This window comes from Odocoileus virginianus, chromosome 9 (genome assembly GCF_023699985.2).
Source record: "Odocoileus virginianus isolate 20LAN1187 ecotype Illinois chromosome 9, Ovbor_1.2, whole genome shotgun sequence".
Classification (NCBI taxonomy): domain Eukaryota; kingdom Metazoa; phylum Chordata; class Mammalia; order Artiodactyla; family Cervidae; genus Odocoileus; species Odocoileus virginianus.
This window is the reverse complement of record NC_069682.1, coordinates 42,867,883-43,390,412: the sequence shown is the minus strand read 5'-3', so window position 1 is coordinate 43,390,412 and position 522,530 is coordinate 42,867,883. Positions and strand designations below refer to the sequence as shown.

The following is a 522,530-nucleotide window of genomic DNA, read 5'->3' as shown; positions in this document are numbered from 1 at the left end:
TGGATTAAAGAAACCACCATTTTATTATGCCCATGAACTGTGTAGGCCAAAGAGTTGGACATGCACAATGAGGACATGACTCTGCCCCATGACATCTGAGGCTGCTATTAGGAAGACTCAGTGTCTGAGGTTGACTTGGTAGCTGGGAGTTGGAATCAGTTCAGTCACTTGCATGGCTCGCACCTGGGCTGGGAGGACTTGAAAATCAGGTGTACTGATTGAAGTGCCTTCACATGACTTCCCCATGTGGCCTGGCTTCCTCCCAGCATAGTAGTCTCAAGTTTGATGAACTTCTTACCTGTCTTAAGAAGTCCCAAGAGGACCCAAGTGTGAGACTTTAAACATGGAAGCTGCATTGCCACTTCTCACATAGTCTCATAAGTCACATAACATCACTTTCACTATATGCTATTGACCAAAGTAGTCATATGCCCATCCAGATTCAAGGGCAGGGATCATGGACCCCATCTCTCAATGGGAAGAGTATCAAAGAATTTGTGGCCATTTTTGAAAACTGCCATTATGGGGTTGTAGTTTCTTAGGGGCTTTCATTGGCCTCGTGAACAGCATCACATTGGTCAGGCCAGAGGAGAAAGCTTTTGCAAATGGCCCTACATCATTCCTCATCTCAGTCTCTACCATCACCACAACTACTATATCCCATTATATATAAGGAAGGCCATTTCTGAACTGAATGACAAGCATGTTCGAGGGTTTGTCCTCTGGGACCTGGCTGTGCTGAGGTTATGGCACCATGAAGACATTCTTTGAAAGTCTCCCTTTGCATCTCCCGTGTCCTGGCTCAAAGTTACCGGTCAACATCACATAGATCCCCCTCAGCAAACATGGAGAAGCTAAAGAAGTCAAACTCTCTGTTTATCTTATTTTCAAAAGAAGAATTATAACCTAGTGTGAATTAGATAGTTATAGTTTCTGACGTTAGACAGTAAAGGGAATACAGGAAGCCACATAGAAAGTGACCAGGTCATGCAGGGCCTAACAGCCAATGACCAGGTCTTAAGATTTTAATTAAATGTGATAAGAAGCTCTTGAAGATTTAAGCAGGGTGGTGACATGACTTTATTTCAAAGACCATTCTGATTGTTGTGTGGGGCCTAAGGGGCAATGGTGGGGCTTGGTGGTAGAGGAGGTATTCTGAAATGGTGAGAAATGGAGGAGGACCAAGTTTTAGAGGCAACAAGTTTTAGAGAAGTTTCTTCCATTTTGGGTATATAGAATTTTAGTGTAACCTCCAGATTGGGAGGGTTGGTGCTGAAGATGTGCATTTAGAAATTGTCAGTAAGAATCTGCCTGCAGTACAGGAGACCTGGGTTTGATCCCTTGGTTGGGAAGATCCCCTGGAAAAGGAAATGGCAACCAGTATTCTTGCCTGGGAAATCCCATGGACAGAGGAGCCTGGTGGACTAGAGTCCATGGGGTTGCAAAGATTTGGACATGACTGAGGTGACTAAACCACCACCAGTATTTAGATGATTTTCAAAGTTGTGAGCTTGGATGATAACATCAAGGGAGAAAGTGTAGCCAGAGGAAAGAAGAGGAATCAGGACTGAATGGTAAGAGACTCAGACAGTTTTAGATCATGGTTCTTAGCTTTCAGTGTGCATCACCTGGGGTCTGGATAAAACACAGATTCCTGGGCCCACTCTCAGTTCAATTCAGTTCAGTCACTCAGTCGTGTCTGACTCTTTGCAACCACGTGGACTGCAGCACACCAGACCTCTCTGTCCATCACCAGCTCCCGGAGTTTACCCATTGAGTCAGTGATGCCATTCAACCATCTCATCCTCCATCATCCCCTTCTCCTCCTGCCCTCAATCTTTCCCAGAACCAGGGTCTTTTTCAATGAGTCAGCTCTTTGCATCAGGTGGCCAAAGTATTGGAGTTTCAGCTTCAACATCAGTCCTTCCAATGAACACCCAGGACTGATCTCCTTTAGGATGGACTGGTTGGGCCCACCCTAGAGATTCTGATTTGGTAATTCTGAGATGAAGTCCAAGAATCTGCATTTCTTATGGGTTCCTAGATGCTGCTGATCTGCTGAGCCACACTTTGAATTAGAAAAAGAGAAGATAGCAAGAGAGACTGAAAAGTGACAGCCAATGAAGTAGGAGGATATTAAGAGCGTGAGAGAGTAGGTGCCTTTCAAGAAGGCAGGGCTCAGCTATAGAGAGACCAAATAGAATGGAGGTGGGAAAGAACTCACTGGATTTGGTGACATGGAGGTTGTTATTGGGGCCTTGATGGGATTAGTTTCAAGACAGTAGTAAGAACACACAGAGTAAATTGATGAAGAAATGGAAGGTGAGGGAGTAGAGACAATTCTGAGAAGTTTTGTCCTGGAAGAAGCAGAGAAATAGGCATTAGCTGGAGGAGAGTATGGGTGTAATGGAGAGTATTTTTAACTTTCTCTAATAAAGAGGGTCATCTTTAGGATGGGCCCATTCATTGGGAGTATTCATGTCCTCAAAGACCTCATTCCTCCCCTTTCTCCCCTCTGACTTTCTCAGTTCAGCAATTTAAGGTATTGCATCAGAAATTACATTTTTTCTAAGGATGAATGATTGTGAATTTAAAGAGAAACCATCATGCTGCAGACGTATTACAGGCGGCTATATCTCTCCACTCTTTAAACACATAAAATGATTCCTTAGTGGCTAGACTCCAGGGTCTGGGGTTCAGATTTTCTGACAACCTCTCTCCCTGAATCCCCCCTGGGCTTCAGTTCTGCTAGGCTAGTTGCTCCTTCTTTAACTGCCTTGGCTGAGGCTCTGCTCAAGCAGTTTCCTCAGTCCTGAATTCCTTCACACCCTTCTCTTCTGTGAAGCTGTCCATATTTCCCCAACAAAACTCCACCATCTCCCTCCTGCTCCAGCAGCAACTGGCTTGTATCATCCAGTGCCATTTTAAGCTGCTCTGTCCATATTTAACTAGGTCATAAATTGCTTGGGAGGAGAGTCTCAGGACCTAGCAAATGAGAGTTTACCAGAAAAATCAGTTAAACAATGTCCTGAGTGTGTTACCTATCCCATGTTCTCATCTTGTTCTTGTGCCTATTTTCTCCTTGGTTCCCACAGAATTTTTCCTTTTCTGTCTAGCCATGTGTGAAGTTCCCGGCTATGCAAAAGAATGTTTAGTGTCACCCAGAACCTTTGCCACACTTGGGTTCTTAGCTTAATTTCTTCCTGGTACCAGATTTTTGAAACAAGCTGTCTGATTTTTGTCATCATTTCTTTGTTTCTCAACCCAGGTTTGGCTTCTGATTTGCTCTGTTCTGAACTCAGGAGACTTTCTGTGTTTTCACTGGCAGTTCCTGCACTACTGGTAATCTTTCTTATCACTGGTTAAAATGATTCTAACACTCAAACCCAATGTGTGTGTGTGTGTGTGTGTGTGTAGGAGTGGTGGTGGTTTCCCTGCCACCAGCAATTTTCCAACATTGCTACATGTCCTACAATTCAATTCAATTCTGACACTATCTACCCAGAGATAGTATCAGATCCTACAGGTTAAGGGTTTAGTCTCATAAGATAGCCCCTCTTCCTGACTCAGATGCCAATTGTAAGTCCAGGCTGTCATCTGTGCTTCTGACTGATCAGATGTAGACTGGAGGTTCCAATGACTCCTTCCTTTCCTGTGATTAACTTGCTAGAGTGGCTCATCAGTTCAGTTCAGTTCAGTCGCTCAGTCGTGTCCGACTCTTTGCGACCCTGTGAACCGCAGCACGCCAGGCCTCATTTTCCATCACCAACTCCCAGAGTTTACCCAAACCCATGTCCATTGAGTCGGTGATGCCATCCAACTATCTCATGTTCTGTCGTCCCCTCTCCTCTTGCCCACAATCTTTTCCAGCATTAGGGTCTTTTCAAATGAGTCAGCTCTCCAGGTGGCCAAAGTATTGGAGTTTCAGCTTCAACATCAGTCCTTCCAACGCGCACCCAGGACTGATCTCCTTTAGGATGGACTGGTTGGATGTCCTTGCAGTCCAAGGGACTCTCAAGAGTCTTCTCCAACGCCACAGTTCAAAAGCATCAATTCTTTGGTGCTCAGCTTTCTTTATAGTCCAACTCTCACATCCATACATGACTACTGGAAAAACCATAGCCTTAACTAGACGAACCTTTGTTGACAAAATGATTCTGCTTTTTAATATGCTGTCTATAGAACTCACAAAAACACATTTTGCTCACTAGATCACTGTTTTATTATAAAAAGTTGTAATTCAGAAACAGATGAGGAGGTGCATGGAGCAAGGGATGAGGGAGGGTGTGGAGTGTCCATGTGACTGAGTCTTTACATCTCCACATGCTCACAACTGGGATGCTCCAAAGCCATCCTTTGGGGGTTTTATAGGATTCATTACACAAAGTTGATTGATTAAATTATTGGTGGTTGGTAATTGATTCACCTTCTAGTATCTCGCCCCTCCCGGAAAGTCATGGGCTGGAACTTAAGTTCCGTCTGTCAGTTCTGCCAGGTTGTTCCCCCTGGCAACTGGCAATTAGCCCCCATCCTTAGGTGCTTTCCAGAAGTCATCGTGGTTGTTGTGGTTTAGTCGCTAAATAGTGTCCAACTCTTTGTGACCCCATGGACTGTAGCCTGCCAGGCTTCTCTGTCTGTGGGATTTCCCAGGCAAGAATACTGGAGTGGGTTTCCATTTCCTTCTCCAGGGGATCTTCCTGACCCAGGGAGCAAACCCAGGACTCCTGCATTACAGGTGGTCTCCTGCATTGCAAGCAGATTGTTTGCCGACTGAGCCTCCAGGGAAGCTGAAAAGTCATTACACTAACATAAATTCAGTAGTTGTGGAAAGGGACTTGTCATTAATAATAAGATACCTTTATGGTTCTGAAGTGATTTTAGGAACTGAAGGAAGAGACCCAGTATTATGACAAAAGATACTCACTTTGCTGTTATTGCTCAGGAAATCCTGCAGATTTGGGGAGCTGTGAATCAAGAGCAGTGGATGACAAAATATATATGAGAAATGTATTGTGATCTTCTGGATGATTGTTGTAAATCACAGTGTCACAGTGGTGAACAGTAAGCTGCCACCCTACTTGGTGGATATACCTACCTTCTTTTTACATAGTTCCACAATTAGTCAGAGTAATTCAAGTTGGTATGACTGGAGGAAGGGATGCTACATGGGAAGAGGTTTGTTCTCTCATGCTCTAGGAAACCCACATTAATACTAATACATGAGTGGGTAAAAGCTTTATCATATGCCTCAATATTTGATGGGACTAATATCAACCATTATCCTCTCTTTGCTTTAGAATCTCTCTAATATTCTTAGTTTTTCTGTCCAGGTTAATTATATAATTTTGTTGAATTCCAAGAAACCTGTAGTTGGGATTTTTATTGGAATGGCATTGTATTTAGAAATAAATATGTGCAAGATTGACATCTTTATGTCCTGTGGACTGAATGTTTGTGTCCCTCCTAAATTTACACATTGAACCCTTATACCCACTATGAAGATGGGACCTTTGGGAATGATAGATCATGAGGGTAGAACCCTCATGGATGGGCTTAGTGTTGATTTCAGAGGCAAGCAGCAGTAAAGCAACCCCTTGCAGCAAGCAGCAGAGAGCAGTAGCAGGGAGCAAGATCTTAATTCCCAGATCAGGAGTCCTAACCATTAGACCACAAAGGCCAGTTGGCTCGAGCCTGGATCCATAGTCCATGCCTCTCTTGTCAAGAAAGAATTCAGGTGAGGAGGCAGAACGTAAAGAGAAAAGTAAAAATTTTATTGGGAAAATACACTTAAAAAGATTCACAGGGCAGCTCAGAGAAGGAGTTGTGCTTTGGGGAAGTTTAAATCCTTTATAAGGGGCGGTTTTCCAGGTCTTTTTCTTCCTTCAGGCTATTCATCTTGTTTTGTCCCCCTGGTTAATTTGTCTCAGGACCCTCCCCTTAGGTGTGCATGCACCCCTCAGCCAAAGTGAACGGACTTGCAAGCACTTGGGAGGAGAAACTCTCGTTACGGTCTCACATTTCCTCTGACTTTTGACTCCCAGGTAGCCTTTCTGTGTGTGTGTAGTGTCTCCCTCGTCCCAGGAAGGAGGGGAGCAGAGAGCCTTCAATCCTTTACTCAAATAGGATTTTGCCCCTCTTTGTTCTTGCCACAACTATTGTCTCAAGGTATTTACAAGAGACAAAACTTGGCTATTTACTCTGTTTCTATTGTTACTTCCATTTTGGAGAGCAAACAGAAGGCTGGTTGTAAGTGCCTTACCTGGAGCCCACCTATCCTTGTCCAGGAAATCTAACGAGAAGGCTAACTAGCCTTCTAGCCTAACTAGCCTGTAACTGTCCAGCCTGAAGCCCACTTTTTTCTGCCCCATAAAATGCAAACAGGAGGCCAGTTATAAATGTCTAAACTGGAGCCCAAATGAGAACACAGCAAGAAGGCAGCTGTCTGCAAACCAGGAAGAGAGTCCTCACCAGGAACTGGATTGACCAATGCCTTGATCTTACTCTTCCCAGCCTCCAGAGAAGCAAAATGAGGAAGTAGGAAACATGAGACAAGGAAGGGAGCAAAGTCAGGAAAAGTGGGCCAATTACCATGGTAGGTGAGTGGGGCTTGATCCCACAGGGACCATCTGTGAAATAACAAGAATACACCTCAGGTCATCCAGCTGCAAGAAGGGGAAACTGAGGCATCAATCCACCAACTCACATCTCCCATTGTCTCATCTTTTGGTACATCCGAATGAAGACACAGTTAATTTACCTATTAAAAAGATAAGCCCTGCATTCCCCTCAAAAATTGCACAAATGGAATTCGAAGCATGATAAATACTACGAAATAAGTTTCTGTTCTTTAAGCCACTCAGCCTGTGGTACTTTGTCATAGCAGCCTGAGCTGACTAAGACATTGTTTGCATGTCTAGGAAAATAACATAAATCAGCTTACTCAGATTGTTTTGTGTACCTCTCAATAGACTTAGACCAGATGCTGTTGACACCTCGTCCTACATTTCCTTGGCCCACTTGAGTTCTTTCACCTGTTGCAGGCTTCCAGAACACTGACACCTTCCCACCTCAAGGCCTGTATCTCTTGTCTCTGCCTCAGGTCTTTCTCTGGCTATGTCTCAACTTCCCTGTCCCTGACAGGAGCACCCACAAAGTGTGGAGAGTCAGGGCTCCTGGGGCAGTTCTCCATAATGGTCTTCATAGAGCCGTGCAACTTCAGCTTCTTCAGCATTACTGGTTGGGGCCTAGACTTGGATTACTGTGATAATGTTTGCCTTGGAAACAAACAGAGGTCATTCTGTCATTTTTGAGATTGCACCCAAGAACTGCATTTTGGACTCTTTTGTTGACTATTAGGGCTACTCCATTTCTTCTAAGGGATTCTTGCCCACAGTAGTAGATATAATGGTCATCTGAGTTAAATTCACCCATTCCAGTCCATTTTAGTTCACTGATCCCTAAAATATTGATGTTCACTCTTGCTATCTTCTTTTTGACCACTTCCAATTTACTTTGATTCATGGACCTAAAATTCCAGGTTCCTAGGCAACATTGTTCTTTACAGCATTGGACTTTACTTCAATCACCAGTCACATCAACACCTGAGTGTTGTTTTTGCTTTGGTTATGTATCTTCATTCTTTCTGGAGTTACTTCTCTACCCTTCTCCAGTCATATTGGACACTTACCAACCTGGGGAGTTCATCTTTCAGTGTCATATCTTTTTGCCTTTTCAAACTGTTCGTGGAAAATACTATACACAGAAAATACTAAACACAGAAAATACTAAAGAAACTTCTAGAAAACTACAAGAGCTAATCAGTGAATTTAGTAAAGTTTCAGAATACAGAATTAATACCCAGATTTCTCTTGTATTCCTATACACTAAAAATGAAACATCTGAAAAAAATTAAGGTAGCAATTCTATTTACCATCATATCAAAAAAAAAAAACCCAAAAAAACAAACCACCTAGGAATAAAATTACCTAATGAGGCAAAAAACTTAAACTCAGAAAACTAAGATACTGATGAAAGAAATCGAAGATGATTCAGGCAGAGAAATATAACATGTTTTTTAATTGGAAGAATCAATGCCATCAAAATGACTGTTCTACCCAAAGCAGTCTACAGATACAATGAAATCTCTATCAAATGACTAATAACATTTTTCTCAAAACTAGAACAAAATTATTTACAATTTGTATTGAAACACAAAAGACCCCAAATAGCCAAATCAATCTTGATAGAAAAAAAGGGAGCTGAAGGAATCATGCTTCCTGGCTTGAAACTATGCTACAAAGCTAGAGTCATGAAAACTATATGATACTGGCAAAAAACCCCAGACATATAGTTCAGTGACACAGGGTAGGAACCCAGGAATATACTCACATACTTATGGCCAATTAATCTATGACAAAGAAGGCAAAAATATACAATGGAGAAAGACAGTATCTTCAATATGTGGTGCTGGGAAAACTGGACAACTATATGTAAAGGAATAAAATTAGAATATTCTCTAATAACATATATAAAAATAAAGTCAAAATGGGCCAAAGACCTAAGTATAAACTTTTATATTATAAAACTCTTAGAGTAAAATATAGAACATAATATAGAACATAAACTGCAGCAATAAATTGCAACCCACTCCAGTATTCTTGTTTTGAGAATCCCATGACTGCTGGGATATAGTCCATAGGGTCATCAGGAGTCAGACATGGCTGCAGTGACCTAGTACACACACATGTATGGTATCATGTCATCTACTAACAGTGATAGTTCTCCTTACTCTTTTTCAATGTGGATTCTTTTTATTTATTTTTCTTCTCGATTGCCATGAGTAGAACTTCCCAAACTATGCTGAATAAAAATGGTTAGAATGGACAGTATTGTCTTGTTCCCGATCTTGGAGGAAATGCCTTTAAATTTTCACCATTGAGAGTGATGCTTGCTGTGAGTTTGTTGTGTATGATCCTTATCATGTTAAGGTAGGTTTCTGCTATGTCCACTTATTGGAACATTTTTTTTTTATGATAAGTGAGGGTTGAATTTTGACAAAAAGCTGTTTTTTCTCATCTATTGAGATAGTCACATTGCATTCATTTTTCAAATTTGTTACTGTGGTGTATCACAATGATTGATTTGTAGATATTGACAAATTCTTGTATTCCTAAGATAAATCTCACTTGACCATGTTGTCTGGTGCTTTTTTTATTTTTTTATTGTTGGATTTGGTTTGCTACTATTTTGTGGAGGTTACTGTGTCTATGTTCATCAATGTTACTGGACTGTAATTACATTTGATTTTGTGGTATCTTTTCTGATTTTGATATCAAGGTGATGGTGGCATTTAGATTCAGTTTTGAAGTATTCCTTCCACTGCAACTTTTTGGAATAGTTTCAGAAAGATATGTGTTAACTCTTCTCTAAATTGGTTGAATTCACCTGTGAATCTGTCTTGTCATGGACTTTTATTTTGGGGGAAGTTTTTAAATTGCTGATTCTATTTTATTACTGGTCACTGATCTCTTCATATTTTCTATTTCTTGCTGGTTTAGTGTTGGGAGATTGTAAATTTCTTAGAATTTGTCCATTTCTTCTTGGCTTTCCATTTTATTGGTATATAGTTAATTGCACTAGTCTCTTATATTACACTGTGTTTCTGTCTTACTTGTTGCACCTTCTCCTTTTTCATTTCTGATTTTATTCACTGGTCCCTCCTCCAATTTTTTTTCTTGTTGAGTCTGGCTTATAGTTTGTCAATTTTGTTTACCCTATGAAAGAACCAGCTTGTAGCCTTTAATTTCTAGGGATTTAAGCAAAAAAGTTTAGTGCTTTAGTGCACAGAAGATATTTTTTTATTTGCCGCATAACATTTACTAGATGATTTAATGTTTATGTGTTCCTTCTCACTGTAGCCCTCTGTTCTACATTTTTATATGTTTAACTTATAGAAACTGACATCAATAATTGATAGTGCATAACCTTCTATAAACTTTGTCAGATTTACCATTTCCTTTATATAAATATTTTTCATATATATTCCTTTAATGTGTATCAGAAATATTTAGCATGTCCCTGTGTGATGCACATATGTTGTGTCCCATCATGCCTACTGTGGTATCAGGCACCTGATAAGTACTTGGATGACTGAACAGTTTGTGTAGTTTGTTGGGTTCACATATTATTGACTTATACACAAGGAAGAAATATAATAGGAAATGCTAAGGTAAAGTTTTGAGCTTTTCCAGTGTTACCATACACAGAAAGTTGAGATCATAAAGAGAAAAGTTGGCAGCATTTCTTTTAACTAAAATTATTCTACAGTAAAATAATTGTATCCCCTTCTGAATTGTGAAAATTATTTTAAAAATCATCAATATCCTTTAAATATAAAGAAACATAGATGAATATTTTAGAAATACAAGGCACTCCTTTTATGTGAAATATATCAATGAGTAAAAAAGACAAATGACACCTAGAATCTAGCTGAGGGGAATAAATAGAATGCATTAGAAAGAAAGTAATTCTAAGTGCTTCCTGCCCCTTAATGGATCACAGACTTGTCGTGGCAATGGGTCTTATATAAATCAATGAAGCTATTAGCCATGCCATGCAGGGCCACCCATAATGGACAGGTCATTTGAAGTGTTTTGGCAAAATGTGACCCACTGACAGAGGAAACGGCAAACCACTCCAATATTCTTGCTGCCAGAACCCCATAAGCATTATGAAAAGGCAAAAACATGTGAGACTGGAAGATGGGCCCCTCAGGTCAGAAAGGTCCGTTATGATACTGGAGAAGAGCAGAGGGCAAGAACTAATAGCTCCAGAAAGAACGAAACAGCTGTGCCAAGGGATAACAGCATTACAAATGCAACCACTAAATTAAAAAGTGTTATTCCATGGACGGAAAACTATGAACCTAGATATCATGTTAAAAAGCAGAGACATCACTTTGCCATCACAGGTCTGTATAGCCAAAGCTATAGTTTGGCTGGGAGAAATATCAATAACCTCATATATACAGGTGACACCACCCTTATGGCAAAATCAAAGAGGAACTAAGGAGCCTCTTGATGAAGGTAAAAGAGGTGAGAGAAAAAACTGAATATTCAAAAAACAAAGGTCATGGCAGTCAGCCCCATCACTTCATGGCAAATATATCAGGAAACAATGGAAATAGTGACAGACTTTAGTTTCTTGGGCTCTGAAATCACTGCACTTTGTAACTGCAGCCATGAAATTAAAAGACACTTGCTCCTTGAAAGAAAATATATGACCAAAATAGACAACATATTAAAAAGCAGAGGCGCAATTTGCTGATAAAGCTACATGTAGTCAAAGTTATGCTTTTTCCAGTAGTCAAGTATGGATGTGAGAGTTGGGCAGAAAAAAAAGCCGAGGGTCAAAGAATGGATGCTTTTGAACTGTGGTGTTGGAGAAGACTCTTGAGAGTCCCTTGGACTGCAAGATCAAACTAGTCAATCCTAAAGGAAATCAACCCTGAATATTCATTAGAAAGTCTGATGCTGAAGATGTAGCTCCAGTACTTTGGCAACCTGATACCAAGAACTGACTTATTGGAAAAGACCCTGATGCTGGGAAAGATTGAAGGCAGGAGGAGAAGGGGATGACAGAGGATGAGATGGCTGGATGGCATCACCGACTAGATGGACTTGAGGTTGTGCAAGCTCCAAGAGTTGGTTATGGACAGGGAAGCCTGGCTTGCTGCCATCCATGGGGTTGCAAAGAGTTGACCACAACTGAGTGACTGAACTGAACTGAATAATTAGTGTTATTCAGCATCTTTACATATCTTTAGTGGCCATCTATATGTCTTCTTTTGAGGAATGTTTATTTAGATCATCAGTCTTGTTTTTGACATTGCTTTTCTTTGGGATTGGAATGAAAACTGACCTTTTCCAGTCCTGTGGCCACTGCTGAGTTTTCGAAATTTGCCAACATATTGAGTCCAGCACTTTCACAGCATCATCTTTTAGGATTTGAAACAGCTCAACTGGGATTCCATCACCTCCACTAGCTTTGTTGGTAGTGATGCTTCCTAAGGCCCACTTGACTTCACATTCCAGGATGTCTGGCTCTAGGTGAGTGATTACACCATCGTGATTATCTGGGTCATGAAGATCTTTTTTGTACAGTTATTCTGTGTATTCTTGCCACCTCTTCTTAATATCTTCTGCTTCTGTTAGGTCCATACCATTTCTGTCCTTTATTGAGCCCATCTTTGCACGAAATGTTCCCTTGGTATCTCTGATTTTCTTGAAGAGATCTCTAGTCTTTCCCATTCTATTGTTTTCCTCTATTTCTTTGCATTGATCACTGAGTAAGGCTTTCTTATCTCTCCTTGCTATTCTTCACTGGGCTGGAAGAAGCACAAGCTGAAATCAAGATTGCTGGGAAAAATATCAGTAACCTCAGATATGCAGATGACACCACCCTTATGGCAGAAAGTGAAGAAGAACTAAAGAGCCTCTTGATGAAAGTGAAAGGGGAAAGTGAAAAGGTTGGCTTAAAGCTCAACATTCATAAAACTAAGATTATGGCATCTGGTCCTATCACTTCATGGCAAATAGATGGGGAAACAGTGGAAATAGTGAGAGACTTTATTTCTGTGGGCTCCAAAATCACTGCAGATGGTGATTGCAGCCATGAAATTAAAAGACGCTTACTCCTTGGAAGGAAAGTTATGACCAACCTAGACAGCATATTAAAAATCAGAGACATCACTTTGTCAACAAATGTCCATCTAGTCAAGGTTATGGTTTTTCCAGTAGTCATGTATGGATGTGAGAGTTGGACTATGAAGAAGGCTGAGGACCGAAGAATTGATGCTTTTGAACTGTGGTGTTGGAGAAGACTCTTGAGAGTCCCTTGGACTGCAAGGAGATCCAACCAGTCCATCCTAAAGGAGATCAGTTCTGGATGTTCATTGGAAGGACTGATGCTGAAGCTGAAACTCCAATATTTTGGCTACCTGATGCAAAGGGCTGACTCATTTGAAAAGACCCTGATGCTGGGAAAGATTGAGGGCAGGAGGAGAAGGGAATGACAGAGGATGAGATGGCTGGATGGCATCACTGACTCAATGGTCATGAGTTTGGGTAAACTCCGGGAATTGATGATGGATAGAGAAGTCTGGCGTGCTGCGGTTCATGGGGTTGCAAAGGGTCAGACACAACTGAGCGACTGAACTGAACTGAACTGAATTGAATAGTCCATTTTTGATTGTGTTGTTTTGTTTTCTATTGAGCTACATGTGCTCTTTGTATATTTCGGAAATTAATCTCTTATCAATCATTTGATTTTCAAATATTTTCTAGCATTCTTTGGTTTGTCTTTTCACTTTGTTTTTGGCTACCTTTGCTTTGCAAATGATTTTATGTTTCATTTAGTCCTGTTTGCCTATTTTTCTTTTTATTTTCGTTTCTCCGGGATACATACATACATTCAGATATTGCTGAAATTTATGTTCTACCTGGGTTTTACTCTAAGATTTTTCAAGTATCTAGCCTTATACTTAGGTATTTGGCCCATTTTGACTTTATTTTTGTACATGTTATTAGAGAATATTCTAATTTTATTCTTTTGCATATAGTTGTCAAGTTTTCCCAGCACAACTTATTGAAAATACTATCTTTTCTTCATTGTATATTCTTGCCTTCTTTGTCATAGGTTAGTTGGCCATAAGAACGTGGGTTTATTTATGGGGTCTCATCCTGTGTCATTGATCTATATGTCTGTTTTTGTGCCAGTATCATATAGTTTTGATGACTCTTCCTTTGTAGCATAATTTGAAGTTAGGAAGCTTGATTCCTTCAGCACCTTTTTTCTCTCTCAAGATTGATGTGGCTCTTTGGGTTCTTTTGTGTTTTGATACAAAGTGTAAAAAATATTTTGTTCTAGTTGTGGGATAAATGTCACTGGTGATTTGACAGGGATTGCATTGAATCTGTAGATTGCTTTGGGTAGTACAGTCATTTTAACAGTATTGATTCTTCCAACTCAAAAACTTGTTATATTTCTCTGTCTATATCATCTTTGATTTCTTTTATCAGTATCTTATCGTTTTCTGAGTATAGGTCTTTTGTCTCATTAAGTAAGTTTATTCCTAGGTGTTTTATTCCTTTTGATATGATGGTAAATAGAATTATTGCCTTAGTTTTTTATGGATCTTTTACTTTTCATGTATCAGAATACAAGAGAATTCTGTGTATTAATTCCATATCCTGAAACTTTACTGAATTCATTGATTAGCTATTTAGTTTTCTGGAATTGTCTTTAGTATTTTGTATGTATAGCATTTGTCTTTCCAGGTGGTGCTAGTGGTAAAGAACCTGCCTGCCAATGCAGGAGATGTAAGAAAGATGAGTTCAGTCCCTAGGTCATGACCATCCCTTACAGAAGGTTTCAGCAGCCCACTCCAGTGTTCTTGCTTGGAGAATCCCATGAACAGGGGAGACTGTTGGGATACAGTCCATAGGATCAAAAAGAATCAAGACATAACTGAAGTGGCCTAGTACACACACCTGTATAGTATTGTGTCATCTACAAACAGTGATTGTTTTACTTACTCTTTTTTAATTTGCATTCTTTTTATTTATTTTTTTCTCTGATTGCCATGACTAGAATTTCCCAAATTATGCTAAAGAAAAATGGTGGGAATGGACATCATTGTCTTTTTCCTGATCTTAGAGGAAATGCCTTTAAATTTTCACCATTGAGAATGATGCTTGCTGTGAGTTTGTTATATATGATCCTTATTGTATTTAGGTAGGTTCCCCTTATGTCCACTTATTGGGTTTTTTTTTTTTAATCATAAGTGGGAATTGAATTTTTAAAAAATATTTTTTATCTCACCTATTGAGATAATCAGGTTGCTTTCATTTTTCAAATTTGTTAATGTAGTATATCACAATGATTGATTTGTAGATATTGAAAAATCCTTGCATGCCTAAAATAAATCCCACTTGACGATGGCGTCTGGTGTTTTTAATGTATTGTTGGATTTGGTTTACAAGTATTTTGTGGTGGTTTTTGTGTCTATGTTCATCAGTGTTATTGGACTGTAATTTTATTTGTTTTCGTGCTGTATTTCTGATTTTAATATCAAAGTGATGGTGGCATTTAGATTGTGTTTGGAAGTGTTCCTTCCACTGCAATTTTTTGGAATAGTTTCAGAAATATAGGTGCTAATTGTTTTTTAAATTGATAGAATTCACCTGTGAAACTGTCTTGTCCTGGACTTTTATTTTTGGGGGAGTGTTAAAATTACTGATTAATTTCATTACAGGTAATTGATCTGTTCATATTTTCTATTTCTGACTGGTTTAGTCTTTGCAGATTTTGTGTTTCTAAGAATTTGTCCATTTCTTCTAGGGTTTTCATTTGACTGGGGTATAGTTAATTACAGTCCACTGTGTTTCTGTCATATCTGTTGTACCTTCTCCTTTTTCAATTCTAATTTTATTCACTGGGCTCTCTTTCATCTTTTTTTTTCTTGATGAGTCTGGCTTAAGGATTATCAATTTTGTTTACCCTTTGAAAGAACCAGCTTGTAGCCTTTAATTTCAAGGGCTTTAAGAAAAATAAGTTTAGTGCTTTAGTGCACAGAAGGTACCTTTTAATTGCGAGATAACATTCGCTAGGTGATTTTAATGTTTTTATCTTTCTTCTCACTGTAGCCCTTTGTTCTCCGTTTTTATATGCTAAACTTATATAAATTGACATCTATATTTGACAATGCATAATCTTCTATAAACTTCATCACATTTACCATTCCCTTTATATCATTATTTTTCCTAACTATTCCTCTAATGTATATCAAAAATATTTAGTGTGTTCCTATGTGCCCCTATGTGCATATGTTGTTTCCCATCATGCCTACTGCAGTATCAGGCACCTGGTAAGTGCTTTGATGACTGAACAGTTCGTGTAGTTGGCTGGATTCACATAATATTGACTTATACACAAGGAAGAAATATAATAGAAAATGCTGAGGTAAAGTTTTGAACTTTTCTGGGGTTACAAAGTAGAGGTGATCATAAGAAAATAATTGATGGACATTTCTTTGAATTAAAAGTAGTCTACAGTAAAATTATTATGTCAGTTTGTTGAAATTATTACAGTCATGAAAATCCTTTATATATATATGAAATATTTTAAATCTTTTAGAAATAAAAGGAACTCTTCTACATCTGTGAAATATATCAATGAATAAAAAGACAAATTACACTTAGAATCTAGATGAGGGGAATAAATAGAATGCATTAAAAGGAGGTAATTCTAAGAGCTTCCTGTCCCTTCATGGATCACAGCACTATCATGGCAGTGGGTCTTATACAACTCAATTAAGCTATTAGCCATGCCATGCAGGGCCACCAAAAATGGACAGGTCATTTGAAGTATTCTGGCAAAACATGGTCCTCTGAAGGAGGAAGTGGGAATTTCCTCCAGTGTTCTTGCTGCCAAAACCCCATAAATGTTATGAAAAGGCAAAAATATATGACACTGGAAGATGATCCCCTCAGGTCAGAAAGTGTCAAATAAGCTACAGACAAAGAGCAGAGGGCAATTATTAATAGTTTCAGAAAGAATGCAACAGCTAGGCCAAAGCATAACAACATTAAAAATGCAGTCATTAAATTTTTAAAAAAAGATGTTCCTTGAGACAAAAGCTATGACAAACCTAGATAGCATATTAAAAAGCAGAGACATCACTTTGCCAACAAAGGTCTGTATAGTCAAAACTACAGTTTTCCTTGGAGAAATATCAATATCCTCCTATTGAAAGCTTGTTGCTGAGCAATGAAAGACGCCAGGGTTCTTGGCCTCCAGAGGAAAAGAGAAGGGGGCAGGAAGAGTGCCCCCCTGCTAGTCTTCAGCTGTAAGTTATATACGTATCAGCAGGCTACTAATTAGAGAAAGGAAATGTATCAAAATGCGGCCACTCACCCACAACATGCATTTTGAGATAACATTGGCACAAGGTGAGTCTTCCTGGGCCAAAAAATGATTGGCATGAAGAAAGGCAGGTTTCCAATCAAATACATAGTCTCATTAACATAGATTAAGAGAACAATTGTATGAGTAAAATAAACTGGTTTGTTGAGTCATTATCGGTTCTGTCTTAGATGAAACCGACTTGAAGAAACAGGGAGTCTAGGGGTTAAATACATAGTTCATTAACATAGCTTAATAAACACATTTCCGTGAGAAAAATGCATTGATTGGTTCAAGATTTGAGAAAAGTTAAGTTCAGGTGGAACCAGGTGTCATCATGGCAACAGAGAATTTTAAAAGAAAGCATCTTTTAATTTTGTATAGAGAAGGGAAAAGAAATCTGACACTTGTAGTTTGTTTCCTCCTGCCACTTGAGAGAGAGATAAAAAATGTCTGACATATGCAGCCTATTTCCTCCATTTGGGGGTCTCTAGCCTTCCTACCTGTTACCCTCTTATCCCTCCCTTTTCTTTTAGGAGAATTATGTTTCCTAGGGAAAGGGGCATTGTTCTCATTCTGTAACTGCTTCCAAGCTGATAAGGGGCATTGTCCCTAAATTGGTGAGGCACCATATTCTCCTAACCCTCATATTGAGGGTCTCTGATCCTTGGGCCCCAAGTAGTAGTTGGAAGAAGCTGCCACAGTGGCAGGAGTTTGAGCAACCATTTGTGACTTAAAATCCTTCATGTGGCTAGAAAGAAATCCAGCCACACACTTACAGATGCAGGGAGCAAACAGCAAAAACAACAATCAGCAAAGTTAAAAGTCTCATAGTGCCCATAGTTAAGGTACAAAGTGTTGCACCAGTCCATTTTAGGATTGTTAAATGTCATCATATTAAGAAGAAGCATCACATATGATTGTCGTTGTAGAAAGATTTGCAGACTTGGAGAAAATCTTTTCCTTCAAATGGAGATTCCCACCACGGAAGCCTTCCACTGATGAAGAGAGTGCTCCACAGAGGCCCAGTAATTAGACCAATTGTGAAATGCAGCATAGGAGTGATCCCAGGACAGGAAGGCCTTGTCTTGAGGGTCAAACAGCAGACACTGGATTTTTGGAGTCAACAGAAGCAAGCTCACATAGATTATCAGTCCGATCTGAAAAGTACAAAGAGCATAGAGAATAGAGACATAAAGTGACATCATTAGTTCTGGTCAGGATGCCAGCTCTTAACTCAAGTGTGGCATAAAATGATCAATATCTGGCACTTTGATAGCTATGGGAAAAGAAAGAATTATCTGGTAAGGGCCTTCCCAGAGGGGCTAGAGGGATTGCCCCCTAGATCCCAATATTTTTATCAGGACCTCAGTTCCTGGCTCAGACAGTGGCTTTCTTGACTTAGAGGCTGGATCATGAGTCACATCACAGAGTTCCTTTAATACCTGTTGAAAAGCTGAGTGCTGAGTTACATAGTTAGTTAATTCCAAGGCTTCAGAGTCTATAACAATGTTTGTGGGTAAGAAGGGTCTTCCATAAATGCACTCAAAGGGGGACAGTCCCTCATTTGCGGGGGCAATTCGAGCCCTCATTAAAGCTACAGGTAGAACTTTACACCAATTGTCATGCCTCTCTTGAGTTAATTTGCACAGATGTCTCTTAATAATTTCATTAGCTTTTTCAACCTTTCCTGAGGATTGGGGTCTCCAGGAATAGTGTAAGTGATATTCTATTCCTAGAGCTTTTGACACCCCCTGAGTTACAGCAGCTTTAAAGGCAAAGCCATTGTCACTCTGAAGGCTCCATGGCAGCCCAAACCTGGGAGTAATTTCATGGATTACAATCCTTATAACCTGCTTAGGCTGTTCACTATGACAAGGAAAAGCCTCAATCTGTCCAGTAAATGTATCCACCCAAACTTGTAATCAAGAGTATCCATTTGCCTTTGGCATATGAGTAAAATCAATTTCCCAGTCCTCTTCAGACTATTTTCTACTTTGTTGTAACCCAGATTTTGCTAACTTTCCAGTCTTTGGGTTATTTTTCTGACAAATCTCACATCTTTTGATAATGTTCTCTAAAGTTTTCATTACATTTTTCCTTCAGAGAAATGAAAGCCATCTGGTAAGTGCTCTCAACACCTAAATGAAAACTCTGGTGTAAACCCTTAAGAATTTTCCACTGAGAATTTTCAGTAATTATTCATCATCCATCCTTGGACTAGAAGCATCCTTTATCAGTAATCTTTGCTCCTATTTTCTCATATCTTTCTAATTCTTCCTCATTGTAATGTTTTTCCTGTTCCACAGGACCTGTGTAGATCAAAGGCGTCTGCAGTGAAGGGGTTTCTTAAAGTGCTGGTTTTCTGGCTTGACAGTCAGCCAGCTGATTACCCTCAGCTACTTATTCCCCTCCCTGCTGTGCCCTTTGCAGTGCACAACAGCTACTTCTGTAAGACAATTTATAGAAGTTAAAAGTCTCTCAATCTTTTGAAATGCTTAATAGGTTCTCCTGTTGCCGTTTTAAACTTTCTTTCTGTATTGCAGCATGAACATGTAAAGTCAAATAAGCATACTTAGAATCAGTGTAGATATTGACTCACTGCCCTTTGATTAACTCTAGAGCTCGGGTCAGAGCCACAGGCTCTGCTACCTGAGCACTCTTTCCCTGGGGGAGAGACTTTGCTTTTAAAACCTGTCCAGCCGCATCATAGTGTAACCTGCTTTAAGTTTCCCATCCCGAACAAAAGAACTGCCATCTGTATATATTTCCATGTCAAGATTGTCTAATGGGGTATCCATCAGGTCTTCCCAAGCCGTATAGTTTAAAGTTAGAAATTGGGAACAATTGTTATCAGGTGTTTCATTTTCCTTGTCAGGAAGGAAAGTGGCAGGATTTAAGTTTTTCAGGTATCCTATGTATAGCTGGTAAGGCCCTCAGGGTTGTGTCAAAACTCCCAAGACCATACCTTTTCTTTCAGTGACAAATAAATTAAATTCTGACCCTGTGGGCAAGCTCAAAGCAGGAGATGGCAGGAGAGCAATCTGAAGAGCTTTAAAAGCCTTTTGAGTATCTGGAGACTGAACCAGTTTGTCAGTTTGGGCTTGTTGAGTTTCAGTTGTAAGTTCATACATAGGCCAGGCAAGTTCCCCATAACCCAGAATCCAAATGAGGCAGTAGCCTATGATTCTCCAAAATCCTCTAAATTGTCTGAAAGTCATAGGTAGGGGATGACGTAGTATAGGCTTAACTCTAGAAAGCATGCTGAAAAATATTTTGCTTGTTCAGTAATTTCATACAATAAGAGTATAAGGATTTGGCACCGTGGGGTGTAAAGGACGTACAGCCTCATTTATTATTTGTAAATCTTGGACTAGTTTCCACTTATAGTTTGACTTCTTTATACCCAAAATTGGAGTGTTGCATGGACTGTTACAGGGAATTAACAGCCCCTACTCCTTTAAAATCTCGATGATGGGTTTTAACCCTTCTTTAACCTCAGGTTTCAGTGGATACAGCTTTTGATGTGGAAATATGAGCGGGTCTTTGAGCTTCACAACTATAGGAATAGCATTTTGTCCTCGACCCACAGATTTTCCATCAGCTCACACTTTAGGATTTACATTTTGTTCAATTAAAGGGAGAGAAAGAAAAGGCTCCATATTCATGAAAACAGAGGCATGGACCTTTCTCAGTATATCCCTCCCCAAAAGGGGTGAGGGATATGGCACAATCTGGCACTCTGTAAAAATAGCACAGAGTCCCAGTTGCAGCTTAGAGGATAACCGAAATATTAATGTTTGGCTCATCTAGACAGTCCCATTACAGAAGCGGACTGGGGGGAAAGTGGACCAGGGGCTTCAGTAAGCACAGAGTAACTTGCCCTGGTTTCCACAAGGAAATTGTCAGATTGACCACCTACAGTTACTAATTCCTGGGGTTCCTCAGCTGTAATTAGGGCGGGAGTTGGTGTGGGGATCCCCAGGCACATTCAGTCTTGGTTGTCTTGAGAGTCCCACCACTGGGACCTATACCTCTGGCGGCAGTCTCTCCTCCAGTGTGGCCCCTTGCAGACAAGACATGGAGCTGGGGCCCCCTTAGATGCCTGAGGCAATCCCACTTGAGACACTCCTCCTTTCCACAGTAATAGCAAGCCCATCCTCTTTCACCTAGGTCTCTCCTGGAACTTTTCTCAGGCTGTTTAAGAACAGTCCTGACAGCCATTACAAGGGCTTCTGCCAGTACCTTGGTCTTTCTCTGCCTTTCTTTCTTCCCTCATATTCCCTGCCATAATAGACTGACTGAGCCAGTTGCAACAGATTATTTAAAGACTGATTTGGTCCATACACGTGTTTTAGTAGCTTATGGCAGATATCTGGAGCTGACTGAATGAGAAATCTATCTTTTAAGGTTACCCTTCCCTCTTCACTTTCAGGATCAATATCAGGGAATCTGCAAAGGGCTTCCCTCAGTCTATCTAGGAATTTACCAAGAGCTTCCTTCTCTTCTTGTTCTATGTTTGCCAATTTGGCATCATTTAAAGGCTTAGCATGTGCTTGCCTGAGTCCTTCAAGAACACATCTGACAAAAATGACTCTTATCCCATCATCCTTTAGCCATGTTTTAGTCCCAATCTAGTACTATAGTTGGGACTGCCTGATCCCCAGTGGGGAGGGCAGCTCTCTCATCTTCCTTCTTCCCTAATGATTCCTTACCAAGCCATTCATCTCCACAGGCAACAGCTTTCCATAAAACTCAAGTTGTTGATTTAGGAGTTAGCGCCTGAATCAAGTTGTTGATTCAGGAGTTAGGCAGGATAACTCCTTCCTGATTCAGGAGTTATCCTGTCCCAGGATATACATCACATCCTTCCAAATAAGGTCATAAAGCAGAATAGGGAGCTGAAAATTTCATACCCTAATATATACCCTTAGGACATAAATCTGACATGCCTCACAGAGAGAAAAAGGGCAACACATATGCTCCACATTTCCTTGTTCTCTACAGAACCAGTTTAATTGTAAAACAATATTATAATTAAGAAACCCTCTAATCAGCCACCATTCGCTATCCAGTGGATACTGTGGCCGTGTAGTATCACATAGGAAGATCAGGCCTGTCTTCACTAGGCTCTGGGGATCAAATCTATCTCAGTTTTTCAAAGGAGTGAGGCTGGAATGGTTAGCTCCCATCTATAAGAGAGAAAAACAGCGACCAGCACCTTCTTTCTACTGGAGGAGTCCCTCCCTGCTCTAGATGGGGGTGGAGACAGGTCTTCCACCTAAGCTTCCTTCCCTGGCTGGAGTTAACCTGTCTCTTACCACAGGTATTCCACTACTGTCCCTCCCTGTTCTACCACTGGGGTGGGGTGGAGATGCATCAGGGGTAGACCTGATGACATCCCAGACTAATATCCAATTCCTCACCATTAAAACTTTTGTTTGCCTCTGCTGCCACCCGAGGTGCAGTCAGAGTAACCTTCCAGAATGCCTCCCAGGCTAAGAGCACTAAGGGAAACATTTGTCTGCTGAGTGCCTATGCACAACCCTGAGTACATTCCTGACCACAGTAAGACCAGTAAATCATAAAGGACCAAACATAAAACCAAGATGTTGCTTCTGAGTGTCACCACACCAATATAAGCAATAGCAAAAGAGATGGTGAAGGACTGGCCACCGAGAAAAAAGTGATTTTTGTCCTCAGGTTATTATGGCCAGTCCTTCTAGTTCATTCCCACAGATTCCACAGGTAGAATATCTAAGGAGTTGGGACAGAAGCGACTGGAGACCCTCCTCTTGTCCACTAAAAGCTAGTGTTACCAAAGGAAGAAGCCTGCTGTATTTCCTATCTGAGTAATCTTTAACCTGATAGATGCTCTTGGAATTAGAGAACTCCATCTAGCTTCCAAACTATCGACTCCTAGTGAGGCTAGGCACTTCCTGAATACAAAAAAAAAAAAAGAAAGTTTGGGACCTAAGTGACAGTACACAGTAACAGTATAGATAACAAGTCCCTTGAAAGTCTATGATCCCACTGAATATGTTAGTAGTTCTAATTCCCAGGAAGTTATGAAATGGTCAAAGAGACCAGAAAGTTTGGCCAAGAAAGGAGAGTTCCATCCACACGTTTCATCCATCTTGGTCTGTTCCCCTGGAGGAGACATTGGGTGCCTCTTGGCATTAGCAGGTCAGTATAATCCCCCAACAGGGTTCCTGCCATAAGTGGTGTGAGGTCACCTCAGAACCAAAGATTTGGACCCAGATCTTGCTTCACACATGTGTGCCTCTTTCAATCAATCACACACACAAGGACACCACAGAGTTAATAAAGTACAGCAGAAAATGTGTTTGCCAGGAGAACAAAGAACTAGAGCTCCAAGCGTCCTTAACTTGTCCTGAAGGATCCCAGATGAGCTCCCAAGATGAAAGGTTGTTGCTGAGCCATGAAAGATGATGGGATTCCTGGCCTTTGGAAGAGAAGAATTTAATCTGGGGCCGGTGATGAGACTTGATCACTCCAAGCTTTTGTGTAATAAAGTTTTATTAAAGTATAAAAGAGAGAGATTAAGCTTCTAACATAGACACTAGAAGGGGCAGAAAGAGTGCCCCCCTGCCAGACTTTAATGGTCACTTATACACCTATCAGAAGGGTACTAATTAAAGAAAGGAAACGTCTCAAAACTCAGAGAGTTGCACCAGGGCTCCTCACCCACAACATGCATTTTGAGGTAACATTGGAACAAGGTGAGTCATCCCAGGCCATAAAACGATTGACATGAATCTTGAAGAAGGCAGGTGTCCAAGCAGATACATAGTCTCATTAACATAGATTAGGAGAACAATTGTATGAGAAAAACTTACTGGTTTATTGAGCCATTATCAGTTCTGAGTCTTAGGCAGAACCTAAGTGCAGAAACACAGAGTCTAGGCTAAATACATAGTTCATTAACATAACTTAAGAGAAACATTTCTAAATGGAAGGGGGCTTCCATGCAGGAATGGCTCTGCACTGTCCCTTTGTCTCAGGTTCCTCTGAGGAGATACGCTTTCATCCAGGTAATGAACAAAGTGACATCAGATGGCCTCTGCGGGGCAGCTGCCCAGAAACCAGGGACAGATCAAAGCAGAAGAGGACCAACATCTGCTGCAGCCAAAGCACGGAAGCGTTTCCGCCGAGTCAGAGATCTCCACTGTGTTCTTGTGCACTGGCTTTTGGAATTCAAGTAAAGGCCCTTTCATTTCGAGTGAAATTCCTCTTGGTAGTTTGGACCTCGGCTGGTCTTTGGAGAGAGATCAATCCCTAAGTGTTTGAGAGCTTGTTTGGAGGTTCTAGCAGGGGAGCGCAGCTACTCATATACCCTTGACCGAAGACCGGTCCTCCTCTATCGGGGATGGTCGTCCTCTTCGACCGAGCGCGCAGCTTCGGGAGGGACGCACATGGAGCGGTGAGGGAGGAAGGGGACACCCACCTAGCCAGCCAGATCAGCCGAATCAACCCTGGCGATCAATGGGGTGACAGATGTCACAACCAGATCGCCCTCACATCCAATCCCTAAGTGTTTGGAATGGGAGCACTAACTCTAAGACCCTAGACAACCAGAGAACTAACCCTAGGGAGTATCAAATAGTGTGAACTCACACAAAGGAAACCACGTGAATATAAGACCTGGCATTACCCAACCACCAGTAGCACCCTGTGCAGGACTCCTCATCTAACCAACAAACAAAACAAAAATACATACCCAATCATCAGCAGATAGGATTACCACCTCCACTCAGCCTTGCCCATCAGAGGAAAAACAAACACTCAGCATAAATCTCACCCTATACAAAGCTTACACAAACAACTGGACCAACATTAGCTTTCTAAGGACAGGGACATTTGTTTATGTTTACTTGGGATTCTGAGTCTAGCGGCAGAAGCAGTACTTCGTGTCACTGCAGGGTGGTTGCAGTCTTAAGCCTGAAAGACACATGGGTTCATTTGCCTCTTCCTTACGACCACAGTTCTGCTTAAGCATCTGCGTTTTCTGAAGGCAAGGTGCTTGCTTATTAATGCTAACAAGTCACCAGACAGTGTAATTCTGCCCACTCAGGGTAAAAAAAGGATATGGCAGAAACACTCACAGAACACACTTCCCTGAACTCTTCTAAGGGAATGAATGATACAGTGTGTCTGTCCTAGGAGTGTCTTTGCATAGCTCTGAAGCTGTGGGGAAACAATTCTCTGAACCTAGAACTTGGGGGCTGAAATGAAAGCAGCATTTGCACCTAGCGAACCTGAAATACTTGCAATCTCCAGCCTGATAGAAAAGCACATGGGGGCATTTTTTGCTTCATTAGGACCACAAGGCTCCTCAAGTACTTGTGTTTTCTGAAGAAACATGCTGCTTAACACTTCTTGATGGGAAGTCCTCTGACACTACAGTTTTAGCTGATCAGTGCAAAAACAGATAACGAAATTCAGCATTCAAGGATAGCACATTGTGTCCGAGGATGCATTTACACAGCTTTGAAACTGTAGGGAGACATCTTTTTGTGCACCTGGAATTGGGGTCTGATGTCCCAAAGAAATAATTTCCCCATGGGAAACCTGTGTAGTTGCAGCATCCCACCTGCCAGAAAAGGACAACAGGCTCATTCTACACTTCCATTCCAGAACAGCTTTGGCTAAGTAGTTGAATTTTTCAATGACTCCTGCTGGCTTCTTTGGTGGCTCAGAGGAAGAAAGCATCTGCCTGCAACACTGGAGACCGAGGTTTGATCCCTGAGTCAGGAAGATCCCCTGGAGTAGGAAATGGAAAGCCACTTCAGTACTCTTGCCAGGAAAATTCCATGGATGGAGGAGCCAGTAAGCTACAGTCCTTGGGATTGCAAAGAGTTGCACATGACTGAGCAACTTTAATTCTCATGAAGCAGTCAGCTTGCCACTTCTGGCTGCGAGGTCACCTGACAGGACTTTTCACCTCATCATAGTAAAGACAGACCTAACCATCCACATTCATAGAGCACTCTCCACTGCTGCCTTTGCTCCACAAATGGTATAGAGTTTGTACACTAGGAGTGTCTTTACACAGCTCTAAATGTGCAGGGAAATGTGTTATCTTGAAGCCACAAATCCAGGTAATATGGCAAAATCAGTATATTCCTCCTGTGAAAGCTGGATAGTTGCAGTCTCCAACCAGATAGGAAGAAATGCACTGGCTCATTTGTCTGGGCATTACGACCACAGCATTGGTTCATTACTTGATTCTTCCGAAAGGAACATACAGCTTGCCATGTCTTACTGGGAAGCCATCACCCAGTCCAGTTTCACTGAATTAGGCTGCTGACAACAGGTATGGCAGTCAACACTCCCAGAACATTCCCTACTGAACTCTTTACTCATGAAATGGTGCAGTCTGTCCCTGAGTTCTCTTACACAGCTTTCTAACGACAGGGACATTTATTTGTGTTCACATGGGATTTGGAGCATAATGGCAAAAGTAGCACTTCTGTCACTGCAGGGTGGTTGCAGTCTTAAGCCTGAAAGAAACGCACATGGGTTCATTTGCCCCTTCCTTACGACTGCAACTTTGCTAAAGTGTCTGCATTTTCTGAAAACACAGGCACTTGCTTATTAATGCTACAAACCACCTGACTGTGTAATTCCACCCACTCAGGGTAACAACAGGTATGGCAGAAGCACTCACAGAACACTCTTCCCTGGTCTCTTTCCCAAGAGACTGATACAGTGTGTTCTAGGGGTGTCTTTGCCCAGCTCTGAAGCTGTGGGAAACGTTTCTCTGAACCTAGATCTCGGGGTCTGAAATGAAATCAGCATTTGCACCTAACGAACCTGGAATACTTGCAATCTCCAGCCTGATGGAAAAGCACACAGGAGCAATTTTCCCTGCTGTAGGACCGCAAGTCTCATCAAGTACTTACGTTTTCTGAGAGAAACACGCTGCTTGCCACTTCTTGATGGGAAGTCCTCTGACAGAACAGTTTTAGCTGATCAGTGAAAAAACAGATAAAAAAGTCAACATTCACGGAGAGCACATTGTGTCCTAGGATGCATCTGCACAGCTTTGAAACTGCAGGGAGACGTCTTCTTGTGCACCTGGAATTGGGATCTGATGTCCCAAAGCAGTCATTTCCCCCTGGGAAACCTGTGTAGTTGCAGCATCCCACCTACCAGAAAAAGACAATAGGCTCATTCTACTCCTCCATTCCAGAACAGCTTTGGTTAAGTAGCTGAATTTCAATGGACCTGGTGGGCTTCCTTGGTAGCTCAGAGGGTAAAGCGTCTGTCTGCATTGTGGGAGACTTGGGTTCGATCCCTGGGTCATGAAGATCCCCTGGATGAAGGAAATGGCAAGCCACTCCAGTCTACTTGCTTGGAAAATTCCATGGATGGAGGAGCCTCGTAAGTTAAAATCCATGGGATTGCAAAGAGTTGCATACAACTGAGAAGCTTCACTTCTCATGAAACAGGTGACTTGCCACTTCTGACTGTGAGGTCATCAGATAGTACTTTTCACCTCATCATGGTAAAAACAGGTTGGCCATCCACCTTAACAGAGCACAGTCAGCTAATGTCTTTGCTCCGCATCGGTACAGAGTTTATAGATTAGGAGTGTCTTTACAAAGCGCTAAATGTGCTGGAAAATGTGTTATCTTGAAGCTGCAAATCTGGATAAAATGGAAAAATCAGTATATTTGTCTTGTGAAAGCTGAATAGTTGCAGCCTCCAACCAGCCAGGAATAAATGCACTGGCTCATTTGTCTTGGCGTTATGGCAACAGGTTTGGGCGATTATTTGAGTCTTCCGAAAGGAACATGCAGCTTGCCACTTCTTTCTGGGAAGTCATAACCCAGTCCAATTTTACTGAATTAGGCTGCTGACAGCAGGTATGGCAGTTAACAGTCCCAGAACACTCCCCACTGAACTCTGAGAACACATCTCACTGAACTCTTTTTCCATGGAGTGGTGCAATATGTCCCTGGAGTCTCTTACACCACTTTCTCACAATAGGGACATTTTTTTAATGCTCACATGGGGTTCAGAGTAATGAAAGAAGCAGCACTTCTTCATGTGACTGCAGGATGTTTGCAGCCTTAAGCCTGAAAGAAATGCACATGGGTTCATTTGCCTCTTCCTTAGGATCACAGCTTTGCTAAAATGCAGACTGTGTCTGCCTTTTCTGAAAGCACAGGTGCTTGCCTGTTGTTACTACAAAGTCAACTGACAGTGTAATTCTGCCCACTCAAGGAAACAACTGGTATGGCAGAAGCACTCACAGAACACTCTTCCCTGGTCTCTTGTTTAAGTGAATGATACTGTGTGTTCTAAGAGTGTCTTTGCAGAGCTCTGAAGCTGTGGGGAAACGTTTCTCTGAACCTAGAACTCAGGGCCTGAAATGAAAACAGCATTTATGCCTAAAGAACCTGGAATTCTTGCAGTCTCCAGCCTGATGGAAAAGCACACAGGGGCATTTTGTCTTATTTAGATTGCAAGTCTCATCAAGTGCTTGTGTTTTCTGAGAGAAACATGTTCCTTATGGGGGAAGTTCTCTGAGAGTACAGTTTAAGCTGATCAGTGAAAAAACAGATACAAAAGTCAACATTCACAGAGAGTGCATTGTGCCCTAGGAATGCCTTTACACAGCTTTGAAACGGCAAGGAGACGTCTTCTTGTGCACCTGGAATTGGGTCTGAAATCCCAAAGCAGTCCTTTCCCCTTGGGAAACTTGTGTAGTTGCAGCATTCCACTTGACAGAAAAACACAACAGGCTCATTCTACTCTTCCATTACACAACAGCTTTGGTTAAATATGCGAATTATCAATGAATCCAGTGGGCTTCCCTGGTGGTTCAGAGGGTAAAGCATCTGCCTGCAGTTTGGGAGACATGGGTTTGATCCCCGGATCGGGAAGATCCCCTGCAGAAGGAAATGGCTAAGCCATCCCAGTACTCTTGCCTGGAAAATTCTATGGATGGAGGAGCCTGGTAAGCTACAGTCCATGGGATTGCAAAAAGCCTACACCACTGAGCAACTTCACTTTTCATGAAGCAGGTGGCTTGCCACTTCAGGCTGCGAGGTCACCTGGTAGTTCTTTTCACCTCGTCATGGTAAAAAGAGGTTTGACAACCCACATTCACAGAATACTCTCCACTGCTATCTTTGCTCCACAAATGGTACAGAGTTTGTACACTAAGAGTGTCTTTACACAGCACTAAATGTGCAGGGAAACATGTTATCTTGAAGCTGCAAATCCGGATAATATGGAAAACTCAGTATCTTCCTCTTGTAAAAGCTGAATAGTTGCAGCCTCCAGCCAACAAGGAAGAAACACACTGGCTCATATGTCTGGGTATTATGACAATAGCTTTGTACCATTATTTGAGTCTTCTGAAAGGAACATGCAGCGTGCCACTTCTTACTGGGAAGTCATCACCCAGTCCAGTTTCACCAAATTAGGCTGCTGACAACAGGTATGGCAGTCAACACTCCCAGGACACTCCCCACTGAACTCTTTACTCATGGCATTGTGCAGTCTGTCCTTGGGCTCTCTTACACAGCTTTTCTAATGACTGGGACATTTGTTTGGTTCACCTCAGATTTTTAGCCTAATGGCAGAAGCAGTACTTCTTCGTGTGACTGCAGGATAGTTGCAATCTTAACCCTGAAAGAAATGTACACGGGTTCATTTGCCTCTTCTTTACAACCGCAGATCTTCTTGGCTATGTGCGTTTTGAGAAAGTACAGGTGCTTGCTTATTACTGTTACAAAGTCACCTAACAGTGTAATTCCACCCACTCAGGGTAACAACAGGTATGGCAGAAGCACTCACAGAACACTCTTCCATAAACTCTTTTCTAAGTGAATGATGCAGTGTGTTCTAGGAGTGTCTTTGCACAGATCTGAAGCTGTGGGAAAACCTTTCTCTGAACCAAGAACTTGGGACCTGAAATGAAAGCAGCATTTGCGCTAATGAACATGGAGTACTTGCATCTCCAGCCTAACAGAAAAGCTCACAGGGGCATATTTCCCTTCTTTAGGACCAGAAGTTGGCTTGCCAGTTCATGATGGAAAGTTTCTAACAGTACAGTTTTAGCTTATCAGTGCAAAAAGAGATACAAAAGTCGACATTCATGGAGAGTACGTTGTGTCCCAGGAATGCATTTATACAGCTTTGAAACTGCAGGGCGATGTCTTCTTGTGCACCTGGAATTAGGGTCTGACGTCACAAAGCAATCATTTCCCCTTGGGAAACCTGTGTGGTTGCAGCATCTCACCTGCCAGTAAAACACAACAGGCTGATTCTACTCTTCCATTCCAGAACAGCTTCGGTTAAGTGGTTGAATTTTCAGTGAATTCAGCTCGCTTCCCTGGTAGCTCAGAGGATAAAGCATCTGCCTGCAACGTGGGAGACCCAGGTTTGATCCCTGGGTCAGGAAGATCCCCTGGAGAAAAAAATGGCAAACTACGGTACTCTTACGTTGACAATTCCTTGGATTGAAGAGCCTGGTAAGGTACAGTCCATGGGACTGCAAAAAGCCAACACAACTGAGCAACTTCAATTCTCATGAAGCAGGCGGCTTGCCACTTCTTGATTCAAGGTCACCTGACAGTACTTCACCTCATCAGGGTGAAAACAGGCCTGGCCATCCACATTCACAGAGCACTCTCCACTACTGTCTTTGTTCCTCAAACGGTACAGAGTTTGTACACTAGGAGTATTTTTACACAGCTCTACTTGTGCAGGGAAATTTGTTATCTTGAAGGTGCAAATCCAAGTAATATAGCAAAATCAGTATATTTTTCCTGTGAAAGCTGCATAGTTGCAGCCTCCAACCAGACAGGAAGAAATGCACTGGCTCATTCAAGTGGGCATTATGAAGATTATGACAACAGCTTTGGGCCATTATTTGTGTCTTCTGAAAGGAACATGCAGCTTGCCACTTCTTAAGGGGAAGTCATCATCCAGTCCAGTTTCACCAAATTAGGTGCTGACAACAGGTATGACAGTCAACAGTCCCAGAACACACCCAATGAACTCTTTATGCATGGAATGGTGCAGTTTGTCCTTGGAGTCTCTTACATAGCTTTCTCACCACAGGGACATTTTTTTTATGCTCACGTGGGATGATTCGGAGCCTAATGGCAGAAGTAGCACTTCGTGTGACTGCAGGGTGCTTGCAGTTTTAACCCTGAGAGAAACACACATGGGTTCATTTGCCATTTCCTTATGACCACAGCTTAGCTTAAGTATCTGTGTTTTCTGAAAGAATAGGCACTTGCTGATTAATGCTGCATAGTCACTTGACAGTGTAATTCTGCCCATCAGGGTGAGAGCAGGTATGCCAGAAGCCCTCACATAACACTCACATAACACTCTTCCCTGAACTCTTTTCTAAGGCAATGATACAGTGTTCTAGGAGTGTCTTTGCACAGCTCTGAATCTGTGGGGAAATGTTTCTCTGAACCTAAAACTCGGGGCCTAAAATAAAAGCAGCTTTGTGCCAAATGAACCTGGAATACATGCATCTCCAGCCTGCTGGAAAAGCTCTCAGGGATTCTTTTCCATGCTTTAAGACCCTAAGTCTGCTTGCCACTTGATGGGAATTCCTCTGACAAAACAGTTTTAGCTGATCAGTGCAAAAATGGATACAAAAGCCAACATTCTCAGAGAGCACACTGTGTCTTAGAAATGCATTTACACAGCTTTGAAACTGCAGGGAGATGTCTTCTTGTGCACTTGGAATTGGGGTCTGAAGTCCCAAAGTAGTCATTTCCCCTTGGGAAACCTGTGTGGTTGCAGCATCCCACCTGCCAGAAAAAGACAACAGGCTCATTCTACTCTTCCATTCCAGAACAGCTTTGCTTAAGTAGTTGAATTTTCACTGAATCTGGCTCACTTCTTTGGTGGTTCAGAGGGTAAAGCGTCTGCCTGCCACATGGGGGACTTGGGTTCTATCCTGGGTCATGAAGATCCCCTGGAGAAGGAAATGGCAAGCCATTCCAGTACTCTTGCTTGGAGAATTCTGTGGATGGAGGAGCCTGGTAAGGTACAGTCCGTGGGATTGCAAAAAGCCCACACGACAGAGCAACTTCACTTCTCATGAAGCAAGCGGCTTGACCACTTCTGGCTGCAAGGTCACCTAACAGTACTTTTCACCTCATCAGGGTAAAAACAGGCCTGGCCATCCACATTCACAGAACACTCTCCACCACCGTCTTTGCTCCACAAATGAAACAGAGTTTGTATAGTAGGGTGTCTTACACAGCTCTAAATGCTGGGAAATGTATTATCTCGAAGCTGCACATCCGGGTAATATGCCAAAATTAGTATATACCTCCTGTGAAAGCTGGATTGTTGTAGCCTCTAACCAGCAAGGAAGAAATGCACTGCCTCATTTGCCTGGCATGATGACAACAGCTTTGTACCATTATGTGAGTCTTCTGAAAGAAACATGCAGCTTTCCACTTCCTACTGGGAAGTCATCATCCAGTCCAGTTTCACTGAATTAGGCTACTGATAACAGGTATGGCAGTCAACAGTCCCAGAACACTCCCCAGTGAACTCTATGCATGGAATGGTGCAATCTATCCTTGGACTCAGTTGCATAGCTTTCTAATGACAGGGACGTTTGTTTGGTTCACCAGGGATTTTTAGCCTAATGGCAGAAGCAGCACTTTGTGTCACTGCAGGGTGGTTGCAATCTTAACCCTGAAAAAAATGTTCATGGGTTCATTGCCTCTTCTTTACAACCACAGCTTTGCTTAAGTATGTGCATTTTCTGAAAGCACAGGTGCTTGCCTATTAATGTTACAGACACCTGACAGTGTATTTCGGCCCACTCAGGGTAACAACAGGTATATCAGATGAATCACAGAACACTATTCCCTATACTCTTTTCCAAGTGAATGATACAGTGTGTTCTAGGAGTGTCTTTGCACAGCTCTGAAGCTGTGGTGAACCATTTCTCTGAACGTAGAACTCAAGGCCTGAAATGAAAGCAGCATTTGTGCCTAAAGAACCTGGAATACTTGCAATATCCATCCTGCCAGAAAAGCTCATGGGGGCATTTTTCTATACTTTAGGACCAAAGTCTGCTTGTCGCTTCTTGATGGGAAGTCCTCTGACAGTACAGATTTAGCTGATCAGTGCAAAAACAGATGCAAAAGTCAACATTCTTGGACAGCACATTGTGTCCTAGGAATGCATTTACACAGCTTTGAAAGTGCAGAGAGACATCATCTTGTCCACCTGGAAATGGAGACTAACTTCCTAAAGCAGTCGTTTTCCCTGGTAAACTTTTGTAGTTGCAGCATCCCATCTACCAGAAATACACAGCAGGCTCATTCTGCTCTTCCATTCTAGAGCAGCTTTGAGTAAGTGGTTGAATTTTCAATGAATCCGGCGGGTTCCTCTCGTGGCTCAGAGGGTAAAGCCTCTGCCTGCAATGAGGGAGACCAGGGATCGATCCCGTGTCGGGAAGATTCCCTGGAGAAAGAAGTGGCAAGTCACTCCAGTACTCTTGCTTAGAGAATTCCATGGACAGAGGAGCCTGGTCAGCTACAGTCCATGGGATTGCAAAAAGCCAACACGACTGAGCACCTTAACTTCTCATGAAGCAGGTGGCTTGCCACTTCTTGATTCGAGGTCACCTGACAGAACTTTTCACCTCATCAGGGTAAAAACAGGCCTGGCCATCCACATTCACAGAGCATTCTCTACTGCTCTTTGCTCTGCAAATGGTACAGAATTTATACACTAGGAGTGTCTTTACGTAACACTAAAAGTGCAAGGAAATGTGTTGTCTTGAAGCTGCAAATCTAGGTAATATGGCAAAATCAGTATATTTTTACTGTGAAAGCTGGATAGTTGCAGCCTGCAATCAGCCATGAAGAAACGCACTGGCTCATTTGCCTGGACACTATGATAACAATTTTGGGAAATTCTTTGAGTTTTCCAAAAGGAACCTGCAGCTTGCCACTTCTTACTGGGAAGTCGTCACCCAGTCCAGTTTCACCAAACTAGGCTGCTGACAACAGGCATCCCAGAACACTCCCCACTGAACTCTTTACTCGTGGAATGGTGCAATGTGTCCCTGGGCTCTCTTACACTGCCTCCTAAGGACAGGGATATTTGTTTATGTTCACCTGTGATTTTTTCGCCTAATGACAGAGGCAGCATTTCTTCGTGCGACTGCAGGGTGTTTGCACTTTTAACCCTCAAAGAAACACACATGGCTTCACTTGCCTTTTCCTTATGACCGCAGCTTAGCTTATATATCTGCATTGTCGGAAAGAACAGGCACTTGCTGATTAATGCTACATAGTCACTTGACAGTGTAATTCTGCCCATCAGGGTAACAGCAGGTATGCCAGAAGCACTCACATAACACTCTTCTCTGAACTCTTTTCTTTTTTTTTTTCCAGATGTTCAAGCTGGTTTTATTATTTTTTTTTCATTTATTTTTATTATTTGGAGGCTAATTACTTCACAACATTTCAGTGGGTTTTGTCATACATTGACATGAATCAGCCATGGAGTTACATGTATTCCCCATCCCGATCCTCCCTCCCACCTCCCTCTCCACCCGATTCCTCTGGGTCTTCCCAGTGCACCAGGCCCGAGCACTTGTCTCATGCATCCCACCTGGGCTGGTGAGCTCTTTCACTATAAATAATATACATGCTGTTCTTTTGAAACATCCCACCCTCGCCTTCTCCCACAGAGTCCAAAAGTCTGTTCTGTACATCTGTGTCTTTCTGTTTTGCATATAGGGTTATCATTACCATCTTTCTAAATTCCATATATATGTGTTAGTATGCTGTAATGTTCATCTTTCTGGCTTATTTCACTCTGTATAATGGGCTCCAGTTTCATCCATCTCATTAGAACTGATTCAAATGAATTCTTTTTAATGGCTGAGTAATATTCCATGGTGTATATGTACCACAGCTTCCTTATCCATTCGTCTGCTGATGGGCATCTAGGTTGCTTCCATGACCTGGCTATTATAAACAGTGCTGTGATGAACATTGGGGTGCACATGTCACTTTCAGATCTGGTTTCCTCAGTGTGTATGCCCAGAAGTGGTATTGCTGGGTCATATGGCAGTTCTATTTCCAGTTTTTTAAGAAATCACACTGTTCTCCATAGCGGCTGTACTAGTTTGCATTCCCACCAACAGTGTAAGAGGGTTCCCTTTTCTCCATACCCTCTCCAGCATTTATTGCTTGTAGACTTTTGGATAGCAGCCAACCTGACTGGCGTGTAATGGTACCTCATTGTGGTTTTGATGAGTGATGTTGAGCATCTTTTCATGTGTTTGTTAGCCATCTGTATGTCTTCCTTGGAGAAATGTCTGTTGAGTTCTTTGACCCATTTTTTGATTGGGTCATTTATTTTTCTGGAATTGAGCTTCAGGAGTTGCTTGTATATTTTTGAGATTAATCCTTTGTCTTTTGCTTCATTTGCTATTATTTTCTCCCAATTTGAGGGCTGTCTTTTCACCTTACTTATAGTTTCCTTTGCTGTGCAAAAGCTTTTAAGTTTCATTAGGTCCCATTTGTTTATTTTTGCTTTTATTTCCAATATTCTGGGAGGTGGGTCATAGAGGATCCTGCTGTGATTCTTGTCAGAGAGTGTTTTGCCTATGTTCTCCTCTAGGAGTTTTATAGTTTCTGGTCTTACATTTAGATCTTTAATCCATTTTGAGTTTATTTTTGTGTGTGGTGTTAGAAAGTGTTCTGAACTCTTTTCTAAGGCAATGATACAGTGTGTGATAGGAGTCTCTTTGCACAGCTCTGAAGCTGTGGGGAAACATTTCTCTGAACCTTAGAACTCAGGGTCTGAAATGAAAGCAGCATATGTTACTAATGAACTTGGAATACTTGTAATCTCCAGCCTGAAGGAGAGCTTTGGGGGGGCATTTTTCTCTTCTTTAGCACTGCAAATCTGCTTCCCATTTCTTGATGGGAATTCCTCTGACAGTACAGTTTTAGAGGATCAGTTCAAAAAGGGATGCAAAAGTCACCATTCACAAAGAGCACACTGTGTCCTAGGAATGCATTTACACAGCTTTGAATCTGCAGGGAGACGTCTTTCTATGCACCCGGAATTGGCATCTGACATCCCAAAGCAGTAATTTCCCCTTGGGTAACCTGTGGTTTCAGCATCCCAACTGCCAGAAAAACACAACAGGCTCATTCTACACTTCCATTCCAGAACGGCTTTGGTTAAGTAGTTGAATTTTCTATAAACCCAGCGGGCTTCCCTGGTGGCTCAGAGAGTAAAACGACTGTCTGCCAAGTGCGACACCCACGTTCGAAACCTGGGTCAGGAAGATGCCCTGGAGAAGGAAATGGCAAGCCACTCTAGTACTGTTACCTGGAAAATTCTGTGGACGGAGGAGCCTGCTAAAGTACAGTCCATGGGATTGCAAAGAGTCAAACACGACTGAGAAACTTCACTTCTCATGAAGCAGGCGGCTTGCCACTTATGGCTGCAAGGTCACCTGAGAGTACTTTTCACCTCATCAGGGTTAAAGCAGGCCTGGCCATCCACATTCACAGAGCACTCTCCACTGCTATCTTTGCTCCACAAACAGCACAGAATTTGTATACTAGGAGTGTCTTTACACAGCACTAAATGTGCAGGGAAATGTGTTATCTTGAAGCTGCGAATCCTGGTAATAGGGCAAAGTCAGTATATTCCTCCTGTGAAAGATGTATAGTTGCACCCTGCAAGCAGCCAAGAAGAAACACACTGGCTTATTTGTCTGGGCATTATGACAACAGCGTTCGGTCATTCTTTGAATCTTCCAAAAGGAACGTGCAGCTTGCCACTTCTTACTGGGAGGTCATCACCCAGTCCAGTTTCACCGAATTAGGCTGCTAACAACAGGTATGGCAGTCAACAGTCCCAGAACACTCCCCACTGAACTCTTCACCCATGGAATGATGCAATCTGGCCTTGGGGTCTCTTACACAGGCTTTCTTACAACAGGGATTTTTTTTTTTTATTCTCACATAGAATTTGGAGACTAATGGCAGAAGCAGCACTTCTTCGTGTGACTGCAGTGTGGTTTCAGTCCTAAGCCTGAAAGAGATGCACTTGGGTTCATTTGCCTCTTTCTTATGATGGCAGTTTTGCGTAAGTATCTGTGTTTTCAGAAAGAACACACCCTTGCTTATTAATGCTATGTAGTCACTTGACAGTGTAATTCAGCCCACTCAGGGTAACAACAGGTATGGCAGAAGTACTTACAGAACACTCTTCCCTGAACTCTTTTCTAAGGGAATGATACAGTGTATTCTAGGAGTGTTTTGCACAGCTCTGAATCTGTGGGGAAATGTGGCCTGAAATGAAAGCAGCATTTGTTACTAATGAACTTGGAATACTTACAATCTCTAGCCTGATGGAAAAGCTCATGGGGTCATTTTTCTCTTCTTTAGGACCACACTCTCTTCTTTTGCCACTTTTTGGTGGGAAGTCCCTTGGCAGTACAGTTTTAGCTAATCAGTGGAAAAACAGATGCAAATGTCAACATTCACAGAGAGCACGTTGTATCCTAGGAATGCGTTTACACAGCTTTGAATCTTTAGGGAGACGTCTTGTTGTGCACCTGGAAATGGGGTCTGACGACCCAAAACAGTCATTTCCCCTTGGGAAACTGTGTAGTTGCAGCAACCCATCTGCCAGAAAAACACAACAGGCTCATTCTGCTCTTCCATTCCAGAACAGCTTTGGTTAAGTAGTTGAATTTTCAATGAATCCAGCAGGCTTCCCTGGTGGCTCAGAGGGTAACGCATCTGCCTGCAACATGGGTGACCTGTGTTTGATCCTTGGGTCAGGAAGATCCCTTGAGAATTAAATGGCAAGCCACTCCAGTAGTCTTGCCTGGAAAATTCCACAGATGGAGGAGCCTGGTAAGCTACAGTCCATGGGATTGCAAAGAGTCGCAATGACTGAACAACTTTACTTCTCATGAAGCAGGCAGCTCGCCGCTTCTGGCTGCAAGGTCACCTGACAGTAATTTTCACCTCTTCAGGGTAAAAACAGGCTTGGCCATCCACATTCACAGAGTACTCTCCACTGCTATCTTTGTTCCCCAAGTGGTACAGAGTTTGTACACTAGGAGTATCTTTACACAGCTGTACTTGTGCAGGGACATGTGTTATCTTGAACCTGCAAATCCGGGTAATATGGCAAAATCAGAATATTCCTCTGCTGAAAGCTGGATAGTTGCAACCTCCAACAAGCCAGGAAGAAATGCACTAGCTCATTTGTCTGGGCATTATGACAACAGCTTTGGGCCGTTATTTGAGTCTTCCAAAAGGAACATGTAGCTTGTCACTTCTTAGTGGGAAGTCATCACCCAGTCCAGTTTCACCGAATTAGGCTACTGACTACAGGTATGGCAGTCAACACTCTGAGAAGACTCCTCACAGAACTCTACTCATGAATCGGTGCAGTCTGTCCTTGGGTCTCTTACACAGCTTTCTAACAACAGGGACATTTGTTTGGTTCTCGTGGGATTTTTAGCCTAATGGCAGAAGCTGCATTTCGTTTGACCACAGGGTGATTGCAGTCTTAAGCCTGAAAGAAATGCACACGGATTCATTTTCCACTTCCTTATGAAGGCAGCTTTGCTAAAGTGTTTGCTTTTTTTCTGAAAGCACAGACTCTAGCTTATTAATGCTACAAAGTCACCTGACAGTGTAATTCTTCCCACTCAGGGTAACAACTGGTATGCCAGAAGCACTCACAGAACACTCTTCCCTGGTCTCTTGTCTAAGGCAATGATACAGTGTGTTCTAGGAGTGTTTTGCACAGCTCTGAAGCTGTGGGAAAATGTTTCTGTGGACTTAGAACTCAGGGTCTGAAATGAAAGCAACTTTCGCACCTAAGGAACCAGGAATAACTGCAATCTCCAGACTGATGGAAAACTCATGGGGGCATTTTTCCCTTCTTTAGGACCGCAAGTCTCATCAAGGACTCGTGTTTTCTGAGAAAAACATTCTGCTTACCATTTCTTGATGGGAAGTCCACTGACAGTACAGTTTTAGCGGATCAGTGTAAAAACAGATGCAAAAGTCAACATTCACGGATAGCCCATTGTGTCCTAGGAATGAATTTACACAGCTTTGAAACTATAGGTAGATGTTGTTTTGTGCACATGGAATTGGAGACTGAAGTCCCAAAGCATTCGTTTCCCCTTGTGAAGCCTGTGTAGTTACAGCATACCACCTGCCGGAGAAATACAATAGGCTCATTCTACTCTTCCATTCCAGAACAGCTTTTGTTAAGTCAGTGTATTTTCAATGAATCCAGCTGGATTCTGGTGACCCAGAGGGTAAAGCATCTGCCTGCAACATCGAAGACCCGGGTGTGATCCCTGGGTCAGGAATATCTCCTGGAAAAGGAAATGGCAAGCCATACCAGTACATCTTGCCTGGAAAATTCCATCGAAAAAGGAGCCTGGTAAGCTACATTGCATGGGAGTGCAAAGAGTCGCATACAACTGGGCAACTTCACTTCTCACGAATCAGGCAACTTGCCACTCTGGCTGTGAGGTCACCTGATATTACTTCTCACCTCATCAGGCTGAAAACAGACCTGACCATCCACATTCACAGAGCACTCTCCACCACCATCTTTGCTCCACAAATGAAACAGAGTTTGTATAGTAGGGTGTCTTACCCAGCTCTAAATGTGCAGGGAAATATGTTACCTGAAGCTGCTAATAAGGTAATATGACAAAGTCAGTATATTCTTCCCTTAAAGCTGGATAGTTGCAGCCACCAACCAGCTAGGAAGAAATGCAGTGACTCATTTGTCTGGGCAGTATGACAACAGCTTTGGGCCATTATGAGTCTTCTGAAAGGAAATTGCAGCTTGCCCTTTCTTACTGGGAAGTCATCACCCAGTCCAGTTTCACCGAATTATGCTGCTGATAACAGGTATGGCAGTCAACACTTCCAGAACACTCCCTGTTGAACTCTCAGAACACTGCCCGCTGCAATCTGGCCTGGGCTCGCTTATACAGCTTTCTAATGACAAGGGGATGTTTTTCTGTTCACACAGGATTTGGAGCCCAATGGCAGAAGCAGCACTTCTTTGTGTAACTGCAGGGTGGTTGCAGTCTAAATCCTGAAAGAAATGCACACAGGTTCATTTGCCTGTTCCTTACGACCATAGCTTTAGTATCTGCCTTTTCTGAAAGCACAGGCACTTGCTTATTAATGCTACAAAGTCACCTGACTGTGTAATTCCACCCACTCAGGGTAACAATTATGGCAGAACCACTCACAGGACATTCTTCACTGAAGTCTTTTCTAAGAAATTGTACAGTGTGTTCTTGGAATCTTGGCACAGCTCTGAACCTGTGTGGAAACGTTTCTCTGAACATAGAACTCAGGGCCTGAAGAGAAAGCAGTATTTTCACCTAACGAACCTGGAATACTTGCAATCTCCAGCCTGATGGAAAAGCACACGGGGGGTCATTTTTCCCTTCTTTAGGACTGCAAGTCTCATCAAGTACTTCTGTTACCTGAGAGAAACACTCTACTTGCCACTTCTTGATGGGAAGTCCTCTGACAGTACTGTTTTCGCTGAATAGGGTAAGAACACATACAGAAGTCAACATTCACGGAGAGCATTTACACAGCTTTAAAACTGCAGGGAGACAACTTTTTGTGAACCTGGAATTGGAATCGGACGTTCCGAAGCAGTCGTTTCCCCTTGTGAAACCTGTGTAGTTGCAGCATCCCACCTCGCAGAAAAACACAACAGGCTCATTCTACTCTTCCATCCCAGAACAACTTGGAGTAAATAGTTGAGTTTTCAATGAATCTGGCGGGCTTCCCTGGTAGCTCAGAGGGTAAAGTGTCTGCCCGCAATGTGGGAGACCCAGGTTCGATACCCGAGTTGCGAAGATCCCCTGGAGAAAGAATTGGCAACCAATTTTAGTACTCTTGCCTGGAAAATTTCATGGACAGAAGACCTCCATAGGCTACAGTTCATGGGATCGCAAAGAGTTGCACGTGAATGAGCAACTTCACTTCTCATGAGATAGGCAGCTTGCCACTTGTTGCTGTGGGGTCACCTGACAGTACGTTTCACTTACTCAGGGTAAAAACAGGCCTGGCCATCCACATTCATAGAGCACTCTCCACTACTACCTATAGTCCTCAAAGTGTACAGTGTTTGTACACTAGGAGTGTCTTTACCCAGCTATAAATGTGCAGGGAAACAAGTTATGTTGAGGCTGGAATCAAAGTAATATGGAAAAATCTGTATAATCCTCCTGGGAAAGGTGGATAGTTGCAGCCTCCAACCAGCCATGAAGAAACACACTGGGTCAATTTGTCTGTACATTATGATAACAACTTTGGTTCATTATCTGAGTTTTCTGAAAGGAGCATGCTACTTGCCACTTCTTATTGGGAAGTCATCACCCAGTCCATTTTTCACCCAGTTAGGCTGCTGGCAACAACAGCCAGCTGGTTGTTGTAGGCTGGTAGCCAATACTCCTAGAACACTCCCCACTGAATATAGGATCCCACGTGCCGGGTCTGGGGGCTGGGTTCGCCTAGCAGACTGTGAATGTGTGACTCCAGGTACATTGTCTGGAGAGAGGTGTCACCCTGAAGACTGTGGACCTGTGACCACAGCTACAGGTTCAGGAGGCGGTCACCCTGGAAACTCTGGACATGTGACCTCAGGTGGAGGGTCTGGGAGGGAGTCACCCTGGATACTGGCGACATTCAATCCCAGGTGGAGGGTCTGAGAGGTGGGGACACTCTGGAGACTGTGTAAGTGAGACCCGAGGAACAGCGTCTGGGAGGTGGGGTCATCCTGGATAATGTGGACATTTACCCCAGGAACAGCGTGGGACGTGAGTTTACACTAGAGCCCATGGGCATTTGACCTCAGGTGCAGGGTCTGGGAGGTGGGGTCACTGTGAAGTCTGTGGATGTGTGACACCAGGCACAGGGTATTGGGAGGGGTGTCACCTGGAGACTATGGACGTGTGACCCCAGGTGCAGAGACTCTGGTGGGGTGTCACACTGGATACTGTGGATGTGTGACCCCATGTAAAGGATCTGGAGGGTGGGGTCACCCTGTAGACTATGGACGTGTGACCCAAGAGAGAGGGTCTGAGAAGAGGGTCACCCTCATAACTGTGGATGTGTGACACAAGGTACAAGGTCTGGAGTGTGACATCACTGGAGACTGTGGATGTGTGACCCCAGGTACAGGGTCTGGGAAAGGGGATCACCCTGGAGACTGTGGATATGTGACCCCATGTACAGCATCTTGAGGGTAGGGTCACCCTTGAGACTGTTGACCTGTGACTCCAGGCACAGAATTTGGAGAGGGAGATTCCCCTGGAAACTGTGGAAGTGTGACCCCAGGTGCATGGTTTGGGAAGAGGGATCACCCTGAAGACTGTGGATGTGTGACCCAAGTACAGGTTCTGGAGGGTGGAGTCACCCTGGAAACTGGATGTGTGAGCCCAGATGTGTGGTATGGAAAGTGGGGTCACCCTGGAGATTGTGGAGGTGTGACCCCACATACAGGGTCTGGAGGGTGGGGTTACCCTGGAGACTGTGGGCGTGTGAACCTAGGTACAGGGTCTGGAATGGGTGTTAGGCTGGACTGTGGACGTGTGACTCCAGGTGTTTGGTCTGAGAGGGGGCATCACCCTGGCAACCAATGACATGTGACATCAGGGTCAGGGTCTTGGAGGGGTGTCACCCAGGAGACTGTGAACATGTGACCCCAGGTGCAGGGTCTGGGATGGGGTCACCCTGGAGGATGTGGACATGTGACACAAGATGCGGGGACTGGCAGGATGTTACCCTGGAGACCGTGGACATTCAACCCCAGTTGCAGGGTCTGGGAGATGTGATCACCCTGGAGACTGTGGACATGTGACCCCAGGTACAGGATGTTGGGGGTGGGGTCACATTGAAGGCTGAGGTCATGTGACCCCAGGTACAGAGTCTGGAGTGGGGGTCACTCTGGAGCCTGTGGACATGTAACCCTGGTACAGGGTCTGGGTGGAGTCATTACCCTGTAGACCGAGGACATGTGATCCCAGGTTCAGGGTCTGGGGGAGGGGTGTCACCCTCAGACTGTGGATATGTGACCCAGGTACAGAGACTGGAAGGTGGGGTCACCCTGGAGACTGTGGACATTTGAACCCAGACATAGTGTCTGGGAGGGGACACCAAGGGGACTGTAGATAGGTGTCCATAGGTACAGGGTCTGGGAGGGTGTTATCCTGGAGACTGTGAACCTGTGAACCCATGTATGTGGTCTGGGAGGGGTCGTTACCCTGTAGACTGTGGACATGTGACCCTGGTGCATGGTTTGGGAGTGATCACCCTAGAGACTGGACATGTGACTCTAAGTGCATGGTTGGGAGGAGGTCACCCTGGAGACTATGGACATGTGAGCCAAGGTGTAGGGTCTGGGAAGGGTTCACCCTGAACAACGTGGACAAATGACCTCAGGTACAGGGTCTGGGAGTGTTAACCCAGGGAACTGTAAATATGTGACCCTAGGTACAGGATCTGGGAAGGTGTCACCATGGAAACTGTGGATGTGTGATCACAGTTGTCCAGTCTGATATGGTAGAGTCACCCTAGAGACTGTGGACCTGTGAACCCAGGTATAGTGTCTGGGGGTTGTCACCCTGGAAATTGTGAATGTGTTCCCCACAGTCATGATCTGGGAGAGGGATTCACCCTGGAGACTGGATGTGCCACCCCAGGAAAAGATCTGATGAGGTGAGGTCATCCTGGAGACTGTGGACATATGTCCCAGGTGCAGGGTCTGGGAGGTGGGGTCACACTGGAGACTATGGACATGTGAACCCAAGTGACCCAAGGAGGGTCACCCTGGAAATTGAGGAACTGTGAACCCAGGTATAGTGTCTCAAGGATCTGGGAACAGGGTCACCCTGGAGACTGTAGTTTTGTGACCCCAGGTACAAGGTAAGGGGGTGGTATGGGGGTGATCACCCTGGAGACTGTGGACGTGTGACTCCAAGTACAGAGTCGGGAGGAGGTCACCCTGGAGACTGTGGATACATGAACCCAAGTGTAGGGTCTGGGAAGGGTTCACCCTGGACAATGTGGACAAGTGACCCCAGGTACAGGGTCTGGAAGTTTTAACCCAGGGGACTGTAAATATGACTCTAGGTACAGGATCTGGGAGGGTGTCACCCTGGAAACTGTGGATGTGTGACCACAGGTGTGCAGTCTGATATGATGAAGTCACCCTGGAGACTGGACCTGTGAACCCAGGTACAGATTATGAACATGTACCCCAGAGACAGGGTCTGGGAGGGGGGGTCACCTTGGAGACTGTGGACATGTGACCCCAGGTATGAGGTCTGGTGAGGTGGAGTCACCCTGAAGACTGGATGTGTGAATACAGGTGCAGTGTCTGGGAGAGGTGTCACCCTGGAATCTGTGGACGTGTGACCCCTGGGGCCAGAGAGGGGTCACATTGGAGACTGTGGACTTGTGACCCTAGGTGCAGAGTCTGGGAAGGGGGCCATCTGGAGACTGTTTCAATGTGACCTCAGTTACAAGGTCTGGGGAGAGGTGTCACCCTGGAGACGGTGGACACATGATGCCAGGTGCAGGGTCTGGGGAGGGGTCACCCAGAAGAATGTCGATGTGAGACCCCAGGACAGGGTCTGGGAGGGTATCACCTTGGAGACTGTGGATGTTTGAGCCGAGGTGCATGGACTGGTGTGGTGGGGTCACCCTGGAGTCTGGACGAGTGAATGCAGGTACAGGGTCAGGGGTAGTATAACCCTGGAGACTGTGGACATGTACCATAGTTTCAGGGTCTTGGAAGGGGGGTCACCCTGGAGACTGTGGACAAGTGACCTCAGGTACAATGTCTGGGAGTGTTAACCCAGGGAACTATAAATACGTGACCCTAGGTACAGGATTTGGGAGGGTGTCATCCTTGAAACTGTGGATGTGTGACCACAGGTGTGCTGTCTGACATGGTGGAGTCACCCTGGAGACTGTGGACATGTGACCCCGGGTACAAGTTCTGGTGAGATGGAGTCACCCTGAAGACTATGGATGTGTGACCCTACACTCAGGGTATGAGAGGAGAATCACCCTGGAATCTGTGGACGTGTGACCCTAGGTGCAGGAGGAGGGTCACAATGGAGAATGTGGACTTGTGATCCCTGGTGCAGGTTCTGGGAGGGGATCACTCTGGAGACTGTAGACATGTGGCCACAGGTTCATGATCCAGGAGGGTTCATCACCCTGGAGACCATGGACATGTGATCCCAGGTTTAGGGTTTGGGAGGTAATTCACACTGGAGACTGTGGACATGAGACCGCAGGTGCAGGTTTGGAAGGAGGTCAACCTGGAGACTGTGGGCATGTGACCCCAGGTGCAGGATTTGGGAAGGGATCACCCTGGAGACAGTGGATGTTCCACCCAAAGTGTAGGGTCTTGGAGGTGGGGTCACCTTGGAGTGTGGACATGTGCCCAAGCTGCAGGGTTTGGGAGGGGTTTTAGACTGGAGACTGTGGCCATGTGACCTCACATACAGGGTCTGGGGAGGGGTGTCACCCTGGAGACTGTGGACACATAGGGCCATGTGCAGGGTTTGGGAGGAGGTCACCCTGGAAACTATAGACCTTTGACCCCAGGTACAGAGTATGTGGAGGGATGTCATCCTAGATACTGTGGACGTGTAACCCCATGTAAAGGTTCTGGAGGGTGGGGTCACCCTGGAGATTGTGGACGTGAGACCCCAGGGACAGGGTTAGGGAAGGGAGTTTACCCTTGAGATTGTGGATGTGTGACCCCAGGTACAGGGTCTGGAGAGTGGTGTCACACTGGAGTCTGTGGATGTGTGACCCTAGGTACAGGGTCTGAGAAGGGGGGCCACCCTGTGGATATGTGACCCCATGTACAGCATCTGGAGGGTGGGGTCACACAGACTGTCAACCTGTGACCCCAGAGTCAACATCACTGGGGAAATGTTGGATGAGTAAACTCAGGTGCAGGATATGAGAGGGGTGCTACCCTGGAGACTGTGGAAGTTTGACCCCAGATGCATGGTCTGGGAGTGGGCATCACACTGGAGACCATGGACGTGTGACCCCAGAGTCAGTGTCTGGGAACAGGGTCACCCTGGAGCTGTAGTTATGTGACCCCAGGTACAGGGTATGGGGATGATCACCCTGGAGACTGTGTGGACAAGTGACCTCAGGTACAATGTCTGGGAGTGTTAACCCAGGGAACTGTAAATACGTGACCCTAGGTATAGGATTTGGGAGGGTGTCATCCTGGAAACTGTGGATGTGTGACCACAGGTGTGCTGTCTGACGTGGTGGAGTCACTCTGGAGACTGTGAACCTGTGAACCCAGATACAGTGACTGGGGGCTCTCACCCTGAAGATTGTGAATGTGTACCCTGAGGCAAGGTCTCGGAGGAGGAGTCACCCTGGAGACTTTGGACAGGCCACCCCAGGAAAAGGTCTGGTGAGGTGAGGTCACCCTAGATACTCTGGATATGTGACCCTAGGTACGAGGTATGGTGAGGTGGGTTCACCCTGGAATCTGTGGACGTGTGACTCACGGTGCAGGAGAGGAGTCACTTTGGAGACTGGACTTGTGACCCTAGGTGCAGGGTCTGGGAGGGGGGCCACCCTGGAGACTGTTTCAATGTGACCCCAGGTACAATGTCTGGGAGGGGTGTCACCCTGGAGATTGTGGACATGTGATGCCAGATGTAGAGTCTGGGGAGGGGGTGTCACCCTGAAATCTGTGGAGATGTGACATCAAGTGCAGTGTCGTGAGGAGGTCACCCTGGAGACTGTGGATGTGTGACCCCAGGTGCAGGGTTTTGGAGGGGCTCACCCTGGAGACCATGGATGTTCATCCCCAGGTGCAGGCTCTGGAAGTGGAGTCACCTTGGATATTGTGAAAGTGTGATCCCAGGTACAGGGTCTAGGAGGTGGGGTCATCCTGGAGATTGTGGACGTTTGACCCAGATACGGTGTCTGGGAGGAGGGTCCTGCCTAGAGACTGAGGACATGTGACTCCAGGTGCAGGCTTTGGGAGGTGGGGTCACCCTGGATACTATGGACATATGATCCCAGGTACAGGGTCAGTGAGATGGGTTCACCCTGGAGACTGTGGACGTTTGACCCCAGATAGTGTCTGGGAGGAGGGTTCTCCCTGGAGACTGAGGACATGTGACACCAGGTGCAGGCTCTGGAGGTGGAGTCACCCTGGATACTGTGAAAGTGTGACCCCAGGTACAGGTTCAGGGAGGTGGGGTCAGCCGGAATACTATGGACATATGATCCAAGATATAGGGTCTGGGAGGAATTTATACTACAGACAGATGCCATGTGATCCCAGGTACAGGGTCTGGAGAGGGGTGTCACCATGGAGACTGTGGACATGTGACCACTGGTACAAGGTAGTGGGAGGCAGGGTCACCCTGGAGACTGTTGAAATGTGAACCCAGATGCACGGTATGGGACATGGGGTCACACAGAGACTGTGGATGTGTGACACCAAATACAGGGTCTTGCATGATGGGTCACCCTGGAGGTTGTGGATGTGTGACCCCGGGTACACAGTCTGGGAGGGAGATTACCCTGGAGACTGTGGATATGTGACCCCAGTTACAGTATTTGTGCATGGTCACCCTGGAGACTTTGGACATGTGACCCCAGGTATAGGGTCAGGAGGAGGTCACCCTGGAGACTGTGGACATGTGACACCAGGTACAAGGTGTGTTGAGGTGGGCTCACCCTGGAGACTATGGACCTGTGAGCCTGCATGCAGGATTTGGAATGTGTGTCACTCTGGAATCTGTCTATGTGTGATCCCAGGTGCAGAAGGGGGGGTCACATTGGAGGATGTGGAAATGTCAGCCCAGGTGCAGGATCTGGGAGGGGGGTCACCCTGGAGACTGTGGACATGGGACCCAAGGTGCAGGGTCTGGTAGGCAGGTAACCCAGAGACTCTGAACATATAACCCCAGGTACAGGGTCTGGGAGGGGTTCACCCTGGAGACTATGGCCATGTGACCCCAGGTGCAGGTTCTGGGAGGGGTATCTCCCTGTAGACCATGGACATGTGACCCTAGGGAGAGGGTCTGGAGGCTAGGGTCACTCTGGAGACTGTGGATGTGTGACCCCAGGTACAGGCTTTGGGGAGGGGGATTCACCTGGAAACTGTAGACGTGTGAAACCAGTCACACAGTCTGGGAAGTGGGGTCACCTTGGAACCCCTAGTACAGGGTCTGGTAGAGGTCACCCAAGAGACTGTGGACGTGTGACCCCAGGTGCATGGGATGGAGTGGTGTAGTCACCCTGGAAAGGTGGGTCTGTTAACCCAGGTACAGTGTCTGGGGGGCTGTCACCCTGGAGACTGTGAACATGTACCCCAGGTACAGGGCCTGGAAGTGGGTGTCACCCTGGAGACTGGATGTGTGAACACTGGTCGAAGGTCTGGTGAGGTGCTGTCACCCTAGAGACTGTGGACATGTGACCCCAGGTACAAGGTCTGGTGAGGTGCAGAGACATTGGAGACTGTGGAGTTTCGACACCAGGTACATGATGTTGAGGGTTTGGTCACGCTGCTATATGAGGATGTTGATGCCAGATATAGGGTATGGGGAGGGGTTCACCCTGGAGTCCGGATGTGTGACCCCAGGTGCACGGTATGGGAAGAAGTGTCATCCTTGAGACTGTGGATATGTGAAACCTTGTACAGGGTCTGGAGGATGGGGTCACACTGGAAACTCTGGATGTGAGAATCCAGGTACAGGATCTGGGAGAGGTGTTACCCTGGAGACTGGATGTGTGACCCCAGTGCATGGCCCAAGAGGGTGGGTCACCCTGGAGACCATGGATGTGCGACCCCAAGTTCAGGGTCTGGAAGGGATATCACCATGGAGACTGTGGATATATGACCCCAGGTACAGGGTCTGGGGGTGGTCACCCTGGAGACAATAGAATGGGAAGAACTAGAGATCTCTTCAAGAAAATTAGAGATACCAAGGGAACATTTCATGAAAGATGGGCACAATAAAGGACAGAAATGTTATGGACCTAACAGGAGCAGAAGATATTAAGAAGAGGTGGCAAGAATACACAAAAGAACTATGCAAAAAAGAACTTCATGACCCAGATAACCATGATGGTGTGATCACTCACCTAGAACCAGACATCCTAGAATGTGAAGTCAAGTGGGCCTTAGGAAGCACCGTTACGAACAAAGCTAATGGAGGTGATGGAATTGCAGTTGGGCTATTTCAAATCCTGAAAGATGCTGCTGTGAAAGTGCTGCACTCAATATGACAGCAAATTTAGAAAACTCAGCAGTGGCCACAGGACTGGAAAAAGTCAGTTTTCATTCCAAGCCCAAAGAAAGGCAATGCCAAAGAATGCTCAAACCACTGCATGATTGCACTCATCTCACACGCTAGTAAAGTAATGCTCAAAATTCTCCAAGCCGGGCTTCAACAGTACGTGAACTGTGAACTTCCAGATGTTCAAGCTGGATTTAGAAAAGGCACAGGAATCAGAGATCAAATTGCCAACACCCACTGGATCATTGAAAAAGCAAAAGCATTCCAGAAAATCATCTATTTTTGCTTTATTGATTATGCGAAAGCCTTTGACTGTGTGGATCACAACAAACTGTGGAGAATTCTTAAAGAGATGGGAATACCAGTTCACCTGTCCTGCCTCCTGAGAAATCTGTATGTAGGTCAAGAAGCAACAGTTAGAACTGGACATGGAACAACAGACTGGTACCAAATCAGGAAAGGAGTACCTTGAGGCTGTATATTGTCACCCTGCTTATTTAACTTATATGCAGAGTGCATCATGAAAAATGCTTGACTGGATAAAGCACAAGCTGGAATCAAGTTTTCCGGGAGAAATATCAATAACCTCAGATATGCAGATGACACCATCCTTATGGCAGAAAGCGAAGAACTGAAGAGCCTCTTGATGAAAGTGAAAGAGGAGAGTGAAAAAGTTGACTTAAAACTCAACTTTCAGGAAACTAAGGTCATGGCATCTGTTCCCATCACTTAAAGGCAAATAGATGGTGAAACAGTGGGAACAGTGACAGACTTTATTTTTTGGGCTCCAAAATCATTGCAGATGGTGACTGCAGCAATGAAATTAAAGACACATACTCCTTGGAAGAAAAGTTATGACCAACCTAGACAGCATATTAAAAAGCAGAGACATTACTTTGCCAATAAAGGTCCAGCTAGTCAAAGTTATGGTTTTTCCAGTAGTCATGTATGGTTGTAAGGGTTGGACTATAAAGAAAGCCGAGCACTGAAGGATTGATGCTTTTGAACTGTGGTGTTGGAGAAGACTCTTGAGAGTCATTTGGACTGCAAGATCAAACCAGTCCATCCTAAAGGAAATCAGTCCTGAATATTCATTGGAAGGACTAATGCTGAAGCTGAAACTCCAATACTTTGGCCACCTGATGCAAAGAACTGCCACATTGGAAAAGACCCTGATGCTGGGAACGATTGAAGGTGAGAGGATAAGGGGATGACAGAGGATGAGATGGTTGGATGACATCACCGACTCAATGGACATGAGTTTGAGTAAGTGCCAGGAGTTGGTGAAGGACAGGGAAGCCTGGCATGCTGCAGTTCATGGGGTTGCAAAGAGTTGGCATGACTAACCAACTGAACTGAACTGAACTGTTGGTGTAAGGAAGTATTCTAATTTCATTCTTTTACATGTAGCTGTCCAGTTTTCCCAGCACCATTTATTGAAGAGGCTGTCAGTCCTATTGTATATTCTTGCTTCCTTTGTCAGTAATAAGGTACCCATAGTGACATGGGTTTATTTCTGGGCTTTCTGTCTTGTTCCATTTGTCTATATTTCTGTTTTTGTGCCAGTACCATACTGTCTTGATGACTGTAGCTTTGTAGTATAATCTAAAGTCAGGAAGGTTGATTCCTCCAACTCCATTCTTCTTTCTCAGGACTGCTTCGGCTATTCAGGGCCTTTTGTGTTTCCATATGAATTGTGAAATTTTTTGTTCTAGTTCTGTGAAAAATGCTGTTGGTAGTTTGGTGGGGATCACATTGAATCTGTAAATTGCATTTAGTAATATAGTCATTTTCACATTATAGATTCTTCCTACCCAGGAACATGGAATATCTCTCCATCTGTTTATGTCATCTTTGATTTCTTTCATTAGTGTCTTATCATTTTCTGTGTACAGTTCTTTTGTCTCCTTAGGTAAGTTTATTCCTAGATATTTAGATCTATTTTTTGCATTGGTGAATGTGATTGATTCCTTAATTTCTCTTTCTAATTTTTCATTGTTAGCATATAAAATGCAAGTGATTTCTGTGTATTGATTTTGTATCCTGCAATTTTGCTAAATTCACTGATTAGCTCTAGTAATTTTCTGATACTATCTTTAGGGTTTTCTATGTACATTATCATGTCATCTGCAAACAGTGAGAGCTTTACCTCTTCTTTTCTGATCTGGATTTTGTTTATTTCTTTTTCTTCTCTGATTGCTCTATCTAGGACTTTCAGAACTACGTTGAATAATAGTGGTGAAAGTGGACACCCTTGTCTTGTTCTTGATCTTAGGGGAATGCTTTCATTTTTTTCACCATTGAGAATAATGTTTGCTGTAGGCTTATCATATATGGCCTTTACTATGTTGAGGTAGGTTCCTTCTATGCCCATTTTTTGAAGAGTTTTCATCATAAATGGGTGCTGAATTTTCTCAAAGACTTTTTCTGCATCTATTGAGATGATATATGGATTTTATCTTTCAGTTTGTTAATATAGTGTATCACATTTATTGATTTGCATTTATTGAAGAATCCTTGCATCCCTGGAATAAACCCAACTTGATCATGGTGTATGAGCTTTTTGATGTGTTGCTGAATTCTGTTTGCTAACATTTTGCTGAGGATTTTTGCATCTATGTTCATCAGTGATATTAACCTGTAGTTTTCTTTATTTGTGTTGTCTTTGTCTAGTTTTGGTATCAGGGTGCTGGTGGCCTTATAGAATGAGTTTGGAAGTGTTCCTTCCTCTGCAACTTTTTAAAGAGTTTAGAAGGACAGGCATTAGCTCTTCTTTAAATGTTTGATAGAATTCTCCTGTGAAGCCATCTGGCCCTGGGCTTTTGTTTTTTGGGAGATTTTTGATCACAGTTTCAATTTCAGTGCTTGTAACTGGGTTGTTCATAACTTCTATTTCTTCCTAGTTCAGTCTTGGAAGATTGACCTTTTCTAAGAATCTGTCCATTTCTTCCAGGTTATCCATTTAATTGCCATATAGTTGTTCATAATAGTCCTTTGTATTTCTTCATTGTCTGCTGTACCCTCTCCTTTTTCATTTCTAATTTTGTTGATTTGTTTCTTCTCTCTTTTTTTCTTGTTCAGTCTGGCTAAAGGCTTGTCAATTTTGTTTATCTTCTCAAAGGATCAGTTTTTACTTTTATTAGTCTTTACTATTATTTCTTTCATTTCTTTTTCATTTATTTCTGCTCAGATCTTTATGATTTCTTTCCTTCTACTAATTTTGGGGTTTTTCTGTTCTTCTTTTTCCAGTTGTTTAGGTGTAAAGTTAGGTTGTCTATTCAATGTTTTTCTTGTTTCTAGAGGTAGGATTGTATTGCTATAAACTTCCCTCTTAGAACTACTCTTGCTGCATCCCATAGGTTTTGAGTTGTCATGTTTTCATTGTCATTTGTTTCTAGAAATTTTTTGAATTCCCTTTTGATTTCTTCAGTAACCTGTTGGGTATTTATAAATGTGTTGTTTAATCTCCATGTGTTTGTTTTCCTACAGTTTTTTTTTCTTGTAATTGTCTCATAGCATTGTGGTCAGAGAAGATGCTTGATATGACTTCAATTTTCTCAAATTTACTGAGGTTTGATTTGTGACCCAAGATGTGGTCTATGCTGGAGAATGTTCCATGTGCACTTGAGAAGAAGGTGTATTCTCTGCATTTGGATGGAATGTCCTGAATGTAATGTAATGATACATCTAATGTATCATTTAAGACTTGTGTATTCTTAGTAATTTTCTGTTTTGATGATCTGTCCATTGGTGTGAGTGGAGTGTTAAAGTCTCCTCTATTATTATGTTATATTTTTTCCCATTCTGAAGGCTGTCTTTTCACCTGGCTTATAGTTTTCTTCGTGCAAAAGCTTTTAAGTTTAATTAGGTCCCATTTTTAATTTTTGCTTTTATTTTCATTACTCTGGGAGATGAGTCATAGAGGATCTTACTGTGATTTATGTCAGAGAGTGTTCTGCCTATGTTTTCATCTAGGAACTTTATAGTTTCTGGCCTAAATTTAGATCTTTAATCCATTTTGAGTTTACTTCTGTGTATAGTGTTAGAAAGTATTCTAGTTTCATTCTTTTACATGTGGTTGAACAGTTTTCCCAGCACCACTTGTTAAAGAGATTGTCTTTTCTCCATTATATAGTTTAGCCTCCTATAAGATAAGGTGTCCTTAGGTGCATGTATTCATCTCTGGGCTTTCTATTTTGTTCCACTGATCTATATTTCTGTCTTTGTGCCAGTACCATACTGTCTTAATGACTGTAGCTTTGTAGGATAGTCTAAAGTCAGGAAGGTTGATTCTACCAGTTCCATTGCTCTTTCTCAAGATTGCTTTGGCTATTTAGGTTTTTTGTGTTTCCATAAAAATCGTGAAATTATTTGTCCTAGTTCTATGAAAAACATCATTGGTAGCTTTATGGGGGTTGCATTGAATCTATAGATTGCTTTGGGTAGTATACTCAATTTCACTATATTGATTCTTCCAATCCATGAACATGGTATATTTATCCATCAATTTGTGTCATCTTTGATTTCTTTCATCAGTGTTTTATAGTTTTCTATATAGGTCTTTTGTTTCTTTAGGTAAATTTATTCCTAAGTATTTTATTCTTTTTGTTGCAATGGTTAACGGGATTGTTTCCTTAATTTATCTTTCTGTTTTCTCATTGTTAGTATATAGGAATGCAAGGGGTTTCTGTGTATTAATTTTATATCCTGCAACTTTACTATATTCATTGATTAGCTCTAGTAATTTTCTGGTGGTGTCTTTAGCGTTTTCTATGTAGAGGACCGTGTCATCTGCAATCAGTGAGCGTTTTACTTCTTCTTTTCCAATATGGATTCCTTTTATTTCTTTTTCTTCTCTGATTTCTGTGGCTAAGATTTTCAAAACTGTGTTGAATAGTAGTGGTGAGAGTGGGCACCCTAGTCTTTTTCCTGACTTTAGAGGAAATGCTTTCTATTTTTCACTATTGAGGATAATGTTTGCTGTGGATTTATTAGAGATGGCTTTTATTATGTTGAGGTGTGTTCCTTCTATGTTTGCTTTCTGGAGAGTTTCTATTATAAATGTGTGTTGAATTTGTCAGAGGCTTTCTCTGCATCTATTGAGATAATCATATGGTTTTTATGTTTCAGTTTGTTAATGTGGTATATCACATTGATTGTTTTGCAAATATTGAAGAATCCTTGCATCCCTGAGATAAAGCCCACTTGGTCATGATGTATGATCTTTTAAATATGTTGTTGGATTCTGTTTGTTAGAATTTTGTTGAGGATTTTTGCATCTATGTTCATCAGTGATATTGGCCTGTAGTTTTATTTTGTGTGTGTGTGTGTGGCATCTTTTTCTGGTTTTGGTATTAGAGTGATGGTGGTATCACAGAATGAGTTTGGGAGTTTACCTTCCTGTGCAATTTTCTGAAAGAGTTTGAAATGGACAAATGTTAGCTCTTCTCTAAATTTTTGGTAGAATTCACCTGTGAAGCCATCTGGTCCTGAGCTTTTGTTTGTTGGGAAATTTTTGATTACCGTTTGAATTTCTGAGCTTGTGATGGGTCTGTTAAGATTTTCTATTTCTTCCTGGTTCAGTTTTGGGAGGTTATACTTTTCTAAGAATTCATCCATTTCTTCCATAGTGTCCACTTTATTGGTATAGTTGCTGATGGTAGTCTCTTATGATCCTTTGTATTTCTGTGTTGTCTGCTGTGATTTCTCCATTTTCATTTCTAATTTTGTTGATTTGATTCTTCTCCCTTTTTCCTTGATGAGTCTGGGTAATGGTTTGTCTATTTTATTTATCTTCTCAAAAAACCAGCTTTTAGTTTTGTTGATTTTTGCTACAGTCTCCTTGGTTTATTTTTCAGTTATTTCTGCTCTGATTTCTATTTCTTCTAGTAACTTTGGGGCTCTTCATTTCTTCTTTTTCTAGTTGCTGCAGGTGTAAAGTTAGGTTATTTATTTGATGTTTCTCTTGTTTCTTGAGGTAAACTTGTATTGCTATGAACCTTCCTCTTAGCACTGCTTTTACTGAATCCCATAGGTTTTGGGTTGTTGTGTTTTCATTTTCATTTGTTTCTATGCATATTTTGATTTCCTTTTTGATTTCTTCTGTGATTTGTTGGTTATTCAGAAGCATGTTGCTTAACTCCATATGTGTGTATTTTTAGTAGTTTTTTTTTTCTTTCCTGTAGTTGATATCTAATCTTACTGCATTTTGATCAGAAAAGATGCTTGGAATGATTTCAATTTTTTTGAATTTACCAAGACTAGATTTATGGCCCAGAATGTGATTTATCTGGGAGAATGTTCCGTGTTCATTTGAGAAAAATGTGAAATTCATTGTTTTGGGGTAACATGTCCAATAGATATCAATGAGGTCTAACTGGTCCATTATATCATTTAAAGCTTGTGTTTCCTTGCTAATTTTCTGTTTGGTTGATCTATCCATAGGTGTGAGTGGGGTATTAAAGTCTCCCACTATTATTGTGTTACTGTTAATTTCCCCTTTTGTACTTGTTAACATTTGCCTTATGTATTGAGGTGCTCCTATGTTGGGTGCAAATATATTTATAGTTGTTATATCTTCTTCTTGGATTGATCCTTTGATCATTGTGTAGTGTCCTTTCTTGTCTCTCTTCACTGTCTTTATTTCAAAGTCCATTTTATCTGATTTAAGTGTTGCTACTCCTGCTTTCTTTCAGTCTCCATTTGCATGAAATATGTTTTTCCAGCCCTTCACTTTCAGTCTGTATGTGTGGTGGATCTCATGTAGACAGCATATATAGGGGTCTTGTTTTTGTATCCTTTTGGCCTTTGGTTGGAACATTCAACCCATTTACATTTAAGGTAATCATTGATAAGTATGATCCCATTGCCATTTACTTTGTTGTTTGGGGTTCGATTTTATAAACCTTTTCTGTGTTTCCTGTCTAGAGAAGGTCCTTTAGCATTTGTCAAAGAACTGGTTTTGTGGTGCTAAATTCTCTCAGATTTTCTTGTCTGTAAAGCTTTTGGTTTCACCTTGATATCTGAACGAGATCCTTTCTGGGTGTAGTAATCTTGGTTGTAGGTATTTCTCTTTCCTCACTATAGGTATGACCTGTCATTCCCTTCTGCCTTGAAGAGTTTCTATTGAAAGATCAGCTGTTATCCTTATGGGGATCTCCTTGTGTGTTATTTGCTGCTTTTCCCTTGCTGCTTTTAATATTTGCTCTTTATGTTTGATATTCATTAGTTTGATTAATATATGTCTTGGGGTGTTTTGCTTTGGATTTATCCTGTTTGGGTATCTCTGGGTTTCTTGAACTTGGATGGATAGTTCCTTCCCCATTTTAGGAACGTTTTCAACTATTATTCCCTCAAGTATTTTCTCATGCCCTTTCTTTTTGTCTTCTTCTTCTGGGACACCTATTATTTGAATGTTGGGGTGTTTAACATTGACCCAGAGGTCTCTGAGGTTGTCCTTATTTCTTTTAATTCTTTTTTCCTCTCTGCTTCATTTATTTCCACCATTCTATCTTCCACCTCACTTAAACTCTCTTCTGCCTCAGTTATTCTACTGTTAGTTCCCTCCAGAGTGCTTTTGATTTCAGTTATTGCATTATTCATCATTAATTGACTTTTCTTTATTTCTTCTAGCTCCTTGTTAAACATTTCTTGCATCTTCTCAATCCTTGTCTCTAGTCTGTTTAACTGTAGCTCCATTTTGTTTTCAAGATTTTGGATCATCTTTGCTATCATTATTCTGAATTCTTTTTCAGGTAGATTCCCTATCTCCTCCTTTTTTGCTTGGTTTGGTGGGTATTTATCATGTTCCTTTACCTGTTGAATATTTCTCTGCCTTTTCATTATGTTTAGATTGCTGTGTTTGGGTTGCCCTCTCTGTAGGCTGGAAGTTAGTGTTTCCTGTTTATTGTGGAGTCTGCTCCCTGTGGGTGGGGTTGCACTAGTGGCTTGTCAAGGTTTCCTGGTTGGGGGATCTTGTGTCTGTGTTCTGGTGGGTGGAGCTGGATCTCTTCTCTCTGGAGTGCAGTGAAGTGTCCAGTAGAGAGTTTTGGGGTGTCCATGGGCTTAGCATGGCTTTGGGCAGCCTGTCTTTTATTGCTCAGGGTTGTATTCCTGCTTTGGTGGAGAACTAGTGTGGTATGTCTTTCACTGGAACTTGTTGGCTCTTGGGTGGAGCTTGGTTTCAGTGTAGGTATGGAGACTTTGGGGTGAGCTCTTGTCTATTAATCTTCCCTGGAATCAGGAGTTCTCTGATGTTCTTAAGTTTTGGAGTTAAGCCTCCTGACTTTGGCTTTCAGTCCTTCTGTTACAGTAGCCTCAAGACTTCTCCATCCATACAGCACAGATGCTAAAAGATCTAGGTTAATAGTGAAACAGTCCTCCACAGTGAGGGACACTGAGAGATCCACAGAGTTACACAGAGAACAGAAGTGGGAGAAGGAAGATAGAGGTAACCAGGAGGAGATGAGGGGAAGTCAAAAGGAGAGAGAGCAATCTTGCCAGTAATCAGTTCCCTAAGTGTTTTCCACAGCCTGGAATACCGAGAGGGATTCACAGAGTTAAGTAGATAAGAGGAGGGGGAGGAAGGAGATAGAGGTGACCTGGGGGAGAAAACAAAGAAGGCAATGGCACCCTACTCCAGCACTCTTGCCTGGAAAATCCCATGGACGGAAGAGCCTGGTGGGCTGCGGTCCATGGGGTTGCTAAGAGTCGGACACAACTAAGCGACTTCACTTTTCACTTTTCACTTTCATGCATTGGAAAAGGAAATGGTAACCCACTCCAGCGTTCTTGCCTGGAGAATCCCAGGGATGGGGGAGCCTGAGGGGCTGCCGTCTATGGGGTCGCACAAAGTCGGACACGACTGAAGTGACTTAGCAGCAGCAGCAGGGGGAGAAAAGGGAGAGCCAAAACGGGGGAGAGCAATGAAGCCAGTAACCACATCCCTCCTTTTGAAGAGAATGGGCTGTCTTTCTGGGTGCCTGGTGTCCTCCACCAGCATTCAGAAGTTGTTTTGTGGAAGTTGCTCAACATTCAAATGATCTTTTGATGAATTTGTGGGGGAGAAAGTGGTCTCCCATCCTATTCCTCCACCATCTGGGGCCCCTCAATACATTTTAGCCAGCATTATAATTGCTATTATTGTTGTTGATCTAAAATGTTAAAAGATATTATTTGAGGCTAACTAGTTTGAAAAGTCCTGTTCCTATTTGACATGATATCTTCGAAAGATAACATGAAAATAACAGTGAAGATTTTCTTATCAAAACAGCAGGCTCTCTCTTAAGTCTAAAAATCTAAGAGGAATTTATCAATTAGTTTCTGATCCCTCCACTTCTAAGAGGATGAAGCCACAAGAACTCCCCTAAAATATTGGTCCCTTCCCCTCCACCCCTAAATTGGGTTAGGTTGGGTGTGTCTGAAACTCATGACTCATACTCCAGGCTGCAGTTTCCTCCTTCATTGATATGGGATTTCAGTATACAGAGCTACCCAAGCCCTTGATCCAGGTCCAGCTCACTTTTCTTACATACATTTCTTGTGTTGCTTCTTTTTTCTGAGTTTATGAATACTCAATCTTCCTTGCATCTACTCCTAAGATTGATTAACTGCTTTCACTGAATTGACTTCCACTTCTTAGCTACTCCTAATCACTACCCTCATTTCCAGCCCCTGGCTTGCACCTGGTTTTGAAGTGTCAAAGTCCTTCTTCACTCATGTATCAGTCACCATCCCAGCACATTCCCTTATGCTCATCATCATGATGCAGGAAACTGTCAACTTGTCACTAAAATCCCTTAGCACCTCCACTCCCTTCCTTGTTCCCATCTCTTCTTCCACTCTCTTCACCAGGAGGGTCCAAGGAAAATCTTTTGTTCTTTGTGATAGATGATGAGATCCATGTATAAGCAAATCAAAGACTTATGAGCTGCCAAATAGCCATGTGTTTCCCTCCCTCTCACCCTTGTTTTAACCAACCAATTTGTAAGTTCATGAGGTCAACAATACAGCATTAAGTAGAAAGGAAAAACTAATAATAATCCATGGTGTTAGAGAGTGGTGGTTACCTTTGTGGGAATGGGATCTGGATAGTAATTGAGAGGATGCCCAAAAAGGGACTTCTGGAATGCAACATCTTTCTTTTTTTTCCCATCTGGTGCATGTGTGTACTCACTTTGTACAAATGGAGATATACTCATATGCATCTTTCTGCATATATATCAAACTTCAATGAAAAGTTTACATTTAAAACTTAAAAAAAATCTTTTCAAGTAAAACACCCTAGAATAAAAAGTTTTAATTTTAACATTTGGTCAGCTGATGCTAACCTCAACCTGTTCATAGAAAAGTAGTAACAAGTATGAAAATTTAGAAGAGAATAAGCATCACTGCATATCAGTTGAGTAATACATGAAAGGCAAAGTTATTAAGTTGGCAGAAGAGTAACTATTATTATTGCAAAGCTCAAATTCTTAATCTTTAAAAACAGTCATGCCATTATCTTACATGCAAATACATTTGGAATAGTTAGTGTTTGCTTTTCCAATTAAAATGTGATTTATCAGATTTCTGACCTTGCTTTGAGCATGTGTGAAAATAAAAATCCCTTTAATACTCACACCTTAGGGTTAGTAAAGACTTTAAAAGACACATTCTCACACACATATTAGAAAAATGCCAATACTGAAGTCATCCAGACCTTGACTTTGTCTATCACCCTATATTTTATAATGGTTCCAAGTGCCTTATTTCATTTGAGTCCTGTGGATATATAAGCATGTTATCCAATAAAAGATCATTCACCCTGGAAAAGTCTCCCTTTCATAAAGGTCACTCTAAAAATCAAGCTGGGACTGGGGACTTCTTCCAAGTGGGGCAGTCTGTGCAAATCCAATTTCCCACAAGGTAACCGAGTGTTAACAGTTGACATCTAAAGTCAAAGTGACGGGGACTGAGGCAGTCTGCTATACTCCAGTTGCAAAGGCCATTCTAGTAAACTCCACTTTTAAAAGAAAGCAACAGGACTCTCCCAGAGCAAAATTCAATGGAAAGTCCAAGTGTGCCAACCAGAATCACCTTACTCTGCCAAGAGAAAAATGCGAATTTTACCAACAAGGTCCGGTATGCAGGTTCACACTCAGGATGTGTCCCTGCAGTATCCAAGAAATTTCCAGACAGACCTAGGATCACAGGATCTCTCCTACAGGAAAAAAAAAAAAAAGTGATGTTTGGATGTTTGTCTTCTTCCCTGTGAGTGTGGGGGTCTTTCCTATGGTAACACAGTCAGGGGAAATTGTTACTGAAAAATGACCTCCAAGCAAGCATTTTCAAGCAGTGTGTTATTCTCAGCAAACAGAATGCTGGGAAAGCTATGTTCTTTCAATGATGGAAGCAGATCAAAAGAGAGTGTGTTTTCAGGCATCTATCTATCAGAAACTGTCTAGATTCTAAGATGTGAGAATTCCAGGAGTGCACAGAGGACCTAATTTCCAGAGTCAAGGCACTATGTTTCCCTGAACTTTCCGAGCCTTGTAAGCACATTCCTAGGTAATACTGGGACTGTCCATGAGGAAACAGGCTGCGGGAGTGTGTCTGAGAGTACTAAGTGCCATACTGTGGTTACCTAGATGAGTTGATCTTCTACTGGAAAAGGGCAAGTGGTTAGGAGTTGCAACCTGCCTGCTTGCCTCAGAAATCTTGAAGGGTTGACCAAAGCTATCACTGTCACAATTAAGAAAACAGCAATTGGATGGACTTTCAAGCAGTTGTTAAGCCACATCATTTTAGGACCAGCAGAAAAGAAAAGGCAAATTTTGCCAACAAAGTCCAGTATCCAGTTTCACACTCAAGATGTGTCCCCACAGTATCCAAGAATTTTCCAGACAGATCTAGGATCACTGAATCTCTCCTACAGAGAAAATATGATGGAACAGACTTTGGGATGTTTACTTTTCCTGGAGAGTGTGGGAGTCTTCCCTAAGGTAACAAAGTCAGGGGAAATTGTTACTGAAAAATGACTTTCAAGCAAGCATTTTCAAGCAATGTGTTACTCTCAGGACACAGAATGCTGGGAAAGCTATGTTCCTTCAATGAATGAAAAGCATCAAAAGAGAATGTGATTTCAGGCTTCTGTCTATCAGGAACTGTCAAGATTCTCAGATGTTAGAACTCCAGGTTTGCACAGAGGACCTAATTTCCAGAGTAAAGGCAGTATGTTTCCCTGCACTTTCGAAGCCTTGTAAACACATTCTTAGGTCATACTGGGACTGCCCATGAGGAAACAGGATATGGAAGAGGGTCTGAAACTGCTGAGTGCCATTCAATTGTTGCCTAGATGAGCTGACATTCCCCTGGAATTGGGCCAATGACTAGGTGTTGCAAGCCGCCTGCTTGCTTCAGAAATCCGAAAGGGTTGACCAAAGCTATCACTGTCAGAAGTAAGAAAAGAGCAATTGGATAAATTTACAAGCAGTTGCTAGGCCACAGCATTTTATTTTATTTATTTATTTTTTTTTTGAAGGTTAGGCTTTTGTTACACTGGCATTTATATCAAATGTAACCCCATGACCCGAGTCTATTGACTGTAGGTCTTACACCAAGAGAGCAAGGAGAGGTTATGATTGACAAGAGAGAGGAAAGTCTCTTTGTCATCCCAGAAAAGAGCAGAGTGGTTAAAATCTCCTTGGTGGAGCGGTGACACCCACCAAGGAAGTCCATCCATCACAGACAGAGGCATAGTCCTACATACCCAGAAGTTGTAGGTGTTGTGGAAGTCTGCGTAGGAATGTGCCCATGAGGTGAAAATGTTGTCTTGAGTTGAGACAGGAAGTTAAGTTCAAAATCACGTTGATGAGGCCAAGCGGCAGGAGTTGATTGTGCAGCTTCATCCTGAAGGGGCTCGTCCGGGATCTTTTCCTCCTTCTTAAGGATGGTCTTAGTCTCTCGAGGATCAATGGGGTCCCTCTGTGCAGTCCACTCAGCGTTTTCTGAGTCTGCGTGATATGCTCTCTTCACCCTCGTATGATGGATCAAGGGACAATACCTGCAACTTTAACTGCAGTAGGGGTAGTTAGAATAACATAAGGGCCCTTTCACCAAAGGGCTAGCAAATCATGTTTCCAATCTTTGACCCATATTTGGTCACCAAGTGTAAACTCATGAATCTATTCCCCAAGGGGGAACAGCACCGTTTCTTGTACAAACTTAGTTACCTGATTTATTACCTTACCCAGTTCCATCTGCTGTGAAATCCTATCCCCCCTTACCTGAGGCAAATTTGTTGACACCTGTTTTATTATGAGAGGAGGCCTCCCATACAGTTTTGTATGGAGAATAGCTTTGGGACTGTGGGGTCATCCTGAGTCTGAGCAGAGCCGTCGGAAGCAAGTCCATCCAGGAGGAGTCAGTCTCTCTGATCCACTTGGAGAGTCTCTTTAAGTGTCGGGCTGGTTCATTTCACCATCTCAGAACTCTGGGCCTATACGCAGTGTGCAGTTTCCATTTGATGTTTAAAGTTTTGCTTACTTGTTGTATTAAATCAGCTACAAAAGCCGGGCTATTGCCTGATCCAATGCTGGTAGGAAATCCAAATCTGGGAACTATTTCCCTAAGCAGGCACTGGGCTACTTCTGATGTTCTTTCAGTCCAGGTAGGAAAGGCTTTTACCCATCTGGGGAACATACATACCATGACCAGAAGATAATGGTAGTGTCGGTGAGGTTTCATTTCAGTGAAGTCCACTCCCAGGTGTTCAAGGGGCAGCGTGACTTTCAGCTGAATACCCGGAGGTTTTTGTCTGAAAACCTGAGAGGCAGCATTAACCTGTGAGCAAGCAGCATGGCCTAGGTGGGTCGCTTGGTGTGTTTGGCTTATCAGAGTGTGTGCCAGCTCCTCCAGTACTAATAATTTGCCACTTGACAATTCCCACCACTTCTTTTCAGTCTTGATGGCCCCTTCCGCTTTGGCTAACCTTACAGCCGTTGTCCTTGTTTTATCAGGCTAGTGCCATCAGTATATAGGACCCAATTAGGGTCTGGAACCTTGAGCCCTTCTTTAAAACAAAACCCAGATACCTTACCTCTTCTTTGTAGATCTGTGCCTTCTTCTTCGACACCGGGTAACCTGCTTCCATCAACAGTTGGAACAGTGCATTTGTCCCATTCCAGCATTTTTCCTTGGTCTCAGGCAGCCAGCAGCAGGTCATCCCCATATTGTAGGAGCCAACATCCATACTCTTCCGGATGGAATGAGTCCAAGTCAGAAGCCAAAGCTTCCCCAAAGATGGCTGGGGAGTTTTTAAACCCTTGTGGGGGAGTCCAGATGAGCTTTTGTTTGGTGCTCCCGACTGGATCTTCTCATTCAAAGGCAAAGGTGGGCTGTGACGCTGGGGCAAGGCATATGCAGAAGGCATCCTTGAGATCTAGGCAAGTATAAACTTTAGTTCTCTGTGGGAGGAGACTAAGTAAGGTGTAGGGGTTTGGAACAGTGAGGTGTAAAGTCACAGTAGCCTGGTTGACTAGCCTGAGATCTTGTACAGGCCTATAGTCCTGTCCTTTTTTTTTTTTGGACTGGCAGGATTGGCTTATTCCAAGCCGACTGGCACTCTACTAGAATGCCTGCTTGTTTCAATCTATTGATGTGGGGCAGTAAGCCAGCTCAGGCCTCTATCTGTAGCGGGTACTGGCACTTTTTAACCGGGATGGTGCCCGGTTTGGGTTCTATTATCACTGGGGCATGATGTTTAGCCAGCCTGGGGGGAGGGGGGTGTGTCTTCCACCCAGACCTCAGGGAATAATTGAGTTAGCTCTCTCTCATGCTCTTCCAGCCCACCTGGTTCTTCCTTCGGAGGCTCATGCAACCTCCACTCATCTTGGGGTGGTATTGAGAGAGAGGGCAAATAAGTCATAGAGTCTATCTAGAAGGTGGGCCTCTCTTCAGGGGAGAAACTCACTTGTGCTCCTAGTTTGGAGAGCAAGTCTCTTCCCAACAGGGGTACTGGGCACTCAGGAATGTAGAGGAATTCATGAATCACTTGGTGCCCCCCATCTGACATTTTCTGGGCTGGCAAAATGATTTAATCATCTCTTCTCCCGATACCCCAGTTACAGCGGTAGTCTTTTTGGACAGTGGTGCCACAGGTTTTGTTACTACCGACAGTTCTGCTCCTGTATCCACCATGAAGTCAATGTTTTGGTCCCCCACTTTTAAGGTTACCATGGGCTCTCGGGGACCTGATATGTCTGAGCCCCAGCAGCCCTAGTTAATTTCCAAGTCAGCAAGCCCCACAACCGTGGGAGCTTCCTCTTCCTTCCTTGCCTTTGGGCATTCATTCTTCCAGTGGCCAAAAGCTTGCACTGGGCACACTGGTTTGGCGGTAACTGGCCCGGGGCCTCCATTGGGACCGGTTGAAGGACTGTCCTGTCCCTGGGGCAGATGAGGTTTTCCGGAGGGCCCGAGATAGACTTTCCCAGAGCAGCAGCTTGCACTGTAAGTCTCTTGTCTGTTCTCTTTCGTTCCCTCCGGCTCTCTGGCAGAGCACAGTCTCTGCTTAATTCCAACGTCTCCCTCCCCTTCTTGTCAGTACTCACCAGGAGAGGTGCGTATAGCTTGGGCGGTTCGGTTGGAGCCGGATCCTGGAAGTGTCGGCCAGAGGCTTCTGTCACCGGGATCGGAGCCTGCCCAAACGGCGGCTCTACCAACTCCGGGAGAGCTGGCGGGGGAGCAGCGGCTGCTGCAGGAACTTCACCTGGCCCTGGGTCGGGCATTAAGGCGGCCTCCGGTCCTGGTGAAGCACTGGGAGGCAGGCGCGTCATTATCCAGCATGGGGGAGGGTCAGGTCATCCCCATCCAAATCCTGTAGAATTTCCTTTTTTTTTTTTTTTAAAGAATTTCCTTTTTTTTTTTTTTTTTTGTCATCTGTCAATTTTTGTGCCATTAATATTTTCCCCTTTCCCTTCTGGATACAGAACCTTGTCCAAGTAGGAGGGTCTCAAGCTAACCCTAGCCGTGAGTCAATAGATGGATATTGATCCAGGTGTCCTGCCTTTCCTGTGACTACTGTATAGACTGCTTCCACTATTTTTGAGTTCATGGTGTTCTCTGGTGGCCATCCTATTCCCATAGGGGGCCATTTGACCTCACAGAGTTTGTGGAGGTGGTTAGGCTTCATCTTCACCCCATAGTCTCCTGCTAATCCCTTCTTTAAATTTTTAATCATGCACTCCAATACAGTTGCCTTAGATTCACTTCCCCCCATCTTGCTTACCTTTTCGGACCTTCTACTTTTCCTTTTCGTTCTGTCTACAAAGTTCTCAGTACCCTATGTACCTCTGATATTTCCACTCAGTGACACTTAAATTGCCATTCTGCCTCCTTCCTAATTGGGGTGAGAAGAGCCTTACCTGCCAGATCCCAGATGGAGAAGGGGGATGGGCGTGTCTTCACCCACCAGTCAGCACAGCTAAACCAGAACATCACATGGTCCAAGACTGTTTCTCCCTTAAAGTCCATTCTGCCTTGGTGGGCTTGATCAAGTGCAGATGAAAACACAGATGGGTTAAATATCCCATGTCCCAGGCCATCTCCGGAAAAGCCAATTCATACTCACTTCTGTATCCCCCTCCTTCTACTCTTACAATTCCGAGGGGGTCAAGAATTTCACAGCAGATGGGACACCTCCTGGGGGAGGGCAGAACACGAGCATACACGGACCAAGGTTCTTCTCCTAAAAATCCCCTGGCGATCTCTTGGTAATAACTTTCCCCGAGACGGCGTGGACACATCTCCTAAATGACCTTCACAAATTTCCTTCCTAAGCCCTAACACGCTGGTCAACCTGTGTACCAAGTAATCGCCGCCTGCCTATTCCAGGCTCCTGTGGGCCCCCGCTCCTTCTAGTCCCTCCCAGGGGGGTGATCAGGCCCCCTCTTCCACCCTGCTGGGTGGGTTCCTCCTCACCTAAGCGCTCAGTTCCCCTGCTGCCATCCACTACCTGCTAACATGAAAGGTCCGGGCGTTGAGAAGCAGAATCCTCTCAGAGGGGCGAGGCGCCTTCCCCCCTCTAGGAGATTCACGCTACAAAGCCTCGGGGTGGCTTCAAATGAGACCAGTCTCCTCAAAGTGAGAAGTTTCCCGGCCCATGCACCAAATGTTATAGCCACGCTTTCCGGGAAACAAACTCACTCAGAAGGACAATGCCGATAGTGGAGTGCAGTTTATTACACCGGTGGGCCCAAGGCAGAGTCTCCTCTTAGCCAAGGACCTAGGCCACAGCATTTTATATCCAACTGAGGGAAAAATAAAATTTTGCCAACAAGGTCCAGTATCCAGATTTACACTAGATTCCACTGGAAATGCGCTAGGAGTTGCAACCTGCCTGCTTGCTTCAGAAATCCCAAAGGATTGACCAAAGCTATCATTGTCAGAAGTAAGAAAACAACAATTGGATGGATTTTCAGCAGTTGGTAGGCCCCAGTGTTTTAGGGCCAGCTGAGAGAAAGATGCGAAGTTGCCAGCATGGTCCAGTATCCAGGTTCACACTCAGGATGTGTTCCTGCAGTATCCAAGAAATTTCCAGACAATCCTAGGATCACTGGATCTCTCCTACAGAGAAAACATGATGGAACAGATGTTGGAATGTTTGTTTGCTTTTCCCTGTGAATGAACGATAACACAGTCGGGAAATTGTTACTGAAAAATGACCTCCAAGCAAACATTTTCAAGAAGTGTGTTACTCTTAGCGCACAGAATGCTGAGAAAGCTATGCTCCTTTGATGAAGGAAAAGCATCAACAGAGAGTGTGCTTTCAGGCATCTATCTATCAGGAACTGTCTAGATTCTAAGATGTGAGAACTCCAGGCTTGCACATGGGATGTAATTTCCAGAGTTAAGTCACTATGTTTCTCTGCACTTTCTGAGCCTTGTAAACACATTCCTAGGTAATACTGGGACTGTCCATGAGGAAACAGGCTGCGGGAGTGTGTCTGAGAGTGCTGAGTGCCATACTGTTGTTACCTAGATGCGTTGACATTCCACTGGAAGTGGGCCAGCGGCTAGGAGTTGCAACCCGCCTGCTTGCCTCAGAAATCCCAAAGGGTTGACCAAAGTTATCACTGTCACAATTAAGAAAACAGCAATTGGATGGACTTTCAAGTAGTTGCTAGGCCACATCATTTTGGGGCCAGCTGAGAGAAAAATGTGAATTTTGCCATCAAGGTCTGGTATCCAGGTTCACACTCAGTATGTGGCCCTGTAGTATCCAAGAATTTTCCAGACAGACAGAGGATCATTAGATCTCTCCTACAGAGAAAACATGGTGGAACAGATTGGAGTGTTTGTTTGCTTTTCCCTGAGAGTGTGGGGGCCTTCCCTAAGGTAACAAAGTCAGGGGAAATTGTTACTGAAAAATGACCTTCAAGCAAGAATTTTCAAGCAATGTGTTACTCTCAGGACACAGAATGCTGGGAAAACTATGTTCCTTCAGTGAATGAAAGGCATCAAAAGAGAATGTGGTTTCAGGCTTCTATCAGGAACTGTCAAGATTCTCAGATGTTAGAACTCCAGGTTTGCACAGAAGACCTAATTTCCAGGTCAGTACCGTATGTTTCCCTGCCTTTTTATAGACTTTTAAACACATTCCTAGCTCATACTGGGACTGTGCATGAGGAAACAGGCAGGGGAGTGTGTCTGAGAATGCTGAGTACTATATTTTGTTGCCTAGATCCATTGAACTTCCACTGGAAATGGGACAGTAGCTAAGCATGGCAAGCCACCTGCTTGCTTCAGAAATCCCAAAGGGTTGACCAAAGCTATCACTATCACAAGTAAGAAAACAGTAATTAGATAGATTTTCAAGTAGCTGCTAGTCTGCACTGTTTTGGGGCCAATGAGGAGAAAATCGTGAATTTTGCCACCAAGGTCCTGTATGCAGGTTCACACTCGAGATGTGTCCCTGCAGTATTCAAGAATTTGACAGACAGACCTAGGCTCTCTGGATCTCTCCTGTAGAGAAAACGTGTTGAAACAGTGGTTTGGAAGTTGGTCTGCCATTCCCTGTGAGTATGGGGGCCTTCCCTATGGTTACACCATCAGGTGAATTTGCTACTGAAAAATGACCTCCATGCAAGCATTTTCAAACGGTGTTACTTTCAGCACAGTGAATGCTGGGGAAGCTAAGTTCCTTTGAGGAAGGAAAGGCATCAACAGAGAGTGTGTTTTCAGGTCTCTATCAAGCATGAATTTTTTAACTTCTAGGATGTGAGACCTGCAGGTTTGCCCACAGGACCTAACTTCTAGAGTCAGGTCAGTGTGTTTCCCTGCACTTTCTGAGACTTGTAAACACATTTCTAAGTCATACCATGACTACCCATGAGGAAGCTGTTTGCAGCAGTGTGTCTGGGAGTGCTGGGTGCCATACTGTGGTTTCCCAGACGAGGTAACATTCCGCTGGAAATGGGCCAGCGGCTATGAGTTGAAACCCACCTGCTTGCTTCAGAAATCCCAAAGTGTGGACCAAAGGTATCACTGTCAGATGTAAGAAACAGAAATTGGAAGGATTTTCAAGTAGTTGCTCCGCCACACCATTTAAGGCCCAACCAACAGAAAAATGCAAATTTTGCCACAAAGTCCAGTATATAGGTTCAACTCAGGATGTGTCCCCGCAGTATCCTAGACTTTTATAGACAGACCTCGGCTGTCTGGACCTCACCTACGAGAAAACATGACGGAACAGACGTTTGGATGTTGGGTTGCCTTTCCCTGTGATTATGGGGATCATTTCTACTGTCTCAGGCTCAGGGAAAATTGTGAGTGGAAAACGACCACCAAGCAAGCACCTTGAATCAGTGAGTGTCACTCAGCACAGTGTGCTGGGAGAGGTATCTTCCTTCTAGGAAGGAAAAGCATGAATAGACAGTGTGTTTTTAGAATCTATCTTGCAAGAACTGTTTAGCTTCTAAGACATGAGACCTCCAAGCTTGGCCAGAGGACAAAACTACCCGAGTCAGGGCAGTGTGTCTCGCTGCACCTTCCAAGTCTTGTAAACACATTCCTAGGCCACATCATGACTACCCATGAGGAAGCAGGCTGCGATTGTGTGTCTGAAAGTGCTGGGTCCTGTACTGTGGCACCTAGTCAAGGTTACATTCCAGTGCAAATGGAATGGGCCTGCGGTGAGGAGTTGTGATCCATCCGCTTCCTTAAAATATCCCAAAGGCTGGAACAAAGTTAGCACTGTCAGAAGTGAAAAAAGATCAATTGGATGGATTTTCAAGCAACTGCTGAGACAGCCCCCTTCAGGGCCCACTGACAGAAAAATGGGAATCTTGAAACCAAGACCGGTATCCAGGTTGACACTCATGGTGTGTCCCCACAGGATCCAAAAGTTTTCCAGACAGACCTAGGCTCACTGGACCTCTCCTACAGAGAAACCATGATGGACAGGCATTTGGATGATGGTTTGCCTTTCTCTGTGAGTGTGAGTTCCATTCCTTTGGTCTCAGGCTCAGGGGAAATTGCTCTGAAAAATGACCTCCAAGCTAGCACTTTCCAGCAGTGTGTCACTCAGCACACAGTATGCTGGGAAAGCTATCTTCCTTCAAGGAAGGAAAGGCATCATCAGAGTGTGTGTTTTCAGGCCTCTATCTAGTAGGGACTGTTTAGCTGATAAAGGTGTGAGACCTCCAGGCTTGCCAAGAGGAGCTAACTTCCAGAGTCAGAGCAGAATGTCTGCCTGCATTTTCCCAGCCTTGTGACCGCATTCATAGGTTACACCGTGACTGCCCATGGGGAAGCCGGCTGCAGGAGTGTGTCTGAGAGTGCTGGGGCAATACTGTGGTCATCTTGTGGAGGTGATATTCTACCACAAATGGCCCGCTGCAAGGAGTTGCCAGCTACCAGCTTCCTCCCAAATGGTGGACCAAACCTTGTGCTGTCAGAAGTGAGAAAACAGTGATTGGATGGATTTTCAAGAAGTTGCTAGGCCGCCCTGCTTTAGGGCCCACTGAGAGAAAAATGGGAATTTTGCCAACAAGGTCTGGTATCCAAGTTCACACTCAGGGTGTGTCCCCGCTGGATCCAATAATTTTCCAGACTGACCTAGGCTCAGTGGATCTCTCCTACAGGTAAAACGTGATATAACAGACGTTTGGATGTTGGTTTCTTTTTCCCTGTGAGTGGGGGGACCTTCCCTATGGAATCAGTCTCAAGGAAAATTGTAACTGAAAAATAACCTCCAAGAAAATTATTTCAAGCAGTGTGTGACTCTCAGCACCCAGAATGCTGGGAAAGCTATCTTCCTTCGTGGAAGGAAAGGCATCAACAGAGAGTGTGTTTTCAGGCCTCTATCTATGAAGAACTGTCTTGATTCTAACAAGAGAGCCCTCCAGCCTTCCCAGAGAACCGAACTTCCAGAGTCAGGGCAGTGTCTCTCCCTGCACTTTCTGAGTCTTGGAAACACATTCCTAGGCCATTCCTTGACTGTGCATGTGCAAGCAGATTGCAGGAGTGTGTCTGAGAGTGCTGGGTGTCATACTGTGCTCACCTAGTTGAGGTGACATCCCCTGCAAATGGGCCTGCGATAAAGAGTTGTGATTTGCCTGCTTCCTGAAGAAATCTGAAAGGACAGACCGAAATGAGCACTGTCAGAAATAAGGAAACAGCAATTGGATGGATTTTCAATATGTTTCTAGGCCACCTCACTTTAGGGCCCACTAAGAGAAAAGTGGGAATTTTGCCATGAATTTCCAGTATCCAGGTTCACATTCAGGGTGTGTCCCTGCAGGATACTACAATTTTCCAGACAGACCTAGGCTCACTTGATCGCACCTAAAGACAAAATGTGATGGAGTACACGTTTGGATGTTGGTTTGCCTTTCCCCATGAGTGTGGGAATCTTCACTACTCTCTCAGGCTCAGCAGAAATTGGGAGTGAAAAAGGATCTGCAAACAAGTGGATTCATGCAGTGAGTGTCACTCAGCACACAGTATGCTGGGAGACATATCTTCCTTCAAGAAAGGAAAGGCATCAACTAAAAGTGTGTTTTCAGCTCTCTATCTAGCAGGAACTATTTAGCTTCTAAGACATGAGACTCCAGGCTTGCCCATGGGACCTCACTTCCAGAGTCAGGTCAGTGTATTTCCCTGCACTTTCTGAGCCTGTAAACACATTCCTAGGCCATTTTGCGAATGCCTATGTGGAAGCAATCTGCGGGAACATGTCTGAACGTGCTGGGTGCCATACTGTGTTCACCTAATTAAGGTGACTTTTGACAACAAATAGGCCTGTGGCAAGAGGAGTTGTGAGCCACTCCCTTTCTTCAGAAATGTCAAAGGGTGGAGCAAAGATAACATTGTCAGAAGTGAGAAAACAGAAATTGGATGGATTTTCAAGCTGTTGCAAGGCCAAACCACTTTAGGGCCCAGTGAGAGAAAAATGGAAATTTTGCTACCAAGGTCTATTATGCAGGTTCAAACTCATGGTGTGTATCCGCAGGATCCCAGAATTTTCCAGACAGACCTAGGCTCACTGGATCTCTCCTACAGGGAAATTGTGATGGAACAGACGTTTGGATGTTGGTTTGCTTCTTTCTTTGAGAGTAGGGCACTTCCCTATGGTGTCAGCCTCAGGGGAATTTGCGACTGAAAAATGACCTCCAAGAAAGCACTTTCAAGCAGTGTGAGACTCTCAACACACAGAATTCTGGGAAAGCTATCTTCTTTTGTGGAAGGAAAGTCATCAACAAAGAGTGTGTTTTCAGGCATCTGTCTAGCAGGACCTGTTTCACTTCTAAAACGTGAGGCCTCCAAGCTTGCCCAGAGGAGCTAACTACTAGAGTGCGGGCAGTGTATCTCCCTGCACTTTCTGACCCTTGTAAACACATTCCTAGTCCACACTGTGACTGCCCATGAGGAAGCAGGCTGCAGTATTGTGTCTGAGAGTGCTGAGTGCCATACTGTGGTCACCTAATCGAGGTGACATTTCCCTACAAATGGGCCTACGGCAAGGAGTTGCGATCTGCCTGCTTGCCTCAGAAATCCAAAATGGTGGGGAAAGCTACCGATATCTGAAGTGAGAAAATAGCAAGGCTGCACAGTTTAGGGGCTTCGGAGGGAAAAGTGCTAGTTTTGCCATCAATGTCCGATATCCAAGTTGACACTCATGGTGTGCTCTGCAGTTTCCTAGAAATTTCCAAACAGACGTAGGCTCACTGGATCTCTACTGCAGAGAAAAGGTGATGGAGCAGACGATTTTATGTTGGTTTGCCTTTTCTGTAATTTTGGGGATCTTACCTACCATCTCATACTCAGGGGAAACTGCTAGTGAAAAATGACCTCCAAGCAAGGACTTTCCAGCAGTGTGTCTCACTAAGTTTACAGTATGCGGGGGAAAATATCTTCCCTTGAGGAAAGAAAGGCATCAACTGAGAGTGTGTTTTCTGGTCTCTAGATTGCAGGAACTGTTTAGCTTCTAAGACGTGAGACCTCCAGGCTTGCCCAGGGGACAGAACTTTCATAGTCAAGGCAGTGTGTCTCCCTGCACTTTCCAAGCCTTGCAAAGCCATTCCTAGGTTATACCAGTACTGCACATGAGGAAGCAGGCTGTGAGAGTGTGTCTGAGAGTGCTGGGTGCCATACTTTGGTCTCCGAGTCAAGGTCACATTCCACTGTAAATGGGTCCGCAGCGAGGAGTTGTAAGCAGCCCACTTGCTTCAGAAATGCCAAACGGTGGAGCACACCTGGTGCTGTCAAAAGTGAGAAAACAGCAACTGGATGGATTTTCAAGCAGTTGCTTGGCCACCCCAATTTAGGGCCCACAGAAAGCAAAATGCAAAGTTTGCATTTGCCATCAAAGCCCAATATACAGGTTAACACGCATGGTGTGTCAGCACAGTTTCCAAATTTCCAGACAGACTTAGGCTCACTGGATCTCTCCTCCAGAGAAAACATGATGGAACAGATGTTTGGATGTCGGTTTGCCTTACCCCGTGAGTGTGAGGACCCTCCGTATGCTCTCAGGCTCAGGGGAAATTGCAAGTGAAAAATGACCTCCAAGCAAGTGCTTTCCAGCAGTATATGTTACTCAGCACACAGTATTCTGGGAATGCTATCTTCCTTCGAGGAAGGAAAGGCATCAACAGTGTGTTTTCAGGCCTCTATCTTGCAGGAACTGTTTAGCTTCTAAGACAAGAGATCTCCAGTCTTGTCCAGAGGAGTTAACCTCCAGAGTCAGGGCAGTGTGTCTCCCTGCATTTTCAGAGACTTGTAAACTTATTCCTAGGTCACACCACGACTGCCTATGAGGAAGCAGGCTACAGGAATGTGTCTAAGAGTACACGGTGCCTCAGTATCATCATGTAATTGAAGTGCTATTCCATGGCAAATGGGCCTGCCGCAAGGAGTTGAGAGCCACCCGCTTGCTTCAGAAATAGCAAAGGTTGGAGCAAATTAAGTGCTGTCAGAAGTGAGAAAACAGCAATTGGATGCACTTTCAAGCAGTTGCTAGGCCACACTGCTTTTAGGCCCACTGAGAGAAAAATGCGAAATTTGCCATCAAGGTCCGATATCCAGGTTGACATTCATGGTGTGTCCCCACAGTTACCAAGAAATTTTGAGACAGACCTAGGCTCACTAGATCTCTCACACAGAGAAAATGTGACTGAATTGTTGTTAGGATATTGGTTAGCCTTTGCCTGTGAATGTGGGGACCTTCTCTACTGTCATAGGCTCAGGGGAAACGAGGTGGGGGCGGGGGGTGAATACTGACCTCCAAGCACGCACTTTCCAGCAGTGTGTTGCGCTCAGAAAAACACAAATTTTGCCATCAAGGTTCAATATCCAGGTTGACACTCATGGTGTATCCCCACATTTTCCAGGAAATTTCCACACAGACCAAGGCTCATTAGATTTCTCCTACAGAGATGGAAACAGACATTTGGATGTTGGTTTGCCTTCCCCTGTGAGTTTTGGGACCTTCCATATGGTCTCAGGCTCAGGGGAAATTTCAAGACAAAAATGACCTCCAAGCAAGCACTTTCCAGAATGTGTGTCACTCAGCACACAGTATGCTGGGAAAGCTGTCTTCCTTCAAGGCAGTTAAGGCATCAACAGAGAGTGTGTTTTCAGGCCTCTATCTAATAGGAACTGTTTAGCTTCTAAGATGTGAGACCTCCAGGCTTGCCCAGAGGATCTAACTTCCAGAGTCAGGGAAGAGGATCTCTCAGCACATTCCGAGCCTTGCAAACATGTTCCTAGGCCACACCATGACTGCATATGAGGAGGCAAGCTGCAGGAGTGTGTCTGAGAGTACTGGGTGCCATACTGTGGTACATAGTTGAGGTGACATTCTACTGCAAATGAGCCTGTGGCGAGGAGTTGCGAGCCACCCAATTGCTTCAGAAATGCCAAAGGGTGGAGCAAATCTAGGGCTGTCACGACTGAGAACAGAGCAATTGGATGCATTTTCAAGCAGTTGTAAGGCCACCCTGCTTTAGGGCACACAAAGAGAAAAATGTTAATTTTGCCACCAAGTTCCAGTATCCTGGTTCACACTCATGGTATGTCCCCACATTTCCAAGAAATTTCCAGACAGACATAGGGTCACTGGATCTCTCCTCCAGAAAAAAACGTAATGGAACAGATGTTGGAATGTTGGTTTACCTTTCCCTGTGAGTGTGGGGACATTCACTACGGTCTCATCCTCAGGGAGAGATGCAAGTGAAAAAAGACCTCCAAGCAAGCGCTTTCCAGCAGTGTGTGTCACTCAGCTCACAGTATACTGGAAAAGATAACTTCCTTCGAGGAAGGAAAGGCATCAAAAGAGAGTGTGTTTTTAGGCCTCTATCTAGCAGGAACTGTTTAGCTTCCAATACAGGAGAACTTCAGACTTTTCCAGAGGACCTAACTTTCAAGTCAAGGCAGTGTGTCTCCCTGCACATTCTGAGCCTTGTAAACACATTTTTAGGCCACACTGCAACTGCTCATGAGGAAGCAGGCTGCGGGAGTGTGTTTGAGAGTGTTGGTTGCCATACTGTGTTCACCTAGTGGAGGCGACATTCCACTGCAAATGGGGCTGAGGCGAGGGGTTTCAAGGCTCTTGTTTCCTTCAGAAATGCCAATGGGTGGAGGAGAACTAGCCCAGTCAGAAGTGAGAAAATACAAATTGGATGGATTTTCAAGCAGTTGCTAGGCCTCCCCACTTTATGGTCCACCGAGTGAAAAATGAGAATTTTTCCATCGAGGTTGGATATCCAGGTTGACACTCATGGTGTGTCCCGCATTTCTACAAAATTTCCAGACAGAGCTAGGCTCACTGGATCTCTCCTACAGAAAAAACTTGACAGAAGAGATGATGAGATGTTGCTTTACCATTCCCTGTGAGTGTTGGGACCTTTCCTATGGTCTCAGTCTCAGGGGAAATTGAGACTTAAAAATGACCTCCAAGCAAGCACTTCTAAGCAGTTTGAGACTCTCAGAACACAGAATGCTAGGAAAGCTATCTTCCTTCATGGAGGAAAGACATCATCATAGAGTGTGTTTTAAGGCCTCTACCTAGCAGGAAGAGCCTAGTCTCTAAGACATGAAAACGCCAGGCTTTCCCAGACATTCTAAATTCCAGACAGGGCAGTGTGTCTCCTTGCACTTTCTGAGCCTTGCAAGCACATTCTTAGGCCATTCCACAACTGCCCATGAGGAAGCAGGCTGCGGGAGTGTGTCTCAGAGTGCTAGGTACCATATTGTGGTCACCTAATTGAGGTGACATTCCACTGCAATGGGTCTCTGGTGAGGAGTTGCAAGTCACCTGCTTGCTTCAGAAATTCCAAAGGGTGGATCTAACCTAACACTGTCAGAAGTGAGAAAACAGCTGTTGGGTGGATTTTGAAGCAGGCCATCCCCTTTAGGGCCCCAAGAGAAAAATGCTAATTTTGTCATCCAGGTATGATATCCATGTTGACACCCATGATGTGTCCATGCAGTTTTCAATAAATTTCCAGACAGACCTAGGCTCACTGCTTCTCTCCTCCAGAGAAAACATGATGTAACAGATGTTTGGATGTTGGTTTGCTTTTTCCTGTGAGTGTGGGGACCTTCCTTACGGCTCAGGCTCAGGAGAATTTGAAAGTGATAAATGACCTCCAGCAAGCACTTTCCACCAGTCTGTGTCATTCAACACACAGTATGCTGGGAAAGCTATCTTCCTTCAAGGAAGGAGAGGCATCAACATAGAGTGTGTTTTCAGGCCTCTATCTAGCATGAACTGTTTCACTTCTAAGACATGGGACCTCCAGGCTTGCCCAGAGGACCTAACTTCCAGAGTCAGCTCAGGGTGTCTCCCTGCTGGTCCCAAACCTTACAAAAACATTCCTAGGCCACACCACAACTGCCCATGAGGAAGCAGGCTGTGGGATAGTGTCTGAAAGTGCTGGGTGCCATACTGAGGTCTCCTAGCCAAGGTGTCATTCCACCACAAATGGACCCATGGCAAGGAAATGAAAGCCACCTGCTTGTTTCAGAAATGCCATAGGATGGCACAAAACTAGCCATATAGGAAGTGAGAATTCAGCAATTGGACTAATTTTCAAGCAGTTGCTAGGCCGCCCCACTTAGGGCCCATCAGGATAAAAATGCACACTTTGTCATCAAGGTCTGATATCCAGGTTGACACTCATGGTGTGTCCCCACAATTTCCAAGAAATTTCCAGACAGACCTAAGCTCACTTGATGTCTCCTACAGAGAAAATGTGATGGAACAGCTGTTTGGATGTTGCTTTACCTTTCCCTGAGAGTGTGTGTACCTTCTCTATGGTCTCAGCCTCACAGGAAATTGCAACTGAAAAAAGACCTCCAAGAAAGGGATTCAAAGCAATGGAAGACTGAGCACGCAGAGAGCTGGGAACACTTTCTTCCTTTGTGGAAGGAAAGGCATCAACAGAAAGAGTGTTTTCAAGCCTCTATCTAGAAGGAATTCTCTAGTTTCTAAGATGTGAAAGCTCAGGTCTGCCCTGAGGCACTAACTTCCAGAGTCAGGGCAATGTTTATCTGAACTTTCCGAACCTCGTAACCATATTCACAGGCCATTCTGTGACTGCCCATGAGGAAGCAGGCTGCGCGCATGTGTCTGAAAGTGCTGGGTGCCATACTGTGGTCACGTACTCGAGGTGACATTCCACTGCAAATGGCCCTGCGGCAAGGAGTTGTGAGCTGCCTGCTTCCTTAAGAAATCACAAAAGGTGGATCAAAGCTAGTGTTGCCGTAAGTTACAAAACAACTACTGGATGGATTTTCAGTCAGTTACTAGGCCACCCCTGCTTTAGAGCGCACTGAGAGAAAAAAGGGAATTTTGCTACCAAGGTCCAGTGTCCAGGTTCACACTCAGGGTGTGAACTCACAGCATCCAAGAATTTTCCAGGCAGATCACTGAATTTCTCCTACAGAAAAAAAGTGATGGAATAGACGTTTGGGGGTTGGTTTACCTTTGCTTGTGAGTGTGGAGACCTTCCCTGTGGTCTCAGCCTCAGGGGGACTTTAGAATAACAAATGACCTGCAAGAAAGACCTTTCCAGCAGTGTGTGTCACTCAGCACACAGTATGCTGGGAAGGCTATCTTCCTTTGAGGAAGGAAAGACATCAACAGAGAGTGTGTTTTCAGGTCTCTACCTTACAGGGACTGTTTAGCTTCTAAGACGTGAGACCCCCAAGCTGGCTCAGCGGTCCTAACTTCCAGTGTCAGGGTAGTGTGTCTCCCTAGAGTTTCCGAGCCTTGCTAACTCATTCCTAGGCCATTTCACGACTGCCCATGAGGAAACAAGCTGCAGGAGGGTGTCTGAAAGTGCTGGGTGCCCTACTGTGGTCACCTAGTTGAGGTGACATTCCACTGCAAATTGGCCTGCAGTGAGGAGTTGCAAGCAGCCAGCTTGCTTCAGAAATCAAAAAGGGTGGAGCAAACCTAGCACTGTCAGAAGTAAGATAACAGCAGCAGGATGGATTTCCAAGAGGTTGCTAGGCCGCCCCACTTTAGGGGTCACCGAGCCAAAAATGCGAATTATGCCACCAAGGTCTGCTATCCAGGTTCACACTCAGGATGTGTCCCCACAGGATCCAACAGTTTTCCAGATGGACCTAGGCTCACTAGGTCTCTCCTACAGAGAATACATGATGGAACAGACTTTTGAATGTTGGTTTGCCTTTCTGTGTGACTTTCAGGCCCTTCCCTACTGTCACACCCTCAGAGCATATTACGATTGAAAAATGAACTCCAAGCACTTTCAAGCACTGTGTGATTCTCAGCACTCAGAATGCTGAGAAAGCTATCTTCCTTCATGGAAGGAAAGGCATCTAGAGAGCGTGTGTTTTCAGTCCTCTCTCTAGGAGGAACAGTTGAGCTTCTAAGACATAAGACTTCCAGATTTGCCCAGAGGACCTAACTTCCAGACTCAGGGCAATTTGTCTCTCTGCACTTTTTGAGCCTTGTAAACACATTCCTAGGCTACACCATGACTGCCCATGAGGAAGCAGGCTTTGGGAGTGTATCTGAAACTGGTGGGTGCCATACTGTGGTCACCTAGCTGAGGTTGCATTCCACTGCAAATGGGCCGATGGTAAGGAGTTGCGATACACCCATTTCCTTAAGAAATCCCAAAGGGTGGACCAAAGCTACTGCTGTCAGAAGTGAGAAAACAGCATTTAGGTGGATTTTAAAGCAATTGCTAAGACGGCCCCCTTCAGGGCCTACTGAGAGAAAAACAGGAATCTTGAAATCCAGGTCCAGTATCCAGGTTGACACTCATGGTGTGTCCCGATAGAATCCAAGAATTTTCCAGACAGACCTATGCTCACTGGACCTCTGCTACAGAGAAACCATGATGGAACAGGTATTCCAACAGATATTGGTTTGCCTTTCCCTGTGAGTGTGGATTCCTTCTCTATGGTCTCAGGCTCATGGGAAACTGTGAGTAAAAATGAACTTGAAGCAAGCACTTTCCAGCAGTGTGTGTCACTCAGCACACAGTATGCTGGGAACGATATCTTCCTTCAAGGAAGGAAAGGCATCAATAGAGAGTGCATTTTCAGGCCTCTATCTATCAGGAACTGTTTAGCTTCGAAGGCGTAAGACCTCCAGGCCTGCCATAACTTCCAGAGTCAGGGCAGAGTGTCTGCCTGCACTTGCCGAGCCTCGTAACCCCATTCCTAGGCCACACGGTGACTGCCCATGAAGAAGATGGGTGTAGGAGTGTGTCTGAAAGTGCTGGGTGCCATTCTGTGGTCACCAGGTCAAGGTGACATTCCATTGCAAAGGGGCCCAGAGCAAGGGCTTGGGATCTGCCCACATCCTTAAGAAATCCCAAAGGGTACACCAAAGCTAGCACTGTCATTATTAAGAAGAGAGCAATTGGATGGATTTTCAGGCAGTTGCTAAGGCCACACCACTTTAAGGCCCACTGAGAGGAATATGGGAATTTGCCACAAAGTCCAGTATTCAAGTTCACACTCAGTTTGTGTACCTGCAGGATCCAAGAATTTTCCAGACTGACCTAGGCTCAGTGGATCGCTCCTCCAGGAAAACGTGATGGAACAGACATTTGGATGTTGGTTTGCCTTTCCCTGTGAGTGGGGGTACCTTCCCTACGGTCTCAGTCTCAAGGGAAATTAGGACTGAAAATAACCTCCAAGAAAATGCTTTCAAGCAGTGTGAGACTCTCGACACACAGAATGCTGAGAAAGCTATCTTTCTTCAAGGAAGGAAGGGTATCAACAGAGAGTGTGTTTTCAGGCCTCTATCTAGCAGGAACAGTCTAGTTTCTCTGACTTGAGACCTCCAGGCTTGACCAGAGATCCTAACTTACAGAGTCGGCACTGTGTCTTCTTGTACTTTCTGAGCCTTGCAAACACATTCCTAGACCCTCTGTGACTACCCATGAGGAAGCAATTTGCATTAGTGTTTCTGAGTGTGCTGGGGGCCATACTGTGGTCACATAGTTGACGTGACATTCCACTACAAATGGGCCCATACCAAGGAGATGTGAGCTGCTTGCTTGCTTCAGAAATGCCAAAGGGTTGAGTAAAGCTAGCACTGTCAGAAGTGAGAAGACAGCAATTGGATGGATTTTCAAGCAGTTGCTAGGCCACCCCGCTATAGGCCTCATGGAGAGAAAAATGCAAATTTTGTCATTAAGGTCCTATATCCAGGTTGACAGCCATGGTGTGTCCCCACAGTTTCCCAGAAATTTTTAGACAGGCCTGGGCTCTCTGAATTTGTCCTCCAGGGAATACATAATGGAACAGACATTTGGATCTTGGTTTGCCATTCCCTGTGAGTATGGGGACCTTTGCTATGGTCTCAGGCTCAGGAGAATTTGTGAGTGAAAGAAGACCTGCAAGCAAGTGTTTTCAAGCAGTGAGTATCACTCAGCCCACAGTATAATGGGAAAGCTATCTTCCTTCAAGGAAGGTAAGGCGTCAACAAAGAGTGTGTTTTTAGAACTCTATCCTGCCGTAACTATTGAACTTCTAACACATGAGACCTCCAGGCTTGCCCAGAGGACCTAACTTCCAGAGTTAGGGCAGTGTGTCTCCATGGAAGTTTCCAACCCTTGCAAAACATTCCTAGACCATTCCGTGACTGCCCTTGAGGAATCAGGCTGTGGAAGTGTGTCTGACAGTGCTGGGTGCCATACTGTGGCCACCTGTTGAGGTGACATTCCACTGCTAATGGGCCCACAGTGAGGACTTGCCAGCCGGCGGCTGCATCAGAAATCAAAAAGGGTGGAGCAAGCCTAGCAATTTCAGAAGTAAGAAAACCTCAATAGGATGGATTTTGAAGCAGTTGCTAGGCCACCCCGCTTTAAGGCCTGCTGAGAGAAAAATGAGAATTTTGCAACCAAGGTCTGGTATCCAGGTTCACACTCAGGGTTTTCCCCCACATTTTCTAAGAAACTTCCAGACAGACTTAGTCTCACTGGATTTCTCCTAAGAGAAAACATGATGGAGTAAACGTTTGGATGTTGGTTTGCATTTCCCTATGTTGTGGGGACCTTTCCTACAGTCAGAGCCTCAGGGGAAATTTCCATTGAAAAATGACCTGCAAGCAAGCATGTTCAAGCAGAGTGTGACTCTCAGGATATAGAATGCTGGGAAAAATAGGTTTCCTCGAGGAAGGAATATCATCTAAAGAGAGAGTTTTCAGAGCTCTATCAGAAACTGTCTAGTTTTTAGACGTGAGACCTCCAGACTTGTCTAGAGGATCTAACTTCCAGAGTCAGCGCAGGGTGTCTTCCTGCACATTCTGAACCTTGGAAACACATTGCTAAGCCATTCCACAACTACACATGAGGAAGCATGCTGCGGGAGTATGAGTGTTTTGGGTGCCATACTGTAGTCACCTAGTTGAGGTGACATTCCACTGCAAATGAGCTGGCGGTGAGTAGTTGGGAGCTGCCTACTTGCTTGAGATATCCCAAATGGTGGAGCAAAGCTAGTACTGTCAGCAGTGAGAAAACAGCAATTGGAGGGATTTTCAAGTAGTTCATACGCTGCACCACTCTAGGTCCCACCAAGAGAAAAATGCGAAATTTTCCTTCAAGGTTCGATATCCAGGTTAACACTTATGGTGTGTCCCCATGGTTTCTAAGAATTTTCCAGCAGACCTAGGCACACTGAATCTCCACTACAGAGAAAACATGATGGAACTGACATTTGGATGTTGGCTTACCTTTCATTGTGAATGTGGGGAACTTCACTATGTTCTTAGACTCAGGGGAAATTGTAAGTGAAAAATGACCTCCAAGCAAGCATTTTCCAGCTTTGTGTGTCACTCAGCAACCAGTAAGTTGAGAAAGCTATCTTCCTTTGAGGAAAGAAAGGCATCAACAGAGAGTGTGTTTTCATGCCTCCAAGGTGATGGAATTCCAGTTGAGCTATTTCAAATCCTGAAAGATGATGCTGTGAAAGTGCTGCACTCAATATGCCAGCAAATTTGGAAAACTCAGCAGTGGCCACAGGACTGGAAAAAGTCAGTTTTCATTCCAATCCCTAAGAAAGGCAATTCCAAAGAATGCTCAAACTACCGCACAATTGCACTCATCTCACACACTAGTAAAGTAATGCTCAAAATTCTCCAAGCCAGGCTTCAACAATATGTGAACCGTGAACTTCCAGATATTCAAGCTGGTTTTAGAAAAGGCAGAGGAACCAGAGATCAAATTGCCAACATCCGCTGGATCATCGAAAAAGCAAGAGAGTTACAGAAAAACATCTATTTTTGGTTTATTGACTTTGTCAAAGCCTTTGACTGTGTGGATCACAATGAACTGTGGAAAATTCTGAAAGAGATGGGAATACCAGACCACCTGACCTGCCTCTTGAGAAACCTGTCTGCAGGTCAGGAAGCAACAGTTAGAACTGGACATGGAACAACAGACAGGTTCCAAGTAGGAAAAGGAGTACGTCAAGGCTGTATATTGTCATACTGCTTATTTAACTTATGTGCAGAGTATATCGCAAGAAATGCTGGACTGGAAGAAGCACAAGCTGGAATCAAGATTGCTGGGAGAAATATCAATAACATCAGATATATAGATGACACCACCCTTATGGCAGAAAGTGAAGAGGAACTAAAAAGCCTCTTGATGAAAGTGAAAGAGGAAAGTGAAAAAGTTAGCTTAAAGTTCAACACTCAGAAAACTAAGATCATGGCATTTGGTCCCATCACTTCATGGGAAATAAATGGGGAAACAGTGAAACAGTGTCAGACTTTATTTTGGGGGCTCCACAATCACTGCAGATGGTGACTGCTGCCATGAAATTAAAAGATGCTTACTCCTTGGAAGGAAAGTTATGACCAACCTAGAGAGCATATTAAAAAGCAGAGACATTACTTTGCCAACAAAGGTCCATCTAGTCAAGGCTATGGTTTTTCCAGTAGTCTTGTATGGATGTGAGAGTTGGACTGTGAAGAAGGCTGAGGACCGAAGAATTGATGCTTTTGAACTGTGGTGTTGGAGAAGATTCTTGAGAGTCCCTTGGACTGTAAGGAGATCCAACCAGTCCATCCTAAAGGAGATCAGTTCTAGGTGTTCGTTGGAAGGACTGATGTTGAAGCTGAAACTCCAATACTTTGGCCACCTCATGGGAAGAATTGACTCATTGGAAAAGACCCTGATGCTGGGCGGGATTGAGGGCAGGAGGAGAAGGGGATGACAGAGGATGAGATGGCTGGATGGCATCACCAACCCCATGGACGTGAGTTTGAGTAATCTCCGGGAGTTGGTGATGGACAGGGAGGCCTGGCGTGCTGCGATTCACGGGGTCACAAAGAGTCGGACATGACTGAGTGACTGAACTGAACTGGACTGAACTGATCTAGCAGGAACTGTTTTGCTTCTAAGACATGAGACCTCCAGGCTTGCACAGAGGACCTAAATTCCAGAGTCAGCGCCATGTGTCTTCCTGCACTTTCCAAGACTTGTAAACAAATTCCTAGGCCATGCCGTGACTGTGCATTTGGAAGCCAGCTGCAGGAGTATGTCTGAGAGTGCTGGGTGCCATACTGTGGTCACCTAATCGAAGTTACATTACACTTCAAATGGGTCCACGGTGAGGAGTTGCAAGCCGCCTGCTTGTTTCATAAATGCCAAAGGATGGAGCAAAGCTGGGGTGTCCAGAATTGAGAAAACAGCAATTGGATGGAAGATCAAGCAGTTGCTAGGCCACCCCTTTAGGGCCAACCAAGAGAAAAATGCGAGTTTTGCCATCAAGGTCAGATATACAGGTTGACACACATGGTGTGTCCGCACACTTTCCAAGAAAAATCTAGACAGACCTAGGCTCACTGGATCTCTCCAACAGAGAAAAGTTGATGGAACAGATGTTTCGATGTTGTTTTGCCCTTCCCTGTGAGTGTGGAGACCTTCCTTATGGTCTCAGGCTTAGGGGAAATTGCGAGTCAAAAATTACCTCCAAACAAGCCCTTTCCAGCAGTGTGTGTCACTCAGCACACAATATGCTGGGAAAGCTATCTTCCTTCGAGGAAGGAAGGGTATCAACAGAGAGTGTGTTTTCAGGCCTCTATCTAGCAGGAATTGTTTAGCTTCTAATACATGAGATCTCCGGGTTTGCCCAGAGGACCTAACTTCCTGAGTCACGGCAGGATGTCTCCCTGCACTTGTCAAGGTGACATTCCACTGCATATGGGCCCACGGCAAGGAGTTGGGAGCCCTCCACTTGCTTCAGAAATCCCAAAGGGTGGAGCAAAGCTAACACTGTCAGAAGTAAAAAAAAAAAACAAAAACAAAAAACAAAAACACAGCAATTGGATTGAGTTTCAAACGGTTTCTAGGCCACACCACTTTAGGAGAAAAATACTAATTTTGCCACCATGGTCAGGTATCCAGTATCACACTCAGGGTATGTCCATGAAGGATCCAAGAATTTACTTAATGGACCTACACACACCAGATCTCTCCTACAGAGAATACTTGTGGGACAGATGTTTGGATGTTGGTTTGCCTTTCTGTGTGAGTTTGGGGCACTTCTGTACTGTCACTCAGAAGGATATTACTAGTGAAAAATGACCTCCAAGCACTTTCAAGCAGTGTGTGACTCTCAGCTCTCAGAATGCTGGGAAAGCTTTCTTCCTTCAGGGAAGGAAAGGCATCTAGAGAGAGTATGTTTTCAGGCCTCTATCTAGCAAGGAATGGTTGAGCTTCTAAGACGTGAGAACTCAGGGTTTGCTCAGAGGACCTAAATTCCAAAGTCAGGGCAGTGTGTCTCCCTGCACTTTCTGAACTTTGTAAACACAAGCCTAGTTCTTACCAGGACTGACCAATGAGGAAGTAGGCTGCAGGAGTAGGTTTGGGAGTGCTGGGGGCCGAACTCCAGAGGAGGAGACATTGCACTTGAAATGTGCCAGCAGCTAGGCATTGCAAGCTGCCTGCTTGCTCCGGAAATCACAAAGGATGGACCAAAGCTATCACTGTCAGAAGTAAGAAAGCAGCAATTGGATGGATTTTCAAACAGTTGCTAGGATGCACCTTTTCAGTATCAACCGAGAGAAAAATGCAAATTTTACCACCAAGGTCTGGTATCCACGTTCACACTCAGGTTGTTTCCCCATAGTATCCAAGCATGTTCCAAACAGACCTAGGCTCTCAGGACCTGTCATACAGAGAAAACCTGATCAAACAACCTTTGAGTGTTGGTTTGCATCTCCATGGGAGTGTGGAGGCCTCCCCTATGGCCACACTGTCAGGGTCAGTTGATACCAAAAAATGACCTCCAAGGAAGCATTTTTGAGCAGTGTGTGACTCTCAGCACACAGAATGCTGGTAAAGGTATGTTCCTTTGAGAAAGGAAAGTCACTAAAAGAGAGGGTGTTTTCAATCCTCTATCTGTCATGAACAGGCTAGAGTCAGGTCAGTGTGTTTCCCTACACTTTCTGCGCCTTGTAAACACATCCCCAGGTCATACAGGGAGTACCCATGAGGAAAGGGCTGCTGAAGTGTGTCTGGGAGTGCTGGGTTACATACTGTGGTTACTCAGACGATGTGACATTCCACTGGAAATAGGCTAGTGGCTAGGAGTTTTAAGACAAATGCTTGCTTCAGAAATCCCAAAGAGTAGACCAAAGCTATCACTGTCAGAAGTAAGAAAACAGCAATGAAATGGATTTTCAATCAGTTGCTAGGCCACACCTGTTTAGGCCAACTGAGATAAAATTTCAAATTGTGCCACCAACGTCCAGTGTCCAGGTTCACATTCAGTTTGTCTCCCCACCAGTATGCAAGAATTTTACAGACATGTAGGCTTCCCGGATCTCTCCAATGGAGAAGACCTGACGGAACAGACGCTTGGATGTTGGCTTGCTTTTCACGGTGAGTGTGTGGCCCGACCCTAAGGTCACAGCCTCAGGGGAAATTGGGACTGAAAAATGACCTCAAAGCAAGGCTTTCAAGCAGTGTGTGAATCTCAGCACACAGAATTCTGGAAAAGCATTCTTCCTTCGAGGAAGGAAAGGCATCAGCAGAGAGTGTGTTTTCAGGCCTCTATCGAGCAGGAACTGTTTAGCTTCTAGGATGTGAGACCTCCAGGCTTTCCTAGAGGACCTAATTTCCAGAGTCAGGGCAGTGTGTCTCCCTGCAGTTTCCCAGCCATGTAACCACATTAATAGGCCAAACTGCAACTTCCCATGAGGAAGCAGACTGCAGGAGTGTCTGAGAGTTCTGAGTGTCATACTATGGTCACCTAATCGAGGTGACATTCCACTCCAAATGGGCCTGCCACAAGGTGTTGTGAGCTGCCAGCTTGCTTAAGAAATCCCAAAGGGCAGAGCAAAGCTAGCACTCTCAACAGTAAGAAAGCAGCAACTGGATGGATTTTCAAGCAGTTGCTAGGCCACACCCCTTTAAAGCCCACCAAGAGAAAAATGGGAATTTTGCCACCAAGGTCCAATATTCAGGTTCACACTGCAGGATCCAAGAATTGTCCACACAGCCTAGGTTCACTGGATCTCCCCTATAGAAAAACGTGATGGAATGGACATTTATGTTGGTTTGCCTTTCCCTGTCAGTGTGGGGACCTTCCCTATGGTCTCTGGCTCAGGAAAAATTGCAGGTGGAAAAAGACCTGCAAGCAGGCATTTTCAAGCAGTTAGTGTCACTCAGCACACGGTATGCTGGGAGAGCTATCTTCCTTTGAGTAAGGAAAGGCATCAACAGAGAGTGTGTTTTTAGAACTCCATCTTGCATAAACTGCTTCTAAGGTGTGAGACCTCCAGGCTTGTCAAGAAGACCTAAATTCCAGAGGCAGGGCAGATTGTCTGCCTGCACTTTCTGAGCCTTGTGAACACATTCCTAGGCCACACCATGACTGCCCATGAGGAAGCCGGCTGCAGGAATGTGTCTGAAAGTGATGGGTGCCATACCGTGGTCACCTAGTGAAGGTGACATTCCACTGACATTCCACATGGCCCATGGTGACAAGCAGCAAGCCGCCCGCTTCCTTAAGAAACCCCAAAGGGTGGACCAAACCTAGCACTGTCAGAAGTGAGAAAAGAGCAATTGGATGGATTTTTCAAGCAGTTGCTAGGCCGCCCCGCTATAAGGCCCACCAAGAGAAAAATGGGAATTTTTCCACCAAGTTCCCATTCCAAGTTCACACTCAGTTTGTGTCCCCGCAGTATCCAAGAATTTTCCAGACAGACCTAGGCTCACTGGATCTCTCTACAGAGAAAACGTGATGGAACAGATGTTTTCATTTTGGTTTGTCTTTCCCTGTTAGTGTGGGGACCTTCCCTGCGGTCTCAGGCTCAGGGGAAATTGTGAGTGAAAAGAAAAGTGCAAGCAAGCGCTTTCAAGCAGTGAGTGTCACTCAGCACAGGGTATCCTGGGAAAGCTATCTTCTTTCAAGGAAGGAAAGGCAACAACAGAGAGTGTGTTTTTAGAACTCTATTTTGCAGGAACTGTTTAGCTCCTAAGATGTGAAAACTCCATGCTTGCCCAAAGACCTAAGTTCCAGAGATAGGGCAGTATATTTCCCTGCACTTTCCAAGGTTTGTAAACACATTCCTAGGCCACACTGCAACTGCCTTTGAGGAAGCTGCATGTGGGAGTGTGTCTGAAAGTGCTGGCTGCCATACTGTGGTCACCAGGTCCAGGTGACATTCCACTGCAAACTGGCCTGCACTAAGGAGTAGTGATCCCCCACTTCCTTAAGAAATCCCAAAGGGAAGATCAAAGCTAACTCTGTCAGAAAAAAAAAAAAAAACAGCAAAAGAATGGATTTTTAAGCAGTTGCTAGGCTGCCCAGCTTTAGGGGCCACCAAGAGAAAAATGGGAATTTTGCAACTATGGTCCAGTATCCAGGTTCACACTTGGGCTGTGTCCCGGCAGGATCCAAAAATTTTCCAGACAGACCTAGGCTCACTGGACTTCTACAGAGAAACTCTGATGCACGAGACGTTTGGATGTTGGTTTGCCTTTCCCTGTGATTGTGGGGACCTTCTTTACGGTCTCAGTCTCAGGGGAAATTGCAACTGAAAAATGACCTCCAAGCTAGCACTTTCCAGCAGTGTGTGTCACACAGCACACAGAATGCTGAGACATCTATCTTCCTTCAAGGAAGGAAAGGCATCAACAAAGAGTGTGATTTCAGGCCTCTACCTAGCAGGAACTGTTTAGCTTCCAAGACATGAGACCTCCAGGCTTGCCCGTAGAACCTAACTTCCAGAGTCGGGTTAGTATCTCTCCCTTCACTATCCGAGCCTTGTTAGGACAATCTTAGGCCACTTCATGAATGCCCATGAGGAAGTAGCCTGCAGGACTGTGTCTGAGAATACTGGGTGCCATACTGTTTTCACCTAATCAAGGTGACTTTTCACTGCAAACAGGCCCATGGAGAGGAGTTGCGAGCCACTTGCTTGCTTCAGAAATGCCAAAGGGTGGAGCAAACATTGTCAGAAGTCAGAAAACAGCAATTGGACAGATTTTCAAGCAGTTGTGAGGCCACCCTGCTTTAGGGCCCAGTGAGAGAAAAATGGGAATTTTGCCACCAAGGTCCATTATGCAGGTTCACACTCAGAGTGTGTCCCCACAAATCCAAAAAATTTTCAGACAGACCTAGGTTCACTGGATCTCTCTTACAGAGAAATCGTGATGAAACAGACATTTGAATGTTGGTCTGCCTCTCCGTTTGAGTGTGGGGAACTTCCCTATGGTCTGAGCATCAGGATTGTGTCTGGGGTTGCTGGACGCCTTACTGTGGTTTCCCAGACGAAGTGACATTACACTGGAAATGGGCCTGGAGTTGCTCCGGGAGTGGTTAGGAGTTGCACGCCCCCTGCTTGTGTCAGAAATCCCAAAAGGTGGGTCAAAGCTATCTCTGTAAGAAGGAAGAAAACAGCAATTTGACTGATTTTCAAGCAGATGCTACGGCATACAGTTTTTGGCCCAATCTAGAGAAAAAGGCGAATTTTGCCACCACAGTCCTGTATCCAGGTTCCAACACAAGTTGTGTCTCCGCAATATCCAAGGAATTTACAGACAGACCTAGGCTCTCTGGATCTCTCATAGAGAGAAAACATGATGGAAAGGATGTCTGGGTGTTAGTTTCCCTTTCCCTGTGAGTGTGGTGGCCCTCTACATCAACATTTTTAGGGGAAATTGCTTCTGAAAAATGACCTCCAAGCAGGCTTTTACAAGCAGTGTGTGACTGTCCGCACACAGAATGCCGGGAAAGCTGTGTTACTTCGAGGTGGAAAAGGCATCCATAGAGAGTATGTTTTCAGGCCTCTATCTAGCAGGAACTGCCTTGCTTCAAAGATGTGAGAGCTGCAGATTTACCCAGAGGACCTAACTACCAGAGACAGGGCAGTGTGTTTCCTTGCCCTTACAGGGCCTTGTAAACACATTCCTAGGTCATTCTGGGACTACCCATGAGGGAGGAGGCTGCGGGAGTGTGTCTGGGAGTGCCGGGTGCCATACTGTGGTTACCCAGACTAGGAGACTTTTCACTGGATATGGCTCAGTGGCTAGGAGTTGCAAGCCACCTGCTTGCTTCAGAACTCTCAAAGGGTAGACCGAATCTCTCTCTGACAGATGGAAGAAAAGAGCAATTGGATGGATTTTCAAGCAATTGCTAGGCCGCACACTTTTAGGGCCCACCTAGAGGAAAATGTGAATTTTGCCACCAAGGTCCTGGATCCAGGATCACACTCAGGATGTGTCCCCGTAGTATAAAGAATTTTCCAGACAGACCTCGGCTCCTGGGATCTCTCCCACAGAGAAAATGTGATGGAATGGACGTTTGGATGTTGGTTTGCTTTTCCATGGGAGTGTGGAGGCCATCCCTATGGCCACACCATCAGGGTAAATTGTTACCAAAAATGACCTCCAAGGAAGCGTGTTTAAGCAGTGTGTGATTCTCAGCACACAGAACTCTGGGAAAGCTATGTTCCTTCAAGGAAGGAAAGGCTTCAATAGAGAGTGTGTTTCCAGGCATCTATCTTTCAGGAACTCTTTTGTTTCTAAGATGTGAGACCTCTAGGCTTGCCTCAAGGACTTAACTTCCAGGGTCAGGGCAGTGTGTTTCCCTGTACTTTCTGCACCTTGAAAACACATTCCTAGGTCATACTGGGACTGTCCATGAGGAACTAGGCTGTGGGAGTGTGTCTGGGAGAGATGGGTGCCTTACTGTGTTTACCAGATGATGTGGAATTCACTGGAAATGGGCCAGAGGCTAGGAGTTGCGAGCCACCTCCTTGCTTCAGAAATCCAGAAGTGTGGAGTAAAGTTATCACTGTCAGAAGTATGAACACAGCAATTGGATGGATTTTCAAGGAGTTGCTAGGCCCCACCACTTTAGGGCCACCAAGAGAAAATTGCGAATTTTGCCACCAAGTTCCCGTATCCAGCTTCCCATACAGGGTGTGTCCCCGCAGGATCTAAGAACTTTCCAGACAGACCTAGGCTCACTGGATCTCTCGTACAGAGAAAACATGATGGAATAGATGTTTGGATGTTGGTTTGCCTTTCCCTGTGAGTGTGGGGCCCTTCCCTACAGTCAAATCATCAAGGGAAATTGCTACTGAAAAATGACTTCCAGGCAAGCATTTTCAAGCAGTATGTGACTCTCAGCACACAGAATGTTGGGAAAGCTCTGTTCATTCGAGGAAGGAAAGGCATCAATAGAGAGTGTGTTTTCAGGCCTCTATCGAGGAGGAACTGTCTAGTTTCCAAGATGTGAGACGTCCAGGATTGCACAGAGGACCTAAATTCCAGAGTCAGGGCAGTGTGTCTCCCTGCATGTTTGGAGCCTTGCAAACACATTCCTAAGCCATACCATGACTGCTCATGAGGAAAGGAGGCTGCCGGAGTGTGGCTAAGAGTTCTGGGTGCCATTTTGTGGTCACCTTGCTGAAGTGACATCCACTGCAATTGGGCCCTTGGCGAGGAATGTGAGCTGACTGATGGCTTCAGAAATCCCAAAGGGTGAAGCGAAGCTAGCGCTGTCAGAAGTAAGGAAATAGCAATTGGATGGATTTTCGAGCAGTTGCTAGACCTCACTACTTTAGGGCCCACCAAGAAAAATGCAAATTTTAACACCAAAATCCAGTATCCATGTTGACACTCATGGTGTGTGCCCACAGTTTCCAAGAAATATCCAGACAGACCTATATTCACTGGATCTCTCCTACAGAGAAAATGTGATAGATCGGACATTTGGATGTTGGTTTTCCTTTCCCTGTGAGTGTGGGGTCTTCCCTATGGTCAAACCCTCAGCTGAAATTGCTACTGAAAAATGACTTCCAGCCAAGCATTTTCAAGCAGTATGTGACTCTCAGCACACAGAATGCTGGAAAGCTATGTTCATTCGAGGAAGGAAAGGCATCAACAGAGAGTGTGTTTTCAGGCCTCTATCTATGAAGAACTGTCTTGATTCTAAGATGTGAGATCTCCAGGTTTTCCCAGAGGACATGATTTCTACAGTGAGGGCACTGTGCTCCCCTGCACTGTCCGGGCATTTTAAACACATACCTAGGTCATACAGGGACACCTCATGAGGAAGCAGGCTGTGGGAGTGTGTCTGGCAGTGTTGTGTTCCTTACTGTGGTCACCTAGTCAAGCTGACATTCCACTGCAAATGGGCCTGTGGTAAGGAGTTGTGAGCCATCGCTTACTTCAGAAGTCCCAAAAGGTGGAGCAAAACTAGCACTGTCAGTAGTAAGAAAACAGCAATTGGATGGATTTTTCAAGGAGTTGCTAGGCTATACCACATTAGGGTTCCCCTAGAGAAGAATGAGAATTTTGCCACTAAGGTCCAGTATCCAGTTTTACAATCAGGGTGTATCCCCACAGGATCCAATTTTCCGGAGAGACCTATGCTCATTGGATATCTCCTACAGAGAAACGCATGATGGAACAGATGTTTGGATGTTGGTTTGCCTTTCACTCACAGCCTCAGGGGAAATTGAGGCTGACAAACGACTCCAAGCAAGTGCTTTCAAGCAGTGTGTGACTCTCGGCACACAGAATGCTGGGAAAGCTATCTTCCTTTGAGGAAGGAGAGGCATCAAAAGAGAGTGTGTTTTAAGGCCTCTATTGAGCAGGAACTCTCTAGTTTCTTTTTTTAATATAAATTTATTTTAATTGGAGGCTAGTTACTTTACAATATTATAGTGGTTTGGCCATACGTTGACATGGATCCACCACAGTTGTACATGTGTTCCTCATCCTGAACCCGCCTCCCACCTTCCTCCCCATCCCATCCCTCTGGGTCATCCCAGCACACCAGCCCTGAGCACCCTGTCTCATGCATTGAACCTGGACTGGCGATACATTTCACATATGATAATATATATGTTTCAATGCCATTCTCCCAAATCATCCCACCCCTACCCTCTCCCACAGAGTCGAAAAAACTGTTCTATACATCTGTGTCTCTTTTGCTGTCTCACCTGTAGGGTTATTGTTACCACCTTTCTAAATTCCATATATATGCATTAGTATACTGTGTTGGTGTTTTTCTTTCCGGCTTACTTCACTCTGTATAATGGGCTCCAGTTTCATCCTCATTAGAACCTCATTAGAACTGATTCAAATGTATTCTTTTTAATGGCTGAGTAATATTCCATTGTGTATATGTACCACAGCTTTCTTATCCATTTGTCTGCTGATGGACATCTAGGTTGCTTCCATGTCCTGGTTATTACAAACAGTGCTGTGATGAACACTGGGATACACGTGTCTCTTTCAATTCTGGTTTCCTTGATGTGTATGCCCAGCAGTGGGATTGCTGGGTCATATGGCAGTTCTATTTCCAGTTTTTTAAGGAATCTCCACACTGTTCTCCATAGTGGCTGTACTAGTTTCCATTCCCACCAACAGTGTAAGAGAGTTCCCTTTTCTCCACACCCTCTCCAGCATTTATTGCTTCTAGTTTCTAAGGCATGAGACTGCTAGGTGTGCCTAGAGGCCCTAACTTCAGGACTCAGGGCAGTGTGCCTCCCTGCACTTTCTGAGCCTTGCAAAGATGTTCCTAGTACATACTGTGAATGAAGAAGCAGGAAGCGGGAGTGTGTCTGAGAGTGCTGGGTGACATTCTGTGGTCACCTAGTCAAGATGAGGTTCCACTGTAAATTGGCCCCTTGCGAGGAGATAGGAGCCAAATGCTTGCTTCAGAAATCCTAAAGGGTGGAGGACCTAACTTGCAGAGTCAGGGCAGTGTGTTTCCCTGCACTTTTTGAGGCTTGTAAACACTTTCCTGTAGCATACAGGAACTGCTCACGAAGCAGGCTGCAAGAGTGTGTCTGGGAGTGTTGGGTGCCATACAATGCTTGCCCAGAACAGGTGACATTCCACTGCAACTGGGTCAGTTGTTAGGAATTGCGAGTCACTATCTTGCTTCAGAAATTCCAAAGGGAAGTCCAAAGCTAAAACTTTTAGAAGTAAGAAAGCAGCAATTGGATGGATTTTCAAGGAGTTGCTAGGCTGTACCTTTTTAGGTCCAACCAAGAGAAAAATGTGAATTTTCCCAGCACATCTGGTATCCAGGTTCACACTCAGGATGTGTCCCTGCAGTATCCTAGAATATTATAGACAGACCTAGGCTCTCTAGATCTCTCCTACAGAGAAAACGTAATGGAACAGATGTTTGGATGTTGGTTTATGTTTCCCTGTGAATGTGGGTGCCTTCCCTATGTCCATACCAACAGCAGAATTGTTAGTAAAAAATGACCTCCAAGGAAGCGTTTTCAAGCAATGTGGGACTCTCAACACACAGAATGTTTGGAAAGGTATATTCCTTCAAAGAGGGATAGTTTTGAACAGAGAGTGTGTTTTCAGGCCTCTATCTATCAGGAACTGTCAACTTCTAAGATGAGAGAACTAACCTCTGGGTTGGCCCAAAGGACCTAACTTCCAGAAACAAGGCAATGTGTTTCCTGGCAGTTTCCATGTCTTGTAGATAGATTCTCGTTCATACCATGACTGACCATGAGGAAGCAGGCTGCAGGAGTGTGTTTGGGACTCCTGGGTGCCATACTGTGGTTTCCAAGATGAGGTGACATTCCAGTGGACGTGGGCCAGTGGCTAGGTGTCGCAAGCAAGTTGCTAGGTTCAGAAATCCATAAGAGTGGATCAAAGCTCTTGCAGCGAGAACTAAGAAAACAGAAATTATATGGATTTTCAGGCACATCCTGTGGCTACCCAGACAAGGTGACATTCCAAGGATATGGGTCACCTGCTTGGAATTGGGAGCCATCTACTTTTTTCAGAAAAACTTCAGGGTGAACCAAAACTATTGCTGTCAGAAATAAGAAAAGAGCAATTGGATGGACTTTCAAGAAGAAGCTAGGCTGCCCCACTTTAGGGTCCACCGAGAGAAAAGTAGGAATTTTGCCATGATCCAGTATCCAGGTTCACACTCAAGGTGTGTCCCTGCAGGATCCGAAAATTTTCCAGACAGACCTAGGCTCACTTGATCGCACCTAAAGACAAAATGTGATGGAAAACACGTTTGGATATTGGTTTGCCTTTCCCTGTGAGGGGGGAGCCTTCCCTAAGGTCTTAGTCTCAAGGGAAATTGTGACTAAAAAGTGACCTCCAAACAAATGCTTTCAAGCAATGTGAGTCTCTCAGCACACAGAATGTTGGGAAAGCTATCTTCCTTTGTGGAAGGAAAGGAATCAACAGAGAGTGTGCTTTCAGGCCTCTGTCTAGCAAAAACTGTCTAGTTTCTAAGACGTGAGACCTCCAGGTTTGCCCAGAGGACCTAACAGCCAGAGTCAGGGCAGTGAGTCTCCAGCACTTTCTGAGCCTTGTAAACACATTCCTAGGCCACACCATGACTGCCCATAAGGAAGCAGGCTGCAGGAGTGGTCCTGAAAGTGCTGGGTGCTATACTGTCGTCACCAGACCGAAGTGACTTTCCATGACTTTCCACTGCAAAGGGGCCCATGTCAAGAGGTTGGGATCTGCCCACGTCATTAAGAAATTCTGAAGGGTAGACCAAATCTAGTCCTGTCAGAAGTAAGAAAACAGCAATTGGATGGTTTTTCAAGCAGTTGCTAAGCCACACTGCTTTAGGGCCCACCAAGAGAAAACTGGGAATTTTGCCACCAAGATCCAATATCCAGGTTCACACTCAGGGTGTGTCCCCACAGAATCCAAGAATTTTCCAGACAGACCTAGGCTCACAGGATCTCTCCACAGAGAAAACGTGATAGAACAGATGTTGGATATTGGTTTGCCTTTCCCTGTGAGGGTGGATTTCTTCATGTGGTCTTGGGCCACGGGAGATTGTCAGTGAAAAAAGACCTACAAAATAAGCACTTTCTAGCAGTGAGTGTAACTCAGCACACAGTATACTGGGAGAGCTATCTTCCTTTGAAGAAGGAAAGGCATCAATAGTGAGTGTATTTTTAGAACTCTACCACAATCTTGTCTAACTCAATAAAACTAAGCCATGCCATGTGAGGCCACCCAAGACGGTCGGGTCATAGTGGAGAGGTCAGACAGAATATGGTTCACTGGAGAAGGGAATGGCAAAACACTTCAGTATTCTTGCCTTGAGAACCCCATGAACAGAATGAGAAGGCAAAATGATAGGATACTGAAAGAGGAACTCCCCAGGTCGGTAGGTGCACAATATGCGGCTGGAGATCAGTGGAGAAATAACTCTAGAAAGAATGAAGGGATGGAGCCAAAGCAAAAACAATACCCAGTTGTGGATGGGACTGGTGATAGAAGCAAGGTCCCATGCTGTAAACAGCAATATTGCATAGGAACCTGGAATGTTAGGTCCATGAATCAAGGCAAATTGGAAGTGGTCAAACACGAGATGGCAAGAGTGAATGTCGACATTCTAGGAATCAGCAAACTAAAATGGACTGGAATGGGTGAATTTAACTCAGATGACCATTACATCTACTACTGTGGGCAGGAATCCCCTAGAGGAAAGGAGTAGCCATCATAGTCAACAAAAGAGTCCGAAATGCAGTACTTGGATGCAATCTCAAAAACGACAGAATGATCTCTGTTCATTTCCAAGGCAAACCATTCAATATCACGGTAATTCAAGCCTATGCCCCAACCAGTAACGCTGAAAAAGCTGAAGTTGAACAGGTTCTATGAAGACCTGCAAGACCTTTTAGAACTAACACCCAAAAAGATGTCCTTTTCATTATAGGGGACTGGAATGCAAAAGTAGGAAGTCAAGAAACACCTGGAGTAACAGGCAAATTTGGCCTTGGAGTATGGAATGAAGCAGGGCAAAGGCTAATAGAGTTTTGCCAAGAGGTCACACCCTCTTCCAACAACACCAGAGAAGACTCTACATATGGACATCACCAGATGGTCAACACCGAAATCAGATTGATTATATTCTTTGCAGCCAAAGATGGAGAAGCTCTATACAGTCAGCAAAAACAAGACTGGGAGCTGACTGTGGCTCAGATCATGAACTCCTTATTGCTAAATTCAGACTTAAACTGAAAAGTAGGGAAAACCACTAGACCATTCATGTATGACCTAAATCAAATCCCTTGTGACTATACAGTGGAAGTGAGAAATAGATTTAAGGGACTAGATCTGATAGACAGAGAACCTGATGAACTATGGACGGAGGTTCATGACATTGTACAGGAGACAGGGATCAAGACCATCCCCATGGAAAAGAAATGCAAAAAAGGCAAAATGGTTGCCTGAGGAGGCCTTACAAATAGCTGTGAAATAAAGAGAAGCAAAAAGCAAAGGAGAAAAGGAAAGATATTCCCTTTTGGATGCTGAGTTCCAAAGAATAGCCAGGAAAGATAAGAAAGTCTTCCTCAGCAATCAATGCAAAGAAATAGAGGAAAACAACAGAATGGGAAAGACCAGAGATCTCTTCAAGAAAATTAGAGATACCAAGGGAACGTTTCATGAAAAATGGGCTCAATAAAGGACAGAAATGGTATGGACCTAACAGAAGCAGAAGATATTAAGAAGAGGTGGCAAGAATACACAGAAAAACTGTACAAAAAAGATCTTCACGACCCAGATAATCACGATGATGTGATCACTCACCTAGAGCCAGACATCCTGGAACGTGAAGTCAAGTGGGCCTTAGAAAGCACCATTACGAACAAAGCTAGTGGATGTGATGGAATTCCAGTTGAGCTATTTCAAATCCTAAAAGATGATGCTGTGAAAGTGCTGCACTCAATATGCCAGCAAATTTGGAAAACTCAGCAGTGTCCACAGGACTGGAAAAGGTCAGTTTTCATTCCAATCCCTAAGAAAGGCAATCCCAAAGAATGCTCAAACTACCACACAATTGCACTCATCTCACACACTAGTAAGGTAATGCTCAAAGTCTCCAAGCCAGGCTTCAGCAATACATGAACCGAGAACTCCCAGATGTTCAAGCTGGTTTTAGAAAAGGCAGAGGAACCAGAGATCAAATTGCGAATATCTGCTGGATCATCGAAAAAGCAAGAGCGTTACAGAAAAACATCTATTTTTGCTTTATTGACTATGCCAAAGCCTTCGACTGTGTGGATCACAATAAACTATGGAAAATTCTGAAGGAGATGGGAATACCAGACCACCTGACCTGCCTCTTGAGAAACTTGTCTGCAGGTCAGGAAGCAACAGTTAGAACTGGACATGGAACAACAGATTGGTTCCAAATAGGAAAAGGAGTACGTCAAGGCTGTATATTGTCACCCTGCTTATTTAACTTATATGCAAAATACATCATGAAAAATGCTGGTCTGGAAGAAGAACAAGCTGGAATCAAGGTTGCCGGGAGAAATATCAATAACCTCAGATATACAGATGACACCACCCTGATGGCAGAAAGTGAAGAGGAACTAAAAAGCCTCTTGATTAAAGTGAAAGAGGAGAGTGAAAAAGTTGGCTTAAAGCTTAATATTCAGAAAACTAAGATCATGGCATTTGGTCCCATCACCTCATGGGAAATAGATGAGGAGACAGTGGAAACAGTGTCAGACTTTATTTTTTGGGCTCCACAATCACTGCAGATAGTGACTGCTGCCATGAAATTAAAAGATGCTCACTCCTTGGAAGGAAAGTTATGACCAACCTAGAGAGCATATTAAAAAGCAGAGATATTACTTTGCCAACAAAGGTCTGTCTGATCAAGGCTATGGTTTCTCCAGTGGTCTTGTATGGATGTGAGAGTTGGACTGTGAAGAAAGCTGAGCACAGAAAAATTGATGCTTTTGAACTATGGTGTTGGAGAAGACTCTTGAGAGTCCCTTGGATTGCAAGGAGATCCAACCAGTCCATCCTAAAGGAGATAAGTCCTGGGTGTTCATTGGAAGGACTGATGCTGAAGCTGAAACTCCACTACTTTGGCCACCTCATGGGAAGAGTTGACTCATTGGAAAAGACCCTGATGCTGGGAGGGATTGGGGGCAGGAGGAGAGGGGGATGACAGAGGATGAGATGGCTGGATGGCATCACCAACTCGATGGGCATGAGTTTGAGTAAACTCCGGGAGTTTGTGATGGACAGGGAGGTCTGGCGTGCTGCGACTCATGGGGTCACAAAGAGTCAGACACGACTGAGCAACTGAACTGACTGAACTGAACTTATCTTGCAGGTACTGTTTAGCTTCTAAGACATGAGACCTCCAGGCTTCTACAGGGGACCTGACTACCAGAGTCATTGCAGTGTGACTCCCTGCACTTTCCAAACCTTGTAAACACAGTCATAGACCACACTGTGACTTCCCATAAGGAAGCAAGCTGCGAGAGTGTGTCTGAAAACGCTGGGTGTCATACTGTGGTCACCTAGTTGAGGTGACATTCCACTGCAAATGGACCCATGGCGAGAAGTTGCGTGTCACATGCTTCCTTAAGAAATCCCAAAGGGTGGACCAAAGCTAGCACTGTCAGAAGTAAGAAAACAGCAATTGGATGGATTTTCATGCAGTTGCTAGGCCACCAGCTTGAGGGCCCACTGAGACAAAAATGCAAATTTTGCCATCAAGATCCGATATCCAGGTGGACTCTCATGGTGTGACCCCATAGATTCCAAGAAATTTCCAGAAAGACCTACACTCACTGGATCTCTCCGACAGAGAAAACGTGATGGAACAGACTTTGGGATGATACTTTGCCTTTCTCTGTGAGTGTGATGACGTTCTCTACTATCTCAGCCTCAGGGGAATTACGCCTGGAAAATGGACTCCAAACAAGCTCTTTAAAGAAGTGTGAGACTCTTAGCACACACAACGCTGGGAAGCTATCTTCTTTTGTGGAAGGAAAGGCATCAACAGTGTTTTCAGGCCTCTTATCTAGCAGAAACTGTCTAGTTTCTAAGATATGAGAACTCCAGGCTTGCCCAGAGGACCTAACTTCCTGGGTCAGGGCAGTATGTGTTTCCATTCATACTCCAAGACTTGCAACATATTACTAGGCAACAGCGCACTGCCCGTGAGGAAGCAGACTGCGGGAATGTGTCTGAGCATGTTGGGTGCCATACTGTGGTCACCTAGTCGAGCTGACATTCCACTGCAGATGGGTCCATGGTGAAGAGTTGAGAGCCACCTGCTTACTTCAGAAATGCCAAGGGGAGGAGGAAACCTAGCGCTGTCAGTCGTGAGAAAACAGCTATGGATGGATTTTCAAGCAGTGTCCAGGCTGCCCCACTTTAGGGCATACCAAGAGAAAAATGCGAATTTTGCTATCAAGGTTCAATATATAGGTTCACACTCATGGTGTGTCCCTGCAGTTTCCAAGAAATTTCCAGACAGACTTAGGTTCCCTGTATCTTTCCTGAAGAGGAAACGCGACGGAACAGATGTTTGGATGTTGCTTTGACTTTCCTTGTGAGTGGGACCCCTCCCTACAGGCAGGGCCTCAGGGGACATTGCCACTGAAAAATGACCTCCAAGCAAGCACTTTCCAGCAGTGTGTGACTCTCAGCATGCAGGAGACTGGGAAAGTTTAGTCTTTCAAGGAAGGAAAAGCATCCACAGAGAGTGTTTTCAGGCCTCTATCTTGCAGCAACTGTTTCGCTTCTAAGACATCAGACCTCCAGGCCTGCTCTGAGGACCTAAATTCCAGAGTCAGGGCCATGTGTCTCCCTGTACTTTCCGAGCCTTGCAAACACATTCCTAGGTCATAGCAGTACTTCCCATGAGGAAGCAGGCTGCAGGAGTGTGTCTGAGTGTGCTGGGTGTCATACTGTGGTCACCTAGTTGAGATGACATTCCACTGCAAATGGGCCCATGGAGAGGAGTTGGGAGCCACCCACTTTCTTCAGAAATGCCAAAGGGCAAAGCAAAGCTAGCACTGTCAGAAGTGAGAAAACAGCTATGGATGGATTTTTCAAGCAGTGTCTAGGCTGCACTGCTTTATTGCTCACTGAGAGTAAAATGCAAATTTTACCATCAAGGTCGATATCTAGGTTGACACTCATGGTGTGTCCCACAGTTTCCAAGAAATTTCCACAGAGATCTATGCTCATTGGATCTCTCCTACAGAGAAAACCTGATGGAACAGATGTTTGGATGCTGGTTTTCATTTTCCTGTGATTGTAGGGCTCTTCCCTATGGTCACAGCCTCAGGGGAATTTGTGACTGAGAAATGACCTGCAAGCAAGCACTTCCAAGCACTGTGTGACTTCAGCACACAGAATGGTGGGAAATCTATCTTCATTCGAGCAAAGAAAATCATCAACTAAGAGTGTGTTTTCAGGCCTGTATCTATCAGGAACTGTTTAGCTTCTAAGACATGAGATAGCCAAGCCTGCCCAGAGGGTCGAAATACCAGAGTCAGGGCAATGTGTCTCCCTGCACTTTGCGAACTTTACAAACACAGTTCTAGGCCATACCACGACTGCCCATGTGGAAGCAGGCTGTGGGAGTGTGTCTGAGAGCACTGGGTGCCATACTGTGGTCACCTAGTCAAGGTGTCATTTCACTTCAAATAGGCCTGCAGTGGGAATTTGGGAGCCGCCTGCTTGCTTCAGAAATTCCAAAGGGTGGACAAATCTATTCCTGTCAAAGTAAGAAAACAGCAATTGGATGGATTTTCAAGGATTTGCTAAGCCACATTGTTTAAAGGCTCACAGAGAGGAAAGTGCGAGTTTTGCCAGCAAGGTCCGGTATCCTGGTTCACACTCAGGGTGTGTCCCCGCAGAATGCAAGAATTTTCTAGACAGACCTAGGCTCACTATATGTCTCCTACAAGGCAAATGTGATGATCAGACCTTTCAATGTTCGTTGCATTTCCCTGTGATTGCAGGGCCCTTCACTATGGTCAAACCCTCAGAAGATATTACAACTGAAAAATGCCCTCCAAAAAGTGCTTTCAAGCACTGTGTGACACTCAACAGGCAGAATGCTGTGTAAGCTATGTACCATCTAAGAAGGAACAGCATCTAGAAAGAGTGTGTTTTCAGGCCTCTATCTAGCAGGAATGGTTGAGCTTCTAAGATGTGAAACCTCCAGGCTAGCCCAGAGGACCTAAATTCATGAGTCAGGGCAGTGTGTATCCCTGCACTTTCTGAGCCTTGTAAACACATTCTTAGGCTGCATCATGACTGTCCATGAGGAAGGAAACTCCGGGAGTGTGTCTTAAATTGCTGGGTGCCATGTGTGGTCACCTAGTCAAGGTGACATTCCACTGCAAACGGGCCCACAGTGAGGAGTTGTGAGCCAACCACTTCCTTAAGATATCCCAAAGGGTGGACCAAAGCTAGCACTGTCAGAAATGAGATAACAGCAATTGGATGGATTATCAAGCAGTCGCTCGGACACACCACTTTAGGGCCCACTGAGAAAAAAAATGGGAATTTTGCCACCAAAGTCTGGTATCCAGGTTCACACTCTGGGTGTGTACCTGCAGGATCCAAGTATTATCCAGTCATACCTAGGCCTGCTGGATCCCTCCTACAGAAAAAATGTGATGGAAGAGGCGTTTGGATGCTGGTTTGCCTTTCCCTGTGAGTGTGGGGAATTTCCCTACAGTCTCAGCCTCAGGGGAAATTGTGACTGAAAAATGCCCTATAATAAGCGCTTTCAAGCAGTGTGAGACTCTCAGCATACAGAACACTGATAAAGCTATCTTCAAGGAAGGGTATCAACAGAGAGTGTGTTTTCAGGCCTCTATCTAGCAGGAATTGTCTAGTTTCTAAGACATGAGATGTCCAGGCTTGGCCAGAAGACCTAACTTCCAGAGTCAGAGCAGTGTGTCTCCCTACACTTTCTGAGCCCTGCAAACATATTGCTAAGCCATTCTCTGACTGCCTATGAGGAAGCAGGCTGCAGGAGTGTGTCAGAGATCACTGCATGCGATACTGTGGTCACTTAGTCAAGGTGTAATTCCACTGCAAGTGGGTCCACAGCAGGGATTTGGAAGCCGCCTACTTGTTTCAGAAATCCTAAAGTGTGGAGCAAAGCTAGTGCTGTCAGAAGTAAGAAAACAGCAATTGAATGGATTTTCAAGCAATTGCTAGGCCGCACTGTTTGAGGACTCACCAAGATAAAATTACTAGTTTTGCCCCCAAGGTCCGGTATTCAGGTTACACTCAGGGTGTGTTCCCGCAGGATCCAAGAATTTTCCAGATGGACCTAGGCTCACTAGATCTCTTTTACAGAAAGAACGTGATGGAACAGACGTTTGGATGTTGGTTTGCCTTTCCTTGTGAGTGTGGGGACCCTTCCCTATGGTCTCAGCCTCATGGGAAATTGTGAGTGAAAAATGACCTCCAAGCAAGTGCTTCCAAGCAGTGTGAGACGCTCAGCACACATTTGCTGGTAAAACTATCTTCCTTCATGAAAGGAAAGGCATCAACTAAGAGTGTGTTTTCAGGGCTCTATATAGCAGGAGCTATCTAGTTTCTAAAACATGAGAACCCAGGCTTGCCCAGAGGACCTAACTTCATGAGTCAGGGTAGTGTGTCTCCCTGCACTTTCCAAACCTTGCAAACACATTCCTAGGCCACACCATGACTGTTCATGAGGAAGCAGGCTGCAGGAGTGTGTCAGAGAATGCTGGGCGACATACTGTGGTCACCTAGTCGAGGTCACAATCCACTTCAAATGGGCCTGCAGTGAGGAGTTGCGTGCTGCTTGCTTCCTTCACAAATGCAAAAGGCTGGAGCAAATCTAGGGCTGTCATGACTGAAAGTACAGCAGTTGGATGGATTGTCAAGCAGTAGCTTGGACGCACCACTTTAGGACCCACCGAGAAAAAAATGGGAATTTTACCACCAAGGTCTAGTATCCAGGTTCACACTCAGGGTGTGTTCCCACAGGATTCAAGTATTATCCAGTCAGATCTAGGCCCACTGGATCTCTCTCTCCTACAGAGAAAATGTGATGTAACAGATGTTTGGATGTTGGTTTGCCTTTTTCTGTGAGTGTGGGGACCTTCCATATAGTCTCAGGCTCAGGGGAAATTGGGAGAGAAAAATGAATTCCAAGCAAGCCCTTCAAGCAGTGTGTTTCTTTCAGCACACAATATGCTTGGAGAGCTGTTTTCCTTCACTGAAGAAAATGCATCAGCAGAGTGTATTTCAGGCATCTATCTTGTAGGGATTGTTGAGCTTCTAAGATGTGAGAACTCCACAATTGCCCAAAGGACCTAAGTTCCACCGTCAGGCAGTGTGTCTCCCTGCATTTTCTGAGCCTTGTAAACACATTTGTAGGCCACACCATGACTGCCCATGAGGAAATAGACTGTGGGAGTGTGTCTGAAATTGCTGGGTTCTCACTGTGGTCACCTAGTTGAGATGACATTCCACTGCAAATGGCTACACAGTAAGGATTGCAAGCCGTCCACTTGCTTCAGAATTGCCAAAGGGTGGAGCAAACCTAGTGCTCTCAGATGTGAGAAAACAGCAGTTGGATGGATTTTCAAGCAGTTGCTCGGCTGCCCCACATTAGGGCCCACCAAGAGTAAAAAGCAAATTTTGCCATCAAAGTTCGTTATATAGGTTAGCAATCATGGTGTGACCCTGCATTTTCCAAGAAATTTCCAGAGAGACCTAGGGTCACTGAATGTCTCCTACAAAGAAAACGTGATGGAACAGATGTTTTGATGTTGATTTTCCTTTCCCTATAGTATGGGGAACCTTACCGTAGTATGACCTCAGGCTCAGGGGAATTGTGAGCGAAAAATAACCTCCAAGCAAGCGCTTCTCAGCAGTATTTGTCACTTAGCACATAGTAAGCTTGGGAAGCTCTCTTCCTTCGAGGAAGGAAAGGCATCAACAGAGAGTGTGTTTTCAGGCCTTTTTCTTTGCAGGAACTGTTTAGCTTCTAAGACGTGAGACCTCTAGTCTTGCCCAGAGGAGCTAACTTCCAGAATCAAGGCAGTGTGTCTCCCTGCATTTTCTGAGCCTTGTAAACCTATTCCGAGGCCACACTGCAACTACCTATGAGGAAGCAGGCTGTGGGAATGTGTATGAGAGTACAGGGTGCCTCAGTGTGGTCACCTAGTGGAGGTGACATTCCACTGCAAATGGGCCCGCAGCAAGGAGTTGTGAGCTGTCCACTTCAGAAATGGAAAGAATGGAACAAAGCTAGTGCTGTCAGAAGTGAGAAAACAGCAATTGGAAGGATTTTCAAGCAGTTGCTAGGCCACATCACTTTTAGGCGCGCTGAGAGAAAAATGGGATATTTGCCATCCAGGTCCAATATCCAGGTTAACACTCATGGTGTGTCCCTGCAGTTTCCAAGAAATTTCCACACAGACCTAGGCTCACTAGGTTTCTCATACAGAGAAATGTGATAAAATAGATCTTTGGATTTTGTTTTGCTTTTCCCTGTGAGTATGGGGACCTTCTCTATGGTCTCAGGCTCAGGGGAAATGGGGAGAGAAAAATGACCTTCAAACAAGTGCTTTCCAGCAGTGTGTTTCTCTCAGCACACAGTATTCTGGGAAAGTTATCTTTTGAGGAAGTTAAGGCATCAACAGAGAGTGTCTTTTAAAGGCTCTATCTAGCAGGAACTATTTAGCTTCTACAACGTGAGACCTCCAATGTTACCCAGATGACCTATCTTCCAGAGTCAGGGCAGTGTGTCTCCCTGCACTTTCTGAGCCTTGTAAATACATTCTTGGCCACACTGCAACTGCTCAAGCAGAAGTAAGCTGCACGTGTGAGTCTGAGAATGCTGGGTGTCGTACTGTGGTCATGTAGTCAAGGTGACATTCCACTGCAAAAGGCCCCGTGGCAAGGAGTTGCAATCTGCCCACTTGCTTCAGAAATGCCAAAGGGTGGAGCAAACCTAGCCCTGTCAGCAGTGAGAATACAGTAATTGTGTGGATTTTCAAGCAGCTGCCTGGCCACACCACTTTGTGGACCACCAAGAGAAAAATGCAAATTTTGACATAAAACTCTGATATCCAGGTTGACATTCATGGTGTGTCCCCCCAGTTTCCAAGAAATTTCCAGACAGACCTAGTCTCACTGGATCTCTGCTACAGAGCAAACGTGATGGAAAAGACATTTATTTGGATGTTGGTTTATCTTTCCATGTGAGTGTTGGGATCGCCCCTATGGTCTCAAGCTCAGGGAAATTTAGAGACAAAAATGACCTCTAAGCAAGTGTTTTCCAGCAGTGTGTATCACTCAGCACACAGTATGCTGTGAAAGCTGTCTTCCTTCAAGGTAGTTAAGGCATCAACAGAGAGTGTGTTTTCAGGCCTCTATCTAACAGGAACTGTTTAGCATCTAAGACGTGAACCTCCAGGCTTTCCCAGAGGATCTAACTTCCAGAGTCAGGGCTGAGGGTCTCCCTGCATGTTTCAAGCCTTGCAAACACATTCCTAGGCCACACCACACCTGTGCATGAGGAAGCAAACTACAGGAGTGTGTCTGAGAGTACTGGGTGCCATACTGTGGTTACCTAGTTGAGGTGACATTCTACTGCAAATGGGCCTGCGGTGAGGAGTTGCAAGCCGCCCACTTGCTTCAGAAATGCCAAAGGGTGGAGCAAACCTTGAGCTGTCAGAAGTGAGAAAACAGCAATTGGATGGATTTTCAAACAGTTGTAAGGCCATCCCACAGTAGGGCCCACCGAGAGATAAATGCAAATTTTGCCACCAAGGTCCAGTATCCTGGTTCACACTCATGGTGTGTCCCCACAATACCCACGAATTTTCCAGACAGACCTAGGCTCACTTGATCTCTCCTACAGAGAAACGTGATTGAACAGACATTGGAATGTTGGTTTACCTTTCCTGTGAGTGTGGGGACCTTCACTACAGTCTCATCCTCAGGGAAAAGAGTGAGTGAAAAAAGACCTCCAAGCAAGCACTTTACAGCAGTGTGTGTCACTCAGCCCACAGTATGCTGGGAAAGATATCTTCCTTTGAGGAAGGAAAGGCATCAAAAGAGAGTGTGCTTTTAGGCCTCTATGTAGCAGGAACTGTTTAGCTTTTAACACAGGTGATCTTCAGACTTTCCCAGAGGACCTAACTTTCAAGTCAAGGCAGTGCATCTCCCTGCACTTTCTGAGCCTTATAAACACATTCTTAGGCCACACTGCAACTGCCCATGAGGACGCAGGCTGTGGGAGTGTGTTTGAGAGTGCTGGTTGCTATACTGTATTCACCTAATTGAGGTGACATTCCACTGCAAAAGGGCTTGAGGCAAGGAGTTTCGAGGTGCTCATTTGCTTCAGAAAACGAGCCTGTCAGAAGTGAGAAAATACCAGTTGGATGGATTTTCAAGCAGTTGCTATGTCTCACCACTTTTAGGCACACCGAGAATAAAATGCAAAATTTGCCACCAAGGTCTGATATCCAGGTTGACACTCATGGTGTATCCCGCATTTCTACGAAATTTCAGACAGACCTAGGTTCACTGGATCTCTCCTACAGAAAAAACTTGACGGAACAGACGTTTGGATGTTGGTTTGCCATTCCCTGTGAGGGTGGGGACCTTTCCTATGGTCTCAGCCTCAGGGGAAATTGTGAGTGAAAATGACCTCCAAGCAAGCGCTTATAAGCAGTTTGAGACTCTCAGCACACAGAATGCTGGGAAAGCTCTCTTCCCTTCTGGAGGAAAGACATCATCACAGAACGCGTTTTCAGGCCTCTACCTAAGAGGAAGTGCCTAGTCTCTAAGACATGAAAACGCCAGGCTTTGCCTGACAACCTAAATTCCAGAGTCAGGGCAGTATGTCTCCTTGCACTTTCCAAGCCTTGAAAACACATTCCTAGGTTATTCCATGACAGCCCTTGAGGAAATAGGCTGCAGGAGTGTGTCTGAGAGACTGGGTGCCATACTGTGGTCACCTAGCTGAGGTGACATTCCACTGCAATGGGCCCCTGGTAAGGAGTTCAAGCTGCCCGTTGCTTCAGAAATTCCAAAGGGTGGATCTAACCTAGCACTGTCAGAAGTGAGAAAACAGCTATTGGGTGGGTTTTCAAGCAGGCCACCCTGCTTTAGGGCCCATCGAGAGAAAAATGCTAATTTTGTCATCAAGTTCTTATATCCAGGTTGACACCCATGATGTATCTGGGAAGTTTCCAAGAAATTTCCAGACAGACCTAGGCTCTCTCTGCTACAGTGAGAAAATGATGGAACAGACATTTGGATTTGTTTTACCTTTCCCTGTGAATGTGGGGACCTTCCCTACAGACTCAGGATCAGGAAAATTTGTGACTGATAAATAACCTCCAGCAAGCACTTTCCACCAGTGTGTGTCACTCAACACACAGTATTCTGGGAAAGTTATCTTCCTTCAAGGAAGGAAAGGCTACAACAGAGAGTGTGTTTTCAGGCCTCTTTCTTGCAGGAACTGTTTCACTTCTAAGACACGAGACCTCCAGTCTTGCCCAGAGGACCTAACTTCCAGGGTCAGTGCAGGGTGTCTCATACCAGGTTCTGAACCTTGCAAACATATTCCCAGGCCACATGGGTGACTGCCCATGAGGAAGCTGGCTGTGGGAGAGTGTCTGAAAGTGGTTATTGCCATACTGTGGTCACCTAGTTGAGGTGTCATTCCACCGCAAATGGGCCGGTGGCTAGGAGTTGCAAGCCACCTGCTTGTTTCAGAAATGCCATAGGATGGGACAAAGCTAGCCATGTAGGAAGTAAGAATACAGCAATTGGATTAATTTTCAAGCAGCTGCTAGGCTGTCCCACTTAGGGCCCATCGAGAGAAAAATGCACATTTTGCCATCAAGGTCCAGTAATCCTGGTTGACACTCATGGTGTGTCCCCACAATTTCCAAGAAATTTCCAGACAGACCTAGGCTCACTATATCTCTCCTACAGAGAAAACTTGTTGGAACAGCCATTTGGATGTTGCTTTGCCTTTCCTGTACCTTCTATATGGTCTCAGCCTCAAGGGAGATTGCGACTAAAAAAAGACCTCCAAACAAGGGATTCCAAGCAGTGGAAGACTCTGAGCACACAGAATGCTGGGAATGCTTTCTTCCTTCATGGAAGAAAAGGTATCAGCAGAGAGTGTGTTTTTAGGCCTCTATCTAAAAGGAATTCTCTAGTTTCTAAGATGTGAGAGCTCCAGGCTTGCCCTGAAGCCCTACCTTCCAGAGTCAGGGCAGTGTGTATCTCTGCACTTTCCAAACCTTGTAACAATAATCACAGGCCATTCTGTGAATGCCCTTGTGGAAGCTAGTGCTGTCAGAAGTAAGAAAACAGCAACAGGATGGATTCTCAGGCAGTTGCTAGGCCGCCCTTCTTTAGGGTTCACTGAGAGAAAAATGCAAATTTTGCCACCAAGATCTGGTATCCACATTCACACTCAGGGTGTGTCCCCTCATTTTCCAAGAAATTTCCAGACAGACCTAGGCTCACTGGATCTCTCCTAAAGAGAAAACGTGATTGAACAAACTTTTGGGTGTTGGTTTGCCCTTCCCTATGATTGTGGGGTGCTTCACTATGGTCAGAGCCTCAGGGAAAATTGCCACTGAAAAGTGACCAGTAAGCAAGCATGTTCAAGCAGTGTGTGACTCTCAGGATACAGAATGCTGGGAAAGATAGATTTCTTTGAGGAAGGAAAGGCATCTAGAGAGAGTGTTTTCAGAGTTCTATCTAGCATGGACTGTCTAGTTTTTAGACATGAGACCTCCAGGCTTTCCCAGAGGACCTAACTTCCAGAGTGGGTTCAGGGTATCTCCCTGCACTTTCCAACACTTGCAAACACATTCCTAAGCCATTCTACAACTACACATGAGGAAGCATGCTGCAGGAGTGTGAGAGTGCTGGGTGCCATTCTGTAGTCACCTAGTCAAGGTGACATTCCCCTGCAAATGAGCCTGCGGCAAGGAATGGTCACCCGCCTGCTTGCTTCAGAAATCCAAAATGGTGGTGCAAAGCTAGCACTGCAGAAGTAAGAAAACATCAGTTGGATAGATTTTCAAGCAGTTGCTAGGCCGCACCACTTGAGGGCCCACCGAGAGAAAAATCCTAATTTTGCCACCAAGGTCCAGTATCCAGGTTCACGCTCAGGGTGTGTCCCTGCAGGATCCAAGAATTTTCCATATGGACCTAGGCTCACTAGAACTCTCCTAGAGAGAATACGTGATGTAACAGACTTTTGGATGTTGGTTTGCCTTTCTGTGTGAGTTTGGGGCCCTTCCCTGTGGTCACACTCTCAGAGCATATTACAACTGAAAAATGACCTCCAAGCAAGCACTTTTGAGCAATGTGTGTCTCTCAGCACTCAGAATGTTGGGAAAGCTATCTTCCTTCATGGAAGGAAAGGCATCTATAGAGAGTGTGTTTTCAGGCCTCTTAACTAGCAGGAACGGATGAGCTTCTAAGATGTGAGACTTCCAGGCCTGCTCTGAGGACCTAACTTCCAGAGTCAGGGCAATGTGTCTCCCTGCACTTTCCGAGCCTTGTAAACACATTCCTAGGCCACACCACAACTGCCCATGAGGAAGCAGGCTGTGAGAGTATGTCTGAGAGGACTGGGTGCCATACTGTGGTCACCTCTGCGAGGAAACTTTCCACTGCAAATGAGCCCATGGTGAGGAATTATGAGCCACTCTCTTCCTTAAGAAATCCCAAAGGGTGGACCAAAGCTAGTGCTGTCAAAAGTGAGAAAACAGCAATTGGATGGATTTTCAAGTAGTTGCTAAGCTGACCCCCTTTAAGCCCCACCGAGAGATGAATGGGACTCTTGAAACCAAGGTGGGTATCAATGTCAACACTCATGGTGTGTCCCCTCACGATCCAAGAATTTTCCAGACAGACCTATGCTCACTGTACCTCTCCTACAGAGAAACCATGATGGAACAGACATTTGGGTGTTGGTTTGCCTTTCCCTGCGAGTGTTGGGACCTTCCCAACAGTCTCAGCCTCAGGGGAAATTGTAACTGAAACAAGACCTCCTAGCTAGTCTTTCAAGCAGCGTGAGAGACTCAGCACATAGAATGCTGGCAAAGCTACCTTCCTTCATGGAGGGAGAGGCAACACAGAGAGTGTGTTTTCAGGCCTCTATCTATGAAGAACTGTCTTGATTCTAACAAGAGAGCCCTCCAGCCTTCCCAGAGAACCGAACTTCCAGAGTCAGGGCAGTGTATCTCCCTGCACTTTCCAAGCCTTACAAACACATTCCTCAACCATTCTAAAACTGCTCAGGAGGAAGCAATTTGTGTGAGTGTGTCTGAGAGTGCTGGGTGCCATACTGTGGCCACCTACTGGATGTGACACTCCACTGAAAATGGGCCTGCAACAAGCACTTGTGAGTCTCCCACTTGCTTCAGAAATGCCAAAGGGTTGAGTAAAGCTAGCACTGTCAGAAGTGAGAAAACAGCAGTTAGATGGATATTCAAGCAGTTGCTAGGCTGCCCCAGTTTAATACTGACTGAGAGATAAATGCAAATTTTCCCATCAAGGTCCTATATCCAGGTTGACACTCATGGTGTGTCCCCACAGTTTCCCAGATATTTCGGGACAGGCCTACATTCTCTGAATCACTCCTACAGAGAAAACTTGATGGAAAAGATGTTTGGATGTTGGTTTGCCATTCCCTGTGAGTGTGGGGAACTTTGCTACGGTCTCAGGCTCAGAGGAAATAGCGAGTGCAAAAAGACCTGCAAGCAAGTGCTTTCAAGCAGTGAGTGTCACTCAGCACACAGTATGATGGGAAAGCAATCTTCCTTCCAGGAAGGAAAGGCATCAACAAAGAGTGTATTTTTCGAACTCTATCTTGCAACAACTGTTTCACTTCTAAAACGTGAAACCTCCAGGCCTGCTCCGAGGAATTAAATTCAAGAGTCAGGGCTGTGTGTCTCCCTGCACTTTCTGAGCCTTGCAAACACATTCCTATGTCATAGTGGTACTGCCCATGAGGAAGCAGGCTGCGGCAGTGTGTCTGGGATTGCTAGGTCCTTTACTGTGGTTACCCAGACAAGGTGACATTCCACTGGAATTGGGCCAGTGGCTAGGAGTTGCACGCTGCCTGCTTGCATCAGAAATCCCAAAGGGAGGACCAAAGCTATCTCTGTCAGAAGGAAGAAAACAGCAATGGATAGATTTTCAAGCAGTTGCTATGGCACAGAATTTTAGAGCCAACCTAGAGAAGAAGGTGAATTTTGCCACCAAGGTCCTGTATCCAGGTTCCAACACAGGCTGTGTCCGCTCAACACCCAAGAAATTGACAGAAAGACCTAGGCTCTCTGGATCTCTCATAGAGAGAAAACGTGGTGGAAAGGATGTTTGGATATTGGTTTGCCTTTCCCTGTGAGTGTGCTGGCCCTCCCTACGTCAACATTGTTAGGGGAAATTGCTTCTGAAAAATGACCACCAAGCAGGCATTTTCAAGCAGTGTGTGATTGTCAGGACACACAATGCTGGGAAAGCAGTGTTACTTCAAGCAGGAAGAGGCATCAACAGAGAGCATGTTTTCAGGCCTCTATTTAGCAGGAACTGTCTTGCTTCGAAGATGTGAGAGCTGCAGGTTTACCCAAAGGACCTAACTTCCAGAGACAGGGCAGTGTGTTTCCCTGACCACTTGGCACCTTGTAAATACAATCCTGGGTCATGCTGGGACTAGCCATGAGAAAGCAGACTGCGGGAGCGTGTCTGAGAGGGTTGGGTGCCATACTGTGGTCACCTCATTGAGGTGACATTCCACTGCAAATGAGCCCAAGGTGAGGAGTTGGGAGCTGCCTTCTTACTTCTGAAATCCCAAAGGGTGGAGCAAAGCTAGCTATGTCAGAATGAAGAAAACAGCAATTGGATGGATTTTCAAGCAGTTTTTAGGCCACACCACATTTGGGGACTCCCCCCTAGAAAAAATGTGAATTTTGCCCCCAAGGCCCAGTATCCAGGTTGACACACAGGGTGTGTCCCCACAGGATCCAAGAATGTTCCAGACAGACCTAGGCTTACTAGATCTCTCCTGCAGAGGAAATGAGATGGAACAGACATTTGGATGTTACTTTGATGTTCCCTGTGAGTGTGGGACTCCTCCTTCTGAAGAGGGCCTCAGGGGACCTTGCCACTAAAAAATGATCTTCAAGCAAGCGCTTTCCAGCACTGTGTGTCTGTCAGCATGCAGGAGGCTGGGAAAGCTATCTTCCTTTGAGAAGGAAAGGCATCCACAGAGAGTGTGTTTTCAGGCCTCTATCTTGCAGCAACTGTTTCGCTTCTCAGACGTCAGACCTCTAGGCCTGCTCCAAGGACCTAAATTCCAGCATCAGGGCCGTGTGACTCCCTGCACTTTCCAAGCCTTGCAAACAGATTCCTAGGTCATAGCAGTACTGCCCATGTGGAAGCAGGTTGTGGAAGTCTCTCTGAGAGGGCTAGATGCCATACTGTGGTCATCTTGTCAAGGTGACATTCCAGTACAATGGGCCCCAGGCAAGGAGTTTCGAGCTGCCTACTTGCTTCAGAAATCCCAAAGGGTGGAGCAAAGCTAGCACTGTCAGAAGGAAGAAAACAGCAATGGTTGGATTTTCAAGCAGCTGCTAGGCCGCACCACGTTATCGCCCCCCTAGAGAAAAATGCCAATTGTGCCCCTTAGGCCCAGTATCCAGGTTGACACACAGGCAGGATCCAAGAATGTTCCAGGCAGACCTAGGCTCACTAGATCTCTCCTGCAGAGGAAACATGATGGAACAGACGTTTGGATGTTGCTTTGACTTTCCCTCTGAGTGTGGGACACCTCCCTACAGGCAGGGTCTCAGGATATATTGCCACTGAAAACTGACCTCCAAGCAAGCACTTTCAAGCAGTGTGTGACTCTCAGCATGCAGGAGGCTGGGAAAGCTATCTTCCTTCGAGGAAGGAAAGGCATCCACAGAGAGTGTGTTTTCAGGCCTCTATCTTGCAGCAACTGTTCTGCTTCTAAGACGTGAGACCTCCAGGCCTGCTCTGAGGACCTAAATTCCAGAGTCAGGGCCATGTGTCTCCCTGCATTTTCCGAGCCTTGCAAACACATTCCTCAGTCACAGGGGTAGTGTCCATGAATAAGCAGGCTGCGGGAGTGTGTCTGAGAGGGTTGGGTGCCATACTGTGGTCACCTTGTCGAGGTGACATTCCACTGCAAATGGGCCCAAGGCGAGGAGTTGCGAGCCACCCGCTTGCTTCAGAAATCCCAAAAGGTAGAGCAAACCTAGCTCTGTCAGAGGTAAGAAAATAGCAATTGGATGGATTTTCAAGCTGTTGCTAGGCTGTACTGCGTTAGGGCCCCTGGAGAGAAAAATATGAATTTTGCCCCCTAGGCCCAGTATCCTGTGTCCCCACAGGATCCAAGAATGTGTCAGACAGACCTTGGTTCTCTGCATCTCACTACAGAGAAAACATGATGGAATAGATGCTTGGATGTTGGTTTGCCTTTCCCTATGGGTGTGGGGGCCTTCACTACAGGTGCACCATCAGGGGAAATTGCTTCTATAAAATGACCTGAAAGCAAGAGTTTTCAAGCAGCTTGTGATTCTCAGCACACAGAATGCTGGGAAAGCTATGACCCTTCGACGCAGTGAAGACATCAACAGGGAGTGTGCATTCAGGCCACTATCTATCAGGAACTGTCTAGCTTCTACAATGTGAGAATACCAGCATTGCCCAGAAGAACTGAATTCCAGGGACAGGGAAGTGTGTTTCCCTGCACTTTCTGAGCCTTGTAAACACATCCCTCATTATACCGGGACAGCCCATGAGGAAGCAGGCTGTGGGAGTGTGTCTGGGATTGCTAGGTCCCTTACTGTGGTTACCCAGACGAGGTGACATTCCACTGGAATTGGGCCAGTGGCTAGGAGTTGCACGCCGCCTGCTTGCATCAGAAATCCCAAAGGGAAGACCAAAGCTAGCTCTCTCAGAAGGAAGAAAACAGCAATTGGATGGATTTCCAAGCAGTTGCTATGGCCGCAGAGTTTTAGGGCCAACCTAGAGAAGAAAGTGAATTTTGCCACCAAGGTCCTATATCCAAGTTTCAACATAGGTTGTGTCCCCGCAGTACCCAAGAAATTGATAGAAAGACCTAGGCTCTCTGGATCTCTTATAGAGAGAAAACGTGATGGAGAGGATGTTTGGATGTTGATTTGCCTTTCCCTGTGAGTGTGCTGGCCCTCCCTACGTCAACATTGTTAGGGGAAATTGCTTCTGAAAAATGACCACCAAGCAGGCGTTTTCAAACAGTGTGTGACTGTCAACACAGAGAATGCTGGGAAAGCTGTGTTACTTCAAGGAAGAAGAGACATCAATAGAGAGTGTGTTTTCTGGCCTCTATCTAGCAGGAACCATGTTGCTTCAAAGATGTGAGAGCTGCAGGTTTACCCATAGGACCTAACTTCCAGAGACAGGGTAGTGTGTTTCCTTCCCGTTCCGTGCCATGTAAACATTCCTAGGTCATGCTGGGACTAGCCATGAGGGAGCAGGCTGCGGGAGTGTCTGGGAGTGCTGGGTTCCATGCTATGGTTACCCAGATGAGGTGACTTTCCACTAGATATGGCTCAGCGGCTAGGAATTGCAAGCCAGCTGCTTGGTTCGGAAATCACTAAGGGGGAAACAAATCTATTGCTATCAGAAGTAAGAAAACAGCAGTTGGGTGGATTTTCAAGAAGTCACCAAGCTGCACCAGTTTAGGGCCATCAGAGAGAAAAATTCGAATTTTGCCACCAAGCCTTGGTATCCAGGTTCACACTCAGGATGTGTCCCCATAAAATAAAAGAATTGTCCAGACAGACCTAGGCTCTTGGGATCTGTCCTACAGAAAACATGATGGAACAAATGTTTGGATGTTGGTTTGCATTTGCATGGGGGTGTGGAGACCTTCCCTATGGCCACACTGTCAGGGTAAATTGTTACCAAAAAATGACCTTCGTGGAGGTGTTTTCGAGCAGTGTGTGATTCTCAGCACATAGAATGCTGAGAAAGCTATGTTCCTTCGAAAAAGCAAAGACTTCAACAGAGAAAGTGTATTAAGGCCTCTATCTATCAGGAACTCTCTACCTTCTAAAATGTGAGACCTTCAGGTTTGCTTCAAGGACCTCACTTCCAGAGAGTCCGGACAGTGTGTTTCCCTGCACTTTCTGCACCTTGAAAACACATTCCTACGGCATACTGGGACTGTCCATGAGGAATCAGGCTGTAGGAGTGTGCCTGGGAGAGATGGTTGCCTTACTGTGGTTACCCAGATGAGATGGCATTCACTGGAAATGGGCCAGCAGCTACGAGTTGCGAGCTGCCTCCTTGCTTCAGAAATCCCAAAGTGTGGAGTAAAGCTATCACTGTCAGAAGTAAGAACACAGCAACTGGATGGATTTTCAACCAGTTGCCAGGCCGCACCTTTTCAGGGCCAACTGAGGGAATATTTCGAATTTTGCCACCAAGGTCCGGTATCCAGGTTCACATTCAGTATGTGACCACGCCAGAATCCAAGAGTTTTACATACAGACCTGGGCTTCCTGGATCTCTCCAACAGGGCAAATTGCTATTGAAAAATGACCTTCAAGCAAGCGTTTTCAAACAGTGTGTGACTGTCAGCACACAGAATGCTGGGAAAGCTGTGTTACTTTGAGGAGGAAGAGGCATCAACAGAGAGTGTGTTTTCCAACCTCTATCTAGCAGGAACTGTCTTGCTTTGAAGATGTAAGAGTTGCAGTTTTACCCAGTGGACCTAACTTCCAGAAACAGGGTAGTGTGTTTCCCTGCCCTTTCCATGCCTTATAAACACATTTCTAGGTCATGCTGGGACTGATTATTAATCTTCTGGTTCAAGTTATTCATATAAATTAGTTGCTCTGATTCTGTTGGAGATGTGATAGGAATGAAACGATATAGAGACTTGGGGACGTGTCCTCACATGCTTCTCTTTTTTCAACTGACAGAAGGAGGAAACGAAGTGAGAAAGAGGCTTATGCTGTGAGTGCTGCTCCCATGTCTGTGCATTTTTGAAACAGTAAGCCTAACCCCATAGGGATATAGGGTGTTTGTATGGCTGAGCTACTGGTTCTATAAATGTGCCACCTAAGAAACTATTTTGGCAGCATGGCTTGCCAGTCATTCAAAACCCAAACAGGCATAGCTAATCCATTCTCCCAGCAACCACACAGCAGGCTGTAGTGCCTATAGGGCCATTATTCCCTCCAGCCAGGCATAAAAATAAAGGCTGAGTATACAAGGAGGTTTGTTTAATGGTTACAATCAGAGCCCACGTAACCAAGACCCACAGGGATCAAAAGAGGGAATTCTTTAAGCTATGTGGAGGTAGTGCCCCCTGAGAGAGAAAAACTATCATTACTTAGAGAGATTTTATTCCTCAGCTGTTGGCGAATCCATGACTGAGTTCATGTCCAGGGTTAAACAGATCTGCTAAACACTTCTTTAATGGTGATCACTTTTACATGAAGGACTTGAAATTTAACTTTATCCAACTTTGTCAACATGCAAGATAAACATTTATTTTCTTCTAAAACACATTATTTAACAAAGATAGTTTAGGTAGAGAAAATCTTGCTAATTCTCTTTGGTAATCATTGCATCTTGTGTGAAATGACTGCCAAGTGCAAAAGCTGAAGGTGAGATAGGAGATATGTGTGCTCCAGCTTAGGAGCCTCCTGTTTGTACTTTGAAATAGAAATAACAAGAAAAGGGTAAATAGTCAGGTTTTGTCTCCTGAGGACACGTTAAGACAACAGTTATGGCAGAAACAGAGAGGGGCTAGACCCTGTTTTGGGGTGAAAGATCAATAGGTGGTTTATCTCCCATCCTTGGGGCAAGGGAAACATTGTGCATACACAGAAAGGCTCCTTGAGGGTCAAAAAGAAGGGGCCACCACCCCAGGATAGGTGATGCCAAGGCCATCCTGCAGGCCTTTGGACTGGAATTCATCCTGGAAAGAAGCTGCACATGCGTGTTGGGGAGGAATCCAGGGCAGGGCAGGTGTGGAAAAAGAAACCAGACAACTAACCAAAGGTAAACAAAGACCCAGAAGAACTGCTGTATATAAATGATTTAACCACCTCTTTACTGGGCTCCTCCTCCTTAGGGAACTGCCCACAGGCTTGCGCTCCTGTGTATATTTCTGCCCTGCTTCTGTCTGAAATAAGCAAACTGTTTCTCTGCCTGCTCTCCCATTTGTTGTGCTTTGTCTCTAATAATAAATTTTGTACCTGGTTTCACAGTTTTTTTTTTTTTCTCCTTGAGAAATGCATTTTTCAATGGGGGCAAGGGCCAGAGGACTTTTGCTTCTAGCCTATAGCCCCTGGTAGACTAGCGGCTACCATTCCCAGTTTTTATCCAAGCTGCTCAGGCTCAATCCCTGGGCAACAGGTGGGATGCATGAGACAAGTGCTTGGGCCTGGTGCACTGGGAAGAACCAGAGGAATTGGGTGGAGAGGGAGGTGGGAGGGGGGATCGGGATGGGGAATACATGTAACTCCATGGCTGATTCATGTCAATGTATGACAAAACCCACTGTAATGTTGTGAAGTAATTAGCCTCCAACTAATAAAAAATAAATGAAAAAAAAATCCCTGGGCAAAGAACTAAGTGCAAGAGCACTTCATTCTAATTGAACTCCAGCTTATTCTATTAGATAACCATTTTCCTAAAAACACTCTTAAGTATGGTTTACCTCTTATTTTTCAAAATATCCCACTCAGGGAATCTGAAGACCAATACTATACGTGTGAACAACATAAAAGTGTCAATATTCAATTCCTCTGACCTAGAAAATTATTTAAATTTTGGAACAACTTTTTTTATGATTGCAAAATGAATACAGGATCAAGAAAATAAAAATAGAAAAAAGAAAAAGTAAACTATATATAATTTTATTTGTGGAGATGAATGTATTTAGCAATTTACCATCTATCTTTCTTGTTTTTATCTATTAATACTTATTTGTATATGGTTGTGATCATTTTCTCCAATGAATATCATAGGTTTTACTTAATATCTTTATCAACAACTTCTTTAAGAGTTACATTAAACATATCTAAGAATATATCACAATTTATTTAGTCAAGCTGCTATTGTGTGTGTGTGCCCATACTCACGAGAACTTGCTGACATATAACACATTTACATAAAGGATTCCAAAATGTTTTTTAACACAGAACAACTAAACACCTCTAATAGAAACTCTTGGTTAAATATTAAGTAGAAATAAATACATAAGCATGTAAAACAGCAAATTTTTATTTCTGTTAGAGGCTTAGCTAGAATGGAGACATACACTTAGACAGTTTTATAATTAACATTCAGTAGAAAAAAGATCTTCATGACCCAGATAATCACGATGGTGTGATCACTCACATAGAGCCAGACATCCTGGAATGTGAAGTCAAGTGGGCCTTAGCAAACATCACTACCAACAAAGCTAGTGGAGATGATGGAATTCCAGTTGAGCTATTTCATATCCTAAAAGATAATGCTGTGAAAGTGCTGCACTTAATATGTCAGGAAATTTGGAAAACTCAGCAGTGGCCACAGGACTGGAAAGGTCAGTTTTCATTCCAATCTCAAAGGAAGACAATGCCAAAGAATGCTCAAGCTACTGCACATTTGCACTCATCTCACACGCTAGTAAAGTAATTCTCAAAATTCTCCAAGCCAGGCTTAAGCAATACATGAACCATGAACTTCCAGATGTTCAAGCTGGTTTTAGAAAAGGCAGAGGAACCAGAGATCAAATTGCCAACATCTGCTGGATCACTGAAAAAGCAAGAGAATTTCATAAAAATATCTATTTCTGCTTTATTGACTTTGCCAAAGCCTTTGACTGTGTGGATCACAATAAACTGTGAAAAATTCTGAAAGAGATGGGAATACCAGACCACCTGACCTGCCTCTTGAGAAACCTGTCTGCAGGTCAGGAAGCAACAGTTAGAACTGGACATGGAACAACAGATTGGTTCCAAATAGGAAAAGGAGTACATCAGGCTGTATAGTGTCACCCTGCTTATTTAATTTATATGCTGAGTACATCATGAGAAATGCTGGTCTGGAAGAAGCACAAGCTGGAATCAAGATTGCTGGGAGAAATATCAATAACCTCAGATATGCAGATGACACCACCCTGATGGCAGAAAGTGAAGAACTAAAGAGCCTCTTGATGAAAGTGAAAAAGAGAGAGTGAAAAAGTTGGCTTAAAGCTCAACGTTAAGAAAACTAAAAAAAAAAAAAAAAAAACATTAAAATGACAGAAAAAAAAAAAACATTAAAATGACAGAAAAAATTAAAAAAAAAAAAAAAAAAGAAAACTAAGATTATGGTATCCGTCCTATCACTTCATGGCAAATAGATGGGGAAACAATGGAAACAGTAGCTGACTTTACTTTTTTGGGCTCCAAAATCACTGCAAATGGTGACTGCAGCCATGAAATTAAAAGACGCTTACTCCTTGGAAGGAAAGCGATGACCAACCTAGAGAGCATATTAAAAAGCAAAGACATTACTTTACCAACAAAGGTCTGTCTAGTCAAGGCTATGGTTTTTCCAGTAGTCATGTATGAATGTGAGAGTTGGACTATAAAGAAAGCTGAGCACAGAAGAATTGATGCTTTTGAACTGTGGTGTTGGAGAAGATTCTTGAGAGTCCCTTGGACTGCAAGGCAATCCAACCAGTCTATCCTAAAGGAGATCAGTCCTGGGTGTTCATTGGAAGGACTGATGTTAAAGCAGAAACTCCAATACTTTGGCCACCTGATGCGAAGAACTGACTCATTTGAAAAGACCCTGATGCTGGGAAGGATTGAGGGCAGGAGGAGAAGGGGATGACAGAGGATGAGATGACTGGATGGCTTCACCGACTCAATGGACATGAGTTTGGGTGGACTCTGGGAGTTGGTGATGGATAGGGAGTACTGGAGTGCTGCAGTTCATGGGGTCGCAAAGAGTAGGACACGACTGAGTGACTGAACTGAACTGAACTGAACATAGATGGGGCAAAGGTGGAAACAGTGACAGATTTTATTTTCTTGGGCTCCAAAATCACTGTGGACAGTGACTACAGCCATGAAACAAAAAGACGCTTGCTCCTTGGAAGAAAAGCTGTGATAAATCTAGACAGTATATTAAAAAGCAGAGACATCACTTTGCCAACTAAGGTCCATATAGTCAAAGCTATTGTTTTTCCAGTAGTCATGTATGGATGTGAGAGTTGGACCATAAAGAAGTCCGAGCACTGAAGAATTAATGCTTTTGAATTGTGGTGCTGGAGAAAACTCTTGAGAGTCCCTTGGACAGCAAGGAGATCAAACCAGTCAATTCTAAAGGAAATCAACTCTGAATATTCACTGGAAGGACTGATGTTGATAGCTGAAGCTCCAATACTTTGGCTACCTTATGCAAAGAGGTGACCTATTGGGAAAGGCCCCGATGCTGGGAAAGATTGAGGGCAATAAGAGAAAGTGAAAATCACTCAGTCGTGTCTGACTCTTTGCAACCCCATGGACTATACAGTCCGTGGAATTCTCCAGGCCAGAATCCTGGAGTGGGTAGCCTTTCCCTCCTCCAGGGGATCTTCCCAACCCAGGGATCAAACCCAGGTCTCCAGCATTGCTGGCAGATTCTTTACTAGCTGAACCACAGAGGAAGCCCAAAAATACTGGAGTGGGTAGCCTATTCCTTCTCCAGCGGATCTTCCCAACCCAGGAATTGAACCAGGGTCTACCTGCATTGCAGGTGGATTTTTTACCAACTGAGCTATGAGGAAAGGCAAGAAGAGAAGAGGGTGACAAGGATGAGATGGTTGGATAACATCACTGACTCAAAGGATGTGAGTTTGAGCAAACTCCGGGAGATGGTGAAGAACAGGGAAGCCTGGCATGTTGCAGTCCATGGGGTCACAAAGAGTCTAACACAACTTAGTGAATGAACAACGAACAATAACATTAGCAACTATGTAAGAAACTCCATACTTGTCCTTTAATCTTGTTCTAATCTGCAGATTCACTTAGTTTTTCTTTCAGCAACTTTCCTTTTAAAAACTACAATTGCTAATTAAAAACATTGTGCTGAGTTTCACTTTCTCTTTGACTTTCTTTGCCCGCATTCTGAAGTTTTCAAAATGGCAATAAGAAAAGGGAAGTGAGTACAAATAAGAAAGGAGAATTCACTCCTGAATGACGTGTGTGAAAGTTAACACAGGCCTTAACCACTGTGTTTGAATGGTAAGAAAGGCAGATAAAGCCTCGACTGCAAGAGGTAGCCTATTGGACCGGCACAGGTCAGAAACAGAAGCAATGCATTGGTTTTTGCATGCAGCTGTCGAGGAAGCAGAACTTCCTGTGTTTGAAATTCTGTGTCTGCAGTTAAATGAAAAGAACAAAATAGGAAGTACCTAGGGCTCTCTGGAGCTTGTCTCTAACTTTATCTAAATACTACACATAAGCCAAAGAGATCAAACTGGAGACATAGAGACAATGACCAAATGATTTGGGAAATATTTTTAGACTGTAATAATTTTAAGAAAGTATAATTTAGCCCTGAAATTATTTACTTTACATTTTACTGTTCATCTAGATTTTTAACTGCTACACATTTCCCCTGGGAGGTCTAAAACATCTCATACATTCTTCTTCAGCTCTTTAAGGGATTTTTCACTGGGCAATACAGTGATATAGCTGTTTCTCTCTCCAAATACTACGGAGAAGGTAAGAACACAATAGGACAGTTTATATTTCACTACTGCAGCTGCTGGTGCTGCACTCTGTGCGACCCCCATAGACGGCAGTCCACTACTAACAGAAGACAATTTTCTCATGAACTGCTTATTTACAGTTGTAATCTTTAATGTTCCTGTCTCTTAAAGCTCTAAAAAATTTCTCTCAACTCTGCTGGCATTACATATCTGAAACATGCATAAAGATAATGCCACTTTTAAATCTATGTCAATTACCCAAATCTGACAAAAACTTCTTTAAATATTAAAAAATAGAGGATCCTTCAGGACAAGAAACAATTCCAAAGTCAATGATAAAAAATACTCTGACTTTTCTTTTGTTATTAGTTAATTAATTTTAAAATTGAAGTAAATTAAATTCAGTTCAGTACAGTCGCTCTGCAGCCTCATGGGTTGTAGCACTCCAGGCTTCCTTGTCCATCACCAACTCCCGGAGCTTGCTCAAACTCATGTCCATCGAGTCAGTGATGCCATCTAACCATTTCATCCTCTGTTGTGCCCTTCTCCACCTCTCTCCAATCTTTCCCACACTCAGGGTCTTTTCCAATGAGTCAGTTCTTCGCATCAGGTAGCCAAAGTATTGGAGCTTCAGCTTCAGCATCAGTCCTTCCAGTGAATATTCAGGGTTGATTTCCTTTAGGATGGACTGGTTTGATCTCCTTGCAGTCCAAGGGAATCTCAAGACTCTCCTCCAACACCACAGTTCAAAAGCATCAATTCTTTGGCGCTCAGCTTTCTTTATAGTCCAACTCTCACATCCATACATGACTACTGGAAAAACCATAGCTTTGACTAGGTGGACCTTTGTCAGCAAAGTGATGTCTCTGATTTTTAATACGCTGTCTAGGTTGGTCATCGCTTTTCTTCCAAGGAGTAAGCGTCTTTTCGTTTCATGGCTGCAGTCACCATCTGCAGTGATTTTGGAGCCCAAGAAATTAGTCTCTCACTGTTTCCATTGTTCCCCATCTATCTGCCATGAAGTGATGGGACCAGACACCATGATCTTAGTTTTCTGAATGTTGAGTTTTAAGCCAGCTTTTTCACTCTCCTTTTTCACTCTCATCAAGAGGCTTTTTAGTTCCTCTTCATTTTCTACCATAAGGGTGGTGTCATCTGCATATCTGAAGTTATTGACATTTCTCCCAGCAATCTTGATCCTAGCTTGTGCTTCATGCAGCCTGGCATTTCACATGATGTACTCTGCCTATAAGTTAAATAAACAGGGTGACAATATATAGCCTTGATGTACTCCTTTCCTAATTTTGAACAAGTCCATTGTTCCATGTCCAGTTCTAACTGTTGCTTCTTGACCTGCATACAGATTTAAATTAATTTAAATTGATTAATTTTTAAATTTTGCATGCTAGTGAGTTTATGCTCAAAATCCTTCAAGCTAGACTTCAGCAGTATGTGAACCGAGAACTTCCAGATGTAGAAGCTGGATTTAGAAAAGGCAGAAGAACCAGAGAATAAATTGACAACATTCTTTGTATCAAAGAGAAAGCAAGGGAATTCCAGAAAACCATCTACTTTTGCTTCATTGACTACACAAAAACCTTTGACTGTGTAGATCACAACAAACTGTGGAAAATTCTTAAAGAGATCGGAATACCAAATCACCTTACCTGTCTCCTGAGAAACCTGTATACGGGTCGAGAAGCAACAGTTTTAACTTTACATGGAACAACTAACTGACTGCTCCAACATTGGGAAAGGCATCAGACATGGCTGTATATTGTCACCCTGTTTATTTAACTTATATGCAGTGTACATAATGCGAAATGCCAGGTTGGATGAATCACAGGCTGAAACTCAAGATTGCCAGGAGAAATATCAACAACCTCAGATATGCAGATGATACCACTATAATGGCAGAAAATGAAGAGGAACTAAGACACTCTTGAAAAAGGTGAAAGATGAGAGTCAAAAATCTGGTGTAAAACTCAACAATAAAAAAACCAAGATTATGGCATCTGGTCCCTTTACTTCATGGCAAATAGAAAGGGAGAAAGTGGAAGCAGTGACAGATTCTGTTTTCTTGGGCTCCAAAAGTACTGCAGCCATGAAATTAAAAGATGCTTGCTCCTTAGAAGGAAAGCTACAATGGACCTAGGCAGCATATTAAACAGCAGAGACATTACTTTGCCTACAAAGGTCCATATAATCAAAGTTATGGTTCTTCCAGTAGTCGTTTAAGGATATTAGAGTTGGACCATGAAGAAGGCTGGGTGCTGAAGAACTGGTCCCTGGGAAAAACCCTTGAGAGTCTGTTGAACAGCAAGGAGATCAAACCAATCAATTCTGAAGGACATCAACCCTAAATATTCATTGGAATCAGTTCAGTTCAGTTCAGTTCAGTCGCTCAGTCGTATCCGACTCTTTGCGACCCCATGAATCGGAGCACGCCAGGCCTCCCTGTCCATCACAAACTCCCAGAGTTTACTCAAACTCATGCCCATCGAGTTGGTGATGCCATCCAGCCATCTCATCCTCTGTCATCCTCTTCTCCTCCTGCCCCCAATCGCTCCCAGCATCAGGGTCTTTTCCAATGAGTCAGCTCTTCGCATGAGGTGGCCAAAGTACTGGCATCAGCTTCAGCATCAGTCCTTCCAATGAACACCCAGGACTCATCTCCTTTAGGGTGGGCTGGTTGGATCTCCTTGCAGTCCAAGGGACTCTCAAGAGTCTTCTCCAACACCACAGTTCAAAAGCATCAATTTTTCAGTGCTCAGCTTTCTTCACAGTCCAACTGTTACATCCATACATGACCACTGGAAAAACCATAGCCTTGACTAGACGGACCTTTGTTGGCAAAGTAATGTCTCTGCTTTTTAATATGCTATCTAGGTTGGTCATAACTTTCCTTCCAAGAGTAAGCGTCTTTTAATTTCATGGCTGCAGTCACCATCTGCAGTGATTTTGGAGCCCAAAAAATAAAGTCTGACACTGTTTCCATTGTTTCCCCATCTATTTCCCATGAGGGATGGGACCAGATGCCATGATCTTAGTTTTCTGAATATTAAGCTTTAAGCCAACCTTTTCACCCTCCTCTTTCACTTTCATCAAGAGGCTTTTTAGTTCCTCTTCACTTTCTGCCATCAGGATGGTGTCATCTGTATATCTGAGGTTATTGATATTTCTCCTGGCAATCTTGATTCCAGCTTGTGCTTCTTCCAGACCAGTGTTTCTCATGATGTACTCTGCATACAAGTTAAATAAGCCTGATGTACTCCTTTTCCTATTTGGAACCAATCTGTTGTTCCATGTCCAGTTCTAACTGTTGCTTCCTGACCTGCAGACAGGTTTCTCAAGAGGCAGGTCAGGTGGTCTGGTATTCCCATCTCTTTCAGAATTTTCCATAGTTTATTGTGGTCCACACAGTCGAAGGCTTTGGCGTAGTAAATAAAGCAGAAATAGATGTTTTTCTGGAACTCTCTTGCTTTTTTGATGATCCAGCGGATATTCGCAATTTGATCTCTGGTTCCTCTGCCTTTTCTAAAACCAGCTTGAACATCTGGAAGTTCATTGGAATAGCTGATGCTAAAGCTGAAGCTCTCATAGTTTGGCCATCTAATGTGAAGAGCCAACTCATTGTAAAACACCCTGATGCTGGGAAAGATTGAAGGCAAAAGAAGAGGGTGGCAGAGGATGAGATGGTTAGATAGCATCACCAATTCGATGGACATGAATTTCAGCAAACTCTGGGAGATAGTGAAGGACAGGGAAGCCTGGCATGCTGCTGTCTGTGGGGTTGCAGTGAGTTGGACAAGACTTTGCAACTGAACAACAGCAACAAATAATTGATTTACAATATTGCCTTAGTTTCTGGTGTACAAAGTGATTCAGTTATTCATAAATACACCTATATTCTTTTTCATATTATTTCTCATTATATTTTATTACCAACACAAGATATTGAATACCGTTCCCTGTACTATACAGTAGGACTTTTTTGTTTATCTATTTTATACTCAGCAGCTTGTATCTGCCAATCACAAACTCCTAATTTATCCCTTCCCCTAGTCTCCACTTTCCCCTTTGGTAACCACAGATTTTTTTTCTATGTCTGTGAGTCATTCTATTTTATAAATAAGTCTGTAAATAAGTCTGTTTTGTATCATATTTGAGAATTCATATATGTCATGTTATATGATATTTGTCCTTCTCTGTCTGACAAATCATTGTATATGATAATCTCTAAGTCCATCCAAGTCACTGCAAATGGCTTTATTTCACGCTTTTTTATGACTGAGATGTGATCTATACATCACTCTTAAATGCTTCCATGTCTTGGCTATTGTAAATAGTACTGCTACAAACTTTGGGGCACATGTTTCTTTTTGAATTAGAGTTTTTATGATATATGTCCTAGGAGCAGGGTTGCTGGATCATATGATAACTCTAATTTTAATTTTGAAGGAACCTCCACACAGTGGAGTGGCTGAACCAATTTACATCCCTACCAACAGTGTAGGAGGATTCCTTTCTCTCCACACCCTCTCCAGCATTTGTTATTTGCAGACCTTTAAGTGATAGCCATTCAGACTGGTGTGAGGTGATACTTCATTGTAGTTTTGACTTGCATTTCTTTTATAATTAGCAAAGTTGAACATCTTTACATGTGCTTATTGGCCATCTGTTTGTCTTCTTTGGAGAAATGTCTATTTAGGTTTTCTGCCCAGTTTGTTGGGTTTTGTTCTTGTTTTTTTTTTTTTATTGAGTTGTTTAGCTTTTTCATTATTGAGTTGTATGAGCTGTTTGTATATTTTGGAAATAAAACCCTTGTTCATCACATCATTGGAGAATATTTTCTCCCATTCTGTAGGTTGTCTTGTCATTTTCTTTACGGTTTCCTTTGCTGTGCAAAAGCTTTTAAGTTTGATTATGTCCCATTTGTTCATTTTTGCTTTTCTTCCTTTCTTTATTTGGCTGCATTGAGTCTTTGTTGCTATAGACAGGCCTAGTTGCCCCACAGCATGTGGGATCTTAGTTCCCTGACCAGGGATAAAACTTGCATCCCCTGCATTGCAAGGCAGATTCTTAACCCCTGGACCACAAAGGAAGTCTTTGCTTTTATTTCTCCTGCTTTGAGAGACTGACTTGAGAAAACATTGATACAATTTATGTCAGATAATGTCTTGCCTATGTTCTCTACTAGGAGCTTCACGGTGTCATGTCTCATCAAGTCTTTAAGCACTTCATTTTGAGTTTATTTTTGTGTATGATATGAATGAGTGTTCTAAATTCATTGATTAGCTGTGGCATGGCTGTCCAACTTTTCAAGCACCACTTGCTGAAGAGACTGTCCTTTCTCCAATGTATATTCTTGCCTCCTTTGTTGAAGTTTAATTAACCTTAGGTGTGTGGATTTATTTCTGGGTTCTCTATTCTGTTTCACTCATCCATATGTCTGTTTTTGTGCCAGTACCATGCTGTTTTGACTACTATAGCTTTGCAGAAGTGTCCAAAGACAGGGAGGGTTGTACCTCCAGTTTTGCTCTTTTTTCTCAGGATTGTTTGGGCAGTTCTGGGTCTTTTGTGGCTCCATATAGACTTTAGGAAAATTTTTTCTAGTTTGGTGACAAATGTCATGAGTAATTTGATAGGGATCACATTAAATCTGTACAGTGTTTTGGGTAGAAGAGTGATTTTAACAATACCTCTTCTAATACAGAGTATGGGATATCTTTCATTTCTTTGAATTATCTTCAATTTCCTTTATCAATGTTTTATAGTTCTCCGCATATAAGTCTTTCACCTCCTTGGTCAGGTTTATTCCTAAGGGTTTTAAAAAATATGTTCTAGAAAAAGATTGTTTTTGGACTTCCCTGGTGGGGCAGTGGATGAGAATCTGCCTGCCAGTGTAGGGGATGCAGTTTTGATCCCTGGTCTGGGCAGGTTCCACATGCTGTGGAGCAACTAAGTTCATACACCACAATTACTGAAGCCCATGTGCCCTAGAGCCCACACACTGCAACCAGTGAGCCAATGTTCTGCAGCCACTGAAGCCCGCACCCCCAAAACCTGTGCCCCACAGCAAGAGAGGCCACCTCAGTGAGGAGCCCGCACACAGCAACGAAGAGTAGCCCCTGCTTGCTACCGCTAGAGAAAGCCCACATGCAGCAACAAAGACCCACCACAGCCCAAAAATCATTTTACAAAAAAGATTTGTTTTCTAAATTTCCCTTTCTGATATTTCATTGAGTGTACAGAAATTGAACAGATTTCTGTAAGTTAATCTTGTCTCAGATCTGCAGATGACACCACCCTTATGGCAGAAAGTGAAGAAGAACTAAAGGGCCTCTCGATGAAAGTGAAAGAGGAGAGTGAAAACGTTGGCTTAAAGCTCAACATTCAGAAAACTAAGATCATGGCATCTGGTCCCATCACTTCATGGCAAATAGATGGGGAAACAGTGGAAACAGTGGCTGACTTTATTTTTCTGGGCTCCAGAATCATTGCAGATGGTGACTGCAGCCATGAAATTAAAAGACACTTACTCTTGGAAGGAAAGTTATGACCAACCTAGACAGCATATTAAAAAGCAGAGACATCACTTTGTCAACAAATGTCCATCTAGTCAAGGCTATGGTTTTTCCAGTAGTCAAGTATAGATGTGAGAGTTGGACTATAAAGAAAGCTGAGCACAGAAGAATTGATGCTTTTGAACTGTGGTGTTGGAGAAGACTCTTGAGAGTCCCTTGGATTGCAAGGAGATCCAACTAGTCTATCTTAAAGGAGATCAGTCCTGGGTGTTCATTGGAAGGACTGATGTTCAAGCTAAAACTCCAATACCTTGGCCACCTGATGCGAAGAGCTGACTCATTTGAAAAGACCCTGATGCTGGTAAAGGTTGAGGGCAGAAGGAGAAGGGGATGACAGAGGATGAGATGGTTGGATGGCATCACCAACTCAATGGACATGGGTTTGGGTGGACTCTGGGAGTTGGTGATGGACAGGGAGGCCCAGCATACTGCAGTTCATGGGGTTGCAGAGAGTTGGACACGACTGAGTGACTGAACTGAACTGAACTGAATCTTGTTTCCTTCTACCTTGCTGAATTTGTTTAGCAATTCTAGTCATTTTTTTGTGGATTCTTTAGAATTTGCTGTATAGTATCATGTCATTTGAATATAATGACTGTTTTACCTCTTCCCTTCCAATTTGGATACATTTTATTTTTTTTTACTTGTCCAATTGCTGCAGTGTGGACTTCCAATACTGTGTTGAATAGCTCTGGCATTTTCTTAAGTATGAATTTGTGTGGGAAGGGAAATAACTACCCAATAACAATTATCATGAAGTTGAAGGAGGAGAATAAAAAAGAATATCTTAAATACTATATACCACAGTGCTGGGTTTTAAAGAAACTCAGAATATTTCTCAAGGGTTCTCATTTGTTAGGTGGCACATGAGAGAAAAGAATTTATATAAAATGTAGCATTGAAAAGGAATTTCAGTTCACAATTCCTTGTGATCAGGTGGGCTCATCCACCATCTCTGAGAGTACAGACCTTGGTAATGAAGGGTAATAAGGGGTAAATGCTGCTGTCTGTTATTTTAATGTAAACTCAATGCAAGAAATTCTTATTAAAATGATGTTGTAGAATGTGACTAAATTTTGTCCTCCCTAAAAAGTGACAATTATAAAGGTATCTCTGACAAGAGGTTGGAGGATGATTACAAAAATGTACATGTGCATTTCCTGGTATTTTCTATGTTTAAATGAAGAAGAGGGAAAGAGGTGTCTACCCGGAGCTAACAGGTCTGATGGTGTTCGGTCAGACGCCAAGGAATCATTTACCATCTCCCCCTCCAAAAAAACAAATAATAATAACAGAAAGGGGAAAATGAAAGTAAGGAAACCAGGGGTAACGAGAACAAGGGCATGTGAAGAGAAAGAATATCTGATAAGCAAACTTTCATGAGGGTCTTTAGAACAATAGTGACAACAGAACCTCTGGGAGCAGGTGTGAGACTAACACAGGAGGTCCCAGAACTGTACTGCTGATGGAGCCGGAAAAGGCAGTGAGATAGCCTCCCTCCTTTACAAAGCAGAAAACCGATGCCTGGAGACGTTGCTCTGATAACTACCCACACATATTCACATTCATTTTTATTAGCTTCAATTGCCCAATAATTAAATTTTTTGGCTTTTTACATCAAGTTTTAGATGTGAACTATGGATAGATTGCAGCCACTAAATCTCTCTACACACTAACCAAAGAAATCAATGAAAAGTAAGATGCTATAGAACTTAATTTTAGTGTTCTAAAAAGCATATATTATTTCAAGTAAGGGACAGACAGTGTTGTAGTAACAACCAGTCTCTTAGGCTATGATTATTAGCAATTTTTTCCTAATTATGAAAAAAGATTTTTAAAAAAAGAAGGTATCTTGTAACCCAGAGAAATATTCATGATTAACACTTTCTTCCACAGTACTTCTTTTAATATCTCACAGAATTAAAATATATATACATATGTGATTTTATATTCTTTTCCAGTTAACAGTTTTTAATGCTGGATTTTTATCTTATTTTGACTTTTTTTATTGATATTACAAAAACATTATGATGAATCTCATTCACTAATTGATCAGTTTTGAGTGCCAAATATTTTTGAGTTATAAATATTAGGAAAAAGTGTCTAACCCTAAGCAGTTATAAACCTTACTGCCATTTTCCTGCCTCCTCTCTTCCCGAATTTCATTCCAGCCCCCATCCTGGGTAGTGAAGTTCAGGTCTCCTATGCCAGATCTGTAACTAAAAAAAAATTTTTTTTTTAAATGGTATACGGGATTTTCTTTCCTTTCTTCTTCTTCTTCTTTTTTTTTTTGCCACACCTCACAGCTTACAGGATCTCAGGTCCCTGACTAAGGATTGAACCCAGGCCCTCAGCAGTGAAAGTGCCAAATCCTAACCTCTGTACCATCAGGGAATTTCCTTTTCTGAAACTATCATAACATTGTTAATCAGCTATACTCCAATACAAAGTAAAAAGTTTTAAAAGAAATGAAACTGTTTTAAAAAAGAAGAAGAAATGATTTGGAGAATTGCATTATAACAAAGCCTTGGTTGTAATCCTTTCATCTTGCTGCAGATTAATATTTCTTATTTGGGGTGTCAGCTACCTGATATTGCCTTTCCTTCTATATAAATTCTTGCTGTGCCAATCCTAATGCCCTTGAAGGTATATGAATGCCTCAGACAAACTGGGGAGTTTGTGCATGAAAATGCAAAGGAGAAAAGCATATTAATATGCTTCAAAAATATCATCCCAGGTATACATACATCTTCTGTTTTATACACACAGAGACACACACACTCGCTCATGCATACATGGCCAGAGAGAAAATTATTTGGCTCCTCTCAGGGTTTGGGAAATCTGCATTTATAATATTCTTTATCCCACAGTCCTGAGTTAGTAACCAAAGTATAACATGATAATATATAATTTTGATTAAACTGCATTAATGTCTACTTTTCTTGAATGACAAAGCTGCTGGTATTATGTTACTTAAAAGCAAAACACTAATATCTTGATAGTACCTTCTCAGGTTTAATGAGACCACCAATTTTATCTGTGCTATTTTTTCCCTTAACCAAATTCATTAAGTACCTTGGTATGCTATGGAGAACAAATTATCTCATTAGTCTATAAACTCTAAGGTAAATATATCATTACAATAATCTTATGTTATGGAGAAAGATATAGATTTCAGACTGGGGACTTAGGAAGTTCTTTTTTGAAAAAGGGACAGTTGAATAGACACCTAAAAAATGAGTAGGATCATGCCCAGGGAGATGGGGGAAGGATATTCCAGAAGGAGGGAACAAACTTTATTTATTTATATTTTTGAGGGGGAACAAACTTTATACTGTCCTGATATGGGACAAAGGTTAGTGAGGCAGGGGTGAAATGTATAATGAGGTTAAAGTTAAAGGAGATAGGTAGAGGTCAGACAAAGCTGGCCTTTGTGATCCAAAGAACAGGGTTTGATTTCATTCAAGATTCAACAGAAAATCTTTGATGTTTTTTAAGTTGGGAAGGATAATTTGTGCATACATTCTTGCTTGTCTTCAGAAGATATATTTAGGATATATTTCTAAATGTGGATGTCTGAGCTTAAAGATATTAAATATAAATATTCTTAAGGCTCTGGTATTTCGAGAGTATTCATACCAATTCAACTTCCTATCAATAGTGTATGAAAGTATGTCCATCTTGCTAACCCTTGATAATATTATCATTGAAGAACAAAAGCAGTGCTGTGTTACTTTGTCACTTTATTATTAGTGAATTTGAACATTTGTCAATTTATTAATAATTTATTTTTCCTGTTTTGTAAATTATCCATTGTTTTGTTTCTTTTTTGGTGGAGTGTGTGGCATCTTTTTTCCCTGGAGAAGAATATGACAACCCACTCCAGTATGCTTGCCTGGAGAAATCCATAGACAGAGGAGCCTGGTGGGCTACAGTCCATGGGGTTGCAAGGAGTCGGACATGACTGAAGCGAAAGAGCATGCATGCACATGACATTTATGTTACTAATGTTACACAGTTTTTTATATTTAAAGATTGTTATCCTAGTTTTTACTTCTTGCCTACACACACACACACACACACACACACACACACATATATGTATATATATTCGTTGTTGTTCAATCGTGAAGTCAGGGCCAACTCTTTGCAACCCATGCACTGCAGCATGCCAAGCTCCTCTGTCTTTTACCAACTCCTGGAGTTTGCTCAGATTCATGTCCATTGAGTCGATGATGCCATCCAACTATTCCATCCTTTGCTGCCCACTTCTCCTGTTTCCTTCACTACTTCCCAGCATTGGGGCCTTTTCCAATAACTTGGCTGTTTGCATCAGGTGACCAAAGTATTGGAGCTTCAGCTTCAGCATCAGTCCTTCCGATGAATATTTAGGGCTGATTTCCTTTAGGATTGACTGGTTTGATCTCCTTGCAGTCCAAGGGACTCTCAAGAGTCTTCTTCAGTACCACAATTCAAAAGTATCAATTCTTTGGCACTCAGCCTTCTTTGTGGTTCAACTGTCACATCTGTACGTGATTACTGGAAAAACCATAGCTTTGACTATACGGACCTTTGTCAGCAAAGTGATGTGTGTTATCTTGACAAAACTCTGCTAGCCTTTGCCCTGATTCATTTTTACTCCAAGGCCAAACTTGCCTTTTACTCCAGGTATCTCTTGACTTTCTACTTTGTCATTCCAATCTCCTATGATGAAAAGGACATCTTTTTTTGGTATTAGTTCTAGAGGTTCTTGTAGGTCTTTATAGAACCAGTCAACTTCAGCTTCTTCGGCATCAATGGTTGGGGCATAGATTTGGATTACTGTGATGTTGTGTTGTTTGCCTTGGAAACGAACCAAAATCATTCTGTCGCTTTTGAGATGCACCCAAGTACTGCATTTTTGGACTCCTTTTTGACTATGAAGAAATGACTACTCAATGACTACTAAAATGACTACTAAACAAATACTTTGTTACCAAGAAACCATTCATGTAATTTGAAAATGCAGTTACTATTATTTTAAGTTCAGTTCAGTTCAGTCGCTCAGTCGTGTCTGACTCTTTGCAACCCCATGGACTGAAGCACGCCAGGCTTCCCTGTCCATCACCAACTCCCGGAGCTTACTCAGACTCATGTCCATAGAGTCCGTGATGCCATCCAACCATTTCATCCTCTGTCGTCCCCTTCTCCTCCTGCCTTCAATCTTTCCCAGCATCAGGGTCTTTTCCAATGAGTCAGTTCTTCGCATCAGGTGGCCAAAGTATTGGAGTTTCAGCTTTAGCATCAGTCCTTCCAAAGAATATTCAGGACTGATTTCCTGTAGGATGGACTGATTGGGTCTCCCTGCAGTCCAAGGGACTCTCAAGAGTCTTCTCCAACACGACAGTTCAAAAGCATCAAAAGCATCTTGAGCACTCAACTTTCTTTAGAGTCCATCTTACAGCCACACATGATTCCTTGAAAAGCCATAGCTCTGACTAGATGGACCTTTGTTGGCAAAGTAATGTATTTTAAGTTACATAGGGTGATATACATATTCCCGAGTCTCCATAAATGAAAACACCAAGTCTCATTCAAATGGACTTATTTTACTTCAATGGTTTATAGTACTGTGATAACAATAATAATTTCTATCCACTAATTTCTGTATAATCTACTGTTCATCTGCATTCCTGAAGATTTTCCATAGTTATTCTCTATATTACACTTAAGACTATGTCCTCCAAAAGCATGCATTCAGTATTCATGCATTACATACAGTGTTATGTAATTCAACCTTTGAAGCAAAACAGAAACATGAAATGAAATTTTAAAGAAATAAAAGCAAGCCTTTCAGGAGCACATGCATGAACTTATTATTGCTATATACTAGCAAGCCAGAAACACTCTGAGATGGGAATTTAGCAGGCAAACCCAAACTCTACTGTGAAGCCATCCTCTCTAAACTGGCCCTAAAAAATCTGAATTCATCCTCATTATGTGAGTAAAGCAGAGAAAAAGATATTAGAAGAAACTCCTTATAAAGTATAAAAGTGGTAACCCTAATGGGCATATTTTAAAATAGGTCTATATTTGCTTTTGACACATCAGAGTAATAAATTTTTATATAATCAAATTTATCACTCTTTTCTGATAAAAATAATTGGCTTAGAGCTTAGGATAGCACTTATTGGCCTTTTGATCAACTGCAGAGCGTCATATGTTTCCACATTAATCTTACTAACATTCACCTATATTTTCTTCTACCTTTAGAATAATCATTTTCAGTTTCTATAATTGTATTTTTCAAGTCATTTGGATTATTTTAAAGTATGGCGTATAAGGTAAGGATATGATTTGATTTTGTTTTTTAAAGAAACAAAAATTCCACATCAATTTGTTGAGTAAACAATGCCCTCTCTATTTACATGATATTTCTTGAAGCAGAATCTGGAAAAAGTGATATGTTGATCAACTCAGATGTTACTTAAGTGCCAGGTGTCAGCCAGGGTTGGGGAAGAACTAGGAGTGTTATGTGGGTCCTTCTTTGGGTAGTGCTAAGTCCAAAATCACTGCGGATGGTGACTGCAGCCATGAAAGTAAAAGACGCTTGCTCCCTGGAAGAAAAGCTATGACAAACCTAGACAGTGGATTAAAAAGTAGAGACATTACTTGGCCGACAAAGGTCCATCTAGTCAAAGTTATGGTTTTTCCAGTAGTCATGTACAGAGGTGAAAGTTGGACCATAAAGAAGGCTGAAAGCCAAAGAATTGATGCTTTTGAACTGTGGTGTTGGAAAAGACTCTTGAAAGTCCCTTGGACTGCAAGGAGATCAAACCAGTCAATCCTACAGGAAATCTCCTGAATATTCATTTGAAGGACTGATGCTAAAGCTGAAGCTCCAATACTTTGACCACCTGATGCAAAGAACTGACTCATTGGAAAAGACCCTGATGCTGGGAAAGACTGAAGGAGGGAGGAGAAGGGGACGACAGAGGATGAGATGGTTGGATGGCATCACGGACTCAATGGACATGAGTCTGCACAAACTCCGGGAGATGGTGAAGGACAGGGAAGCATGGTGTGCTGCAGTCCATGGGGTCACAAAGAGTTGGACACGACTAAGCGACTGTACAACAACAAAGTCTCTGAGACGTTGGCAATTTGGTGTAAACCATTCCTCACAGCCCATTACTCTCCCTTTCGCTCCTCTCCTTGACACCTGTTCCTTGCCCTCTCTTTGCAGTTTGACAGATAAATTCATGGTATAACCTAAGTTGCACGGAAATAATCCTTTGAGTCTTCTGGGCCTCTCCTTAGCTCCCAATCCCAAACCAGTTGTCTGCAACCATCTCCCCTGCCTATTATTTATTCAGCTTGGAGGAAAATAAGGTAAATAAAACTGTTCTGAAGGGAAAATAGGGCCAAGGGTTAAATTCTAGGCAAAACAACAGAAGAATAAGAGATAATATCCAGGTACAAAAATAAAAGTGATGGCTAAAAATTTAACGGGAGAAAAATGTGCAGTTAGGGTTAGTGATCTCTCTCCTAAAATGTAAGTTTCCTTTTACACATATGTGATGTCTTACTTGAATGGCCTCTGTGAAATATGTGGGAACATGCAGTCCTCTATTTTATAGATGACTTTCAAAGAAAGATGATTTACTTAAAGCTATTCATCCTTAGAATTCCTGGCCACACATTCAAAGGCATGGCTTGATTTTTTCTGACATCTTTAACCCCTCTGCCTGATTTTATTGGCATATATTTATCCGTACAATTAAAATCAGTTAAAATTATTTTGTAATGTCCCTTGAGATAACGAAAAACTCTGGAATGAATCAGAACCAGGGCCTATGAAAGGCCATGTTTCTTAGAACTCCCTTTCTAAATTCTAACTTAGCCCTAGAGACCAGCTATGAAAGATTGATGAACTGAATTAGACTCCAGCATTTCTTGGACAAGAGTCTTTCAGCGATTTTCGGGTATATATGTCCAAAGAGAATCAGTAGGAAGTTTTGGTTGGTAGGTCTTCCCTCCAAACTCTTATGGACAAAGATCATTAGAGAAAATACTGTGAAATCTGTAAAAGTGTGCTTATCACTGAGACTTTCTTAACCCACGTATTGGGATCTCCTCAGGTTGGATCTAGAATTACAAACTAAGAAAGATAACCTCCTTCTCCTTACACAAATTGGTAGTGTTTTTGCCGAAACAATAATGCTTGCTCCCGTCCTTTCTTAAGCCCTGTTTGTGTACACACGGAATGAAGAATTCAGCATGTTCCTGCAATACGTTTCGTTAACAGAATCTAAAGGGTATTAACATCCTTTTGCCGATCTCGCCGATTCAGGCCTCGCTGCTTTTCCAACCCGTGCCCTCCGGGCCGCCCAGGGCCGGCGCCTGCAGCGCCCGCGGCCGCGGCCCGGGCGGGCGATGCTCCGGGCGCCGGATCTTTGTGTGCCCCGTGCCCGGCTCCGCGCGCCCGCACGTACGTAGCTTTCACGTGCGTGTGGACTCGGGGTGCCTGTGTGGGTCCATAGGAATATGCTCGGATTAGGGAGAGGCGCGGAGCACAGGACGGCGGGAAGGTGGGTGTGGGCGTGTGGGCAGCCCGCCGGGAGGGAGCCCGCGCGGAGCCCCAGCCCGCGGCCGGCGGCGGCCACACAATAAAGCCCGAGGGCGGCGGCGGGCGGCGGGAGGCCGAGCCGGCGGGCGGCCGCCCCGCTCAGCCGGCCGTGTGAGCGGCTCCGCGGCCCCGCAGGACGCGAACTTTCCCGGCGGCGGAGGCGCCGCAACTCCGCGGCCGGGTCCAGCCCGCCGCTCGGCGAGGAGACCTCGTAAGTGCGGCGGCGGGACCTCCGCGCCGCCTTGCCGGGTGCTCGCGAGTTTCTGTGGTGGAAGCTTGTAAACATGGCGCCCCTGAGGCGCGGGGTCCAGGCGGGCAGCGGGGGGAGGAGGCCGGGCCGGGGCGGGGAGGAGGGGAGGCCGGGGAGGAGGGGAGGCCGGGGCGGGGAGCCGGGCCCGGAGACCGCAGCCCCCCCGCCCCGCGCCCCGCCGGCCCGGCCCGGAGGAGGCGGCGCGGACGGCGGGCCGGTGCGGAGGGGCAGGGCCTGGTGCGGCGGCGGCGAGCACCGGAGCATAATGGTGGGGACGCTCGGCCTCGGCGGGGGTGCGGGCGCGGGCGGGGCGCGGGCGGGTGTCCGAGGCGGGGGCTTTGTGAGGCCCGGCCCGGCCGCAGCCTTTCGGGCCGCGGGCGTGACCGCCGCTCGCCTCCGGCCGGCGGAGCTTTGTTCGCGCCGGGCCGGGCCTGCTGGGCCGCTCTTGGCCGGCGGGGGAGGCGGGCCCGCCGCCGGGGGAGGCCCCGCAGGAGCAGGGACGCGCGGGGCCTGCGCGGGCCGCGAAGCCGGGGAGTCGCGTGAGCGCCGCCCGCCAGGCCGGCCCTCCTTGCGCGGCCAGGCCCCTGGGCCACGGTCCGGGTCGGGGTCCGCCGGGACACGGCCCTGTGAGTGTCTGGGGTGGGTAGGGTGGGCTGGGGGCGTCCGCTGCGACTGGGCAGCGTGGTCGGTCCGCAAGGGCCCAGGCGAGGCTCGGCCCCCCGGGTCCGGGAACCAGGCGGCAGCGAGGCCTCCGCCTCCTCCGCAGACCTCTGCACCGCCTGCGTGTCCGCCGCCCGTCCTGCCCGGCGTCAGGAGGGGAGCAGCGGGCTGGCCCGGGCCCCAGCTTCCGCGTGGACCGTACCCTCAGGCGTTTCTGGCCCAGCGGTGCCCGGTGTTTGTACGGTGGGGGCGTGAGAACCAGTGTCCATGGTGCTCGGTGTTACAGATCGTGTGGGCTGGCTGCCCGGTGTGTCCGTGGTGTGCGCCTGCTGTTACATACGTGGGAGCCTGCATGATACCTGGTGAGTGTGTGGTGCTCGTGTGACATGTGGTAGGGACGTGCTACCCGGTGGAGTTACGGTGCTGGGTGACACACCAGGTGTGTGCATGATACCTGGTGTGGGCATGTGATACCCGCGGTCACACACTGTGTGTTCATGGTGCTTCGTGTGCTTCTGTGGGGTGTGGGCCCAGTACAGGGTCCTGTTGAACTCAGAGACGGCACCCCGTTGAGGGATGGAAGAGATGCTTGGGTCAGACCTTGAGAGGCCCAGGCAGGGCCCTCTGAGATTTAGGTCCTGGGTCCTCTGGTCTACTCACCCAGGTGTGCTGCATCCTACAGTAAGCAGAGTCCCGTGGAAGCAAGAGACTGGTTAAAAATAATTGTTTGTCTATTCAAAGGCGGAAAGTAAAACCTTTGTTTTCTTTTAGACTGAGAAATGTAGGAGTTGTAGCTTAGTGATTATGGGATGCATAAACTTTTCAGGGTTGGGGGTCATTGATTCTCATGAATGGTTTGAAGCGATCAGGGAAATCGTTTTAGCTATACTTTAAAAGTTTGAGTGCTTTCTGGTAAGCAGAGTCACCTGCGTGACTTTTCTGAATTCTGATTTGTACAAGCAGGAGATAAGTTGTGAATTTTGTTCTAGCGTGTTATTTTCCTTGTCTTTAGCATTGGTTACAGTCATTATTTTGGTGGACTGTCCTTTATAAATGGCCAAGTTAGAAAATTAGAGGTCAGAAAATATGATTATGACAGACTCAATGAAATATTTTTCTTGCTTAACTCAATGCATGATTAACAGGGGATATCTGTTGTTTTTGTGGTACTTCTCCCACTTACATGTTGTTTATATGAAAACAGAATCTCCCTTTTACATTTTGTAATTGGGCAATTTATTTTTTCAGTTACCTGTTGCAAGGTGTTTAAATAAACATACAGGCAAATGTTCCCAGCTTTACAAAGAAAAATCAATTAAAGTGTTAAAATTATCTCCTTATTTCATATACAGTATTCCTAGGATATCATTATGTTGATACTTTGAATGCATGTCATGTTGCATGTTTCCATGAATTGCCTTGTGTGTTTGCACTTTCACCCTTTTGTAATTGTACCCTCTTTTCCTTTAAGCGTTGTTCAGATAGTGTGTAAGAGAGACGTTCATACCCTTTGGCATCCCTAAATTGAGATACTAATTGAATGTAATTAAGAATTTTAGCATTCATAATAAAGTATGGAATGCTGTACTACTGTTGCCTAAAGCCCCGATTTTGTTTACCTACCTCTGTGATAGATCGCTTCAGTTGTGTCTGACTCTTTGGGACGCCATGGACTGTAGCCCTCCAGGCTTCTCTGTCCATGAGGATTCTCCAGGCAAGAACTCTGTAGTGGGTTGCCATGCCCTTCTCTAACCACCCTTCAGTTGAAAAGCAAAGAGGCTGTGTCTGGAAAGGGGAAAATGTTAAGGAGAAGAGTCAGACTTGAAAAAACAATTTCACTGTTTCAAAACCTTAACTTGGACTCAATAGTGAATTTTTTTTACAGGTTGATTAGATTTTTGGTAATTGATTAGAGGTAGTATACCAGCAGAGTTTGAGGCCGGTGGCTTGGGTCTGAATCTCACCTCTGTCATTTACTAGCAAAGTGAGCTTGGACGAATTATTTAAATTTGCCTTGCCTGGCCTCAGTTTCCCCATCTGAAAGAGTTTAATTGCTAGCACTACTTCTTACGTGATGACTTTCAGTTACTTTCTTTCAGTGGCATTGTCAGAAGTTCAAAAAGTTTAAATCTGCTTTGGTACAGTGTGGTCTATTCTCCTTTGTTTGGTCTTGAGTTTTGAAATGTTTTGGTATCCACAGGTTTGTTACATAACTGAGTATCATGATAAAAATAGGTATCATATATTGTATGTTTACTAAGTCTCAGCCATTTCACAAAGTTCTTTATGTATACTATCCCACTTTTAAAAATCATACATATGATCATCTTAAAAGCATGGCAGTCTTCCTTTTAATTGTGTAAGGTCTGACCTTGTAGCACCGCCAAACCCCTCAACACATATGCATACTCTCTCATAAAAAGTGAAAGAAGTAGTAGTAGTCAAGAGAATATAATCCATGTAACATAAAAGTTTGAGATCTCTGTGATTAGAGTTGAAATGATAGAAATGAGCATAATGGAAGGGAGATAAAATTCAAATCTAAATACCCAGCAGTGTGATGTAATAACACACATGTAATGTCTTAAACATATGTACTCCCTTAAGATTTTTTTATGTGCATATGTGTGCCTGCTATTACTGATTTTCCAGTTAGAAAATTCTTGAAAAGCTATTTATAGGCATACCTCAGAGATACTGTGGGTTTTGCTCTAGACCACCACAATAAAGCAGATATAATAAAACAAGTCGTGAGCTTTTTGATTTCCCCATATATATATTTAAAAGTTATATTGAGGCTATACTGTAGTCTATTACGTGTACAGTAACATTATGTCCCCCAAAATGAACATACCTTAATTTAAAAATACTTTATTCTTAAAAAATGCTACCCATTACTTGAGCCTTTAGTGAGTTTTAGTAGTAGCATCAAAGATCACTGATCACAGATCATGCTAACAAATATAGTAATAATGAAAAAGCTTAAAATGTTGTAATAATTACCGAACTATGACAGAGAAACAGAGAGAGAATGAATGCTGTTGGAAAAATGGCACCAACAGACTTGTTCAATGCAGGATTGCCACGAACCTTCAATTTGTTAAAACAGTATTTGTGAGGGGCTACACGGTAAAGTACAATAAGACAAGGTATGCCTGTAGTTTGTATTGTGAAAATACTATACAATATTTGATATTAAAATTACTTAAAAATGCAAGTGTTATGAAAAGTTAAAATATTTATTTGGAAATTAAGATATTTATAGAGAGCATTATGTATTTAGTAGGCAAATTTAGCAAATTGTTAGGCTTAGATACTCAGTTTTACAAATCTAATTTATGTACAGCTAGTAAATATTTAGACATTTAGCTAATCTTTCATTGTATTTTGGGAGCATGCTTTCTATTCAGTCAATACATAAATGGCTAATTATTTGCCTAACTTTATGTGAAATTAAAGAAACAGATGAATAGAAATGACAAAGGAATACTGTCATAATAGGGTTTTTAAGGGATCATATGGACTCATCTGTTCTTTAGAGATGAGAGGAATATGTTGAGCAGATTACCCTGTGTTCTTGTATAATAGTTGGAAAAATGTGTGTTGCTAAAAACTTATACACAGTATTTCCTTTTTTGTAAGCTGAGTAACATTTAAGTCTAGTAAACTCATTTTAAATAGCTGTTTTTATAAAGTTAGTTTTGTGAGATCACAGTAAAATATATTGACATTACTTATAGTAAGTAGAATATGTTTTAATATCTTGCATTCATTCATCCATTCACATTGTTACTTATTGAGACTGCTTTATACTAGACACTTGGTAACAAATTACTGAAGCAAGTGCAGTAAAGTATAGCAAGAAATTAAGTACAGGTGCTCTGGAACCATGTGTGTGAGTTAAGGTATGTGTTGTATTTGAGCTGAAATTACTTTTGAGGTCTTAACACTGATTTCAGATTCATTCTAATTTGTAACTTTATGACTTTTTTTAGCTACTTGATGATTTTTAAAAGCAACTTTTTTATGGTTAGTAATTTTTTTATTCTTTTGTTACTATCTAAGCATTTAAATGAAAGGTAGACCCACTTAAAATCTTTAGTACCTTTTTGTAATTTGACCTCCTTGTATGCTAAGTAAACTTAAACTTTAAAGAAAGATGACATCTTTCCTATCCGTTTATCATGTAAACAAAAGAAAGGTACATACAAATATTTAGAAGTGTATTGAGAGCTTGTTGTGCAGTGCTGTGCTTGGTCGCTCAGTCATGTCCGATTCTTTGCAGCCCCGTAGAATGTAGCCCATCAGGCTCCTCTGTCAATGGAATTCTCCAGGCAAGAATAGTGGAGTGGGTAGCCATTCCCTTCGCCAGAGGATCATCCCAACCCAGGGATTGAACCCAGGTCTCCTGCATTGCAGGTGGATTCTTTACCAGCTGAGTCACCAGGGACTAACTTTATCTCTAAAGTTTTTGTCTTGGCGTTACACAGGGGCAGTCATTGCCTCAAGGAATCTTCTACTGTTCCCGTTGCTGGATAAGTTCACTTTGGCTTGAAATAGCTAATTTCTTATTTTTAACTCTTTACTTTGTATTGGAATATAGCCAATTACACTTGTGATAGTTCAGGTGGACAGTGAAGGGGCTCAGCCATACATATACAGGTGTCCATTCTCTCCCAAGCTCCCCTCCCACCCACACTGGACAGTTTGCTGTTCTATACAGTAGGACCTTGTTGGTTATCCCTTTTAAATACAGCAGTGTGTACATGTCGATCCCAAACTCCCTATCTCTTCCTCCTATCCTTCCCCGCTGGCAGACATAAGTTTCTTCTCTAAGTCTGTGGATCTGTTTTATAAATAAGTTATTTGTATAATTTCTTTTTAGACTCTGCATATAAGAATGTCATATGGTATTTCTCCTCCTCTGTCTGACTCCACTCAGTATGGCAAGCTCTAGGTCCATCTATGTTGATGCAAATGGCGTTGTTTCATTCATTTTAATGGCTGAGTAACTTTCCATTGTATATATGTACCACATTTCCTTTATCCAGTCCTTTGTCTGTGAACTTTTAGGTTGCTTCCATGTCTTGGCTGTCGTAAACAGTGCTGCAGTGAACATTGGGATACATGTATCCTTTTGGACTTATGTTTTTCTCCAGATATATGACCAGGAGCGGAATTCCAGGGTCATATGGTAGCTCTATATTTAATTTTTAAAAAATCTTCATACTGTTCTCCATAGTCGCTATACCAGTTTACATTCCCACCAACAGTGTAGGAGGATTCCCTTCTCTCCACACCCTTTCCAGCATTTATTGTTTGTGAATTTTTATGATGATAGCCATTTTGATGGCTGTGAAGCAATATCTCAGTGTAGTTTTGATTTGCATTTCCCTAATAACTAGCACTGTTGAACATCTTTTCATATGCCTCTTGGCCGTCTGTATGTCTTCTTTGGGGAAATGTCTACTTAGGTTTTCTGCTCATTTTTTTATTGGGTTATTTTTTTTGGTGGTGTTAAGCCTCATATGTGTTTGTGTTAGTTGCTCAGTCATGTCTGACTCTTGGCGACCCCATGGACTGTAGCCTGCAAGGCTCCTCTGTCTGTGGAATTCTCCAGGCAGGCATACTGGAGTGGGTTGCCATTCTCTTCTCCAAGGGATCTTCCCAACCCAGGGATCTAATCCAGATCTCCTGCATTGCAGGCAGATTCTTTACCGTTTGAGCAACCAGGGAAGCCTCATGAGCTGTCTGTAAATTTTGCAGACTAATCTCTTGTCTGTCAGGTCATTTGCAGATATCTCTCTCAGTCTACAGGTTGTCTTTTCTTTTTGTTTATTGTTTCCTTTAAATAGCTCATTTCTTGAAAGTTACTCCAAGTACGGAGGCTTCAGGATTCAGAAGGGGTTTATTGTCTAAAAATAAAATAATATGAAACATGGTGAGAAGAGAACTGATCAACTGATTGGTAGCATGCCTAGGTTCAGATCATGCTGATGCTCATCAGTGGGGATATTACACAAGGTTTTCTTATATTTAATAGCTATAGGAAGGTTTTTTAAAGAGAAATACTCTTAATGAAGGCTAAACTATTTCAGCTTGAAAATTATTATAAACACTGTAGTTTTTTGTTTTTATTTTTTGGTAGATTCTTGATTTATCTGCTCACTGATTGCTTTTCTGTTTCAAAACTGCATCTGAGAAATGCTGTTAGAGAAAGCTCTCAATTTTCAATTTGAGTTTTGACATGAAGCCCTTCTCGAATTATTATGGAATATATCTACTTCAGCTGGCCAGTACTTGTAGGAACAAGTGAGATTGATTTATTTGGGCTTGCTGTTGATATGTGTAAAAGTTCTTTGGGATATTTTATTTACCATTAGCAATGTTATCTTTTTAAAAATTAATTAATTATTTCTTTTTGGCTGCACTGGGCCTCTGTTGCTGCGTGTGAGCTTTTCTTTAGTTGTGGAGAGGAGTACTCCCTAGTTGTGGTGTGTGGGTTCTCTCACAGACATAAAGAACAGACTTAAGGGCACAGTGTAGGGTGAGGAGGAAGGAGAGGGTGGGATGTAGGGAGAGAGTAATGTGGAAATAAACATTACCATATGTAAAATAGATAGCCAGTGGGAGTTTGCTGTATGATCCAGTTCAGTTCAGTTCAGTCGCCCAGTCATGTTGGACTCTCTGCGACCCCATGGATTGCAGCATGCCAGGCTTCCCTGTACTGATTCAGGGAACTCAAGACAGGGCTCTGTAACAACCTAGAAGGGTGGGATTGGGAGGGAGGTTCAAGAGGGAGGGGACATATGTATACCTGTGGATGATTCATGTTGATATTTGGCAGAAACCAACAATACTGTAAAGCAATTATCCTTCAATTAAAAATAAATAAAAAATATTGGACTTAACTGTAATGTCAAAATACCTTATGTTTTTTATTTTGAAATACATACGTGCTTATTCTACACACATAAGTAGGCTCCCAATTGTGATCAGTATTCGTGTTAGAGTTTTAGTTCAGAAACTTCCATTTAAGTAACTTGAAAGTTAAACTTTATTTTATGATTATTGAAATAAAACATTGTAGTCTCATTTCCAAGTGAATTAAAAGCTGAACAGCTACCAATACAAAGTTAGACTTTGTCTTGATTCATTTGCGTATTTTAAACAAATCCTAATGAAAAACATATTGTTGTAAACCTTAGTTGCTATAGTGTTTGCATCTTTTAAATAGATCCTTTGGGATTTAGGGCAACACCTGGGAAGCTCCTGATAGTACACTGGTTCTCAAGCATGACTGAGCACCTGAATTTTTTTTCTTAACAAGGGCATTAAGCCAGAATCTCTGGGGATGGTTCTGGGCTCTATTTTAAAGTTACAGTTGGGTTTTTTTTTGTTTGTTTGTTTGTTGAACTTTTTAAGTTCCACATTTTTATTTTTAAGTAGTCCAAGTATATATGCCTTCTTCTAGAAAGTTCTTTTTTAAATGGCTTATAGGAAATGATGTACCCTGTGACGTTTAGCTACCTGTCTCAGAAATTATTTTTCAGGAACTTAATCTTGAAGTTTCCTGCAGAGGATAACCTAAATGACCTGAAAAATTAATGTGTCCTAGAAGAAAACTAGTAGTCTTTTCAGGTTCCTCAAAAATATTCTGGCATTGTCGCTTTGCTGATGATAAGGGGGGCTGGTAGCAAAGGTGGGGTTGGTTAGTGTTTCCTAATGGTCCTGCATTGTGTCTGGGACATTGATGTCTAGGCTGCCACCCAATTCAGTGTCTCTGAGATTTCCTGTAGTTTGAGCAGCAGCCTAGTGTTCTGGTGTTGTGGAGTAAGCTTGTGATCTTGACAGGCATCAGAAGCACCTGGATGTCTTTCCCTGGGCAGTTGTTATGCCAGCCATGGTGAAGTTAGACCACCCGAGGAGGTTTTCCTGGCACTGCTGCTTAGCAGCCTGGGTATCCCTGGCTTTTGTCTGCATGTCAGGAGGTCCTTGATGTTCCTCCAGATTGGGAGTGTTGTTTCCACTTACAAGGTCAGGGCAGAGCAGGAGCAGCTTCATTGTCTGAACCATGTCCCAGGGAAATCCAAGGGAAGAAGCCTGTGAGCAGTGAGATTCACTGCCACTCCAGTCACCGGTGACTGACACCTGCCTTCTCATGCTTTCACATGTCTACCAGAGGGCTTCCTGAGGACCTGTGGAGTGTCTGATAATTTCCACAGGTGTCTCTCCTTTCCTCTCTCATGTAGACTCTGTCAATCTGCAGAAGTCAGGGCTTTTAGAGGAGGAGGAGTGACCTGAAGAAGCCTCCTTTGGCTTGGTGCTGACTGTTGGTGTTGTCTTCAGCAAGTTCTGAGCTGGTCGTTTGCTCTTCCAGCTGGTTGGCATGGCTTTGTCTGCAGTTCATTTCCCTCTCAGTTTTTTCTAATTATTTAAATGTATTTCAAGTCAAATTTTCTTAAACACAATTTTCTCAGTTTTAGATGACTAGATACAGTGAAGAGTTATGGTATTAGAATCCCATTTTAAATAGAATATTCCTATAAAATTGAACCTTGACGAATAGAGTGGAAAATGTTAGATGAGTATACTATTACAAGTCACTATTTGTTCTTAAGTAAAGATAATATTTCATAGAATGAGCTTAAATATTATAATAATGGGAAGGGAAGCATATCTGACATCTGATTCATAGGAAAAATAATTAAAAATTTTGATTTCTGCCAAATGAAATGCTGAGCTGAAAACTGGACACTGCTGTCTCTGGTCTGTCTCTTCCAATCAGAGAGGCCATAGGCTCCGTTCCTGTTTTCTTTCCCTGCACTGTGCCCTAAAGTCTGCTAAGAGGTGGTACTTGTACATGATCGGAAACCTCCTCCTTCACATACCTTCTTCCAGGGTATATAATCCTGTCATCAGGATATTCTGGAGTCTTAGTCTAATTTTGTGGTCTTTTTTCCTATTCTCCTCAGTAAAACTTTTACTTCAGCCAGTTATGTTTATTCTGTAAGTTTTTCTTTAATGCACAAGTTGTACTATTTTATTAATTATACTTTGTGACTTTTGCTCAGGTATCCTCCTTTCCTTTCCCCATTCCACCCCCCCCTTCCTGAAGTTAGCTTAAAATTTAAAATGTGGCATTTGAGCTTTCTATCAGGTTTCGTTTTCTCCACCGTATTGCTGTCCTGCAGTAATCTGTCTCCTTAGTTTAGCTTCTACAGCATTTAAAGTTTGCCTCAACTAGTTCTTATTCTGTTGCCATTTATAATTACTTTATCTTCCCATAATTAACTTCCCAGTTCCTTGACCTGAGTACACTAGCTTTTAAAATTTCTTTATAATATCTAGTACAGTGCCGTACATAAATTAGATCAGATAAGTGCATGTAGGTAGACGGAGGAACACCCCTTTATCCTTTCAGTGCCTGCATTGTATCAGTTCAGTTCATGCTCAGTCATGTCTGACTCTTTGCAACCCCATGAATCGCCGCACGCCAGGCCTCTGTGTCCATCACCAACTCCCGGAGTCCACTCAAACTCATGTCCATCGAGTCGGTGATGCCATCCAGCCATCTCATCCTCTGTCGTCCCCTTCTCCTCCTGCCCCCAATCCCTCCCAGCATCAGGGTATTTTCCAGTGAGTCAACTCTTCGCATGAGGTAGATAGCTTCGGTCCTGTGTGAGTTGACTCTAACAGCATGCCTGCCAGTACAGGGAAACAAGAGAGCTCCTGCCACTGTGTGTAGGCTCTTAGAAACGAACTTATGTGGTTGCCTGGGCACTCTATCAGATTTTATTTATCTGATCAGTTCATTGTCTGCTTTCAGTGATGATTAACAACACTTTCTTTACTTTCCTCGCACCTTTCTTATCCCCATTTCTCTTGTAGAGAATATCAATCCCTTTTTTCAGAGAAGGAAGGCTTCATGTGGGAAGTAAGTTGCTTTACTCCATATCTGCAGACGTGCCTGCACATACCATTTCCTTTTGCCATTCTCTTCACCTGTGTGTCTGTAGATCCTGCCCTCTGGAAACCTCCTACCTACCTCACTTTCATCCTCTTCTGTACTTGCTCTCTTTGATTTCACTGTCTCTGGTTCAGCTTATTCAGAGCCTATGTTCCTATCTCCTCAAGGATGAGGATGGGTAGCTGTTTGATAACCTGATGGCGCTGGAGTTGGGTCTGTTTGCTTCTTATACACATTAAATAACATCTTTATTCAAAATCTGTAATTATCCCTATACCTGCTGCCTTCTACTCCCAAATTTTTCTGGAGTTCTAGGCAAGCGGCTTGCTTTCGTCACTATTGTTCAGTAGCTAAGTCATGCCTGACTCTTTGCAACCCAATGGACTGCAGTGCACCAGCCCTCCCTGTCCCTCACTATCTTCTGGAATTTGCCCAAGTTCATGTCCATTCAGTTGGTGATGCTATCCAACCATTTCATCCTCTGCCACACCCTTCTCCTTTTGCCTTCAGTCTTTCCCAGCATCAGGATCTTTTGCAGTGAGTAGGCTCTTCACATCAGGTGGCCAGAGTATTAGAGCTTTAGCTTCAGCATCAGTCCTTCCAGTGACTATGTAGGGTTGATTTCCTTAGGATTGACTAGTTTCCTCTCCTTGCAGTCCAAGGGACTCTCAAGAGTCTTCTCCAGCACAATTTGAAATCATCAATTCTTCAGCGCTCAGCCTTCTTTATGGTCCTATTCTCACTTCTATATATGACTACTGGAAAGACCTTAGCTTTGACTGTACTTCCCTATGTAAATTTGACCTTCCTCTGTTTGGCCAGAAACATACAATTCCTGTATTCATTGTGTGTCTTCACTTTTTGCGAAGTGTATGTTCTTCAAAGACGTTTGTTTTTGTTTTTCCACTTTTGGGGGAAGGGGCAGAAAGGTCTTTTACTCAACATCCTAACATCCATGATCTAAGGGTATCCTTCTTAACGCAGATCATTCCTACTCGCTTAAGGTTAAAATCCTGTCAGTTACTGCCATTGAAATTACGTGGAAATCCACGCTGGTTATTCTGGACTTGGGATCCTGTGTGGTTTGATCTTAGCTTCTGCCTCTCTGCCTCTTTTCACACAGCACCTCTCTTTATGACATTCCAGCCACTGTCTTTTCTCTGCTTGAAATATACCAAGTCTTTCTCACTATGACCTTTAACTGGAAACTTTTACCTTTTGACTACATTTACCCATTTTTCTCCCACCTCCCCTGCCTTTGGCAACCACCAGCCTGTTCTCTAAATATATAGGTTTGGTTTTTAAAAAAATATTTGGCTGTACCAGGTCTTAGTTGCGGTGTGCAGAATCTTCAGTCTTTGTTTTGGCACCTGGGATCCTTTAGCTGTGGCATGCAGACTCCCAGCTGTACCACGTGGGCCCTAGTTCCCAGACCACAGCAAGGAATCTTTGCCACTGGACCACCTGGGAAATCCCTATGGTGAATCAGTTGCAGTGAATATTGTAGTACAGCTAACTCTATCTCTGAGATAGAGTTTTCATTTTCTTCAGATAAATACCTGAAAGTGTAATTACTGGATCATATGGGAGTTCTGTTTTTCATTTTTTTCTCCATTATATTTTATTACGTGATATTGGATATAGTTCCCTGTGCTATACAGTAGGACCTTGTCGTTTATCTATTCTGTATATAATAGTTTGCACCTGCTAATTCCAAACTCCCCATCCATGCCTCCCTCATTCTTCTCCAACTTGGAAACCATAATTCTGATCTCTATGTGTCTGTTTTTGTTTGGTCAGTAAGTTCCTTTGTGTTATATTTTAGATTCCACATATAAGTGATATCATATGATACTTGTTTTTGTCTGATTTCATTTAGTATGATCTTTAGGTCCATCCATGTTCCAGCAAATGGCATTATTTCATGCCTTTTTTATGGCTGAGTAATTTCCATTATGTATATTTACCACATCTTCTTTACCCATTCATCTGTTGGTGGACACTTAGGTTGCTTTCATGTCTTGGCTACTGTAAATAGTGCTGCTTTATGAACATAGGGGTGCATGTATCTTTTTGAATTAGAGTTTTCTTCAAATAAATGCCCAAGAGTGCAATTGCTGATGGTAATTGTATTTTTAGTTTTCTGAGGATCCTCCCTACTGTTTTCCATAGTTGCTTCATCAATTTACATTCCCACCAGCAGAGTAGGAGGGTTCCTTTGTCTTTACACACTCCAGCATTTCAGAGACCCAGAACAGCCAACTCAGTATTGAAAGAGAGGAATGAAATCAGGGCCTGATATTACCCAGCTTCAAGATTTATTGTAAAGATATAGTACTTAAAACAGTGCGGTATTGGTGAAATAACAGTCAGTTACATAGATTAGTGGAACAGAATAGAGAGTTAATTTTGGTTAAAGACATAGGTTTGTGTTTAGGTTCATTTTTGTATATGTGGATGCCCAGTTGTACAGCAACACTTGAACAGACAGCTTCATTGCATTCATTGCCTTTGCTGCTTTGTCAGAAATGAGCTGACTCTGACACTTAACAGCTGGTAGGTCTGTTTCTGAGCTCTCTCTTCTGTTCTAAGTCAGTGTAACTTGGATAGGTAGATCTCAGAAATCTTGGTTTTAACTTCACATCTGCTTTCCTGAAATGTAGCATTGCTTAATTCTCTAATCTTGAATTTAATCATTTCTAGGAATTAAGTGACATCACTTTTAGAATTTCTGCTACCAGTCTCTACTATATTCTAATTGTTATATAATAGTTATATTTGCTATTTATTTTAGTATTTGTAAATGTTAACTTTGTTATTATGTATTTTCTGTATTTCTGAGTAAAGTATTCTTTTCCTGTGTGTATTTTGAAAACACCTTATAAGTTGAGTTACATGTCAACTGTACCTGTTTGTATTCCAGTGTTTGAATCAGGGATTGTAATATGCATCCAGGGATTGTAAATGCATCCATGATTTAATATACTTCCCTTTTAATTAATATAATAAATACCACTTCACATAAAATGTGAGAATTTACAGTGATACAACTGCTTACTACCTCTCCCCTCATGTGTATTATTCTTGTCATCTATATTGTGCTTCTACATATGTTATAAATCTAATGATAGCTAGCAATTATCTTTATGTTTGCATTAAACAGTCAGTTATCTTTTTAAGACATTAAGAAATTTTATATTTTCCCACATTTACCATTTTGTTGTGTTACTTAATCTAGAAGTAATGTCTCTCTGGATTCTCACAGCATATATTTTGGACCATTTATGTCATATATGATATTGTAATTAGTAGTGCCATGTATATGTCAAATTTCCTCTGCTAGTTTTATGTTATTTTCTGTTAAGGACTAGAGTTTATACTTTTAAAAATACTTCATTGTGTTTAGCACAATGCCTTACACAAAATAGGCAGCTATTTTTCTTTAAGTGTGTAAGAATGAAATTTTGTTCTTTTATCTGGGTATCTCTCTAACAAGTTGTATTATTATGGTTCACCATTAGATGTCACTTTTACCAATAAATTCCTCATCATAATGTTACTGGATTTGGAAACTTGGCATACCTGTATTAGTGCACTTAAACTGAGAAGTTTCTGTATGTTTTAAAATTATAACTTTTTAGAAAAAGGTACATTTGTAAATCATAATTATAATTTAAAAAATCTTCTAGTTTCATATTTCAGTCTGTGTCAACTAATTATCCTGAAGTTTTCTTTAAAACTTGAATGATGGTGTTATTGTTTTGATTCTGAATTGATTTTGTAATTCTGAAAAGAACTTTCTTATTTCAGGAGCCTAACTGATCCTAGATTCACCAGAAGTGAGTCTCTGGTTAAACTTTGGCAACTGTTTGCTTTATTTGGGTTTTTTGGAGAAAGAGGGAGAACTGACTTAGTCGTGAAAAGAAGTGTAGAGGTGGAGAAAAAAGAAATTTGTGGGGCTCTGTTGACTAGTCATGGAATACAGTGAAGTGCTAAGAAGGAGTGTTCGTTACAGATGAAAGAGCAGGCCAGGGAGATTTCAGCCATCCCCACCGCTTTGCGTGTTTATCTTATGCATTTGGGCCTCAGCATCGTATCTGTGTGCTTTAGGGCTCAGGTGTCTTGTTGCCTAACAGGTCTGTGCCCGTGTGCAGTGGAGAGTTCAGACGTGTGACCTCTTCATACAGTACCATCGCTCATCAGACATTTAGGCTGCAACTCTGTTTTTCCCCCTCGTCTTGCCAGGATGTAGCCGGTGGCCATTTGCCTCAGTCTGTTCAGAATATAGAAATCTGAATAAATTAACAATGTTGATTCCTTATAACTTACTGAATGGCCAGCACCTGAACCTTTCTAATAATGTGGGTCCTTTTGTGTCATCCACTGGTATACCAACTGCCAGCCTTTGACACCTCAGTCAGAAAAAACTGTTCTGTATTTTCTGTTTGTGCTCTTGTTTTTCTTTAAAGGAATGTTGTTTTCATCTATCAGTATGTCTGTATTGAATAAAGATATTCACTCTTTGCGACCCCATGGACTGTAGCCCACCAGGCTCCTCTGTCCATGGAATTTTCCAGGCAAGAATACTGGGCTGGATTGGCATTTCCTTCCTCAGGTTATCTTCCCAACCCATTGATCAAACCTGAGTTTCCTGCATTACAGGCGGAGACTTTACCGTCTGAGCCAGCAGGGAAGCCCCTTTCATGATGAAGTACCTAATAATTTGGACATTTAGTTTCCATTTTGCATTGATCTGTCAAATTACACACAGTGTAATATCAAAAAATGAAATTTTATGTAGTAATATTTTTTGCTTTATAATAAATTTTATATGTGTATTTCTTTGTCATATTGCTATAAGATGACTGCTCCTTCTTGGGCAGACCTTTTTGACTATTGGTCTTTTAGTGTCATTCTTTGTGAAGTAATGAAATGAAAATTTTTATGGAGTAATTGGTGATGTGGATGGTAGAAAATAAAAAGTTGGTGTACTATATAGTGAGGTGCTGAGTGTTAACTCACTTATATTGATGATAATTCATTTTGTAATCTGTGCTTTTCCCTTATGTTTCCATATATTGTTACAGCTAAAGGAGTAAACAGGTCATGGCACGCTTAACAAAAAGACGGCAGGCGGACACAAAAGCTATCCAGCACCTTTGGGCAGCCATTGAGATTATACGGAATCAGAAGCAAATTGCCAACATTGACCGTATTACAAAGTAAGTCATTTTATACAGACAGATCTCTCAAATTTTATGTGAAATTTTGGGAGAAAAGGTCCAAGAATCATTTGCTTATTTGTTGTTAATCAACATATCTTACAAAGTACTAGTCACTTTTTGCCTTGTAGGATTGTAAAGTTGTTAGGGAAATACTGAAACATGCACAAGCACCTTGTGTTTAGAGGTTATATAGAATATCAATGTGTACTATTTCCAATAGTACACTAATACATTTTTAGTTATCAAAATTTTTTTAGCTCTTGAAAGCCAATTTTTATTTAAGTCTTTTATCAAAAGGCATTTGGTTAATTACTTTCTTTCATGTAAGCTATCTAAAAGTCTGCTGGTCATTGTTTACTTTAATGTTTGAATAATATATGCTACCATATAATGTAGTGTAGGTACAGTAAATAACTTCTTATTAGTTTGTAGTACACTAACCAGAATTTTTAACAATTTCATTCTATATTTTTAAGTTACAGACAGTATATCTTCAGCTGAAAGAAGGAAGTTCTTCTTTATTTTATTTTCCATTGCTATTTATCTTGATAGTCCAAGATTCAGAATAGCAAAAAATCTGACTCCTGTATGAATGCTCTGTTTACATGTTATGTACTTATTATAAGGGAATCTTCAAATAGAAAATGATTTTGTTTTGCTTTGTATTTTTAAAGGAATACAACTAAATCTTTTTTAAATGTTTGAATTTTTTAGAATAATTTAGATAGAATTTCTTTATACTTAGTCTCTGACACATCCTTTAAATGCTAACTATAAAAATGGAAAACAGATGATTTACAAAAGGTCATTTAAATAAGTGGTTATTTTTGTCCTTGTTAATAAGCATCAAAGTTAAGTACTATATGTTTATATTTTTGTCACTTAGTCATATTCTAGTGAAGAGGTTTATAAAGGTTACTTAAGAGGGAAAGGCCAGGAGAAAGAAAGATGGTGTTGTATGTTGCTTTAACTCTGTATCCTGTTTTTTGGATATTTTAAAGTTGCCTATGTACAACTCGCTCCTATAGGTGACTCGAAGGGGAAGAAATAGGTAACAGCTATGTGGAAAATAAGGATAAAATAATAATATATAATAATTAAGTTACCTTTAATATTGGTGATATTGGAATAAAATATTTTTTAAAAACCTCTAAGTACAGAAATATAAAAGTATTTTCCTATGGTTGGGATTTAAAAAAAAAACAATATAGTTTGTTTATATCAAAATTTACAGATGAATGGTGGAAATAAGATACTGTTCTTTGGATTTAATTTTTTAAATTAATTTAATCTTGACTGAACTATTTCAACTTACAGGCTGTTACTTCTTATTAATCCATGGCATTTTCTCTAAAGCTCTAGGGACATTCTCTAGGAACCTGTGGGAATCTCCAGGTGAGGTGTTCAGAGTTTGTCTGACAAGGTTGCTGATACGTGTGTCAGAGTAGTCTTTGGATGACCAGGTTGTGTGTACTTGTGTATGCATGTTAAATGGTGAGACTCGCAGAGGCTATTGACAGCATTGCACACCTCATCTCGGTGTGCACAATGGACTGTCCATAAACATTCTCTCTTCTCCTTTCCTTATCAGTACAGCCTTAAGGGTGCCAAGGTTTATTTTTCTTCATGTCCAAAGGTTCGTCCATAGATCTTAAGATAGCTAAGAATAAATTCATTTATCTGTCAGTCAGTGCTGTATCAGTCTTATCTGAAGATGAAAAAAAATGGAAAATCAGAGGATGTGTGTTTGAGAGGTTTCTGGTGTTCCTTCAACCTTGTCTGAGAGTATGCTGTGTCTCTTTTTAGTAAGGGGTGCATTCATAGCATCTAGTACTTTCATAACACTAGTCACATGTAATTATTTCCCTGCCAGACTGTCAGCACCAGAAAGGAGCTGTCTAGATAATTGCCAGTGGTGTGGCTTCTTAGCAGTGTTAATTTCCTTGCTTGTAACCCTTGCCAAGGTAAGGTAGGAAGAGGCATTGGACCATGACAGGAAGTCAGATCTTTTGCTTTAAAGCCTAATAATCTTATTCTGTTTTCTAAGTAGGTAAGTACTTCTCAAACTTTAATGTTAAATCAAGGTACTCAGTTACAACTAAGTCTGAGCTTAGAAGTGTCTTTCCATCTTTATCAAATATCTTAAGCTGCTGAAGGCTTTAGTGGAGTTACTATGAGAAATGTATATGTAGCCATTAAGTTTCATCCTGTATTTGACTGGTGAGGGGCTCCCTAAGATAAAAGTTGCACAGTTTCAGTCACACATTAAAAGTTTTGGGCTTTGGGGTCATGACTGTTTATACTTTGAAGTCTGGCAATCCTAAACACCGTAGTTTATCTCTCACTGTATAATGTTTTAGTTCTGCTTGTTTTTATTTGAAATGTCTTTTTAAAGACATTTTAAATTTATGTTTCTCATTCATCTTTTTTAAAATAATAGCAATTTTATTTATTTTTTGGTTACATCACGTGGCATGTGGAGTGTGGGTTCTTAGTTCCCCAACCAAGGATGGAAACTGCCCCTGCTGCAGTGGAAGCCCAGAGTCTTACTGGGGCTGTCAGGGAAGTCCCTCTCATTCAAAAAAATTTTTTTTCTTTGCAATTTATTTATCTAAGGACTTGGTTCATTTACTCTGTGGTTTCTTATAGTCTGCCTTTGCGATTGCATCCCTGTGGTGTGCCTTATTCTGGTGCTCATTCCTGTGTATCTCATGGAGGCTACTAGAGATCTCTTCAAGAAAATTAGACATACCAAGGGAACATTTCATGCAAAGATGGGCACAATAAAGGACAGAAATGGTAAGAACCTAACAAAAGCAGAAGATACTGAAAAGAGGTGGCAAGAATACACAGAAGAACTATACTAAAAAGATTTTCATGACTCAGATAACCAAGATGTGGTGATCACTCATCTAGAGCCAGACATCCTGAAATGCAAAGTCAAGTGGGCCTTAGGAAGCATCACTACCAACAAAGGTAGTGGAGGTGATGAAATTCCAGTTGAGCTATTTCAAATCCTAAAAGATGATGCTGTGAAAGTGCTGGCAGTTAATATGCCAGCAAATTTGGAAAACTCGGCAGTGGCCACAGGACTGGAAAAGGTCAGTTTTCATTCCAGTCCCAAAGAAAGGCGATGCCAAAGAATATTCAAACTACCGCATAATTGTACTCATCTCACATGCTAACAAAGTAATGCTCAAAATTCTCTGAGACAGTACATGAACTGTGAAATTCCAGATGTAGAGGCTGGATTTATAAAAGCCAGAGGAACCAGAGATCAAATTGCCAGCATCCGTTGGATCATTGAAAAAGCAAGAGAGTTCCAGAAAAACATCTACTTCTGCTTTATTGACCACACCAAAGCATTTGACTGTGTGGATCGCAACAAACTGGAAAATTCTTCAAGAGATGGGAATACCAGACCACCTGACCTGCCTCCTGAGAAATCTGTATGCAGGTCGAGAGACAACAGTTAGAACCTGATATGGAACAATGGACTAGTTCCAAATCGGGAAAGGAGTATGTCAAGGCTGTATATTGTCACCCTGCTTATTTAACTTATATGCAGAGTACATCATGTGAAATGCTGGGCTGGGTGATGCACAGGCTGGGATCAAGAGTGCCGGAAGAAATATCAATAACCTCAGGTAGGGTGGCAGAAGACCACCACCCTTATGGCAGAAAGTGAAGAAGAACTAAAGAGCCTCTTGATGCAAGTGAAAGAGGAGAGTGAAAAAGCTGGCTTAAAACTCAACATTCAGAAAACTAAGATCATGGCATCTGGTCCCATCACTTCATGGCAAATAAATGGGGAAACAATGGAAACAGTGACAGACTTTATTTTGGGGGCTCCAAAATCACTGCAGATGGTGACTGCAGCCATGAAATGAAAAGACACTTGCTCCTTGGAAGAAAAGCTATGACCAACCTAGACAGCATATTAAAAATCAGAGACATCACTTTGCCAACAAAGGTCCATCTAGTCAGAGCTGTGGTTTTCCTGGTAGTCATGTATGGATGTGAGAGTTGGACTATAAAGAAAGCTGAGCAGCAAAGAATTGATGCTTTTGAGCTGTGGTGTTGGAGAAGACCCGAGAGTCCCTTGGACTGCAAGGAGATCCAACCAGTCAATCCTAAAGGAAATCAACCCTGAATATTCACTGGAAGGACTGATCTGAAGCTGAAGCTTCAATCCTTTGGCCACCTGATGCGAAGAACTGATTCATTGGAAAAGACTCTGATGCTGGGAAAGATTGAAAGCAGGAGGAGAAGGAGACGACAGGGGATGAGATGGTTGGATGGCATCACTGACTGGATGGACATGAGTTTGAGCAAGCTCCGGGAGTTGGTGATGGACAGGGAAGCCTGGCACACTGCAGTCCATGGGGTTGCAAAGAGTTGGACACGACCAAGTGACTGAACTGAGCTGAGTAGTGAATGCTACCAGTGTGAGACTTCTTCATAGGTGGTAATGTATTTCATCTGGCAAGGTTAGTACTAAGCCTGTTGTACAGTGGCTAGATCCAGTAATTCATTAAGGATTGCGAAATAGTGATAATCTACCAGATAGTTTATCTTTTCTTTTTCAACTGAAACACTTCCATAAGAACATAAACTTCCTATCACGTAGGGTGTGGTTACCATGTGGTATAGCTCACATCGAAAAGGTAGAACAACTGATTCTTTTAACTAGAGGTTTTCAAAATAGCATCCTCCAGTGGCGACCAAGTAGTTCTTTCTGGTGTATTTCAGTCCGTTTCTGTTATAATCCCTACTGATGCTTAACTTCCCTTCTTTGACCAGTTGGAGCCTCTTCATATTGTCTCGTGAAGTTCCTCTCTGCTTTCTGATGTGACAGGATTTTTTCGGGCTCATCTAGGATACACCTTGCCCCAAGCCTGGAACCACTGATTTCTCCAGGGGACGCTGGTTTCTTGCAGTTAGAAATTGTGTCTCAAGAGCATTTTCTGGCCCTCGGTGTGCTTGTTTCTACCAGGTTGGTCTCTCTATCTAAGCCTTTTAGTGGACCAGTTAGGAAATACATATAGTTGTAAAAGAATAAAACCCCATAATGAATTCATACTGATATTTTCCCCTTGAATTTATGGCGACTGGTTTTTACTGAGCTAGCTAAAATCTTTCCCTTCCTTCTTACACAATAAGAGTCATGATTCTTAAGGACACCATGGGTGGTGCATTTTAGATGTCATATAGTTAACTCAGTCGTTACATCCAGCTATGTCCCAGGCTGTCTGAGAATACCATCACCGGTGCTGGAACTGACAGCACATCTCATGAAAACCAGACAAACTGTTTTACCCTCTCTCAACAACTGTACTGATTCTACACTGTCATAGAATGTAGCAATTACATATCATACTTTGTACTTAGAGTTCGCATTTAGTCTTACTTCTCCAAGTGTTTGTTTCATGCTTACCACTGACACCTGAAGTTCATTCTCTATAGTAGAGTCTTTAAAGAAAAGTTTTCCACTTCCCCACTCTGCAGTTTTATTGAGATGCAATTGGCATTGATCCACGTTGTTACAAAATGATGGAATTGCCTTCTTTTTATGACTGAATAATATTCCATTTTACATGTATACCGTGTTTTATTGATCCATTTGTCTCTTGATGGACCCTTAGGTTGTTCTCATGTCTTGGTTGTTGTAAGTAATGCTGCTGAGAACACGAGGGTACAGAAGTCTTAAGATAGTGATTTCATTTTCTTCTGATAAGTACTCAGGAGTGAGACTGCTGGATCATATGGTAATTTCTGTTTTTAATTTTTTGAGAAAGTTTGTTACTGTTTCCATGGTGGCAGCACCATCTAGTAGATTCATAATCAAGAATTCCTGGGGTCAGAGTTTTGAGTTCTTGCATGTTAATAACAGTTGGTCTGCAGCCTTTTTACTTGAAAGTGAATCTGGCTGGATATAAAATCCTTCGCTTTTATCTTCTTTCTTTGACGTTCTTAAATATGGCTTAAGGCATCATTGTCAGCAAATCGGATGACAACTTGATTTTCTTTCTGCTGTGACTGTCCTTTTGCCTAGATTCATAAAGAATTTTTATCTTTGAAGTCTAGTAATTTGACTGTATTGGTATTGGTCATTCTGGGTTGTTTTGTTGGGTATACAGTGTCCCTTTAAAAATGTGTTTTGAATATTGCAAATTTTAATTTAAAAATTGTACAACTGACCCTGGAACTCCGTGGATTGAACTGTATAGGTTCACTTATCCCATGTGCCATGGGGCTGCATGCTTCAGGGTTGCCTGAATCCAGATGTGGATTCATAGAGGGCTGACTGTAAACAGGGATGCAGATCTTTGACTGCATTGGGCTGTGGTGGGTGGGCTCTGACCCCTATAGGTTCAAGGGTCAATTGTATATATATATCATTCATGGACTTTTATTATCTTGTTTACTTGTTGGTTTTGGGGGCTTTCTCTTATACTCTGTTGGTTTCTTTTCCTGTCTTCTATATTTGTAATTTTCAGTTTGGGCAGTTGTGAATAAAGCTGCTATATAGTTTTGGTTTTTTTCATATTTTCTTTCTTTATGACTTCTACTTACGTCACTTTTTTCCTACATACTGACTCTTGTGTGCCTTCTAGTTTGGACTTCTTCTGAAGTGAATTTTTTCATTTACTTCTCATGTTTACATCATTTCTGAGTTTTCTAATTCTGACATATCTTTCCTGTATCTGATATAATTTTCTTAATGTCTTTTCATGTGTTTAAATAGTAGTTATAGTCTCATCTGTGTTGTGGGCACGTGTCTTGGGCATGCTTCCACTTTAGGGATATTCTGCTCCTTCAGCCGTAGTCCTGTCATGTGAAATCACTTTTCCTGAACTTGTGTCAAGGGAAGGTGGTTGCAAACAGTTTTTGGAGGTATGGCTCTAAAGAATCTTCTGTCATTCTTATGAAGTGCTAAAAATAATGCCTCACATTTACCATGATCTGCTTCTGTGCCTTTTGCCAGAACCACAATTTCTTTTGTGCCCATTGTCCTTACATTGGAGGTCTTTATGACCAGACTTCAGTAGGGTTTGATACTTTTATTGCTAGCCGTTTCTCTGCACTGTGGAGTTCTGTATTAAAAGGGAGCTTTGGCTGATTAGTTGTGAGTGTTCACAGGTTTCTCTGCTCCAGCCCCATAAGAACTTTACCATGAGCTCATGAATTCCCATCAGTTACCTGCAAATGGAGGTGTGCAAACCCTGTCCAATGTGAACTGCTGTTCTCGATTCGGCCCACTTTGCTCTCCAGTGACTGCCTTTTAGCTGTTTTATCCTCCTGTTCTCAGTGTTGTGTCGTGTCCCTCTGCCTCCTCCTGCACCGGTGTCAGTACCAACTGCAGTTGCAGCTTTTGGAGGCTTGTCCTCAGCTACTGGACTTTGGGACTCATGAGAATTCTCGTCACTTGTTTATGTTTTCCAAGGGTTGGGTTGTCAACTTGTTTTTTTGCTAAGGCTTCTTGTGACTTTGTTGAGGAGGTTGGGAGACATTAAAATCATGTTACCTCTGCCGTCTTCCAAGCTCACAGCATCGAGTCATTTTTCTAAAAAGAAAAATAATTGCTAAAGGCACTGGGTATTTTCTGAAGTCCTAAAGCAGAGCTGAAAGCAATAAAATTTCCTTCTAGCAGAGGCAGATTCAAGGAGTATTTTTCATTTTTGTATATAACACCAGAAAGTACAGAATCTACAGCAGTATCATCTTCAAAGTATCATTAAAATATTACATTTGTGTTGAAATTTGAAAAGAAATTTTGTGAGTAGAAGTTTCAGATTCTCAAAGTTAATTGAACAAATAGGGACTAATAACAACTTCTATAATAAAGTAGGATTTTTTTTTGTAGCAAATGTTTCTTCTGTGTAATCTGATGATGTCCAACTTCAGGGTTTATGGCAGTAGCCTTTTGTTAGTTGTCAGTTCACCTCCCTTGGAAAGAGTCCTGAGTCTTTTTAATTCTACCTTTTACTTTCTTTTTTTCTAATTGCTAGTTTTCTGTTCGAAAAAGTAGAAAAGGTACTATAAATTACAGAGCCACTCTTGAGATTTATGGGCTTCCCTGATAGCTCAGTTGGTAAAGAATCTGCCTGCAATACAGGAGACCCTGGTCCGATTCCTGGGTTGGAAAGATTCATGGAGAAGGGCTAGGCTACCCACTCCACTATTGTTGGGCTTCCCTTGTGGCTCAGCTGATAAAGAATCTACCTGCAACACAGGAGACCTGGGTTCAATCCCTGGGCTGGGAAGATCCGCTGTAGAAGGGAAGGGCTACCCACTCCAGTATTCTGGCCTGGAGAATTCCATGCACTGTATAGTCCATGGGGTCGCAAAAAGTTAGGCACAACTGAGCAACTTGCACTTTCACTTTTCACTTTATTGAATATTTCAAGTATTTAAAAAATATCAGAGAAACTTCTTTGAAAATTTCTGTTATTTGAGGATGGAAGTTTTTGTGTTTTTTGTTTGTTTGTTTTAATTTAAAAAAAATTATTTGTTTTGGCTGCAGTGGATCTTCGCTCCTTCAAGGGCTTTTCAGTAGTTGTGGAGAGCAGAGGCTACTTTCTGTTTGTGGTACCTGGCCTTCTCACCACAGTATCTTCTCTTGTTGCAAAACATGGACTCTAGAGCTTACAGGCTTCAGTACCTGTGGTTCCTGGGCTCTGTAGTGCAGGCTCAGCAGTTGTGGCACACAGGCTTAGTTGCTCGATGGCATGTGGGATCTTCCTGGATGAGGAATTGAACCTCTGTCTCTTGCATTGGCAGGTAGATTCTTTACCACTGAACCACCAGGGAGTCCTGGGGATGGAAAGTATTTTTACAGAATGAGTCAAATCTGAAATCAAAATACATGTATAGGGTAAAGTTTGATTGTTGAAAATTAATAGTTAACCTGTGCCTCTGATTTAAAAGCTCATGTTTATAAATATGATTTAATAATGGTATAAACTTCCATACATGTTCTTGCTTGAAAAGTAAATAAGCACAAATAAATTTTGGCTTCTCCATAAAAATACTTTACGTTTTTAGGAGCTGAAAGGTGTTTTGTGATGTTTAATCATAAGATGAAAACAAATGAGTCGTTTTATCTTAAAAAAGAATTACATGAGTCAGTTTAGATGAACATAAGCATAGGCAAGAGTAGCTATAATGCTAAATTATAAGTAGTACATATGAATTTGTCCGTTCTATGAAATTTGGCTAGGTGTCATGAAATTAAAGCTGTGAAATATTTGATTAATAGCACTTACATAAAACAATTGTTTATAAAATATTTTTGTTTGTACTACATCATGATGTTTTTAGCCCTTGTTTAACAGTTTTTAAATCAATGAGCGAAGAGATAAAGAACATGAGATATCAAAACCAGTAACAGAAATGAAATTTAAGCTTTGAATCCCTAATATTCCCAATATGATTCATAATTCATTGCCTTGTTATTTTTTAAAATGTCTCCTATATTTTAATATCCAATAAAAATAAGTTACATGTCATTTTTTCCTCTTTAATCCAAATTATTCATACCTAATTTGGATAATTATAATACAATGTTAGACTTTCATCAGTATTCTAAGTAATAGTTATAAGGCAAAGACATATTTTTGAAAGAAGTATGGGTTTTATTATAGTCTCTGCCTGTATTATTGGCTAACATTGGTGTCATTGGGAGAGATCAAATTATTTTTTGTTGTCTTGGAAAAAGCAGTTGAAATCTTGTTTCCTTTCTGTCTTGAGCAACTTTGATTTTGTGTTTCTAGAGGTGACCACATTTGTGACTAGCATGCTTATCAGACTGATATTGAATTGGTGGACTTAGTCCCATTCAAGTTAATGTTTCAGATTAGGGCATCAATTAATTACATGTATTGCTTACTTTAGGGTCAAACCCCAATTAGAAAATGTGACCTCTGACCTCTTGTGACATATTTGGCATTGAAATTTGAGTTCTCCTGGAGTTCTTCTTGTCACTACAGACAGACATAAATCCAAACTGTAAGTCTTCATGTGTAGGTTGCCTTTGAACTTGCAACTAGGTACCCATTAATTATTTATTTATTTACCATAGTTCAGTTTTATGAAACCCATGATTTCTAGGAACTATTTTTCTTATCCCTGTCAATTTCTATTCCCTCAGTAGATTTATTGTAGGATAGGAAAGTGGCCATTGCCGAAGTGACAATAAAGTTAATTTTAAAAAACTTAACAGTTAATGTTATATTGTATGTGTACTCCCAAGAATTCTTCGTTCTTATAACTACATTCTCATTTCAATCTGGGTTGATTTACTCTTTCTTACATACCGTCCTATGGTAGCAGGCTGATAGGTACAGTTTACCACTGTTACCATTGTTATTTTATTTTATATAACAGCCTTACAGAAGAGTTACTGGTTCTGAAGAGCTATAACCACAGTCCCACAGTGAGTTTTGTCCAGCATGCCACATTCCTGGGGCACTCACCTTGGTTGGGATTGTTGTCCACTTGCTTTCATATGTTTCATGTTTCTCTGCAGTTCTGTGATGGAATCATACAGACAAGGCACAGAAAAGTACCATTAAAGAGTAAAAGAATGTGGGGAGGGAAGTGGGGGGTGCATTTGGGACGGGGGGGATACATGTAGGATACATGTCACGCTTGTAGGTGATTCTTGTCAATGTATGGCAAAACCACCTCAATATTATAAAGTAATTAGCCTTCAGTTAAAAATAATAAAAGAATAGTACCAAATAATGGAAGAGGTATCCTAGACAGAATGCACCTCTGCCCCTTGTGAGTGGAATGTTTAATTAATAGTATGACAGGCCTTTGCTGGGAGAGATTGAAGGCAAAAGGAGAATGGGACAGCAGAGGGTGAGATGGTTAGATAGTATCATCGACTCAATGGACATGAATTATGAGCAAACTCCAGGAAATAGTTAAGGGCAGGGGAGCCTGGCCTGCTGTAGTCCATGGGGTCGAAAGGGAGTTGGACATGACTTAGGAACTGAACAACAATGACAGGCCTTAATTGAAGGGGGAGGAGGTAGTGTTTGGTCACTGAGAGAGAATCAGGAAGACCTTAGGAGGATATGGAATTAATAGAGCCTTGCAAGTTGAGTGGGACTTGGTGAGGCAGAGAGGGGAGTTGAAACAGAGGGACTGTAGAGTCTTAGGAAATGAAAAGTCCAAAAGGCCCAAATCAAGAAGACCTCTAATGCCAGCATTGAGATCTTTATCCTGTGGCTAGAGGGGATGAGAAATGTGTTTGGAGTACCCTAGACTTTGTAGATTGAATGGTCCTGTAAAATGTCTGTTTTCTTTACCTGGCCTGGTTTTTAGCCTGTGTAATTTCCTGCCTGTGCAGTGGCAGCTGGTTCCTAATTGGGTTTCTGGCCTCCTCCTGGTCTTGCTGGTCTGTTTCTTCTTTCCATCACTGGTGTCAGAGATGTTTTTCAAAAACACCATCTTATCAAATGTCCCACAATTGAAAGTCTTCTGTTGCCCATGCTTTCCCAGTCCTTGTGCAGAGTATCAGTACCTGACCTTCCTCATTTGCATCACCTCCTGCTGCTTCCTGCTTAGATTAGCCTGCATTCCTGGGCTCTGGAGGATCTGTTATGTTCTACACTCTGCCGAGTTAGACTTCTGGTTCAAGGTGGTGGAGTAGAAGGACATGCACTCTTCTCCTCCTGCGAGAGCACCAAAATCACAACTAGCTGTTGAACAATCATCATCAGGAGGACACTGGAACCTGAATGCTTCCAAGCCTGGGAACCTGACAAAGGGGTTGGGAATCCACAGAGAATCTGACCTTGAAGCCCAGTGGGATTTGATTACAAGACTTCTACAGGACTGGGGCTAATGGAGACTCCAGACTTGGAGGGCACAAAAAAGACCTCTGTGCACCAAGACTCATGAGGGAAGGAGCAGTGAATTCACAGGAACCTGAACCAAAACTGCTAGTGTTGGAGGGTCTCCTGTGGAGGTGTGGGTCTGCAGGGGCTGACTGCAGGACTGGGGAACTGGCAACAGCTGTCTGGGAAGGTCCTCTTTGGCATAAACACTCCTAACCTGACCATGCAGTCTGTAGCGCTGGGTCACCTCAGACCAAAAAACTACCCAGGAGGGAGTGCAACACCACCCATCAGCAGATAATTGGATTAAAGCTTTACTGAGCAAGGCCCTGCCTACCAGTTCAGTCCAGTCACTCAGTTGTGTCCGACTCTTTGTGACCCCATAGACTGCAGCACACCAGGCTTTCCTGTCAGTCACAAACTCCTGGAGCTTACTCAAACTCATGTCCATCGAGTTGGTGATGCCATCCAACCATCTCATCCTCTGTCGTCCCCTTCTCCTCCCTCCTTCCATCTTTCCCAGCATCATGGTCTTTTCCAATGAGTCAGTTCTTCCCATCAGGTGGCCAGAGTTTTGGAACTTCAGCATCAGTCCTTCCAATGAATATTCAGGGATGATTTCCTTTAGAATTGACTGGTTGGATCTCCTTGCAGTCCAAGGGACTCTCAAGAGTCTTTGCCAACACCATAGTTCAAAAGGATCAATTCTTCAGCACTCAGCTTTCTTTATAGCCCACCAAAGCAAGACCCATTTTTTCCCATCACCCATTTTTTCCCATCAGGAAGCTTACACAAACCTCTTAGCCTCCTCCATCAGTGGACAAACAGAAGAAGCAACAACCACAATCCCACAGCAACTAAAACAAAACCAAATTACAGAAAGTTAATCATCATGAAAGAGCAGACAGTTATGTCCCAGATGAAGGGACAAGGTAAAACCCCAGAAAAACAACTAAATGAAGTGGAGATAGGCAGCCTTCCAGAAAAAGAATTCAGAATAATGATAGTGAAGATGATCCAGGATCTCTGGAAAAGAATGGAGGCAAGATTGAGAAGATGCAAGAAATATTTACCAAAGACCTATAAGAACTAAAGAACAAACAAGCAGATGAATAATACACTGGAATGAATCCATAACAGGATAACTGAGATAGGAGAACGGATAAATGACCTGAGGACAGAATGGTGGAAATCACTGCTGCAGGACAGAATATAGAAAAAAGAATGAAAAGAGATGAAGACAGCCTAAGAGACCTCTGGAACAACATTAAACACAGGAATATTTGCATTATAGGGGTCCCAGAAGGAGAAGAGACAGAAAGGACCTGAGGAAATATTTGAAGAGATAATAGCTGAAAACTTCCCTAACATGGGAAAGGAAGTAATCAACCAAGTCCTGGAAGCACAGAGTCCCAGAAGGAACAACCCAAGGAGGAACACATGGTAATCAAACTGACAAAAATTAAAGACAGATAAAATCGTAAAAGCAGCAAAGGAAAAATGACAAATAACATATAAGAGAACTCCCATCAGGCTATCAGGTGATTTCTCAACAGAAACTCCAGAAGGGAATGGCATGACATATTTAAAGTGATGAAAGGGAAAAACCTACAACCAAGAATACCCAGCAAGGCTCTCCTTCAGATTTGATGGAAAACTCAAAAACTTTCCAGACAAGCAAAAGTTAAAAGAACTCAGCATCAACAAAACAGATTTTCAACAAATGCTAAAGGAACTTCTCTAGGCAGAAAACAAGGAAAAACCCTACCTGTAGAAAATAAACCCAAAACAATTAAGAAAATGGTAATAGAATCATACATATCAATAATTACCTTAAATGTAAATGGGTTAAATGCACCAACCAAAAGACAAAGACTGGCTGAGCGGATGAAAACGTGCACATATGCAGTTCCACTTACCACATCAGTCTGCTTGACCCCCTCAATTATACATAATTACTTTATATTGTTAGGTTAATCATGTTCTCATTATGGCTTGCAATTATAATTGTCTTTTATTTTTGTCTATTGATTGTGAAAATTGATAAATAACTTTTACTGTTGTGATTATGTAACTATTGTTTATTTAATACCATAGTATTGTGATTTGTCAGCAGAAAAATTGCAGAAATCTGTATCACTGAAACTACAATTTAATAGAAAAACCTGTAATCACTTTTTAAAACCCAGATGCATATCAGAATTATCTTGGAATTTTTTGAAAAATACAAAGGCCCAGGTATTGCTTTTATTTTTGCCAGAACTTCACAGATATGTCTTATGAGCAGCCATATTTAAAAACAGCTGGACTATTTGAGGATCTTTTACTTTTATCCAATTTGTTTCACTTTTTCTATTTCATATTCAATGCTTGCATTTCATTTAGTTTATGTTTTCCAATTTCTCCATCTCTTTTTTTTTATATTCTTTCCTAAGCCTTTATCAGTGTAGTAGAAGAGCTTTTGTATACATATATATAAATAATATGTATAATAGGTATATTTTAGAAAACTTATGAATTTTTGCCTAACTAAAAATGTATGACATTTTGATTCCACTTCTATTCATACTGTTTGACAGTATGAATTTTAAATATATTTGTGTAGGATATGATTAATTCAAATTTAGTTATATATAAATCTATTTAAATTATTAATGACATCATTCAAGATGCTCCTATTCTCATTTTTTCTGCACTTGATAAAATATTCTCAGAGTAATGTTAATATATCTCACTATGATTATATATTTTTTCTTTTCCCTTATATTTCTCCTGATTTTTGCTTTTTTTAATCTTTATTTCTTTGTTGTTAAGGTGCCTAATGGTTTATGATGTCTATCTTCTTTGTGAATGGTACCTTTTATCATTAAAAATAATCATCTTTGTTTCATTTTTTTAAAAAGACCTTGTTAAGGATGTAGAAAAAGTTATAAATAGCAGTTTTTCAAAGTTAATCAGGAAAAATTATATTACTTACAATTGTAATGGTATTTACTCTCCTCTAATCTAAATTACAGAATGGTTTTCACGGATCTTTGCCAACTGACTTTAAAATCATTCTGGATAAGTAAAGGACAGAAGAGCTAAGATGAGTTCGGAAAGAAAGGAAGGAGCCTGCCCAAGACTGGCAAGCCCATGCAGGAGAAAGGAGCTATCGTACATTTGGAGGGGTGGTAAATGGTGGCTACTTTTTTTGTATAAATAGTCTTCAGCCAGTAGATACATGAACAAAATAAAAAAGGAGTACTGTTGAAAAAGAAAGTACTCCTCACACCCCCTTTTGGGTGAACCCCTATTCTCAGAAGTAACCTCTTTTGACAGTTCCTGGAATATACCCCTAGAACTCTTATACAGAGATAATTATATAATGTTTTTGAGAAATTGTACCTATACCATGATTTCTTTTCAAAGATCCATTCTCTTAGCAACTTTCAAATATGCAGTATAATATCGTTAACCATAGTCACCACGATATCTACTGTATCTCCTTGAGTTAATTATCTAATAACTGAAAGTTTGTACCTTTTGACCATTGTCACACATCTTGCCCATTCCCTCCCCACCCCTCATGGCTGGCAATCACCAGTCTGTTCTCTGTATCTAATGAGTGTTTTTTTGGTTTGTTTCACGTATCAATGAGATCATATGGTATTCGTCTTTCCCTGTCTGACTTATTTCATGTAGTATAATGGCTTCGAGATCCATCTATGTTGTCACAAAAGGCAAGTTTTTTTTATGGCTGTGTAATACTCCATTATATACATCTGTATCTCACATCTTCTTTATTCATCTGTCCATGAGCACTTAGGTTGTTTCCATACCTTGTCTACTGTAAATATCTTGGCTGTTGTACATACTGCTTCAGGGAACATGGAGGTGCAGATGTGTTTTCATTTTCTTCAGATCAATACCCAGAAGTAGATCATATGGTAGTTCTATTTTAAATTTTTTGAGAAACCTCCATTTTCTTTTCCATAGTGGCTAAACCAGTTTACATTCCCACTAACACTGTAGAAATGTTCCTTTTTCTCTACATCCTTACTAACACTTGTTATCTCTTGTCTTTTTGCTGATGGCCATTCTCACACGTGTGAAGGGACATTTCATTGTGATTTTTGGTTTGCATCTCCCTGATGATTAGTGAGGTTGAGCATCTTTTCATGTACCTGTTGACTGTGTGTATGTCTTCTTTGAAAAGTATCTATTCAGGTCGTCTGCTGGGTTTCTGATTGGGTTGATTATTTCTGTTAGTGTTGACCTTTATATATCAAAAGATATTTGTACCTCTACTGCATCATTTGCCACCCTTAGCTGGCAGGTGGCAAAGCTAACACATCAGTCTGTGGACCGCTCCACCTTGTTTCCTCCTGCCCTTGTTTGTTACGGCAGTGGGGCTGCTGCTCCCACTTCACTTCCTTTTTATCTCTCAGTTAACTGCATTGGCAGAGAAAATAGAAAATAACTCTTTAAAGTTATCTGATGCCTAAACAAAAACCAGTTCTCTTCCACAAGCTGTAGACACAGAGGCTCTGCATTCCCTCTGCCATGATTTACTCCTTGCTTGAAATGAAATTCATCTCCTGAGTTTTGAAGGTTCTTCAGTGATGAGATCTTGGTTTGTGTTTTTTTTTGTTTTTGGTGGTTTTTTTTTGTGGTTGCGCTGAGCAACCCTGGACCATCAGGGAAGTCCTGAGTTCTTGCCTTTTTTTTTGTTTTGACTTCTCTGATAGATACTTAAATGACAGAGTAGCCAGATACAGAATCCTTCTGTTGTACTCTAATTCCTTGTATACCCTGGGGCACTCAGCCCTGTCTTGCAGCACAGGATGTTTTTCTGGAGAGACTGAGGCCAGCATGATTTGTCTCACAGTATGTTTTTGTGTCTAGATATCCTAGTTTACCTGGGATATTGGAGATTGGAGTATTGGAGTATGGAGTATTGGGGATTGGAGAGGAATGGAAAATGGCACAAATTCAGTTGTGGCTGTAACGTTTTATTTCCTTGAAAAATGAAATGATATGAAGTAAATATGCCGTAATGTTAACCTGAGTTTGTACAATTGCTGAGTGCAAGAGAATCTGTAAACATCATTCTCTGTGGTGCAGGGTATGTTTGGAACAAAATTTTTTAATAAATATGCCATGTATATTTATAAATATAGGGAGAGCTTGTATGCTTTAGTGATGCAGTTCAAAATATATTTAATTGAAGATCACATTTTTGCTTTATTGATCATAGCATGCATTCTTGTTTTCTTTATATGTTGACAATCAGCTGTGTACTTTCTGTATTTTCTTTTGTGTCATTTCCTAAGTTTTGAGTAAAAGTATTTTATATTCCAAAATACTGAAGATGATAAAATTCTAGATTGAGAATCTGCAGAGTGGAAGTTAGCGGCAGTTGCCACAGAGGCTAGAACTAAATGGGATGTTTGACTATAAAATCTGTTAAAAGATTTATTTATGCTGATTTGGGAGTATTTTGAACAAATGTCCCTCTAAATATGCAAAATAGATTTAAGGTTTAAAATATTATGATAATTGAAAGAGTTCAGTATTCAGGCCTGACTGACTTTCTTTTCTCTCTGTAGGGCTCTCATAAGTATGCCACAAAAAAGAAAAATATTTTCTTACTTTTATTCATTTTCATTTTTCAGTACTAAGAGACTTTAAATTTGTTTTCCTCTGTATTCAGGTACATGTCTCGAGTCCACGGTATGCATCCAAAGGAGACCACTCGTCAGTTGAGCTTGGCTGTGAAAGATGGTCTCATTGTGGAGACGCTGACAGTGGGCTGCAAAGGCTCCAAAGCTGGTATCGAACAGGAAGGATATTGGTTACCAGGCGACGAAATTGTAAGTTTTTTATTTTATAAATCTGGAACGTTGTTTATGTATAGCCCATAGAGATTTGTTTTCAGAAGTTTGGTAATATTTCACAGTAAGGACCTGCGTTGGTAGGATGGCTCCTTTCCTTCCTGATTGTTTGGGAGAAAACTCACCTGTGCAAGGAGTCTGTTTCTCCTGTCTGGGTTGCCTTGAATCTGAAAAATAAAGGAAAGCCCTTTGAATGTACACACAATTAATGGTATTCCTTAAACGTTTTCTTCAGTAAATATTAGTAAAAAGAAGAAAAAGTTTCACTGAGGATAATGTTGATGCCGTCCAGACAGACTGAAAAGGTTGTATACTTCTCTACTCGGGGTCACATACAGAAGTACCTTTTTTAAATGTTTGAGATTGGTTTCATGTGTAATATGTCTGTCTTTCTTCCTTATTTGCTCTTAACTTTTCTTATACTTTAATGACAAGTCTGTTTTTGGAACAGAAAGATTTAAAATAGGATAAACATTAATTTTTTAGTTCTAAAATGAATAAATTTGATAATCAGATATATTGAGAGTGCTTTATCATGAATTCTCTAAAATCTAGAATTATAAAAATGACACGGTATCTTAAAATTGGTTCATTTCCCCAGAACATTGTCTTTCCCTTCATGGCTCTAGGCAGTTGAGCCAACACAGACACTCGCTTGTCAAGTCTGAGAGCAGTGAACTAACAGCACAGTTTTCTGTGGTAGACTATTAGCTTTAACACTGTTTTTGTCAATTTAATAAGTGCTTTTAAAGTTTCAGGAAAGAAAATTCACGTTTTTCACAAATAGAAAACATGGAATAAAAAATGTTTAATCTCACTGGTATCATTTGATTTGTGCACTAGAAATATTCTTGAAAACTTAAGTGAAAATGTTTATATTAGAATAATTCTTCAGTTGCCATCCTTGGTGGTTTAGTTGCTAACTTGTGTCCAAGTCTTGCGACCCCATGGACTGTAGTCCACCAGGTTCCTCTGACCGTGGGTGGAATTTCCCAGGCAAATACACTGGAGTGGGTTGCCATTTCCTTCTGCAGGGGATCTTCCTGACCCAGGGATTGAACCCAGGTCTCCTGCATTGCAGGCAGTCTCTTTACCAAGTGAATCACCAGGGAAGCCCTTTACATAAAATTAAAGTTTTTGCCAATAAAGAAACTCTGGGTGCCAACGTATTATAATAATAATAATAATCTCAAATGGTATAAATCTACCTATAGCAGACATTTAAAGGAGGGCCACTGATAATTGATAGCTTATCATATACTCAAAATGATCCAGATAATATATAATTTTTAATCCACAACCACTTAGAAACATAAAGATTTACTACAGAAGGCTATATGGATAATTTCTGAGATGTCTGTAGCAACTGGCCAGTAGTTAAAGCAGCTTAATCCGTAAGATTTTGTTTTGTGGATCATATGCACAAGTTTTTCATAAAAGTGATTGATTTCTCCTGTTTAGATTTGTGCTTTTCCATATGCTTTTTTCCCTCTTCAAGTTGAAGTTTTTTGTTTAGTTTAATTCAGCAAGCAGTTAATGAGTTATATATGTTCAACCACATTAGATTCTGTATTCTAGTTTTATGTATACATGTCCCCACTGCATATGTTTTTATAGCATCTTCCTTTTCTTTTTTCTAGATGAAATCTCACATGTAAGTCAAACAGCGTATACAGATTTTATTAATTCTGGTTGATTCTTATTCACAAGCATTTTTATACCAAGTATACATGTATGATTTAAGTATAACTGAGTATAAACATTGTACCTAGTTTATGAAATAGTGAAATAAAAAGAGGTAAGGTTTCTATCCCATCTCAGATATTGTTTCTAGTTGTGTGAGGGAGTTTCTAACCTCTGATACTCATTCTTCAGCTGTAATATGGGCACATTAATATTGCTTTCATTTGGTTATTTGAGGATTAAATGAGATTATCTATAAAAAGCATTTAACTATGCACTCAAAGAAAGTTTTTGACCAGTGAATAAATATGTTTAAAACAAGAAACGCCTTTTGTGTAGCAAAAGCACACAAATTTCTTACTAGTGAGCAAAGATTCTTATCATGATTTTTTTACTTTTAACCTGTAATTGCAAACAGAAGTTTTGTAATGACATCTTCCTTTAGGATGCTGGATCTGTATTTAAGATGTAGTTATAAAATGATGAGGCTGATTATACGTGTATCTCATGGTTGTGGCTGGTGGACCACTTGCTACCCAGGGCTGTTTGTGTGTTGCAGTTTTCATGCCCTGAGAATACTCTGGAGGACACACAACTGACCTGTGTCACCCTTGGCACAGCGCAGGCATCTTGCAGTGGCCAGTTCTGTGTGTGAGTAGGGACTGTGTGGCCTGTGCATGCAGGCTGCTGTGTACGGGGGCTGGTGTGAGTTGCACAGCTTAGGAATTGCCACTTTCTCCTCAGATATACTTGCTTGCATGTTTATTTAGCAGTTCTCTAGCACATGGCAGTGACGTGTCTTGTTCTAACGAAATCAGTCTTAGGGAAGGTCCACTTTCTAATCAGCACAAAGGTTTTCTGTGGTCTTTGACAGCCCTGCATGCTGGCATTTGAGTCTGGGGCTCTTCTTTATAGTTTCTCCACTTTTTATGTGAGATGATACCTCTGAAAGCTTGAGGTTTTAGATTGGAGGGTGTGCATTATTATTTATCTCACTGACTTTCTACTAATTATTAAGAGAAGAAAAAAATCAAGTAGATATATATGGCCTATAAAAAAGTCAAGTAGATTATATATGTAAGGAAAGGGATAGGATTTTTCTACTATTCTTTTTTTTTTTTTTTTTTTTTGAGATCTACTATTCATTTTTAAACCTTTATTCAGAGTTACAAAGACTCTTTACTCAGGGAGTTCTGTCATTTGAGAAATGTAGTGAAGCTCCTCTTCTCTTCATTCTATAGCCTCTAAAAATAGCAGCTATAGCTCAGAGGTAGACAAATTGGTTCCTCTTGATAAGTCCTACAAGTTGTATCCCTTGGGATACTGTGTATTAGCAAAGAGGGTGGACTCCTTGTCCTCATGTCCATGGCTCTGTTGAGAGAGAAGGTAGGCAAAAGTGTTGTTTTTTAGGCCACAAAACCATCACTGAACAGAGTCTGCTGTGTCTTGTTTCTTATTCCGCCTTGCTACCTTTTTTCCAATGTTGATTTTCAAAAACTTGATACAGTTGAAAAATATGCATATCTTAAATACTATTGTTTTATTAAATCCAGCTATCATGTAATAAAAGCCTAACTCTAAAAAGACTATTTCAGGATACAATTATATATAATTTATTTAAGAGGAAGCCTGTGTAAGTCAAAGACGGTAACCTCCATTGTACTGAAATTCTGCTAGGAATGAATTGATTTCTAGACAATTTGAGATGCTGATCTTAACCACCATTTTGTATCTCTTTTGAAGTGAGAATTCGTTTGGAGAAACTGATGAAATTCAGTAGTACATAACCATCTTCATGGTGATATTTTAAAATGTCTATTTGAGATAGAATGAAAAGTGTAATTATTAAAAATGAAGCCTCTCAATTTTAAATGGTTAGTTTAAATATTAGTCAGTAAACAGTGGAAGTATATGTACTAGCCAGTTCTTAAAATGACAGTCTTGCCGAGCCTGGGCAACACTCTTGTAAGTTTTCTGTGGTCATCTTTAATTTTCAGATATCTGTCATTACTATTCACTCAGATGATCTGAATAGCTCTTTTAGAGATCATTTTTAAAGCTTTTGAAATTACACTGGTAAAAGGCCAGTAGATCTGGATACATACTGAAACTTGTGTTTGTTTCATTTCAAGGCTTGTTTCATTTTTTTTTTTTTTTAAGGAAAAACTTCGTTTGCCTAGATTGCTTCATCATCTGCTTGCTCTAAACTAATGTACATGGATGGCTACATTCAGCCCGTACTCCATCATGATATTTCATGTCCTCTATTTTAACAACTTGAGAAATATATTTCTTGGGCGGAAAATTTTACCATTGCTCAGCTAAGATGAGTTTGGTATTTAGTAGTTCCCTTTGTAATAAATGCAACTTAATTTCTTAATTCACTAAAGATAGGAAAGTCTTATAAAAGTATTTAATTTAACACAGACATACCTCATCTTATTGTACTTTGGCTTGTGCTTTTTTTTACAAATTGAAGGTTTGTGGCAACTCTGCGTTGTCCAATGACGGTTAGCGTTTTTAGCAGTAAAGTATTTTTATAACTTTAATATAATTTAATGTCTGTACCTTTTTTAGACGTACTGTTATTGCACCTTAATAGATTATAGTACAGTGGAAACACAACTTTTATATGCAATGAGGAACCAAAAAAATTCATGTGACTTTCTTGCAATAATCTCTTTATTGCAGTGATCTGAAACTGAACCCATAGTATCTCTGAGGGAGGCCTGTATAAGTGTAGCAGGGCAGGTGACCTTGAGTTATGGATCCTGTGCAGATAAAACATATCAAATATGTGTTTTGATATTGGGGCTGTTGATATTATTTATTTGGTGACTCCCAACTTGATTCATGGTCCCTGGCACAAAGCTATGACTATCTATTATTTGACAGACACTTTTTAATCTGACATTAAATATTTTGGTCACCAGTATAGAGGATGGCATATGAGTGTGAAAAGGTGACATATGCTACAAGACTGCTTGTCTCTTTACTTGCCTGCCAGATCTGGACTCTTTCTACTTGTGTGGGTCATGCCAGTCCAAAAACAAAATACCGGCTTAGGAACCACAGCTTAGGTTTTCAGTTAGTGTTCTTCCACCAGTTTTGCTGCCAAGGACTGGAGAGCAGCTGCAGACATGAACTCCCATCTCGGCTGGTCAGGCCTGCTCAACTTCAGCAGTTTTCACGTAACCTAGTTTGTTCTCTGATAAGCAGTACCTCTTGCTAGTTTTTACATAGGTCTTGAGTTAAGGTTGGTACCTTTTAAGAAGCATCATTAATGAAAACACAAATTTTGTGGTTTCTTGAAAAGATGAACATATTGGGGATAAATGGATTTAGTTTTAATTTACAGAGGGACAAGATAGGTATTTTTTCCCCTGTCTTCATCTCTCTTTCATGATTCAAAAGGACCAGTCTAAAAGACACTGAGGTTTATATACCTCTTGAAACTTGGCTGAAAGCTCACATCTTTTGTGTAAGAGGTAGGATTGGATTTATGCCTTATTCTTCAGAAATTACACGATTAAACAGCCATGGCAAGATGTGTTCCCCTGCTTTGTTCCCGAAAAAACATTAAGAGAGGCCTGCAAACAGCCCACTTCATAAATACAGCATAACGAAGTAAGAATTTTTTAAAAAAAGTTTACATCTTTGTGTTTTCTTATTATACTTATAAATTAATCAGTCATGTTTTAAAACTTTTTTGTCCCTTGGATTCTGTTAGTTTTTTAAATGTGAATTATATTTTATTATATTTGTTCTAATTATGTGCAGAACTACATATTTCTCCCAAAGGTCCATTAGCTGCATCAGATACAATTTTTTATTTACTAAATATTAAGTAATAAGTGATGTATTGGTGATTATTAATTAAAAGTCAGTTATACTGTGGTTCTATGTGCAAAACAAACTGTTATGTACTTAGACGTTCTTGCTTTGGTGATGAATTTCTATTTTACTCAATAGAATATTTTGGGTCATATTGTCCTGTTATACTCTTTTCAGCTTGTGTGTGTGTGTATGTGAGAGTTCTTTTGTTTTCCTCTTTTTAAATTTTATTTCACTAAGCAGTGTTTTAATATTCTAATTAAAAAATAACATTTAAAATGACTGGAAATCTTTAACCATAAAAATCTTAACTCTCAGTGATGAACTGAATTTATTATCAGAATTAAACTAAATTCTAGAATTTGCATAGAATTAATTTTAGATTGTTCCTGTGTAAAATACCACACAAAAACACATATTTGATGATGTGAGGTTCTGTCTGCTCACTGTGTAGAAACAGGGGACTGGTGTGAAAGCTAAGTCTCTTGCACGCGGTGAGGGAGGCCGTCTCCAGGCACAGTCCTCTCGCTGAGGCTCCTTGCTGCAGTGTTAACTCTCAGACCAGTAACAGTGCTTCTTGTCCCATCTTGCTTACAGAAACGCTGGGAGAGTTAGCAGTCCTAGTGCACTTAGTGTCCTGAAGAAGAAATTCACATGTGGGTAATTGCAAGTGTCACATCATTTAGTGACTTATCAATTCCCATTTTGTGCATTATAGCAAATAGATCATCTTAACACCAGCTAACAGTTACTAAGCATAGTAACTTGTTTGATCCTTGCAAAAGCCCCATAAGCTGAGGTTTATGCTAGTGTAGCTCCGGAGTCTTAACCAAATGCCATAAGTGGTGACAGAGCCATAAATCAGCAGGCTGCCTCTTGATGGTAGAATGTTTTCTACTCAGTTCTGAAGACCACCTGTATAAACTTCACACTGTGGTGAAGTACCTAGTTGACCACATTTATATTCATCACTCGGCAGGTTTTTTCTTTTGGCTTTTTCATACTGTTCATGGGGTTCTGAAGGCAAGAATACTGAAGTAGTCTGCCATTCCCTTCTCCAGTGGACCATGTTTTGTCAGTCCCTGAGTACCTGGGACATGCCTTTCAGCCACTCCACATAGCTGGATGACACGCCTGGGGCCTTGGTTGTCCCACTGCTAGTTCTTGTTGAGCATGTAAACCTTCACTGGCTGTCGGATGTCAGGGAGATGGTGAAGGACAGGGGAAGCCTGGTGTGCTGCAGTTCATGGGATTGCAAAGAGTCGGACACAACTTAGCAACTGAACAACAATAACAGCAACCCCCAATTTAAAAAAAAAAAACCAGTGTGAATCAGTGTGGGGTCAATAAGACACACATTTGTGATCATGCACAGATTTAAATGACACTGAATTTGTTAGTAAAATGTTTTTCTGTCATCTTCATAGGTTTCATGGAACATGAATTCCTATAGATTTTCTTTGTGTTCATTTTGCAGTGTTTGTGTTAGTGAAAAAAGTTTACTCTTAAACTAGTAATGATTCTTGAGTTTGCATGCTACTGTCGTTTCATTAATGATTACCACAGTGATTACTAGTTGATATCATCTGCCAAATACTATGGTATAGCAACTAATAAACAGTTTGACCATGTACCAAACCCCTTTAGCTCTGTATATTGCCTGATATTGAGCAAAGCTATAGGAGAGAGACCAAGATTATTTTGTTTTTATTTTGAAAGGCCTACAGCATGCAGCCTTTCTTCAGGACAGCAACCCCAGCCAAGGTGAACCGATTTTGCACTATATTATTTTACTTTAATTCTGCTTTTTTAAAAAATTGAATTTCTCTTTCTTTAGGCCAGCTTAGTTAATTCTTGCTAGAATTGTTCATTTAAACCATACTCTTTACATTGCTTCTAGTTTTGGATTTCGTGCTCATAGGTTTGCTTTTTTAAAAACTTTCTTGTATTGAAGTAGCATTTCACATATTATGTTGGTAAGGCTGAATGTTGAATAGTTGCTGACTTCTGATGAAATTCAGTAAAAATGCAATCTTAGTTTTTTGGCATACACTATTGAATATTAGTCAAAAGCACTATATAAATCTGTTTACTGAAAGACAAACCGTATACAACTCTTCCTATAATAAACATATCATTTAAATGTTTCCTGGATTCAGAGTGTAGACACTTTTGACCTTGACTTTGCATGTTCTGTGTATTTAAATAGCTATTGCAGTGATTGAAAGAGTAACACATTCATTCCCAGCTCATGCTCTCTTTTATATCAGAAACAAAGTTAGTTGATGCCATTATATAAACATTTATCCAAATGTTTCTCTACTTCATTTGAATTATAATTTCATTTTTATAATTTTTATGAAAAACTAGGCCTAGAATTAAACACCCCATTGATGAAAGATCCATTTTCATCCTTGTTTCATGGGTGGATGGGAGAAGGCAGGGTTAGGTGAAGGCAGGCGGTGTCAGGAGGAGGCCAGAGGGGTCCACCAGCATGTGTTCTCTGACTTCCTCTTCTTAGTGAACCTAGTGATTGCCATGTTGAGAATCACAGGGAGATGAATTGATGTGTAAAAAAAATCTCAAATGATGAAGAATGGCAGTTTCTTTTGTTAATGAGTATACATAAGCCACCAAAATCCTTTTAAGATGTCTCTGAACAGTTATACGAGGAAAATATTCTGAAATATTTGGTTTTAAATTTGGAAAGAGTAAATTTTAAAAAGCCATCTTATCTCCATTGGAAACTAAATTATCAATGATTTTTGGTGCAAATATTGAAATAGCTAAAACACAGCTCCCTTATGAGCTGCGTGAAAGGGATACACCAAAGGTTGTTACTTTAGTACAGCCAAGCACCACAGTTTACTGTGGCACCGCTATGTCAGACTTTGTGGGGGAGCTTTTTTCTACCATGCACAGATGAGGCTTTTATGTCAAATCAGTACCTTATGGTCTTTTAAATAGTCTGACTGAAATTATTCCTCCCTTACTGAGTGAGCAGAGTCTACACATCTGCAGCAAACAACTAAAAATGGTAGTGCTTTTTTCTTTATTACTTTGGTTGCTACAGATTGCCAATTTCTTACTAAAAAGCACGCAAAAGAGTTTACTTTTCTGCAGAACTTACTAGTGTACTTTAGCCGTGTCTCTGAATGTGGATTGGAAGGTGTGAATTTCAGAACATGAGCTGCTCATGTTCCATTTTGAAGGAGAGAGACGTAGCCTTCTCATATGGTTGAGCAGCACTGCATTTGAACCCTCGGTGCCAGAGTCAGTGCTGACTGAGCAAGTGCTCTATCACAGCCGTTTATTGCTGGAGTTATTGACCTAAGGGGGATACGAATGCTGTTCACTCTCAGAAGCAGAGTGTAGACAGTGATTTATAAAAAGAAAAATGATGGCAGAGCCCAAGTTTAGAATTTCAAAATCCTCATTGGAAATGGCCTTGATAATACTAACTGTGGGTTTAACCCTTATTCATTCAACTACCACATCTGCAAGAAAAGGTTGAGAATTAATCCATCACTCTTAATAGGGGTGTTTCTTGATATATGCTAAGAGTGATATTTATGAAGAATGAATTCCAAATTAAGGGAAGTTACACTGGTCTCCTGTTTGTGTTTAAATGGTACTGGCTGTACAGAAAAAAAAAAAGTGTAACAAAGAAAATGTTGAACACCTATTACGGTCTTTTATTTCCAGGAATAGTCCCAATAAGAAAATAAGCCAGCTTCCTTTTTTTTTTTTTTTTTTTTTGGTGGTAATGTCCTTTGGAGAATGTGATTAAACCTTTAGTTTCACATTTTCAATTTATTTTTCCAAATTCAACAGACCCTGAAAATTTGACAACCTATCAGAACATGGACATTCTGATTAATGATTATTTTCAATAAAGCATCCAATACCATGGATGAGAAGATAAGAATAGTGAGCATCACCATTTATTACTATTCTCTCCGTTTCCAAAGTATGCTAAGTACTTAGTATATTTCTTTAAAGAAAATCAGGACAAAACAGAGGTTTGTTTATTTGAAATACTAAGTTATAGATGTTGCTTTGGGGTATTCCATTTACTGAAGAAATTATCCCATAGATTCTATAAAAACTGAAAGATAATGTTAGAAGTTGGATTGGCTTTGGGCTTAATTCATTTTGGACTGGTTTTGTTATCAGATCACCTTAAGATATTTCTGAATATAAATATGTTTAGGAGAGAATTGAAAATTAAAAGAAGCAAATTTCTAGGTATTTTTTCCCTCTTGTTTTAACACAGTAAATGTTTAAAATTGTTTATAATGCCTAACTTCTGATGGACTTTAGTTTCAATTTTGTTCTTAGTCATTGCGGATATTGACAAAATGTCATACGAAATTATTTTGTATTTTTTGTAGGACTGGGAAACAGAAAATCATGACTGGTATTGTTTTGAATGCCATTTGCCTGGAGAGGTGTTGATATGTGACCTGTGTTTTCGTGTGTATCATTCCAAGTGTTTGTCTGATGAGTACAGGCTTAGAGACAGCAGTAGTCACTGGCAGTGCCCAGTTTGCAGGGTGAGTACCTATGAGCTTTAATGTGCTGGTCAGAGGGTTGGAATTCATTGATAATAGCTGCACAAAGATATCCCAGGTGGTCTTGCCAGGTTAATGGATAAAGTACTGGAGGGTGGGGGTTATCTACTGAAATGATGGTTAATGAAAATAGAATACTCATAAATGAATATCACAGAACACATACTCAGGGTATGGATTTTAGAAAGTTTTAATCATGTAAAAATATACTCTCTTCTTTTTACAATTCCCTCTGAATTATGTGACTCCTTTAATGGACAGACTTTGGGAATCAAGAACCACTGTTCCCATACTAAGGTCTGTTCAATCAGTCCTTTTGGCTGCTCAGAAAACACAGGTAGCAAAAGGCACATTGTTGGAAAAGTTCTGTATCTACTTTCCATTTTATATCCATGTAATGTTGCCTTTATTTTTTTGTCATGTCATGGGTTTATTTCTTTTCTTTGGAGGGTGGAGGGATGGGACAGTTGTGTATCAAGAATTCTCCAAAATGAAATAGTCTGGTAGGTAAAATAGGTACTTCCCATGATTATTTTCATTCATATTATTTCCCCGTTGAAAAGTGTACATGATTGTGCTTGTTGGCTGCCAATGTGGTGTGTGTGTGAGTGATCGCAATGCCTAAATACCACGTGATGTATGACCTTGATGGTGATCAGTCAGGAATTATTTGATTGGAACTTCTATTGTTTTGTACTAACTATTGTTAATATACTTACTTGGAATCATGCAAATTGCCGAGATTACTCATGGGTTCTGTTTGTGAACATGTTTTATAATACTTGTGTAACTTTAATAGTCACTTCTTCTTCAAAAAAGTTATGTCTTTATCTCCTCTTTGATACCAGCCAGAAATCATCTAGTTCATTTGCCAGCATGATGAGCAACATACAGTGTCCCTTCTAGTCTTCTTTTAGTGACTGTGGCTTTGTGTTACCTAAGTATGTTTCTTAGCAGCCCTACTGTACTTGTTCAGTAGGCAGACAGAAGACTATTGGTATAACATTTTAAATACATGTGTTATGATGACATGTAATCAAATGCCTAAATGCTAGATAATTAGTGATAAACCTCTAGGTCTGAACAGATCAGTATCAAGCCTCAGGGTGTGGACCTTCTCTAGAGGCCTGCAAGAATTTGAAGGCTACAATAAATCAGTATGGAGCTGCACTAATGTCCCACAATTTACTCTCATGGATTTGTGTTTTACAAGCAAATAATACCCTGGTTTTCACTAACAGTTTACACTAGAGGATATAAAGAATTATTTACATCTGAAGAACAAAAGTATTAAGGTAGTAAAAATATAAAAGAGGTGAAGTCACTGGTCAAATAATAGGGGCTCAGGGACATAGGAGGTACAGTTCTGGACACTCCTGAGTCTTTACAGCTGTAGCTTTGTAATAACTAATATTTAGCTCCTATCTCATAGTAAAGAATTTAAATAGAAACACTGGGATTTTTGAGGATGGATTAAACTTTATGGTAGGTGTTTTATATTCCTTACATTGAGTTGAAGTTTAAAGAAACTTGAAGAAAATGTGTGATGCTTTTTCTGTCAGAATTCACTATCAAGTTGTCAGATTCCACTTTCTAAATATGTTTGCTCTACTGTTTACTGATAAGATGAAAAACTTTAAGCTTCAGTGGGTTGCTGGCTCACAGAAACATGATAGCTGAAGGGGAATTTAGTCAATCCTATCCTGCCTTTGTGTTCTTTCCTTTGGGTTTCTTTTCGTCTTTATCAGCCTAGATATTCTCACATTGTGGTGTAATTATGCTTACTGAAATGATGCTATGAGTCAGTAAAGCACTGGAATTCAGATTCCTTTCACAGACCGAGGGGCTCTTTCCTTATACTCAAAAAGCCTGTGTTTGGGTTGGGGTTGGTGAGTTTAGCTTGAGCTTTAAAAATTCCAGAGAAATAGTTATTTCTATGTTAGATCTGTTCTATTTTTTAAATTGTTATGTTCAGGAAAAAGAGAAGTACTAACAGTTTCTTTCCTGAAAAAAGGGATAATAATACTTGAGATTCTAATGCAATTTTTTTTCCTCCCTCTCCCTCTAATGCAATTTTAAATGTCTTTTTTGATTGGTAATAGGTTGATATATTTGTTTAAACAATGTGTCAAGACTTCAAGTAAAGCTGTTTTTTAATAATTAACTTGAGAGTGACAGACCAGATTTAAATATTCTTGAACTAAAAGAACTAAGGCTATAGACTGAAACTTAAAAATTATGGTTCCATGTCAGCCTAATGATCTCTATTTTCATTTTTAATTAATGTCTAGAAAGAATATATAGTAATTAGATTTACTAGTGAGGAATTTTTAAGATAAAATACGGACCAAATTTCAGTACAGGTAAAAGTAGTAGATGGAAGCCAATCACTGCTATCTAAATTTGAAGATAAAAATATTTCTAATACTTTATACTGGTCAGAAGACTTTTGTTTTATGTAACCTCTGACACTTATAGCATTGAATAGGTTATTTCTCACCCAGCTATCAGCTGTGTTAGCAGATTCACTTCAGCTTGTTGAACAACTTTATCTCATATATCTGACAAATTCCAAAATATTTTAAGAAGGCAATGATGGGTATTTTTCTCAGTTTAAAATAGTTTTTTCAATTTCATAATAATCTCAAGAATCTCAGAACCCTGAGGATATTTCTTTGAAATATCTGCCTTTCTAAACAACAGTTATACTATTACTTTACAAATACAATAGATTGTTACTGTAATGTAGCTTTGAATATCAGGTTAGCATTTTGCTTTGAAAAAATTCAAGTTATATCCAGTTTCACACTCTTGATATCAAGAATTCCTATTAATTGGAAAAAATTTTAAATTCCTTTCTAAAAAGTTTTAAAAAATTCAAAGTTATAGGAAGATAAAGAAGAAAAACAATCACAGCAATGCTACCACATCACAGGTGAGTGTGCTCACAGACCTGTGTATATATGCACACTCTATTTGTGTAAAAGTGCTCACAGACCTATCTGTGTGTATGCACACTCCATTTGAGTGAGTGCTCACATACCTGTATGTGTGTGCACACTCTTATCTGTGTGGAAGTGCTCACAGACCCATGTGTGTGCACACTCCATCCTTGTGAATGTGCTCACAGACCTCTGTGAGTGCACACTCCATCTGTGTAACTGGGTAGACCCATGGACTAGGTACACTGCTGATGGCAGCTGGCTTGCTTCTACTCAGCAATGACCCAGACGCCTTTTTTCTGCGATGTGAAAGGTTTCCACTGATGCACATGCGTTGTGTCCATGTGCTGTCTGGCGCGCTGTCTCGTGTGCTGTCTGACCAGCAACACTGACTGAAACTCACCTGTCTGGGGCAGAGGGATGGTGGGAACTCCAGCACCTCCATTCCAAAGTCATGGCCCATTCCATCTGGAAGAGCACTCTTCTCATCGTTATTTCTGTGTGAAAGTGAAGTTTATATTTTGTTAGATGTATTTGAATTTTAAATAATATTGAACTTCATTATTTTCAGGAAAAAAAGAGAAATCATTAACTTTTAAATGAAAATTGTTTTAAAAATGTTATTTGCTTAAAGGTTGTATCTTTAAAACAAAATGTAGTCAATTTTACTTTTCTAAAAAAAGAATTAAGTTATACATGTCTATGCAGGTCTGTTTGATTGCCTTTACAAGTTAAATTCAGTGAAACAGAATTTTTTAAGATAGGCACATTTCTTTTTGTGATAAAAATTACCAAGTTGTTTGTCAGAAGATCAAACCCATTTATACCAACACTGAAAATATTTTCCAGCTTTTTGCTACCAATTTGACAGGCTCCAGAGGGATATTTCACTTTAATGTCCCTTCATTCTCATTTGCACAGCTTCAAAGTTGTAGCCATTTGCGCCTCGATGCTGTAGTTGCAGAAGGCAGGCCGGTGTGTGTGTGCCTGTAAGCATACATATATACAGTACATGTCTGCGGGTGAACGTGCCTGTGTGTGTGTGAATGTCTGAGTTGTGTGTGTGCACATATATACACGTGTATGTTTTGTGTGTGTGCACATGCACTGCACACTTGCTGGTGTCCAGCCTTACTGGTAAACATCATACTTTTTGAATGATATCCTCTTGGGTTTTTTAATACATGGCGAGATGACTTCTTACAGGAAACCTAAAACCACTCCCTAGATTGGCACCATGTTGCTTTTTAGATCATAGTTACTGGTAGATCTTTCTGTGGGCATGGAATGTTCTCCCTGTGCTGTCCAGTAGGAGCCACTGACATGTCTATTGGGTGAGTGCTTGAATGTGGTATGGAGACCCAGGCACTGGTTTTCAGTTTGGCAGTTTGACTTATGACTGCTTCCTGTACTAGGCAATGCAGTGTTATAAATGCAAATCTAAATGCCTGTAGTAACTACTGCAAGAGAGACATGAGTGGCCTGGCATTTGTTCTCCCCGTGATGACGCAGTTCTGCCTTGAAAGAGTTCTAGAGGAAGGCTGTAGAGCAGCTTCTGCCTTGCTGCCCTCCGTTCCATAGCAGGTCATGGGCAAGCCCTGCATCATGCTGTGCGAGTTACAGTGTGTGTTCCGTGATGTGCAGCGCACAGACTGATGGCTGTAATAGTTAATAGTGCTGTGTTTGCTCTGAGGCTGGTTGTTTCTAAAAATCAGAATATGAAATGCAGGGGGAAAGAACAGCAAAATAGTTGGCACTTTCCAGGTTAATGATCCTGATACAATAGTATTTTGAAGATAGGCCCCTGTTTCCTACATCCTCTTTTAATATGTTAGTGTTCCTTATATAAATGAATTTCTTTATAACTTTGGGGAGTTGCAGATTCATGCTACTGCTCCTTTCAAATTCAAATAAATGAAAATTTATGTTTGGACTAAAATCTGTCACTAGGGAGCAGAGTGTAGAGCTCTGAACTGTGAGCACGTGGGAAGCACCAGAGAGGGTGGCCATGGTGAGCATCTTGTCTCCCTACTAGAGGGGTGGGCTGCGGTGAGCATCTCTCTTCCTTTTCCATGTTTGGTCCTCTATGCTGCTCCAGTGAAATTCATCCAAAGTTTTTTGTTTTTTTTTTTTTTTTTAAGTTGGTATATCTTTTTATTATTGAGGTATAGTCAATGGACAGTATTGTAGATTTTAGGTGTGCATCATAGTGATGCATAATTTCTAGAGGTTATATTTCATTTAGTTATTATAAACATTGGCTATATTTCCTGTGTTGTACTATATACCCTTGTAGCTTGTTTACTTTATGCATTATAGTTTGTACCTCTTAATCTCTTACCCATATCTTAGGCCTTTTTAATTGTCTCATTATAGCATAAAAATATTGTATTACTGTTTATTCCCTTAATATCTTTGGTTCATTTTTCATCCCTTTTATGACACACTTATTGTGACCTATCTATGAAAAGATCAACCTAAGTCACAAAAGAAAAAGTGTCATTCGGGGCATTGGATAAGGGATATATTATTCCAGTATATCTTTAAAAACTTTTATAAAATATTCATCTGCCTACAAGTGTTTCACATGGTATTTTCCCCTGTTTAAGGTCACAAATTTTAAGATTTGTGTTAATATACAAAGAGTATGGAGAATTAACTTAGCCTGCTAACAAAATACAGAAACACTAGAAAATGTAGAGAAGAAAATGAATGCATATGGGAAAATTTTACTTATTTAAGAATACTTTGGTTCTACATCTAGTCTGAGAAGCTCTCCCAGGTTTGCAGCTCCTGGTTTTCTGATCCCTGACTCCTCGACACCTAAGAAGATGCAAAGAAGGGAGGGACTAGTAGAAATGATCCCTGCAGTCTACCTACTGCTGCAGCTTCTCTTTAAATTTGAGAAAGAATATGTCTGTTTTACAGGAAACTTAATAGATATACAGAAAGAAGTCTACAGGGAGCATTTAAAGTTAACTTAAAGTTGATGTTAAGCCCCAGGTACTGTATTTTTTTTTCACATGAGGTATAGTATACTCATTAGACAGCTACTGAAAATGAAGGAATTTAACTGGTTTACTAAAACTAAACCAAGAGTAAGTTGCTGTTAGGACATCACCATGGGTACATACTGACTGGTCAATGTTAACTTAGCTCTGGATAAGTTATATTTGAGTCATTTGCACTGAGACTCATGATGAAAGCTGTTTCTTGAAACTGGAGATAAAACTTTACTTCTGAGTTAATTTTTCATTCTTTTGGGTATGTAAGCAGTATAGTTTTTTAAAATTAAGGAGAATTCTCATTTAATGAATTCAAAATGAAACAGGACAGAACGTTAAAAGAAAATATTTTGAAACACATATGCTTTATGTATCTACTACAAAACTGTTAACTGTTCTTGCTTTCTGATTAGTCTTCCTTTCTTAATGTGGGAAATTTATTAATATTTTCACCCTGAAAGAAAGTACCTTTGCCTTTAAGATACATATTATCAATTCTGGAGTGGAGATTTCATGTTTAGATAAAATAGGAAAAACATTTTTAAAAAAAAATTTATGTTGTAGACCAACATAGTATTGAAAGTTACAAATGAACATTAATCAGTTTTTTTTTTTACATTTTTTGAAGACAATTGGATTGTATTTCTATACTCAACAAAAGTAGAAAATTAATTTTTTAAAAGGTCTGTGTCTGAACCAATTACTTTATAAGGCAGTTTTGCTATTCAGTCTAGGCTTACTAGAGGAAAAAGTAAAGGAATTTAAAAATTGGATCTAGGATATAAAATTATAAAATCCTCATGTATTGTTGTATAATCTCTTTATGAAACTACCTGGACCAAGCAAGAAAGGAAAAACCCATGTACTTCCTACATTGCCTTGTCAGGCTAAATTAACAAGTTACATAGTCAGAAAGGGTTGGATGTGAGTATAAAATGTTTGGGGTGCATTTTGTCTTGGTGATGTATCATTTTAGTGGCTTTTTTAGAACGTTAGTTGAATTTTGTCTTTTTTTTTTTAGCTATAAGGGACTAAAGAGGTAATTGCTTGGACTGGTTCCTACATCAAGATGGTTACAACTTAATCTAGATAAATAGAAGGCTTGTTTAGTGTTTGCAACATTGATGTACTGAAAATATGTACAAAGTGCACACAATTTCCTTTTATTGTCTCTGCAGGTATTGAAGCAGGAGGGGAAGGAGTAAGGGGTGGGCAGATAGTAGTATTGTTGGCTGCTTGTCAGCTTCATTGAGCAGAGACTGTGTGATAGGCATTCTGTGATTCTGAAACAAAGTTGTGTGAGTTGTTCTCAGAAGAGGCAGGAGAGGCTTACTACAGTGAGGAATCCATCCTCCCTGTGCCTTTGAATCTTGTTCTTTATAGACCAGTGTTGACAGAGGAGGGAAGGAACAAGTAGACACAGCCTGTGTTCTGTAAACTTTTCTTGAACGTCCCTTTCGTCTTCCTAAATCCCTGTAACATAGTGCAGAAGAGCTGAAAGTTACCCCCAAAAGTACACTTAATCCTGAACGATGAAACTCCAGACACAGTAGAAATAACAGCAGCTGTCTCGATAGATCTAGTGTTCTCGAAATGTTTGTGTGGATGTAGTGTATATAGGAATACTACATGTTCACAGTACGGTCAGTTGTATGGCTTGTAGAATTAATTTGAGACTGTACTTTAATAGCTGATAAATCACCCTAAACTGGGTGATATAAAGCTGATTATATCATGTGAGTCTAGCCAAAACCTCCCAACTTCAGAGAGCAAAGAGCTGATTTTGTAAAAATTAATAAATATAGACACAACTGAAGTAGCATTCAGTGCTGTTCTGTAAATCTTTGTGAACAAGTCTGGAAACCTGTGCATTAGTGATTCTATAGGAACAACTTCTCACGAAGCAGAGTACCTGAGAGCAGAGTCATGTTTGATGGCACACTCCGAGAATCCACCTCAAGACCGTCTTTGTGGTTTAAATGATCCTCCACATTCAGCTTTTACCTGTGAACAAGAAAGCAGATTGGTGACAGCCGAGGGGAGGTTCTTAAACCTAATGTAAGTTCCTTTAACTTAAGTTTAAAAAAGAAAAACACAAAAACTATTGCCAGAAACTCAAGTGCAATGATGGTTGCTTGCCTGGCCGTGGGAGACGTAGGAGGAAGCTGTAGGGGATCATGCACTCTGAATGCGCAGGTGTTTAGCCAAGTTCTTCTCCTGATGCTGGTGGTAGGTGTGGGTTCCACTCTTCTGTCCTTATAGTGGAGAGTTAGTTTCTGTGTGTTGGTGCTGGAGGTGAACAAAATTGAACATACGTGTGTTTTTAGAAAACTGTCCCAGAAAATGATTGTGTCTGATGGGCTGCTGCGCACAGTGGTACAGAGAAGAAATGGCAGGGCTTGGGGCCACTCCCACCAGACCAGCTCTACTGTTAGTCTTAAATAGTGGATTTCTTATAAGTTCTTTGATTCTTTTATATTCCAGCATTACAGGTGGTTACAGAGAATACTGTAGAGGCAATTTATGTGCGGTTAAAAGCCATTGTGATTCATTTATTACGGATGGTTCTAAAGGAGAGCTTGGAACATCTTAATTCCTCAAACACTGGAGGTAATTTACATGCAGAGTAGTGTTTCTCCAGTGAGCTCCAGAGACTGTGGTAGCAGAGTCCGTGGACACACTTGTTAGGACATGTCCTGGGTGGAGGCGCAGGAGTCAGCCTGCCCACAGGTACCTCACGTCAGGCAAGCCTCTGGTTGTTAGAGGCCCTCAGCCATATTCAGGTGACAGTGAAACGGTGAGCACAGCACAAGTTAACACAGTGGTTTATAGTGGTCAGGATGTGCTAATACTGCTTGTGTGTTAGTAAGAATTTCACGTTTTGGAAGGATATCTTGTATTGTTGAATTCAATTACATGAAATGTTTTTCTCGTAGGCAGTGAGGTTGGTCAGTAATGATGGCCATTAGTTCATTTCAGCTAGTATTTATTTTGAGTATTTACTATGTGACAGATACTGTATAAGACCTTGAATGAGCGAAACAATGCTGAACTAGACCATCATGGGCCTGCTGTCACAAAATTTACAAGAGGTTGGCAGACCATGACCCACGGGCACATCAAGCCCACTATCTGTTTTGTACTGCTCATACCAGTGGGTTTTATACTTTTAAATGGTGGGGGGGGAATTCAAAGAGAAATAATATTTTGTGACTTACAAAAATGATAAGAAATGAAAATTTCAGTATCCACATGCTTTATTGGAACACAGTCCTGCTCAAGGAAGGCATACATTATTTATAGCTGTTTTCTCACCACAGTGACAGGGCTGAGTGGTCAAGACAGCCACCAACTGAATGTCCACAAAGCCTAAAATAGTCACTGTGAGGCCCTGACAGAAATTTTTCTGCTTCTGGTCCAGCCTGCTGTGGGAAGAACATTCTGGGTCTTGGGAAGCCCTTGTTAGTAACAGACTTGGAAGCTTGGGTTTGGTGAGGTGCGCAGCACCAATTTGTATCTAAGAAGAAGATGCCTGGATTTCTGATTTTACACTTCTCTCTCTCTCTCGGATACTTGGTATTACAGAAGTGGTATTCACAGGCGTTAATTCTCTACTAAAGTAGGTTTCTGCTCCTGAGGTACTGTATTTCTAGGGCACACTGAAAACTCCAGACCTCAATTCAGTCCTAAATGTTCCTTCAAATAATGGTGCTTGGGCATTGTTATCAATAATCAGCTGTGGATGAACCTTGATAGGACCAAAACTTGTTCCTGCCTTCTTCCAGCCAAAAACACTGTAAGTCACTGAGTTTGGCTGAATTATTCCACTTGTGTTTTTGTCTGTGATATATACCTGACGCATCTGATTTGCTGTAATCCAGCAGTTATTGTAACTGGCTTAAGAATTCTTAAGAAGATACTCAAGATTTTCTGTTACTTTTCCCTTCTAGGGAAGCAGCCACTCAGGGAAATGGTATGCACCTACGCCCATCTTAGGTTAGTGGGTGTGTTGCCCTCTTTGTGACAGCTTCAGCCATGGGTTGCTGTCATCTCATGATGGCTGCAGCAGCTTTGGGCATGTAATAAAAAGTTCCACTCTTTATTATCTATAGATATTGACCAAAGTCGGGTGGTAAGAGCAGTTATCAAAACTTCTGGACTTCACGCTGATGGATCCTGAGCTGCCCCTTTATGAAGAGTCCTGAGGTCTGCTGGTGGAGGATAGGTGTGGTTCTTCAAAACCTCAGAAAAAAATTGGATCTGAGATAATCTGCAGGTTTCATGCAGCATTATTTTTTGTTTTTCTCCCCTTTTGTCAAGAGCTGTCTGCTTAGTTGTGTTACAGACAGAACTGTGTTTACCCTAGAAGCTACTCCTTTAATTTCCATTATAGTGGCCTTTTCTCAAGGCATATCAATATTCTAGTTTGGCCAACAGGCACTGACTCTGCTGTGAATGTCATGGAATGCGGCTCACAACACGTTACCTAAGAATTCCTCAGAAGTCTTAGGGTGCAGCCCTGGACAGAACTGTGTGCACTGTTGATATCTTTTGTGAAATACCAAATCTTCAAATTATAACCAGAAAGTGTTACAAAGCAAGCCAAAGAATCTAGCAAATATGAAAACATGAGAAATGTTCTGTCCCTACAGATTGTTGTAAGAGGCTGCGCACATGTTCTGGTCTTCTCTTTTATTTGCTTGCCTTCTCGGAGTAAGCTCCTCAACGACATGTGTGGGAAGTGGGCCCCCAGCTCCTGAATACACCAGGAGCAGCATGAGGTCCTGGCAGCTCTTCACCTACCAACCAGTCAATCCGAGTGTTCACATGCATTTGAGTTCTTGCCCTGCATCTTCAGTGGAATCCCGTATTTGTCACCAGGAAAGATGTATTGGGCAGCAAGTAAAACATTAAACAAGTTAACATAGAGACTTTCAGCAAAATGATCCTCCTTTGATAAGAAACTTCTTTTGTTGACTCCTATACAGCAAGAGTCAGTGAAGCTTCCAATATGTAAAGTGAGAAGAAGCAAGAAATAGTTAAAATGTCAGAAAGATGCCTTTTTGCTGTTGTGAGCAAGTAGACAGACTCTAGATCCGGTGTCACTCGAGAAGCCAGCTTGGTGGCCCTGCCTCCCGACTCTGTGAGGTGTAGCGGCAGAGGTTGGGCGGGCCGCTGCCTGTGCTTGTACGCGGAGTGGCCTCTCGCTTGGTGCTCGCAGTGGCGCTCAATCAGGACCGCCTGTGAGAGGCACCTGTGGTGTGCGGACTGCCGGTGCCCAGGCTCCCTGTAAACCAGTGACAACAGCTCTGGGTAGCGCTTTTTCCCTTGGGGGTAAAATTTACAGCACAGTGATTTGCACAAGTCTTGCATGTTATCACTTGAGAAATAGACAAACACATAGCTCTGGACCCAAGTCCCACCGACTTACCACTGAGTGCCGCCCAGACCAGACGGACATCACTCTCATTAGTTTCCATCAGATCTAAGTCAAGCTTGTCCCAGAACTTTGTATAAATGGATGCAGGCCATTTTTCAAGGCTTTCCCAGGCAGTTCTAATGCACAGCCAGAGGTGATGAGCACTCGAGTGGGATGCCTGAATCTAGGCGGCACTTTATAAAACAGGAACAGACTTTCTGAGGTGGTAATATTTTGCCAGATTTGGAGCTGTGAAGGGTGGGCATGGGTCATGTTTCATTTTTTTTCCTGGAATAGTCACTCTTGCAAGCGTGTGCCACCACTTTGATTGCACACTGGAGAGGAGAGACACTCTAGCACCTTACCCTAAGCGAATTTAAGCATGATATAAAAATTAGATTTTTGTCCAATTTTTGTCCTCTAAATTATCATTTAGTTTTGTAACATGAACTCTCGACATGAATTCTGTACATTTGGAGTCTTCCCTAAAAGAAATATTGCTGCACTTGGTTATCCTAATTAGTAGTTAATCTGAAAATGTTTAAACAGGTGAAACCAAAGTAAAAGCGTTCTGAGAGCATGTAATATCCATCAATTTTGTAGATTCTCTATGGAAAGGAAATAGTAACTGAAAATAGACCTTTATTTAAGCAAGGGAATTACATGAACAATATAATGCACAGTTACATAAACTTAAGCCAAGTGAAAAAGGGTTTTCCCTACTGTTTGAAAACTTTCAGAATTTTGTTTCAGAGGAAGAGCAAGCTGGTAAGGATGTACAGGCATGTGGTTGTGGTTTAGTTGCTAGGTCGTATCTGACTCTTGTGACCCCTGGCCTATAGCTGCCCCCCCCCCCCCCCCCCCCCCCCAATGTGCCTCTGTCCGTGAGATTCTCCAGGCAAGAATAGTGGATTGGGTTGCCATTTCCTCTTCCAGGGGATCTTTCCCACCCAGGGATTGAACCCACACCTCCTGCATTGGCAGGTGGGTTCTTTACGGGGAAGCCCTTATACAGGCATATCTCAGAGATACTGCAGGTTTGGTTCCAGACCACAACAGTGGAGTGAATATCACAATCAAGTGAGCTGCACACATTTGTTGGTTTCCCAATGGATATAAAAGCTGTGTTTACATTGCACTGTAGTCTGTTAATATGCAGTAGCATTATGTCAGAAGAGGTAACTACCTTAATTAAAAAGTACTTTATCTCAAAAAACTGCTAACCATCATCTAAGCCTTCAGTGACAAAGTGAGCAAATGCTGTTGGAAAAAGGGCCCTGACAGACTTGCTCAACACAGGGTTGCCACAACCTTCAGTTTGTAAAATGCACAGTATCTGCAAAGTGCAATATAGCGAGGTATGCCTGTAGAGGCACTCTGGTTCTAGCACTGCGTAAATCTCACCCATAGAGAAACACTGAGGCTCTAAATCAAAAGGGGTTGGGTTCTGACTCACAGTGAAAGCCTTCATCGGTTGATGTTGACAGTGCAGAGAGGAGAGAAATGCATTCCTGTGAATGTGTGGAGCACACAGCCACCCTGGAGACCCAGCAGCCAGGTTGTGGGGGCTGCAGTGAGCACCCCTTCCCTGGCGGTCTCTCCAGTGATGCAGACTACCTGCACTGGTGGGCGTCGGCCTCAGGGGCACTCCTTGCCTGGTTGAGCTCGAGCTATGCAGTGGGAGACCATGAGTGGAGACTCTTCTGACCCTGCTCGGTCTGGCACATGTTAGCATTTAGTAATATTTCAGCACTGCATACAATGCTGGTTCTGTGTTTCCCATGAATATTGTGTTACCTATTAAAAGAACACTGACCCCACTAGTCGTATCAGTATGACAAGACTTCTAATCTGATGTAGGTTGCTGTCACACCTGAACTTACACAGATGTGTGATTTAATGATCATGGTGATGTTTGGGATCAGCAGTGTTAGTGCTCCTGAAATAGTTCAGAGTGGGCAGGACAGAGCATGTAGTTGGAAGCATTGGGTTTGTCTGGTTTGCAAGATCTGTTCCCCAGCCAGGGATGGAACCTGGGCATGGCAGTGAAAGCCCAGAATCCTAACCATGAGGCTACTAGGGAACTCCCTGGAAGCATTTGTTCTTATTCTCCTCTCTCTAAGGGAATATAGGTTTCCCAAGAGGTAAGGAAAAAGGCTTCTTGGACTTCTTAACATTTCTTCCCTGTATCCAACAGACCAGAGAGTTGTTTAATAGAGAAAGCAGTGCATGGAGGGATGGCCGTGTCAGCAAGAGTGTTTCCACAGCAGTGTTAACAGCTGACGGGTTCAGATCTGTTGTTTTGCTTTCACTTACCGGAGAACTAATAGTTCTCATGTGTTTGTGTGCCTGGGGCGAACAGGGGATTTATTTATTTATCTTTTTTACTTGAAGGATAATTGCTTTACAGAAGTTTGTTGTTTTCTGTCAAACCTCAACATGAATCAGCCATAGGTGTACATATGTCCCCTCCCTCCTGATCCCCCCTCCCACCTCCCACCCTATCCCACCCCTCCAGGTTGATACAGAGCCCCTGTTTTTGGGTTTCCTGAAACATACAGCAAATTCCCATTGGCTATCTATTTTACATATGGTAATGTAAGTTTCTGTGTTACTATCTCTGTATATCTCACCCTCTCCTCCCCTCTCCCCATGTGGGAATTTTGTTTAAAGTGAGAATTTACAAGCTACATCAAAGTCCTTTTTCCCAAAGATTATACAACCTGGGGTTCAGGAAATATCATTGCATTTTAAACTCCACATGTACACCATTGGCACTTGGTCTTGGCCTCCTGTCACAACCCGGCTTCCCTGGTGGCTCAGCTGGTAAAGAATCCTCCTGCAACACGGGAGACCTGGATTTGAACCCTGGGTTGGGAAGATCCCCTGGAGAAGGGAGGGCTACCCACTCCAGTATTCTAGCCTGGCGAATTCCATGGACTGTATAGTCCATGGGGTCACAAAGAGTCAGACATGACTGAGAGACTTTCACTTTGATGTCACAACCACCTGAGGAGTTAACAGTAAATGAATGAACAAATGGTGGAGACCTTTGCCTGGAAATTCCAGTTCAGATGCTCAGGGTGGGAGCCCACCAGTGTATCTGGAGTGTGGCCAGGGTGAGAAATGCGTTCTGCAGTCTGTAGACAGTGAAGAGTACAGCTGTTTACTCAGACGGCCTTGGAGTAAAGCTGAGCAGGAAGAGCACCAGCCACGCCCCAGAGCGTCTGGGGAGGGGGCGGCGATGGCACCAGACACGGAGTGTGCGAAACTGCATCTCAGCTCAGAGGACTGTTTCCACTTTTGACTCAGATGCTTTCGTGCTGTGAATGTATAAGCACTTGGTTAAGCCATAGCAAAGGTTTGTCATTTACACAAGAAAACTTTGCTCCTTCCTATGTATTTAGCATTATTGAGATGACTTCCTATGTGTAAAGTTCTTAGGGGAGTAAGTAATAATGTCACTGGGTAGAGACTCATAATACAGCATCCTGAAAAAGTTACAGTGTTTATTCAATAGTGGGCCAGACTGCTCTGTCCTCTGCATGGTGGTCTGCTTATGGTCCAGTGTCTCTCGTGGTTGTCTTAGCCTCAACTAAGAAGTTGGGAACATTGGTCCTTGTTTCCTAGCTGTCTAGAAGTGACATTGAAGGTAAATTCCTTCTTTAATTCGTGTGAAATTAAGTTTTCTGAGAGAGAAATTAAGAAACCTAATTAGCTTTTAGGCAAGACTAATGGAAATTGAAGTTATTACTGAAAAGACCCAGAACATTTCAAAGTAGATATGCAGATGTGTGTGCTGCAGTGTACGTAATTCCTAAGTGACAGACTTTCAATAACCTTTTAAATAGAGAATAACGTTAATAATTGAAATTCACTGTTCAACATTGTTATTTTAAAATATCCCTTAAAGGATTTCAGCCATTGATTTTTTTTAATAAAATAAGTGATTCTACATTACATCATCATTATTATTTTACTGTTATTGTCATTATTTTTTGTCATCTGAAAACTGAAATTTTAAAACATCAGAAAAGAAAAATGCATAATTCTCTGAGGTATTATGTCAAGGATAGTATATTTTCTGATTCTTACATTGTTACATTAAATGCTACTTTTGGTATGCAAATTTTGAAGATGTGTTGGAAATATTACATTGTTTAAGAAAGTCTATATTTGCATACTATAATCTTTTATATATAGAGCAATCTTTAGCAAGAATATAGACTTACAAGTGATCATATTTTTATCTTGGCCTTCTCTGTTTCCAACAGAGCATCAAGAAGAAAAACACCAACAAGCAGGAGATGAGCACGTACCTCAGGTTCATCGTCTCCCGCATGAAGGAGAGGGTGAGTCCCGAGGGCTCTTAGAATTGCCTTAAAGCATGTGTATTCTTTCAGAGCTCTGACTGACAACTAGCAAATACATGTAGTGCAGTATGAAGGGTGGAAACCACTGCTGTCTTGTGTTTTTGTGCTCTGAATAGTTCCATAAAATGCTGTTAGATTTGTTTTGTCTTTGTTTTCAACACAGGAATTTCTTTAGCTGCATTAGGTTAGAAACATTTACATTTTAAACTTCCATTTATCAGAAAGAACATTTTCATTGATACTTAAGTCTTTAAAATGAAACTGAATTTTCCAAAATAACTGTTCTTTCTATTTAAACCTTAAGGAATGCCACATTAAACTATAGTGCATATACATCTTTCATTAAGTTCTAAGTACTTGTTGTTTAGAAATTGATGTTTTACTCCTTTCTCTAGCCGCGTTTAAACTGACGTGTCTGATGACCTTTCAGGCCATTGACCTTAATAAAAAGGGGAAGGACAACAAACACCCCATGTACCGGCGCCTGGTGCACTCGGCGGTGGATGTCCCTGCCATACAGGAGGTAAAGCCTGCGAGCACAGCCCTGGCTGTGCACCCGCCCCCTCCCGCCCCAGCAGCTGTCCTGTGAGGGGCGTGTGCACCCACTGCTGCTCAGCACGGGTCATCTTGTAAGAGTCTTTGTTTGAAGCAACCTGTAGATTCTTGACACTTGTTGATTAAAGAAAATGTATTACAGCCTGATCAGTGTAATGTTCCAGATACAATCACCGTGCAGCTGTGTCTTCCTGGGCTCGGCAGTAGCACTTGGGAGTTTCTCCCCAGGGAAGATGAGAGCGCAGATGTGATCTCAGGTCTTGGGGAACAATGACATGCACTTGAACAAAGCAGATTTTAACTAGAAAACTAATCTCTCTAGTGAAGTTCCTGTAATTTTACCTACTTCGCTGAGGGCTATTAATGGGTTGTTAATATTTAATTACAAATGCAATGAACATTTTGACATGTTTCCAGTTAGATTTGCAGATATACCAATTCTGAACCTATGTGTCATTTTGAAGTTTTAAAATCTTATGGTTGGCCATAATAGGAGTAATTTTAAATCATCTGCTCTTTCCTTAATCTGCTTAATAGCTGGAAAAACTGAAGGTGTAGTATTTCAGTAGAAGAAAGGGGCAAATGAAGGTTGTTCATAAAAATGAGCAATTTAAATTTTACTTCTTACCCCTATGCTGCATAACCTCTTGAGAACAGTGAAGAGCCCGGCCGTCCCTCCTGCCCTCCCCCCATGGCACCCCCACGTTCTGCAGTCTGACCCCCCTTAGTCCAGGGAGCTCAGTAGCTGGGCTGATGGTGTCTTATTAGCACGTGCTGACCATGAGCAGAAGCACCCTGAAGGAAATGAACAGGAAGAAGACCTGGTTTTTATGCTTCCAAAGGTTTATGGTGGAGACCAAAATGCGAGCTGTAATGATGCATGGGGACTTCTGGGTGTGGGTGTCCCCACCTGGGTGCAGGCAGGCAGCCTGGTGGTACCTTGCACCCCTGAGCCAAAGACCGTGAGGCGCTCAGGGTGGAGTTTGGAAGAGCCTTGTGACCCTCGATGCCAGACAGAAGCCATTGACTGTCTTGATGCACAGAGGACCACCACAGACTTTATTTTAAAACGATGTCAGCCACCTAGCTCTAATTCAGAATTGCCTTGTCTTCTTTGTGGTAATCTGTCACAGAGACTAACAGCTCTTTCTTCTTTCAGTTTTATTTTCCTGACTTATAGAAATGGTTTGGGCTTCTCTGGTGGCTCAGATGGTAAAGAATCTGCCTGAATTGCAGGAGACCTGGGTTCGATCCCTGGGTTGGGAAGATCCCCTGGAGAAGGGAGCGGCTACCCACTCCAGTTTTCTGGCCTGGAGAATTCCATGGGCTGTATAGTCTACGGGGTCACAAAGAGTCAGACACAACTGAACGACTTTCACTTTCACTTTTCATATTAGTGCCTGTTCTCGAAACCAGAGCCCCGAGAGAGTTGCTGAGAAAGTCATTCTTATTTTTCAAAGAAGCCCTGTTAATTCTAGTACAGGCCTGTGCATAGCATATTCCCTATATGGTAGGTGTGTAGTTAGGTCTCATGAACCCCACTACCAAAGCTTTCATTATGTATGGCACTTAGCCACAGCTTTTATCATTGTTACAGATGAGATGTTCACACTGCAGTAACATGGCTGAGAATGTGGGACCTTGTGCACTTCACCGTCCTGGAATACCCTGACTGTAGATGGAGTTGTGGGTTTCTTTTATGAACATTCTGTCAGTATGGAGACAGGAGCAGTGGACACAGGAGCAGTCGTAATGCCATTCTGAAAAATCTTGCTGTTTCCCACACTCTATCACTGTTAAATTGATGGCAAGTGTTTTCACTATTAACTGTTGGCCATTTTGTTTTTTTTCCCTCTGCAGAAAGTGAACGAAGGGAAATACCGAAGTTACGAAGAGTTCAAAGCTGACGCTCAGTTGCTTCTCCACAACACAGTCATTTTCTATGGAGGTTCAATATTTTTTTTTGTGTAGTTTTTTTTATTCATATGTTTACATTGCATGTTGAGAAATATCTTTTATAAAACATTACACTAAAACAATACCTAAACGATCTATAAGTAATAATGTTAGGGTTTAAACCTAAAAATATTTAGTAATATAGATAACTACATATAGCTTATAGAATTGACAGGCCAAAAGCAGAACTCTAGTATTTGTTTTTTCCCTTCAATATCCCCTCATTCAAAAGTAGTGAAAGAGGCCAGTCTATACTGAGAGTATTAAGTTGTGTTGAATATAAAATTAAAGCTGCCTGTTTACTTTTCATTTACTGCCTGAATTTTATTTTAAATACATGTTTTTATTTTCCATGGTATATGTCCACTTTTGTTAAACTGAAAGAAAATTTAAATGGTTATATTAATTTTGGTGGTCTTGTGTTTCTTGGTAGTCCTGTGATTACTGGTAATAGATATCTGTCTTTATAATTACAGCAGACAGTGAGCAAGCTGACATAGCACGGATGCTCTATAAAGACACCTGTCATGAGGTACTGTCCACACCTAATACCTGAATGCTTGCTGTTTTCTACATTAACCTATTTTAGAATTCCATTCTGATATGTACATTTTAATTTTGCCATTTCTTTAAATATGATCGTATTTCTATGTTTGACATACATGGTATACAATGCAAACAGAGAGACGGGGGCAGGGGGAGGCTAGAATTCTGGCAGAACTGTTCTCAGAGACTCTAATTCTGGGAATTAGATTTAGTTACTAAGTAATTTCTAGTTAGAACAAAAGGAAATTGTTTTCCTTAACTACCCTAAAGTGAATTAGTTAATATGACTGCATGTAAGTGTGTTGCACTGGGCAGGCACTCAATAAATGTTACCCTCTTTGAATGAAAGATATAAATTTGAGTTCTCACTACACTACACAGGCAAAAAAGCAACCAAACATCAGCATTCATAATTAACAATATATGAAATATATATTTAGGAAAGATTTTTTGGGGTGGCTTTTCTTATTTGAAACATTTATATATAACCATATTATTTTTGCAAAAGTGTCTCAATTTATATAAAAAGTTTTGTTTCTTTATTCCATTTCTGATATGACTGCCATTCATTAAACATGTTTATTGAGTGTGTGCTGTGTGCCGTGTTAGGAATAAAGTGGGCGTCAGGATGCTGGCTTCCTGCTCGTAACAGCTGTGTTCTGAGGAAGGAGACTCAGGAAAAGGAGAGACAAATCAGTTTCTTTACAGAAGTTACAAAAAATGTTGTGAAAGAAAACAGGACTGAAATGGAGAATGAGGCAGAGTAAGGGCTGCTTTTATTGGTAGTGGGTATTTTCTGTGGGCATATCAAGAAGACATTTCTGGGGAAATAGCCTTTCATCTGTGTGTTGAACTAGAAGGTATCGGTGAGGCTGGGGAGCCAAGGGCAGATGCAGTGTGCCCTGAGGAATCTGTCTTCTATTCCGAGTGTACTCTGGGCCCTCTTGGGAGGTTCAGGCAAGAAAGTGGCATTGGAGAATTCAAATTTGAAGCTTAAAGGACAAAATTGAAGGCTATAAACATGAAAGAGAATGCTGATTTACATGCATCTATCTATAGTTTTGTGCATGCATATATTTTATGTAAGCTAAATAGTTACTTTTCTTTTTCAGTTGGATGAACTACAGCTTTGTAAGAATTGCTTCTATTTATCAAATGCTCGTCCTGACAATTGGTTCTGCTATCCTTGTGTATGTGAAATTTTGAAATTTTCTTTTTTTTTTAATCTCTTCAGTGTCTCTGATGTACTGCTCTAAGGAAGTTTATTTCCAATTTGCTTTAAGATTATATTCCTTCTAAATATTTCTCTTCATATCTTGCTCTTTATGGTTTTAATGAGTATAAAAAACTGAAATATAGGAAAAAACAACTTGGGATCAGTATCCATTTCTGACTTTAAAATGAGAACTTTAAGAACAGGAATAAACATTGAATCCCCTTAATAAATAAAAATTTTTCATTCTCTTACAAGAAATCTAAGTCTTTATATATAGCTGTGTGATTTCCCCTAGAATGGCATGTTAGTGCCAAAGGTATCTCCTCTCCCCCTCCACAAGGACATAAGAGCCTGCCTGAAAGCTCCCACTTCTGAGACATTACTGTGCTCTTCAGTCACTTTACGGTCTCATTAAAATTTGCATCTCTGACTTAGTAGGTTGGGAGGAGGACCTGAAAATCTCCCATTTCTTACAGGCTTCCAGGGTTGGACTATATTTCATGAAGCAAAGTTAGGGTGTTCAGTTTGCCTTTGTTACTCACATGGGGCTTGGTTTCTTTCCAGAGTTCCATGGGCTGTCAGGAGATTCTTTTCACTCCACATTGCTTATGGAAATTTTAATTTTTTGGTGTTTTTCTTGGAGGCAAAAATCAATCAATCCTGGGGTGGGAGTATATTCTGTGTGTTTAGGACTTAGAAAAGAAGTATTGCAAATATTATACCTAAGTAGGTCAGTATTAATGATATACTTGTATTTAATACTTTACAAGTAATATGACAAGATAAAACATTTTATTTCCAGATACCTAATCATGAGCTGGTTTGGGCTAAAATGAAAGGTTTTGGATTCTGGCCGGCCAAAGTCATGCAGAAAGAGGACAATCAGGTTGATGTCCGCTTCTTCGGTCACCATCACCAGAGGTAATCACGACCCACAAGCCACCATCACCCCTGGGCCTTTAGGAGCCCTGAGGTGGACCCAGGCCTGCAGTTACCAGTGCTCTGGGTGCTTTGCCATCAGGAACAATGTGAAGTGTATTTTAAATTAAAAAATAAATCAGCATATAACTTGACTGGGCACTTAAATGGGACAGTTTCAATAGCAGAATTTAGAAGGGTGAACTCAGAAGGTGTCAATGGTGGGAATTAAGTAGAGAACTTCTCAGGATGGTCCATTTCACAGAATTGTATTGTCCTTCTAGGAGTTTCAACCATCTTTTCAAGGTTCTGTCAGAGTCACAGACAAAAATAATCAACTCGGGAGTATAGGAGAGTGTGGGTCTTGTGATCTAAGAATGGATATGAGGGAAGAACTTTGACTTAGTGTTTTGAATTTCATTAAGTAACAGTTAGCTTAGAAAAATGAAGAATTGTTATGCAGAGATCACCATGAATAAATACAGTAAATATTCTTTAGCTAGTTCCTCATATCTCTGCACCTAGTCGGGGAAGGAAAAGGTAAACACGTGATTATGGACTGTTCCCTCCATATGCTCAAACCAGAGCCTGCTGCTGCCTTCCGAGCCCAGAACAGGTTGTGGTGCTTTGTCCTGGTGAGCAGGTCTGCAGGGCATGCATGTCTGCAGTGCTGACTCTTCGTGCTGCCTGTGGTTGGAGGGTGGATGGCACAGGCAAGAAAGAAGGGGTACATCCTGTCAGATCGTGGGCCCATCTTATTGTACACATATTCAGAGAATTCTGAATTCAGATTGGTATAGGTAGATATACCTATACCAATTATAGGTAGGTATATATAGGTATATGTACCTATATATATATATATATATATATATATAGGTAGGTAGGTATAGCCAGATCCAATTTTCTCTATTTATATTTTATAAATATATAAAATAAAAAATATATATATAATATATATTTATATATATAGAAAATATATATATATATTTTCTATATATATACACCTATATATATAGGTATATATACCTATACCAATATATAGGTAGGTATAGCCAGATCCAATTTTCTTTTTATTAAACTTACTCTAAATTGTGGGGTGCTTTCTATTTGCCTTTTCTAGTGTAGATCAGACTGCATGTCTCAAACTTGAAATCTGATTATTTATAGTAATGGAGATGATTGAGAGAATAGATATGTTGTATGAATTGCTTTGAGACCTAATAAAGTCTCACATTAAGAATATTCATTCATTTTTATTAAATCCAAGGGATACATAATTTAACAGGATAAAATTCTCTCCTAGGTCACAAGTTCATTCCAGGTAGTCGGCACTGCTCATGATGGAAATCCCCCCTCAAAAACATACTGCGTTTAAAAAGTGTTTTAACAGTTTTTGATTGCCCAGTAAATGTTTGCTGACTGAAAGAGTAAATAAGAATACAGGATTTAATGGCAGGGAACTCTTCCACAAGCAAATTTGTATTTGTACTTTTTCTCAAGTGTAGTTTACTTTGGTTTCTCAATGTCAGATGACACTGTTAATGTAATATTTATAAATAAGTTCAAATTTAACAATTTCAGCTGTCATTAGCATGTAACCATATGGATTATTGTATATTAAAAATGTGCTTTTAAATTCTAAAGCAAATAGCTTAGTTTATACAAGCAAGTTAGAAGTCTGTGTTTATAACTTTAGGCATATATGCCAGGATTCTCTGATGTCTTCAGAACAGTTTTAGGTCTAGTATTTCTGTAACTCCATAGTAAGACTGGAAATAGTAAATCCTGGTTTATTCCTAGTGCTGTATCCCACCTAATATCCTCTCACTGGTGACATCCCTCCCTCTTCATCTCCAGAGTCACCTGGACTGTATATGCAGCATTGTTCCTCCTTGTTTCTCAGTTCAGGGCAGTGGCAATGCATGTAGAAGCGCTAGTGTATTTATTAGGAAACCTAACCATTAGGACCCTCTCTGGGTTCCAGCTGTTAATTAATAACTTACCTTAAGCCCATCTGGGCAACATCTCTGCCAGCCGTCAGACGAGGCAGGAACAGCCCTAGGACTGTACGCTCTGTGGTGCTTTCACTGGCCCATGGTCAGCCCCAGGTGAGTGGACACAGCACTCTAGTGGGAGACTAAGGCCAATAGGTGATTCATACCCAGGAAAATTTTCTTCAGTTTCTATTCTAGCTTTCTTCCCAATAGAACCAAATGTAGTTTTAGATCTACCCACTCCAGTATTCTTGGGCTTCCCTTGTGGCTCAGCTGGTAAAGAATCCACCTGCAGTACAGAAGACCTGGGTTCGATCCCTGGGTTGGGAAGATCCCCTGAGAAGGGAAAGGCTACCCACTCCAGTATTCTGGCCTGGGGAACTTCACGGACTCTATAGTTCATGGAGTTGCGAAGAGTCAGAAACGACTGAGCAACTTTCACTCTCACTTTCTATAGTTCTAACATGCAAGTAGCTAGATTTTGAATAATTTATAGTATTCAAAACAATGAGATATCAAACACTTTAAAAAAGGCTTATGAGTCATTCTCACCCTGAGAACTTTACTTTGATGACTGTGAAAAGCAAGTCAATTCACCTTTTTTCTACTTGGTAAAAGTTTTTATTCAAGCCACAAACTGTGCTTTACAATGCACAGAGTTTCTGCCGTTTTGGAAACTTCTAACTATCCCTTTTCAATGTTGTTCACAGGGCCTGGATTCCTTCTGAAAACATACAGGACATCACAGTCAATGTTCACCGGCTGCATGTTAAGCGCAGTATGGGTTGGAAGAAGGCCTGTGACGAACTGGAGCTGCACCAGCGCTTCCTCCGTGAAGGGAGGTTTTGGAAGTCCAAGAATGAGGACCGAGGGGAGGAGGAGGCAGAGTCCAGCATCTCCTCCACCAGCAATGAGCAGGTAAGGGCACCAGTGAGAACCTGTCAGTTGTGCTCCAAAGGTGCAGGTGTCAGGACGCACTGGCATGGAATGAGCAGGTTGTGACTTCTTCCTTTCACACATTTGTCAAGTGCTCTGAGAAACAAACCAGAACCAGTTCTAGTTCACAGAAGCCACCATCACCCTAATCCAGACTTGACCAGCACATTAGCTCTTTCAAGCCCTCGACCCAGAGGAATCATTCAGTGAGTGCCAACCACATGGTCTTGAAAGAGCTAATGTCAGAGGGACACAGCAGGTGCCCACCTCTCTCCCGTGGGTCCATGGCTAGTCTTCTCAGCAGAGAAGTGTTTTGTGGTGTCAGGAATAACATGCTGTTACTTTTATAATGTCCACAGCTAAAGGTCACTCAAGAACCAAGAGCAAAGAAAGGACGACGTAATCAAAGTGTGGAACCCAAAAAAGAAGTAAGTTGCCTACCTTGCAGTGTCCAGGTGACAAGTCAAACAGGAAATACTTTCACAGTTGTGATCCAGGCAGTGCTCCTGACAGGTAACTGGCAAAAAGGACTGCCATCAGTCCCAGGATAGCAACCAAGTTGGACCCAGACTGCCCACTGCCCTGTCACTAGAGTAACACACGGGAGCATCCAGTTAAGCAGCACTGACCACATCTGGCTAAGTGGGACAGCCCTTTGCTCCATTGTCTGGGAGCGTTGGTGTTTTCTCATGGCACTAATAAACAGTTTTTAGTGTTTATCCAGCATCAATGAGACCAGCATTTGAAAACTGAAAGAAACTATGGCTAAGTTCAGGCTTTTACAATTCTATAATCCAGGTATATTTTAAAACCAGGGCACAGTACTACCACATACTCAGTGAGGGGTGGTCTAGGGTATTTGTTTATGAATCTCATCCAAAGAAGTAACGATAAATTCTAATGATCTTACACAGTAAAACTTTTTTTTCAGTCTCTCTTGAAAGGAAACATCATAATATTATTTAATGGAATTGTAAATGAAGTTCCTATAGAATGACTGTACCTACAAATTGCATGTGTTTTAATTTTTTTAACATTTATTTTGAATTGTGGTTGAATACACAAAAGAATTTTCCATTTTCTTACATGATTGTTTAAACAGCAGTTGTATGGCTGTTTGTATCACTCTGTTTTTCTTCAGATAGAGCTTGTTCTTGAACTAGTAAATTCTGTGGCACTTTCCTTATCCTTTAGGAACCAGAGCCTGAAACGGAAGCTGTAAGTTCCAGCCAGGAAATCCCCACGATGCCTCAGCCAATTGAAAAAGTTTCTGTGTCAACTCAGACAAAGAAGTTAAGTGCCTCTTCCCCAAGAATGCTGCATCGAAGCACCCAGACCACCAGTGATGGAGTGTGTCAAAGCATGTGCCATGACAAGTACACCAAAATTTTCAATGACTTTAAAGACCGAATGAAGTCTGATCACAAGCGAGAAACTGAAAGAGTTGTACGAGAAGCTCTAGAAAAGGTAACACAGCCCTCAGTGCCAGTGCTGCCTTCAGACACGCGGGTGGGTTAGGTGAATGGTCTTCATGTCGTGGTTTTACGTTGCTTAGGCATCAACCAGGTAGCAGCTCTTTAAAACAAGGAATATAATAAGGCATCTTTTTATAATATTTTAAATAACAGGTACTTTTCTCACCTAAATATTTTATAGCCCTTAATGAAATAAAGGGAAGAGAGGTACATCAGTTAAGTAGAAACTATGTATTATGGTTTTGCTTAATGGTCTGTGTAAATTATGAGCTGACGTACTGTGGGTTAACTTTTTTTTCATCTCAGCTGCGTTCTGAAATGGAAGAAGAAAAAAGACAAGCTGTAAATAAAGCTGTAGCCAATATGCAGGGTGAGATGGACAGAAAATGTAAGCAAGTAAAGGAAAAGTGTAAAGAAGAATTTGTAGAGGAAATCAAGAAGCTAGCAACACAGCACAAACAACTAATTTCTCAGACCAAGAAGAAGCAGTGGGTAAATACCACTATTTTCTTAGAATCTGATTTATGAAAAAAAAAAGTATGATGAAAATTCAGAAAGATCTTTATGGCATATGTAAAAATCCTGAAATACAGTCTAATGTGGAACTGTCAACTTTAATTAACTTAAACTGTATTTTAACCCCAGAGCCCACATTTCTCAGTATTTGCTCAAAATTATTTTGTTACATTGAGATTATGATACTTTGGGACATAATATATATAATTTATACAACTTTTCCATCTATGCAGGTATTTTATTTTGATAAGGGGGCTGGCCCTGATAGGTGATATTAACTTATAAAATTGTAAATGTAAGTATCATAATAGCAAACTAAGGATTTTCAGATTTTACTGCACTTAACATACAGTAGCTTCTAGTAAAGAAATTGATTACTTTTACTTTATAAAAGTAACATCTCACTGATCTCTAACTTAAGAACTGACAGTTCACCAAGGATGGTGCCCTGTTGGTCTTCTTAGGCTGTTTGCTCTTCCGCAGTCTTCTCCCGTCTTGTTAATTTCCATTGACCTGTTGTCTTCGGCTCACATCTGCCTTTACTCCCTCCAGTCATTTTTCACTTCAGTTAATGGAATTCTCAGCTGCAAGTTTTTGGTTTCCATCAGTATCTTTTTATTGATATTTCCAGTTTGCTCATACATCATTTTCTCGACTTTCTCCATATCTTCCTTTAGTTCTTTGCACTTCTTTAATAGGTGTTTTAAAGTCTTTGTCTAGTATATCTGCCAGTAGGTTTTTTTACATGAACAGTTTGTTGATTGATTTTTTCCTTTGAGTGGTCATACTTCCTGCTTCTTTGTATGCCTTGTGTTTTTTGTTGTTGTTGTTGAACACTAAACATTTGAGTCTAATATGGTAACTGGAACTCATTTTCTCCCTTTATCATAGTTTGCTGTTGCTGTTTCTTTGATTGTTATAACTGTCTGTTCCCAGGATCAGACTGAGGTGTAAATTAAATTTCTTAGGTCTTTTCTAAGCCTCTCCTTGGGTTTGCACATTGACTTCCTAATTCCCCTGTATGTGCAATTGATTTTGAATGGCTTGCAAAAGGGAAGTCACTTCAGAGGGAGGACTTGTGATGGGTGGGAGAGGGGTGCAACTATTAATACAGTTGCCCGCCCATCTGTGACCAGAAGCAGCAGTCTGCAGAACACCTGCCAGAGGGCTCCATGCATAGCCATCTGGGGCTGCAGGTGGGGAAGAGGTAGCTGTTTCAGTGCTAAGAGCCAAAATGACCAAAGTGACCATAACTTATTGTTCCACCCTTTCCCAGACCTCAGGGTTCCAAAACAGTCCCTTTAGATTGTGCAGCAGAGCTGATGTGTGTGGCGGGGGGGAATCCTTGTGCTGCTGCTCCGTCATCTTTTCAGAACCTTCAGACCTTTTTAGGAAAAGAGAAATTATTTATGCTTGTGTGCTGTTGATGTTAATGACCTAGTACAGATGGAAGAAGTTGATGTTGTGCTGAGTAAGCTTGAGGTTGCTGATAATGACTGCATGCTGAGCCTCTGTCATGCCATTGTTTCCCTACTGTCCTGCTCAGGACAGAAACCGTGTTTTGATGCCCTAGTTTACACTTGAGTTAGAAAGATCTTTGAAAGCACAGTTTTAAAGTCTGTAGTTGTACCCAGTTTCGTTTACTTGCTGGTCATGGTTTCTTGCTACAGTGCTACAACTGTGAGGAGGAGGCCATGTACCACTGCTGCTGGAACACATCGTACTGCTCCATCAAGTGTCAGCAGGAGCACTGGCATGCGGAGCACAAGCGCACCTGTCGCCGGAAAAGATGAAGGCTGGCTCTTCCTGGAGAATCACTGACGACTATTCCTCTCAGACACAGCGGTTTTTGTTTCCAAGAAGCCAAAATTGTTTAGAATTTGCTTCCCATTTTGCACCAGCCTTTAAACACTTTTCGTGAAGAAATTTTGCACAGTAGTTTAAATCTTTTGTTAACGCTCCTCTGGAGTTTTTCAGGGGGTAAAAGTAACATCAGTGGAGGGTATTATTTTAAATAAATTTTAATTGAGAGTTTGTTGCATTTTCAGCAAATTTTAAAACATTTTTAGGTTTTACAGAGATTTTAACCTTTAAACAACAGATCTTTAAAAAACAGGTGAATTACAAGTGAGTTTAACAAAGAAACATTTAAAATAGATCTGAATGTAAGAACTACAGAACTGTTTCAGAAATAAAACATACTACCTTGATGTGAAATTTATTTCTTAACCTTGTTGAGCTGGTTTTGTTCAGCTTACTTTACTGTTTAAAGGCATTATCTATTGGTTATGCCAGTGGGTATATGATTGAATTTAGGGAACAGGGTTGACACAGCAGGTGCTAGTCCTGCATATTTTTTCTTAAATATTTCCCAATTGTGTTTTTCATTATTTCTTTTCAATATATAACTTTTATAACAAATTATTAGCTTTGATCTTGTAGTTTAAAATTGCAGGGAACTGGGGTAATCTTTTACTGAGCTGGATCTTAGAGAAAATGAATATTTAAATTTTAAAGTTTGCACATTTCATCTTTGTCCTAACATGAGTGCTTGTAACAAAATAAACAACAAAAATAAAAAGCCAAAAACTACCTTTATCCATACATGAAATTATAGATGAGGCATACAGATTTCTTTAATGCTTCCCTTCCCTCCCCAAGTGTCATCTGATTGCCTACTATCTGGTGTCACCTCTTCTATCGTAAGTTAATACTGAAAGGAAAGAAAGCACTTAAGTTTCACAGAAGCCGTTATGTTTGTAGTAATGGATCATTGCCTACTAATGAACTCCATCACTGTACACAGAATGAAGAATAATGCATGTTAATTTTCTTGTATTAAAGATGCCGTGATTTGTAAAAAGTCTGTATTTTGCGGAATGTCTGGATTAAGAAGCATTACCAATAGGAATGGATCGATAGTTGAATAATGATTTTTTTTTATACATAGATATATAAAATACAGCCAGGAAACCTTAATTTTAAAAAATAAAACAAACCCTCACAATTTATGTTTTTTCAAAGACTGATCTTAGACCAAGTCAAATTCCCATTTATCATTTAGTTATTTTTAAGGTTAGAGAAATAATTTGTAAATATTTATTTACACCATTGATATTTATTAAAGCAATTACACACAATGTAAGTGAGAGAATCAGGAGAAAAAACCTTTCAAAAAGTTTTCTCCAGGTTTGTCAGGGTCACTCTAAAGACAAAAATGTACCCAAGTCTTCTGTGAAATAATCACCCACCCAGTCCTGATGCTGTTGCAGATGGTGGTGACACAAGTTAATCAACAAGCGACTGCCTGGTGGTGCCCAGTGGCTTGGAGGACCTGTCTGGTAGCCACACGTCAACAGCGTCCCTGAACTATGCAGGCACATGGCATTCTCGGTCCCTCCTCATTGCTGTGAGATTGGTCAACGTCGCCACAGTGCCGTGGTCTGGTCAAGACGACGTAACTGAGAACACTTACCTTCTCTGATTGTTTTCCAAGTTTTAAAACTTCGATCCACCCCTATGAGAGCAAGTTATTGTGGAACTATTTTTGGTGTGAAATCATTCCAGAGTGTGTACTATTTACCGATAGCTGCATGAAAGTAAGACTCGTGTTACTTTGGCTTTTTTGTCTCCGTTGACACGGTTGCACATTTCCAAGTTACTACAGTGTGAAAACTGTGTGTTTAAAAAAAAAAAAAAAAACAAAATTAAAAAAAAGAGATTGTGGCCTGGTTTTGTAAAAGTTTTAGGTAAAATTACAATTGATTGTTTAGGAATCATTATTAAAATTTTCTGCAAATCATAAGGCTATATCAAGGTGTTGAGCTTAGCCACTATGCACATTGTAATTACTCATTGTGGCTGTCCAGTTCTTCGATGCATTCTGGCATTTTGTAAGCTGCTCTGACTAGCAATATATAGACTCATTTAATGTGTTAACATTGGTTAATAAATGTATTTAAAAAAACTGCCTTTAATAAATTGTTGATTTAGTCCATTAACCTAGGCCAAAACAAACACAAGTATATTACATAGTAATCACATACTGTTGGCTATCTACTGGTGACTAACTATATAAAATCAGTGTGTTAAAAACAGTTCTCTTAAACATTATGTAAAGTTGGATTTACTTTTAACAGTTCTCAAAAAATTCAAATTTGACTACAGAGCCCTTTTTCTTGACCTTTAGACTAGGCTGAACATACAGATAGAAAATTGTTCAATAAACATTTGACATTAGTCAATACCATTGATTTCAATATATTGAGACTCAAATCCATCATCTTGTTCTCACTTCACTCCTCCAACCAGTTCCCATGATGGTGATCTCAGTTCAAGCCAGCATCACCCTCCTGCCCAAACCACAATGCAGAAGTGGCCCAACCCTCTCTTTGCCTCCCCCTCTAATTCAGTGGTTCTCAAATTTCTGACATCAGGATCACAAGAGGGCTTGTTCAAACAAACACTGCTGTCCTCTCCCCACTCCCACTTTCATTGCTAACAAGTTCCCAAGTGTTGCTGATGAGGCCATCCTTTCAAAGGCACTGCTTTACTGATGGAAATAAACAGATATGCAGAAGGTCCCAGTATCTTACAGAGTCCTAGGGCCCATCCTTAGACTTCCATCCCCAGAAGAATCCAGGTCCCTCAAGTTAGCAATCCTGGATCCAGCAGGATTAGGCAAGCCAAGAATAGAATTGGTAGTAAGAGCCCTGTCACTGATTTAGATCAGAGGCCCTCAAACGTCCAAGTGCACACAGATAACCTGGGCGTCTACTTAAAAGTGCACAGTCTGACTTGGACCATCTGGGGTGGGTGGAGCTGGGCATTCTGCCCTTCTGACCACTGGATGACACCCGAGGCAAGTTCTTCAAAACTGCAACTCACTGCTGAACAACCATCGACAGGAGAATCTTGGATCCCATTAAAAAAAAAAATACCCCACAGCAAAGGCAAAGGAGAAGCCCCAATGAGACAGAAGGAGGGGTGAAACTGCATTTAGAATCAAACCCATACCCGTCAGAGACGCTAGGAGGGCTCAAAATCTTGTGGGCACCAGGATCCAGAGACCTCACAGCCAGCCAGGCCTGCCTCTGAGTGTTTGGGTGTCTCCTGCAGAGACATGGGTCAGCAGTAGCTTGCCCTGGGGACAGGGGCTCTGCTTGCAGCAGACCAGGGTCATGGAGCATGTAACACAAGCCCTTTTGGAGGAGGTCGCCATTAGCCCACCATAAAGCCACTGAGCAGATGACCCAGAAACTGCAGAAAAATTATACCAAAGAAACTCTTGAACTGTCAAGAAAGTTCTAGGACACACAACAGAGTTCCCAACTTGGGGATCTGACAAAGGGACTGAGAACCCTCAGGGAATCTGACTTTGGAGGACAGTGGGATCTGCTTACAGAACTTCCACGGGACTGGGGAAACAGACTCTTGGAGGGCACAAACAAGACCTTGTGTGCACCAGGACCCAGGAGAAAGGAGCAATGACCCCACAAGAGACTGAGCAAGATTTGCCCATTAATGTCCAGGAGTCTCCAGCGGAGATCTGGGTCAGAGGTGGCCTGCTGCAAGGTCAGGGGCACTGAACACAACAGTGCCTGCACAAGACCTTCTGAAGGAGATCACCATCACCTTCATTACCACTACCATAGTTTGGCAACAGAAAACTACCATAGATTATCAACAGAAAATTGGATTAAAGATTTACTGAGCATGGCCCCATCCATCAGAACAAGGCCCAGTTTACCCCACACTCAGTCTCTCCCATCAGGAAGCTTCTATAAGCTTTTATCCTTATCCATCAGAGGACAGACAGAATGAAAACCACTATCACAGAAAACTAATCAAACTGATCACATGGACCACAGCCTTGTCTAACTCAATGAAACTATGAGCCATGCCATGTAGGGCCACCCAAGATGGACAGGTCATGAAGGAGAGTTTTGACAAAACGTGGTCCACTGGAGAAGGCAATGGCAAACCACTTCAGTATTTTTGCCTTGAGAACCCCATGAACACGATGAAAAGGCAAAAAGGTAGGACACTGAAAGATGAACTCCCCAGATCAGTAGGTGCCCAATATGCTACTGGAGATCAATGAAGAAATAACTCCAGAAAGAATGAAGAGATGGAGCCAAAGCAAAAACAGCATTTAGTTGTGGATGTGACTGGTGATGGAAGTAAAGTCTGATGGTGTAAAGAACAATATTGCATAGGAACCTGGAATGTTAGGTAGGTCCATGAATCAAGGTAAATTAGAAGTGGTCAAATAGGAAATAACGAGTGAATATCGACATTATAGGAATCAGTGAACTCAAATGGACTGGAATGAGTGAATTTAACTCAGATGACCATTATATCTACCTCCGTGGGCACAAATACCTTAGAAGAAATGGAGTAGCCCTCATAGTCAATTTAAGAGTCTGAAATACAGTACTTGGGTGCAATCTCAAAAATGACAGAATGATCTGTTTGTTTCCAAGGCAAACCATTCAATATCACAGTAGTCCAAGTCTATGCCCCAACCAATAACGCTGAAGAAGCTGAAGTTGATCAGTTCTATGAAGACCTACAAGAACTTCTAGACCTAACACCCAAAAAAGATGTCCTTTTCATCATAAGAGACTGGAATGCAAAAGTTGGAAATCAAGAGATACCTGTAATAACAGGCAAGTTTGGCCTTGGAGTACAAAATGAAGCAGGGCAAAGGCTAACAGGGTTTTGCCAAGAGGATGCACCAGTCATAGCAAACACCCTCTTCCAACAACACAAGAAAAGACTACACATGGACATCACCATATGGTCAATACCAAAATCAGATTGATTATATTCTCAGAAGCTGAAGATAGAGAAGCTCTATATAAAGTCAGCAAAAACAAGACTGGGAGCTGACTGTGGCTCAGAACATGAACTCCTTATTTCCAAATTCAGATTTAAATTGAAGAAAGTAGGGAAAACCACTAGACCATTCAGGTATGACCTAAATCAAATCCCATATGATTACACAGTGGAAGTGACAAATAGACTCAAGGGATTAGATCTGATAAAATGCCTGAAGAACTATGAAGAGAACTTTGTGACATTGTACAGGAGGTGGTGATCAAGACCACCCCCAAGAAAAGAAATGTAAAAAGGCAAAATGGTTGTCTGAGGAGGCCTTACAAATAGCTGAGAAAAGAAGATAAGCTAAAGACAAAGGAGAAAAGGAAAGATATACCCATCTGAATGCAGAATTCCAAAGAATAGCAAGGAGAGATAAGAAAGACTTCCTCAATGATCAATGCAAAGAAATAGAGGAAAACAATAGACTGAGAAAGATGAGATCTCTTCAAGACAATTAGAGATACTAAGGGAACATTTCATGCAAAGACGGGCACAATAAAGGACAAAAATGGTATAGACCTAACAGAAGCAGAAGATCTTAACAAGAAGTGCCAAGACTACACAGAGGAACTATATCAAAAAGATCTTAATGACCCAGATAACCATGATGGTGTGCTTATCACCTAGAGTCAATATCCTGGAGTGTGAAGTAAAGCGGGCCTTTAGGAAGCATCACTAGGAACAAAGTTAGTGGAGGTGATGGAATTCCAGCTGAGCTATTTCAAATCCTAGAAGATGATGCTGTGAAAGTGCTGCACTCAATATGTTAGCTTATTTGGGAAACTCAGCAGTGGCCACAGGACTGAAAAAGATCAGTTTTCATTCCAATTCCAAAGAAAGGCAATGCCAAAGAATGCTCAAACTACAGCACAATTGCACTCATCTCACACACTAACAAAGTAATGCTCAAAATTCTCCAAGACGGGCTTCAACAGTACATGAACTGTGAACTTTCAGATGTTCAAGCTGTATTTAGAAAAGGCAGAGGAACCAGAGATCATATTGCCAACATCCACTGGATCACAGAAAAAGCATCACTTCCAGAGAAACATCTACTTCTGCTTTACTGACTACACCAAAGCCTTTGACTGTGTAGATCACAACAAACTGGAAAATTCTTCAAGAGATGGGAATTCCAGACCACCTTACCTGCCTCCTGAGAAATCTGTATGCAGACCAAGAGGCAACAGTTAGAACTGGACATCAAACAACAGACTGGTTCCAAACTGGAAAAGAGTACGTCAAGGCTGTATACTGTCACTCTTTTTATTTAACTTATATGCAGAGTACATCATGCAAAAATGCTGGGCTGGATGAAGCACTGCTGGAATGAAGACTACCAGAAGAAATATCAATAACCTCAGATATGCAGATGACACCATCCTTATGGCAGAAAGAGAAGAAAAACTAAAGAGCCTCTTATGAAAGTGAAAGGAGAGAGTGAAAAAACTGGCTTAAAACCAACATTGTAAAAACTAAGATCATGGCAAACAGGTGGGGAAAAAATGGAAACAGTGACAGACTTTATTATCTTGGGCTCCAGAGTCACTGCAAATGGTGACTGCAACCATGAAACTTCTCCTTGGAAGAAAAGCTACGACCAACCTAGACAGCATATTAAAAAGCAGAGACATTACTTTGCTGACAAAGGTCTGTCTAGTCAAACCTATGATTTTTCCAGTAGTCATGTATGGATGTGAGAGTTGGACTATAAAGAAAGCTGAGCGCCAAAGAATTGATGCTTTTGAACTGTGGTGTTGGAGAAGACTCCTGAGAGTCCATTGGACTGCAATGAGATCACACCAATCAATCCTAAAAAAATCAGTCCTGAATATTCATTGGAAGGACTGATGCTGAAGCTGAAGCTCCAATACTTTGGCTACCTGATGCGAAGAGCTGACTCATTAGAAAAGACTCTGATGCTGGGAAAGACTGAAGGCAGGAGGAGAAGGGGATGACAGAGGATAAGATGACTGGATGGCATCACTGACTCAATGGACATGAGCCTGAGCAAGCTCTGGGAGTTGGTGATGGACGGAGGCCTGTCATGCTGCAGTCCATGGGGTCACAAAGAGTTGGACGTGACTGAGCGACTGAAGTAATTATTATTAGATATTACTTCTAAATATTAAACCATTAAATAGTATCTAGTAACACTAAATATTAAACCATATAAAAAGAACAGGTTAAATTAATCTTAACACATCCTACCTAACCTCTGGAAAATAGTGGAAGACAAAGGAGCCTGATGTGCTACATACAGTCCACAGGGTTGCAAAGAGTTGGACATGACTTAGTGACTAAACAACAAACCTAGTATGTCTAGAATACTTCAAAATTTAACTTATATAACAATGAGATATTTTATACTAAGTCTTCAAAATGTAGCATGTGTTTCATGCTTTCAGCATGAAATATTTGGACCAGCCATGTTACATTCTCCTGTGGCTGATGACTACCCACACTGGACAGAACAAGCTAAAAACAAGAGCTTTGTGTCACCAAGTTAAGTGCTCCTGTCAGCACCCAACCAGTTGTCAGTATTCATTGAGCAAATGTGTATTAGAAGAATTTATCAGTTTTCACCAGAACTTGACCTCTTTTGATGGTAGGTTCTTAATTTTTCAGTCTGAATTTTGAGAGCTTAGAAATCTTCAAGTCAGCAAACCTTTAAACTGACATTTCAATTAGGCAGCCCTGCAAAGGTGTCCTAAGGATGCCTATGGCTCTATAGGGCAGTTGGAAAACCTTTTATCTAACTCCTCAACCTCACACTGGAGAGGAAGTCAAGACCCAGGGCTGCTTCAATTCAGGAACCAGGCTCATGGTATCATACCTGCTCTTCCACAGCCCCATGAAGATGGTCTGTGGTCTAATAAAATCCAGCAATAATGAGAAATAACCCCTGCCCTCCAGGAACAGGAAACAGTGTAAGTGAAGGTACAGATTGCTAAAGCAGCTTTCTAGGAGACACAGTGTAGACATTCATTCAGCACTTATGTTGTATGCCAAATGCATGATAAACAGCACAACATGTTTCCAGTCTCTGTGTAGCTTATATTCTAGTGAGGGCATCGTCCAAGTAAGTGCAGCATTAATTATAACCCAGAGTTCGGTGCAATGAAGAAAAAATACAGGGCTACAGGATACTGAGAAAGCTATGACAAGAGGGGAAACCATTAGGGGAGGTTTAAAAACCTGTATATCAGCTGAGACATGAAAGGTGAGTGGGAGTCGCTGGAGAAGCAAGGCATTCCAGAGGATCAAACATGATTTTGGATGATTCATTTTTTCCTTCATATTTTTACTATAACTGTAACTTTTAAGACCAGGAAAAAAAAAAACACAGAAGAAAAACAAAATTCTTGCCTAGAGAGGTCTACAAGGTGAAAGGAAGCCATCAGAGACGAAGCAGGACTGAGGGGTGCCATGACTGAACATCTAGAGGGAAACCAGCACAGTGACTGCAGAAGACAAGGGGAGACGGCTCAGAACGGCAGGGAAGTGATTCTGTAATTGCTGTAGACCAAGCTTTCCTCTGAACCGGGCTTGTTCAATAAGTAACGTCACAGGCAGGAGGCAAGGTTCGGTTTAAACAAAACAAATTATTATATATCCTTTGTTGGAAAAAAAGAAAAAAAAAAAAGGAATGACAACCCACTCTTTTCTACTTCATTTTAAAGAGGATCATAAAAATTAAGAACGTGAAACTGTAATTCCTATAACCTTTTAATAATTACAGCTGCTGAGTTCTGCTCCCAGAGGTCAAAAAGTGGCTGTGGACCACACTGTTTCCATTTGTCTGCCTCCTGTTTACATCTTGTGACCTGTATTCAGCTTTATTCTGCTGTAGATCTTTAGGGCAGAGTGTAGGAGTTCTTCTTATAAATAAATCACTTCCAAACATTTTATTTTGGATTTTACAGGAGTTTGAGGAGTTTCTGCTTCTGTTCAGAAGCAGAAAAGTCTTAAGCACTGCCCAAGAATCCCACAGAGCCCTCCCTCAGACCCCAGCACCTTCTTGGAGAGTGGCTGTGACACCCCTACACTGGGTGGGGGTGGGGGGGCTCCTCACCTGGTTGTGTAGGGGGCTCCTCATCTGGCCTGTTGGCGAGGAGCTGCATCTGCTCTGCTCCTGGTCCTTATCCTTGGCTGCCCTGAGCTTCGGTCTGAACAGAGAAAATCCATAATTAAGAAGGGCTCAGAAGAAAGGATGAGGGAAGGACAGACCGGTGGAAGAGGAAGTTCACCCGGCAGAAGGTTCCATGTACAAGTTACATCTTAATCCTTATGCTGACTGTGCCCCTGGGGAAGCAGCTGTCAGGGAAACCAGCATTTCAGCTCTTTATCTGTGTGGAAGCTACCTTTCCAAGTCTGTCCATCTATGTATCATTTACCTCTGTTCTAAAACTCTTCCTTCAGCTCTGGGAGTGACAGTTGTCTCCAAGCCCCTACCTGTTCACACCTATCTTTTTTTGTTTTTCCTTTCTCTTTTAACCATCCAGCTCAGGTCCCACAGTGAACTTTTCTTTGAAAATCAGTCCTTCCCCTCTGGTCTGATTAGTAATTATGACCAATTCCTCTAGCCGCAGCAATGGTTGCTATCTTGATGCATGTAGGTACTTCTTGGTCTCCTAGAAAGGTTCCTCCGGTCAGTAACCATAGTCCAAGGCTTTGGGGTGTGAAACACATGGTAGGAAACCAGGAGTGAACCTAAGTCCTAGGTCTCTGACATACCTATGCTTTATTATGCTTCTCTTCCCCAACACCTCCCCACCCCAGAGAATTCTGTTTCAGACTGTACAATGAAAGAGGAGATGTTTTAAAAGTAATCTAGTTTACACACATGCTCAAAATCCTTCAAGCTAGACTTCAGCAGTATGTGAACTGAGAACTTCCAGATGTACAAGCTGGATTTAGAAAAGGCAGAAGAACCAGAGATCAAATTGCCAACATCCACTGGATCATAGAAAAGGCAAAGGAATTTCAAGAAAATATCTATTTCTGTTTCACTGATTACAACTAAAGCCTTTGACTGTGTGAATCACAACAAACTGTGGAAAATTCTTAAAAGAGATGGGAATACCAGACCACCTTACCGGTCTCCTGAGAAACCTGTATGTGGGTCCAGAAGCAACAGTTAGAACCTTACATGGAACAACTGACTGTGTCAAGATTGAGAAAGGCATAAGACATGGCTGTATATTGTCACCCTGCTTATTTAACTTATATGCAAAGTACATCATGAGAAATGCCAGGCTGGATGAAACACAGGCTGGAATCAAGATTTCTGGGAGAAATATCAACAATCTCAGGTATGCAGATCATACCACTTTAATTGCAGAAAGCGAAGAGGAACTAAAGAGCCTCGATGAAGGTGAAAGAGAAGAGTGAAAATGCTGGTTTAAAACTCAACATTCAGAAAACTAAGATCATGGCATTCAGTCCCATCACTTCATGACAAACAGATGGAGAAAAAGTGGAAACAGTGACAGATTTTATTTTCCTGGACTCCAAAATCACTGTGGATAGCCACGAAATTGAAAGACCCTTGGCTCCTTAGAAGAAAAGCTATGACCAACCTAGATAGCGTATTAAAAAGCAGAGACATCACTTTGATGACAAAGGTCCATATAGCCAAAGCTATGGTTTTTCTGGTAGTCATGTATAGATGTGAGAGTTGAACTATAACGAAAGCTGAGTGCCGAAGAATTGATGCTTTTGAACTGTGGTGTTGGAGAAGACTCTTTAGTATACCTTGGACTGCAAGGAGATCCAACCAGTTAATCCTAAAGGAAATCAGTCCTGAATATTCATTGGAAGGACTGATGCTGAAGCTCAAATTCCAATACTTTGGCCACCTGATGTGAAGAACTGACTCACTGGAAAAAGACCCTGATGCTGGGAAAGACTGAAGGCAGGAGGAGAAGGGGATGATAAAGGGTGAGATGGTTGGATGGCATCACCGACTTGATGGACATGAGTCTGAGTAAGCTCCAGGAGTTGGTGATGGACAGGGAGGCCTGGCATGCTGCAGTCCATGGGGTCTCAAAGAGTCAGACATGACTGAGCGACTGAACTGACTGAACTGAAGCAGACCAAACAGAGGGCTTAATTGTTCACATTACAAAGGATATAGGGTCTCTGTAAACAGCTTCTCAAGTGTTTCTCCTTATATCCTGAACATCTGAGTTAGAAACTAATAGCAAATGTGTGAACCTCTGCTGACAGATGATCAATCAGGCACTGAAATAGAAAATTCTGAACTTGGCTGTTCAAAAACAATGTTGACATTTTGAGGACTCCCCTGCTGTTCAGTGCAGGACATCAGACACCCCAGCTCCTACTCCACAAAGGGTGGAGCATCAGCAGAAGCCACCCCACATGCCTGCATGCCCGCGGTCGTCCAGAGGTTGTCCCATCCCCACAGTTCACTCTGAGCAACAAGAGCCCCTTTCTCCATGCAGCCCTGGATGGAGCTGGTCGGTTATGAGTAGCAGCAGCTGCTGGGTGTTTGTCTGGTTAGAGCAAACCTGAGGAACAGCGAGGGTAGGAAAACAAGACTGTCTGGTCTCAGCCCTTCTTCATGGCGACAGAAGAGTTTATGTGACCTCTTGCCCTGGCAGAACCAAGACTGACTATCAGTCTCTGAGTTGGAGTCAGAAGTCAGCTCAGGCCTTGCAGTCCCTGCCGGACACGGACTTGAAGGAGGTGGACTGCTCTGCCATCTCATCCCAGCAAGGACCCGTGGTTGGTGCTCAAATATTTACTGACTGAGAAAGTGAAAGAGACAGAAGCCCAGAAATGAAAACATTTAGAGCCCAAACTATTAGACTCAGAAACTAATTATTGCTTTTGAAAGGAAAACCAGAATCAGCAGTTAATTCTCAAAAGTTTGCCTTCCTACCTGTGTGTCTTATAACAGCAATCAGCAAACTGCAATCCCAAACCTGGCCAAATCCAGCTACCATCTGTGAAGGGACCAGAAGCTAAATATCACATTTATACTTGAAAAGAATCCAAAGAATAATATTCATGATGGGAAAAAGGTTGAAGCCTGTGTTTCTGTACTCATGTCACAAGTCAAGTGCTGTGGGGCCAGGTCCTTTTGCCCAGCGACTGAAGCGCTGCACTTACGTCAGGACGGAGGGTTTCAGACTGAAGCTGACTGGCCCGTCAGACACAAGTGTCACCGTGTCTTCCAGGCTGGCAGTGGCCTGGTTGAAGCCTCACGGGACCATGGCTGGGACACAACACACTCAACGTGCCGTCACCCATCGGTGTAAGTGCCCACTAGCTACCAATGGTTCCTAAAGCATTCCTAAACCCACTGAGACCAGACGATGCCTCGCAATCCATTTATACCTCCAGGAATTTGGGCTGGTGACACGCCGCTGCCCACAATGTGCAGGTGACTCCACCCTCCAAGCCGCGCTGCCCTCTGGAGCTGGAGCAGCTTCACAATCAGAGCATCCATCTTCAAGGATCCACAGTGGTTCTCGGCCTCAGATGCTCCCGCTGCCGCCTGACCTGTGGGGAAGCCCCCTGGACAGCAGTCAGGACAGGTGGCCTCTGTCCTCTCCTGGGGAGGATGGTGGAGGGGGACACATGGCAGCACCATCCTCCACTTCTGGTGCAGGAACTCGCCAGGGGTGACTCAACAAGACGTGTGGGTATATCCGGTCCCTTGGAAAGCATCCGTGGGAAAGCTGTGAGGGGACGGCTCTGGTTGGGTTACCCTCACCTCTGCTCTGACCCAGGCTTCGCCAAAGTGTGGGTCCCAACGCTGTCCTCATCCTCCTGACGGTGAACAGAGAAGGGAGGCATCGAGCTCGCTGACCTCGGCTCTAGGGCTGCTCCCCTGCACCTCCTGAATGCCTCCTGGGGCAAGAGGGGGTTGCACCTGTAGAGAACACTTGCTTCTGTCCCCCCAGGGTCCATACCAACATGGAAACAAAGTGCAGGGGAGCTGAGGCCAGGCTCAGACCCCTGTGCCCACCGTCTTGTCTTCCATTTCCACTGTGCCTTCACGTTTCTGCAGGTCAGCCTGTCCCCAGAGCCCGACAGCCCAGGTGAGCCCTGCACCCTCCCACACAGCACCAAGTGAGGGGCTGGAGGAGAGGCTTTCCCACCTGACTGTGCTCAGAGCCAGACCCCTGCCTGCCCACCCGCTGGCCTCCTGCCTCAGCCCTGGGAGGGTCCCCAACTCTTCCCCCCATGAATGACGAAGTCAGGGAGTGACAGTGACATGCAGGGTGGAGGGGTGAGGGGCAGGAAGGGAGAAGAGGGTCTATCCCAGCCTGAGGAGCTGACACGGGCTGTCCCGAGGCAGCAAGGCCCACCCAGATCTCACACTGACCTTGGTGGTGCCATTACTCTGTTCATGGATTAACCTTAAAATCGAGAAGACAGCAGAGATGAGTGGAAGGACCCACTGGAGGGGAGCCAGAGTGGCCTTGATGGGAAGATGCCACTGAGGGACCAAGCACTGGCTACCAGGGATGGCGGAAGACAGAGACCGGCCCAGCAGTCAGCATCGGGCAGGCTCTGCTGAGCATGCGGAGTGAGTCACAGAGGACCTGGTGTTGAGGGAATGGAACCTCTCTCCTCGGAAGCAGTGACACTACGTCCCTCCACATGGACAGACCACCTGACTCAGGCCACCAAGACATCAACAAGGACGGTAAGACCCAGAATTATGATCAACCTGCCAACCAAACTCCGGCCTGTTTCCCCTGGTCTCGGCACCATGCTGGAGGGCGTGGACCAAGGCAGAAGAAGGAACTCTATGCGTGTATGCGGGAACACACGTGCTGCTTGAAGCGTGGCCACTCCCGGCAGATCTCCTGGCAATGCCCAGTCACCCAAACAGGTGGTCTACACCAGCCACCGACTTCCACACCCCCAAGTTAGCATGGACATTCCTTGTTCCAGGGGAATTCTAACACAAAGGCACTTGGTGAAGTCTGGTGGTTTTATCCTTTCATAACCATTAGGCTGGAGGTCAGTTAACCCACTACCACTTTCCAAGAGACAAAGACAAAAGAAAAACAAAGATAATTGGGTTGGAATCGTCAGCGAGACCTCGGTCCTGGCCAAGGTTCTGGCCAAGGAGCAGCAGAGTTTGTGCACACAGACTCACACTCCTTGTCCCTCAAGGTTACCAATAATCTGTACACTTGGAGAAAATGTGAACAAATATATTTAGATATATTTAAAAGAATTAAAAAAAACATTTCACAAAACATTTGTTGCCATAGGAATTTTTTAGCAATAAATGCCCACATCAAAATTTAAACATTGTTCAAAGTATGATTATCTGTACTGGTAAATAATGCAACAAATTATGTAAACAGAGTGGGATCCATTCCTGGTAGGAGTCACTTCCTTCCTGGGATGGAAGCTGGCCCAGCTCTCCAGGGGACCAATTAAGAAACTGCTATTTTCAGAGCAACAAAAATAAAAGCTTTTATTTGTTCATTTGAATATAAAACAGGCGTTATCACAGATGTACAAAGCTTACTGGTGGTTTAACATACGAGAAGGTTGCTGTCCTTTGCACATAAAAATTTTGTTTGGAACCGTGATTGGCTGAGCACATGAATCTCTCTAACCAGTCACCACACTATGAAGCAACGCTGCTAGCATCTGACTATCAAGGGACCATTTCCCTTGGGGAAAGTGTCAAGCAGGGTTAGATAGATATAACAAACAAGCACCATGAGGAAGCCGCCCTGTTGGTTGGTCTGAGTCTTGGTGGTCGCTGTGTACCCTCCTTTGTGCAAGTTGACCACACGGTTTTATCTGACTTCAAAAGCACAAGGTCACGAGACAAACACTGGCTATGTTCTCATGAACGACTCGTCCCAGCAGTTTCCATTAACAGTACAGAACGATCCTCCTTTATTGCTAAGTGGGTGGTACTGAGAGTCTCATTCCTTTTCTTGCACAACAGAACCTGGATCCCAGCCCTGAGCCCTTGGCCCTCACTGCTGGCACAGGCAGCAGGACCGAGGCCTCACGAGGGCACCAGCAACCTCACAACCCCTCGCTGGGCCTTAAGTCCCGCTTCCTCATCAGTGTCTGACCCGAAACTGCCCCCTCCCACCCTTCCACAGGGCGGGTGTGTGTCCTGTGTGTGTGGTGGGGGTCCGCCCTACCCTTCCACACTGTGGGTATGTGTGTCCTGTGTGTGTGTGGTGGGGTGCCCCCTACCCTTCCACAGTGTGGGTGTATGTATCCTCTGTGGTGGGGTCCCCCACTACCCTTCCACACGGTGTGTGTGTGTGTGTGTGTGTGGTGGGGTACCCCCTGGCCCTTCCACATGGTGGGCGTGTATCTTCTGTGTATGCGTTGGGGTCCCCTCTACCCTTCCACACGGTATGTGTGTATGTGGTGGGGTGGGGTACCCCCTGGCCCTTCCACATGGTGGGCGTGTACCTTCTGTGTGTGGTGGGGTCCCCCCTACACGTCCACACAGTGGGCCTGTATCTTCTGTGTGTGTGTGGTGGGGTCCCTGTGACCCTTCCACACAGTGGGCATGTGTCTTCTCTGTAGGTGGTGGGGTCCCCCTTGGGAAGCAGAAGACTGGGAATGTTTATCTGAAGCATGTGGAGAAATACTCATACACAGCAATAAAATCAAAATATTTTAAAAATCAAATAACTTGTGGAGATGGAAGAAACCCCACATGTAGACAAATTTTTTAAAAATGCCACTTAAAATTGTAACAGCAATTAGCCTTGGATCTCCGAAGTCAAACAAAACTCTCTTGTGGCAAAGGGCTCAGTGCCAGTGCACAGAGCAAGGCAGGTGAGACCACCACAGAGAGAGGGTCTCAGTCTCGCCGGCAACACTCTGAACCAGGCAGACCCCACACAGGAACCCCGGGCACACTGGGGCAATCATGGAGGGGATCTCACTTGGAAGCTGGTACCTCTTCTTGGCTGACGCCGACGAGCTGGTTCAATCCGGGAGTGTGCGAGGGGCTCTCAAAGTTTCAAGGTGCATGAGGCGGCAGCAGCAGCAAGAGACGGAAATCAGAAGCATGTCCTTGCAGCAGGAGCAACGACAGGGCTGGGGGCCTCCCACTCCAGCCAGCACAGCTGGGGCAGCTCCGTGCATGGCCTCCTAGTGAGTCTCCTCCCTTAAAGCCGCTGAGGGAGTCAGCGCAACCCGCTGCCAATGACCACAGAACAACATTCCTTTTCATACCAAGGACCAAAAAAAGGTGACAAACAAAATGATGAAAACACTGTGCAATGAATTCTTATAGCCGAGGGAGCCCGTGCAGTGGGCCAGCTGCTCCCAGGCCACGCGTTGCGGTGGGCACGCGGCACCGAAAGTCCGTCACGACCCCGCGGCAGAGGGAAAAGTGCACACCCGGCTCCAGTCTGCCACCTCCGAGGCGCTGGCCCCACAGCTGGTCTCTGGCTCCAGAATAGAAGCTCTGGGCTGCAGGCCGTCTGGTTGCTCACACCAGCAACGGCGAGAGTCTATCTACAGTGCAGCGGAGGGGACACCATGCAAGTGACAGGTTCTGTGTTTTAAACTTTAAAATTCCCTTTGTTCTTAGTGAACTTATATTTCATATATATATATATCTGTTGTGATGCTATCCACGCAAGATAATACAACACTTTTTATATTAGCAAACATTACAAGACTTTAATATTCTTGAATGTTTTCTCTGTTATACTTCTAAAGAGATCAAAATAAATTAAACGTTTTGTACATAATTACATATGGAGTTAACTTATTTTATCTTTTTAGTTTAGTACAAAGATATCTGCAAGGTAATTGCCGAAATACACCTTATTTATAATTTCCTCTCATTCTATGATAACTTGGAGGGCCGATCATCAGTCTGTTTCTTCAGTACGTTTCTGACAAAGAAAGCGGCTAAAATCTAATTGGAAGGTGCTATTTGGAAGGTTTTCTCGTACCTTGACACACTGTCCTAAAAGGATGGGCTCCAGCAATGGCTTAAATCAGTAGCAGGTCCATGGCATTAAGATTTCATGACACATTAAAACAGAGAAAACAATTCTTTGTCACACTACATGAATTGTTTAAAAGAACCCATCTGGAGGGCAGAATATTTTTTTTAATTGCTATTTTGGCTTAACAAAATACCACTTTTACGAAGAAAGCACTTATTATTCAATAATTAAAAAAAAAAGAAAAGAAAGTTCTTGAAATGGGCTTTTCCAACAAACTAAAGGCAGTTAACGCAAAGTCCTTGTGAGCAAACTTCACATTCACGTCTCATCCCTGTGCGACCAGGACGTGTGGGAAGTCTCCCCACCGCACGGTGAGGCTCTGCTGGGGAAGGTGCCCTGGTGCCCACACTTGCGACACTGAACAGGGGGCCCCAGGTGTCTACATGTTGTAGGCCACGTAGATGAAACACTACGTGGGCATCTACATGTTGTAGGCCATGTAGATGGAGGCCCCAGGTGTCTACATGTTGTAAGCCACGTAGATGAGACACTATGTGGGTGTCTACAAGTTGCAGGTCATGTAGATGAGACACTATGTGGCGTCTACATGTTGTAGGCCACGTAGACAGGGGCCCCGGACATACTACGTGGGCGTCTACACATTGTAGGCCACGTAGATGGGGGCCCCGGGCATCTACATGTTGTAGGCCATGTAGATGGGACACTACTTGGCGTCTACATATTGTAGGCCACGTAGATGGGGGCCCCGCGCATCTACATACATGTTGTAGGCCACGTAGATGCGGGCCCTGGGCGTCTACATGTTGTAGGCCACATAGAAGGGACACTACGTGGCATCTACATGTTGTAGGCCACGTAGATGGGGTCCAGCTGGTCGGCTAGGAAGCCGTCACGCAGGTGCATGCGCTGCTTCTCCCCCCGGGAGTTGATGGGGATGACGCCGATGTCCACCACCACCACCACCCCCACCACCAGGTAGTGCTCCTCCAGGACCACGTTGGTCACCAGGGGGACCAGGTCCAGGGCTTCCTGCTCGGACCCATCGAGCTCAACCACAACCACCAGCAAGTTTGTCCAGGTGAACACGGCACTGGAAGAAAAAGAAGCATCACTGTACAATTGGAACGACTCCATTCTCTCTGGATGCCCCACTGGACTCCTGCTGGGCACTGAGCCGTCTCTGGTCTGCAGGTTCCAGAGCAGCTCTGACACTCCTTGCGTCTGCACCTCTTACCAACCTGTTCGCCGGGTGGCAGCCCACCCCCGCCTTCCCTGGATCCACACAAGGCCCTGAGGGTGGAACCCATCCCAAAAGGCACTTGGGAAGCCTGCAGTGTGGTCAGCGGGACCGCTGCTGAGCTGGGACAGTGGGCGCTCGGGCTAGTTCTGACCTGCCTCTGTCCTCAGGGGGTGAATGCGTGTGCACATGAGGAGAAGAGCCACCATGCTGGGTCAGGTACCTCAGTGCTCGACTGCAGACCTGGGGTGCACGGACAGATTCTGTCTCAGGAACTGGGTGAGGGCAACACAGGGGACCTGATTCAGGTGGATGAGTTCCTGGGGACGCCAGGGCTTCATCCAGAACTGTCAGGAGGACCATCCACAGTATCTTGTCTGCCCAGTTTGTAAAAGCCTAACTAAGTCCAATGTTTTACACTTTAGGCCACCTTGACGTCAGATAGTAGGGCTTTTAAAACATGAATGTTTAAGAACCTTAGCAAACTGGAACCCCGTGGAGGGCGGGATAAAGCTCTGGGGCCTGCAGTGGCTGCTGAAGTCATATACAGAAAAGGTTCTGTCTTAGCTATGAGGCAGGTAGTGTCTAGGGAAAGTCATCACTGTTTCCTAAAAGCATAGGGTATGCCTGTTAACAAAAAATGTGTATTTTGCTTAGTATGGCCAATGATCACATTAAAATGGAAGAGGGACACTGGAGACTCCTGGGGCTGGCTCTGTGACAAGCGTCACCCCGAGGGACCTGCTCGAGAGAACTGCACGTCTGTGAGTCATGTGACTGCTCGTGGCCATGCTGGGGACGGTTTTATCCTGACATCTGGCATGGAGGGTGCAGCATCAGGGTCAGTGTGGATCCCACAGTTCACTGAGAAGGGGTGCAGGGGGCAGCGGAAGGCTGCTGGAGCCCACCTGGGGCCACAGCGGCTGAGGGTGGCTGGGCTGTGCTCAGTGAGGCAGTCACAGATGTGACCCAGCCTCACACCCTCCCTTCTCTGCACCAAATGACTGATGGGGCTGCCTAGGGTATCCACAGCCTAGGGAGGAGGGTGACAGCAGTGCCATGGTGCTGCTTGCACTCTGAGGAGAGAAGCACCTCGCGACCAAGCCTGATGCTTCTTCCCTCTTGGGGCCTCTGAGAGTAGAGAAAGGAGTAAGCCTCACAGTATCTAAGTGACGCTCAGAACAGACAAGAGAAACCCACAGAGGAACCCTGGCCACACACTTTCCAGTGGAAATGGCACCTTTTCAACAAGACAGAAAACATATGAGGGAGGAAACACAAGCCACTTGAAATTATTTTCTTAAAAAATACAAAAACAGAAGGCTGAGATGGCTATTTACACCTCAGTGCAAACTGAGGCGGACCCCTACCGTTTCTGGCTGACACCTTTCTCCACTCGAGTGGAGAGGCAGCTTTAGAGGTGGCGGACTTGTGCTCAGATTGGCTTGTCGCTGCTTGCCCTGAAACAAGGCACCGAGTGGGGACGAAGCTCTGCCGTCCACTTGCCCCTTCTGTCTGCCGAGCCCTCTGCGCGGTGCAGCATGTGGCCGAGAACACCAGCCTGCGTCAGCTGACAAGAGGCAGCTGACACTCGCAGGCCAACCCATCTGCCCCCCTAGAGATTTCAGAAGGAGCCTCCCTGGGGTCTCCTGCCCTGCGCTTGCAGACAGGCCCCCTCAGGCCTCCACCCTTCAGGGAACCAGGGTGGTGAGAGGAACAGCGGCCAGTGGTGCTGAAGCCACTGTCCATGCTCAAGTGCCGTGTGAAGGCCCCAAGGAGTGGTGGGCACTGCTGCTCCCAGGCACACTTACAAGTTACAGCCACCAAATGGCCAGGGCGGGCACCACGTGGCCTCCAAGGCCACCTCCAAGGGTGGTGGGATGGGTGACCTGTCACTGATGACCCTATGTCGCTGGCAAGCATGGCCTCTCCTGGAGCTGAGGCCTCCCCACAGGGCTCGCTGGGTTCAGACTCCCTGTGGACAGTGTTTTCCCCTACATCACGTTTTCCGTAACAAAAAATCAAATAATTGGCTCCTTGGAAACACCCCCCAGCCCTCCGTCCGTCACCTCAGGAAGCGCACCAACTGCGCCAAGGGTACTCATTAGAGGTTCGGGTTCACCCTGGCCCTTGGGCTGCCTGCCTGCTCCTCACCATTCCGTGACGCTCTTGTGGGCTCTGATGACTGAGGTCTCGATGTCTATCGGGTGATACCTCATGCCGCGCAGCTCCATGGCCTCGTCCAGGGCCCCCACCACGTAGAGGGCATCATGGCGCTCTGTGTGGGGAATGAACACTATGTGAGCTTCACTGCAAAACTGCTCGAGTCTCATAACGAATATAGACGAGCGCTACCCCTGAACATGGAAGAGAGGCACAAGAAAGACCCCTGAGCAAGGGTCCGGTTTCCCTTCTCAGGGAAACTGCAGCCCAAGGAGCTCAGTGAAGAGGTGTGGCGGTGAGGGGTGGGGGCTGTGTGGCCATGTGACTGGCCGCATGCCTGCACGGTCCCCTCGCCCAAGGGGCAGCCTCCACATACATCCCTCGGCAGCACTGTCTGAGATGCAGTAGAGTCACATGAGAGGCCCCAGCACAGCCAAAGCAACACCAAGCTCCCTGTGGTTCTATCACACGAGGGTTCAGCTCTCTTATCACTACATGTCTGAGTGGGAAAGAAAGCGGAGTTTCCGAGAATGTTCATAAACAAAGATTCCCTTAGTTCATGTAATTGGTAAAGTTATTCTTGTCAATTGTGTAAACTTTGGGATAATGACAACATGCAGTCCATCTTTCCTTGAAAACAAGGAGATCTCTTTCATCTTCAGGGTACTGAGTGCATCAGGGTGAGTTTATGAGAAGTGACTGACACATGAAATACCAGAAAATAAATCTTCTCCATCTCTACGCTAAGGCAGACAAGATGGAGGCAGTCACTTGCTGACTTCTGACCACAGCTGCTGGGGCCTCCCACCCCTCCCAGCCCACAGACTCCACAGGCAGAACCAGCGCTGAGGTCTGGGTGTTGCTAAGCCTAGTTCCTCAGGGAATCCCAGGGGGCACCCTCTATGACTTCCCCAAACTGAAAATACAATGCCAGCCAGCGACGAGATCAGTGCCGCCCCAGCCTGATCCCTGTGATGGGAAGGTGTTTTCTGAGCTTTTGCCTGCAGTGAGAAGCTGAGCGGGCTTCACAGCCAACAGGACGCTGTGTGGACCAGCTGCCAGCCTTATAATGTGTCTGTGCTGAGACCCCAGAGCCTGCACAGACATGCCTGCCCTCTATGAGGGTGAAGAGGCTGGGCTCCCATGGAAAGGAGCAAGCCACGCCCCTGCTTAACACCAGTCTGAAGTTAGAAGGTCTGAACAAAGAACAAAGCACACAAAATGGAATCCAGCTCTCGGAGGATGCAAAATACGGAATTTTCTTATACAACTTACCTGTTTCAAATTAGCATACAATCATTTCAGCCTTCCTAAATAAATGTTTTGTTTTTTAAATCTTAAAAAAATAAAAGAAAATACAACACCAGAATATTTCGATACTTTTCCCCTGCATTCTTCCTGGTCTGGCCTGGCTGGCACGGCTCCTACTAGGCAGGTGGGTTGGAAGACTTGCTGATCTCCGGTGCTGGCAGATCTCATAAGAAACTTCAGGCCCCCCGCCCTGGAGTAACACCCAAGTCCTGCCTCTGTTTTCAGTGAAATAAGGAGTGGAGAGAGGACTCCAGGATCAGCAACGTGAGGAGCAGACAGGCTCCTACATGTTGGTTCTGTGTCACACCCACACTCAGCACTAGCCCTCTGAGCTACTGTTCCCTGAGGGCGCCTGGCAGGACCAGAGCACTCAAGGCCAGCGCCTCCCGTCCGGAAGAGAACAACGCAGCTTCAGGGGATCCTGGGTGGGGCTGGCAGCGCCAGAGTTGATGACAAGCCGGTGAGCTGCACTTACAGGCACTTGTCAGAGACAACACAGCACCCGGCCCCTGCCCTGGTTTTACATGTGTTCCTAGCTCACGGAGGAGGACAGAGCATGGGACGTGCGTCCTCAGCTGCCGACGTGCACAATTTGAGCAGGCTCTCTCACCCTGGGCTCTCTCTCGCGCGCCCCCGCCCACCCCCTGCCCCATAGTCTCTCTCGCCCCAACCCAGCTCTCCCACCCTTGGCTGTCTCCAGGCTGCCTGCAGCAAGCATGCAAGCACACACACTCTCCTGGGACTGGGATCCCAAACCCACACAGGTTTTTGGTGTCTGAGGACTTCCTGCCTCCTATTGGGAACTCTCACCTCCATTTGCATCAGTGAGTTCAGTTCTCCGTAGGAATCCCAAGTAGCCTGTTCGTGCCCAGACTGTCTGTGTGTCTCCAAAGCTTAATCTTGAGTTGAAGTGATCTGATTGGAGGGATTCATCTCCATAAATAGTGAAGTAACCACTGGCATTGTGGGCACTGTGAACCCAGATCTGTAAGGAAGCAAAATGTACTACATAAGTTAACTTGACATGGTGTCCAGGGCAGAAACTACTTTTACAATTCAACAGATTGTATTCCGTCTGTCCCTGGCCTGCAAAAACAAGACAGCTTGTTTCCAGAGAGACACAGACACCGCAAAGTTTGCTGAAATGAAAACATGACAGCACACTCATGGTTGAGCAAACAACCAAGCCCTCATCTCCGGAGAATCCTATTAAAGTAGATGAACTAAGGGCTTTTGAAATAAATATCAAATGAATGAGGTTTTAAGAGTTTCCTTGTATTTATTCAAATGTACTGATTGCTTCCAAAAAGCAAGCTGGAAAAATGTTAAAAAGCTTTCTGATTTATTTTTCCCCTTCACTTGGTTTGTATACTTTGGGGAATATATTGTAATAAAATAACACAACACAAAAACTCTAGAAGGGAAAGGCATTGTAACAACAAAAAATGGAGAATAAAAATGCCTGAATGTTGTATCTTGGGAAATGGTATTTGAATCAGGGACAAAGGGTCCAGCCAGCAGCCCTCAGCCACACCTGCCAGGGCAAACCAGGCAGCAGCCCAGGGATGAGGGTCTCCAGCAAGTGAGGGGAAGAGAACCTGTCAGACAGGTTTCCAGCACAATGCCAGGGTACAGTGGTCTCCGCCACTTGGCCCAGCACTCAGCTCTAAGAGGATACGTGCTATGAGGACAGCAGGGGCCAGATGCAGCAGGCAACATGTTTAATTTTCATTCTTAGATGTGCATTTAAAGGAAATTCCTAAATAAGGCCTGTATAGCATTTCATCATTTCGATTTTGATCTTCACATGGAGAGAGATGAGTGAGGGGCCAATAAACTGCCCAAGAAGGAGAAGGGTCTGGGGGTGATGGTGGCTGAGATTCAGGCCCCATCACCACTTCCTCCCTCGCCATGTACACGTACGTGTGTGCCATGGTGCCCAAGAGAGCAGCGGGGCTGGTGTGTGAGTCGGGTGCCATCAATGGCAGTGTTTTGTGTGCGGCCAGGACAGGTTAGAAGAAGAGAGGCAGCTGACCACAGGGTGGGTGGCACCTATAGGAGTGTCCTTGTGGGCAGGTCATGGTCACTGTGGCCTGGCCTTGGAGAGGAAAATGGGGTTGGGGAGGCAGATGTGTTGGAAGCAAGTTAATCAGGGAGCGAGGTGGACAGGAAGGGCAGAAGGGTGCGCATGGCCAGCAAGCAGGGCAAGTTTCAGGACAGCAGCCCAGGAGGGGTCTCCTGTGGCCGCATGCAGTCAGCAGTGTGAGGGGCACAGGGTGGGTGGGGAGTCACTGGGTAGGTTGCATCATCAACACAAGGGAGTAAAAGTGACTTTCTGACCCAGACAAACGCCTGTTGTGTCCCCAGTCTGCCTGCCAAGGTTGTTGGTGCTGCTATGATTCTGGGTTTGGCAAGATTCCCTCTGCACATTTGCTATCATGTTCCTGATGAAAGACTTCTCTGCTGTGAAGCAGGCACATGGAACTCAAATGGAGAGCTGAAAAACAAGGAAACTCTGCCCACACACAGGAAGTTTCCTCTTGGCTAAATGTTTTGAAGAGAAATGCGATACTCGTAAGTAAACACCACTTCATAATCCTGAAACTTCACAGACACCCCATTCCTCACCTCGCCCAGGTGTGAGTCTCCCAAGGGTCCCTTTGTTTCTGGATTGGCGATGATGATCCGCACCCCTGGAAGTATCTGTGTGGGGAGGAACAGTCTTGTCAGTGGGCACACAGGCACATGCTTCATGCCAAGTGCCTGTTTTCCCTATTAAAATGGTTTAGAAAGTGAATGGCTTTAAATCAAAATTGCAAACCACAGCATCACATAATGACAGCAAATTGAGGACATTTCATTGTAATGATTTACAATGACAGAGCCTGTGTTAAAATGATCCTAAAAGTGAGACTTTGAACAAAAACATGATAAATGATATAATTTAACAAGCTTGATGCTTGCAAAGTAGAACTAGTGGAGCGGCTTTGTGGTGTCCAGAAGAGAAAGCAGTCCCGCCAGAGCGTCTGCGGCACCATGCGGATTGCGGCCCTGACCCTCCTCTGCCACACTGCCCACTTTTCCTGTTGGCTGACAATAGTACAACATTGACACTGAGCACCTCCTTCTTAATGGACATTTAGCTCAGAAATGCTCTGAATTCTACCGGAACCATGTAAAGAATCAAAAGCTGATTCTGGAAATTTAGAATGGAGCCCCTCTTGGTTCCTCTACTAACTGTGCAGCTGAGATAAGGCAACACACCTGTGGTGAGAGCTATGGGAGCATGTCTGGTGAATGACCCACCAGGTCGAGCTGGGTGGGTGGGCAGTGTTGAATCCCACCTTAAAGAAAACAGTACCAAGAACTCTAACCATCAGCCATGAAGACATAGACTGTAAAAGGTCCCAAACAACATGCCTCTAGAATTATGTTAAGTGGAGAAGAGATCTGACAATAGGGGCCGGGTGGTGGGGGGAAGTCTTCACTCACGTTTAAATAAATTCCTTGCACTTTAGTCCTATAAATGACACAACCACCACGGCAGGAACAACTAGCTGTCATGATAACCAGTCTTTGTCTAGTTCCACAGTAAACAGGCTCTGCCTGCTGGCCAGGCCCATGGACATTTGGACCCAATGTACCGACGACACTGCCAGCCTGCCTTTCTCGGCTGGGGTAACCATGCCCAGAGGTGCTAAGTATGAGTGAAGAGGCTGAGGAGCCATCCGGATGGCCTCTTCCTTTTCCTGCTGCTCCTCCTCTGGGCGGAATGCAAGGAAGGGCTGCAGCTGGAAAAGCTGCTGTAGACCCGGAGACACCCGTGGGAGTGGAGGCCACACAGAACAGAACAAGAGAGAAGGTGCCATGGCCCTGGGGGCTTCCTTTGACTTTCTGTGCTCATGGTCAAAACCAGTTGATATATTCAGTTCAGTTGCTCAGTCATGTCCAACTCTTTGGACTTGATATATTATTTTTCAAGAAAACTTTTTTTTTTGGAAAAAAGTCTTCCATGTACTTCTTAACTTTCCAAAGCCCCCAAACTGAGACTTGTGTTCAAATGTATATGCACATGCCTTCCTTCTGTACTTACTTTTCCTGACTCCATCAGGGGCAAACTATGAGGAGAGCCTCTTTCCACCAAGCGTACTCTACAAAGAAAAACAGAAAGTGTTACTGTGTGCTCTGGACCCTGGCTTCCTCCTCTACATCTAGCACTTGGGTCAACGCCCAGCAGTCGGATGGGCACATTAGCTCTGTTGACAAGCATTACCCAATGCAAAGAGAGTCGAGAAGTCAAAGAAAAAGCAGACAATGGCAGAGAGGAGACAGCGGGGGCCACCACACCGGCCACAAGAGTATGGAGATACAGCCCCACATATCAACCTACAAACGTCGGGAATGACTCTGCATTGATGTAACGGGGTCAACACAGTGTTTGCAGAAAAGGGAGAGTGAGGATTAAGCTGCATTCCTCAAAGAGCCGCCACTCCAGTGACAGAAGACTTCTTGGGCCTGTCCCCTGTAAACACAGGCGGCCGCAGACCCCACAGCACAGCATCCACCGCCTCAGCCAGGCACATTGGAGAGGACTGGCCAGTTCAGACAGCACAATCTCCTTTCTGGAAAGAAGTGCTTTTCAGTCTAAGAACTATCTGCTGGTGAGGTACTCAAGAACTGTGGAGGACCCTGGTGCCAGTCACAACCCAGCCCACTGAGCCCTCCTCAGCTGTATTACTTTATGCCATGCCTGGGTTCAGTTCTCTCCATGTTACTCTGAGTGTGATGCTAACCAATCATCTACAGACAATTTTTACTTCAGGAAAATAGAGTGAAAGAGAACCCCCTCATTTCTAATTTTATCAATTTGATTTCTCTTTTTTCCTTGATAAATCTGGGCTAAAAGTTATCAATTTTATTTGTCAATGAACCATCCTTTTAGTTTTATTCCTCTTTACCACTATTTTGTTTCTATTTCACTTTTTTCTGCTCTGATCTGTATGCCTTCTTTCTGGTATTAACTTTGGGTTCTGTTTGTCCTTTCTCTAGTTGCTTCAGGTATAAGATTATGTTGTTTCTTTAGCTGCTTCAGGGCAGCCGGCCTCCCGTCCTCATCCTGCCCTCGGAGTTCATCTTGTCTCCTGTCCCTGCTGGGCAGGTGGATCTTACCTGAAATGAGAAAACTCTACTGCTAAGCATTTCCCTGTGGCCTCCTCCCTGCTGAGTGGTGGCAGGGACCTGGGCAAGCATGCAGGGTGGACAAAGAGTTTCTTCTCTGGTCAGCATGGAACAGTGCTCTATGTCAGTGATTCCAGGCAAGCAGGAAGGGGCACTAGGACCACTCAGGGGTGGTCCTGTCTTGTCAGAGATGCCACATGGCGGGGGTGGGGGTGGGTCTTTCACCCACTTGAGAATATCCACAAGAGCAAAGAAAAAAACCAGCCCTAGAAGAAGGCAGAGCTGTGTCTCCCAGGAGAGCTGAGAGACATGTCCATGCATGCAGTACATGTGAGAGGGATAGGGGCTCACAGAAACCCAGGAAACTTGGGGGAGATAAGAGGGCATAGGCTGGGGTAAGGGGCAGCTCTGTCCACCACCTGTGCACCACAGACAGGGAGGCTCTCTCCTGACTGCATATCATCACCCAGCACTCCCAGGACATGACACAATCAGGAAACCACACCTCCTGCCCCACGGGTGCTGTCAGGACAGGAGCTGGTCACTTCAGAGCCATGGAAAACAGCCAGTGTGGCGTGTCCTGCTGCTGGTCAGGAGGGGCAGGGGTGTGCCTGTCTCTTGATGGCCACTCCAGTGATCACTGGTGACCTGGAGGACGAGCGCCACTCACACCAAGAGGAGCTGATGGAGCCTAGTGTGGTCTACCAGGCGGCCCTGCGTTAAGTGTGCTGATGGTGTTCTGTATCTGGGGTGCCCACAACAGCAAATTAGGGAAAAACCCCAATGACCACTTTGGGCCAACTCAACATAAAATTATCTTCAAATAATTTTTGTAGGGAGTAAAGCAAATTTCTTTTTAAAGCCTACTAGTTATGTTTGGAAATGTTATGCCCCCGAAAGAGGTCACTTAATCTCTTCAGCGCTAAGGGTCTGCATCTTGAAGATGTCTGGACAGGCCTCTGCCGCAGGGGGCTGGTGTCTCTTGGGGACCAGTGGTTCTCTCTACTAGACAGGCTGTCTCCTGGGAGTCCCTGTGAACAGCGGGGTCTAAAACGAGGGTTCCAGGGGACCAGGAGGCACCACCAAGAGTGGAGAGGAACAAAGTGTTCAGGGGAACAAAGTGCTTCTTAGTCTGAGCACCACTGCCATTCTGGTCATCTGCTGTGCGGCAGAGGCCTGTCCTGGCCACTGCAAGATGCTCAGCTGCCTCGCTGGCCTCCACCCACCACACGCCACCAGGACCACTTCCCATACCATGCTCATCAGACACAGCACCACGGCAACACCCCCGCGGCTGGGCACACCACCCGGGTCTGACTGGCCTGCATGGCATGCCAGGCCCCTCTGCAGCCTTGCCCCCGACACTCTCTCACATGGGAACTCAGCAGGCAAGAACACACTTGGCCAGGTCAGGCGGGGGCTCCTGGTTTCCCACCCACAACTCTCCCTAGCTCTCACGTGTTGTGAGCAAATGCATATGTCGGTAGGCACCACTGAGAACAAGCAGACACGGAGCACAGATCTGGCCCTCATAACACATCCACAAGCACCTCTAGCCACTTATAAAAGGACACTATGTATCAGAGTCACTCTATTATCATGTCAAAGAAACAGCAACGCATGGGCATCTCCACAACCACACAGAGAAACAACCCAATCACTAGGGATGTCTGTAGAAAAACGACAGAATTCTCTCCCCCCTCAGGCACATCAGGAGGGAACCCTTTGGGAGCTGAAGTTCTGCGACAGATTCTTTATCTTGTCCCCACCTTCTGTCCCACCCTTTGAGGTGGACTCACAAGTATCCACCAGCACACTCCCTTTCATTCTTGTTCAAGGCTGCTTATTAGGAAGCTGCACAGAAAGGTAACTTGACTTACAGTTTAGCTTTTCCTGGAAATGCCTTGACAAAAATTATCGATTCATGCAAAGAAATGTGAGCAGTGTTGGTATTTTATGAGGTGCAAAACAGCGGCTGACTAGTGCTCAAGAAAATGTCAAGTCTGGCAGAGTGTGAGAAAAGGCCACTCTGACTGCAGCAGCTCTGGGACAGCTGTTCTCAGAATCAGGAGCTGCTGCCCCAGTGGGATGTGAGGTGATGCACGTGGAGTGCTGCGAGAGCTCACTCCGTGGCCCCTGTGCTCGGGGCAGATGACTGCACTCCTCCTTCCAGAGGAGCGCTGCACTCCGGGTGCTGGGAGAAAAGTCACAATACCTGTCATGTCTCAGAGCTCTCATGTCCACATAGACGGTGGTCGGATCGGGCCCCGATGTTCCCTGCAAGCAAGGACACAATGCGATTAATCCCGTTTGACTGGGAGGAGCTGCGTCTGTGCTTCCTACTGGCTGGGAACGTTTCTTTGGTGTCTGAAACTGAACAAAACCCAAAAGCACTAAAACCACACCTCTCACTTGATAACCTAATTCCAAAAGAATATCTTGCTAAGATAATACTGACTTTCACATAGCTTGACTGTTAATCATTTATGAAAATTAGAAAGGAAAGGGGCATCTCGCCAAATAAAGAGGCTGAAGCTACAGAGGCAGCGTTTGGCAAAAGCAGGTTGTTGAGGAAGTGAAGCATCATTTGCTGAGAGGCTTTCACCACATGCATCCCCAAAAGTGTATTTTCAGAGCTCAAGGTACTGAAGCAGAACATGTGACATGAGCTGACAGACTGAGGAAGAGGAGATAAAAGACAATGATCTTGTTCATTCTGGTTCTACTTGTGCCCTGGTTTTCCTCCAGGGTGGGAGGCCATTTTTGCCCAAGAAACAAGTCACAGAGGTAGCATGTTTATTATTGGTCATCTGGGCAGCACCCTGTGGTCTGAACTGTTTATTTAAACACAGGGTCCTGAAATCTTATCTTGAGATCATAAATCTCTTCAAAATACATATGGAGTTGACTTCTGAACAATGATCTCTGTTCATATAACAGCAACGGCATTGAAGCTACCTTACAAACAAAAATTCTACATACATTTCCTGGGAAAGTAATGCACTACTTTTGGTGGAAAAAGAACCTAAAAAAAAAGTCTGCCAAAAAAGAGACTCTCAGATTTATTTGAAGAACTACACTAAAATTCTTCATGAGAGAATCTTAACCTTGTATCAAAGGCACACTTCAGTGTAAGAAAAAGAAAAAAATAAAGATACCTTCATTACACCACACTGGACCACACGATAACCTCCCCCGCCCCGAGAAAGCACATGCAATCAGCCTGGAGGAGGAGCTGCCCTGCCATGAGGACACAGCACCCTCGCTGACCTGCGGCTACTCTGGGGGCTGTGTCACAGACCAGAGCTGAGTGGAGGAACAGTTTGTGGTCTGAGCAATGCAAAGCACGTAACCACAAGAGGCCAATTAAAAACCAACAAATCAGAAAACAGGTCACTAGAAGCAAAAAATGAGGCAAAACAGAGATGACCCCAAACTGGCAAAGACACCACAGATCGTGTAAATGGAAGCACAGCGTTTGTCACAAATGCAAGACGTCTGAAGAGATGTGAGACATGACATCACGCTGGCTGTCAGCCCTCCTGCCCACGGGTCCACAAGCCCAGCCCATCTCCGCACTCAACTCCTAGTCTGCCCACTGCTGGGAGCTGATGAAACTGTGTGGTTGCAGGCACTGGTGTGGACGGGCGGGAAGTCCCTACCTGCTCGGCCAGCTTCCACAGCCGGTGAGGCTACAGCAGCAGGAGGTGGGAGCAGAGGACACCAGACCAACAGAAACCGAACATCGAGGACACACACAGACACAGAAACAGACAACCCAGCAGTAAAAGTGGGATGAAGAAGAGGGAGGGGTGGGGAGGAGAATGCAAAAAGCAGAGAACAAAGTAAAAAGAAGATCAAAAACAATGTCAAATATGGAAATCATTAAAAATCAATCACTGTACCATTAAGGGCTAAAAAAAAATCTAAAAAGATGTTCACATATCCACAGAGCAACAGAGGAGGTAACAGATGACTGGTAACGGGCAGGTTGGCCTGAGGAACTGCTTTTCATACATACGGTCAGTGGGTGTTGATTTTATGGTACTTTTCTCTAGTTTCTGTTCTTTACTGAGAAAGCGGGGAGTATGAATTTAATTGACCAAATCTGTCGAGTGTTCCTCACTGAAATAGCTTCAAGTTTCTTACTACAATAATGAAGGTGAACCTGGGAGTCTGTGAATCTTCAGGCTGTCTAGCCCTGCTCATCTACAAGATTAGGAGAAGAAAAGAGTTCAGAGTACGCATGAAGCATGGACCAAACCTCAGGCTCTTCCCTCAGTGGTGCGAGAGGGACTCCCTACAGTGGGCACCCTGCCTCCCCCTCAGTTCTGTCCTCTAAGACGCTGTATCCCCTTCCCTCTCATCTGCTAGGTTCTGGTCCCCACCTCCACCATCCAAAAGCATCCAAGTCCACAGGGGAAAGACCCTAAAGCCATTAGGGGCAGCTCCTTGGCTGCTGTGAGGCTTCCCTGGCTGACTGTCTCTCCCAACATCCCAAGAAAGCTGGATCAAGCCCAGGTTTCTGCATGGGCACAGTCCTGTTTGGGTCTGGCCTCGTGCCGCCCCACTCAGATACCTCATAATCTCATGCATCATCAACATTTCTTTCTGCAGTCACCACAACCTGCTAGCTGCACAACTCAGCCTCCCCAAGACCAGGGGACACTTCTGGAAGGGGGCCCATGGACACTAGAAACGTGATTCTGAGAGCACAGCTCAGATGCAGCTCCATTCCTCGTCTGGACAAGGTCCCTGGCTACATACCTCGAGAGATGGAGGCCTGCCCTCTCCCAGAGCACTCAGTCCAGTCGAGGGCCCTGAGGAAGCATAGTGGGCCATCCAGCTGAGAAAACATGCCCTCAAACAGCAACCAATCAACTGAAAACACTCACTGACTTCACACACGCTGGTAATTCTGGGGTTCCATAAGAAAAATGGCATGACCTTCACAATACCTTCAAGCACTTAGGACAGGGCTTGGAATTTGGGAAATACCTTAGCATTTCTGTTTTTCATGTTTTTACATTAAGGAATTGATGGTGATTCTCTCTAGGCAGATGGGTGTTATTTATTGACTAGTCTGTATTTTCTGATTTTTGTTTCTTAAAATAAATATCCTTTTGTAAAAAATTCAGTCTCTAAAAATTCATTAACTTCTCAGATTGTTTTCCTTATTTGTATAATCCTTCTTAAAAATTCAGTTTTGGTATATTTAATATCTTTATTACACATTTCTTATGTGTCAGGCCCTGCAGAAATACAATGGGAACAAGAGATGTGGGGCTTCTGCTCTCAGACCTCAACCTCAAGCAATGCCTTCTCTGTTTGTTTCGGATCAGTTCAGTTCAGTTCAGTCGCTCAGTCATGCCTGACTCTTAGCGACCCTATGGACTGCAGCATGGCAGGCCTCCCTGTCCATCACCAACTCTCGGAGCTTATTCAAACTCATGTCCATTGAGTCAGTGATGACATCCAACCATCTCATCCTCTGTCATCCCCTTCTCCTCCCACCTTCAATCTTTCCCAGCATCAGAGTCTTTTCCAGTGAGTCAGTTCTTCGCATCAGATGACCAAAGTATTGCAGTTATTTCAGCATCAGTCCTTCCAATGAATATTCAGGACTGATTTCCTTTAGGATGGACTGGTTTGATCTCCTTGTTATCCAAGGGACTCTCAAGAGTCTTCTCCAACACCACAGTTCAAAAGCATCAATTCTTTGGCACTCAGCTTTCTTTATGGTCCAACTCTCACATCCATACATGAACTACTGGAAAAACCATAGCTTTGACTAGACGGATCTTTATTGGCAAAGGAATGTCTCTGATTTTAATATGCTGTCTAGGTTGGTCATAGTTTTTCTTTCAAGAAGCAAGTGCCTTTTAATTTCATGGCTGCAGTCACCATCTGCAGTGATTTTGGAGCCCAAGAAAATAAAGTCTCTCACTGTTTCCATTGTTTCCCCATCTATTTGTCATGAAGTGATGGGACCAGATGCCATGAGCTTAGCTTTTTGAATGTTGAGTTTTAAGCCAACTTTTTCACTCTCCTCTTTCACTTTCATCAAGAAGCTCTTTAGTTCTTCACTTTCTGCCACAAGGGTGGTGTCATCTGCATATCTGAGGTTACTGACATTTCTCCTGGCAATCTTGATTCCAGCTTGTGCTTCATCCAGCCCAGTGTTTTGCATGATGTACTCTGCATATAAGTTAAATAAGCAGGGTGACAATATATAACCTTGATGTACTCCTTTCCCAATTTGGAACCAGTCTGTTGTTTGATGTCTGGTTCTAACTGCTGCTTCTTGATCTGCATACAGATTTCTCAGGAGGCAGGTAAGGTGATCCAGAATCCCCATCTCTTGAAGAATTTTCCAGTTTGTTGTGATCCACACAGTCAAACGTGTAGTCAATAAAACAGAAATAGATGTTTTTCTAGAACTCTCGTGCTTTTTCTATGATCTAACGGACACTGGCAATTTGAAATCTGGTTCCTCAGGCTTTTATAAATCCATCTTGAACATCTGGAAGTTCACGGTTCATGTACAGTTGAAGCCTGGCTTGGAGAATTTTGAGCATTACTTTGCTAGCGTGTGATGTGAGTGCAGTTGTGTGGTAGTCAGAACATTCTTTGGCATTGCATTTCTTTGGGATTGGAATGAAAACTGACCTTTTCCAGTCCTGTGGCCATTGCTGAGTTTTCCAAATTTAAATTTGGAGTTTAAATTTCCAAATTGAAATTTCCACTTTAACAGCATAATCTTTTACGATTTTGAAATAACTCAGCTGGAATTCCATCACCTCCACTAGCTTTGTTTGTAGTGATGGTTCCTAAGGCCCACCTGACTTTGTACTCCAGGATGTCTGGTTCTAGGTGAGTGATCACAGCATCATGGTTATCTTGGTCATGAAGATCTTGTTTGGGATCACAATCACATATTTTTTGATTTATGCAAAAATTAATAGAAAATAAACATTTCCACTGACCAACTCTGCCTTGCACCTGTTGCTGCTTTTGCCCACATTTTTGTACATTCACGTCACAGGGCGCTTTGCAGAACTGTCAACTCAGAGACGTCCTTCTTGGCTACCCTAACTGTAAAACTGCCTCCTCTGTCCCCCCTTTATGCTCTTACTTCATTTTTCCTAAGAATATTTTACTCGCTTACTGAAAAATTCATCTCTATGTCTACTGTCCATGTGGTTCCCTGAGGACCAGAACTGTGTCTTGAGTTTCTCTAAGTAAAATGTGACTCTGGCTGACACGAGGCTACTCCCAGGATGAAGCATGCCAGAGACACCACATCCACATGTGTGGTAACAGGGTTCTGCCCATAGCTTGCTGTGTGCTGTGTCCCACATAGCACACATGGTCAAGTTCCCCAAACCATAAGACTCCACAGCCCCGATACACACCTGGTTGCAGGCATGGCAGGGAGAGAGCCCGCGCTGCTTAGGGGGACGCACTTGAATTTACCTGATTTATCTCTACTGCCAGACTCATTAATACTTTCAGCTCTTTTCTAATACTGACCATTCAGAAAAAGAAAAACTGGCTGAAAATTAGGTGAGAGTAAAGCACACAAGTAGAAAAACTTAAAATGTACAAAAACCCTTAAAGACGCTGCCAACATTCCAAAACAGCACTGTGACCTGGGATTGGCAATGTCAACTTTGACCTCCACATCAGGCTGATGGGACTGTTTTCTATAAAAGAATATATTATTCTTTTTTAAATTAAAAGCACAGAACTTTAAGTATTCAACATTCTTACAACACATATTTATTAAATATTTACAAAGCACCAGGTCCAGTTCTAGGTGGTAAGGACACAGACTGATGGAGCTTGTATTTCAGGCCACAAGGTGCCAAATACCTATGTGTCAACTTCATTCTTGGCTTCTTACCCTTATTTTCTGTCACCTCTACCTTTTCCATTATTTTTAGTGTATTTTACTTTTCCTACTTAATTTACTGCTTCCTTATAAAAACTTCTTAAAACATTTTGGATTAAGTAGATGGAAATAAATGGAAAAAAGAGGTAAATAACATAAGTGCTTTATTTCTAGTGTCTACAAAGTTTCAATTTTATATAATAAAGTGTTGTAGAATTCTTTGTTGCCTGTATGAAGTGGACAAGTGCTAAATGATATTTGTTAATATGGGATCTATTCTATGTCCTTCTCCCTTCATCTGCCAGCATTCCGAGAAAGAGAAGAATAACATCGCTGTGGGCAGGGGCCTGTCTCTCACAGATTCCTGTAGACTCGTGATTCATTCCCCACTGCTTGCAGGAGAAAGGAGTATTACAGAATCCTACAGCTGGATTCATCTAATGAGTGCATTTCTCATTTCTTCTCAAGCAGACCAGACAAAGGAGAAGAGGAAAAGAAAATCTAGCATTTAAAGGACGAGCTGGGCAAATCAATCCAATCCTTCAGATTACTTCAATCACAGAACAAGGCTCAATGGACTCCTGAGGACTCTGGTAGTTACACATGTTTAAAAATGGAGCTGATTCAAAGCGAAGGGAGACAGAGGCAAGGAACATCTAATGAAAATCAGAAAAGCTTCCTGTCGCTAATTTTTCTAAAGCGATCTCATCAGACTGATCACGTGGGGACAGTCAGTCCTTTGTCTCCGAAGTCCAAATACTGAGAGCCCTAGCCAGGAGGCAGCAGACCAGGAGCTTCCCATGGTTGCCCAAGGGGAACTAGAAGCAGCACCTCTGGCCACACACAGGGGACATGATAGGCGCCAGGGAGGGGAGCTTAGGATTTGATTTGCGGCAACTGTCCTCCACTCCAGCACCTTCTGTGAAGGAAGTTCCTGTCCCTTTCATATGCTCAAAGGAACAGAGCCTGCAGCTGAGCCTGGGACCAGCTCATTTTGGCTGAGGCGGCCTGAAGGGCACCGGGGGAGGTTCCCACACGACCTTCCTCTCCTTCATAAACTAGATCTCAACTGAAGAGTTCAGAGCAGGAGAGAACAGTGGGCTAATGAAGAGACAGGAAACAAATATTTTTGGCCACATAGGGTACAAGGCTACCTTATGAGGGCAGCCTCACGTACAGCTCTACCTTAGAAATGCAGCAATTAAGTGTTACTTCAATGGTGTCATCACAGGAGCAAATTTGTGAACCTGCTTAATGTACTGGAATTCTCCCTAAAGAAATCACTGTCTGCATACAAGAGACTAAGTACTTCAAGGCACAGGATTTCTTGCCACAGTGAAACATTTGTTTAGTATCTCATCTTTAAAGAGCCTGACTTGAGAGGTTTGGACAAACAGCAACTCTTGCTACAAAACTTAAAATGTCCCAGGACAGAGTAAGCCTGTGAACGCTAGTTATGAATAATGGTTACTGAGAAACGCAGACTTTAACTAAAAGAAAAAGGAAACAAGTGTGCACCAACCACATGCATTTGATTGAAAGATTCCTTCTATGTGGGTTAGCATCAGCAGGGAACTGTGGTGAGCAGTTTGGAGCTGTATGCCTGTCTTTAAAAGTCACTCTGTGACCCAAGCACTTATTGGCATCAAGGAAACTCACCTGCAAGCAAATTGCCAGGTTCACTCGACAGCCAAACGAGGTGCTAACGGCCCGCGGGTGGAGGCCCAGGTCTTTGAACAGTTTCGAGAAAGACTGGGTGAGTGCTATTCGGGGCCGCTCCTCTGCCACCACCACACAGGTCCGCACGCGGGACAAGTCCAGTCCTCGTGCCTACAAATAATGACAGAGGCAGGAAGGTCACACTTGCCAGTGTTAAGGTGTGACCTGCAGGCTCCTCACCCAGACCCACAAAGCCACAGAAACTCCACAGATATTCATTCCCAGAGCTCTGTGTCCACGCGAGTAATCAAAATGCTGTAGAACATATGTATAAACAAAAAACGGCCCATATCCGATTATAAAGGATGCCATTACAAATTTTACATAACTGAAGAAGCATAATGAGGAGCAAAGTTGAAGAAAAACAAGATCTGGATAAAATAATTAAAGGATAGGGTATGAGGAGGAACAGAAACACCTGTATGAAGCATCTGTGAGTCTGGATACACAGAACACACATTGGAGAGAAATGAGAAACCTACTTTTAATACACAAATGGAAAACAAAAACATCTGGGCAGCTTCTTAAACATCATTCTCCTTTCATGTCCTGAGCTTAAACTGTCATGATGAAGCACAGCTCAGTTCTGCCCAAATTCCATGGAAACACCCTGGAGCTGGAAATGAAGTGCCTTGATCATAACACTCCCAGACAGAGCCCAGGAAGAGCACAGACCATGATGGGAGTGGCACTGACATGGGAGCGTGGGAGCAACAGGGTCTCCAGAGCACACGGGAAAGTCACCAGGAGCCAGCCACAGCTGGGAGAGCTGACAGGGCCCCTGTGCTGAGGGTGACCTTCCAGACATGCTGCTACATGGGGCAAGATGAGTGTGCAAAACAGGAGGGCTCCCAACACACATGTGTCCTGGGAAAATGCAGCCTAGGCTCCGGACGGTGCATTTGGGGTCAGAGATTCAAAATCTGGCCCTGAAGTTTATTAAATATAAGCCTTGGAAAAGGTGCTTGATTTCTCTGTAACATAAGTCTTCTCATCTTTAAAATGGAGAAAATAATGGATCCAGTTCAGACAGCCACTATAAGGGTTAAACTAATCAAAGTGTGAAGTGCTTAGATATCATTTATTTCATTTGGTCATCTACATATGCACCCTGTGGGAAAGTTCATGAAACATAATCCTTTTATAGCATAACATAGGTGGACATGAAAAATAATTATATTTTATAAATTTCTTTTGCTACATAACTTCAAGAAATAATATGCCAGCAAATTTGGAAAACTCAGAAGTGGCCACAGGACTGGAAAAGGTCAGTTTTCATTTCAATCCCAAGGAAAGGCAACGCCAAAGAATGTTCAAACTACCACACAACTGCACTCACATCACACGCTAGCAAAGTAATGCTCAAAATTCTCCAAGCCAGGCTTCAACAGTACATGAACCGTGAACTTCCAGATGTTCAAGATGAATTTAGAAAAGGCAGAGGAACCAGAGATCAAATTGCCAATATCTACTGGATCATCAAAAAAGCAAGACAGTTCCAGAAAAGCATCTATTTCTGCCTTATTGACTATGCCAAAGCCTTTGACTGTGTGGATCATGAGAAACTGGAAAATTCTTCAAGAGATGGGAATACCAGACCACCTGACCCGCCTTTTGAGAAATCTATATGCAGGTCAGGAAGCAACGGTTAGAACTGGACATGGAACAAGAGACTGGTTCCAAACAAGAAAAGGAGTACGTCAAACTTGTATACTGTCACCCTGCTTATTTAACTTATATGCAGAGTACATCATGCAAAATGCTGGGCTGGATGAAGCACAAGACAGAATCAAGACTGGCAGGAGAAATATCAATAACCTCAGATTTGCAGGTGACATCACCCTTGTGGCAGAAAGTGAAGAACTAAAGAGCCTCTTGATGAAAGTGAAAGAGGAGAGTGAAAAAGTTGGCTTAAAGCTCAACATTCAGAAAACAAAGATCATTGCATCTGATCCAATCACTTCATGACAAATAGATGGGGAAACAATGGAAACAGTGGCTGACTTAATTTTGGGGGGCTCCAAAATCACTGCAAATGGTGACTGCAGCCATGAAATCAAAAGACACTTACTCCTTGGAAGGAAAGTTATGACCAACCTAGACAGCATATTAAAAATCAGAGACATTCCTTTGCCAACAAAGGTCCATCTAGTCAAGGCTATGGTTTTTCCAGCAATTATGTAGGGATATGAGAGTTGGACCATAAAGAAAGCTGAGCACCAAAGAATTGATGCTTTTGAACTGTGGTGTTGGAGAAGACTCTTGAGAGTCCCTTGGACTGGAAGGAGATCCAACCAGTCCATCCTAAAGGAGATCAGTCCTGAGTGTTCACTGGAAGGACTGATGTTGAAGCTGAAACTCCAAAACTTTGGCCACCTGATGCGAAGAGCTGACTCATTTGAAAAGACCCTGATGTTGGGAAAGATTGAAGACAGGAGAAGGGGATGACAGAGGATGAGATGGTTGGATGGCATCACCGACTCAATGGACATGAGTTTGGATAAACTCCAGAAGTTGGTGATGGACAGGGAGGCCTGGCGTGCTGTGGTCCATGGGGTCACAAAGAGTTGGACATGACTGAGCAACTGAACTGAACTGAAGAAATAATAATTTATTTCTGTAGCTTAATATCAAAGTTACCATGCATTTTGCTTTCTTGTTCAAGCTTAATGCATTGGGTCTGAATAGGGAAACAAAATCCAGGCGAGAGAAATACATTGCTTTACTAATGGCAAGTGTATAGGTAATTTGTATGTATATATACATACACACAAATATAATCTGGGTATACACATACACATTCTCTCTCTCACATATATCTGAGCATAGAAACAGTGAACAGTTGGAATACTAACCATAATAGGTCTTATAATTATTCTCTCCTAGTTACTTGAGTATTATGGTATGTCTACCCAGATGTCCTCGGCTACCACATAATGGTAACTGAATATTAACAAATAAAACCAAACCACTGTTCACTGAACTGTACAACTGAAATCTGGTTAGGACTCAGATATACCAATCAAGATCTTCAAGAAAAACGAAATGAGTGGCTAAATTAACATCTATGACTGTAACCTCATCACTGGAATAAAACTGAATCCACCAACAATTAAAAAGGTGGTTCAGGCCCCTCTGAGCAGCCCTAACACAATTAAAGACATCAATAACGTATGTTCTGATCTCTAACTCTGGCAGTGGGAAAACATTCATGGTATAAAACAAGGTTTTCATGTAGAAGCAACTCTGTAAACCCTCACGTGACAGTGGCTGCCTCACCACACCTCTTCCACGCCCTCAGATACTGTGCTTCCCCAGGATGCTGGCAATGCTCCAGGCACTCTTGGGTTGCTCACCTTGAGGGATTCTGTCTGCGATCCCAGCCCCTTGGTGCACAGTTCCATCACTGAATAGGAGCAAAACGTATCCCGGACTTTGTACTGACTCACGGCAAGCAGCCACAAGGCAGGGTTGGTCTCCAGCTCTGCCGGCGGGATGAGGATGGACTGGTGCCCAGAGTACACGCTGTAGAGAGACACGGGAGGGCTCAGCCAGGATAGAGGAGGGGGATCCACTGGCCTCTGAGAAACACCTGCTTCCATTTGCAAGAGGGGACAGTCACATCAACTCTACTCCCGAGTGGTTTTAAATAAAAAACAAAAGGTGTTTATGAAAACATTCTGAAAAATACAAAAGAATTATGTAACTATGATCTGCAGTTACTGTCATTTTGAGCACTTAGTGAGGTATCTCAAAGCTATGATGCTGGTAGGTTTCTCTCAAAGCTACTACACTAAGAAACTAAATCTCACAGTGGGAAACATAGGACTGAATTTTGGTTAAAAGGTCTGAAAGTTGGGAAGAGCAGTTGACGAACTGGATGCTGTCTGGTTTAGCAACTGAAGTTTCATTGGGACCTGGCCCTCAGTCCTTGCAGTACTGTCGTCCGTGGCCGCCACATCAACAGGCAGAGAAGAGGGTTGCCACAGAGGCCGTGCAGCCTACATGTGTACTAAACAGCCAACTGAGGAAAAGCATGCCCAACTTGAGTTCAGAAAACTGACACTCAGAGTAAATAAAACGAAGACAATTAGAATAGGATTATAATTTCACTCAAAATGATCCAAATAAATACCAAAAAATAACTAAGGAAAATACATGCATTCTCTTGTGTGTAGGCTCAGTCATGCCCTACTCTGTGACCCCACAGACTGCAGCCCACTAGCCTCCTCTGTCTATGGAATTCTCCAGACAAGAATACTGGAGTGGGTAGCCTTTCCCTTTCTCCAGGGGATCTTCCCGACCCAGGGGTTGAACCCAGGTCTCCCACACGGCAGGCGGGTTCTTCACCACCTGAGCCCCAGGGACACCTGGATGGAGTAGCTGACTGACAAAGCTGTGTTAGCTTCCAGGGTACAGCACAGTGATTCAGTTATACACACACACAGATGTATTTTTTCAGATTCTTTTCCCTCATATGGCATTACAAAATATTGAGTATAGTTCCCTGTGCTATACAGTAGGGCCTTCCTTGTTGGTTACCAATTTTATATATAATTGTGTGCATACGTTAATCTCAAACTCTTAATTTATCCCTCTCCCCACCACTTTTCCCTTTGGTAAGTTTGTTTTCCATGTCAGTGGGTCTATTTCTGCTTTGTGAATAAACTCCTTTGTATCTTTTTTCTTTTGCATTCTACATATAAGCAATGTCATATGGTATCTCTCTCTGGTTTATTTCACTTAGCATGATAATCTCTATATTAATCCATGGTGCTGCAAATGGCATTATTTCATTCTTTTTTTAGAGCTGAGTAATATTCCTTTGTGTATATATACCATATCGTCCTTATCCATCTGTCAATGGACATTAAAGTTGAATCTCCGTCTTTGCAAATTTCCATGCTGCTGTAAACAATGCTGCAATGAACACTGGGGTACATATATCTTTTCAAATTAGTTTTCTCCAGATAGATGCCCAGGAGTGGAACTGCAGGATCACATGGTAACTCCATCTTTAGATTTTTTAAGAAACCTCTATTCTCCATAATGGCTGCACAAATTTACAATCTCACCAACACTGTAGGAGGGTTTCTCTTTCTCCACACCCTCTCCAGAGTTTATTATTTGTAGACTTTTTGATGATGGCCATTCTGACTATATGAAGTGATATCTCATTATAGTTTTGATTTGCATTTCTCTAACAATTAGCAATGCTGTTAAGCATCTTTTCACGTGCCTGTTGGCCATCTGTGTGTCTTCTCTGGAGAACTGTCATTTTAGATTTCTGTCCACTTTTTGATTGAGTTTTTTAAAATATTGAGCTGCATGAGTTCTTTGCGTATTTTGAAGGTTAATCTCCTGTTGGTTGCATCATTTGCAAATATTTACTCCCAGTCAATATGTTGTCTTTTTGTTTATGGTTTCCTTTGCTGTGCCAAAGCTTTGAAGTTTAATTAGGTCACATTTGTTTTTATTTCCATTACTCCAGGAGATGGAGTCAAGAAGATATTGCTTGGATTGATGTGTTTCGTCTATGTTTTCCTCTATGAGTATTATAGTATCTGGTCTTAAGTTTAGGTATCTAATCTCTTTTATTTTTGCCTGTGGTGTTAAAGAATGATCTAATTTCATTTTTTTTTTTACATGCAGCTGTACAGTTTTCCTGGTATCACATACTAAAAAGACTATCTATTCTCCAGTATAGATAGTCTTGCCTCCTATGTCCTAGATTAATTAACCACAGGTGCAGGGGTTTCTCTCTGTACTTTCTATCCTGCTTCCATTGACCTGTATTTCTGTTTCTGTGGTAGCACCATACTGTATTGATGACTGCAGCTTTGTAGTATAGTCTGAAGTAAGGGAGCCTAATTCCTCCGGTTCCATTCTTCTTTCTCAGGATTGCTTTGGCTATTCAGTCTTTCATGTTTTCATACAAATTTAAATTTCCATACAAATTAAACTTTTTTGTTCTAGATCTGTGAAAAATGCCCTTGGTAATTTGATAGGCATTGTGTAGATTGTCCTGGGCAATACAGTCATTTTAACAATACTGATTCTTTCAGTCTAAGAACACAGTGTATCTTTCCATTTGTTTGTGTCCTCTTCAATTTCTTTCATCAGCATCTTACAGTTTTCAGAGTACAGGTCTTTTTGCCTCGTTAGGAGGTTTATTCCTAAGTATTTTATTTTTTTTGATGTGATGGTAAATGGGGTAGTTTCCTTAATTTTTCTCTCTTCCCTTTCACTGTTAATGCAACCGATTTCTGTGTATCCTGCCAACTTACTTAATTAACTTTATGAGCTCCAGTAGTTGCAAGCTGAATCCAACAATATTAAATGGATCATATACGACAATCAAGGGAAATTCAGCCCAGAGATGCATGGATTTTTTAGTATTTTCAAATCAGGGTAGTACTCTACACTAACAAATTGAAGAATAAAAACCATATGATCATCTGAATAGATGCAGAAAAAGCTTTTGGTAAAATTCAACATCCATTTATGATTAAAAACTCTCCAGAAAGTTGGAGAAGGAAACGGCAACCCACTCCAGTATTCTTGCCTGGAGAATCCTATGGGCAGATGAGCCTGGGAGGTCATGGTCCACGAGGTTGCAGAGAGTTGGACACAACTGAAGCGACTAAGCACACACTCCAGAAAGTAGGTATGGAGGACTTATATGACAAACCCACAGCTAACATACTCAGTGGTGGAGAGCGGAAAGCATTTGCTCTGAGATCAAATGCTACAAGCTGGTGATTACTTTCAGTTCAGTTCAGTTCAGTTACTCAGTCATGTCCAACTCTTTGTGATCCCATGAACTGAAGCACACCAGGCCTCCCTGTCCATCACCAACTTCCGGAGTATACTCAAACTCATGTCCATTGAGTCCGTGTTGCCATCTAATCACCTCATCCTCTGTCATCACCTTCTCCTCCTGCTTTCAATTGTTCCCCAGTATCAGGGTCCTTTCCAATGAGTCGGTTTTTCGCATCAGGTGGACAAAGTATTGGAGTTTCAGCTTCAACATCAGTCCTTCCAATGAATATTCAGGACTGATTTCCTTTAGGATGGACTGGTTGGATCTCCTTGCAGTACAAGGGACTCTGAAGAGTATTCTCCAACACCACAGTTCAAAAGCATCAATTCTTCAGTGCCCAGCTTTCTTTGGAGTCCCAACTCTCACATCTCTACATGACTACTGGAAAAACCATAGTTTTGACCAAATGGAACTTTGTTGGCAAAGGAATGTCTCTGATTTTTAATATGCTGTCCAGCTGGGTCATAGCTTTTCTTCCAAGGAGCAAGCGTCTTTTCATTTCATGGCTGCAATCACCATCTGCAGTGATTTTGGAGCTCCCCAAAATTAAGTCTCTCACTGTTTCCACTGCTTCCCCATCTCTTTGCCATGAAATGATGGGACCAGATGCTATGATCTTAGTTTTCTGTATGTTGAGCTTTAAGCCAACTTTTTCACTCTCTTCTTTCATCAAGAGGCTCTTTAGTTCTTCTTCACTTTCTGCCATAAGGGTGGCATCATCTGCTTATCTGAGACTGTTGACATTTCTCCCAGCAATCTTGATTCCAGCTTGTGCTTCATCCAGCCCAGCATTTCCCATGATGTACTCTGCATATAAATTAAATAAGCAGGGTGACAATATACAGCCTTGACAAACTCCTTTCCCAATTTGGAACCAGCCTCTTGTTACATGTCCAGTTCTAACTTGCTTCCTGACCTGCATACACATTTCTCAAGAGGCAGGTCAGGTGGTCTGGTATTCCCATCTCTTTCAGAATTTTCCACAGTTTCTCATGATCCACACAGTCAAAGGCTTTGGCATAGTCAATAAGGCAGAAATAGATGCTTTTCTGGAGCTGTCTTGCTTTTTCGATGATCCAGTGGATACTGGCAATTTGATCTCTGGTTCCTCTGCCTTTTCTAAATACAGCTCGAACACCTGGAAGTTCATGGTTCATGTTTTGCTGAAGCCTGGCTTGGAGAATTTTGAGCATCACTTTACTAGCGTGTGAAATGAGTGTGATTGTGCAGTAGTTTGAGCATTCTTGGCATTGCTTTGGCATTGCCTTTCTTTGGGATTGGAATGAAAACTGACCTTTTCCAGTCCTGTGTCCACTGCTGAGTTTTCCAAATTTGCTGGCATGTTTAGTGCAGCACTTTCAGAGCATCTTTTATGATTTGAAATAGCTCAACTGGAATTCCATCACCTCCACTAGCTTTGTTCATAGTGATGCTTCCTAACGCAAAACTTGACTTCACACTCTAGGATGTCTGGCTCTAGGTGAGTGATCATACCATCATGATTATCTGGGTAGTGAAGATCTTTTTTGTACAGTTCTTCTGTGTATTCTTGTCACCTCTTCTTAATATTTTCTGCTTTTGTTAGGTCCGTACCATTTCTGTCCTTTATTGTGCCCATCTTTGCACGAAATGTTCCCTTGGTATCTGTAATTTTCTCGAAGAGATCTCTAGTCTTTCCCATTCTATTGTTTTCCTCTATTTCTTTGCACTGATCACTGAAGAAGGCGTTCTTACCTCTCCTTGCTATTCTTTGGAATTCTGCTTTCAAATGGGTGTATCTTTCCTTTTCTCCTTTGCTTTTCACTTCTCTTCTTTTCACAGCTATCTGTAAGGCCTCCTCAGACAGCCATTTTGCTTTTTTGCATTTCTTTTTCTTGGGGATGGTCTTGATCCCTGTCTCCTGTACAATGTCATCAACCTCTGTCCACAGTTCTTCAGGCACTCTGTGTATCAGGTCTAATCCCTTGAATCTATTTCTCACTTCCACTGTATAATAGTAAGGGATTTGATTTAGGTCATACCTGAATGGTCTAGTGGTTTTCCCTACTTTCTTCAATTTAAGTCTGAATTTGCCAGTAAGGAGTTCATGATCTGAGCCACAGTCAGCCACCAGGGAAGTCTTTACTGACTATTTATAGAGCTTCTCCATCTTTGGCTGCAAAGGATATAATCAATCTGTTTTTGGTACTGACCATCTGGCAATGTCCATGTGTAGAGTCTTCTCTTGTTGTTGGAAGAGGGTGTTTGCTATGACCAGTGCGTTCTCTTGGCAAAACTCTATTGGCCTTTGCCCTACTTAATTCTGTACTGCAAGGCCAAATTTGCCTGTTACTCCAGGTGTTTCTTGACTTCCTACTTTCGCATTCCAGTCCCCTATAATGAAAAGGATATCTTTTTTGGGTGTTAGTTCTAGAAGGTCTTGTAGGTCTTCATAGAACCGTTCAACTTCAGCTTCTTCAGCATTACTGGTTGGGGCACAGACGTGGATTACCATGATATTGAATGGTTTGCCTTGGAAACAAACAGATCATTCTGTCATTTTTGAGGTCTCATCCAAGTACTGCATTTTGGACTCTTTTGTTGACTATGATGGCTACTCCATTTCTTCTAAGGGATTCTTGACCACAGTAGTGGATATAATGGTCATCTGAGTTAAATTCACCCCTTCCAGTCCATTTTAGTTTGCTGATTCCTAAAATGTCAACATTCACTCTTGCCATCTTCTCTTTGACCACTTCCAATTTTCCTTGATTCATGAACCTACCAATCCAGGTTCCTATGCAACATTGCTCTTTACAGCATCGGACTTCGCTTCTATCACCAGTCACATCCACAACTGGGTGTTGTTTTCGCTTTGGCTCCATTTCTTCATTCTTTCTGGAGTTATTTCTCCACTGATCTCCAGTAGCATATTGGGCACCTACCGACCTGGGGAGTTCATCTTTCAGTGTCCTATCTTTTTGCCTTTTCATCCTGTTCATAGGGTTCTCAAGGCAAGAATACTGAAGTGGTTTGCCATTCCCTTCTCCAGTGGACCACATTTTGTCACAACTCTCCACCATGACCTGTCCGTCTTGGGTGGCCCTTCATCACATGGCTCATAGTTTCATTGAGTTAGACAAGGCTGTGGTCCATGTGATCAGACTGGTTAGTTTTCTGTGACTGTGGTTTTCATTCTGTCTTGCCTCTGATGGAGAAGGGTAAGAGGCTTATGGAAGCTTCTTGATGGGAGAGATTGAGTGTGAGGGAAACTGGGCCTTGTTGTGATGTGCAGGCACTGAGTGTAGCAGTACATGAATGGAAGGGACCTTTTGAAGGAGGTCACCATTATCTTCATTACCTCCACCATAGTTTGGCCTCAGGTAAATAACAGGGAGGGAACACAGCTCCACCCATCAACCAAAAATTGGATTAAAGATTTACTGAGCATAACCCCACCCATCAGAACAAAAGGTTCCTCCATCCATGAGATTTTCCAGGCAAGAATACTGGGTTGCCATTTCCTTCTCCAGGGGATCTTCCCAACCCAGGGTCTGAACCCAGGTCTCCCACACTGCAGGCAGACTCTTTACCATCTGAACCACCAGGGAATCCAAGAGCTTTGAGGATATACTGACTGGTCTTAGTAACCAGGATAAAGTATTCTAATACCCCAAACTTTCTTTGAAAGTTTGCAAATATTTCCTCTGAAATCCTGCTAATGTGAATATTATGTGTTGTTCACATAATATGCAAAACTGCACATTCCACTAGAGTCCTATGGAAACATATAAAAATTATTTTTATAGTCATTATATAAAAATCAGTAAGAGCCCATTCCAATAATTGTAACATTCAAAATTCTGTCAATTTTTATCTAAGATCTGTCCTTCAGAAACTGATTGAGGTCTTTAAGGATGACTTTATAACATGATGGTTATTTAAGAGATCAAACAGCACTACAGCAGATATATCTGTATTACAATACTGATATCCTAGTCAAACAGCTACTTACTGCAAGTCAGATGGATCCAACAACACTTCTGCACAAATGGAGTCAAGTCCTGCAGTTTGTGAAAACACACCTTTATCTGAAAGTTCTTGTATCCAACACTGCAGTGCCTTAAAATCAGTTTTTCCATCTGGTTGAGAAACCGGCATGTCCTACTTGTTTTCTCAATTCTAATCAATCAGCTTTTCAAGAATACACACTTGGGGTCTGAAGAGGAGCCTAGATCTACAGCGCACCAAGGCTGCCCCTCACACTCAGAGGTCCGGTGACCGTGCCTGGAGCACTCGTCTTCTTTCCAGGGGCCATGAGAGCTAAGGGAGACCCCCTGCCCCTGAGCACACCAACACGAGCGGCAGCCCCCGAGTGGACGACTCCTTGGTGTTTACTGCCACAGGTGCCAACGCACTGTCTGCCCTTTGCAATGTGGTGCTCCAGAATCAGCCTACAGACCATGTGTGGTGTGACCCTGAATCAGAGCTTTCTTTTTAGCTCAGTTGCCAACTTCAATGAGAATCCTCAAGGCACCATTAAGCAGGAAGAAATAAAAATAATGAAAAATTTACCTCTGCTGTATGGATGTTAAAAGAACTATCCTGGCCAAAATTGGATCAATGCCAGGTAACAGCCCAAGATCTAACAACCCTGCACATTGTGCACCATATAAGTCATAATTACCCACCAGGAACATAGCTTGGAGTATTCCATGAGCACCGAATGTTATTCAACCCACTCGTGAATCAGGATGAACTGGATCACCTGAACTAGAACCCCTGCCTGGCTTCTGTTCCAGCTCCAGTTTACACACTTCTCTGTCACCAAGGACTCCCATTTTCTGGCACACACCAAGCTCAGTTAACAACACTGGAGTCCCGTGTGTCAGGGAACCAAAATGTACATAAACACCCTATAATGATACACTTCTTAATTATGACAATCTATCGTTTCCATATTGTTATCAGCATTTTCCATTTAAATCCTATCATGAGGAGACCCAAAATGAAGAAAACAAAATGCAAATCACCTATTACTAGCTTTCTTAAGAATACACATCAGGATAAAAGATCTGCTTGATCAGACTGCTAAGGGCATCAAAAAGTGGGGTCCACAGTGTGGAGTTCAAGATTAGAGAAACTAAGCACACTTGTGGAAAATAAGCATAGTTTCACCTCTGTCTTCACTTCTGTAAATGGAAGTCAACATTAATAAAAAAGCTATTAAATCCTAATAGAGGACAACAGAAAACCTGATTCACCAGTTTTCTCCTTGCCTTTTTTTTGTCTCAATCCAACAAAAGTTGATTGCGTGCTGCTTCATTTATTAACCAAGACTGATTTCTTGGCACTGGCTATATATACTTTCCAACTTAATAGCAGGTTGCTTAAAGGGAAGAAATTATTTCCTGCAAATTTCTGGAACCTCAACTATTTCAGTTTAGATCTTAACTTCAAAAAGAAGAGAAAAGTTTAAAAACACTTTGGGAACATTTTCTCCCAGTCTCTAGCCTGCTCCCATTCTCTTGACAGTGCCTTTGGCAGAGCAGAGACAATTGCTTTTAATAAAGTCAGTCTGTCAACTATTTCTTTCATGATCAAGCCTTTGGAGGTGTGTCAAAAAGTCATCACCAAACCCAAGACTACCTAGATTTTCTCCCAAGTTATCATCTAGGAGTTTCATAGTTTTATGTTTCACATTTAGGTATATGATGTATTTTGATCTATTTTTGAGAAGGCCACAAAGCCTCTGGGTAGATTCATTTTCTTGCAGGGGGCTTGGGTGGATGTCCAGTTGCTCCAACACCATCTGTTGAAAAGGCCACTGTATGGCTGTACTGCTTCTGCATGTCTGTCAAAGATCAAAGGACTGTACTTACATGAGTCTGTTTCTGGGCTCTCTACAACACCAAGAGTGAGCTCTGATGTAAATTACAGACTCTGGGATGATAATATGTCAAGGGAGGTTCCTAGTTTGTAAAAAACATATGCTCTGGTGGGAGATGCTTATAATGGGGAAGCTGTGCATGTGGGGGTGGGGTGGAACAGAAAATCTCTGCACTCTCCCTTCAATCTTGCTGTGAAGCTAACAGTGCTCTGAAAAAGAAAACCTAAATTAAAAAATTGAAATAAAAAACGGTTGACCAGGAAAAGTGAGAAAAAATATACTCTGGTAACTAATATAAAGGTATACATTTATAATTCAATGATTTTAGATTATTAACTTGATAAAACATACAAAGAATTGATAACTTTCACAATTTGGGCACCCTGAGCAAGGCAGTTGTACAACTCAGGATAACACATGTCACCCTGTGGTGTCACACTGGTTAGCCTCCTGAATGGGCAGGGTAGGTTCTGTGCCATATACCTCAGTTACTTCCAGGAAAGGAGTTTTCTTTAAAAAAAAAAAAAAAAAAAAAAAAGTTTTACTTAGGTATAATTTGCACATCATATATCCAACCATTTGAAGCACAGAATTAAAAGAACTTTGACAAATTCGCAGAGTCATACAATGCTCACCACAACGCAGTCTAGAATACTTCCATCACCCTGATACAAAACTGGCAAAACACAATCCATGTGAAGCTGGCTGTTGGGCCCTGATGTTTGTTACAGCATTTCTATACACTTAAAACACTTGCATATGTTTGAAAACGTTAATAAAAAGTAGTACACTACATTAGAAAATAAAATCTGAAAGACTATATGTCAAAATGCTAATAGTGTATTTACTGGAATCACCCTGATAGCTCAGTTGGTAAAGAATCTGCCTGCAATGCAGGAGAACCTGGTCTGAGTCCTGGGTTGGGAAGATCCGTTAGAGGAGGGTTAGGCCACCCACTCCAATATTCTTGGGCTTCCTTTGTGGCTCAGCTGGTAAAGAATCTCCCTGCAATGCAAGAGAACTGGGTTGGGAAGATCCCCTGGAGAAGGGAAAGGCTACCCACTCCTGGATTCTGGCCTGGAGAATTCCATGGACTGTATAGTCCATGGGGTTGCAAACAGTCGGACACAACTGAACGACTTTTACTTTCTTTCACTTTCACTAGGTTGTATACTTATGGAAAGCTTACTATTTTGTATTTTCTAAAGTTTCTGTGATGAACATATATGTACAATTAGAAAAAAATGCCAATAAACATTCATTCTTTCTATACATACCCCTGATACCCGCCACGAGGGGAGAGGAGCCTGCTCCCAGCCTCCCCCAACTAGAGTCAGGGAGAAGCCGAGGAGGAAAGAGCCTGGATGCCCCTGGTCACAGTTCCAGGCCTGGGACATCTGCAAAGATCTGGAGCTACAAGAAGCAAGCCCAAGGTCTGGGAGTTGCTTGGAAAATGGGCTCCCAACAGACAGCTTCTCAGAGCAGCCCCAGATGTTGTCTCTGTTAGTTTCAGCAAATTTTATGGAGACTAACCTTCCAGACGCTGGAGAGTGGGGCTACCTGGCTACCAGCATGCAGAGCCAGGCTGAGAGGGAGCCACATCCTGCAGGTAGCCCCCTCCCATGAGCAGGTCTGAGCTCACAGGTGATCTGAAAAAGCATGCATGATTATTTACTTATATCACAGAGATACAGAGAAAACTCACCTACAGAGGCACCACAGGACAAACCCAAGTCCACAGTAAGGGTCCAAGCAGATGGCCACTTCTCTCGAGGGGTAGAGCTCACACTGCAGCTTAATAGAACGGCAGAAGGCACTGGTAGCTGCATGAGACATCTGCAAGACAGCAAGGCCGTGTCAGGTACCGGAGCTGGAGCCCAGCCTCAGGACTCCTGCATCACCACAGGCTGCACAGAACGCACTGGACCAGACACCAATGCCAAGGGTGGTCTCAGATAGGACAACTGTAGCCAAGCTCTGGTTCCGTTAGGAGAGGGTAGGCTGTGGGTTCTCATTAGTCTTCCCGTTTTCAATGAGTAAGCCACAAGCAAAACTTCTTGGTCCCTTAGGACTTAGTAACTCCAGCCCAGGAGGCTGGGACATCTTGCATTTGAATGGTGGCTTCCACTGCAACCCCACCACAGCCTGTACAGTACATGGGGACATGTGACCACTCACGTGCCCTCTCCAGGCAGAGACAACACCCGACTCGTGCTTCACCTCCAGACCCAGCCCTGCACCTGTCATGCAGCAGAGTACACTGGAGGCACGACTCCTGTTGGCAAAGACTGGCTGAAGGTCACACCCGTTTGTGCAGTGAGATAAGCTCGTCATTTCATGGGAATTCAAGTCCAATCTCAGCATAGCTACAGTTAAGAGTTTCTCTAAAGGCAGCAGCCAGTCCCACAACAGTCAGTATGCAATGTGAATTCTTTTAAAGTACAGAAAAATTATATCTAATAACATCAATTTTCACAGATGCTTTCTAGCCAAACTAATCTAAGAGGAACAGGAAAGTAAAAGCAGCCCAGAAAACTTTACCAAGTTCATGGTCTTAGACATATCTCAAGTTAGTGTGGAGTGCTCATCACCCAGAGCTGAACTGTAAAAGGGACTAGCTCAGAGCATCTGGGCAGAATTTGACAGGGATCCTACAAGCTAGGACAGAAGGGCCTCACTCCTGGTGTGTCTCATCTCTTTCCCCAAGGTGGCTAATGAAAGCTCTCTGTCGTCTGATTGGATTTCCCTGAATGTTATGATGCTTCTTGAAAAAGAACAACAAAGTCAGAGGACTCACCCTTTCTGATTTAAAAACTTAGTAGAAAGTTACTGTAATCAAAACAGTGTGGTAGTGGCATAAAGACAGACACATAGAAAAACAGAATAGGATAGCCCAGAAATAAAACCTCACATACCAAAAAAAAAAAAAAAAAAAAAAAAAAAAACCACCTCACATACATGGTGAAATGATTTTTAAAATTTTTTTCATTAATTTATTTTTCCCTAGACTTCACATGCGATTGATTGACTGATTGAGTGAGGTATAACTGATCTACATCATTATGTTAGTTTCATGTATACAGCACAACATATATATATGTATGTATTGCAAAATGATCACCACAATAAGTCTAATGAAAAGAGCTACTAAAATTTACTCTCTTACCAACTTCCAAGTACGCAACACAGTACACTATTAACTATAGTTCCCATGCTGTACAATACATCCACAGCCCTTATTTATAACCGGAAGCCTGTACCTTCTGGCTCCCTTCACCTGTTTTTGCCCATCACCAATCTGTTCTCTCTATCTATAAGCTTGGTTTTTTTAAAAAAAATAGTTCACATATAAGTGAGATCACATAGCATTTGTCTTTCTGACTTAGCACGATGTCCTTCAGGTTCACCCGTGTTGTCACAAATGGCAGAATTTCCTTCTTTCTAATGGCTGAATTATACTGCACTGTGTGCTTATAGATGGTATGGGTGAGTGGGCAGGCATGTCTCATTTTTCTTATCCATTCATCTGCCAATGGACGCTGATATTGTTTCCATATCTTGGCTACTGTAAAATAATGCTCTATGAACACTGGTGTACAGACATCTTTCTGAGTTAGTGTTTTTATTTTCTTCAGATCAATACCCAGAAGTGGAATTTTTGGATAATATGGTAGTTTTATTTTTAACTCTTTGAGGAACCTCTATACTGTTTTTCATAGTGGCTACACCAGTTTACATTTCCACCAACAGTGCACAAGGGTTTCTCTTTCTCCACACCCTCATCAACACGCTATCTCCTGTCTTTTTTATGATGGCCATCCTGGCAAGTGTGAAGTGATAGCTCACTTTTCTTGTACCTGTTGTCCATCTGTATGTCTTTTTCAGAAAAATGTCTATTTACATCCCCTGCCCATTTTTAAGCAATCGTTTTTCTGCTCTTAAGTTGTACGAGTTCTTTACATATTTTGGATATTAACCCATTATCAATATGTGGTTTGCAAATACTTCCTCCTGTTCACTAGGTTGCCTTTTCATTGGTTGGTTTCCTTTGCTGTGCAAAAGCTTTTGGTTTGATGTAGTTCCACATGCTTAACTTTTATTTCCTTTGCTATTGATGTCAAACTAAAAAAATCTCCAAGACCAATGTCTAGGAGCTGACCCCTATGTTTTCTCCTAGGAGAGTTATGGTTTCAGATCTTATATTCAAGTCTTTAATTCACTTTGAGTTCATTTTTATGTATGGCGTAGAAAATTGGTCCAGTTTCATTCTTTAGCGCGTGGCTGTCCAATTCTCCAAGCACATTTACTTAAAGCCTGTCCTTTCCCATAGCATATTCTGGGCTACTTTGCCATAAACGAGTTAACATTATGTGTGGGTTTATTTCTGGGCTATTCTGTGTCACTGGTCTTTGTGTCTATTTTTGTACCAGCATCATACTGTTGGCAATACTATAGCCTCGTAATGTCAGTGAGCATGATGCCTCCAGCTCTGATCTTTTTCAAGATGGCTTTGGCTATTTGGGTCTTTTGTGGTTTCATACAAATTTTAGAATAGTTTGTTCTATTTCTGTGAAAAATGCCATTGGAATTTTGATAGGGACTGCAATGAACCTGTAGATTACTTTGGGTAGTATGGACATTATAACAATATTAATTATTCCAATCCAAAAGTATGGAATATCTTTCATTTGTCCTTTTCAACTTATTCCATCAATATTTTACAGTTTTCAGTATATAGATCTTTTACTTCCTTGGTTAAATTTATTCCTCGGTATTCTTTTTGATGCAGTTGTAAATAAGACTGTTTCCTTATTTTCTCTTTCTGCTATTTCATTATTAGTGTATAGAAACACAACAGATTTCTCTGTACTGATTTTGTTATCTTGCAACTTTACTGAATTATTTATTGTAACAGTTCTTGGTGGAGTTTTTAGTGTTTTCTATACAAAGCATCATGTCATCTGCAAATAGTGACAATTTTAATTCTTCCTTTCCCAACTTAGATGTCTTTTATTTCTTTTTTCTTGCCTAATTTCTCTGCTTAGGACTTCCAACACTATACTGAATAAGAGTGGCTTCCTGATCTTAGAGGCAATCTTGCTTTTTCTCTGGAAATCTTTCAACTTTTCACTCTCGAGTATGATGCTAAGTGTGGGTGATCAAACGTATTTTTGATAAGAATGCCAAGACCATTCAATGGGGAAAGGACGGATTTGGAAATGGTTTCTTGGCATCAAAGGCACTGGTTAAAAAAAAAAAGAAACAGGCAAAATTAGACTTCACGGAAACTAAAAAATTTTCTGCATCAAAAGGCACTATCCATAGAATAAAAGGGCAACTCAAAGAATGGGACAGAATATCTGCAGACCATGTAACTGATAACAGTATCAGAGAACTTCTAAAACTCAACACCAATAAGAAAACTATCAATTCAAAATCAGCAAAGGAGGTGAATAAACATTTCTCCAAAGAATACATACCAAAAGGTGCTCAATATCATTAATCCTCAGAAAAATGCAAATCAAAATTACAGTGTGGTCTACCTCACATACATTAGAAAGGCTACTTAAACAAACAAAAAAAGGAAATGCCCAGGGAGTTCCCTTGTGACCTAATCATTAGGACTCCAGACTTTCACTGCCATGGCCCATGTTCAATCACTGGTCAGGGAACCAAGATCCTGCAAGCCATGAGGCTCAGCCACAGAAAAAGAAGATATTCAAAAGAAAAACCAACAGAAAATAAATTCCAAGCATTGGCAAGAATGTAGAGAAACTGAAAACCTTGTGCATCATTAGTGAGAAGGTAAAATGGGACAGCTACTGTAGAAAAGAGTATGGAATTCCCCCCAAAATAAAAATAAAATTACCCTTTGACCCAACAATTCAACTTCTGGATATATATTTAAAAGAGTTAAAGGCCATGTTTCGAAGAGATATTTATATACCCCATGCTCACTGCAGCATGATTCACAATAGCTAAAATGTGAAAGCAACTCAAGTATCCATTGAAAAATGAATGGATAAGCAAAATGTGGTAAACACATACAGTGAAATATTAACTCAACCTTAAAAAGGAATTTTGATATATACTTTAACAGGGATGAACCTTGAAGAAACCATGCTAAGTGAAATAAGTCAGACACAAGAAGACATATACTGTATGATTCCATGTAAACATGGTACTAGAACAGTCAAAATCGCAGAGACAGAAAGCAGGGTGGGAAGTGCTGGGAGGTAGGGGCAAGTCTCAGTTTAGAAGATGAGTTATGAAGGTGAGTGCTGGTGACAGAAGCACAGAACTGTGAATGAATTTAATACCACTGAACCATACACTTGAATTGGTTAAGTGGTAAGTTTATGTTACATGTATTTTACTACAATTACAAAATTGGAAAAAAAATTCAAGCAAGAGAACTGAAAATTATGCAAGCTCAGCAATCAGGCAAATAATAGGTGCAGGGCTTCCTGAGGCTAGAAAACTCAACAGTATCTTGATGAGGACCCTGCCTAACCTAGGAGAGTCCTAACTCAGGTGACACACGTACTAGTTCTTTTTTTTGATGGGAAAAAGCAACAGCAACAAGTAGCGTTCTGGCCTGTTACAATGAGACCCCTGTTAAAAATGCAAGGAACTCCTGTGCACAGAGTTTTATAATAGAATACTGAGATCTGAGAACCAGCAAGAAAGGGAAACACAGGCAGTTCTACTGAACTGAACTGAACTGAGTGAAGCTGTGGTTATACACAAAAAAATTGTTTGAACATTGGGAAATAATCAGTCAGCCTAGATAACTACTAAAATGGTCACGCATTTTATAGCTTGACCAGAACACACATATATGCATATACCTCTCTCTGTGTTTTGATGCCAAGCCCCACCAGAGCCCTATACATATAAGAACGAAAATTAAGCATCGCCGTATGGCCTGCTAACTGCACACTACTCAGATTGTTTCTTACCTTCACTCCAGCTAGCATCCCGGTTGTGGACACACTGAAATCAAGATAGGCTAGCGTGTCTGGGTTGGAAGGTTTGTAGATCTGGGCAGGCCGCTTCTTTGGCAAATCATCTGGAGAGGAAAACAGGCTGTTACCATCTCTGACTTAGTGGAAAAGTAGATGAGCAAACAGACATTTTTGGTAAGTTCGAGAACCAACCTGTGTCTAGTATAGGGGGCCAGGCCCTGACATCCACTGCCGCAGCTGCCTCCCTGGACCGTAACAATTTACAGATCAGTTGTGTTGTCATCAGACAGGCAGAACGGCTCACCTGAGGGTCAGAGAACAAGGCACGGAGAGGAGGAGGGTAAAGGACAGGGGACCATGCCTACTCGCGTGCCAGCTGTGCACCACGTGGAAGCCGTGTAGCTCTAGGGTAGGCTGCGTGCACAGCCACCTCATTCAGGGCCATGTCAGCCAACGGAGGTCCATGTGACCGGGAATCTGACCACAGACCACACGAGCAGAGCTCGTGCAAACTGAGGCCCTGGCAGTTACTAGAGCTGAGTGGTGTCAACCGTGTGGCCGTCATCTCAGAAAGCACTACCCAAACTACCCACTCTCACTACACACTCCCCATTCTCCAGAAATGCTCACTCTCCACACACAACCTCAGCACTTACTGCCACAGTGACAACCCTGAAGGTTCTCTGACACAACTACAAACAAGTATTCATTTGTGATGCCCCTTGGGGTTCCTCCTCTAAGGGGAAAAACTTATCTTAATCCTCTTAAACTTCACCAGGCAAAAACAAAAACAAAAAAGTTAAAACAAACTGTACTTTCAAAAAGGAATAGGCTGCTTTTCAGTCTTGAGGAAAGAAACTTTAAAACTTCTGATTTTCCCACTCCTCCTGGTTTGTTGCTTGGGCTGGTGGGGAATCAACAAGTGTCTGGAGGGTTGCCCTCTCTAGGGAGTGGATTTGACTCCCACGCATTGTGGCAAAACTGCTCTCTAGCCCCTAACTCCACGCACAAGTTGCTATCTTGATTCCAGAGCAAAACGGCAAGCTCCTAGAACAAAGAGGCTGGGCCCCCTCCGCTGCTGGGACTGCAGACGCCCACACCAGCCCTGGGGCCCAGGCTCTGTAGTCTACAAGCCCAGCACTCAGGCCAGACCCCGCAGCCAGCATTACCTCCACGATCATCTTCACGGTGGGCAGCGTGGTGGCGATGTTCTGTGGGTGTGGGGGACGGACAGTGATGGGCACACAGCCTGCATACAAGCAGCCATAGAACGCAGCGATGAGGTCTATCCCTGCAGAGAGAGAGGAGCAGTCTCCAGTGAGACGCAGCAGCAGGGCGACCAACCTGGAGCAGCCAGGCAGGCAGGGGGCCACCCCCGCGCGTCTGTCAGACTTCAGGGACAGCCCCCAGCAGCCCTGTTCTCTCAGACACAGGAAGCCAATGTAGCCCAGAGATTTCACTGCTGTCATCCCTCTAAGGAGTCTTTATACTCAACTTCCTGATTATCCACTCAGTGGTCAAGTATTTAACTACTGATTAAATGAACTGCCTCAGATAGCTAATAAAATAAAGTTCGATACAAAAGTCTTTGTGAAATACCAATTTGTCTGTACCCCATCATCAGTCATACAGCCTGCAGCACACAGTCCACCCTGTGAGCCAGGCCGGGGTTGGGGCCCATTTTGGTGGTTAACACTGTGAGGCCATTGAGCACTGATGGGTGTGATGCAGGGTCCCTCAGGCAGGGGTTGGTCTGCACAACACCGTTTCTTACCTGGTGGGTAGACCAGGGCGACGTGGTCCCCGTCCTGCAGGTGTCCCCTCTCCATCAGCATCACGGCTATCTTCTCAGCCCGCTTGTGCAGCTGGACACAAGTCAGCGAGTTTGCTATTGTGCCCTGAGTATCACAAGAACAAATGGGTATGATGTTTCTTTAATATCCCAGCTTTGAGATGCCGTTTGTATACCATACAACTCACTGATTTAAAATGGACAGTTAAGTGGATGTATCTGCAGAGTTGTATCACCCCCACCACAGCCAGCTTCAGAACATTTTCATTACCCCCTCAAAAGACCACCCACCACTGGCATTCTGCTCTCCTCTCCTCCCCAATAGCTAGGAAGTACAACACCAAAGATGACTCCAGATACATCTGCATTAACAAGAAACATTTAAAAAATAATTACTGGACATGAAAAAATAGCTCAAAGTATAAAACAAAATCAATCTAGTAATTTTTGGACTTATGTGTAATTGTCATGGGCAATAATAAGAAATTAGTCATAAATCTGGAGGATCTGAACTATGAAAAATAGGACTAATTGAAACGGTTTTTTAAAAAGACCACATCGAAAGTCAAGGAGGTCAGAAAACAAACCAACTCCCAGAAAAGCAACCATCCAAAAAAAAAAAAACAAAAGGAAAAATGGGAATTGTCAAATTCATTTAATGTAGACTTTCAAATACGCAGGAACAAATAAACACATTTGGATTGAAAAGTACCTTAAAAAACACTGAGGACAAAAATCAGTAGCAAAACAGGTACTAAGAGATATCAAAATACATGACATTTACTCCTTATTTATAAAAGCAAGAATAAACTACAAATTATAAACATACAACTTATCCAAAAAAGTTTCCCTTGAGAATGTACTTTTTATTTGCACATATTCCCAGGTAAGAAGAGATTATTGTCTACAGCTACTTAAAAACTGCTTTATCATCAATTCCGACTTTAAAGGGATGAACAGGGGAAGGACCTCTCCTTATACAAAGTGCAAACTTGACAGGAGTGTTGGATGAGGAAGACTCTGCAGCTGGACACAGGATGGTGGGCACCAGGGCCTGATGCATTTATTGAGGTGGGGAGCTTCCAAGGGGAGTGACATGAAGACGACTGTCCACAGGGAGGTGGTGTGAGCAGTTGGTTTTGTGGGAGGAGAAACGTGGACAGGAGAGACTGAATCTTTGGGGCCGTTAAAGGATACGGGTGACCTGGTGACTTGAAGTGTGTGAAGAGACACTAGAAATGCCACCCAAGTGGAACATCCCACACGGGGTGTGTGGGATCCAGTGGGATGTGAACCCTAAAAGGATATATACACCAGCCGCTGGCATTTGCCCAAAACACTCGTGAAATCATTGATGGCCTGGGGTGCATAGATCACCAGGCCCTGGGGCACAGAGGCCAGTGGAGGAGGGGGGGCCACCCAGGCAGCTGCCAGGCAGGCTCAGGACCCTTCCTGCTGAGACCAGCCTCCCCACAGTGGGGCTATGCTTACAATTCTCTGAATTGAACTTTCTCATCCCACATATTTTCCTTCATCATCTTCCTTGTGAGGAAGGTTAAAAAATAAACAGAAAAAGACACAGAAAGTGGAAGAGCCAGAGAGCAGAATGTGGCAAAGCCGGGTAAACACAGAAAGACCTACGAGGCTGGTGTCTGGGATCCAGCTGAAATCTGAGACTGGTGCCTTCGCAGCTGGACCAGTCCTCTGAGCAATCACTCCTGTGCAACACATGTGTGCGCATGAACCAAAACATATCCCTTCACCCAACAGTCCTGCGAGCTCTTCTAAGTGAAGATGGGGCACTAGCCCCTAGCATACCAAGGTGAGGCCAACACCACCGCCCCCCACCCCGAGCCCCCAGGCTTGCATGCCAGCTGTCCTGGAGGAACACCAGCACTGCACTCCTGGCCGCGGCCAGGGACCAGTCGAGTTGCTGGTGGGGCGGCAGTACCAACCGGGGACTCCCGCCACCACCCTGCTGCCCACGCTGGTCCATTAGTGAGTCTTATCTTAAGAAGCGAGCATTCTGGGATTGAGCTGTTAAACTCTTTCAGCTGCTCTTCTTTGAGTTATCCAGAGAGCCAGCGCTGATCCTCTATCAGTATCAGCTTTCCTGTCACATGACAAAGCCTGTAAGATGCAAGAAGCACTGATGACTCACGAGTAGCTGAATGTTCTGACTCTCGTTCCGAGAACATCCATCTCCAGATGCTTCAAAATGGTGAGATCTACCTGCATTCTGTCTTTCAGCAATCTCTGCCACTGCTTCAAAATACCCTTTCCCACCCACAGGGTTTACACCAGACCCAGGGCCCCTCATGGCAGTCTGGTGCCAATACACCCAGCACAGCCTCCCCTCCCAAGTCTCTGCCTACAGGCTCAACATTGAGAGAGTGTTACAGGACACAGGCTTTGGCCACCCCCACACCATGCAACACCACTTGTCATGGGGCCCTTCACCTCAGGAGAAACGCTAATTTTCAGCCACACATTTCATTTTCCAAAGTGCTCACTGTGACAAAAAACAAAATGCTGTTTATATTCAGGTCAGTGGTTAGCTGGCATCCTCATCATTCATGGAAAAAGTTGGGTTTTCAGTATAGAAACCCACTGCATAAGAAGGTTCTATGTAAAGTACATCAGAGAAAAAGGACATAACAGAAAATTAGGGCTGACGTTCCCTGAAAGAGGTCTTGGCTGATATCATGACAAAACAGCAATGCAGGGTGATCCACCACCCAGTTGCTATGCTGAAGACAATGATTTCAGTGTAGGTGACTGTAAACATGGCACCACTGCAAAGTTTTACATTAAATTAAATAATGACAAGTAAAAACATACTCAGGAATGAAGAAAAAGCCAAAAATGATTTACATTTTAAAATGCAAAAAAAGTTAAAAGCCTTGGCTGGTGTTTCTCTTAAAAAAGTAACAGATGCTCTTTGTATATAAATTCCAAGAACATAAGTCCTTCCCGATTTGCAGTGAATTCAATCCTCACTCCTGCCTACAAGCCTAGCACAACAGCTCCGACACTATGGACTACGATGCCGTGGAGGAGGGCATACAAATGAGTGCTGTGGGCAGTAAACAGGTGGCACAACCCAGCTGGGACTTGCAACAACTGAGGGGCTGTCCAGAATGGAGGAAGCCTGGAAGCAGCCTGTGGCCCCACACTGGAAGGACAATGTTTGGGGATATTGAATAAAACATATTATTAGAATGAATTTCAGCTGTTTATTCTCACCTTTTCAAAATTTTGTTTTCAGAAAATATTAAAACTGTGTGTGTGGCTTGTGCTGATTTCTATTGGATGGTGCTGAGCTAGAAGGTTTAGTGAGTGGAAATTCCACTGTGACGGCCATGGAAAGGATGCTCCTGACCTGCAGCTCAGATTGAACACCTGTGCTGAGTGCACACAGGGCTGAGGGAGGACAGGGATGAGCGCAGACACCAACTCCGTGCTGACCTATCCAGCTCTGTGGATGCAGCTGTCGCCACATCAGAAGGCCTGGGAAACAGAAGGAAGGAAGGCTTCCTGTCTGAAGGAAGGCTACTACTGTGGGCCATGCTGTCTCCACGCTGACCTGAAGTAAGCTTACACACGGCTTTGACCTCCACAACTCACCTCTTCGAGAATATGACTCATTTCTGGTGAACACATTTCCCCAGCGACCTCGTGTCTGGCCATAGCAAAGGACTGTGAACTCAGGATCTGGGAATGGGGACACAATTGACCCATCCAGCACACTTGCCAGCCCCCAAGCGGCAGGTGGCTGGACCAGCTGTTTCCTCCTGCTGACAGGACTACCGTCTACCAATACAACCAAATCATTTCTGAATCTTTGTGTCTGTGACAGCAATGAACCTTCATCTGACCCAGAGCTCTGGAGGGGTCACCCTCAGGGAGCTCAGGGAAGGGGCTCTGAAGAGGAGTCCCTCCTGAAGCTGAGGCCAGGCTGGATAAGGCTCCAGCTCCAGTGGCCCCCTCTGGAGGTGCTGCTGGGAACCACCAGACACCACAAGAGATGCTGCAGAAAAACGGGAGTCACCAACAGTCTCCAGGAGAAATGCCAGGGCAGAGGACAAAGTCAGAAGCAATGATTACAGAGTAACTGGGACACAACAAGGCACCAGTGCCAGAAAAGAAGTCTTATCTGTGTTTATAGACTGAGGCAGAGCCAAGGGAAAAAGATGAAAGCAGCAGGCAGGCTGGCTTCAGATCAGACACAGGGCTCCCAGTAACCACATCACTGGACTCATGACCCATGTGCACCTGTGGGCCCTGAGCCAAGAGAGTTAATCCTGGGAAGGGGGTCCAAGCGTAGGCACCAAAAGGCAGGGATAGCAAGCATTTCTCACAGAAACTGGGGAGTGGGAATGCTTTCTAAGGCTCTTCCTGGGGTCGGTCTGAACAGACACAGTAAGCAAGAACTGCTGAGGTCAGGTCAGCATGCAGGGTCAAGATGAGCTGAGTCAGAGGAGGACCAGAAGTACTTCTACAAACTAAATCACTGAAAAACTGGTCTGCAGCTGGATGTCCAACTTAGAGATTTAGGGAGGGACTTACACTGTTGGCATTTCCTTTCACTTGTCCTTAACTGATTGCTCTAAGTGACAAGAAGCACCTTTGTGCACAAAGATTATGATATTTTGCATCTCTGAAGAGCTATAATGTCTTAAAGTTGCAAGCATCCACACTAATCAAGAAGACCTAGTTAAATCTAGTTTTCAGGCTTTATTTCCAGAGCAAACAATAACAGGTATATTTTAAGACTTCTGCATTTACTGCTCATTGTTAGTACTATTTGCTTGTGCAGTTAAGGCCTTACTTTTAAGTACTATAATGGAGCACAATCTGATGATTTACTTTTCTAATGAGAAATGTAAATATGAATCTTAATTAAAAAGATTATTTTCACTCCTAAGAATGAAAGCCTATAACTAAAATATGACTTCTTACCAAAAAAAAAAAAGTAGTTAAATAACAAAAAGAAACATAAATACCTCACAGATCCACAACTGTTCTCTATTGTAGACATTCTCCACTCATTTAGGAGAAGATACTGCAAAAATATTGCTAAAATACATACATACACAAATAATGTGTATATATACAACTGATGGCTCAGCAGGTAAACAATCTGCCTGCAATGCAGAAGACAAAGGAGACGTGGGTTCGATCCCTGGGTTGGGAAGATCCCCTGGAGGAGGAAATGGCAACTCACTCCAGTATTCTTGCCTGAACAATCCCATGGAGAGAGGAACCTGGTGGGCTGTAGTTCAAAGGGTTGCAGAGAGTCAGACACAACTGAGCGACTAAGCACATGTACACACACACTCAAACCCTTATATTAAAAAGTGACCTTTCTTAGGTGAAAGATCTCAATCAAAATAGCAACAAACAAACAGAAGGATTTAGGTAAGCCTCAGGAGAAAGGTTTGAGTGGAGAGTATGAAACAACAGCATAAAATCATGGAGCACACAGGCAACACCAGGGTACATGGGTGGGGCCTCACCCTACAGTTGAGCAGCGTGTACAGCACGTGGTCAGGGGTGGTCTGTGCCCTCCACTGCAGGACTTCCGAGAGGAACAGGAACTGGAACAGAGCACAGCTGTTAGGTCCAGACCATCCTGGGCATTTGGGCTGGCTCAACTTCTAACAGTAGGGTCTGCTGGGGTGCTCTGAGGGTGCCTTAAGACAGGAGAGAATAATCTCTGGCAAATATAATTGACAGGATAAGCAGGCGCTTACAATGCTTTCCTGGCAGTGACTGGAATTCACTGTGTCTGATTCAGATCCAGAAGTTGGAGGGCTGGGGCCGTGCCATCATGAGGGAAGTCCTCTGAAATCTGCCCAAGGATGGGAAGATGCCACTGCCCTTATAGACAGAGTAGTCGACACAGATCTACCCTGTTTCAAAAATGGGCTCTTTTAAATTTTCTGTGTTTACAGTGGTCACCTCTGAAGGCATTCAACAGCCCTGAGATCACACAGATCACATGCACCCACTAACATGTCTACAGTAACAAGGACGGTCCTGTTTCATGTCACCGACACAGCAATCATCACAGGTTCATCTTAATCCATTTTATGATAGAAATGCAGTGTGAGGTGTAGAACATGGTCATCAAGCACTTTTTATGAACATGTTACTACATGTTACCAAACTGGCAACATCTTAAATGGCTGATTTTGTCATATTTCCTTGGAGCCCACACAGAGTGGGTCCACCTTTTGGTGAATCACCAGAGTTCTTCAGCTGAATGCTATAATGGGGACTTGCAGCTGCGTGGGACAAACTGTGTGTCTGATGCTTATGTGGAGAAGGGCCCAAATATTCCTCCTACAACTCCCAACGCTGCTTTAAGAATGTCTGGCTTTTAAACCTGGGTTTTGAATTGACACTTCCTTGAATTGCAATGATCCAAGGACTGAAACCTCACCATAAGGTGGACAGGAAGCAGTGTGAGTGTCCAGTCAGAGCTGGTGGAGAACCAGAACAAGTGTGCAGGGAACACCAGGACAGGATAGGGACTGCAGACGCTGGCTTCAGGCCTGCTGGTCATGGGCTGCGTCACCCATCCATTTCTGTGCCATGTGAGGGGTCTTAAACACTGCACCCCAGCAAATACGATTTCCTTATGAGATTACAGAAGGGTCTTGCAGGGAGGCAGGAAGAAATGCCATCAATGCTAACACTGGGCTGGCAGAGAGGGCAAGTAGGAGTCAGTGACACCTGTGACACAGCATCTGGGCAGGAGTGGAGAGGAGCCAGACAAACTCTCACCTTCCGGGCCTGGTCATTGTCTTCTATCTGGCCCAAGTCTCTGCCGCTGGCCTGTGCGATCCTCTTCCCAGACACCAGGTTCCCCACCATCACAGAGGCAGGGCCGATCTCTGCAAAGCAGCAGCAGCACACACATGAGCTAGGATGCGAGTCAAGTTCCTGAAAACATAACTTCCCACTTTGGGAAGGAGCTGACTCTGATTTCCTTTCAAAGATGTGACTTTGAAAAGCCTGATTAGAACAGGGTTTCAAGTTAAGTCACTACCATGAAAACAAAGACAAACAGGAGCAAACCTCAAGTGAGGGGGCACAGAAATAAAGCTTTCAGCATCTCCCCTAAGCGTCCTCCCAGGCCACTGCCTTTGTTCTCTGGTGAAGGGCATTCAGTATTTGCTGGAAAAAACTAGCTTTTTGACAACAGAGTCATATAACCTTCATTATTTAACAAGAACAGACGAGACACCAGATACCATTAGAAAATCCTTCCTTAAAACTGCCAGTTACATGAAGCTGTCCTTTCTGAGTTGCCTCAGAGTGGTGTGGATGCCCTGGCACTACTCAGTGCCCTGAGAGGCAGGTGCCCAGCCAGTTCTCACAGCCCACTCGCTGGGTCACACTTCCCTGTCCAGAGTTCCCAGTCATCCGGCGACACCTGAGTACTGCAGCCCTGCGGTGGTCGTGGCATTTACCAGCGATCCTTCATCCTAAGCATCTGTCTTGAACTCTGGTCACCAACTGCGTCCCAATACCTGGGCCCACTGGGGGCCAGGACACCAGGTCGAGGTGTCCAGGAATGAACAGGGTTAGAGTAGGGAGAGGGAGGCTCAGTGAGTGAAGCCTCCCTGGGGAGCCCAGAAACTCTTGTCCATTCAGTACAAACATGCCAGGCTTTTTTTCCATCCTTTTCTCATGCTCATGAAGGGCTGTGCCCTGTGTCTGTCTTGGCTGGCCACCCGAAGCCAGTGCCCACAGGATGTGAAGAAGTGGGTGCTTCACTGGGAAATAATTCTACCCTCCACACCACAAACAGTCAAACAACAAAACAGAGGTAAGAGGAAAAAGAGAGAGAACATTAATAAGGAATCTGACAACATTAGAAAACTTCAGAGAAAGATTACTGGTAAATGCCAACCTACTGTGTCCGGAAAGCAGTGAGAGCTGAGGCCTTGTGAGCTCTTTCAGGGAGGATATAAGCTCTACCATGGGAGTCCCAGCCCGGCCCCACAGGCTACTCTGCTGGCAGAGCGTGGTGGTCAGCCAGTGGGTGACCCCATTCCTCCTGCAGCACCAGTGCCCTCACCTGAATCTGGAGAGACTGCTCACTCTCACTGCATCAAGCTTGCTTTGGGAGGTGGCCTGGTTCCTACGTCTACCACCATTGTGCTGTACCCAGGGCCCATCAACCATCTCTAGCCAACTTGTCGTGATCTCTGCCCCTGCTGCCATGCTTCATCAGTGGAGCAAAGAGCATCAGGCCTGGGTCTGTCTCTCCAATACTCTGGCCCTACAGCCTTGGGTTAGTTCCTGAACCCCTCTGTGGCATGATCTCATTTCCTTGTAAAATGGAGACAAGAACGCCCACTCCTTAAGGCTCCAAGAGGATGAGACAGGTTAATACCAATAATGTGTATAGGCATGGGCGGCTTGTACCAGGCCTGCTACTCATCGTTCTAACACCCCTTGGGCTCACCTGGCCGCACCCCTGGTCTGTTTGCATGCCAAGCCTGGAGGCTGGGGGCTTTCCATCACTATACTAACACCAAATTCTTGCAATAAATTCCTCTTCACTGGTAACTGGGTGCCACCTTAAAAAGCATAATCGTTGCTAGGAGGACCAAGTCAGATGATTTATAATTACATGTTCCCTGATAGCTCAGTTGGTAAAGAAGCCACCTGCAGTGCAGTAGACCCCGGTTTGATTTCTGGGTCGGGAAGATCTGCTGGAGAAGGGAAACCCTACCCACTCCAGTATTCTCGGGCTCCCCTGGTGGCTCAGCTGGTAAAGAATCTGCCTGCAGTGCGGAGACCTGGGTTTGATCCCTGAGTTGGGAAGATCCCCTGGAGAAGGGAAAGGCTATCCACTCCAGTATTCTGTCCTGGAGAATTCCATGGACTGTATAGCCCATGGGGTCACAAAGAGTCAGACACAACTGGGCGACTTTCACTTTCACTAAACTGCAAATCAGCAGACAAATGTTCAGCATCATGACGACACCACAAATGAAGCTGCAGAACTCCTCACAGGCTCCAAGGGCTGTAAGCTATCGAAGAGGTTTATTCTAACGTCTGTAGGAAGGAGTGGTGACCCTGAGAGGTGCTTTGCCAGAGTCCTTAAGGAGGTCTGACACCTGCCAAGGAGGCTGGGCTCAGGTACTGCCAGCACCTCTCCTTCCCAGTGGCCCTTGCCCTGGGCCTGGACTCCACTACCTTCTTCCCACATGTGACGGCAAGACAGTGTTTAGGAGGAGGCTGACCTGTCAGAGTGTATGACCAGAGGCTGGAGAAGAGGAAGGCTGAGAACAGGGTTGGTGTGGCCCTCACCCAGACCCAGGACCACCCCAGGCCCTCACAGCCCTTCAGACGTACCTGGTTGCTTCTGCCGAGGCTTAGGCAGGTTTGTAACGCATGTGTGGGGACACATGAGGACATTGCAAGGGTGAAGTGAGCCCTCCAGGAAGAGCTGCTTCGTTTCTGACAAATGGATGCCCCCAAGTGGGGTTTTGGGGAGGGTGTTTGCTGGAACCAAGGCCAGACAATAAACCCCAACTTGATGTATACTGTCAATTGCCTGGAAAGCCACAAGAGAAAGAACCATGTGAAGCAGGTATAGTGAACAGACAAAGAGCAAATACTCAGACTGTGCACAGCACAACACGCAGAAGCACATGCAGCACCCGCGAAGCTCCCATCATGGAGACACTGAGGTCAGGAAGGCAGGTCGCCAACCCAAGCAGAACACACAGGTCACGGAGCATACGTGGAACACCACATACGTGAGAACGGACACTGGGAGGAAAAAAGTACGCTCTCAAAGTCATAACAAGAACTGCTGCTGTGACCTTCACGAGCGAATGGGAGCAGCTCTGCACACCTCTGACCCCTAGGCCAGGTCTATTTAGCTCCCCGCCCCCAGGAGGCAAGCCCAGGTTCTGCAGCTGATGAGTCTCTGGTCAGAAGGAGGGATAAGCAGAGTGCTCAACGGCACAGGGAAAATGATGTGAGCAGGGAGGGGGCTCGGGGCAGGCGCGAGCTACCTGCAGCACCCTGCTCATCCACTGGAAGCTGTCCTCTTCCGTGGAGTCTGGCCTCTGCTCAGCCACAATCACAATCCTTTCGTCGTGCAGGACAGTCACTGAAAACACGGCTATTCTGTGGATGCAGACAGGACACGGTGGTGAGCACGTGCTGGAGATGCTCACAGAAGGACTGGCCCTGCCATGAAGGGCTTCACAGCTACTATGACCGGAGAGCTCAGAGGTTTGCACCAACTAACCCCCCTGGGAAAAAAAACTGCAGCTTCCAACTTCCAGGCGCTCACCCACAAAAGCACAGGGGGAGAAGTCTGACAAAACCAGGGGGCAGGTGGAGGACGACTGCCACACTTCTTGTGGAAGCAGCCTGCTGCAGCTTGGGCAATGGGTCTCAAGCCAGGACAGACAGGAGTTGCGCAGGTATCAAACCTGCTGAAATTTACTGGGACCTGCAGTTTGCATCTTGAGTTTGTACCTGCGAAGCAATATTCTCCAAGTGAGCAGAACTTTGCCATTGGGGAGTTAATGGTTTTCTGCTAGCCTAGATTCTCTCAGGGGAAGCACAGACTAGCCCTCTGGGGGGTCCTCTGCACAAAGGTGGCTGGGCTACACCCAACCAGAAGCTCTGCGTCTTCCTGCTCCTGCCAGCTCAGCTACACAGGGTGAAACCCAGAGCAGCTGACTTCCTCCAAATCAGCAAAACCTCAGGAGCCATGGTCAGTGATCCAGCATTGGCTGTGTGCTAAGCAGGGGTTAGGAACACCACCCAGCAGGAACCCACAGGAGGCAGTTTATGGCTCATTTGTTACCTTTGGGTGAATGAACTGCAACAAGATAAATGCTTGGTTCTTTTCTTTGTGTAGTTTATTAATTAAAAATATGCTTTTCAAATGGATATGATTCTTTAACTTGGAGAACCTAGTGAAAATACATTTATCGGGCTCAGAAAATTTTCATAAAATTGGACATTAAGAACTGCACAGAATCGCAGAAGTCACAGAGTTCAGGGGCTTCAGTGTACAGAGGACAGAGAGTCCCATTAGTTTAAGCAATTTTCTGCAGCTTTATATAAAAAGTGTAGCCTGTGGAGAGCCATACAAACCACAGAGCACACCCACCTTCCTCTGTAGACAAACTTCATGGGCTCCACAGCCAGTGCTGTGGCCACGATGTCGTCGGCGTTGTGTCTGCGCCCGCTGACCACCATAAGCCCGTCCATCTTGCCCACCACGAACACAAGCCCTCCGGGGCCAACGAAGCCGAGCAAGCCCGTCCTCACGAAGGGGTACTCACTGACTGGGGCCCCTGAGCTCGTCACCGGGAACACCTGGGGACAAGGAACTCTTGAGTGCCTGCTGGGGTCCGACCTCCGCCCTCCTCCGTGAAACCCACTGCTCCTGCTTCCCTCTGCTGGGTCTCTTCACCTGGCCCTAGTGGGAGAAGCCCAGATCTGCACAGCTGCCATGAGCACCCGCCTGCAGACACATCCCCTTTCCCTGTTCCCACTCTCACAGCTCGTCCCCAGCCCACATGCAGGGCCCTCTGAAGAGGCCTGCCACAGTCTAACGAACTCTAATTCATTCTTCTGCTTATAAAACCACAGCATAAAAATGGTTAAGTGGAGAAGCAAGGCACACTTTAAATAACATCTGTCAGTAGTAAAATGATTCTTGTTCATTACACTGCTGTCTTCCTTACTGGAAACACACTCAAAAATACAGAGGGAGCAGCCCCACCACGAGTCCAAACTCGACCCCTACTTTCCTCCCACCTAACACATAAGCCACACAGAATAGAAGACAGGTTTCATTTAGGCTGTGTCTGGCTCAGTTTCAAGGGCACTTAGAAACCTGAATTCAGACTCAACAGATCTGCCTGTACAAGCCACATCACGCATGTTCACATCCAAAGTTATATTTATAGCCTTTAAAAAATTTATCCCCAATCAACTCTATTTGCTAACATACAACTTAGTCAAAGTGTGCTCCTCCTAAGGTCAGCACACTTGGTGAAATGGTAAGAATTCTGAGAATGTTGGGTTTACCAGGCAGTGTGCACATGTGTGTGCTAACTGCATGCCACACCATGTGCACACAGCACGGACACATGCTTATGTGGTGGAGGCAGCTGTGCAGTGTGAATGCTTGGCCGAGGCGGACAGTTCCTAAGGAGGCCGCTGCGCCCTCCCCTCAGCAGGGCTGCGCGCTCCCCAGCCCCTACCCATCAGCTGCTGCTCTTTCTAGATGGGTGAGAATGGCAATGAGAAAAAGGCTGCCTCTAGAGAAACTGTACTTGCTCTTTCTCAACTCTGGTTATGAGGTGAAAACAAGGCTGCTAAGCCAAATTTATCAAAAGCTATATAAAATGGCGGGAGAAAGTACAACCATTTTAATTACCATGAACATGTTTTACTGAGAAATCACCATCTCCTTTCACATCTATTCCACGCACCTGGCAAAAGCTGTCTGATGGGGCTCACCTGCCACCTACCTCGAAGGTATTCTTGGTCATACCCGAGAGGCCGTAGTAGGACATGCCCGTGGCCACTGCACACACGCAGAGCTCCCCGACTTCATCTGTCCTGCATAGCTGGGGAACCCCATCTGGCTTTACCGAACACATGATGGCTGAATGCAAAACAGGAAGCACAGGTGACTTTAGAGAGGGAGTGGGGGGAGCTGGAGAGGAGAAATAAATGGATACAAAAAAGAACACAAACAGAAGTAGCATCTGCAGCAAAATCACAAGTGAAAGAGAACAGGCCCTCAGAGTCCCTGAAGCAAGTTGTGATTTTCTTGTTGCATTAAAACATTTCATAGCTGTGCACTGCTTTAAGTTTAGGGTGTAAATGGGATTTACACACCATGCAGACATGAGGATGACACTGAGAACAGACCACATGGCGTGTGTCATCAGCCAGTGCACACAGCCTCCAGGACACAGTCTGAGCCCTGAAACCAATGAGTACAGGACACTGCTCCAGTCTCTTGAGCCTGTCTGAACAGAAAGCCTCCCTGTCCCATGGGAAGCTCCGTCTTTACCTCAGGATCCCCACTGAGGCGGGCCCTGCAGGAAAGGCTGAAGGGTGCTAGTTCTCCAGCCTGTGGCTCTGCACCCACCCCCACCCTCACCTCCAGGCATCACGAGGCCGACGTCCTGCACGGTGAGCACAGACAGCTTTTCCTCCGAGTCCACGCGGATGACCCCGTAGGTCAGCCCATGCATGGACAGGACACCGCGGCCTGGGGGCTGGTTGCTGTCGTCGGTGGGCCTATGAGGACAGGTTGCGTCTGATTAGAAGTATGTCAGCTGTCTGAACACAGACACGCGTGTCCACATGCCACCTGCACACCAAGGCTGCCCCTTCAGGCCCTAAGGGCAGACACAGCTGTCACACGCCCTGTGTTCTCTGCTCAGGACACACTGAGGTCTGCTCCTAAAAACTGCTAGACTCCTGAGATGCATAGAGATCCCACAGGGCTCCCTTGTGTCCCTGCCTTCCCCTTACATGCGTGCACTAGACACCAACCAACTCCTCCAACTTACTCCTTCTCCCTGCAAGGTCGGATCTTCTAGGTTTGAAAATGGCTAAGAAGGGAAACTCAAGTCTCCAGGAAGGAGAATGACAGCAGTGAACAGAAGTGCCAGACTGTGAGTGTGGCCTCCAGGTCAGACGTATACTGAGTGTGCGCACTCTCAGTTTTAAGAACTGGCAATTATTTGGATGAAAGACCAGCTATCAAGTGCTTGATGGTTAGGGAAGGTACAGCTTCCCACATCCAGGGTCTGCTGTCACCGCCCCAGCTCACCTCCACTTGTGTCCTCACTTCCACTCAGCATCTGGTGGTGCTCGCTCTCCATGCCCACCCACTTTCCTGGGGCCCAGGCCTCCTCCTCACCTCCGGCAGGGTGCCTTATGGCCCTCTCCTTCACTGTCCCCCAGGGTGGCTGGTCACCCGACTAACAGCACCTCCATGCCCTCCTCCACAACAGGTACCTTCTAACCATCCACCCAGGCCTCCTCCATGAGGGCAGGGGCTTTCCTCTGGTCACTGCTGAACCCCCACCCCTGGAGTAGCGTCCAGTAAAAAATGTCTGCTGACTAGATCAGTGAATAAACAAAACATTTACAGGATCATGGATTTTATCCCTGAAAACAAAAGATTCTTCAATGTGAGCAAAGGGAGAGAATATAATTTCAGTAAACATCACGTTTATTTCTCTAATTTTCCAAATATTTTTTCTATAAGACTGCTGGAAAAAGCCAAACGATCTTTTTGGCCAACCAAATACAAATGCCTAAGGTGTTTTAGGACCTAAAATACAAACTATAGACAGCAGTCTGCCATATGGCTTTGAAGTATTTCATGAAGGTTTACAATGAAACTAAAATACATAAATGGGGAAACAAAAGCTAAAATTTGCAATAACGGGTATTTGAATCAAGTTATTGGTATATTTTAAAAAGAAGCATATATATCAGTTATATTTCAATTAAAAAAAATTAGAGTCTGAAAATCAAATTATTCCATCTGTAACAACCAAGAAGAGTAGCACTAAGGAATACAAAACCAAAGTTGCCCAAATAGTAAGACCCACATGAAACCACCTGGAAATGAGCTCCAAACAGTAGAACTGATATTGATCTCCTGGCTGTATCTTTTCCAAAGGCTCCAATAAAACTGTAAAATGAAAGAAGAGCCTTACAGAAACCCTAGGGGGCCAGGACTCCCTCACCCTCATCCTCAATCAAGACCTCATGTTGAGAGTCAGAATCATCAGCCTGAGCACCTGCTGTGGACAGAACTATGCTCCCTCCAGAAGACATGCTCCTGTGCTAACCCCCTGTACCCAGAACGTGACTTTATTGGGAAACAGGGTTTCTGCAGAAATAAGTAGTTTGTAAAGGGTTATAGGTCTACAAGCCAGGGTTGCTGGCACCACCAGAAGTTGGAGAGATGCCCAGAACAGATTGCGTTCAGAACTCCAGACAAATCCAACCCTGCTGACAACTTAACCTCAGACACTAAGACCCCAGAGCTGTCTACTGTTACAAAAGCCCAAGCAAATGAACATTCTTAATAAAATTTATAGGTACGCCTGTTTTTATTTTAAAAATCCACATGAAAGCAAAATGCTGAACCAGCCAAGACATATCCCAAGTATGGGAAGATTTAAGAACTGATACGTTGTGACCAAGAGGCCAGGATGAGAAGTTCTTTCATGACCCAGCAGTGTATAGAGTCTGTCTTAGATATGAGATCCACTTTCCAACATCCAGTATTTAAATATCTTAAAATCATGAACTGCATTTATTACAGGAAATTTTCAATTATGTTTGTAAAATGCTAGTTATGGGAAGACTGAGTTCACTAACCTAAATGTAAACCAACAGCACTAACTACTCTCCCATTTTACAAAATAGAAAACCAATGCTCAGAAATGTTAACTTAGTTGCCTGTGTGAGTGGAAAGGCTTGTGGGGATTCAGCCCCACAGAGGAGCCCCTGTCCAACCATCCTGTCTCCTTTCCCAATACTTTCCCTTCCTCTGGCCTAGAAGACTAGGCAATTTTTAGTTCACTGTAAGTTTTTTCATGAAGTTTTAAAACAGTGGTATGAGTAACGTGAGCACACCCTTCGGATGGACACAGCAAGCTCTGCATGAGAACACACGGCAGAAGGCTAAGACTCTGCTCACCTCCAGCCCCACCCCCTCCTCTGGCAGCCACTACCCACGGTAAGAGTGAAGTTTCAGTCTTTTTGGTCTTATTGCCTATAAAATATGTGCACACACAAATGTGTTTACACCAAAGAGAAGCAGAACCCCATGTGCACATTCTTCTGCAACCTGCTGTTCTCACCAAACACCTCACAGAATTTACCACATGGGTGTGTGCCTGTTAACACATACAGGATATGTCCTGGACACACCAATGAACTGACCTGCTTTAATTATTACATGGTGTTCAATCATACCAACACATTTTTCTTTCATTTAATTCGTACGCATTTGGAAATATTTCTGTAAGATACATACCTACAAAGGGAATGGAGGGATCAAAGAGCATATTCATTTAAAATTTTAATAAAGCCTAAATACCTTCTCAAAATAGAGAAGCAAATGGCAACCCACTCCAATATTCTTGCCTGGAGAATTCCATGGACAGAGGAGCCTGGTGGACTACAGTCCTTGGGGTTGCAAAGAGTCGGACATGACTAAGCATGCATACACACACCTTCTCAAAAGGCTGTGTCATTTTGCAATCCCACCAAGAGTGAATGAATATTACTATGTTTTCACTCACAGTCCACTGCACTGTGGGCTCAGAATACTGTTCTTAAGCATTTTACATATGTTAACTAATGTCTTCTTCACACAAGCCGATGAGACAGGCATGACCGTTCCTCACTCATAGACAGGACATGCACCACCAGGGCGACGGTGGTGGGGTTGGCCAGGCAGCATGCCCAGACTGGCTTCAGAACCCACGTCTTCCACCTCGGTGCTAAGCTGCCCTCAGCTTTACCCGTTTCCACACACCTGTGCTGACACTGATCACCAACCTTATAACTGTTTCCAATATGGTGAGTAAAATGCATTTCTCATTCTTGTTTCAATTTGTATTTCCAGGATTATTAACCAAGTCAGGTGATCTTTTTCTCCATTAACACCCTCCTAGGAAATAAAAAGTCCAAGGAGATAAACTAGGTGAGGGGAGAAAAACCAATCCCAATAAGCAAGATTCTTAGGAATTTCAAAACATCTACTTTAATAATCAAAACAAGTAAACTAAATAACGGCCGAGAGTGCCACAGACCCATTTGTCAGCTTCCAGGTTCAATTCCAAGATGAACAGTGTACTTATGCATCTCACACAGAACATAAATTACAGGAGGAACCATCCTGGCAATCTCAGGACCACACAGAGCTGTCTTCACAGTCTAAGAAAGCACACAGCAGGAATGGTGAACACTGCCATGGTGGAAAAAGGGAAAAGCCTATCTGAAGCCAAAGAAGAGGCCCCGCAAGGAAGGAGCTGATAGAGAAGGCCTTCAGTGGGCAGTCTGTACCCACTGTTTTTTGTGGTGCCATTTTTATAGCCTCTAACACACTCAACATGATCAGCCTTGAGCTGATCACACTTCTACAAGGCCTAAAGAAAGAGCTCCCGCACATGCAATGAACACATCAACACTGTGCAAACAGCCAGCCAGGCTCAAACATTCAGCGATGCCAAGTAAGTGGGGTCAAGTCAGCAACAAAGATTCTGAGGACTTCCGCTGCTGGGACTCAACAAGGTAACTACATCTTCTTAGTGCCACTGACATCCTCCAAGACCTCGGCTAGCTGGGACAACAAAGGCACAAGGTTGAAACATAGTACTCCCCAAATTAGGAGTTATTTTAATGTAGTTTTGTCCCTTTTCTCTGATGAGAGCAATACATGCCACATTAAAAAACCATTTTAAGAGCTGAGTAACATACAAAGGAACGTTTCTCCCTATATCACATCCTCACCTATTCAGTAAGTATGTAGATAGATTTTTTTTTTCTGCTAAATCTATTACTTACAGAGGCTTAATTTTCTCTCAGCCAGAAAAGGGATCACACCATACATGTTGTTTACAAGATGTGTTCTTCATTTGTCCTGGTTACTTTTCCCTGTCAGAGAGCAATCATCCAAAACCAGCAGGGAGACAGCCTGCAAGTCTGGGGTTAGGGAGGCTACTTCCCAGCATCTCCCCCTGTGAACCTCAGTCTCCATCAAAGCAAACTTCTGTGCTCAATTCAGTATAACACCAAACACAGTAAAATCAACTCAAACACACATGATCAGGACAATGAGATAACATGGCTACTCTGCTCTTCACTGCTACCTCATTAAGTCATTTTAACTTAGATGATTATCATCTCCAAACTATTTTGTTAGAGAAGTTTTAAAATTTTATCTAAACTTTTAGATAAAATGACGAACAATGTATTTTTATTTCTTATGTTTTAAAAATAAGATTATGGATCTCCAAACTCTGACTTTTTTGGGCAGTCAAAAATATTCTTGAAAACCCCACTTCAACCCCATAGGCTGTGTTAACTGTTTTTCAGTCTGGATCACTAGTTGGTTTGCCTCTGTCAGAAATCGTCAAATTTCAGTATAACCTAGGGGTTACATGGTAAGGACAGTTCCCTGTTTGCTATCTTGGCCTTTTGTTTCTGCCCAGCTTTCTAACTACTAAATTAGATACTTTTTCAAGGTGGAAATATTTATGGTGGCACAGGGGTATCTTTGCCATTCTTTGGAATTACTGACTTAACTACTGTGTTTTATATATATATATATATATATATATATATATATATATATATATATATATATATATATATACACACATACACACACACACACACACACACACTTTGTTTTTAATTGCCAAAGTGTCAAGGTACTGAAAGAATACCTTGTAGTTAAAAGGGCCACAAAAAGTTTTTTTAGTTCAATCAACATTATCACAATGTAGCTGTTAAACAATGGGCTCTATCATCTATATTTTAGAGATAGAGACACAATCAAATGCAACCAAGGAGAAACCCAGTCCAGAAAACAACCTATTGGCATCCATCTTGTCCTGGTTTTATAATTCTTCTGTTGAGTTTACGCGTAATGGATCCTTACTTCTCCAGTAATTTTTATTCTACAATTAGCCTTCAGAGAAAAAAATACTAAACAAATCTGGATGCACACTGCTGGCCCAGACATTGGCCAGGGCCCTGCTGCCAGCTCTCCAGTCCACAGGTACTCCCTGCTCCTTTCCAAGCAGGATCCGGAGGTGACTGTGACCTTCTCGCACTCGAACCTTCCAGGACACTCCCTTTCATGTAGGTGAGAGGCCTGCTGCTGCCTTCAAAAACAGGGACATCAACATACTTAGTGGCCATGACCACGGTGCCAAGCCACCAAACCTGGTGTCCACTCTGGCAAGATCAACTCAAAGCAGCCTCAGAAGGCCAGCCCTCCTGGCTTCCACACCCAGATCCACTGGCTGCCCAAGCAGCTTCCCTGTAACAAGCTGGCTTGCAGATTTACAAACATTTTAACCGAAGACTATCACAGAGCGTTGTGTGTTCAGAAAGTCTGAGCAATGGAGATGCATCGGCAATTTTTCTTCACTGAGGACCACAGGCCGACCACTCAGTGCCATTTTCTACTTAAATGGACAAAAGCCAAGCGGGCAATCATCTGCTTCCAGCTCTTTACTGCAAGTTCAATCTCTTCTTCACCACAGGGTAAAACAAGCTGTCCTGGGAAGGTTATTCAGACAGGGCACAAATGCTCAGACAACAGTATAAAGGAAAAAATCAGCTCCCAACCCTTCAAGTGAGAATGAAGGACTCAGCAACAGAAACAGACTGACAAGGCAGCCAATCACTTGTTTTTTGCTTTTTTACATTTTCTTTTAAAGATCATCCTATGAGTACTAGACAAAGTGTGAGTGCTGCAATGCTTCCCATGCTGATTTTATAATATTTAAGAAAGTGTCCAGTTTGTCCTCACTCCCAAATCCACAGGAGCAATGATGAGGCCTCCCGGGCCCCCACTCAAAACTTGAGTGGATAGAATGGATCAAAGTTGTTTTTACTTAATAACTTGCTCTCTCACTTCTTACATGTGCAAAGTGCACTTCAAGTTTCAGGGGGAAAAAAAGCACAAAGCACAAAAAGACAGATTCATACTCCAAAAGCAAGACCATTCTGTAGACACAGCCATGTGCATGGATACCAGACAGAACAGGAATCTGACCTCTAGTCACTGGTCACACAGCCTATAGAGGAAGATGTTTCCCCAAAAAATGAGTGTTTTCACAAGTTTGCTTGAAAATGAACTTAAATATGAATATGTAAGAAACAAGGATTGTGAACGAAACAGGTTCTAAACAAGAGTTTAGCATGTGTTTTTCGTCTACATTCACCCCGAGACAGAGACCCTGTCACCCACGTCACCGTCATGCCATCTGAGCATGACACCGTCACAGAGCAATGCCCTCCCTGCACAGCCAGCACTCATAGCTCAAACGCAACACATGCAGGTCTTCCCTGGCATTAGAGCATCACCCCAGAGCCCCAGGATGCTGCCCCACACCCTACCTGTGTCCACGCCTTCTCCCTCTCCCCTGTCTCAGCCCTTCTCAGGACCAGCCTCATGGGGGCGTGGGCAGCAGGGACATGGCCTTTCTGCTGATGCTGCTTTCTCAGGGAATCAGATCATGATACTATAATTTTATGCAGTTAGCTGCACCTAGTCAGTCAAGTGAAATTAAAGCAAACAAACAAAAACCCACATGACTTCACTCAGGTAAAATGCAAACCTACATCTTTCTGCTTAGGCGAGTGTACACATCCAGTATACAGACATGCGGGAAAGGGCTGAACTCTTCACAGCCTTTGCTGCTGGTGAATTACAAAGGGTCATTGTAAGTGTACAGCAAGTGACTTTTATGCCTCACTTTACATATTTTCCATTTTTCTTTTATTCATCTATTAACAAAATATACACTAAACACCAACCATCAGCCAGAGACAGAGAATAAGCAATAATATACCAGTGAATCTGCCAGCCTGTGAGAAGGAAGCAAATGCTGAGAGGGCATCACAGTAAGTCATGTGAGCATGGGGTGGTCAGGGCAGGCCTCAGCCATGCTGCCCCAGGAGCATACCAGAGACCAGGAGGTCTGGCCACAGGGAGGGAGGATGGGACCAACAAGGGGCATGACCAGACAGACTGTGTGGCCTTGTGGCTCCTGGTCAGATGGGATAGCAGGGCAGAAGGGTGGGAACTCAGGGAGGTAGTGGAAGAAAGTGTTGGGTTTGGATGTCCCCTGGCAAACTGGACAGGATGCTGGAGCTGGTGGAGGTGTGGGGTGTGCTTACACGTGGCTCCAGTGGATGGTAAGAGAGGACGGGAGTGGAGGCTTAAACTAAAAATCACGTCTACTCGGCCTCCGCCTCTCCTTCCCACATGAAAGGAGAACTGAGTCCACAGTGGCCAAGCCCTAAGAGATGAAGACCAGGCCCCAATTTTCACAAGCCCCTGGATCTAACCTGAACTCCTCATGGACAGGGAACTCATGTGAAGCCTGAGAGGAGGGCAGCAGGAGGGACAGTGGCTACACACAGCCTAGAGCAGACACGGGGTGCGGGCACTGGGGCTGATGTGCCCGGTGCAGGGAGTAGGCACAGGTCTAACTGGTCCACAGTGATGTAATCAGTAAGTCAGTCTACCCTCTGCCCTTTCTATCACAGGAGGTGGTTGTGAAAATCAAGGTAAGACTGAAAAGCACTTTTTCAAATTTACACGTTTTGGACAAACTCAAGGTAAATAACACCATGGCGAGCACCTGGCTGGTCTTGAAATGCACCCTGAACTGCCCCCTAGAACCTCTCTCCTACCAGGTATGATGGGCATGAAGTTTGTGATTTCAAGTGACATCAGAACCAAAACAGGTTGTCAGGTAGCACAATGGAGTATTAGCCTCTGTGAGCATCTCAGCACGTGGGAATTTGCTGGCTGTCTGAGGCCGGTCATCTCCAGTGCTCTGTTCACTTTAGTGCACAAAGTAAACCATTTTCTGAGGCACTGCAGACAGATGTGTGCTGCCTACAGGTGCTGTATCTCCGGAACCCCAGGGCACCTCAAAGACATGACATCACCTGGTCAAAGCCATGAAAAAAACTCAGAAAAATAACTCAGTGAAGCAGAGATCAGCAATTTATCAGAGTTCAAACTACTGGTCATGAATATGCTCACTGAACTCGGGAGAAGAATGGAGGAACTGAGTGGAAGAATGAAGAAATTTCCCCAAAGGCACAGAAAATGTAAAAAGAACCAAACGGAACTAAAGAATAACAGAAATGAAAATGACACTAGAGGGACCCAGTAGTTCAGCTTAGAGAACGTGGAATGGATCAGCCATCTGGAGAACACGGTAGTAAAAATCATCCAACAGGAAAAGAAAAAAGAAACGAAAGACAGGACAGTTTACGGGGCCTCTGGGACAACATCAAGCGTGCTGATGTTCACAGTACAGGGTCGCAGAAGGAGAAGAGACAGAAACCCTGTCTAAAGAAATAATGGCTGAGAACTTTCCTGACCTGGGAAAGAAGACAGACCTTGAAGTCCAGGAAACACTGTGGGTGTCAGGATGAAATCAAAGAGATCTCCCTAATACATACTGAAATGAAATGGCAAAGGTTAAAGATAAGAGAGAATCTTAAAATCAGCAAGAGAAAAGCAACTAGTTACATACAAGGGAACCCACATAAGACTATCAGTCGACTTTTCAGTGAAACTCTTCAACCCAGAGGGTTTGGCAAGACATACTCAGAAGGCTGAAAAGAAAAACATAGAACTAAGAAGACTCTACCCACAAGGTTCTCATTCAGACTTGAAGAAGGGAGAAGAATTTTACAGAAAAGCAAAGCTGTAGGAGTTCATCACCACTAAACCATTCTTACAAGAAATGTTCAAGGGACTTTTATAAGTGAAAAAGGACATAACTAGAAATAAAAAATTATGAAAGAAAAATCTCACTGGTAAAGGCAAACACGTAGTGGTAGTGGTAAAGGTAGTGGATCAACCACCTGTGAAGCTAGTAGGAAGGTTCAAAGACAAGAGTAGTAAAATCATCTACATCCACAATAAGCAGTTAAGCAACTCACCAAAATAAAAAATGTAAAACAGGACATCAAAAACAAAAGGGGGGGGGAGTAAAAATGGAGTGCTTTTAGAATGTGCTCAAACTTACTGAAAACTTGACCATCAACTTAAAACAGATGCATATATACACAGGTTGAAATATATAGTGCTCACTTCAGCAGCACATATACTAAAACTGGAATGATACAGAGAAGATTAGCATGGCCCCTGTGCAGGAATAACATGCAAATTCAGGAAGCATTCTGTATTTTTCAAATTTAAGGCTGATTCATGCTATTGTATAGCAGAAACCAACATTACATTGTAAAGCAATTATCCTCCAATTAAAAAAAATATATATATATGACATTCATGGCAACCACAAACCAAAAGCCTGTAACAGACACACAAAAGGATAAGGAGACAGGAATAAAACATACCACACAGAAACCATTTTTTCTTTTCTTTCACTAATAACTCCTTGCCTTGCCTACCTCCTGCCTAGAAACCTTCCATGTGTACAATCACTAAGAGCTTAAAACTGAACATTCAAAAAACTAGTAAGATCATGATATCTGATCACATGTCCCATCACTTCATGGCAAATAGATGGGGAAATATGGAAACAGTGAGAGACTTTGTATTTTTGGGCTCCAAAATCACTGTGGATGGTGACTGCAGCCATGAAATTAAAAGATGCTTGCTCCATGGAAAGAAAGCTACGATAAAACTAGATAGCATATTAAAAAGCACAGACATCTCTCTGCCAACAAAGGAAGGTCTGTATAGTTAAAGCGATGGTTTTCTCAGTAGTCACATACAGATGTGAGAGCTGGACCATAACGAAGGCTGAGTGCCAAACAACTGATGCTTTTGAATTGTGGTGCTAAAGAAGACTCTTGAGAGTCCTTTGGACAGCAAGATTAAACCAGTCAATCCTAAAGGAAATCAACCCTGAATATTCACTGGAAGAATTGATGCTGAAGCTGAAGCTCCAATACCTTGGCTACCTAATGAGAAGAGCTGACTCACTGGAGAAGACCCTGATGCTGGGAAAGGTTGAAGGCAAAAGGAGAAGGGGGTGGCAGAGGATGAGATGGTTAGACAGCATCACTGACTCAAAGGACATGAGTTAGAGCAAACCCTGGGAGATGGTGAAGGAGAGGGAAGCCTGGCATGCTATAGTCCATGAGGTCGCAAAGAGCTGGACATGACTGAACAACTGAACAACATGCTAAGCACAGCAGGGGTCCCCAACCTTCAGGATCTAATGATTGATAATCTAAGGTGGAGCTGATGTAATAATAATAGAAATACAGTGCACAATAAACAGTAATGCACCTGAATCATCCCCAAACCACCACCTGTCCCTCTCTACCTCCTTCCCCATCCACGGAAAATTGTCTTCCAGGAAACTGGTCCTGGGTGTCAAAAAGGTCGGGGATCACTACTCTAAAGCATCACTACTCTAAAGTCTCTGGTGTTCAATAAATAGCAGTGTGTATCTGTTAATCCAAAATCCTGATTTATTCTCCCCCCACCCCTTCTTCTTTGGTGACCATAAGTTTATTTTCTCCATATGTGTTTCTGGGAACTACTGACAAATCCAGACAGGCCCTTCTAGCCCTTCTCACCCTGGGCAAAGTCAGCTTTTATGAGCCATAACCACAGCCTGTCTCTGATAGGTACCAATGGCTCTGAAATGGGCGGCGATGCTGGACTGACCTAGGACCAAGGGCATTGCATTTCCTGACCTTAGCAAGAGCCCCAGCAGCCCAGCTCCACACAGCAGGAGACCCCAGGCCCCAGATTCCTCTGAAGTGCTGTTGAATAGTTCAAAAGCTCAGAAAACTAGTGTTTACTGTGCAGTGTATGTAGAATTTCCAAAAATGAAGACAACATAAAAACCATGTGTAAAAGGGAAAAGGGATGGCCACAAAATTTTCATTTCATCTGTTTACTCTGTTCTGTTGATGTTGATTAGATACTAAGTCACATCAGACTCTTTGCAACCCCACGGACTGCAGCATGTCAGGCTCCCTGTCCTCCACTATCTCCCGGAGTTTGCTCAAATTCATGTCCAATGAGTCAGTGATGTTATCTGACCATCTCATCTTCTGCTGTTCCCTTCTCCTTTTGCCTTCCATCTCTCCCTACATCAGGGTCTTTTCCAATGAGTCAGCTCTTCGCATCAGGTGACCAAATTACTGGAGCTTCAAGTTAAACCTGAGCCTAATACAAGCAAATGAAAATATGCATAACCTGCCAGGACGAGGTTCATTGCTCAGCATACCTACAGACAGACTTCCACTGACCTGGGAATCACAGTGAATCTCCAGAGTGAAAAGTAAGCTTCTAACTAATGAATTTAGACTATTTCAGAAAATCCATTCTAGCATATACGAGAATGAAACCTCATCTTGAAAGTTGGGTCCTACTTTTATTCTCACACTAAGATAAACTGTGAAGACTTCCAGGCCTCTGTTAGCTGCTGAATGAGACCCCTCCCCAGGCTGCCCACTGAGTTAACGGATTTGTACCTCCGGATGGCCACAGTGAGAGCCTCTGGTGAGCTGGCGCAGGGGCAGATGACTTCTTGGCGTAGACCTTTACTTTGGAAGACGTTGAGAAATGCATCACAGGAAGAAATAGACCCTAGACAGATAGAGGGGATGACAGTGGACAATTAAAAATATCCCGTAATATAAAATGCCTTTGAGGTTATAATTTAGGCAGTGTGCAATTAGGCAGCATGGACAAATACTTCATTTAACATAACCTACCATTTCTGTTACAATGAAAGCTAATATTATTCTCAAACACGTAACTCAAGAATTTTAAAAATGCAACTTCTATATTTAACCATACATTTTTGCTGACTGAAGAACTTAACTTTAATAACTTTTCTGAGACTTATTCTACCATTTTCCATATGCATGTTCCAAGGGAGAACTCTAAACCCAACTAAATGAAGAAAACATTCCTCTATATTAATATGAGTGATGAGATCAAGATATACAGTTATCAGGAACCTATCAGCTAAACTAGTTCCTAATACAAGTTTACCTTGCTTCTTTTAAGACCTATTACTCTGCAGAGTTATGGGTAAAACCATTTGTGTATTAAACAGCCCATAATTTACGGAGTTCTATTGTAAACAGAAGAATCACTTATAAAACTAATATACAAAGTTACCTGTTTGCAGATCAGATGTTCTTTAAGTGTATGATGCTTTAATTTAGAAACACAGATGCTGCAAAGTTTACTAATGTGATCAGAAATATTCATTCACTCATTTTCATTCATTCACTTTGCTTCTAGCTTATATACTCTTCTCATAAAAAACAAGCTAGCAGAGTTTCCGTTGCAACTGACTGAAATATTTCTCAAGGTATATTAATAGTATTCTGTGCAACTGCGCACTTATTTTATCCAGGTAGTTTCTGGTATAGAATTTGATAATGAAGTTCCATTAAAAATGACAAAGTAAATTTCCTGATCAATAAACCTGCTATGGACCATAAAATAATTATAATTAGTATTTCTTGAGCACTTATTATATCCCAAGGAACTGTACATAGGGACTGTTGCATATCTGATGACTGCATACCATCTTGCAGCTAAAAGAAAGAGAGGAGTTTAACAAGTCACATAAAGAGAGGAGTTTAACAAGTCACATTTCCTCAGAATCAGGAAGGAGAAAAGCCAGGACTCCACCCCAGGGCTGTGGATGGACCTTCAGGCCCTGGTGTCCTGAGGCCCTGGGAAGACTCTCTTTCACTAAGGTGAACACTAGAAAAGGGGAAACCAAAGCCCAGGGAATGAGGCTCCTCCTACCCGCCTGGTCCTTCACTTACAGGGGTTTGCGCCGTCGGCCACTATCAGCATCCGAAGAGAGGAGAGGTTAATGTCTCTCTGGTCCCTGTGCGCCACCAAGGCCCAGTGCATGTCCCGGGATTTGACACAGGCCACTTTTGCTAAAGGAGAAGCAGGTGCAGTGAGTGACCGCGTGTATCGTGAGATGTGTTGACACTCAGTGGCAGCCCCCCAACGCACCTTTGTACTGGCAGACCTTCTGAATCCAGGACAGCGGGTTCACCTTCATCAGTGCGTAGGGGATGCTGATCACATGCATCATGTTCATGACGCTCTGGAAGCAGGATACAGGGGTGAGTGGGCAGTAGGGTGGTGTGGGGATCCCATGAAGGGGGTGAGCAGTGGGCAGTGAGGGAAGGTCCACATGGGCATGACCCTCCAAGAGGCTGTGGGCATGGAGGTGATTCCTCAGAGGGTGTCTTGGCGTCCCCAGCTTCTACTGGTACAACTTAAGAGTCTAAGTTCAAATCCTTTTCTTAGAAAAACTTAAGTGAAACAATCACTTTTTATTGGGCTTTCAGTACTAAAGCTTAACTCTCTAGTGTACTCTATATTCATTTTTATTCACAAAATTAATTTCCTTTATTAAATGTTACACTGAACTCCAAGCAGCAGTGGAGAGTTGTCTCAACCCCCACACTCTTCTATCTGACCTGGCTCATGCAGACCAGGACCTGGGGAGAAGGCACACTGCACCCAGGGAGAGTGTGCCCGTCAAGCTCCTGGCTGCCTGAGCTGCTCGGGCCGGGGAAGGCACCTATTTCTTTAAATGGATGACAAATACTACCTCTTTAAGTAAATGGGTCGGTACTCACACTCACAGCCAGGACTCATACGTGGCTCATACTCATACTCATCCTCTGTGGCCGCACCCCCTGAGCTGGCAAGAAGGAACCACGATGGGGGAAGCACTAGACAAACCTATCCTGTCAGCTCTGCCCCCTTTGTGGGTGGAAGTGGTACGAGAGGGCACAGAAGCTCTGGAGCAGCTCTGCTGGAAAATGACCATGTGCCCCTCCCTGTACACATGAGCCTGCTCACCACCAGCACCCACACCTCAGGCATGTTGCCCACTCCATGCAGGTGTGAGGCATTTTTGACCATAAAGATGATGCTTGGGAAGAGTGGGAGCTGTCTAGTCAGGGACCAACCAGCCTTGCTCCAGAAGGTGGCAACCAGGTCCTGGGGCAGTAACCCACAGCACAGCAACCAGCAGATGACAACATTCATGAGATCTATCACAGAGCTCTTGAAAGCAAGACTGTCACAAAAGAACTCCAAGAGCAACAGTTGTCAAGCAAGTAGATGGGCCAGGTATTCATTACACGTGAGGCCATATGGTTCTCATACAAGGTCATCATTCCCACTAGACAGATGGGAAAACCGAGGCTCAGAGTGACTTGGGCAACAAACGATTCTTGGGCACGGGAGCAGGCAATGTGCTGTGTCACAAGCCACAGGAGAAGGACCAAGGTCCAACTTGGGTCCTCTGGGCTGTGCTCTTCCTGCAACACCAGCAGACAAGGAGAGTGTGCATGTGGGGGCTGTGCTTGTATGTCTTACTGATGAGGGTCCAGGCGCTCATGGGAAGAAGTTGCTTAGCTGGAGCCCCAAACCTTTGTCTGCAGGATGCTTGCAAGCTCTTGTACTAATAACTTCTGGTTTATCAGGAAATAACAAATCCTATTTCTTAGAGTTATGTTCCAATCACTTGTGTAAAACTACTAGAATTTTTTGCTTCAAAAAAGATATAGTTTCAGCAAAAGAAACTTAAAAAGAAAAATGGGTGAGTGGAAATCATCACATGTACAACAGACACAGGAAGCCTCTAAGCAGTGATGCTGAACACATCCTGAAGAAGGCCATCACTTCTCACAAGGCACTAACAAAAATGAGGCCTCTACAACTCATGCTTAAGTTCTGACCAAGGGGAAATCTGTAACTACTTTTCCCCTGCAGCATAATTCCTGAAACGTTCATTAGACAACTCAGAGAGACAAACAAGAATGTTGCAGCCAAATCAGATGTGTGAGCAAAGTGACCCAAACGCAAGACGTCAAGGTTTCTGCACAATCTGAGCTGCTGCCCACGGGAAAGGAGACCCTAAACTTTCCTAAGCCTGAGAAACGCCATGCTCACACTGCAGCCCCAGAGTGTGGCCCCCAACACACACCAGTAGCTACCAACCCTCTGGTTTGCTGAGCTTCTGGAAGTTATGTTAGCTGACAACCGAAGACCTCCAGAAATGGCAGCTTCTCTTTATCACGTGGGAGGAAGGGGTCAGATCATGACTCTAACCCTGACACTCAGCACATGCAAAGGTAAAGAAGACATCAGAGCCAGGCCGTCAGACTCACCGTGAGGATTCCATGCCAGAGCCCAACATCCTTCTTGAAATCTAACACATTCACAATCGTTTCAGCTGTACAAATAGAGAGTCAAAGATTTTAACAAAAGACACTCATGGACCAAACGACAAAGGAAGTTCAGTATCACATCAGCGGCAAGGAATGGGTCTTAGAAAAGTATTACTCCACTGTCTCTGTAGAAATGTTGCAGCCTCCAGCCAGAACCTCAGAGACAGTGGCCTGCCTGGAGCAGCAGCTCTTCAACCATCACTTAAAACACCCAACTCCTTCTCCATTTATAATGTGTTTTCCCCCTCCCTTTTTCGTTCTTAAAATATTCTTTTCATGTCCCTCATAAGTTCTCTCAAGAGAGGGAAATGCTGTGTACTTGCAGGAGGAGGTAACTTCCAGCAAACACACCACTAGAATGCTCGCCAAAGTCTCATATCAGGTGCCTTGCCCCCATTTCAAAAAGGGACATTCAAAATACACAGCCTGGATTCTATTTTATGCAAGATTTTTAAATGCAGAGAATTAGGGAGTGAATTTACATTATCTATCCTCCCCAATGGCCACAAGAGTGACGGCTCTGGACCTTTGGGAAATTAGGGTAAGGAATATAGGTCATGAGGTGGTGAAAAAAAATTGGAATTCAAACTAACAAACAGGGTGGTGATCATCAGAAGTGATGTGTCTTCATGTGTGAAACATCTGGACACTTGTCCAGGAACCAGACATCAGTGAGCATCTCCTGAGAGAGTGCACTGTTCTTAAGAAGGGAGACTGCCAGAAGGACGGTAAGAGAGAGAATGAGAACAGCAAGAGGAGCAAAGTGTCTCCTCCATGACTCCTGATAGACTCCAGCATGGTGGCAGCCTGCGACATGGCCAGGGGAGACCTGATGGCAGCCTTTCCAGTGGAGGGAGCTATGGGTATGTGATCTGATCCTTCCTCCCAGGAACCGTCAGCACTGTCAGCATGGTTATTATCCGCAGTCACTCTATCCATGTGCTCCCAAGACCACCCCAAGCAGTGCAAGGAAAGCACATCATGGAAACCAACGCTCAACTGTGCAGTGCAGCCCCAGAACCCCTGAGGCAGTGCAGGGAAGGGGTGCACTGTAGCACGGGGCATGTCTATAAAGACCCCAAAGAGGTTCTGGTGTGCATCCAGGGGCGAACACACTCCAACCATATCAACTATGCGTTATGGCCTGAACTGTTTTCTCCCCAATTCTTACCCTGGAGCCCTAACTCAGGTGTGGAGATGGGATTCTGAGGAGACAGTTAGGTTACAGGAGCTCATAGGGCAGGGCCAACAGAATGGTGTCCTAACAAGGAGAGGAAGAGGCTCTAGAGCTCCCTTGGCACACAGAGGAGGCCCTGTGAGGACATAGCCAGAGGCACCGTCGCAGGCCAGGAACCAGGGCCTGCAGCTCTGGGCGCTGGGCTCCACCCTCCAGACTGTGAGATGGCAACACGTGCAGTTCAAGACCCAGCCTACGGTGTCTGTTTTGGTTGCAGACTAGTAAGACGCCAACTAAACAGTCCGACAGATGGACCGTCAGGGTAGCCGGGGAGAAACTTAATCTGACTCTCCTCATGACTGGTGGGCACAATACACACCTCTCAGGGATGGATCTGGGGTCAGGTTCCCCCAGCAGGAGTCTACCCATACCTTCTGTGTAGCCACACGCCTGTGTGAGGGCCTGGCAGTGGGTCAGAAGTGCGATCCTCGTCACGGTCACCCCGAGCACACTTCCATCCTTGCACGTCTTGTACTGCAATGAGAAGGGGCCAGGAGGGTAGAGCTCCAGGCCCACAGCCACCGCTGACCCTGAGCTGTGTAAGGGTTGCAGCACGTGTCGCTCAGTTCCCCACCTTGTCCAGACCTAGCGACTCACCTCAATATACGCAGTGTCATTATTTGCATCCTTAATGTGCGGGAACCAATCTCGAGGAGGTTTAGAGAGATGTTTTGACTCTGTGACAAACCATAATAGTTTTGGCCAACCTTGGAAATAAAGAACAAGTTCCTTTCAGGCAAGCATCACTCACAAGACAGGTGTAACCCCACCTTCCTGCTAAGGGCAAGATCCACAGCAGCACAGGCCAGACCAAGTCTCTGTGTTTCCACCAAGTCTAAGGGCATGGCCAAGGTGCTGTGAGACTCCTGGAGCTGGAGCCCACCACATGCAGGCTGGGAGACCTCCTGTGTGGATAGCGTGTTAGCACAGGCCATGGGGCACATCCTCCCACCCAGCACGGGCTTACCTTTGAACTGTGGGATCTCCCCCGTCGGGCTCTTTGGCAGCCCCTTATGGCAAGCATCACTTGTCAAGGCTACAGTCACCCCACAGCTTCCAAGCAAGAACCCGATCTGCTGGCTTCCTGCATCCTAGAGACGGCAGCAAGGAGATAAGGTCACAAGTAGAGGTGATGGCACTTTCCTGACAAAGCATGGTCTCACCCTGGGATGGCACCAACCCCTCAACAGAGGCTCAGAGTCAGGGCTCAGCTGACGTCTGCATGGTGGGGGCCAAACCTCATGTCCTCTGCTCACTGCCTAACCCTGGACAGGGCACAAGCTTGGCCTCAGTCCTGTCATCTGCACCATCCCTGTGGCCTGCTGTGAGGGATGCACACAGGGAGCTTGGCGTATGCTGGTGCGCTCATGGGGTCTCGTTTCATTCCCCTCCGGTTGAACAACACCATGACCATGGGCCACAGAGAGGATCCAAGAACATGCCTCTGGTCAGGACACTGACCCCAAAAAGTCTATGATCACACCCATGCCCACCACAGAAACAAACATGCCATCATGGAGTGAGGGCACCACCGCACGGACTAAGCAGCAGCATTTGGGAGCAGACACTGTGGGACAGGCAGGCCTGGGCACCGCCATCCCAAGCACCCAGCTGCCCACAAGTCAGTTAATTCACTTTCCTTACTCCCAGCACTCCCTCCAGCTATGATTCAGAAAACAAAGCTGTGGCGCAGCCAGCGTTCTTGGAACAAAAACATCAGGACTGTGGTGAGGCCATCAGCTCCTTCCTTCCCCCTCCAGTAAAATCAGCAGCATCAACATCTCAGAATCACATCTTCCCAGTGCCTAGCTCCCACATCTCACTGCAGACTGACAAGCTCTTCTCTACAAAGAATTCTGCATGGCCAGCCTCCACATGGCCTTGAGCCCCAAGAAGGGGAGGCGGCCTGATGCTCCCCCTGATGCATGGGGACCTTCCCATCCCAGGAACCTTGTGAGACTTTTCCTTCAAGTAGAGCTTTTTCAAAGAGAATTATATAATCTATCACTTCACTGTGAATGCAGGCATCACATCATCAAAAGCTGGACCAGGCCAGGGGCAGGGAGATGACTCTGCAGCCAGGTTCAGGGAAAGGAAGGCACTTCTCTGTGATCATGAACTTTCAGGGACTACCTACAAACAGGGCACTCAAAGTGGCTCAGGGGAGCCCCAGGGCAACTGTCAGACCTGCCAGGGCTCACAATGGAGGCCTGTTGTCCCCTAGGTCCCGTCTTTCTAACATCTCCTCCGAAAGACCCTAAAACACAGAGGAGGGGTTGAGAGTAACCAGGATCAGGATCCGTGGCTACCATGAAATTCAGCTTTGCACCTGCTCCTCAGCGTCTTCTTGGTCTGGAAACTCTACTCAGAGGTCCAGGTGCATGCCCACTTCAAGGGGCCAACCCTGCCTGTTCACTGGGCTGAGATGAGACCCCGCCGCCTGCTCTCAGAGGGCCCCCAGAGTCTCCTTCACACACCTGGACCCCTGAAGCTAAGCCCAGCTTGACCCCAGAGCCTCCATCTTCAGCGCTCCATGCGTCAGTTCTCCTGGACTCCGGGTCAGCGCCCTGAGCCCGATCCTTGGGAGCCCACCCACACCCCACGCCACAGTGTGGGAAAGGCTCCACAGAAGCTGCTCAGGAGGCACGAGAATCACTGTCCTGCGGCTGGAGTGCTCCCCTCTCCCATGCTGCCTGTGCGACTTTCCCTGGAAAGGCTCCTTCTGGCCTGTGCGGGCTGGGGCCCTTCCTCTGTAAAGCTGAGCTGTAGGGCCACAAAATCTCACAAACTCTCCTCTGCTGTGGAAGAAAAGGCGGACCACCTCTGAGTGCAAACCTCTCCCCTCACTGACATCCTTTCTCCAACAGAGCTGATGAGTGTTGTCACTTGCTAGGCAGTCTCTCCACACCCACACTCAAGCAGCATTAAACGTGGCACGTGACCATCCCCTACCCAGTCCCATCTCAGTCTCCCAGTCAGACAGCATACTCATGAGAAGGATTCTCTCTAGTAAATGTGAGGTGAGTATATGGAAGACCTCTTTCATGAACTCTGTATTTGTGGCCCTGAAACTACTAGCTGGTGCTTTTCCAATTTTGATGTTTGTCTGCCCAAACTGCTAGCTTCTCAGCAAGTGGATTATGTGCTAGATTCTAAGGTACGGACAGTCTGCACTGGGGCAGGACAGCGAGCCCCCCCCAGAGTCCAGAGGCAGATGCTGATGCTCCAGGTGCTGCCGGGCTGGACTCCTGTGGTCTCAGGGCTCACTCGGTCTCTGGTCTACGGAACTGAATGCACAATTCCACCTCTGGTATAGCCTTGCCGCTCCCCATGCTGGCAGATGTGAATTTGGCTTCAGAGCTCCCGCCAGCCCACAGGTCTACTCTATTGTCATATGGCCTTCACAGACCAGCTCAGCACCCTCAAGAGGGTGGAGAGGACAACCACCGTCTTTACACCTGCCCACTGTGGCACTGACCCTGAAGGCTCCCCTGTGCCCCTGTCCAGTTTGTGGCCAAGTCCCAGAGGGATATCCCTTTCTACTACTATGAACTTCTCAAGTGAAAAACCAGCCTTCACCCCTCATTCCAAGAATAAGGACAAAGATACACACATGGGACTAAGTTGTTCTATGAGGCTCAGCAACACTCAAAATTTGGAAAATTTGGTTCTCGAAGATTCAAAACTTCATCACCAGTGCCACTGTGCGTGTCTCACCTCGTGCTGATGGCAACCAAGCCAGTGCATTCTTTCATTTAAAAGTAAGAAAAGTTTTCTGAGGACAAACATTATGTTCTGAAAGCACAGAGTGAGCCCAATGCACAGCTTCTGGCTTCATGACAGCCTGTGAGTCATCTCCTGGCTCTGTCCTTTCAGGCGTGTTCTGAAGGAGAGAGGGCCAGGAAGGAACCCCAGCTTTTTCTTCTGAGAGAGGGTTCCCATTCCTGAAATTAACAGTGACCATATGAGGGTTTGAATGGGTCCAGGTGATAAGTGAGACAGAGCCACGTGGCAGGCCGCAGTTGGGAACATCTACGATGCCTACAGGCAAGTCTCAGGAACCCCAACAGGTACAGATGAGACACCGCGCCTTCGCTCAGCAACTTATGGTCAGGATGTGGCAGAGGCAGGTGCCTCTGTGTTCAAGTGATTTTCCTCTGCAAACCAGCCCTGGTCTGGAAGACAGCAGGCTCTAGACATAAAGTAGACAAATCTACTTTCTACGTGTGATGAGTGAACAACAACTGCCACTCACAATGATAAAACATTCAGGGGTCCACTCATGTGCTCATGGAGGATCTGTGCCTCCACTTGTAAGCCTACATATCCCTCCTGATTATCATCGGAGAATCCAAAGGACCCCAGTCCCCTGCATTAGGTGTCAATTAAAAAGGAGCATCACATGCCTGAGCACCTTCCCAGGTCAGCAACACCACCAGAGAACCACAGGGGAGACCATGGTTACTACTCAGGGAATCCTCAAGCCCTTCTGCATTTCCTGTCAATTGTGAAGGTCACAGGGCTCAGGGAGATGAGGAAGCACTTTTTTGGATGTGTATCATACCCCAGGAATGCTAGAGGCAAACCCTTGCAAATAGGGCTCTCCTCAGGCCACTAGAAGGGGCTCTGATGTCAGGGGCTGCAGGGCTCACCCCGCTTCCAGAGCCACTTGCAGCCCTGCCCAGGAGGGCCTGGCCCTCCTTGCAAGTGCACCCAGGAGGCCAAGTAGGAAACTTGCATGTTTTGTATCCAGGAAATGGAAACAGCAACCATTCCCCAATCATGTTCTAAGTAATCCCACGTTCTCTCCTTCTGACCCCAGGAGCAGAGTTTCAAAGGCACCCACACACCATGAGCAGACCTTGAGGCATTTCCCCATTTTTATATCAGAGTAGCCACAAAGACAGCTGGAAGATTCTCTGGAAACTCCGAGCCTGAGCACGTGAAAGCCCTGCATTTTGGAGCTGGGAGAGTCACCTCACACAGTTTGTTCATGATGTGCTAAACGATGCCAGGTGAGTCCAGGGTGGAGCCCCAGGGCACACGCTGTAACACAAGCAGTGGCAGAACCACCCCAGAGCCGTGGGCTCCGTCTCCTTCCACAGTATCAGAGTGGGGACCACCAGCACCAACCCCAGCAGGGCCTCTTCTCCTCACCCTCCCTTCCAAAGTTATTGCAGATCTGTAGGGCGAGAAGCAGTCATTTACGTGTACAAAGACACACACTGCTGTGTAGGATTCTGACACTGGACTACACTACAACTGTGACAGGAAGATAAGTTATTTCTCCTTCTTTTGGAATAAGATTCAACAAATTATAGCTGAACCTGGGACTTGACAACATGCTTAACACCCGAACAAATGCGACAACTGCCACCCCTGAAAAATAAGTAAAAAATCTACCATTTACTCAGATTTCTAGCACAGTGACACTGAAAAACAAGACACTGGAATGCCTGGCTTTCTGGCAGATCACCCTGCTCAACACACAGAAGGCATCACCACCAGCAGCAGCTGACTCCGGCCACTGAGCTGACCACAGAGTCAGGGCTGGGACGGCCGCTGAGAACTGCAGAGTCTCAGAGACAAGGTAGGCAGCTCTGGGCTCTCCGATACACATGCTGCTGAGAGGAAAGCTCTACAGACACTGTTTGCACATTCCGACCCCACAACAGAACCTGTCAGTATGACCAAGCTGACATTCCTGGCCGAGAGGCCTCAATAGAAAGACGGGTTCTTTACCTTTCTGGTGAGGGGCACCTCAATGGGCACAGGCACAACTTCGGCCAGCAGGCAGCCATAGAAAGCCACCATGGAGGCAGCAGGGTCGTTGTTGGGGAACACCAGTGCCACCTGGACCCAGAGAAAGAGAGAAGGATTAACACTGACACCATTCCACTAGAAAAAATTAAGATGCCCCGTTTAAAAATGCATTTTACTAATAAGCACTTTCATACGTTATCAGATACTCTTCCTTTAGCTCATGTGGAAGGCAAACAGATTATCCATGGTCCTCTCTGCCACCGCATCAGAATGCAACTATCCATACTGTTTACATGTTATCTTCCCCAACAGCACGTACTTTTACACAGATGAAACCACTGTGTATACACTACTTGTCTCTCACTATTGTCACTGGGCTCTAAAGAGTGTTCCTGTGCTTCCACATGGTCTTCACCATGGTGACTGCATGCGAGGCACGTCCTCCCTAAAAAGTGCTGGACTCAGAGCAATGCTATTCTGACCCCAGTTTGACTTTAGCATCCCAAGCCTTGGTTTTCTTACCTGAAAAGTGAGAATACTAGCTAGTAGAACCTACATGCTAGTGTTGTAGTAAAGGTCAAGTGAGAAAATGTGTACGGCTCCCACTATGCCTGGCACATGGCGGGCAGCCGTGAAGGGCACCCGTCCAAAAGGCCCAGGCTTGGCCGGCCCTCACAGCAAAGGCTTCTGTGAACACCGGCCCATACCTTCTGCCACACACGGCCTCTTGGGCTCAGCCTATGAAGAGCTAGGAGAAGAATCATGGAATTCTAAAAGGTAAATTTAAATTACTATCCAAATAGCCAAACAATGCATTGTATGACTTTTCAAATGTTTTCTGATCGTCCTCAAAAGAATCTTACGAACAATCTTTTACCAGATGGGCTCATGATTATTTATTCTTGTATGAACTGTGTTTCATTTCCAGTGCCTACTGATCTGCTAGTATTTATATTTTATAGTATTAACTCTTATATTTGATGCAAAAATTTCTTGATATAATGCTTTCTATTTTCATGAGTGCACTTAGTGATGTATGTACACTTGTCAAGTTTTTCCTGTATGTTATCACCAAGTGTTTGGCAACTCTTCACCACATTTATGTTCACCTGGCGCTCAGGTTTGCAGTGGAGCTAGCGCAGGGTCCGTCTGCTTGCTCTCCCTTGCCTGATGCTCCTTCTGGAGCAGCCCTCCCTACTCCAGCCCGAGCAGCCACCTTTAGGATGGAATAGGCAGTCCTACTTTCGGATCTGTCACTGCACCCCTCCCCACCCCGATCTCTGTAGGACTCTGCCTCATGTGAACTCAACAAGCTCTTCCCACGCGCTACTGTTGTATCGGCACTGCCCTTCCTTGTTAATAATTAACCACATAAATCCCATGATTTAGCAAATATATGTTTTTTGTATTACTCTATTAAATTTAACCCATTTTTCTTTAGAAACACCCTAACTAGAAGTTAGTAACTTCGTCATGAACAGCTGGATAAAACATCTTAATCACCTCCACATCTAAGTAAGCAGGTTGGCATAAAGGATTCAGATAACAGCTAAAGACAGAGAAAGCTGCATCTTAACTCTGACCCTGCAAGCAACTCAGCATAGCTGATGGAAACAAAATTAAGTTTGGGGTCATGTGAAGATTTCCTTTCTATATGGCATTCCTGTAGTTTACTAAAATCAGACAATGAGAGCCAAATGAAACAGACCATAAGGCCATTAAAAGCCATGCTGCACTACTGAAGAATTTTAAGAAACTCTGCAAAAAAACTGTTGCTGCTAAGTCACTTCAGTCGTGTCCGACTCTGTGCGACCCCATCCCTGGGATTCTCCAGGCAAGAACACTGGAGTGGGTTGCCATTTCCTTCTCCAGTGCATAAAAGTGAAAAGTCAAAGTGAAGTCGCTCAATCATGTCTGACTCTTCGCGACCCCATGGACTGCAGCCTACCAGGCTCCTCCGTCCATGGGATTTTCCAGGCAAGAGTACTGGAGTGGGGGTGGGGGGAGGAGCCAAGATGGCGGAGGAATAGGACGGGGAGACCACCTTCACCCCTACAAATTCATCGAAAGAACAATTGAACACAGAGCAAACTTCACAAAACAACTTCTGATCGCTAGCTGAGGTCATCAGGCGCCCAGAAAAGCAGCCCATTGTCTTCGAAAGGAGGTAGGACAAAATATAAAAGATAAAAAGAGAGACAAAAGAGCTAGGGACGGAGATCCGTCCAGGGAAGGGAGTCTTAATAGAGGAAGTTTCCAAACACCAGGAAACCCTCGCACTGGCGGGTCTGGGGGAAGTTTTTGAATCTTGGGAGGGCAACCTAACTGGGAGGGGAAAAATAAGAGTACTGGAGTGGGGTGCCATTGCCTTCTCTGAAAAAACTGTTAATGAGATATTAATCTTAATTTTGTCCCCAAAACACCCAAGCAGATGCCAGGCTACCATCAGTAGGACTTCCAAGGAGGAACAAAAGAATTTATTTGCACGTCTCTGCATATAAACCACAAACTATTTTAAAAATGATCTGAGGTTTGCAATGGCCTCAGGTATTCTGTCTTCAACTGGTGGTCTGAGAGCAGACAGCATCTGTTTTTAGATCTCGATCTGGCAAAACAACAATATTCAGTCAAACATTTGCAAAGCATCCAGCGCACCACTGCTGCTAAGACTGCTCTCCCTGAACCAAAACAGAGGAAAATACAGGAGATGCTGCAGTTCCTCCCCAGACTCTACCCCAAAGTCCTCCAGGAGTATCCAGTCTGCATGCAGGAGTCTTCAAGAGCACAGCACTGAGCAAAAGGTGGCGCTGCTTCCACAGCTAGACTGTGGATCAATGAATCCCCAAAATTCTGGTCTGGTGCCATCCCAGCTCTGTTCAAAGGACAGTCAATTTGATCCAGGATTTAAAATTCCCACTGCTTGATCACTAAAGTTCATGCTGAAAATGTCATGTTATATAACCTTGCAGAGTTGGGTTAAAACAGGATGAAATGTTATATTAACATCAAGTGAATTAAAGCAAAATACAAAATTGTATATTATGCTCTCAAAAATATAAAAGTAACATAGAAAACAGTCAATACCTACAACCTCTTTTAGAATCAAAATTGAATTTTTTAAGGATTTAAGAAAGGGAAGACTATTTGTATCATTCTCACCACATTTCCCTTTTATATCTCTATCAGTCACAAGTTCTGTGTTTTGGTAACTGCACAGTGATTCCAATGCAATACACATATGGATGCTTCATTTTCATAAACCCACACGATTTCTTTTTGTTCGATTCCCTATGTATTCCCTGGCATTTCACTGCACTTAACTATGCACAGAGCATAACAGGCATCAACAGACCACCTCCTTGATCTGCTCTCCTCCACGGTCTTCCCATTCCAGCCACACACCACAGAACTCCCCTCAGTCCTCTCCACTCTGTCCTAGAAACGGACCAAGAGTTCGGGGCTTGCTTTTTCTCCCCAAGAAGTAGTCTCAGATTCCAGAAGCTCCCAAAATGAGAACACTCTCTGTCCTTCTAAAACAGTCCTATCTCTCACCATCTATTTTGGAGACCTTTTTCATTTTCCAACTTGCAGATAGCCAATTATCAATATCTTCATTTTTTCCCTAACATAGCAAGCTCCCTGAAGGCAGGCTTCACATATGATGCATCTCTGTTTATTCCACAGCTCCCACTACAATATCCTGAAATCTTTTCAGCTTAGGCACATAAATGCTTTTTCAAAGCCCAAGCAGGTACCCCCAACAAAGTGCATTAAGAGGGTCACCCACAAAAAAAGCATCAATAATTTTTATGCCAAAGACAGAATGTTCATTATCCTTGGGAGAATTACATTTAATTTAAAAAATTTTTCAAAGAGGTAAAGAACCTGTTTATTGTGATAGACGGTTACTATCAACCAAATACTACAGTGGCATATACTTATTTAATAGGCATTTATATGCACATGCCATATCCCAGCCACATGAATACCTTTCAAGGAATAATTTAGAAATGCAGCCCTACTCACACAATTCAAACCACCTGCTGCTGAAGAGAATAGTTTCACATATTCTATCAAAACCTGTCCCGACATTCTTTCTTACAGCTGAACAGAAATGGTTTATTTTACAACTGTTACTAAAAATGAACTTTAAAAATTTGCAGGCCAAGACTTAAAAAAATGACTCTACTGAGACCTACTAACCAAATTATAAGCAAGACATTATCCATGCAACTGACATTTTAGACATTATCCATGCAACTGACATTTTACTGTAGTAAAATGAATATAACAAAGTTTAATATGCTGCCTGTTTTCAAGTATACAGTTCAGTGGCATTAAGTACATTCATACTGTTGTAAAACTATCATCAACTATCCATTTCCAGAACATTTTCACTTTCCTAAACTGTAACTCTGCACCCATAAACAGTTGACTCCCCATTTCCTCCTTCCCATAATCCCTGGTCACCTTCATTCTTCTGTCTCTAGGATTTAAGTACTCTAAGTACCTTGTATGAATGGAACCATACAACATTTGTTCTCTTGTGACTGAGCATAATGTCCTCAAGGTCCCTCCACATTGCAGAACATATAAGGATTTCCTTCCTTTTTAAGGCTAAATAACATTACATGGTATGAATATACCATATTCTGTTTATCTGTTCACCCCACCATGGATGCTTGAACTGCTGCCACCTTTTGGGTTTTGTGAATATTGCTGCTGTGAAAAGTAGTGTAGATGTTTATCTGTTCAAGTTCTTGCTTTCACTTTTTTTGAATTACTGGGTCAAATGTTTCAATTTTTTAAGGAACCACCATAGTACTGTTTTCCACAATGGCTACACCACTATATATTCCTAAAAGCAAAAGAAGGGTTCCAATTTCTCATTGTTGCTAACACTTATTATTTTTTCATCCTAATAAGTGTGAGGTGGTATCTCACTGTGGTTTTGATGTATGTTTCCCTAACGATTAGTGATGCTGAGTATATTTTCATGGGCTTATTTGGCTATTTGTAAATTTTCCAAAGAAAAAGGTCTATTCAAGCACTGTGGCTGGTTTTTAAACTTTTGTAAAATATATGATTTGTAACCATTTTTCCCATTCTATGTTTCTTTTTCACTCTCAACAATGTCCTTTGGTGCACTGAAGTTTTTAATTTTGATGAAGTGCAATCTACCAATTTTTTTAATTCCCTGTGCTTTTGGTGCCATATCTAAGAAATCATTGCCAAATTCAATGTCATGGAACATTTCCCCTATGTTTTATCCAAAGAGTTTAGGTCTTTAATTCATTTTGAGTTAACTATTTAATATACACTATGTATGTGCCAAGTCACTTCAGTCATGTCTGACTCTGAGACCCTACGGACTATAGCCTGCCAGGCTTCTCTGTCCATGGGATTCTCCAGGCATGAATACTGGAGTGGATGGCCATGCCCTTCTCCAGGGCATTTTCCCAATCCAGGGACTGAACCTGCATCTCTTGGGTCTCCTGCATCAGCAGGCAGGTTCTTTATCACTAACACTACCTGGGAAGCCCCAATATATGCTATAAAGGTTCAATTTTGGATTTTTGGTTATATATATCCAGTTTTCCCAGCACCATTTGTTGAGTGCACTATCCCTTCTCCCATTTAATGTCTTAGCATCCTTCCTGAAAGTCACTTAACCGTACATGTGAGGATTTATTTCTGGGCTTTCTATTCTATTCCTTTGGTCTGTATTTGTCCTTGTGTTAATACCACACTGTTTTGATTACTGTAGCTTTACAGTAAGTTTTATAATGAGGAAATATGAGACCCATGATTGACTTTTAAAAGCTAGAGGTCAAACATGTTCATTAAATTGCAAAGAATCATAGCCTACCACAGAATCCTAGGGCTGTGGTAATCTTATTAAACATTCCTCTAACAAACCCATGCTTTTGTAATATCTCATAAATAAATCATAGCTTGTATTCTTGCTCATTTATGGTGCTCTACAATGAAACTTCTATAAAATTCATTTGGAGTCCTTTGGTGCAGGTGGATAACCCAGTCTTGGGGCATGAAGGTACAGAGCAATATATGGGAAAAAAGTCACTCCACTTAAGGCAAGAAAAGTAGGTTCTACATGTAGGCCCTCATCTTATTCACAGGTAAAGCTTGGGCCAGATTAACTGCTCGGTGTGTAACATTAAAAAGGAAATACTAACATCTATTCTCAGTAAACTGGCATACTGCAGTAAGAATAAAATTCTTCTTGACGAAAGACAGTAGCCTGTATCTACAAATTTAACACTAGTAAAGGAATGTACCCGCGGTTTGCTGCAAGGATTCTTGGTATCACTGACTGATATAAAAAAGTCCACAAGCACACAACTGTCCTGCGTCTTCAGACAGACAGCTGTTTCACATTAGGTCACATGTGTCAGGGGTTGGAACATATGTCCTGGGGCTGGACAGAAATGGCTGTGAGCACTGGCTACACCATTTTCTGGACACATGCCTTCATCTGATATGACTCTTATTCTCTCAAGTCCCAGTTTCCTTGTGGATAACCCATGAGACTACTACAGTCAAGCTCACTGAGCTACTATTAACATTACACCTGCTGAATAATTTCTCCTGGGCTGTGATAAATGTTAAGAAAGCCTGATTTGGTAATATGAATATTAGGAGGCATTAAACTTTGCAACTTTAAAACAGTAGGTGTCTTCTCCACCTCAGATCATGTGTCCTGCAGATGCAATAGTTTAAATTGCACTTACCCTATCTCCAGGTCGCACCATAGGCTCTTGTTTTGTACCTAATTTATGCAGAATGTTGTAAGCAACCTTCATACTTCTTGTCCACAGTTTGCCTATCAATAAAAATTATAAAGACACAATTAATTGTACACATGCATTTTCTATTGTGTATATGTATGCACATTAACCTATATTGAGTGTATTACCTTTTCATTTTAAGCTTTCAAGTTATTCTGAGTCCTTAGAACCCAGATGGGAAACAAAAGCCAGCAACTCTGACTTAAAAAATATAAGCAGCCTGAACACCAGAATAAGGTATTAAATACAAACAGCTAGGGTGCTAAGAACCTACAGCAAAGCCACAGAGAATTTAACTACCATCACAGAAGTTAAGGGAGGATTTCTAGGGAGTAAAACAGGGGAGAGGCCATGGCATTAGTGAGTTACCACTAATTCATGTTGTTCAAAATGACACATATTTTCCTCTTTTAATGAGTCCTGTTTTGTGTGGTTCAGTTCAGTCATGTCTGACTCTTTGCAACCCCATGGACTGCAGCATACCAGGCTTCCCTGTGCATCACCAACTCCTAGAGCTTACTCAAACTCATGTCCATCGAGTCGGTGATGCCATCCAACCATCTCATCCTCTGTTGTCCCCTTCTCCTTCCCCCTTCAATCCTTCCCAGCATCAGTCTTTTCCAATGACTCAGTTCTTCCCATCAAGTGGCCAAAGTATTGGAGTTTCAGCTTCAGCATCAGTCCTTCCAATAAACACCCAGGACTGATCTCCTTTAGGATGAACTGGTTGGATCTCCTTGCAGTCCAAGGGACTCTCAAGAGTCTTCTCCAATACCACAGTTCAAAAGCATCTATTCTTCGGCACTCAGCTTTCGTTATAGTCCAACTCTCACCTCCATACATGACTACTGGAAAAACCATAGCTTTGACTAGATGGACCTTTGTTGGCAAAGGAATGACTCTGCTTTTTAATAGGCTGTCTAGGTTGGTCATACCTTTTCTTCCAAGGAGCAAGCGTCTTTTCATTTCATGGCTGCAGTCACCATCTGCAGTGATTTTGGAGCCCAAGAAAATAGTCTCTCACTGTTTCCAGTGCTTCCCCATCTATTTGCCATGAGGTGATGGAACTGGATGCCATAATCTTAGTTTTCTGAATGTTGAGTTTTAAGCCAGCTTTTTCACTCTCCTCTTTCACTTTCATCAAGAGGTTCTTTAGTTCTTCTTCACTTTCTGCCATAAGTGTGGTGTCATCTGTGTATTTGAGGTTATGTTTCTCCCGGCAATCTTGATTACAGCTTGTGCTTCATCCAACCCAGCATTTCCCATGATGTACTCTGCATATAAGTTAAATAAGCAGGTGACAATATACAGCCTTGAAGTACTCCTTTCCTTATTTGGAACCAGTCTGTTGTTCCATGACCGGTTCTAACTGTTGCTTCTTGACCTGCACACAGATTTCTCAGGAGGCAGGTCATGTAGTCTGGTATTCCCATCTCTTTCAGAATTTTCCACAGTTTATGGTGAGCCACACAGTCAAAGGCTTTGGTGTAGTCAATAAAGCAGAAGTAGATGGTTTTCTGGAACTCTCTTGCTTTTTCAAATGATTCAACAGATGTTGGTAATTTGACCTCTGGTTCCTCTGGCTTTCATAAATCCAGCTTGAACACCTGGAAGTACACAGTTCAAGTACTGTTGAAGTCTGGCTTGGAGAATTTTGAGAATCACTTTACTAGCATGTGAGATGAGTGCAATTGTGCAGCAGTTTGAGCATTCTTTGGCATCGCCTTTTGGGGGGATTGGAATGAAAACTGACCTTTTCCAGTCCTGTGGCCACTGCTGAGTTTTCCAAATTTGCTGACATATTGAGTGCAGCACTTTCACAGCATCATCTTTTAGGATTTGAAATAGCTCAACTGGAATTCCATCATCTCCACTAGCTTTGTTCATAGTGATGTTTCCTAAGGCCCACTTAGCTCACATTCCAGGATGTCTGCCTCTAGGTGAGCGATCATATCATTGTGTTTATCTGGGTTGTGAAGATCTTTTTTGTATAGTTCTTCTGTGTATTCTTGCCACCTCTTCTTAATACCTTCTGCTTGTTAGGTACATACCATTTCTGTCCTTTATTGTCCCCATCTTTGCATGAAATGTTCCCTTGGTATGTCTAATTTTCTTGAAGAGATCTCTAGTCTTTCCCATTTTATTGTTTTCCTCTATTTCTTTGCACTGATCATTGAGGAAGGCTTTCTTATCTCTCCTTGCTATTGTTTGGAACTCTGCATTCAGATGGGTGTATCTTTCCTTTTCTCCTTTGTCTTTAGCTTCTCTTCATTTCTCAGCTATTTGTAAGGCCTCCGCAGACAACCATTTTGCCTTTTTACATTTCTTTTTCTTGGGGATGGTCTTGATCACTGCCTCCTATACAATGTCATGAGCCTCCATCCATAGTTCTTCAGGTACTCTATCAGATCATGGCTCCTCTGTCCATGGAATTTTCCTTTCAATCTATTTGTCACTTCCACTGTATAATCTTAAGTGATTTGTGTGATTGCAACAAACATAATGGCTACTTAGGATGGGTTCTGTAGAGTCTGATATCTCTTCTTCCTATGTCCTAAGTTTCTCAACTTTAATTTTTCCTAACTTCAGAATTTTAGGGTTTTTAGACAGTAACCCTTGAATTTAGATAAAGATTATAGTAAGAATCCTGAACTAAAGTTTTGAACTCTGGGGAAAAAAACACTACAAAGCAGTGTTAAAAAGATTTTTAAGAACATAAGAAAAACCAGTTTTGAAGAACCTGCAGATTCAAATCCCTGCCTTCCTCCCAGTGCCAGACATTTTCTCAGCAGGTCAAGGTGATAGCAAACAGTCTCAGATTGAATCAAAATGACTTTTAAAATCTAACATGAATTCTTGGACACATAAAGGGCTTTTACAACATTAGGTTCTGTAAGCTTTCAGAAGCAGTCAAGGTGTTAAGAGATTTGCAATAATAGTAAAGTGAAAGTCTCTCAGTCTTGTTCTACTCTTTGTGACCCCATGGACTGTAGCCTGCCAGACTCCTCTGTCCATGGAATTTTCCAGGCCAGAATACTAGAGTGCATACCCATTCCCTTCTTCAGGGGATCTTCCCAACCCAGGGACCAATCCCAGGTCTCCCACTCTGCAGGTGGATTCTTTACCATCTGAGCCACAAGGGAAGCCCAAGAATACTGGAGTGGGTAGCCTATTCCTTCTCCAGCAGATCTTCCCAACCCAGGAATCAAACCAGGATCTCCTGCATTGCTGGCGGATTCTTTTATCAGCTGAGCCACCAGGGAAACAATAGTATAGTAAAGATAACAACAATTTGAACTATTTCTTATAAATGCAATCTCTGTTCTAATCTTCCTATTTAAAAGGTAAAAGCTAAATTAATATACACTTTGAATGAAAAGAATCTGAATTTGTCTTATTCCATATTGGATTCTGTAGCAACACAATTTAGGGTTGCTCCTGTCTTCCTATCAATGGATTTATCAACTTGTCTCCCCCCTTAGTGATTAGGGGACAAAGAGGACTTTTCTACTGTTTCTGATTCCTGTAATTCCTAGACACTCCTGGCTCATAGCATGTGCTCAACAAATGTATGTTTTATTAACAGCATATTAACCAAGTTGTAAAAAGCACAAAATTACAGTATTCATTTGAGCCTATTTCTTGAGTACTGAGAGTAATTACTGTGATATTTTATTCACACCCCTCTTCCACCTTTCTTAACTCCACCTCCTCAAGACTGGCTACTTTACAATTATTTGGTTTTTATTTGGTGATTGTATTTTCTCCCCAAATAGTTACCAGCCATTAGAAATAACTCAGGGAGTTATATTTTTCCTAAAGAAATCACAAATACTCTGTGCTGTCAGATTTCTTTAATGTGAACAATGTTAGGAAACTATTTTGGCTGAACAAACAATTAAAATCAACTTGTTTTAACTGAAACAAAAAATCAATGTGTTGTAAACTACAGTTACAATCAATGAGCACCATTATATTTTCTTAAAAATTTCAACTTCATTCTTGGTTTGGAATATTAAAGTTGATATCATCATAAAGTCATACAAAAGCCGATTTACAACAGACAATTTGAAAAAGGCAACAACACACTTTGGCAAAGTTCTAGAAATATTCTTCTAGTAGAAAAAGTAAACAGCAAATTGCTGATTTAAATTAAAGACAATACAACAGTTCTTGACTGATTTAGAAAGGAGAATGAAAAAAAATTCCCAACAAGGAACACTCACCCAGGCAAAGTTATCATTCAGAACTGAACAACAGATAAAGTTTTTCAGACAAGCAAAAAGTTAAAGGAATTCATCACCACTTAAGCAGTCTTATAAATTCTTCCAAAAACAAAAGACGAGAAAACACTTTCAAACTCATTTTACAAGGCCTGTGTTATCCCGGTATCAAAACAAGACAAGGACACCATGAGAAAATTAGAGGCCTGAAGAACACAGATGCACAAATCCTCAGCAATATATTAGCAAACCAAATTCAATAATATGTTAAGATGATCATACACCATGAACAAATGGGATTTATTCCAGAGATGCAAGGATGGTTCAACATCCACAAATTAATTAATGTGATTAATATGACACATTAACAGAATGAAGGATAAAAATCATATGACCATCTCAGCTCATGCAGAAAAAAAATTTAAAAATTCAATATCCATTTATGATTAAAACTCTCAACAAAGTGGGTACAGAGAAAACATACCTCAACAAACTAAAAGTCCTATATGACAAAGTCACAGCTATCAGCATACTCAACAGTGTAAAGCTGAAGCATTTCCTCTAAGATTCAGAAATAAGACAAGGATGCTCACTTTTGCCATGTTTATTCAATATAGTATTGTTAAGTCCTAGACAGAGTAACCAGGCAAAAAAAAAGCATCCAAACTCGAAAAGGAAGATGAAAAACTGTCACTACTTGCAGATAACATGACATTATACATAGAAAACCTTAAGACAAAACAGAAAAAACAGAGTAATAAATGAATTCAGTAAAGTGGCAAAATACAAAATCAATATACTGGTGTTATCAGAAAACTGCTGTCTATATACTGATAATAAACTACTAAAAAGAGAAACCAAGAAAAAGATCCTATTTATAACAACATCGAAAGGAATAAAATACCTCAAAATAAATTTAATTAGGAGGTAAAAGACCTGTACATTCAAAATTGTTAAGACTTGGGACTTTCCTGGAGGTCCGGTGTTTTAAGGCCTTGTGCTTCCACTGCAGGGGGCACAGGTCTGATCCCTGGTTGGGAACTTAAGATCCAGCATGCCGCATGGTGCAGCAAAGAACAAACAAACAAACAAAAAAACACTACAAAAAGCACAATGAAAATGAAGCCCCATAAAATCTGCATCTTAAAAAAAAAAAACACACACTGTAAGACTTTGATAAAGCTGAAGATAATACAAACAAATGGAAAGATATTCTGTGCTCATGGATTAGAAAAAGCAGTTTTGTTAAAGTATCTGTACTACGCAAAGCAATCTAAATCCAATCCCAATCAAAATTCCAACAGCACTGTTCACAGAAATAGAACAAACAATTCTAAAATTTGTATGAAACCATGAAAGACCCCAAATGGCCAAAGTCATCTTAAGAAAGAAAAACAAAGCTAGAGACATCATGCTCCCTGACTTACTACCGGTAATAAGAACAGTATGATATTGGCACAAAATCAGAAATATAGATCAATGAAACAGAATAACCCATAAATAAACCCACACATATATGTCAACTGATTTATGACAAAGGAGCCAAGAAAGGGAAAAGGACAGTCTTTCAATAAATAATACTTGGAAAACAGTATCCAATCAGCTCCTTGTCTGAATCTGGCAAGGGACAAGGGTCAGACAGGAAAGTCTTCTTTCTGACTGACTAAAATCTATTTCTAAGAGTATAATTTAAAAAAAAAAATCAATCCTATGCCCCATTATGGGTAAAATACCCTTTATCCACTAAGAATTTCCCAACAAAGTCAGAAGAAAAAAATTGAGACTATGAAAACAAACGCTCCTGAATCCCATTTCCTTCCATGAGATGCGCAGGATAATGATGGAGTCTACAGTGGGGGCCTTCTGGGCCCCACTAAAAGCTGGGTTATGTTACTTAACACAGCACCTGTCTCTTGACCTCCATTGCTAATGGAGAAAAGTTTCTTTTCTACCTGCAATTAGAAGAGCATTATTATCATAGAAATAAAACTGGAAGTTAAAAATGGTAATGTAACCTCACACATGCAGATATAAGCCATCGTGTCTTTTAGTTATGAAGCTGATTTCTTTGCAACACTGTGGCAGAGTGTGTGAAAATGACCTGACAGTTTGCTTTCTCCACGGCCCCTTATCTGTGCAGCAAAGAGAAAGGAATCTCTCTCGTATAGTTAACTATTTCCAAAAGTTTATGGACTGCATTAATCATACTGAATAAAGAGTTAAAGTTTCCTTCCCTTGCTTGCTAGAAAAGCACTGTGGAAATAGATTTTGTTTCTTCTGAGTGATGCATGTTAAAGAGTTCTATATACATTCTTTCTTGTTTCATTTCTTTAACTACCAATCCTTCTTCAAAGCATTAATTTAATATATATTCCAAGAGGTAAAATCCAACATCTTTAAATTATTAGAGTTATAGTTACTGATTTTTGTATCACTTTCTGATTTTTACTCAAAAACATTAACAAATAATAATTTTTCACATTCAAATCAAATAATTTTCCTATACTGGCCTGGCCCAAAAGTTCATTTGGGTTTTCAATAGTATCCTACAGGAAAACGCAAATGAACTTTCTGGTCAATCCAATATTTCCTTTTGGGTTCCATTTATTTCCATACTGGAAACATAAGGCAACACAAACATAAACTGCCACCCTGAAACTGGCAGTTGCGTGCAGGTACAAGCAGACAAAAGGTGGATAAGCCTCAAAGAATTACCGTAAGTGAGGATGTAGAGAGGTTTTCCATTTGTGTCCATCGTGGTCAAGCATGGAGCCTTTGGTGAAATGGTCCCCCATCGCTGTAATGCTGCTTCTAAAGATGGGGGCCAATTTGTAACTACACCCAGCTGCTCCCCACGCATTGCCAACATCTGGGCTCCCTCTGGCTTTGGCTGGTTTGGATCTGGTTGTTGAACTAAATACATTTGAACACAGAAGGTTTTCAAGAAAAATACATCCATCATTAGCACAATCATTCTTATTCATTTTAAAGAAGCTAGAAGACTTATATACTTGAGTTAAAAATTTATTACAGGAAACATGCACAGATGCTTTTCTAGAATTAGAGCTACAACTGACATATGAGCCTCACGGATATAACCAAAGTACGTAATTCTTCCAACATCCAAGGCAATGTCGGGATGTGGAACTTACGGAGACCTGACTGCATTTATAAACTGACAAGTAAAACTATGCATTTTAACATGCCTAGAGTCTAACATTACAATAGCCATGTTTAAAACATCAATTCTCAACATACAGCAGTAATTACAGACTCCAAAGAGTTCAAATCTGGCTGAAGTATATTGTGCCCTTAAATATGGAGATGTAAATTTGAATTTGCTACAACTACTATGAGTAACCAGCACAGCTCATATTTTAAGTAAAACAAAGATAAATGCCTTACAATACAAACAATCTGCCCGACTCTTTACATGGGTGAGAATCTGAGAGGTGATTCTTTTTACTTCTGGGAAGGTTTCTCTTATAGCATATGACAGATGATTTCCACCTGCTGGCTAGAAAATTAACGGTGTCTTACTTGTAGCACAAGGACCAAGAAAATAAGGAGACTGGGTTTGATACAACAAGCAGTACTTTGTTTCAATTTTAGGTTTTCTTGTATTAAAAGGCTCAGGAGTGTTCAGAGTGATGACATCCAGCTCCTGAAGCTGTCCAGAGAGGCAGCAAGGCAAGATTTCCACATCTCACTCTGCATTCCTCTAAAGCCTATGCAGAGAGAATGCACTGCTTGTTGAGCTCAGGTTATCTGATTTCCTTGCATTCCTGTAGCTTCATGGAATCTTTAGAAAGAGGACTGGCTCATGGGACAAAATCACATGCTGCTCAGAGTCAGTACCAGTGGTATTGACCCAGCTGTTTTGGGACTGAGCATATGTTTAAAGGGACCTTGTGGAACAGTACCTACAGTTTCTAGGCAGGAGTCCTGTTTCCTGTGAACACCAAGATTATTGTTTTTAAAGATCAAACAACCTTGGTCAAGAAATAACTACAGTTTATGGGGTCACAGAAACACTGGATGAGGGTGTAGGAGGAGGCTCTTTCACCTTCTAGCAGTTCTTCAAAGTCATCAACGAAGAATTCCCGTAAGGGTGGTCGTTTGGGTCGTTTGAGGGTATTGACAAGCTGCTGGATCTTTGCAGATACGCGGCTACTTACAGGCACACCTGAAAACAGAATCATGAGGCGGGTGGACTGACTCTCAGCACAAACCACCACAAACAAGCAGCCACAGTAAAAACAGCTGTGGAACCACACTCTGTTCCCTCTCAGCCAGGTGCCCTCTGTGTCCTTAGATGACTTTTGTCAACAAGAACACTCGGAGGAGAGTGGTCCCAGCATGTGGCCTTGCTGGGAAGCCTTGACAGAGAATAAAGATGGGGCAGAAATGATTCTCTTTACACTGTGAGCTGTCCGGCTCTGGTGACTTTGGGAACAGCTCCAGACCACAGACTGGGCTTGGTCCCACCTCTATTCCTAAAAAAAGTCTGTCATCTCCTCATCCATACCCATCCCAGGTTCTCCTCTGTCTGATCAGAGAGCTGATGAAGCAGCAAGACCTTCCCCAAGTCCCAGTCTCCCCTGAGACCACCTGTGCTCAGGCTCCAGTTGCCACCCTGACACCTCCCGATGAAAGTACAGGGACCTGAGGTGCTACAAGTGTGACTATCCTCTTGCAGGTGACAGCCGGGTCCCTTCTATATGCCTTTCAGACCCACTCTCCTGAGTGAACATTTAGGGAACACATCCTAGAAGCAAAGCAACCAAGAGTCTCTAAATTCAATTTCTGATATTAACACAGAACTCACATATATTAATATTTATCCACATGTACTGAGGAAAATAAACCCCACCTTATAATACGTTTCTTAGGATAATAAATGCTACATAGTTTTGAAAATGATCAGTAAAAAAAACATGAAGTTTTAAAAAATTTAAATAAATGAATGGAAGGAGCACCAAGACACTGAAGCCATACTTGGATCAAATGTACCCTCCTCTGCAGGCAGATTTCATTCCTATTCAAAGCTGGTTAGAAACCTGAACCTGTAAATTGCAGGCCTAGAACCTTCTAAGCTCCTGGACAAAAGAACCACACCCACAAGAGGTCTTTCCTGTTCTGACTGAGCCAGAGCCCTTTATCCATGGCACATGCGTGTGTGTTCAGTCTCTCAGGCAAGTCTGACACTTTGTGAATCCATGGACTATAGCCCGTCAGCCTCCTCTGTCCATTGGATTCTCCAGGCAAGAATAGTGGACTAGGCTGCCACATCTTCCTCAGGGGATCTTCCCGACCCAGGGATCAAACCCGTATCTCCTAATGTCTCCTTCACTGGTGTGGGTTCTTCACCGCTAACGTCACCTGGGAAGCCGTCTACCACACAGTGTCACAAAAACAGAACTCAGCTTTTGGAATGAGTATGACAGCTTTCAAGAAAATTTTTCTATCAAATAACCATTTTAATAGTCTTAAAATAGTCTATGAGCACTTTCAGAATTGAGACATTAAATATTTTACAATCTTGAAATTATAAAGGCAAAATGGTTGTCTGCGGAGGCCTTACAAATAGCTGAGAAATGAAGAGAAGCTAAAGCCAAAGGAGAAAAGGAAAGATATACCCATCTGAATGCAGAATTCTAAACAATAGCAAGGAGAGATAAGAAAGCCTTCCTCAATGATCAGTGCAAAGAAATAGAGGAAAACAATAAAATGGGAAAGACTAGAGATCTCTTCAAGAAAATCAGACATACCAAGGGAACATTTCATGCAAAGATGGGCACAATGAAAGACAGAAATGGTATGGACCTAACAGAAGCAGAAGATATTAAGAAGAGGTGACAAGAATACACAGAAGAACTGTACAAAAAAGATCTTCACAACCCAGATAAGCATAATGGTGTGATCACTCACCTAGAGCCAGACATCCTGGAATGCGAAGTCAAGTGGGCCTTAGAAAGCACCACTATGAACAAAGCTAGTGGAGGTGATGGAATTCCAGTTGAGCTATTTCAAATCCTAAAAGATGATGCTGTGAAAGTGCTGCACTCAATATGTCAGCAAATTTGGAAAACTCAGCAGTGGCCACAGGACTGGAAAAGGTCAGTTTTCATTCCAATCCCCCAAAAAGGCAATCAATCCCAAAGAATGTTCAAACCACCGCACAATTGCACTCGTCTCACACACTAGCAAAGTAATCCTCAAAATTCTCCAAGCTAGGTTTCAACAGTACATGAACCGTCAACTTCAGGTATTCAAGCTGGATTTATAAAAGCCTGAGGAACCAGGATCAAATTGCCAACAAAGCTGGATCATCAAAAAAACAAGAGTTCCAGAAAAACAACTACTTCTGCTTAACTGACTACACCAAAGCTTTGTGTGGATCTCAACAAACTGGAAAATTCTGAAAGAGATGGGAATACCAGACCACTTGACCTGCCTCCTGAGAAATCTGAATGCAGGTCAGGAAACAACAGTTAGAACCAGACATGGAACAACAGACTAATTCCAAATTCAAGGAAAAGAGTACATAAAAGCTGTATATTGTCACCCTGCTTATTTAACTTATATGCAGAGTGTAACATGAGAAATGCTGGACTAGATGAAGCTGGAATCAAGATTACCAGGAGAAACATCAATAACCTCGGATATGCAGAGGACACCACCCTTATGGCAGAAAGTGAAGAAGAACTAAAGAGCCTCTTGATGAAAGTGAAAAAGGACAGTGAAAAAGTTGGCTTAAAACTCAACATTCAGAAAACTAAGGTCATGGCATCCGGTCCCATCATTTCATGGCAAATAGATGGGGAAGCACTGGAAACAGTGAGAGATTTTTCTTGGGCTCCAAAATCACTGCAGATGGTGACCATAGCCATGAAATGAAAAGATGCTTGCTTCTTGGAAGAAAAGCTATGACCCACCTAGACAGCATATTAAAAAACAGAGACATTACTTTGCCAACAAAGGTCCATGTAGTCAAAGCTATGGTTTTTCCAGTAGCCATATATGGAGGTGAGAGTTGAACTATAAAAAAAAGCCGAGTGCTAAAGAATTGATGCTTTTGAACTGTGGCGTTGGAGAAGACTCTTGAAGAGTCCCTTGGACTGCAAGGAGATCCAACCAGTCCATCCTAAAGGAAATCAGCCCTGAATATTCATTGTAAGGACTGATGCTGAAGCTGCAACTCTAATACTTTGGCCACCTGATGTGAAAAGCTGACTCACTGGAAAAGACCCTGATGCTGGGAAAGACTGACGGCAGGAGGAGAACAGGACGACAGAGGATGAGATGGTTGGATGGCATCACCAACTCAACGGACATGAATTTGAGCAAGCTCCGGGAGCTGGTGATGGACAGGGAAGCCTGGCATGCTGCAGTCCATGCGGTCACAAAGAGTAGGACATAACTGAGCAACTAAACTCAACTGAATCTGGTTTGGATGAATCAGAGATTATTTCTCAAGGCCACTGGCGCTCCAGCTTAAACAGGACACACACATCATCCCAGGACCCAGCTCACAGTTTCTCATGTGTTAGGTCTGGGATGTGGCCCAGAATCTGTTTTCCAACAACTGCCCCATGTGGTTCTGATACAAGATGCTATCACACCACTGGACTGGACAACAGATGAATTTACCTGGGGGAGGAGGTGAAGATAATAAATTTAAAAGACAACAAAGATACTAAAGTGGTGAAGACAAGGACAACAGTTATGACGGAGTCAATGAACACTGGATTTAGTGGAGGACTACACAGACATCAACACTGAGAAGCAGTCCAGAGAAACCAATCATACTGGACACTGGACTGACTCCAGATGTACTAACAGAGAACTCACAATCCAGTGACCTTGGGCTCTGACCACAGTGAGGAGGCATCAGCCTGTTGGAGGCTGGGTTCAGGCCTCCTCATCACCCCTGAGTCACTGTGTCACAGACACAAGCTCAGTGGTATAGAGGGCACACAGAAGCTACTACAGACATCTTCCAAGAAAAGAACACTTTACATCATCATCAGGTTCCATGCTAACTGTCATAACTCTGGAGGTCAAGGAAAGCAAAATAAAGCATGAAGTTCGTGTTCTAGCCTGGGTCACTTCTGGAGGGGTAACAGGAAGATGTTAGAGCATGTGAATAGGAAAGATTCGAGGAATAAGAGAACCCCAATGGCTGTACACAAATCACCAACTTTATTCAACATAGAGGGAGAAAAGGACCCTCTTTCTTCCAAAGTCTAAAGCACCACACTGTCCATCTCTGTCAATTATTTCGGTTGTGTTTAGCTCCATACTGACCTCCAAGTACTTGTTCATAGTCCTGACACCTGCACTAATTTTGTAACTGTGGAATCAACATCATTCACCACCAAAAACAGGATTTTATCAAATCTTTTTCTTCTCATGACTAAACTCCTACAACAACGAGTAACTCTTGCCCTTGGAGACAGTCTGCACTTTCTGTAACTGCCACCTTCTAGGGAAGCTCATGAAAGCCCTGATGAGTTCATGAGCCGACTGGGTCCCTAGAAGAAACACATCCAGTCAGGGGACAGAAGGGCACTTGGAATTTACAAGGGAGGAAAACTTGCTGGAAGACATACCATCACCAGTCTCCATGAGCTCGGCATTGCCATACTTCGGGGCTGTCCGTGACGTCGTGGAGCCCTGCGGCCTTTCTACTTGTATTGCATGTTCTGAGGTGTAAGTGGTTACGTCAGGAGGTGCAGAGTGATTTTCTGTAAAGAAGCAAACTGTAAGTTTTCTGGTAATCATGATACATTTATTATGAAAGCTACATAAGCAGTTAAGGTTTCCAAAATGCCACATCCTAAGAAGAGTACAAGATTCTGAATCAAAAACTAGAACAAAAACTTCAGCATAAAGATGGTCTTTACCGTAATTTACACTGCTCAACATGAACAAAGTTAGGTAAAACTTCAGACACAGTATCACTGCAGAACCCACATCAATGACTCATTGTAACATTTTAATTAGAATAATGTCATCAAGTGGCAAATGTATAAAGATAGCCTAAGTTATGTGTTTGCTCATAACAGAGTAATTTTCTTATTTGTCATAGCAGAGGCAGTTAAGGGTTCAAGCTTTAGACATAGAGAGCCTGGGGTTTGACTCCCAGTTCTGCAAATTCTTGAGACCTTGGAAAGCATGCTGACCTCTATACTTTGGTCTCTTCATCCACCAAATGGGAAAAATGGTAACTAGTTGCTTGTTGGATACACATATGTAAATGAGTTAATATATGTGAAGTTTGTAATATGACACAGGAGGGGTTATCAAATCAAAACTATTCCCAAGAAAAAGAAATGCAAAAAGGCAAAATGGTTGTCTGAGGAGGCCTTATAAATAGTGGAGAAAAGAAGAGAAGCGAAAGGCAAAGGAGAAAAGGAGAGATATATCCATCTGAATGCAGAGTTCCAAACAATAGCAAGGAGATAAGAAAGCCTTACTCAATGAACAATGCGAAGAAATAGAAGAGAACAATAAAATGGGAAAGACTAGAGATCTCTTCAAGGAAATTAGATACCAAGGGAACATTTCATGCAAAGATGGGCACAATAAAGTACAGAAATGGGAAAAAAAAAAAAAGGACAGAAATGGTATGGACCTAACAGAAGCAGAAGATATTAAGAACAGGTGGCAAGAACACACAGAAGAACCATACAAAAGGATCTTAATGACCCAAATAACCACAATGGTGTGATTACTCACCTAGAGTCAGACATCCTGGAATGTGAACTTGAGTGGGCCTTAGGAAGCATCACTATGAACAAAGCTGGTGGAGGTGATGGAATTCCAGCTGTGCTATTTCAATTCCTAAAAGATGATGCTATGAAACTGCTGGCACTCAATATGCCAGCAAATTTGGAAAACTCAGCAGTGGCCACAGGACTGGAAAAGGTCAGTTTTCATTCTAGTCCCAAAGAAGGGCAATGCTGAAGAATGTTCAAACTACTACACAACTGCACTCATTTCATATGCTAGCAAAGTAATGCTCAAAATTTTCCCATTAGGCTTCAACGGTACGTGAACCGAGAACTTCCAGATGTTCAAGCTGGATTTAAAAAAGGCAGAGGAACCAGACATCAAATTGCCAACATCCAGTGGATCATTGGAAAAGCAAGGGAATTCCAGAAAACCATCTACTTCTGCTTCATCGACTACAATAAAGCTTTTGACTGTGTGGATCACAACAAACTGTGGAAAATTCTTCAAGAGATGCGATTACCAGACTACCTTACCTGCCTTCTGAGAAATCTGTATGCAGGTCAAGAAGCAACAGTTAGAACCTTACACGGAAAAATGGACTAGTTCCAAATTAGGAAAGGAGTACTTCAAGGCTGTATATTGTCACACTGCTTATTTAACTTATATGCAGAGTACATCATGTGAAATGCCAGACTGGATGAAGCACAAGTTGGAATCAAGATTGCCAAGAGAAATATCAATAACCTCAGATATGCAATAACATGGCTGAAAAGGAAGAAAAACTAAAGAGTCTCTTGATGAAAGTGAAAGAGGACAGTGAAAAAGTTGGCTTAAAACTCAACATTCAAAAAACTAAGATCATGGCAACTGGTCCCATCACTTCATGGCAAATAGATGGGGAATAACTGGGAACAGTGACAATCTTTATTTTCTTGGGCTCCAAAATCACTGCAGATGCTGACTGCATCCATGAAAGTAAAAAACACTTGCTCCTTGGAAGAAAAGTGAAAAAAGTGAAAGTCACTCAGAGTCTGACTCTTTGAGACCCCACGAAATATACAGTCCATGGAATCCTCCAGGCCAGAATACTGGAGTTGGTAGCCTTTCCCTCCTCCAGGGGATCTTCCCAAACGAGGGATCAAATCCAGGCCTCCCACATTGCAGGCAGATTCTTTACCATCTGAGTCATAGGGGAAGCCTAATAATACTGGAGTGGGTAGCCTTTCCCTTCTCCAGCGGATCTTCCCAACCCAGGAATCGAACCAAGGTCTCCTACACCGCAGGTGGATTCTTTACCAACTGAGCTATCAGGGAAGCCCCCTTTGAAGAAAAGCTATGACAAACCTAGACAGCATATTAAAAAGCAAAGACATTTCTTTGTCAACAAAGGTCCATATGGTTTTCAAACCTATGGTTTTCCCAGTAGTCATGTATGGATGTGAGAGTTGGACCATAAAGACATTTAAGTGTCAAAGAATTGACGCTTTTGAATGGTGGTGTTGGAGAAGACTTGAGAGGCCCTTGGACTGCAAGGAGATCAAGCCAGTCAATCCTAAAGGAAATCAACCCTGAATATTCATTGGAAGGACTGATGCTGAAGCTCCAATCCTTTGGCCACCTGATGCAAAGAACTGACTCATTTGAAAAGATCCTGATTCTGGGAAAGACTGAAGAAGGTAGGAGACGAGGACAACAGAGAACAAGATGGTTGGATGGTATCACCGACTCAACACACCTGAGTTTGAGCAAGCTCTGGGAGATGAAGGATAGGGAAACCTGCGTGCTACAGGCCATGGGGTCTCAAAGAGTTGGACATGACCGAGTGACTGAACAACAAATGTGAAATTCTTAGAACAATTCATGATAGAAAGTGAACATCTAAAAAACAGTGGCTATTTTAATATCTGTTTTAGCATGAACAGTATTGAACAGTCCAGTCATTCAAAAAACAACTGTTTACATCTAATGTGTATGGGTGGAGAAGGCAATGGCACCCCACTCCAATACTCTTGCCTGGAAAATCCCATGGATGGAGGAGCCTGGTAGGCTGCAGTCCATGGGGTTGCGAAGAGTCAGACATGACTGAGTGACTTCATTTTCACTTTTCACTTGTATGCATTGGAGAAGGAAATGGCAACCCACTCCAGTGTTCTTGCCTGGAGAATCCCAGGGATGGGGTCACACAGAGTCGGACACGACTGAAGTAACTTAGCATCAGTAGCAATGTGTATAGGATACTGTGTTTTGCACAATGAGACATGTGGTGGGCCCTCCACACATTACTTGATGATAAAACTTAAGAACTTAAATGGTTAAATGGAGATAGCACAATTCTGCATTTATTAAATAAGACATATGACTTCCCTGGTGGTACAGTAGATAAGAACCCATCTGCCAATGCAGGGAACATGGGTTCAATCCTTTATGACTGAGCCTGCATGCTGGAACTACTGAAACCCATGAGCCTAGAGCCTGAGCTCAATAAGAGAAGCCACCACAATGAGAAGCCCACAGACCACAATTAGAGAGTAGCTCCTACTCTCAGCAACTGGAGAAAGCGCACACTCAGCAAAGACCTAGGCACAACCAACCATAAATAAATATTTTGAGTATGTCAAATGAGACTCGTGATGTCATTTTATACATATTAAGTTCTAATAATGGGTATTTTACTATTAATTTTGATTTGTTAAGCCTTACGACACAGAAACTAGTAAGATTTAAGTAGTTTGTCAAGATTCTGTAATTCCATGTGACAAAAGCCTAATATTTTGTGCTGTTAAAGGGGAGTAGGTACTGGAAAGCCTTTCTCCTGTGGCCATTGCCTACCTTGGCACTACAAATGAAGGCCAATTTAAACTGTGAACTCACTAATGAAAAGCACAAGAACGAGGAAAAACAGAACACCAAAGAGATCACGGAAAGAACACTGTTTACAGACTGTGCTAAAAAGAAGCCAGGGCATGCCCAGTTGACTTTGCTGGGAACCTGTATGCCGGGGACTCAAACTTTAGCTGTTCTGCAAATGTATGGAAAACACCTCAGTCATGGGTATTGTTAGGAGGTTGCAGTAGGTAGATTGGCAAGTCCCAAATTCACCTGAAGTGAAGAGACTGACTTCCGTGGCAGTGAACATGTGTACATTAAGAGATATTACACCAGGTGAGACTTGAGGCCAAGAAATATTAACCTGAACTCCTAGGTAAGCTTCAAATGTAGCAACAGTCCAACCAATGCAGGCGCTTGGGACTCTGGAGACCCTTGAGCCCAGGCACACTAATCAGCATGTGGAAAACACACATGGGAGCTGAGTGCTGGGCCACCAGGAGTCACCTGACTAGTCCTCAGGTCCACGTCTCAGCTCATCACCTGGGACTGGTTACCGACTTTCCTATGCCTCCACCCCTCATCCTGTAAAAGGAGGTGATAATGACAGCGCCCACCTCTGAGTGACAGCGGGAATCACATAGATAAAGGGACACAAGCACTGGTGTTACCAGACACGCAGACCGACGTGCCAGGAGAGGAACACATGGGCAGCTCATGGTACCAACAACTACTCTTCCAGAGTCTGAGCCTGGAGATCACTGATAAATAACAGCTGGCATCAGCCCCTAAGCACAGGCCATCAGTAGAGAGCCCAGCTCCCCACTTCTCATCTCCCTGTGCCAGAAGTGCCCAGACTGTTATGTACTGAATTATGTCCTCTCGAAATTCACATGTTGGAGTCTAATCCCCGGGTCCTCAGAAGGTGACTGTGTTTGGAGACAGTGGTCTTTTTTAAAATAAATTTATTCATGGTTGTACTGGGTCGTCATTGCTGCCTACAGGCTTTCTCTAGTTGTGGCAAGCAAAGGCTCCTCTCCAGCTGTGGTGTGTGGGCTTCTTGCTGCAGTGGCTTCTCTCGTTGTGGAGCATGGGCAAGGGCGCACGGGCTTTAGCAGTTATGGTGCAAGGGCTTAGTTGCTCTGTGGCATGTGCAATCTTCCCAGACCAAGGACTGAACCCATGTCCCCTGCATTGGCAGGTGGATTCTGAATCACTGGACCACCAGAGAAGTCTGAGACAGTGATCTTTAAAAAGATAATTAAGGCATAAGTGAAGCCACCAGGAAGGGCCCTAATTCAATCTAACTGGTGTCCTTGTAAGAAAAGATGAGGTCACAGACACCCACAGAGAAGACAGCTGTTTACATGCCCAGCAGAGAGGCCTCAGAAGAAACTGCTGACACTGTGATCTCAGACTTACAGCCTCCAGGATTGCAAACCAAGGAATGAAAGTTGTTTAAGCTGTGTTTAGAGTGCTTTGTTACGGCTGCTTGAGCCACCTGACACACACCCTTAAGGGAAATTTCTTAGATCACAGCCCAGAAAAAGCTCACCTGTTAGAGAGAGGAGCACAGGGGTAGGAGGCTTTGTCAGACTCCTGAGGACCATTCAAATGACCTCCTTAATATTTCAGACACTGCATTCATTCATTCTCTTCATCTCCCCTGCATGTGCTTTTGCCAAACAGACCTTATTTCATGTTTCAATATAATCTAGTTTTCCATGGCTGAGTAGTTAACTCACAGGGGCTTCATATTTCAAATAAAACTACAATACAATAGATGCCAACATATGATGAGTAACATTTCAAATTAGCCACATAAGACAACAGCAGCTAAAACGTTAAGCTTACTGCATTTCCATCTTACTCAGATCTCTTGTTTCTGTTACATGGTAGCCACATCACTGTGATGGCCAACAAGTCTTTGTGCTGAGCGGCCACTTTGAAGTTGGGAAAAGGAACCATTCCAATACATCTAGTGATTAAGACATAGGAGCAGTGACAGCTGCGTGACTTCAACGTGCTTTCCAAATTTATTTATATGCCAGCCCCTCCCCCCCCCCCTGCAAACTCCCCACATATGCTGTCACCGCAGGATCATAAACCCAGCAGCTGGCTGCTGTTATGAAGCCAAAAACATTCTGTCACTGCAGTGACACACAGTGCCCTGATTCATCTGGACAAAGATCAGGCCTCCAGGTATTTAACTCTGAGTTCAATACCTATTTTTCGGTAGTGTTTAAAAGAACTTTGTATATAAAAGATGCTCGAGAAACACTTGATGGGTAAGATAAGACAGTGTGGCTGAAGGTGCAGGTTCAAAGGTCTAAAGTGCACATCAGCCCCAGGCTTTGAGACCTATCAAATCCAAATGCACCAGGAGCTGAAGACTAAGGATTCTCATCAGAGCAGGTTTGCATCTTCTGAGCCAGATGACCCACTGTTCCTGAGATCAATTTCCCAAAACTCTTAAAATCAACAGAAAAATGGCAGCCATCTTTCCAGCCACCTATCAGGTGTCACCTCCTTTGTGACTGCCCCAGAGCTACTGTGACAGCTTTGCACCTATTCCCTGACAGGTGGGACCTGTTCCATCCACCCTGGTATGGCTTCTGTTCCCAGCAGCTGCCATGGGTTCCTGAAGACCCTGGAATCAAGGCACTAGGAGAAGATGGGAGGGGAGTGTGTTTGGCCTTCTTCCAGGACAGTATCTGCTGTCTTGGCACCACCAGTACCAGAGGTCTATCTCACTCACTGCATCCCCCTCCCACTCAGGATGTTAGTCTGTTACTTGCCAACCATCCAACCCTGTGGACAGCTGTTTTAGCCATGACCATTTCAGGGTACTAGCTGATCTTCCTGCTCAGCTCCACCATGGGATTCCATGTGTCCTTGAACCACCCCCTTCCCTATCTCCACTCTCACAGGCGTCCAGTTCAGTCCGGCTCTTGTGTCCTACTCAGATGCTGAAGTTGCCCAACACCCAGCTCACATCGTTTTCACTCAGCAAACATTGGAGTGATAGTTCAAAGAAAGAATGAACACAAGAATGAGTACACCAGAGCACTTGATGACTGGAGATAACATGCTTCTGTTTCTCACATTGCTAAAAAGCAACTTTCCTTAATTCTGACTAGGGACCTCAGGGGTCAGTGGTCAGAGAAGCTACTTTCAGCCTGTTATTTTTAGTCCCCAAACAACTTCTAAAATAAGAGAAGAAAAAGAGGAAATCTGTTCTTCATGTGTAGAAAGCTAAGTACTCATGGTCCACTAACTGATGACAGATAAGTAGAGCCGTGTTAAGGAACCCAGCCTTCCATCTGTCAACAGGGCCCTCCCAAGTCTCTCCCGGTCAATACAACCTCTTCGGTCACTGAGCAGGAAGTAACGTAGGCCCTCAGACCACCCGTCCACCCAGCTGCTCTGGCTTCCTAAGACGACATGGCTGTGCCCTCCACATGGCAACAGAAAACCGGGTTCCTCAGTGGAAACATGGAGGTAACACCCGGTGAAAGGTGCCTCAACGATGCTGAGGGAAGCAGTCAGAGCATCCAGCTTGTCGCTGGAGATGCTGCTCGGCTGCCCACTGTACCAACCTGTCTTCCATGTGCAGGTCACCAAAAGAGCAGGCCTTCCTCCTTGGTTTCCCCCGAAACATCCACCTCCCCAGTGTGACAGAAGCCCCAACAGGAGGGTTCTACTGGTGTGTCACCCATGGGTCATACTGACACATGACAATGTAAGTGAAGATTTATCTCCTTACTCTTTAATAATCACTCGGGGACAGAACAGAATCACCCACAGAGCCACAGAAACACACAGTAATTGATGGAAGAGTCTCACAGGCCGTGTGTTACCTAATGCAAATTTTCTTTTCCTGCTTACTTTTTCAATAGCATGGCTTAAAATTCTCTGAAACAGGAGCTGGCAAACTAGGGCTCACAGGGCGGCCTGTCAGCTGTGTCTATAAATGAAGTCTTACTGGTGCACAGCCACGCCTGCTGTTCACGCATGGTCTGTTGCTCTTGAGCCAGGGCAGAGGAGCAGCAGCAGGGACTGTATGGCCCACAAAGCCTGACAACCACTCTTTGGCCCCTTCCTGGAAAAACTGGCGGACACTGCCTCTCAATCAGGAAGCTCCAGCTGCTGGGGACGCCCTGGCCAGGAAGGGAGGCAAGAGTGTCACAGAGAGACCCCAGCCCCAGTGTTGCAGGCTTTGCTAATACCACCATCCTTGGTGTGTAGTTAGTATTTTAAAACTGTAAATGTCTGAAAAGTATCAGTAAAGAGATTACAAAAGAACTGATACTATGGATGATTATACATAAATAAATTATGGTTATTTATTACATTTAGCCCTCTGAGCGAATTTCCTAGAAAACCAGAATCTATATCCTGAGCAAATGCCAGGCTCTAGGTTAATTATGCATCAAGCACATGAAGGCACGTCTACCTGCTTAGCAGGATCAATGTAGGAAACCTGACGAGAATTTCCTTGCTGATACAAACAGCAGCATTCATGCTGATAAACTATATGATACTCTGGAAATGCAATCACTTCTATGAATATCTGGCTAATGACAATATACCCCAACACCTGCAGATGAAACCTATATGTGACAATATCTCAAATGTATTAGTCACAAAGGATGACACACACCTTACCTATACATCTGTAGCTCATGAAGAAGTCTCTTTAATTTCCTGACTATACAAATTTTGATGCTGAATGTACAACAATGTTATCTATTCTGCTTTGTTCTTATTTCTTAATCTAGAAATGTAGTAATAGTTTCTTTTCACTTTCTCTATTTCCATGTAGCTAATTCCGGTAATATTTTACTCCAGTGCCTTTTTATAAATATACCTCTTGAAGTTTCAAGTGTTGCTTTAATTCTTCTGGTTACTCTAAATTATGTTCCTTGACTTTTAATAAAGTATTTTAAAGGTACTAATCCTTTGCCAACTGTCTCAGGAACACAGCACGCACAAAGGTTCTGAAGACACTTTCTGGTTTTCTCTCTTGACAATGTGGAGGCCCTGTTCTGTCTAGGTTGCAGAGGCCATTGCACGGTGAGTCCATCTTCCTGAGTCACAAATGCCTCAGGAATTTGTTAGCATCTTGTGACAGGGATGCCTTGAGCCCTCACTGTCAGTGCTCAAGTGTGAATACCATCTAGCAGAGCCAAAGGAAGAAAGACTCCCTGGATGGGGACCACGTCATCCACTAAGCCAGTCTGACAGAAGGTGAGTGCTGCCCCTGTGCATCAGGATGGACGTATAAGGATGCAGGATTTCCTTCTAAAACAACAGAGCAGAAGTACTACTCACTTGTCTGTCACTTGGTGGTCTCTAACCACTCATTTTCCCTCTGCCCACTGGGAGAGAGACATTTCCACAGACTCTATCCAAGTGCCTCATCTCAAGAGGTGCATTCCTCTTTGCACCCAAGGTGCACAGTGGTGGTTTATTTGACCCTACATTTCTTAAAACACACATGTACACATAATACTTTCTTATTTTGCAGGCTTTTGATGGCCTCAACAAAAGGTCAAATACCGTCAATTCTGAATTTTCACTTCTTTGGCTTTTACCACAGGGGAAAAAAAAATCTTAATTCTCCTTTTCTTATTATTTTGCCACTGCTTTCTTTCAACAAAATTTGTTTTGCATCTATAGAAAATTCCTATATATTCTAAGAACTTATCTTTGTGCCAAATTAGAAATTAGTGAAATGTCACATACTCAGAAGCTCTCTTTTAGTTTACCCTGAGACTTAACGCACATGAGTAATGCAACCTTTTATGGTCTGGGTAGGTTTAATTCTCTGTGCTATAATTTCCTCCAATATTCTGTGTGTAACTTCATAAAGTGAGAAACAAATGCAGGGAGTAATATGTCCAAAATTACGTATTTCTCTTGGTAAGATTGCTGATATTTCCTTAAAAGTGAACTGAATCAGGAAATACACATTCCCAAGGTCAGAGCGAGGGGCAGAGGTGGAGGGAGCTTCACGCCCCCCCTTGCACATGTGGCTGCTGGATGCAGCATGTGGACAGCACCGAGGGACTGTCTCAGGTTCCTAAACATTCAGGGAAAACTTTTAGTGTCCAAAAATATCTAATGGTCACAAGTTTCTCAGATTTCAAATAGTTTCTCAGTACACAGTAACCAACGTATGCTACCAAAAATGTTTTAAACTCAAATTTAATAATACCACTTTGCATGTGAGCATTACTTTAAAAACTATGAAGAATTTTCCTATTTTCCCCTTTTATTCACAATGGAGAGGTGGCAAAGCAAAGACAGATCATTCCTCTTCTTTCCACTAACAAACTAGAGCAGGCCAACAGTGACTGCTGAGGAAGCCAGCCCTCCCTGTGTCCTGCTGGGAGACAATTGGCCTCACTGCTGATTCTGGAAAGGCTGCGGCTTTTAACCTCAGCTGCACGCTGAGCAAGCACCACTGAGGCCAAGTCCTAGAAGTCAGTATGGAACTCCTCTGACTCTGTCATGGCGATAGTAATCTAGAAAAAAACACTGTGTGAATGTGAATCTGAGAAGGTGGCAGAGTATCGAATTCATCATTTCACTAACCTATTTTCTAAATGTGGATTTTTTGGATAGGAGGCTAGACATGGGAGAAGGACATGCACCTGCCCTGTGCTCAGTTCTCAACCACTGCACTGGTGTCCCTGGACGTGGCTGACCCTGGTCCACATCATTTGAATGGAGAACATATTGAACCATCTTGGCACCACATTCAAAGCAAGCGATTTACTTTTATGACCATTAATATTTTATTATTTAAGTATTTAAAAACCTCAATCCACAGATGGAAATGGATGAGAACAGATCTGGACCTCATACACCAGCTGAATGTGGCACAGTGAGTGTCAGGCGAGGGTAGAGGCAGCAACATATGACCCTCAGGTACTCCAGGTTCACAGAGCTCCACTGCTCATTCAATACCCTCCTTTCCTCTAACAACTCTTACTTAATCTCCTTTTTACACAGTTTTCAAACACCTTGCCAATGCTTCCAAACTCTGTGCTTTTTTAAATACAAAGGATCCCACTTCTCATAACCTAACGCACATTCTGGGAACCATCCCAGAAATCTGAATGCCTACAGCAGAAAACTGCTGTAGTGATGAAAGCCTCCCCTTTTCAAAGTAAGGGCAGAGTCACTCTCAAGTGCCCAGTCATGCTTATTAGCATGATTAAAATGTTACTTAGGACTGCATTATAGCATGGAAGAAAACGTGTAACCAGATATGGCTACATGTTTCCCTAATGAACAAGAAAACACTCCTCTACGAGCAGAAAACTCCTAAATTATAATTGTATTAGACGTCTAGCATGTGAAAAATAGTAAAAACCAAGGGTTTCACAGAACAGTAAAGCCAACGCAGCAAAGCAGCCCAGGAGCAGAGACAGGGTCTGACCTGTCCCTCGAATGGGTTCTGAGGCCACGATGCACAGACAGGGAAAAGGCAAACTGAAAGGTGTGGGGACACTCAGCATCCACTCAGAGGCACAGACAGGGAGAACAGCACCGCCGACTGCCACAGGGCACTCACCTATGTGCGTCTGAGCCATGACGTCGGCCAGCCTGTGGGCGGCACCACTCCCCCCACTCTGGGTAGAAGAGGACGAGGTGGTGGAGGTGGTAGAACCATGGATGGCCTGGCTGATCCAATGCTCCATGTTGATGCTGCCCTGGCTGGAGGTGGGGGTCCCCTGGGAGTCGCCCTGCACCGAGCCTTCGTCTTCTGAGCCAGAGGAGGTATCTGTGGGAGAGAGGCGATTAGCTGTGACTGGGGCAAGCAGCATTCCCAGCCCCAGGCCCTCTCCAAACACATACCCATCTCACACACTAACTGGTAAATGACCTTCGAACACTCTTGAAAAGTTACAAGCTTTTCAGATGACAAATTATTTTTCAGTATAGTGAGGTCCTCTTCCAAAGCACCTTACCTTACATATATATGTTAGAGTCTTCTTGACATTCCAAACTCAAAGACATCCTCACCTGTCCTCCACTCAAGATGTTGGGGAATAACAAAATGTTTTTCTGTGCACTCAAGACACCAAGCAAGAAGGTCATGGTGGCATTTTCTAAGACACTAAACTTTCAAGTGTTCAAAGTATGATGCTCTGTAAGCCCTTCTTTATTCGAAGTGTTTCTCTGAGCCATGTGCTATTTTAAGTTGTGTGTGAGTGTGGCAGGTTGTGAATAAAAAATTTTATAATGATAGTGTTGGCATTTATGATTGTATAAAACTATCTCAAGTGATATTGTCACTAAGACTCTAAATGACAGTTTACAACATGTATTATACAGTATATCTGAAAATGCTAACCAAACAATTAAATGCACCAAAAATGACATTTCCAATAATGTTCTTTTATATTTTGCAAAGACATTTGTACAGGATTTGTTCTCCTGAAAGTTCTGTCTTTCATCATGAACGACACAGTAACACCCCTGAGGACGGAGTCAACGTAAAGAAAAGCACACACATACATGAATCACACTGCACCTTGTACTTCAGACTCAGTATTTCCCATAAAAAGTGGCTCAGAAAAAGGTCCAACTCCCTGAATACTGTCTAGTTTCAAAGCTTTAGTTAAAATATATTTGAAGTGGGTTTGTTATCCATATAAGTCCATTCTGTTTGTTATACACATACAAAATTAAAATTTTCACACTCATATTTTGGCAAATTATAACCACAAACTAAACAAATAGGATTAAGTATACTACTTATGGTTGTGTTTGACTCTTTGCAACCCCATGGACTGTAGCCCACCAGGATCCTTTGTTCAGGAACTCTCCAGGCAAGAATGAATACCGCAGTGAGTTGCCATTCCCTTCTCCAGGAGATCTTCCCAACTCAGGGATTGAACCTGGGTCTCCTGCATTGTAGGCAGATTCTTAGCCATCTGAGCCATCAGTGAATCCCATGCTGATTTAAAAACAGTTCAAATTACATGTTGTGGCTCAGAATTAAGAAATGAAGGGATGTAAGGAAATCAGCAAAAAGGACTCCCTTTCCTAATAGAAAATTCTATTCTTGAGATAAAGAACATTTCTTGTATTATCCTTTAAGAAAACACAAAACAACTAAGTTTTATATTATTTAAGTTTTGTCTTATAAAGTTCAGAACTTTCACTTTTGAAGGCATGAGAAGTTGAAGAGAGGTCCGAATTAGTACCGGACATACCTGATCACATCCCTGAGTTGCAGTATGTGCTGCTATTACCCTCACTGCTTGCAAACACTCAAGACTAAACTTTACAAGACTCCAAAAAGTGCTTTATATATTCAACTATTCTTATTCCACCTTAAATTTCTCTTGTGAACAAAGGGATGTGCCAGGTAACTTAGGTCTGCAGAAAAGAAAGAGTGGCAACCACGCTATGAATAATGTTGGAACAAGAAACACACACACACACATACACACACATAAAATTAAGTAAATTAGGCTCAATCCTTTGTGTTTCTAATAGATAATCTGAACATTTAATTTTGTGCTTCACTTCAGTTTTGAAGATAATATGTGCGTATGTGCATGCTAAGTCGCTTCAGCCGTGACCGACTCTTTGCAACCCTATGGACTGTAGCCCTCCAGGCTCCTCTGTTCATGAGATTCGCCACAAGAACACTGGAGTAGGTTGCCATGCCCTCCTCCAGGGGATCTTCCCGACACAGGGATTGAACCTGTGTCTCTTGTGTCTCCTGCATTGGCAGGCAGGTTCTTTACCACTAGCGCCACATGATATAGATTATAACTATCTGCACAGAGTTAAGTAGAAAAATTAGGTAGTTACATAAAATTCAAGATTAAACAAAAGCAGAAATATAAATGGGATATTACCTTCAACCATTTATATCAGGGGTGGACAGGCCTGTGGACCAAACTCTCTCCCTAAATTCATGACAAACTTTTATTGGCACAGAGCTACGTCTCTCGCTGATATGCTGCCCTTGGCAGCTTTAGTAACTCAGTGGCAAAGCAAGCAACTGTGATACTCAAAAATACTATCTGCACTTTACAGCAAAAACTGATGTCACCAGATTTAAGTAACTGCCTGAAAATGAAAGTTGCTCAGTCGTGTGCAACTCTTTGCGACCCCATGGACTAGACAATCCATGGAATTCTCCAGGCCAGAATACTGGAGTGGATAGCCCTTCCCTTCTCCATGGGATCCTCCCAACCCAGGGCTCGAACCAGGGTCTCCTGCATTGTATGTGGATTCTTTACCAACTGAGCTACCAGGGAAGTAACTGTCTAAATCTTTCAATTCATTCAATTTCTTAACAGAACATTACAACCTATTGATATTTTGAAGACTTGAGAATATGCATACACCAGTCGAAGCAGAGAAGAAATCCAACTTCTCCTGCTGTGAAGACTTAAATTTTATAGGACTTGAACAAAAGTCTGTATCATATTTATGAGTCTAAAATCTTTAAATGCATATTTATATAGACATTATAATGCATACATAATCATGCAAATTTTCCTTCCGAGTTTAATTTAGAGCATATACACTGTTTCTGGACTTCTGGTTCTCAAAAACGTGAATTATAGCACCATGATTTTGAAAGCTAAAGAGACTGCAGTTGCTGGCACTAACCTAATTCTAAGGCATGCTCATCCCTCTATGAAGCCAACTGGGACTGCTGCTCACCTGGGGGTGTGTAGGCGTCCATCGAGGTCTGCACAACCAAGGACCTGCGTTTGGAAGGCATAGGCACTGCCATCTTCCTTTCTTTGTGTTTAGCGAGCGCAGCCTGGACAGCTTCTGTATGGACGTCTGAAACAAAGCGGGAGCTCAATCACTCCATTGTTTGGAGACAGCCCCAAGTTCCCAAGCTTCTCTGCCTTGTTTCTGGTCCTGTGACAGAGTCTATCTTCCTACAGACACTGTCACAAATGGAAGAGTGGGGAAGGAAGGAAAGTAAGTATAAGCCTGACAGTTTGAAAGCTCCAGGAAAAAGGCATTCGAATTCACTTGCAGACTTTTAACTATTCATTTTATTACCCTGGAATCTGTATAATCAGATACTGGATGTAAATCTCTGTGGTGTTATTCTTTCCTTAGTCAGTGGACCTTGATCTTCAAATATTTCTTCATGGGTCACATTTTCAAGCTTCATAATTCATTTCCATGTCTGTTAAGGGAAGTATGTACACCTTACAGACTGTACAGTAATGATTTTAAGCTAACGGTTTCTAAACATCAGTTATGGGGCAGTCCTTATATTAGGTAATCTTTGTATATTAACCCATTACATTAACTCCACCAATCTTTTTTAATGCCTGTTTTATAAGGTAGTGGCCTCAGGACTGGGTGTGGAGAATCAGGTGGACAAGGTACTATCTGTCATGTAGCTCATTTTCTAAAGGGCTAAAGAAAGACAAGAGACTGTCAAATGGGATAGGAATGGAAATCAGACAAAAAGATTGAATGGCTACTTAACTGTGAAGCCAAGGAAGAGATCTCTTACTGGGAAATCTGAATAGTAAGATGAAAATCTCCAAGACAGGGAAAAATCAACTCAAAGGCCCTGCACTGTGAATGAGGGTGGTGCTGGCAAGACACATATAGCACCAGCCAAGGGACCCACCAGGGTGAGGGCTTTGCAGGAGTGGTTGTAAGTCTGACAGGGAAGCATGGGGTTGAGGAGTAAGAGTGGATGAGGGATCGTCCTGGCTGCTGGGAAGGTGCCAGCTAGAGAATGAGAGAGGAGCCAGGAAAGCAGCCAGAAGGCAGCAGTCAGGGTATGACTACACTCACCAACTTCCACACGTTCTATGGAGGAGGCTCTCGTTATTCCCATTTCACAAACAAGAAAGCAAAGGTGTAAAGCTCTCCCAGTGTAACTTGTCAGTGGCAATGACTGGGTGTGAACCAGGTATGAGCACCTCCAGGGCCCACATCTTCACCACTAACCACACTGTTCTCTAAATGCTCCTAAGAAACCCCACCCTGTTAACATTTGAGAGTCAGGGACACAGACTAGCCCTCAGGACAGATGCAGCCTGCATTCTCCTTGTAATAATGTTTCACTGGAACAGAGAGGCATCATTTCTGTGTGTGTCATCTACGGCTGCTTCCATACTGGAAAGCAGGGCTGAGCAGTTGTGACGGAGATCATAATGGCCTAGAAAGCTAGAAACATTTGCTATCTGGCCCTTTACAGAAAATATTTGCCAACAGTTGTTCTAGAGCATATCACATACCAAACACAATGACTTTATTATTTTTTGTTCAGATTCTGTGTGCACTGCTCTTCTCTCCTCATCTAAATTCAAAGTACTTTAAGACAAAAACCCAGTTTCTGGTTACTCTTAAACTCCTAGATTGAAAACTGGTGACTGAATGACTTGACTTTACGTTACTGAACAAAACTAAAGGGCTCATTAACGAGCACACTGGTTCTCCACACATCAAACACTTTGCTTTATATATATCTCCTTCTTAGGTTTTTGGATGTAATTTCAAATGTACAGAAAATAATTGGCAAGGATAGTATAGAGAACTCTGGTATAACTTTTACACAAACTCACCATTTATATTTGACCCCACTGCTTTCTTTACATGAGTTTTTTTCCCTAATCACGTGAAAATAAACTGCAGCTACCATGTTTTCCTATACCTAAATATTTCAACATATTTCCTATAAACAAAGATAGTCTCTTACATAATGTGAATTCTCAAAATTGGGAAGTGTAACAATGATAGACTTTGTGTGTGTGTGCTAAGTTGCTTCAGTTGTGTTTGACTCTGTGCGACCTTATGGACTCAGCCTACCAGACTCCTCTGTCCACAGGATACTCCAGGCAGGAATACTGGAGTGGGTTGATGTGCCCTCCTCCAAGGGATCTTCCAGCAAACAAATCTATGTCTCTTACGCCTACCTGCATTGACAGGTGGGTTCTTTACCACTAGTGCCACCTAGGAAATCCAATGATATACTACCATCATCTAATTCAAACTGCAAGTTCAAATGATGCCAACTGTCCCAGTAACTTCCTTTGCAGTTATTCTGTCTTTCTAGTCTGTGATTCAATCCAGGACCATGGGTGCATGTATTAGATTCTCTTTGCCCTCGTAGATTTGGACCAGTTTCCCAGCTTCTGCATTCCATGAAACTGGCCATTTTAAAGGATCAGTCAGTTCAGTCACTCAGTCGTGTCCGAGTGACTTTTGCAACTTTTGCAACCCCATGGACTGCAGCACACCAGGCTTCCCTGTCCATCACCAACTCCCGGAGCTTCCTCAAACTCATGTCCATTGAGTCAGTGATGCCATCCAACCATCTTATCCTCTGTCGGCCCCTCCTCTTCCTGCCTTTAATCTTTCCCAGCATGGGAGTCTTTTCCAATGAGTCAGTTCTTCGCATTAGGTGGCCCAAGTGTTGGAGTTTGAGCTTCAGCATCAGTCCTTCCAATGAATACTCAGGACTGATTTCTTTTAGGACTTTAAAGGATACAGGCCAGTTATTTTGTAGATTGTCTTCAGCCTGGGTTTTCTGATATTTCCTCATGACTAGATGCAGACCATGCATTTTAGTCTGTTCCCTACTGATGGAGTTAACTTTGGTCCTAAGTTAAGGTGCTGCTATAAAACTCTTCTAAAGTAAAGACGCTATTTTTCCCGCCATGTAATAGTCTGTAAAGAAGCTGCCAACATGATTATGTTTTGAAAATATTCATCCCAAGTCTATGGCTCAACTTTCATACCTTTAATAGTGTGCTCGATGAGGAGAAATTTTTCATTTTCATGAGATTCACTCTTTTATTTTTTCCTCTCTAACTAGCACTTTTTGAATTCTGTCTATGAAATCTGTGCCTAACCCAAGGTTTGGGAAGCTTTATACTTCTACCTTTTACTCTTAGGTCTAGGAATCACTTCAGCTTAATTTTTCTAAGTAGTGGAGGCTGGTGTTTTACACATCTTATTCAATTTTTCAAGTACAACCTTATGTAGAGACTTTCCTTTCCCTATTAAACTGCCCTACCTCCTTTGTCAAATATCACCTGACCATGTGTGTATGGGGATAATTCTGAACTTTCTACCTGGTACAGTAAATCTGTATGTCTAACATTTTTTTAGTTCCATACTATTTTGATTAGTACAGTTGTTGCTTTTATGAGTTAGAATATTATTTACTGGAGCCATACCACAAAGAAATTTATATTTTACTGGTTTTTTAACTGCAGAAAGAAACTTGTAATCACTCTCCCAGCATTTCCAGGTGGTCAGCACAGTATTGTCAACTGCATGCACAGGACTGTGCAACATACCCCAGAAGGCCCCATGCAGCATGGCTACAAGTCTACATCCACCTAACAGCAGATCACCACCTCCCTGTCCCTAAGCAGCCACCATCCAGCTTTCTATTCCTACAAGGTGACTAGTTTCGACACCTCACGTAAGTGGAATCCCACAGTAGGCATTCTTCTGTGACTGGTGTATTACTCAAGGCAAAATGTCCTCAAATATATGCTAGAGAATGTGTCATAAATTCCTTTCAAGGCTCAGTAGCATTCCACTGTATATACACACTGCATTTTCTTTATCCAGTCATCCACTGATAGATATTTAAGTTGCTCCCACCTCCTAGCTACTGCGAATAGTGCTGCTTATAAATATCTGGTTCAAACTCCTGCTTTACATTATTTTGGACATAAAACTGGAAGTGGAATTGATTACTCATATTGGTGGTTCTATTGGGTGGGGAAAAAGTTATCTTTTCGTTAAGTTTGGGGAAGATGAAATTATGAAGTTGCCTGAAAAATGATAGAAGGTAGTGGAACAAAATGGTGAATAAGTTGTTCAATAAAGTTCTAGGTAAGCAACCTAGATGCCCATCAGCAGACGAATGGATAAGGAAGCTGTGGTACATATACACCATGGAATATTACTCAGCCATTAAAAAGAATTCATTTGAATCAGTTCTAATGAGATGGATGAAACTGGAGCCCATTATACAGAGCGAAGTAAGCCAGAAAGATAAAGACTATTACAGTATACTAACACATATATATGGAATTTAGAAAGATGGTAACGATAACCCTATATGCAAAACAGAAAAAGAGACTCAGATGTATAGGACAGACTTGTGGACTCTGGGAGAAGGCGAGGGTGGGATGTTTCAAGAGAACAGCATCGAAACATGTATATTATCTAGGGTGAAACAGATCACCAGCCCAGGTTGGGTGCATGAGACAAGTGCTCGGGCCTGGTGCACTGGGAAGACCCAGAGGGATCGGGTGGAGAGGGAGGTGGGAGGGGGGACCAGGATGGGGAATACATGTAAATCCATGGCTAATTCATTTCAATGTAAGACAGAAACCACTGCAATGATGTAAAGTAATTAGCCTCCAACTAATAAAAATAAATGGAAAAAAAAAGTTCTAGGTAAAAATGAAAAGTCCCATCTTTTACTTAAAAACTAAGGGGACTTTTTGACCAACTCAATATATACACATCACACCCTTATCCATTCATCCGTCAATGGACATTTGGGTTGCTTGCATGTCTTGGCTACTGTAAACAGTACTGCTATGAACATAGGGGTGCATGTATCCTTTTAAATTATAGTTTAATGATCATATTTTCATTAAGTTTGGGGAAGATGAAATTATGAAGTTGCCTGAAAAATGACAGAAGGTAGTGGAACAAAATGGTGAATAAGTTGTTCAATAAAGTTCTAGGTAAAAATGAAAAGTCCCATCTTTTACTTAAAAACTAAGCGGACTTTTTGACCAACTCAATATATACACATCACATCTTCTTTATCCATTCATCCGTCAATGGACATTTGGGTTGCTTGCATGTCTTGGCTACTGTAAACAGTACTGCTATGAACACAGGGGTGCATGTATCCTTTTAAATTATAGTTTAATGATCTTTGTTTCTAATTTCAAATTCCAATTGTTTATTGCTGGTATATAAGTGGCTTTTTATATATTAACCTTATATTCCACAACCTTGCTATAATCACTTATGAGTTTTCGATTTTTACTTGATTCTTTAGGGCTTTCTACATAAAAAAGTCACATCACAACAAACATGTATACTTTTAATTTCCTTCACTTAGCCTATTGCATTAGCTAAGACTTTCAGTATAATGTTGAAAACTAATGATGATGGGACATTTTTACCACGTTGTTGATCTTAGTGGGAAGTCTCACCACCAAATATTAACTGTAAATTTTTTCGTATTCTTCATCAAATTGAGGATGTTCTCCCCTATTCCTAGATTGCTGATAATTCTTATCATAAACAGGTACTGGATTTTGTGAAATGCTTTCTCTGCATCTATTGACAGGGTCATTTTTTTTTCTTTAGATAGATTACATTAACTGATTTTCCATTGTTAACCCAGCTTTGCATACCTGGAATAAATCCCACTTGGTTGTGTTGTGTAATAGTTTCTGTTTTTGGATTTGATTTGCTAATATTTTGTTGAGGAATTCTGCACCTATGTTCATGAGAGGTACTAGTCTGTAGATTTCCTTTCTTTTAATATCTTTGTTTAGTCTTTGTATTAGGTTAATGCTTGCCACATAGAATAAATTAGGAAATATCCCCTCTGCTTTTATCTGCACAAAGAGAATACAGGACACAGGTACAACTTCTTCCATATATGTCTGACAGACTCACCAGTGAACCTATCTGGGCCTGGCACTTTGGAAGGCTATTATTGTTTCAGTGTTTTTAATAGACATAGGCCTATTTAGTTGACCTCTTTCTTCTTGGGTGAGTTTTGGCAGATTGTGTCTTTCAAGGAATGGGTCATTTTCATCTGGGTTTTTGTATTTGTATTCACAGAGTTGTTTGTAATATCCCCTTAATATTCTTTTATTGCCTATGGGATTAGTAGTAATGGTAATTTTTTCATTTCTGATATTAGTAACTTGTGTGTTTTCTAATTTTTTCCTAACCTGCCTACAGTATCAGTTTTAATGATCTTTTAAAAAAACAGGATTTAGGCTTGATTTTCTCTATTGCTTTGTTTTCAATTTCTTTATTTCTCCTTTTATTTATTTTCTTCTTTTAATTTACTTTCCCTACTTTTCCTGATTTCTTAATGCTTCTTGAAGCTTTTCAACTATACCATTCAATGCTGTACGTCTTCCTCTAAGCAATGCTTTTGTTACATCCCACAAATTTTGATCCTCTGTATATTCATTTTCTCTTCAATTCAAAATATTTTAAAAATTCTTAGACTTCTTTGACCCAAATGTTATTTAGAAGTGTGCAGTTTAACCTCAAAGTATGTGGGGATTTCCCAGTTACCTTTCTATTACTGATTTCCAGTTTTAATTCCATTGTGGGCTGAGAATATACCTTGATTTCTACCACTTTCAGTGTTATGAAGTGTTTTAAAGCCCAGAATATAGTCTATCTTGGGGTATCCAGCATGAGAACGTGTATTCTGCTATTGTTGATGTCAATTAAATCCAGTTGATTGATGCCCTAACTGACTTTCTGCCTGCTGGATCTGTCAATTATCAATACAGAGATGTTAAAGTCTTTGTCCATTTATTCTTGTTTTACTGGTTCTTGTCTCACATATTTTTTCATATTTTGTTGTTGCACGTGTACACATTAAGGATTATTATATCTTCTTAAATAACTGACCCCTTTACAATTATGCAATGCTCCTCTTTTCTCTGATAACTTTCCTTGCTCTGAAGTCTGCTCTACATGAAATTAATATAGTTACTCATGCCTTTGAATTAATATTCGCATTGTATCTTTCTACATCTGTGTCTTTCTATTTCAAGTGGATTTCTCATATAGACAATGTAAGTGGGTTCTGCTTCTTACCCACTCTGACAGTCTTCACCTTCTATCTGGTATACTTAGACCACTTACCGTCAAAGTTATTATTGATATACTTGGATTACTATTTACCATGTTTGTTACTGTTTTCTGTTTGTTGCATTTGTTCTTTATTTGTCTTAAACCCTTTTCCTGCCTTTTCTAGCTTTAAGTATTTTACAGGATCCAATTCTTCTCTTCTGGCATATCAATTATACTTCATGTTTAAACTGCTTTCAGTGGTTGCCCTTGAGTTCATAATATATATTTCACAACTAATCTGAGTTCACTTTCAAATAACACTATAACTCTAGCGTGGTACGAATACCTTACAACAGAGTATTTCTAGTTCCTCTCTCCTGTAACACTGTTTTCATTCATTCACTAATTAATATGCTATCATCACCCAAATGTTTATCTGTAAGATCAATTGTGTGTGTTAGTCACTTCAGTTGTGTCTGACTCATTGCAATCCTATGGACCACAGACCACCAAGCTCCTCTGTCCATGGCTTCTCCAGGCAAGAATACTGGAATGGGTTGCCATGACCTTCTCCAGGAGATCTTCCCGACCCAGGGATTGAACTCACATCTCTTAAACTCCTGCACTGGCAGGAGGGTTCTTTACCATTAAGAATAAGAAAAACAAAGGATTTTATCTTCATCTATTCCTTTTCTAGCATTCTTCCTTTCTTTATGTAGACCTGAGTTTCTGACCTATCCACCTTTAGTCAATCAATGAGTTAATTCTTCATTTCTGCTACAGTGTTTCTGAATTCTAGCAATGTCTTTAGTCTTTCAGAGTTTCCATTATCCATGCCCAATTCTGGGGTCAGCAGTTTGCCCAATGACCTCAGTTCTTTAATGCCTTAAACAAAGGTTGCTGGCAGGTCAAGAAACAACAGTTAGAACTGGACATGGAACAACAGACTGGTTCCAGATCGGGAAAAGAGTACTGTCAACCTGCTTATTTAACTTATATGCAGAGTACATCATGCAAAATGCCAGGCTGGATGAAACACAAGCTGGAATCAAGACTGTCAGGAGAAGATTATCAATAACCTCAGATACGCAGATGACACCACCTTCACAGCAGACAGTGAAGAAGAACTAAAGAGCCTCTTGATGAAAGTAAAAGAGGACAGTGAAAAAGTTGGCTTAAAACTTGGAACATTCAGAAAACTAAGATGATGGCATCTGGTTCTATCACTTCATGGGAAATAGATGAGGAAGCACTGGAAACAGTGAGAGACTTTATTTTCTTGGACTCGAAAATCACTGCAGATGGTGACTGAAGCGATGAAATGAAAAGACGCTTGCTCCTTGGAAGAAAAGCTATGACCAACCTAGACAGCATATTAAAAAGCAGAGACATTACTTTACCAACAACGGTCCATCTAGTCAAAGCTATGGCTTTCCCAGTAGTCATGTATGGATGTCAGAGTTGGACTATAAAGAAAGCTGAGCGCTGAAGAATTGATGCTTTTGAACTGTGGTGTTGGAGAAGACTCTTGAGAGTCCCTTGGACTGCAAGGAGATCCAACCAGTCAACCCTAAAGAAAATCAGTCCTGAATATTCACTGGAAGGACTGATGCTGAAGTTGAAACTCCAATACTTTGGCCACCTGATGCGAAGCACAGACTCATTGGAAAAGACCCTGATGCTGGGTAAGATTGAAGGAAGGAGAAGGGGACGACAGCGGATGAGATGGTTGGATGGCATCACTGACTCAATGGACATGAGTTTGAGCAAGCTCTGGGAGCTGGTGATGGACAGGCAGGCTTGGCGTGCTGCAGTCCACAGGGTCTCAAAGAGTCAGACACGACTGAGGGACTGAACTGAACTGAACTGAAGCCTTTTCTTGTGTAAGGATGTGTATGAGGATTTCTGTGCTTCCACCACATGCCCAAGTGGAAACCAAGTCTACATCCTCTATTCCATTTTTTTTCTCATTATTTTCTCACTTCTTCTTGTGCACTCATTCAATTTCTCTTTTCTGGCTTCTTAAGTTAAATCCTTATTTAATTTCCAGGATCTCTTCCTACCTAATATAAGTATTTTTTGATAACTATTGCATCAATGTCTAAGTACTGTTTTGGTGTATCCCATAAATTGATGAATCACTTTTTTTTTTTTTAACCTGAAATACAAATCCTCTTAACACGTCCCTGCTTCAACGAGGAACCTACTCCAACCCAACTACCTATACATATTTCTGAAATCCAACTCTGACTGTGTCTTCTTCTGTTAAATGACGAGGCATAACTATCAAGCTTTATTAAGTTTTCGACAAGCAGACCTTTAAAAACTGTCTTCAGCTGCATCTTCTGCCTTCTCCTCCATTCTTACACAACGTTTGGCACAACCTAGCACAGCACTATGAAAGACAACTTTCTGCTGTGGTGGTGATTTTCCACATCTGCACTGCCCAGTATAGTAGTCACTTGTCTTAAAACGTGGCTAGTAAAAAAAAAAAAAAGCACAGAAACAGAATTTCAAATCTTATTTAATTTCATTAAGTATAAAATTTCTCTTGTGCATACTGTCCGCCATGCTGGATGATTCAGCTTTACACAGACAGAGCTTGTCTTTCACTAGGAATACTAGTGGAGTATGCAGTCTGATTTAAGTCTTCTAAGTAAGAAAATGTTATTTTCTGATTTATACCCCAAAATTGATGAAAACCTTTAAAGTTTTACTTATGGGATTAATGCTTTGATATTTACTGAATTAGAAAGGAAACTGAAAAACTTTTTAAAATACATGACTTCATAATCATGGATTCCACTAGGTGTAAGAATGATAACATCATCATGTCAGGCAGCCTCTGAAAAAACCCACTGTACATTCACAAAAGAGGCAAGTAATGTATTAGTATCATCCTGGAAATGGCTTGTCCTCACAGACTTTCCTGAAAGGGTCTTGAATTGCCCCACAGCTCCCTGTACTCTGAGTTCTTCCTCCAGGAGGAAGACAGCACTCCATGACATTCGAGCTGGAATGAGCACAAGGTAAATAGATGTTTCCTAGGTTTGGTAAATGCCTATTTATTCATTCACTTTCCAAATCAAATTTTAGTTCCCAAAGGAAATTATTTAAAAAGAGAGGCACATCCCACATTACCTTCAAATAAAAGAAATACAGCTAAGCAGCGACCAAGAATTTCTCCCGTGCCATATAATGGATGAGCATTGGAAGTTCTATGTGGAATGTGAGGAGCTGATGTTCTAAAGCATTGTTTTTAAATAACTTGTTTGACATTTGTTCAGGTTATTAGCCAGTGTTCATATTTTGTCTTGTTTGGTGAACCTATTTAATACACACTTTATGAGTTGCACACTTGAGATGTATAATGTCTATTATAAGAAAAAATATAACTCTTCAACTATTATAGTAAGATTAATACTTTTTGCAATTAAAGATATTTTTGACATAAAAAAAAAAAAAAAGAGAGAGGCACAAATTACTCTATAAAGAATTCCAGTAGGAGTTCATTACCATGTAAAGCAATGGGTTTAGAAATGAAAATATATAGCCAAGAGATATTAAGTCTGTGGCTATATGGTTGACCAGACTGACTATTAATTAGGTCAACTGTCTAAAGGATAACAGAATTACCTCTTGGCTGATAAATTCGGTCATTGAAACAACCAAAGTAATTCTACTGCAAGTGGTCAAAGAATTTTAGAAAGCAAAACATTCTGAGAGTCACAAAACCTTTTCTCTTAAATGTCCTATATCTTCTGTGCTGGTACAGGAGAAAATAAAATCCTGAAACATGTACACTCAAAACAGATTAAAACAAGCTTCTAAGATTTTATACCACTTAAAAAAAAAACAATATATGAGCATAAACTCTAAAAGAAAGTAACTTAGCATTGAAATGCCTAAATTAAGAAAACTAATTAGAGTATTTTAAAACCAGGAAACAGCAGATAATGACATAGCAAAGGAGACTATCAAATGAGCCCAGGGATGCCCCAAAGGCCCTCCTTAGTTTTCCTCTAGGGTGGATATCATCCCATATGATGGTGGCACTGAGTCAGTTAAAGAAAATGAGAACACAGCTGAGCTTTCAAAAGCACATGGAAAGATCCTCTGGATATGTGTGCTCCTTAAAACTAAGCAGTCATTATTTATTCAAAATTGAGAGTGTAAATTAAAAAAAAATTTTTAAACTATATATGGAATAGTATTTTTCACATCTTACATGATAATTGAAGGAATACCTGAACTATTTTTCACATATTCTCTACATAGTAAGTAAATAGCTGGGGCAAATTCCACCACCTTTAACCTACAAATGGGAAACTGAATTCTGGAATGGCAGACCCAGAGAGGATCATCTATACAGCTGTACAACCTAGACATCTCAGAGTCACCAAAATCCCCTCTCTCACATACCCCTGCCTTAACTCACCACATCTCACATCTCACTGGCACTGACTCATATCCTGTACAAATACCTCAGGTGTCCAGGGGCTTCCAGATCCTCCCTTATAACTCATACTCCACAGTGTTACCAAAGTCATCTGCAAACCCCAACCTGCTCCAGTTGTGACTCTGCTTAAAACCTTTGAATGGAACCCTATCATTTTCAGGATAAAGTCCAAGTGCCAAAAGATACGGATAGGAGTGAGCACTTGTCTACTGTCTGTCTATACACATGCCTACACATATGTCTGTGTGTGTGTGTACATGTGGGTCTCTACCTGCATGTCTCCCATTTGTGTGACTATGTACATGTATCTACATCTGTGTGCATGATATATAAAATGCACAACAGAATCAAGACAAGGGAGTAAATCTTAACATTCCACAGCAAGTTGACAGCACATATGTATGTGCCACCCTTCTAATTAATCTGAAAGGGGCCTCTGAGATGCCTGAATAAAGTAAGACGAGCTCTTGGTATGTGCTAGGATAAAACTACCTGTGAAAACACAGAACGTAAAATTTGGTTACAAACCCCTGCCTTCATCCCACCCCCACACACTGTCCCAGGCATCAGGCCTGAGACAGCCAAGAAGGCAAAAGGAGCAGCAGTGAAGCTGCACTGGCCTCCTTCCTAGTTTCTCTAGTCCATTCTTCTCGCTTCTGCACATAAAGATTCCTGATGCCATAAAGTCTGTCTTATGCCATCTTCCCATCTAGAAAGGAGAGCTGGGCCAGGAAGTCAAGCACACAGCTCCTGAGCTTGGTGGGACGGGTGGCAGCTTATCCTTCAAGTCCCCAATAAGGGAAAGACTCACAACACTGAGAGGCTCACAGGGCTGATCACCTGCCTCCATGTGAAGTGGCTGAGCTACTTCACTTTTTGCAGCCTCAGCTTCCTCTTCTGCAGCACAAAACAGCCATAAGTATGCCACCTTTCTGTTATAAAAACCAACTGAGGTAACACCATTGCAAGCACTTGAAAATATAAAGCAATATATAAATGTTATAGTTTGGACTGTCATCATCAGCACCACATGTACCCTGAACTGGTGTCCCAGCAACAACACTTATCATTTTCTTTAAAAAAAATTATAGTTAGGACATCAGTAAAAAACAACTGGAATCCAGATGGTAGCGGAGAAAATAAGAGTTAAACATTAATCACAATACAACTTTCCTGATGCTAAATTAATGGAAGAAATTTAAACCTGTCAAGCCCAGATGACTGCTCTAAAGCAGAATTATGAAGAGAGCATTTTTATATGCAGGGTCATAAAACACAAAGGAAATAAACAACACACAAATTATGAAGAATTTTATTTCTTTTTTGAAAACTCTACTTGAAAAACAAATCACTGAAGTTAAAAGAGAAGGAAAAAATACTAGCAACCATGATAGGAAAAGTAAAACCAAGCTTTTTGAAACCAGTGTTAAACTTTGTAACACCTAAAAAATGAGCAAAATTTGGCTTACAAAAGGTTACTACATTTTAAATTATTGTAATATTCTAAATAATGGACACTATCTTAAAAATATAAAAAGAGTTACTTTTTACTGAATTTTATTGTGTGCCCTGGAGGGTGTATCCATGTCTGAGGTAAGAGGTCATTTGCACATCACAACCAACCACAAACACACCCGAACACACTGCTGTGCATTCACACAGCTTCTGCAGACATGTGTCCACCCACGTGTTTCACCACCACCCACATTACATCTGGCACCTTACCCGACCGGTAGCGCTCATCTCGTGACCCTGAGGACCTTCGGCGGTGATAGCGAGAGGCAGAGGAAGGAGTGACCGGAGCCCGGCGCTCTGGAGGCAAAGCTTGATCCACCCCTGGGTTAAGGAAGACAGCAAAGTAAGGTGAGGTGACTGGCAGCTGGAGTTCACCAACTTTGCCAAGCAAGTCATCTGGCGGAATAAAGCTCTGACTCTCTGTTTTCCCACAGCCAAGCTAAAGCACATAGGGGAGTGGGCATGGAAGGCTGGGACAGCCCAGGTGAGGAACAGGAAAGGAAGCACCAGTCCAGGCTCCTTCCTGTCACAAATGCCTGCTTTGTGCACGTGAAGTGATGCAGAGTAAGCCATAGCAACAATTTTTAAAATTATAATTATCATTAAATTAAAAGTAACTGTAAGTAAGTCTTGCAGAGTATTTTTATAATCCAGGTTTCCAGGACTGAACATAAACTTTCATCTTTCTTCATTCAAAATTTTAAACTCTGGCAACCTTACTCCACTTGATGCTAAACAAGTGAACAAGCCGTATTTCAATATAGCTTTGAAGAACTACCAAAACTTTTAAAATCATCAAATAAAAATAATTCAGTTTCTGGCCAAAAGCTGACCTAACTCTGGCCAACGTGATAGCTATTCAGAAACAGAGTAGCCAAAGGTACAATCCAGAGAAAATTACTAGGTACTATGAGATTTAATTACCACAGTCCAGAATAAGGAAATGCTGAGCATTAAAGACTAACTGCTGCTTCTTCAGAAAAGGGCCAGTGATACTTGACAGAAAGTGAATCAGAAAAAGCAATCTTAACCCAAAACTGTCTAGTCCCTGGTTTACCGTGATGGCTCCACAAGAGCTAGCTACTCATCCTTGAGGTTCAATGTTCCTCTTACACTGGAGATTTCTGCACCTCATTTTTTCACAGAATGTCTGTGGACCCCACATATTACATTTGCTATGTTAGAACTGCACAAGAGTACACCGTACACTGCAGCTCTGTGCTAGGTTCCATGAGCCTTCATCTAGCAAGTATGTTAATGTCACTGTCATTAATTAACAGTTCTTGTCACTGAACCATTCAGAACTCCAAGTTTTTCTTAAGTTATTGCTAGAAATGATCTTTGAAAAAATTACTTTGTGAAAGAATTACTTTATATTTTTTATCAGACAGATGCACATGATTTATAAAATCAAAGAGTACTATTAAGTCTCATAGAAAAATAATAGTTACCTGGCGCTTACATTATTGAACCTTAGAATTCTAAGCAACATTATTCATATAGTTAAAATTTTTAAAATTTATTTGTATAAATGTATTTATTTGAAAATTATGTATAATCATTGCCTTTCATGCCAGTTACTATCGAGAAGGTAAATTATTTTATCTTTAATTGGAGGATAATTGCTTTACAATGTTGTGTTGGTTTCTGTCATACATTAACATGAATCAGCCATAGGTATACATACGTCCCATCCCTCTTGAACCTCCCTCCCATCTCTCACCCCATCCCACCACCCCTCTAGACTGTCAGAGAGCACCGGGTTGAGCTACCTGCATGATACAGCAAATTCCCACTGGCTATATATTTTACATACGGTAGTGTATATATGTCAAAACTACTCTCTCAATTTGTCCCACCTTCTCCTTCCCACTCTGTGTCCACAAGTCTGTTCTTTATGTCTGCATCTCTATTACTGCCCTGCAAATAGGGTTAGGGTTAGGGATAATCATTCCCTTTCATGCTAATCATTGTCAAGAAGTTAAATTATTAAATGCAAATCTGATGCTATAATCTTTATGTAAATCTGTTTATTTTTTTCTTCTATCCTCTGTCACCTTTTACACCTTTTTTTACATAAGGAGCTGCAAGCAAGCATTATGTTCTGCAGCAGAGGCATTACCAGATCTATTTCCAGCAGGTCTTTTACCCAGGCTATTCCATGTGCCCAAAGAAGAAAGGTCCAGTCTCTTGCCTGTGACTAAGCACAGTGTTCATCACCAATGTGGAGCTGTTCTCCCTCTCCAGCACTGTGCTCTGATTTAGGGCCCCTGGTACAGTACTGTCTGGTGTCCCTGACTCTGGAGGCTCTTTGTTCCCTTTCTCCAGACAGAAAACTTCTCTGCAGGAACACAGAAGGAGTGATCACCTGTTGCGTAGAAGCCATGCCTACCCACAATGCCCACCATCATGGTTTCATCAGCCCATTCATCTGCTGCCTTCCTCGCCATGGCTAAATAAGGTGCCTCTAATCATCAACCATAGAGCCTAAAAACACGTCATTATTTCTCCATTCTCTTGTCCTAGAGATTCATACTTTATCCATTTACTGACATCACAGGGCAGTTCTGGGAAGAAGCAGAGCTAACGCACACTGTCAAGCTGCCAAGATTAAACAGTGCCTCACACACACGCACACATTTAGCTTCCAATCTCAATACTGTTACCCATCAACTCCTTTCAAATATGTTTCCTGAAATTAGTTTCAACCTTGACCCTTCCAGGTCCATAGGTAGCCATATCCCTCCTCTGGGAAGTGCAGTCACAGCACCTGCAGACCAGCTATCAGTTCAGTCGCGCAGTCATGTCCGACTCTTTGCAACCCCATGGACTCCAACACATCAGGCTTCCTTGTCCATCACCAACTCCCACAGCTTGCCCAAATTTATATCCATTGAGTCCATGATGCCATCCAACCATCTCATCCTCTGTCGTCCCATTCTCATCCTGCCTTCAACCTTTTCTAGCATCAGGGTCTTTTCCAATGAGTCAGTTCTTCACAACAGGCATCCTAAGGATGGAAACTTCAGCTTCAGCATCAGTCCTTCCAATGAATATTCAGGACTGATTTCCTTTAGGATTGACTGGTTGGATCTCCTTGTAGTCCAAGGGACTCTCAAGAGTCTTCTCCAACACCATAGTTCAAAAGCATCAATTCTTTGGCGATCAGCTTTCTTTATGGTCCAACTTTCACACCTGTACATGAACTTCTGGAAAAACCATAGCTTTGATTAGACAGACCTTTGTTGGTAAAGTAATGCTTCTGCTTTTTAATATGCTGTCCAGCTTTGGCATAGCTGTTCCTTCTCTTCCAAGGAACAAGCATCTTTTAATTTCATGGCCGCAATCACCATCTGCAGTGATTTTGGAGCCCAAGAAAATAAAGTCTCTCACTTTTTCCAGTGCTTTCCCATCTATTTGCCATGAACTGATGGGACCAGATGCCATGATCTTAGTTTTCTGAATGTTGAGTTTTAAGCCAACTTTTTCACTCTCCTCTTTCACTTTCATCAAGAGGCTCTTCAGTTCCTCTTCACTTTCTACCATAAGGGTGCTGTTATCTGCATATCTGAGGTTATTGATATTTCTCCCAGCAATCTTGATTCCAGCTTGTGCTTCATCCAGCCCGACATTTCGCATGGTGTACTCTGCATATAAGTTAAATAATCAGGGTGACAATATACAGTCCTGACATACTCCTTTCCCAATTTGGAACCAGTCTGTTGTTCCATGTCCAGTTCTAACTGTTGCTTCTTGACTACATAGATTTCTCAGAAGGCAGGTAAGGTGGTCTGGTATTCCCATCTCTTGAAGAATTTTCCACAGTTTGTTGTGATCCACACGGTCAAAAGTTTTATCGTAGTCAATGAAGCAGAAGTAGATGTTTTTCTGAAATTCTCTTGCTTTTTCTATGATCCAATGGATGTTGGCAATTTGATTTCTGGTTCCTCTGCCTTTTCAAAATCAGACCAGCTATACGACATATAATTTAGGTAACTTAGGGCTCACCTGCTATGGACCCTACACTTCTGTCTTCAGAAAGCTAAGTTTGCATACAGCATTGTGAATATTTACTCTCAAAGGCAGAAAAACAAGAGTTTACAACCCAAGGTTTTAAAAGTTTTTAAAAGAAAATGAATAAATTAGACAAAATGAGAATAGCTTCAATAAGTCACCAGCCTCAGGACATTAAAAGACATTAAAATATAAGTGTGTATATTTCAAATATTGGTTTTTACCTGACCTCACTGTGAATGAAATTTGAGGTAGCTTAAACATACTTCAGTCAAATAAGCAACTCCAAATTAGAATGACCTGGTACACAGGAGAACGTGGGGCAGTAACCAAAGTATCTTGCCTGTGACCCATCATAAGAGGAGCTGACCACATGCTCCTGGTGGGATGGGCTGTCTCCCAGCAAGAGTAATCACAAATAATCAGTAAAACACATAGTTACAGCCCAGTATTCAACACTGCTAAGGTCTCATGCTCAGGCATCCCTGAAACCTAGCTCTCAGGACAGCCCAAGATGGACAGTATGCCTTCGATAGAAGGGAGGAAGTCCCAAGGAAGGTGGGGTAACTGTCCAGAAACACGCAATGCAAGGTGGATAACAAAAAAAATTCTTCCCAGGTAAAAACATGACAGAGATCAAGACTGGATATCTTCTCCCACAAACACTGATCAAGCACCACTTGCTTCAGATCCCAAATGAACTGAGGGCAATGCATCTGGACAACGCCATGCTCTGAAGATGGTGCGCCAACCTGCTGCTGGCACAGTCTGTGACCCTGGGCCTCAGTTTCCCATCTTTAGGCAGCACTGACAGGTACAGCCAATGCTTTACAGCACTGGTGTAAGCACTGTATATTTACTAAATTATTAACACAGTTGTATGAGACAGGCTTCTGCCATTTCACTGGAAGCAATCGAAGGCCCAGAACTGTGTCTGTGCCACTCCAGCAGTGCCCATCCATGTGTGATGGGCACCCCTTCCTGGTGCACTCAAAGCCAGGCAGAGGCCAGGGCCCTGAAGCAGAGGCTCCCTTCTGTTCAGTGCTGCACTCCAGATGCAGTGGTCACTTGTCAGACAGACCAAGTCCAGCTGGTACTCTGCATCTGGGAAGAGGTATTTTTGTGATCTCACCACAAAACTACTGTTCAACCAGCAGTCTTATAAAGAGAGACGGGAACTACCACAATTCCAGACTGCTACCCAGTAACAAACTTAGAGCAGCTGAAAGCTGCTGAGGTTGTTTGACTAAGGTGTGTGCATGGATCCTCACTTTGGACACATTAAGGGACTCTTAACAGGCACGTTAAGAGTCCAGAAAAGGCAACAACTGTCTGGCTGTCTGCCTGCAGCTGAGTGCTGTCCCTGGCTCACAGAAGGAACTCAGGAAGCACTGTTGAACCAGTAAGTAAAACATTTAAGGCTCATGCAGAGGGCTGCAACACATCAATTCATACACAAGTCAGTGAGTTTTTGTTCCATCTAGAATTGCAATGGGATTCTAAATAAAACTCTTCATCAGAGGGGGAGAGCAGAAATGCGTGAGAGGAAAAGAGGAAACAAAAGGACAGCACAGGATAGAGTAAAACACAGCTGTCCACGCCTCGGAGTGTGCACCCTCCTGGGAATTCCATTTATGCATGTGGCACACCCCCAGCCCATTTTCAGATACCCTCATCCTTCACGGCTCCTTTCTTCCCCACCCTGAACTTTATCCTCAAGGTTAAAAGTTCACTGCCCTGACCCTTCACAGTCAGATGCCACCTGCTGCTCCACGCACCCTCTCCACCCCCAGGGCCACCGCAGCCATGAACGTCAGTCTCTCTTCAATCCAACCAGGCTATGCCTGGTTCATGCCTCTGTACCCTGCGGACCCCAGAGCCGAGCCCAGGCTCCTTCCCTGACCGCCAGCCTCTCTCCACCTCACGCTCCTCGTGAGCCACCTCCCACTCCTGCCTCCAGGTTCCTGTCACAGAGAAATGGTTGCTGTTCCCAAGTTCTTGACCTGCTTATCACCACTCACTCCTCCAGATGCTTTTTCCTCTGCAGAGCTGAAAACTTTGTTTGAGCTCAAGGGGTAGAAAGCAGAGAAATAAGCCTTTTTTTAAAATTAGAATATCAGTTACTTTCAATATATGTTTAAGAAAGGTTCCCTGAAACTAACTTAACAATGTAAAACAACTATACTTCAATTAAAAAAGGCTCCTCAAAGAAAACCCTAACAGCACAGTTCTGGCACCTAAACAATCCACCAATTTCAGATTATTAAACAAATGCAGTCATTTTATTAACACTATGGTAAACCAGATACTAGAAATCACAGTAATCCTAAGAATAACCTAAGAATAATAAGGCCTATAGGGGCTGGTCCATTCACCATGACACAGTGGTGCACTACAGACCAGAAAACCTGCAGTACAGACACCATACAGTTGCTCAGAATATTAAATGTTCTAGAAAAAGTTAAGTATTTCTAAATTCAGATAGTAAGAGAAAAACACTAAAAAACACCTTGGTTTTCAACAGCTTTAAAAGGAATCATGAAAAAAAATAAAAGGAATCATGAAGGACATGTAAAATAAAACAAAGATCTTATTTCCACTAACTACAGACAAATCACTGAACCTCTGAACCTCGGTTCCCACAGGTGCTGGGGTGCAGACACAGACATAGTAATACAGAGTGACTGTTACTCCCAGGACCCTCATCGTGACTCAAGGCTCTCCGCTCCCCACCTACAGTACAGCATTCATGGATCTCAGCATCCTGCAACCTCACTGGGCACTCCAAGGGCTCTCACTTAAGTGAAAATATGCACTAGATAGTTGGTAAAATTGCCAAGGATCTTTCCATATTTGTACACTGCCAAGTTTTGAATCCTCTCATTCTCTTCTAGCACATAATTATACTTTGCTTCCCACAACAGAGTGAAGTGGAAGTTGCTCAGTTGTGTCTGACTCTTCGCGATCCCATGGACTACACATACAGTCCATGTAATTCTCCAGGCCAGAATACTGGAGCAGGTAGCCATTCCCTTCTCCAGGGGATCTTCCCAACCCAGAGATCGAACCCAGGTTGCCCACATTGCAGGTGGATTCTTTAGCCACTGAGCCACAAGAGAAGCCCAAGAATACTGGAGTGGGTAGCCTATCCCTTCTCCAGCAGATCTTCCCAACCCAGGAATTGAACTGGGGTCTCCTGCACTGCAGGTGGATTCTTTACCAACTGAGCTATCAGGGAAGCCCCTTTCAGGCAGGAGTCCATAGCAAATTAAACATCAATAGGAAAATGGTTAGCAAATTTATACTGATTTATGGCAAGGCTTTATGCTGGTGGAGGGTAAAGTAGACTCAAGGGTGACAGCAATGTAAGAATTAGGCCTGCATGGTTGGGGAGATGTTTCGGTGGTGATGGTGAAGCTTCTGTCTGTCTTGTGCTGTTCTGACTTGAGTCAGTATGAAATGAAAGGAGTAGATTTCTTACCTGTACTACAGTTGTACATGGGGTCACATGTACAGTAGTACATGGGGTCACAGAGAGTCGGACACAACTGGGCGACTTTCACTTTCACGACTGGAAGAGTGTAGGTGACCTGGAGCCATAAGGGTTCATGAGAGCCCCTACTCACTGTGCTGCAATTGTGTCTCATCCCCACATCCCAGCACTTGGCTTTGCTCAGCAGTGAGGCAACTTCGGAGGCAACAAGCATATGTCTTCAAGACCGTGGCTTCAAGTTTCATTTTCCTTATAGATTGTCCATAAAAATCCATATGATAACTCTACTCTCAACTGTCCCCTGCCCTCCTTTCCATGGAGGATCGGCTGTTCCTCAGTAACTACTGGTGTCTGGGGAAGGAACCTGATTGGTTCAAAGCCATCAAAAAGAACAAGAAAACCATCCATCCATCTATCTAGTCAGCAGCTGTGTGTGATAAAATAAGAATATGCTTTAGACAACTTAGGGCACCAAGTTGTGTATCAAGATCATGACCACAGGTTACCTAGGATATAAGTCATTACCTCTAGTGATGAAAGTTCCTTTCCTGGAGCAACTCAGTCTGGAAAGAATTCATGCTAAGTCACAGGCCATCCTGATTTAACTATTCGTATTTCTCTTCTGGTATTTAACCTTGCACACTACACCCCATCCATCATGAACAGGTGGCATGGCCCAGGAAGGCCCCCAGGATCAGCCCTGGGTCCCTACAAAGCAGGTCCGAGGGGCAGCTCACTGCTGTGCCCAGGGATGGGAGGCTGCACTCTGGGGAACAGGACTCTCCAGCAGGGTAAAAACAGACCAATGGTGCCCCAGGCTCCAGAGCAGCGCAGCAGGTGTGAAAACAGACCAACGGTGTACCTGACACGGGCAGCGCGGGTATGAACACCAAGAAGCAGAACCAATCAGGCACAGCAGTGCCAGGAAGCTGCATTTCCTATAGCATATGAAACAAAAGGGCCTGTCCTAACCCCAGGGAGCAGGGAATGAATCCTTGCCAAAGTGACACTTGAACTGAGCTTTAAGAGGTGCGCAGGTACAGGCAGAGGACACAAGCATGTGCCGACAGTGTGACATGGGATGCAGACTGGGGAGTTGGAGGGAGGACAGGCAGCTGCATGTGAAGCCCTTCTGATGGAGACAAGTCCACACTCCCAGTGGAGCCATCCTTCTCTAGTGGAACAAAGACGGTCGATAAACTCACCCCAACCTAGAGAGGTTCCTCTCTGAGGAGGCTGCCCACATGGATCCCAAGGCAGATTCCCAGAGACCAGGAGGGAAACAGACCTGCCCTCTGGTCCCAGCAGCCAAACTCACCAAGGTTTTCACAACAGTGCAGTCACAGTAGGTCCCTCTAACAGAGCACAAGCCACCTGCCGCTGGAGGAAAGGCATGCTGGGCCTGGAGAAGACTGGATTCACACAAGTCACCCGCTGCTCAGAAACACTGGGTGCCAATCATGGAGAAAGTAATACTCAGCCAATACACACATCATGACAACAGAGGGACTACATCTGGTCAAGGAAGATTTCACTATTTACAGTAATGATGGAATTTACTACTTCATATCACCATGACCTTGCCATGAAAGCAGTGAAGACTCACTTATAGAAGCTGACACCATCTTATTAGGATATCCCTGAACAGAGTTGTAGAGAGTGGATTCTGTCTTCTAATTTTACAAATTTTAGCAGGTTCAGAGACTAACAAAAGAATACGTAGCTGAAAAGCTCCAAGAGCATTAGTACCAAATAATTTCTCCTGAATAACATTTTCTCTTTGATGATGACTTTTAATATATTCTGACCCATTACTCAATTAAACACATAATTTTTTTTTTTCTTTCTAGCTCTGGACCCTTTTCCTCATCTAGTTTTAGGTGAGCACTCAACACCATGCTCCCTGAAGTCAATATACCTTTGACTGGGTTCCCCGGTCACTCACTTCTGGGAAGAAAACCAGGGAAAACCTGCTTCCCCAGCACTCTTCCCTGGGATTGGGTAATGCACGGGAGCTCAGACTCAGGGTGCATCTCTTGCTCAAAGCTGCATAAGCCATCCTAATCCACAATCATGTGTCCTAAACAAATTCCCAAAGTTTTGGGATCTTTGAAATATCCCACAGATCCCAAAGATCTTTGAAATATCTTTAGAGTACTTTCTAGAGGAGTCTTTTTCTCTGATAAATAAAAATAACATAAAACAAGGGAAAAAGGTAAAGTTCATCAAAACGCAAACTCTCTTTAGAAAAGTGTAAAGCACGATAAGGGTAACTGAAAAGGAAAACAAGATGTTTCTCATGAAGATCCTACACCAGAAGCGTCATTTCTAAGGCTGACCTAGTCAAGAAAGAACCCTCTGATGCAGAGCCGCGCACTCTCCTTACTGCTCCCCAGAGGCAGTTGTGTACAGAGAGTGACTGTTCACCCAGGGCAACTTCTCAGCATACAAATCAGCATAAGTGTACAACTACCCAGGCATCCATCTTCCTGACCCCAGCATCTTCAGTGAACCTGCTTTCTCATTCCCGGTTGGGGATGGTATGGCAGGAGGCCCAGGGAGCAGCGATCCCCAGCAACACTCTCAGCCTCACACATCCATAGGTGTGGGAGGCAAACAGAAACTGTGACAGGGCCCGGCAGCTAAGGCCCAAGTCTGCCACCTGTCCATCAATGCTCCTCTTTTGCCCACAAGGACATGTCTCATGCCTGTTAACAAGCTGGCCTAGAGAGGAGAGCAGAGGCACAGAGGGGAGACCAGACTGTGTGTCCTCGTCTAAGATCCTGGGGATTAACTGTGACACACAGCTTATTATCTGTACATGATTCTCAAACAAGGTCTTTTATTTGAGTTTATGCTTATTCCTTATTGTACTAAAAGGTGCACTGAACTCATCTTTCTGGGCTTCTTATATTCAAAATATTGTTCACTTAAATAATTTTGACCTCTGAATAGAATCATGACTCTGATGAACCAGTTCAGTTTTTCAATTTCAAAACTCCGTGACTGTCCTCTGGAGTCTGCCCTCTGGAGACTGCCCTAATGGAGCTACAGACCTCACTCCCTGAAACAGATCTCAAGGGCCAGGATACACTAGAGCTCATCCTCACCCAAGTCTCTGACAATGAGACAAGGTCAGTGAAGATCAACAATTTTAAGAAAAACTGTATGATCTATCATGGATTCTTCTTTCCTAAGTGTTTTGTAAGTGGTGCTCCAGCTGCGAAAATATGGTTGCAAAAACTGAGTATTATATTTTAATAGAAAACACTCAGACCTGGGCCCTGAATCAGCAGGATAATCATGGTCCACGGCCTGTGACAAGCTCTGTGCCTGAGGAGCTCGGTAAGTTGAATGAGCTGAAATGGAGGACGGGGCTGAGAAACATGACCTCCTAGGTTCCCCCAAGGCTGAGCCCTACACTTCTATTTAGAATGGCATCAGGCAAACAGTCCATTGCAAACGTGCCCTGCCATGGGATCTCTCTCAGTTAAGTGCGCTCACCGAAACGAAAGTAAAACAGTGGCCGGTTTCCTGCGGTGCTGGCCGCCCGCTCTCTGACCGCGGCGTCTCGGATGTCACACACCCCGATGTTGCCAGCCTGCAGCATTCTTCTCGGGGCTCCTTCACTGTGCTGCAGTCTACACCGGACCACGGCAGCTCCATTCGCTGCTGTAACAAGTTGAAAAAAAACTAATTAATTCAAACTTTAGTTTTTTTTAAATTTGTTACAGCGCCGAGCAGAGCTGCCGACCCCATGCAGAACAGCACAAAAAACACCAAGGGGACCATGTCACACAGGGCCACCCTCAGCGCCCAGCAATACAGGTCAGCCTCGTCCTGGGACTGTAGAGGCTCCATCTCCCAGAGCCATCTCCTGGGCATACACAGAACTGCTTCTGTTTCACTTTTGTTTGGCAAGGCACAGAAAATAAAATCTAGCAACACAAGGACCTACCGCCTCCCCACCAGCCTTCCTCCAAAACCACGAAGATAGGAAGTCATCCCAGCAGTTCTGCTGGAGGATGAGAAGGAAAGCGGGGAGACCTGCTTTCTAGCAGCATCTAGTCGTCTGCCCCCGTGTGTTCTCTAAAGCTCTCACACACAGGGTCACCCGGACAACACACTGCTCTTCCATCCACTCAGACAGCGCACAGCTCCTTCCTTTTACAGACCAGAGAGCAAGAAAACTCAGGTCGCCAGCTAAGGCAGCCCTGCACAGCCAGCCAATCTTTACATTAACCTTCTTAAGCTCCAAGGAAAGAAAGAAACCACACAAAATCAAACAAGGCTAAAAAAACAGCACACTCAACACAAATGTCCTGGAAGGTGAGTCGCAGGTGAGGACACTCCTCCTCGCCCCCAACACTGGAGGCCATGTCACAGCCCAGAGAGCCAAAAGGCCTGCACATGTGGAATTGAAGCTCTTTAGCTGGAACATCTCAGCACGGCTTTATACCTGCTCCAACAGTGAACACTGTAGAGTCCATTTCTGTTGCTGTCCTACCTCCTGGAGGACTTGTGTTAGTACTAAGCCCTTCCTGATGCCCAGAAGATTCTCAAGGTTGCCCTCAGAACAGAGGTGTTACACCTGCAGCCCAGGGTCTCCCTCCTTTCCCTGAAATGTACAGAACCAGCTCAAGTGTAGAATCCTACGTACTTGCATGTGTGAAAACCACAGAATTAAACAGAACTTGCACTTGGTTGAGAATTCATAATGCAGACAATCATGTTTCAAAAAACAACCAACCAACCTTTACGATTTCAAAGTCCCAGGCAGGATGTTACATCATTTTCTAGATTTGCCTCCCCAACCCCCACCAATGAAGTCAACAAAAACTGTTGATTAACTTAAACCATTATCAATAATTTTAACTAAGTCAAAATTCATGTTTAAACCACAAACGTTCTCTTATTTTTTATGATTAGAGTATTTTAAAGTAATCAAACATATTACTTTCCTCTGTGGATGAATACCTATTACAGTTATCTAGCACCTTCACAGAAAACTCCTATGTGTCTTCTGAATACACAAAATATGCTGCAGTCACACAAAGGAGTGGGATGGGGCTGGTGCCACCTCAAGGGCCTGATCCGCATGCAGTCTGGGGACTGGGGGAGGACTGGTGCTCAGCTGTTCTCTCAGGAGTTGTAGTTAACTCTTAAAGCTGGACACCTTATGCTACTCAGCAAGGTTTACATACTCGGAGGCTGGGGCAGATAGGCTCCAATCAATTTCGATCTCTTCTTCTCATATCCTTTTTGTGTGATGTCACCTGTAAGAGAAGGAAAGGGAAGTTCAGAATGCTTTCACTGGTAGAGCCGAGCACTTAACTAAGAAGACACAGTCACACATGTAGGTGTCTTCTGTTTCCTTATAATTTAAGAAGAAAGCACTTTACATCATTCACCTTGACTTTTCTACTGCTTGCAAACACTCATTTAAGTTACATAAAATCCTTTACAGCACATGCACACACTAGTCTCCAGCCCCTTCTCACAAGGTTTTGGCTCTGATGGAGTCCAGAATTAAGATTATCTTAGTCACATCTGCAGGGCAGGAAACCTCCCTGATCTATACAGCGCTCATTAACTTAATCAACAACGGATTCTGCAGGTGTCTACCCCAGTGAGAGCTGGCCAAAACCAACAATAATGAGCATCTTCCTTTGTTAAGGAGATTTTTTTTTTAACTTATCAGACATGTCTGTTCCAAGGACTATACACTGCTAAGGTAGTTTTGAAAATAAGTGTCTAAAGCCAAAAAAAGGTAGATAAAAACAAATAAATAGGACATACGACCTATGGAATCCAAATACATGAATAAGATGTTCACAATATAAACAGGAACTAAACTGCTAAAGCCAGAGATTCAAGGATTGCTGCTAGGTTGCCAAGTGCGCGGGACGATAACGTTACGACAGGAGACAACCTTTCCCAATTGCAAGCTTGGACACACCCCACATGCTGATTTGTGCCACTGGAATTTTCTGAAGCTCTTAATTTTCCCCCTAATATTCTGACCATACCATCATTCCTAAAACAGCATTAAAGTTTTAACAAAAATACAGCAAACAAATGAAAAGCTGTTGTGAGTCACACACAAGATGCGAAGCCTGCTTTTCCGGGTGGTGATGCTTGCTACTTCTGATCAACCCAGAGGCACCCTGGGCCAAGAACCGCCTGGGCCACCACTGCTCCCAGCAGCCCACTCCGGCCCACAGAACTCACGACTAGTCTGTGTACACAGAGCTGTAAACAACACAGATATAGGAAGAACTATCCCTCATTGACTATTGAGCAATTTTGATGCTAAAACAAACCGACCACTCTTTGAAGACAATAAACCTGTAAGAATGCTAGTTTCTGTGCTAACTGTGCTGCTGCTCAGCATTTTATAAACTCAAAACCAGCTTGCTCCCTCCAGCAGAGAGAATGCCCAGAGGAAAATGTAAGCATGTGGCAGGGGACAGAGCACTTGCGTGAGGGTGTTGATGGGAAAATCACATACTGGCCTGCCAGAAGGTCACCTGAGCATGGCAGGTACCTATTCTTTACCTGGTGTTTCCCTCAGTCCCTCTCCTCCCAGCCAATCTCACAGGTGCTCTGCACAGTCCTGCCATCGAGTCCTAACCTGGTGAACTAGCCCCTTCCAGCTTGTTCTTCACCCAGAGTTCAGCTCAGTTGTGAGGAGGAGATCAAGATGGCAGAGTAGGAAGATGTAGAGCTCATCTCCCACCATGAAAATTCTAAAATAGATCTCCACGTGGAGCAATTCTCACTGAAAACTAACCAGAGACTGGCAGAAAGACTGCAGTACAACTGATGTTGTAAGATCAATCCACATGGAACAGGGTAGGAAGGGAAAAGAAGTGATCAGATGAGCACCTGTGTACCAGGGAACAACTCCATAGAACGGGAAGGTCACAGGGATGGAGCTCTGCCCTGAGGAGCAGGCAGTTCAGCCACAGATCGGTGCCCTGGTCCTGGGGTCTGTCAGGAAGCCGAACACCCTGGCTGGCTGGAGGGCCTGTGGACTAGCAGGAGGGCTGTGGGAAGCCTGGGCTCCATGGTGAGCAGCACAGCTGGCAACTGAAGGCTGCTCTAGCCACTGCCCATTTTTCACAGCCTGAGCCCAGTCCCACCTCCTTCTCAATGGGGAGAAGGTCTGGCTATAGACTCAGAGTGGTGCAGACCCGAAGCAGTGACTGAGCAGGGTGGTGGTCACCACTGCTGGTGCTCACACAGGTGGTAAGTCAGCCCCAACCTCTGTCTGGGGCTGAACCCCTCAACTCTGCTGAGAGCCCACACAGGCACCTCCTGATTCAGCATTGCTGGGGTGAGGGGCCTGGTGCCGGGGCGGGGGAAACATACACTTAAAGGGAACAGAGGGGGCTCAGACCTAACCCTCAGGGCTTCTGCTCCAGCAACCTGGGACCCTGCCCACTCCACAGGGTGGTGACGTCACCAAGCAGAAGGGAGCAGAGGGGAAGCCCAGCTCACAACAGGGCTCCAGGCCTCGCCCTTCCACCTCCAGCCCCTCCTCCTACCAAGGCCAGAGCTGCCAGTATACCCTGGGAAGACATGACTTGTGCTCACAAGTAATGAAGCAAAAACAAACAGTTTAAAAGATAAAGAATTGAAAGCATTAGCAATAAGAATCCTAACTAAACTTGGGAAAGAAACAAACGAACACAGTCAGAATTTTAACAAGAAACTAGAAAATATTTTTTTAAAAAAAGAATCAGTCAGAACTGAAGAATACAGTAAGTGAAGTGAGAAACACACTAGAAGGAAAGAAAAGAAGATTAGGTGATACAGAGGAACACGTTAAGTGATCTGGAAGACAGAAGAATGCAAATCATACATTATAAGAACAGTAAAAAGAAAGGCAAATTAAAAATGAGAACAGTTTAAATGGCCTCTGGGACAACATCAAGCATATTAACCACCAGGTTACAGAGGTTCCAGAAGAAGAGACAGAGAAGAGGGTAATATGTATCTGATGAAATTATGGCTGGAAAATTCCCAAAACTGAAAAAGGAAACATATCCAGGAAGAAGAAGCATGGAGGGTCCCATCCAAAATGAGATGAACTCAGAGACCCACACCAAGACAAGTCATAATCAGCAAGGCAAAAGTTACAGATAAAGAGGATTCCAAAGGCAGCAAGAGGAAAACATGAGTCCCATTCGAGGGAACCCCCATACAGCTATCAGCTAACTTTTCAGCAGAAACTCTGCAGGCTAGAAGGGAGTAGCATGATACATATCAAGTGCTGAAAGGTAAAAACTCTTGCAACTTACAACACTCTACCTAGCAAGATTATCATTCAGAATCGAATAAAAGATTTTTTAAAAAAAAAGATTTAAAAAAAGATTTTAAAAAAAAAACACACACAAAAACATCTCAGAGAAGCAAAAACTCAGAGTTCATCAATACTGAACCTACCCTAAAAAAATGTTAAAGGATCTTCTCTTAGTGGAAGAAAAAAGGCTACACAAGAATGATTTGTAGGGAAAAGAAAAATCCCACTAGTAAAGGCAGACACATACTTGATCCTCAGCCACTTAAACAATCTAGGAGAAATAATCAAATCAAAGTTCAGCTCAAGTTCTAAACATTTCCCAGATGAACATTTAAGTACGTGGGGGACGGGAGGCGGGGAGAGGGGCAGAGGTCCCCTCCCTTGAAGCCAACCTTAGAGGACACCTTAGAGGACACTGACTCTTCACCCTCACTCTGGAAAGCTCCAGATGTTAAAGATCTTGGCCCAAAGAAAAACAGGCACTTTTTAAAGGGGAAATGTTAAGGTCAGCCTCACAGAGGCCTCCACACAGGTTCCTAATCCCACAGACTCAGAAAGCTAGGTGGGAGGCGGAGTCAGGACTTCCACACAGGTGTTCTATTTTAGCTCCACTACTACATGCTGGCACTAAGCAGTCAGCTTGGAGAAACTGCAGACACAACTCGGGAATCCCAGGGTGCTATCATCTCTCCAAACCAAGCAGAGGGAAAGGGAGACACTATTTACTGAATGACTTTCACACCCCATGAATTTTATCTAAATCACAGGTTGGCTAACTACAAATCCAGCCCGTGAGTTGTTTTTGGAAATAAAGTTTTACTGGCACACAGTCATGCTCCCGGGTAAGCACCACAACACACACTATGCAGCCTGCAAAGCCAGAAGTGCAAACTACTGAGTCCCCTCCTACATGTCCTAAGTAATCTTTTTAATCCTTATAACCACTGATTTTACAGGTAAGCAGTCAAGGTGCAAATTGTATTTGTTTCTCGCCCAGGGCCTCAAATCGAAGAAGAAAACAACCTTTGTCCAACTCAAAAACTTTTCCCATAGAAACCACACCTGGAGTTTTCCCTCAAGCCTCCACTATGTGACCACTGGTCAGCATTCTCACTACCTGATGTCCTGCCCAGTTCTCCACCTGACTAGGACACCCTCACACCCCACTGCCTGTTTCCATGCCCCCATCCCTGCCCTGTCTCACTAACACCCCAGGCCACACAGAATTCTGCACATGTCTCATGAGGCTTCGGGTGGCTGCTCACAGTTTTTCTTCTTTTGTAACACATACAAGTGGCTTACCTTCCAAGCCAGGCTGTGACACCTTCATGGGTCAGTGTCCTAAAGAACCGAGTGTGACCCCACTATTCCACAGTCCAGGACTGTGTTGATGGAGTTAGTCACAAATGAGCCACAGACACCAACATACAGTGACTTCAAATGGTGACTGGACAGACACTGCATTCAAAATCAGGGCAAATGGCTGGTGATTACTTAATTGTTTAGTGGCCACATGGAGAAAGGCAGAGGGAAATCAAGGATTACTCCATCATTAAAGTGTGTGAGACACCAGCCTGGCTCATGTATCACACAAAGGATATAGCATCTGCAACAAGGGCAGGTTCCTCAGGTGCCCTGCCCCAGGCATCAGGGCTGAAATGTCCTCACTGCATTTCCTTTTTCACACACAAAGTTCAGTTATTTTTAACTGTGGGGCTACTTCAGCATCTGGTAGACAGAGGTCCATCAGATTATTTATGTCAAAGTTACTACAAGTTTATATAAATAGGGGGATCTTGTGTCCAACCAATGAGGATCTTGGGAAAATACAGTAAGACAGGTAGGTGGCTAGAGACAGAAGAGAGAAACTGGAAGCCTAGATGGCCGAGAGAAGGAAGCAAGATGGGTTAAAGAAGGTTCTAGGAAAGACCAATGCTGGCCAGCTTTACACACAACTCCACCCCCGCAGAGCAGCTCCTTGGTTTCTGCCTGAGGTTGACCTGCAATCAAGGCCATGGTGTCACCATGGAAACACGAAGTGTTTCTCTACACTTTACGTCCATTTAAGCTAAAATTCCTCCCCTCTGCTCCTCCCTCTGGATCTGTAATGAGCACACAGTCTTCAGGGTGAACTTGTAAACTCAAGGCAAAAACACTACAAGAGGAACCCTGCTCCACACCACATTTCTAAGCAAGACGTTATTAAAACCTATCAATCTACAAAGATTATTCCATGGTTTATGGCAGGTTCATTAGTATTCTTTCAACCTGGAAGCTAAAAGAACACTGTATCAAGGAAACGTGTAGATCACTTCCACATGCCGCATCTACAACATGTTGCTCCTTCAAAAGGAGCATAGAGCTGCTAATGTTGAAGGACACAGGCTGCAGGATGCCTTGCTTGAGAATTTTCCATACAAAATCCAGAAGAGCTATTTTCCATGTTTTGATACTCAAGATACCATTTAACTCTTTCATTTCAAGAATAAGATATAAGACAGAAAAGTAAATGCAGAAATCATTTGTAACCTCAGTGAAGAGAAAATAGAAGTGGTTTTTTGAGACAGTTTCTATTAATACTTTATCAAAAGTTATTTATATTACTATTCCTGGACAACGGAGTTCCATAAAATTGAGAAATTCAACAATAGAAATTAAAGTTCTCATATGTGTTCCGTAACAAAGAAAAGAGAGACTTACAGTCAAGTCAAAAATCTCAACTGAAAATGCAAGTCAAGTGAAGCCCCCAGCATGTGGTTGAAGCTCACTGACTCAGAAATCATTCTCATTCCCAGCCCATGAAGAAGTCTTTTTCCTATTTATACTGTAGTCAAGAGTTTTCAGGCAAACCCTGAGTATTAGGAAAATGAAGGGAAAACTGACACTGCAGCTCCTCTCTTCTTCCGTCCTGGCTTCATTCTGGCACAGTCAGACTCGGGAATCTGCGGAGCCCTGCAGGCCTCTGGTCAGAACGGGAAAACCTGCAGAGCCAGCAGTGCCCCCAGGAGGGTAGTATGTGAGCCACCACGCAGCTGGGTCAGCACCGGGGAAACAGATCAGCCTAACAGGGACGGTTTCCATTCTTGGTGTCAGGAGTTTATTTTATTATTTAATGCTGGAACGAATGCTTTATTTAACAAAGCAATCATTTCCATGTTTGGAATTTTATGGCTGTCAGGAACCTTCAGAATGCCTCTCTCCTAAGCCAATGGCTTTATAAGGCTTAGGGAGCACCCTTGACAGCCTTCTCCCGCCCACCCAGCTGCTGAAAGCAGCGTCTGTTATCTTTTCCGCATAGATTCTGTTGTCCTGGCAAGAACCCACCTGTCCAGGGGAGTAGAAGTAGGCAGACCGGGGACCTCTCCTCACCTTAAACATAAACTGGGGGGTCCACACATCAACTAATTTCTCTGGGTCTCATTTGTCTCGGTAACAAAATATCGGCAAATAATACCTATTACCTTTCACCGTAGTTGAAAAGATTGAATACACAGAAAGTGAAACGTCTCAGAAAGCACGAAGTAGGGAAGAAAAGACAGTTTAAAAACCCAGCACGTATTTGTGTGGCATCTATCACAAGGGCAAACTTGTGAGGGATACACTAGGCTCTCAGGCAAGGCTCCTGCTCCAGCTGGGCGGGAAGAATTCCAAGCTCAGCAGGCAGGCGGCAGGGCAAGCCAAGAGCGTGATGGCTCCAGGGAGCCAGATGGAAGACAGCAGATAATGGAGCTATCAGAAACCCTGAGGAAACTCTTAAACCCAACCTCTTAGGCATCTGTGAGCTTCTCTTTCACCCCTGCCACCGCCACCGAATCCCAGATGCTATCAGCTCTCCCTGCATCACCCACACAGCCGCTCACAGCTCCGGACCTCAGTCCTCCGCACCCGCAGCCAGACTGACCTCCCACGTGAGTGTGGTGAGACTGCACAGCCTCGTCCTCGCAGCCTGGAGGAGGCTGCTCAGGACTCTCAGGATTGAGGGCAAACCCATCAGTAGGGCCTTCACGTCCTTCCAGAGCCTGGGCCCGTGTCTCACAATACAGTATCACTTCACAGTTCATTATGTTTTCCTCTGTTACTATATGTACTGCTGGAGTTACCACTCATTTTTCTCAGGTTTATGTTGTATTTTCCACGTAAAATTTAGAAATTGGAGTTTCATAAAACATCCTTTAAATAAGGCTGTTGTTCAGTCACTAAGTCATGTCTGACTCTGACCCATGGACTGTAGCCTACCTACCAGGCTTGAATATAATCTCTAGGATTATAAAATCACCAGGACTTATTCAAATTCTCAGTATAATGGAAAAAAAAATTCTCAAAAACACATATTAACATGGTTTGGATTTTCATGTTTATGTGAATAACCAAATAGTTTCTCAACACATTTAGTTAATGACATGACCAGAAAGAATAATATGTATTTTAAACATGCACTATGTTGAAATCGTAACTCTAGCCAGTAATGCCCAGATGCTATCACTTAACTCTGACACTTGTCAAGTGTCAGACACTCTGACAAGTGTCAGAGTCGGGAGGGGGCATGCACATCCACAAACACAGGGGCCTCTTCTCTTTCTCTTGCAGAGTCTTCCACAGAGCAGAAGTTTTCATCTTAATGAATCCAATTTACTCACTCTTCATTTTAGGGATTGTGCTTTCAGTTTCAATCTAAGAATGCTTTGCTTCGCCATCAGACTTGAAGATTTCTCTTTTTTTGCTAGACATTTTATCGTTTTACATTTTACACTGATATCTATGAGACCTAAGTTAATTTTTGTACAGGTGTGGGATTCAGATCTAGATTATCATTATTATTATTATTGGTCTATGGATGTCCAATTGCTCCAATATGATTTATGGGAAAGATCATCCCTTCACCACTACTGAACTGGTTTTGCTTCTTGGTCAAAAATTGGGCATTTTGTATAGGCCTGAGCCCCCACCCCATTCCACTGCACTGTGGGTCTAACCCACACTGTTGACAACTGTGGCTACTCAGGAAGACTTAGCATTGGAAAGAATGATTCTCCTACTTTATTCTTCTTCGTCAAAGTTGTTTGGCCTATTTGAGGGCCTTTCCCTCTCCACATAAATTTTAGGAAATGTCTGTGGTATCTGCCACAAACTTTGCTATGCAAACTGCTTTGATAGGAGTTCTCTTAAATTCATGTATCAGTTTCGGGAGAACTGACATCTTTACACACTGCATCATCTGATCCGTGAACAAGGTATTTAACTCTCTGATCTCTTTCACCAGTATTCTGTGATTTTCATCATCCTGACCCTGTGATAAAGCACGTTTCAATATGTCCTGGGCCCCGGGCACATATGACATATGACACAGGGACATACGATTCCATCCCCTGCAGCCTGTGGTGTCTATTCCACCAGCTGGGCCCCAGGCAGCTTCAGGAAGCCCAAGATGCTGGCCAGCACATCAAAAGGCAAGGTGATGGAGGCCTGGCTTTCCTCTTTGAAATGAAGAGCCACCACAGCCCTCTGCTTCTTCTACCAAAGAGGATAAAACACTGCACTCTGACCTTTTGGAAATCCAGGATCTGAAGGGCACACTACTACTGCCCAACACTGAATGACCTCTGAAATTACTATAAAATACAGCTTTCACTTGGCCCTTATTCATACTCATTCCTAAGCTTTACCTCAAAATCCCCAAACGTGATGGAAGTGACCCTGACTTTCATTTTTGCATTCATTTACTCATTCATCGAGATCCTACCATGTGCCAGAAACAGACACAATCTCTAAACACTGCTGAATGAAAGACCAAATAACAGTTATATTCTCACTTTTAAAACATGTTTAAAGGTATATATAAAGGGATGCCTAAATTAATGAGTCCAGGAACTGTCTTAAACAAACTGCCCCATCTGGACAAGTAACAGGAATAAAATGGAGAAAAAGATTTTACTAGAAACATTAAAATGAATGAATATTATTTCCCTTAGTTTTGCAAGATGCAGAATATTCTAGGATTTCTATATTATTTTATCTTCAAATTATATAAATGTGAATATATATAAATATGTCTTTAAATATTTATATACATAAGACGTGTAGTAAGCTAGTTATTTTGAGCTAGTTTGTATAATGGTTACTTCTTTTTGTAAGACTTATGAGCTTCAGGAAACACTCCAACAAAAGCTCTGAGGCTTCTTGTGCACAAAATCACTTTCAAGATGAAAATCACCCTGAACTATTGGGAGTAACACATCTGGACAATCTTGGCACATAATGTGTATGATAAAGTTTTGATGAATCCACTACCTAAATAAATAATAATAGCCATGACAGTATAAAACTTCTAACTTACAGAAATATGTTTTCTAAACATTTTGCCCAACTTTGATCAAGTGGCAATTCTTAATAATATACTTACTCAAAAGGTAAATAAGGAAGCATAATGTACACAATCGTCTACACACTGATGTGTCATTAGAGGAGGCACTATAAACAGTGATCCCTGCTCCACAGTTGCAGTCAACCATCTGCGGGATATTCAAGTGCATGTGTATTTAGAGGTAATCTTTATAAAATAACATGCATATTCCAATATGTGAACCATACAATCACAGAATAAGGAAAGAATCTTTCATTTAAAATAAAATGATGAGTAATCAAAGTCTGAATCGACTGCAAAGATAATGTGAAAATGTGCTAATGTGGCAAACCAGATTAGAGAAAGCAATTCAGACTAACCAAGGGTCAGGGCAGAAAAGTACAGTGAAACAGAGACGACCTAACTCAGTGTGCAAGCACAGTGTCAAGGAAGCGCGACTGTGTTCACACCTCTGCAGTAACTCTTCCTTGCCTATGCATGCCCAGCACTGCTTCCAGTCCTTGGCATTTAAATTCAAATTCCCACATGGTAATACCTTTCACATCATCACATACCACACATCAACCAACTCCCTGATAAGCTCAGCTACTGTCATTCTCTGATCAGAGCATGGAATGTGAAAATGTTACAGAGTCAATACAGGAAACAAGACTGGGTGAACTTGATCACAAGTTAAAATGAGATTTGTAGAACACATAAAACTGCCATAATTCCTCAAAGGAAAGCAAAAAATATATCCAGCTGAACAAAAATGAAAGCCAGAATTTGTAGAATATTGCCAACACAGTGATATAGACATGTACTTTTAATGCCATAGCTGCCCATCTGGAAAGAGGAAAGGTCTCAAGTCAACAAGCTAAACCTCTACCTTAAGAAAAATAGAAAAAGCAAAATAAACCCAAAGTGAGTGGAAAAAATAAGAGCAGAAATGGAAGAAACTGAAAACAAGAAAAATCAGTCAAACCAAAACCTACAAGGAAAATCCCAAAGAATCTACAAAATCAACTCCTAGAACCAATAACTGACTTTCTCAAGATCACAACATACAAAGTCAAACCATATTAATATATAGCAGCAATGGCTATTTGGAATTAAAATTTAAAAAACAATCTTATTTAGAGTAGTTATGTAAATGTGACATACTTAGGTACAAATCTAATAAAACATGCAAGATCCATACAGGATCTGTAGGATCAAAAGGATCTGCATGCTGAGAACTACAAAATGCTGATGAAAGAAATCAAACAAGAATCCTTGTAAATAATGACTGGCATACACACACTACTGTATGTAAAACAGGTAACATAAGAACTCGCTGTACAGCACAGGGAACTCTACTCCATATCCTGTAATAACCTACATGGGAAGAGAATCTAAAAAAGAATGGATGTATGTATAACTGATTCACTTTGCTGTACAGCAGAAACAACACTGTAAATCAACTACACTCTAATAAAAATTTGTTTAAAAGAAGCATGCCATATATGTGGAATAAAAAGCTCAACATAATGAAGATGCCAATTCTCCCCAATTAATGTACAGATTTAACACAATTCCAATTAAAATCTTAGTGGGATTTTTTTTTAATGGGATATTTTTTGTAGATACAGATAAGCTAACTGTAAAAGTTATATGAAATGGCAAAGGAACTAGACTAGCAGGAAGGTTTTGATAAAGGAGAATAAAGTTGGAGAAATCACCCTGTTTCATTTTAATATCATCAAAAAGTTACAATAATCAAAACAATGTGGTGAAGATACAGACTGTGAACAGAGTCCAGAAATAGATTCCCACAAATATGGCTGATTTTGACAAAGGTACAAAACAAATTTAATAGAGAAAGGACAGCCTTTTACACATGGTGCTGGAATAACTGGCCATCTTTCTGGGGGAAAAAAACCACACACACACAAACCCAACCTCAATCAACCCTTACATGTTCTATAAAAATTAACTCAAGATGCATGACAGCTCTAAATGCAAAACATAAAATTAAAAACTTGTACAGGAAAACAGGGGAAATCCTCATTAATCTGGGGTACACAAAGAATTTTAGACATAACACTAAAAGCATGAGTTGTAAAAGAAAAAATAAGATGGATTTCATTAAAATTTTAAAGTTTTCTGAAAAAAAGGCACTCAAGAGAATGGAACCTCAGCCAGTGACTGTGAGAAAATATCTTCCCACCACGTATTTAACAAATAACATTCTAATTTAAAAACTGGCAAAGACTCAATAAAGTATATGAACAGCTCGCAAAGGGCACAATAAAATTCATACAACTGGACAGTCAATTTTACTATTAATATATGCTAATTTTAAAAACAAAGTAAAACTACTTGACTATTAGAAAGAAAGAGAACTTGCACCAGGTGCTCCAAGGCATCTATTTTATAGATTATTAGAAATTATGAAAGGATCACTTGCCGCAAGTGACACCTTAACCCAGGAGAAGACAGTGAGCATGTGAGGAGATGATGGCTTATGCACAAGGTGAAAGAGAAAAATAAATTTCAGTAATATTCAGAAATGTAATTGACCCAGCTTTTAACCTACTGTTAACCAGAAAACTGTCTTAGGCCCTGGTGAACCGCTGTACAGAAAATTAAGTAGTATTTTTTAACATATTTTAAGATCCTTTTAAGAAGAATCTTTGTTCTTCTCCCTATAATTTTCATGAAGATTCTCTATATATCATATAAACATCACAGCAGTCATGAAAGACTGTCTAAATCCACTGCAGGGACTTTCCCTCCATCGCCCCAGCACTCTGCTTTCAATTCTAACTCAAAAGGCACATTCCCTTCCTGATTACTTCACCCAATAATGAAACCAGTTTCCCAACGACACTCAGAGTGAAAAAGTCAACTCCTTTTGATTTCTGGATAACAGAGAAAAGCATTTTGAGAACTGAGAGACAATTACATAGAAAGACCTCAACCCCTTCGTCTACTGGTGTCTGCAAATGCCCTCACTCCCAAGCCTTCAACCCCAATGCTTGCCAGTGCAGAGTTACAAAGAGCAACAGAGAATATTTATCCTCAGGGCCCCATACTGTATAAGCCATTGTCAAATCACCACTGGACAGAAATCTGTTCAAATGCTCTGTGGAAAATAAAAGTCATCTCAGATAGACACATGAAGAAAGCAATTCTGAAGAGGAGGATCTCAGCCCCAATCCAGGCTGACATTCCTGCTTCCCAACGCCTCTGTTGTAGGTGGGCAAAGTCGAGAATCCCCCACATGGTGTAGCTTCTTGATGCCACAGAGCGATCCCAGGCATGAACCACCTGCGAATTCCAGGACGAAAACAGTCCACAGTTCCTGCACTGACTGTAACAGATTCACCACCAGCATCCCGGTTAGGACCAAATTATAAAGGATAAATAAAAACAGGATCTGAAAGTTACAGGATGCCGATTCACATGAAAACAGCCAGAAAACTCTGATCTAAAGTACAGATAATGGAGATTTTTTTTTCCTAGTATCATTCTGTTATCTCACTTTGCAACTAAATAACTTGGTATAACTTCCTTCAAAAAAAAAAAAAAAAGAAATCATAAAGAATGAACAAAAAAATGACAGCTAACTTGATTATTTTCAGCTTCCTACTAAAAATAGGAACAAATCAAAATTACTAAAGTATCACGCCTTATTATCTGCATTGTCCCCTATTTCAAACAGTAAACCCTCACTGTCCCAAACAGAACCTACTTTAAGAAAGAGGACAGGGAGGCTCTTTATTTCTTAACACTTGGAGCCACTTTTAAATATCTCTATGTGAGCACATGTGAATGACTGGTGGCTAGGTTCAATTCATTCACTCATTCAACAATGAATGAGCATGGCTGTGAAACCCTGCTCAGAAGATCAGGTTCTAGCACGAACATACACATGTGCTGACACTGGAACAGCCCAGCTGCCTTGCTGGACCTATGTCTGTCCTGGAAGAGACTCACAGAGGAACAGAGGATGGGGTGCAGTTACCAAGTATTTTGAGGAGCAACTTCAATTCCCAACTTTTAAAGGAAACAACTAACAGTGAGCACCTCACAAATAAGGAGTTAGTAACACTCCATCTACTCCTACAATCCTTCTTAAAGCATACACGAGCCATCTAAAGAGTTCCAGGATCCCCAAGCGGCGCCGTGGTAAAGAACCCGCCTGCAATGCAGGAGATGCCAGGGATGCGGGTTCAATCCCTAGGTTGGGAAGATTCCCTGGAGAAGTAAATGGCAACTCATTCCAGTATTCTTGCCTGGGAAATCCCATGGACAGAGGGGCCTGGTGGGCTATAGTCCATTGGGTCACAAAAGAATCAGACACAAGTTAGCTACTAAACAGCAACAAGGGAGTCCAAGAGACACTGCTGAGGGGAAGAAGACATGTCAGGGTGGGGCTGCTTCTGTGCTGTCCTGCTGCAGCGCACGAGCTGGGGAAGATTAAGGCAATGCTTTTCAACCTTCTCCATCCATCAAGCCCTCACACTTGTCGGCAACACACCCCCAGCCAAGAAAAAGCCTGTCAATATTTCCTTTCCCTGCATCGTGGCTACAGTAAGTGTACTGCTCACCTATTGCCCTGAATGGGTCCTTTAACATTTTCTGTTCATAAATATTTCCCTTCCTAAGGCTTTGGTATTAAAAACTTTAAAAGGCAGTCCAGGGACTTCCCTGGTGGTCCAGTAGTTAAGAATCTGCCTAGCAGTGCAGAGGACACGGGTTTGACCTCTGACTGAGGAACTAAGATCCCACATGCTATGGAGCAACTAAGCCCATGTGCCACCACTACAGAGTCTAGGCACCCCAACTAAAGATTCCACATGCTGCAACTAAGACTCGACGCAGCCAAATAAATGTTTCTAAAATTTTTTTAATGCAGTCCACAAATATTTCTGATTTTAGTTTGTTTCTGTTTTCTTTTTGCCCTAGAGACACATTATTAAAGTAAACCAAATTCACAAAGATTATAAAGATTTCCTGAAAACTAACTTCTAATTACAAGGGGAAAAATGACTTTCTACTATTAATACTGATATAGAAGAATGTTGATGTCTTCTTAAAGGAAAGGGAGAAAAACACTAAATATTTATACATACATGAGCACACGTATCTGCAGTGGTATCCAAACAACTTAAGTATTCTTACAAATGATGGTCCAACTACTTAAAAAAGTGTAAGTTAAAACCACATGACTTTTAGGAATCCTACACTACACTTTCTAAATACATGTACCCAATACTGGGTTATTTTACTTTGGGGTCACTGTTCCTAAATTAACATTCCATTTTTAGTCACTGGTTTTAGAATTTGCGATTACTTTTGGGTAAAAGAAATATATTTAGTTTCTAACAGTGAATTAATGACTTCCAGGAAAAAAGCTACTGAATTAACGACTTAGGGAAATAAAGGATAAACTTTCAAGCTAAATTTGCTGAACCTCATAAAAGCTAAAAGATTTGGTTTTTTAAGTTTTCTCTGTTGTGTTTGTGTATGTTTCCCTTGAGAATGGAAATATCCACCTAATTTTACTCAAAAACAACAGACACCTGTTCAGGATCTAACCAAACATCACTCTTCAGTGTGGCCCTGACCCTTCGCTGTGCCTGACATACCCTCCAAGTGGAAGTCAGTAATGATAACCAAGAGGGTATGAGCAGAAAGGTGACAACAGTCTCAGTGTTTAGCATTCATGCAGGTATTTACACTAGTAAAATATTCACCACAGGAAAACAAACAAAACCCACCCATGTTCACTCTTGATGGCAGGCAGATTTGTACGATATCATTTGCACAATAGTTTTAAGTATCTTGTTAAGTAAAAGGATCTAACTGGAACCTTCAAGAGAAGCAAACTTTTATGCAAAGAGATAGGCATTTGCAAACACTAATAGTGAAGACAGGACATCACACCAGGCTATCCGTGGTGCAGGCCACAGGAGGTGGAAGCCACGCTCTATGATCCCTGTTCACATAGTAAATGCAAAGTTTCCCAGCTCAACAATGTAAAGACTCTGATGGCAGATGTACTTAAACTCTAAGTTTCCAGAGAGTTAGAAAACAGGAAAATGAACCAGCTCCCAGTGACACCCTGTCGTGTCCGCCTATGGGCAATGACACCATGAATGCAGCCACATCAGAGTGAAAAAGGTCCTGCCTGTCTCATTGACTCCAAGGGATGTCTACTGAATCCCATTACGGACACCTGCCCACACTGACGAACTACACTGTCTCCTTATGCCTCATTCTACCCAGACATTCCAACCAAGAGGAGTGTACCCTTCAGCCCTGCTGCTCACAAAATCTGAGCTTCCACTGATTGCTTGAGGAGTATGAACAGCAGACCTGTGGCCCAGTTCAGGAAAGGGAGCCGGTCAAGCATTTCCTGCTTGCTGGTGCCCAATGGTAGTGAGAGCATCAGCACATTCTCAGCATCCTCCCATCCCTGTATACAGAATCTTCACTGCCTGCCTCTGGGACAACTCCTCCTGCTAATGGCTGCTGCCAAGAGAGCTAAAGCTGGGAGGGCCAAGCTCAGACCATCCAGGGCAGCTGTCCTGGCCCTGCCAGACAATGGCTTTTTCCAGGCACAGGCTGCAGGAATTAGTCCAGAGGCATCTGCCTCCTCTTCATTCTTAAGGGTCCTAGACGCCAACCCTCAAGGGCACTGCTGCCGGTTTCTCGCCAACATTTTGTCTTCATCGCTCCCAGCCCATGCGCATCAGAGGCCTGGTGGCCCAGTGATTCCCACTCTAGTAGCCCATGTATGGTTAGGACCCCCACATGACAAAGGCCAAGTTTACACATATTATCATCTATTTCTCTGCATCTAATAATCAGGAATCTGACTATTGGAATTGTAGGAGAAAGGCAATCCCAAAGAATGGTCAAACTACTGCACAATTGCACTCATCTCACACACTAGTAAAGTAATGCTCAAAATTCTCCAAATCAGGCTTCAGCAATACGTGAACTATGAACTTCCAGATGTTCAAGCTGGTTTTAGAAAAGGCAGAAGAACCAGAGATCAAACTGCAAACATCTGCTGGATCATCGAAAAAGCAAGAGAGTTCCAGGAAAACATCTATTTCTGCTTTATTGACTACGCCAAAGCCTTTGACTGTGTGGATCACAATAAACTGTGGAAAATTCTGAAAGAGATGGGAATACCAGACCACCTGACCTGCCTCTTGAGAAATCTATATGCAGGTCAGGAAGCAGCAGTTAGAACTGGACATGGAACAACAGACTGGTTCCAAATAGGAAAAGGAGTACGTCAAGGCTGTATACTGTCACACTGCTTATTTAACTTATATGCAGAGTACATCATGAGAAACGCTGGGCTGGAAGAAGCACAAGCTGGAATCAAGATTGCTGGGAGAAATATCAATAACCTCAGATATGCAGATGACACCACCCTTATGGCAGAGAGTGAAGAGGAACTGAAAAGCCTCTTGATGAAAGTGAAAGAGGAGAGTGAAAAAGTTGGCTTAAAGCTCAACATTCAGAAAACTAAGATCATGGCATCTGGTTCCATCACTTCATGGGAAATAGACAGGGAAACAGTGGAAACAGTGTCAGACTATTTTTGGGGGCTCCAAAATCACTGTAGATGGTGACTGCAGCCAAGAAATTAAAAGACGTTTACTCCTTGGAAGGAAAGTTATGACCAACCTAGAGAGCATATTAAAAAGCAGAGACATTACCTTGCCAACAAAAGTCCGTCTGGTCAAGGCTATGGTTTTTCCAGTGGTCATGTATGGATGTGAGAGTTGGACTGTGAAGAAAGCTGAATGCCGAAGAATTGATGCTTTTGAACTGTGGTGTTGGAGAAGACTCTTGAGAGTCCCTTGGACTGCAAGGAGATCCAATCAGTCCATCCTAAAGGATCAGTCCTGGGTGTTTATTGGAAAGACTGATGCTGAAGCTGAAACTCCAATACTTTGGCCACCTCATGCAAAGAACTGACTCACTGGAAAAGACCCTGGGATTGGGGGCAGGAGGAGAAGGGGACAACAGAGGATGAGATGGCTGGATGGCATCACTGACTCGATGGACGTGAGTTTGGGTAAACTCTGGGATTTGGTGATGGACAGGGAGGCCTGGCGTGCTGTGATTCATGGAGTCGCAAAGAGTCGGACACAACTGAACAACTGAACTGAACTGAACTGATGCTTGCTTAGTATTGTGGAAGTGAAAGATAAAATTCTAAGTGCCTACAATGACCTCATAGCTAAGCAACCACAGTAGTGGCAAAAGGCAAAATGGGTTTTTAACATCTTTTTTCTATACAAAATGAATGCAATTTAATTTTTTCATGTCCACATTTTCAACATTTCTCACCTGGAAAGCATGCAAATACTAATTTCCAAAGAAATAAGCTGTCCTACAATTTTAACATTTAGCATTATTGTTAACGAAAACCCAAGTCCATGTGCCTGACACAGACAGGCCAAACAATACTAAAATATTGCAGTTTGGAACCAAGAAAGGTTTATCACAGGGCCATGTGAGGAGATGGGTGGCTTGTGCCTTAAGAACCCCAAAGTTACCGAAAGTTTCCAGCAAAGCCCTTTTTAAAGCAAAAGGTGAGGGAGGGGTGTGGTTAGTTGTTGCAAACTCTTGGGTGTCAGATCCTTTGTCCTTGAGGTCAGGTCATCGTCAGGTAACCATGTTCCTGTAAATCTCTACCAAATGATGTTATTCTCTGTCCTGACAAGAAAGGGCAAGGTCCCAAGGACAACTTTCACCCTCCAAGGTCTCAGTCCTGGCTAAGAGGTGGCAAATCTCAGCTGGTGGCTCCCTCAGGGGCCCCCCAGACCCTGTCCAGCTGTCACTGCTGAGGAAGCCAGGTGACCAAACCAACTGGCCCTCAGGCTCCTCAGGCCACCCAAGTGAGGGAGGGGCAACCAGGTCCCATAGACTGACTCAGGCAGACTGATGCTGCTATCAGGTCAGAGAGACAAGGATAGGGGAGAGGTTCACCACTGCCGTAAGGCCCGGGCCCCACCAGTGGGTGGCCTTGCTGAGGGCTCTAGAGCCCAGGACAGAGCCCCCCGCCTGTTCCCTCGGCCTACCAGATCATCCACTGGCCCAAGGACAGGGAACAGGCTGGAGAGCCCAAGGAAGCCTTCCCACCTCACTCTCCCCCTGATGACCACGCCTCACCCACACATTGGCTGAATCACCTCACTGATCCCTCACTGACAGCTGGTTACCTGTGGGCAGGGTCCACTGCACTGCCAACCAATGGCTAAGCAGGACCCGTTGCCTGGTAACAGTGTCATGATGCACAACCATGGCCGCATGCTAAGAGCTGTGTTTACCCTGCTCTATTGCAATGAAGCAAGAATTATCCCAAAAAAGACAAGATAATCTTGTTCTCACATTCACAAATTGATAGTAACATGTTTCAGTATCAATTTAATGGAAAGGAAATGTTTTATTTCAGGTTTCTGATCTAAGAAAAATGAACTGAGTTCTGGCAAAGAAATTAGCATTAATTATGTAACTATGCAAAATGCCTCAGCCAAAGTTAACAAATAATGTAAAACAATTAAGTCTTGAAAATGTTATAAATGCAGCTGAGTTTTAATAGTAATCTGTCCATAGTTAAAACTGTCACAGAAATTTTTAAAATTTTGATACTGAAAGAATAACCCTTCTGGGTTTGCATTTCGTATCCATTTATGGTTGACACTTGGAGTAGTTTTATTTTATATTTTTAACATATGCATAGTTATTATTTACTCAGTTGAAGTATATTCCTTTCTACTCCAAGACTGATTTTCATACTTATGCTGATTACCAGTCAGTGAAGGCAGCTTTAAGAGATGTGAACAGGAGTTGTTTTAAGGGCTAAACTCTTTATTTTTCAGGATATCTACAAGTTAGAGTTTAGCCCTCAAAAAAGATGTAAGCACCCCCAAAGGGATCGCACAGCAATAGTTTCTCAGCCGATTTCAGTATATGAAGGTTCACACCCTTCGCTCACATAATGGTAAACATTCACCATCAGTCATAGCACTGCAAGCTGGAGCTGGTACACTTTCCCCTCACCCCTCCCCAGAGCCCTGTCCTCTGCTACACAAGACCTGTCTCAAAGTGGGACCCAGGCAGAAAAATTGCTTAATCCAGAACTTCCACTCAATTAAGAGGAAACCGCACTGCATTTCTCATCAGCAAACAAGTCAAAACTGTCCTCTTACATCAAGCAACCAAAACATTTTTTTTCTTACTTAAAAGATCTCATTTTCTTTGTCCATTCAGAACTGATACTTCTTAAGCTAAAATGATTTAACTTGACCATGTGAACTTTGCTGTGCAGATCATAGCCCAGCCTCAGGGGTTATAGAGATTTTCCACTCTTATCTGTTGAAGGTCACCATCTACAGAAGGGTCAGAATTGACCTCCCCTCCCCTAGTAAATTCCAATGGTAAAAACAGTTAAATTCCATGAAAGTTGAGGACAGACAGGTTTAAAAGCTAGTGAAATTTAAAATGTAGTGAAATTCTGATGCTCCAATCATAATTAGTCTTTTTAAGATGCACCTCAGTTACTTTCCTAAGCATCTAGCTGCACATCAACTGCAAGCAGCTACCCGACTCCACAAGGCCAAGCCTTTTCCCCTTGAGCAGATCCTCAGAGGACACAGATTTCTAAAGCCATCAGGATGAGTAGATACTACACTTGACCACACACCAGAACTTAAGCCAAGGAAGTGCTCCATTCCTTCAAAATAGTCTCTTCTTTTTTTTTAGGGTAGACAGCTTCCTAAGATACTGTTCAAGGTGCTAACGTGTTCATCTAATGTTGCCTTCTACTTGGGAACAGAGATAGGACCATGCGGAATTACAAAACAGCATGTGACAGACATCTCAAGAAATGGGAGGGCTCAGCATGCTAAAAACATTCCAAAATCCTTCCTAGAAGGTACTCAACCATGATGACCAACTTACATCTTCAGGAGTCAATAATACAGTACTGACAAACTGCAGAGGAGACTGCTTGCTATCCCTCCCCCAACACACACACACACACACACACACACACACACACACACACACACACACACACACACACACATCCATTCTCTTCTTCCTGGAGCAACAAACCTCAAACTTCAGCTGAGCACATTCCTGCCACACAGACAATATTCACTGGCCTCCCCTCCAGTCAGGTGAGGCCTCGTGATCAGGCATTTACCATGGGGTGAGAACTGGTCAGTCACAGTTCGGATGGGGAAGGCACAGTTCACCCCCTTCCTTCTTCTCCTTCCTGTTGGCTGGAATGAGAGAAGGGAGCCTGGTCCCGGGGAGACTTCAGACAGTGACCATGAACCCACTGCATACCAGCTGACCTGTACCTTACAGAGGTGAGGTAACCCTTACCCCTGGTCTAAGGTCTCTAGTACGAAAAATGTTTGCTTCTGTTTCTTTTGAAAAACTCAGAAATATGAAATGGGTGTTTTACTGATTGACAGCATCTTAATTATTTAGGAGTTTAAATCAAACAAAGCCAAAACAGAAAATATAGAACACTCTGTTTTAGGAGACCCAATTCCAGCCTGATGTACCATGAATGTGCCACATGACCTAAAGATACTTAGCTATTTCATCTCACAGTATTTCTTATCTGCTGGATAATCAGTGACTTTAAATTACAATTGTTCTCAAAAGAGCAACTAAGAAACTCATTTCTGCTTCTGGGGAGGTGGGAGCCATGCCCACTATTCTATTCACACTCACTTCCCCAGATAATGTGAAGCCACCTCAGAAATGCTGCATCCACAGAGCAGGAACTGGAACACAGAATCTTTCAAGCCTGCAGTACAGGCAGCCCTCCTTCAACTATGCATGTTCACGAGCAAACAGCAGCATTGCCCAAAGAAACCTTCTGCCTCAGAGTAGTACTTGTCACCAGCCACCTGGCCCTGCAGTAAAGCTTTCTGCCCCAGACCATCCCCTGTTCCAGATCAGCGATCAGCCTGGAGAGAAGGGAAACACAAGCTGGTTAGGAGAAAGGAGCTGAGAAAATCACTGATGCTGACATGATCTATGATCTACTCCAATGTGCCTGCCAAACCCAATTTCTAACTGATCGTTTGACCTAAATTCCTTGAGGGTATCTAAGTTAAACACTAAATCATCAATGTCCAGGATTCTCCATAGCACATATTCTTCACAAAAAGGCCAGCACTCAGTGACAGGTGTGTCCCAGTAGGTCCCCATGGGTTTTCTCTTAGATATTTCACCCTGAGCTACAAATGGTCACGATGCTAATATTCTGCTGTGATGCATGCTAAGAGTCAGCATGACCCAACCACAGAACTCACAGCATACCAAAATCTTATCTTAGGGACCAAGATGAAACAGTTAAGTCTAAAACCACAAACACTGGTGCCTACGTGGACTGTAGTCTCCGAGCCACAAACCCTCACTCAAATCTCCAGTTCAATGGCCGCTGAGAGCATGTGGATTCACTCATGCAATTACTGCATTAACTTGGGAGGTGTGACATCCTGTATGTCTGTGCACATGCATACGTACACATATGTACGTGTTTGTGCCATACTTTCAACACCTATCTCCATGCCCGTGTAAACTTTCATCCTGGGTACTGATAGTGTGCAATTAACAGTCAGATGGATGCTACATTCGTTGCCTAGGGTTGCCATGACAATTATCGCAAACTGCATGGCTTACATGACTGATGTTGACTTTCCCAACTCTGGAGACAGCAGTCCAAAGTCAAGGTGTGGGCAGAGCTGCACTCCCTGAGGAGGCTCTGTCAGAGGTGGCTTCCTACTTCTCCCAGCTTCTGGGGTCTTCTGGCATTCCTGGGCTTCCGGATGCATCCTCCAGTCTCTGCCTTGTCTCCACATGGCCTTTTGGTCTGTGTTTCTATGTCTCCAGACCTCCCTCTCCTTTCTTACAAGGGTGCCAGCCATCAGGTGGAATGCCCACTCCAACATCAGCATAGTCTCACTTGGGATACTCATCTACTTCCCAATAAGGGAACATCCACAGGTACCAAAACTGGAAGCTCTCTTTTAGGAAGACACAGTTTAACCTACAGCAGATAGGGAAACAGCCAAAGGGATCACAAACTTTCTCATTTTAACTCTAGAAAGCTGTGGAGGCAGAAGTCATTGTGAGAGGGAGAGAAAATAGAGGCAGTCATGAATTATTTTTGGAAGTCTAATCAGCTTTTACAGCTAAACCTTCCTGCCAGCAAGTTGTTTCTATATGGACAGAAAAGAGAAACTGTATGAAATCTGAAGCAGGAAGGTGAAGATCTGAAAACATGTTATTTGTCTTTAGTTACCTTGGTCCCATTTTCAATTGTGAAGTGTCTCAAAGCCCCATTTAAAAATCACTAGCTAACACATTTCAGTTTTTCATTCTTTCCCCCCATTACACATGCTATTGTATCCCCACTTGTATTGTCATAATGGGAGATAAACCAGAGGATTTCAGTATTTAGGTGTCAATAGCGCATCCTCCTCAGCACGGAGCATAAGGGGCTGAAGTCAGTCTTCATTAATAACCACTGCACAGCCTGGAGGGCTCCACCCAGCGAGGGGCCTCCTTTGTTGCAGTCTGATTTACCCCATGGAGTGGGGGAGGCCTACAGAGTGAGCTGATAATCAAAATCACACTAAACCTAAGGCCACACAAAGGACATAAGAGGAAGTCAGAGATTCCTGTGGCTGCTCTGGAAAATCTGTATCAGATTCTTGCAGGTACATACTCTCCACTGAGGCTCTATAAAACCTCTCTGAAAACTCCCATTGTTACCAAACAGGAATTATGGCCCTGGCACAGACTTCTGGTCCTTTCAGGCCCAACACATCCCCTCCTAACGTCCAAGGAGCCAGAGAATGTCAAGTCTACAGGTCCAGCTCAGGGTGGCGGGCAACCTGCCCAAGTTCACGTGGCGTCCTGGAGTCCACTGGCATGGGTGTCATCCCCACCCAATCAAATTTCGCATTTTTCCCTCAACTATGACTCCCCAAACACAGACTAGGAAACACGCCAAGTCGAGCAGAGCCCCATCCCTTATCAAGCAGGCAGGCCTTCTGCCCGCCTGTGAAGTAGATTCAAGTGCTAAGCTTTCTGTGCCCACCGTCTGAAGGTGGTCTGGGGTTCAGATGAGGCCACAATCACAGGCCCTTCCCATGAGTAGAAGGGGCTGATTACTGAGGAAGTTGAAGCTAAGGAATTTCAGGGTAAGCTGATCAAGAGGGCCAGACAGTGCTCTCCGATCTAAGTTGCTATCAGTCAGCTGGCTTTACTCTGGTTCTCAAGTCTAACTTAAGAACCTCAAATATAAGCCTAAGAACCTTGGAAGAGCCAGAGAAGGATATAAACATTGTAAATTTCTGATTTACAAAATTGTTTTCAAAAAACCTACCTGTTAATACTTTTACCAATGACTATATCAATGCAAGCACCGTAATGTGATTTTGAAAAATTTGCTAATTAGAGATGCAAAAGGAGCATGTGTTAATTTAAACCTTTGTGAAACTAGTAAGAAAAAAGTTCTTTCCAGATGTTTGTTAATCTTCTGTATCACCTCAGTTGTGAAGTACCTGCTCATTGACCTCTGCACATCTACCTTTTAGTCTTAAGGTATTTTTCTTACCAACTGGAATAAGTCCTTCCTTGATATAGTACTCATATTAGTCCTTTAATCCCTCACTTAATTTGATTATTTTTAAATTTATTTTGTTTGGATTTGGAAACAGAAGTTTTTCAAAGTTTCTTTTAAACAAATCTAGCTAATCTTGTATTAAAAAGTCACTTGTATTATCTGGAAGTCCTTCCTGGTCCAGACACTTGATGTCTTCTGTGTTTTGATTAGGAAAAAAAAATAGAAAATTTAATTGTGTCCAAATATTGAACTAAACATCCCAATCAATCTACTGAATACTCGACCAGTTTTAAAACTTAAATTCTTAACAAAAATCCCATTTATATTGAGAGAGAGCTGTTTTGGTTTTTAAAGGAACCAAGAGTTTTGAAAAGCAGAAAGATTATAGGTTTACAGGATAAGTCAGACTCTTAATATGCAAAAATACATAATTTCAAAGCTACCCACAATGTAAAGCACATCACAAAACCCAAAAATACTGACATATGTGAGCCACAGGCACCCTGGAGACAACCCCAGGCTGAAGACAGCCTTGGCCTGTCACTGAGTCCCTTCACTCAGTGTCTGTCTAAGCAGGAAACTGTGGATCAAACACACACATCACCATGAGAACACTAACAAGACAAACTGAGGAGGACCCAATACACATCACCCAAGTGACGCACGTGCTTTAGAATCAATGGCAAACATTCACACTCGCAAGTCTCCCTGAAACATCAGATGTTAGTCACCAAACTCACGTACTAGGAAAAGAAACTTGGAAAGGGAGCAAGTTCAGAAGTCTTACCATGACAGCGTCACCCCTCTCCCCTGCCATGATTATCTGTGTTTGAGGACATGTGTCTAGTTCACGCAGGAAAACAAACCTCGAGGCTGTGGGGATTTATGGTCATATGACCCTGCTCCCCTACATCTCCCATGGAAACAGGAAAAAATGATCTAACAATCCTCAGACCTAAAGACAGTCTCCCCCGGTCCTTCTCTTACTTTAAAGTTTACTAATGACTAATCCGTGGTGGAGGACAGGCGCTGGGGTGGGCACGGGAGTTGGGGTTTACCAACGACAGAGCTCCAGTTTGGGAAGATGAAGAAGTTCTATAAATGATGGTGATGATAGCAGCCCAGTATTGTGAATGCAGGTAATGCCAATGAACTGTACATTTTAAAATGATAGAAATGGTAAAAATTTAAGTTATGTAAATATTACCACAATAAAATTTTTTAATTAAAGATAAAAAATAACCTAAACTACTATCTCCAGCTTTATGCATCCTGTAACCTCCACACTGTGGTGTGCAAAACAAGTAAGATCTTTTAAGTTCAAAATACAAATGTAAAAAGTTACATGACAAATCCATGGTAAAAAGAGGGTGACAGCTATGCTCAGAGAGGAAGCACTAGCAGATGCTAATGTCTCAAGGCACCTGGATATGAAATAGTAAGGATGACTATCTAACACACTCACTGAATATTTATGAGGCCTCAGTCAGCTGACACCACTGACAACCATCCTGGCCCCACATGCTCTCTGCCCAAAAAGCACCAATAAACCTATGGCTATTCACTAAGCTAATTGGCAAACATCTGTGGCCAGGCACGAGGGCTCTGCTAGAACCTCAGTTGCTCAGAGAAAGGCCTAAAAACAAGACAACCTGGGATCCAAGCAGAGCAGCACCCTGCCTGGCTATGCCCTAACCTAGCATGTGTATGAATTATCCCACTTCTCCCCTTTGCTTTCTTGGTATGTGTCCTAATTCGACTTAATAAACTGTGACAGGCATGTGAGTCCAATCTGCGAGCCTTCTGGTTCCATGACCTCATGGGCAGCTGGCCTGGAAGGATGCTGGCGGACCTCCAGGGCAGTGGGCTGACTTCCCACAAGACACACACCTTCACCTGTGAGCCGGCGCCAGCAGCATGGCTCCAGCAAAATGGTCCTGGAGAAGAGGGATGTTTAAGGCAAGTACCGTGGGCACCTGCAGCCCTCACCACACCTGTCAGGCCTGGCCCGCCCAGTCCTCTGCTCCCTGAATACCTCATCCTCTCAAGCTCCTGTGAAAACACATCGCAGGCTATGCCTACACCCTCCTCCTCTCTCACTCCATGCTGTCCCTGCTCCGCCAAGTTGGCCTTTCCAGCCCAACCTTGCTTCTAAGTTCTGGAACCACAATTAGCCCTAGGTTCAAATTCCACTTCTGCCACTTCTTATCTATGCGACATCAGGCAAATTATGTAACCTCCCAGCTTTTACCAGATTACGATGATTTTGACATTGAGGCATATCTTCAGAACTGTATCACGCAATGCAGTGCCTAAAGCGCTGCACTCCTCAGCAAACATTCCCTCTTTCCTCTCCAAGGAGCAGTCTAGAAAGAAGGCTGATTCCTCTGGGTTCCTACTTCTTATACTGGAAAAAATAAGCCTCAGAATTGGACAGCCTTCTCAGGAGGTAACTTAACAGCATGATCAACCACCTGGATCACCTCAGTATTTCAGAAATCATATACCCAGCATTCCCAAACTACCCACTGCTGACAACTCAGGCTCAGGACATGCAGAGTAACCTTAATATTTTAATTAAAAGTAATTAAAAAGTAGTAGAAATGCTTCAAAGCCAAGGAAGTGACACTTCGACACTTTTAAATGACCTAGCTAGGAATATGTATTCTATCCCCTCAATAGCACAGAAAACGAAATACTGATCATTTTTTAAAAATCAGCATTTTTCTGCAAGCTATTTTTAAAATGTTGTGAGTTTCACAGTTAAATATCTTACAATCATTAAGATGCACCCTTGTCTCCAAAAAAGAAAAAACAATTCTCAGCGCTACAAAATCCTAAGAAAATCTGTGCCAACAATAAAAGGGTTTACAGGAAGAAGCTATTCTTAAAGCAAAGCTTCACCAAGAATCTGCCTAATAAAACTACAGAAACTATCATTCACTAATGTGCTAATTTACATGAACACTGCAGATGAATGATCTGAAGGGACATGCCTGCACAGGTAAGTAAAAAAATAAGTTCATACCAATTTGTGAACTCTTGAAAGCAACCTTACGTCCTCACACCAGCAGAAGAAATCTTTCCAGCTGACAGGAAGGAAACCCAGGGACACTGTTCTCCTGAAAATCATCTCTTCAACTGCTGGGTCCACCCTAACCTGGGTTTTCTCACTGACCTGTGCAACATGGCACTTGCTTTAGAAGACAGATCAGTTGGCTCACTCAGGTTAGAGCAGGAAGAACTAGAGAGCATCTGTGAAAAGCACAGGTGTCCTAGAAATAAAGATTATAGAGAGAGCCATAAACATAGCTTATCGACAGTCCCTCAGCTGGCTCTGATCGCAGCCAGGTTTGGAAACCTCTAGAACTGGCTCCAGCTCCATGATGTCAACACTCCCCTTCCTCCTCCATACGGTCCCCAGGCTGAAGTGGGTGGGCAGGTCAAGGGTGTTCAGGTGCACAAGCCAAGCTCTGGCCCAGCAGAGTGCTCAGAAGGCCTGCTCTGAGCAGTGTGCAAAAGGACAGAGCAAGCAGGCAAAAGAAACCTCCTCACCCTTGAGCATCAGATGCTGCTGCCCAGCCAACCCAGTCCGCAGGGGCCCAGCAAGCACAGGGCAGTGATGTGAACTCAGTATACGCCAGGTACCAACCCTGGCAGGGACAGTCACATGCATGCTTGTATAGCAATGGTGGCTAAATGCTCAGATACAAGGAACACCTGTGAAGGGCTATAACCATCCTGCCCACAGCTCAAGCCATTAAGACCAAAAAAAAAAAGAATGCCATTTGTAGCAATATGGATGGACCGACAAATTGCCATAGTGAGTGAGTGCAGTCAGTCAGAGAAGGACAAATACCACAGTACTGCTTATGTGTGGCAGAGAGGGCACTGGCAACCCACTCCAGTGCTCTTGCCTGGAAAATCCCATGGGCGGAGGAGCGTGGTAGAATGCAGTCTATGGGGTCGCACAGAGTCGGACACAACTGACCAGACTTAGAAGCAGCAGCAGTTTATGTGTGGAACCAAAAAAGAAAAAAAAGGTACAAATGAACTTATTTACAAAACAGAAACAGAGTTAAAGATGCAGAAAACAAACATGGTTACCTGGGGCAAAGTGGAAAGGGATAAATGGAAGATTGGGATTGACATATACATACTTCTTGTTGTTCAGTTGCCCAGTCGTGTCCGACTCTTTGCGACCCCATGCACTGCAGCACACCAGGCCTCCCTTTCCCTCACCATCTCCCGAAGTTTGCTCAAGTTCATGTCCATTGAGTCAGTGATGCCATCCAGTCATCTCATCCTCTGATGCCCTCTTCTCCTTCTGTCTTCAATCCTTCCCAGTATCAGGGACTTTTCCAAAGAGTCAGCTGGTCCAGGTGACCAAAATACTGGAGCTTCAGCAAGAGTCCTTCCAATGAATATTCAGGGTTGATTTCCTTTAGTATTGACCGGTTTGATCTCCTTGCTGAGATCAAAGGACTCTCAGGACTCTTCTCCAGCACCACAGTTGAAGGCATCAATTCTTCAGTGCTCTGCCTTCTTTACGAGCCAGCTCTCACAACTGTATGTGACCACAGGGAAGACCACAGCCTTGATTATAGGGACTTCTCTCAGCAGAGAAATGTCTCTGCTTTTAAACACACTGTCTAGATTTGTCAAGGTTTTCCTGCCAAGAAGTAATCACCGTCTGATAACATGGCCGCAGTCACCATCTGCAGTGATTTTAGAGCCCAAGAAGAGGAAATCTGTCCCTATCTCCACCTTTTACCCTTCTATTTGCCGCGAAGTAATGGGGCCAGATGCCATGATCTTAGCTTTTTTAATATTTGGTTTTAAGCCAATTTTTTCACTCTCCTCCTTCACCCTCATTAAGAACTTCTTTAGTTCCTCTTCATTTTCTGCCATTAGAGTGATGTCATCCGCATACCTGAAGTTGATGTTTTTCCCACCTATCTTGATTCCAGCTTGTGACTCATACAGCCCGCAATTCCTCATTATGTGCTCAGCATATACGTTAAATAAACAGGGTAACAACAGACAGCCCTGTCATACTCTTTTCTCAATCCTGAACCAATCAGTTGTTCCATCTGCTGTGCTGTGCTTTGTCACTCAGTTGTGTCCAACTCTTTGCAACTCTGTGGACTGTAGCCCGCCAGACTCCTCTATCCATGGGGATTCTCCAGACAAGAATACTGGAGTGGGTTGCCATGCCCTCCTCCAGGTGATCTTCCCAACCTAGGGATCGAACCCAGGTCTCCCATATTGCAGGTGGATTCTTTACCGTCTGAATCACCAGGGAAGCTTGTTGTTCCATACAGGGTTCTAACTATTGCTTCTTGACCAGTATACAGGTTTGTTAGGAGACAGGGAAGATGGTGTGGTATTCCCCATCCCTGTAAGAGCTTTCCACAGTTTGTTACGATCCACACAGTCGAAGGCTTTAGCATAGTCAGTGAGACAGATAAGCACACTATCATATATAAAATAGGTAACTAGTCAGGACCTACTGTATAGCAGAGGGAACTTTAATCAATACTCAAAGACCTATATGGGAAAAGAATCTAAAAAAGAGTGGATGTAAGTACAACTGATTCACTGTGCTATACAGTAGGAAGTAACACAACATTATAAATAAACCGTGTGCTAAGTTGCTTCAGTCATGTCCAACTCTTTGTGACCTCATGGACTGTAGTCCGCCAGACTCCACTATCCATGGTATTCCCCAGGCAAGAATACTGAAGTGCATTGCCATGGCCTCCTCCAGGAGATCTTCCCCACCTAAGGATCAAACTCACATATCCTGCATTGGCAGAAATAAAAATTCACTTAGAGGGGAAAAATATCTAGGAGTCTCTCTGGAGTTAGAACTCACATATGCCTGTCCTGTGAACCTTTGCCCGATCTATGCACCTTTCCAGGAAAGCAACTGTGCAAGTCCTGTTACCTATTTCTATAGGCATGGACATGGGCAACCCTGACAGTAACCTTGCAGGAAAAGATATGCGAGGATTAAATGTGCCAAACTTTTTTTGCCATGGAGATGAAACTAACTTACTATGACGGCATTTCTTGCTGTGCTACCAAGCTAAGGGCCATCTGGGCAAAAGAAACTTTCTTTTGCATAGCACTCAGGTAACCCCTACATGTCTATTCTTTCTCTGTAGGAAGAAGAGCAGTTAGGTTGCTATGTAATACAGAAACTAAGAATACAGGTTATGAAACAAAACTGAGTCTAATACGCTCACATATATAATTTAAGATCCTATAAACATGAAGCAAGGCCAATGAATCTTAGCATTAGTTACATGATTAAAACACATTAAATGCAGCATCCTTAACATTCTAAGAGAGCAATACCAGCCAAAAAAGTTCTGAGTTTCTTTTTAAACTGAAATACAGTCTACAAACCACAAAATCTCTTTTAAAGTGTAAAATTCAGTACGTTTTAGTACACTCACAAGGTTGTATAACTCTCACCACTAACTCCAGAATGCTGGTTACCACTCCCAAAAGAAACCCTATAGCCCCTAACAATCACTTCTCATTCCTCCCTCCCCAAGTTCCTGGCAACACTCATCTACTTTGTCTCCACAGATTTACCAGGAGTTCTGGATCTTTAATATATGTGGATTACACATTACATGACCTTACCTGTCTTTCACCAAGCATGTTTCCAAGGTTCATCCCTTCTCAAGGTTGAATACTATTTCATTACGTGGATACAGCACACTTAGTTTTATCCATTCATCAGCTGGTATGCATCTGGGTCATTTCTACTTCTCCACTATTATGAATAATGATGCTGTGAACCTTCTTGATTTTGTGTGGACATATGTTTTTACTTTTCTTGAGCTTATATGCCTAAGAGTGGAACTGCTGGGTCATATGGTAATTCTTCCCTGTTGTCTTCCCTCATGGCTCAGAGGTAAGAATCCACCTGCCAGTACAGATGCAGATTTGATCTCTGGGTTGGGAAGATCCCCTGGAGGAGGAAATGGCAACCCACTCCAATATTCTTGCCTGGAGAATTCCATGGACAGAGAAGCCTGGTAGGCTACAGTCCATGGGGTTGCAAAAGAGTCAGACACAACTTAGTGACTAAACAACAACAACAACAAATGATAATTCTGTTTAACTTTTTGAGAAACTGCCAAACTTTTCCAAAGCATCTATATCCTATCAGCAGTGTATGAGAATTACAATTTCTCCACATCCCTTCCAAAATTTGTCATTGTTCAGTACTTTGATTACAGCCATCCTACTGGGTATGAAGAGGTATTTCATAGTTTTAAACTGCATTTCTATAATGATACATTATATTGCACATGTTTTCATGTACTTTTTAAACCAATTGTGTATCTTCTTTGGAGAATGTCTATTCAAATCCTTTGCCCATTTCTAAATTGGGTTAGTTTTCTTCTTATTGTTCAGTTGTAAGAGCTTTGTATGTATTCTGAATATCAGACCCTTAACAGATAACTTGCAAATAATTTCTCTGACTCTGTGGGTTGTCTTTTCACTTTCTTGACGTCATTTGAAATACACACATTTTAAGTTTTGATAAAAGTCCAATTTCTTTTTTTCTTAGGTGTCATATCTTGAGAAACCATTGCCTAATTTAAGGTCAAAGATTTCCACCTATTTTTTTTTTCACTGTAAGGGCAGTGAGTAGTCTCAGCCCACAGTCTGACACCAAGAGCCCCCAAGCACTTCCATACACACTATTTAATCTGATAAAGAGGAATTATTGCTTTTATCATTTTATAACTGTGAAAACGGAGATCCACAGAACTGATGAATATGCTCTCCCAACAGAATCCTCAAAATATTTTTCAAAGAGAGAGATATGTATATGTATGTGTATATATATATCTCACATGTGTATATACATGTACATGACATACATAAATACACATAGATGACATTTAAAAAAAAACACACACTGACACGCCCCTCACTTGGGCAGGGATTTCAGGGCTCATTTCCTCACCTGCAACCACACCTCCACTCCCTGCTCTGCTTCTGCAGCTCCCCGGGTCTGGACCGCTTGCTCCCCCTTCAAACGCGCTCACTGTAGGGTGAGAGTGTGACTGTGGTTTACAGAGTGCTCTCACACATGCTGCTGCCTGTCATGACACCCAAGGCCACTTTTCCCTACTCCCGTGCCCGCACACGCCAGCATCCCCTCCAGCACCTGTCTTCTCCAATCCACACGTGCCAGTCTGTGCCCCCGACAGGGGAGCAGGATGAGAGGGGAAAAAACAGTTGTGCTCTACTTCCAAAGCGCTGTTACCTGAAGCATCCAAACTCTGAGGCCCATCAGTGAGCACACCGGAGGGTGCTGCACTTCCAGAACACACCCAGAGAACAGGCAGTTGGTAGATGTTTGAGGGGGTTCTCAGGAGGGCAAAGGTGGGGGTGTCCTCCAGAACCTCAGACCCTGGACCGGCCACACCTGCACAGCTTGGCTGGGGGCTGAGTTGTATGTGACATTTTAATTGAAATGTGCTTCACTTTAAAGAAAAGTAGCAGTTTAGGCCACCGTGTATACATTTAAAGCATGATGCAAATATAACACACCTCTGAGACCAGAGTACAGGCAGAAAGAAACACAGGGCAGCTCAACTCACCCAAAAAAAATGTGAGTAAGGAAAAAATGATTGAGGATTAGAAACAAACAGTCCTTATGGTTCATCTGTCTAGTTTCCACCCAGATGGGAATGGAAAAAAGGAATGTAAATTACAGAGTCAGAAATGAAAACCATTCAACTGTACTTATTACTTGATGGAAAACAAGAAATCCATCAGGAAACACCACAAGCAATGGTTTCATCAATCCTCCAATTAAAAATCCACCTTTGCAAAGTTAAATCAATCATTTACCTACGTGCACGTATGTGTTTGTGTGTGAGTGTGTACACAAAGGTTTTTCATCACTGTTTCTCAACTCCCTACACACCTTCTTAAACTTTGTGCTAATCACCCCCACCCCGAGGAACTTTGAACAACTAGATAAACTACCCACTCACATGCTGAGAGGGGCACTAACAGTTGTTAGATTCTCCCCAAAAGCAAGTCACCCTATTGGAAAGCATGACACACACATGCATGGATAAAGGCCACACAATTAAAACTTAACTGTCTATGCTAGCAGACAGGAGATGTGGCACATGAAAGGGAAACACTAAGATGCTCAGACATCACCCAGGACCACCAAGCAAGAGGCAGTGCAGGCAGCTTGCTATCAAACACCAAGACTCTCCCAGAAGACCCTGAGGGGCCTGATCCCACAATGGGATGTTCCCCTTCTCACTGTTCCTCCCTCCCACTCCTCAGGCACAGATCTTTACCACAAAACAAAGCATCTCTGAGACAGATCACTAGCACAGCCACAGATGGGCAGACACAACAAAAGCACCTGCCTTTAGGAGCAGGAGCTACATACAAACTCAACACTGCAACCTTATCCAGCACTGGGCCTCCCTTCCAGAGCCCTGCTGGCCTAGCAGGGCTCAAAGTCCATGACATTAAAAGTTCGCTTCCTCATCTGTACTAACTGCATTTCAGGTGCTCAGCACCATGTGGGGACAGCTCAGAAACACATTCCCACCATTGTATGGTGTTCTATTGAGCAGCACCATCCCATACACTGAAGCTATAGATGTTAGCTCTCTTCCCACATGAGATAATCAGGGCCATTACAACGTCCAATCTGCACAGACTTCATCTCGAGTGAGACAAGGATGTGCAGAGCATCCCCATTCCACTCCCACACTTAGTGTTAGCAGAAACCTGAACTTCTAGGCCCCTCAAATCCCAAGGCCCTTCCGCTTTTCTATATATTTTTTAAATACCTTTAGCATCTGGGATAATCACGACAGTAGTAGTAAATAAACATCCACAGGACATTGGGTAACAGGGAAGAAAGACAACTCAGGACCCTGACTCACACCCACCATGGCTTCCAGCTCCCTCAGCTACAGTTTCGGCCCAGGTGCCAGCTCTTTCTTCTGTCCCCCTCCCTCCATTAACCTTCTCAAAAGCTTCCTTGCTTTTAGGAGGGAAAGGACCTTCCTCTAATCCCCATGTGTGGGTGTTCTCAGGTGGAAGCAGCTGTGGCATGTCTGTGAGGGATCTGGGGCCTAGAGAGGGAGGGTGTGTCTTCGTGTGACTATATGGACCTTTGTCAGCAAACTAATGTCTTTGCTTTTTAATACACTAGATTTGTCATAGCTCTCAAAATCCAGCTTACAGAGAACACTGCACAAGTTTGAGTTCAAAATTTTAAGGATGGCATGATGATTCAGAATTCACATAAAATTTCAAGTCGGTACTTGTATTTTTCATTTGTCCATTCATTCATTGAACAAGTGTCTCGAGTATTTGCACTGAATGCTGTGGAATTGAAGAGTGAGATTTAGTTCATACCTTCAAGAAAAAGATAGCACACACACATAAACACACTTGGAACTACAATACAACACAGAACCAAAGAGAACCTTTAAAAGGTTACTTAGGAAGAACTCTAGGAAGAAGAGGAAGCGGTCACTTACACTTGTAATAGATAAGCACTGTTTCTTGGAGGAAGTAACATTTACAGTGAGACCTGCTTTTTGTTGTTTAAATTTTGATCTGATCAGATATTGAATCACCACATTCTAACGTCATCTATATAAAACGCACCACTGTTAGGGGAGACTATAAGTTACTATGGAATAACTTACATACTTCCTGCCTGCCACCGGGGTTCAGGGGAAGCGGGACATGGGTTTCCCTTGCCATTGCCCTAAGCTCTTGAGAAACAGAAGGGGATGAGGCCCTGTGCATCCTTCCTCCTGCTCCCCCATCAGGCAAAGGAACAGAGGATGTGCTGTTAGAAATGGTGCCAGACTGCTATCCAAAAGTCTACAAGCAATAAATGCTGGAGAGGGTGTGGAGAAAAGGGAACCCTCTTACACTGTTGGTGGAAATGCAAACTAGTACAGCCGCTATGGGAAACAGTGTGGAGATTTCTTAAAAAAACTGGAAATAAAACTGCCATATGACCCAGCAATCCCACTTCTGGGCATACACACTGAGGAAACCAGATCTGAAAGAGACACGTGCACCCCAATGTTCATCGCACCACTGTTTATAATAGCCAGGACATGGAAGCAACCTAGATGCCCATCAGCAGATGAATGGATAAGGAAGCTGTGGTACATATACACCATGGAATATTACTCAGCCATTAAAAAGAATTCATTTGAATCAGTTCTAATGAGATGGATGAAACTGGAGCCCATTATACAGAGTGAAGTAAGCCAGAAAGATAAAGACTATTACAGTATACTAACACATATATATGGAATTTAGAAAGATGGTAACGATAACTCTATATGCAAAACAGAAAAAGAGACACAAATGTATAGAACAGACTTTTGGACTCTGTGGGAGAAGTAGAGGGTGGGATGTTTTAAGAGAACAGCATCGAAACATGTATATTATCTAGGGTGAAACAGATCACCAGCCCAGGTTGGATGCATGAGACAAGTGCTCGGACGTGGTGCACTGGGAAGACCCAGAGGGATCGGGTGGAGAGGGAGGTGGGAGGGGGGATCGGGATGGGGAATACATGTAAAACCATGGCTGATTCTTGTCAATGTATGACAAAAACCACTACAATATTGTAAAGTAATTAGCCTCCAACTAATAAAAAATAAAGAAAGAAAGAAAGAAAAAAAAAGAAATGGCGCCAGAGCCAGGGTTCTCAGTGTGCAGACTAGACCCTTTCCACCCAAAAACAGGAAGCACAGCCTTGAGGAGAGACCACTGTGGACTGACAGTGAGCAGAGAGGCTTTCCCTGAGAAGCATGTGCTTCCAGAAGGCCAGTCAGAGCAAGAACCAACAGCAAAGTGTCTAGGTGATTCCTGAAAACTGGGCACAGTGGAATGATAGTGGAGGGGAAGTACAAATGACATGATAGCCCCAGGACAGACAGTTCCTGGGAGGGTTGGAGACCCCTGGGACACAGCAATTTCATCCCTTCCTAACTGGACAACTACTTTAGGCCTTAAAACCAGGACACAACATCCTGGCAGGGCTGTGATGGGACAGTGCTGACCTCATACCTACACACCTCATTGTACCTAGACACCCACGACAGTGACTGGGAATGATGTCCACACACATTCTCTTGCTATCACAGTGACATGACAGCCCTTCTTATGCATTAAAGACACATGTTCTGGGTTTCCTACTTAAATATGGAGATCAAGGTATAGGAATGTCACAAAGAGACTGTAGACAAATATATCCAGGATTGTATTTAATATATTTACCCTGATTTTTTTTTGCATATTTTTCAAAATAATGACCTGCAATCAACTAGAGTAAATTCAACAAAGAAAATAAGGATAATGAATCCAGAAATGCATACCCACTAAAGGTAAACCGTGGCCTCTTTCCCCACATGATACTCAAATTTTAGTTTATGTTTACATCAATATTTCATTGCTGCTCACACCACTCCCTCCCCTGCAATGCATCCAATTGAGCCTATTCCACATTTCTCATTCTTTCTTTTTCTGCTTCACATGCTTTCAAAATCCAACTATTTTATCAGAAATGCAAAATAATTAAAGAAACAAACATAAAAGTAAGATGCCAACAAGCCGTGCAGTCACTTTCATGGCCTCCCCATCACTCTTCAGAAGCTGTCACACTGTCAAACTCCCTCACCACCCTGACATGACTGGAGCACACTCAGAAACAGGCCTCTGAGGAAAACATCAGACTCTGGAAGGCAACGGTGCCTCAGCTTTGCAGTCAGCAACCCCCCCCACCCCAAGCTGGCCCTTTTTACTCATGACTGCTGCTCAGGCTCTGCCCCGACCTTCCGCTTCCCTCTCCCCCAGCTTGAGCCCCATGCATGTCCTTACCCCAGCCAGACTCTCCCTGCGAAGAAGGTCCCTACGCCAACCAACCACTGCCCATCTCCATGGAAGATCTCCAGGAACTTGAACACACACAGCCTGCTCAGGTTAATGTCAACCTCGTTACCCACAAACTATCTCAGAAGTGACACCACTATCCAGCTGGCACCCAGAGCACACCTGGGAGTCTTCCCAACTCCCTGCTGTCCCACCACCAGGTAAACAGACAAATCTGCCCACCTCACGGCCCTCCTCTCATGCCAGCCTGGCCCTCCTGCAATTCCACAGCTGCAACTCCCCTTCAGGACGTCCTGTCTCCTGCCAGGGTCACATGGACAGGGCTCACCCAATCCCCCACTCCCACTTTTTTAAAAATCAACTTTCTATTGTAACATCAAACAATTATACAAAACCACTGAAAACCAATGTATGCCCTAATGAATTACTTTAAAGTGAACCCATCTAACCACAACCAAGACAAGAAACAAATCCTGTGACCCATCCCAAAAGCTCGCACAAGGCCTGGCCCAGTCACAGCACCTTCCTTCCCTTCCCTGAGAAGCATCCTGATCTGATTTTTGCAATCAGCACCCAAACACCTGTCCACTTTCCCTTTCATTCTCTATGTTGCAGTCAGATTATACCAATTCCCCATTTAAAATCCTTTCAAGGCCCCACTTTAAGATAATGCCCAAAGTCCTACACGGCTGAGGAGCCAGCTGTAGGAAGGCCCCAGGACCCACTCCTGGTGCTCACTCTAGCATAGCCCCTCCCACACCGTGCCAGACCAGTGCTCTCTCATATCCTGGCTCTGGGGAAGCCAGCTACCCCACAGTTGGGAAAGGCCAGGGATGAGGCCCTGAGGGCACCACTGACAGCCCTGTGAGGGTACCATCCTGGAAACAGGATCTCCAGCCCCAGGCAAGCCTCCAGATAAGCACAGCCTGGCCAGCACTGGGATCACAACAAGAGCACGACAGCAGCACCACCCGTGCAGCAAGGCTGCTCTGAACCCGTGATCCACAGAAGTGGCGTGACAATGACTGCTGGTTGTCTGAGCGGAATCTGACACACTGCCACAGGTACCTGATACACACAGGCTCCAGGCCCTGTGTGCCTGGCCCCTGCCCATCCTTCTAGGCTCATCCAGAATCACCCCCTGAGCTCCCTACATACTAGCAACACTACACTCCTCTCCGTACCTCAAAGGTTGCCAGATTTTTTCCCATCGGATATTTTAAAACATGAGAAAATATTCACAATATAATGTTAAGACAGAAAAAAAAAAGCAGTGTGCAAAGTACACCATATGATCCTACATGGGTAGGTATGCACCACTACCAAATTGCCAACATCCAATGGATCACAGAAAAGGGAAGAGAATTCCAGAAAAACATCTACTTCTGCTTCACTGACTACACTAAAGCATTGACTGTGTGGATCACAACGAACTGTGGAAAATTCTTCAAGAGATGGGAATACCAGATCACCTGACCTACCTCCTGAGAAATCTGTATGCAGGTCAAGAAGCAACAGTTAGAACTGGACACGGAACAACGGACTGGTTCCAAATTGGGAAAGGAGTACGTCAAGGCTGTATGTTGTCACTGTTTATTTAACTTATATGCAGAGTACATCATGAGAAATGCTGGGCTGGATGAAGCACAAGCTGGAATCAAGACTGCCAGGAGAAATATCAATAACATTAGATATGCAAATGACACCACCCTTATGGCAGAAAGTGAAGAGGAATTAAAGAGCCTCTTGATGAAAGTGAAAGAGAAGAGTGATAAAGTTGGCTCAAAACTCAACATTCAGAAAACTAAGATCATGGCATCTGATCCCATCACTTCATAGCAAATAGGTGGGGAAACAGTGGAAACAGTGACAGACTTTACTTTCTCGGGCTCCGAAATCACTGCAGATGGTGACTGCAGCCATGAAAAGAAAAGATGCTTACTCCTTGTAAGAAAAGCTATGACCCACCTAGATAGCATATTAAAAAGCAGAGACGTCACTTTGCCCACAATGGTCTGTATAGTCAAAGCTATGGTTTTTCCAGTAGTCACGTTATGGATGTGAGAGTTGGACCATAAAGAAAGTTGAGCACCGAAGAACTAATGCCTTTGAACTGTGGTGCTGGAGAAGACTCTTTGAGAGTTCCTTGGACTGCAAGGAAATCTAATCAGTACATCCTAAAGGAAATCAGTCCTGAATATTCATTAGAAGGACTGATGTTGAAGCTCCAATACTTTAGTCACCTGCTGCGAAGAACTGAGTCATTGGAAAAGACCCCGATGCTGGGAAAGATTGGAGGCAGAAGGAGAAGGGGACAACAGAGGATGAGGTGGCTGGATGGCACTACCGACTCGATGGACGTGAGTCTGAGCAAGCTCCAGGAGCTGGTGATGGACAGGGAAGCCTGGCGTGCTGTAGTCCATGGGGTCGCAAAATGTTGGACATGACTGAGCGACTAAACTGAACTGATGCACAGATACACATACATCTGTGTGGAAATTCTCCAAACTCTAACCATTATATTTGGCTGCTCACTCCAGCAAGACTGGTTGTTCCCCCTGGAGCCCACACATGATATCACACATGCCAGCCCTCCACCTGCCTCTCAGTACACCGGCTGGGCCTTCTCTCTGTTAAGTTTCCAGCAACCAGCAGAGACCAGCAGTAAATATTTATTAAACCAAAGACTTGCCCATGGACAATCTGAAAAGCTGTTGTTAAACAGGATCTAAATTTTTTAATCAGAGACCATACTATTGTTTCCTCAGTGAATCCTGTGGAACTTCTAAACGTTTGGAAGGACTGTCACCAAGAAAACCAGAAGTCTCCATGTAAGGCACTTGCAGCCACTGGAACTCTAACGGAAGGCTCCGGATTCAGATGATGCAAGCATAAATAACAGTGATTTTGTTTTGACACTTGCCTTTTGTACTTAGATTAAAATGAAAAATAAGATACAAAAGTAGTCCACATAAAATTCCCTGTATTTCTGAAGTAACTGGGCTCTTTCCCTCTAGTTTTCCAACCAAGCGTTAAGAAGGGACAGCTGGGATGTGTCAGAGTCTGGTCCGGTGCCATCGTGGGAAGGGGACAGACAGAGTCTACTAAGAGAGATGGAGAGGGAAGGGCAGAGAGGGAGATGGAGAGGCAGAGAGATGAAGACAGACAGAGAGTTAGAGAGCTGAGGAGACAAGGAGAGACACAGAGATGAAAAGGGAATGAGAGAGAGAGAGAGAACGCGCTAGCAAGCAGCCTGAGGCGGGGAGAGCAAGTGCTCCTGGGCAACATCCCACTCCCGGGGGTGACCCAGGGCAGGCACCATTGCCAGCACAGCTGGATTACACGCCAGGACTGAAGTAACAGAAGTGCTTCAAGAGGAGCCTAGTATTGCTTGAGATTAAGGTAGTTCTTGGTTTACTCTTTTCCTCATACAATTTTCCATAAATTGTAAAGATAAGCCACATGCTGTTGTAAGACATACCATTACAAAAATATTAAATATAAAAAAACGGATCACACGTAAGAACCTGGGCCAGATGCCGTGGCTCCCTAACAACAGCAAACAGGGCAGGAAAAACTCCCTTCATTCTCTCTACCAAGAAACAGGCTCAGAGAAAATTACCAGGTTACACAGCCAACACAAAACCCTGTACCTTCCTTATTCTTACCTGAAATGAGATGACATGAACCATATGTATAATTTAATCAGTTATGCTTCATAGAACACTAGAAATTTACCCCCAAATCTCACAATCTCTATTATTCAGAAATATGTGTAAAGAAAGATACAATTTTGTGCTTGTAAACTACCATATTACAGACAGTACTGATCTGCATGACTCTGTATAACTCTTGGTCTATATTTAATTTAAAGAGGTGAACCATCATAGCCTTCCTAGCAGAAGAAAACCTGGGGAGGCTCTAGGCCCCTCTACCCAGGGCACGTGGCTGTGGACAGGACACAGAGAGGGTGGGAGACGGGGGTGACTAGAGTCCAGAATTGGCCCCTGCAGCAAATGCATTAGTAGGAGATGAGTGACCAGGATATGGGTCACAGTAAGCCCTCTGTCATCTGTCAGCATTTGGGTGAAAGATCTTCACTAGCAGAGGGGAGCTGGGGTAAATTACTAGTGTTCTGTGAAATGACCATTCACACAAAGATTCTTGGTACTACTTGTTATTTACACATAATTCCAACAAGTTCTCAATGTTTGGTTTGGCTTTTCATGAAAACATTTGTTTTCAGTGTTTACTCTAGATATCCTTTGCAGAGGGTTTATAAGGCAGGTTTTTGGGGTTTGTTTTTTTTTTTTTTCTTCCCCTTATGAAACAGTTTTTTCTACCTTCCATCATTTACACTATTCCAGAAGTGAGTATTCCTTTTAGATACAATGATACTATAACACACACAGACACACGTGCATTTCAAAGTCCTCAATCCATAATTTGGTTACTTATAAGCCAGCAGAAATAGGGCAGCCTTAATACAAATAAAGCCTGAGCTCACACAAAGAATTCTGGAAAATAGTTCTTTACTAAGAAATGACTGTGTCACTCATCCTCTTATAAATGTTTATCAGATGACCCCACGAATCCATCACTATTATAGGACAGAGGACAGCTCTCAGAGCGTCACTATTCTGGAGGAAGGAAGCAGCCAGGAAGGAGGAGGAAATAGTAAGAAACAATAAAAGATCAATACTGGCAATTGCTGGGGTTAAGAGGATGGTGCCTGGAGTTATCGCTTCAGATTAACTTCTCAAGACAACTCTTGAGTTGATGAAATTTAAAGACAGAACACCCAGAGATTCAGACAAGGGGCAAAGGCAGGAACAAGCCTGGCTGAGCCCAAGGGTCAAGGCATGGCCATGGTCTGTCAGACTGTCATGGGCAAGGAAGTTACTCTTCCTCAATGTGTCAATGTGAACCTGAGACCTTAAGGTGTATCACTGACACAGGTAAGCGTAAGTTAACATTTCAGAGATCAATGATTTGCCACCTGTATGGCATGAAGAAGATTTAAGTCTCTCCCAGCTCTGAAACTCTGGGATCTTCCTCTATCAACAAATGGTCACTCTACAGAAAGCACTTTAGCACGAAGAATTCCAATGCTATACAAAGGTAGGGCCCTAACTTTGTCTCTGGGAAATACTGTTTTTCTAAGTTAACTGAGGCAACATTGGAACAAAATAACGACAAATGTCAGATAACCCACTTGACCAATTTAACAGTTCCAGCTGGGTAACACACTCCCCTTCGAGGTTGTCTTATTACTGAGGTGAAGGGAAGAACCAGGAGAAGTCCCAGCTTTGCCAGGAGAAGACCCAGATATTCGGGAGCATTCACTGAGACTCTGAGGAAGTTACCTATCTCTTTCTTCAACTTCCTCCTTGGTAAGAAGAAGAGTAAAGCACTGAACTTATAAAGAGACTTAAAGATTTTGAAAGTTAAGTAGGAATTACACATTTGTATCTATGAGCTCACACAAGCTAATTAAGAGTAAAATTTTTCCTTTTCTGTAGAATTATAATCAACTGGGTGTGATAGCACTGATCATATTTTATGCTGATCAGAAGATCTCAGGCAGTGATGTGTCTGGTCTGAACCACCAGATGCTGGAGATGACAAGTAACTGGGAAAACAGCCTAGCCTAGATGGTCTGGAGTTTATGGGGAAACTTCAGAGGGAAGAGACAGAAGAGGACTGCAAAAACCCAGAGCACGTACTGTGCTTCCTACACAAGGTATTCAACAAGGAAGGGCAGCAGAACACACAAGACTGCAGGAGTTCAGGACATGCCGGCCCAGGTACTGCTTTGGTGCACGGTCTGTCTTGAGCTGGAGGGGCCTGAAGGGAAGCAGGGGCAGAGGGAGCTCAACCTGAACCCTCTCATCTGCCAGAACACAGAGTTGCCATAGGAACTTGGTGTCACAAGTCTCCTCCCCAGCAGCTTCACCACCAGGAAGACTGACTCTTGTCACAGGAGAGGAGCCTAGAAGTGGCCCCACACACAGACAGACTCTGTCACAAACTGCCATGCTCTAACCATCCTCCAAAGCCCCTTACCTTCCCTAAAATTTCTTCCTCTGCCCTAAGAGTGACCTCCCACCTCCCCTTCGCCTATTAGGGTGGTTTTCATGTGTGAATTCTAAGCCACCTCAAGAGTCACTCATTACTCCCTGGGTATCCCTAATTTGTACTTGAGATATGGGTGTTGATAAACTTATGTTTTTCTCTTGTTAATGTGTCTTTATCATGGCAGTCTCAGTTAAGAACTCAGAAGGGTAGAGGGAAAATCACTTTTCCTCCCCTATAGCATCAGCCAGAGACTTTTTAATTCAGGAGGAAACATATTAGCCCAAGAAAAGAGCCACTATGCCAAAGCCCCAGATGCTCTGATATGGTCAGAATAACTGGCACCTTCAGAGTAACAACATCAAATCCTATACAAAGTTCCAGCAGCAGGCCAAAAGCCAAGATTTCACTTTGTTCTTTGGGGGAAAGTTCCAGCAGGAGAAATCCCCTGAACAAGATGAGTTCACGACCCTGCCAATGAAGTGGCCCTCCTGTCTTGGAGTCCACACACGCTGGGCCCCAGACCCTCCCGTCCCCAGGCCCTCCGGTATGTTGAGCCCCACCTCAAGGGATCCCCTTACAGCAGCAGGGAGGCAGCAGACAAGCAGGTGTGGCTACAAGGCCTGTAGGAGTTGGGGCCCGAGTGTGCCACATGGAAGCCTAGCCACACCAGAGGAATTATCCACTCACTGGACCAATACACAGAGACATAGAAAACGTGAGACTCTTATCTATGCCCTTGACTAAATTCTCCTCCGTTGGCAGCCTCAGTCCACTCAGTGCCCTGTCTGTTATTACTAAGGCTTCTGGAATCCAGACAATTATCATTTTTAGAAGCTCAGAGCCCTGTGAGTCAAGTGGTTACTGAGCACCTACTGTGTGCACGGCATAGGCAGAGCTTCTTTGAGACTAACATCTGTGAGGAGAGGACACACATGCACAAAGGAAGGGTACTGCCTCAGAGGTAATATCAGGAGGTGGAGCAGGAACTCAGGGAAGGGAGAGCCGACTGGAAGACAAAGGAATCAGTGGCTGGAACAGAACACAAACAGAAACAAAAAGCCACAGTGACATGTGAGTCCTACAAACACTAATCTTTTCAAGGAGAATACCTACCTCACTGTTAATTAAGAGTTATCAAGATTTAGATTCTTGAACCACTTGACATACCAGCATGCAGGCTTCTCAAATGTCCCACTTCCTGGCAATCAGTCCTTGAATCAATCCTATTGAAGAAGAGCCACTGTTTCCTTGAAATGCTACTGTTTCTCAGGCCGGTTTCACAGTAAACTTTCCCTTTGCTAAAAAAAATCAGTAACTGACATATGTAAACACTCAGTAACTTCCAAAATGATCAGCTAATTTAAGAAAATGTTAATTACCACACTGCGGGGCTCCTCTGGTGGCTCAGATGGTAAAGAATCTGCCTGCAATGCAGGAGACCTGGGTTTGATCCCTAGGTCCAGAATATCCTTTGGAGAAGAGAATGGATACTCATTCTAATATCTTGCCTGGAAAATTCCATGGACAGACGCAGGCTACAGCCCATGAGGTTGCAGAGAGCTGGACACAACTGAGCGACTAACACACACTTTCACCACACTGGTTATTATCAACCACCACCACAAGTCACTTTCTGGTATTTTTTCATATGCGCGTGTCCCTTTTCTGAGGCAGGGACAGCTCACAAAAGACAAGAGGAGGTAATTATCCTGCTGGATGAAAAGTCTCCCAAAACAAGACTGATAGCCAACCTTAGATCTGATAGAGAGCCTTATGATCTATGGACGGAGGTTCGTGACACTGTACAGGAGACAGGGATCAAGACCATCCCCGTGGAAAAGAAATGCAAAAGGCAAAATGGTTGTCTGAGGAGGCCTTACAAATAGCTGTGAAACAAAGAGAAGCGAAAAGCAAAGGAGAAAAGGAAAGATATTCCCATTTGAATGCAGAGTTCCAAAGAATAACCAGGAGAGATAAGAAAGCCTTCCTCAGTGATCAGTGCAAAGAAATAGAGGAAAACAACAGAATGGGAAAGACCAGAGATCTCTTCAAGAAAATTAGAGATACCAAGGGAACATTTCAGGCAAAGATGGGTTCGATAAAGGACAGAAATGGCATGGACCTAACAGAAGCAGAAGATATTAAGAAGAGGTGGCAAGAATACACAGAAGAACTGTACAAAAAAATATCTTCACGAGCCAGATAATCACAATGGTGTGATCACTCACCTAGAGCCAGACATCCTGGAATGTGAAGTCAAGTGGGCCTTAGAAAGCATCACTACGAACAAAGCTAGTGGATGTGATGGAATTCCAGTTGAGCTATTTCAAATCCTGAAAGATGATGTTGTGAAAGTGCTGCACTCAACATGCTAGCAAATTTGGAAAACTCAGCAGTGGCCACAGGACTGGAAAAGGTCAGTTTTCATTCCAATCCCTAAGACAGGCAATCCCAAAGAATGCTCAAACTACCACACAATTGCACTCATCTCAAACACTAGTAAAGTAATGTTCAAAATTCTCCAAGCCAGGCTTCAGCAATACATGAACCATGAACTTCCAGATGTTCAAGCTGGTTTTAGAAAAGGCAGAGGAACCAGAGATCAAATTGCCAATATCTGCTGGATCATCGAAAAAGCAAGAGAGTTCCAGAAAAGCATCTATTTCTGCTTTATTGACTATGCCAAAGCCTTCGACTGTGCGGATCAAAATAAACTGTGGAAAATTCTGAAAGAGATGGGAATACCAGACCACCTGACCTGCCTCTTGAGAAACGTGTCTGCAGGTCAGGAAGCAACAGTTAGAACTGGACATGGAACAACAGACTGGTTCCAAATAGGAAAAGGGGTACATCAAGGCTGTATATTGTCACCCTGCTTATTTAACTTATATGCAGAGTACATCATGAGAAACACTGGGCTGGAAGAAGCACAAGCTGGAATCAAGACTGCCGGGAGATATATCAATAACCTCAGATATGCAGATGACACCACCCTTATGGCAGAGAGTGAAGAGGAACTGAAAAGCCTCTTGATGAAAGTGAAAGAGGAGAGTGAAAAAGTTGGCTTAAAGCTTAACATTCAGAAAACTAAGATCATGGCATCTGGTCCCATCACCTCATGGGAAACAGATGGGGAGACAGTGGAAACAGTGTCAGACTTTATTTTGGGGGGGGGGGGGGTGCTCCAAAATCACTGCAGATGGTGATTGCAGCCAAGAAATTAAAAGACGCTTACTCCTTGGAAGGAAAATTATGACCAACCTAGATAGCATATTAAAAAGCAGAGACATTACTTTGCCAACAAAAGTCCATCTGGTCAAGGCTATGGTTTTTCCAGTGGTCTTGTATGGATGTGAGAGTTGGACTGTGAAGAAAGCTGAGTGCCAAAGAATTGATGCTTTTGAACTGTGGTGTTGGAGAAGACTCTTGAGAGTCCCTTGGACTGCAAGGAGATCAGTCCTGGGTGTTCACTGGAAGGACTGATGCTGAAGCTGAAGCTCCAATACTTTGGCCACCTCATGCGAAGAGTTGACTCATTGGAAAAGACCCTGATGCTGGGAGGAGAAGTGGACAACAGAGGATGAGATGGCTGGATGGCATCACCGACTTGATGGGCATGAGTTTGAGTAAACTCCGGGAGTTGGTGATGGACCGGGAGGCCTGGCGTGCTGCGGTTCACGGGGTGGCAAAGAGCCAGACAAGACTGAGAGACTGAACTGAACTGAACTGAGTCAGGGATTCCACCCCCTGGAGGAGACGTTCCTGCGCAGGTGCAAGTGTGCACGTACTCTCGCTCATCTACTGGCAGACCTGCACCTCACAAGACTTCTTATTTCAAAGTCTCAACACTAAGAGCTCTTAAACTTGACCAATGTCACAAAGTATTTGTCAAGGCTTATTTTCGTATTTTTTTTTCTTTAGCTTTTCCTAGAGATTACCATTTAACTATTGCAACGGGAGCACTCAGACAGAGGATCCTAGTATTGTCCTTGGAGTCACACTGAACCTAAAGACCATCTCCCTGATAAGGACATTTCTACAATTAAGTAACCACAATACCTGAAGACAAGCCCTTCTAGAGTTTGTCTGCTGGGAAGGGCAGAATCCTCATTCCAGAGATGAGGAAAGATTCCACAGAAACAGGGTTGGAACTACTGGGAAGTTCATAAACACTCTTCCCTCCTGAGAGACTCTCTGCTTTATTCTCTTCTAGATATTATTAAGACCACACGCCCACACATTGCCACCAACATGGAGATGTCTTCACAGTCTTCTAGGTCTTCTGAGGTATCTGAGGATATATCTTGCTGCTGTCTGTGTCCCTGCCCACTTGCTAGGTCATGTGCTCTTTCTAATTACTTCTCTTAATGGACTGTGGGCAGAGAAACCAATCAAGATTATTATAATTTGAAAATAAACAATAAACTGAAAGTTTAGTTCAGAAGGACACTACTTCAACAAAAATAAGTTTTATTGCATGAAATCAGTTACATCTTTTGTTACTCAGTTTTCTTTTCCTTTCCCAAGGTTCTCAACAATAATCCTAACAGTTAAGTCCCAGTTACAAAAGGAGTCCAACAGACTACTTTCTGACGTTGAGATTATAGAGAGGCATCAGAGAGCTAAAGAATTCTCTCTGGTCAACATCATCATCAACAGAATAAACTTTAAGAAGCAATAATTCTCCTGCCCAGAAAATTGAGCTCACTTGAGAACTAACGCAGCAAATGTGTACTTGACAAGGTTCCTTATGAATATTTTTGCAACTGAATTATTTTAAGATGAACAAAGGCTCAAAATTTAAAGAAAATAAGTCACTTTTTTGTAAAGAAATGTGATTTATCATTTTTATAATTTCTTACATGTATATGAAACATAAAGCAGGGGACTCCTACCTGATAAATTGTCAAATGTCTATCACACACAAAATTCCATTTTTAACAGTCACACTCATTCTTTTTACACTATATACATATGTATATATTACAGCCGTAATTTTAAATTGGCATCCCCAGAGAACGTCTAAATTAAAACATCATTTAACTGCTAATGTTCTATTTTAAACATTTACAGCACGGTTTGTATGAACAGTTTTGCAGACTTTTTCCTCACTTAAATGTATTTCAAACCATTTTCTCTTGTTTCCAACTAGCTTTTCAAATTTTCATTAATAAATAGTCCACTCAGGAATATTCTAGAAGCTGAGAAGGTTGAAGAGTGAATATAATTATGACAGACCAAGCAGCATTCTAACAAAGAGTAGAATCAGCAGTGATGAAGAAAAAAGAGCCATCTGGTGGTTTTTGACTGCTTACAAGGAATAAATACAGTCATGATTCACACAGACTTGTGTACAACCTTAGGAAAAGCCTACCACCTGGCACGGACCGCACCAACCTGCAGGCATCTCCTGCCAAGACTCTTCTCACCTGCTGCCTGTGTACCATTAGGCCCCTGGAACCCACTGGACACAGGTACACAGGGCACTACCTCTGTACCAATCGTATCTACCTTTAGGAAATCACCCCAGTATTCAGATGTCCTTGTAATTCCCCAAATTCCAAGTCAAACACTTAACTCAGCACACACATCTTTCAGGGCTCACAAGCCACTGACAGCAGCCAAACTGCTCTTCCTGGAGCTCCCCGCAGGCTGGCTCTTCTCACATGGACAGTTCTCAGGTCTGCTCTGTGGTTGCTATTCTTTTCCCCATTTCAGATGAACATAAGCATTCATAAAGACTGAAATCAGTGACTACTTTATATTTGTTCTTTCGTGAGAGTAACAAACACTTTTCAAATTTACTGAATCCTAAAAAAACAAAAAGCTCAGGCCAGTATCATCTGTGTGTCTATCCCATAAACCTCCCTGAAAATGATAGAATTTACCAAACTAGGTTAAATCAATCTCCAGGAGAAAATGACAACACAACTACATGTTAAATCTGTCTCAAAATCTAAGTTAAGGGTCAGCAAACTAGAGCCCGTAGCCAAAAAACTCAGGTGTCCAGGAGTCCCCAAACTGCTTATTCCAAAAACAGTTTATTCAAGCTTTGAAACAACAAAAGAATTGGTCCGTATAAATTAGTCTGGGTGGATCTATTACAGGGAAGAACATTTTCAAAGTTGAGAAAACACTAGTTAGTTCAGTTCACTCATTCAGTCATGTCCGACTCTGCGACCCCATGGACTGCAGCACACCAGGCTTCCCTGTCCATTACACTCCCGGAGCCTGCTCAAACTCATGTTCACTGAGTCTGTGCTGACATCCAACCATCTCATCCTGTCATCCCCTTTCCCTCCTGCCTTCAATCTTTCCCAGCGTCAGGGTCTTTTCCAATGAGTCAGTTCTTCACATCAGGTGGCCAAAGTATTGGAGCTTCAGCTTTACCATCAGTCCTTCCAATTAATATTCAGACCTGATTTCCTTTAGGATTGACTGGTTGGATCTCCTTGCAGCCCAAGGGACTCTCAAGAGTCTTCTCCAACAACACAGTTCAAAGGCATCAAATCTTCGGCACTCAGCTTTCCTTATGGTCCAACTCTCACATCCATGCATGACTACTGGAAGACCCATAGCTTTGACTAGATAGACCTCTGTCAACAAAGTAATATCTCTGCTTTTTAATATGCTGTCTAGTTTTGGCATAGCTTTTCTTCAAAGGAGCAAGCATCTTTTAGTTTCATGGCTGCAGTCACCATCTGCAGTGATTTTGGACCCCAAGAAAATAAGTTTCTCACTGTTTCCACTGTTTCCCCATCTATTTGCCATGAAGTGATGGGACCAGACACCATGATCTTAGTTTTTTAATGTTGAGTTTTAAGACAGCTTTGTCACTCTCCTTTTTCATTTTCATCAAGAGGCTCTTTAAATTCCTCTTCACTTTCTGCCATAAGGGGGCTGTCATCTGCATATCTGAAGTGATCGACATTTCTCAAGGCAATCTTGATTCCAGCTTGTGCTTCATCCAGCCTGGCACTTCGTATGATGTACTCTGCATCAGTTCAGTTCAGTTCAGTCGCTCAGTCGTATCAGACTCTTTGCGACCCTGTGAACTGACTGCAGCACGCCAGGCTTCCCTGTCCATCACCAACTCGCGGAGTCTACCCAAACCCACGTCCATCGAATCGGTGATGCCATCCAACCATCTCATCCTCTGTCGTCCACTTCTTCTCCTGCCCTTAATCCTTCCCAGCATCAGGGTCTTTTCCAATGAGTCAGCTCTTCGTATCAGGTGGCCCAAGTATTGGAGTTTCAGCTTCAACATCAGTCCTTCCAATGAATACCCAGGACTGATCTCCTTTAGGATGGACTGGTTGGATCTCCTTGCAGTCCAAGGGACTCTCAAGAGTCTTCTCCAACACCACAGTTCAAAAGCATCAATTCTTCGGTGCTCAGCTTTCTTTATAGTCCAATTCTCACATCCATACATGACCACTGGAAAAACCACAGCCTTGACTAGACAGACTTTTGTTGTCAAAGTAATGTTTCTGCTTTTTAATATGCTGTCTGGGTTGGTCATAACTTTCTAGGTTGGTACTCTGTATATAAGTTAAATAAGCAGGGTGACAATATACAGCCTTGAAGTACTCCTTTCCCAACTTGAAACAAGTCTGCTGTTCCATGTCTGCTTCTAACTGTTGCCTCTTGATCTGCATATAGATTTCTCAGGAGGCAGGTCAGATGGTCTGGTATTCCCATCTCTTTCAGAATTTTCCACAGTTTATTGTGATCCACACAGTCAAAGGCTTTATAGCATAGGCATTGAAGCAGAAGTAGATGTTTTTCTGGAATCCTCTTGCTTTTTTCTATGATCTAACAGATGTTGGCAGTTTGATCTCTGGTTCCTCTGCCTTTTCTAAAACCAGCTTGAACATCTGGAAGTTCTCAGTTCATATACTGTTGAAGCCTCGCTCGGAGAATTTTGAGCATTACTTTGCTAGCATGTGAGATGAGTACAACTGTGCGGTAGTTTGAACATTCTTTGGCATTGCCTTTCTTTGGGATTGGAATGAAAACTGACAATTTCTAGTCCTGGGGCCACTGCTGAGTTTTCCAAATTTGCTGGCATACTGAGTGCAGCACATTCACAGCATCATCTTTTAGGATTTGAAATAGCTCAGCTGGAAGTCCATCACCCCCAGTAGCTTTGTTCATAAGGCCCACTTGACTTCACACTCCAGGATGTCTGGCTCTAGGTGAGTGATCACACCATTGTGGTTATCTGGGTCATTAAGATCTTCCTTGTATAGTTCTTCTGTGTAGTCTTGTACCACCTAGAATGGAATCTGCTAGGATGTCGTCTAACTGATGATGGTAAAACTATACATAGAACAAAAAGACTCAGATGAACAAGTTTATTATACAAAAAGCAAAAATGTAGGGTGCTGCAGGACCACAGTATTCACAGCATTGTTTACTAGCAGGTGTGCTGTTGGAACTATTTTGATCTCTCATGTTTTCTGGAAGGAACAGGATCACGTGAACTTCACTAACTCTGAGGACAAGACTACACTCAGGCTTTGGTCTCCACCCCTCAATCATGGATCCTGCTTTCGCCCACCGGCCCCGTTTCCCTGCACCATGGCTGGGAAATCCCACATGTAGTTAAGGGATCACCACAGGGCTCCCTCACGTTTCCACTCTCAGGTCTTGTCCTCTTTAAACACTCATTACCCATACACATTGTCTAGTATTTTCTTTGAGGTGCAAAGAACTGTAACTCCACCTTGGCTGGAAGCCCAAGTCCCTGTAACACATTAAGCTACAGTGTAGCCTAGAGCCAAGGGTACCAACTCAGAAGGCAGGCACTTGAGTTAAAACCTGCCACTTCACTTTGTCATCTATTGCAAATGCCCTTTCAGCCTCAGTTTCCTCATTGATAAAATGAAGACAATATTAGTATTTCCCTCTTGAGGTTTTTTTTGAGTATTTAGTGGGTCAATACACCTAACCACTGAAAATACTACCTGACAAGTATTTGAACCAAATATTGGTGACATCCACCCATTTGCTTCAGCACTCACAAGCATATAGGCAAAAACAAAAACACCAGGTATTTTCCAGCCTGACTTGATGGAAGACTCAAACAACCAGGCAATACAGTCATTCTATTCTCTTTTTGACCTTCCCCTTTATCACATTCAAGCAAAACTGCATCACAACTAGGTAAGCTTAAATGTCTACTGCAAAACCTTGAAAAGGAAAGCCTTTTTAAGGATGAATAGAATAAAAAAAAACACTTTTTTGATCCCCCTACCTGTCACAAATTTCACTTCTTCTATTCAAAGAAGGCACGAGGCTGCCATACCTGCAGGTGCAAGACTGTAACATCACTCCTGGAGGTGGGGCAGTGGGGTGCGGCATCAGAGAGAGAGAGCCCAAGGACACCCCTACCAAGGGCAGCTGAGCCAGGATAAGTCTGCATTCACCCCTGGTCAGCATCAGGCCCCCAAAGTGCTCATAGCAGACAGAGTAACATGTCTTCTGTCAACAGACCAGGCACAGTCACAATCACATACTCTGTGCAGAGCAGCACGCTGGAGTATGTGCACGCCTCCAAGTGTGACAAGAGTTTCACCCACTCAAGGACCAGTTCAGTTCACTTCAGTCACTCAGTCATGCCTGACTCTTTGTGATCCCATGGACTGCACCCCACCAGGCTTTCCTATCCATTATAGTAGATATAATGGTAATCTGAGTTAAATTCACCCATTCCAGTCCATTTTAGTTCACTGATCCTAAAATGTCAATGTTCACTCTTGCCATCTCCAGTTTGACTACTTCAATTTACCTTGATTCATGGACCTAGCATTTCAGGTCCCTATGCAGCACTGTTCTTTACAGCATCAGACTTTACTTCCATCACCAGTCATATCCACAACTAGGCACTATTTTTGCTTTGCTTCTGTCTCTTCATTCTTTCTGGAGTTATTTCTCTACTCTTCTCTAGTAGCATATTGGGCACCTATTGACTTGAGGAGTTCATCTTTCAGTGTCATATCTTTTTGCCTTTTCATATTATTCATGGGGTTCTCAAGGCAAGAATACTGAAGTGGTTTGCCATTGCCTTCTCCAGTGGACCACGTTTTGTCAGAACTCTCCATTATGACCCATCCATCCGACCACCTGACCTGTCTCCTGAGAAACTTGTATGCAGTCAAGAAGGAACAGTTAGAACTGGACATGGAACAACAGACTGGTTCCAAATTGGGAAAGGAGTACATCAAGTTGTATATTTTCACTCTGCTTATTTAACTTATATGCAGAGTACATCACACGAAATGCCTGGCTGGATGAAGGACAAGCTGGAATCAAGACTGCTGGGAGAAATACCAACATCCTCAGATATGCAGATGATACTACTTTAATGGCAGAAAGTGAAGAGGATGTGAAGAGCCTGTTGATGAGGGTGAAAAACAAGAATGAAAAGGCTGGCTTAAAGTTCAACATTCAAATACTAGTATCACAGCATCCGATCCCATCACTTCACAGCAACTAGAAGGGGAAAAAGTGGAAGCAATGACAGATTTTCTTTTCTTGGGCTCAAAATCACTGTGGACAGTGACTGCAACCATGAAATTAAAAGGTGCTTGCTCCTTGGAAGGAAAGCCATGACAAACCTAGACAGCATATTAAAAAACAGAGACAACACATTTCTGACAGAAGTCCATATAGTCAAAGCTATGGTCTTTCCAGCAATCATGTGCGCATGCAAGATTTGGACTATAAGGAAGGCTGAGCATTGAAGAATTGATGCTTTGGAACTGTGGTGCTGGAGAAGACTGTTGAGAGTCCCTTGGACTTCAAGGAGATCAAACCAGTCAATCCTAAAGGAGATCAACCCTGAATATTCATTGTAAGGACTGATGCTGAGGCTCCAAAATTTTTGGCCACCTGATGCAAAGGGCTGACTCAGTGGAAAAGACTCTGATGCTGGGAATAATTGAAGGCAAAAGCAGAAAGGGGTGACAGAGGATGAGATGGTTGGATAGCATCACCAACTCAATGGACATGAATCAGAGCAAACTCCAAGAGACAGTGAAGGATACGGGAGCCTGAGAAGCTGCAGTTCATGGGTTCACAAAGAGTCACATATGACCTAGTGACTGAACAACAAATAACAATCATATTGCTGAATCAGAATTAAGAAAGAAAGCCACTGATCAAAACACTCATTTAAAAGAACCATGTCTCCAACTTCATTTTAAAGTCAGGATCATTTTAAACACATGATCCTTCATTTTCTGGTGTGGGAGTGCTCTTACTACTATCCATGAAGACATACATTCTAATGCCACTGGAACTTCATTATGGAGCAAAGGAGCAAAGATAATGTCTGTTTACAGCTGGACCACATTCTCATGGATTAAAAACTTTAAAAAATCAATCCTTCCTTTCAGGGTGTTTTTATATTAAAATTCTCAGTCCAACAAAATGCAGAAGCTTACATTTCTGCCTAATCCAAAGAGCTTTATCATAATATTTGCCAACCTTAAAACTACAATGACTACCATTTATTAAAAGCCTACTGTCAGAAATCTTACATTTTTCCATTTAATGTATTTACAGTGCAAATATGTGCATTTTTCTTCAGAAGGCACACTATTATCTGCTCATTATATGCAACCACAATTAGCAAAGAGGAGACACAACCAAACCTTTCACTTCTGTGGTTTCCTTTCTCTTCTCTGAAACAGTATTCTGACAAAAAAGGATCCTAACACTCTTGCTGCTTTCAGAGTTCACCTAGACTTTGAAGCTGCCATGGAAAGCAAGAGGAAAATCAGTATGGAGGGGACAGGACAGCAGCTGCTTCCCCAGCCCATGTCCAGTTGCAGGCATCCACGAGGGTTCCCCAGCCAGCAGAAGGCAGAGAATGTGAGGATCTTATCACTGAGAAATGAAGTATTGCCTGCCGTATCAATAAACAAGGATGTCACAGTCATCAGTGATGCCACCCCCCAATGTGAGCTGGTGAGCCCTAAGGGCACTCAGGAAGGAAAAGAATACCAGCCATCAGACTGCAGCCACTCCAGAAGGTGATCCCCAAAGGAGTTCAGGACAAGAAAACATACAGGACCCTGGACCAGGATAGCTGAGATGCATATGAAAGGAATGATTTCAGTGAGCCCAGACTCTTGCATCTTCCCACACACAGAAAAGCACTAATTTCTTAACTTGGTAAATCTGGTTTTCTTTAACAATAATCTTTTGATGTTCACACAACCTACACTTCATTGCAGAACTTCATATAATCTGGCTCCTACCCTAGCCTCCTTGGAGCATTTCTCTCAGGATTACTTGAGATGCTATCTCCCAGCTTGAAGTCATAAAAAGTCCCACCCAATAAAACACAGCTCTCAGCTTTTAGGTTGTGAGTATTTAAGTCAACACTGCAAAGCCAACTCCTTAGAGTGGCTCAAACAGGAGCACAGCAGTGGCCTGTAAGTTTTAATTCTTCATCTGAAGGAATGCCCATGATCCATCAGCTAGTGCCACCCAAATCCTCAACGAGAACACGGCTCCATCTCTGCACCCCTAACTCCATCAATGCTCCGTCTCTGAATCAAGACTCAGGTTAGAGAAATCCTATTTCATAAACCATGAAATGACCACCAAGCAAGCCTAGAACTTGCTTGTTCCAGTGGTTTAAATCTCTTTTTGTCTTTAATTGGAGGACAACTGCTTTACAATACTGTGTTGGTTTCCGCCACACAGCAACATGAATTAGGCACAGGTATACATATGTCCCCTCCCTCATGAATCTCCCTCCCATCTCTCACCCCATTCCATCCTTCTAGGTGGCCACAGAGCACTGGGTTGAGCTCCCTTGTCATACAGCAAATTCCTACTAGCTATTTATTTTACATATGGTAATATAAAGGTTTCCATGCTACTCTCTCAATTTGTCCCACCTTCTCCTTCCCCCACTGTGTAAGTCTGTTCTCTCTGTCTGCGTCACCATTGCTGTCCTGCAAACAGTTCACCATCTCTCTAGCTTCCATATATAAATCTCTTTTGACAACTTACCTGTTTGGGCAAAGTAATCTTAGGTAAATGGAATTAATCAAACATGTATTAGGCTGCATAGAATCTGAATCTGTGATTCTCAACATGGCCTGGGACCTCAGTAGAAATGCACACATTGGGCTATCCCAGACCCACCAAATCAGAAACTCAAACACTGGCCCAACAACAGTAACCTGAGTTTTAACCAGCCCCCTGACAACTGTGACCCTCCCAACAACACTCACCAAAGTGGACAGACAGTAGACATTAACCGGGTTGCTGTTTCTCTTTGTCAAATGTGATTCCCGTATCATCTGAATGTTTCTGGGAAAATTATTTTCAGCTTGGCTACCCGTTAAGCATCAGCATGATACAGAGAGAAGAGTTTCTGATCAAGGCTCAGAGCACTGAAGGGTGTCCGTGGCAATCAGTCACCAAGTTCATGGAGGATGACACAGTAGTGACAGCACCCTATAAACAAATGGAATGCTTGTGTGAATGGTCACACACCAGAGCCACCTGAGGTGAGGGAGGAGGGCCACTGGGAGTGGAACAGTCAACAAAGCCCAGTGTCAGGAACCTTTGCACATGCGAACAAGACGGAAGGCAGGGAGAGGAAGGAAAACATAAGACCTGTTGAAATTGGTTTGTTTTTTAGCTTTGCTTTTTCTCCCTAGATCCCTAAAGAAGAGTAAGAATAATAACCCACGTGTAAAATCCAGAGTTGAAGCCCTAAATTAGGAGGAAAAGTGATTTTTCTATATACCTCACAGATTCAAGTAAGAGCAAAAGATGGACCAATTACATAGGATTACATTAGAAATTATGTCTCATGACACGTGTTTAGGAACAACTAAAGCTCCTTTCTGATCTAGACAATGGCTGTGGCTTCACCCAAGTACATTCGGCGTTTTCTTGGACCTGCAACGGTGCAGCTACAGCATCCACTTGCAAGAGATACTAGCGTTGCAGAAAAAGGAGCTATCTTTAACAACAAACAAAAAACTGTGAAGTTTCAAAATCAAGTTGAGCATTCTTAGCAGAAGTGATGAAGTAATTAAATGGGACTCCTGCTCGTGATGAAATTAAAGATCAAAAGTTTCAGTAAAATTCACTCAGGAGTCTGCAGACAATGGCCCCAGAGAGAGACCAGTGAGCTAAAACTGATGGCTACATTTTTTAAAGGTTTAAAAAACAAAGAAGAATATGCAACAGAGACCCATGTGACTGGCAAAGATGAAGCAGAAGGTTGGCCGGCCTAGCTCCAGCCAGAAAGTTTTTTGTAAATGAATGTCACCCATCCCCAGCCTGACAGCCTGGAGAGAAGGACTTTTTGAGGAAGTACTCAATAAGTTACTGAGTATTATTACTCCAACAACAACACAAAGAAGGAAATGGCGACCCACTCCAATATTCTTGCCTGGAAAATCCCATGGTCAGAGGAGCCTGGCAGGCTATAGTCCACGGGGTTGCAAAGAGTCAGACACGACTTAGTGACTAAACCACCAAAAAAACCAATGTCACCAATTCTTTAAAACTAAGTGTGAGATATACAGGGCTGTAGTGGACATTGTGTGCTTGAAACAGATCTGTTTTTTGTAAAAGCTGAAACAAGGGATGCAATTTTGCTAAGTAGTAGTACAACCAAGTGGCTTAGTGATAAAGAATTTGCCTGCCAATGCAGGAGACACAGGTTCAATCCCTGGGTTGGGAAGATCCTCTGGAGAAGGGAATGGCAACTCACTCCAGTATCCTTGCTTGAGAAATCTTATGGACAAAGAAGCCTGGCGGGCTACAGTCCCTGGGGTGGCAAAAGAGTTGGAAACGACTTGGCAACTAAAACAACAAAATGACTAGAGAAACAATGATCTATGATGGTAGAATATCTACCTATGTTCCTGTGTGAATATAAACTCCAAATAAACTCCAAAAAATAAACTCCAAAATAAAGTCAAATGTAGACCACCACCAGCCCAAGCAGAGTCTGGTCTCTGAACAGTTGATCAATCAGCTAATGATAACAATGTGAGCACTTTATAATCACTGCTCAACTTTACTTGGAGATCACTGCACAATGAAGTGAAGAGACTTGTAAAGTGCATGCTCTAAGAGACCAGTGTGAAAACAACATCTCAGATACCCTCAGGGCCTCCTCTAAGGAGTCCTCCAGAACCTGCATGAGATGAGCCCAGAGGCCTGTTCTCTAAGTCAGGACTGGGGAGGAGATAGAACACCCAGAAGCAGTCAAGGTCCCCTTATTTAACAAATTTACCATAGTTCCATCCTTCTAGACTGCTGGACATTTTAGAGCAACCTGGGCTTTGTTCTCTACTTCTTCATCTTCATTTATCTACAAGTCAGTAAATCGTGGCAGCCAGAGGCCCCACTGTTTCTGGCATCAGACCTCTGTGTTTCTTCTACCTTAACCCAGGTTTTCAGATCTGATCAGCTCATCCCTGGATTATTTCAATAGCCTCTTAGTGCCACTGACCATGTCCACCACAGACCAGAGTATAACAGACGTCACTGTCAGGCTTTACTTCGAATGAGTAGACCAGGGCCCCGGATAAGTCCATGCTGCATCCTCTGGTTCTGCACAGCTCCCCCATCATCCAGCCTACTGATGTCACGCATAGTTGCTGCCATTTACTGACTTTATGTGCCAGGAAAGAGGGAAAAAACCCACAGTCATCCACCTACTTAAGCTTCACAAACTCCTAAGGTATGTTTAATATTGCCTGTTTTATAGATAAGTAGACTGGGGTTTAAACAATCTAAGTACACAGTCCAAAATAAGACATGGGTTAAGGCCAGCAAACGCCCTTCTCATTCCAAGGTTGGGCAGTAACCGCTGCCCCGAACCACTCCCCAGTCTTTACATCCACTGCTGTCTGGTATGAGCCCATCTTCCAGCCCAGCTGAATCGCCACCTTTTCCAAAGCACAACCTGCATCTCCTGTTTCCTGTAATCCTCTTCCAGCAGCCCACACATTCAGATTTCACCATCCTTCAACACAGGATCAAGCATCACTTCATTCAGAAGGTTCTCTGAAACCTAGAAGTGACACCTCTCCCCTCTAACTATATTCAGCTTGAGTCTGCACTTTTCTTCTTCCTTCATTACACGGATTCTCAGATATTCCTGTGAGGCACCATCCATCTGACTACAATCCACTGAGAGTGGGAAACCTGCCTCCATAAATTCATATTCCACCCAGAACACTGCCTTGCACAAGCTAAGCAATTAATTGTTGAATTACTATCAGCAAGATATTTCCATTCAAAGAAAAGATCACAAGGGCTTCAGTAAAAGAAAAAATTGCATTTCATTAGTCATTCAAAATTACATTGACTGCATTATAATAAAAATGTATTTATTCCTTATTTAGCTTTACTTAATAAGAGGCTATTGTTTTCCGGCATAAAACTTTTATCAAAACTCCTGTACAGCAACAGGATACATCATTTTGCTTGGCCACATGTACCTGCACTAGCAAATGAAACATAGACAAGATTTTCTCCACCAACTCATGAATTCAAAGCTGCCCAATCGCTCTGAAGAGTAAGAGACATTATTAGTCCATAAGATTCCCAGGTCATTGGAAAAGACCTCGATGCTGGGGAAGATTGAGGGCAGGAGGAGAAGGGGGCGACAGAGGATGAGATGGTTGGATGACATCACCGACTCAGTGGACATGAGTTTGACCAAACTCCAGGAGATAGTGAAGGACAGGGAAGCCTAGTGTGCTGCAGTCCACGGGGTTGCAGAGTCGGACATGACTGAGCAACTGAACAGAACAGAAGATTCCCAAGGAGAAACCACTCATGTGAACCATGATAAATATCATCAACTAAAAAGAATCCACAAGGAGGAGTGTTTTTCTTTCTGGTTGGATGTTGTGAACAACAACTGCGACAACAATCTCTTTGGTGAAGATTCACACATGTTGAAGATCCGTATCGGCCACCCACTGCATGGGAGAGATGACAACGCATGTCTCCCTTTGCCTCCCCTAGCAGCCTGTTGTTTCACACCGGCCTCTGCTGGAAGGGGGCTCCTTCCAGACCTGCTGCAATCAGCGCTTATGCTGCTCAAGAGAAGTAACTTTTCAGCCCCCTTCCTCCTCTCCCTGTTGTTCTCCCCTGCCTCCTCTCTCTGCTCCCCTGTCCCTCCCCATTCTCTTTCATCTTCTGTCCTGGGACAGGGCTTCTCAGTCCAAGTTAGCCAACTTATTTTCAGGGTCCATCAGGTTCACTACGGAATTTTTTTCATTCTGTGTTTTCATTGTAGTGATTATTTCTAACATTAATGTAACTATGTTCCAGCCCACCTGGATGGCTACCTCATAACCATCTCCTGCCTTGCAACATCCACATCAGGAGTGCACAACTGCACAAGCAACTCCACCTGCCAAGGCTGGTGGGGAGAGAAGAACACGGGAAGGAGGATATCTCCCACTACATTCAAGGTATAGGCAGCTCGTTTTTTCCACAATTCATCATTTTATCATTAACCTGCAACTTGCTTTGGATCTATAGTTACAGAGGAGCTACAAGCACTATGGAATGTATACCTGATTTCATGTTCACAGCATATCAGCAATGTCATAATTCACTTCACAGCATATCACACCCTGCCTCACCACAGCTAACTATGCATCCTATCCACTAAAATTCCCTATCTCCACCATGGCAAAGGTTCCCATTCCAGCCAGCTCAGGGCTCTGCATGGCATGGCCACTCAGAAACGACCATTCAAAGCAGTGGATCTGCACTGTTTTTACACTGTCTGGGATCTGTTCTTTTTTGGAAGGCACATGTTCCAGTGATGACTGTAACAGCCCATACCACACTAGCTCATACTGGCAAGAACAATGACCTTTTTCTTTGACATTCAAAAGATCTGACAAGAAGGTGGGATCATTTTCATGATAGTTCGGCATGTCTTAACGGGAATACTTTTTAGTATTGCTTCCACACTCTTCTGCCCAAAGTGAGCACAGCCAGCTTCTGAGAATTCAATGAGAGGAAATCTACTTTTCCATTATTTGCCATTTTCTCAAGTATTACAGTCACAAAGAATATGAGTTTAAATGTATACAGTATCACACTTCAACACAGTAAACACTTTCTAAATTAAACTTTACAATAGGGTGATTCACAGCTTACTATCAACAAAACTCCCCAAAAATCCCCAAGACAAATCGGAGATGAGCATTCTTTTTAGTATAACATCTACTCATCCAATAGGTACAGATATACTTTTTCTTTCATAAAACTCCAAAAGATCTATAGGTGAGGGTTAAATGTGTGAATTCAGAGGAAAAAAGGCTCCCTCAGGCTACACAGGTAAACATCTGGAGAGTTATCTCACACACCAGTGTAGTCAGGAAACTACTCTCCCCAGTATTAGACTAAGCAACAGCTAATCACATAAGATTAAGTAACCCAAACTAACACAACATTGTAAATTATCTATATAATTAGTCTAAAAATGGTTTTTAGAAAATTTTTAAAAATGGTTATAAAAAAAGTGTATCACAAACCCACTACTTATTTTGCTTCTGAAAAGCCAGGTATGTGCAGAACACACTTCCTCCAGAACCTTTCAGACTTTTTTAGAGGCTGTATTATACACCCAGCTTCACCCCTGACATAGGAGCCACATGGATGGAAGATGAGGCAGTAAGGATAAACACGCACCATGTCCTCTAGGGAGGCATTCAATATCCGTACTAAGAGCCCTGAAAACATGCACTTTCTAGGCCAGTAATTATATTCTCATTTTTAATCAAAGAAATCATCTGCAATACAGGAAAAACACACATTTGATTAAATGCTGTTAATATAAGCAAAACACTCACTGCAGTATTAAGTAGTACTGGAGCTTTTCTTTTGTAGACAGCAGAGATGTGGAGGAAAAGTCCATGGACATACTTTCATAGTGGGCAGAAGACAGAGCCAAGAAACCATGTCTATGACTCTCAGACAAAGAACTATGTAATCAACAAAACAAAACCAAGAAAAGAAACTTCATAGGAATGAAAGGACTTCAGTTGGAGGTGGCTGCCCCTCCTTATAAGCTGATGACAAGAGCCGGACTCGCGTAGTCCATCCACCATGCTTGGAGGTGCACCAGTAGGAAGCCAGGAGAAAGGTTTTGTCCTGCACTCTGCCTCTTGGAGGTGTCCCAAACATGGAAAATGGGAAGAGGGACAATAAAGCAGCTGGGAAGGCAAGACAACCCACCCGGAGTTCAGCATCCATTGGCCAGACCATTGGATGTGCACTGCTGTTGGGCACCGAGGAGCCATCTCAGGAGAACCTATCCAAGTGACCAATCTGGGGGGAGACTGGACATTGCCAACAAGGAGACAACAGTAGGAGAAGATCATGGATAAAACAATGCAAATATTCAAAAGGAAGGATACAACCAAACAGAAGAATCTTCTTCTGTCGGTTACAGTTTACTTAAATTATTTAAAAAAGAAAAAGATAAGACAAACATCATATTTCTGGAGACTTTTCTTCTAAACTCTCGAATGATCATGCTAGTACTCAGAAAAGTAGAGGGAATAATTTATATGGATAAACCTGATGAGGCAATATGTTGACATGATAATAAAATAGTAACAAGTAACTACTTTATTTAAACATTTCCTAGGAGTTCAAATAAATTTGTCCTACTACCTTTGTACCACTTCAGATAAAATACAAGGTATGCTATGGAAGGAGAAGGCAATGGCACCCCACTCCGGTACTCTTGCCTGGAAAATCCCGTGAACGGAGGAGCCTCATAGGCTGCCGTCCATGGGGTCGCTGGGAGTCAGACACAATTGAGCGACTTCACTTTCACTTTTCACTTTCACGCACTGGAGAAGGAAATGGCAACCCACTCCAGTATTCTTGCCTGGAGAATCCCAGGGACGGGGAGCCTGATGGGCTATCATCTATGGGGTCACACAGAGTCAGACACAACTGAAGCAACTTAGCAGTAGCAGCAGCATGCTATGGTAAACAGCATAGAAAAAAGATTGATGTAGCTCAAATCAGATCTCACAAAGGAGTCCAAAAGGATACAGTTCCTTCATTATATTTACTCTAGTTTAAAAAAAATAATAATAATAGTTATGCCAACTGCTCTTTTGCAGGTTTTTTTTGTTTTTTGTTTTTTTGGTTGGTAGAGACTCAACTTGAACGAGAAGTATCACTGTGGAAATAAGCCAGAGGTGAGGGCAGGAACCCTGTACACACAGAGGATTTTATAAAGAAGTATTTCACCTAAGTTTATTTTTCACTGTGTAATAAACAGCTTCCAGATCCACAAAGAATGTGAAGTGGAATTCACCCTAGTATTCTATGAAAAGGCACAAGGAAACAAGACAGAATAAGCAAAGCTGATCAGACTAGATGCTAGCAGATACACTAAGATGAAGGGACTCCAAGAGCTGGGGCAGCCTGGCTTTCTACATGAGCCAGTGCTAGCCATGCGGTGAAAGCATGCACCACCCTACTGACGCTGTGCCACAGCAAGCATCCTGAGCACCAGCATACTCACAAATCCACCTACTTTGAAACCTGCACGAACTGAGTTCACTTTGCACAGAAGAGCTACTGTCACAGTCTCTCCCAATGGTGGTCAGTAAACGCACACCAGGCTGTCAGGAAAGAGATACTGCAACCAAACGGTGGTACATGTGTTTCTATAAGACTACTTTCATCCATTTTCCAGTGGAGAACAATGGGATCTGACTCAAGAACTAGGGGTCAGGTGCTCACTGCAGACCAGCACAGAGGGACTCATCACTCCCACAGTCAGGGCTCCCTGGACTGACCCACATGAATTAAATTAACCAGCCAGTCCCTCCAGAAATTTAGAAAAGTGCCACTTCCTTCTCCTCCTCAGCGCTTAACTGCCCCACCTCCCAAGGCCCACCGTCCAGCAGAGTCAGAAGTTGCATAGAGATGGAGGTTGGGAGCGTGCTCCTGCCCACCTGCTACCACAGGACAAGCAATGGTTAGCATCCTTCCCTTCTCCATCTCTCTGGTCTCTACGGACATCACACTGAAATCAGCCCAGGCTACTGCCTGCACCAGCAACACAGTGACACATGTGCTTCAGCCAACAGGCACCACCCTAGACTCTCCTTCATAATCCTAAAACCCACTCTCTGGGAACATGCCATTTGCTTAATAGAGAAATAACCACCAGTCATATAGGCTCCAATACAATCAAAGAAGAATGTCTGGACAAAACTTAAACTGCAAGTTCTTATCTGTAATTTAAACAAATAAACAAGAAAGTCATTTTTCAAAAACATGCCTGTTATAATGAGTCACATTTTAGGTTGAAAAAGCACACACACACACAAACCATCTGAGGAAAACAATACACACAAACTATCTGAGAAAAACAAACCCTGTGTGTTATTTTTTCCCTTAGAATAAAAACAACTTGCTAGATTCATCAACCATCTTCTTCTAATAAAAGAGAAAATACAGAAATGCTTCCTGTTAACACACTGATCTGAAGACAGATGAGAGTCTCCCGGCCCTCAAGTCCTCCTAAAACTCAAAAGATCTGTAATGGCTATTTCAAATCAATGTATAAAAATTTAGAAAAAGGTTATTTCTTGCACTTCTAATTTTTGTTTCCATACAGGTAAATATCAGAGTCCTTAAAAAAATATCTTGCATTTGGGAAATGTGATTTTTCTGATCTGAAGTCACAAAATGGTGCACTTACTAGGATAATGACGAGGGTGGTGGTGGTAACTGATGATGTGATGGTAACTGAAATTTTGAATGTTTACTATGTGACTAAACTGGGCTAGAACTTTACCTACATTATCTCATTTAATCCTCACATCAACTCCATTAACATATGAGTAAACTGAGGTTCAGGAGAAAAACTCTCTTGCCTGAGCTTCCTCCACATTTTGCTCAGAATAGGTCTCTGGACCCTACACACCAGTATCATCCCCACCAATTCTGAGCAACAGATTAGATCTTAAAGGATCCTCTGTCCTTCCTTTTCATTCTGTTTCATTACAGGGTGGGAAAAAAAAACAGTCTTACTGTTAAAAGTCTTATTTTTATATCAAGTGACTTTTGGTTCTGCCCAATTTAGGAAGGGGCAAATGACATTTAAGAGACCCTAACCAATTCAGCAAAAACAAGACCAGGAGCTGACTGTGGCTCAGATCATGAACTCCTCAAATTCAGACTTAAATTGAACAAAGTGGGGAAAACCACTAGACCATTCAGGTATGACCCAAATCAAATCCCTTACGATTATACAGTGGAAGTGACAAACAGATTCAAGGGATTAGATCTGATACACAGAGTGCCTAAAGAACTATGGACAGAGGTTCATGACATTGTACAGGAGGCAGGGATCAAGACCATCCCCAAGAAAAAGAAAAGCAAAAAGGCAAAATGGCTGTCTGAGGAGGCCTTAAAATAGCTGTGAAAAGAAAAGAAGCAAAAGGCAAAAAAGAAAAGGAAAGATATACCCACTTGAATGCAGAATTCCAACGAAGAGCAAGGAGAGATAAGAAAGCCTTCCTCAGTGATCAGTGCAAAGAAATAGAGGAAAACAATACAATGGGAAAGACTAGAGATCTCTTCAAGAAAATTAGAGATACCAAGGGAACATTTCAGGCAAAGATGGGCACAATAAAGGACAGAAATGGTATGGACCTAACAGAAGCACAAGATATTAAGAACAGGTGACAAGAACACGTAGACGAACTATACAAAAGGGATCTTCACAACCCAGATAATCACGATGGTGTGATCACTCAACTAGAGCCAGACATCCTGGAATGTGAAGTCAAGTGGGCCTTTAGAAGCATCACTACGAACAAAGCTAGTGGAGGTGACAGAATTCCAGTTGAGCTATTTTAAATCCTAAAAGATGATGATGTTAAAGTGCTGCACTCAATATGCCAAAAAATTTGGAAAACTCAGCAGTGGCCACAAGACTGGAAAAGGCCTGTTTTCATTCCAATCCCAAAGAAAGGCAATACCAAAGAATGCTCAAAAAAAAAAAAAAGAATGCTCAAATTACCGCACAATTGCACTCATCTCATATACTAGCAAAGTAATGCTCAAAATTCTCCAAGCCACGCTTCAACAGTATGTGAACTGTGAACTTCCAGAGGTACAAGCAGGATTTAGAAAAGGCAGAAGACCCAGAGATCAAATTGCCAACATCCATTGGATCACCAAAAAAGCAAGTAGAAAAACATCTACTTCTGCTTTACTGACTAGGTCAAAGCCTTTGACTGTGTGGATCACAACAAACTGTGGAAAATTCTCAAAGAGATGGGAATACCAGACCACCTGATCTGCCTTCTGAGAAATATGTATGCAGGTCAAGAAGCAACAGTTAGAACCTGACACGGAACAACAGGTTGGGTCCAAATTGAGAAAGGAGTATATCAAGGCTGTATATTGTCACACTGCTTATTTAACTTATATGCAGACTGTATCATGAGAAATGATGGACTGGACGAAGCACAAGCTGGAATCAAGACTGCCATAATAGTTTCCTTTGTTGTGCAAAAGCTTTTAAGTTTCATTAGGTCCCATTTGTTTATTTTTGCTTTTATTTCTAAAATTCTGGGATGTGGGTCATAGAGGATCCTGCTGTGATTTATGTCAGAGAGTGTTTTGCCTATGTTCTCCTCTAGGAGTTTTATAGTTTCTGGTCTTACATTTAGATCTTTAATCCATTTTGAGTTTATTTTTGTGTATGGTGTTAGAAAGTGTTCTAGTTTCATTCTTTTACAGGTGGTTGACCAGTTTTCCCAGCACCACTTGTTAAAGAGGTTGTCTTTTTTCCATTGTATATCCTTGCCTCCTTTGTAGAAGATAAGGTGACCATAGGTTCGTGGATTTATCTCTGGGCTTTCTATTCTGTTCCATTGATCTATATTTCTGTCTTTGTGCCAGTACCATACTGTCTTGATGACTGTGGCTTTGTAGTAGAGTCTGAAGTCAGGCAGATTGATTCCTCCAGTTCCATTCTTCTTTCTCAAGGTTACTTTGGCTATTCGAGGTTTTTTGTATTTCCATACAAATTGTGAAATTATTTGTTCTAGTTCTGTGAAAAATACTGTTGGTAGTTTGATAGGGATTGCACTGAATCTATAGATTGCTTTGGGTAGTATAGCCATTTTGACAATATTGATTCTTCCAATCCATGAGCATGGTATATTTCTCCATCTGTTTGTGTCCTCTTTGATTTCTTTCATCAGTGTTTTATAGTTTTCTATGTATAGGTCTTTTGTTTCTTCAGGTAGATATACTCCTAAGTATTTTATTCTTTTTGTTGCAATGGTGAATGGTATTGTTTCCTTAATTTCTCTTTCTGTTTTCTCATTGTTAGTGTATAGGAATGCAAGCGATTTCTGTGTGTTAATTTTATATTCTGCAACTTTACTGTATTCGTTGATTAGCTCTAGTAATTTTCTGGTAGAGTCTTTAGGGTTTCCTATGTAGAGGATCATGTCATCTGCAAACAGAGAGTGTTTCACTTCTTCTTTTCCTATCTGGATTCCTTTTACTTCTTTTTCTGCCCTGATTGCTGTGGCCAACACTTCCAAAACTATGTTGAATAGTAGTGGTGAGAGTGGACACCCTTGTCTTGTTCCTGATTTCAGAGGAAATGCTTTCAATTTTTCACCATTGAGGGTGATGCTTGCTGTGGGTTTGTCATATATAGCTTTTATTATGTTGAGGTATGTTCCTTCTATTCCTGCTTTCTGGAGAGTTTTAATCATAAATGGATGCTGAATTTTGTCAAAGGCTTTTTCTGCATCTATTGAGATAATCATATGGTTTTTATCTTTCAATTTGTTAATGTGGTGTATTACATTGATTGATTTGCGGATATTAAAGAATCCTTGCATTCCTGGGATAAAGCCCACTTGGTCATTATGTATGAGAAATATCAATAACCTCAGATATGCATATGACACCACATTTATGGCAGAAAGTGAAGAAGAACTAGAGCCTCTTGATGAAAATGAAAGAGAGTGAAAAAGCTGGCTTAAAACTCAACATTCGGAAAACTAACATCATGGCATCTGGTCCCATCACTACATGGCAAATAGATGGGGAAACAGTGGAAACAGTGAGAGACTTTATTTTCCTGGGCTCCAAAATCACTGCAGATGGTGACTGCAGCCATGAAATTAAAAGACGCTTGCTCCTTGGAAGAAACGTTATGACCAATCTAGACAGCATATTAAAAAGCAGAGACATTACTTTGCCAACAAAGGTCCGTCTAGTCAAAGCTATGGTTTTTCCAGTAGTCATGTATGGATGTGAGAGTTGGGACTCCAAAGAAAGCTGGGCACTGAAGAATTGATGCTTTTAACTGTGGTGTTGGGAGAATACTCTTCAGAGTCCCTTGGACTGCAAGGAGATCCAATCAGTCCATCCTAAAGGAATCAGTCCTGAATATTCATTGGAAGGACTGATGCTGAAGTTGAAACTCCAATACTCTGGCCACCTGATGGGAAGAACTGTCTCATTGGAAAAGACCCTGATGCTGGGAAAGATTGAAGATGGGAGGAGAAGGGGACGACAGAGGATGAGATGGTTGGATGACATCATGGACTCAATGAACATGAGTCTGAGTAAACTCTGGGAGTTGGTGATGGACAGGGAGGCCTGGCGTGCTACAGTCCATGGGGTCGCAAAGAGTTGGACAAGACTGAGTGACTGAACTGAACTGAACCAATTCCAAATAGAAAGAACTAAAAAGGAACAAGGATCTGTTTTGCCCTGACTTGAAAGAGATATAAAAGGGAACTTTTTAAACTGAAAAGTCTTCCTGCTAGTGTCTTGCTGGACTACAGCCTAGTTAAAAAGCACAAAAATAAAAGGGAGGGTTACCATCTCCTGGAAGTAATAAAGCTATAGAACAATGTTCTTTATTTCCTGTCTGGCATAAACGGATGTCTCCACAGGCAAAGAATTATTTGTTGAAATGCTTTGACCACTTTAACACGTGTCAGAGACATTGGCATCTGAACCAAAACTTGAGCCACACAGATCTAAGAATCCAAGGACTCAGAATGTAACCTAGTTATGCCAGACCCAACAAGAAAACATGCAAACCATTCCTCACACCTTCAACCTGGGGGTGAGGCCTCAAACATTTAACTGCGATGACCATTCCTCCTCTACAACTTAACAGTTTTAGTGCAGTGTAAAAGACAGGAGCACACCTCAAAGATCTGGAAGGAGATCTGTTTGCAGTCCTCAGTTCTGTGCAAACCTTTTGCTCTCTTCCAGCAAGACCATGCCTGTCTATCAGGGCGGGACTTGATGCCCCAAGGATGATTTACAAGGGAGAAAACAAAGTACCCATAACACTTACTAAAAAGTGAGAACAAAGTTTCATCCACGTAATGTTTTCAATACTTAATGCTGCTGTTTAAATTTCAGTGTGCCTAGTATGAGTGTATCAAAATACCATCTCCAAGTTCCATAGGTTCCAGAACCAGGACAAGAAAGGGTCCCTGGCTTATTTCCATTGAATCAGCTAGTAACAGACCAGGTGTGGAGGGCTCTTCCCACCACCACATCCTGAGTCAGCAACAACCATCCTGGCCATCTCAGAACCAGAGGACAGGCATACCAGGCACTAAATGTAGGGGAAGAAAAGAAAAGAGAAGGGCAGAAAAGCTAACTCCCTCCTGACCAGCTTCTCAGCAAACAAGACACAGAAACTGAATTAAACATCTACCCTCCTCCAGGGCTGGGTTCCTTTTCTGCTCTGGAGTCACATACAACTTATGTTCACAGGCAGGGCTGATATTTTACTTCCTGTACAAAGTACTTTCAGAACTCACTTTAAGTCCTTGGAAAGGGCCTACATCTAGCTATCTCCCTTAAAACACCTCCCCTCTGATGAGGAAAAGAAAAAATCAGCTGAGAGAGAGATCAAAGGCCATAAAATACTGCCCACAATTTAAACATTAAAATTCAATAATACACTTCAAGTTGAAGAGGAATCAAGTTGCGTTCCCAAACCTGTAAAAGGCACACAGCCTCTGACGGTAAAGAGGAGTGTGCAGCACAAAAGGCTATCCACTGATCTTCCAGGCCAAACACCACCTCCCCCAAAGCTGCTGGCTCCTTTCTGCTTCTGGTTCAACTGAGAGGTGCAAGAATGCCTCATCTGAGCCACTAGGCCTGGCGCCCACACACCTGGCACTGCTTCCACACTCGCAGCCCCTGACCCCTCCCCACATTCCAAACCCCAAAAGTCCCCAGGCCACCTCACCCTCCCACACACACCCTGGGCCCCCTCACGCCCCCCCACACACACCACCTAAAGCCCCTCCACGCCTCCCACCTCCCACACCCCCAATCCCCTCACACACCCTACACCCTCGGCCCCTTCAGCACAAGCCCTCAAACCTCGCACCCCTCTCGCCCCCACTACATCTCGAACCCCCAGCTCCCTCGTGCTCCCCATTCACATCCCATACCCCCCAACATGGGAGGTCCCCAGGAAGGCAGAAGAGGAAGGCATCAAGCAGGGCAGGTGCTCACCCTGTAACAATGCGACTCTCCACTGGGCTCCCTCGCGCTCTAGGATAAACACCCAAGCCCGTGGCCGAAGAGGACCCTGCAGAGGGATGTGCGGGTAGGTCTCCCTCTGGGTTCACTGGGTCTGCAGACCTCAGCTGGCTGCATCCCTGAGGCGAGGAGTGGGCACCAGATCCCAGCTAATGGAAGCTGGTCCCAGCAGACGACTGAGGCTTGTGGACACCCACTGCTCTAAGGAAAAAGGCAGGTGTCGGCCTTGTTTTTACACCTTAGGGAAGGCCGAAGGCTCACCACACGTCCTCACAGGACGACTGAGAGCCTACTTTCTCTCAGAGTACCGAGCTGCAAACATGGAGCAAGCGATTCCGCCAGTTCACAAATTATGCCACAGGCTAAGAGCAAGTGGCAGGTGACTCCCATAGCACACGCCATCAGGGAGTACAAGACACTGGTTAGAGGCAGAGAGCATGCTGGGAAGGGGGCACGTGAGCCCCACAGCGCATGCTCTCGGAATGCAGGCTGCACGCAACAGGCAGAGGGCATAAGGCAAAGGCAAGTGAGATTACAGGACACAGGTGACAGGCCATGGGCAAGCCAAGAGTATGCGGGCAAGTTGAGTCCCAGAGTGCGTGGTCCAGTAATACAGGGTGCACATAGCCAGAAGGCAGCACACCAGGCCTCCCTGTCCTTCACTCTCTCTCAGAGTTTGCTTAAACTCGGGTCCATTGAGTTGGTCATGCTATCCAACCATCCCCCCGGCCACCTCAGTCTTCCCCAGTGAGTCCGCTCTTCACATCAGTTAGCCAAAGTACTGACACTTCAGCATCAGTCCTTCCAATGAATATTCAGGGTTGATTTCCTTTAGGACTGCCTGGTTTGATCTTCTTGCTGTCCAAGGGACTCTCAAGAGTCTTCCCCCAGGAGAGGTGGGTGGTCTGATACAAAATTATGCAGGTATTCATTGAGGTGCAAGGGGTCCAGCACAGTTAAGGAAAGGTATCATGCAGAATAGCTGTTGTGGACTGAACATGTATTTCCCATGTGTATGTTGAATCCTAACCGTTAAGGCATGAGGAGGAGGAACCTTTGGAGGTGATGAGGTCATGAGGATGGAGCCCCATGATGGGATTAGTGCCCTTACAAAAGAGACCCCACAGACCTCCCTCCACCTGTGCGGGCACAGAAGAGGCCACGTATGAACCAGGAAGTGGGTCCTCCTCAGACAGGGAATCTGCCAGTGCCTTGATCCTCGACTCTCAGCCTCTATAACCATGAGAAATCAATGTCTGTTGTTTGAGCCCCAGTCTGTGGTGGTCTGTTAGAGCTGCCCAGACAGACTGAGAAAATAAAGAGTCTGAGAAGCAGGAGGGTGAGAATACATCTTCTGGCTTCAGACACTAACGTAACTTGGGAGAAGACTGAAAAGACTGTCTTAGAAATTTTCCTATCTAAATGTAGAGGGAACTAAACAGCACATGAAGAAATGGACACAGATGAAGTTCAGCAAATGACATTCAAAGGTCTCTCAGGCACTTTTACTTGATAATAATAATTTAATTAATAACACTTGAATGAATAATTCTGTATGAATGAATAATTCTGAACGAAAGAATTAAACCAAGAGCCACAAATCAGGGCTTTAAGCTGAGATGATACACACCCTAAAACTCTTGACTGCTAAAGTGGAGTCAGTGAAAACCTGGAGCTGTTCACAGGGCACTAGGGATGCAGGAAGATTGGCTGAATTAGATGCTTCTAGACCAACAACACCCTGAGTTCCCTCTGGAATTAACAATGCCTTTCCACCAGAAGAATGCCATTCAAAAGTGAAGGATACTGTGGTACATATACACCATGGAATATTACTCAGCCATTAAAAAGAATTCATTTGAATCAGTTCTAATGAGATGGATGAAACTGGAGCCCATTATACAGAGCGAAGTAAGCCAGAAAGATAAAGACCATTACAGTATACTAACACATATATATGGAATTTAGAAAGATGGTAACGATAACCCTATATGCAAAAAAAAAGAAAAAGAGACTCAGATGTATAGAACAGACTTGTGGACTCTGTGGGAGAAGGCGAGGGTGGGATGTTTCAAGAGAACAGCATCGAAACATGTATATCTAGGGTGAAACAGATCACCAGCCCAGGTTGGATGCATGAGACAAGTGCTCGGACCTGGTGCACTGGGAAGACCCAGAGGGATCGGGTGGAGAGGGAGGTGGGAGGGGGGACCGGGATGGGGAATACATGTAAAATCCATGGCTGATTCATTTCAATGTATGACAGAAACCACTGCAATGATGTAAAGTAATTGGCCTCCAACTAATAAAAATAAATGGAAAAAATAAATAAATAAACCCAAACCTTCACCAAAAAAAAAAAAAGAAGTGGGAACCTGAAAAAAAAAAAAAGTGAAGGATAATTAAAATAATGCTAATTGCAAAACTAGTGGCCCTTAAAGAATAAACTGGATCTACACCTAAATACACTAATCACCATACAAAAATGTGGGGGCGGAGAGGAAAGGGTTCCAGTTTTGTTTTGCATTAAACACTCCTAACTGTTTAGACTCACTGGAAAAGACCCTGATGCTGGGAAAGATTGAAGGCAGGAAGAGAAGGGGACGACAGAGGATAAGATGGTTGGATGGCATCACCAACTCAATGGACGAGAGTTTGAGCAAGCTCGGGAGTTGGTGATGGACAGGGAAGCCTGGAGTGCTGCAGTCCATGGAGAAGCAAAGAGTCAGACACGACTGAGCAACTGAACTGAACTGAAACATTCCTAACCACCAAAGTTCCAATACCCTGGCCACCTGATGTGAAGAGCCGACTCATTTGAAAATACCTTGATTCTGGGAAAGATTGAGGGCAGGAGAAGAGGGCAACAGAGGATAAGATGGTTGGATGGCATCACCAACTCAATGGACATGAGTTTGAGTCAACTCCAGGAGATAGTGAAGGACAAGGAAGCCTGGTGTGCTGCAGTCCATGGGTCACAGAGAGTCGGACACAACTGAGCAACTGAACAATGAACTGCCATTATAAAAAGGCAAAGCAATTTGCTCAACCAGGAAACAAAGCTCGTAAGAGACCCAGAAGGCCCCAAGGAGATAGTGCCCTCAAAACTGAAAAGGGTAATGTAGTTAAAGAAAAAAAAAATACTGTCATAGAAATGGCCCTACCAAGGCTAGGGTTAGTAACACACAAGAGTAAAATATGCCTGACATTCACCACAGAATCCTGTACTTATGTGGGATCTTTCTTCAATAATTTAATTTTTCCTAAGTTTTGGCCTAATTAATACTCAAAATATGTCTGGGACAGAAAAGAATTCAACTGTTTCAAGCCTCTTAACAAGTAAAGAATATGAAGGTACAGAAGGTATATTTTCACAGGAGTAGTTTTGTACTATATTGTTTTTACACCTCTGCATTTTCTTCCAAATTCATCTAAACTGGCATGAAATGGGAGTGCAAAAATGTTTTAAACCCGTGAAACCAAGATTCAAAACAGTGTTTTGTGTCCAAAGTGGTGAGTCTTTACCCAAAACCGGCACAGCCAGAGGTTTGAGAGCCCTTGCTGGGGGCTGCCTCCAGAACTAGCTCTACAGTGACTTACTCATGACCACCTCCAGCCACTGAATGAACCAAACCACCCTGAAGGGGGCACAAGAGGGCCCAGCTCTCTAGTCAACTATGCTCTGTGGTGAACTGTGTCCAAGCAAACTTCCAACACCCAGATGCTCTCAGCTGGCCATCACCAATTCACCCACTTGGGCTGAACCCACCAGGCTATGCACTGATGTTTGGAGCTATTTCACATATGTGGCCCTAAAAATTTTTTAGAACAACTAGAATGCCTCCTCCTGCCCCTACCCACCCCCCAAAAAAAACTGTTCCTGTTTACATAATATTCAGTAGACAAATTTTTTTTTTTTTTTCTTTTACATGTACTCCCCATCCCAGTCCCCCCTCCCACCTCCCTCTCCACCCGATCCCCCTGGGTCTTCCCAGTGCACCAGGCCCGAGCACCTGTCTCATGTACCCAACCTGAGCTGGTTATCCGTTTCACCCTAGATAATATACATGTTTCAATGCTGTTCTCCTGAAACATCCCACCCTCGCCTTCTCCCAGAGTCCACAAGTCTGTTCCATACATCTGAGTCTCTTTTTCTGTTTTGCATATAGGGTTATCGTCACCATCTTTCTAAAGTCCATATATATGTGTTAGTATACTGTAATGGTCTTTATCTTTCTGGCTTACTTCGCTCTGTATAATGGGCTCCAGTTTCATCCATCTCATTAGAACTGATTCAAATGAATTCTTTTTAATGGCTGAGTAATATTCCATGGTGTATATGGACCACAGCTTCCTCATCCATTCATCTGCTGATGGGCATCTGGGTTGCTTCCATGTCCTGGCTATTATAAACAGTGCTGCGATGAACATTGGGGTGCATGTGTCTCTTTCAGATCTGGTTTCCTTGGTGTGTATGCCCAGAAGTGGGATTGCTGGGTCATACGGCAGTTCTATTTCCAGCTTTTTAAGAAATCTCCACACTGTTTTCCATAGTGGCTGTACTAATTTGCATTCCCACCAACAGTGTAAGAGGGTTCCCTTTTCTCCACACCCTCTCCAGCATTTATTGCTTGTAGACTTTTGGATAGCAGCCATCCTGACTGGCGTATAATGGTACCTCATTGTGGTTTTGATTTGCATTTCTCTGATAATGAGTGATGTTGAGCATCTTTTCATGTGTTTGTTAGCCATCTGTATGTCTTCCTTGGAGAAATGTCTGTTGAGTTCTTTGGCCCATTTTTTGATTGGGTCATTTATTTTTCTGGAGTTGAGCTGGAGGAGTTGCTTGTATATTTTTGAGATTAATCCTTTGTCTGTTGCTTCGTTTGCTATTATTTTCTCCCAATCTGAGGGCTGTCTTTTCACCTTGCTTATAGTTTCCTTTGTTGTGCAAAAGCTTTTAAGTTTCATTAGGTCCCATTTGTTTATTTTTGCTTTTATTTCTGAAATTCTGGGATGTGGGTCATAGAGGATCCTGCTGTGATTTATGTCGGAGAGTGTTTTGCCTATGTTCTCCTCTAGGAGTTTGATAGTTTCTGGTCTTACATTTAGATCTTTAATCCATTTTGAGTTTATTTTTGTGTATGGTGTTAGAAAGTGTTCTAGTTTCATTCTTTTACAGGTGGTTGACCAGTTTTCCCAGCACCACTTGTTAAAGAGGTTATCTTTTTTCCATTGTATATCCTTGCCTCCTTTGTCAAAGATAAGGTGACCATAGGTTCGTGGACTTATCTCTGGGCTTTCTATTCTGTTCCATTGATCTATATTTCTGTCTTTGTGCCAGTACCATACTGTCTTGATGACTGTGGCTTTGTAGTAGAGTCTGAAGTCAGGCAGATTGATTCCTCCAGTTCCATTCTTCTTTCTCAGGATTACTTTGGCTATTCGAGGTTTTTTGTATTTCCATACAAATTGTGAAATTATTTGTTCTAGTTCTGTGAAAAATACTGTTGGTAGTTTGATAGGGATTGCATTGAATCTATAGATTACTTTGGGTAGTATAGCCATTTTGACAATATTGATTCTTCCAATCCATGAACACGGTATATTTCTCCATCTGCTTGTGTCCTCTTTGATTTCTTTCATCAGTGTTTTATAGTTTTCTATGTATAGGTCTTTTGTTTCTTTAGGTAGATATACTCCTAAGTATTTTATTCTTTTTGTTGCAATGGTGAATGGTATTCAGTAGACAAATTTTCAGAAGTAAAATTTCTGCTGTGAAAGACATTTTCATGAGCCCTGATAAAATACAAATGCACACAAACCACAGAAAACTTGTATTTACCTTGGTTCCACATTCTGGCCAAACCAGTTTCAGGTAACATGTGGGTCTCAAAATATTAATAAGGTCCCATTCATTAACAATAGGTCTTAGCCTCACTTCACAAACCACAAAACACTACCCTGAAGCAGGAAAAATCCACACCACCCAGGGTGGGGGATAGTTAAGAGACTAATTCTAAAGCCAGACTGCCTGGCTCCCTGCTAACTTTAGAAAAGTGCCCTTAAACCTCTCAACTCTAATTTCCTCCTCAGCACACTGTGGATGATAACAGTTGTGGGGATAACACACTGTCAACATAGAACTCACTGGGGCATTCGCAGGAAGAGTGTCTGCTGTCATGATTAAGAACAGAAAATCCACATCAAGGATTTACCAAAAAACAAACAAAAATGCATTGATCTTAAGTCCCTAAATTTCATTGATCTTAACCACTTTTGAGATACTAAGCAATAAATACTACGGAGTAGTCATGTGCAAAGGATTTGGTTTGTGACTCCCCAGCTTCTCAGGAAAACCCTTCCTCAAGCCTCCAGCTGTGCAGGCTGATGGACTGAGGGCTCTGGCTCATCTCCAGGACTGAGTTACCGGTGTTAAGTCAGGGAGGTCAGTGCTGCTCAAACCTCCGTGTGCATGCAGGTCACATAGATCTTGTCAGTCTCTCTGTCTTCATGAAGCAAAAGCTAGATCCAAGGGGCTGCATTTCCAACAAACTCACCTGATGCTGATTTGAGGTGAGGAGCGGGGTTTGAACAAAAGGGTCAGTAGAACTAAAGCTAAATTCAGGGCTGGAGAACAGGGTTGCCTGAGCTCAGGTTCCCAGATCCTCTCCTCAGAGAAATCTATGCCAATACCCTCAGAGGAAAGGTCCTACAAACATAGAGGAAGGGGTCCCTCCTGAACGCAAATTTAGGCACACAGGTTTCATGACCCTAAAACTTGGCCACTGCCAGGAAAGAAACCAAGGCACTGAGGATCTTGAACAGACAGACGTGTCTGTCTATGCCCTCGAACAGCTGGTATAGAGACCAGCATCTATCTACCAATCCGTCCAAAGCTGCAGACTCACACCCAGTCAGAAGTTGAGGCTCGTGCCCACATCACTTACAAGAGCCCCTTCCAGCTACAAAGCTGATTTACATAATACTCCAGACCTCCATGCTAGCTGCACCTCTTTAAACTGCCCCAATCTATAGGCCCACCAATATTTATAGCTTTTCTTTCAATTCACATCAAAACATAAAAATTCAGTACAAAGTTATATTACAGTAACCTATTTTTTCAAAAATTAGGGTGATTTTCCTACAACTATTGCTGTTCTTGTTCAGAATGATTTTCCATTTGTGTTTTAAAATTAATTATGCTGTCTTCCTAATCTACTAAGACTCCAGAAGAAAAAAAAAACTCCAGAAAAAAAATCATTATGAAATCTAATCCCATTTTATGTCAAACTAGAAATAACAAGTGCTTCCTGAACATTATAAAACACTTATGAAAGAACATAAAGACAAATAAATGGAAAGGTATCTCATGTTCATGGATCAGAGGAAGTAATATTGTTAAAAACAGACATACTATCCAAAGTCATTTATTCAATGCAGTAACTATCAAAAGTCCAAAAGCATTTTTCACAGAGATCAAAAAACTGATCCCATAAAACCACAAAAGACTCCAAACAACCAAAGTAATCCTGAAAAGGAAGGAGGAACAAAGCTGAAGGCATCCTCTTCCTAATTTGAAGCTTACATAACAAAGCTATAATAATCAAGACAGTATGGTATTGGCATTTAAAACAGACACATCAACCAGTGCAACACAACTGACAGCCCCAAAATAATCCCATGCATGTATAGTCAACTGATATTTGACAAGGGAGCTAACAACACTCAACAGAGAAAAGGACAGTCTCTTCAACAAATGGTGCTGGAAAAGCTGGATCACCACACAGAGTAGTGGCCCTATCACACACCACTCACAGAAATCAACTCAAATGAATTAAGACTTAAATGGAAGACTAGAAGCTGTAAAATTCAAAAGAAAACACAGGGGGAAGTTTCTTGATGATGTCCTCAGGAACAAGTTTTTGCATAAGACACCATGAGCACAAACAAAAGCAAAATTAAACAAGTAGGACTATATCAAACTAAAAGTCTTCTGCACAGCAAAAGAAACAATCAGGAAAATGAAAAGGTAATCTATGGAGTGGGAGAAAACATTTGCAAACCATTTATCTTGATAAGGAGCTAATATCCAAAATATGTAAGCAACTCATTTAACTCAATAGTAAAAACAAAATCCAATTAAAAGTTGGGCAAAGGACTTGAACATTTTCTCAAAAAAAGACATACACATGGCCAACAGATACATGAAAACGTGTTCAACATCTCTAATCATGAGGAAAAATGAAAATTAAAATCACGAGGTGTCACCTCACACCTGTTAGAAAGTAATCATCAAAAAACATGTATCTATATGTTTTACATATATTTATATAGAAATATGTAAAACAAGTGTTGGTTAAGGATGTGGAAAAAAGAGAACCCTATGCACCATTGCTGGGAATGTAAATTGGTGCAGACACAAATAAATCAGTATAGAGGTTCCTCAATAAATTAAAAATAGAACTACCATATGATCTAGCAATTCCACTTCTGGTATTTATCTGGTATTTAAGAAAATGAAATTGCTTTCTTAAAGAAATACCTGCACTCCCATGTTCATTACCGCATTATTTAAAATAGCCAAGATGTGTAAATAACCTAAATGTCCACTGACAGCTAAAGATGTGGAATATACACACACAATGGAATGTTAGCTATAAGGAAGGAGATCCTGAAAATTCATGGTTGGACCTTGGGAGCATTATGCCAACTGAAACAAGCCAACAGAGGAAGACAAATACTGTATATTCTCACTAATATGTGTAGTCTAAACAAACAAAATGCACAGAAAGAGTGATGAGTGCCAGAGGCAACCACTGATTTGTTCTCCATTCCTATCATTTTATCTTTTAGAGAACTTCATGTAGACAGCATTTTATGGAATGTAATGTTCTGAAACTGCCTGCTTTTACTCAGCACAAGGCCCTGGAGGATCATCCAAATTTCTGTGTGCATTCATAATTTGCCTATTTTTGCATGCTATAAATGTACCACAGTTTAACCTTGCACCTGCTTGAGGAACTATGAACAGAGCTGCTATAAACATTCAAGTATAAGTTTTTGTTGATTATCAGCTTTCACTTTTCTCAGGTAACTATTCAGGAGTGGGACTGCTGGATCAAGTGTTAATGTGTTTACTTTTCTAAGAAACCACAAAAAGTTTTCCAGAGTGGCTGCGCCATTTCAAACCTACCAGCAACGCACAAGAGCTGCAGTCTTCCATCCTCACCAGCACTTGGCGTTGTCAAGGGTTTTTATGTTAGCCATTCTAACAGAATAAGATCATGGCATCTGGTCCCAATACTTCATGGCAAATAGATGGGGAAACAATGGAAACAGTGACAGATTTTATTTTTGTGGGCTCCAAAATCACTGCAGATGGTGACTGCAGCCATGAAACTAAAAGACACTGACTCCTTGGAAGAAAAGCTGTGACAAATCTAGACAGCATATTAAAAAGCAGAGACATTACTTCACCAACAAAGGTCTGTCCAGTCAAAGCTATGGTTTTTCTAGTAGTCATGTATGGATGTGAGAGTTGGACCATAAAGAAAACTGAGCAGTGAAGAACTGATACCTTTGAACTGTGGTGTTGGAGAAGACTCTTGGAGAGTCCCTTGGACTGCAAGGAGATCCAACCCGTCCATTCTAAAGGAAATCAACCCTGAATACTCACTGGAAGGACTGATGCAGAAGCTCAAGCTCCAATACTTTGGCCACCTGATGTGAAGAGCCGACTCACTGAAAAAGACCCTGATGCTGGGAAAAATTGAAGGCAGGAGGAGAAACGTATGACAGAGGATGAGATGGTTGGATGGCATCACCTATTCAATGGACATGAGTTTGAGTGAGCTCCGAGAATTGGTGATGGACAGGGAAGCCTAGCATGCTGCAGTCCATGGAGTCGCAAAGAGTCGGACGCAACCGAACGACTGAACAAGAACAAATTCTAATACAGCATCTCGTCCTGGTTGTAATTTGCCTTTCAGTAAGATTAGTCACACTATTTCATTTGTTTATTTGCCATCTGTATATCCTTTGCAACAAAGTACCTCTTCAAGTCTTCTGCCCACTTAAATTGTTTGTTTTCTTAGCATTGCATTTTGGGGGTCCTTCATAATATTCTGGATACAAGTTCTTTGTAGAATATGTGGTTTGTAAATATTTTCTCCCAGTATGAGTCTGTCTCTGCATTTTCCTTAACAGTATCTTTCACAGAGCAAAAGTTTTTCATTTTGATGAATTCCACTTATATTCTTCTTTTATGAATCAGAATATTATGCCTAAGAACTCTTTTCCTAGCTTCAGGTCAAGATCAGTTTCTCCTATGTTTAGTTCTAAAAGTTTCAAAGAATCCATTAAAGTTAACTTTTGAATAAGGTGTTTTTCATTTTACTGCATATGGATGCTCAATGCTTCCAGCACCATCTGTTGAAAAAACTCCATTTTTTACTGAATTGCTTATGTACATTGCCATATTTGTGTGGTTCTCTTTCGGGACTCTCTATTCTGTCCATTGATCCATGCTGTATCCTGAACATATTATAATTTACTACTTAATTTAGTAAATGTTGTTTTGTGGAAAAAAAATTTTGTCTGGAAGCAAAAACAAACTAATAATGCTTGGACTCTGTTTGGCAGCACACGCTTCTTTAACTCTGGGATGTCATCAACAAGGCACATGCCAGCTTTGATCCATTCACATCCAGGTTAAACAAGACAACTCACACCCTGATTGATAAAGAGAAGAGTTTACTGCAGTCTTTAAATAAACACAGAGCCAGAAAGAAGCTACTGTCTATTCGTATACCATATTTCCATGTAAGCTGGATGGTTCTTCTTTTCCATTTCTTCACCTTCAGTGTGTATGTATGCATGCTAAGTCACTTCAGTCATGTCCGACTCTCTGCAACCCATGGACTGTAGCAGGCTTCTCTGTCCATGGGAATTCTCTAGGCAAGAATACTGGAGTGGGTTGTCATGCTATCATCCAGGGGATCTTCCCAACCCAGGGGCCGAACCCATATCTCCTGCACTGGCAGGCAGGTTCTTTACCACTAATGCCACCTGGGAAGCCCTTGCCTTCAGAGTACTAGAAGTCAAATTAAAAACAGGAGATGGAACCTGGAAACTCACAAAATAAGTAAGAATCAGATATCTGGCAGTAATCACTCTGATGAAGCATTACTACAGGGGAAATGTTTCCATCTTAAGACAAAAATAAACACATATATCAACACACACCAACTAATTGCTATCAAAACGCTATGCTGCTAAACCCTCCTGACCCCATCATCACAAAATAGCACAGAATGATATGTGGACCATACAGTGCAAAACCCCATGGGATGGTCACATTTTGGTAACGAACTACCAGAAGGAATGTATTCAAAGTATAGTCAGTCCATTTCAAAAGGGCTCCTCAGAAGATAATATATTCATACCAACGAGTTAATGGCACGGCACCAGACAGTTCTGGGCTCTTCTTCATGCAAACTTTTCTTCCGTCTAAAGTGATCATAAAATTTTTGAGCTGTGAAGGACTTCAGAGATGTCCTTATTTAACCATAAATCCTCTCTGTTCAGGTATGAGGTGAAATGAAGTCAGTGATTCCCAAGCCAACTGTCTTTTGACATGCTGTATCGAGTCTAATGACAGCAATCCCTGTTCTTTGAAGGATTACATTTTTGTAAATAGCCCAGAGTGAAAGAGAACTATTTCTGGTGAATTAAACACCAAGTATGAACACAAATTAATGTGTGTGGCTCTTCACATATGGTGGATAAACTGGATGACAGGGAAGACAGGACGAAACTGACTCCTGTGACCCAAGATTCTAACACCTTTGGGAAACTGGACTTAAAAATGAGGCAAACGTTGGGTGTCATGGAAGGGACCAAGCTTGGCCAGCACTGCCCATCCTCTAGAAGGCTAGGGGTGCAGACCCGGTGCCCAAGGAACAGTCTTTGCAGGGAGGGTCTCCTTGTCACCCTCTGGACCCTGGAAGAGGGGAGGTGGTGGAAAACATTGCCCCTTCCCCTGCACAGCCTTGTCTAGACAGTGCACTCTGCCAGAAAACCCCCATTCTTGGGGTCAGAACCTGACTGCCTTCAGGGCCCCCGACATTGTCTGTCCTATTATGGGGGCTCCGTAGGCAGAACAAGAGCCCCTGCTTGCTCCTCTCAGGTCACTCCGGCTCCTGAGGCTACCTGCAGGCACCTGAGGAGGGTTAGCACACAGAAGACCTGAGGAGCCCAAAGGGAACACTGCTCGACGGCTGGATCCACCAGGACCTGCAGCTGTTCTGCAGCTGTTCTCCCCTCTTCACCACTAGCTAATTATGCCTCAGTCATGGAAACCCACTCTGCCCTCAAAGGAAACCACAAAAACCATCCACAAGTGATACAGCTTGAGCTGAACGAAGTGTCTGTTCTTAACTTTCACTTGTCAAGATCAAAGCTGCAACAGGGACTCCATGCATAGCACCACTGGAAGTGACACACTCACCCCGTTCACCACAGATGACATGGGAGCTTTTTCATTCCCAGTATAATCTGTAGGCCAACTTCTCACATCTTTAGAAACCAGTTTCATGGTTCCATCTTTCTGTATTTTTCACAGTTACTAATTCGAAGGACAAATAAACACAATTAAACTATATTTTAAACAATCAATTTGCATGGAAGTTTCCAAATACCTAGTTGATTTGAGCCTTGCAAATAAAGTCACGCTGGTGACTGAATGAATTTTTCCTTCTCATGTATTTACTTTATGAGTTAGATAAAACACAAAGTCCATGAAATAAAAATAGGGAAACTATCAGGCAAAAAACTTTCAGATAAAAACTTCAGGTATAAACAGAAGGAAGCTACAGTATCCGACCTACCCTGGTCAACAACTGCACCTCGGTGTCTCATCCTTGTCTTAGCCCAGCTCCACCCTAAGGATTCATAAATCTCCATCTCCAAAGCCTAGAGATGCCCACCTCGAGGGTGATGCTAAGCGTCCTGATTTATATAGTTTTCCCAGATGATTTCAATAGCAGCCTCTTCCACTCTGGTGCCCACATCCCACTGTACATTCCTACTGGGGATGTCCCCCAACCACAAATAAAACTCCTCCCAAACAAAACTGTCTCCTTTACTGCCTCCCTGACCCCTGCTTCCACCCATCTTCCTTGTTGGGAAATGATACCTGTCATCTAACTAGTTGTCCCAAACTGCAAAATTGATTTTTTCATCATTCATTCCTAAGACCCTCAAGTCACCATTGACTGCTGTTAATTTCACCTCCTAAGTATCTCAGCCTATCCTCTCACTCCAAACTCGTGCCTTCATCATCTGTTGCCTAGTTTATTTCAGAAATCTACTATTCAGGAGCATCTTGCAGGCAGGATATAAACTCTTATATAACTATTTACTATTTGTGTTATGAGCATGGCAGTCTGAAAGTAATCATTTTTGAAATGTAAACGAATTAACTGACTATCCTCCACTGATCAACAGGGAACCTGATACAGCCGGACCTGCTGTGTTAAAAGCGACACAAACACAAACTCCAGGAGCCCAGGGTCACAGCCCTACATGGGCCACCAAATCACTGTGATGAGCAGTTAAGGTCTGTTCCCCAGTTTCCCTGCCTGCCAAAGACATGACATACCTTCCCCACTCTGAAGAGCACTAGGGTGACACAAGCAGGAAGCACCGTGGAAAATGGAAAAATCCCATAAACAGAATTTTATAATAAAAATTCCATAAAAATTCCATTTTTAAAATGAAACTCATTATATTAATGTCAATATTAAGTGAGTGTAAGATAGTCATGTGATAGTTGGTATTAAGTTTCCTCCTTAAGAGACATATCATTTATTCTATGTACATTTATTCCACTATTTTAACTTATACTTCAAGAGACATAAAGATGAGTAAGCCCGCTTCTCCTTGAAGAAGATGTTGAGTCCAGGTGGAAAGGACACTCTGAGAACTGAACCAGCATGAGAGGTCCCAGCAGAGTTGTCGGTCATGTCGTGTCCCATCTGAGGTCCTGGCCAGCTCCTCCTGCTCACGAATGCGCACTACCAGCACCTGACAGAGACACAGAGGAACCATCCTGACAAGTTCACAATTAAGAGAGGAGATGAGAGTGAAGCAGGTCAACAAGTATTCAGAAGGAAATGAACAGCAAACAATGCTGGAAGCTATTCCACAGCCAAGGGTTATCTCCTTGCAGTGGTTCTTACCAGCCCTGAGACCCAGCACCCTCTATCCTTCCTGGGCCATGAGCAGAATTCAAGCAGACACTGAGAGGCCAGGACATACAGAGACAAAAATGTGGGACATTTTACTAAGCATCATTCAATAATCAATGTTTGCCACAAAAATTTTTTAATTTTTTTAAATTTAAATGAGTTTGTTTCATGCTTATCTCATAATACATGATACATCATAAAACAATGCCTAATGAAGATTATGTAAGTCTTTAAATGTCCTTGAACTACTTCTGTCCCCTCATATATTTTTATAGCAAAGCCGCCTAAGGTTAGAGGAGTATAAATAATATTACTGACAACAACTGAAACGTCACGAGGGCAGCACTTATACCCACAAGTACTAACTGACCCCAGTTCCTCCTCTTCCTGTTTATGAAAACACAGAAGAAACCAGAAGTCAGAACTGAGCGTTCCCCCGCCCTACATTCCCAAGGGTCACCACAGCTTCTTCCCCAGAACATGCCCTTCAGGGCAGGGGTGCCCTCCTTTCAGCCCTCACCCCACGGCTCCAGGCTGGACATCACTACCTGGGACCGCAGCAGGCATCCTCCCTGGACCCTCTCAGTGCTGCAGTCAAGTCAATTCTGGAAGAAGCTGATGTGATAACCAGTCTTCCCTGAGGAAAACTCCACATGTCTTTCCAGACAAGGGCCCAAGGGTACCCAGTAAATCACCATAGGGATAAAATGTTCAGTTCTTACACAAAAGGAAAATTTTATTAGAGCAGCATTTACTCAAGGATGCTGGTGGGCAGCTTCCCATCCCATCCCAGCAGGGGGCTGAGAACAGCATCCCTGCTTTCCAAGGCTCCAAAACAGAGCATATATTCAGCCTCTATTAAAAAAAAAAAAAAAAGACCACCTTTACTATTGCTAAACTTTACAATTTTTAAAAATCAACTTCTGTTTAGCTAAGCACAAACTTCTTAATTTTCCTGAATAAGATTTCAACTTTTTTCAAATAAAAGATATTCTTGACTTCATAAGCAAAGGTCACTAATTCTAACTAACTTGAAGAAAGCTTAATCTGTATTAAGTAAATAGTTTGAAATATATAATATTTGCAACATTATAATTTTTATTGGTAAAACAAGATAATATCTGAGGGACTGCCAATTACACAAATCCTCATAGTTGAGTTTTATGAGCAAATAGTTTTCTTGAAGTAGAAGAATTCAGCCTATTCTTTTTTCTTCATTTTTGTTTTATGTTGGGGTATACTTGACTACCAACGCTGCATTAGTTTTTTCATTTTATTTTATGTTGGAGTATACTTGATTAACAACACTGTGTTAGTTTTTTCCTTTTTTATGTTGGAGTATACTTGATTCAACAACACTCTTAGTTTTTTCTTCATTTTTATTTTATGTTGGAGTATACTTGATTAACAACACTGTGGTAAGTTTTTTCATTTTTATTTATATTGGAGTATACCTGATCATACTGTGTTAGTCTTTTCTTCATTTTCATGTTGGAGTATGCTTGATTAACAACACTGTGTTAGTTTCACATGTCAAGCAGAGTGATTCAGTTATATGTATACATGTTGTCCATTCTTTTTCAAATTCTTTCCCCATTTAGGTTATTACAGAGTACTGAGCAGAGTTCCCTGTGCTGTACAGTAGGTCCTTGTTGGTTATCTAGTTTAAATATAGCAGTGTGTACGTGTCAATCCCAAACTCCCCATCTATCCCTCCCCCTACCCCCTGAAACCGTAAGTTCATTCTGTCTGTGAAACACATGGAGACTAAACAACATGCTGTCAAACAATCACTGAAGAAATCAGAGGAAATAAAAAAACAACTAGAAACAGAGGACTTCCCTGGTGGTCCAGTGGTTAAGACTCTGCACTTAACTGTAGGGGGTGCAGGTTTGATACCTGGTCTGAGAACTAAGATCTCACATGCTGTGCGGCATGGCCAAAAAATAAAAAATAAGAGAGTCTGTAGACCTCTGTTGTCCTCCATTTATTAAAAAAAAAAAAAAAAAAGCACAATGATCCAAAACCTATGGGACACAGCAAAAGCAATTCTAAGAGGGGGATTTATTGCAATACAATCTTACCTCAAGAAATAAGTCTCAAACAACGTAGCCTTACACTTAAAGCAACTAAAGAAAGAACAAACAAAACTCAAAGTTAGTAGAAGGAAAAAAAATCATACAGATCAGAGCAAAAATAAATGAAACAGAAACAAAGAAAACAACAGGAAACATCCATGAAACTAAAAGCTGCAAGTGCCCAGATCACCCCGTCCAGCCCTGCAGCTGACACCACGGGCCTGGAGCTCAGTGTGAACTGGGGCAAACTGAGCCCTGCGACCAGTGCTCCACCTGCCCACCAACCTCTCCCATCTGTCCTTACACAGCTCACGGTGCTTACTCAAGAAATATAGAAGTCATGAGTTTCCAAAAAACAGGCTTAGATTCTGAGCATAAAACGCAAGCTAAAAACATAAAGATGAATGATATGAAACTTTGGAAATTAACCTAGTTTACTGAATACCCAAACTCAAAACTCATCTTCTAAAAGGAGATCAGATGAATTCAATTATTCTTTTTTTAAATTCAATTATTCTTAAATTTTAATTATTTCTTAAATTTCACTGAGAACCTAGAGTGATCTAGTTCCTTTTTCCCTTTTAATGCCTTTCAATACATCAAAAATCCAACAAACAGTTATTTCACTTCAGAGAAAAGGCTAAGATCACTCTTAAAGTCCCTTTCACAAAACACTTATTGTTCCTCTCTCTCTGTTTCATAATAAAATGGGTATTCAGCTTCTAAACATGTACAATACAGTTTTTGTTAAGCAGCATGTATGTGAACAGACACAAGAACATCGTGAACACTTGGTGTGAGCTCTGAAAATCCACAAAGCACATTTTAACAGTAAGAGGGAAAGGTACTATGCTATGGATCACCTAACTATTCTTTGTCCTCACCCTGCAGAAAAGCCAGGTAAATGCCCCGTGTCCAGAAAAAACAAGAAGTCTTCCTTGGACGAGCAGTTACTCTGTAACTGCTTTCCTCTTACTGCCCTTGACCAAAGAAGTCTGCTTCCTGTCTCCTGAGAAACCTGTATGCAGGTCAAGAAGCAACAGTTAGAACCAGACATGGAACAATGGCAGACAGCATAATAAAAACAGAGACATCACTTTGCCGACAAAGGTCCATACAGTCAAAGCTATGGCTTTCCCAGCAGTTCTACACAGAAGTGAGAGTTGTACCATAAAGAAGGCTGAGTGCCAAAGAACTGATGCTTTCTAACTGTGGTTCTGGAGAAGACTCTTTTTAGAGTCCCTTGGACTGCAAAGAGATCAAACCAGTCAGTCTTAAAGGAAATAATCCCTGAATATTCACTGGAAGGACTGATGCTGAAGCTGCAGCTCCACTACTCTGGCCATCTGCTGGGAAGAGCCAACTCACTGTAAAAGACCCTGATGCTGGGAAAGATTGAAGGCAGAAGAAGGGGACAACAGAGGATGAGATGTTTGGATGGCATCATCAACTCAATGGACATGAGTTTGAATAAGCTCCAGAAGATGGTGAAGGACAGGGAAGCCCGACACGCAGTCGATGGGGTCTCAAAAAGTCGGACATGACTTAGTAACTGATCAACAATGAAGTCTGTAAGATCATTTCAATACATTCAGCCTTTGATTCCACTGAAATGAGGCCCAAGAGTTAATAACTTAGAAACGATTTGTGTATTTTTAGAATCCAAGTCTGGGCTCTGAGAGAAATAAACACCTTTAATTATCATGAATGAACTCTCTAAACCTTTCCAGAATCTTTTTAACTTTTTATTATAATGAGTAAAATTTATTCACTGAATACCCGCCAACCTTAGCTGAAACAAAAACTAAGGAGTTCCAACACAGTGGCAAGACCAAGTCTGTGCTCCACCATCTGCACAGGGGCTGTGGCAGGGTCACCTCCACAGAAGTCTGAAGACACAGGCAGCCTCGGTGTGGGGTTGGGCTACAGAAGGTCACAGAACTGAAAGGTGAGCAGTGTGATCGCATGTGGTAAGCTGCATGCCCAAGGAGAACAGGCCGGGTGACGCTCTGGTCCTGCAACCACTCGGTGAAGTCTGAAGAATAGAAACTAGTACACATGAGCAAACGGCCCAATGGGCACATAGGAAAGTGATTTCCTAATTGAGTCAGGATGCCACGGGATCCAGCCTTTGAGCTCCTCCCTGCAGCCCCTTCTACAGCAAAGGTGGGTATTTACAGTGAACCAGTCTTCTAAGGCTCATTAAAAACTCTCCCAGGTATGACTTTCCAGCGTGACAATGAACAGTGTGATAACACAGTAACCAGCTGTGGTTTCGACACATAACGTGCCAAAATGCAGGGCTTGTCAGACTAACACGAAAAACTGCATCTGTTCATGTGCCCCAAAACGAATTCACTACTCTGTCTACACTGGCTATGCTTCCTTGAGTGATAACAAAGGAAAGAAAACCAAAAGGCTGCCTTTTTTCAGGCAATCACCTACTTTACACTTACATACATTTTAAATTATAACACTTTGGTTGCTTTATAGATAATCAGGCAAAAATAGAAAATAAAACCATATTAGGTTTATAACATTCAACAATAGTTTAAAAATACACCTGTGCTTCAAAAATCACCATTCCTATTTTAGACGCCAAAATGCATACAAGAGAAGTACAAACACCCTCAATTTTTTAAAAATCTTACACAAAAATGACTTTTATTATTTTTTAATTTCTTTTTTAAGAAACTTCTTTTATAACTATAGTTGTTCACAGTTTCAGACAGATGCCAAGGATCGGCTCACTCAATTTCAATTCCATCTGAAGCTGGAAAACTAAAAATACATTTTTCCAGACATGAGGGTTCCCCGTGTGCTCAAACACGCCTGGAATGCAGACGGCGGAGGACTCTTCCTGCCCACTCCACCGTTCTCTGCCGAAACGACAGCAAGTGAAAACAGACCTGAACTTGGGGAGGGGGAGACACTCGACTCGAGGGGACTGCTGCCACCCAGACAGGAGACTCCTGGCATGGGGGGCAGAACACTGTGACCCTGAGACTGGCCAGCACCCCAAACTGAGGCTGAGACGCTTCCTTCAGAGGAGAAGCCAGTGAGGCCAGGAAGCGTGCAGGGAGTGGGAAGGGAGGCGCCACTGAGGCCAGGTGCTCGGGTGCCGGCGGAGGGCTCAGTTCAGGGACCTGGGGAAGGAGAGGTCCTGACACCTGGCTCCACGGATCAGCAGGGCAGGGGTGCAGCCTGTCGCTAAGGAGACACAGGCAGGATCTGGGAGGATCTGAATGGGCTGTTCCTGGTTCACGGGCACACAGTCTTATCCTGGGGGCTCTCTCGGCCACTCTGCCCAGCAAGACACAGGACTCAGAGACTCTGGGGGACAGCCATGGTCTGCAGGCCTGCCATCCATGCCTCCCGCCCAAGCTCCCGAAGAGTGTCTGCACCAACCCACACCCACACGCAGCCTCCACAGACACACGATCACAACAGCTGAGGTCTTCACACCACTGACTGCTGCCTCTCCATGGGCCAGAGAACCTCACAGACAGAGAGACTCAAGGAACTCCCCAGAGGGCGGGACGGTCAGCAAAGACGATCCCCCCGGAACAGGCAATCCCACAGGAGGCACTGCCCATCCTCCTAAGCACACATCCCACCCTAGTGACTGCGGGGCTGGCATGACCCACCCAGCAAGCCGAGGAAGAGGTCTCTGTGCTCACGCTCAGGGTGCTTCCCCCACGGAGCACCTGGCCCAGAACTTGTCCCACACCCTCCAAAGGAAAACCAAACTGCCCCAGGACCCTGTCACACCAGAGTGCTTGGGAAAATACCGCAAGTTCACCGTTAAGTTCCCACAGGTCAATCAGTACCTGATACCTATGTGAATGTATTTACTACAAAGGACACAAAACAGCAAAGTGAGAACGTTCAACAAAGTATGCAGGCTTACACAACCCCAGCCCTCAAACACAGATCAGCGCTGATCCAGGTCTACCTGATATTAATTCCTTATTTTCATCAACACACTGTAACTCCCCAGTGAGATCTGTAAAGTATTTCTGATATATGTTATTAACAAGACCAAATTATGTGCCTCTGCTGTCGTTTCTAAAGATCCCAATAATAGACTTAGAGGAGATACACTATTTCCATCCAATTTTCTTTCGACCATAGTTTAAATACCTATCACCTCCTCAAAAACCACCTCTCACTATAATTTACAGCACACTGAAAGGCGGATTCAACAGGATCATTTCCAAAACACTCAGAGGCAATGAACAGAAGTGCTGTTTTAATTTCCTATTCCTGCTGTAACAAATTATCACAAATTCAGCAGCTTCTGACACCACAAATGTACCTGCTACAGTTCTGGAGGTCAGAAGTCTCAGCCGGTGAACCGTGAAGTGTGGGCAGGTCTGGCTCCTCCTGAGGCTCCAGGGGGTCCGTCCCTCTTCCTTTTCCAGGTCCAGAAGGCACAGCATCACCACCCCCACCTCTGCCCCCATCACATCCCCTTCCTCTGACTCTCTTCCCGCTCACCAGGACCCCTGTGCTGACAGTGGTCCACCCTGATACCTAGGTCGTCTCCCATCTTGAGGTCCCTAATTCAACGACAACCTGCAAGCTCCCCCTTCTGCCACGGAAGGGGACACATTCTCACTGGGGATCAAGACATGGACATCTTTAGGGGGCCATTATTCTTCCAACCACAAGTGCTGACAAGTAAAAATTACTTAGACAATGTCTGTGGTTAATTTTATATTTAACTTTTAAATTTAGGACCCAAGTATTATATCACACAGAAACCATATTTATCACTAACCACAAAGTCATGGAATATCAACCAACGTAACTAAAAAAATCAGCCAATCAGCAAGTAATGAAGAGCCAAAGTATTTTCAGAGCTGTGTAATGTGATGGAGAATGTGTGTGTGTGTGTTCACACGCACAGAGAGACACACAGGGACCACAGAACCACATGCACACCCACAAAAGTTTAAAAGCAAATATAAGGAGCTTTCAAGTTTAGTATTCTAACTAAATCTTACAATAAAACAGGTTCTTGATCACATAAATTTTTATAGTTTGGGGTTTTGTCTTTCTTTTCAAAGTATCTATGCCCCCCACAAAAAAAGATTTCTCTACAATTACATAAATGAATTCCTCCATAAATAGGTGTGCTAAAGAAAAAAGGCAAGAACTCTTAATTAGGAGGCTGCCTGTGCCTTAGCCAAGCTCGATTTACTCCTGGCCATTGAGGGAGCGACACTTAGCGACTAAACCACCACCACATTGAGGGAGTAGCAGCCCTAAAATCTGTGGGGGAGATAAAAACATGACTCTTCACTTAGGTCCAGGCCATATACTTTGGGTTTTCTCCTCAAAGTACTGGCTTGCTGCTTTTCCTACACATTTTCTCAATTCTAGTCTCAAGAAAACCAGAGTTCAAGGAAGCAGAAAAAATCATTTGAAAAAAATCTACAGGTGAATCAGTAGCCGAAAACAATCAGACTGTTCAAGGCAACTCAGGTTTACGCCACACACCTGAGGGCTTATAAAGAACAGTAAGGACTGCCTACACCTGGCGTGGGGCAGTGTCTGCATGCCCTCCTCCTGGCCAGGACCTTCCTGGTGACGCTTCCCGGAGATCAGAACCTTCCCCAGCTGGTGCATCAGTCATCAAGGCTTCAACGTGGAACATTTTATAGCCAAACCATGCTTCCCTTAAGACAGAGAACTGGATTCGAGGCAGCACAACTGGATTTCTACAACTATCTCAGCTACTGGCTTTTAGGGAATCTTAGGAAGTCATGAGAACCCCAATCTATTAAAATCACAACAGATCCCAGAATTTCCTGAAACATTCTCTCAGTTTGTACTCAGGATTCCCTTGCCAAATCTATTACGGTCCAAATTTCTTACCAAAAAAAAGAACATCACTGCAGAGAACAAGATCAGCTTATACACTGGTCTAAAAATAGGAAGTGAATTTACCCAAGGCTGCTCTTGAGGTGAATTCTCAGCAAAAACTAGAAGCCACCACTTCATTACCCCCATTGTGGACTGGTGAAGGCTGCACTGAACCAGGCCTCGCTTCTAAAGTAGGACATGTATTACTTCCCAGCCTGCGGGGGGACTGAGGGGAGGCATATATTGAGTTTCTCAAAACTACTAACAGTAGTTCACTGATACTCACAAGTCATTTATCCACCACAAACTTAACAATGACTATGCACTAAAGATGCCTTCTTAGGAACTTCTCTCCTGCTGACACAGTCATAACCAAACAAACAGGCAAGTGGAGGATGCTAGGAGGCCAAAGGGACCAGGTCCTCCATCAAACCAGTCACAACCTAAGAAAACAGGAGATGATCCTGGAAGGTTTGAACCCACACACGCAACGGCCCAGTCCCTCATGCCTCCCCTCAAGAACGCACTGTCTACTGGTCTTTCTGGGCCCATCTCAAAGTGTTCCCATCTGTGAAGCTCCCCACACTGTGAAAAATCAAGCCCCCACTTCCGGTCCCCAGGAAACCTTCATGGCTGCATCCTGGGACTGTGTGGTCAGGCTCGAGCTGCCACAGGGCCTGGGAGGCGCCGGTGGACGTGGGGTCAATGTCCATAAACAAAGATTCGTTCTTTCCTTTCTGACTCTTCAGAATGAATGCTGTGTAAATAAGGAAGTCAGACCTGCCCTGTCACAGCCTCAGCACTGAGGGCTCAGCCAACAAGGCCTCTCCACCTGCGCGGTCCCTGCAGGCTCCACCCCTGTCTCGGGGACCCCGGCACACACCACCTACACTTCTCTTCTGGGGTCTGGAGTGCTTAATGAGGATGAGGGTCCCGCAGTCCAAGGACTCCACCCAAAACCCCTCTGAAGAACAATGTTTCTGCCATCTCAGAACCAGACCACCCGAAAGCCTGGGAGACACACGAGCACTTTTGTGGGATCCCTGACCCAGCAATCATGTCAAACCCTCACAGCTGGTGCCATCTGGGGTGTAAAGCTGGAAGGGCTTTATCCAGGGGAGTCAGACTAGCGTCTGAAGATGCATTCTAGAAACTATTCAACAGGCAGCCAAAACACACCCCCAAAAACCCCAAACCACCACTGTCTGTACTCATGGACATGCCCGAGCTACTAGTGTGTGCACACACACACACATGGTGTGTACGGAGAGGTGAGAGCACCCCCATAATGTCCTACCAACTCTAAATGGGCTTCTCCACAGAGGGATGGGGGCCCTCAAGCCTAAGACTGTTGACGCTCTGGAACTCAGCTCTGCTCCAGAGGCCACGAGGACACCTGCGCCAGGGATGACCTGCCTCCGGTCGGCAGTCAAGCTGGAGCACAACCGGCAGGCACACCAAGACCCACCTCCCACCCACCTGCCCAACAGTCCCCTTGAAAGGAGTTAGTAACTCAGAGCTAACATGAAAGCACAGGTGGGATCAAGGAGAACACATCCAGAAGTCGGTGACCCTGGAACACGGTGACTTCAGGGGCTGACCACAGCCCTCCCCTTCCAGTTTGGCTCAGACGAACGTGACTTTTCAGGTCACACAAGCCCTGGATACCACATAAAGCTGTCTCCATTTTATGACAGGAGTATGGCTGCTGTCTTCAACAGAGCTGTCTTCCCAGACAAGAACTGCAATCTACAATGCTCAAAAAGGATACAATTCTTAACATGCTACAGGATCAGATAAAACCAAATGAGGCTTAGTCAGCCATTGGTGCCATCCTCACTAAGACACAGGAATCCATGGTGATGAGAGCAACTCCGACAATTCCATGGGGGTGTGGTCCAGAGGAAGAGGCCGTGCCCACAGACACCCCTGAAGGACACAAACCCAAGCCCTCAGAGTCTCACTGGAACACACACAATGCGCATCACAGAGTTCCCTCCCATGTCCTGAAAAAGAACCCAGCACACGCGCACACACACACCCAATCCCACACCCACAAGCACATACACACCCACCCACTCCATCCCCCACAAGCACACACACACACATCCTCCACAAGCACGCACACCCACACACCCCCTCCACACACACACTCACACCCACCCACACCCACCCACAAGCACACACACAGGCATACACACACATGCACCCACCCAACCCACACCCAATCCCACACCCACAAGCACATACACACCCACCCACCCCATCCCCCACAAGCACACACACACACACCCTCCACAAGCACGCACACCCATGCACACACACACACACCCCCTCCACACACACACTCACACCCACCCACCCCCACCCACGAGCACACACACAGGCATACACACACATGCACCCACCCAACCCACACACAATCTATCCACACCCACAAGCACACACACAAAAACACACCCACATACACCCACAGGCACACACACCCACATGCACACACACACATACCCACAAGTGCACACACACACACAAGTGCACACACACACATACCCACAAGTGCACACACACATGCACACACACACATACCCACAAGTGCACACACACACAAGTGCACACACACGCACCCAGAAGCACATCCACACATACAAGCACCCTCACACACATGAACTCTGCCCATTCAGAACAGACTTTCTGGTGATCAACCTCTCCCCTGACTGCTGCATACTCTCATGTGAAACAACACAAAAAGTTCAACATATGGAAGACTCTGGATAAAAATAGAACCGTTTCATATGATTATCATTATAGGGACAACTAATGCCCTGGTTTCTCCAAAGCACAGCACAATATTGAAAGTATGACTAACTTGTTCCCCTAAAAATCCTGACACATTCGAAGCAGGAAGCCAACGCTTGTGTCAGGAGCACAACTCCTCCATCATCGTTCTTTTGCTGTCGGAGTCACATAAACAAAGTAACACTGAATCACAAAAGGACGCATCCAGCTGTTCTGACTCACTGCTCCAAATTTAATGTAGTACAGCTAAGAATATCAAGAGACAACTAATGATTAGAACATATTTAACCACCGCCCCCTGACTTCAGGGCTCTGTTCAAGCACTTGACCTTCTCTCTTAATATGAACTTTCCAATAAACTCCGGAATTAACAAGATCACACTTTTCTTGTGGTGGAGTCAGGAAGAAATTGGTGGAAGGCTGTTCCTTCAGCTGTTAGGAACTTCTCTTTAGCAAAATATCAGAGAGGGAGAAGCAGCTCGAGCTTTTTAACATGCACATCCAGTCCAGCAAGCAACATTGAGGGAGTGTAAACAGCAGCAGCACATTATATCAAAGCTGTTTCTTTAAGAAATTAAGCACCCATAGCATCTTTTCAAAATTATTTCATGCTATCTCATAATTAACTCAATCCACAAATAACAGAAGTCATCCTTGCATCTTTGAAATAAAAGGATAATTTTTTCCCCAAAATACTTTTCCTTTCTTTCAAATGATTGAAATTCAGGGTATTTAACAGGATACTCAAGTTCCTTGACTTCTAAGAAAATAAAATACCTCCAATATCAAAAACTTAACACATAATCCCATAGTTTAGCCAGGTTTGAAGGTATTTAAAAGGGAGAAAAATCTGCCTGCAGATTTGGGGCTGACATGAAGCTCTGTACAAGTTTCCATCTCGTCTGCCCTTGGTGAGATCGAGCCAGTGCCTGAGAGGAAGGCAAAAACCACAGTGCGCGTCCTGCAGCCCACTGCCCACGGGAACCATGTGTGTGCGGCTCCACACTCCTGCCGCAGGGGCTAAAGCAAACCACACAGGCTACCCTGCGGGAGAAGGTGGCACAAAGACCCCAAGCAGCCAACAAACGTCAGCTCCATACATTTCGTTTGTTTCATAAGCCATCTGACAGAACTCCCAAGGCCGCCCCAGGCTCCCTGACTATTCCGCCTCATTCGTCCAGCACAGCTTTTCCCAAAGTGGCCCCAGGGCCTGCAAAGTCCTCGCTCTCACTGACAACTCCTAATACTTCCCTCCACAAAGTCTTTTCAGATTTAGCAGCAGAAAAGCTAAGCATTTCCTTTGACGTCACTCATTCAGTTCAGTTCAGTTGCTCAATCGTGTCCGACTCTCTGCAACCCCACAGACTGCAGCATGCCAGGCTTCCCTGTCCATCACCATCTCCCAGAGCTTGCTCAAACTCATGTCCAACAAGTCGGTGATGACATTCAACCATCTCATCCTCTGTCATCCCCTTCTCCTACCTTCAATCTTTCCCAGCATCAGGGTCTTTTCCACTGAGTCAGTTCTTCGCATCAGGTAGCCAAAGTATTGGAGTTTCAGTTTCACCATCAGTCCTTCCAATGAATATTCAGGACTGATTTCCTTTAGCATTGACTGGTTGGATCTCCTTGTAGTCCAATAGACTCGCAAGAGCCTTCTCCAACACCACAGTTCAAAAGCGTCAAATCTTCGGCACTCAGCTTTCTTTATAGTCCAACTCTCCTGTCCATACATGACCACTGGAAAAACCAAAGCTTTGACTAGATGGACCTCTGTTGGCAAAGTAATGTCTCTGCTTTTCGATATGCTGTCTAGGTTGGTCATAGCTTTTCTTCCAAGGAGCAAGCATCTTTCATACATTATGTAGAAGAAATTAATGTGCTTCACTTAATATGTACTTCACTCATTATACACAAGAGCATATATATATATATGCTTCCTATTCAATGAACAGAAAGGAAGAAAGAAAAAAAGAAAGGAAGGATGAAAGAAAAATGAAAAAACAAGGCCCCTGAGGACAGGAACTGTTTCTTATTCACAACTAAATCTCCATCTCCTATTAACAGAACAGGCCTGGTGCCTCCACACTCAACACACAGCAGCTTAATTAGCATGACTGATATTATGTCCATAGGTTGAAATACAAGCATCTCTATGACTTCAAACACCCTGAGTACCCCAGTGGCCCACACGACTGGCATTTGTACTAGAACCACTTTAAATGGGCATCCAAATCTCTGTCCAGGTAATTCATTTATTTTCAGGACTTCTCAGACATGTCTGCCTTTTTTGTATTTTTTTTTTTAAGATCTATTACACCACTTATAACCAAGACTAATTCACCCAATTAACTTTTACAGTTAAAATGTCAAGCATATGTTAAAAAATGAAAATCATAAGGAAAGGTATTTAAATCCAATACAGCAAGTTTACCCACATCTTTAAATGAGGATATGAAAATGAAAAGTTCTCCTAGGCAGGGAAACAAGTTATCAGACAACCTAAAAATCTCAAGGACAAAGAGTGAGGATGGAGGAGGAAAGACCTCCAAGCAACATTTGTTCTTTGAATTTGACTTCAAAAGAGCACTTAAAATGTGAGTTTCCCCCCACATCCCACAACCTGCCAGTACTGTGTGTTGTTCTGTGTCCCTTCCTGGGTGGCAGTGGGTGCTCTCACCAAGCACAACCCTTCCCAATCCACCTCCTGCGCACCACACACGGCCTCCTAGAAAGGGCCTGACCAACGCGTCTCCTCACTGCTTGAGCACAGGAGTGGCTTCCAAAAATGACACCGGTGCTGGCACTCCCTGGAGCCAGTGTCCGCTCTTCCAAGTCAAACAGGGCCAGTTTAGTTACTGAAAGAAATGCTTACATGCTGGTCTCATACTTAAACGAACTCAGAAGTTAAAGGACGGCCCTTCTCAGCTGGTGTGCACTCGGCATTGGTTGCCATAGGGATAAAGTGCAGCCACGTGCTTCCCTCATCTTGCCCAACATGAAACATCCCACACATGTGAAACAGGGTCAAAGGTCAGGGTCAGAGCTGTGTACTGACCATCTCAAATGTGCAAGAACATTGCTCCAGTTTCTACAGAAGATGCCTGCAAATATTCATAACAAATGAGTTAAGAGCTCACAGGAGGTTTCTGTTATGATCCCTAAGAACACCAGAAAACTGGTGTGCAACAAAGGATGGGCCAGGAAAGGCAGGCAGGGCATCCGTGCCTCCAGGCTAGAAACTGGCACATGCTCAGGCCCCACCCAAAGCCAGGGACAACAGGGGCTGGGGAAGTCCTCAAACTCATCCAAGCGTAGGACTCACAAGCATCAGGGCCAACAGATCCCCAGTACCTAATTACAAGAAAACACACCTAACACCTCTCTCCTCCATCCTCCTCAAGCTGAGCCGGGAGTGGACAGTTTCAGAAACCCTCCCCCAAGGCAGGGCACATCCCAGTGTGGGACCCACTGGAAAACCAGCAAGAAACCTTCTCTCAGCTGGCAAGCACAGTTATGAAATGACACCCATAAAGACCACAATCCATTCCCCAGCTGGCCCACGATTGCCCTGTGCCAGCACATTTCACCACGACAAGAAAACACATGCATGAGAACCGCAGCCTCCTGACTGGATTCTTCTCCCAGTGAGGCCCCCACCACCAGCCAGCAGAGGGGCTGCCAGACTGTCCTACGTGGGAGAGGGTTCGAGAAGGGACTCTCCCCAGAATGTGTGCAAGGTCTGTGTACTCGCACCCGTGGAGGGTGTTTACCACTCACAGAGATTAAAATCAACCAAAGTAACTTCCCCCAGACTCATCATCCACACATAAAAAATGCCAGCTCAACAGATAAAATAACGTGGTTTACTTCCATACATAATCACTGATCTTGGCATCTAATCTATGTGCTTGCCAGACAGGGAGAGGTCAGTACCACCAACCCAGGAATCAACTGGGAGGAAAGTCAAGGCATCAAACAGCTCCAAAGTTTCTGTTCTTGGCAAGGCTGGACCAGGCAAAACCCACAGCAGCATCCACCCAGGACGGCTTTGCTTCCAACTTCTTTTAATAATTGCCACTGTTCCTAATTCATGATAATTGGAAGGGGAACTTAACAGCAGGTAATTAAGCCACTGCACCATCTGCTACTGAATTACAATGCCACACATTCGTAATAAAAGTGGACTTTATACCGGGAACTGTGGCCTAGAAACGCAGTCCAACAGGCTCTTCCCTGTGCCTCCCTCAGGTTGCAACCCCTGGCGGGGAGAGGCCCAGACCCCCACTCTGCAACACGTTTGTTTGGGTCTGACCTTCACCCACCCAAACCTACCCCCTGCCCTCACCTTCCTCCAGCCAAAGAGCCTCAGGGAGTTTTTTCTGATAGATGGCCAGGTAGCCTGCGTTCTCCCCACCAGCGACTGCACGCACACCACTTTCCACAGCTGCCAAGGACCAGGAAGGCAAACTCCGCTGCCACTCCCAGGTTCTCGTTTCAAAATGCAAGAATGTCTGAATTCACATCAGTGACCACACAGATGACACAGATGACAACACAGCTTCCACACCTGGGCGGGACTCTGCGCCGAGCCCCACATGGGTCCACAATTTGAGTCCACACGACAGGGAATTAATTCTGCCATTTCCCTCAGCATAGACACCGGGACCGGCCAAGTATTCTTGAGATAGCCAACAGCCACTGGGGGCTCCATCTCTCACTGCTTCTGCCAATATTCAAGTGATAAAAATAGAAATCATGTGTGAGCCACTTGCTTTGTCTTTCAGAAGTCATTTGTGCAGCTGTTAAGAAGAAGAAATCAAGTGGTATATGTCTTCAATCTAAGCCCACGGACCACATGGCCCCTTTCTGTGAGGCCCAGAAACTCACAGATAGTCTTACCGGGGCCAGGTTGTATATAACGGGGAACAGGCTGCCGTGCTGAGGGTTTTGTCTCCTCCAATACATTCAACTGATCAAGCATCCACCACTGACACATCAAGGTCATTTATAGTCACTTACCCACAATTACACAAGGGAAGTAAGGACACTGCTTTACCAAACTTCAGTTCTCTAAGACACGGCCCCATCCAGATAAATATTTATGAAATGTCCATGTTCCTGGGAGGCTAGAAGAGACAGCTAACAGCAGTTGTCCAGGGCTCTTTCTTCACTGGAACTTGACTCACCTGGAGCAGCATCACCGATGGGTTTCACCGATGAAGCGAGCAACAACTTGGAAGAGTTCCTGGGCTTCTGTGTTGAAAATCCGTACCAACCACTGATTACAAGAGCCTCCAAACAACAGGAACTGCAGCTCATGTCAGATCATACAAAAGGGCTCTTGGAATGCAACCCTACCAAATACCACCTCATTTCCTACTCCCAACTAAATTACTCTGTCTGCCAGTGTTTCACCGATGGACTGAGGCTCAGGGTCTAAGGAAAGACACTCTGGGGGAATCATTGCACACCCAGCACCCTTTCTTCCAGTGTTATCCTGAAGACTGCTGAGAAGGGCCTTTCTCCTTCCTCAGTGCAACAACTCTGGCTTGTGGCACCATTCCCCACCCACCACTCTGTCTACCCCTCAATTACAGGCTTTTGTGGGGGAAAAAAATCAGTTCTTTTTACTTTGGGTTCCAAAACAAGTACATAATTTCGAACCATTTCATCAATTAAATTATCAAGCAGCAGTTTGTAATCTGGACCACAATCTGATGCAAAATTCTCAAGTAATTTGGGCGGCAATAATAGCTCCTATTTACATTACAGACAAACAGATGAAAACTTCAACTAATCTGTACATATTGTTTGTGGGACCAATTTCATAAACAAACCAGCTATTCAAGCAAAAAGAGTGTCTTCAGTCAAATGCAAATTAATTCGCTTCCCTCATAAAAGATCTTCTTCATTTCCAATAGAGATTTTTAAACCTGTGGTAGGAGGAAATGCCATTAACCTACAAACCTCCATCTGTGTCCTTCCTTCCCACAAGGCGAGCCCGCCGAGCAGAGTGGAGCAGCACAGAGACAGCACACGGGTCCAGGGGCAGGCCGGGAACCAGCCTGAGGCAAAGGACCGCCTGGCGAGCTCCCTCACCAGGCGGCGCCCCTCAGGGTCCCATGCGGTCAATGTGACTGCGCACCAGAAGGATGCAATGCTGAGCCCCCAGGGCGATACGCAGCCGGTGGGGACGCCCTCCTGTAATGAGCAGAGAACATGGGGACAGGCCTCAGGAGCGGTGCCCAGGGCTCTAAACAAGGCATCCACCTCGGTGCCCTCGGGAGCACCGCAAGTGATTGGGAGGTCCCAGCCGGGAGACTGGAATCAGGGGCCCCACTCAGGACACAAACTCGAAAGTTCTTTTCCCTCCTGATGGATGGACTGTGAGCCTAGGGTTAGGACATGCATACTATTCACATACAAAATGGATAAACAAGGTCCTAACTGTAGAGCACATATCCTGGGGTAAACCATAATGGAAAAGAACATAAAAAAGAATGTATATGTATATAAATGAATCACTATGCTGTACAGCAGAAATTAACACCACACTGTAAATCAACTATACTTTAATAAAAGTACATTAAAAATAAAAATAATAAAATTCTTTAAAAAGTGGGAGAAAAAAAAGTTATTTTCCCTCCTTTACTGAGATGTGACACTGTGTTAGTTCAGGGTGCACATAACAATCTGATACATTTAAACAGCATCACATGACACTACAGTCAGGCTGTGAACGCCTCCAACCCCACAGTCTCACTTTGTCTTGCTGTGAGAACACTTCAGATCTACTCTCTCAGCAATTTTCAAGTACATGGTAGTCTTGTGAGCTAGAGTCACTGCATCCCACCCCCAGAATTCTCATCTTACAACTGGGTCTGATCCCTATGACCATCATCTGTCCCTCCCTCAGCCTCTGGCACCACAGTTACACTCTCTGCTTCTGAGTTTGGCATGTTTAGATTTCAAATATAAGCAGGATCATATAGTATTTGTCTTTATTTTATTCAAGTGTAGTTGATTTACAATGTTGGGTCAATTTCTGCTGTGCAGTAAAGGGATATGATATTCATTTTCATATTCTTTTCCACTATGGTTAATCACAGGATACTGAATATGGTTCCCTGTAACATACAGTAGGTCCTTGTTGTTTATCCATTCTCTATATAATAGCTTGTATCATGCAGTATTTACCTTTCTCCAGCCTATTCCACTTAGCATAATGTCCTTCAAGTTCACACATACTGTTGCAAATGGCAGGATTTCCTTCTTTTAATGGCTGAATTATATTTATATCACATTTTCTCTATCCATTCATCCACTGATTTTCAGACTTAACGTTGCTTCCACATTTTGGCTATTGTAAATAATGTAGCAGTAAACACGAGCGTACAGGTGTCTTTGAGATTTTTATTTCATTTCCTTCAGATAAATACCCAGAAGTGAACTTGCTAGATCATAATGGTAGTCCTATTTTTAATTCTTTGAGGAATCTCCATACTGTTTTCCATAGTGGCTGCACTAATTTACATTCCCATCAACAGTGCACAAGGGTTCTCTTCTCCACACCCTCACCAACCTTGACATCTCTTTTCTTTTTGATAAGGATCATTCCAACAGGTGTGAGGTGATATCTCACTGTGGTTTGATCTGCATTTCCCTGATGATTAGTGATGTTGAGCATATTTTCATGTACTGTTGGCCAGGTATATGTCTTCTTTGGGAAAGTCTATTCAGATTCTTTGGTCTTTTTTAAAATGGATTGTTGTGATTTTGGTGTTCTTTCTTTTTTTTAATTTAGTTGTGTGAGTTTCTTATAAAATCCTGTGATCAGGTAAAACCCAGGACTGACTCCAGGTCTGAAACCCCATGGTTTGCATTCAGCTGCCCTTGTTAGTGAAAGGATGCAACAACTCCATAAAAGAACAAACCTCTGATAATCCTGGTTGATGCCACAATATTTATCTCAAAACATAAAAGTATTGATGAAATGCCTCCCCAGGAAAGAGCTCAAAGCTGACACATTCTCCTTTAATTATTAAAGCCTTAAAATCCACTCAATAAATTATTTTAATCTAAATCTCCAGCACAGTGCCTACAACACAGTTGGCAGTAATTCGTCTGGCTAGCAGATGTGGACCCAAAGCCCCTAGCCCTCTGCATGGACATCTGCCCTGAAGTTCATGCCTGGTTCCACTGAACGACATCCACCTTTCTGGATTCATGCCCCGTGTTCCCAACTCCCTGCAACCACAGAAAGAGCCCTCTGAAAGAGTCTGAGGCTGCAAGAGATCCTCACAGCGGTCTTGACAAATACAGCAAGAAGCCTTCTACCTCAAGCCTATATTCTCAGGTAGGTCTGAACCTGACTGGCCTAGTCCTCCAGCAGTGGTTCTCAAACCTCATCCTGCACCAGAGCCCCCAAGAAGGCTCAGTGAAACACAGGCTGGCAGGTCCTCCCAGTGCCCGGCTCCTGATTCTGCAGGGCCAGGCCCAGCAGCTCACTCCTGACACGCTCCTGGGCTGAGACACTGGAGCCCAGCCCACCTCCCTAGAGAGCTGCCCTCCTCGACACATTAAGGGACCAACCTGACTTTAGTTCAGCTACTTCCTGCTCCTCCTCGCACCCTCCTGAGTCTGCACAGGGAGCCCGCCTTGTATGGCGAGGCGCTCTTGCTCTTTCCAACAACAAAGTCCCACCCGCCTCATGGCAGATGAGTAGACGCTCTCGGTGATTCAGATCTGCTATACAGCATGCAGCCACTAAAAATAACATTCGGTAAGAACACTTGTCAACATGGAAATTTTTCATGATACAGTACTGGCAGAAAAACAGCAAGTAATAAGGCTTGAACAAAGAACACAGAAGTACTGGTTTAAAGTACAGATGGGTAGATAGATGGGTAACTGGGTGGATAGTTGGATGGATAAGTGGATGGATACATACAAGGTGGATACTGAGAAATCCCTGGAAGGAAATACATTACAATATTAGAAGAGGTTACTCATGATGGTGAGATTACTTTGTGTTTTTTACCAATGATTTTCAGTTAACACTATTTAGTAACAGGAAAAAATACGTTGCTTTAACTTTGTCTGAAAATGCTTTAGGAAGTGTGTGTTTTCCTGACACTTCTTGATCAGGTCACTTTCATTGGTTATGCTCATTCTCATTCATCCCAGAGTCAGTGTGACACAGTGGGAAAGTATATCTTTTGAGTCCAAAAACTTAGTTCTGCCTTCACATCTGTACACTGGAGGCAGCAGCTCCCCTTCCACTTCAATGGGCCACAAAGAGCACATGGAACCACACAAAAGGAGCTCCCGGAAACCTCAGAGCACAAATGCAAGGTGAAGTCAGCGACCGATTTGGCTCCTCAGCTCCTCTTGGAGACTGGCTGCTTCCTCCACCACTCAGTGTGAATCTCACCCAAAAGACACAAGAAATGCTGCATTTAATCTAGTTGCAAATATACAACGGAATCCACTCCTGAGTGATCTGGAATCCACTCCAGCCAACACCAGGAAAGCATGCAGCTCCTGCCTGCATCAAAGAGCAAAGCAACGCAAGCCCAGGTTCATAGAGCCTGGTGCAGGACTGCCTTCCAAAGTCAGCTGAAGCCCATTTACAAATACTTTAAATATCCAAGATACAGAACTAAGCAACTTGCTCATTGAAGAAGGATTAACGAGCAAACCCTAAGCAATTGTTCACCCTAGTGGGCACAAGGAAAATGACAAAATAATGCTGACGGTGCTAAGACAGAGATGCACATGCATCACCATGACAACAAAGACAAGGAAGCAACTGCACGTGAGCTGGAGAGCTGGGTCCCAGGAGCCCAGAAACCCTCCACACATTCTCTGGGTGCAACAGGCTACACCCACACCCCCACTTTCACCTGCTGTGGCTTCTAGCAGCACACCAACATCAACATTAAGCATCAACACCAAGAAGACTCACTGTCCATCTTAAAGCAGACACCCAGGAACCATCACCTCACACTGCACTTTTGCTAGATAAATCTCCTGCATTTTAATCCAGGCTCCAAAAGACAACTCTGAAAATAGAAATATGTCAACCTAATTTACAAGAGTTTCTTCAGCTGGCCATCATTCATACCAACAACCAGAAAGCAATGTGAACTCCACTGCAGCTAGCTGACAAGCTCTCTATATCTGCTGGCCAACCAGCATCTGCCAGGGCCAATCAGATGGACATTAAGTCCCATGACCATGACTAACAGTCACTCACACACCAGCTTCAGCCCAGAGGAAAAACCATGTAAAAAGTTAAATACGTACTAAAAACAGGCAGCTGGCAGCACCCGATTCCTGAATTGGATGCTGCTCAGAGGGCTTTCGTGGCCAGTGTGGCTCTGATGGGGCTCGTCCCCACCCCATAGGGAAGCAGACTGGAGCCTGGTTCCTCCAGGGCCTGGGGGCCAAGCGGCCAACAGCAGACAAGACATCCTCTCCACAACTTCCAAGGGCTAGGGAAGGACAGAGGAGTTATGAACAGGAGGAGAAGGCCGGGGCGGGGGGGGGGGGGGGGGGGGGGGGGGAACAAGTCTCCTGATTTTACAAAAGATGTGAAGCCATGCAGGGCTTCACACATACCTGACCCATGTACTGCCGTTTCTCTCAGGTGATGCCCATTAGTAGCTCCCAACATATCCAAATAGAGACCACCTCTCCAAATTATATTGATTTATTACTCACAAATGGGGAACATTACCTGCCCCCAAAAATAAAGGAATTTAACCTAAAACTGTATATGACAAAATTTATTTGAAAATAACCCTTCAAGCTTAAAAGAATTAAATAGTGAGGAATATTGCATTAGATGGTAATAGAATAAAATAGTGAAGGTTAATTGCCACAGAGGGCCCTAGAAAGGGGCCATAAGCAGTGTGTGGAGATTTCCATAAAACAAACAGAAGAGATGCATCTAATGAGACACAGGATGAGCCACTGGGCTCATCCCAAGATAACAAACTACCCACACTGTACTCAAAAGTAAAGCAAGCTGCCACGCTGTGAATAAATGAAAACATATAAGCTTGGAAGCAGTGTTCTGACAGGATTCTGCTTCCAAATTTCAATCTTATTAACCCTCAATCCTGTCAACACAAACACTCAACAACAGCCACACTAGCTAAACACCTGTGACCTGCAAGGTGCCATATGCACACCTCGGATCTTCACAATCACCTTACCACTGGGGTGAAACTAGGACCCCATCTGACAGATGAGAAAATAGAGGGAAGGAGGGGTTACCGAACCTGCCACAGCCACACAAGTGGGAAAGGACAGCTGCCACCACCAGGACATGGACCTACACATCCACTTAAACCAGTGACCGGCCACCCCCGTGGAGCTCAGCTGCGTGCACCTGCCGTCAGGTGCGTCCACACGGGGGACTGGGGCAGGAGGGGGCACCCACCTGACCAGCAAGCCCTGGAGGAACGGTCCCGGTGCTGCCTCCTCTCCACCTCACCTCCGTTTCCGGTCTCTTTCTCCACCACCCACACCTTCATTTCTCCGCTGCTTTCTTCCAGGAGCCCATCAAGTGGCTCCACCTGTTTAGAGAGGCCCAGCGCTGCATCCCACGACGTCCTGGCCTATTCTGAACGGGACTCGAGACGGGGAAGTGCTGGAGCAGAACAGGGGCCAGAGACCACCGCAGAACAGGGGCCGGAGACCACCAATCAAGGTAACTCGGGAGAATACCAGGGCCACAGATCGTGAGTCCGGTAAAACCTGTTCCTGCTATTTCACTGGAACTACCATCAAAGACTACTGCTGAACCAATCCGCTAATTTCCCCCAAGAACCACTGGCACCTATTCTTTGGTTTCAAATACCACTCTCCTCTGAGTTACTGGTAAGAAATAAGATCGAAAGCTTCAAAGTGAAAGTTGCTCAATCCTGTCTGACTCCTTGCGTCCCCACGGACTATAAAGTCCATGGAATTCTCCAGGCCAGAATACTGGAGTGGGTTGTCTTTCCCTTCTTCAGGGGATCTTCCCAACCCAGGGTTCCCGCATTGCAGATGGATTCTTTACCAGGGAAGCCCAAAGCCTCATATATCATACAAAACTCATATGTGAGGCTTTGGGCAAAGAGTCGGATAGGACTGAACGACTTTCACTTGGAGGCTTCCTATCTTGTTTCTTATCTGTACCTCATAGGAAAATGAAAGTCTCTCAGTCACGTCCAACTCCTTGCGACCCCACGGACTATACAGCCCATGGGATTCTCCAGACCAGAATAAAGGAGTGGGTAGCCTTTCCCTTCTCCAGGGGCTCGTCCCAACCCAGGGATCAAACCCTGGTCTCCTGCACTGCAGGCGGATTCTTTACGAGCTGAGCCACGAGGGAAGCCCAAGAATACTGGACTCATAGAAGAGTGGCATATATCACACAGAACTCATTTCTGTCCCATTGTTAAAGGCATATCTCATCCCGTCACTCACTGGGCCAGGAGCTCTCCCAGCTGGAAGAGAAACCCCCACAGCAGCTCCTGAGACCAGGGCCCTCGCCTTCGCGAAGAGGATGCGGGGCCTCGGGGAGCGGCGCCCACAACTGCCTCATGGACCACACTGTCACCCCCCCGCCCCTCGCAAGGCTTTCCTCCTACCTCCCAGAAGCTGCTGTGCTACCAGGCATCACAGCCATGTCCCGGGCAAGAAGAAACGGTGGGAGGCCGGAAGCTGTTTGGATTTTTATCCACAAAGGGATGCCCTCCTCAGGAATCTTGACCAAGGCCACATTCTCTAGAACCTGTCTCCCCACCACTGACCGAGATCAGGCCCTCCACTTGGGGCAGGTCCGAATCAGACACGCGGGACAGCCACCCTGCAGGAGCCCACAGGATGGAACAACATCAGCCAGTGAAAACGGTCCAAGTGGAAGCCCTGTCGGAGAAAAGGAAAGGCCTGGTTCACAAGGGAGAGAGAACCAAGAGTCCCCAGAAACCATCAAGTTTTCTTCAATCTAACCTGCAGGCTCCTCAGTCTCAGCCCTACCCACATCTGGTCAGCTGTCGGGGTTGGCGGGTCGGGGGGCGAGTCCTACTGTTGAGTCATAGGAGGTATCCTCACCGGGGGCTGAGATAAGAGAGCTTTATGCAAAGCTGACCACAGCCTCGTGTTGAGTCCATTCTAACTAGGTCTGGACTACATTCTTTACGATGTTTGGTATCCTGAACTCCCTGGCAGGAGCAGACCCTTGCGTGTCTGTCTCTGGAGATGGTACCTGATCCCTCAGGGGCCAATGAAAAACATTCACTTTCTCACCCATAAAACAGCAAAGCACCCAAGCATCTCTGTGCTGTAAAACTTGTGTCCTAAAATCAAAGGCACTCACACACTCAGCCCACATCTTCAAGAAATAAAACCACACAACTACCATCAATCAGAACAGCACTGATTGCTTTGCTTTTCTGGTTTCTCTCTTTGTTTAAATAATCAAAGATACTTGCACACAAGGAAAAACTGCACCATAGAGCCAAACAAAAAAAATTTCTTTCTAATTAAAGATCTTTAAATTCTTCCATATACTTTAATAGTTGTAATTATAGCCCTATTTAATGTTATGCACTTCCACTAAACGAGAGGTTAATTATACAGACTCTGGTAATTATGAAAAGTAAAATAACGTATGAAATGTCATAATGAATAATTAATAAGACCTCTTTGATCTGGTTCAGACCAGAGTAGCAGAGATAACAGGCTCCTCTGTCTCTTTGGTGGGGGACAATTTGATTGAATAAACCAAGTATCTGATACTAGAAGCAGGAGTTCATAATAAGCATTTACCTTGCCTTAAAACTAAAGGTGAAAATTTCTAATTAGTTTCACAATTGAACAGATACAGCAGAGGTGAGGCCTGGTGGCTAATATACCTTGAGGTCCAGAGTGGAGACACTGTATCTATGGCAGATGTTCTAGGGGTCTCCTCTCCATCCTGCTAGACTATGTTACAGGGTTGTCACATCACATGAAAAACCTCAGGAAACACAAAAGCAGCAGCAAGAAGGGACCTTGCCCTCAAAGAACATTAAGACTTCTTAGGCATAAAATAAGTATATGTAAATCAAATCAATAATTTACATTATTTCATGTTAACTTAATTAAAGTAACTAAAATTAATTCAGATAATTCACATAATAAAGTTATTTCAATTATGAATTTAATCTTAAATAATTAAAATTATTGCAAACTTTCAGTTATTACTTTAATTAATGTAGTAAAATAAGCCCGTTTTTAAAGCACCTTTTGCTTGAGTTCTTTGTATTTGTTACACTTCCCATCTTTTAGGGGAAGCAGAGTGAGTATTCTGGAGTCTTGTTTTCCCAGGTGTTTATCTGTCCCTGGGGGCATTTATAGCTTTGTAGCAATCTCCATTTAAACTTAATCTGCATAAGAATATATCATCCTCAGGGGCTCAATTTTGCTTCAAGAAGAGTGATACCTGTGATCACATCTGAACCACAGCTAACTATCAGTGTCAATACTTCTTCAACATGTAACTTTGTGACTACCAGCAGCTACACAAGGAGTAGGACAGTCCAGCAAGAGATCTAGAAAGGCTATGGATCCAGGATGGAAAACAAAGTATCACTTCTGCTTAAATACTCTACTTAAAATGTAATTTTCCAGTAAGTAAACCACCAATACTCTATAACCAACATTCAATGGACTTTTGAAACTTTTAGAAACTTGTAGTAGGTAGAATCAAATGTTATTTTTAATTTTTGAATTGGGAAGAACCTGTATCAGGGAACAGAATGGAGACTGAGTGAAGCATGCAAGAGCACGTGATTTAAGTAAAAGGATAATGGAATTAATAAAAGAGATAGTGTGATTATATAAAGTAATATTGAAGCATGTTTCAGAAAAGACAGAAGGAGGTCATAAAAACACAGAGGGTCCCTTTTCTATCCAGGTCTGAGACTAGATAAACTCTTAAGACGAAGAATGTTATTCGGGTCAATTACCTCTCTAATCTCAGAAAGGTCGTAAGGACCAGTCCTCTAACTTGGTGGACCAGCTCCACCAGGATCACCCAGGGCAGGACCGTGGGACCCTGGCGGGTAGGACAGGAGCCCAGCTCTGGGCAGCTTCTGTTTGGAAGCCAGTCAACCTCACCCCCTCCCCTTCATTGCAGCTGAACTCAAAACTGTTTCTGCAGAAGCACCTCCAAGGGGACAAGCACCTCCAAGGGGTCCTTCCATTTCAGTGGAGATCTCACTGGTGATGATTTCGTATTTAGGACACTTTAAATTAAAAAAAAAAAATTGATCCTAAATGCCTCTGCATGCTTTTGCATCACTTCAGTGTGTAGGGACACGTTCCCATCCCTATCCTGATGCACTTTTCAAGGGAGACCTGGGTCCACACGTGCTCTGGGACACAGACACTGTGCAGGAGGAGGGACATGAAAGAAGCTGACTGACTGACAGTGAACAACTGTGCCACCATCACCACCAGGACATTCTACTGTGACTTACTTTTCGGGGTACCCTTACCCAAAGCAGGGGGCTGACACACGGGGAGCCACAAAGAGTATCAATGTGAAGAAATGTGTTCAAACCCCCAAAAAGAGGCACCTGAAGCAGCTCTTCTCCTGAAGCAGCTCTTCCCCTTAAACCCTTCTCTCTCTCTCTCTCTCTCTCTCTCTCTCTCTCTCTCTCTGTCTCTCTCTCTCTCTCTCTCTCTGAAAGACTCTCCAGCCTTTGCCTCTTGGAAGGATGGATACTCTGGTCCTACTTCCAGAAGCACCCCCACCCCAGGACAGTCTCCACTGTCTCAAACTTCTTTGGGTCAGCCTGGTAAGATGAGACTTACACTTACTAACCCCAATAATCAAAGAACATGAAGCCTTCCTATCTGGGCAGTTTGGTTTGAGTAGCCAAATTAGCAGCATTTCATCAGGGAAAACACCAACAAAAATATCACTGTCTATGTAACACCACCTTCTAGACAGACTCCATACTCACAGCATGCCCGAGGGAACTGCCCTGTCCCCTTTCTTCTACTAATCTCTCCTGATGTCACATCTCCGAGTTTCGCAGTGTTTATCATGTTCCACCTGCCTGTGTGACCAAGCTGCACTAACCAGCCTCTACTCACAGAGGCAGCAGCTTATGAAAGTTCAAAGTGACACCGCAGAGTGGGAAGGTCATAAATGGAAGTGTCCCCCCTCCCTTTCTTCCAAGGAGTCTCTTCAGTGGTGAAGGGTGTTGGCACCAACCTAACTTCAGTCTAGCTCAGGCCACTGCTTAACATTAACTAGAAACGATGAGCCACCAAAAAACTAAAGTTCCTTAGGAAAAGATTCTCACAAAACTATCAACATCCTAAATTCTTCTGAGAATAACACAGAAGTATTATACATAATGTAAAGAAACATGCTCAGAAGTCTGTCCTCAATGATCCACCTACATAAATCTTTACTTCAAATTGGTCCCACATTCTTCAAGATTCAAACAGACTGAGAAGATGGTTTCCAGGAGCAATCATAAACACACAAGATTCAAGCAAGCTTTCCGGTTTCTCTGAATCGAGCCAAGGAATTCACCTTGAGAAGAGAGGTCCCCTTGGCGCACAAGATACACAGAGGATTTTTACAAACAGTGGTGGCAGACATCCCCCTTTTCAGCCGGCAGGAGAGGAAACAGGGAGAAAGTCACAGATTTTTATCATTGCTCATGCTGAAGAAACCCACAATAAATTGTGATGGTTTCTGATTTAACATTATAAAAAGAGGTTACTCCCCACCCCTTCCCCACAACAACTACTACATACACACCAGAAACAGGTCTGACAGCTTTCCAGATGTTCACAAGCAAGCTGTTGATAAACAAGAACTGTAGCTGTGGACTTCCTACAGGTACAAACCCTGTCCCAACAGCCCACCTGGGCGGCCAAATGTCCTCGGCTCTTCCAGACAGACAGAAAACATCACCAGTGTTGGGGCAGTGCCATCTAGGACAGTCGGACTGATGTCCATGTCGGACACTGAACAAAGACCCAGGGCTCAGGCAGCGGAGAGGGGCTGGGGTTCATCTCAGACAAAAACAAGCAGCAGCAGAGCAGCAGGTCACGGTGAGTCAGGAACCAGAGGAGCACCTGGAGCCCCGCAAGGACCAAGCTGGGATGGCAGTGTCTGCCCTTTGCACCCCCTGTTTCTCCAAAGTGGGGGAAAGGACCGCAGGACACAGTCACAGAGATAGAGACCAGCCGAAGGATCAGCTTCTGCCTTCCTGGAGTCAAGGCCATCTTGGGGAGCTGCATAAACCAGTGGGTCCTGATAGCCCTGCCCAGGAGAGAGCCTGAGCCCCCAGGGGGAGAAAAGAGACCCATGGTTCCCTGGGTCACCCATCCAGAACAGGTGAGAGGGGGCCTACTGCATCCAGTGCTCTGGCTGGGGGACCCGAGGAGGGCAAAGTCCAGCGGAGGCGAGGCGTAGACACTGGCATGATGAAGGGCACAGGAAGAGACACAGAGGCTGTCCTCGGGGTCAGGACAGTCCTTTCTAGCCCAGAGTGGAGAAGTGCTCAACATAAACCAACTTAAACAAAACATCTGTATCTGAGGGCAACTGTGACTACAGATATTAAAGCTCAAATCTTTACAGACTTTTTCTCTAACCAGTTCTTCAGTTTTTAAGACAGTCCACAAATAGACACTTTTAGTACCATCTACACTTTGAATTCCGTACAAAGTAACTATGAGAAAGGAAAACTGAATGGGAAAGCCAGATATGAAACCCTATAGTCAATCCTGAGAACCACATCACAGACGCTTTAACCCTCCGTCTCGATCCAAAGAGCATAGTTCTCTCAATTTCCAGATATCTTATTTTCTCCTACCTATTTTATCACGAAAATGTTCAAACATACCAAAAAGCTGAAAGACTGCTTCAATGGATTTCTCCACATGCATCCAACAAACTGTTAACACTTATTTATATTTACTTTGTCATCTACTGACCCAACAGGCCCACCACCCGCCATCTGACCAGCACCCCCTCCTCCGGCCTGCTGCAAGGTAAGTGGGGGACTTCTGACTGCTCACCCCTAACTCTTCAGCCAGACTTTCCCTACAAATCAGGACCCTCCACAACTACAAACCATCATCACATATAAGACAACTAACAATAATTTCATATTATCATCGTCCAGCTTATACTAAACTAGCTCAATTCTCCCCAAAATGTCTCTAAGAGCTGGTTCCTTCTCCAAACCAACCCCTCTCAGGTTACAGCTGCACTTGGTTATTGTCTGTCTTGTCTCTGCCCCTCCCCGCAATCCCCCCAGCTCCCACCCTACTACCCACAGTCCTCACCTCTTCATGAATCCCAGGTGCTGTCCTGAAGAGCACCGTCACCCTAGAGGGCCGCTCCTCTACCTGCCCACGCCTCCACTCACGCCCAGGTAAACTCTCCAGAGCCATCCAGCTGGCTAAGGTCACACACTGGCCACCAGAGCACAGGCTCCTGGCAACCCCACCCCAAACGGCTCTCCAGGGCATGTGGCGCACCAAGTCTGGAAGCTCAGGCCCACCTCACACCGCGTCCTGCGCAGAACGGGCACTGCTCTATCAGGACCCAAGGCTGCCCGTGCAGAGGTCAGCAGCCTCTCCACCAAGAAGGACAACTCCCTCTTCTCAGTCAGTTCCCAGCTACACCCCTCACAGCTCCCAGGGAAGAGCCTCACGAGAACCAGCCACCACACTGGGCTAAACGATGCTGGCTGGGGGTTGGGAGAGGGGCTCAAGAGAGGGGGATATGTGTTTACACACGGCTCACTCACAGTGCTGTGTAGCAGAAACAAATACAACATTGTAAAGCAATTATCCTCCAATTTTAAAAAAGGCTGACAGACCAAGTCCGTCGCTTCCTCCTGGACCAGCATCAGTAAATAAGTGCTCCTTTCCCACCTCACCCCTCCCCTTCTGCTTTAAATGTGGATTTTTATTTGTATTTTTTTAACTTGTGAACTTTTATTTCTTCAGTGAAATGCAATGAGTAATAATCATTGTTTTGACACACAAAATCTGGCATTCTCTTCTGCTCTTGCGTAAGTACTGCTGTGAAAACATAACACATAACAAGGTGGTATTTACATTCCTTTTACAAGGCACATTCACAAGACTTCGTGTATCACAAGACAACTTACATGATCCTAATCTACGTTTCTCCAGGCCTCGGGGTTGTTTTTTCCAGACCCACCTCCTACACCCCTAGCACGCTGACATCAATGTCAGTAGGGAAGGCCTTTATCTGAGTGTTTGGTAACCGTCCCCTCTTGCTATAAAACCCTCCTGGAGAGGGGGCAGTCCCAGGGCTGCAGGGCCCCTCATCTGCATGTGCAGGACGCAACCACAAATGCTATGAACATGGAGGAGACACAGCAGTGGGTCTTCATTCCCCACAAGGTTTCTCCCACGGGTATCCTGAGGTGTTCTTCCAGCCTCCTCAGTATTTCCTGACAACTATAGTCACAGGTGCCATCCATGTGTTTTCTCCAAAGACTTCTATCTTCCTAATACATTATCACCTTGACTCTGCTCCACGACAAACGACATGATGTCCATTGGAATAAGTGTCAAGTTTCAAAGACGGGCAAGAACCAGGTCAAACCACACTGTCACACCAGGTTCCAGCTGGTTCCCAAACAGGGAAGGAAGCAGGACACTCCCCTCAGATGAGGGCACGCCATGAGGCAACATGACGTGAGATCAAAGTCATCACTGATGGCAAAGGCCACTGATCCACAGAGGACAGTGCCTGTGCTTCTGACATAGCTCAGGGTGACATGGGAAGAAGGAGGCCTCAGACATGTGAACCCACACATCCTCCCAAAGCTCAAATGCTCCCACCCACCACTTCTACCCCAGACTGCCTAGTGTTCCGGTAGCTGATAATAAATTTCATGGCTCCAGTGTTTTCACTGCTCAGAAGGACAAAATCACCGTTCAATTCATTTCCTCTCTTTTCCAAAGTGTAACAAGGGAGATTTAAATAGATAACTAATCTGGCAGGAAATAACCAAAACTCTTGCCCAAGGACTAACTCTCCACAACAAAATGTGAAATGGCCAGTATCTCCTGACCCTTCGCACACGCTGAGAAGGCAGGGCACATGCCCCATGCATGCAAGGCGGGTGTGGGCGTCGGGCACACAGGCCTGCCAACACCTGCGTGTCAAGTCTGAGAAAACATTTTCTAGTAAAAATACAACACAAGTGCTGTGCCAAAGCATCTTGCTTAATCATCTCTAAGCCAAGTTCTAAGTGCATTCTTATTTCATTCTTATTTCCTAGAGGGAAGTAACTCTTTAGCAAGATATATGAACAATGACTAGGAACTAGGACAGAAGCATTCAATCCATGATTGATGAATAAATGAATTTCAGAAATTTTGAGAAGAGCATAAGCTATTTAGGAAAATACTATATAATTTGACATCCTAACTATACATCTGCTTCTTCATACCGACAGCAGGTTTTGCTTCAGTTAACTGAAGAAAAGGAAAATACTTCTAATGAGAAACCCAAAGTCTTTACAAAGAGTAATACCATAGTGCAATTCAATCATGCATGACAACTGAGCCTAAATATTTAAATTCCAAGCACAGCTCCTGCAAAACAAGACATTAACATGAATAAATATATTGCCTTCAGCAACACAAGAAAACACAGCTTCTCCTGGAAGGTAACAGGGTGGACTGTGAGCTCTGGGCAGAAGCAACCTCCCCTCATGGCAACAAATGTGCCCAAGTTGGACACCCCAGGTGCTGCCCAGACTGCTTCCTGACCCACAGCCCCTCGGGAGCAGGCAGTGTGCCCCCATGTATGAGGATGAGGCCACACACAGAAGCAGACTCATGGGGTCTCCCCCGGCCGTGAGCAGGAAGCTTGGCCTGGAGGCCTCGGCTTGGGAGATCAGCTCAAGAGAAAGACAACCCCAAAACAAGGCCCTGAGAGCCAGGTGGCCCTGAAACAGCGCGGCTGGTGGACTTCAAACCCCAAGCCGCCAGGAGGGGTAGGTGGGAGGAAGACAGAGACAGCAGGGCCTACTCCGCCTGCCATTGCCGTGCAGACCACGGAGCAGAGACGTCCCGCCCTGAAGGGCCTGTGTCGGGGAGACAGGGAGCACGTGACCACCAGGGCCGTGTGTGCACACATGTGGCATGTGTGTGAGTGTGTAAAGTCCAGCCACCATGTGCTATCACATGATCACAGGGCCACGTTTCTCTTCTATGACTTCATTACATCCCAGCGGGCATATAGAGATTTTCTAAAAGACATATTCCTCCTTCCTTTCTATCAAAAAAGGGGGTGTGAACAAGTCCAAGATCATTTCTGATAAATTATTGGTAACTGAAGTGAAACTTCCGATAAATTTTTGGTAAATGAAGTGAAAAATCTGTTCTAATCTAAAAAGATCTCAAGGTCACACCGCATTCCTCTAGGTCAGGACCTCACCCACTCCACTGCCTGGTGACCGCAGAGGGTTTGCTCCTGAGGACGATTTGTAGGGTCCCTGTGTGCTCTGGGGTCACCCGGGCCACGGCTAGGGCGGTCACACAGCAACCCTAACCGGACAGCAGCCAGGCAGCTCCATCTGTCCTGCTCTCTGCGGTCACACGCTTGTGGCTCCTGTTCGATGATCCGGACCCAGGACCCTCAGTCACTCACAGAAACAACCTTCTCTCCTGCTGGGTTCCTGAGGAACTGGCGACACTCAGTAGACACCTGGTGTTGTCACCACAGCCACCCAGCCTGTCCCAGCGTCCTGCAGACATTCGTATTTTAACTGACCAGGGTGAACCGTTTCCTCTCCAGCTGCAATAAGCAAAGACAGAAGAACAGAGCTTACCATAATTCCAAACAGGGCCTACCTACTGGAAATGTTTTCTAAACACAATGAAAGAAAACATTTTTCTTACATGCCCATTTTAGGAAAATGTCTCTATTTTTCTGCCACACAATACTGTCACTAGCTGTTTCAGAACCTGGCCTCCCGAGGCTGTAAGTTCAGCAGGAGCCTGGCTCTCTGCAGCCAGTAAACCTGAGTTCCATCAGAACCACCTGGAGGGCGTATTACAGGGGTGTGGGGGGGCTCCCTCCCCAGGATTTCTGATTCTGAAGGTCTGGGTGGGGCCAGAGTGTGCATTACAAACACAATCCCTGGAACCACTGCAGTAAACCAGGCAGGCACATCTATAGGGATAGGGCAAATGTCCATAGACCATGCCCAACTTAAACACAGAAGTAACAAGCAGGTTTCCCTGAACAGATTACGTCCCTAAAGACACGTTTGCACCAGCCCCTTCTGAAGCAGCTTCTTACCTTAGACCTCTGCTCCCTCTGTCCAGAACAGAGGCCTGAGGCCCAGCACCGTCACGGGGTGGGGCCAGCAGCACCTCCCAAGTCACAGAACAGGACAGTCCTCTGGGGACACAGCTAGTGTCCCCAGATGCTAATTTAGGAAAGGAATGCAATGCAGACACGTGTGCACTCCACCTTCCCCACACCCTGCACAGTCTGCAGGGAGCCAGCCAAAAGGGATTTGATCACCAGCATGGGAGTTCACAGAATAAACCAGCTGCAGGGCCACACGACACATCACAGCAAAGTGCCAAGGTCAAGGTCTCAAATTCTACCTCAAGTTCTCAAGTTCTTGAGACTCACCAGACTCACCATTCTGGTCCCATGACACTCGAGTTAAGGTCCATGCCTTCACCATGACCCCTCTACTAAGCCCATCCGGTCAATAAACATGCATCAGGCGTGGCAATGACCCCAGTGTCCACCCCAGTGCTGTCCACTCAGTGCTGGTTCTGGGTTCTCTGTCACTTTACACATTGCAGCTCTTTTTAATGTTTATCCTCCCCATTTTCAAAGGAACTCTCATTTGATGTACTTGCTTTAATAAATCTTACTGCATGCGTTTAAGTCAGGGGAAAACAGAAGAAATAGAAGGTGGAGCCGGGACACAGAATTGGAGAGAAACGCACCGAGGCACACCTGTTACTGAGGCGGGCATGTGCCCTGGGAATGGCTGTGCCACCCTCCACTACCTGATCCAGTGAGTCCATCTCCACGCACGGGAGAGAAGGCCGCAGCCCACACCATGCAGACAGATGAAACACTCCAAATAAAAGACTGGGGTTCTACACGCTCACCCATCATTTGACAAGAGAAAAGACATTGTTGAGAGAAGTCCTCGGCACCTCAGAGAACTAAGGACGTGTGAGCCTCGGGGGCAGGACAGGGACCGCGTGGCCCAGGGTCAGAAGCAGCCACAAGGCGTGACGGGAACTCAGAAGAGCAGCTTTTCCCCGAGCTTCCAGACAACTGACACCTGCAGCAATTCCTTCTCAGTTAATTGTGCTCTGGGCTCTAAAAAGAGTGAGACTTGCTGGTGAAACCCTGACCCTCTGGACAGCGTTCCAGACATGCGTTAGCAAAGAACGTGACCTGCACACGCCTCCGAAGGCAGGCTGGGAACCAGCTCCTACCCGGGCCACAGTCCCCCACCTGGGGCATACACAGGACCCCTGGCTTCAGGCAGCCTGGGCAGCCTGATCGCAACAGCATCCCATTGGCAAGCTTGCTGTAAGCTCCCCAGCACCTCAGAAGTCCTGATGGAGACAAGTGCACCGTCACAGCCACCCACAGCCGGGACACAGTCAACCCTCAAAACCCGGCATTGCACGACCTGGCGTAAGTGGAACAAGGGCCACATGGACCTGGAAATGGGAGCCACAGGGAAGTGTGGGGGGGATGAGAGCAAAGGACGTCAGGACAGGCGAGGAGCCGGCATTCCTCACTGTTGTCACAAAGACAGAGGGCCAAACAACTGAAAGCAAAGGATCCTTCCACAGAACGGAAGTCCAGCCGCCTCAGGACTCACCTCCACAACAACGAGTCCCCAGAGAAACCACAGGCCCGGGCTCGCCAAGCTGCCATGCGTCACCCTTCCCGCGACCCTGACCCAGGGACACGCTCGCATCAGCACGGAAACCAAGGTTCAGAACTGACTCCAGGTCTCCTGACCCAGGCGCACGCCAAGCTCAAAAAGCAGCTCAGACTGACTCTGAGCCAGGGCTCCGCCAGCATGCCCCCTGACTGCCCCACCCCCAAACCCAGGAGTGTTGCTGAGATTACTCACTATTTATAAAAGCTAATATTTAAGTATGTAAGAAGACCAAAATAATTACAGAACATGAATGACTTCGTGGGATTATCACTAATTTTTAAACAAAAAAAATCTTCAATTTTCCATAATAAACACATATTATTTTGAACAACAGAAGTGCTTTTGAAGTCATCATGAACAACAGCGTACCTGTCATAATATCGTCACATGATAAAAAGTGAACAGCAAATGCTGGGGAGCATCAGCACACTGACGATGCTTCTCTCTCAATGGAAGGAGGGCTGAGGACTGCTTCTCCTCTGCTTTCCTGTGTTAACAAGCGTGCTACTTTTCAAATGTAAAAGTAAACCAAGCACCCGGCTTAGGGAGCACTCAGTCATGGCACCTGAGCCTTCCCCTTCAAATGCTCTCCCACCCAGCACTCCAATTTCACTTTTTAAATCAACTGGGCTTTTGTCCTAGGAGTGGCACACGGTTTTATTTTTTTAATTAAAGTGAATTAAAAACATTCATGCTGACTCAAGAACATCTGGAAAGGGGATGTGTAAAAGCTGGGGTGACACTGTTTGTTGCTCAGGAGACCCTGGCCCTTGTGGGCTGAATGTCCAGCACAGGTGAGGACCCAAAGGACCAGAAGACACGACATCACCAGAGACTCGAGGAAAGATGGTGGGTCCACCTGTGAGCATGTGCAGACACTCTTAGAAAAGGCGACCTCATCACAAAAGACAGGTGAGCAGTTTTATCTTTGCTGTTAATTTTATAATACTTGGTTACACATTAATTTTTATAGCAATTACTAAAATAATTCATGATGCATTAGACATATTAAGTCAAACAACTGAAAAAAAAAACACACAAGTAGAATTTTATAGGCCTGTAATAGTGTATGTTAGACCGTCAAATTAATTGAAATTGGAAATTCAGCTAATTACATCTGATTCCTGAGGTGGGGCACAGAGCACACAGCATCTTTTTACTTCCAAACTTCACATGGACCCTTCAGAATTTCCACTTCTGGAAGTCAACCTATTCCTTGGGTTGAAAACCACTTTATCAATGCTTGTGAATAATAATATTTATTTTTCATAATCAACTGTACATGAGCAATGGGGCTGCAGGTAGGGAAGGACAGGAAAAAAAGAGCAAAAACTCAAATTAAAATATATGCACTTAGAAGTGTGTTACATTTACTTCTGCTAATTTTCAGAGAAGTTTATATTTGGTAGGGAAATAATCCTTCATTTTGGAAAAGAAGAAAATTAAATAAATGTAAAATAATGTAACTCCCTTAAAGCAAAACACCACAGAACCAACCTTTTCCTTTCTCACATTGTGCAACAATGCTCAGGGTTAGAGTTTTGCCTTGTCAGAGCAAATGTCACAAATTAGAGGGAAGCCAGAGAACACAGCATGTGAGTGGTATCCAAATTCTCGTTGAATAATTAAGTCAGAAGTCATGTCAGAGGACTGTAAGATAAAATTAACTTACTTTTAAGTTAAGCCAAAATCCCAAATCACTTGCCAAATGATCCTCTAGGACAAATGAAGAACAGGTTCTTTCTGGCAGAAAATCATTAGACTTTGCACGTGAAGTTAGAGGAAGCCCTCCTCATAGCCCCTGAAGGGGACCTAGTGGCACCAACATTCTGGTCTGGCATGACCCCGTCACACACCAGTTACACAGCCGCACAGATGGGGCAGAGGCAGCGCTGTGGGCCTAAGTCAGGTCCACCCAGCTGTCCAGCAGGGCACTCGGTTTCCTTGTGGGAGCAGCCCACCACCTCCACATCCATGCAGAGACCCTCCCACTCGGCACAGACACCCAGAGCCTTTGCCCCGGCCCCACCCAGCTCCAGGCCCCAGGCCCCCGAGCGTCACCAGCCCCTTCATCTGGGCACATCGGCCCCAGCAGACCAGGGTCCACATGTGCCTCTCATTTCTGTCTCTGTACCCAGCACTCAGCTCAAGAGACTCACCACAGAACTCTGGAATGACCACAGGATGAACTGAATAAACTAAAATGTTTATTAAAAAATGGAAGATATGGCAGAATGTATGTAAATGTTACAATTATAAGTATCCACCTGAGGGTGTTATGCAAAAGAGTTAAGTTTTTCTTCAACTGTTTCAATGCCTTTCCAATAAAATATATATTTAAAAAAAAATAGTTTCCCAAAAGGGTACAGAAATGGCAACCCACTCCAGCAGTCTTGCCAGGAGAATCCCATGGACGGAGGAGCCTGGCAGGCTACAGTCCATGGGGTTGCAAAGAGTCGGACACAACTGAAGCAACTTCACTTTCACTTTATACTGTTAAGAACATAGGCCCCTGAAAGCAACTAGGAATATTCCTTTATATGAATTCATAGCCTCAAAATTTTCCTTATCTTAAAATCTGGGGATTTTCCAAACACCACCGTTGGCACAGAAAAAAGTCTCTCCATGTAAGCATCGTGGGGCATGCAGCAGCTAGACAAGCGAGACGAGCACCTCCGCCTGCGATCCCTCCTGACGGTGAGGGATGAGTGACGAGTAACTTGTGAAGGAGACCAAGACAGAAGGGCTTCGGGACTCGTGGGAACACAACGGAACACCAGGACCTTCCTGAGGAGCATTGGGAGCCCGGCCACCCCTGCCCACGACCCAGGACCCAGAGTTCTGTCAGCAGTCGACCCTGTTCCAGGCTGACATCTACATGTTGCCATAGCCAGGCCAATCCACCACTCAAATCCCACTTCAATATTTGCTTTGAAAAACAAAATCACTGGGAAGCAACAGGAAAGCACCCCTCTGGGCCCACCCCCGAGCCCCCACCCCCAGCACCTTTCCACACATCTCATCTACTCACATGAACCTATACAGGTGCATCTTTTTTCAATTTTATTTTTTTAACAGAAACAGGATCATAGGAGATGACCTTTTTGTCTTGTTTCTTCACTTTGCTGTGCACATTTCCCGACCAGAAACACAGATCCTGCTCTTTCTTTCTTAGCCAGTGCCATGCAGGCTGCACTGTAATTTCATCCTGCTAAACTGTGAGTGTTTCCCTGAACACCCCAAACCCTTGTCATGTCACAGCCCCAGGGGCCCTCACCAACAGGCTGGGGCAGCCAGGCCTCTCTCAGCCACAAGGCGACAACACAGAGGTCCCCAGTGCCCAGCACATTAGATGTCCCAGTCACCACTTCCTCGCCCTCTGGGGTGCCCGCATGTCACAGGGTACCCGTGGGCAGCAGGCGGCACGGAGCCGGAGGGTGGTCAGAAGGGACGGGGGAAATCTACCAGCCACCAAGTCTTCACCTCAGGTGGTGAAATGGACATCACACCTGCGATACGGGAGTCTTCCAGCTGCAGCCACAGACACTCACATTCCAGAGCCAAGCAAATGTTTCCTTCTAACACAAACGGTTCACGCTCCCCTCCCACATGGGGTGTGAGCAGAATACCTGGAACCCAGGGCCACGAGACTGGTCCCTCCGGCGGGACATCTCCCTGGAGGGGAGGGCGGCCCCTGGCATCTCCCTCCAGGACTGAGTGTTTCCAGATTTGAGTGTAGGCATGTCACAGAGGCCCAGTGTGCTCTGTTTCCTCCTATTGGAAACCACTCATTTCTGATTAGAAGACAACATCTGGATGTCAGAGACTGAAAATTTCCAAGAAGACTGTTGCTAAGACCTGAAATGCCAAAACCACGCAGGAGCAGAGGCCAGGCCCTACTCCATGGCTTCAAGGGGCAGCCCCTCAGTCAAAACCCCCCAGGCTCGGCCAGGCTATGCAGCCACTGTTGGGGGTGGGGGTGAGAGATGGGGACAGATACCACCCTGGGGCTCCTGACTGAGGCGCAGGCCTCAAGACAAGCCCTCTGAGAAAGGGGCCCCAGCCAGTCCTCCTGATGCATCTTCATTCCAGGATGTGCAGAAGCATCAGGGCTTCCCACAAAGACAGCTGCACAAAACCCTAAAGAAATCCCCAAGTCAGCAAGCACGTTCCCAGTGCAAACAGTCGCCCTGGGTCCCGGAAAGACGTGGTGAAATTCCCGCCTCTGGGGGCCCAAGTCCCATACCACCATCCAAACTGTGTGAAGACCAAAGGAATGGAAACCCCAGGACATGCTGTGACCCACAGCGTCTTCATCAGAGCAGATGTGGCAAGGAAGGTGGGCCTCCGAGGGTGAGTGGGACATAAGGCAAAGCGTATCCACACCCAGTCCTCCGCCTACACCCAGGGTTCTACCCGTCATCCCACAGCTCTGACTCTCGAGTTTGCTGGAGAGACCATCTGTTACACATTAAAAAGAGAATCAGCATGCTCTCCATCACTGAACTTCCTGACTCGGAAACACTAAGTCCTCCACTGGGATGGGGCCACAGGCCCCTACCGGTTAGCAGCTGGACGTGGCTCCCAGCAGGGCCAGCAATGCCAGAAGCACACCAAATGGTCCTGCAGCTAGTTCATAAGCCCAAATTCTCTTTGTTAAGACCTTGGGAAAGGAGGAGGCCAGCACAGCTCAGCGGAGGAGGTCCTGGCTCCTCCTGGAAGGCTCCTGCCTGTTGTCTGATCTCGCAGATGCCTGCAGACGCATCTCCTGGGCCAGGGTCACAGCTGCCAGCCGCAGGGCCCAGGCTCTGTGGGAGGACCCAGCACCAGGCTGTGCCACTTGCTCTCCCCCAAAGAGGGCTCAGGCGAGGGTCCCCCAAAGGAGCCCCACTGCCGAGGGACAGGCCAGGGATGAGGGCTGCCCCCACATGGCGCCCAGAGTGGCTCCCGGGGTGATGGAGCAGAGCACCTCCCCCAGACACCGCTTCCCGGTGTCCCCTCGTCACAGCTGCCTCTACACACATGCATCGAGCTTTTCTGACAACTAAGGGTTTCTCTAAAAAGACCACCTATGAAAGAGGAGAAAAGGCAGATCAATTGGAATCCTCTGCACAGCAGCTGGGCAGGTAGCACCATGCACGGTGAAAATGTCTAGGGGGCCGTGTGTGCGTCCTGAGTCCTGAGGGGTTCCCAGCACATTTCTGCTTTCATTAGAATGAAACCTCAGCTCATGAAAAGGCTCTGGTTCTCTCCACATTGTTTGCTATGTATTATACACATGTGCCCTTTTCTTCGAATGAAGGACAGCACATTAGAGATGTAACTGGAAAATTAACAACAGCTAAAAGTCACTGAGCACGTGACATTTACCAGGCATGATGCACCTGTTTACACAGAACAGCGATTTCCCAGAGCACACAGGGGCCATCAAACGTCCTGAGAAGTGAAGGGATGTAGAAGGAAGAGAGAGCAGTGTGGCTCCCAGGACAGAGCTCAGTCCCGGTTCTCACAGTAAAGCAAAGAAGAACCCAGAGCCTGAAGTGGGTGCTCCACCCTGCCAGCTACTTACAGCTTCCTGCTGGTCTGTGTGCAGACACTGCCCCAGAGAGAAGCCTGTCACACTTAACAGTATCTCTTCTCTAAGCTCTTCTCAAAATATTCAAATGTGACTTTATAAACACTGCATTTCCATGTAATGACGTCTATTCAAAAGGAAATGCACACTCTATAACCAGCGCCACTCCTTCTACATAATTAGCCGTTTCTAACAGCTCGGCCTCGCCTGGCTTTTTCTTTCGGTGTCTCTGGTTTCCTATGAGGACAAGGGCAAGGTCTACGGCAGGCTCCTGGGAAATGGCAGAATCATCGTCGGGCACACTCACCTGTCCCATGTGGGGGGCGTGGCAGAAGTGTCCCCGGACTCTCGTCAGGGGCCACAGGCGCGCAGCACACGGATGACTCCAGGCCAAAAGAAGTGAGGGGGGTGCCAGGCACCTCAGGAAGAAGGGCTTGCGGCTCACCCACCCCAAGGAGCCTGGACTTCTGCTGATGCTGTTGCTCTCCCCTCTCCTGATGGCTGTGGCTTTAAGGAGGGAGGGGTCAGGCCACCATCTCCCACATCTTTGACGCGCTCAAGTTCGTGGAGAAAGTAAAGTGGGTCTGAGAGCAGCTCTCCCAGCTCCAGCCAAAGTCACCAGGAGAACCGAGCTAAGCCATGGTCAGAGTCTGCCAAGTCGCAGCTCAGGCCTCACACTGAAGGTATTCTTTCTCCACCCTGAGACAAGGCCAAACAGGCCTGTTAGGGTTAGGAATTAGGGTTAGGGGTTAGGCTTGGGGTTCGTTCGGTAAGAGGTTAGGGTTAGGGGTTAGGAGTTAGGGTTAGGTTTAGGTTTAGGGGCTAGGAGTTTGGGTTAGGAGTTAGGGTCACGAGTTAGAAGTTAGGGTTAGGGGTTAAGAGTGCTAGGAGTTAGGGTTAGGGGTTAGAAGTTATGGTTAGGGTTAAGGTGGTCACACATGCCCCCAAGACTTCCTGGGACTGACCCACTTTGATGTTTCTTCTGAGTGGTTTCCTATTGGCTACAATCAAGAGAGAATCCTGCCGGCCCTTCCTGCTCCTTCTTTCCACGCCCTATTCACCACCCTTTCATCATCTTGGAAACCAAACCACAGCTTCAAAACTGAAGGCAAAGAAACAGCCTTCAGAAATAACACCAGGGCAAAGTGAACCAAGGGAGTCACAAAAGCGAACCCCAGGTTGGGTCCCTCTGAAGCCAGAAACGCACAGAAGTGACCAGGGCAGCTCAGCTTGAGCTCTGAGTCTGCAGGAAGATGCCCCTTTCCTTCCTGTTCGCAGCTGCAGGAAGAGAAACCATCAGGGGAAGAAGCAGGACAACAGTGAAAACACGCACCCGCCTGTCAGCCGTGAGGGCCGTGAAGCTCACTTGAGGAGGGGCTGTAAGGACACCATGCTCATCCTGAGACCCAGAGAAGACCTCGGGTGCTGGGCATCCTGCAAATACCAGGAACCATCGCCGGCCGGGCTCCCTGCCAGGTGCGAGGTGTGGCCACGCGCTCCACAGCTGATTTCTAGGAATCTAATTTTAAACACCTCCCAGTGAACATATCATAAAAATACAGAGTTCCAAATGCTTTAGCACAAGTGCTAAAAAGCATCCTACCAAAAATAAAAGTGGCATTTTCAGACAAAACCTCAGAATCAGAACACAAGTGATAACCTGAACTTCTCCTAAATGTTTCCCTTCCCTCAGCTACTTTCACCCCTAGTTCCCATATAATGATGATGAAAGTGAGCACAGTTAGAATATTTAAACAATCTGGCAAAAATCCCACGCTTTTCTCTTCCAGGAGGACCCCGTGTCCAAGTGGAAATGCAGCTTTCTCCCCTCCCCATCCCTCAGCTCAGAGCCAGTGTGCCTGAGGCGGGCTCTGTGAATTCCGCTGTTAACTCCCGCCTGCCCATCACCCAGCACCAGAGAGGAAGGGACACGTGGGACTGAAGAAGGGAACCAGCTCCTGGCCCCCCAACGTGGCTGCTTCAAAATGCAATCAAGACAACTTGGGGACCACACTCCCAAAGGGCTCCGATCATGAACCCGATCTCAGGGCGGAGGGTCCCAGAACAGGGGCCCGGGAACCATGTTCTGTGTGGGGTGATCACCCCAAGACCAGGTACAGACGACACTCACAGGCATGAGCCCAAGACCCCCGAGGGCTCCCAGGTCCTCTGGGCGCCTTCCTGGGCTCTCGGCCTCTCCCTCCACCCCCACCCCTGTCTGCAGGCTTGTCCTCCCCAGAGAAGCGCCGTCACCTGGAGGCCAACCTCCCATCCACCACTCTTCCGGGCACCCCCGGCCCAGGCCTGGCCTCCTGCTCTGCAGCACCAGGGCCCCATCTCCCCAGGGCTGCCCCTCACCCTAAACCGCTCCACCGTTCGCTCCAAACTCTCCTTCTAAATGGCCAGCTGTGCCCCTCACTGCCCTGGCACAGGCTGCATTTCTGTTGTAATTCCACATCCAGCTTTAAAAAATTATGGGAAACTCCGGGATGGTAAAGGAAGCAACTAAACTGATTAACAAATAGAAAGGCCAGAAAGGAAACCACTCACACACTGGACACTGGACCTGGTTTGGGACAGAAAAGGAACATGGTGGAGGGTGGTGGGGTCACCTTTCACCCTCACTGAGAAGTGAGGGAAGTCTGCAGGGGGACTGGGACCTCCGAGCCCAGAGCTCCCCCTGGGGAGCCGCGCCCCAGAAGTGGAAACATCAAGCTCAGACGCACACAGGCAGAAGCACACGGGCAGAAGCACACGTACCCATGGCCACTCAAACACGCAGGATCCAGGCATCAGCAGGGCTGCGTCTTTGTAAAACACATACACTGAGGTCTGGACAGCGAGGCATGTGTGTCTGTCTAACCAAACAGCGACACTAAACTCTGTCACACAACCAGATATCCAGAAACTAGAAACAGCTATTGATTGGGGAGGGTAACCTGCATGCCTCACGTGCCAGCAACAGCAGTGGTTCTCAGCCAGGGGCAGAGTGCTGGGAGCGAGGGTTCTCGTGGCACCTGAGGGTAGGAGGCAGTGATGACACTCAACGTCTCACGATGCACACACAGGGCATCCACCAGCTGAGCAGCCCGGCCTGAAGGATCAAGCTCCTCCCCCAACTTTCCAAGGTGTAAGTGACAAGAATCAGCTCAGTTCAGTTACTCAGTTGTATCCAACTCTTTGTGACCCCAAGGGCTGCAGCACGCCAGGCTTCTCTGTCCATCACCAACTCCCAGAGTTTACTCAAACTCATGTCCATCGAGTCGGTGATGCCATCCAACCATCTCATCTTCTGTTGTCCCCTTCTCCTCCTGCCTTCAATCTTTCCCAGCATCAGGGTCTTTTCCAATGAGTCAGTTCTTGGCATCAGGTGGCCAAAGTATTGGGGCTTCAGCATCAGTCCTTCCAATGAATATTCAGGACTGATTTCATTTACGATTGACTGGTTTGATCTCCTTGCTGTCCAAGGGACTCTCAAGAGTCTTCTCCCAACACCACAGCTCGAAAGCATCAAGTGACAAATATAACTGTATATACATGATACAGTATCTGTCTTTGGCTAACTTCACTGGGGCTTCCCAGATGGCTCGGTGGCAAAGAATCTGTCTGCAATGTAGAAGATGCAGGTTCAACCACTGGATCGGGAAGATCCCATGGTGAAGGAAATGACAACCCGCTCCAGTATTCTTGCCTGGGAAATCCCATGGAGGAGCCTGGTGGGCTACAGTCCACGGGGTCACAAAAGAATTGGGCACGACTGAGTGACTAAACAACAACAATTTCACTTAGCATAATGTCCATCTATGTTGTCACAGAGAGCAGGATTCTTTCTATTCTTTCCATTGTGCATGTGTGTATACACACATACACACACACACATCTTTATCCGTTTACCCATCAATGGATACTTATATTGCTTCTAAGTTTTGGCAATTGTAAACAACGCTGCTACGAACATGGGGGTGCTTATCTTTTCAAGTCAGTGTTTTCATTTTCTTCAAATAAGTACCCAAGAGTGGAACTGCTGGATTTTATGGTATTTCTGTTTTTAACTTTTTGAGGAACCTCCATCCTATTTTCCATTGTGGCTGCACCAATTTACATTCCCACCAACAGTGCACAGAGTCCCTTTTCTCCACACCCTCACCCCCACTTGTTATTTGTTGTCTTTTTGATGAGGGCCATTCTGGCAGGTGTGAGGCGATATCTCAGTGTGGTCTGATCCACATTTCCCTGATGATTAGGGATGTGGATTCCTTTTCACGTACCTGTTGAACATTTATATGTTCTCTTTGAAAAAATGTCTTTTCAGGTCCTTTGTCCATTTTTAATTGACTTACTTGTTATTTTGCTAATGAATTGTATGAGGACACTGGAGAAAGGGTCCTCAATTAGTGGCATTAGGGAAACTGGAAAACCACAAGCAGAAAAATGACCACTCAGAAAATTTAACTTGAAATGAATTAAAAGCTTAATTGTAAGGCCTGGAAGTTTCTAAAAGAAACACAGAAGAAAAGATCTTGACCAAGATCTTGGCAATGATTTCTTGGATAAGAACACCAAGAGCACAGGCAATTTACCGTAAGCAAAATCGAGTGGGAATACATTAATCTAAAGAGCTTCTGCACAGCAGGAAAATCCATCAATGAACTGAAAAAGCAGCCTATAGAGCAGGAGAAATTATTTATAATCCTTTTATCTGATAAAGGGTTAATATCCAAAATCAAAAGGACTAAGTTTTTGTGTTTTCAACATAGTTCAATTCAGAGGCATCTTAATGTATAAACTTTCTGCCTTTTTTTCTTTAACCAAGCACAGTGCTGTGCGATAGACCTTTATAAGACACAATATAAGTTCCTAGCAAGTTTATTTTGCTCCAGGGGGAAGAAAAGGAGAACTAGTTTGGGGAAGTCCACTGAACTTCTGTGAGTTCTTGACTAGAAATTATCTGGTCGGCAATCCTGATCGTGGGTCTTTGCCAGCTTCACCTCCTGTGAGCCTGAGAAAGAGATTTAACTGTGAACCTTGCTTTTACTTAGAAAGAACAAAAGCCTGTTTCATGTGGTGAATGACTCCCTCAATAAAATAACACAGTAATACATGCAACATATTGTTATAAATTACACAGCATCAACCTTATTTCACCACTTAGTTATAGTTCTGGATTAATTCAAATGATATACAGAAATAAAATGTTTTGGCATTATGTTGAACTATAAAATTACAGATAATTTTTTTTAAATCTTTGTCCCAATTTTTATATTTATTTACTTTCTAAAAATATCCACTTACATCCTATAATAATATTTGTGATGTTTTAAAATTGTAGTGCATCAAACATTTTAAACTGTACAAAATATACATCTAAAAATATATAGGGAACTTTTCAATAAATATTAAAGCAGAAGGAATTACAACTCCTAATTCAACACACTGTAATTCAGGATAGCAGAAAAGTCAGCAAGTTGTCACAGACTCCTGAAGAAACATATAGTAAGAAAACTTGAAAAAAGAAAGTATGTTAGCAAATTTTTTTTGTTAGCAAATTTTTATAACTGAAATGCTTTAAATTATCAACTAATAAAACAAGTCTGTTGAATTACGACTGGCAAATGCCAAAATCACCTTTCCATCTTTCACTCTTTACTCCGGGGTTAGTGAAGAGAGACCCTCCTGGAAGCTGACCTTGAGAAAGTAACACAGAGCTCTGAACACTCAGGTCACATCATAGTGATGCTTCTGCACCATGGGTCCTCTTAGTCTTTATTTTCCTTTTTGATGACTTGTATAAAGTATACATGCATATTTTAACATATTTTAATACACTATGTTACATATCTGTGACCTCTATTTCATTACTAACTTCATTTGTAACTGGTGCTTTTTTCCAGGAAACAAGAGTGGGAAGGGGTAAGCGGTAACTATACAATCTAGAAGAAGGTCTTTAATAGTTCAAGTCCACTAATGATCCCATCTAATAGGGAAAACAATATCAACAGTTCCAGAAAATGTTACAGTATATGAATAAGCTTTTCAGTAGAAAAGCATACACAGGTGTTCCGAAGATTCTGCATTTTCCCTAAAAAGTCTGTAGAGTTTAAGTCTTGACCACCATGTGACCAGGCGGGGATGACCAAACTCCCACCACATGTGAAAAGCTGCTTCTCCCCTGAGCAAGCTCCACACCACCTCCCTGGAAACCATCAACCACAGGAACCAGGTGAAACGTGTGAGCATCAGAAAGAAACAAGAGCTGAGCTTCTCTCTCATGGGATCTACTGCCCAGAACAGACCACAGAGCAAACCCTGGGCTCAGCATCCCTTCTCCCTGAACACAGCCTGCTGGCACAGGTCGGTAGTCGGAGGCAGACCCCTCAGACAAGTCCCCTTCCCCCTCTCCCCAGGCTCAGGCTCCACCCCAGCTTTGACCGTGTAAGGCCCCACAGTGACCACTGAGGCTGGCAGACACCTGGCATCACCACCCCCATCACTGCTGGGCTCCGAGCCTGCAGGTTGGACAGGGGAGAAGCCCAGCTCTTAGTGTTCTTCCTCCTCTGCGTTAATGGGAAAGTGTTAGTTGTTCAGTCATGTGCAACTCTTTGAGAACCCATTGACTGTAGCCTGCCAGGCTCCTCTGTCCATGGGATTCTCCAGGAAAGAATACTGGAGTGGGTAGCCATTCCCTTCTCCAGGGGATCTTCCTGACCCAAGGATCGGACCCGGATCTCCTGCATTGCGGGCAGAGTCTTTACTGTTTGAGTCACCTGGGGGATAATAAATTTGAAATAAAAGTTCACACTATGCAATTGTGGATTTCCATTTTCTTCAAGCTGGCCATCTGTTCACAATTATTCCTTTTGTACCTACTGGGAAAGTTGAACATAAAGCCTAAGATGTTATTACCTATCCCAAATACTCCCAGCATCGATACTCAACTAGAATTTCCTTCCATCTACTTCTTTTCCTTCTACTCTGATAGTCTTGTACCAAGAAACATACAGTTAGCTCCAAGTGGATGGGGAGGCCCCAAGCTCCCACAGGCTAGCCAGCTGCACCGGACTCACTTGGAGACCTACACCCTGGTCCCACCCAAGACCACCCTTCTGAAAGTGGGAGCTGGGACAGGCAGTCAGCCTCCCAGGTAACCACAGTAAATGGCCTACTTTCCACAGGAGAGAACACGCAAACGGTGAAGCAGAGCCTGGCCGTCCACGGGGGCCAAGTGTCGCCACCTGTGCAAGTGTCAAGGGCAGTGACGGTTGCAGACTGGCTTTCCGCAGGTGGCTGCCGAGCATATGGGCCACGGCCTCCCCTGGGGGGACTGGGGAGGGGGCTGGGAACAGGTATCTAGGCTCAAGCACAGGGCCAGAGTCATTGTGCTCCCCCAGGTCCACAAGACAAAGGGACATTGTGCTCCCCAAGGAACCATCCCCACAGGAAGGTCCTCCATGATAAGCACTGGTCCCCATGCTGGAAGCAACTAGAGGGTGTGCCATGAGTACAGGCCATGAGCACAGATCCAGAGGAAAAACGGGGCAGGGGGAGAGGAAGGACACATACAGAACATGAACAAGCACTCACGGCCTCTGAAAGCCAGGAGAGGCTCCTGTGCCACGATCCCACGGGCCTCCTGCCTGAGCCCAGCCCAGTCCCACGCCTCAGCCAGAGCCAGCCAGGCAGGGAACAGGGTTGGGATGGCACCCCCAAACACAGATGCCTGGGCATGATGAGGGGACGCCCAGCAGCTCCCTCCTCTGACTCAGAGCCCTCCCTGCTGCCACCACTCACCGGGCACCTGATTCCACACAGCCTCGCAGGGGCCCCTTCTCAACTATTGTTGACGGATACTGAACTTACCACCAGCTTGTGTCCTGTCTTTATAAAAACAGCTGTCACCACTCCCACAGTATCTAACACAGCTTCACTCAATAAATTGCAAATGAAATAAATGCTTAAGGAACAGAACAATTCAAAAGCTCTCATGTGGCAGAAACAATCTCTACCCATCTTTGGAATCAAAGGTGATTGAACCAGTTATATATACGTGAGTGTGTGTGTATGTTTGCACCTACACACATACAACTTCCCCCCAAGTACACACCTGCAAGGTGGTGTGGCATGTCAGCCACTTAAGAGCTCACTATATTTGGTATTAAACAGTGGACAATATGGCAAACCTGTGTGCAAGAGGGTAGTTTTAGCTTCACTCTGTCGTGTCTGACTCTTAGTGACCCCATGGGCTGTAGCCTGCCAGGCTCCTCTGTCCATGGGGTTTCCCAGGCAAGAATACTGGAATGGGTTGCCATTTCCTTCTCTGGGGATATTCCCGACCCAGGGATTGAATTCACATCTCCTGTGTCTCCTGCATCAGCAGGCGAATTCTTTACCACTGAGCCACCAGAGGGAAGCCATTGCAAACCTATTCCACCTAAATCCCCACAGAGTATTTTACTGTAAAATAATTTATCTCCTTAAAATAAGTAAATATATCCTTTAAGAACTGTAGAAATTTTAAGTACAACACAGAAAACAGTATAAGCACAGCTTTTAAGGTGTGACGAAAGCCAGATGCATTTTTCAAAAAGGTCATCCAACATCCAAACTGAGCACGTCCTAATTTTCAGCTGTTGCTCAGATGAAAGTATCTTTGTTGTCCGCTTGTGAGTGATAACAATACTGTAGCCGATTTCACATTTCATATCACCCCAATGTGAGGTGCTTCCAAACAAAGGCCAGAATCCTCAGGGTCACCACCGGAGCAGAAACAATCCACACTGAAATGACGGGGAAAGCATTTGTGTGGCAACACGTGATTTCTTATTTATAGCGCTCTGTTCATTATTTTGCATCTAACAGTGTTGACCAGGCTTACAGAGTTTGAGCACACGGGATGGGAGGAGTAATTGGTGGGGCAGAGAGAGGTCAGCCAAACCCCACAAAAAACAATCAAAAATTTCCACAGTCAGTCCACAAAACGGTGATATTAAGGTGATTGGAGGTTCACTTAGAGGTGTTTTGCTCAAAAACACAGTCCTTTCCACAGGTTATCAAAAATTCACAGCAGTTAGAACCCTCTCTCCCCACACACATCTACAATGGGTCGGAAAGACAACAGAACAGAAGAAGGATGGGGTGGGGATGTGGAAAGAACATGGGAAGACCAAGAGGGACTCGGAATCAAGAACAGGAACTAAACTGTAAAAAGCAGGAACTAAACAAAGGATACGGCTATCATCTCAGAGAGTTGGTCTCAAGTTACAAGTAACATCGTTAATGCTTTGGTCTGCGGCTTCAGCCTACCTTCTGGACTGACTCCATATCATGAAGAAACCAAAAAAAGTTAATTCACAATGCAGTGAAATGATTCAACTGTAGATAACCAAATTAACTTAATTCACTAAAAGTCTAATTGTATCATTTTTAAGATTGGGTTATTATGGAGATAGCTAGCAGCTTTAGATTTAAAACAAGCTGGAAATGATCTTGTTTCCCTTAACTCTATAAGCATGGCCTGACTAGGCCAAGACTGATGACCTTCATTGCTAACAGAACCGGTGCAATTATAAATACACAAAAATGATCTGGAGATAGAATAGTCCATGTTCTCTAGAACCTTTACCTTTACTAGTAAGGAGTTACAGGTTTTTTGACCAAGACTGGAAATTGCCCAAAAGCAGTGTTCAAACAGGCCCTCTCACAGCAATTAGTACGACGGTACGTGCACACACACACAAGTGCCATCTTGGACACGTGGATTCAAATTTCTGGTTCAAATGGGAACAATCAGGGAATGGGGAGGGTTCAAATACTGAGAATAAAGACAGGTACTCTAGAAAAGTCCTGAGGCGATATTTCAAGATGGCCACATCACATAAAAATCTTACCCACATGGTCATTCCTGCCAACATTTATTTGGATTAATGTTTTTATCTCCATAAAAGAAAGGAAAACACAGATTTGTCCTAACAAGTTTCTATAATCACTAGATTATTTTCACAATTATGAGTAATCACTAAATAGCTTCCACTCAAGGATCTAAAAATAAGAAACAAAAGAAAGCCACAATCCCAACAACGTTATTAAGCACATTATAGTTATGAAAATAAAGGCTCTTTTTTGAGACTACAGGTTCCTAAAATATCCTTCATGGAACTCTGTACCAGTAATGGCTGGTAATTAACTGTTACATCAGGTGAAAAAAACATATCATTAGGGTATGTGAAAGTAAATACGTAAAAAAGAGAAGTCACCACACATACCAAGAAACTTGGTATCTCCTTCCACACTCCATTTGTGAGCTAGATTCCTGGCTCACTCCATGAGGAGTCCAGTCAGGAGCCAGAACTGAGGAGGCTGGTGTTGAGAGGGTTTCCAGGGCAAACCAGCCAACTGGCACCCACCACTCAGTCACAGGGCCCCAGGCAAGCTTGCTAACGTGCTTCCCTTTTTGTAAGACAAATGTCCTTCAGGAAAAAAAAGTAATCTATGTAGACACCTAATGCAGTGCTTAGCACAGGTGAGCAATCAGGGAGTAGTGCCCTGAGACATGTAAGTGTCCTCCCCCAGAGACAAGCTCTGTTCACACCAAAAAAGATATCACTTTGCCACGTCTGATTTAAAAGTCCAAGTTATGCACTGTCCACTCCTACTGACAAGACTCCAGTTCTCTGGGGACCAAGAGCGGGTGGTTCACATCCATCAGACGTGGCCCCCATCTCTGCAAGGCCTGGAGGTCATCAGACAGGCACTCCACTTGGAAGAAAAGCACTCTGCTTAAAAGACCTAAGATTGATCGCCTTGTCAGTGATTGGTGGTGGCTTAAACACAACGGCCATCATCCTGGTTAGTAATAGGAAGCTCAGAGACAGGTCACTCTTGTAGAGACATTGAAGAGGTTATTCCTGGAACCTCAAGTAAAATATTTTTCCAGGAAACAAAACAAGAATTAACAGCATCGTCTTTTGAGCAAAACGATGAAGATTTCTGAAGAACCTGATCCAGTCTCCTGATTCTAAAGGATGCTGTTCATCTTCCACGAGAAACAGGAAAATTTCAAACATACGGAAAACAGAAGTGTATGGTGAACACCCACATTTTCATCCTCTAGATGACAGATTCAATCTTAAATGTAAATTTAGAGGCAGACAGTAAAGAAAATGTGCAGCGTAAGCCTCCACCCATTACAACCTTGTACAAGAGAAAGATGAACGATTTCCTCTGACAGGAACAGGCTGCTGGGGAGGAGGCTGCCCACTGCTCATCCTCCTGGGAGCCCCCCGGACACCAGAGCTCCTGATGCTGATCTCATAGGAGAAGACGGGGTCCCCATCTTGCTTCAGAAGAAAGCCACCCAATGGTTCAGTTAACTCGTGATGGTGGAAATGTCATGAAGCCAACATTCTAGTGCTCATGAGTTTCTATTTGTTTGAAGTCTCCTCATCTATACAAAGAAGTTAATGTCATTTTCCTAGAAAATATTTTCAAAGGAGTTAAAAAATGTCAACATGAAAGCAGCTGAAAGCCTTAAGACACCATGAGATATACAAGGTTTATTTCATCTCTTCTATTCAAGAAATGCTAGTGTTCTAAATACTGCTCCCACCTCACGTCATCTTTCAAGAATAAATGACAGGGGATCCCTGGTGGTCCAGTGGTTAAGAATCCACCTTGAAATGCAAGGGACACCAGGTTGATCCCTGGTCTGGAAAGATCTCACATGCTGCAGGTAACTAAGCCCAGGCACCACAACTACAAGAGTTCATGAGCCACAACTACTGAATCCCGTGCACCCTACAGCCCTTGCTTCGCAACAAAAGAAGCCCACACACCACAAGGAAGAGGAACCCCTGCTTACTGCATCTGAATAAAGTCTGCACGCAGCAACAAAGACCCATCACAACCAAAAAATAAGTCTTAAAAAGAAAGAGTAGGGGATAGTGGTCAGACTGTCCTACAACCCTACTGACACAGCCAGTCCACGAGTTTACTTCCTGTGCAAAGCACCTGCCACAGTAGACACTTGTCACCTGCAGAATGGCAGTCCCTCCAAGGAACCTCTGCCCACATTCCTTCCCCAAGGCTCTGTTCTTCTGCATGCATGGGAGACAGAACACTGTACACTTTCACAAAGTGTGTTTTACTTAAGACACTTTCCATCAAGGAGAGATTTCATCCAGAATCCTACCTGTGTCAAATTCAACAAGTCATGAAGGAAACAAACAAAACCAAGGTTATTTTCATCCCTGTGTCCAGAGCCAGGTCTTCCAAATAACAGGGAAGAAATTCTAAAACACCAACAGGCATTATAGATACCTATATTATCCCTTACCAGTATAACAGCTAAATAATAATTCATCACCATATAAACAGAGGAGGCAGAATTCTTTCTTTTCATATTAATTTATATACAAGCAACAGAAATTCTTAAAGTCTGGACTCTGGTATCAACAGCAAAATGACTCCCAAGTGCTATTTCTCATTTGGTCCAAGTCAATTTTGGGCTTGGTGGGGCAGGACTAGCCCCACTATTTGCAGTAAGACTGTATTCACTTGAGCTAACAGCAGAACGAAACAACAAAACCACCCAAACAGCAAATCTCATGTTGACAGAATGTCTCTACAGGACACAGCACTGCAAGAGTAAAGTGTGGGCCTGAGATACATTACAATGTACATAGTAAAAGAGTTTCCAGCCTGGCAAGTTGATTTTTCCTTGGATTTAATAGGTGTTTTTTAATGACTTAAGTTTAATGGAATTACACCCTTGCTTAAACAGCTCCTCAAAGATTACTTTATGGGCTTCCCATGTGGCTCAGGGGTAAAGAATCGACCGGCAATGCAGGAGATGCAGGAGACCTGAGTTCAATGCCTGGGTTGGGAAGATCCCCTGGAGGAGGGCATGGCACCTGACTCCAATATTCTTGCTTGGAGAATCCCATGGACAGAGGAGTCTGATGGGCTCCAGTCCACGGGGAAGTAAAGAGTCAGAAGAAACGGAGCACATGTCCATACACAGCTCCATCTGATTACTTGGTGTCACTCAAGTATTAACAGTTATTATACCTAATTTTGGGTTGGGAGAAAGGAAAGGCTTACCCACTCCAGTATTCTGGCCTGGAGAATTCCATGGACTGTATAGTCCACAGGGTCACAAAGAGTCAGACACAACTGAGAGACTTACACACACACACACAAGTTCATAGCAGGGGGGTGTGGGAGGCGCTTCAGACTATCTCCGGTTTTTATTTTAAAAGAACCACCTTAGGTTTCACTGAAGCACCAAGGCTCCCCGGTGGTCCAGTGGTTAAGCATCTGCCTCCGATGCAGGGGACACGGGTTCAATCCCTGGTTCAGGAAGATCCCACGTGCCCACATCCCAGCTAAGCCTGCATGCCCTAGAGCCCGTGCTCCACTACCATAGAAGCCACCGCAGCGAGAAGCCCACGCACCACAACCAGACAAAGCCTGCAGGCAGAAACGAAGACCTAGCGCAGCCAGAAAGGAAGAGAGATGCAGCTTATAAAAACTGACGAGAGAGCCCACTCACACTCACAAACCTGCACGGAACCACCGACGTAACCACCAGGTGACTGGAAACGGTAAAAGCCCAGGACCTGTGGTGAGTGCCGGGCGTGGCACCGAGCCCCGGGGTCGTGGCCATGGCGAGCCCGACTCTGACTGGGCCTCTCAGAGCCGCCCAGGCTCACGCAGCCCCACCTGTGTGGCCCGGAAGTGGCACACACGGCCTCTGTCATGGGAAACGAGGAGAAGCTAGCTAGCTGAGCCCTCTCCACACTCACTGAGGGCTGGGGAACATGCAGCTCTGGGAGGAAGATTCCAGAGTCAGGGCCGGTGGAGGTCAGCCCCGCCTCCACGAGGCACCGGGAAGGACTGTGAGTGGAGATCCACACATGGTCCCGGATTCAATGACTGTGACCTAACAGGTCGTCCTTGCCAGACACACCTGGGCTGGAGTCTGACCTGGGACACCCTTCCCTTACTTTTCTCTTGGAAAGTAAAAGGGTTGAAAAGGGGGTTTGCAGGGGTATTGACACAGAGTCCACCAGAAAGGAAGATTTATCATTAAAAAAAAAAAAAAGAGGCTTCACAGTTCTGAAGCTGCCCCAGGTAGGGTAAGTGCCCAGGCAGCAACTATTAAGAGACGCCCTCCCCACCCCACACTCCCCACCCACACTGGGCCCCCTGCTTTTCTCCCAGGGCCGCTCTCACAATCCCTGTAACTCAAACCACAGAGATAAAGGGGGGGCTGGGAAACCCTGTCCCAGTGACAGCACCTTGGGGGAACTGCGGGGCTGGATGTTTACAGAACGGACACTGTGACTATCTCACTGATCCCCACAACTTGTCCCGAAGGCAGGGTTCTTAATCCGATGTGACAGCAGGGGACACCCTCCCCACACATGAAGATCTGGAGGAAGACTCTGCAGAGGACACACATGAGAATTCTCAAAATCTGCACACAAATCTCCACAAGACTTAGAAAAAGACCCAAAGAGGCTCAGGAAGCACAGAAAGTCACCCACAAGTGACACATGGATTGGTGCTTTCCATGCCCCCTCCACTAAATCCAGCCCCCGAGACCCATGGCTCTGGGGTGAACCCGTCCTTCCTAATGCGTCTGGCCAACTCCAGATTTCACCCGTTCCGGTCGCAGACACCATCGGGCTTTGCTACCACACTCACCCTCTGTGAAGGTGAGATCATGGAGATACAGATCTTGTCATCTGTGTCACTGTGACACTGACATAACCCGATGTGCTCTAGTTGCAACAAAGCACATAATCTTTAATCTTTACTTACATTACTTTACTCATAAAGACCCAGAATCTTCTGATAAGGTTAATTAGCAACATGGTTTACATTTCTCTCCTCATTTCAGGTAAACTGTCCAGGAAGCGTCAGCTGGATCCACACACACACACCCCGCCCCCCTTCACTGGAGCCACACCCCCCGCATCTTCTTGGGGACGTGACACTTGGGCCAGAAACGGGACAGGGCTCTTAAGTAGGTGCTCATGATTTTCCCGAAAGTGAAGAGGTCCTGACAAAAGGCTCTGCCAACAGAAGAGAACAGCCAAAACAAAGCCACGAAGGCAGAATTAAGACCGGGCAGCACGGAAACTGGGATGGGTGGGTCTCTCCCCACTAACAGGATGTTTCATAAATGCCTGACACATGGCGAGCTACACTGGTAAGACACGTGGTCAGGACACGAGAGACTGCTTGTGGTTTTGGGAGAAAGCGTCTCTGCCCAGCACCGAGTGGCCACAGGGAAGTCAGATGCATGAACTACCTCCCTCCTTGGCCAGAGGCTCAGACCTGAGTCTGGGGATATGAACCAGCCCACACTGAACAGGATCCATATTTACATATGAATTCTTTACTTCATAACTTTAAAATGTTACAGTATTCCTCTAATAAAAAAAAAAAAAAAAAACAGAAAAATACCTGACTTGACTAACCAGATAATTCAGTAAAAAAAATTCTAATTGTACATAATTGCAGACAAGTATGCAAGGAATTGCTATCTCTGGTGCCGAAAGAACTGGTTTGGACCTGGCCGGCAGTCTTCAATCTTTTCATGGGGACACAGAAAGTTTCCAACCTAATAAGCAAAAAAATATGATTTAAAAACCAGCAGCAGCCCAGAAGGAAAAGATCTGTTTAACATGGATCACAGACTGCTTCCGTGCTCACTATCTTGGGTCTTTTTTCCCCTGACTTCTCATACCTATCACACAAAATGCTTGGTAAAGAAGGATCTCAATTTGTGATTCTCAGCACATTTCATTTTGCACAATATTCAGCAGCAGTAAAACTAAAGAGCCACCTCCCCAGTCCCCTCCCCCAAAAGAAGGCTGCTTGTTGTCATGTTAACTTTACAGTCCAACATCTCAATCCTTCCCCACTTTACTGGTCTTAAGTGCTTATGAACATTAACACCGCGTTGAGTCCTGAAGAAAGGGCCATATATGTACAAACCCCACTTCTGTGTTCTCATACGTGAATTCCCACTTAAGAGTCTCCCCTTCAAGAGCACTATGTATTATCATCACCAACAAATTGATGCAACTGCTGCTTCTGAGATGTCACAAGCTTTTGACCCTCTCAGCAGAAAGAAAGGTGTGCAGGCAATGACAGCAGGTGACCTTTGTAGGGAGCACAAAAAGACTGAGAAGAGGGAAAATCAACACTGGCAACCTTGAAAGTAGAGGCATACAGACGAAGACACTGGAGGACAGGAACCATCAACAGCGGCCAGAGCCCATCGTGTTACCCAAGGTGCCTTCCATGTTGCAGCAGATGAAGTGTCCCCTGTTCCAGGAAAAACACTGATGTGCAAAACCTAGCCAATACCTGCAGGCAAGCATCTTATTTTAGGAAGATGCCTGAGTAATTATGAGAACCTTAATATGACTAGGATTTGAACTGGTGAGTCAGTCCATATACATGACATCAAAATGAAGATTATCCAATACATTCTCTCTGCAATTCAGAAGAATGCTACAACTCATCCCATAAATCACTGCTTAAAAAAAAAATCAGCTCTAAAAAAAGAGACTTCTCATTTGAAAAAGGCTGGGAGGAGGAAGGCAAAAAGTGACTCATAACATCCAACAGCTTGTAGCCTCCAAACCTAACAAGAATATAAAGCCAGTGGGCCCAGAATGAAACAAAATAGTCACTGTTACAGCTGTGACCTCACGGCATTCAGCTCTAAGTGTGACTACAGCACCATAAATACCTTCTGAGCACTGGGATCAACCTTACACATTAGGGCCTTGAATGTGTACCTTTACCTTCCCAGCTAAATCTGACATCTATATTTATTCATCAAGAAAAGAACATTCAAATGTAACAATTTTCATAACTCTGAACAACTCTTAAAACTCAAGTCCACACATTTCACATCCCACCCATATCAATGCTGCCATTTTGTAAATATCTGTAATTCAGGTAATAATCCTTTATTTCAGATTTACCAAACCAAGGACGCCAGCTCCCAGAGGTGATGGGCTTTATTAACTGCATGAGGACTGACTGCAGGTGCAGCACTCAGCTGTCACTCCCTGAATCTGCACCCCCTCCTTCCTCCCCTCCCAGTGGCAAGTTATCAGTGAGACTCTGGAAGAAAACATTTTTTTCACACATTTGTTTTCCAGAGCCCCCTGTTTCCTTTCAATGAGGAGAACGTTTGGATCACATGAGAGACAGTGGTCTCCTTCCCCCACCCGTGGAAGGTGGTCCCAGACTTCAGCTCAGGGGACCAACTCTGCAGCCCCAGGTACCGCCAAGAACAGCTGAGGGGCTGCAGGGAACGAAGCTCAAGCTGCAGAGCTAGGTGTATCTGCCATTGTGTGCTGGCAGCCCTGAAGACGCCTGCCCCCCAACCTACAAACCTTCCAACTGGCCATCTCTTTAAGATTTTACTCTGGTGACATGATTATGCCAGCGGCATATGAACTACTCATCTGTAACTTAAAAAAAGACTGATTCCTTGATCAATACAGTGAACTGATAGCACCCACCACCTCCCTTGGGCAGTTTCACACTTACTAGAAAATGTTAAGTTGGAGTCGATTATAGAATATAACTGCTAGTTGCAGGAATTCAGGACCTTACAGACTAAGTAACTCCCATAAGCAAGAGTTAGGAAGTCAGTAGGCACACTCACAATTAAAAACCACAAAGTATAAAGCCAACAGACGTCTCTTCTGCAAACATCACAGTTTTCACAGGCAGTATCACAAGGCAATTTCCCAGAGTCCGATCAAAATAAGAATGCAACCATTGCTGAAAGAGTGGGATGAGATCGTCTAGAGCTGCAAGTCCAGGGTGTGCACAGCCCAGGACACAAACCAACAGTTAACAGAGAAATGTATTGCTGAATTTCAATCAACAGCTAATTTTTTTAGTAAGACATGAGTCTGCCTTTATTGAGAAATTTTCTCTTTCTGCTCTGCTTTGCTGGTGTTTCCATTTAAAGTTTTCCTTTAAGCCAAATAATGTTTATTCACATATTGCCTACTTAGTGGCCCTCTTAAAACCAAAGAGAAAAATACATGATTCCAAAAGGCAAGAATGAAGGGAAAGGGAGAGGAGGAGAGGGAAGAAAAAAATGATTCAGGGAAAAGTGTGTGGGGAAAAGAGCCTCCACCACCCCACCTGGCCCCCAGCAACCAGCCAGCTCACTGGCTTCCTCTCCATCTCACATTCAGCACCAAGCATCCTCTTGGCCCCACAAGACTTCCCCGGATGCAAGGATCAGAGGCCTCTCCCCACAGAGAGCTCCTGTTCTTTGCTGGCACTAGTTCTTGGGGGAGAGGAGCCCAGCGTCCCGAGGGGAAGCACCGGACAGCAACAGACAGTGGAAAGAAAAGAGGCAGCAACCAGCAGGGCAGGAAAGTGGAAATCTGAGTTCTGCAGCCAAGAAGTCAATCTGCAACCCTGCATCCAACAGTGACCCATAAAACAGAACATTAGTGTCTGTAACAGCACAGCAGACAGGGCAAACCAAAGCTGGACCAGCATCTACTGATCTAGATTATACACAACCATTAGCGGCTGGCAGGCCACGTAGGAACACTGAGAGAATAGCCTACTCTGGTTTTTCAGCCTACATTACGTGCTGAAACCGGAACTGCTTTCCATGCTCCTCTGTAAGAACTGAGTGCTAAAAAGTCCACACACGTTTCCACAGTATTTTCTAATCTTTTAATAAAATGATGACTAACTTAAAGAATTCTCTCCATATGAATCCTGATTGAAGATAAATATGAAAGCATTACTCTCAATTCAGCATTAAAAGTTCTTTTAACTTTTCATTTTGCAAGTGGATATGGTGGGGGATTTTTTAAGTTCCAAAATATAAAGACACAAGAATTTCTGATCCTTTCATTGTTTGGTTTCTGGTAAACAATACTGAAAAGCAAATTGACTCATCTAGTTTAAGCTAGTAAAACTATACTACATGGTCACAAGACACAAAACTCCAAATGAGCTTAGAGACCCAATCAACCCAATGCAAACAACACAAGTCAAAGATGACACAACTAAAGGGGGAGTGGGGAGGTGGCTGACACTGGGCAGTCAGAGCAACAACTCTCTCCTTTCCAGTGTTCCAGCCAGGCCTAGGGAGGTTTAGAGAAGGAGAAACAATAATGCGATTCCCGCAGGCAAACACATGCCCCTTCCTCTGTTCTGACAGTCAATAAGAAACTCATTAAACCCGTTTTAAAATCTGCAGGGACACAGGTTATTCACAGAGAACCAGGCTGAGCACATGCTTTGCCATCCTCTGGGCAACAGAGACACAGTCTAGGAATGACTGAGAGTGACCGGTAACTGCCACCTAGCAAATGAGTGTGTTCTGTCCATGTTCACACCAGCCACTCCCACCAGGGGCCACAGACTGTCCCAGACACGCAGAAGTAAGGTGAGCCCAGCCCAGGCTGACCAGGGAGGCGGAGGGATTCCAGTCAGCTCAGACGGCTGCTCACTTGGCCAGTGCAGGGGTGTACTGACACAACATCAGGATGAGGCAGATAGAGCAGAAGAGCTTGTTTGGAGATAAGGCAGGAAGGATAGGGTGTTGTAAACAGCACAGCTGTGGTGCAGAGCTGTGGTGGGTAGGGGGCAGGGGAGAAGAATCCATGTGAGCAGTGATGAAACCAAAGAACTTGGGCAAATATTCTCTAGTGGGTCCTGTGCCCCTCCAAGCCACCTGTCCACACAGAACTCCTTACCCACCAGTGTGGACTAAGCCCAGATCCCCAGCTGAGCTCAGCACTGAGGTCCAGCAGTACCTGCAGCCCCTGCAGCCCCTGCAGCCCCTCAGACATTGGGCTGCTGAGCAGAGTCCAGGAATTATCTCCTGTGGGACAGCTGAGCATCACAGAGCCCCGCAGGAACCCGAACGTGAAGCAGGAGCCTTCCAGAGGGCGCCATCTGAAGAGGCACCTCACCCAGGCCCCCATCTTTACCACCTCCTTCCCCCCTGAAAGTGTTAAAAGGGAAAACATCAGGTCAACACCAGTTTCTCTCAGCTGACGAAAACTGGCACCAATGAATCTACTTTCTGGCTGCCAGCCCCACAAAACCGTTACACACACACACACACACACACACACACACACGAGTTCACTACTAAACTGTTCCAAATATAAATTTGAGAGGACACGGCCTCTCTCCACCCGGAGTGTATTAGTGGCCTTCCCAGGGTGAGCCGGGTGAATTCTAAATCTTCAGTCAACATTCAACATTTCGGAACTTTAATGGGTTTTATAAAAAGACATAGCAAACCCCGATCTAAAACTTATGACAGCTGAGCACATGATCCCGGCTTTAAGAGAAAATAAGAAACCGTATATAACACTCCATGAAATCACTGTAGCGAATCTGTCACAAATTGGAAGCGTGAGCCGCTGGGAACGCTGCACAGACCCGGCCTGAGGGAGGGGGCTCTCCAGTTCCAGCCAACCTTCGCGTCCAGCGCACGGGAACAATAGCGGTGCTGCCCGGTCCAGGCCGGACGCCACGGACCCCGCGGTCAGACCCTCAAGTCCAACGACAAGTTTCGCATTAGAACCAGGCCCGCGGCGCCTCAGGCCGCGCGTCGCGGAACCGCCCCCGGCCCGGCCGCGGTGGGCAGCGCTCGGACGCGCACCAAGGACACAGCTCGGTCCACCAGGCCGCGCGCGAGGCCGCCCCGGCCCCACGGCCCGCCTGCGCCCCCGGCCGCGGCCCGTCCTGCGGCCCCAGCGGCGCCCCCGGCCCGCGTCGCGCCCTGAGCCCCCGATCCGCTGCCCGTCCTGCGACCCAAGCCCCGGGCCCGTCCTGCGCCCCGGGCCCGTCCTGCGCCCCCGGCCCGGGCCTGCCCTGCGCCCCAAGCCCCGGGCCCATCCTGCGCCCCCGGCCCGAGGCTCGTCCTGCGCCCCAAGCCACGGGCCCGCCCTCCGCCCCCGGCCCCCAGGCTCCTCCGGCCCCCGGCGCTGGGGCGGCGGCGGAAGACGCAGAGCCGCAGGGCGGGGGCCGCTCTCGCCCTGCGCCGGGACCCCCGCCCGCCCGGGCCCCGTGACAGCGCGGCCGGCCGAGCGCCGGGCCTGTTACCTTCCGACAGCTCCAGCTCCAGCTCGGCCAGCCGGGCGCGCACCTCCAGGGGCAGCGCCATGCCCTCCAGGCTGCGGTCCGCCATGCTCGCGCCGCCCCCGCCCGCGCCGGCCTCCCTTTGTTCCAGGCCGCGGTCTCGCCGCTCCTCGCGCCCCGCGGACCCGCACCGAGCGGCGGCAGGCCGGGCGGCGGCGCAGCGCGCTCCTCCCCGGCGCCTCCCCCGCGCGCCCCGGCTCGCCGGCCCCGCGCCCGCGCCCCCGGCCCGCCCGGAGCGCGCCCGCCCCGCTGCACCGGCGGCTCCGCGGCGCGCGCGCGAGGCGAGGGCGCGCACGGGGGAGGCGGGGCGGGGGCGCGCGCATACAAGGGGGGGGGGTGTGGGTTGGGGGCGCGGGGCGCGTGCACGGAGGGGACGGGGGCGGAGCGCGCTCCCGGAGCCCGGGCGCGCGCACCGGCGCAGCGGGCCTCCCCGCCCAGCCCGGCACCCGCCCTCCCCAGGCCCGAAGCAGAAAAGGACCGGCTGGAGCCCCGGCCTCTGCGTTCCGGGTCTTTGCGGGCTGATTTCTTTCTTTCTTTTTTTTTTTAAATAAATGCGCCTGTGGGTTGGGGACAGGGGCCGTGGAAAGAGGATCCGGTTGTAGGTTCCTAACTCCCGCAGCTGTAGGCCCTGGGGCCACAGTCAGGGGCTCGGCCTCGGCTTAGGCCCCACCGTGAGGCCGAGGAGGAGGGGGGCTGTCCCCGATCCCCACGTGCGCGGGCAGCCCGCGCGCACGCCCTCCCCCAGCGCGTCCTCTCCTGGGGTCCCCGTTCTCGGCAGGTCGCCCGTCTCTCCCGCTGCCACCGCAGCGCTGTCACCTCTCGGGCGTCAGCAGTCTGGGCCTCCAATCCTGGCCGTCTGGGGCGGCCAGAGACTATCCACCTGAATAACCTCGCCCAGACGCCCCCAAACCCAGAATCCGCACAGTAGCCCCTCCCCCTGGCTTCTGGTGGCTTCCACTGTTCTCCCAGGGAGCGAGGTTGGGAAGAGTCCGGGGTCTGTCCTCCTCGGTCTTCGCGCAGTCTCTGCTCCCTGGGCCTCTCGAGGCTCTCACGGGTCACTGTCACCCGGCTCCCCTCGCACAGTTCAGCCCCTCCCGCAGGCCCGGGTCATCCTCACGGCCTTCTGGTGGCTCCCTCACCGCCAACTGCTTGACCCTGTGCAGCGGGAGTAACCTAAGTTGGCTCCGGAGAAACAGAGGCATTTCAGTGGCATTTATTCCCTTTCAAAAATAGGCAATGCAGTACTTCCTATGCTGTCCACTGAATACACATCCACCCTCTGATCGGACACTCCAGTCCCTCCACCACCTGGCCCTAACCCACAACCCGCCCCCCTCCCGCAACACACACACACATGCCTCCAGGTGCTGGTTCCTGAAGACCTGGTAGCCTTCACCCAAGTGCCCCCTTCTCCACCTGCAGGCTCCCAGGCGTCCCTAATATCAACCCTAGGAAAACCTCTCCTCCCCACACTCGTCCTCCCACTACTTTATCTGCTTATCTCTGCCCTTATCTCCTTGGCCTCTGTTTATCCTTCTCACTAGCCCAAGTGAAAGCTCTGGGGACAAGTACCAAGCCTTCCTCCTCTTTGTTCTTCTGGGGACAGGACAGTGGTGACCACTAGAGCGCTGTGGGCACTCCTCACACCGGATCCACTGATCTCACATGAAACTGGTGAACCCCAAGCACCTGTGCTGTTTGGTCTGGGATGTAGATTCACTGGACTGTGCTCACCCCCCAGTCTCTCCCCATCATGATGACACATCCCCAAGACCGAGCGCCTCCAGGAGGATCTGGGGCTACAGATAAAGAAAGGCCTTAGAAAAATAAAACACAGCAGAGCCAGGACTCAGACCCCAGTCTGCAGAGCAGAGCTCTGGGCTCACTTCATGACAGCACACTGGGCCTGACACCCGCACCACGTGTCAGTTAGTCCAGGGCCGATGGTGTCAGAATAAAGTGTGTTCTGTTCTAATTCCTGGGTGGTTCCAAAGAAGACGCTGTGTTGCACTAATCGCACACATGATCATCTAGCTAGATTCTGAGCAGTGTGTCGTCATACAGTCTGTATGACTGCTGAGTACAAGAGTTGTAGGAGAAGGCCCATGGCACTTCCAGTGGCCCGAGAGTCATCTTTGGAAGTCCTGCCCCATCCTCAAAACACCTATGTCTGAGATCAAACTCCTCACTCTGTTCTCAGTCTGGAGCAGCCACTCTTTCTCCTGGTTTCTGTGCTGAGTCAAGCCTGTTGTCAGGCTTCAGTAACAACCGCCGGCAGCGTTTCACAGCCCCCCTCCCCACCCCAACCCCACAGGCCCACTGCCACTGCCTGTCAGACCCTCAAGAGCCCCAACCCTGTTTTCCCCCTTTTAATCTTTCCTCCTGTAGCTGCCATGGGTTACAGTCCCCTAGCTCCACAACCTGTGACAGCTCTCCACCTGCAAACCAAAGATCTCCTTGTTTTGATGCTGAAGGCTTCATAGACATAATACTTCTTTCCCTACTTCCTGTTCAGGGCTCCCTGAACACACCTGTGTCACCTGGGAAGTTCTGATTTGTCTGTGGGGTTCCTCCTCTTCTTGTGTCCCTTTTGCTGACATGTGCCTGTCGTTACCCCTCTCCCTGTTCCCCAAGTCACAGTCACAAGACAGATTTTACCCATCCAAGTGTAGCTTCAAATACCACTTCTTCCAGGAAGCCTTCCTTCCTCGTCTCCCACCTGGAACTACACGCATCTCTTTTCCTACTTGTTCCTCCCAGGGCTTGCACATGTGCATCTTGAAAAAAGTGTCAGTTCCCCAATTGTGTCCGACTCTGCAACCCCATGGACTGTAGCCTGCCAGGCTCCTCTGTCCATGGGATTCTGGAATACTGGAGTGGATTGCCATGCCCTCCTCCAGAGAATCTTCCCAACCCAAGAACTGAACCTGGGTCTCCTGCATTGCAGGCAGATTCTTTACCATCTTGAGCCACCAGGGAAGACACATGTTTTACTGGGCAAGTAGTCCACCGTGATCCTCCCACTGTGCTGAATGACAATGTAAGCGGAACACTATCCTCAAGATGCAGTCCCACCCTGGGCTCTCTCACCTTCTTCTATACCAGTTCCAGCTCAGTGATCACTGGGCTTAGTGAAAACCCAGTTATGCTTGTTGTGACTATACAGATGAAAACCTGGTTTGAGTGGATGTCAAAGGGGCCATAATAACACCCAACAGAATGGGTGTTACAGCTGCTGGGGACTACATGCTTCCACAGCTACCAGAAGCCCCAAGATCCCATCCTCAGAGCTGCACCTGTAGACAATGGTCATTTCTCACAGAAAGCCACTGTGACCTCTCAAGACTGCTGCTTGGAAGGAGTGAGACAGCACTGCACACCAGCAGGGCTTAATTTACGAAATAAGCCAGCTTTTACATAACAAATCCCAGAGGGTCTGAGAGGCGGTGCTAAGCGTGAAGGCTGCCCACGGCCTGAAGGGAAGCTGACACAGGACACATGAGCTGGCCCTGCTCCTCCACGGGTTGAGTTCCAGAGTTCCACGGTGGCAGTGACAGAGCAATAATTAAGTGACTGACCCCAACAGCCTGCATGGAGGGTCTCTGTCTGTATCTTTTTTGACCAAGCTGTCATCGAAAGCTTTTTTGTCAAGCTGTGGGTGATTTGGCACTACTCTGCCTCACCCAGCATCTCACCTCTATTTTTTTCTGTTTCACTGAATTCCAAGCAAATTCTGGATGAAAACTTCATTACTTACGTGTAACTGGGCTCTGGACTTGAGGAAACCCGGTTGGGGTGGAAGAGGGGTATTGTGATTCAGGTGTGCGTGGGGCAGGGCCTGTGGATTAATGAGGTAACCTGTGGGTGACACCCCAGTTGACTCACGCCTTCACCACTAAGCCTTGCTGCTGATGAGAGCTGATCATCTCACTTCTCATCAGATTCGGGCAGAACTAGTTCATATCATGCTCTCTCTCCTAGGAATCCCAGTACCATGAAGTTTTCACCTTTTCCAAAGTGGCCAGGAAGAGCTGGTTGTCAAGCACTCTGGTCAGATTCTCCAAGTCCCTCATAATTCCTGTTATGACAAAAAACCCACTTAAACTGGAACTTCCCTACAGAACTATGCATGGAAATTTATATTTCCAGTTGTATTTCATTTTGGTCTTACTATATTAGAAATTCAGCTTGGGTAGAAAGTTAGGTTTAAAGAAAGAACAAACATGAGTAATGTGACACAGAAAGTCCAGGTTTAATGAATTAGTACTTAGAAAGCACCTTGAACCTTTGAATGAAACTTCTCTATGCATGAAAGAGATCATTAACATTTTTGTGACTTTTCACATCACTATAGAATTAACTACATATTGTGAATGTGGACTGAATTCTCTGAACCACACATGTATTCATGTTGTTACGGATACTGTCTTCCTCTGGAATTAAGAGTTATCCAACCTATTCTCCTAAGAACAAGTATACCCATGAAACAGAGGAACAAGAAGAAACCCCACAGAATCTCACAGCAAAATTAATCTAATCCTACATATCATTTTTGGAAGTGCTAAGAATTCAACTTTGAGTCAAAGGGAAAACAAGAGTATGAAATTTATCTTGGACAAATAGCCTGAGTGTCTCCTTGTATTTGTTATTACAAATTGATACACAATTATCAGTAATGTAACAACTTCTGATCATTTTAATGAATTATAATCATTCGTGCTAATGGCAATGTGAATAGCACAAAACAACAAACTTTTCAAAAATTACTCTGTTTGGTCTTAAATGGCATCATGTTTTCACAGCATACTTCCTTTACCTGTTATAACTGACCACTCTTTGGTTTAATTAGCGTAATGTTCGTTCCCAGAACTCATGGCTGAGACAAGTGACACACAGGCTTTTTAAAAATATATATATATTTTACCAAGTGTTCCAAGATATAAGACTTTATTGGATGTTTGAAACATAAGATTTTGAAGTAGAAGAGAAGGGAGTGGTTGACAACTAAAATTTTGCATCAAAAATCCACAAAGTGGAACGGCACCCTAAAACAAAGTTGTAAAAGTGACTTCATCCTTTCTAAATGGAAATTCATCATACACAGAGAGTCAAAAGCATCAACTGATGCTTTTGAACTGTGGTGTTGGAGAAGACTCTTGAGAGTCCTTTGGACTGCAAGGAGATCAAACCAGTCCATCCTAATGGAAATCAGTCCTGAATATTCATTGGAAGGACTGATGCTGAAGCTGAAGCTCCAATACTTTGGCCACCTGATTCGAAGAACTGACTCATTGGAAAAGACTCTGATGCTGGAAAAGATTGAAGGCAGGAGGAGAAGGGGACGACAGAGGATGAGATGGTTGGATGGCATCACCGACTCTATGGACATGAGTTTGAGCAAGTTCCAGGAGTTGGTGATGGACAGGGAAGCCTGGCATGCTGCAGTCCATGGGGTTGCAAAGTCAGACATGACTGAGCGACTGAACTGAACCAAACACACAGTCAGGCACATTCCTGAAGGGCATCTGCTTCGCCAATAAAAACTCCACACGAGGCTTGCAAGTGGAGTCTAAAGATTCAATTGTGTAAAATGCAGAATCTTGTTATTGTGAAGTTAATTAAAAGCAGTGCTTTTCAGTCAGTCTGTATGAGCTCACACACACACTCAATGCAAGTAAATAAAGAAATAAGATTGAGCCATTGACACTGTTCATCGCTGACCACATTCTGCTGTGAGGGTCCCAGTGACTGTGGGGCCTGGGCGCTCTGGCCACACCCACCCTGAACTGGGGGACAAGACTTATGCTCTGATGGCAGTGGGCAGAACCAGAGAGGGTGGGCCAGCAGAGCACAGCCGGAGCCCAGTCTCCAGGGTGGTGTTGCCTGGGTCAGGCTGAGGCTCCAGCGCCACGCTGCGCTCACAGCTGAGTAGGTGGACCGGGTGCTGCAGGGCAGAGTCCCAGGAAGCAGAGCCTCTGGGGAGGGAGCACATCGGAGCAGGGGAAGAGCAGGCCTCAGTGGGCTGGCCCATGGACAGCCCTGCAGCAGGGGTCACTAGGTCACTGGCCTGCACTGGGGACCCACCACCAACTTGTCCCGTCAAGAAGGTAACGTGTTGTGATCCACCAGCAGCAACACTTACAGCCCATGCAGTGCTCCAGGTGGCACCATGTCCCCTCGATGTCTGTGGGATCACCGCTGACTCGGCCAGAGCTGTTCCATCCACCCTGAAGCTGGTCAGGGCAGACAGATCACGGGAAGTCAGGAACCTTCATGGTGGCAAACCTGGACTTGCAAGATTGAGTGTTTGGGGTTTTTTCCTGTATGTTAATATACTTTAGGTTTTATTTTTAGTAAGTCAGAGAATTATTAAAAATGACTTCCTTTGCTTTGCATGGGGTCATGAAGGATTTCATACAATGCCCATCATTCATGGAAAATTTTATAAAGTGATGGACATGAGGCTTGTGCTGGATGCCCTATAAGATTCGGCTTGCGCTTCTGGGAATTCACAGGCCTGCAGCGGGTGGCCTGAGCCCTTCACAGGTACAAGCGGCAGGCCAGCGTCTCCTCAGGCCTTCCTGGTCTGCTAATTGCCCAGTGCCTCACCCAGTTGCACCAAGTCCCCTCGGCCTTTGGAGCACAGGCGGGCCTCTCATCTTCCGACCTCTCCTCACTGACCCCAGGTTGGGATCAGGACCTTGGGGTGTCGCGCTTTCCGCACAGGCTCCTGAGATCTGTCTGCTCTGAGTGCCTCAGCCCCACCCTGGCCTTAGCTGGAGACAAGCTGGTGCCCCTCAGAGCCCCCACGGGGTACGCCTCACCCTTGGCCCTCACGACGCAGTCGTGTTGAGGCCTCGGACCTCTTGAGAATCTGACCTGAAGTGGAACAAGCCATGACCTTGCTTATGGTTCATAAAGTTCTAGAGCAAACGTCTGTGCCCGCCTACCGCAAGCACCCAGGCTGCAGGGAGGGGGCTGGGCACCTCGCACCCGCCGGACTCCCCAGAGTTGAGTTCTGGCCACCTTCTCTATCCCAGCAGGCGTCCGCCTGTCGGTGGTCTCAGCCTGTGGGGAGAGGAGGGTGTGCATGCAATCACAGAACAGAGGGCAGTGCGCCTCTGAAGAAGGCAGAGGAGGAGGAAGTGGACTTGGAAAGCCCACTAAATCTCCAGGCGGGGCCTTGAGGTCTAACAGCAGCGGCTCCTCTGGTGGAGACTGCCCGCCCCCTTCATGGATGCACCGCGGTCATTTCTCTCCTATGCTGAGTCTCCACGAAACTAGATGAGAATCCTCTCAAGCACAGGAGAGACTGAAGACAGAAAGAGAAAGACAGTCAATGGAGGAAGACTCAGAAAGAACTGAGGCCGCAGCCTCGGGGGGAGGAGGACACACAGACAGACCAGCCACCGTTCTCAAGGACACACTCAGCAAGAAGTGCGTCAGAACAGGACAGAGGACTCATGGAGCAAAACACAAATACAGACAGTTGAAAACTAACCATTTTTAAGATATAATAAAATTTTTAATTAGGGAAGCAAAATGGCAATTTGAAGTGCTGCTGTGGAAACTGGATCTTGGATTCCTGGGGCTGCTGTAAAGACATGGCCACGCTGGGAGCTTAAAGCAAGGAAAACGTGCCATCTCACCTTCTGGAGGCCGAAGTCTGAACTCAGGGTGCCGGCTGGGAATGGGGACAGCAGTCCTCAGCTTGTCCTGTGTCACTCCAGTCGCTGACTCCACCGACACACTGCTGTACATCCTCCTCCCTCCATGTCTGTCTCCAAATTTCCCTGCGTAATAAGGCCACCAATCACCAGATCAGGGCCACCCTCTTGACCTCACCTTTACCTAGCTGATTCTGCAAAGATCTTATTCCATGTAAAGCCACTTTCTGAGGAAATGGGGGCTATGACGTCAACATACCTTCTTTAAGGGGATACACTCAACTGAACATGATATGAACATGTTGATATGGAGGTGGGGTAAGTCTAGATAAAAACTTCACATCTCAAAACTAAGAAATTACAAAGGATTAAGTACTAAAGAGAAAGCTATGAAACAAACAGACCAGAACCAAACTGGGACTGAAGCAGTAAAAATCATTGGCAACATGGATATATATATATACAACTTCAAAATGTTTTGAATAACAAAATATACTAAACTAAAACAAAAGCAATACAAGATGATTACAAAAGAGATTAGCTTTATTTCTAGCATAGGACAAATGGACAGCATTCAGCAGTTGACTCCGCTGACTGATAAGCCACTTTTCTTTCACTTAAAATAGCTTTAGCCTGTCTTAAGTCACATGAGTATTAAAGAAATGAACACCAGCTCTGATAGGGCCTCTGATTCACTTTTCTTATAATGACACTGTTAGAGGTGAACGTGTCTTACCCCTGCAGTCTGACGGGCCGCCCATGGCTGGGCCCTGGCAAAATCCTCTGGCAGCTGCCCTGGGCTGGCAGGCTCCTCCACACTCAGAGTCTGCCTGCACTGGCCAGCACGCAGTGTGTGTCCCCCGCACACGGCTCACCCCCAAGAGGAATTGAGCCAGCATCCGATTGTGCTGTGTCTTCTTCCCACAGTCAGGTAAGACACTTTGCCCACTGGGGCAGAGTGTACGTGCACGTGTGCACCTGTGTGTGTCTGTTTATAAACACAGGAAGCCTAGGAATGTTACATGAACAGAGCCACGACACATGGAGGAAACACGAAGTATATGGAGATAGCTTCCTTAACAAAAAGTGAATAAGATTAAAAATGGAATTGCTAAATTCATTGCTGTTATTGATCTTGCATAAAATCTTAGTAAGAGACTATTTTAAGGGGTGGGGAATTCCCAGTGAGCGTCTCTCGTCCCATGATGTTTGTTTTTCAAGGTCTGAAAAGAATGTACCACATACTGTCCAATACTGTGGTCGTCAATGGAGAGCAAGTCTGCTGTCACTTACTCTCTCCTAGCTGGTAACATTTCATAACATAATAATGTAAAGAGCAATCCAAACTGTAGGAAAATATGAGGAATTTTGGGGAATGTTTCAAAAAAAAAATAACTGAAATTAAATGAATGAACACAATGAAAGAGGTATGGAACTGAATTATTTTGGTGATAAATACTATTTACACAGTATGGATAATGTAAATTCTGGATACTGACATAAATGAAAAGCAATATATTAATATTTGGGGGGGAGAGAATAAGAGCCTAGAGAAAGTAGTAGTAAGAAATCTGTGTCCTCATCTTATCATGTAACAGCCAACAAATAACATCTAAAGATGAAAATTAAAGACACAGAACTGTAAGCTTACATTTACAAATGTAGAGGTAAACACCAAAAGAAATGCCAGAAAATCCAATTGTGCTTACCTCTACATGGTGAAAAGAGATAAGTCTGATTACTGCTGTTTTTCATTAGAAGTTTAATTATATAAGTATATACTTTTATTGAGAAGATAATATACACAGGAATGTGCATAAATGTTTCAGCATTTAACAAATATGTAGAAAGCCAGCTAACTCTCGACTATGTTATAAAATTAATTTTCATTGGAAGTCTAATTTTTAAACATTTCTATGGAAAATATAATATGCAAAGATTGAATAACAGTTATAAGGCCAAGTAATTAAGAATCAAGTAAAGAAACTGAACATCGTTTATAGCCCAGAGGTCCTTGCTGACTACAACACATTCTGGCCAGAGCAGACCATCCTCCAGTCTCGTACAGTAATTCTGTCCTAGCTTTTCTTGAGCACTCTTACATACATCCCTAAAAAATAATTCAATTTTGCTTACTTTTGAACTTTATATAAATAGCAAGATACTGTAAGTATAATTTTATTTTTTATTCATCCAACTTTAGGTTTATAGATTCATTCATATTATTTCATGTCACCTATGTCTTGTTGGTTCTAAGTAAATATTTTTGAATGACTGTATCAGAGTTTATTGATCTATTCTACCATTCCACTGTTGATGGACATTTGAGTTGTTTCCAGAATTGGGCTATGATGGAAAATGCAATAATATATTTTAGTGTTGTATGATTACACTGTACATGTACATACCTGATACACTCTTGTCCACCATACACGATATCCAGGTGAACAGAAATGCACCTTTCCTCACTGCTCTGACTCACTCCTGTGACGTAGATGACTATGCATACACAGTCTTTTCTGTTTCACTTCTGTCTCTTTCTGCAACAATACAGCACGGTATCTATCCCTTCATGGATCACAGCCTTGTCACGGAGAAGGGGCTTGCGTTAACTCAGTGAAGCTACGAGCAATGCCGTGCAGGGCCACCCAAGATGCACGGTCATGGTGAGGAGGAGGGAATGGCAGCCCACTCCAGTATTCTTACCACGAGAGCCCCAGAAGCAGTGTGAACAGACTGAGGTCTCTCCCCCCTCTTGGTCTCCCCCTTCCATCCTCCCGTCTCCTCCTCTTTTACAGCCTTGGCTCTTCTCTCTGGAACTGTTTCCCAGGTTGAATTGTCTTGTCACCTATCACTTCCCCAAACACTTCCTGGGGTTTGGAGTGGGAGTGTGCTGAGTACAGAGATCAGTTTAGAGATGAATAACCTCTGCATTTTGAGTCTTCTTTTCTGTAAACATGGCCTATTTTTATTGACACATAATGTCTTCCAATAAAGTTATGTAATTTTCCTCAAAAAAAAGTCTTTCATATCATTCTTTTATATTTATCCTAACTGCTATTTTTGGATGCTTTGAAATAGTATAGTTTAAAATTATGTTTCCTATTTGTTGATTTTATATAAGCATAATGGAATTTTATACTTATTTCACTTTTGGTGACTTAGTTATAACTTTCTTATTAGTTATAATGTTTTATCTGTAAAAATGTTTCATTTAATACATATAGAATCTTTTTATCTGAAAACAACTATAGTTCTTTATGCTTATCTAAAGCTCCTAGTCGTGACTTCTTTGTCTCAGTGCAGCAGCCAGGATCTCCTGCTCAGCTGAGTGGCAATGCTGACAGTGGTTATAGGAGGTGTCTTCTTCTTGTTCATCATCTCAAAGGGAAATTTTTCAAAATTTTTGAAACAGCATTTGTTAAATATTATCATTATTGTAGATTTTTGCACCTTCTCTTTATCTGATTAAGAAAACTCTAGTTTGCTCAGTTTTTAAGCTGATACTGAATTTTATCAAGTACTTTTCTTCCATCTACTGGGATGATCATATAATTTTTCCTGTATTAGGAAATACAGGCAATATTTAACTGATTTTTTGAAAATGTTAAATCAACTTCACATTCCTTGGATGAATCTGACTTAGTCAAAATGTATTATCCTTTTAACATACTGATGAATTAGTTTTATGAAAAATTCATCAGTATTTCCCCCAAATCATCTGAAATTGGAAGTAAATTGGCGATTTCCCTGATCTTTTCTCAAACAGAAGCTGATTACAGTTCTTAACCTCCTCAGGGTTGAGGAAGGGCGAAGGCAGCTGCAGGTCATCAGTTATTTCCTGGGGCTGGGGGAGCAGAGGGGTTCCCTCACCCCTGGGATTCTCCCAGCCTCACCTGTGGGTCCTGATGCCCATGTCAGTGTCTGCCAGCACAGCCGCCACAACAATCAGAACTTCCCCACTGATATCTAAAGCCAAAAATTGACAAAAAAACAGAAATGAAGAAGGGGAAAAATAAACGACAAAAAATAAATAAAAGGAAAAAGATGATTCCTTTGCATACACACTCATATAAACCAACACCAGGGCTGAGGCATGTGTGCACGTCTCATGTGGCCCTACATGAACTTCACAATCATGAGGCTTGTGTTTAAACACTTGATTTTATTTTAATCTCATCATGTCATGATGGGGCTTTACAGTATTTTGAAATTTTTTACATCTATGTCCATGAGTGAAATTAGCCTAGAGATATTCCTTACCTATTCTTCCTAGGTCTCAAGTTTTGCTCTATCATAAAATAAGTGTTTCTTCTGTTGTCAGGAGCAGTGTGGTAAGAATGGAATTGTTTCTTTCTTGAATGTCTGGAGCAACCACCTCAGCTGACCTGGGGCTTTCCTTTAGGATTATACATGTGCCGCTGATTTAATTCTTCAAAGATGTAGGACTGTTGCTGTTTTCTGTTTCTTCTTGTGTCAGTCTTCGTGTCCTTCCCCCAGAATTCATCCATTTCATCTATATTCTGAAGTTTATTGGTAAAAAGTTAATACTATCTTCTTTTAAAGATCTTTGTGTACGTGGCAGTTGTAGTGATAATGTCTTTCCTATTCCATTATTGGCTATTGGTACCTTCTATTTTTGGTCAGTTTCACAAGAAGTTTTATCAATATTATTGGTGTTTTGAAAGAACCAGCTTTTAGCCATCTAGAGCCTTCCTATTGTACATTTTTGTTTCATCTAATTACTGCTCCTACCTTTATTTACTTTATTCTTCTGTTATTTTGCAGTTGCTTTTTAATTTTTTTTTGATGCATACTAGCCTAATGAATTTTTAACCTTACTTCTTTTCTAACATGGATACAAAGCCATAAATTTTTCTCTATTTGACTTCATCTATAGTTTTAATATATAGCATTTTCATGATTCAGTTCAAAATTTAGTTTTTATTATAATTTATTATTTGACATATAACTTACTTAAAAAATTTTTATTCTATTACTTTATTTTTGGCTGCACTGGGTCTTCACTGCTGCATGCAGGCTTTCTCTAGTTGTGGCGTGTGGGCTTCTCGTTGCAGTGGCTTTCT

General features: G+C 43.6%; 2 protein-coding genes, 1 long non-coding RNA gene and 2 other non-coding genes across 19 annotated transcripts; 3 read left to right on the top strand and 2 right to left on the bottom strand.

Moving 5' to 3' along the window:
* Positions 1-137,425: 137,425 nt before the first annotated feature.
* On the top strand, positions 137,426-210,198 carry ZMYND11 (zinc finger MYND-type containing 11). 9 transcript variants are annotated; one of them, XM_020883632.2, is made up of 16 exons: positions 137,426-137,519; positions 153,525-153,659; positions 171,210-171,369; positions 178,627-178,671; positions 181,302-181,463; positions 197,122-197,199; positions 197,651-197,743; positions 199,636-199,723; positions 200,208-200,263; positions 201,390-201,467; positions 202,296-202,414; positions 205,119-205,326; positions 205,704-205,772; positions 206,539-206,811; positions 207,126-207,311; positions 209,006-210,198. In XM_020883632.2, the coding sequence occupies exons 2-16, from the start codon at positions 153,544-153,546 to the stop codon at positions 209,126-209,128; spliced, it is 1,854 nt and encodes a 617-aa protein (XP_020739291.1). In that variant the 5' UTR covers positions 137,426-137,519; positions 153,525-153,543; the 3' UTR covers positions 209,129-210,198. The 9 variants fall into 9 exon arrangements, with proteins under 9 accessions (XP_020739291.1, XP_070328386.1, XP_070328385.1 ...); XM_070472285.1 differs by lacking the exon at positions 137,426-137,519 and adding an exon at positions 137,546-137,768; XM_070472284.1 differs by lacking the exon at positions 137,426-137,519 and adding an exon at positions 137,937-138,075.
* On the bottom strand, positions 204,951-206,543 carry LOC139036671 (uncharacterized). Its single transcript, XR_011489502.1, has 2 exons — positions 205,786-206,543; positions 204,951-205,440 (listed from the first exon to the last, which is right to left on the bottom strand). It is a non-coding gene; the product is annotated as an uncharacterized lncRNA (long non-coding RNA).
* A 13,464-nt stretch (positions 210,199-223,662) lies between the features above and the next one.
* On the bottom strand, positions 223,663-509,983 carry DIP2C (disco interacting protein 2 homolog C). Of its 7 annotated transcripts, XR_011489501.1 has the most exons (40): positions 509,741-509,979; positions 363,285-363,356; positions 361,585-361,752; positions 350,784-350,894; positions 337,466-337,591; positions 334,347-334,556; positions 322,810-322,944; positions 318,261-318,380; positions 316,910-317,107; positions 309,915-310,006; positions 303,142-303,252; positions 298,367-298,490; positions 297,997-298,106; positions 297,771-297,873; positions 296,103-296,167; positions 293,926-294,019; positions 293,727-293,846; positions 292,410-292,524; positions 280,312-280,451; positions 279,671-279,807; positions 278,299-278,507; positions 277,184-277,298; positions 276,516-276,717; positions 273,930-274,039; positions 272,657-272,737; positions 267,120-267,243; positions 266,515-266,636; positions 265,538-265,649; positions 265,340-265,449; positions 260,083-260,213; positions 249,042-249,210; positions 245,626-245,796; positions 239,735-239,764; positions 238,288-238,349; positions 234,988-235,045; positions 233,523-233,597; positions 231,705-231,879; positions 229,575-229,698; positions 224,661-227,273; positions 223,663-224,559 (listed from the first exon to the last, which is right to left on the bottom strand). XR_011489501.1 is itself a non-coding variant. In XM_070472279.1 (39 exons), the coding sequence occupies exons 1-39, from the start codon at positions 509,823-509,825 to the stop codon at positions 227,021-227,023; spliced, it is 4,866 nt and encodes a 1,621-aa protein (XP_070328380.1). In that variant the 5' UTR covers positions 509,826-509,983; the 3' UTR covers positions 223,663-227,020. The 7 variants fall into 7 exon arrangements, 6 of the variants coding, with proteins under 6 accessions (XP_070328380.1, XP_070328379.1, XP_070328382.1 ...); XM_070472279.1 differs by having other exon boundaries at positions 223,663-227,273; positions 361,585-361,749; positions 509,741-509,983; XM_070472278.1 differs by having other exon boundaries at positions 223,663-227,273.
* Positions 230,514-230,582, top strand: LOC139036839 (small nucleolar RNA SNORD31). The gene has a single exon (XR_011489702.1). It is a non-coding gene; the product is annotated as a small nucleolar RNA SNORD31 (small nucleolar RNA).
* On the top strand, positions 290,036-290,142 carry LOC139036909 (U6 spliceosomal RNA). The gene has a single exon (XR_011489763.1). It is a non-coding gene; the product is annotated as a U6 spliceosomal RNA (small nuclear RNA).
* Positions 509,984-522,530: the final 12,547 nt, after the last annotated feature.

Excerpts from the sequence above, each read along its gene's own strand:
- DIP2C (XM_070472278.1), bottom strand. The coding sequence starts at position 509,825 with ATGGCGGACCGCAGCCTGGAGGGCATGGCGCTGCCCCTGGAGGTGCGC. Across the intron at positions 310,007-316,909 it reads TCTCTACATCCTCACTTACG|GCAAACTGTGGACAAGAAGT; the intron begins GTAATTCTTTGA and ends TTTTATTGATAG. Across the intron at positions 235,046-238,287 it reads AGAGCTCTGAGACATGACAG|AGTACGCTTGGTGGAAAGAG; the intron begins GTATTGTGACTT and ends TTTTCTTTGTAG.
- ZMYND11 (XM_020883632.2), top strand. The coding sequence starts at position 153,544 with ATGGCACGCTTAACAAAAAGACGGCAGGCGGACACAAAAGCTATCCAG. Across the intron at positions 197,200-197,650 it reads TCTCCCGCATGAAGGAGAGG|GCCATTGACCTTAATAAAAA; the intron begins GTGAGTCCCGAG and ends ATGACCTTTCAG. Across the intron at positions 201,468-202,295 it reads ATTGGTTCTGCTATCCTTGT|ATACCTAATCATGAGCTGGT; the intron begins GTATGTGAAATT and ends TTTTATTTCCAG.